Source organism: Mesoplodon densirostris, chromosome 1, assembly GCF_025265405.1.
Source record: "Mesoplodon densirostris isolate mMesDen1 chromosome 1, mMesDen1 primary haplotype, whole genome shotgun sequence".
Classification (NCBI taxonomy): domain Eukaryota; kingdom Metazoa; phylum Chordata; class Mammalia; order Artiodactyla; family Ziphiidae; genus Mesoplodon; species Mesoplodon densirostris.
The window spans coordinates 32,442,887-33,010,745 of NC_082661.1; the positions used below are offsets into that span (position 1 = coordinate 32,442,887).

The 567,859-nt window shown below is 43.2% G+C and overlaps 7 protein-coding genes across 7 annotated transcripts; 5 read left to right on the forward strand and 2 right to left on the reverse strand.

Moving 5' to 3' along the window:
* Positions 1-11,776: 11,776 nt before the first annotated feature.
* On the reverse strand, positions 11,777-14,385 carry LOC132487878 (cbp/p300-interacting transactivator 4-like). Its single transcript, XM_060095763.1, has 2 exons — positions 14,057-14,385; positions 11,777-11,846 (listed from the first exon to the last, which is right to left on the reverse strand). Exons 1-2 carry the CDS (start codon positions 14,383-14,385, stop codon positions 11,777-11,779), a joined length of 399 nt encoding a protein of 132 aa, XP_059951746.1.
* A 5,745-nt stretch (positions 14,386-20,130) lies between these two features.
* Positions 20,131-134,566, forward strand: PIK3AP1 (phosphoinositide-3-kinase adaptor protein 1). The gene is made up of 18 exons (XM_060095776.1): positions 20,131-20,271; positions 20,691-20,751; positions 21,625-22,041; positions 67,292-67,428; positions 69,861-70,005; positions 72,343-72,485; positions 72,614-72,746; positions 74,965-75,161; positions 77,817-78,006; positions 93,779-93,874; positions 105,523-105,720; positions 109,573-109,638; positions 111,475-111,680; positions 114,728-114,800; positions 121,323-121,478; positions 126,104-126,174; positions 127,494-127,612; positions 134,509-134,566. Exons 1-18 carry the CDS (start codon positions 20,131-20,133, stop codon positions 134,564-134,566), a joined length of 2,607 nt encoding a protein of 868 aa, XP_059951759.1.
* A 9,956-nt stretch (positions 134,567-144,522) lies between these two features.
* TM9SF3 (transmembrane 9 superfamily member 3) lies at positions 144,523-220,106 on the forward strand. Its single transcript, XM_060101583.1, has 15 exons — positions 144,523-144,822; positions 154,267-154,462; positions 162,997-163,119; positions 165,501-165,661; positions 166,659-166,736; positions 172,812-172,943; positions 174,535-174,701; positions 181,852-181,946; positions 184,978-185,108; positions 198,209-198,348; positions 201,172-201,240; positions 204,024-204,170; positions 204,647-204,730; positions 204,857-204,933; positions 216,365-220,106. Exons 1-15 carry the CDS (start codon positions 144,724-144,726, stop codon positions 216,430-216,432), a joined length of 1,767 nt encoding a protein of 588 aa, XP_059957566.1. The 5' UTR covers positions 144,523-144,723; the 3' UTR covers positions 216,433-220,106.
* A 5,058-nt stretch (positions 220,107-225,164) lies between these two features.
* On the forward strand, positions 225,165-363,529 carry TLL2 (tolloid like 2). Its single transcript, XM_060111148.1, has 21 exons — positions 225,165-225,575; positions 256,478-256,588; positions 288,647-288,724; positions 307,303-307,458; positions 309,781-309,898; positions 315,287-315,465; positions 316,623-316,728; positions 323,920-324,044; positions 326,792-326,907; positions 332,637-332,739; positions 339,319-339,435; positions 340,457-340,602; positions 341,052-341,247; positions 349,971-350,096; positions 350,871-351,031; positions 351,688-351,868; positions 353,494-353,619; positions 355,630-355,757; positions 358,983-359,196; positions 361,555-361,805; positions 363,395-363,529. Exons 1-21 carry the CDS (start codon positions 225,386-225,388, stop codon positions 363,527-363,529), a joined length of 3,063 nt encoding a protein of 1,020 aa, XP_059967131.1. The 5' UTR covers positions 225,165-225,385.
* Positions 363,530-371,917: 8,388 nt separating this feature from the next.
* Positions 371,918-387,995, forward strand: OPALIN (oligodendrocytic myelin paranodal and inner loop protein). Its single transcript, XM_060111270.1, has 6 exons — positions 371,918-371,984; positions 377,086-377,121; positions 381,293-381,328; positions 382,418-382,537; positions 384,754-384,810; positions 386,393-387,995. Exons 1-6 carry the CDS (start codon positions 371,982-371,984, stop codon positions 386,570-386,572), a joined length of 432 nt encoding a protein of 143 aa, XP_059967253.1. The 5' UTR covers positions 371,918-371,981; the 3' UTR covers positions 386,573-387,995.
* Positions 387,996-397,294: 9,299 nt separating this feature from the next.
* Positions 397,295-434,010, reverse strand: DNTT (DNA nucleotidylexotransferase). The gene is made up of 11 exons (XM_060111390.1): positions 433,790-434,010; positions 421,651-421,825; positions 420,815-420,943; positions 419,374-419,544; positions 418,270-418,341; positions 416,913-417,036; positions 411,488-411,620; positions 410,306-410,414; positions 406,552-406,797; positions 399,494-399,577; positions 397,295-397,381 (listed from the first exon to the last, which is right to left on the reverse strand). Exons 1-11 carry the CDS (start codon positions 433,990-433,992, stop codon positions 397,295-397,297), a joined length of 1,533 nt encoding a protein of 510 aa, XP_059967373.1. The 5' UTR covers positions 433,993-434,010.
* A 39,684-nt stretch (positions 434,011-473,694) lies between these two features.
* Positions 473,695-556,132, forward strand: BLNK (B cell linker). The gene is made up of 19 exons (XM_060095789.1): positions 473,695-473,700; positions 474,670-474,728; positions 497,802-497,867; positions 502,119-502,168; positions 517,602-517,642; positions 520,370-520,444; positions 522,196-522,352; positions 524,933-525,096; positions 530,547-530,628; positions 531,907-531,978; positions 538,916-538,988; positions 540,725-540,752; positions 541,537-541,579; positions 543,811-543,898; positions 544,462-544,493; positions 547,910-547,986; positions 548,813-548,896; positions 551,524-551,679; positions 556,013-556,132. The coding sequence occupies exons 1-19, from the start codon at positions 473,695-473,697 to the stop codon at positions 556,130-556,132; spliced, it is 1,473 nt and encodes a 490-aa protein (XP_059951772.1).
* The last annotated feature ends 11,727 nt before the right edge of the window (positions 556,133-567,859 follow it).

A 567,859-nucleotide genomic window follows, 5' to 3' on the forward strand; every position in this document is an offset into this window, starting at 1 on the left:
TTCCAACAAACAAAAGCCCAGGACCAGATGGCTTCACAGGCAAATTCTATCAAACATTTAGAGAAGAGCTAACACCTATCCTTCTCAAACTCTTCCAAAATATAGCAGAGGGAGGAACACTCCCAAACTCATTCTACAAGGCAATCATCACCTTGATACCAAAACCATACAAAGATGTCACAAAAAAAGAAAACTACAGGCCAATATCGCTGATGAACACAGATGCAAAAATCCTCAACAAAATACTAGCAAACAGAATCCAACAGCACATTAAAAGGATCATACACCATGATCAAGTGGAGTTTATCCCAGGAATGCAAGGATTCTTCAATATACCCAAATCAATCAGTGTGATACACCATATTAACAAACTGAAGCAGAAAAACCATATGATAATCTCAATAGATGCAGAAAAAGCTTTCAACAAAATTCAATGCCCATTTATGATAAAAACTCTGCAGAAAGTGGTCATAGAGGGAACTTACCTCAACATAATAAAGGCCATATATGACAAACCCATAGCCAACATTGTCCTCAATGGTGAAAAACTGAAACCATTTCCACTAAGATCAGGAACAAGACAAGGGTGCCCACTCTCACCACTATTATTCAATATAGATTTGGAAGTTTTAGCCATGGCAATCAGAGAAGAAAAGGAAATAAAAGGAATCCAAATCAGAAAAAAAGAAGTAAAATTATCAGTGTTTGCAGATGACATGGTACTATATGTAGAGAATCCTTAAGATGTTACCAGAAAGCTACTAGAGCTAATCAATGAATTTGGTAAAGTAGCAGGATACAAAATTAATGCACAGAAATCCCTTGCATTCCCATACACTAAAAATGAAAAATCTGAGAGAGAAATTAAGGAAACACTCCCATTTACCATTCCAGGCAAAAGAATAAAATATCTAGGAATAAACCTACCTAAGGAGACAAAAGACCTGAATGCAGAAAACTATGAGACCCTAATGAAAGACATCAAAGACGATATAAACCGATGGAGAGATATACAATGTTCTTGGATTGGAAGACTCAACATTGTGAAAATGACTATACTACCCAAAACAATGTACATATTCGATGCAATCCCTATCAAACTACCAATGGCATTTCCGCCAGAACTAGAACAAAAAATTTTACAATTTGTATGGAAACACAAAAAACCCTGAATAGCCAAACCTATCTTGAGAAAGAAAAACGGAGCTGGAGGAGTCAGGCTCCTTGACTTCAGACTGTACTACAAAGCTACAGCAATCAAGACAGTATGGTACTGGCACAAAAACAGGCATATAGATCAATGGAACAGGATAGAAAGTCCAGAGATAAACCCATGCACATATGGTCACCTTATCTTTGACAAAGGAGGCAAGAATATACAATGGAGAAAAGACAGCCTCTTCAATAAGTGGTGCTGGGAAAACTGGACAACTACATGTAAAAGAATGAAATTAGAACACTTCCTAACACCATACACAAAAATAAACTCAAAATGGATTAAAGACCTAAATGTAAGGCCAGACAGTATAAAACTCTTAGAGGAAAACATAGGCAGAACACTCTATGACATAAATCACAGCAAGATCCTTTTTGATCCACCTTCTAAAGTAATGGAAATAAAAACAAAAATAAACAAATGGGACCTAATGAAACTTCAAAGCTTTTGCAAAGCAAAGGAAACCATAAACAAGACAAAAAGACAGCCCTCAGAATGGGAGAAAATATTTGCAAATGAAGCAACTGAGAAGGGATTAATCTCCAAAATATACAAGCAGCTCATGCAGCCCAATATCAAAAAAACAAACAACCCAATTCAAAAATGGGTGGAAGACCTAAATAGATATTTCTCCAAAGAACATATACAGATTGCCAACAAACACATGAAGGAATGCTCAACATCGTTAATCATTAGAGAAATGCAAATCAAAACTACAATGAGATATCATCTCACCCCAGTCAGAATAGCCATAATGAAAAAAATCTACAAACAGTAAATGCTGGCGAGGGTGTGGAGAAAAGGGAATGCTTTTGCACTGTTGGTGGGAATGTAAATTGATACAGCCACTATGGAGAACAGTATGGAGGTTCCTTAAAAAACTAAAAATAGAACTACCATATGACCCAACAATCCCACTACTGGGCATATACCCTGAGAAAACCATAATTCAAAAAGAGGCATGTACCACAATAGTCAGTTTATGGAAGCAACCTAAATGTCCATCAACAGATGAATGGATAAAGAAGATGTGGCACATATATATAATGGAGTGTTACTCAGGTATAAAAAGAAACGAAATTGAGTTATTTGTAGTGAGGTGGATGGACCTAGAGTCTGTCACACAAGAGTGAAGTAAGTCAGAAAGAGAGAAACAAATACCATGTGCCAACACATATATATGGAATCTAAAAAAAAGAAAATGGTTCTGAAGAACCTAGGGGCAGGACAGGAATAAAGATGCAGATGTAGAGAATGGACTTGAGGACACGGGGAGGGGGGAAGGGTAAGCTGGGACGAAGTAAGAGAGTGGCATGGACATATATACACTACCAAATGTAAAATATATAGCTAGTGGGAAGCAGCCACATAGCACAGGGAGATCAGCTCAGTGCTTTGTGACCACCTAGAGGAGTGGGATACGGAGGGTGGGAGGGAGACTCAAGAGGGAGGGCATATGGGGATATACATACAAGTAGCTGATTCACTTTGTTGTATGGCAGAAACTAACACAACATTGTAAAGCAGTTATACTCCAATAAAGATGTAAAAAAAAAATAGTGACTCCAAAAAAAAAAAAAGAGGGAGACTTCCGGGGAAGATGGCGGAAGAGTAAGACACGGAGATCACCTTCCTCTCAACAGATACACCAGAAATACAGCTACACGTGGAACAACTCCTACAGAACACCTACCGTATGCTGGCAGAAGACCTAAGACCTCCCAAAAGGCAAGAAACTCCCCACGTACCTGGGTAGGGCAAAGCGCAGAGATTCCCGCACAGAGGATCGGTGCCAACCGGCACTCACCAGCCCGAGAGGCTTGTCTGCTTGCCTGCTGGGGCGGGCGGCGCTGGGAGCTGAGGCTCGGGCTTCAGTCGGAGCGCAGGGAGACGACTGGGGTTGGCGGCGTGAACACAGCCTGAAGGGGCTAATGCACCACAGCTAGCCGGGAGGGAGTCCGGGAAAAAGTTTGGACCTGCCGAAGAGGCAAGAGACTTTTTCTTCCCTCTTTGTTTCCTGGTGCGTGAGGAGAGGGGATTAAGAGCGCTGCTTGGAGGAGCTCCAGAGACAGGCGCGAGCCATGGCTGAAAGCACGGAGCCCAGTGACGGGCGTGGGACGCTGGGGCTGCTGCCGCCACCGCGAGGCCTGTGTGCGAGCACAGGTCACTGTCCACACCCCCCTTCCGGGGAGCCTGTGCAGCCCGTCACTGCCGGGGTCCCGGGATCCAGGGACGGCTTCCCTGGGAGAACGCACGGCGCGCCTCGGGCTGGTGCAACATCACGCAGGCCTCTGCCGCTGCAGGCTCCACCCGCACTCCGTGCCCCTCCCTGCCCCCCGGCCTGAGTGAGCCAGAGTCCCCGAAGCGGCTGCTCCTTTAACCCTGTCCTGTCTGAGTGAAGAACAGACGCCCTCCGGTGACCTACATGGAGAGGTGGGGCCAAATCCAAAGCTGAGACCCGGGAGCTGTGAGAACAAAGAAGAGAAAGGGAAATCTCTCCCAGCAGCCTCAGAAGCAGTGGATTAAAGCTCCACAATCAACTTGATGTACCCTGAATCTGTGGAATACATGAATAGACAACAAATCATCCCAAATTGAGGAGCCAGGAGTCAGTGCTGTGCCTCTGAGGTGGGAGAGCCAACTTCAGGACACTGGTCCACAAGAGACCTCCCAGCTCCACATAATATCAAACTGCGAAAATCTTCCAGAGATCTCCATCTCAACACCAGCACCCAACTTCACTCAACGACCAGCAAGCTACAGTGCTGGACACCCTATGCCAAACAACTAGCAAGACAGGAACACAACACCACCCATTAGCAGAGAGGCTGCCTAAAATCATAAAAAGTCCACAGACACCCCAAAATACACCACCAGACGTGGACAGTGTCCACCAGAAAGACAAGATCCAGCCTCATCCACCAGAACACAGGCACTAGTCCCCTCCACCAGGAAGCCTTAGCTAAACCAACCTTAGCCACTGGGGACAGACACCAAAAACAACGGGAACTACGAACCTGCAGCCTGCAAAAAGGAGACCCCAAACACAGTAACATAAGCAAAATGAGAAGACAGAAAAACACACAGCAGGAGAAGGAGCAAGATAAAAACCCACCAGACCTAACAAATGAAGAGGAAATAGGCAGTCTACCTGAAAAAGAATTCAGAATAATGATAGTAAAGATGATCCAAGATTCTATTTCCCAGATCCAAAATCTTGGAAATAGAATAGACAAAATGCAAGAAACAGTTAACAAGGACCTAGAAGAACTAAAGATGAATCAAGCATCCATTAAAAACACAATAAATGAAATGAAAAATACTCTAGATGGGATCAATAGCAGAATAACTGAGGCAGAAGAACGGATAAGTGAGGTGGAAGATAAAATAGTGGAAATAACGGATGCAGAGCAAAATAAAGAAAAAAGAATGAAAAGAACAGAGGACAGTCTCAGAGACCTCTGGGACAACATTAAACGCACCAACATTCGAATTATAGGGGTTCCAGAAGAAGAAGAGAAAAAGAAAGGGACTGAGAAAATATTTGAAGAGATTATAGTTAAAAACTTCCCATATAGGAAAGGAAATAGTTAATCAAGTCCAGGAGGCACAGAGAGTCCCATACAGAATAAATCCAAGGAGAAATACACCAAGACACATATTAATCAAACTGTCAAAAATTAAACACAAAGAAATTATATTAAAAGCAGCAAGGGAAAAACAAAAAATAACACACAAGGGAATCCCCATCAGGTTAACAGCTGATCTTTCAGCAGAAACTCTACAAGCCAGAAGAGAGTGGCAGGACATAATTAAAGTGATGAAGGAGAAAAACCTGCAACCAAGACTACTCTACCCAGCAAGGATCTCATTCAGATTTGATGGAGAAATTAAAATCTTTACAGACAAGCAAAAGCTGAGAGAGTTCAGCACCACCAAACCAGCTTTACAACAAATGCTAAAAGAACTTCTCTAGGCAAGAAACACAACAGAAGGAAAATACCTACAATAACAAACCCAAAACAATTAAGGAAATGGGAATAGGAACATACATATCAATAATTACCTTAAATGTAAATGGACTAAATGCTCCCACCAAAAGACACAGATTGGCTGAATGGATACAAAAACAAGACCCATATATATGCTGTCTACAAGAGACCCACTTCAGACCTAGAGACACATACAGATTGAAAGGGGATGGAAAAAGATATTCCATGCAAATGGAAATCAAAAGAAAGCTGGAGTAGCAATTCTCATATCAGACAAAATAGACTTTAAAATAAAGACTATTAGAAGAGACAAAGAAGGACACTACATAATGATAAAGGGATCGATCCAAGAAGAAGATATAACAATTGTAAATATTCATGCACCCAACATAGGAGCACCTCAATACATAAGGCAAATACTAACAGCCATAAAAGGGGAAATCAACAGTAACACAGTCATAGTAGGGGACTTTAACACCCCACTTTCACCATTGGACAGATCATCCAAAATGAAAATAAATAAAGAAACACAAGCTTTAAATGATACATTAAACAAGATGGACTTAATTGATATTTATAGGACATTCCATCCAAAAACAACAGAATACACATTTTTCTCAAGTGCTCATGGAACATTCTCCAGGATAGATCATATCTTGGGTCACAAATCAAGCCTTGGTAAATTTAAGAAAATTGAAATTGTATCAAGTATCTTTTCCGACCACAATGCTATGAGACTAGATATCAATTACAGGAAAAGATCTGTAAAAAATACAAACACATGGAGGCTAAACAATACACTACTCAATAACGAAGTGATCACTGAAGAAATCAAAGAGGAAATAAAAAAATACCTAGAAACAAATGACAATGGAGACACGACGACCCAAAACCTATGGGACGCAGCAAAAGCAGTTCTAAGGGGGAAGTTTATAGCAATACAATCCCACCTTAAGAAACAGGAAACATCTCGAGTAAACAACCTGACCCTGCACCTTAAGCAATTAGAGAAAGAAGAACAAAAAACCCCCAAAGTTAGCAGAAGGAAAGAAATCATAAAGATCAGATCAGAAATAAATGAAAAAGAAATGAAGGAAACGATAGCAAAGATCAATAAAACTAAAAGCTGGTTCTTTGAGAAGATAAACAAAATTGATAAACCATTAGCCAGACTCATCAAGAAAAAAAGGGAGAAGACTCAAATCAATAGAATTAGAAATGAAAAAGGAGAAGTAACAACTGACACTGCAGAAATACAAAAGATCATGAGAGATTACTACAAGCAACTCTATGCCAATAAAATGGACAACCTGGAAGAAATGGACACATTCTTAGAAATGCACAACCTGCCAAGACTGAATCAGGAAGAAATAGAAAATATGAATAGACCAATCACAAGCACTGAAATTGAAACTGTTATTAAAAATCTTCCAACAAACAAAAGCCCAGGACCAGATGACTTCACAGGTGAATTCTATCAAACATTTAGAGAAGAGCTAACACCTATCCTTCTCAAACTCTTCCAAAATATAGCAGAGGGAGGAGCACTCCCAAACTCATTCTACGAGGCCACCATCACCTTGATACCAAAACCAGGCAAGGATGTCACAAAGAAAGAAAACTACAGGCCAATATCACTGATGAACATAGATGCGAAAATCCTCAACAAAATACTAGCAAACAGAATCCAACAGCACATTAAAAGGATCATACACCATGATCAAGTGGGGTTTATTCCAGGAATGCAAGGATTCTTCAATATATGCAAATCAATCAATGTGATACACCATATTAACAAATTGAAGAAGAAAAACCATATGATCATCTCAATAGATGCAGAGAAAGCTTTCGACAAAATTCAACACCCATTTATGATAAAAACCCTGCAGAAAGTAGGCATAGAGGGAACTTTCCTCAACATAATAAAGGCCATATATGACAAACCCACAGCCAACATCGTCCTCAATGGTGAAAAACTGAAACCATTTCCACTAAGATCAGGAACAAGACAAGGCTGCCCACTCTCACCACTCTTATTCAACTTAGTTTTGGAAGTTTTAGCCACAGCAATCAGAGAAGAAAAGGAAATAAAAGGAATCCAAATTGGAAAAGAAGAAGTAAAGCTGTCACTGTTTGCAGATGACATGATACTATACATGGAGAATCCTAAAGATGCTACCAGAAAACTACTAGAGCTAATCAATGAATTTGGTAAAGTAGCAGGATACAAAATTAATGCACAGAAATCTGTGGCATTCCTGTACACTAATGATGAAAAATCTGAAAGTGAAATCAAGAAAACACTCCCATTTACAACTGCAACAAAAAGAATAAAATATCTAGGAATAAACCTAACTAAGGAGACAAAAGACCTGTATGCAGAAAATTATAAGACACTGATGAAAGAAATTAAAGATGATACAAATAGATGGAGAGATATACCATGCTCCTGGATTGGAAGAATCAATATTGTGAAAATGACTCTACTACCCAAAGCAATCTACAGATTCAATGCAATCCCTATCAAACTACCACTGGCATTTTTCACAGAACTAGAACAAAAAATTTCAAAATTTGTTTGGAAAAACAAAAGACCCCAAATAGCCAAAGCAATCTTGAGAACGAAAAACGGAGCTGGAGGAATCAGGCTCCCTGACTTCAGGCTATACTACAAAGCTACAGTAATCGAGACAGTGTGGTACTGGCACAAAAACAGAAAGATCAATGGAACAGGATAGAAAGCCCAGAGATAAACCCACGCACATATGGTCAACTTATCTTTGATAAAGGAAGCAGGAATGTACAGTGGAGAAAGGACAGCCTCTTCAATAAGTGGTGATGGGAAAACTGGACAGGGACATGTAAAAGTATGAGATTAGATCATTCCCTAACACCATACACAAAAGTAAGCTCAAAATGGATTAAAGACCTAAATGTAAGGCCAGAAACTATCAAACTCTTAGAGGAAAACATAGGCAGAACACTCTGTGACATAAATCACAGCAAGATCCTTTTGGACCCACCTCCTAGAGAAATGGAAATAAAAACAAAAATAAACAAATGGGACCTAATGAAACTTCAAAGCTTTTGCACAGCAAAAGAAACCATAAACAAGACCAAAAGACAGCCCTCAGAATGGGAGAAAATATTTGCAAATGAAGCAACTGACAAAGGATTAATCTCCAAAATTTATAAGCAGCTCATGCAGCTCAATAGCAAAAAAACAAACAACCCAATCCAAAAATGGGCAGAAGACTTAAATAGGCATTTCTCCAAAGAAGATATACAGACTGCCAACAAACACATGAAAGAATGCTCAACATCATTAATCATTAGAGAAATGCAAATCAAAACTACAATGAGATATCATCTCACACCAGTCAGAATGGCCATCATCAAGAAATCTAGAAACAATAAATGTTGGAGAGGGTGTGGAGAAAAGGGAACACTCTTGCACTGCTGGTGGGAATGTGAATTGGTACAGCCACTATGGAGAACAGTATGGAGGTTCCTTAAAAAACTAAAAATAGAACTACCATATGACCCAGCAATCCCACTACTGGGCATATACCCTGAGAAAACCATAATTCAAAAAGAGACATATACCACAATGTTCATTGCAGCTCTATTCACAATAGCCCAGAGATGGAAACAACCTAAGTGTCCATCATCGGATGAATGGATAAAGAAGATGTGGCACATATATACAATGGAGTATTACTCAGCCATAAAAAGAAACGAAACTGAGCTATTTGTAATGAGGTGGATAGACCTAGAGTCTGTCATACAGAGTGAAGTAACTCAGAAAGAGAAAGACAAATACTGTATGCTAACACATATATTTGGAATTTAAGAAAAAAATGTCATGAAGAACCTAGGGGTAAAACAGGAATAAAGACACAGACCTACTTGAGAATGGACTTGAGGATATGGGGAGGGGGAAGGGTAAGCTGTGACAAAGCGAAAGAGAGGCATGGACATATATACAGTACCAAACGTAAGGTAGATAGATAGTGGGAAGCAGCCGCATAGCACAGGGAGATCAGCTCGGTGCTTTGTGACCGCCTGGAGGGGTGGGATAGGGAGGGTGGGAGGGAGGGAGACGCAAGAGGGAAGGGATGGGGGAACAGATGTATATGTATGACTGATTCACTTTGTTATAAAGCAGAAACTAATAAAAAAAATAAAATAAAATAAAAAGATTGAGTAATAATTAACATTTTATAGATTACGAAGCACTTCCACCTGTACTATCTCATCTGATCCTGGCAACAACTCCCAGAGCAAGGTATTATCTTCAACACTATCATTGACAGAGTCAACCAGTAGAGAGACCTGGGCTGACACATAGGTCTTCTCATACATTCATCCCATCTCCCAAATGTAATGACAACTTACCAATGGTGGGCTTTAACTGTGACAGGAAACACATTACAAAGAATAAGACTCAAGTAGACACTGCTCTCCTGGAGCTTATGAATCATGAAGCAGGCAGAAAATAAATCAATGGTCACAATACATAGTGATAAAATCTGTGATGGTGGCAGTGTGACGTTATATGAGAAATGAAGGGGACCTAAATCAGATCTGGAAGACAGATGATCAGGGAAGTCTATTCTATAGAAAGAAGCCTCTAAGAAAGATGAAATAAAACCCAGACCTGGGAAAGTACAGCCTGTCTGACGGGCTGAAAGGAGACCATCGTGGCTGGAATATAGATGTAGGGCCCCCCGGCCATGATGAGGCTAGGCATTTCGAAGTCTGTATTGTTACTTTATACTATAGAGTTAATAAAAGAATACTACCAAAAAAAAAAAGATGAATGGAATAAAAAACAATGGCCAAATGTTCAACCTTAGGAAACTAGATAAGAGCAAAGGGAACCCAAGGTAGATAGGAGGAAGGAAATAATAAAGAGCCCAAACCATGAAGTAGAAAACAAATGACAGAAAAATTAAAAGCAAAAGCTGGTTCTTTGGAAAGACCAATAAAATTGATAAACATCTATTTAGACTGCTAGAGATCGAGAGAGCAAGACTGAGAGATTGAGAGAGAGAGAAAGAGAAGAGACTCCAATGACCAATATCAGAAATAAAAGAGGGGCTATCATTACGAATCCTACAGACATTAAAAGGATAATAAGGAAATATGAGTGACTTCATATCTATAAATTTTTAAAACTTACATTAAATGGACAAATTCCTTGAAAAATACAATTTACCAATACTGGACAAGATGAAATGTGAAACATGGATAGCCCTATGTCTTTTGAGGAAATTGAACTGGCTAGCTAAACCTGACAAAAGAAAATTTAGGCTTGGATAGTTTTAGTGGTTAATTCTATAAACATTTAAGAAAGAAATGATACCAGTTGTTCTCTATTAGAAAATAGAGGGGAAAGGAATACTTCCAAACTTGTTTTATGAGGCCAGATTAACCCTGATACTAAAAACTAATAAAGACATTACAAAAAAGAAAATTACAGACCAGTATCCCCCATGAACACAGATGCAAAAATCCTTAACAAAGTATTAGTAAATTGGCAACATATAAAATGGATGATACATCATGACCAAGTGGGGCTTATCCGAGGCATTCGAGTTTGATTTAACTGTCTAGGAGCTTATGGTAGATTTATGGGAAAGAACTACAAAGTTGAAACATCAGATTAAGGAAAGAATTTTCTACAGTTGCTTTCTTTTACTAATAGAGGAAAAAAATAAGTGGCCAGATATAGCTAAAAACCACCAGACTAGGAATCAAGACTAGAATTCTAATCCTGGTTCTGCCTTCAACTCAGTGTATGATATTAGAAAGGTCACTTTACCTCTCTTGGCCTTAGTTTCCACATGGGTCGAATAATGACCTCTTAGGGTCTTTTCCAGCTTTAACATTCTAAGAGTGTATGAGGCCAAGTCCTAAACTTTTTATCACAGCTGCCTAAACTTTCTGCTTCAGCACCTCAGAAGGAAGAAGTAGAAAACGTGCAAGATATGCTTTCATGCACAAGTGAAGGCACCATCTGTGTGAGATTTGAAGTGCCGAGGACTCAAGGGGGACCCCTCACTTGAGAGCACCCAAGTATCCTCAGTAAGTAGTTTTAATTTACTCTCTGAAGTCATCCATTATGTCATTGTGCCATGGAAAGACCATGGACATTGGGTTTAGACTGAGTTGGGTTTGAATCATAGTTATACTAACTATTGAATGACCCTGAAAAAACTAACATCTTTGAATCTTAGTTTCTTTATCTCTGAAGTGGAGATAGCACCTATGACTCAGAATTACTGTGAGGATTAAACTGAGATAGTATAAGAAAGTTCATGAATTATAGTTGGTGCTCAATAAATGTTAGCTTCCATTCCCAGGTCAGTAAAGAATTAGGTTTGCTTACATATAGCAGAATACACAAATAATCATGGCTCTAGCAAGACAGAGATGTGTTTCTCTTTCAAGTAAACTAATTCGAATATGGGTACCCTGGATTTCATATGGAAGCTCCATCGTCAGTAGGGAACTAGATTCTGCCCATCTTTGTTCTCTACTGTCCTTAGTGTGTGGCTTCCATTCACGAGGTCACCTCAAAATCTAAGAAGGCTGTTGGATCTCCAGCCATCCATTCACATTCCAAGAAGGCACTAAAAGAGAGAGAGAAAGGCAAAAGGGATATCTGGCAGCAGAATTAAGCACACCGTAGAGAACTTTTTTTTGTATGCCCACCTAATGACTTCCAGTTACATCTTGTCAGCCTCCTCCTCATCTTTCAGCATCTTGTCGCAACAGAGGCTGGGGAGTGGACTCTTTTAGTGGGGCACATTGCTGCCTACAGATAAAACTGTGATTTTGTTACTAAGGACAATAGATATTGGGTGTGCAACCAGCAATCTCTACAACACTCCTTTTTCCTGTTACTAAGGTCACTTTTGGTTTGAAGATCGTGGAATTGGCATGGAATGGCTGGTGTGGCTTCTGAATCGCAACGCACGACAAGAGAGTCAGCTCTTGTGTAGCACGTGGATTTGAATTCAAAATCTAGCTTTGACACTTACTAAATAAGTGACCATGGATCACGCAAATTACCTTTTTGGAGACTTAGTTTCTTCCCCTGTAAAATGGGATCATAATAATATGACTACCTCACAGGTTTCAGGTAAAGATTCATGAAAGCTGAATAAGTGACAGCACTCTGAGCAGATTTGGCCACATAGCAGATGCCCAACATTTCATTTCTCTGAACCTGAGGTCCAGCCTGGAAATGGGCACTGCTACTGCTCAAAATGGCCCAAGGAGACAAGTGGCAGAAACTTTATGGGGAGTGGCCCTTTTGGTAGGTAGGGAAGGAAGCTTGCAAGAGGGCTAGGCTTCTAGGTTTTGTCTGTGAAGCTACTTGTAATTGCAGAAAACTATCAATATAAGTTCTATTAAAGAACAGTATAGGGCTGTGACAGTGCATTGATAGGGGGCTGGGGGTGGGTAGCAGGTATGGCTAACCTGGTGTGGAGGCCAGAGAAATCCTGAACATGGAGAACAGGTATAAGGTAGAGCAGGTAGCAGGCTCATCTCCTCTTTCAGAATTCCAGGTCTGTGGTAGGCAGAGTAATGCCCCCTCCAAAGATGTCCACATCCTAACCCTCTAGATCCTGTGAATACGTTGTTACACAGCAAAGAAGAACTACGGTTGTAGGTGATATTAAGATTGCTAGTCAGCTGAACTTAAAGAGGCTTTCCTGGATCATCTGTGTGGGACCAATGTAATCGCTAGAGCCTTTAAAAGTGGAAGGCAGAGGAGACAGACAGAGAGAGATCTGATGAGGGAAGCAGGGTCAGAATGATGTTATGTTGCAGGCTTTGAAGATGGGGGTGGGGCATGAATCAAGAAATGTGTGTAATTTTCTCCAGAAGCTGAAAAAGGCGAGGAAATGGATTCTCTTCTAGAGCCTCCAGAAAGGAACCAAACCATGACGACACCTTGATTTTAGCCCAGTGTAACTCATGTTGGACTTCTGAAATACAGAACAGTGAGAGAAATTTGTGTTATTTTAGGCCACTAAGTTTTGTAGTAATTTTTGTTATGGCAACAGTAGAAAACTAGTTGTCGGCCTGAACCCTGATATTTCCGTTTTAAAATACATTTCATTCCTTTCCACCTGCGCTGGAACCCTATCTTTCCGTCATCTCTGCTCTCTGGACCCATCCCCTGGACCTGCATCGTGGAGGATTCCAAGGTCACAGAGCTATTCAGATCCATTAGAGGAGCAGCAAAGGGAGAAGGACAAGAAGCCGGCAGGTGAGTGCAAGGGTTAAGGCAGACCTCTAGCTCTGGACTCAGACAGGCCTGGTATGGAACCTCGGGGAGCATTTACTCTCTGTGGGAGTCTGAGCAAGGGATTTGGTTTGTTTCTTCAGCGCTAACTTGAAGACAGTGATAGGTGCTACCTCAAAGGCATAAAAAGCAATGATAACTATGCCATGCATTTATCATAAGAGATTATCATTAACGTTCATGTGCCATCAGGAGACCAGGTCCAGGGAATTCAGGCAGGTCACTGGAGGGTAATCAAGGGCAACGCCAAGCACCCAGGGCCAGGTGCCAGGGAAGGTGCCTCTTCCCCTTCCTGACCCCTCCCTTTCCTGCCGGGGCAGCGGCTCAGGGAGAAAGCCCCAGGGGATGGGGAGATGGCTTGGCCAGCTGTGCTCAGCCCCCGCCCCAGGTCACAGAGGCCGGGCAGCTAACCCTTCTCCCTGCTTCCTCTCTCAACGCTCCCTCTACCTCAGGCTGCCCTTTGGTGGCCCATCCGGCTGTTTTCACGGGGAGTGGGACGCACGAAGCCCCCTGCCTCCTACCTACCCTGAGTGAGCGATGGGCGGAGCGGGGGCCGCGCGGGGAGCTGGCCGACTGCCGGCCGGTGGCTGGCGGGGGGCGCTGTTCTCACTTCCCCTCCCCAACGGCCTGGGGTGCAGGTGCCCCGGGCCGAGCCCCGCCGGCGGGGCGGGCCCTGTGGACACGCCCTCGCGGCAAGTCCTCGCTGCCCGGCGGGAGGAAGCGCCAGAGCGGCGGCTGGTGCTGCGCGGAGCTGGGCGCCCCTCCCGTTCCGCGCCAGGGACGCCGCCGGGCCCGCTCCGGCCCCGGGCCCCGCGCGCAGCGAGCCGGGCACGGAGGACTGCGGCCGGCGGCATGGCAGCCTCAGGTGCGTAGGCCGGACTCTCCTCCGCCTCCCCTCCGCGCGCCCTCTCGCCCGCCGCCTCTTGCTGTACGCTGTACCCTTTCGAATCCGGCTGCTTCCTCGGCGTAGCATCTGTGTTCTTTCTGTTCTTTTCTCTGTTCCTTGTCGCAAACTTCCCACCCCAACTTTCTCACGTTTCCCTTCCCAGCCTGTTGCGCGATTTTCTTCAGCCCCTGCCCGACCTTCCCCTGTCCCCCGTCTTCTAAGTTTCCTTTTCTCCCTCCAGCACTGGCCCGAGCTTCTGAGGGTCGATCTCCCTGTTGCACTAACTCTGTGAGCCGAGAGTCAAGTTTAAAGTAGGTGGAGAGCCGACTTGTCTCTCGGCCGGTGAAATGCTTCTCTTCGGGTCCCATCGGGCCAATAGGGGGAGCTCAGACAGTCCGAGGTTGGGAGATGGGCCCTTGGGCCACCTTCCTATGCCCGCTTCCTCTACCCTCCTGGGCTTTGTTTTTGTCTAGAATTTCCATAGGACTCTAGGAACACCATTCCTTTAGCTTTACTTTTCTTATGTCCTTTGCAGAACTTTGGGGACTGGGGAGAGGTGGAGGTGACTGGGTAATCGACCCATCGAAAGGTGCCAAGAGTCTCTTCCCATTAGCCCTGGGTTCCCTTCTGGTTCATGGGCGTGTACACTTGGCAAGTCACTCACTCACTGAGATACAGGACAAACACGGCAATGATGATGAGAATAGAGACAATTAATGAGCACTAACTATACAATTTAATAGACAATGTGCACCTAAATATATCCTCAGTGGTGACCAGGACACCCTAATCTGTGCTCTCAAGGAGTTTATAGTCTGTGAAGGCAAGCAATAAGTAAACAGGGAATTACTAGATGAGAAGATTAGAGTTACCATGTTTGCAAATGGGTTTACTTGTATTTCCCCATCCCATCTTATGATGTTATAGTAGAGATAAAATGTGGAAACGGGATGTAAAAGCTTCTTGAAAAATAAAATATAGTTGGCTGGGAGAAGGTGCTGTTCTTGGAGAAATTGTGGGCAGATGCTAGAATGAAGAGCCAGCTCTCCCTAGATCCCCTGAGCCTTCTAATGGTGCTTTGGAAGAAGAGGCCAATGGAGACAGTTGTTAGATTTGGTGATGCAGGCTCATTATTTACGGGAAGTGGGAAGGTAGCTAACCTTAGCCTCCTGGCCCTCTAGCTGGGCTCTGGAGGTTAGAAGAACCTGTACTGTGAATAAGGTAATAGTAGGTTCATAGTCCACACATTCCATTCGGAAGCCAATGCGGAGTTATCTAGAGGGAATCAATTCATTCAACAAATACAAGGCTTCCCTGGTGGCGCAGTGGTTAAGAATCTGCCTGCCAGTGCAGGAGACACGGGTTTGAGCCCTGGTTCGGAAAGATCTCACATGCCATGGAGCAACTAAGTCCGAGCGCCACAACTACTGAGCCTGCGCGCCACAACTACTGAGCCTGCGTGCCACAACTACTGAAGCCCGCGTGCCTAGAGCCCGTGCTCCGCAACAAGAGAAGCCACCGCAATGAGAAGCCCGCGCGCCGCAATGGAGAGTAGCCCCCGCTCACCGCAACTAGAGAAAGCCCGCACACGGCAACGGAGCCAAAAATAAATAAATTAAAAAACAGAAACAAGCCAAGTACAGTCACAGTTCTAGGTGTCAGGTGTATATTTAGTAAGTAAAACGGACATAAGCCATGACCCCATGGAGCTTATGCAGCAGTGGGGGAAGGCAGGCAATACAGTTAGTAAGGAAAGTACATGATATGATAAGTGCAGTGGAAAAACAGTAGAGGGGTAAAGTGGGTTGGGGTTATACTTTTAAAGGAGGCAGCCAGATTAGGCCTCACAGAGAAAGGGGCATTGAGCAAAGACCTGAAGGAGGGCGGGGGAGGAGTCGTGTCGGGGAAGAGTGCTCTAGTCAGGGGAACAATAAATGGGTGCACGTGATGTATTTATGGAACGGGGAGCAGACCACAGTGGCCACAGTAGGTGGGTGATTGGGGAGAAGTAGGAGATAAGGTCAGTGAAGCTCCCACCTCCTCGCATTGCTAGGAACAGGCCCTGGGCTGTTAAGTCCAGGAAAGAGCATACTTTGGGCAGCGGAGGCAGAGAAAACCACCCTGGTCCAGTGTCCTATGTGCATCGCCCCCCCAGTGGGCGTGGCCAAAGGGGCTAGAAGGGTGTGCTCCTATTCAGAAGGGAACTCACGCCTGGTGGCCAAACCTGGGGCTCTTTATGGGCTCTGTAGTGGCTTTGCAGATGTCTGTAACGGGTTGGAGCTGTCAAACCTTCTTGCCGTAAACGTCCTCTGTGGTGAGTCACCACTCCAGGGGCTGCAAGTGGGAGTTGGGCCTCTGGAGTCCCCGGGACTCCCTGAGGTCTGGAAGTACCAGGACCCACGGTGGCAGGTCACAGTGGTGACAGTGGTGAGAGCGTCTCTTGCCAAAATGCTGTAGGCTCTGGAGTCATCCAGGCCACTCTTCTTTGTGGTTTTCCTCTTCTTCTCCTCTTCTTTGCCTCGTTTTTCCTCCCCCCTCCCCCTCCCCCTCCCCCCTCCCCCCTCCCCCTCCCCCCTCCCCCCTTCCCCTCCTTCATTTTCTTTTTTTTTTTTTGCGGTACGCGGGCCTCTCACTGCTGTGGTCTCTCCCATTGCGGAGCACAGGCTCTGGACGCACAGGCTCAGTGGCCATGGCCCACGGGCCCAGCCGCTCTGCGGCATGTGGGATCTTCCCGGACCGGAGCGCGAACCCGTGTCCCCTGCATCGGCAGGCAGACTCTCAACCACTGCGCCACCAGGGAAGCCCTCATCTTCTTTTAAATAGTTTTACTGAGATGTATTTTGCATACCATACAATTCATCCATTAAAGTATACAATTCAATGGTTTTTAGCATCCTCACAGATATGTGCAACCATCATCACAGTCAATTTTAGAACATATTCATCACCTCAAAAAGAAACTCTGTATGCTTTAGCCATCACCCCCTTGTTGCCTCCTTTTCCCTAGCCCTAAGTTCTACTTTCTGTCTCTGTAGACTTCCCTACTCTGGACTTTCATGTAAATGGGATCATATAGTATGTGACTAACTTCTTTTGTAGCATGACGTTTTCAGGGTTCATCCAAGTTGTAGCATGTGTCTGTACTTCATTCCTTCTTATGGCTCAATCATGTGGTCTTCTTCAGTTCCCTTCCACTGAGGAGTAAGCATTAGTCTTTTGTTTTTTGAGAGGCGTATTTGCTTGTGGAAATCAAGGAGAATCTTGGCTCCCAGTCTTTGAAAGAACTTGGGAAGCAAGGTAAAATGAAATGGAATCAGCCTATCCTGGAATAGTCTCTAGGCTCCTGATAACGTCTCTTGTATTTACTCTTGAGAGAGAAGAGAGAGAAGCCATAAGTGATTTTCCCAAGTGGCCAAGCCTGGTTGAGTGAAAACCAGAATCCTTTCCTCCATGTGTCAGCCTCCAGGTATTTGAAGAAAGCTCTCATACCTTTTTCTGCCTGCTTTCTCCAAGGCTTCTCTTACCTCCAGATCCTTCTACCATTCCTGGATTTATTAGGACAAAAGGGCTTGAAGGGACCTTTAATTTTTTGTCGTCTTAACTTCCACGTGATCCTTGAGGTTCCTCAATACTCCTGCCAAGTCTCTATACTTGAAACCTTCGGAGTCTGGAAGCTCCTCACATTAATTGTTTCCAGATCTCTCCCTATCCAATTCACCTTCCCTATCTCACACCCCTCTTCAGTATAGTGCCCAGATTCAAACATGGGTTCCAGGACGGATGAACGGAGTGCCAGACTAAAAAGCGGTCTGGGCTGGGTAGATTGAGAAGCTTCCAAGCTCTTCTTCTCGGTTCTCTTCTCAGGTGGATTTTGAATCTTTTAAAGGAACTTCTCTTTTGGTCACTGTGTTTCTTACCACCATCATCACTCCCTGTTGCCACCAGCCAGCTCCTGCTTCTACTGTTATCCATTCCTTTCTCCTTCTATAGCCAAACCTGGTCTCTAAGCTCGACAAGGACAAAGACCCTTCCTTATTTCTGTCTAGGATTTATGGACTCCTTGTTGATTCATGTACTTCATTTCTCTAAATAAACAAACAAACAACAGTGGGAGGAATGATTTGGCACATGTGAAGAAGTGACTTATGGTTAAAGGAAGGGAATTCTCCTTGAAGAAAGGGGTGTCCCCACATATGAGAGAGAGTCCCCGACAAAGCATTTAGTCCTGTGTTGTTACCCAGAAGGTTGTGGAGGGACTTTAACTTACACTTTTCTATAACTTCCCTAGCTTTCAGTTTCAGCAGCAGAGCAAAGCTCAGGGAGGTGATAGATTTTGTTGTCCTCATTTACATTGAGGAAAAATTTGTTTAGATATAGTATATTGGTGTGAAGTCACACCATGAGTTGGTGACCAAGTAGGTTGTGATATTAACTAGTCTGAGGTACTAACCACTTCCTTCTCAAGTACTGGCATACCTCGTTTTATTGCACTTGGCTTTATTGTGCTTCACAGATACCACATTTTTGACAAATTGAAGGTTTGTGGCAACCCTGCATCGAGCAAGTCTATGGGCCCCATTTTTCCAACAGCATTTCCTCACTTCCTGTCTCTGTGTCACATTTTGGTAATTCTTGCAATATTTCAGACTTTTTCATTATTATTATATTTGTTATGGTGATTTGTGATCTGTGACTTTTGACTATTGCAGAAGGGTTACGACTTGCTGAAGGCTCAGATGGTGGTTAGCATTTTTTAGCAATAAAGTGTTTTTTAATTAACAATTGTTTTTTAAGACATAATGCTCTCACACAGTTAGTAGACTACAGTATAGTGTAAACATAACTTTTATATGCACCGGGAAACCCGAAAATTTGGACGACTTGCTTTTTTGTGATATTCACTTTGCTGGGGTTGTCTGGAACCGAACCTGCAATATCTCTGAGGTATGCCTGTACTTTTGCTCAAAGGGAGGTTGAATTTAACACTGGAACCTCAGGAATGAGACATTTTAAATAGGTTTTCCATTTAGAAGAGGTTAAACCCTTAAGCGCATTTTATTTAAATTGTATTTTTAAATTTTTATTTTAGAAGTTTTAGATTTAAAGAAAAATTGGGAAGGTAATACAGAGAATTCTCATATATTGCACACCCAGTTTCCCCTATTATTAACCTTTAAACTTTCCTTGATGACTAGAGGTCTTTAATGAGCAGCAGGTATTGCAATGTGCTGTTAACAGAAGCCTACTGGAAGCCTGTTGCGTCTTATATTAGTACTGAATTAGGGACTCCAAATAGAGAGAAACTCCATATTTTTGTTTTATTTACTGTTTTAAAAGATTTGGCACTGTCATCCTGGGGGATATCAGAACTGTGTTGAGTTTACATTTTATATGTCATTGTTTTAACTTTGAATATGGTGATGGATGGGGGCAGGAAAGGGGGTTCCTCTCATGATGTTTTCAGAACTGAGAAGCTCAGGTCTTGCCCCACTCCTGCCTCTGACCTTTTGGCCAGGAACCATTCAGCTAAATGTGGCCCAAGGATGGCATGTAATTGTGATAATCCACAACTTAGATGACTCCCGTTTGACAAAATTCCAAGCTTCCTTCTCTAAGTGGGAGGAAGGATCCCTATTGCATTGTAGATGTATGGCTACTTCTCTGCGCTCACCCCTTCCAAATCCCTTAGAATAATTCATTGAATTAGTGGGAGATGAAGACCCACAACAGTGGTAACCGTTATAAGAGCCAAGCATCTTTGAACTTTGATAATGGGAAGATAAGAGTTATTGCTCATAAGATTCTTGACAGAATTCCTGATGGGAGGCAGCAGGTAGATTGGCAAGAGGACTGGGTAAGGAACCAGGGGACAACCTGAGTTTCAGTCCTGGCTCTGAACTTATTTGCTGAGTGTGAATTTAAGCAAATTCCTTTATCTCCCAGATGAAGTATTTCTTTTATCTGTAAATGAGGAGTTTGGACCAAGTGATCCCCAAAAGACCTCTTTTTTTTTTTGTGGTATGCGGGCCTCTCACTGTTGTGGCCTCTCCCATTGCGGAGCACAGGCTCCAGAGGCGCAGGCTCAGCGGTCATGGCTCACGGGCCCAGCTGCTCCGTGGCATGTGGGATCTTCCCGGACCGGGGCACAAACCCGTGTCCTTTGCATCGGCAGGTGGACTCTCAACCACTGCACCACCAGGGAAGCCCAGACCTTTTTAATTCAACACTTCTCTAAGGCTTTGGACTCTGTTTCTGGCATTTGTGCTTTATTAGAGGAAGAAGAAAGCCTATGTGACAGACCATATATGGCGAGAAGCACCTTATAAATGGTATTGTGTGGGTCAACATGTTAATTCAACCATGGTTACTTTTACATTAATGCATTGTTTATATTAATGTGAGGATAATGACACCAGCTACCAATCATTGAGGGTTTACTACGCGTCAAGTACCATGCTTAGCACTTTACATGAAATACCTAATTTAATTTTCACAAAACACTGATAAATATTGCCTTTATATTTCCATTTACAGATGAATAAATGAGGTTTAGAAAATTTAAGCAACTTGCCCAAGGTTGCACAGCTAATACTTCAGAGAGCCAAGATGCTAAGTCTGGCTGCCTGATTCCAGACCTGTGCTTGTAACCACTGTATTTGGGAAAGAGCTAGGCTCGGGGATCAAACTGCCTGAGTTCAAATTCTGACTCTGCCACTGGGGCTCTTGGGTAAATCACTTAACTTGCCATACCTCAATTTTCTCATCTTCAAAATCAGGCTAATATTAGTACCTACCTTAGAAAGTTGCTGTGATGATAAAATGAGTTTGGGAGGCAATAAGGTTGGACGAGTGTCTGGAACACAGTAAGCTCTATATAAGTGCTTGCAGTTGCTATCATCATCTTCATCATCATCATCATCATCATCATCCTATACTGCATCAGCTGTGGGGAGAAGAGCATGCCAGCAGAAGCAATAGCTTATGCAAAGATCTGAAATGGCATGGTATGTTTGGGCAAAAGCAGGGAGTCTGTAATGGTTGGAACACAGACTGCAAGTGAGAAAGAAGTTAGACAGGTAGGCTGGAGGCAGACGGTGAAAGATTGTGGGTGCCAGGCTCCTCATCTGGATGGTATATCTTGCAGGTCATGGGAAGCCCTAGTAGGAGCAGGTGTGTTAATGTGCTTCTGTGCCTCCTTCTTGCTCAGGGATGCTTGTAGGATGCGACATCCTCATCATTTACAGCTCGGATGCCGAGGAATGGTGCCAGTACCTCCAGGACCTTTTCCTGTCCAGTTGGCAGGTCCATAGCCAGAAGATGCTGACTTACAGGCTGGGCCCCAAGACCTCCTTCTCAGCCGAGGACCTGAGCTTCTTTCTCCGCACACGCTGCATCGTGGTGCTGCTGTCTGCGGAGCTGGTGCAGTGCTTCTGCCAGCCGGCCCTGCTGCCCCTGCTGCAGAGAGCCTTCCATCCTCCACACCGCGTGGTGCGCCTGCTCTGCGGGGTGCAGGACAGCGAGGAGTTTCTGGACTTCTTTCCAGACTGGGCACACTGGCAGGAGCTCACCTGTGACGATGAGCCTGAGACTTACGTGGCAGCTGTGAGGAAGGCCATTTCTGAAGGTAAGGGTCTCTCCTGCAGTACAGATATGCAAGCCCTGGAAAGAAAGACCCATCCAAGTCCTAGACATCTCAGCTGAGACATTGTCGTGTTAACACTAGTCATTCCTATTACAAGCTGAACCTGGACCTCACTATGCTAAGAGCCCCAGTCATACTTACTGGTTTAGAGCAGCCTATTTCTGGGGTGGGATAAGGATAGAGTAGGTCTCCTTGACCGCAGGCAAGAAAGATGACACTTTCCCATGGGTTTTGTGCTAGGATAAGCTAGCCCTCTTTCTAGAATTTTCTACACCTTGGGAGACATTGGACACAGGTTCCAGCCTAGAGGGCAGTGGGGGTGGGAGGCTGAGACTTAGTTTGGTGGGGTGTGAGGAATACAACTGCCAACCTTCCTGCTTGCAAGCCATTTCGATTTTATCATCAGGTCACCTGAAGATTTTGGTTGAAAAGGTGTCGCTTTTGGATAACATGTTTATAGAGAAATACCTCCCTTCTCTATTTCCTGCTAGCCTAGTTTCTGTCTTTTGCCCTGTTTCTCCTTTTAAAGTGGGAAAATTCCGATCCTCTCTGGTGGGGCTAATGATTTCAGTGGCCCCAGGAAGTGTGACATATGCTCTGATTAGCAGTAACGGAAGATGTGCTCTGGGATGGATGCATGTCACGGCTTTTCTTCCTCTTCTTGTTTTCTATTTTTGCCTCACTGTGGGCTATGAGCAGGCTATGTGTTTATCTTCTATTCTCTTGCCTTTGAGCTCTTATATACCTGATACCAGCAAAGAAGCCTGGAAAATTATGGGGCGATGTAACTGTGCTCAGTTATCCCTGGTTTGACTTGGGTATTAATTTGGCTCATCTGCCCCGTCTCATTTAATGAACTGAATCAAGAATTTACAAATTCTTAGCTCCCTAGATGCTTTTATCCCAGGAATGGCCTGCTCTAAACCAATAAATATGACCAGGTCACCTAACATAGTAGCATCCCAGGTCATTTTGTAATATAAATGACTAGTGTGAGCATAGAAGATGTCTCACCTGAAATACGTGGGACCTGGATTAGTCATTTTTCCAGGGTTTGCTTATCTTTACTTCGGAAGGACACGAGGATAGAAAAAGCACAGAATTCATATTTGCATGATTGCCCTTCATTGCTTTGAGGGGTCTGCTGAAACTTACAGAGAAGCGAGATGCAACTAGTTGTTTCTGCACATGAGCTTCTGTCACTGCTTAGGATGAGCTTATGATCTGGTGGGCAGGCTGCTGTGACCCACCTGCCAATCATTCAGAGTACCATGGATGTATTGTCACTGTACTGGCATCTCATGCCATGTGCACTACCAGATTGTTCTTTAAAATACTACAGTGGTATTATTTTTAAAAATAGATGGTAAAAGGAATTCTCTGAATATTGTTTGGATGAGTCCAATGTTCAGATGCCTGGGGAAGTTGATCGCTTATAAGATTTTACTCTGCACTAATGACTCTGGCTCAGTGTGCTATGAGACTAGCTTCAAGTGTTTCAGAAGGAATGAAATGTTTCACAGTGGTGTTTCTGCTTTGAGAGCAAATAACCTCTCATCAGAAAGAGATTATTTTCATGGGAGATTAAAATAAGCTGCTTAGTGGAAAATCTCTGTAGTTCAGAATCAATGGATATGTAGGGACAAGTGGAATTATAGGAAAAAGAGTAGGAGGAAGGATGGCTTATGCCTCCAATATCATTTTCTTATCTGGTATTAGACTTGCGAATTTGGGGATTAGAGGTCTCTGTGTGTGCCAGAATGGCTGGGTTTGCTTTGGGAGTGTCCTGTTGGCCCAGTAATGTGGTGCTATTATCTCTGATTTTTGTGCTGAACAAGCTTTCTTCTTTTTTTTTTTTTTTTTTTTTTTCTGTGGTACGTGGGCCTCTCACTGTTGTGGCCTCTCCATTGCGGAGCACAGGCTCCGGACGCACAGGCTCAGCGGCCATGGCTCACAGGCCCAGCTGCTCCACAGCATGTGGGATCCTCCTGGACCCGGGCACAAACCCGTGTCCCCTGCATCGGCAGGCAGACTCTCAACCACTGCGCCACCAGGGAAGCCCTGAGCAAGCTTTCTTAACAAACCCAAGACTCAAGGTCTGGCGTTGTAGCAAAAATGAGTAACGACACTCTATTGCCTGGCTCAGCTGCTTACTAGGTGCCCAATATTAGGCAATTTATGTAGCCTCTTTGAATTTCAGTTTCCTTCTGTGTAAGAGGTGGGATTAGACTTGATCTAAGACACTTTCCACGGCTGATAACCTAGAGTCCCCTAGGCCAGAGAGTCTCAAACATTTTTGAAGCACCACCTTCTTGCCCTATTTCATACCTGCTTTGACTCCCAGGAAGTTTAGGACTAAAACAGTGTTTAAGGACAGTATTATCCCTACACTAGGCTTCTGGTATGATTATGTCCTTGGTTACAGTCTCTACAACTTGCGATTTATTCATTTTAATATCCCTCTTGTACACATGAGGTTTGAGACACTTCAAAATAAAAGCAAAAAATAAAATTTTCATACAGCCCACTATACAAGCTGCTCCAGTCCTATGAGAAATAAATACATGAAACTTGTTTCTTTGACTTTCTCTGTTAAAAAAAATTCCACTGGTAAATGTAATGGAAAATTGATAATGGGAATGAGCTAATGGTAGGGACAGTAATTGTGGGGTTACTGATTGTGGGGCTATCGAAGGCTACAGGGAGACAAATTTCAGGCATATTTCTAACAATTAGAGCATGCAAAGATGGGATGGGTAGCCTTTAGAGGTGATGAGTTCCACATCACTGGGAGTGTGCAAGCAGAGACTGCATGTGTGGTGTAAAAGGAATTCAGCTTTGGAACCATGATTGGACCATGTGACCTTCACAACCTTTTGATCATAAAATTCCCTTACCTGTAGCTTCTCTTTTTTCTGCTAGGAAAACATTCCTATTCTAAATTCAGTCTTCCTCCTTCACCAGATCTCCCTGGGGTTTCTAACTCCCAACTGAAGAAATACTGGTCATGTTTCTACTATGACCCCAGCAGACAATAGCAGGAAAAAAGACTTCAATTCATAATCTATGTAACCCTTGAAAATAGTTATGTGCCCAGAATATTTATATTTTTTTCTCAATTTTAAGACAGTTGGTGAGAAAACATGATGAAATAAAATTTATATTTTAGGGCAGGTTAAGAAAAAATTAAACATAAAATTCTCTCTTTGTGTTTGTTTGGACCTCATCCCTCCCTCCCTAATGTGCAGTGTGCATCCACATTACACATTAACCAGAGCTCCTCAAAGATGGGAGTGCTTGCTCAACCATAAAGATCAATTTTTTTCTTTCTTCTGACACTAGCAGTGTAACTTCTTAAAAGAATAGTGTTCTTTCCCAGCCCTGTACGGGGTCACGGTGACTTGCTGCTCGCTTTGTATGTGCCTACCTGGACCATTTATCCTTGGTGAACTTTATGTAAAGTATCAGTATGTCATTTTGATGTATGATCCTTTGTTTCAGAAATGTATATGACTGTGCCTTCAACTTCTAACAGGCAGAACAGTTCTCAGAGTTTTCTGAGAATCTGCTTCCTGGGATATAATCCTCAGAATGACTCAGATAAAATTCCCTTTTTGTCTTCTTAACTTGATAATTAATTGAATTTTTGTCAACAAATATTACTATTTAATAAGATATTCATTGAGACCATTTAAAATTTAGGATAAATTTTATTTATTTTATTTTATTTTTTTATTTTTTTGCGGTACACAGGCCTCTCACTGTTGTGGCCTTCTCCCGCTGCGGAGCACAGGCTCCAGATGCGCAGGCTCAGCAGCCATGGCTCACGGGCCTAGCCGCTCCGCGGCATGTGGGATCTTCCTGGACCAGGGCACGAACCCGTGTCCCCTGCATCGGCAGGCGGACTCTCAACCACTGCACCACCAGGGAAGCCCTAGGCTAAATTTTAGACCATTTAAAATTTAAAATAAGGCTTAAAGATCAAAAGCTTTAGAAAGTAGAGCTGGTGATGGAGGTAATTATTCCAGAAACTTGGATTGAATGTGGTTACAGGCAGTTAATTACACTTTCTCTTGCTGCTGTGTTATCTAAATAAGTATCAATACTTATCAAACTTTAATGTGGGCAGGAGGACCTGGGATTCTTGTCAGTATGCAGATTCTGCCTCCATAGGTCTGGTTAGGACCCAAGATTCTGCATGTCTAACAAGCAACCAGGTGATGCTGATGCTGCTGGTCAGGGGTCCACTGAAAACTGAGCTAAGGTCTAAGCCACCCTTCCTTTGTCACGTCAATTGTCATGTATCTCTGTTATGCCTGGACCATTTTCTCAAATCTCTACTTTTTCTGGAAATGAAGGCACCATCACATAAGGGTGACTCCTGGACCAGTGTTTAGGTATAAAATTAGACCAGCGTTTGATGCTTAGGCCAGTAGACTTCAGGGCAGGGCTCCTGAGTTTTCTTCCTGGTCCTCAACCCATAGATTCAATGTGTTAGCTCTGACAGCTTTAAACCTCTCAGTTTTCCAGATGTAAGTGGTCCTGACATTGGAGTGGGGGTATACTTCCGTCACGATCCTCACTGCTTCTTCATTTAATAGGACCATTGATTATAATTACTATGCCACTAAAAAATGTTTTGGAGGTTTTATTTTATTTCCCATCCCCTCTCTCCAAGTTTGTCAGCCACCTTAAAATTGAGCAGATGTTTTAATTAAGAGTCTTCAGTGTTTTGGAGCAGCCAGTTTATTTCCCAAGATCTTCATCTATAAAATGATGGGGTTGGACCAGATGATTTGGAAGGTTTCTTCCAGCCCCCCAGCACTGTAATATATCATTATAAGTTTTCTAAATAGATGGCAAATTACCCAGAACCTTTTAAGTGGTTCAGTTTAGTTCCAAAATGTCTGCAGGGATATATACCCAGTGCATAGAAGATTGTACTATTGTTCTGAATTTTTTGGACTTGTTAGGTGATTATTTTAAAATAAGGAAGTGAGAAAAACCCAGGTACAGCACAGAAATTATTTCCTCTTTTTACTGGTACTCTATTCTTTGCTGCAAATCTCACTGGAATATAAAAATAGATTCTGTTGGTCTGTGCGGGAGAGGACTTGGTGGGTAACATTGAGTTTTATTTCAAAAGTTCTCATAATTTTGTGTGTCCACACATGTGTGTGTGTATGTTTGTTGTGTTGAGGGAGAAGGGAAGCAGTGAACCCAATTCTTCCAATACTTTTCGGGATTACATTGGAGATCTTGTCTGCTTCTTTATATGTGTTTTCTCTTTAGGCACCCCCAATCCTTCCTCATGCCCTTTGTGCTTCAGAAGTGTTGACGGTACCCACAATTATAATGTATTTTGCCTTTTGTTTACATGGGGAAAATTTAGAGGCCTTCCTTTCTTGATATTAATGTTCTAATCTGAATGTTAAACTGGAGTTTAAAAGGAAAACAGTTGAGATACAGGTGCTTTTAGCTAGTCTAATAGATTCCAAAATCTTCACCCAGATTTAAAAAGGAACATTTTTTTCTGAAATAAAGTACTGTTGACCCTTGAACCACGTGTGGGTTAGGGGCGCCGACTCCCCTGCCCCAACCTGTGCAGGCAAAAATCTTCGAGTCATCCCTCGGTATTGGCAGGGGATTGGTGCCAGGACCCAAGTAGGACACCAAAATCTACGATGCTCAAGTCCCACACAGGCCCTCGGTATCCGTGGTTCTGCATTCGCAGATTCAGCCAACTGCGGATCATGTAGTTGATCATTTTTACTGAAAAAAAATCTGTGTATGACTTGTCAGCGCAGTTAAACCCATGTTGTTCAAAGGTCAACTGTAATACATGTTTATCATAATGTTAAAAAAAAAAGAAAATGAAAAAATGCCTGTAGGCTATTTCTAATAAAAAAAAATAACGTTGCAGTAAATCTTCACACAACTTTGTGCCTAAATCTTTGTGAATCTCTGTTGATTTCCTCCCAGCCAATCTCTGTAGAGCTCCCAGAGATGGTGTTGCATACTTGCTCTGTGCATCTCCCCACCCTCCCCATGTAACCTGAATTCATGGCCCCTTACTGTGTTTTTTTTGTTGTTGCAGTTTATTTACTTATTTTTCTTTCTCTTTATGCCTAAGTCAGTTATTTACATTTACATTTTCTCTTGCCAAGATACTCATATGGAGAACTGCCTGCACCCCTCCTTTCCCTAATGCAAAGAGCTAATACTAAGGTGAATGCTCTGACAGTTACCCTGTGTCATGCACTGGGCACTTCATGGGTGTTTATTCCCCCCACAACCCTGAGTGGGTAGATGGTTTTACCCCCACTCCACAGATGAGAAAACTGAGGTTCAGAAAGGTTAAATGACTTGCATGAGGACTGGGAATAGCTCACATCGAAACGTAGGGCCTTCAGACTCCTTCTCTGCTTTGCCTTGCTTAAATCTAAGCCTCTTCCCCACACCCTCCTCTTCCACGTGGGGACAAGAAGCATGAAGAAAGCCTGTGAAAGAGAAAGGATTAAGGACAATGAAGCTTCCCTGAGTTCTCTGGACCACAGGTTCCCAAGTCAGACTGGGCATTGGCACTGCCCCTGCACTTTGTTGAAAATGCAGGTGCCTCAGCCCCACCCTAGACGTACTGAACCAGAATCTCAGCAGCTGGTTTGGGGAATATGAATTTCAAAAAGCCTCCATTGTGGTTTATGCTCTGCAGCCATGTTCTGGAAGCTCTGCTCCATGCCTGCTGCCCTCTCCCTTGGTTTTCCAGTTAGAGGAGCTATAGCAGCAACTCAGGCGTTGTGGGCCGTCACAGGGCAGGTCACGGGGCAGTGTTCCCAGGGGCTCAGGGCTTGGCCATGTCACAGCTCACTTCCACGTCACAGGCAGCAGCTCTTAGAGAGGGGAAGAGTGACAGACCTTCCCAGCAAAGGGGAAGTCACCATGCCCTCCTCGCTCTCCTTGGTGTGGCGGCCTCGCCGGTGGTAAGTCATTGATGGCTTCTGAGCTTCTGTGGTGTCTTGCAGAGACTGAGGGGAGAATCTGACCTTGGGCCTCTTGAAATTGACTATTTTTGTTCTGCTGTCCTCCTGCCTTGTGGCCTTGGGTTGTTGGGTCTGCTCTCTCTCCGCTGTGGGTTAGTCCACACGTAAGGCTCCTCCTTAAATACCCCTTGCAGAAGAATACTTTCTTCGTACAATCTTCCTTTTGAAATAATCTTTGATTTGGAGAAGAAGATGCCCAGGTGGGATGGTAAAATCTGTCCCAGTGTCACTAAAAGCTACAGCATGTCCAAGGGTCCTTTGGATATCCCTTGCCAGGTACCCTGACCACCTTGTAGAACAAGATACTTTCTCCTAGCTGCACCTGAAGCACTTAACGAGGACTAATGCCCGTGATAGATTTTTGTGCCCACAGAACGTTTCCCCTGAGGTGTCCGAGTCCCCTAGGATTATGAATCTCCCGCAAAGCTGTGAACCTCGTCAGCCACCCAGAGGCAGCCTTCTGCTCCCAGTTGTTAGACTTTCTGTGGTCCCTCAAGGAAAATATCTGCAAGTCACCTTGTCAGCTGTGGTTGGTGAGATGCAGTGAAAAGGGAGTGATGAATGCTGAAGTTTCCACCAGTGTGAGAATCTCAAGTTTGCACCTGTTTTTGTCTAAACTTTCTAACACAGCTGGAATGGAAATATCAGATATAGGAATTTTATCGGTTAGTTTCTTACCCTGCTGTTTCTGTAGTTTCTGCATCTCACTTCTGGGACTATGCTAGAGGAGGATACTAGAACTTAGGAGCAACCTGACATCTGTTTTACCCCTTCAAAGCCCTTTTGTAAACACTGTCTCATTTGGTCCATGCTATTTTCCTATAAGGCAGACATTATTATTATCATCACCATTTTAAAGATGAGGAAAACAAGGCCTGGCAGGTTCACACAGCTGCTTTTCCATTAGATCTGGGATTGGGGGAAGGGCCTCTTGCCTTGTTGTTCAAGACCTGCTATTGCCTTATCTAGATATCACAGTGAGCCTTCCATTCTCAAGGCCCTGTGCTGGGTGCTGGAATAGAGCAGGGAAGACAGATCTAGTCACGGCTATAATAGTATCTATGTTCTAGACCAGCACTATCCAAAAAATGTATAATGTGAGCCACACGTGAAATTTAAAGTTTTCTCGTAGCTGCAGTAAAAAAATAAAGTAAAATAAAAAGAAACAGGTGAATTAATAATCTGGTTTACTTAACCCAATATATCTAAAATTTTAACATATAATCAATGTAAAATTATTAATGAAATATTTTATATCCTTTTCCTCATAATAAGTCTTTGAAATCTAGTGTGTATTTTACACATAGAGCACACATTTTAAATGTTCAATAGCCACGTGTGGCCAGTGGCTACAGCATTGGACAGTATAGATCAAGAAGGATGCTTACTTCTCAGAGAATTGGGGCCACATCTGTTAAAAGTTTAATACATTAAATGTCATATGTGCTTTAAAAAATGCCTGTCCTGGTTTTTTATTCATTTATTTACTCAGTCATTCAGAAAGTATTGAATGAGTATCTGCCAGGTGCTGGTCTGTAGGGAATACCTCTTCATCTTTTCTTTCCTTTCCTCTCTGATCTCCTCTTTCTTCTTTTATTCCTCATTCCTCCCCTTTCTTTGTCTCTATCTATATTTTGTCAGCTGTTTAGCTATGTTCCCAGGCTCCAGAAATACAGAGTCAGGTAAGACAAAATTAGCTTTGATTAACAACAGGGTTTCTGTCCTTGGAATAACCAGTTTATCATCTGAACTAGTGAGACTGAGCTCCTGGCAACCTATGTGAAGGCAGAATCAAACCAGGGTGTTTCTATCTATCTACCTACCTATCTATCTAAATTTTAAAAGTATGTATATAGCAGCATTTATATATATTTATTTATATTTATGCTGGTGTATATGTGTATATATATTTTTTATACTGGTTTATGAATTCTTTTCCTGGAAGGATACACAAGACATTGTTGATAGTGGTTGCCTTTGGGTGGATGGTGGACATTTTGAACTTTTTGTTTTAGACATTTCTCTAGTGTTTTAATTTTTCTACGATGTTAATTTTTGTTCTCAGGGATTTTAGAAGGGAAAACTGATGGGGTCATGGGGATTTTATGGATCTAGAGGAAGGAGTTGGGCTTACACCAGCTAACCCAAGTAGTTTGAGCTTCGGGTTAAGTTCCACAAGGAACAAGGAGTTGTACAAGCTCCTTGGCCTTTTTCTCAGCTTCATTAGATTGATTTTCCAGGTAAGGGGAAGTGACGTTGGTTTGTGTTATTGCTGTAATGTCTGTACCATCACTCACTCCGTGTGGGCTATGCCTGAAAAGAGGGAACAGCTACTTATCATTGAGTCATATTCTTGCTCTTGTCAAATGGAATTTGACTCTTGTGGAATTTAGATTGATGTCTTCTTAGGTTACTACAGTCTTTATTACAAGAAGTAAGAGAATGTGGGTGTATTTCACAGACTCGGACACTAACAGGCTGTGCCACCTTGGGAAAGTCACCTGGCCACCCTGGACCTATTCTTATCTTCATTAAAATGCTGGGAGGAGCACAAGTTGACATCTCAGACCTTTGCAGCCATGAAATTCCATGATTCCAACCATATGTGATTTTAAATATCTTATGTTTCATTGCTGGTTCTCAATCTGATACTTTTCAAAATCCCATCAAGGTATAGTGTATTATTTCAGCTAAAAAGTTATCCTTTGCAACAGAATTTTAAACATGAAATGACATAATAATAGCTTTCTATTTATGGACATTAGCCCAAGTTCAGTCTTAGAACATAATAATATGCCATTATCTGTGTGGGAATGAAAGAATGCATATTTTTAACATTTTATATATATATATATATATATATAGTTTATTATGGTGTACATGTAGATATATGAATGTGGGCTCATAGGAAGATAATGGGGACAAGGGAAATGGGAGCAAATATGCATGACAGAATGGGTCTGTTAATTTCCCTATTTTTGCAGGATGTTTTGACAGCTTTTCAATTTAGTTTCCACCGCCATTCACATGACTGAGAGTGTGTCTGAGATGGCTGAGGAAATAGGATGATTTATGCTGTAAATGACTCTTTATCTGCTCATTGGAGAAGTTATTGAAACCATGGTAGCCCTGTCATATAGACTGCTGGGCAGAAAACTTCCTAATTTAGCCAGTTTGGTAAAATGTAGATGTAAACAGTGGTAAGTTGGTTTTCCATGACACAGAAAAACGAACAAAATCAATAATTGATAAACTTGCCTTTTCTGTAGGAGAAAAAGCATTTGGAGACTACTTTATTTTCACTGTGTTTATGTTTTTAAAGAAAATGCTGGTTTCCACTGACAAGTGTTTTGTGCCCAGTAAATGGTGGATGGATGGATGACTGGATGGGTGGGTGCAACCATGGATTGTTGTCCATTTTCCTTACTCTTGAGCCCATTTTGAATGTCCTAGTTGGAGAAAAAGACATCCTTCCCATGAGTATCCTTAGGGAGCCTGTGCTGCTGGTGCCTTTTGGATCATCAACTGTTACCATGGAGCAGGTTTGTCTTGTGGTCACATAGTCAGGATGTGTCTAAACAGAAACTGACTGATTCAGAGCAAGACAGGGTCTATCGAGTGCACCTTTTTTGCTCTGTTCATACTTAAAAATGTACCAGATACGACAACCCATCCCAGAAAAGAACCAGGTATGCCATTACAGAGGCTAGTTAATAATTTGAATGGTTAACTCCATGGGGTGCACGTGGATCGTTAGTGGCAGAAATTAAATTGGGTGTGTCCTTTTGAAGGAGAGCATTAAAATGAAGAAATCTGAAATGATCAGAGGAGACCTCTAGAATTGGCTTAGTGGTTTTGGGAATTCCTTGGTAGGTTTTTTTTTTCTTGGTTTGTATCTTCTGCATATGTGTATCTTCCGTATCACTCTTACAAGGTTAGACCCATACTAGCCTTTAATTTAAAAGAGTACTGATTGAATGTGCATATTTTATCTGCCAAGTCCCCAGTTTCACAACAGATTGTTGGCTCACTCTCTAACATCTGATAACACAGGAAATAGAGGGGAGACTGATGATGAAATGAAAATGCTCTACTTTTAAATTGGACGAAAATAAGTTTTCTTTTACATATACAGCTAATGTTTGAGGCTGTAGCTATTGTTAAGGCTTGCAGTGGGATAGACATTCATCAAAACTAGCAGATAGGAGAATATTAGCGTTAGCTGTTGACTCTTTTTTTTTTTTTTTTTTTTGAGCGTGTAAAATGTGGGAAAATATTTCTGTTGCAGGATATGGCATTTAGCATCCCAAGTGGAGTTGTAACCTGAAAAGAAAACTGGGTTCATCCCTTGGTGGGTGTTGAGCCAGAAGACACAACCTAGCCAAAGATCGAGAGAAGGACTGATTATTACTTGCAGCAAGTAAGGAGAACTCTGGGCGCTTTCCGGAAGCAGTGTCTTTCTGAACAGCAAAATTGGGGAAGTTTTAAGCTAAGGGTATATGCGTATTCATGAAGGGGCTGGAGCAGAGGAGAATTCAGCATAGAATTGGGGCAGAGGTGGACGAGTCGAAGCTTCAGTTGATTGACGTCGGGAGGGTCAACTTCATCATTCCATCCTCCACCTGGGTGGGGGCATTAGTTCCTGTAGAACTCAAAGATATATTATTATGTATATCCCTTGAGGAGGAACTAGGACTCTGCTTTATCACTGCACTATTGTTTGACTGCCTTCTCTCTGTTTCTGCATTCGTTTGTTCCCTTAAGATGTAGATTACTGGGAATTCCCTGGCGGTCCAGTGGTCCCACTTTCACTGCTGCGGCCTGGCCTTGGGTTCAATCCCTGGTTGGGGAACTAAGATGCTGTAAGCCACGCAGCCGGCCAAAAAAAAATCATCACTTACTGAGACCTGTTCAAGGGCAAGCACTGTGGCCAGGCTTAGATCACAAAATGGCTTAGGCCAAAATGGCTTCTCTTAAATCAAGAAAGTCATTTTTGTTTCTCTTTCCAGGGACCCTCTAACCTATCTGCTTACAGAGTCAACCTGTTATTGTTCTGAAACAGATCCCCCTTTTCATTTTCCAAAACTTTCTGAATATCATCTCCCAAACCTTGGTTTCTTGCTAGAGAAGGTCTCCAGCTGTGATTATAAAGCATTTTCATGTTAGAAGTTTTTCAGGAAAAATGTAATGCTGAAATAATCATACAGTAATTGGACAGCCTAAATGTTATTTTTAATAACAATCCCTTCCATGGTCCAGGGTGTTCATTCGATTAAAACTTGCCTATACTCTGGAAACAATCTAGCTTTAGAGTCTCTAGTGGGAAAAGAGATACAGGGAGCCACTGAGTCAACAAGATGGAAATATAGAATATTAACATTAGAAAAGGAAACTCTGGGCTCATCTGGCACAGTCTCTCTAGTTTAAAATGAACAAAGTAGGACTCAGAGGGGTAGAGGAATTGCCCAGTGTTACACAGTTCGTGGCAGAGATGAGACTGTTAATTTATGTTTATATTCAACAAATATTTATTGAGCTTATGGAGTGCCTGCCATGGGGGTGGCACTCTGCAAGGCCCTGGGAAGACCTGATGACAAAGTCATACTCAAGTCCTGCTCTTGCAGAGTTTATGTGTCCTGGAGGTAGATGGCCACTAAACAGCCAGTTGTCCTGTTAATTACGTAATGCCAGGAGTGTCCAGCATTATGAAGCAGAAGTCAGGGAGCTCTCTATGAATAACAAAGGGGACCTGTGATTTCCTGAGGGCCCCTTTGATAGTTCCTTATTATCAGCCATTAAGGAAAGAATGAGTTTCCTGAGCATCCATCTTGGAAAAAAGAAGAAAAGGCATGGCTTGTAGTTATGGCAATTATTATGCACCTGTTTATCTAATGGTAACATATTGCCCAAGTTAACCATGGCTTTCAGGCAGGACTGTCATTTTCTTAGAGTAGTGATTAGGACTGTCTAAAATTTTATGTAGTTTTACTTAATTTTATTTAATTTTTATTATTATTATTATTTTTTTTTACTTAATTTTAAAATAAACATTTTGATTGTTCCCTTAAGTTTCTATATGGCAGTGATATTGAGGTATATATATTACTATGTTCCCACAATTTGAAAATTTTACATTCTAGTTCACCTAAATGTGAGTTGGTTGGAAGGACAGGCTAAAGAAAAGTGGAAAATTCATAAGAATCAATATAAAATTCTGCTCATGGTTCAAGAAAATAATTGAGCAGTTGTACAAGAGCAGGATGAAGGGATATATATTTAAGACTTGCTTGTAAGATCTGGTGGTTTTAGTTGAAGGCAAGCTAAGCATGGTCAACAGAGCACCTCCAAAAAAAGTAAATGCCACATGCAGATTTATGAACAGAAGTATTGGTGTCCTAGAAGAGGCTCCTCCTCTACCCTTATAGGTCAGTTTACCTAAGAGGTGTTCTCTGTGTCAATGGGAAGCACATACAGATATCCATCCATCCATCCATCCATCCATCCATCCATCCATCCATCCATCCGTCCGTCCATCCATTCATCCATCTATCCACTTATCCATCCATTCAATTATTTTGTTTATTGTCCCCTGAATAGAATGTAAGCCTCAGGAAAGTGGGGATTTTGTTCACTACTGTATTCCCAGTGCCTAGAACAATGCTTTACACATAGTAGGCCCTCAATAAGTTGTCAAATGACTGATTGTAGTGAATGGGGTAATTTCAAAATCTGTCAGATAAACAGTTGAAGGAAACAAATCTGTTATAAGGAAGTGTCACTGGAACCATGGAGACTGTCTACGGAGTTTTGAAGGCCTTTCACGTGGAAAAGCAGAGGAGCAGGACTTTTCTGTGTTTCTGTGGTGGACGGGGCAAGGAGCAATGGATGAAAGGTGGAACAATGGCAACAATGCAGGTGTAGGAGGCCCTTGCAATCCAAAGACAACTGATCCTAGGAAAAGGTCAGGTTAAAGTGGATACACTTAAGCAGGGACCAAAATTTCACCATAAATATGACAAAAATTTTTTTATTGGGACTTTATTTTGAAAAGTAACTCTAAAAGTTAAGAAAATAAATTTATTTGAACATATTAACACAGGTTTTATTATAATTTCAGCTCTATACTAAGTCTTAAGCCACACAGAGACTGAATCAACTCTTGTTGGCTTTTATGGAAGAAGAATTGAGTACAGTTTTCTGACACAGTTTTATGCCAGCACAAAATAACATTCCTTAGTTTGCATTTGACTTTTCAAAAAAAACAGTTGTATTGAAATAAGATTCACAACCAGTTTGACTTTTACAATTTTCAAGGCCGCCTCTTGATCATTATGTAGTCCTATCATTTGCTTTTGATTATTGGGCAGCATCTCTGTGGACTTTATCCTGTCCAGTTGGTCACCTTTCCAATGGACAGTGACTTTACTTGTGATTCAAACAGTTTTCCAACGTCACTTTCATCAACTTTATAAAATGATGACTCTTTTGCAAAATCTAGAATTACCCTATATAACCAAATCACATTGCATTTATAGTTTATTGTGGATAAATTCTAAATCTAGGAGAGAATAAGCAATAAATATGTGACATTAAGCAAGCAGAGATGTTTAAGTGAAGACCAATTTTGTAAATGCGCATCTTGTTAGTAAATGCTTTTATGTTATGAAAAATATAGCTTTCCTATGATACCATAACTATGGAGAGTAGAAATAGGAGTACTCAGAAAATGACAAGGCTGCCAGAGTTGGAAGCCACTAACATGGGTTCAGCTCCCAACCTTTGTTTCACCAAGCAGAGAACTGAGGGAATGAGTATCTTGGAACATCTGTAACCCATCCCATTTGGTAGACCAGTTGGGAAGCTTTGCCGTTAACGATGGGATTTTTTTTTTTTTTTTTGTGGTACACGGGCCTCTCACTGTTGTGGCCTCTACCGTTGCGGAGCACAGGCTCCGGACGTGCAGGCTCAGCGGCCATGGCTCACGGGCCCAGCCGCTCCGCGGCATGTGGGAACTTCCCGGACCAGGGCACGAACCCGTGCGCATCGGCAGGCGGACTCTCAACCACTGCGCCACCAGGGAAGCCCAACGACGGGATCTTGAGTCAAAACAATCTTTACAGGCAAGAACACTGGCTCCAATCCAACATATAACATTTAACAAGCCTAGGTGTTTATTTGTAATTAGGTCTCAAACTTCATCCCCCACTCCCCCCCACCCAAACAAAACAAACTGAGCTATAGAATTATAACATAGCAGAGGGAAAGTCCTGGCTTCCATGGTTTACATGAAAAAGAGCTGGGGGTTTGAGGTGACCACATGCTCAATATGACTTAGCAAGGTGGCACAACTGCTCTAAGTTGCAGTCTTGAGCTGCCCTTCTGAACAATAGCCATATTGGCAGAAATGATGGCCCTTATTGTTTTACACACAGGCTGTAGCTACCCATCTGGAGTAGCTATTGGCAGAAGGTGGAGGAGTGGAAAGTTAGGTTGGAGGGGTGGGGAGGCACATAAGCCAGAGCTCTCTCTTTTTGGGGCCTGCTTAGAAAGGTGAGTGTATTACTCTGGACTTTTTTGTTTGTAGGGAGAGAACCCCAGCCTGGGCCAAAGAGAAATTAATTAAACTATAGGAAAGGTAGGAATGTAGTTGGTCCTCAGAGATAACGTGGAATCAAGGACTTGAACTCCAGGGTTACCTCTCCACCTCTCCTTCTATGTCTGTCCACAAATTGGCATCATTCTCTGATGAGTCATCTCCAAGAAGGAGTATTACAGCCCGTAGGAGCTGCCACTCCTTACTCCTTCCAGCTCTATAACTCCAGAGAGGAATTGATACTTGCTCTCTCTGGTCCAAAATTTTAAAATCCCAGGGTAAGATCTAACTAATTGAACTTGGGTCAGGTGCCTAACTGTAGGCCAAGGGGATTGGAGGACTATGACTGGCCCATGTTGACAGCCTGGGGAGTGGGATTTCGAAAAACTTGGCAGCTTCCACTCAAGCCACTTGGTGAGAGTGGAGGGATGCAGAATTTTCCCAAAGAGGGTCTGATATTCTGTTTTTGTCAAGCAATGCAAAAGACAGTTGCCACAATGAGGGATCTGGAAACATGCTTGTGCCTGAGGAATAGAGGAACGAACCAAGGGGTGTTTAATCATAGAAGTATAGAATTGGGGCTAGAGTGAAACTGAGGCTCAGTATTGTCAAATGACTTGCCCAAGGATACGCAGCTGGGTAGAGACAGAAGCCCAGGCCTTGAATTCTGAACTCAGAGTTTCATCCACTACACTTGATTGTCTTCCTAAAGAAGAAAATATCAAGGAGAGGCAAGAAAATTACCTTCAAACATTTGAAGGACTGGTATGTGGAAATAAGAACGGTGTTATTTGATGATGCTTCAAAGGTCAGGTTAGGATTCATGGGCAGTGGTAACCGAAAAGCAGAATTCTACTAGATTTAAGGAAGAATGTCAACACCTGGAATGGCCAAGCAATGGAGCAGGCTGCCTCAGGAGGCGGTGGCCAGAAGCCCCGTCATCAGAAGCCTTCAGACTAAAGACTGCATCCTAGAGCAGTTGTGCTACCTTGCTGATCCCTGTTGAGCATGTGGTCACCTCAAACCCCCAGATAAAGATGTTTATGCAAACATCTGCCAACGATGCTGAAGAAGGAATCCCTCAAATTCCTTCCAACCCAGAGACACTGTAGATTAAAAAGCTGGACGATGTTGCTTTTCACTCTTTTCCTACAGCTTGCACCAGTTGTACAGCGTTTACAGTGCTAACTGCTGTGCTGATCATTTGACAATGATTATCTCATTGAAACTTAACCTATAATATAGATACTATTATTAGCTCCATTTCACAGATGAGACACAGAAACACTAAGTTACTTTCCCAATGGCATGTGGAAACTTCATTTTTGCTCCCAAGCCCCTAGACTTAACCACTACATTCAATGGCTTCTCAAAAAATGTTTGTTTCCAGTTCCATTTTTACAGTGTCTTTCTCAGGTGTTCTCAAAATGTGATCTTCAGAACACCTGTGTGAGAACCGTATATGTTTGGTTTTGATGCAGAACCAAATATTTTGAAACTCATATTTTTATAAATATTCATGTTCCCCATATGTTTGAACCCCACATTTTTGGTAAATATTTATGTTCCTGGGCCCTACCTCTTACCTAAGGAACCAGAATGTCTGTGTGGAATGGACTGGGAATATGCATTTTTTTTTTTACAAGTACCCAGTATGATTCTGATGGGCATTAAAGTTTGAGAACCACTGGTCTAGAGCTTTCTAGGGAAAGCTGGAGGGGAGACCAGATCCTGAAAAGCCTCATAATTCTCTGAACAGCTTAAACTTTGCTCTGAAGGCCGTGGGGAGACCTTGAAGGGCTGAAAGTTGAGTCTGACATGATCAGGATTACTTTTCAGTAAGTTCAGTCTGGTGGCTGTGTGGGCAGCGCTGGAGGCTGGAGACTGAGCAGGAGGCTCTTGTATCCTTTAGGGGAGAGGTGATAATGGGCCCGAGCTGAAAAGCAGCAGTAGGGACAGGGCCCTGTTTTTAAGGCAGCCTTTTCTCCAGTGTCAGTTGGGTATAGCGCTAAACGTATATAGACCCTACTTAAATGAGAAATGGAACCCATGTTACATACAGATTTTCTGATGAAATATTCCAGTCAGTTTACATAGGCTCATGTATTCTATTGAGATAACATCAAGTGCTAAGTTCCTCTGACATCTTATTCTTGTCCTTTGATTCTTATCACCAACCCCCCTTTACTATCAGTGGTATGTGCTCTGGAGAGCTCAGGTGGTGTGTTCGTGCAAGGTCTCATCTCCCGTGTGGGTGGGGAATGATGGTTGCCTGGAAGGAGCAGAGACCCAGTGTTGCCTATTGAATAAACAGGGGAAATGCCATGGCATGTCGTGGGGGTGGGGTGGGGTTATCTGTTCCTAAATCTGCACATAAACATAACCGAGGGTGGTCAAGGCATTAAAGAGTTCTGGCAAAGCAGCCGCTCCGTACGGAGGGTGAATAACCTGAGAGCTATGGGTGCTTTTATGGATATTATGAAATGCCATTATGCTCCTAAGAGTCTGGGGAAAGCCCTAGTTTTTGTCTGATACTATCCTTTACTTCACTGCCCACGTCCGTCTTCTTTAGATTGTGGTATGCATGGTCTCTCCTCTCTCTGGACTCCTTTGGAACTCATTTGCAGGACATCCACAGGTAACACTCATTTATCTAATCGTTCCTTGAATTTCAGTTGGGTTCCCCAGCTAGAGTTTAAATTCCTTAGGAATAGGGCCCATGTATTATTCCATGGGATTCTCCACTGTGCCTAGCACGGTGTGGTCACCCAGAGATCTTAGTAAATGCTGTAAGGTTGGTTGGCTGCTTGGCTGAAGTCTTGGAGCACAGATATTATAGTTACTTTGCAGCTAAAGCAGCTTTGACAGAATGATTAAATTACTCTCTCAGTAGGGTCACAGTCATTATCTGTCACAAATGTGCATTGACTGCCTACATCCTGAATTGTTCAGAAAAAAAAAATGCTTTCAGAACACTCATGATCTAAATAAGGAATTAAATGCAGTTTCATATTTGCTTCAGGTGATCCTGCTGCCCTCCCATTAATATGTATTTATCAAACACCCACTCAGTGAATTTAGTGAGGACTTGGTACTGTAATAGATGCTGTAGAGGCATTACAGATTCTGTAGAGAACATAGGCTCTGCCCTCAAGAATCCTCATGAGCTAAGCTGGCATGTGGGCATTCCTCTATTAAAGGCCAGTTTCAGCGTATGGGACTTGCCACCCAACAGGGAGGATGGGAACACATCTCCGCCTTGCCAGTCTCCCCCTGTCCCAGCCTGCGTTGTCAGAACTAGCTCCCTTATTCCCTACTGCCTCATGGGATCAGAACTTGAGCACACAAAAGTCAGTTAAGAGGGCCCTGGATAGGAAGGGAATCAGTTGGCCAAGGCAGTTAAGTCTAAGACTTGGAGTCAGGAGGGCCAGGGTTCTAGTCCAGGCTTTGGTATCCAATTCTGGGTTAAGGGGCAAAATACTCCGAGACTCCATTTCGTTATCTGTAAAATGAGGTGAAAATGCCCACCTCACAGGGCTATCAGCAAATGTAACTGAGAAGATAAATGGCAACACATCGCCCCTCACTTCCCCACAGCCACCTCCTTCCCCTGGGCTCATATCTGCTCTTTGATCAGCATCTGTCTGCTGGGTTTTCTCCCCACTTTCTATCCTCATGACTACTGGTTTGCTTTTAACCCCTGATCATTTCTTGTCACCGAAACGATATCTTTTTACTTTATGGTAAACCTTTTTTTTAAGTTTTAGAAGTCTCAAAAATTATAAGGGGTAATGCATGTTTGTTATGTAAAAAAATTTTAACCGTCAGAAATCTGTAGAGGAAAAAATGAAAATATTTGTCTGCTTCCCCAGATCCTCATTCTCTTAGAGGTGACTACCATAAACAGTTTGGTGTGTCTTTCCAGACCATCTTTATGAATTTATAAAATACACACAGACATTTTTCTCTCTAAATAGAATCATTGTATACATATTATTCTGTAACTTGATTTTTTTCAATTTATTGATTTTTTGTGTGAATTTATACACATGTGGACTTTTTTTATAAAGTAGATTATTGTATACATTTTATTGTGCAGTTTGCTTTTCATCTGGGCTCATAGACAGCTGTCTTTTAATTGGTCTTCTTGTTTCCATCTCATACCTCTCCAGCCCATCCTCCACCAACCTGTCAGAATGATTTTTCTAAAACCCAAATGGGGAACCATTGATCATAGGATAAAGTCCAGACTTCTTGATATGACAGTTCAAAGCTCTCTACCATCTGTCCCCTGCTGACTTCTGCAACTTTATTGGACTATTTCTTAGATTTTATTGTTGTTGTTGTTAGCAGCAGAAACCTTTTGTCCTCTGAACAAAACCTATGTGTACCCCCAGTGTATTAAACAGGTAAACATGGAGCTCTTGGGGTTAATGTGTACATAGGTGGGGCCTCTAGACCCCAGCTGCTCAGGCACCCTTCCCTGTACCCTAAGCCCCATTCTCAATCCTGCTTTATATTCTCTCTTAGGGCGTGTTGGTCCTTCTTGAGATCAGCCTCAAAAGATCAGAGGTGTAGACAAACCTTCCCAACTTCTCTTTTTTCATTATAGGCCTGCAACTCAATTCTTAAAAAACAAACCTGGGCTTCCCTGGTGGCGCAGTGGTTGGGAGTCAGCCTGCCGGTGCAGGGGATGTGGGTTCGTGCCCCGGTCTGGGGGGATCCCGCGTGCCGCGGAGCGGCTGGGCCCGTGGGCCGTGGCCGCTGGGCCTGCGCGTCCGGAGCCTGTGCTCCGCGGCGGGAGAGGCCACGGCAGTGAGAGGCCCGCATACCCGCCCCCCAAAAAAAAAAAAAAACTGGAAGCTTCTCGTTAACCTTCTTACCTGGAGGAAATCAATTTCATGTTTATTAACTTTTTGGTGACGTATCCTGAATGATTCCTCTTGGATTCTAAGATGTCCTCCCTTAGACATGGAGATTTAGAGAGCCAGTTTTGGAGACTCATTCTTGTCGCTTTTCTGTCCTTTTTCATGGTGAACATGTTAGGCCTTCTCCTATTGTTGACCTTTTCTCTTTGCTCTGGAGTTACTATTATGTTTAGATCTTTATGATCCAAAGACTGTGAGGTCCTTTATGATTGAAGCAAGAAGACCAATTAGAGCACAGCTGTCCATGAGCTAAGATAGAAAGAAAGCTGCAAAACAAAATGAATCCAGCTGGATGGTCCCAGTATCTAGCTCAGAGCCTGGCACGTAGTAAATGCTCAATAAACTTTTCACCCCCAGAAAGCATGTCAGGTATGACAGACAGTTCCCTCTGCAACAAGGGTGAGGAAGAGATACAGTTATTCCCATTGCTGGGTGTGTGAGGCCCATAGTTTGCTGTCAGTATAGCTTTGGAAGTGGTCCCTGGGGCTGCAGGCAGGTACGGTTGGTCAGCATCCCTTCTTGCCAAACCACAACCTGGCTGCCTCTGCTCCTCCCATATGCATAGACCTAAACAGAAAGGGGAGACTTGGGGGTGCTCTCTCTTTGCTTAATTCACACCAGTGATAGCTTTGTGCCTCTTGAGTTTGATAACCACTGAATGACCACCCAAAAACCATGCTGGGACTGTTTTAGATTCGACACCAGTCATAAGAAACTCTGAAGAAAAATCAAGACATAAATAACTCACAAGCTGAATTTTTTGGCTTTTGTGGTTCTATTTATTTATATTTTTCAAAAGCAGTAAGTCTACAGCCTTAAGATACTCAAAATGACATTCTTTGCTTCCTTTGACCACAAAAGCCACACATCTGCTTCATTACCAGTAGGCTGTGTTGCGGGAGACTGCAATCTTCCTACTTATCTTTAAAAAAAGCAAAAACAAACAAAAGCCAGGAACTCCTGTGTTGGTTGCAATGCATATGTTGGTTAGGCTCTTCAACTGTTAGAAAAGGATTTGAACTTTATCCTCAGCCTGTCTGGTTAATTGGCAACATGGCATATCTGTCAGAGGGTGTCATCTCAGATGTTCTGGTCTCTGATTCCTGTGCTCATATTTAGGTTTTCCATTTTTTAACCCTTCTTCGTACATTTTTTTCTAATATGGAATGTGTTCAGTTAGCTCTTACCTTTTCCAGCTATTTGGAAGGTACCCATTCTGTCTTAAATTCTGCCAATTGTGCCTCAACTTTTTTCTTAAGATTGCTGACACAGGTTCATTGGTCTTTGAGTGCATTGGGATCTTCTTTTTGATTATTTCCCTACACTTTCCTAGGTAACTCAGTGGCATGTATCTCCTCATTCCTCCTCCAGCACGGCCCAGGCTCCTCCTCCCATGGTCTTATACAGTGGGACATATTGTACAGTGCCGCCTGCCTGCTCATAGATCAGACTTAATAAATCAAGCCATCTTTTCTCACTGATCTGGTATTGGCCTCAGCGTTGGTCTCACTCAGTGGTCTAGACATCCATCCCCATCCACTGGAGCTGGCAGTTGATGTGAATGAAGCCAGCGTCCCATTCCTGGTCTTGCACTTTTCCCACATATCTCACTTAATATGTAATATTTCTTACTTTTAGGCATATAAGGTATTTTGACCACTATTTGGAAATACCCCCACCTCCTGCTCATGTTGCCTAACCAGCTATGCCAATGCTCTTGAATGGAAAAGAATGACTGAGAACCTTCATGAGCTGCCTTGCTTTCTGCAATGCCCGGCTGTTAGAAGTGTTTGGGGGAGGCTTCTTTATCATTTAGGGTGGGATTCAGCCACATCTCCTGCGTGGCAGAGCTGCACTGGGAGCAAGTCACAATATTTTCAGAAACCTCAAAATGAATGTCCTCTGCTGAGGTCTACTAGGTCTTAGTAGTAAAAGTGAGCCATTGGTCTACTTTCTGCTGTCCAGACTGAGGTCATGGGCACAGCCATGGGATGGGCATCACCTCCTGTATACAGATACAACATGTAGTATTCATTCAGAGAAAATACATTAAGATTTCTGTGACATTTTGGTATAAAACATCTGCCATATGATGGAATTAGAAGAGTAAAGCTCTTGAAGTCTTGGATGAAGTCTCACTCATCTTTGTGAGATGTAGCTCTCAGCATATGTTAGCATCTAGTGCTCAATAAATATTTGATGAACGATTGGAGTATCACATTATAGTTTGGCTTTAAATAAACAAGATCAAATTATTTGGCTTATGAAAAAATGACTTAATTTTGTTGTCTCAATTTTCAGTACAACTGAATTGCCAATTTCTGGGACTGTAAGTAGCAAGGGCATGAGATGGAGTAATGAGATAGGTGCACATTAATTTGTTACTGGGGTTAGTGTCATAAGTAGATTTTTTTTTGGTCTTAGTAAAATTTAGAAAGGTATCTTTTCTTACCTTTTTCTAAATCTGAAATATATTTCCAACAGCTGCAAATACTCAGGGCTCTTGTGGCATTTTACTCTAGAATAAGAAAAAAGTAGACCTCTTGGGTGGGGATATTTTATCCTTTTATCTCTAGTTTACTCTCCATTGCCTTTGCATATTTCCATATGGCCTTGAGCCACATTCACAATTGAATATCTCCTATTCAGTCAACAGGTGAATCCTGAAAATTTCAGGAGATTTGCCAATTTCACATTGAATAGTCAAACGGAAATGTTGTTTTATTAAAAAAAATTTTTTTAAACATGATGCAAATCCATTTTGCAATTAGCAGAATTTTCTGCCCTAGCTCAGGGTCATTATCTTGGGGCATCTTTCAAGGGATGGTTGTCACAATTATGAGCGAAGCCCTTGTTTTGATTTTAACAATTTCCAGTGCAGAGGCGAATCCTTGAGACTTCAGCAATGTACAGCCACCAACTGAGGGAGAAAGTGTATGGTGCTAAGTGTCTAGAAACCACTTCAAATGCCTGTTATGAGAACCTCGTTACAATCTGTTTAAATGCAGTTTTTCAAAATAGATTTTTAATGGTTATCTTCTGAATAGCTCAGATTAGCAACTGAAAAGAAAAACAGCTCTTAAAAAAAAGTAGATGATATCAGAGGGGGGAAAAGTTGTATTTAATTCTGTGTGATGGTTGCTATGGTGACGGTTGAATGTAAATTTCAGTTTATGTAAAACTCTGCTAAGGTTTTGATTAGAGACCGGAGGCAAGGCTTGGTGTCAGTTGGTAAAGTGGCTAAAAATCATCTATTAATGGGGCAAAAGAAAAAAAAAGAATGGGGTCACACAGCTCTCTCCCCACCCAGGTATCATGTCAGCACATACTAACCACATAATGTTGACCAAGGCAGTACAAATTAGAGCAGGGAACGAAAAATGGTGCTTCTCTTCTCCCTTGACAATTTCTTCCTTGAGGAAGTTGAAGACAAGAGAGTTTCCTTGGGGAGAAGGCAGCTCTTGCAAAGATGAACTCCCGTGTGCCAGTTTTATTGGTCTGAAATAGGCATTTGGTTGTGGGAAAGGAGATTCAAGCATCACATGTCCTTTGCAGACCCTCTAGACACTTTTCCCCATCTTTTGAGTACTTGCTCAAACCAGCAAGAAGGAAAAACAAACACCTGGCTAGAGGGGTTAATAACATCATGTTACCCTAAAGCTTCAGGCATTAGAATTGTAAATCCACCTGGAGAGTAGGCTTTTGCCTCTTAAATTAAGGGATTTAATCTAAGAAGGAACAGTTAAGGATCAGTTAGTAACTGAGCTAATTACAAACAGGTGTTTGTTTAACTATTGCTACCTACTTAATTCTTTAGTATTTATGTGTAGTTGCTCTAATAGCACACCCCCATATACTTACTTATTATTTATATTTGTGTTTATGTTTTTTAAAGAGGGTATGAGTGAGAAAGCATAGCAATTGCTTTCCATTCATCATGTCTATAAAACATGGGTCTTCAAGTCCCTGGGCAAAATGCCAAGTGGTCACTGCCCACCTGGCTAATTGCAGACCAAAGAAGTGAAGACAGGCATGGCCAATCTATGCTATGGGCACTCAGGGTAATTGTCGGTGTTTCAATTTCAGTTGCCGCTACTCATGTCCTAAGTAAAATTGGGAAGTAACTGAATTTGCCTTTTGATAACCTTCTAGCTCTTTTTCCTCCAATCTCCAGACAGCTCACTGCTCAGCAGCCCCCTGATTCAGCACCTTTGTGTCCAAAGTCATGCACTCTGACTGTGGAAACACCCTAGTAGAGTCCTCCTCTTTTTACTCAACTTAGAAATGCCCCAGTTTCCAGAATGATCTTTCTCTTCAACACTCTCCCACATTTACTTAAAATCTCCTCTCCAAAGTGACTGATCTCAGCATAATGCGAGAAGGTATTTGGATTATTTATGGTCCTCCTTAAAGAATTATCTAGCGGAGTGCCAGACTCTGGTCTTAGATTTCCTTTCCAGAAACCAGACCTGCTGATATCTTGATCTTGGAGTTAGCCTCTAGAGCTGTGAGAAAATAGATTTCTGTTCTTTAAGCCACCCAGTCTGTGTTATTTTGTTATGGCAGCCCTAGAAAACTAATACAGATTTATAGATGCATAACATTTGTAGGTGGCTGGGTAGTTATTACACTGAGTGGCAGGAGCATTATTCAAAATTATCTTGATCTAGTTCAATGGGGTTGATCCTAAGTTCTGCTCTGAGGTCCATAAAAGCAACTCAACTAGTGCAGCAAGTTAGATGTCCAGCATGGCAATTAACTTGTAAAGATGAACTACAGGTTAAGGTTGACTACTTGATTGATAAGAAGCCAACAGTATGATGTTGCTGCTGAAAGCTGCTACAAAATTCAGCTACATTAATAAAAAGATAGCTCCCCAGTCGTGGACTATTATAATTTCACTCTATCTACCTAGAATGGTGTTTCATTCTGGGTGACACCTTTTTAGGAGGAAACTGACCAACTAGATTATATCCAGAGAAGGGCAACCAGAGAGTTTGGAAACATGTTGTATGAGCTGTCATGTTGTGGAAAGGGTTGTGGCTGTGTTCTGAGTTGTGGGGGAAGGAAGAACTCTATTTGAGGTGGATGTTCCTGGGAGGCAGGAGTGGTGGACATTACAGTGGAAGTTCCAACATTCCTTCCACCCTGGATGATTAGTGGAGTCAGTGAGTGCCTGGCATCCCCCTGGTGATAGTTATTGTCCATGTGACATAAGTTGAAACAGAGTGAAGGGAAGAGAGAAATGGAAAGAACCAGGGCCGTGAAGATGTTTCTGAATCCTTATGTCAGCCACCCCCAAACCTCCCAGCTGCTGGACTTGCTATTCTGAGACATAAATGTCCTTATTGTTTAAGGCATCCTAAGTTGGAATTTCCTTTACTTGTAGCAGAACCATCTTAACAGATTCTACAGGGTTGGGCTGAAGATAAGGATGAGCTTTCACAGATAATTCCAAATACCCATCAGTGGAGTTAGACCCTTCCAAGAAGGGAGCTTTTGTTACTGTAAGTATTCAAATAGAGTTTGACTTGATTTTTAAAAAATCCTTTATTGAGTGGAATTTTGCTCTAAATGATTTTCAAGTGTCATTCAAACCCTGATGATGTAAGATTCAAAAATAATTTTTACTAAGGTGTGAGTGACCATGAAGCTGAACTCTTCCCCGGGACATTTGCATTATCTCCAGCATAACTCAGATGAAGCTTATATTAGTAGAATGTGGAGGTGGGGGGAGGTTTTGTGCATGAGAGCCTTCCAGGTGCTCCTTGCCTACTTCATATGAGTGAGTCACTGTCCTCTTTGCCTATAAGGGTCTGTGTCTGGGGTCCCCAGTTTTGGAAGGTTGCTGAACCCTAACCAAAAAGGAAATAAACCACATTGTGACTGCTGGATTTGCAAAAGACAACATACAAAGGGCCGACAATATCACGAAGAGGAAAAGTGAGCAAGAGGAAGGTTTTGTGGATTGTGGGCTCTTAGTGGGAGGGGCACAGAGGCTGAGGGGAGGGGTGAGAGGTAGACTAAACCTTGCAAGGATTACAGGGAAGCAGTTTTCCACCTGCTTTTTTAAAAAATAAATTTATTTATTTTATTTATTTATATTTGGCTATATTGGGTCTTTGTTGCTGCATGTGGGCTTTCTCTAATTGCGGCGAGCGGGGGCTACTCTTCGTTGTGGTGCGCAGGCTTCTCATTGTGGTGACTTCTCTTGCTGTGGAACACGGGCTCTAGGCGTGCGGGCTTCAGAGGTGGTGTGCGCGGGCTCACTAGTTGTGGCGCACGGGCTTAGTTGCTCCACGGCATGTGGGATCTTCCTGGAACAGGGCTCGAACCCATGTCCCCTGCATTGGCAGGAGGATTCTTAACCACTGCGCTACCAGGGAAGTCCCTTTCCACCTGTTTCAACCCATGCTCCCTTTTGACAAATGTCCCCCTTCCATAGTTCATATTATAAAAATTATAGTTAAAAAAATGTTAAACATCATAGAATATTGACTCTACTTTAAAAGCTACACAGTTTCTCCATTCTAATTGATCACTGACAGGACATTTGCAAACACTCCTGCCTCCCCTCTGAGAAATTTTGGATCACTGGGATAGATTTTTCATGATACTGGTCCCAATGTTGATTAGGTTTCTAGTGGTTTCTATAATTAAATATAAAATAGTAGTGAAAACTGTATTTTGCCCTCATGCTCATGACTCTGAACCAGAAAGTATGATCTCACACTGTGTATCTTGTATGATACATAACCAGACTGGGATGGTTGGGGCGAAATGTTCACAGAAGCTGAGAATGTAGTTGGCGAGGCTGGTGTGGTGTCACTCACAGAGTGTCAGGGCTGGACAGGGGCTCCAAAATACAGTTGTATTGTCCACTCTATCGTAACGCCAGGGAGGCCATCTGTGAGCAGGGATGTGACTCACTGGGGGCCCAATGGTTAATGAATCACTGACCTGAGGGTAGGAGTGTGAGCATGTCCAGATTTTACTTCAGGGGATCATTTTGTAAGAATTTGGATTTGCAAGGAAATCAAATCTGATTGATTTTTCAGTTAGTGAGAGGGATCAATGCAAACAGGAGGCCAAGGTGGTGTGAAGAGGCTAATTACTAAGCTTGTAAATATTTTCATGTGTAATGGGGGCAGAAGACTGTCCAACCAGTGTTTCTCCCTGGTGGTGGGAATTCTCAGTCTCAGGCACTGGGCATTTCTGGTGTCAGGGTGGCCAGCATTTTCCTAGCTCTGGCTGGGGAACCAGAGGAGAAAAAGAAGCCAAGTTCGGAGATGGGCTCAGTGCTCATGTTGGCCATATGTGTAAGTGGCCAGCCTGTTTACTGTTCTGAGGCTTTACCTCCACTTCCCAGAGACCTCATCCTCTCTCAGGCGGGAAAGCCTAGTCGGCTTCATTGGGGGGCACTCAACCAGTTTCTTTACTTCCTGCTCTTGGCTTTCCAACGTCAGGCTAAAACAAGGCAGCTCAAGTGTTGGATTCCAGCTCCAACACAGACACTTAAAATTCCCTAGAAAAGTCCCTCTAAAATGGAGAATATCATTCTGGAAGAAACAGTTTGATCAGCTTTGTTAAGATGTTAATTATTAAATAAAATCAATAATTTTTAGTTTGATTTTGACTCTTTTCAGTTAAAAAAAACCTGAAGGTCATTCCTTCAAAGATTTTTTTAAAAAACCAAAAAAACAACCAAAACCCAGAAATCCCAGTGTGTTTTTGGTGACCCTCTGGGAAATGGGGGTTAGAGAAAAAGCCTCTGAGGTAGTAGTAGAAGGGGTAAGAGTGTGGTTCCCAGTTTGGGGGCTTCCTTTTTGTGGGTTCTTAGCTGTTACTGCCACCAAGGCACAAGTGTCAGCAAGGCTGGGAGAGGCCCAAGCCCGCTGAACTGGGGCCATGAAAGCTGTGATTGCCCTAGGTCATAGCCAGCCCAACAAGGGGACACTGTGGATTCCAGTCAGATGGAGTGGCCAGAAGCCAGCAGTGGCCAGCAGTGACCACTACCAGAAAGTTGGCCAAGGCTTTAAAGAAAGAATTAAGGTCACAGAGACTAAAGCAAGCAAGGAGTCCCAAACGGGTGCTCAGAACACATACAGCATAGCAGGGTCGTGTCTCTCTGAGCCTGTTCTTGGGGGGAAGGTGTGCTGACTACGCTTTCATTCAAAGGTGGACAGCTGGCAGGGGACAGGCCAAGGACATTGCAGACGAAGTGCAGCAAGTGGAAGAGAACAGAGGGAGTTGTGGCTGTAGATGGATTCTGGCACAATACAACCCACCTTTCCCTTTCAGGAAATAGCCGAACTAGGAAAGTCCCTAAGACCTTTCATTTGTAGACAAACTGGTTTGGTTGTTTGAATTGTGATACTGCCAAGCCATGGTTTTAGACTCATAAAACTCAAATCCAAGTATGTAACAATGGGGGCTGTTCTCATGTCCTAATTGTTAATAGAAGTACTTCATTATTAATAATAATAATGGCCAGGGGAATGGCAGCTGCCTTTTTAATGAGCGCTTAATATGTGTCAGGCACAGTGCTCAACAAAAACAATCCTAAGAGGTTGAAATTATAATTTGCATTTAACAAATAAGGAAAATGAGGCATGGAGGGGTTGAGTAACTTGCCTAAGGTAACCAGCTATAAGAGCTGGGATTCACCTTAGATTGGTAAGAGCACCAAATCCCATGCTCTTAAGGACCACCATATATGTGGCAGCCATGAGAATGCATCTTGCAGACCTCCAGCTGCCAGGAGTGCAACTGACTAAGGGCCGCAGGCCTGTGCTCTGAATCCATCATGGCATTTTCCCACGGGCTGTGCCCAGCCAGTGACAGCATAGCAGGGATGCTATAGCAGGTCAGCTCCCAGAAGACACAGGACTCCTCCAATAGCCAACTTCATCTTGCAGAGCTTTCTTTAGACTGCTCAGTGGTCTAGGTTGCTTCCACCCATCCTTCCTTCCTGCTGTTCTTCATTCAGGCTCAGTCCATCTGATGGTTTTCCCAGCTTCCCTCCCCATTTTCTGCTGCAGGCACTTTCCCTAATAAAATCCTTGCATGTTTAATCCCATTTTAGTGTTTGCTTCTCAGAAGAGCTGGACTAACACAGTACACCACACCACATTTCAGGACAGCTTGGTTCAGCCTGCCAACATAAATTGGGGATTAGTCAGTTTCCTGCTTCTCTTCAGATTCCACACTAAGAGGCTCAAGGCCCAAGGCCTTTCAGTGATCCTCCCTGTGTTGTATTTTTCCCCGCAGCTGGCAACTTAGGTGGTTGGTCTTATTCATCGATTCATCCATTCATGCAAGAAGCATTTATTGATTTCTCACGGTGATTTCTAGACCCCGGGGATCCAAAGATGAATGTCAGGGAATCTGCCCTCAAAGAAATCACAGACTAGTGGAAGAACAATTTGGTCGACAGATAAATGACTCTAATTGCTAATGACTCTTCTGTGCTTACTCTTTGTCAGGTACTCTTTTAAGTGTTTTATATGAATCAGCTCATTCTATACTTACAACTATTGAATGAGGTAGGTGGTATTATCATCTCCATTTGCACACGGGGAAACCGAGGCACAGAGCGGTAAGTCGCAGAGTTGTGATTTGAACACATGCAGAGCCCTCTCACTCACTGCTGTGCTACACTGCCCCTTGCCATGCCACCTCTTCTAAGAGTGTGACTGTGCCTGGGGAATGCAGGCTTCCACTGCGATGGAAACCCTGAGCTCAGAGCAGTTCAGTTCCCACTTTAAAAATCCCTGTCAGCTGCCATAGTGATCTGCTGGGCAGTCTGGTGGGTGCAGATGCCTGCTTGTTGTGGATGACCAAGACTTGCTGCTCCTGCCTGCCTGGAGGTAGCAGGATCTCTGCTGGTGTCTGTCTCCATGGCTACCCAGAGCATCCCTGGGTTGCCTGACACTCACTTCCTGGGTCACGTTTGACTGGCTAGCCCTGGACTACTGTATGCAGAGGTATGCTCCTGCCCATTTCCACATGGAGAATCATTTCATAGGAACTCTCATTCGTTAAATGAATAGTAACAAAAATAACAAATAACTTTGTCTAGTACTTTTCAGTTTTCAAAGGGCTTCTAAGTGTTTATCACTTAATCCCAATAAGCCTGTGCAGCAGGCCAGGCAGGTGTGAATATTCTCATTTTAAAGGAAAGGATACTGAAGCTCTGAAAAGTCACGATACCCTGTGACTTGGGAGATGGGACTTAAATCCAGGCCTTCTGTGGCTTCCTTGACTGTACTCTTCCAGATCCCCTTGGTAGCTGCATTTATGTTGCTAGGAAACACTACACCATATCTTTAGAGCCTTGCCCTTAGTAGCCAGGTTTTAATTATTGGGGGCAGTCAGCAGCTCCTGGGTTTTTTTAATTTTGGGATAAAAAATAAAGGGGTTTTTATTTTGACCCACAAGTATTTAAGCAGATTTGGATGCCATCTTGTTTTGTATTTTTTTTAAGCAGATCACTGAGGAGAGCATGCTCCCACCCCAACTTGATCGTACATGAAAACCAGATACAGCATTTCAGGGTGAGGAGTGAGAGAAAGTTACCCATTCCAAAGATGGAAAGTGAAACTGACCAGTCCAGTTTCATAGCTTCAGCTGGTTAGAATGCTAAAGGTCAGCAAAAGTGGGGGCAGGTAAACACCCTCTTGGCCTTTCCTGGAAGTGTGATGACTGAGTGGTAGAGAGACAAAAGGAGAGGAGTTTTCTTTACAATTTCTTAACCTTGGTTCTACTATCAAGAGTTGCCTTCATCCTGTCAGTTCTTGGCTGGGTGAAAATAAGCTGCATTTTCGTGGTCTGCTCCCAACAAAGCCCATTTGTCTGTCCTCACACCAGTAAATCCAGATATCAGTGTCTTCTTAGATGAGAATTGATTCCTGAACCAGGAAACCAAGAAGAAGCAGTTTAAAGACTAGTTATTAATGGCCTCATTACAAGTCTGTGTCATGCCATTTGAGCGAAATTTACATACAGAGAGGAAGCACATTTATAAGTGTCGGAAAGAGATGAAGAAAGAGGAAGCTTTCATGGGGGGCTGTAGTAGCCCCTGCTTTGTTAGCAACAGTGGGGTTTCCTGGACAATGAAACAGGGACCTGCTGGCCTCCAGCCCTGAGAGCCCTGGTGGAGAACTTTCTCCCTAGTGGTGGCCTTTGGAATGTAGGTATGGACAGTGTGTCTTAAAGCTCTTGATAAACTTGGGCGGTGAAGCTGTGCTTGGTTGGAGCAGCCCCAGAGATGATGGGTCCAGGATAGAAATGGGTTTCTGTGGAACCTGGATCCCATGATGCGGCAGCAGATTTTTCCCCAACACTTCCCAGATTTATCGCAGAGACTGGTTGAGGGAACTTCAGCCTGTGGCCAGGAAGCAGCTCACACAGGGAAATTATTTCCCCACTGGGGTCCTGTTTCCCAAGAACAGCTGCTCCTTTGGTCTGGGAACTGGGTAGGAGGTGGGAATCTTGAGTTCTTAATGTGGTTCAGCCATTAAACCAGCAGCTAATGACCTAGGGCCAGTCAGTTCATGTCCCCATGCCTCCAGTTCTCCCATCTGCAAAAGGGAGGTGGTCACATCTGTCACATGTGCCTGGGAACACTGAAAAGAACAAATGAAAACACATTAAAAAGTTCTGAGGCACTGGGTGGTGCAAGAGCTCCAAATACCCCTCAGCTTCTCAGGTGAGGATAGAGTGACTTGGCTGCGGTACTCAGGAAAGTTTCCTGAAGGTTGAACTTGGGAGGGGGTTGGAGGGCCCCAGCCCCAGCTGGGCGGGTAGGAGAGCTGGAGGCAGATTTGATCACTGGTGGACAAGGGTGAGCCCACACTTTCATCGGTTGTCATGGCAGCCTCAGCTGTGGGGCTATTTTTATTCAAGCTGAAGAGCAAGTAGGGTGAGTTGGGGAGGGGACGGGAAGAACCATCATCCTTTGCTTTAAAACAAAACTAAACTAAACTGACACTTTAAATAGCTCATTTAGAGCAACTAGGTGGGGCCTGGATAAAGGGCTTAGGGGCCTGAGCTCTCCTCTCCTCTTGTCCTACCGCCTTATCCCGAACTTTGAGTACCTTGAGGAGGGCCAGGGGAATTACCTGGTGAATGAAGGAAAAAGGATTCCATGTCTATGTGAGCTGGAAAAGACTGGGGTTGAGGTACAGTAGATTCCTGATCCAGAGCCCTCTACCAAGTGCTGCAGATCCATCGACGTGTCGTGAAACTGGGCAGCCTCAGGAATCTGCAGCTGACACAGACCATCTGGATGGCAAAGTAGGTTGGATGTGACAGGTGAGTCAGCCTGTGTGGGGAAAGTCAGCCGCGTCGACTGCCTCAGGAAGTCAGTGTGGGCTTATGGGAGGAGCGGATCCATTCTTCCTTCTCCTTTCTACTACTTTCTCCTTATTTCCAGGGGGGCAGAGTGGCCACCATGAGTTTATTTAAAGTCTGACTTGGGGATGTGTCCACAGGGCTCTGCCTTACCTTTCTGGCATCATGAGGATGATGATGATGAAGGTGACAAGGACAATGATTGACGTCACTCTAATGAACTCACACTAACACCACTAAGTAATCATCACCTCCTCCCTCCCCTGACTTTAGTGCCAGTAAGACATGTGGTGGGTAAGAGTCTGGCATTCCACTGACCCTCTTAGCATCGTTCTGATTGATGACTGTACATGACTTCAGGGGGTAGCTGGTGACTTGCGGGTTGGGTATACTTGTCACTGTGTTGGGAGTTTTTTTAAGTGAAGGGGGTTAGGTGGACGGGAAATTCAATACCCATTAACCAAGGTGGGTGAAAAGGGAGAAAGAAAGACCCATGGGTGATGACTAAAATGAAAAAGCAATCTTGATGTTTGCCAGGAAGCTGCAGGAAGGTGGGGTTGTCGAAACTCAAGATCTGAGTCCCACCACTGCCAGCCTCTCACCTCCCCCCGCGAACCCACATGCTTTTGCAGTGGAGCAGAAGCTCCTTCATTGGGATCCACACGTTTGGAATCTGGGGACAAGGCCAGGACTGAGGTCTCCCTTTGTGCTTTCTAAGGACATAACAATAGCTATGACGCTGATTTTCTAAGCTTATAGCTAGTGTAAACAAGATACACGGTAGGAGAAATGTTTCGTCTACTTAAGAACCATTTTTCTAAGCATTTTGTGAACCATGCTTGTGGTATGCTTTCAGACATTGGGTTAATTATAGCATCTTATTTGCTCATGAAAGCAGATAGAGCAGGATGTTGGCTTGGTAACACTTTGTTAGCCCCTAGTTCATGTTATTTTACAGACTTAAAGACACTGCTGCTCAAGGTGTGCTGGGTGGTCAGCCCCTCTGCTTCTCGATTCTGACCAAGGTTTAGAAAAGAGCTGACATAGTCTACTTGTGTGTCTGGAATTATTTCAAAAACAAGCAAATTCAAGAAAATTCTTCAACTTTCAGAAAAATAAAACTACGGTTTTGGGAATTCCCTAGTGGTCCAGTTAGCACTCTGCACTTCCACTGCAGAGGGCACGAGTTTGATCTGGTCGGGGAACTAAAATCCTGCAAGCCGTGTGGCGTGGCCAAAAGCAAACAAACAAAGCAAACAAACTAGGGTTTTAATCTATATTTTACAGAATTTCCTTTTCTCATGAATACTGTTTGGTGACAGGTCTTCTGTGTGTAAACCAAACTCCTAGCATGGCATTTGGGGTTCCCTCCCTGTCCCTCTCCCCTCACCCTCCCTCCCTGCTTCATATAGAAGGTGCCTCCCTTGCTTCCTGTGGCCCACACACATCATTTGCTCTCTTGCCTTTGTGTCCTTAATCATGCCTTTACCTCTGACAGGAAACTCCTTCCTAACCCGTGCCCGCATTCTCTGTGCCTTTCAAGGCCCTACTTGTCACGTCTTTGGGGATATCCTTCCTTCTTTGATCCTCTAGTGGCCATAAACTGTGTTTTTTTTTGTTGTTGTTGTTGTTTTTGCGGTATGCGGGCCTCTCACTGTTGCGGCCCCTCCCGTTGCGGAGCACAGGCTCCGGACGCGCAGGCTCAGCGGCCATGGCTCACGGGCCCAGCCGCTCTGTGGCATGTGGGATCTTCCCGGACCGGGGCACGAACCCGTGTCCCCTGCATCGGCAGGCGGACTCTCAACCACTGCACCACCAGGGAAGCCCCATAAACTGTGTTTTATAAATCCCTGCTTATCCATTGTAATGTTTTGTTTTGAAGTTATTCGTGTTATCATTTGTCTGTGGAGGTTGGAGAGAAGCTGTTTCTCTCCTGTGCGGTCCCTCCACTATCAGCGAGGACAGAAATATTCTCACCCTGACATTTCTTAGGGGGCCTAGGATAGGCTTTGAATATTTGTTATTCATTGATAGGCATTGGATGTTTGTTGAAGGAATAAAGGAATGAATTACTAATTATTTTATTAATTTAAATGGAAAATATGCTTTTTTCACAAGAATGGTAATCTCAGCACCTAAATGCTATTTGCCTTAGTTAAAGTAAATTAACCTGTCTTCTTCATCCTTCAGGAAGTTTTTCTCAACTTTCTAAACTTCTGTTACATTTTTCATGTGCCGGCACTTTTATAAACACTTAGAAACATAACTCACTTTATTTAGCTATATTTATGGTCTCAAAATGCTTGCTGGTATCACATAGTTCTCTCAGTTGTTTCACGTGGAACCTCACCTTCCCAGCTCAGTTGTAAGCTCCTTGAGGCCGACACTCTCGAGGCACACTCTTGGGAACCCCCGTGGGATCCTTGTCACGCATATTCAGTAGATACTTGCTCAGTGATTAGGAAGCTCAGGCTTCAGAACATTTTATGTCGGGCTTTGAGAAATAGTTTTATGATTTCATCATCATGGCTTAGATAGGCTGGATGAGCTTCATAATAGCTGAGAAATTTCATCCTGAGTGGAAAAGCCTCTGGAAGTTTCTCCAGACCTCAGGCAACTCTCTATACTCCTGCCCCATCTGTGTGGTGGTCAAATTTGGGTCTCAATCCGGGATGCAAATGCAGACGGAACATGGCCCCTTTCCTTCATGGACCACGCTGCCTAGGTTGTTTCGCTATTCATTTCTGCTTTCTTCCAAGAAACCTTTGAATCTTCTTCACTCTTTCTTTCATCAGCCACACTGGAAATCCCGGATGCAAATTGATGATGTCCTCCTACTTCATATCAGCCCAGAGACACATGTGGGCCCCTGTCTGGCTCCAGTGACCACTTCTATTTCATTCCATTTTTGGCTAGATTGGTGGAAGGCTCTTAATTCTCAGTCGATATTTATCTCCTTAATTTCCTTCTCTGTTCACTTTTTTTTTCCTTGTTATCTAAAAGTCAGATAAAATAATTTGACATGTTTATGCTACAGGCCTTCTTCCTGCCTTCCCACCTTTGCTTTACCTTATTTTAAAAAAATCACTAATAAATTTAGCTTGACAAAATGAAAGCAGTATAGGGACTTCCCTGGTGGTGCAGTGGTTGAGAATCCGCCTGCCAGTGCAGGGGACACGGGTTCGATCCCTGGTCCAGGAAGATCCCACATGCCACGGAGCAACTAAGCCCGTGTGCCACAATTACTGAGCCTGCGCTCTAGAGCCCACGAGCCACAACTACTGAGCCCATGCGCCACAACTACTGAAGCCTGCCCGCCTAGAGCCTGTGCTCTGCAGCAAGAGAAGCCTGCACACCACAATGAAGACCCAATGCAGCCAAAGATTTTTTAAATTAATTTAAAAAATAAATAAATAAAATGAGTGAATAAAAAAAAACAACAATGAAAGCAGTATAGCATAATTCAGCTTTTCCCAAACTTCAGTCACTTGAGGATCATCAACATGGGTTTTGCTTTATCTTTTTTAACAGCTTTTTTGAGATATAATTTATATGCCATGCAATTTACCCATATAGGGTGTATAATTCAATGGTTTTGGGGGGTATATTAGATTATCAATTTTTAAAAATTGTGAATATATATATACATATACACATATATGTATATACATATGTAACATAATATTTGCCATTTTAACCAATTTTAAGTATACAATTTGGCATTAAATACATTCACAATGTTGTGCAACTATTACCACTATCTGTTTCCAAACTTTTCCTTATACTCTTAACAATATTTTCTTTAAGTCAATTCCCGTTTTTTTTATTTAAATAAATTTATTTTAAAAGGAAACTTTGCTGCTATAAGTGAAAAAACAGTATCTCTTGATAGAAACAAGGTAACTATAAAAATAAAGACAATAAAAACAAAACAGTGGTAGTAAATTCTACTAGACACTCATGCCTGCAGAAGCTTAAGGCCTTGTTCCTTCCCTGGTTCAGAGAGAGAGGTAAGCATGTTAAGGAGAAGTTAAAGGCATCCTCTTACCAAACTGAGCCTTTCTTCTTGATATGAGTGGGATTGAAAGAATTGAAAGGGGACTGCTTTCTTACTATGTGGCTCAGTGTCACTGCATGTTTGCTGTACACTTTGGAATTATTTCCTGTGTACCAGTCACCTGCTTCCCAGTGTGGGAAACTATCAGAGTGCACGAGAGCATGGATTTGGGGGTTAACTTTCTATACAGCGTACACTGTGTGACTTGGACAATTTATTTAAATTTCAGTGCCCTATTTTTTTCATCTGTGAAATGGGCAGAATTATTCCAATCTCTTAGCTGTGATAAAATAGAATCACATATGTCAAGGGTTTTGCATGGCTCCTGTCCTATAGTAAATGCTCAACAATGGCAGTTGTGGTCCTTTTAAAGAATAAAGATACCTGTTTATAGTACTTTCCCCAAAGCTTAGCATTACCTCCCAAGAGAAGTTAGCTTTTATATTCTGGAAAACAAAACACACAAACAAAAAAAAAATGCTTCAAGATCAGAAAACATCATTCTCTGGCCATCCTTACCCTACCCCTCCCTCAGACTACCAAAAAACAGTCCTGACTGAACACCAACGTACAGGAAAGAAGCAGTAAGCACTGTGGTCTGAAAACTTATTTGGAAAGTGAGACAGTTGTAGCTTTGGGGCAGAGGCCCCTGGAGCACGTGGGACCCTGGCTGGTTCAGTTGGAGTTCAGTGTCTTTTGACTTAAACCCCATCCTTGGAATGTGCCTGTTGGCCGTGGTGGCAGGTCATGGCATACCTAACCAAGGCAGTATTGCTCAGAGCAAGGCAGGACCACCAGGTGTTGGTGAGCAAAAGCTTATGTCATGTCTCATGAGCTACAGTTACAACCCCAGACCAGGAATAGCAAGTGATGCTGCTTCCTGCCCTGGTCCACATCCTCGAAGGAGGCACAGACCCCTGGGGGCGAACTCCCATTTTGCCTCTTGCTTGCTTGCTGCACGACCTGGGCTGGGTTACTTCAATCCTTCAGGCACTGCATTTCCATCTATCGAATAGGAATAGGATATTGATTTCTATCTCACAGGGTTGATGTGAGAACTAAATGAGATTGACTATTAAAGCAGTCACCACGATGTTCAATAAATGGTAACTTTTATTGTTGTCAATATTAGTAGTAATCAGGAATCTGTCACCAGCCCTCTTACCTAGTATGAGCTTGTCCACGTGGCTTGGTGTGTGTCCAAGTGCATACACATGCTCAATTCATTTAAAATTCATAGTTTCTTTAGACCCAAATAATGTTAAATAACTTTTTAGACTCCCTTGTAAAGGAAAAAGAATTATGAGCCTTGGGCTTCCCTGGTGGCGCAGTGGTTGAGAGTCCGCCTGCCGATGCAGGGGACACGGGTTCGTGCCCCGATCCCGGAAGATCCCACATGCCGCGGAGCGGCTGGGCCCGCGAGCCATGGCCGCGGAGCCTGTGTGTCCGGAGCCTGTGCTCTGCAACGGGAGAGGCCACAGCAGTGAGAGGCCCGCGTACAGCAAAAAAAAAAAAAAAAAAAAAAAAAAAAAACAGAATTATGAGCCTTTAGTGTCGGTAGATTATTTTGATGTTGTTGAAATACGTATAAACATATTCAACTCCTGATGCTTATTGTTCTTTCCCAACTCCAAAAGCAAAACAAATGAACCAGATACAAATACATGCATAAAATAAATACAGGGTAAACTGACTACATTTTTTTTTTTTTTTTTTTTTTTGCGGTACGCGGGCCTCTCACTGTTGTGGCCTCTCCCGTTGCGGAGCACAGGCTCGGGACGTGCAGGCTCAGCGGCCATGGCTCACGGGCCCAGCCTCTCCGCGGCATGTGGGATCTTCCCGGACCGGGGCATGAACCCGTATCCCCTGCATCGGCAGGCGGACTCTCAACCACTGCACCACCAGGGAAGCCTTACATTTGTTTTGTCATAGATGATGGTCATTTACTGAAGCAGCATCATGAACGTGGCACAAAGCTCTGGTGCTCGCTGATTCTGTCACACTTGCTACAGCTCCCCAGTGTTACTGTGGGACTTCGATCTCCCACTGCATTTCTCTGTGTGAAGTAGTGTATGGGGAAACCTTCTTGTGTTCACTTGGCACAAATGCCTCATTTACATGTCATCCTGCCCCCTGTCTTCTTTCCTCATTAGCCCCTGACAGCTTAGCGAGACCTAGTTGCAAAATGATACACACACACGGGCACCACAGTCCTGTGGCTGGACCCAGTTATAATGTGGTCATCCAGATAATCTGGAATGTCTTTTCATCCCATTTTAAAGGCATTGTCCTCTAAATGAAAAGCCCAAGCACTGACTCTCGTAAGACTACATCTGTGGACTTTTGGCAGATACCAGTTTTGAGAAAGATTGATTCACATCCTGCCTAGATCCCCAAAGTTTTGAAGCAGCCTCCAAAATAACACAATATAAAAAAGAGAAATAGGAAAGACCAAGACCTGGATGAAAGTGTTAACAGTGGTTAAGAACCAAAATTGAAACTGAGCTACCTGGCAGCAAGGGCAGAAGGTGAAACACACCATGTTAGCTTGTTCTTATTGTCTAATGAGAGAAAGCAGCCAAGTTCTCTGGGGACACAAACTTCCTACCACTGAATTCAAGGAGTGTTTGCCACGAGGGCCCTTTATAGATGAGCTGGATGCACAAAGAAAGTCTTCTATAATTTCTCCAGAGTTTCTCCAGGCCTTATGAAAGCTGAGAGGATATTGTTAAATTTTAAAGCAGTAAGGATACTATTGGTGTCTTAATAAGACTTTAACTGGCGAGGATCCTTGGGGTTTTCAGTGTGCCTTCACTCAAATTTTTATTTATTTGAGTCGCAGGACAGTAAAGCTGGTGTTTATCTTCAAGGTGGGGAGGGGGCGAGAGGAATCTACACGTTTAAGTGGGAAACTTTGGGGTCATCTCACTCTTTCAGGTGGGTTTCAGTGGTTCTTTTGTCTGGGTTGGTATATCCTTCAAAGGAAACTCTGCATCTGCTCAAGTGGTTGGACCCTGGCTTGGTCTGTAGTGTGCTGTGGAAGAGGCCGAAGTGGCTGAAGAAACTTAAGTGAAGGTGCTGTCAATCAGCGCCACCAGAATCTCCCTACAGAGTGAATGGCATCCTGCCTGACTTCTTGAAATGAATTAGCTGCCAGTAGCTAATTCATTTCAGGTAACGAAATGAATAGACCTACTGGAAGGGATTGTTTATAGGACCCATCTGAACACTGGGGAAACCTGCTAAGTGCTGTACTATGAGGACCAATCTCATCGTAAATGATACCAAGCTGATGAAGTGATTAGCCAAAAGATTCAGGTGTTAACTTCTCTCTTCACCCATCCCCATCATCAAAGTGCTTTCTCATTGTGGAGAATATGAAAATACATGAACGGTTGGAAGGTAGGAAAGAAGGAAGAAAAGAAGGAGGGAGGGAAGGATCATGCAGTTTATCCATACATTTTCTTCTGACCTCTTAAAATGCATTTTCCTTCATATAATTGATATGCTACATTATAAGATATATGATTTTATATTCTGCTTTTTTGCTTAACATATCATAAGCTTTTACTTAAAACTCTTTGAAAATAATATTTTTAACATTCTTTTATCAGACAGGTTGTTTTTAGTTTCTCAGCAATGCAAAGAATGATTTAGCAGACATCTTGGTTCACTATCTTTGTCTACATTTTGAACAGTTATTTTCCTCCTTAAGAGAGATTTCTAGAAGTAGAATTATGTGGCCAGATGTGAACATTTTAAAGACTTGCTCTTTCTCTGTATATGGTCACATGGCTTTCCAGAAAGGGTGTACCAGTTTATACTTTCTTCAGCAACAAATGAGAGTACCTGTCCTACCTCACCTTCAAATAGTTACTAATTAGAAAAGGTGAAATAGTAATATATTATTTTTATTTGCATTTCCATGATGATTAGAGATAATGAATGATTTTTAATTTTTTTGAATGGGGAGGTAAGTTTTATTTCTTCCTTTGTGAATTATCTACTTATTGGGCTTTGGGTATTTTTAAAGAGATTTCTATGACCTCTTCATATATTAAGGAGATCAGCCCCTTGGCATATTTATGTCAAATTTTTTAACCAATTTGTGGTTTGCCATTGAACTTTTTGGTAACAGTTTTATTGAGATATAATTCACATAACAAACAATTTACCCATTTAAAGTATACAATTCAATGATGTTTTTGTATATTCACAGACTTGTGCAACTATCACTACAATCAATTCTAGAATATTTTCATCACCTCAAAAAGAAACCTCACACCCTTTAGCTATAATCTCCCAACCTCCCCCAGCTTCCCAAGAACCCCAGCCCTAGGCAATAACTAATCTACTTTCTGTTTCTATAGATGTGCCTATTCCAGACATATCGCATATTTGGAATCATATAATATGTGGTCTTTTGTGGCTGGTTTCTTTCACTCAGCATAATGTTTTCAACGTTCATCTATGTTGTAGCATATATTGGTATTTTATTCCTTTTATGGCTGAATAATTTGTCAATCCATTCATCAAAGAATGGACTGTTGGGTTGTTTCCACCTGTGTCTATTATGACTAATGCTGCCAAAGCATTACAATTTAGTTTTTAGGCTTTTATAAATTTGTTTACTAAAATTTTAAATTCATGCCATCAACTCTATTGCTTTTTGGATTCTATTTCTTCAGTTGTTTTTAAGGTAAACAAATCTTTTCCCAAAACAACGATAAAATTTTCAACCATATTTTTATCTTTTTAATTTTTAAAAATTTGTTTTCATTGTTCATTTCAATCTGTAATCCATCTAAATTTTATTTTGGAGTGTATAAGAATTAGGAAGATTCTAAACAGTCTCTCTGTCCCTCCATGCCCACCCCAAATAGCTAAATTTCTTCAGTACCATCTGCTGTCATCCTCACCAACCATTTTCTTTATTCTGTACTGATTTTTAGTGCTTTCTTTACCACATATTAAGTTTTTATGAGAATGAAACTTGATTTTGCAGTTGTCTATTGTATTTAATTGCTTGGTTTAATTTTTTGATACATTTAATATAAAATAAGACTATCCTTTATTGTTTTTTAAACTTTAGTAGGAGACACAAAACCTATATAAATGGAATTTTCCTAGATAGGAAAATTAAATGTTGTAAAGAAAAACATCATGGCAACTACAATTTAAAATTCAATGCAGCAATGGGTGTGTGACCTGTACTTTACATTTTATTTGAAAAGTGAGAAAAATTTTCTGTGTGATTATTGTTTTAGTCAGATTTTCTACTTATTTTGAGACAATTTTGGTAATTTATATTTTTCTATAAAAGTTGTATTGAAATAAAAAAAAACTCTTAGCAATGAGTTTTCACATCAGTATGTTTCTAAAATTCTTCTCCATATCTGCTGTTATCATCTCTTCCTTATTTGGCTTATTTCTATTTCTCTGTTCTTTTCTTGATTATATTTACTATAGCTTTGACTCTTTGGCCAGCCAACTAATTGGGTCAGTAATTTGGGAGAAATGAAGAGATTTTCTTTTTTAAAATTAATTAATTAATTAATTTATGACTGCATTGCGTTGCTGCACATGGGCTTTCTCTAGTTGCGGCGAGTGGGGGCTACTCTTCGTTGCGGTGCGTGGGCTTCTCATTGTGGTGGCTTCTCTTGTTGCGAAGCACGGGCTCTAGGCGCACAGGCTTCAGTAGTTGTGGCACGCGGGCTCAGTAGTTGTGGCTTGTGGGCTCTAGAGCGCAGGCTCAGTAGTTGTGGCACACGGGCTTAGTTGTTCTGTGGCATGTGGGATCTTCCTGGACCAGGGCTTGAACCTGTGTCCCTGCATTGGTAGGCAGATTCTTTTTTTTTTTTTTTTTTTCGTTATGCGGGCCTCTCACTGCTGTGGCCTCTCCCCTTGCGGAGCGCAGGCTCCGGACGCACAGGCTCAGTGGCCATGGCTCACGGGCCCAGCCGCTCCGCGGCATGTGGGATCCTCCCGGACCGGGGCACAAACCCGTGTCCCCTGCATCGGCGGGCGGACTCCCAACCACTGCGCCACCAGGGAAGCCCCGGTAGGCAGATTCTTAACCACTGCACCATGAGGGAAGTCCCTGAAGAGATTTCTTTTTTTGAAGCAATAGACTGTACTGTGAGATTCCCAATGAGATTATACCTGTACAGTAAATTATAATAGGTTGATACCCACCACGCTAGCCACACAGAATAGTGTCTAAACAATTCTAGAACGATAAGTAGTTCCAGGGAGCTTCTTGCAGCTTTAAGAAACTGACTGAATGTTTTAAGTCAATGGGGTTATTTTCTCATCCAGGAAGAACTTCAGAAATGCAAAACTGGCATGTTCAGGCATCAAATAATACAAAATTAAAGCTTGATGTGGTGTTATATAATTATTAAGAAGAAGAATATTATCCCTAATTTTTTGGCTCTTTCTTTCACAGATTCCCATGGTGGGTGGGAGTTGCTTGGATGGCGTGTACAGCTCTGTCCATGGAGATGGTCCCTGGTCATTTTAGTAGTAACCGGTCAAGGAGAAAAGGATGTGGGGAAGGGCAGATCCAATGGAGAAGATGGCAGCCTTTGGTTAATTTCGCTTGGACCGCAGAGAGGTGGGAAGACTACTGCACTTAGCCTTTGCAGGGGGATAATTAGCACTGAGTAAGTGAGGTAGGACTGAAAGGAAAGGAAAGATAGAAGAGATTGATGGTTCTGATGCCTAGTGATAAACAGTTCCTCCTTGAAACTCCCAGGGTTCTTTGCCCCCTCTCTTAGCACTAAGATCTGCCTGGATTCCTGCTGTGTGAACAAGGTCAGAGACCAAGCTGCCCTCAGCCCGGCCTTCTGGAATAGTGCGTCTTGGGAGAAATCACAGAGAGGGGATGAGCAGCAGGAGTACGTGCCTCACTGCCCATCACACTGTGGGGCCTTGTGTAGACATCTGTTAGCACACATGTCAGGCTGTAGGACAAGACCCCTGTCCAAGGCTGTGGGGCTTTTCAATTGCGTATCTGGGAAGCCTCGGCCCCTCTCCCAGCCTGAGAAGGTCCCTGGAGGCCCTTGCCTCACAGTTACAGCCCCAGGACACGGTGGTGCTTGGTTCCCCATCCCTGCTCTGCCACCTCAGCCCATTCCTGACATGACCTGGGATCTAGAGTGCAAGCTTGTGTTACAGCTTTCTGTGGGGACATATCGCATACCTGGTCTGCCACCCCAGCTTTCTCCCAGGAAGGACTGCACTCCTTCCATGGGAGGCCAGCCTGCAGGAATCAGCCAAGTTAACCCCTACCTCTCACCAGCCCTTTTAGGTGAGGGTTCTCTGAAGGTAGGATGGACGTCCGGTTCACCTTCATGTCCTCGCAGTACCTAGTATGTTTGTCTGGCTCTGTCAGTGGTTTAGGAATGGAGAAGAGCAAGCCCAACGAAGGGACTAGATGAACCTTCCATTCTTAACCATTTTGTTCCTCTTTGAGGAACACACACACACACATGCACACACACACAGAATCCTGCACACAGGTACCCTATCAATCAATGAGCCCTGGTTAAGAGCCCCCGCCCTAGAATGCTGGTAGGTTCCACTTACCCCATCTCAGCATTATCTCATTCTGTGCCACACCCTATCTGCACACCCCTGCTTGCCTTCACTGAATCTGTGCACGCTCTAATCTTTCCACAGCAGAGGTGTTGGCTGTGGTACTGATTTGGAACCCAGTTATACTCTAAGATTTGTTGAAAGTGATTGCTTTTTACCCTTGCTCCAGAGAGAATATGTTAGCTAGCCATGACCCTGAGGAATAATCGCTTCCTGGAAAGTGCAGGTTTTACTTGATGTTCAAAAGATGACCTTTAAGTGGACAGTCCGTTCTTGACACACACCCCCCCCTGAGGAGAAGGGGCCTCTTTCCTCACAATCACTGAAGCCAGCCCTGCAAGAAGTCCAGAGGTAAAGCTTCCAGAAGTCTATTGTTTGCGACTAGACCTGTCAGCCTCAGACAGCAGCCCGCCTCAAATTTTTTGGCTTTTCTCCACACCATCGTCCTCTTGTCTTCACCCTCCCCTCATGGCCTCCATGGTGGTTGACTTTTCCCCATGAGGTCCTCTTTCATGATTTCCTGAGTCACTACCTTCAGCCTGTATTTGTTTGACGGTCAGAGCCATTTCCTATTTGGTAACTTTTGGGGTTTTAATGGGGGTGGAACATGCCCAGCACTGCTTCCTTCTCTGTCCATTCAGCCGTGTTCTCTGTGCCACAGATTCTGGCTGCGACTCAGTCACTGACACTGAGACCGAGGACGAGAAGGTCCTTCCCTACTCGGAGCAGCAGAGCCTGCCCCTGAAGACTTCACCCGGGAACCTGATGGTGGTGCAGCCGGACCGCATCCGCTGTGGGGTAGGCACTGCTGGGGCTGGTGGATGGATGTTGGAGCATGGGCTTTGGGGCTTTTCAGTGGAAGTTTGTTGTAGTAAAGGGAGCGGGGTTCTCCTGTTGCACCTTACTGTAATCCCAGCCTTCCCGTGGGGTTTCCCTGTGCACTAGCTACCCTGGGACCCCCGGTGCCTGGGCCCTGGGCACACCTCACTCCTTTAAGTCAAAGGGCGATGAGCCCAGGAATGTATGTGTCATCAATCTAAGACATTAAGTTCATGATCAAAAACTTAGAACGTGTTGAAGACCAGCAGACGTGAACATTACAAAACACTTGTATGCCAACCCTGGAGTTAGAGGCCGGGGTCTGTTCCTTCCAGCCTAGCGCTGGGCATTTTGAGAGCTTGCTTCTCCATCAACTGGCCCCCTTTACGGCCCAAATGAATGCCTTGAATCTCGGTGGCTGAAACTTGCTGCCCAGCATTGCTTGCAAAAGGGAGAAAATTAATGCCTGAGCATGTGACTAATGTTTCCAGGGGTAGGACCTATGTTAAGAGGTGACCTGAATGTGATGGCCAACTGATGGGCCACTGTCATTTGAATCCTACCATAGTATTGATAGTTTTTCATTATCTTTCTTTTCCTGATGAGAAATGTGTGATACTGGTTCAGAGCACTGAAACACTTTTTTGTGGGTAGGAGCCCTGTGCTAAGTTTGCCACTGTGGGCTCCTGTAGGCAAGAGGGCATGATGGCCATGGAAATGGGAAGTCCTAGCTTCCCTGCACTTGTGAGTGGTTTTCTGCGCAGCCTGAGGCCACAAGGCATTGGGCAAGGACTCCCTCCATGAGGGCTGCAAACTGCTGCTTCGGGTTGGATTGAACTCATAGACATGTTTGGTTCCAGCTGCACAGTGTTCTAAAGAGTTAGGCATGAAAACCTGTTTCCAGCCTCCTTTGAATCAGAATCTGGTAATACCAGGCCTGAGATGAGCAGCTGGGTCAAGTGACCTTTTAGATGGGGCTGTGCATCCCCAGGTCGCTGGTTCTCATCACTCCCCTTTCTTTGTACCCACTTCACTCCTTTTCCTTACTGTCCAGGCCTTTGTAGTGGGCATTTCAGTTTCCAGTGTCCTCGTGCTCCTTCCTGCCTGCCCCATGCCCCTTTCATCCTGAGACCACGCTGGTGGGTGCCTGTGGGGAGAGGGTTTAGACTAAAGGATGATGCCCCTCCCATGCCCCCTGGTTTTCCAGGCTTTGGCTCCTTCTCCTGTGCTGGTTGCCACTGACCCAGGATTCTCATTGTTGCCTGCTTCTGGTCCCTGGCTCCTGGGGCGGCTGGGCTGGGGTTGGGTCCTGACCGTCAATAGGAGAGACACACTCGTCTTCTCTGGCTCCCCATGCTCCCTGGGAGAAGGGGCAGGTGGGAGAGGGCTGGACCTGCAGTGGGAGTCAGGTCAACCACAAACACATTCACATTCACCCTAAAGCAGTCTCCGTGAGCCAGGACCACATCCCCCTCCCACCTGTTCTGGAATCGTGGCCCTTGTCATGAAGGCCTACTATAAGGGCTGGAGAGCAGAATCTTACAATGAACATTTGGGGATTAGCTATGGCCAGAAATTCCTCCTTCTCCCCTGCTTTTTGGAGGGCCTGTTCTTTCTAGTTCAGTGTCTTAAGAGCTTAATCGCGTAACCAGCCCAGTAAAACAGATAATTCCATTTAGCAGGTTTGGCAGGTGGTCTCAAAGCAATGTAAAATAGCTACTTAGGTTGCTCAGTGCCTTGGGAAAATTAATCCTCCAGTAAGTTATTTTTGTCCATCTAAGAACAGCATAAATTGCAGAACCCAAGAGGGCTTCTCTAAACCAGTACCTCTCACTCTGTAAGGTGCATGAGTCACCCAGGGGTCTTGGTAAAATGCAGACTCTGGTGTGGTCGGTCCAGGCAGGCTTGAGATTCTGCATTTCTAACAAGCTTTCAGGGATGCCAATGCTGCTGGTCCCTTGGCCTCGCTTTGAATAGCAAGGCTGATCTAGACTAGTGCTTCTCAAACTATCTGTGGTGAAGAACTTTAAAAAATTTTTGTTGTTTTAAATTTCCAATTCTGCCATGGACCAATACTTTTATAATATACAACAAAAAGAAATGCTATAAAAATTAAATAAAAAGACATATGAAATACAAGCCCCAGGTTTTAAAATTATTATTAGGTTTGACAGACCTAAAATTACTCTATCAAATTGCTATTAAGGTTTATAAATGTTCACTCTTGGTTTTTGTAACTTGTCTTGTTGGGACTCATGGCAAGCAGTCACTGCCCGCCACTGGACTGCAGACCCCACCCTGCTCTGGAACAGCCTCACTAGGTAGAGCTGGGGCTGCAGAAGCTGGGGAGGCCCTCTGGCTCAGCACCCTAACAGGAGGGAGAAGGGACAATGACTGGTTTCCCGTTCCAGGCAGAAACCACTGTCTACGTCATTGTGAGATGTAAGCTGGATGAGAGGGTGAAAACAGAAGCCGAATTTTCTCCTGAGGATTCTCCCTCAATAACGGTGGATGCCAAGCTGGAGAATGAGTACACCGTTTCCATGAAAGCTCCCAGTAAGTTGCCCCATTTACCTCCAGAAATTAGGCATCATGTGAAGAGTCCCCCTCTTACTTTCTTTTACTTGCCGACAACTGTCTTCATCAGCCACTGAGAAAAGTGACAGCCAAGATTTGGATTTGGTTGCCATGTTCTATTTAAAGGAAAAGGAAGTTATATAAACATACATGTGTGATTGGGGCGGGGGGAGATGGATATACTAGAATGTTTATAAAGTTCATATATTAACATTTTTTGAAATTAGAGAAAAATAGGAAAAGTGGGGGAAAATGTCATCTGACACCCTACCACTCAGTCTTTTTTGCCTTTTTTCATAATTTTTATAAACATAGTTGTTCCAATAGAATCTATTACCTTATATTCCGTTTTTCTTTATGTAATCTTCATTTATTCTCTCTTCATCCCTTTACCCCTGTACTATTACAGGGAGTTTGTAACTTTCCATTTTATAACATATTTTTTCTATTACAAAAGTAATGTGTGCTCGTACAGCAAACTTGGAGAATACAGTAACCATAAAAGAAAGTAGATAGAAAATTACCCATATGCCCACCCTGCCAAGGAAATCACTGGTTTCTGTATTTTTCCACATCTGTGTACATAGCTTTATGTCTTGTAACCAACTTTCATTACCTGGAAATACACTATGAATATATTCCCATGTTAATAAATACTCTTTTACAAAATGATGCTAATGGTTGCAAGGTAATCCATTGTACAGATGTACCATAATTTATAAAACCAGTCCCTTGTGTTGGATCTATATCTTAAAACCATAATGTTTAAAGCTGTAGGGGCCTCCCTGGTGGCGCAAGTGGTTGGGAGTCCGCCTGCCGATGCAGGGGATACGGGTTCGTGCCCCGGTCTGGGAGGATCCCATATGCCGCGGAGCGGCTGGGCCCGTGAGCCATGGCCGCTGAGCCTGCGCGTCCGGAGCCTGCGCGTCCGGAGCCTGTGCTCCGCAACGGGGGAGGCCACAACAGTGAGAGGCCCGCATACCGCAAAAAAAAAAAAAAAAAAAAAAAGCTGTATAATACTCAGTTGAATAGAAGTATCATCTTTTAATTTTTCATTTCCTCATTGTTGCATATTTATGTAATTTCTGATTTCTTACTGTCTTATTTTATTTATTTATTTATTTATTTATTTATTTTTAACATCTTTATTGGAGTATAATTGCTTTACAATGGTGTGTGAGTTTCTGCTGTATAGCAAAGTGAGTCAGCTATATGTATACATATATCCCCATATCCCCTCCCTCTTACGTCTCCCTCCCACCCTCCCTATCCCACCCCTCTAGGTGGTCACAAAGCACTGAGCTGATCTCCCTGTGCCATGCGGCTGCTTCCCACTAGCTATCTGTTTTACGTTTGGTAGTGTATATATGTCTATGCCACTCTCTCACTTTGTCCCAGCTTACCCTTCCCCCTCCCTGTGTCCTCAAGTCCATTCTCTATGTCTGGTTTTATTGTCTTATTATTTTAAATGATGATATATTGAGCATCTTTATGCAGGCAGGGTTTTTTTCTTTTGTGTTTAGGATTATGTCCTTGAGATGGAATCCCTGAAACAATGGGCATTTTTAAGGGTCCTGGAAGATAGTGCTTAATTGCTGTATGAAATATTACTATTCTCATTTATTTGCTATACTGTCACCAATGCTAGGCATTATCACTTTGAATATTTTTGCTAGTTTGATATGTTTCTAAAAAGTAGTCCATTGTTTTAATTTGTATTCCTTTGATTTGTAGCGAGGTTAAATATTTTTCCATGTTCTCTACTTGTCACATTTCCTCTTTTGTGAATCGAATCTTTATGGCTGGTGTATTTTTAGTTTTTTCTTTTCCCCTCAAAACCCCTTCCTGTGGTGTAGAAGAGAGAGAGCACCCAAGGAGAGCACATAGTAATGACGGCAGCAGAGCAAGTGAATCAATTCTACTGGCCCAATGGGGCGGAAGCTCGGAGTCCCACCGCCAGGTCCCACCTCTGGCGACCACTGCCCTTTGTATAAAGTGCTTTAAATTCAACTCTTCTTCCTGTCTGTTGTGACACTGGGCCTACAGTAATGAGCAAAACAGATGAAAATCTTCCGAAAGTTAAATTGCAGACCCAGTGAGGATAATTCCTCTGACTCAGAGCCCTCCCGTGTGTTAGTGTGCCCACTGCTACTTCTACTGTTTCCCTCACTTCCCAATCTTGCAGCTCACCTCCAAGATCTTTCTTCCAGTCCCCAATTAATTTCTTCACCATTTAAGTAATCCATGAACGCTTTTCCCTGTACTCTTGTACTACAAAAAAAAGAGCAGTTTTATAGTATCTTTTCTTCTGTTCAGACCTATCATCTGGGAATGTTTCTCTGAAGATATATTCTGGGGATTTAGTGGTGTGCGAAACCATTATCAGCTATTATACTGACATGGAGGAAATTGGGAATTTATTGTCCAATGCTGCAAATCCTGTGGAGTTCATGTGTCAGGTAAGGATGATGAAAGGACACTGGAGTTTTCTGGACCTGTAGTTTCTGCTCATGGTTCACCAGTCTCAAATCTGCTGGATGGGAGATAGCTGGATTTAAAATCTGACCATCTTCACTTTTGTATTTAGGCCTTTAAAATTGTGCCCTACAACACAGAGACCCTTGATAAACTGCTAACAGAGTCCCTAAAGAACAACATCCCTGCAAGTGGGCTGCACCTCTTTGGAATCAGCCAGCTGGAAGAAGAAGATATGATGACAAGTAAGTCAACAGTCAAACCTCAGGAAACCAGCAGTGGGGTTGATTCCAGTTTGTCGGTTTCAATGTGCAGTCAGCCCGTGCTCATGTTTTCTGCTGGGTCCTGCTCTACAGCTCATCCTCTGAGAAGCAGTCATTCTTCTCTGGCTAGCCCGAGATTCTTCCAAATTGTAAATCTGAATATGTCATCCCCTTACTAAAAACCCTTTGTGTTTCCCACTTGTCTTCTAGATAAAGTCCAAACTCCTCAACCTTTATACAAGGCCTTCCCAAGGGGCTCCTGCTGCATTTCTGCTCTCACCTCTCTCTACTCTCTCCCTTGGCTTCTGTGCTCTGCTCTGTGGAAGGTATGAACTTCTTTTACCTAATGAAAATTCCGCCCTGCCTCTTGCCACCTCGACCCATGGGAACGCCGTTTCTTCCTCCCCTCATCCTGCAGCACTTCCTTGGGTAGGTTCCATCTACCTACTGCAGCTCCCCTAGCATGCTGGGTTCTTGTACTCTTCAGCTGTGTCTGTCTTTTTTGCTAGTCTGTCAGCTGGATGACGACAGGGACAGTGCCTGGTGGCTCACTGTAGGCTCAAAACAAATATTTGTTTGATGAGGGAGGAGCAGTCTCGTGGGCATATGTGACATGCCGGGAGCTGGGAGAAACACTTGCATGGGGATGATGCCTGGCGCGCCTGGTATGGTTCTTTTGTAGACACCACTCTTCCTTCACATCTCAGCTGCACTACACAAATGAGACCCAAGCCCCTGGTTACCCAGTGCCTGCGTTCCATCTTTCCACAGCCTCCGAGAACCATAAGGATGAGGTTATATTACCTTCATGTCCTTCTCCTGGGCGCATTCTCTTGTTGCCTCTCTCCATTTTCCTACTGTGGAATGTTCTTGCGTCACTTCCAACAGGTGTTAATATGCTCTATTCTTGAACTTGAGGCTCAGGAGGGAGTATTTCAAGTTTGATAATCATGGGGGATCCTGGGGACATTTTCAGACCTTCGTTCCATGGATCATATCCTGGTGAATAGGAAGCTGAGTTTGTCTTATTTAAAAAAATACATGTGTGTGTGTGTGTGTGTGTGTGTGTGTGTGTGTACACACACACATAAAATATATGTATATATACATTTATCTATCACTCGGGTTTAGAAATCAACTTTTATGAAAATTTTAAAAAAAGGTTTGTCCCCAACTCCACAACACAAACACGTCTATTTCCTTGGTTGAGTTTAACTTGCTGTATCCAGATATTAGTAGATGGAAGGTGTCATGGGGATCCAATGACTCTCAGAAGTACTTTGTTTCCCACAAATCAGAGGGTTAATGGGCATCCTGGGGTTCCCACGCATTAATACCATCATTCAAAACCTGTCCTAAACAAAGAGCTCATTGAAAACCATCTTGTTAATCCTTCCAGGTCCCTTTGAGATAGTCTGGAAATATTTTCTAGTTCAAAACTAAGGACCACAGAAAGGCTAAGTAACAGCCCCGGGATTACTTGGCATACTTTATGAAATCGGGTGTAAGAGCTAAGAAGATGGATATATATATTTTTTTGGCTGCGCCACGTGGCTTGCGGGATCTTAGTTCCCCGACCAGGGATCAAACCTGTGCCCTCGGCAGTGAAAACGCTGAGTTCTAACCACTGGACCGCCAGGGAAGTCCCAGGATTTCTTTCTTTTAATCAGCGTAAAGCAATTGTTTTAAAGTGCTCTGAAATTTTAAGAGAACGTCAAAACATGATCCCTGTTGTACTTTGTGGCTGCTGCTTAAGACCTTAGAACATCAGCACATTTTGGACTAGTATTATTTCTCAGGATTCTCCGATCCTTTTAAAGAAAGAAGGTAGAATATTAATGATTAGATTTGCTAATTAATTGATATATCATTTCTTCTGTCATCTTCAGTGGTGCCACAGAGGAAGCTGTTAGATGTTAGGTCAAACAACCAAGAAGTAATGATTGAGCACCTGCTAGGCTTCTAGCTTCATCTCCATGAGCAAGGTGCCCCGTGCCTTCCTTTCTTTTTTTTTTTTTTTTTTAATCTTTTGGCCATGCCGTGCAGCAAGTGGGATCTTAGTTCCCTGACCAGGGATCAAACCCACGACCCCTGCAGTGGAAGTGCAGAGTCTTAACCACTGGACCTCCAGGGAAGTCGCCCCACCACCCCATGCCTTCCTTTTTATCTGACCATTAAGTTTTCCTTGACAATTTTTCAGATCAGAGGGATGAAGAGCTGCCCACTTTGTTGCACTTTGCTGCCAAGTATGGACTGAAGAACCTCACTGCCTTGTTGCTCACCTGCCCAGGAGCCCTACAGGCCTATAGTGTGGCCAACAAGCATGGCCACTACCCCAACACCATTGCTGAGAAGCACGGCTTCCGGGACCTGCGGCAGTTCATCGACGAGTATGTGGTAAGGTCAAGGCAGGAGAGGCTCTAGGATTAGAAATGTACCATGTGGTTCCAGGGCTGCCTTTTCACTAAAGACCTGGGTGGATTTCATCTCTAGCATGTTCTCACGTGCCTCTTCTGGCAGGGCCAGTATGCGTGGGCTTAAGAGATGAGTTCTGGAGTCACATGGATCTGGATCCAAATTCCTCACCAATACTTGTCAGCATGTGCCTTTGGGCAAATCATGTATCTGTCCTCTGTCTCTCTCAGTTTCGTGATATGCGGAGAAAGTTTATAATAATTCTACCCTTAGGGTTATTTTGAGAATAAGAAGAAATAATATGTGTAAAGCACTGAGATCCACCCTTGAAGAATTTACAGAGCATTGATAGAGTGAATCTGCTGAAGGTAGATGCTGATCCCTCTTTCTCAATCACCTCCCCCCCCACCTCCAGGGTACTTGGCAGGATGCCCCCCGCTCCCTTGCCCACCGTCAGGCCCAGGTGAACTGTTAGGCTTGGTTCCTTCCTTAGCAGAGACCACAGTAAAGCTCTGCACCTGAGGCTTCAGGGAGGCCAACCGTGAGGCCCCACCTGCTGACAACCTCTCTCTCTTTCTGAGCCCCTGCCCGTCTTAAGGTTTATCTGCTTCCCTGGTTTTGGACCCACAGATCCTCCTTGATCACTGACTTCTGGGTCTGTCTTTAAGTGTAATCTCATCCCATGCCTAGGCCTTGTTCCATGCCCCAGTATTGCTTCCATTGTTTTGGAGGCAGCTGCCCTTCCTGTCTCGACCCTTTTCTGGTTTTCCTCCATTTTCACAATTCACAGCAGTGACGTGGGAATAGCTCATCCTCTCACATGGGGCTGTGACCTGAAAAGGAACAATTAACACGACCTCCAGACAGGAGTGAGCCTGACACCTCCCCAGAAACTTAGCTTTCTGCTCTGTGCTTGACAATCTACAAGGCAACGACTCACTGAGACATACAGAGGAGGCCTCCCAAAATTTAGGGGGTGATTAAATGTATTGAATAAACAGAATAGCATGAGTGCCTGTTTGGGGCATCATTGACTTAAATGAGTCTAAAAGGTACTTACAGTCCAGGAGTGTTTACTTCAGTTTACTTTGGAGTCAAAAATGTGTAAACTGCAGTGTTTCATTTCCCTGCCAATAGTTTTTATTAAGAACATACTGTATTCATATTAATCACTACGATCTGTTGAATTTAGTTGATTGGCAAATACATTATCTCCTTTAATCCTCACCACAGTCCTTTGAGGTTGACAGTATTGCCCTCTGTCTTCAACAAAGGAGGAAAAGGGCCTAGAAGGGCCGAGTCATTGTGCCAAGGGTCCCACACTAGTGAGGGTGGAGGTAGGATTTGAACCCAGCTGATGGTAAAGCTGGGGAGCATTATCCTACTTTCTGTCACAGGGACGTGGAAAGATGCACTTCTAGTTTGCACTGAAGTTAATCTGGTTCACATTTGTCCTATCATCTTTGTTTTCTAACTACAATCACTTCAACTGATGCATCTCCAGCACAGCCCCCAAAAGGCTGCTGCTCTGTGTTGTTCATGACCTCTAAGAACCGTCCCATTTCCTCTTTCCACCATATCAGAACCAAATGCCAGACCTTGAGTCTCCAACACTCCACAGCTGTCACCTGGTCCACTCCTTGGGGCTCATCAGGAAACCAACACGGAGTGTCAGATAGCAGATGGGCTCTCTTGGGGTAGTGATGATGAAAATGAGGATTTCTGTGGGTTGATGCTGAAATAAGGATTGTGAAACACCACAGTTTCTTACGAGGAAAAGTTGTGCAGGGGTTTCAGAGAAGCCACCTCTCTGACTTCACAACCACCTGGAGGCAGAATGACAAAGGGGGCCTCTCTGACTTCAGGGCATTTCACCCAAGACCGTCTCTCCTCTTGGGCACAGGATGTAAAACTGAGGCGGGCACTTTGGAGCAGTGTGCTGTCAGGCACTTTGAAGCAGCCTAATGGAAGGAACAGGAAGGAACTAGTGGACCAAGTCCCCAAGGGACTTCTGACTACACACAAGCGCAAGAGCACCTTGGCTGCAGCCCTGTTTAGCCCATTTGAATTTCCATTTGGCTAATCAGCAAGGGTTATACCTTTGTGTGCCATTTGTTGCCATTTGAGGAACCACTAGGGTATAGTAGAAAGGTCAGAAGCCAGGATTGCAGACCCATGAATAAGGCACTAGATTTTTCTGAGCTTTGGTTTTCACATCTTTTGACCAGGGAACAGGAGACACTCTCAAGCAGTGGTGGAAAGGATGCCATGAGATAATGTATAGGCACATCCATAGCACTGTCCCTGACACGTAATAGGTACCCACGAGAAAGTTTTAAATTTGTATCCTCTGGGCACTGGACATTTAACGGGTGTCTCCTCTGAGTGCATAACTCTGTTCTTAGTGTTGGAGGAAGATACAAAGGTTAAAACAAAGAACATAAAACAAAGAAAGAGACTTGGAGCCTGGCCTCAAGGGGCTTTCAGTGTGGTGGGAAATACAGACATGTGCACATACTTGCAACCCTGATGGGTGTGAGGCTTTACTTTGCTGTCACAAGCCCACTCGAGGGCCTGACTCTACCCAGAGAGCCCGACTGTGTCAGTGTGCCTGTGGGGTCCCACCTTCTCTTTCAGGAAACTGTGGACATGCTGAAGAGTCACATTAAAGAGGAACTGATGCAAGGGGAGGAGGCTGACTCTGTGTATGAGTCCATGGCCCACCTTTCCACAGACCTGCTCATGAAGTGCTCCCTCAACCCCGGCTGTGACGAGGAGCTGTATGAGTCCATGGCGGCCTTTGTCCCAGCTGCCACCGAGGACCTCTGTAAGTAGCACAGCACAGTTCTGCTTCCATCTTTCTGCTGAGAAATGCGTTTTTTCTTTCTGCTGTGTCTGGGGAAATTCCCTTGCTTACCCCCTGCCCTACTCTGCAGTGATGAAGATCCCATTTCACACAAAGTTAGACAGGTCATCATGTGCTGTGACAAGCAGAATCGTTCTCCAAACTTCCTCTGCTATGACTGCTGTGTGACTGGAAAGTTTAAGCAAGGGCCTGGAAGTCAGAGTCGATGAAGGCTTTGTGCCCTGTGATCCAGAAGCGAAATCAGTGGCTTTTGACTCCGTCAGTTCCAATGGGCCCTTTTTTTTTTTTTTTTTTTTTTTTTTTGCGGTACGCGGCCTCTCACTGCTGTGGCCTCTCCCGCTGCGGAGCGCAGGCTCAGCGGCCATGGCTCACGGGCCCAGCCACTCCGCAGCATGTGGGATCTTCCCGGACCGGGGCACGAACCCGTGTCCCCTGCATTGGCAGGTGGACTCTCAACCACTGCACCACCAGGGAAGCCCCAACGGGCCCTTTTTATAGCAAACATTTTGTAATGCCCCCACTACTACCCTGACATGAGATACATATAATATAACCTACCTATATATGAAATTTTTAGAAATCAAATATAAGTCCCAATTGAAATATAGAAGAGAACTCATAGGAGAGGAAATTCTCAGATGTGCCTCCATACAAGGACATAGTGCATTAGTCAGTTGCAGTCACCTACGCTCAGAATCACTGCCAAAGTCACAGCCTCAAGTGCTGACTGACATGTTTATTGTATCAGTGACTTGGATACCGCCAGCAGCGCTGGCATCAATGCCTGGATTTTCCTAAATGGTGAATGATTCCTCACATTCTCTTCTCCATTTTCATAGTAATTGAATTCCTGGAAAATTTGGTGTATATCAAAACCATGCAAAAATACAAGTTGTATTTCATAAATGAAGCAGTTTAGCTTCTAGGCTCAGAAAATTATAAGCAGGGTTTTTTTTGATAACCTGATTTTACTGGATTAATATATAATAAACTTATTTCCAAAATATCATATCTCCAGGATATGATTTTTTTGTAAATTGCTTAACAAATTTTGCCCATTTTTGTTTATCTTAATTCTTTTTAATAGCAAAAATAATACATTCTTCCAAGAATTGGAAACAAAAAAAAATGTATAACCGAGCTATTAAAAGTTCATGACTCCACTCAACCAACCTATATAGCACTTGTAATAGTTTGGTGGGGATTTTTGCCCATATTTTTCCTTATACCTGCTGATATTAAATTTAAAAATATACACATATACATATAAACAGATATGTACAAATATACACATATGTATAAATATGTATCATAAGCAGTTATTTTTTTAACCCATATGTCTATCTAGTGAAATATTTAAAAGTCATGAGGGACACAAAACAAGGCTGTTCCCACAATGAAGGTTGTCTAGCATCTTTCTCCCTTCTGCTAAATTCCAGTAGTGTCCCTGCATCATGGTGACAACCCAAAATACCCTCATAGATTTTCCAAGCACCCTCTAGAGGGCAGTGCCACTCCCCTTGAGAACCACTGGTCTAAATAAACATTGGCTTTCGATGCACATATCAGGGTTGAAGCAGGAGGACCACACAACCAGCCCTCTAAGGGTCTTCTTTATATGTTACCACCATTTGCTACGAGATGCTAGGAGCTCTGAAACACTGCCTACAACTTCTCCCTCCTTCCCTCTGGTCTAATTAATAGATTCAAGAAAGACAAGACACATACCTATCAACACATCCATCGGCTTTATTGACAGAGGAATTTCTGGAATGGGCTAGATTGAGTATTGCCAATTTTCAGCCTGAGGAGAAGACCGCGGGGACCTGGGCCCACAAGGAGTTGGGCCTGATTTTCCCATCCATGAACGGAAAAGCAGGCATTAAGAGGGCGCTTTGGAGCAGGAAATGTGGGCGAGTCAGGGGGCCAGAGGTGAACCCTGACACCAGCAGAGCCTTTGACACTGCAACCCTAACACCTGGAAGATGTGGCCCAGTGGTTGTTAGGTGCTTGCTAGTCAGATTGGCTGCTCCTCTGGGGGAACAGAAGAAAGAGGGACAGAGCGGTGGAAGCTCTCTCTCAGCACCTGACTGGAAGGACTTGAGGTACTTATGGAAGCTCTTCCTGAATCAGCCGTGACCCAGCAGGAAGGTGAGGAGAGAAGGCGTCATCCTCACCATCCACATCCTCTACCTCACTGAATCCTCAAAGCAGCCATACAGGGGTGCTTTTATTAACCTGCACTTTACAAATGAGTAAACTGAGGCACAGAGAGGTTAAGCAACTCCGCCAAAGTCTCACAGCTAATAAGTGATAGAGTCCAGGTTTGAACCCAGGTCTCTCTGTCTTGAGGACCATATTCCTTATTCTGTGCCAGAAGTTTCCATCTAACACCACAAATTTTAGTCGTGGTTTCTTTTAGAAAAACCATCTAGCAGCTCCAGCCATGCCTCCTCTTTTTGCGGCCCAGATGTTAGCTCACAAAACGGCCTCTGGCGCCCCCTACCCTTGCACATCCGTCCATCTCTCCATGGACCCAACAAACATTCTGGAGCATCTGTGTTTCTGCCACTTGCCGCTCCCACTCCTGGTTTTTGGTGAGACAATGGGGTGGAGGGAAGACACAGTCCTTTTCAGTCTGGAACAGAGACTCATTCACAAAAGAACATTTGGAGAAAAACTAGTACCCCTCTGGGAAGCCAGAGACCATGCATCATCATTTCTGCCCTGTGTCCCTGCGGTGGGGCAGTTGAACAATTGAAGGATCCCGCATTTACTGGCAGTTGGTTTAGTGTTGACAGACAGCCTTAACACCTCTTATCCCTCTGGATGCTCCAACACAGGAAATCCCCCCACCACAGCAGTGCAAAGCTGTAGGGAATGCTAACAGCAGCCATCCCATTACTCCTGTCTGCTGGGCCTCTCACAGCGGGAGTGCTGAGCCTCTTCAGCACTTCCCAAGGCGGTGGAGTGCTATGGAGCTTGCCTGGTTTGCAGCCAGTTGGCATCTTGTAAAGTTCCAGGGGGTGGGGGTGTGGGGAATTCTGGTTGCCGTGGAGCTAGGAGGAGGCCAGCAACAGGCAGGCTGTCGGATTCCGCTGTCTGGGGAATGGGCAGGGGAAACCCACTGCAGTTTTCACTTGCCAGATCATGTAAAATCTGAATTTTCTGAATCTAGATATGATTTGTGTTTCTGTCTCTGTGGTTTAATCTTGAGAATGACCACTTACCTACTGGCCCAGAAGCAGCAGCAACTTGTACCTGGGGAGGAACCATTCACCTTACTACCAGTGACTCTGGGGGAGAAGGCAGTTTAGGTCATAAATAAGACTGACAAATCTAAGATGCATATTTGTAACGCCAGCCAGCACAGTAATCTTCTGGCCCTTTCAAGTCAATACACTGCTTTCATCTCTGTGATCTCATCTGAGCGTCCTGGGGCTTGGTGGATAAAGTTATCTTCATTTTATAGAGGAGTCCGCTAAGGCTCCAAGATTTAGTAACTTACTTCAGTCTAATCGTGGGAGAACCAGGTCAGGAATCTGGGTCTGCGTAGTCCCAGGGGTCAAGTCTGTCAGCTGCCCACGGAGCTAGAGGACCCTCCTGGCCTGCCCTTCTTCTAGGGTCAGGACTTGCCAGCCCTGGGACAGATACTTACAGGGGAGCTATTTCCTAAATCTGAATGGCGGAGGTTATCAGTGCCCCACCTTTGTTACCATTCAACCCTAGAGGCTGAAAATAGGAAGGAAACTAGGCCGTGTTTATTCACTAGCTGACTCGCTCACTCATTCATTCATTCACTCACAGGACAAACATTATGGAGTGCAGGCTCTATGCCATCTCCTTACCACAGCTTTGGAGGTCATCTGATTGTGTTGGGACAAAGCTGCCTCCTTCTGACTTGAGTTTTGGAAAGGGGATAGTAATGAGGTCCCCAAAGGGAATCCAAACAACCACTAAGTAGGAAGGTTGTTTGGGAAACTCCCGGTGTTGAATGAATTGGCTGGGCAGCAATGTTGGGTTCTGATCCTGAGATTTTATGATCCTTCCCCTGAACTTGCGTGCGTGGGTGCGGGTGCACACGCGTGCGCACACACACACACAGGCACATACACACTCCTCATACTGTCTTTAGTTTAGATATGCTGCCACCAGGTGGTAACTACGTCTTTGTTATCAGACTTTCAACTTTGCTCTCAATTCTCTTGAGAATTTTGTGTTCAAACGCCTACGGATTTAAACCATCATTTTCCGCACCGTACTATGTAAGAAATAAATGTTCTTAGGGTAAGCTTCTGCAAACACTAACTAAACATCACAGCACACCTCTCTTTGGGTATCTTCACTATCTCCTGATATTTTTCTCATTTACTTCGTTGCTTCTATCCCTATAGAATGATACGATGGTCCTGGTGGTCCTTTGACTTAGGTAGTACGTTTTGTGTGGAAAGCCTCACCCTGTGACTGGGCACTTTGATGAGGCTCTGGGTACTAAGGCCTCAGGAGCCATTTCTGGGAGGCCCTTGTCCAGCTGTTTCAAAGGTAATCCGCTTGTGGATTTAGTGCTGCTTGACTATCTCAGAGGTTTGTCTTTCTGCATCAGGAGAGAGGAGTAAAAGGAGAAGGATGCAATGTCTCGCTACTAGAGACTAAACTCACACGTGTCACTCTAATCCATCCCAGAGGGCTGTTCTGCTTCTTGTGACTCTTGCGTTGAACGTTTCTTTTGCGCCCCTGCTCCCTCCACCTGGGTCTGTGGCTCAAGTTTGCGTGCAGTGGAGAGCCAACTTAGCCCCAGCTAACTTGCTTACTTCCCTTAGCAACCTCCTTGGTAACTGCCGTCTTTGTAACAGATCATCTCCAGCAGTGTTTTCTTTACTGGGGCTCTCTGGTTACCGTCTCTGTGAGCAGGGTCCCCTCTGAGCTGGGGGCATAACTGGGCCCAGTGAGCAGCCTCATAGCCCAGCCATGTAAGGTCTGAGCCCACCTGAAGGACCATTTGTAAGTAAAATTAAGTTACTGGAACACGCTGCCTTCCCCACCTGCACACTTTTCTCTCAAGAGTCTTCCTTCCTGCAGCCGCGAAGTCTCTGCCATCCTCCTGCTATTCATCTTGGGAAGACCCTGGCTAGCAGAGCCAAGAAGTGCCTTAGAGGCAGTGGGGCTGGGTGCAAGGCATGAGGTCTTACCAGCAAGGAACTCCCTCTGAGGCAGGGCTGGCTGTTCCTGTCTTGTCTGGGGCTGAAACTGACCTGGTGAAGCAGAGGGATCCTCAGGGCACTTCCTGACTTCTGTAGCTTTTCCCTCCTCTAGATGTACAAGAACTGTGTTGTGGAGATAGGCACTTAGTGAAAGCATGCTGGATTGAATGTTTTTAAATTAATAAGATAAAATCCTCACCATCAGCAGCGACCTCGCTCCCCTCTGCACCTGTACAGCTGTGGGTCACACCCTCCTCGGGGCATGGCATGCCGATCAGTTTGCACTCTGGTTATGTACACGCTTCTCTGCTTACCTGCTCCTACTTGAGTTAGGAAGCATGTATCATCCACAGGCTGTACACAACAGGCGCTCAATTATTTCTTGAATTTGAGAGTTACCAGAAAATAAGAAGTCATCCTAGATGTTGTGGTGTGGAATTGTTTGTTGATGTTCCAGTGCAGGGACTTCACTTCCCCGATAGGTGGTAGTGAGATATCTGTTAGATGTCCCCGAAGGTGGGACATCTTTGGCCGCTCCCAGCTGCCTTTTCTTTCTTGTCTCCATTCATTTGCTTGCGCTCTTCCTGCTGCCTGAATTGCCCTTCTCTTTTCTCAGCTTGGGAAATGCCCACATTCCTTAACAAAGCCCAAAGATCTCCATATCCATGTATTCATTTGCTTATTACCCATTAGTTTGTCCATTCTCACATTCATTCATTCAACAACATTTATCGACCCCCTTGAGTGCTTAAGTCACTGTGCCAGGTGATGAGGAGTCAGTAAATAAGCTGGCATGATCCCTGCCTTCCAGAGCTTCCCTTCTAGTGGGAGAGTTGGATATTAAACAAAGGTACTGCATAACTGAATATATAACTACAAACTGTGACAGTACGATTGAGGAAAAAGACACGCTGCCCTCAAGAGGGCAGCTAGTAGAGAATGGATTGGGGGAGGGGTGCCTGTGACTTAGCAAGTCATAGTACCCACTACACCCGATCAGGAGCTCGTCCCGTGGACTCATTCCTGCAAGACAGAGGGCCTGTGTGCTTACCAGGAGCACCGCACTAAGGTACTTGTTGTCTGCTAAGAAATCCACAAAACTTAGCATGCTGCTTCTCCTAACCCTTTCATGCTTAGCTTCTTTTTCAATGTCAGTCACTCCTTAGCACCTCTAATTTCAGACTGTCATTTCTCCTCTCTCTGTCTCTGTTTCTCTGTCTCTGTTTCTGTCTCTGTCTCTCCCCTCCCCCAACTCCCTCTTTCTTTGTGTCTCACTGTCTCATTGTCTCTCTCCCTTTCTCTCCCTCTCCCCCCGCCACCTCTGCATGTGTGTGACTATCTCTTTCTCTCTGTCCCTGTCTCTGCCTCTCTGTCTCTGCCTATCTCTCTCCTTCCCCTCACTTCTCCATGAGGGTATGGGAAGGTTGGACTTTCTTACTGACATGGTCAATCCAGCAGTCCATTCCACCTGTGTGCAAATGGAACCAATCGGGTTTCAGGTTTTCTTCACATGTTTTACCATGCTGATCCTTGTTCTAAGCCTCTTTTCTGGCCACAAAAGCACTTGCTGAAAAAAAATTCTTTTGGCCTGCTTTCAGGGTTTGAGAGCCTTTCCAGAAGAATAGTCTCTCAGTATCTGACATTTTACTGTATTACATACTCAGATTAGGTTTTCTGTTAAATTAACAACACATAATCTGGATGGAGTTTCCACTGCAGCCGAGTGATCTAGATTTATGTCCCATGAGGAGTATCATATGAGCTTCTTTGAAAATTAGTTATTGCTCTTGACTCATTCCTTAATTACTTGCCTACCTGCCTTCTCTTCATCTGTTCAAGCTTCTTTCTTCCCAGGAATGGTTTCTTTGGGGTTGACTCCTTTGAAAAAGTATAGTGTAATGCTGCAGCTGCTTTTCCCAGAAGGAGACTGTGGCCCCAGAGTTTCCTTGTTATTGTTTTGGGGTTTTTTCCCAATGAAATGAAAGAACTTTGCACTTTTTCCTTAGACCAGCAGGTTTCAGCACATTTCAGTTTATCTAAGTGGTGAAGGTTAAATGCTTAGAATCTGAAGTACAAACCCTGAGCATCCAGGGACACAGGGATCTGTTGCTGTGCTTTTCTTTTCAAAATGTCCTTTGTCTGGAAACGGACTCCCTTCACCTCCAGAATTTTCTATTTCAGTCGCTCATGTGTTACTGTGTGCCTGGGTTGTATGTACACATGGGTTGTCAAATTTACAGTTTGAGGGTTTTATCTCTCATTAACTCCAAACCACCAGGTACTTTTTCTTTTCTCTTCTTTATTATTACAAAAGTAGTATCTGCTACTACTAGGACTTACTGCCTAATATAGCTATGGAAAATAGTGTTTTAAAAGTAATTTCATGTGTCAGTGTCAGTTAGCTGGTGTTGAGTGCCTGGGGAGCTGTGTTGAGAAGGATTCTGAGGCCGCAAAGAGTGCTATGATTGAATAGGGATGTTTGCCTTGAGTACACAATAGGGACATGGAGGCCAATGTGTGTATCCACTGTTCCTGGTCTAATTCAAAGATACTTACGTTGAACTCAGTATAAAAATAATCATTTTATTTAAAATATAAATGGAAAGAAAAGTATTATTCTTCATTTAAGGCAGTGCACCTACAGAGACTCAGTAGAGGCCTGTGCCCACATCAGGCCAGGGCTACTGAGTCCATATGTGGACATGACATGATGGACTTGCTTGAGTGCACCCTGGTCCCTGTGCCCACTCCCCTCGCCAGTCCCACATGGGAAGGAAATTCACTGTGCTCACATTTGGTCTTACCTGTGGTAGGCAGAATAATGCCCCTGAACCTATGAATATGCTAGATTACATGGCAAAGGGGAATGAAAGTTGCAGATGGAATTAAGGTTGCTAATCAGCTGGCCTTAAAATAATGGAAATATCCTGGATTATCAGGGTGGGCACAGTATAATCACAAGGGTCCTTAAAAGTAGAAGAAAGATGGGAATTTCCTGGTGATCCACTGGTTAGGACTCAGCACTTTCACTGCGGTGGCCTGGGTTCAATCCCTGGCCCTGGTCGTGGCCAAAAAAAAACGTAAAGGAAGGAATCAGGTTAGACCAGAGATGGCACCATGAGAAGGACTCAGTTCAGCTGAGCTTTCTGTCCAACATTACTGGCTTTGAAGATGGAAGAAGAGGGCCTCATGCCGAGGAGTGCGGGGCCTCTAGAAGCTGGAAAGGGCAAGAAGACTGAACCTCCCCTAGATCTCCCAGAAAGGAATGCAGTCCAGCCAAAACCTTGATTTAGCCCAGTGAGACCCATTTCAGACCTCTGAACTACAGAACTGGATGTTGTTTTAAGTCACTAAGTTTGTGGTAATTTGCTACAGCAACAATAGAAAGCTAATAAACTGTCTAGGTTGCCTCAATATAATGATAACCATTAATATTTAGTGCCTAGTACTGTTGCTAAACATTTTATAAGCATCATCTCAATTGGTTCATACAGTCTTCCTATGAGGTAGGTACTGTTATCCATACCCACTTTACAGATGGAGATATGAAAGCTTAGTGATATCAAGTAACTTGTCCAAGGACACAGAGCTACTAAGAATCAGAGCCAGGGCTTGAACCCAGGTCTCCAGGATATCAAAGTCCACGCTGGTAATCACCACCTCTGATTGTGATCTTGACCTGCTTTAATAATAAATATAATGGTAATAATAGTAATAATAGCAGCTAACGTTCATTTAGCACTTCCTGTGTGCTAGGCGCTGTGCTTTGCATTTAATACTCATGACAAATCTATGAGATACGTACTATTATTACCACCATTTTACAGACATTATTGGCCAGTGTCCTGGACCTCTATTGCTTGCCTGGCCTTGACTGCTGCCTTTCTCTGACTTATGTTTGTAGCCCGAATGCAGACCATTCACTTGGCTCCAGCCCTTTTCAGGGCCTTTACGGCTGACTTCCAGGCCTTCTCATGTGTCTGCAGACCATCCTCCTCCTCCCTGTGCCCCTGCCTCCATCATGCTCTTCCAGCCAAGCCTCAGATCCTCTGGCTTTAGGCTCTGACCTTAAGATCAGCCTCTACCTGTGATCCCGGCAGTATGGGGTGGGGCCAGAAGGGATTGAAGAGCTGCTAGAATTTCCCCTTGGTGCTCATTGCTGAGCCTTCTAATAAAAAATGTGGTAAGCCTCAGGAAAGCACAAGGTAATGGGCATGGGGCCTCCAAGTCAGGTCTGGACTGCAGCGGCAGAGCCTTGGCCAAGGAGGAAAGAAGCATCCAGCTCTGTCCAGCCTGGACTTGGTGTTCAGGAGCCATGATCAAGACAATGCCTGGCAAGCCTTGTGTGTGAGTCAGGTTTCCACACATAATTCCATGGTGAAGAATTGTCGTTTGTTATCATACAATGCCCCCGTGCTTTAAGTCTATTCAATATAAAAATATTGATTGGGTGTAATTCTTTACTAGGAAAGGTAATTTGAAAATATGTGTGGATATTCAGACGTTAGAATTAACCCATAAGCATTTATTACTCTGAAGGAGGAGACTTGACTTTAAACAAATAAAGTTACTATTAAAAAGTATAAATTGAGTCCTCTTTTTAAAATTGTTCTCTACTTAGGACATTAGCGTGGGTGTAGAATTTAATAATAAAGATAACAGTAATAATAGCAGCTAACGTGCATTTAGCACTTCCTATGTGCTAAGCACTGTGCTTCTCATTTAATACTCATGACAAACCTATGATGTATGTACTATTATTATCACCATTTTACAGACAGGAAAACATCCTGAGAGGATGTAAACAACTTGGCCCAAGATAACTGTGGGCAAAGAGTTAATGTAACAGCTCTCATTTCCCTTCCTGCAGGAGAATTTGACCTTTGTTGACTTCCACTCTGTTACCCTGGTAACCTGATAAAAGCCATATGTCAATTATGTCTCTAGGCAACATTGCCTATGATAAAAATGACCCCTAATTGGTGGTAAATTGCATCTGGAACTGAGAGGAGTTGTATGTAAACTATAAATACCTGAAAGGGACACCATACTTTGGGCTTCCCTGAGGGCAATGTCTCTGGAGGCCTCTTATGGGGGACCCTGGAAGCTAATGCCTCAGGAGTTGCTAATAAACTCCGGAGTTGAGAAATGCTGCTCCCTTGAGACACCATGGCAGCTTCTCCACCTGCCTGATATGGATCTTGTGTCCTTGCGTGAGAGTTGCTGGACTGGTGTAAAGACTGCCCTCGATGAGGAAGGCCGCTTGGTACTGTCCTGCTGGTCTGTATCCTCCATCCTTCTGAGTAGACTGGCACCAGCATGGCCCACGGTCATCTTGCGAGCCCAGATGATCAGCTGGATCCAAAAAGTTGGATCTAAAAGTCAGTTGGACGGGTGGGTGTTGCAGTCCTACAGTCAGAAGTGGAAGAGTCAAAATTGGAAACTATGCATTCTGACCATAGTGCCCAAACCTCTCACCATCCTTCTAGGGTGCCTCAGGGAGGAGAAATAATTCTACTTATGTCTCAGGACTGATCTTTAGCAGATCCTAGTTTGTCTCCTTCCAAAATCATGCTCTTAACCACCAGTGAAAGCGTGACCGCAGAGTAAAAAGATTTGTTTGTTACAGGTGGCTCATTTAGCCCTGCCTTGTTCATCGTACCCAGAGGTGCGTGGCTCCCAGGAGTCCCTGGAAGGTGACTTGATAGTGTAGGTGGACAGGAAAGGGTCAGTGTAGGTCATTCCCAGGGCTTACGCTTCTTTAGTTTTGCTGTTGCATTTCTTCCTCTCCTTTTCTCATCTCTTTCCCTCCGACCTGTTCTTCTTCTTTAAAAAAAAAAAAAACTTTTTATTTTGAAATACTTTTAGATTTAGAGAAAAGTTGCAAAAATGCTACCCTTCCTGTATACCTTTCACCCAGATTTCCCTAATATTAACATCTTACCTAACCAGAGTACAGTTACTAAAGCCAAGAAATTAACATTGGTGCAATTCCACTAACTAACCTCCAGACCTTGTTCAAAATTTCACTGGTTTTCCCCCTAATGTTCTTTTTCTGTTCGTAGATGGGACTAGATGCTGAACCTAGATAGGATCCTGCAGTGCATGCTGTTATTCTCCTTAGTCTCCTCCAATGTGTAACAGTTCCTCAGTCTTTCCTCATCTTGACATTCTGGAAGAACACCAGTCAGTTTTTTTGTACCATGCCCTTTAGTTTGGATTTGTCAGATGCTTTCTGTGATTGGACTGAGGTTATAAATTCTGGACAAGAATGCCATAACAATGATGTTGCCTCCTCCTCAGTGCGTTGTAGCAAAGGATCGTGATATTGACATGTCATTTACTGGTGCTCATCCTTTTTTTTCTCTTTTCTTTTTAAAATTCTTTCTTTAACCCACATAAAATTCAGCACATTACGATGGGGTCATAGTACCAGGCACAGAAGCCCGCATCCTTATTACGGAAGTGTGCCAGGTCCAGCCAGGGCTGCTCTTGCTGTTTCCATTTTTCGTCTACATTTTGTTTTTCCAACACTCTTTGTAGCTCCTTCACTTTTGCAGCTACATCTCAGATGTGGAAATCAGTTGTCTCAAACTGAACTTTGTGAGTGAAGTAGCTAGGCCGTGCGTGTCTCTTTTACCACTGTCAGTGGGGGTGGCCGATTGTGTGTGTGAGGTTTGCGCTCTGGTGTTGCCAGCGTGGGAGATCTGGTTATTGGTGATTGAAACTGTCCTGACGCTGCTCTGCCCTCACCAGGTTCTTAGAGATGCTGGAGCCTAGGGGGCTGTGGTTTCCTGGAGGATGCAGCACTGGGCATGACAGAGCCCAACGATAGGCCCACAAAACTTCTCCCTCCCCTCATCTCTAGGGGTGTCTGATGCAAGCAAGTCTTTCCTTCGGGGTCTTTTCCTCTGTGTTTTATTGTTGTGTGAATGAAGAGTTTCAAAAGTTGGCTGGGTCAGGGTCAGGCAGCTAAGGGGTGAGGGACTGTAGGGGTAGGAGTCAGGAGGGTAGAGGAGGGTCCTGCTCCCAGTAAGGCACACCTGTAGGATATGTCTTTCTTCCCAATTTTCTAACTCCATGAGAAACATGTCCCATAAAACCACAATTAAGCAATTTAAATAGAAATCTCAAATAAGTGTCGTTTTTCTGGTCTTGAATTTTTAAGGAATGAATTGTGAGTTCTTAGAATTTTTTTTTAATATTTATTTTGGCTGTGCTGGGTCTTAGTTACGGCATGTGGGATCTTTAGTTGCAGCATGTGGACTTCTTAGTTGTGGCATGCATGTGGGATCTAGTTCCCTGACCAGGGATCAAACCCAGGCCCTCTGCATTGGGAGCTCAGAGTCTTACCCACTGGACCACCAGGGAAGTCCCAGAAATTTATTTTTAAAATTAAAACACATATAAGTGTGTTTCAGGATCAGTACAGTCACCCTAATCTCTCTACAGTTTACTTTATAGAATTCAGTGTTGACAAGAGAAGTTCACTGAATTAACAGTTGTACTCATTTGGAATCACAGGGCTCTGGACCAGAGGGTATCAAGGTACATTATATTCAATGTAATGTCTCCACTACACACATTTCAAGAAACATTAAACTGAAAAGGTAAAAAGGGGAATTGCTTTATCTTCCCTTTTTTTGGATAATATTTAAAGTAACGAAAACACGATCAGAGCTCTGCATTTCTTTCCTTTATTTTTTCAATAGGATAGAAAAACTAGAATATAAAAAGATGAACAGTGAAAAAAACCTTTTTCCAGTCCTGTCTGTCATCTTTCTAGTTCCCAGGAAACCATTGATCTTAATTTCTTATATCTCCTTCCAGAGTTTCTTTTTTGCATATACAAGAAAATACAAAAATAGAATCTTATTTTCCCCTTTTGGGGGCAAAAGGTAGCATATTAATTTTCAAAAATGTTGTATTTCTTGAAGATTCTGATTCATCAAGAATATGTATTTTTTTCTCGTCTCAGATCTTTTTTTTTTTTTTAATTACATATTATACCCCCCTATGAACCCCCTCTGGAACCTGATTGTCCTCCCTCCCTCCCAGAGGTAACCACTACCATGAACTCAACATTTATCCTTTCCAGCATTTCAGCATGTTTTCATATGTTTACTAGATATTTATGAATTCATAAACTACATGTAGTATCATTTTATAGACCTTAAAACTTTATATAAACTACTTTATATACTGAAAACTACTTTATATAAAATACTTTATATACTGCAAAAACCAGTCTGCAACTGTTTCACTCAACATTGTGTTTTGTTTTGTTTTATGGTCACAAAATTTATATTTAGATTATTAAAAGATTGTCAAAGTTTGAAACAAGGTCGGGTAAGAGCTATGCTATGTAATAATGTAATATCTGGTCATTGGAAAGTTTAAAAATCAGTATGGACTTCCCTGGTGGCGCAGTGGTTAAGAATCTGCCTGCCAATGCAGGGGACACAGGTTCGACCCCTGGTCCAGGAAGATCCCACATGCTGCGGAACAGCTAAGCCCGTGTGCCACAACTACTGACCCTGCACTCTAGAGCCTGCGAGCCACAACTACTGAAGCCCGCGCACCTAGAGCCCGTGCTCCGCAACAAGAGAAGCCACCGCGATGAGAAGCCTGCGCACTGCAACGAAGAATAGCCCCCACTTGCCGCAACTTAGAGAAAGCCTGCGCGCAGCAAGGAAGACCCAATGCAGCCAAAAATAAATAAATTAATTAATTAATTAATTAAAAAAATAAAAGCAGTATGTTTATAATTTAAAAATCAGTAATCTGGTAATTGACAGGTGAGCTATAATTTTTTTTAATAACCTGAAATTATTTTTGCTTTGGGAATCTAATTGTACATACTTACAGACCTACTTGAGAATGGACTTGAGGATATGGGGAGGGGGAAGGGTAAGCTGTGACAAAGCGAAAGAGAGGCATGGACATATATACACTACCAAACGTAAGGTAGATAGATAGTGGGAAGCAGCCGCAGAGCACAGGGAGATCAGCTCGGTGCTTTGTGACGGCCTGGAGGGGTGGGATGGGTAGGGTGGGAGGGAGGGAGATGCACGAGGGAAGGGATGTGGGAACAGATGTATATGTATGACTGATTCACTTTGTTATAAAGCAGAAACTAATAAAAAAAATTTTTTTAAATGTGATAGTAAAAATTAATAAAGACTATTTTTCTCCTTAAAAAAATAATTGTACATACTTGATCATAATTACCTAGGCCTTTTAAAAAAGTGCTGATAGGGTTTTTCTCATATATGAATGCAACAGAAGCCACTATGGATAATTTGGAAGACAAAGAAAAGTGTAAAATAGAAAATAAAATGTCTATGGTCTGAAATGTCCATGACCTATCCATACTACTTCAGAAATAGCCACTATATACATTTTGATGTATTTCCTTCCAGGCTTTTTTTCTATGTACATACAGATATTTTGTTTCAAAACTAGGATTATGTCATATGAAGTTCATTATCCTTAACATAACTTTATGACCATGACCTCTTTTCAAGTAATATTCTTGGAAAATGTGATATAAATATAAATATTTCATACAAATTCACCAGACTGTATTTAACTGGTCCCCAAATATCAAAGTAGTAGGAACAGTATATCTGTGTATACTGATTAAATTCACATGATTTTTTTTTCTCAACGTATACTATTCAACTTCAAACTACATATTTTGCCTAAGCAAACAAGTCCCCAGTAACTGTGTGATATGCCTTACTGAACGCAACCTCTTGATATTATCAAAGTTCTACTTTTAACACAAGGCTGAAATTTTGCTCCCAAAATGCATACTTCAGAGTCATAAAGTAACATAAAGTAATGTTGGTTACTAAGGTTTTTAGTAGAATCTGCTGTGACAATTGAATAGTTTTCACACACAGTTTTGGTCCCCATGGGTTTATGCTTAATAGTGAAAAACCAAAGGTCTATGTGCTGCTTCTTATAAATGACCAATTACATGAATGACCTAAAAATAGAGTTCTGGTTGTTATGTTTTTGAGATGGTACTATGTTGATAGAGTGGCTCCCATACATTCTTTTTAACTGTTGAAAATGGTTCATTGTTTAAATAAATTACAATTTATCTATTCTTTGTTGTTTCTGCCTCCAATTATTTGTTGTTGTCCTTTTATTTTTTATTTTTTTGCTGTTATAAAGACTACAGTTATATATTTAAAAATTAGGCAAATTCTTTCAAACACAAATGAGCATATCTATACCTTTTGAGTCCTGTGGTCTAGGAAAGGGCCTGAAGGTTGTAAATGTTGCTCTCCTTTATACCCCATATTTACTGAGTGTCCTTATTGAGTAGGTAGATAATTGGATGTATGGATGCATGCATGGACCTATGGATGTATGGGTGATTAGACGGATGGATGGGTAGATGGATGGTTTAATGAATTCTTGAATCTCTTGATTTGTCAAACCTTGTATATCCACTTATAAAATGTCCTTGTCTATGTGGAAGAACAACATATAAAGTCTTAGTCTCCTTTTCCTTCTAGATGTTGAAATGCTTCAGGCCAGTACATCTAATCCAATCCCCGGAGATGGTTTCTCTCGGACCACTAAGGATTCTATGATCCGCAAGTTTTTAGAAGGTAAGTTGCAGCAGTGAGCAGGGAAACAAAAAGAGGGAAAGAGAAATAAATGTTAGATATTGCCTGGCTCCCTATGAGGGTTGCTCCACTCAAGGAATGGGCTGCCATGTACAAGCCACATGGTGTGCTTGAAGGCACTCTATTCCCACGAGCTCCCCCATCAGCCTATTACAAGTAAGCCAGAAGTTCCCACCACTGGAGCCACTGCTTTGGGTAAACAAGTTGCCTTTAGCAAAATCTCTTTTTAAATACACTTGTTTATTTTAATTTGACCAAAATTTAATGAGTACCTACTATGAGCAAAGCACTATTTTAGTTGTTGGGCTAGGGGACACAAAGGAAAATAAGATATAACCAATACCCTCAAGAGGCTTTACTTTCTGGTGAAGGAGGAGAACATAGGGGAACATACACAGGTATTATTAAGTCAAGGCTGTATTGAAGAGTGATTATATGTATGTTGTCCAGTTTTCCCACTATTTATGAAGAGATTGTCTTTGCGCCCCATGTATTCTTGGCTCCTTTGTCATAAATTAATTGATCATATAAGCATGAGTTTATTTCTGGGCTTTCTATTTGTTCTCATTGATCTACAGAAGTCCATTTTTCTGCCAGTACTATACTGTTTTGATTACTATAGCTTTATAGTATAGTTTGAAATCAGAAAGTATGATACTTTCAGCTTTGTTCTTCTTTCTCAAGATTGCTTTGGCTATTTGGGGTATTTTGTGTTTCCCTACACATTTTAGAATTATTTGTCCTAGTTCTGTGAAAAATGCTATTGGTATTTGATAGAGATTGCATTGAATCCATAATTTGCCTTGGGCAGTATGGTCATTTTAACAATATTAATTCTTCCAGTCCACGAATGTGGTATATCTTTCCAGTTGTTTGTGTTGTCTTCAGTTTCTTTCATAAATGTCTTATAATGTTCAGAGTACAGGTCTTTTACCTCTTTGGTTAGATTTATTCCTAGGTATTTTATTCTTTTTGATGCAATTGTAATTGGGATTTTTTTCTTAATTTCTGTTTCTTATAGTTTATTATTAGTGAACACAACAGATTTCTGTATATTAATTTTGTATTCTGCAACTTAACTGAATTCATTTACTAGTTCTAATAGTTGTTTGTGGGTTTTTTTTGGCTGTGTTGGGTCTTCATTGCTGTGCACGGGCTTTCTCTAGTAGTGGCGAGTGGGGGCTTCTCTTCGTTGCAGTGCATGGGCTTCTCATTGTGGTGGCTTCTCTCGTTGTGGAACACGGGCTCTAGGCACGTGGGCTTCAGTAGTTGCAACACGCAGGCTCAGTGGTTGTGGCTCACGGGCTCTAGAGCACAGGCTCTGTAGTTGTGGTGCATGGGCTTAGTTGCTCTGTGGCATGTGGGATCTTCCCGGACAAGGGATCAAACCCGTGTCCCCTGCATTGGCAGGCGGATTCTCAACCACTGCGCCACCAGGGAAGCGCCACTTGTTCTAGTAGTTTTTTGATGGCATCTTTAGGATTTCCTATATGCAGTATCATGTTATCTGCAAACAGTGACCTTTTTTCTCTTTCCTTTCTGATTTGGATTCCTTTTATTTCTTTTTTAAAAAAATTTATTTTTTTAAATTTTATTTATTTTTGGCTGTGTTGGGTTTTCGTTGGCATGTGCGGGCTTTCTCTAGTTGTGGCAAGTGGGGGCTACTCTTCATTGCGGTGAACAGGCTTCTCATTGTGGTGGTTTGTCTTGCTGCGGAACACGGGCTGTAGGCACAGGGGCTTTAGTAGTTGTGGCACATGGGCTCAGTAGTTGTGGCTCATGGGCTCTAGAGTGCAAGCTCAGTAGTCATGGCACATGAACTTAGTTGCTCCGTGGCACGTGGGACCTTCCCAGACCCAGAATTGAACCGTGTCCCCTGCATTGGCAGGCGGACTCTTAACCACTGCACCACCAGGGAAGTCCCTGTTATTTCTTTTTCTTGTATGATTACTATGGCTAGGACTTCCAATATTATGTTGTTCCTGATCTTAACAGAAATGTTTTCAGCTTTTCACCATTGAGTATGATGTTAACTGTGGGCTTGTTATATATGGCTTTTATTATGTTGAGGTGTGTTCCCTCTATACCCACTATGTTGAGAGTTTTTATCATAAATGGATGTTGAATTTTGTCAAAAGCTTTCTCTGTATCCATTGAAATGAGCATATGATATTTATTCTTTAATTTGTTAATATGATGTATCACGTTAATTGATTTGCAGATATTGAGTCATTTTTGCATCCTTGGGATTAAATCCCACTTCACCATGGTGCATGATCCTTTTAACGCATTGTTGAATTCCTTTTGCTAATATTTTGTTGAGGACAGTTTTGCATCTATGTTCATCAAGGATATTGGCCTGTAATTTTCTTTTTTTTTTGATGTCTTTGTCTGCTTTGGGTATCAGGGTGATGCTGGCATCATAGATGAATTCAGCCACTCTATGTCTTTTTTTTTTTTTTTTTTTTTAATTTTTTTTTATTTTACAAATTTAATCAGTTATACATATACATATGTTCCCATATCCCCTCCCTTTTGCGTCTCCCTCCCACCCTCCCTATCCCACCCCTCCAGGCGGTCACAAAGAACCGAGCTGATCTCCCTGTGCTATGCGGCTGCTTCCCACTAGCTCTCTACCTTACATTTGGTAGTGTATATATGTCCATGCCGCTCTTTCACTTTGTCACAGCTTACCCTTCCCCCTCCCCATATCCTCAAGTCCATGCTCTAGTAGGTCTGTGTCTTTATTCCTGTCTTACCCCTATGTTCTTGATGACATTTTTTTCTTAAATTCCATATATATGTGTCAGCATACAGTATTTGTCTTTCTCTTTCTGACTTACTTCACTCTGTATGACAGACTCTAGGTCCATCCACCTCATTACAAATAGCTCAATTTCATTTCTTTTTATGGCTGAGTAATATTCCATTGTATATATGTGCCACATCTTCTTTATCCATTCATCCGATGATGGACACTTAGGTTGTTTCCATCTCCGGGCTATTGTAAATAGGGCTGCTATGAACATTTTGGTACATGTCTCTTTTTGAATTATGGTTTTCTCAGGGTATATGCCCAGTAGTGGGATTGCTGGGTCATATGGTAGATCTATTTGTAGTTTTTTAAGGAACCTCCATACTGTTCTCCATAGTGGCTGTACCAATTCACATTCCCACCAGCAGTGCAAGAGTGTTCCCTTTTTTCCACACCCTCTCCAGCATTTATTGTTTCTAGATTTTTTGATGATGGCCATTCTGACTGGTGTGAGATGATATCTCATTGTAGTTTTGATTTGCATTTCTCTAATGAGTAAAGATGTTGAGCATCCTTTCATGTGTTTGTTGGCTGTCTGTATATCTTCTGTGGAGAAATGTCTATTTAGGTCTTCTGCCCATTTTTGGATTGGGTTGTTTGTTTTTTTGCTATTGAGCTGCATGAGCTGCTTATAAATTTTGGAGATTAATCCTTTGTCAGTTGCTTCATTTGCAAATATTTTCTCCCATTCTGAGGGTTGTCTTTTGGTCTTGTTTATGGTTTCCTTTGCTGTGCAAAAGCTTTTAAGTTTCATTAGGTCCCATGTGTTTATTTTTGTCTTTATTTCCATTTCTCTAGGAGATGGGTCAGAAAGGATCTTGCTGTGATTTATGTCATAGAGTGTTCTGCCTATGTTTTCCTCTAGGAGTTTGATAGTGTCTGGCCTTACATTTAGGTCTTTAATCCATTTTGAGCTAATTTTTGTGTATGGTGTTAGGGAGTGATCTAATCTCATACTTTTACATGTCCCTGTCCAGTTTTCCCAGCACCACTTATTGAAGAGACTGTCCTTTCTCCACTGTACATTCCTGCCTCCTTTATCAAAGATAAGGTGACCATATGTCCGTGGGTTTATCTCTGGGCTTTCTATCCTGTTCCATTGATCTATCTTTCTGTTTTTGTGCCAGTACCATACTGTCTTGATTACTGTAGCTTTGTAGTATAGTCTGAAGTCAGGGAGCCTGATTCCTCCAGCTCCATTTTTTGTTCTCAAGATTGCTTTGGCTATTCGGGGTCTTTTGTGTTTCCATACAAATTGTGAAATTTTTTGTTCTAGTTCTGTGAAAAATGCCATTGGTAGTTTGATAGGTATTGCATTGAATCTGTAGATTGCTTTGGGTAGTAGAGTCATTTTCACAATGTTGATTCTTCCAATCCAAGAACATGGTACATCTCTCCATCTATTTGTATCATCTTTAATTTCTTTCATCAGTGTCTTATAATTTTCTGCATACAGGTCTTTTGTCTCCTTAGGTAGGTTTATTCCTAGATATTTTATTCTTTTTGTTGCAATGGTAAATGGGAGTGTTTCCTTGATTTCACTTTCAGATTTTTCATCATTAGTATATAGGAATGCCAGAGATTTCTGTGCAATAATTTTGTATCCTGCAACTTTACCAAATTCATTGATTAGCTCTAGTAGTTTTCTGGTAGCATCTTTAGGATTCTCTATGTATAGTATCATGTCATCTGCAAACAGTGAGAGCTTTACTTCTTCTTTTCCCATTTGGATTCCTTTTATTTCCTTTTCTTCTCTGATTGCTGTGGCTAAAACTTCCAAAACTATGTTGAATAAGAGTGGTGAGAGTGGGCAACCTTGTCTTGTTCCTGATCTTAGTGGAAATGGTTTCAGTTTTTCACCATTGAGGACGATGCTGGCTGTGGGTTTGTCATATATGGCCTTTATTATGTTGAGGAAAGTTCCCTCTATGCCTACTTTCTGCAGGGTTTTTATCATAAATGGGTGTTGAATTTTGTCAAAAGCTTTCTCTGCATCTATTGAGATGATCATATGGTTTTTCTCCTTCAACTTGTTAATATGGTGTATCACATTGATTGATTTGCGTATATTGAAGAATCCTTGCATTCCTGGAATAAACCCCACTTGATCATGGTGTATGATCCTTTTAATGTGCTGTTGGATTCTGTTTGCTAGTATTTTGTTGAGGATTTTTGCATCTATGTTCATCAGTGATATTGGCCTGTAGTTTTCTTTCTTTGTGACATCCTTGTCTGGTTTTGGTATCAAGGTGATGGTGGCCTCGTAGAATGAGTTTGGGAGTGTTCCTCCCTCTGCTATATTTTGGAAGAGTTTGAGAAGGATAGGTGTTAGCTCTTCTCTAAATGCTTGATAGAATTCGCCTGTGAAGCCATCTGGTCCTGGGCTTTTGTTTGTTGGAAGATTTTTAATCACAGTTTCAATTTCAGTGCTTGTGATTGGTCTATTCATATTTTCTATTTCTTCCTGAGTCAGTCTTGGCAGGTTGTGCATTTCTAAGAATTTGTCCATTTCTTCCAGGTTGTCCATTTTATTGGCATAGAGTTGCTTATAGTAATCTCTCATGATCTTTTGTATTTCTGCAGTGTCAGTTGTTACTTCTCCTTTTTCATTTCTAATTCTATTGATTTGAGTCTTCTCCCTTTTTTTCTTGATGAGTCTGGCTAATGGTTTATCAATTTTGTTTATCTTCTCAAAGAACCAGCTTTTAGTTTTATTGATCTTTGCTATCGTTTCCTTCATTTCTTTTTCATTTATTTCTGATCTGATTTTTATGATTTCTTTCCTTCTGCTAACTTTGGGATGTTTTTGTTCTTCTTTCTCTAATTGCTTTAGGTGCAAGGTTAGGTTGTTTATTCGAGGTATTTCCTGTTTCTTAAGGTGTGATTGTATTGCCATAAACTTCCCTCTTAGAACTGCTTTTGCTGCATCCCATAGGTTTTGGGTCGTCGTGTCTCCATTGTCATTTGTTTCTAGGTATTTTTTAATTTCCTCTTTGATTTCTTCAGTGATCACTTCGTTATTAAGTAGTGTATTGTTTAGCTTCCATGTGTTTGTATGTTTTACAGCTTTTTTCCTGTAATTGATATCTAGTCTCATAGCATTGTGGTCGGAAAAGATACTTGATACAATTTCAATTTTCTTAAATTTACCAAGGCTTGATTTGTGACCCAAGATATGATCTATCCTGGAGAATGTTCCATGAGCACTTGAGAAAAATGTGTATTCTGTTGTTTTTGGATGGAATGTCCTATAAATATCAATTAAGTCCATCTTGTTTAATGTATCATTTAAAGCTTGTGTTTCCTTATTTATTTTCATTTTGGATGACCTGTCCATTGGTGAAAGTGGGGTGTTAAAGTCCCCTACTATGATTGTGTTACTGTCGATTTCTCCTTTTATGGCTGTTAATATTTCCCTTATGTATTGAGGTGCTCCTATGTTTGGTGCATAAATATTTACAATTGTTATATCTTCTTCTTGGATTGATCCCTTGATCATTATGTAGTGTCCTTCTTTGTCTCTTCTAGTAGTCTTTATTTTAAAGTCTATTTTGTCTGATATGAGAATTGCTACTCCAGCTTTCTTTTGGTTTCCATTTGCATGGAATATCTTTTTCCATCCCCTTACTTTCAGTCTGTATGTATCTCTAGGTCTGAAGTGGGTCTCTTGTAGACAGCATATATATGGGTCTTGTTTTTGTATCCATTCAGCCAGTCTGTGTCTTTTGGTGGGAGCATTTAGTCCATTTACATTTAAGGTAATTATTGATATGTATGTTCCTATTCCCATTTTCTTAATTGTTTTGGGTTCGTTATTGTAGTTCTTTTCCTTCTGTTGTGTTTCTTGCCTAGAGAAGTTCCTTTAGCATTTGTTGTAAAGCTGGTTTGGTGGTGCTGAACTCTCTCAGCTTTTGCTTGTCTGTAAACGTTTTAATTTCTCCATCAAATCTGAATTAGATCCTTGCTGGGTAGAGTAATCTTGGTTGCAGGTTTTTCTCCTTCATCACTTTAAGTATGTCCTGCCACTCCCTTCTGGCTTGTAGAGTTTCTGCTGAGAGATCAGCTGTTATCCTGATGGGGATTCCCTTGTGTGTTATTTGTTGTTTTTGCCTTGCTGCTTTTAATATGATTTCTTTGTGTTTAATTTTTGACAGTTTGATTAATATGTGTCTTGGTGTATTTCTCCTTGGATTTATTCTGTATGGGACTCTCTGTGCCTCCTGGACTTGATTAACTATTTCCTTTCCCATATTAGGGAAGTTTTCAACTATAATCTCTTCAAATATTTTCTCAGTCCCTTTCTTTTTCTCTTCTTCTTCTGGAACCCCTATAATTCGAATGTTGGTGCGTTTAATGTTGTCCCAGAGGTCTCTGAGACTGTCCTCTGTTCTTTTCATTCTTTTTTCTTTATTTTGCTGTGCAGCAGTTATTTCCACTATTTTATCTTCCACCTCACTTATCCGTTCTTCTGCCTCAGTTATTCTGCTATTGATCCCATCTAGAGTATTTTTTATTTCATTTATTGTGTTTTTAATCGATGCTTGATTCGTCTTTAGTTCTTCTAGGTCCTTGTTAACTGTTTCTTGCATTTTGTCTATTCTATTTCCAAGATTTTGGATCATCTTTACCATCATTATTCTGAATTCTTTTTCAGATAGACTGCCTATTACCTCTTCATTTGTTAGGTCTGGTGGGTTTTTATCTTGCTCCTTCTCCTGCTGTGTGTTTTTCTGTCTTCTCATTTTGCTTATGTTACTGTGTTTGGGGTCTCCTCTTTGCAGGCTGCAGGTTCGTAGTTCCCGTTGTTTTTGGTGTCTGTCCCCAGTGGCTAAGGTTGGTTTAGTGGGTTGTGTAGGCTTCTTGGTGGAGGGGACTACTGCCTGTGTTCTGGTGGATGAGGCTGGATCTTGTCTTTCTGGTGGGCAGGTCCACGTCTGGTGGTGTGTTTTGGGGTGTTTGCGGACTTTTTATGATTTGAGGCAGCCTCTCTGCTAATGGGTGGTGTTGTGTTCCTGTCTTGCTAGTTGTTTGGCATAGGGTGTCCAGCACTGTAGCTTGCTGGTCGTTGAGTGAAGCTGGGTGCTGGTGTTGAGATGGAGATCTCTGGAAGATTTTCGCCGTTTGATATTATGTGGAGCTGGGAGGTCTCTTGTGGACCAGTGTCCTGAAGTTCGCTCTCCCACCTCAGAGGCACAGCACTGACTCCTGGCTCCTCAATTTGGGATGATTTGTTGTCTATTCATGTATTCCACAGATGCAGGGTACATGAAGTTGATTGTGGAGCTTTAATCCGCTGCTTCTGAGGCTGCTGGGAGAGGTTTCCCTTTCTCTTCTTTGTTCTCACAGCTCCTGGGTCTCAGCTTTGGATTTGGCCCCGCCTCTGCGTGTAGGTCGCCGGAGGGCGTCTGTTCTTCGCTCAGACAGGACAGGGTTAAAGGAGCAGCCTCTTCGGGGACTCTGGCTCACTCAGGCCGGGCGGGAGGGAGGGGCACGGGAGGGGCACGGAGTGCGGGGCGTGCCTGCGGCGGCAGAGGTCGGCGTGATGTTGCACCAGCCCGGGGCGCGCCGTGCGTTCTCCCAGGGAAGCCGCCCCTGGATCCCGGGACCCCGGCAGTGGCAGGCTGCACAGGCTCCCGGAAGGGCGGTGTGGACAGTGTCCTGCGCTCGCACACAGGCTTCTTGGCGGCGGCAGCAGCAGCCCCAGCGTCCCACGCCCGTCTCTGGGCTCCGCGCTTTCAGCCGCGACTCGCGCCCGTCTCTGGAGCTCCTTTACGCGGCGCTCTTAATCCCCTCTCCTCGCGCACCAGGAAACCAAGAGGGAAGAAAAAGTCTCCTGCCTCTTCGGCAGCTCCAGAGTTTTCCCGCACTCCCTCCCGGCTAGCTGTGGCACATTAGCCCCCTTCAGGCTGAGTTCTCGCCGCCAGTCCCAGTCCTCTCCCTGCGCTCTGACCGAAGCCCGAGCCTCAGCTCCAGCGCCGCCCGCCCTGGCGGGGGAGCAGACAAGCCTCTCGGGCTGGTGAGTGCCGCTCGGCACCGCTCCTCTCTGCGGGAATCTCTCTGCTTTGCCCTACCCAGGTATGTGGGGAGTTTCTTGCCTTTTGGGAGGTCTGGGGTCTTCTGCCAGCGTTCAGTAGTTGTTCTGTAGGAGTTGTTGCACGTGTAGCTGTATTTCTGGTGTATCTGTGGGGAGGAAGGTGATCTCCGCGTCTTGACTCTATGTCTTTTGATTGGAACATTTAGTCCATTTACAGTTAAAGCAATTTATTGGTAGGTATGTGCTTATTGCCATTTTGTTAATGTTTTCTGGTTGGTTTTTAATATCTCTTTTTGGTTCCTTTCTTCTTTTCCTATTTTCTTGTGATTTGATGACTATCTTTAGTGTTATGTTTGGATTCCTTTCTCTTTTTGTATATGTATCTATAATAGATTTTTGGTTTGTGATTACCATGAGGTTTTTTGTGTTTTTTTAAAATTTTTATTTATTTATTTATTTATTTATTTATTTATTTATTTATTTATGGCTGAATTGGGTCTTCGTTGCTGCATACGGGCTTTCTTTAGTTGCAGCGAGTGGGGGCTACCCTTCATTGCAGTGCATGGTCTTCTCATTGCGGTGGCTTCTCTTGTTGCGGAGCACGGGCTCTAGGCGTGAGAGCTTCAGTAGTTGTGGCATGTGGGCTCAGTAGTTGTGGCTCGTGGGCTTAGTTGCTCTGTGGTATGTGGGATCTTCCCAGACCAGGGCTCGAACCGGTGTCCCCTACATTAGCAGCCGGATTCTTTTTTTTTTAAATTTATTTTATTTATTTATCTTTGGCTGTGTTGGGTCTTCATTGCTGTGCGCGGGCTTTCTCTGGTTGTGGCAAGCAGGAGCTACTCTTCATTGTGGTACACGGGCTTCTCATTGCGGTGGCCTCTCTTGTTGCAAAGCATGGGCTCTAGGTGTGCAGGCTTCAGTAGCTGTGGCTCACAGTCTCAGTAGTTGTGGCACATGGGCTTAGTTGCTCCGCGGCATGTGGGATCCACCTGGACCAGGGCTTGAACCCTTGTCCCTTGCACTGGCAGGCAGATTCTTAACCACTGTGCCACCAGGGAAGTCTCACAACCCTGAATTTTTACCTGCCTCCAATGTTTAATGTCTTTGATTTCATATTTCACACCTTTCTGTTTTGTGTATCCCTCAGCTACTTATTGTGAATATAGATGATTTTAATACTTTTGTCTTTTAACCTTCCTACTAGCTTTATAAGTGGTTGATCTGCATATTTACTGTATATTTGCCTTTATCAATGAGATTTTTCTTTTTTTAATTTTCATATTTCTAGTTGTGGTATTTTCTTTTCTGCTTAGAGAAGTCCCTTTAACACTTTCTGTAAAGCCAGCTTAATGGTGCTGAATGTTTTTAGCTTTTGCTTGTCTGTAAAACTCTTTATCTCTCCTTCAAATATGAATGATATCCTTTCTGGGTAGAGTATTCTTGGTTGTAAGCTTATTTTTATCACGTTAAATATGATATCACTCCCTTCTGGCCTGCAAAATTTCTGCTAAAAAGCAGCTGGTGTTCTTATGGGAGTTCCCTTATATGTAACTAGTTGCCTTTCCCTTGCTGCTTTTAATATTCTCCCTTTATCTTTTTTTTTTTTTTTTTTTTTTTTTTGCGGTATGCGGGCCTCTCACTGTTGTGGCCTCTCCCGTTGCGGAGCACAGGCTCCGGACGCGCAGGCTCAGTGGCCATGGCTCATGGGCCCAGCCGCTCCGCGGCACGTAGGATCTTCTCGGACCGGGGCACGAACCCATGTCTTCTGCATCGGCAGGCGTCCGCTGCACCACCACTGCACCACCAGGGAAGCCCCTCCCGTTATCTTTAATTTTTGCCATTTTAATTACAATGTGTCTTGGTGTGGACCTTTTTGGGTTGATCCTGTTTGGGACTCTCTGTGTTTCCTGGACCTGAATGTCTGTTTCCTTTCCCAGGTTAGGGAAGTTTTCATCTATTATTTCTTCATGTACGTTCTCTGCCCCTTTTGCTCTCTTTTCTCCTTCAGAGATCCAATAATGGGAAAGTTAGCATGCTTGATGTTGTCTCAGAGATCTCCTAAACTATCCTTATTTTTTTAAATTCTTTTTTCTTCTTTTCTGTTCAGCTTGAGTGATTTCCACTATTCTGTCTTCCAGTTCAATGATCTATTCCTCTGTATTATCTCATCTACTATTAACTCCTTCTGGTGTATTTTTAAATTTCAGTTATTGTATCTTTCAGATCTGCTTGGTTCCTTAAATTTTTGAACTCTTTCTTAAACTTCTCACTGTGTTCATCCATTCCTCTCCCAAGTTCATTGAACATCTTTATGATCATTATCTTCACTCTTTATCAAGTAGATTGCTTATCTCCACTATGCTTAGTTCTTCTGGGGTTTTTCTTGTTCCTTCATTTAGAATATATTTCTCTGTCCCTCATTTTGCCTAATTCTCTCTTTTAATTTTTGTGTATTAGGTAGCTTGGTGATGTTTGCCAATCTTAGAGTGGTGGCCTTATGTAGCAGATGTCTGTGGGGCCCAGTAGCATGCTCCCCTCTGGTCACCAGAGCTATACGTTCTAGTGGTGCCCCATGGGTCTTTCTGTTGTGGCAGGGCCAACTACTGTGGGTGTGCAGGTAGGTGGGGCTGGCCCCCGGCCTGGTTGGCTGCCAGGCCCTACCTAATGTGGAGGTGGCCAGCTTGCTGATGTGCAGAGCTGGGTCCCAGGGCAGCTGGCTGCATGACTTGGGGGTCCCAGGGTTTGACAATTGCTTTCAGTCACCTTTCTCTCTGTTTCTAGGCAACAGCATGGGAATGTCCAGTTTGGAGAGGGAGGTACACCATCTCGGTCAGGAAAAAGATGTTTATCACACAGTGGATGATGATGAGGCCTCTTCCGTGAACTTGGCCAACAGGCCCCCTGTCCCAGTGCCCAGGCCAGAGGCCAGTGCTTCTGGCACTCACCAGCTGTCTGACAAGGAACCATACATTTCTAAAGGCAAGTGTGGCAGGGAATGATGCACAGTAGGGTCTTCAGAACCTCTCAGCAGGAATTCCCTGGATCTTCTACTTCCTGAACCATTGCTCAAGACCATTCCCTTCTGAATGGTCTCCAACCGGCCCCAGGAGACAGAGTCAGAGCTTGGGGCAGATTCTGGAACTAGACTGGGGCAGTGGTCAGATTCAGTTCTGGCCTTCCTGGAGGAATTTATGCATAGTGTGAAGACAGAGAGAAACAAGATGTCCCTCTACTCCAAATGGCAAGATCCCTGGTAAATTTGTATCTCCTGAAACTCTCATTATTATTAATTTTTAATAGTTAACATTTATTGAAATCTACCAAGAGTGCTCTATTTGGAATATGTCATAATAATCTATTAGGTAAGGGCCATTATCATCCCCATTTTACAGATGAGGAAAATGTAAGCCCTCATTTTTGAGGCTTACAGAGGTCACTTGATTATCAAGTAGCAGAGCCAGGATTTGAACTCAAAGAATCTGACTCCACAACCTTGGCTTTCAGCCACAATGCTATGCTGTCTACCTTCGTATTGATAAAAGTTGGTGATAATTGGGTTTTGACCCATAATGATCCCTGGGACATTAGTTAGATGCTGATAGCATTGTCAGTTTCACTATCTTTCAGGACTTGATTTTATTAATATGATTACAAGTACCGTAAGAGTATAGGAATTGCCGGATCTGTGCACTTGACCTCCGTTCCATTTTTTTAAAATAAATTTATTTACTTATTTATTTATTTATATTTGGCTGCATTGGGTCTTTGTTGCTGTGCACGGGCTTTCTCTAGTTGTGGCGAGTGGGGGCTACTCATTGCAGTACGTGGGCTTCTTATTGCGGTGACTTCTCTCATTGCGGAGCACGGGCTCTAGGCACGCGAGCTTCAGTAGATGTGGCATGCAGTCTCAGTAGTTGTGGCTCGTGGACTCTAGAGTGCAGGCTCAATAGTTGTGGCGCATGGGCTTAGTTGCTCTGCGGCATGTGGGATCTTCCCAGACCAGGGCTCGAACCTGTGTCCCCTGCATTGGCAGGTGGATTCTTAACCACTGCGCCACCAGGGAAGTCCCTCCACTCCATTTTTAATAGTATAAGCAAGTTGTGGAAGGTATGGCAAAGATTATAAACTGGGGAAGATAGCCCTCAACCAGAGCCCCAGGTAGTTGGGCTGGGCTTGTCAAATAAGGTACAGCATGCCTCGTTAAGTATGAATTTAAGACAAACAGCAAATAATTTTTTAGTGTAAGTGTGTCCCAAATATTGCACTCTTTTTTTCAGTTTTGGTTTTGGTTTGTTAAATCTGGCAACCTTAAATTGGGTAGAAACACAGTGTGGGGGATATTATATATTGCCTAGTGCCATCAGTGCTCATGGTTTGCCCTCCCTTGGATGGCATCTCCTTTGGTGTGTGTAGCAGACACAGTGAGTGTCCTGCTCAAATCTCCCCAGCTCTTTAAGTTTTTGTGCCCACTGGATGGACCCTGCCTGTTAGAACCTGTGTCTTTTAGCCTGATGGCTTTCTTGGGCAGGACAGGCTGGAAGAGTTGGGGGATTATCACCCCTGGATGCAGCCCTCAACCACTGACTGAGTAGAGTTGTTGCCTGAGTACCCTAGCTTACTTGCCCCTTTACTGGGAGAACTCTGGGGTGCATGCTCTACATTGCTTTCCAGAGCTCCCCAGCTTGCCCATCATGGTGACTTACTGGATAACCCACCATTTATTGCTTTATCCACTTCCCCATCTTACCTACCTTACATAGTCTACATGTACTTGGATCACTGTCCCCAGGTCTGCTGCTTCTTTTTTTTTTTTAAGAGACATATTTTCCAGTGTTCTTTTTTTAAAATTAATTAATTTACTTATTTATTTTTGGCTGTGTTGGGTCTTCATTGCAGTGTGCGGGCTTCTCATTGCGGAGCATGAGCTCTAGGTGCACAGGCTTCAGTAATTGTGGCACACAGGCTCAGTAGTTGTGGCTTGCGGGTTCTAGTGCACAGGCTCAGTAGCTGTGGCACACAGGCTTAGTTGCTCAGCGGCATGTGGGATCTTCCTGGATCAGGGATCAAACCCATGTCCCCTGCACTGGCAAGTGGATTCTTAACCACTGCACCACCAGGGAAGTCCCCCAGGTCTGCTTCTAAGGGAACCCAAATGAAGAAGCTTGCAAATATATATATATTGATAATGCCTAAATGGCAGGGGGTGCGGAGAGGGTGTTGATGATCTGGCTCACTGTGGGAAGTTCAGTTGGGAGGGGCATAGGTGGTTCCTAAAGAGCCTTGATGGACCTGCTAGGAAACTGTGAGGAGGAAAGGAGAGGGGCAGGAGATGACAAACAGGGCAATGGTTTGGAGCCCAGGACACCTGGGTTCAAGTCTCAGCTCTTACATTTTTCAGCTGTACAGTATGGAACATTGGGTAAGTCATTTCACCCTCTTTAGCCTTAGTTTCCTCATCTATAAAATGGGTATCATAATAATATATGTATACAATGATGCATAATAATACTCTGCCAGAGCCTTATTGTGAGGGTCAGATGAAATAATACATGAGGAACTATTTTATAAACTGTAAAGCACTGAGTAGACATCCCTTGTGTTAACTAGTAAGCCAAGGTATTGCTGTCTTATTGGCATCAATCTCAAGGTTTAGATGTGAATAATAAAAGTTAACATGGAGTGCTTACATGTGCCAGGCACTATACTCAGCACTTTCCATGTATTAACTCCTGTAATCCCCACAAAGAGGAGGGTACAATTATTATCCTCAATCTACATATCAGAAAACTGAGGCAAGAAGAGGTCAAGCCTCTTGTCTTAGGTTGTATGGCTGGTAAATGGCAGAGCCAGGATTTGAACCCAGGGAGTCGTGTGCAGAGCCCAGGGAGACTTAATCACTGTGAAGTCCTACCACTGAGTGAATGCTTGTCATTTCTCAGTTTTCCCTACAAGTCTTTTTTTAAAAATAAATTTATTTATTTGTATATTTTTTATTTTTGCCTTCATTGGGTCCTCGCCGCTGCGCACGAGCCCCCTCTAGCTGTGGCGAGCAGGGGCCCCTCCTCGTCGTGGTGTGCGGGCCTCTCATTGTGGTGGGCTCTCCTGCCGCAGAGCACGAGCCCTAGGCACGCGCGGGCCTCAGCAGTTGTGGCATGTGGGCTCAGCAGTTGTGGCTTGCAGGCTCCAGAACGCATAGCCGTGGTGCACGGGCCCAGCTGCTCCACTGTATGTGGGCTCCCCCCGAACCAGGGCTCAAACCCATGTCCCCTGCATTGGCAGGTGGACTCCCAACCACTGAGCCACCAGGGAAGTCCCCCCTACAAGTCTTTATGTGTCTCTTGTGCATGGCTGACTTCATCTAACTCCCCTTGGAGGCTTGCACATATTTTACCTGTTCCACTGCTCTGAGTTCTGTCTTATGGCACTTGTTGACATGTGAAGTGGCACTTCCTTTTATTCTTAAACTTCAAGGTGTTCCACGGCTCGCTTCAGTATTCAAGGATCCGGAAAAGGGTAATCTTGTTCACCTTATCCTTTTCTTTAATGATCTCGTAAATGCTGATCATGTCTTCTGACTGGCTCTGTCTTTCTGGTTTGAGACCTTGTTGGTTTGATCTGTCTTCATTTCATAATCCCTATATCTTCTGCTCATTGGTTGCCTCCTAAAGTTTTGGTTTATAGAACTGCATACAGTGGTCCAAGTTGTGCTCCATTATTATTATTTTTTTGTACAAGATTTTGGTAATTTTTTTGGTAAATGTATAAAATATTATAAAGCCTTTTAGAAAGCGATCTTATTTGGCTTTACTTAGAATACTCTTTATCTCATAGTTTTTGCAGGAAAAAGTCAAGAGCGGCCTGAGAATTTCTACGTTACCTCAGAGAGCATCAGGAAAGGTAAGCAGATGTCCTCCGCTTCCTTTTGTATGACCTGAACTTCTGGGTGGTGGAAGTGTTCATGTTTCAGTGATTTCCAGGTGTAACAGCTCCTTATCCTTGAAAAACAGAGAGGTCCAAGAGATACCTGAAGTGGAGCTGTACTGATGGTAAAGGGAGAGGAGAAGAGATTGGGGTGCCTTAGAACACTGTACAAATTGATCATACCAACAACATTAATACCCTAGAAAGTGTCTGTAACAGCACACTAAAGTGCAATTTAAACATTGAGACAGATACCAACAGGATGAAAGTGGGCAGCCCAGCACCCAATCTTTACCTGGTGATGCAGCCCTACCGTGCTATTTACCTACCCTATCTGTATTAGCTAAACTATACTTTAATTCAACTTTTATTTGAGGCATTTTGCTTGCCACTGGGTGACATTTTTCTTTTTTTTCCAAAGACCTTTTAAGGAAGCTTGAAGAGATAAGTATTCTTTTGTTCTTGATGAATTTCCTTGTGCTAAACAGAGACATTCAGTATTATCCCATTGATGATTCTTCTGAAAAGGAACTATGACACCATCTAAGCGTTTGAAAGCTTCCCTAAGGGCTTTGGTGGTAGGAGATTGGAACTGATTGGCTTTTGCATTTTTTTTTTGTCCCCACACTCCATCTCCCAACACAATTAAAGACAGCCTGGAAGAGGGCAAACCTGGGAGAAAGTTATGTGTGTGTGTGTAGACAGATGAGTAAATGGTTGGTAAGAATGATACATTAGCTTCTTTGAAGCTTTTTCAATACCCACTGGTGAAGTCATCTCTTTTTCCTTCATACCGTCTCCCTGAACTCACATGGGGTCCTGCTGGAGAAATTTAGAATCAAAGATAGCCCTACAGGAAATGAGCAGTGAAATGTCAAGTCGTTTTCATATGCTCCAGTGGCCCCATCACCTCTTCAAGTAGCTCTTTCTTCCCACAGAACTTAGAGGAGTCACAGAGCCTGGAGAGAGAGGAGTTGGCTTCATACTTCCCTAGAGTATCCAAAGCAGAGAACTATAAATTTTTAATACGGAGGAGAGGTTGGCACACGAACAACCCAAGGAGAGTCAGCTGGGACCCAGAACCTAATTTTTACCTGGTGATATTGGACTGGGTCATGATTCTATTAGCACTCCAGTCTCCTCAGGCAGTTCATACCCGTAGGTCCCCAATCTCTGTGCCCCATGCTGCTTGGAGGCAGGGCGGTTGGGGAGGGCTGGAAGTGGTGCTGGGAGAAGCAGCCTGGTTAGACTTTCCTGTATATTCTCTTCTGGAGTGGATTTTAGTCTAAATCAGTGGTTCTCAATTGGGGGTGACTTCTCCTCCATTCCCCACCCCCCAACCGGCCAGAGGACATTTGGCAATGTCTGGGACATTTTTTATTGTCACAACTGAGGAAGGGGATGCTATTGCCATCGAGTAGGCAGAAGCCAGGGATGAGGCTAAACATCCTACAGTGTACAAGACAGCTACACAACACCAACAAAGAATTATGTAGTTTAAAATGTCGATAGTGCCAAGGTTGAGAAATGCTGGTCTAAAGGCTTCTCAGTAATTCACGTTGACTCACTCCGTGGATGCCTTACTTCCTAAAATGGTGTGGCCTTGTCTACTTTAGTGTAACAGGACTTGAAATTATTAGCTGCTTCCCTCTCTCTGATTCCATGTCATATCTCCCTTTTCTTGGTTCCACATGTAACTGTTCTTTTGAGACACATTCTCTTGAGCCCACGACCAGCCTCATTAACCCCACTCATCCGGTCAGCTCTCCCCAGCGGCGCCGCTGTCAAGCTGAGTTTCTCCATCTTTTCCAGAGCCACCTGTCAGACCCTGGAGGGACGGGCCTCAGTCAAGCATGTATGACCCATTTGCTGGGATGAAAACTCCAGGTCAGCGGCAGCTTATTACCCTCCAGGAGCAGGTGAAGCTGGGCATCGTCAACGTGGATGAAGCTGTGCTCCACTTCAAAGAGTGGCAGCTCAACCAGAAGAAGCGGTCTGAGTCCTTTCGTTTCCAGCAGGTAACTGGCTCCAGATGGACTTCGTTTTTTTTGTTTTTTGTTTGTTTGTTTGTTTGTTTGTTTGTTTGCGGTATGTGGGCCTCTCACTGTTGTGGCCTCTCCCGTTGCGGAGCACAGGCTCCGGACGCGCAGGCTCAGCGGCCAAGGCTCACGGGCCCAGCCGCTCCGCGGCATGTGGGATCTTCCCGGACCGGGGCATGAACCCGTTTCCCCTGCATCGGCAGGCGGACTCTCAAGCACTGCGCCACCAGGGAAGCCCTGGACTTCGTTTTATGTCTGTTTCTCTGCTAGACAGTGGAGGACGGCTGGGTCCGTGGCTGTCTTGTGTATTGCTGTAACTGCACACCTGTGACTGGGCCTGAGAACATTTGTTTGGGTGTCACGGTGAGTCAGTGCATATGTGTATTTGTCACCTGTTGTCAGTAACCACATGGCTCCCTGGCTGAGAGCTGGATGGCTTTTCTTGTTGTCGTGAGGCTAGAGATCAGGAACCAAGAGTCAACTGCAGATCCCAGTTCTGTGCCTGCCTCTTCCCTCTGTGTGTGGCCCTATACTTTTGCTTTCCACCTTTTTTCTCAGAGGCCTTCTCTCTACCTCTACTGCCAACACCCCCACAGAACTATCATACTTTAGAACTCAAAGAGAACTGGTACAACTCCCAAGAATTATGATTAGGTGAACAAAACAAGTCTCAGACATAAAACCACTCAAGTTAAAACGCATTCACATGCATACACATCCCCCCCACACACACAGACGTACACACACACACAGACATACACACACAAACTGTAGGCATGTATGCAAATGCAAAGACAAAAATCTGGGAACAGCTAGCCCACACCCATCCGAATGGCTACCACTCAAGAGGAGACTGGGATTGGAGGGCTGGGCTGTCAGGAGACTCTTGCTATTAGTGTGAGGATATGTCACTCCACACAGTGAGAAGTGGGGACGTGAGTCCTAAAGCTGCATTTGTCCATCTCTGACAACAACCTGAGGCACTGTGCTAAGCGCTGAGTGGACCTAATCCCTTCTACCCCTCACAGCCTGTGTTGAAATACGTGTCATTGCTCCCATTTTACAGAAAAGTGAGGCTCAGAGAGGTGAGGAGGCAGAGTCAGGATTCCGACGAGCCCCTTCTCGCTCCAGAGCCTGTGCTCCCTGCACCACACCTTCTGCCTTCTGAGCGCCCCCTTAAACAGGGTCACCTGCTCTCCCAGCCTGCCCCCCTTCCCTTTGGGGGTCTGGATGCAGGAACCCAGGGCCCTCGTCACCCCGGAGACCCAGGGAGGCTGCGGGGCTGCGGGGAACAGGCTGGTCCTGGCCAAACACCGCTTTTCTTTCTTGCCAAGTTGGTGCCGCGTGGCACGGTAGTTAGGAGAAGCCCGGGCTCCAAAGCCAGGCAGCCTGAGTTCAGCCTTATTCTGCCTCTTCGGGCTGGATGACCTTGGCCTCTCTGTACCTCCACTCTCCCATCTCTGAAATGAGAAGGGAGAGGACTAGACGATGTAAACCTTGTAAAGCCCTCAGCATGCCTGACACATAGTAAATGCTGAGAGTACTCCATGCTCTGACAGCCTCCTGGTGCTTCCAGAGCACCCTCCATCCAAGGACTGGGCAGTGTGAAGACTATTCCTGGGGCTGCCCCACCGTGCTTTTCCTCCACGCCTCTGTCTCCTTCACTTCCCCTCCGTGAGCAGGTACCGTCCAGGTTCCCTTCAGCTCCTTCTCCGTGCAGGTGACTCTTGAGTCTGTGTCTCTGTAACACCTTTCCAGCCACCAGCTGAGTGTGTCCCCTGAAGCACCCTAGACCTGCAGCACATCCAACAGCAAGCCGTCGCTCGAGGCTGCTGCCCTTTCCCGACGCCCTGTGTCTGTTCACTGCACTGTTATCTTCCAGACGCTGAAGTTCAGGCGTCAGCCCCTCTTGGGCTCTTCCTCCACACTCCCCCGCATCCAGCCGGCTGTGGGTCTCGCTTGGTCTTGCTCCGTCACGTTCTCCCTCTTGCCTCTGCTCCTTTCTTTGCATTCCGTCTGCCACATCCCCATGCTGGCCTGTATCGCCTACCTCTGCCCTATCACATTGTCTCCTGGTGGGTCTCCTTGCCTCCTTCCCCCTCCTCTCTGCCAGACCTTAAAGCTATGGCCAGCCCACAACCTCCCATGTTGCCCTGCTGCTTCCTGGACCAAGCTCAGTCTCTCAGCTGCAGTCACACCCCAACCAGCCTTTCAGTCCTGCCTCCGTGGCTCCCTCCCTGGAACCTTCTGCTCCAACCAGATGGTCTGGATGTGGGTCCCTGGGGCATTTCCCTAGAATGCTCAGACACTTAACTTCAAGCTGATTGTTATTTATTGACTAAAATAGCAACAAATCTTGACCCTCACACGTCTGTTCAACATTTATTGAATGACTGCTATAGACCAGACTGCAGGATTACAGAAAGGTCCGAGACCTGGTCTCTTGCCCTTTGAGAGCTCACAGTACCTCTGAAGAGACCACACACGCGCACGCGTGCGCACACTCACACACACACACAGGGTAAGGCAGTGTAGCCCAGTGGCAGATGGCGTGGGCAGCAGTAAGGACTGGAGCAGTATGGGAGGGGGCGCTTAGAAGGTGGGCCTTGACCCAGACTTGGAACGAAGTCATGGAATCCGTGTCCCTCAGGGTCAGGGGAATGTGTGAGAACACAGTCTCAGAGGTAGGAATGTAGGTGGAGAGCTTGTAAGCAAGTAGGAGACAGGCTTTTCTAAGGGGCGTGCAAAGTGGGTGGTGGGTTATAGGGCTGGGAAGGAGCTGAGAACCAGAGAGGAGGGGAAATACTTCGCTGTGGACAAGATGTCTTCTCTTCAGGCACAGCTTCTAAGAGGGCTTGGATTTCTCTGGGAGCCGATTGCAAGTGCACTCCAGCCTCATCTGCACGTTGGAAATGTTATTGCAATGTGATATAGCTTGCAAATGTCATAAAATCAGGAAGAAACTCTAATGCCCAGAGGGTATAATTCTGGTGTATATTTTTAAAATAAACTAACTTTTTTTCCAGGAAAATCTTAAACGGCTAAGAGATAGCATCACCCGAAGACAGAGAGAAAAGCAAAAATCCGGGAAGCAGACAGGTACATGGCTTCCTGGGGGTGCTGCATGCTGGGGGGCTTTGCTGTGGTCTGTTGTCCTTGACTCTCCTTTCTGCTGGGGCCTGAGTGGGCAGAATGCTTGCCCAGCACCTGTCACCTGTCTATAGATCTGGGTCCCCCACTAGGCTGTGAGGTCTTTGGGGGCAACGGCTTTGTCTTGTTAATTCTATCAATCTAGTACCTGGCACATAAGGCATGTCAGCAAATGAATGGAAGGAAGGCTTGAACTCGGCATCCCTCCTCCCAGGAAAGAGGATGATAATGCTCTCTCCCCAGGCACCCGACTCTCCCCTTGGCATTTAGGAAGACGCTGTTTTTGAGCAGAGAAGAGAGAAGACCCCGTTCACGTAGTGTCTGTTTCTGATTCGAGCAGGGCACTGTGCCATCAGTGTCCACACCAAACGCTGCTTTGGAAGCCCCGGTCTCAGGTGCCACAGGGCTCCTGCCGTGTGTGGTGGGGGCCCGATAGCAGCGCCATGGATTCCAGTTGTTCTCACCGAGGACCAGGCCCCTCTGTTCCCCTGGACCCTCCCTCCCCCAGGTGCTACCCATGTGGCACCACCACCCCTGAGCAAGGAATGGGCACTTGCCCGCACTGCATGTCCTCGCTGAGAGCCTCTGGCATGGTGGGTCTCTGTGATGTACACTGGCCAGCCTTATACCAAGAAGAGCTGGCAAGAAGAGACTTTCAGAAGCATTCAGATCTTGAATGGCGCTCCACTGCATAAAGAACTATGCTGGTGCATAACTTCTGTAGTTTGTCTCCAGCTGCCATCCACGGCCCGACTTTCCATGAACCTGGTCAGTCTGGTAATACCCTGGTCTTCGAACAGGACCTCTTCCTGCCACAGGCCCCTTGCTCATGCCTCTCCCTCCTCACCTGTATGAAACTACCGGTGCTGAGAGACCCAGCCCTGACAGCCCCTTCTCAGTGAAGCCTTCCTGGATCACTCCTGGCCATTGTACTCCTTCTTCATTTGAGCATCTATAGAACTTAGTATCCCTTCCATCCACCTGGCACTTCTTTTCTGTTGCCTCTGGTTGTTATTACTTCATTCCTTCAAACCATCAGCAATTCCCAGAAGTTCTGCCTCCAAAGTACATGTTATCATTTCTGACGACCCTCCATGCCACAGCTGCATCCAAGCCACCATCATCTCTTCCTGGATTAATGCAGAAGCCTCTTCAATTGTCTCCCTGTGTCCATTCTTATTCCTCTACAGTTAATCCTACAAACTGTAGTCAACAACCTTTCAGAAATAAAAATCAGATGATGTCACTCTCTTGCTCAAAACCCTTGGGGGCTCTTGTCCCAAGAGTAAAATCACACTCTTCATTGTGACCTACAAGACCCTGCATGATGTGATGCCTGAGCTCATCCTCCACTTTCTCTCACACCCTGTGTTCCAGTTGCAATGGACTGCTTTTTGTTGCTCTGTTATGCCAAGGGCATTCTGCCCAGGGCCTTTGCACTTGCTGTCCCCCCTCCACTTCTTTTCCCACATCCTTACCCATTGGCTCTTTTTCATCCCTCAGAGTTAGGCCATTCTCTCCAGAGTAGCCCTCCACAACTCACCTCCTGTGCCATTGCTCACCCTCTTCTCACAAATCACAGACTGGAATTATGTTTCTGTTCTCATGGTTATTTTCCACACCCCTTCTCCCCCGAACCCTGCCACCACCACCTGCATAAGCTCTGTGAGGACAAGAACTTGTCTGTTTTGTGCTCTGCTGAATCCCCAGCATGTAGCACAGTACGTTGGTGGAACTCAAGAAATCTCTGTTGGAATGGTTGGTTTGAGTGAAACGTTTGGTGACACCATTCATTCATTCCACAGATACTTCCTGAGCACCAGGCACCCAGCCAAATACAGAGACCTGTAAGATGCAATCTTCACCATCTGGTAGCTCATGAGTTAGTCTTTTATTTGTGTAGGTCTGGTTTTCCCAGCTACAGCCTGTCCCACAATGCCTAGCACAGTGTTTTACAAGCAATGTAGCCTAGTGAATATTATTGATTTTGACTTTTTGGAAGAAGAGGGGTAAAGAGGATACAACCGTGGCAGAAGGTCAGAGGGGTCATCCTCAGGCTCCTGCCTGGGTGACTAAGTTTTAAATGTATGCTGCCACTAGCCTCCCTCATACTTGTCTGCCTCCTATTTGAGAGGAGGAAAAAGGAGAGAAGGGAGAAAATCTGTTTCAAGAGCTGCAGTCATCCTAGGGTCAGACAATAGGGTTCTCGGTGGTAGAGGGCTGAGGTGCTTTTTAAAACTAGAGCACATGAACCCAGAGGTCAATAGAAGCCTTAATTGAATGACACATTTCAAGCTTTTAAATATAGGTAGTATCAAGAGAATTGCGATTTGGTGGGGCATGTGGTGTTTGAAGGCCGGTGAGTCGTAGCGTTGGAGTCATGTGTGCTCAGCAGCCTGGGCTCCAGAGCTGAGCTGCTGGTGTCATCACACATGCACCACCCACCCAGGCTCCACCTGGGCCCACTGGGGAGTTGGAAGCAAGACAGACATGCATGCCGAGGAGTAGAGGGTTGCAGGCATGGGCCCTGGGGCCAGCAGGGTTGAGGTCAAGTTCCTGCTCACTGTTCACCCCTAACTAGCTGGGAACCATGGGCAAGATACTTCACCTGCCTGAGCCTCCGTGCTCATCTGCAAAATGGCACAAATAAAAGTGCCCATCCAGGAGAGTCTCTCTGAAGATTCAATGAGTTAGGGCATAACTGGGGTCAGGCACAGTGCCCGGCACATGGAGGCACTCTAAAAACCACCCGCACATCAGCTGGCATCCTCTTAGCCAGGGCTTCCCAGGGAGAGTGTGCTGAGCTGGGGCTCACCATCGGGGGGCCAGGCCTGGAATCGTGGCTTTTGACACATTTTACAAAGTTCACTCAAGGCTAATCAGGCTCCGAATAAGTGATACCCACCAGTGGCTCTAGTCTAGATTGGAATGGTCAATGTCTAAATTTTTCCAGAGGAACATGGTTTAGATGCCCTACCTTCCCTGCTACCCTACTCTTCAAGAAGCAGACCCCTGACCAGGATTTGGGGGTGGGGGTGGTGAAGGGTTACGTTTTTTTTTTCTTTTTACATCGAGGGTTTTAATTAATGTCATAACTATTAAAAGATTAAACTATGTATAATTTGACACTGAGCAAGAACGGCTGGGGACCACAAGTAGCCCACATGGGGAGAATGTTCTATCCATCAGCACCAAGAGTCTCCCTATATTTTTGCTTTTTATTTTGGTAAAATATACATAAGATAAAATTTCCTATTTGCATGTAAATGTAAAATTTGGTGGCATTGAGTACACTCAAAATAACGTACAGCCATGAACACTATCCATTTCTAGAACTTTTTCTTCCCTGACAAGGATTTGAGCTGATATGGGAGGTGATCCTAGAGAACACAGGAGCGGGTGGGAAGTGGGAGAGGAAGGAAAGGCGGCCAGCAGCGTGCAGTTAGCACCATGGAGACTGCAGTTTCATCTCCCCAGAGACTCTGGGAGTCAATGGAGAACACTGGAAGAGTTATCCCTCCCGTGGGGCATTTAGACACCAGCTCCCGTGTCTTTGGGTGAGGGCTGCTGGGAGACGGGCGCTTGTAATCTGGCTCCCAGAGAAAGCTCACGCAGTTGGAAGTTGGACCCTGTACTGCCTGGTGAGGCCCAAGGTCATCAGAGCATCTGCCAAAGAGAAGGCATCATTTATGGTTGAGTAAATATGATATACTAGATCTTTGCATAAAACTCGATTGTGTACTTAGTACATTCTAACTTGAAATTGCCTCTTCTGGGGATTTTCACACTCAGGTGCTCCAGTGCTGCTGCATCCATGCTTGTAGGGGTAGCAGGTAGGAACTGGGGGGCAGTTGGGGATGGGGTAGGGGAGTAGATTAGGATTGGAACAGGGTGTGGGGCCACTTACTCTGCTTCAACCATTGCAGCTCCTTTTTAAAAAATCCATTTTCTATACTGAGCTTCTGTTTTCACTAGAGGAAAGAATCCTGCTTCACAAAAAACAAAAGAACATTTGAAAACCATCGACACAGGATAACATTGACCTATAGGAAAATTAGGGCCAATGAATGGCATTTCTGCTTGAAGGACCTTTTCCAGGAATGGAGGCCACTCCACTCAAGGACTGACTCTATTCATTTGGAAACCTCATTTGCCTTAGAAAAGAAGAACAATGGTGGTTTTTCTTTAATTTGGGTTAAAAGACCAAGGACGATTAAAAAGTAACAGATTGTTCATAATAACCTGCCAGTCTTTCTTCAGCCCTGGGGAGTTGTTTTCCTCTCGCTGAGAAGTGCAGAGCGCTGATGGTGTAGGGAATCAGAGGAGGTCTGGCTGACTCCCGACTTGCTGAACGGCCTGGCCCCGTGGAGGAGAATATCAATATTCGTGTTCTGGGCGTGTCTGTGGCCAGTGCACAGCGGGACCTGGAGAAGCAGGCTGGGTCCCAGGAGGCCTGGGTTCTGATCCCTGCTTTGTCACTGAATCACTTCATGATCCAGGCCTTTTCCTCTAACCACTCTGTGCCTCAGTTTCCTCATCTGTGGTTACACCCAGCTTATCTGCTTCACGGAGTAGCAGAGGTCAAAGGAGGAATAGTAACACATGTCAATTCACTTTGGCAAAAGTACTACGCAGTATAGTGATGATAATTATTTTTCCTGGCAGTGTCCCTTTATTCAAAGAATATCAGCATTTTGTAGACACTTAGACCGGCTCTACTTGATTTTTTGAACTGTTGACTCCCAACATTTTTCCTGTGTATTTTATTTTCCTTCCTCCTCGAACTGTTCAGAGTCGAAAATTGCTTCATTGAAGTGAATTAAGCAGACAGGAACCTCCCTTTAAGAGACTGCTGTTAAACAGCTCGGTCAAAGCTGGGGGGGAAAAAAGTGTCACCTGTTTGGGCTCTGAGCCACCATGGGCTCACACCCACGTGTGGGTACACCGGCTAGTCTCCACCCAAGTGCTTCCAAGCTTGGGTGGGTGCCTCCACTGCTCAGTTGTAAGCAAGAGAGCCCAAGGACATGAAAAAGATCTGTGTTCCACCGAGACCTGGAAAGCTGGGTTACTACTAGGACCAGACACTACGCTTGGAACCAGAGTCTCTAGGATGAGGAAAGCTTGAGCTCACGCAAACCAGCAGTCCACTGTTTTAATATTCTCCATGCAGCATGTTGAGCACACTTGGTCCACCCTGTCCTCGCACCTGTGCTGGTTTACCCGTTTAACTCGTTTACCCTTCTTGGCAGGCCTCTGGCTTTGGCAAGCGGAGCCACCCCTGCCGCTGCCCTCCCTGAACTTCCTGCCACACCCATCCCCTAGCAGAGGAGAGGCCAGGAGGAAGTTCCTCGAGAATGAGACCACGTGTCCCCAAAAGTGCCCCCTGCGCTTACACCTCTTCGCAGGGGCCCCGTCCCAGGTCTTGGGAAGGTCCAGGGCCTCAAGGGGAGCCCTGTGACAGGAGATCACCTGGCTCTCACACTTCCCTGGAGAGGAAGCTGGTTTGGGCCCGCACAGATGTTTTGTTCCACTTGTCAGCTGGAGTTGTTCCCTGCTCATAGCACCCAGGGGTGGAAATCTAGGGAGGAAGAAAGACCAACCACTGGGCAGGGCTAAGCCAGTAAAGAGGTTAGGTTAACGCTTTGCAGGGCAAAGGGATAATCTATCCTTCTGAATCTGGGGGGTCTCAAACCACTGATGAGCTTTCCAAGTCACCAAATCTTTCATGGGCCTGATGGACCCCCTTTCGTGAACTCTCTGGATCATTGCTGTCATTGTGGACCACCCACCCTTCATCCATCACTTATTAAGGGATTGAGAGGCAGTCTGAGTAGTGATTAAGGGCCTGGACTTTGGAGCCTGGGTTCAAATCCCAGCTGTCCCCCTTACCGACTGTGTGACAGGGACATGGGACACGCTACTTCACTTTTCTGTACCTTAGTTTCTATTGAGAATGTTGACAATAGTATTTATTTCATGGGTGTCGGGAGGATTCAAGGAGCTAAAAATACGGAAGCTCTTAGAACTCTGCGTGATGCACAGGATAACCTATTATTACAATCAATGGCATTCGCAACCCCTCCTCAGAAAGGGAAGTAATTCAGAGGGGTCGACTGACTTAACTCAAGCTCCACAGCTGGTGAGTGGTGGAGCCGGGGCCCCAGATCTTTCCCTAATCACATGTTCTTTCTTCTACCTGATGCAAAAGCATTTCTCTGCCCTTTCTAACATTCCTGCACCCCAACTTTCTGTCAACCGTTGCCACACAGTAGTCTGTGGAGTTTCAGTGCTGAATTGGACAGGACCCCACCCTCTTCCCCCTCCCTTTCTCCTCCTCCTTCCCCCTCTCCTCTCCTCCAGGCACCCTCCAGATTCAGGTGGAGGAGGTGGGTGGAGAGAGAGAGCAGCCCAGCAGTTTTGTAAATAGCATCCTGGTGCCTTAAAGCTTATCCCTTTTCCCTCTAATTCCAGACTTGGAGATCACAGTCCCAATTCGGCACTCACAGCACCTGCCAGGGAAAGTGGAGTTTGGAGTCTATGAGAGTGGCCCCAGGAAAAGCGTCTTTCCCGCAAGGACAGAGCTAAGACGAGGAGACTGGAAAACAGACAGTACCTCCAGCACAGCAAGTAAGCAGGTGACCCGCAGGTGCCTTTGGGCCTTGGAAGTGTGCTCTGTTATGAGCCCAGAAGATCTTACTTGGAGCCTGATCTGGGCTTGGGAGGTGTAAGAAATGGGGGACATTTAGCCTGTGAGGTTCGCCTTTTTCAGGGCGCCAAAGATCCTTTATACAAATATCCCGTGAAGCCAGCTTGCATGATAATGATTACTCTATTGCTTTTATAAATGAAAAATCCTAATCATAATACTTGTTAATATTTATTGAGCATTTACTATATGCTAAGCCTCTTCCACAGATTCTCTGATTTAATTCTCATAATCACTCTACAGGATAGGTATTATCGCCTCTATTTACCGAGGAGGAAACTGGAAACTTAGTGCCTTCCTCTAGGTTAAATAGCTAACAAGTGGTAGCGCTGGGATTTGAACTCAGGTGGACTGAATCCAGGGCCAAGACTCTTGCCTACTGTTCTTTTTGCTTCATCTGTGGGAAGGGGAAGGAAAGGGCACAAAGTCAGAAACATTAGAAAACAGTGAACTCGGATTTGAGAATTCCAACTTTATAGGCAAGTTGAGGATCTAATTTGGAAATGTCTTCCTTTTGGCTTGACAGCTTGAGTAGGAGTCTGATTGCAACAAGGCAACACACGCTGATGTGCAGGCAGGAGCTGGTGCTTTGTTTCCAGATCCAGGGCGGTATTAGCTGACTTCAGACACACTAGCTTCACAAGCCAAATAGATCGAGTTTCCCTGCTTTCAAACATTTCAGTGTTATCAAAACAGCTAGGAGAGAAGGGAAAGAGCAAGAGACAAGCTGAATTTCAGGACTCACGTCTCCTTAAATATCAGGTGGAGGACCCCCACATGGATGTAGGAACTGGAAGTTCACCTAACCCAGGGGTTCTTAATCTTTTCTGTATCACATACCCCTTTGAGAGTCTGGTATATGCTCTGGATGTGCTTCCTATAAAAATGCACATGCATGTGTTTACACACACACACACACACACACAATTTTGCCCATCCATGGACTTAGGTCAAGATCCTCTGAACTATTCCCCCTCCTTACTTTATTAATAGAGTATTTGTAACCCAGAAAGGGAAAGGGTTTTGCCCAAGGTCCCACAGCCAGTCAATGGCAAAATGAGAGTAGAACCCAGCTCTTCTCTCTGCCACTGTTAGCTGTTGAGACAGACCCAAAGCATATCATACAACCACATGAGAAGCCTAGACTTAACAGAGAAGAAAACCTCCCCTTACATTATGGGGGTGATAATGTGTATCACCCCCCCCCCTTTAGACAATTTAGAGAATTCTGATAAGTTCAGAAATGGGAGTCATCACAGGTGGCAGAGGAAGCAAGGGACAGGCAGGCAGCCGACTCAGACGTGTCACAGAGGAGAGGAGAAGTGGTATAGACACTTTTGGGGTGAGGGCAGGGCTTTCTGGGGTGGGGGAAGGGGAAATTTAACAAGATAAATGCAGAGTACTCACTTCAGGTTCAGATTCATTTAAACCATTTTATGCGTATGTTTCACTTTGAGTTAGCTTGGAGTGAGAATAGACTGGGAAGCATAAACTGCTTCTTACCTTGTCTGGTGGTTTACTGCCCAGAGACAGCTATCTTATTGGGGTAGAAAATGTTATTAAATGACAGACCAGAGGATTTTATTTTACTCTGTTGCTGTAGACCGCATCCAGGCCCTGTTGTACAGTTATCTATTGCTATGTAACAAATTATCCCAAAATGCAGTGGCTTGAAACATAATCATTTATTTATGTCTGATTCTAAACTTGGCCAGGAGTCAAGTGGGAATTGTTCACCTCCACCCGCTGTGGTCAGTTGGGGTCACTCATGTGACTGTATTCAGCTGTAAGCTTGGCACGGGCTGGAGCATCCACGATGGCCTCTCACTCTTCAGGGACTCTCTACATATGGCCTCTAATTCAATAGCCTGAACTTCTTGTATGATAACAAGATCCATAAAGGGAGCATTCCAGAAGGACAAGCCCCAGTGTGCAAGTACTTATCGAGCTTTGGCTTGCATCACACTTGCTAAGGTCATATTGGCCAAAGTAAGTCACATGGCTAAGCCGAGAGGGAGGTGAGGAGGAGGCTATACAAAGGTGTGGACACTGGAGGTGAGGGCCCTTGGGTCACTAGTGGATAATCTGCCATTTTGAGACTGGTGATGATGATGATGATGATAGCTGCTATAATTAATCAAATGCTTGCTCTTACAGGCTCTGTGCCAAGCCTGTTACCGTGCGGTCTTACTCTATACAGCAGTGCTGTGAGACCAGGGAACAGAGGCTTAGGTTAGGCATCTTACCCTGAGGCACTTGGAAATTAAGCAGGGCATCTGGGATTCACATCCGGATCTCTCTGTGTGCTCAACCATGGGGACATACTGCCTTCCAAAGAGAAACAGTTCCCAGGGCAAAGAGGGAGAGGGAGGATGGCCCAGCTCTGATCCACCAACGGCCCCTCAACCCCTGGAGTCATACCCTAAAAACAGCACTATTTTATTATGGTGCAGCTGTCATCTCTTGGGAACTACAGGAAAACAGTTGCAGGTGAAATCTGGTTGTGACTATAATTTTAAGCACAAAATATTAGTGTTATGTTTAAGAGACCAAAAGTTTCATTACAGAAAGACCATTGACCTTCTTCTAAGTTGTCTGGTTCAAGTTTCTTAAGGGTCATGTATATAGGGTCTTTTTTTTTTCTCTCATTCATTCCTCCACCAAATATTGAGGACAGCTCTGTGCATATGGAGCTAGACTGCATACTGGAGACATAAAGCTGAAAAAGAAATAGGGTCTGTCCTCAGGGGACTTATAATGGAGGAGAGAAGGTATAAAAATAATACCAGTTAGATACTTGTCTGATCCTTCTTCCCTGGTGACAGAAGCCTGGCAAGGGGGTGGGCACTGGCCCCTTCCCCCAGCAAGAGTGAAGATGATGGGGGCTGGGACCAGAGCCTCCTACCAGTGGTGCAGTCCAGACAGGTTGTGGCAAGCAGGTCATCAGCCTTGGAGAGAGGAGAGGGACAGCCAGGGCTGATAAACCAGGAGGGAAGCCTCAAAGCCAAAGGGTGGGAGTTAAAAATTCAAGAACACCAAGGGAAGGGACAAGGGGAGCTGGCTGGTGCGAATTTCCAGGATCCTGGAGCCAGTGCCTGGACAACTTTTTGCTCCCTCCTAGCGGATAAACTTTGGAAGGAGTCTGGTTCGTTGTAAGGGAAGGGGATGAACAATGATGAATGACCTGGGAGGCTTGGCTCCACAGGGGTGGGAGCCTGTGGATGGGAGGGTTTACTTCCATTTGGGGGGAGCTGGCAAGGTTTTGATAGCATTTGTCCTGAGCGTTGGGGACAGGAGCTTTTCGATTTGTGGATAGGGGTGGGTTGGGAGGAGCAGGGAGAAAAGGACATTCTGGCTGAGCAAGCAGTGTTATGTGTGGGTAGCTGGAGAGAAAGAGACAGGGTCACGTGCTCCTTAATAGACTAACTCTGAATCCCCTGGTTTCTAGAAATATTTTCGACACATTATTTTAAATTTAAAAATCTGCCTCCGAGAAACAATCCAAAATTATAATCTTAACCTACTCTCGTCAAGCTAACATCTAAATTAATTAGGTCAAAGTTGGTACCATAATGAAGTCAAAACTAAGGCAATTTACCTATAAACTAATATGATGAGGAGCTATTTTGAGTGGAAATTCATCAGACCTAAGATCTGGCAATACCGTTAAAGGCAATATTGGTAAATTAAAGTCAAAGTTTTAGTTGATTAACTGTTTCTCTTCCTTCTTCACTGCTAGACCAATCACGTTCTTGAGCTTGTTCTAATGCTGTGCTGTCCGATACCGTAACCCCTAGCTACATGTGGCTATTTAAATTTAAGTTCATTAAAAGTAAATAAAATTTAGTTCCTCAGTTGCATTAGCCATGTGTCTTACTAGCTACCAAATTGGATAGCACACAACAGAACATTTCCCGAAAGTTCTATTGGATAATGCTGTTTCAACGAGGTAGGTGATGAATCCCCAACTTACATCCTTGAGCACCTAAACTCACATAGTCACAATTCCTACCCTGCGTGTAAATTATACTTTTGAATCTGTGCTTTGTGTTTTGTGTCACACTGGCCCCTTTTTAGAAGGTATGTATACATGTGTGATACTCACACATGCTGTAATTTCTAAATAGGTAAAAAAAAAAAAAAAACTTTAGCAACGAAAGTTGTTTGCAGATTTTAGAAATACCACTCAACAGTGAGAACTAGAGCGTCTCTGTTTTCTTGTCTGTCAGATCGGAGCTCTAATATCAGGTAGGGTTTTCATAGGGATTAAATGCAGTCGTGCTTTTAAAGCACATAATGTGGGGTAAGCCCTCAGTAAATGGTAGCTATAAAGCAAAAAGTGGAAATACAAAGATGACATTTCATTTTATGCTGAAAGAAAAACTGAACTCTAATAACATGGTAGAGTTATTAGATGGCAGCATTTTGAAGAAGCCCGTATGCACAGCTTGTGTATTGTTTCTATCCGTAAGTGAGAGCTAGAGTTCTGCATTTACTTTACCTTGAGACAATCCACAGTCCAGCTGATTTTGTTTGCGCCCTTTAGGCAGCGCGAGTAACCGATCCAGCACCCGGAGCCTCCTCAGTGTGAGCAGCGGGATGGAGGGGGACAACGAGGTGAGAGCCGGGGCCCGCACCCCCATAGGTCTTGTCCCGGGGGTCGTTTCACTGCAGGAAATGGAAACCCAGGTGAAAGAAGCCCAACACAAAAGGTCACCTATTGTAGGATTCCGTGTATATGAAATGTCCAGAAAAGGTAGATCCATAGAGACAGAATGCAGATTGGTGGTTACCAGGCCTGGGGGTAGGGGAAATGAGGGTAAACTGCTTAAGGGGTACAGTGTTTCCTTTGGGGGAGTCATGAAAATGTTTGGGGACTAGATAGAGATGGTGGTTGCACAATATTGTGAATGTACTAAATGCCACTGATTGTTCACTTTAAAATGGTTCATTTTATGTTATGTGGATTTCACCTCAATAAAAAGAGGGGAAGAAAGGAAGAGAGGGAAGGAGGAAGGGTTAAGCCAAAAGGGGTGAGAGGGAACTGGATGAGTATCAGGGATTCCAGGGGCAGTGGTCGCCTTTCGGGGCTTGGGTCAAGAGCGGGGCATGCCACAGCCGGAGCCACTGTTCACTGTACCCCCCGAGGCCACACGCTCTTTCGTCTCCTCTTCCCTGCGGGTATCTCCTTTTTCTCTCACTGCGCACTGGCCTTTTCTGCGTCTGCACATGGATAGTGGCAGACAGTCCCCCGAGAGCCGCAAGGTCTCTGAGCAGAGTGTAAGTTGCTGCCTTAGGCTGAGGCCCAATTTGTGTTAGGGTGTGTATCCTGATCCAGTGACCAGCGGCTGGGATGTGCGGGTGAGGTCACATGGGTCACTGCCAACCCAGGAGACTCCCTGAGGTAGGGTCCTAGGGGTGGGCTGCCCACCAGGGCACAGCTTGTATGACCCTGTGACTGAGGACCAGTCACCGTTCTGTTGTCCCAAAAAGGGACTTTTGTTTAAAAATAAAATTTCTCCAGCCCTATCTGGTTACATAGAGCAATGCTCCTCAAACTTTAACATGCATAAGAAATACCTAGGATCTTGTGAAAATGTGGGCTCTGATGGAGCAGGTGTGGGGAGGAGCCTGGGACCCTGTGGCTCTCACAAGCCCCCAGGCGATGGTTATGTTGGTGGCCCACATGTCACACTGAGTAGTGAGGGACAAGAGCTCGAATTGCTAATGATAATTTGGGTCTGATGGTCTCCTCAGTGACTCTGGGAGTCAGTGTCAGTGGAAAACTGCCCTGGTATTGCTGGGTTGATTATCAGTCAGTAAGTAACCTTCAGCCAAAGCCTGGGGAGGGCTGAGGAGCTTGTGGGATGGCAGTGTCCAACTATGCTGTTGCTTAGTGTGATTTTCACCCTTCTTTCTCATCTTTTTTGCTGTAGGATAATGAAGCCCCCGAGGTTGCCAGAAGTCGTAGTCCAGGCCCCCTACCAGTGGACAGCACACCCATCGTGCCCCTTGAGAGGCCCCCCAGGGTGCCACCCCGAGCCGCCTCACAGAGGTAACATCGAAGCTGACGGGGCATTTTTTCCTCACTCTCTGAGTTTCAGCGGAGTGTAGGATCTGGGGATATCTAAAATGACCTAAGAATAAGCGCAGAGCTAGACTCACTGAAAGGCATACTTCGGACACATTTCAATGTGGACTCTTCATTAACTTAAGGGATGCTTTATTCAGTTGCACATACTCTAAATAACAAATGCAATATTTTGTCAGTGAAATACATCAGTAAAGGTCAATGTTTTGCATAATTTTTATCTGGTTAGAATTCAGCTCCCGAATAACGAATTCCCTTGGCCGCGTAGTGGGGTCAGTGCCTTTTGGGGACCAGGAGATAAGAAGGAATTGGGAGTGGAAGTAAAGGTGAGAGGCAGCAAGGTGTGGTGGGGGGGAAGCACTGCCTGGGGAAGTCTCCGGCAGCCACCTGTGAACTTGGATGAATTATTTAACTGTCACGTGCCTTAATTTCCTTGTCCATAAAATGGAGATAGTAGGAACTTCCCTGGCGGTCCAGTGGTTAAGACGCTGAGCTTCCACTGCCGGGGGCTCGGGTTTGATCCCTGGTCCGGGAGCTAAGATCCCTCATGCTGCGCGTGGTGTGGCCAAAAAAAAAAAAAAAAACCCAGAGATTGTCAATGAACTTCCTCACAGAGTCGGAAGGATTGTGTTTCTGGCCCTTAGTAAGAGCACAACAGTCTGAGTGTTTTTTATGCAGAAGGATGAGCCTGTGGAGATTTGGAGCTGGGCATTAGACAAAAGAGTGTGACTGACTTATGGGGCTCTGATGTATGTCTTTGTTTGTGTTCGGGCTTCTGGCAGGAACCTTTTAAAGGTCTTCTGGAGTCACAGAAGAGGTGGTCAAAGCTAGCTTGTCTGCCAAGGCAGAAAGGAGCCTTTGGGAATAAAAGCCTGGGCTTGCCTTGGGAGTTTAATTCTTTGATGTCTGAAATACAATGTGGGGCGGGGGTGGGGGTGGGCGGGGGGAGATTAAAAGGATGAAGTTTTTTTTAAACTAGGGTTTTTTTTTTTTTTTTTTTTTTTTTTTTTTTGCAATTAGAAACTTTGTAACTCAAATGAACCTCACCAGTGAAATTTGTTGAGAAAGTACCACAAGGAGGCTTTTCTTCTGCTTTTCTGGAAAGAGCAGCTGACCCTGCGCTGAGGATCTTTCCATTTCTCCCCTTGCTCTTACCACTTTTCCGTGTGCTCCCCGCAACATTCACATACTGACACTTGCTACACAAGCCTCCCTCGGTCCCAAGCTGCTTCACACTCACGGAGCATGTTTCCCTGGTGTAGAATAGAGTTCACATATTAGAACATTAGCCCTAGAAGGAACCTTAGCGATCACCTAGTCCAGTCACCTGAATTTGCATAATGTTCTGTTGCTTGAAAATTATATATAGTTGGGGATTGGGGAGGGGTGTTTGTGCAGAGCAATTGTGGTAATAAACGCTAATATTTATTGAGCGCTTACTATGTGCCAGGTGTTCTGTTAAACACACTAAATGCATTAGCTCATTTAATTCTCTTCACAACTCTAGGTGGTAGATGTTTAGTGTTATCCCATTTTGCAGATGTAAAAACCGGGGCTTAAGACTGGATGGAGACTTTATGTCTGTGGCAAACCTATGTGTGCCTGACTCCAGGGTCCAGTCTTTTAGTCATTTTGATACACCTGTCCAAGGAGGTCCAGGTGTCATGGGAGAAGATACAAGATCTAAGACCTTTTATTCCTGAAGGTAAAGACTTTGGAGGCAGTTATCTAATTGTACCAAGATTAAAAAGAATGTCAATCTCGAATATATAGCTACAAAGACTCTGTGGGATTTTGTCTACAGGAGAGAGAACAACCAGGGAAATGGGTTCCAGAAATTAAAGGCTGGAAACTGGGATGCATTTAATGTGTAAAGAGAGATGGCAGATGAATTGTTTTGGGGGAGTCTGGAAGCATGTTGTGATCAAGATGGGGAGAGAAAAGGAGGAAAACATATGTTACTAAAGAAATGGTGTTTGCAAAGAAATCTTGATAGAAACGGGGTTTGGGTGCATTTTTGGTGTGAAGATTGGAAAAGATGCAATTGTTCTGAAAGTGTGTATGTAATTTTCATAATAAAATGAGGAGATGTTTGAGCAAAGAATAAAATGGGCCTCTCTCCTGAATGCTTGACCCACTGATGGACAGGAGGGGAGGCTGACCTTGGTGGTCTCCACTCCACTTCCAGATCTGGGAATTGGCAGCTCTTCCCCTCTCATGTTCTCCTGAACCCCCCTTTCTCTCAAACAGCACATCCTGCTCATCACTCTCTCCAGTCCTGGTCCCTCCCTCTTCTCACTCTGCATGCTGCCCCCAGAGCTTGAATTGTCAGCAATGACTCCAAGTCTCCATCGCCATCTGTACCTTGGTCTTCTGTTTCCTACTGTTCATTGGGAACTCCACCAGGTGTCCAACCAAGATCTCAGACACAGCCCATGCAAAACTGAACTCATCATCCAACCTGCCATCCTCTGCCCCAAACTGCCTTCTTCTCACCATTTCCCAGCCTGAGACGTGGCACTATTCTCTCTCTTCCCCAAGTGCCTGCCCCGGAGTCGGCCTCCATCCCTGCCTCCCTCGCAGCTCCCCAGGCTCTGTTCATTTTGCTGCCCTTGCAGCTTTCAGGTCTACCCCTCCTCTCCATGTGCCAGTGCCTAAGTTCACCCCTGTAGGCCCACACTCACCTCCCTGCCTCCGGTCAGTCCCTCCTCCACCGCACCAGAGAGTGCCCTTTCTAGAACAGAAATAGCTGGTGATGTCACTTCCTGGCATGAAAGCCTTAAATTTAATTCTGTATTTTTTAGCATGCCGTGGCCCTGAGTCCCACCCCTCTCTTGTAGTCACTGATGTTTCCCCCTTAAGAATTCCTAGGGAGCTGTGTCATTTTGTGCTGTCTTTGCTCAATCTGTTCCTTTTGCCTGGAATGCTGTCTTCCTACTCCCTTCCGATCTCTGCTTAGAAAATTCCTACACATCCTTTAGGACTCTGTCCAAACATTACCTCTTCTGTGAAGCCTTCCCTGATGTTCCTATGCAGAGTGAACCTTCTTGTGGTTCCCCAAATACCTCCATTATAATTCATCCCACGTTGTTGCTCTTGTTTACATATGTCTCCTCAAGTAGATGGTAAACCTCAAAAGAATAGAGATTGTTTTCGTTTGTTTGTTTGTTTTTAAAATTTTATATATTTATTTATTTTTGGCTGCTTTGGGTCTTTGCTGCTGCGCGCGGGCTTTCTCCTGTTGCGGCGAGCGGGGTCTTCTCTTTCGCTGCGGTGCGCAGGCTTCTCGCTGCGGTGCGAAGCCTTCTCATTGCGGTGGCTTCTCTTGTTGGGGAGCATTGGCTCTAGGCGCGGGGACTTCAGTAGCTGTGGCACACTGGCTTTGTTGCTCTGCAGCATGTGGGATCTTCCCGGACCAGGGATCGAACCGTTGTCACCTGTATTGGCTGGTGGATTCTTAACCACTGCAGGGAAGTCCCTAGAGATTTTTGATAAGAAAAAAATTTTTTTCTACTCTCCCCAGCACAGAATGGAGTTAAATCAGTAATTGGCGCCTGCTAGGAATTTAACAAATATTTATCATGTAAGTGAGTGAATGGATGGATGGATAGACTGCTACTGCTTGGGTTGACAGCTAGCCGTCAAGTCGTGTACCACAATGCAGGTGGGTTACAGATTAGTGGAAAGAAGCTTCACATTCCCACCCGCTGTAAGTTCCTAATATATTTATACTTCAAAGTTAGGAAAGGCAGATGGTGACAAGAACAGGAGCAGATGCATTATATCTTTGCATGGCATTTTCCTTGCAGGGCATTAGTCCCTATAGAGTGGGCAGCTGACAATATCACACTCTTCATAGGTAAAGTCCTGCCAGTAGAGAAAAAAAAAAAAAAAGCCAACATCTTGCTGAGCCATTGCCCCCTTGTTTTTTCATATGTTTTACCATTTACTAGTGATTTGACAATCACTAACAATCTATGCATTCCCCTTGAAGGCGTAGCCTAGGTACTGCCAAATCAGAACATACTTCTGAAGGCCTCCTGGAGTACCAAGAGTTAATCCTTTAGCTGCTGACTTGTAAAGAGATCTGTGAAGTCCCGGGGGATGGGGGGTAGTGGTCAGAGAGTAAGGGGACTTGGGCCGGAGGCTATTTACTAATAGGGAAGCTTAAAGATATTTTAAACAATGTTGTGATCATACAAAAGCATACCATCTGAATAATAGGCCTGCTTTAAAAGAATGTAACCAACATTAGGGTTGCTGGGTTCTTGAAGCAAACTTATCATCAGCACAGACCTCACCCTCAACACGGAGGAGAAAGCAGCCAGTGCCCAGGTCTCTGGACTGGACAATCCTGTCTCCAGCTCCAGCTTCCCAGTGTCCTGGAGAGGCTGTCTCCCCCACAGACCACCACTTGATTCTGATTTAATAACCTTTACTTCCATGGTTCTGATATGTCTGTAATCACAAACCCATTTCCCTGAGATGGGGCTTCCAATCCTTAGCTGGGTTGTTCATCAGAATGAAATGTGGAGATGGTTTGCTTGTAGACTCGCCTCAACTGCAGAGTCGGGCAGCAGAGGAAGAGAGACCAGTAGGGAATCGTGACTCTCTTTGTGATGGAAGGTAAAATGTAAGGCTTATGGGGCATACATGGGGAAAAGGTCTAAGAATACATCTTCCATTGCGGAGCACAGGCTCCGGACGCACAGGCTCAGCGGCCATGGCTCACGGGCCCAGCCGTTCTGCGGCATGTGGGATCTTCCCGGACCAGGGCACGAACCTGTGTCCCCCGCATCGGCAGGCGGACTCTCAACCACTGCGCCACCAGGGAAGCCCTAAGAATACATCTTTAATCATAATAATAAAATTATTAGCTTTACCTCTTGAGTGCCTACTCTAAACCAGAAAGTGCTATCCACTTTCCAACTGTCATCTCACACAGTATAGGTATCTGTAATTCCAATATAGATACCTATATCTCCATAGGTATCTTTACCTCTGTCTGGCAGATGAGAAAGAGGTTCAGAGGAGTTGAACTTACTCTCCAGATGTGTGCATAAATGCCTCTGCCATATGTTCTCATAGGTTCTGAATGTGCCCTATCAAAACTTTCAGTGCAGTGTACTGATTTTCCCTATTGTCTGTCTCATCCATTATATTCTCAGCACCTTGAGGGAAAGGTCCATGCCCATTTTACTTGCTGTTATATCCCACACCCAGGAGTAGATGCACAGTAGATAAATGTTTGTTGAGAGGAAGGAAGGAAGCAAGGAAGCCAGTCTAAGCGTACTCAAGTGATAAGTGGTATCACCTGACTGTCCTTCAGCTTCCTCCTTTAAGCCCATGGTTCACAGGACAGGTCGGGCAATGGAAGGAGACTGTCCATTTGTTTTCTCTGGATAAAGAGACAACCACACAAAACCATCTACTCCCAGGTGCCACTGCAGACCCTCCTGAGGATGTCTGCTGTTGTTCTTTTCTACTTCTGCCTCCCTCTCTGGCTCCTGAAATGGCCTCTCTTTTCCCAACTCTTTTGTCGTTTCCTTGACCTACGCAAACTTGCATTCAAGAGACATTTAGTAAATATTTACTCATTGATTCATTCAATCCTCAAGTAGGCAGTTCCAGGGTAGCACAGTTCAATTACAGCACCTGACAAAGCTCTCTTTCTTGACTTATTGACTTGCTTCCAAGAGAATTAAATATTGGTTTTACAGCACACATGTGAAAATACCATCTGCAGTTGTTGAACCCTCTGTAAATACATTCACCCAGGTCTGTCTGGAGTATCATTTAGTACTGTTCAAAAACCATCTAGACGAATGTGGAGGGAGGCTTCTAGGAAAGCAGACATGGAGTTGGGACAACACACTTAGTGATCCCGGGTGGACGGAGTTGTGAGAAGCCGACTTTAGAAATTCTTAAGTCCTCTCTCAAGGGATCTCCCCACTGCAGTGTGTCTCCTGCCTGGCTGCATATTTGAATCACTGGAGTTTTAAAATATAGGTTTTATTATTATTTAGGTATGGCAAGGTCAGCAGATCAGGAGACGACTGCCTTTGAATAGGGAGTTTGTAATACTCCTAGATCCCAAGAGGAGGGGGGCACATTATGCTGGGGTAGGGCACACAGGAAAGCCCCAGGTTTAGGCAGGAGAAATGTCAGGGAGGGGAGAAACATGGGCAAGAGGCTTTATTTTGGGTTCTGCAGGAAGGAACAAGTGAGGCAGGCTAGGCAGATTAAGGATTGGCTAGTTTGAATAATTTCAGCAGGCTCTGGGGCAAAGGGGCTGTCTCCAGTTGTCTGGCACCTGGCCCTGGGGTGATTAGGGCAGTGGATAGTGGTCCCGAATGTGAGAGTCCCATTAAAGGATGTGGTTGGGGTATGGGCTCTGGACTGGTTAGTTTGCATGTGAAAGGTGTGCTCACTGCAGGTTGTTTGCTATCTCTAGGAATTAGCTTTCCCTAGGAGGGGCAGGCCCTCCAGGATCATCCAGGGCCCAGATGTCAAAGCCTCAGAAAATAAACGACATGGTTAATATAACTGGTTGAAGGTGGGACAGTACTTAAAAGTTGTGATGCTTGAACCCTATCCTCCAGAGATTATGATGGTATAGGTCTGGGATTGAGCCTGGCAACTGTTATTTTTCAAAGCTCCACTGGTGATTCTAATGTGCAGCTAGGATTGCAAGCCACAGCTTAGCATGTGTGCCACTGAAAGGTCCGTATGTTTCTCCACTTTTATTCATTGAAGAACATGTCCTTTGCATAGTATACCAAGTTTGCAACCAATCATGGATGCCTAAGAACTAGTTAATTAAATTCGTTTGATAATAATTGCGTTATCTTTTATTTCAGGCCTCTGACCAGGGAGACCTTCCATCCTCCTCCACCTATTCCACCCAGAGGTCGCTGATTCCACCTCCTAAAGCCTGCCTACTTCGGGACCTTGAGACTTTTGGTTTTCAGCCTGTTAATGATGTCTTCATGTTAAGTTTTATAGCCTGACTGCTGACCTTAAGACCCAGTCTCATTGCTGATATTGTTGCAGCCCTGCTGGTCTGGGCTTTCCTTGAAGAAGATATTATTAAGGCACAAAGAGGTGAAACTAAGGACTTCATTCACCATCATCAAGTATATTGATCCCTATTCTTGTTTGCCAAAAGGATGACAACTTAATTGGAATACTTACCTCTAATTTGGCATGTCAGGAGCCTGAAAAGGTTGTTCAGAAATGTACAAGTGATTTTACTGAAATGTACTTATATTAGGTCTTACTTATTTGCTAGTCCAATCTAATTTCTAGAAGTGATTATGATTTGACTTACAGTATTCAAGTAAGAAGATATGTCCTAATTTTTAAATGATTCTTCAGCTTTTCTTTAGCTTCAGGAGGGTGTTTAAATGCCAGGGCTGGTCACATACAATAAACTCAAAAGGACTTTAGAGAGGGATTAGTCCTAACTCCTTTTATATAGAAGACAAATCTGAGGTTTCGCAGAAGCCTAGAACCAAGAACACTCAGTTGGTTAGACGAAGAGGTGGGTCTAGAATCAGGACCTGCTGATATCAGGTCACCATATTTTCCATCTCCAAATAGCCAAGCTCTCTCCCTCAAGAAATGCCCAGATGTAGAAATTTGGTCAGTGACTGACTGTTGGCCTTCCAGAAGTTTCCTTCTTCCATATCTCCCAGGTATGGGACTATCCAGTATTTGGAGCATTTATAAGTCAGTATGCTTGCAAAACAGGGATGCTACCAAAGAACATCTAAAAAATGGTTGGCAACCAGAAGCTTGGGATGCCAGGGACCCCACTTATTGCTCTGCACACTTAGATGCAGAGCAGTAGATCTTAGTTCTGGCTATAGGAGAGAGGAGGACCCTCGACTTTTACTCTGCTGAGTGGTCAGAAGAAGAAGGAGGAACTTAAAATAGAAATAGTTATCTGTTTCGTTATATACACGTTATTACCACCAGGCTTGGGAAATTTGTGCAGAGAATGTAGAGCCTTAAACATATCATTAATTTTGAGTCCCTAACACATAAATCTACCTTCAAAGCACAGGCCCTTAACTGATGCTTAAACATACAGTAAAATTAGCATCAGACCTATTTCTTTAAAAATTATCAGAAATCTGGTGCTTCTCCATGAAATTATTCTCCATCCCACACAAAGATATAAAAGCCATACTATTAAAGATCCATTTAAGTACAGTTTTATGGGGTCCTTTCAATCAAATTCCTCAGTCCAGCAAACAAGGACTTATTGAAGTTAATAGCTTCTGAGATCTTGGGTTTTTGTTTTTCTGTTTTTTTGTTTTGTTTTGTTTTTTCTGACATAAAATACACTATTGGCTCTGGCCATTAAGAGAGTATTTGTGGAAATTTTACCTACCACAGTGCCTGGCACATAGTAGCCATTTTGCAATGGTCCCTTTACTCTCCTTGTCACTTATCTGGGAGAAATAGGGTAATATGAGATAAAGGAGAACGAGAAATACAAGGTTGATATTGTTATCCTTCCTCTTATTGATAGTCTCTATTTTAAGCACATTTGATCTTGATAAGAGCTATACTTTTAAAGATATTTAGTACCTCTAAGCTCCCTTTTGGATGCGAAATTTAGATTTTTTTTTTTTTTACATTCTTTGATTAACAAGCATTTAGATCAGTAACATGGCAAAATCTGCTGCCAGCCAATGGTGTTACCATCTTTGTATGCACATCACTGTGCAATATTGGAATCTTTTATTGCATTTTTATTCTTATATGAAAATAAGTGGAAAACATAAAATTGAAAGTGCTTATGAGATACCTGGGTTTCATAAATGTGACACACACCTGGGACACAGAAGGAAATGATCAGGAGTGCCAAGTCAAAAATGACAAGTCTTAAATCCTCACTGAATGTTCATTGAACGTCCAAAATGATTGGTTGTGTGTAAAAGTAAAAGAGGAAAATGAAAACTTTGGATGAAACACTGGGACCATGTTATCAAAGAATGTCTCTAATGCTGGCGTGAAATTTTTCATTCTCTAGAAACAGAACCACCCATTATAATGTAAATTTATTCAACTTCCACACACTCAACTTTTGTATCATTTTTAGGAATACATTATGTAACAAAACCATGAATTTAAATACAGTGAGAATCAGAAACTAAATTGTAGCTAGGTGTCCAAAGAGACAGTTAAAAAGTTCTCTATATGATGCCTTGGGAGACAGCTGTGTGGCCACCATCCTTCCCCAAGATTTTACAAACTGGCTCAATAGACAGGGAAGCTATTGGTCATATTCACTGCCATTGCCTTTGCCTCTAACTGTGCAAGGTACATTGTCCTCCAGTTCCCAGGACAGCACTGTTCCTTCATCTTATGTTAAAACCTGTGAACAGACAACCCAACTATATGAGCAACAGAGTATGAATACTGAGAGACTCTGAACAGGGGGTTTGTGTTGCAATCAAATAATTTAACTTGACGTATTTAATGATGTTAATAATCTCTAATGCTTTGCCATAATTGGGCAAAGTAATAGTATGTAAATGACTTCAATGAATATTTTTACAAGTCAAGCTAAGTTACCTACCCTTTCCCCCTCTTTTGTCTTACTTTGTTATTAAAAAAGAGAGATCCTACTCTGTCCTACATCACGTCAATAGCTGGGATTTTAGATCCCTCTCCCATTTGCCCCTGGAAGTAAGTTGGTTTTCTGTGCTGTCTTTCAAAGCATAGTGTGTGGTTTTGCAGCTGGTTGGCTGAGGAAGCATTAGTAACAGATTTATTTCTAAGAAAGACAAGTAGCTAATTTGGATAACTCTAGAAGATTCATCCTAAAAAATCAATCCTCAATTTTGAAGAATCTTCCTGTATAAATATTTGCTTTGGTTTGATAAATAGTGTTCTATTCATTTCCAGGTGAGTTATTAAGAATATAAAATGGTCTTCCTCATTCATTCCTGATGGCCAGATACCATGTTCATCAGAGTGGTAAGAAGATGAGTAGGAGGTAGAAAGATGTGTTCTGAATTCTGAGGCAAAACTCAGAATTAGTTTTCTCATAGAAACCGTAATAAATAGGTTCCTTGGCTAGCTCGCCAGAACCCATTTAACCCACAATATAGGAGAAAATGTCTTAGCTAGCCATGCAGTAAGAGTTAGCATGATGTAGAGAAAGAACATGGCTTGAAAGTCAGGAAACCTGGATTTTATTTTGGACTGCTGCTGACTTGCTGAATTCACTTAACTTGACTCCCCATCATCTGTGAAGTAAAATGTTTTGTGTTTAGTAATAACCCAGGTCCCTTCACCTCTTTAAGTTTAGGACTAAGGCAAGGGGTGGGGAATACCTCATTCTGATGAAGGAGGGAGACAACCTTACTAGATTCACCACCTAATTAAAAAGGGATCTTATTATGTGGCAACTCCCATTCCATGCTCTGTATCAGTGTTATGACAGATCAGTTAAAAGAAATGTGTCAGAAACAGTGAAATGGGAACTATACAAAGAAATTAACAGGTTTAGTTGCTCTTTGGTCTAAGAGCCAATGTTTTAAGTGATTGCTTCCTAAAGAAAGAATTCAGACCAATTATAAAATTCTTCAGTATCTAGAACACTTCATCTAGAACAGAAAAGGTAGAGGTAGAAGGTGGTAAATAGCAATAGAAAAGTTACTAGCAAGACAAACATAACAAAGTAGAAAGAAGAAATAAAGTTTCAGAGAAAAGGTAGCTGAGGATGGAAATCAGAAGATATGTTGTCATCTATAGACCAAGACTTTTGATGATCATGTTTATCAAGAATAAGAATAAAAGTTTGCAATTCTGGTTTTCTGGATCATTTGCTGGTCATAAACTCTTTAACCAATTGAGTCTTATTAGAACTATCATGAAAAAGAAGTTGTACAGCCATTTGGGAGGGGTTTCCTTTCACTGGCATTTTCCCCTTCAACCTTTTTGGTGTCAGGGAATGAGATGATTAATCTAGTTCAATAAACTGAAGAAATAAGATTTATCAATGTTTTACACTCTCCAGTTTGGCAGAACAACCCTGATTTTGATGGTGCCCTTGAGTCCTAACAATTTTTGAGCCCTGTGGGTCATCAGCCTCCAAGAATCTTTGAAGCCATATTCCTTTTCCTCTAATCAGTTATTTTATCCCTATTCCTTCTTCCCAAGCCTACTGTTATCAGACTTTTATCCCCTAAAGCCATTTATCATCATCATTTCCTAGTACCTACCAGAGTTCCTGGCACATAATAGATGCTCAATAAATATTCAATGAATTAATGGGCCTACATGCTCTTCCCTCCATTAAACTTTCCCAAATACTCCACCAAAATAGGGTCTGCTTTTCTCTCCTCGCCCACTGCTCTTTTTTTTTTTGAGAACAGTGGGAAATTTGTTTCATGTTTTAGTAAGTTCATATTAGTCTTGAAGAGAAATGCCACTCAGTGTAAATAATCAATGCAAACTTCAGAACTTTCCAGACATAACTTTTTTCTGCTTTATAACAAAGTGAGTCAGCTATACATATACATATATCCCTATATCTCCTCCCTCTTGCGTCTCCCTCCCACCCTCCCTATCCCACTCCTCTAGGTGGTCACAAAGCACCTAGCTGATCTCCCTGTGCTATGCAGCTGCTTCCCACTAGCTATCTATTTTACATTTGGTGCTGTGTATATGTCCATGCCACTCTCTCACTTCGTCCCAGTTTACCCTTCCCCCTCCCCATGTCCTCAAGTCCATTCTCTACGTCTGTGTCTTTATTCCTGTCCTGTCCCTAGTTTCTTGAGAACCATTTTTTTAAGATGCTTACATACGTGTTAGCATACGGTATTGGTTTTTCTCTTTTTGACTTACTGCACTCTGTATGACAGACTCTAGGTCCATCCACCTCACTACAAATAACTCAATTTTGTTTCTTTTTATGGCTGAGTAATATTCCATTGTATATATGTACCATATCTTCTTTATCCATTCATCTGTCGATGGACACTTAGGTTGCTTCCATCTCCTGGCTATTGTAACTAGTGCTGCAGTGAACATGGTGGTACATGACTCTTTTTGAATTATGGTTTTCTCAGGGTATATGCCCAGTAGTGGGATTGCTGGGTCATATGGTAGTTCTATTTTTAGTTTTTTAAGGAACCTTCATACTGTTCTCCATAGTGGCTGTATCAATTTACATTCCCACCAACAGTACAGGAGGGTTCCCTTTTCTCCACACCCTCTACAGCATTTATTGCTTGTAGATTTTTTCATGATGGCCATTCTGACTGCTGTGAGGTGATACCTCATTGTAGTTTTGATTTGCATTTCTCTAATGATTACTGATGTTGAGCATCCTTTCATGTGTTTGTTGGCAATCTGTATACTTTCTCTGGAGAAATGTCTGTTTAGATCTTCTGCCCATTTTTGGATTGGGTCGTTTGTTTTTTTGATACTGAGCTGCATGAGCTGCTTGTAAATTTTGGAGATTAATCCTTTGTCAGTTGCTTCATTTGCAAATATTTTCTCCCATTCTGAGGGTTGTCTTTTTGTCTTGTTCATGGTTTCCTTTGCTGTGCAAAAGCTTTTAAGTTCATTAGGTCCCATTTGTTTATTTTTGTTTCTATTGCCATTACTCTAGGAGGTGGATCAAAAAAGATCTTGCTGTGATTTATGTCAAAGGGTGTTCTTCCTGTGTTTTTTCTCTAAGAGTTTTATACTGTCCTGTCTTACATTTAGGTCTCGAATCCATTTTGAGTTTATTTTTGTATATGGTGTTAGGGAGTGTTCTAATTTCATTCTTTTACATGTAGCTGTCCAGTTTTCCCAGCACCACTTATTGAAGAGACTGTCTTTTCTCCATTGTATATCTTTGCCTCCTTTGTCATAGATTAGTTGACCATAGGTGCGTGGGTTTATCTCTGGGCTTTCTATTCTGTTCCATTGATCTATATTTCTGTTTTTGTGCCAGTACCATATTATCTTGATGACTGTAGCTTTGTAGTATAGTCTGAAGTCAGGGAGTCTGATTCCTCCAGCTCCGTTTTTTTCCCTCAAGACTACTTTGGCTATTCAGGGTCTTTTGTGTCTCCATACAAATTTTAAGATGATTTGTTCTAGTTCCGTAAAAAATGCCATTGGTAATTTGATTGGGATTGCATTGAATCAGTAGATTGCTTTGGGTAGTGTAGTCATTTTCACAGTATTGATTCTTCCAATCCAAGAACATGGCATATCTCTCCATCTGTTTGTATCATCTGTAATTTCTTTCATCAATGTCTTATAGTTTTCTGCATAAAGGTCTTTTGTCTCCTTAGGTAGGTTTATTCCTAAGTATTTTATTCTTTTTGTTGCAATGGTAAATGGGAGTGTTTCCTTAATTTCTCTTTCAGATTTTTCATCATTAGTGTATAGGGATGCAAGAGATTTCTGTGCATTAATTTTGTATCCTGCAACTTTACCAAATTCATTGATTAGCTCTAGCAGTTTTCTGGTAACATCTTTAGGATTCTCTATGTATAGTATCATGTCATCTGCAAACAGTGACAGCTTTACCTATTCTTTTCCAATATGTATTCCTTTTATTTCGTTTTCTTCTCTGATTGCTGTGGCTAAAACTTCCAAAACTATGTTGAGTAAGAGTTGTGAGAGTGTCACCCTTTGCTCTTATTGCCTATCGAACATTTGCAGAGTTGGTCACATTTTGTGCAGTTCTTTTTTTGTACAATGTAATCCCTGTTCTCTTCTATGTGTGTAATGCTTCCTGGTTTTAGGTCTACACTCCCCAAATGAATACTTCATACTTTTTCTTGTGTCCTCCCACCCCAAGTAATTGCTAACCTAGAGCTCCTGACAACACCTAGCAAATGCTTACTGCCTCAAATCTGTGGAGGCTGGTGATGGATGTTTAAGCAAGAAACTACTCATGCATCTCAATTCAGCACTTACACCGCTTGTTCTTCAATTGCCCATCATCACTTGATTCAAAACTGTGATTATTCATTCACGGAGCATTTACTGAGCTTCCACTATGAACAAGTCACTGTGCTAGGTGCTCTGGGGGATATACAAAGATGTATAAGACGCCGCCTCTGATTTCTGTTGCAATTACTGGCATATGATTCATTCAGCAATTAATCATGTACTGCCTTGTGATGCATCTTAGACTATCTAGAAAGTGTTCTTGAAATCCTTCTCTGCTCTCTGACTTTTTACTTATGAATGTCTTCAGTAAATACTTATTGAATGTCTATGATATGACAAGCACTGTCCCAACAGCTGGGACAGATATAAACAAATAGTAGTATAGTGCTTTGTTGGCTGCCATCAACAAAGGTCAGAATGTAGTACAGAAGAGGAAATGGGACTATGATAGTTATGACATAAATGCAACTGGAATCCTGAAGAAGGGATGCTCAACTTCTTGAGGGCATCATGCAAGTTTTCACTAAAGAGGTCATTCATTTAGGCCTGGAAAACGAGTAACAAAGTTTGTCCATTCATTTCCATTCTGGGCAAAGGGAAATCAAAGAATCTAAAAAAGAGTGGGTATATGTATATGTATAACTGATTCACTTTGCTGCAAGCAGAAACTAACACAACATTGTAAATCAACTATACTCCAATAAGAAAAAGAGAGAGCAAAGGCACAGAGGTATAAAAGAACCTGGTGTATTTGGGAAATATAGGGCTATAGCCTGAGGTAGAAGAGATCAGTGGGAGGTGAACCTGAGGAGATAAATTGGGATCCGATTCTGCAGCTGCATGTTAACAGGAGTATACTTTAGGAAAGATTTGTTTTTCCTGATTACACATGTAGCACATACTCACGTGCAAATATTTGTAGGCATGTGCATTGTTAATAGTTTGAGTCATAATATTTCAGATTGTTTTCTATGGGTAGACTAATACCATTCAAAATGGAATCATACTCTATATTTTCAAGTGTTTTCACTTAAAATTATCTCTTGGCTATCATTCCATGCCAGTACATACAAGTCTATTTCATTTCTTTTTTTTTTTTAATTTATTTTATTTTTTGGCTGCGTTGGGTCTTCATTGCTGCGTACGGGCTTTCTGTAGTTGCGGTGAGCAGGGGCTACTCTTCATTGCGGTGCGCGGGTTTCTCATTGCGGTGGCTTCTCTTGTTGAGAAGTACAGGCTCTAGGCGTGCGGGCTTCAGTAGTTGTGGCACAAGGGCTCAGTAGTTGTGGCTCACAGGCACTAGAGCACAGGCTCAGTAGTTGTGGCACACGGGCTTAGTAACTCCGCGGCATGTGGGATCTTCCCGAACCAGGGCTCGAACCCGTGTGCCCTGAATTGGCAGGTGGATTCTTTTTTTTTTTTTTTTTTTTTTTTTTGCGGTACGCGGGCCTCTCACTGTTGTGGCCTCTCCCGTTGCGGAGCACAGGCTCCGGATGCGCAGGCCGAGCGGCCATGGCTCACGGGCCCAGCCGCTCCGCGGCACGTGGGATCCTCCCAGACCGGGGCACGAACCCGTATCCCCTGCATCAGCAGGCGGACTCTCAACCACTGCGCCACCAGGGAGGCCCCGGCAGGTGGATTCTTAACCACTGCACCACCAGGGGCTTCCAGGGAAGCCCCTCTATTTCATTTCTTAAAATGACTGTATGGATGGTAGTCCATGAGTAGTAAGAAAGACTGATTCTGGAACCAGATGCTTGGATACAATCCTTCGGCAACCACTTAAACCCCGCCCCCTCCCTCCCCCCCACCACCCCGCCCCGGGCTTCAGAGATCATTGCTGTAAAATGAATATAACTCACAGTGCCTATTGCATAAGGATTGAGTCAATACATGTGAAGTACTCAGAATAGTGCCTGGCAGATGAAAATCTTAGCTGTGATCCCTTGATTTATGTAAACAATATTCAAGGAGTGTTTTAAGCAAGAGAGTGATATAATCAGGTTTCTTTTTAGAAGACTCACTGGCACCTGTTGGGGAGGATAAACAGGGAGGGAAGATTGGTGATAGGGATCCTGGTAGGAGGCTGCTGTAATACATAGTGAGTGAGGTGTAGAAGACTGGCTATTACTGGCAGAGGAGAGGAAAAATAAATTCTTGATACATTTCTAAGATAACAAATGCTAGAACTTGTTGCCTGCTGATGGCTGAGAGACGGAGACAATCCGACTCCAGTTTCCAGAGTTTTGGCTTAGAGGACTGTGTAGATGGTGGTGCCATATTCATGTATATATTTAACAAATATCTTCTGAGTTTCCACTATGGGTCTTACACAGTTCTAGTATATATCAGTGAACAGGATCCCTGCTTAGGAGAAAAGCTTAGATTCTAAGAGGTGTTTATATCTGTGCACTGGAGACCCAACAAACAATAAATAAATAAACGAACAAGAACTTCAACAAGATTGAAATAAATATTCAGTAAATATTCACTGACTTTAAGACACTCATCCAACCCGATACCAGTTTAACAATCTCCCTTAATGACGATTATAGAGCTGGTGATTCATTCCCGGCGGGAGCTGAGCTCCTTGTGAGGGCTACTTGATCCGACCCCACCGAAAGGCGGCAGGTCAGACCATTACCCGACTTCACAGCCGAGGAAAATGAGGCCAGGAAGAGTAAAGCGTTTTGAACCTAGGTCGCACAAGTTGAATGGAGGCGGCTTAGGCCCTGCGACGCGGGCCAGGCACCCACGAGGGAAGCGAGGCCGGGGCCACTGTGCGCGCCGCCTCTCTCGCAACCCAAGAGCGGCCGGCGGGAGGGCCGGGTCCTCGCGCGGTCCTCCGGGGCTGCGGGGGTCGCGCCTCTCGGGCGGGGCGGCCGGCGGCGGCTGCGGCCCCGCAACGCGAGGCACTTCCGGCGTGTGCCGGGGTGGCCGGATGACGTGGCTGAGTCAGAGGAAGAGGCAAGGAGGCGCCGGGGGGCGGGGGAGGCTCCGAAGCGGGCGGTGACGGCGGCGGCGCGGAGGAGCCAAAGGCTGGGCCCGGGCCCCCGTGCGTCTGTCCGCGCCCCGTGAATGCGAATCGGCCGCGGCGGAAGCGGCGGCGGCGGAGGAGTCGGTGGGCCGGCGCCGGGCCGGTGGGAGCGCGGAGGATGAGGCCGCTGCCGGGCGCTCCCGGCGTGGCGGCGGCCGCCGCGCTGTTGCTGCTGCTGCTGCTGCCCCGGGCCCGGGCGGACGAGCACGAACACACGGTGAGAATTGCTCCCGGCCGGCGCGGCCGCTTCCGCCCTCTCCCCCGGCCCCCCGCCGAGGCGGGCCCGGCGCGGCCTGGAGGGCCCAGCGGCCTGGCCGAGCCCCGCGGCCGCCCGAGGGCGCCTTCCGGTTGGGCCTGGCGGAGCAGGAACTCCGGGAGCGGGGAGGAGGCCTTTCCGTGCGCTCCCGGGACAGCACTCCTCTCCCTAAGTGCCTGGGCTTCCTTCCCCAACCCGGACCTAAATGGCGCCGCACCCCTGGGTCCAGGGGCCCCGGGAGACGGGAAAGAAGCGGGGTCCGAGGGTCGGGGCTCACTTGGCCGCGGGAGTGGGGGCGGCAAGCAGCCAGGCTCGGAGCTGGTGCCCCCCAGGAAAGGGAGCAGCGCCCGGGCTGCTGGGGACTACGACACGGCGGAAGATGTATGCACCACGTATTACCCGTCTTACAGTAACCAGGAAATACCCACCACTTTATGGTGCTCACCGGCCTTTTTCTTCCTCCTCCTGCCCAAACCGGATCATAATCCTGGCGTGGGGACAGCCTTGATAAACTTGCGGTGAGGAGCACTTTACACGTGTACAGGCACTCAGCCACACGCACCCGCCTGCGAGGCCTTTCTTGTAACTTTCTCTTCACCCTCTTCTGGCTCCTAGATGAGGCTCCCATCCCGGTGGTCTCTAACCAGGCGGCTTCTGACTGTGAGGGGTCTTGAGTTTCCCAGTCCTCTTGTCTGGCTGGGAACAGTCCCTTTTGCATTTGGCCTAAAATTGGTTGGCTGTTTATTTAATTGGCATTTTCTACATCAAAGCTTGGATGTTAACGACTCCTCTAGTGACTTTCACTTAGGGATGCAAGTCGGTGGCTTTCTGAAAGGTAGATCTGAGCAGGGCAGTAAAGTCATGTAAATTAGAGGGTGCTTGTGAGTAGTTGTGTTTTTAGACCTTAACTAATTAATGATACGATTTTGCATGAGAGGTTGTGTGGTACTAAATCTGCAAGTCTCCTGTCATTCCTGACAAGTGAGGAAATGAAGCAACCAGACTTCTTTTCTCTAGTCGGTAGGTTAGCTGGGCTCTTATTTTAGCTAACAGTTCTAAACTTTTGGCGTTTGTACCTTCAGTCAACAGCCAGAAACTTCTTACCTGTATATTTTTTAAGGGACACAATCCTGAGTTGGTGTCATGTTTCTGTGCTGTATTTGTGACTTTTCACCTTAAGATAATTTTGTTCACAGGTTAAACAGTTAAAAACGCTTTCTTGTTGTTTTTTCTGTCAAGTAACTTGTCTCAAAGTGTAAGAAGTGTTCATTTCCAATGGGCATTCTTTTAGCCAGTGGTTACTAATATTTTTCCAGTTTTTTGAACACTTAAGGAAAGTTGCTGTGTAAAACTCAGAATTGTCTCAAGTATAGTTCCACCATACAGGCGTATAAGCTTAAGAGTAGTATTTTACTTTTTTATCTCGTGTTTTATATAAACTGCTGTAATAGGGAAAAGTACGTATTAATGAAAATTTCACAAATTGGAGGTGAATAAAAAGGTCTTAGATTAATTTACAGATTTAAAATGTAAACGCCAATTTCATTGAAATTTTATTGCCAGGAACATTAAAATTTTTTTAAACATCTTTATGGAGTGTAATTGCTTTACAATGGTGTGTTAGTTTCTGCTTTAACATTTAAATTTTTGAAGCCAGAAATTGAATATAAAATATTGGATAAAAGGTTTTTGAGGGAATATGACACGTATGAGAGAATTCTTGGACAAAAACGTTTAGAATCCATTTGATTTCAGTCATGTTTACATAGAACTGCTCTCACTTGGTTACGTATTATTTTAAAAATTATAGGAAGAGTAGCATTAAGATATAACTAAAAAATTTGTCATTCATATATTTTTTGGCTGTTAGCCAAAATATTTTATTTCTTACAAGTTTCTTGAAAATATTTCTTGAAAATTAGGCATTCACCTTAAGCAGACAATAATACTGAAAAGCCTATGGTCAAGTGAATTTTTTTTCCACCAAGAAGGCAGAAGTAGCTAATGAAGACAGAATGATACTGAAGGAGGAGAAAAATTGTCAAGGGAAGGTTGCTGAGTAAGTGTTTAATAAATACTTGTGGAATTGGATTATAAATTAAAGAACAATCTCTAGAAGTTAAAGTTTGCCCTTTAGATTAACTTTTTATGAAGACAGTTTCCAGATAGAAATAATAACGAATAGGGCTTTTGTAGCAATATGTGGTAGGCACCGTTCTAAGTACTTTATATGTATTAACTCATATTTTAAACATACATTGATAATCTTGTGAGTGATCTTATGTCCTTTGAATGGATGAGGAAACGAATGCCAGAGAAGTTAAGTAACTTGCCTGAGACCACACAACCAGTACAGGTAGAGGTAGGATTTGAACTCAGGCAAACTGAATTAATAGTCTTCTACGCTCTCATAGGATATGCTCTATGGCCTTTTATCCTAAAAATAGGATAGTAATACACTTGGCATTAAATTGAATAATTCTCTGTATTGATAGTATCTTTAAGTGCTTAAATGTTTGCGTAAGTTTAGCTCCATAGTGGGTTGTTACTGAGGATGCGTTTGGGTTAGCATTGAAGAGGGACAGGGCTGCAGTGGGCATGTGACCCTTGCAGTCGCTTAATGTGTATAAGACATAAAGACTGCTTGGTTTAATGCTCCGCTGTCACCATTTGAAATTCTTAATACTTTATGCATTTTCATTGTGTGCTGGGCCCCACAAGTTCTGTAGCTGGTCCTAAGAAGGAGCAACTGACTACTTCATGCAGTTCCAGAAAACCCTTGATTTCTCTTACTTTACCTATTGAATTAGGATTCAGCTGACCATTTGACTCATATGGCATTTTTTATGTGCTTATTTATCCAACACTCTTAATATTCTCAGAAGAATAATGAGAAGGGAATGTGCTGCTAACTTCTAGAGTATATACACATGTAGAATATATAAAAGCGGGTTCCTTTCGGTTTTTAAAAGTTGAATCATATATGAATTACAGAACATACTAGTTTTTGGGTTTTTTTAAATTAATTAATTAATTTTATTTTTGGCTGCATTGGGTCTTCGTTGCTGCGCACGGGCTTTCTCTGGTTGCGGCGTGCGGGGGCTACTGTTCGTTGCGGTGCGTGGGCTTCTCACTGCGGTGGCTTCTCTTGTTGCAGAACATGGGCTCTAGGCGCACGGGCTTCAGTAGTTGTGGCACACAGGCTCAGTAGTTGTGGTTCTCAGGCTCAGTAGTTGTGGCACACGGGCTTAGTTTCTCCGCAGTAGTGGGATCTTCCCGGACCAGGGCTCGAACCCGTGCCCTGAATTGGCAGGTGGATTCTTAACCACTGTGCCACCAGGGAAGTCCCAAATATACTGTTTTAAATAAAAATTAAAGAACACTTTCATGAAAGACAGGCTCTTAATAGGTGATCAAAGGATCATAAAAAGAACACTTTAGAGTGAGTGAAAGATGTATAGGGTATGGCTTATGCTTATTTGGTTTTCTGACAGTTGAGCACTTGGAAACATCTAGAGTTAGATTATCATGTCTCCTAAGATTCCAAAGGACTCCATTAAAAGGATTGCAAATTGAGAATCATAGAATTTTAGAACTGGAAAGACTCGAGACCATTGAATTCAACACACTCATTTTCCTAATGGCCTGAAGAGGCCCAGTGGCTGGCCCAGGGCCACAGAAAGAGTCTGAGCTACCTGATTTCTAGTCGTTTTTTCTACCTGTCTTGAACATATAATTTCCATAGTAATACTATGTAAAAATATCAGCGCCAAAAACCCAGTAATCAGTGGCACAGGAATCTTAAAAGCATTTTATGGTTTACACTGGAGCCTTGAATTTTTTTTTTGCTCTGTTTCCTCAAGGTCACAAAATCAAAAATTTTTTTTCTGGGTCTGTTACATACCAGGCTCTGTGCTTGGCACAGCAAGTGGTATTTAATCAGTGCTTGTTGAGTGACTTGAGTAATTAGGGATCTACCAGGGATAAGAATATGCAGTGTTGGAAGCATGATAACCCTACCGCTTAAAGCAGTGAACAAACGCAGACGATTGTTCATTTAAGAGGCATAGTCTTGGGAATGCCTGTTGTGATTTACCTGGGTTAAAACCCCATTTCTTTGTGGCCCATTGTATCTCTGGTAGGTGATGTTGAAAGGACCCAATCTGTGCCTAGGATAGCCTACTCTCAACCTTTGCCATAAGCACTATAACACTACTGGCTGAAAAAAAAGATGTTTTGTTTGCTTTACTTAGGCAAATGGAAGCCTTTAGTCTTTGTCTCTGTCGGGAGTATGGGAACTAGTAAAACATATGTGAAGATTTATAAAGAGGATAAGCTGTTTACTACAAGTGAATTTGTGAGTGCTTTAATACGGATCTAGTTTTAGGAAGTGTCATAATTCATTGTCCTATTTTCAGCTGTACTCTATGGTAGACTAAAAGTTTATTTAGGTACAAAGCTATTTTGAGAGGGAGAGAGCAGTTATCTCAAGAGACTTTCCAAAAATACACTAATAATTTATGTGTATTAGAATTCTGATGTATGTGTTTTAAATAATTAAAAGACATTGAAATTATGATTTCTGAAATATTTTTCTGAACTGGAGTTTGCTTTCTCAGATATGTATTTTAAAGTAAGCATATATCTTTCCTCTCATCCCATAAAAATGATGGCATTTGGGTGCTTAGTCTGAGCCCTCAGTCCTTTGCCTGTCTACATAAATTCTGATTTCTTTTTTTTTTTTTTTTTTTTTTTTTTTTTTTTTTTGCGGTATGCGGGCCTCTCACTGTTGTGGCCTCCCCCGTTGCGGAGCACAGGCTCCGGACGCGCAGGCTCCGGACGCGCAGGCTCAGCGGCCATGGCTCACGGGCCCAGCCGCTCCGCGGCATATGGGATCCTCCCAGACCGGGGCACGAACCCGTATCCCCTGCATCGGCAGGCGGACTCTCAACCACTTGCGCCACCAGGGAGGCCCATAAATTCTGATTTCTTTATTCGGATTTTACACGAGAAATTCAGTAACATTATCTCCTGAAGTGTTCCTTCCGAGAAAAAGTAATTCACGATCTCTATCAAGGAGGGAAACTTCTGTACCTACACTTACCCAGCACATAAACAGTATTTTAAATGAGAGATCCAACATTGGTGACTTCTTGAGAATGAAGGTCATTCCTTTTGAGATCAGAGGACAAGGAGCTTCTTAGGAAGGTTTTTTTCCTTAGGGCAGATTAAAGGCTCAAATAGAAAAGTTGTTCAGCATTCAGCACTTCCTTAGGTGCTTTGTACAGCTATATTTTTCCCATATTTCTTCATTTAGTTTTTGCTCTTCGGTTAATGAAGCTGACTAGGGATTAGCAAAAATGTAGTCCTGAGCTTGTAAATGTGATACTAATTAGTTAGAATGATTTTGGACAAATTCTTTAACATCTCTATTTAGTTTGTTTGAATCTGTAAAATGGGGGAAATAATAGGACTTGTTTTACAGAGCTTTGAGAGATTAAATGTTTATATAAAGACCTTAGAACTATGCCCAACGCATGGTATGTGCTTATTAAGTTTTGGCTAATAATGATACTATCCCAAAAGACGGTAAGCACGTGCATGTTAGTGATTGGTCAGTTCAAGTTTGACCTGAAGATTGGAGAAAGGAGGATTTGGGCAGTTCTGAAGGATAAGTAGAAATCTGCCAGGTGGGTAGGAGGAGGGCATTATAGACTTGGGGGAATGACGTAAGAAACAAGGTGGAGCAGGAAAGGAAAGGAAGACAATGTTATAAGCCATTTTGGCTGGAGTGGCCAGTGCAGAAGTTGAGTGTAACAGTGAAACTTCTGAGAACTGGAAACGAATGGAACGAAGTGAGGAATGCAGGTAGTCTGAATTGGCCTCCTGTCCTTTGGCTGCTTCCCAGGGAGGCCTCATGGAAGGAGCCACCCCCATGCTCAGGGATCTCCTGATCCACTGCTGTGCCTGCTTGAGTTTTTCTCTCCCCTTCTTCTGGTTACACTCTGCAGGTAAGTTATAAAATTCCATCTTTCTCCGTGTCATTGGCAACTCAGAGTTTTTCTGAGGAAAGTATTTAAAAAGAGCTTGCTAGGACGTTGTGGAATGTTTTGAAAGCAAATTAGACTAGCCTTTCAGCCAAGAGTGGAGGGAAGAGCCTTACCTGTTGCTGTCTTCCCACTGAGTTGGGGGAGCCCAGGGACTTTCCTGGCAGCTTAGGGAAAGGAAAGGCTTTTCTCCTTAAAAAGTTTCTTCCATTTGGTATTTTCTAATTTCAGGATATTTTAAGACACGTTTTCTCTCTTGAAAAAGAACTCTTCCCTTGACCTTGTCTTGGGAACACTTATTCTCAGAGATAAATAAGAACTATAATGAAAAGTAAACATTTTAAGTTCATGAAATCTGACTGTGGTCTGCATAAGGAGCAATTGAAAAGAAAAGAAACAGTTTTAGCCTTAATATTCACCCTAATCTTTGTGTGTTTGTGTATGTGTATATATATGAGTGTTTGTGTCTATGTTACATACATATATATATATATATATATATATATATATATATATATTTCTTTCTCATCCCTATTTCAGTCCTCTTCCCAGAAGGAATCCTAGGCTAAAGAATGGTACACATTTTGTTATAGTACAGTTTGCATCATGTTGTCAGAGCTTTACTACCCCATCAAGGTTTCATGAATGTTTAAAATGAGTGACTTCAGAACGTGTAGTTTAACACATACCATGACCCTTAAATTATTTTAGTCCTGTGTTTCAGTTTGTGTGAAATAAATGAATGCTCTGTTTTAACAAGTATTTATGTTCAAGTTTTTGTCTATTTTTAAAGGAATATGAATATTAGAATTTATAGAGAAAGTGTTTTTGTGTTTATTTTCACAAGTTACATTTATAAAATTTCTGCAGACTCAGCAGGATTAATGGCAAGAATAGGTCCTCTCTTTCAGTGTGGTAATCCTAAATGGATGCATTTGGTTACCTCGCCTTCCTCATTTCTCTCAAAGGATACTATCTCAGTCAGTGCACATACTTCAAACTTCTTTCACTAAGTTGCTAACAAACTTTCTTTTCAGTATTTCTTCAGTGTTTTTTCATCATATTCAATACTTTTTGTGTACATGATACTATGCCAAGAGCTTTTTACTCAGTGAACAGGTTTCAATTCTAATACCAGCCCTGTTCAGTGGATAGTGATTGGTTTAGAGAACCGTTTTGAGAATTCTTATGCTATATCCCTATCTATATCTATATATCTATACTTATACCTATGTCTGTGCAGAAAGGAGTACCTTGATTGATTAGTGCAGTGTAACCCTTAACATTGGATCGAAGAGTGGTGGCATACGTATATTTGTCAACCCCCTAAAGTGACAAGAGTAGTTATGAATGAGTATCTATGTATACATTCAGACCTTTGATTGGTTCCTTCATACATGAAGGTTATCTACGGTTGTTTTTCTGAATTCACTTGAAACAGCTTATGATTTTCTATATTGTGATTCATCCTGACCCTTCTCTGCCAAAGCAGAATTAATCATTTTTATTGTTGCTACAATAGCCCTTTTTTTTTTTTTTTTTTTTTTTGCGGTACGTGGACCTCTCACTGCTGTGGCCTCTCCCATTGCGGAGCACAGGCTCTGGACGCGCAGACTCAGCGGCCATGGCTCACGGGCCCAGCCCCTCCGCGGCATGTGGGATCCTCCTGGACTGGGGCACGAACCCGTGTCCCCTGCATCAGCAGGTGGACTCTCAACCACTGCGCCGCCAGGGAAGCCCTACAATAGCCCTTTTACCTTAATTGTAACACTTATTTCTTCATTGTTAATCATTTACTTGTCTGGCTCCACTATGGATTGTGAACTACTTAAAGGAAAGGACAGTATGTTATTTATCTTTATAACCTTAACACCTAATGCTGTGCTTGGTACATGTCTCATGTATTCAAAAAGTCAGGTAGTTTTTTATTTCCTTGATGGGGTACCTGGATGATGTCTTATGAACAATGAGACATTTATTAGGTTTGAAGGTGAGGTGATTAGATCTAAGTCCTACTGTGGTGGTGGTATGAATCCAAAGAGGCAGATGCTTTGGATAAGAGTAGACAAGTCAGTGTTTTTTGGAATGCAGGGGGACTTGGGGTTTGAGTCGCCATGACTGAGAGGATTGTACCATTAGAAAAACAAAGTTTGGGGGGCTGGGATGAGTTTGGTTTTGGAGATGCTGGATTTTGATGGAAAATGTTTATTCATTTTATATGGAGGACTGGAGGTAATGTTTGGTAGTTGGGCTAGTTGGATAGGCTCCTCTGTTATGTGCTCCACAGCACCCTATGTTACTATAATTGCTTGTTCAGTGTCCATCTTTCCCTTTAGGCTCTAAGCTCCAGTGGGTCAGGGAACGTGTCTTATTCAAAGCTGTATCCTCAACAAACACAATTATTGGCACATGGTAGGCACTCAGTAGATAATTGTTCAATGATTTAACTTCTGCCCTGTTAGTTGACTTAAGCTGCAACTGTTAGTTGTCTTTAATTTGTATTGCTAATTAGGAATACTAGTTTTAAAATTACTCAGGTAACTGCTTTTCATAGAATCACTGGAATTTTAGACTTGAGGAGATGTTAGAAATCTTTGGCACTTCCCCCCCACCACCACCGTTGGACCCTGGAAAGGTGAGGTCACCTACCCAAAGTCATCAGACCACACTCCAGGTTTAGCTACATATAGTATTCACTGATGGGTAAAACCATAATATTTATTCAAGAAAATTTGCATGCAGTACCTATCTTTCAGGCTGATAAAGGGGAAGATAGAATGATGACTTGAATGGGCTGTGGAGATTTCATAGTATGGCTTTTTCTTCCTCTTGTTTAGTCATTTCTCTCCTCTCTACTACTTTGATCAATGGCTGTGGGGAAAAAAAGGAGATGAAATTTTATTTGTGCTTGCTGACAGCATTAAGTTTTTGGAGTTTCTAGTGATTAACATGAGGTTCTGGATAAGCTTTTGATTTTGTTTCCTCCTTCCTTGTCCACGTTAGCATGGTGAATCATGTTGGTTCTAGGTTTATTGTTATTTGATACTGTAAATATTAATTATAAACATATTCTTATAGGTTATTGGGTTTTGTTTAAACAGTATCTTCTGTAAAATGAAGTTTGGAAGACATGAATCTGCTTGGGACCACAATCAGAGGATATAATTTTAAAATTCACCGAATTTCATTTTTAATGTGTAGACATTGACCATCCTTTTGAAACAAGCTTCCAGCATTTTATTTTAGAGCTTCCCAAACAGAGATAGTACATTTCTGTTTAGAACAAATAATATATATTCCCTTAATTTGAATTAGATTTTTAAAAAACATATTCTTACTTGCTTTTTTTTGGTTTCAGTATCAAGATAAAGAGGAAGTTGTCTTATGGATGAATACTGTTGGGCCCTACCATAATCGCCAAGAGACATATAAGTACTTTTCACTTCCATTCTGTGTGGGGTCAAAAAAAAGCATCAGTCACTACCATGAAACTCTGGGAGAAGCACTTCAAGGAGTTGAATTGGAATTTAGTGGTCTGGATATTAAATTCAAAGGTACGTAAACCTTAATAGTCCTTATGATAAAAGTTAGATCGTAGACCGGGGTTTCTCAACTTTGGCACTGTTGACATTGGGGCCAGATAATTCTTTTTTTTTGTGGGGGCTGTCCTGTACAGGGTGGGACATTTAGCGGAGTCCCTGGCCCGCACCCACTAGATGCCAGTAGCACTCTCCAGTTGTGACAACCGAAAAGTCTGTAAACATTGCTACTTGCCCTTGGTTGAGAACCACTGCTCTAGACCCTAAAATGTGTTTTAATCTCTAAGTTAAGTGTATTACATGTAGAAAAGTATATTAGTAACTAACAAAGATTTATTTTGAATCTTTATAAAACAATAAAATAAATGATTGTTCATAAAATTACATTTCCTTAACATATTTATTTCTGAAAAGTGTTTTCTAGTAAATCCTTTAAGGATTGGACATAATGTGGTCAGGGAAAGCCTTCATAGATCCCTAATGGGGTAATTTCAAGAGGAGTGGGGATGTAATGGGCTATATGGATACTTAAAAATTATGTGTAAAGCCTCAAATTCAAACTTGTACCATTGGCTCAATGTATTTATCAGTGTTGTATTAATTTATCTTCAATACCTTTTAGATTGTGTGGTTTAAAATTTTAGGTCAAGGACTTGTTAAAATTGGAAAAAAATCCTCCGTATCTATTTATTATGCAGGTATCTTCTTTGTTATGAGTTCCTATGAGTGTGTTTATATTTTTTATTTTTCTCTGTGAAGTTTGTCAGAGTGTGTATTTCCTGCATGGACATTTTTAACCTGGTAAGCAGAAGCTTGAGTAATTGAATTTTTGGAGGATCTTTGATTAGGTGTCTTGATTTTTGAATAGAGCATGGATCTTATAATCAGAAGCTTTGAATTTTAATCCTATTTCTTTTACTCTATTGATTTTAGTAAAGTTGTTTACTCCAGTTTTGACTTCATTGTCCACATGTATAAAATGAATAGTAACTGACCTCTGATATTTTTAGCCTTTTGGGAGGAGAATGTGAAATGAGATATTTTAAAGATAATATTTTGAAGATAATGTTTAATTTTGATTTGTTAAATTCTATTCTTGTTTTTAGGATTTTTTTTTCTTACTGTTGTTGAAAATAGGTATACATATTTACATTTTTTCCCGTGTATTATTTCTTGGGGCTTAATTATAAAATTAAGTTGTAAATTTAAACCACAGTGGCATGGCTTATAACTTTATGAATTATTGTAAACATGCCCTGAGGCTTGTTTTAATTTAATGAGTTAATTTAAATATTTAATTACAGGTAAGGAGAAAAGTTAGACTAGAGTATGTGATCTTTGGGAACCTCAATACTGCATTTATTCACATACTCTCTCCTTTTCCATATTTGGTACACATTTCTAGTTTATTTAAAAGGAACCAGAGAGAAAACAGGCAAAAACCCCAAGTCTTACTTTGCTGCTATGGACAGATTTCATCACTTGTTGCAATCCTCACTCTTATTTACTAAAGAAGAGTACTCATTCAGCTGTCTTAACCATTCTTTTATTAGTTTCTTGAGACTGAGATGGAAAGATTATTTAGACAGAGGGGTATGGTTTTCATGGGCTATAAAAGTGGGATTTATTTTCCTTTCAGACTAAACACCTTTAGATGAAAAGAATCAGGACTGGCCAGATGTTACTCCCTAAGAGTCGGCGGTTCCTTGGAGTCTTGTCAACTCTACACTCCATCATGGATATGCTGCTAAAGAAGCTGCCACGTTAAGTGGTCCAGATGCAATAGTAAATGCTGATTAGATTTCTCTTTCTCTTGCAGACCCTTGATTACCCCGTTCAAAGATAAAGTTGATCGTGCTTTGAAAAGTGTTTTGTGAGGTTTCCTGGTTGTTCTTTATAGTATCATAGAATTTTAAAGGTGGGATGCACCTTAGAGATTGTGTCATCTGATTTCCTGTTAGGGAGGCCCAAAGATGAATTACCCAAGGCGTATCACAGCATACTAATGCTGTGTGGAAACTTGAACCCTCTGGCTCTGTGTAAACTGTAGAAATATTTATATTGTTAATCTTTCATCCCTTAAGTATTTGATTTTTAAAGGTTCTTCTGAAGGCATATTCAAGTAAGAAAATAAAATTTTAGAAATATTGTGAAACTAGGAAAAACTATACATATACATACCCACTTATATGTGCATACACACAAACACACCTAGTAGATTCTGTCAGGCTAAATGGATTAGTATGGTTTTGTAAAATGAAAGTCACTAAATAGACTATTTTAGGGAACTAGCAGTAGTTTTGAGTCTAATGTGGGATGCCTCAAAAGCTCCCTTTTGAGGTTTTATGCACAACTTTGTTTTTTTCTCCCTAAAAGTTTTTATACTATTGCTAGACAAAATGCTACATTGAGAACATTTAGACAAAATTAAATGAAAAGGGCAGACTTAAACTGGATATCTTTGAACCAGACCTGAAATCATTACCCTATAATTTTCAAGGGTACCTCCTAGAATATTGCCACTGTGGAGTGGAAAGAACATGTGCTTTAGAGTCAGAGAGACTTGATGCGTCTCAGCTCTGCCTCTGCCTACCTATGTAGTCCTGGACAGAGTATTCAGTCTCTTTGATCTCATTGTCCTCAACTATGAAATGAGGGAAATAATATCCACTTGGTAGAATTGTCATGTTTAAATGAGATAGTGCATGTACATCATTTATCAAAGTTCCTGATAGTTTACATTCAAGAAATGGTTATTGTTATGAATACTAATAGCACATAGTCTGTGTCTGTGCTTCCAACTTGATTTTGTATTAGCAATTATGAAATGTTAAATTAGTTTATTGAGTGTAGGATTTGATTTATCCTCAAGCTGCTGCACTAGCCTGCTGCGTAATTTAGCTGCTTCCACTGGGGCAGGGACAGTTGCATTCTTGTTCACTGTTGCATCCTTAGCTATCAAGACATGGTGAGCTCTTAATAAATTGTCCAGCACCTAGTTTGTGCCTACTTGTTCTTTATTATAATTGGTTCATTATGATCATTAGGTGATCTGGAATAGTAATTCCTAAGCAGGGGAGGTCACCACCCAGTCCCTTCCCTCTCATTTGAGAATTCTTGCAGTATAATGAAGGATATTAATTGTTGAAAAGTTGACTTCTAGAGGATTCCTTCCTTCTATTTATTTTATTGATCTTCCCTTGAATTTTCTCTTCCGTGAGTATTCCAACTTAACAGAGGGGTGAAATTATTTTGTTAGTATTTCTTCTACTTCTCTAGAGTGAAATGGTAAGTTGAGAGTACTGCAGTTATGTAGATATGCCAAGGGCTGCTTAGAGCCTTATGTATTTCTAGTTCAGTGATTCTCAGTCTAGTCTGTTTTCATCCTCGAAATGAGCTTATGGAGGTGTATTATACCTATTTTTCAGTTGAGGAAGTTGGGGTCCAGAGGCTAAGTAACCTTGTCTAAGGATTCACAGATGGAAAGTGGCGGAGTGAGGATTTGAGCCCAGGCAGCCTAGCGTTAAGAGTTTGAGCTTTTAACTACTATGCGGTATTTCCCTCCAGATATCTGGCTGGGTAGTTAAGCCTGATTGCCAAAGGATGGGGAAGGGGCTTGGGAGGTGGCAGTTCTTTTCATTCAGCCTGAATGAAGATTTTTGCTTAAGGTGAACCCCACCCTGTTTCCAGTCCCTGGATTCTACTATTCCTGCTCTTCCTGATTCTGGAGCCTCTCTGCTGAAGTTCTTTAGGGGAAAGTGCCTCTGGTCTGCAGAGGGGAAGTTGAGGAGATTATTCATCTAGTTGTGTGATGGGTGCAGGAGGGGACCTAGGCATCCAACCTCTCCATAACCATATTTTTATACAGTTCCCCTATATGTTCAGCCCTACATCTGTCTCTCCTCTACCTTTCGACCTCTGTGGTGCCTCCAAGTTCTGAGTGTCTCCTGTGTTCTGTGACAACAATCCTGTTGTCCCTTCTGTTATGGTTTCCTCTGCCTTATTAGTCATTCACCGTCTTCCATTTCCCCAGCATTGATTGAAATCTTTTCTCACTGTCTTCTCCTCTTTTTGTCCTTGTGCGCCTACATCCTTTTTATTCCTTTATTGACATTTTAATGGAGTTTCAGGAGGTAAAAGACACTTGGTTAATCTGCCTTGTTTAATCGGAAGTCTGGGAACTTGATGCAATATTTTGTCCTATTGGTTTCAACTGAAGTGTTTTAGCTGGACCAAATAATTTGAATCTTGTATTGAATCTTGACTCTAGATATTTTGAATTCTTGGTATTAGCAATTTTTAAAACTTTGTGCTAACTGCAAATTTGATAAGCATGCTCTTTTTATAAGTTCTTATTTAAACCATTGCTAACATTGTTCTTTTCAGATTGACATCTGTCTTTTTTTTGTATGTGTATATATTTTTTCTGATTTTAACAGTGATACAGGATCAATGTACAGAATTTAGAAACTACAGAGAAGTGTAAAGAATATAAAAATCACCTGGATATAAATACCAGTAACAGTTTCTTCTTTCTTTCTGACCATCTTTACTTTCATCCACGTTATTTAAAATTTTTAAATATTGGGTTCATGTTCCATATATGATTTTTTAAAATGTATTTAATGAACACGTGTATAGTGTTTATTATGTGCTAGATACCGTTCTAAGCACTTGCTGGCTCGTTTAATAAGTTATGTATAAATTAGTTTTTACTCTTCTTTTTTTTCCACAACATCTTATCAGCTTATCCTCCTATTGTTAATTACTCTGTTTACAATATATTTATATAGTATTCTGTAACTTGATATTGTAATTTCTCCCCATTTCCCAATGACAAGATATTCATTGTTTTCTTCTTTCTTCCTTTTCTTCCTTGCTTTTGCTTTTTTTTTTTTCTGTTAGAAATAAGAATGCATTTGGCTATACTAGCACATAAGTATTTTAATGCATCTATGAATCTTTCATTAGGTTAAATTCTTAGAAGTAGAATTACTGAATCAAAGGGTATAATCATTTTTAAGGCAGTTCTTGATACGTGTTGCCAAATAGCCATCTAGAAAAAAAATTGTACAGTTTATACTGCCAGCCAGTTTGGTCAGTTAATCAGTATTGGTTTATGTAGATGGTTGATTAATTAATGGTGAATATGCCAGTTTTTCCAGTCCTGTAAAAAGTTCATTCAGCAGTTTTGAGAGCTTACTGTATTCCAGAGCCCTGTGGTAGACTCTGGGTATACAAAGTTGAACCAGAAGCTCTGGTGTCAGGGGTCTGTGGACCTCTGGAATTGTACACTTAATTTTGAGTGATGTGCGTTTTGGGGGGGCAAGGGAGATATCACTTCCATTGGATTCTCAAAGGGGTGTGTGGCTCAAGAAAACTTAACACTGTGAATATATTGGCACTTTTCGTCCTTAAAACAACTCTGGGAAGGAGATAGCATAGATGTTATCTGTTTTACAGTTGAGGGACCTGAGGTTCACAGAGGTTAAGTGACTTGCTTATATTCACAGAGCTAGTAAGTAGTGGAACCCAGACTAAAACCCAAGTTTCTGCCCATTTCTCTATAGTTTGACTATAGCGACTTCATGAGAAACTTTGCAAAGTGCTGCTGAATTTGAGGTAGAGTATTTCTGATTTTCCAGTTCAGTAATGCTGTTAAAAGAGAAACTAAACAAAATAAGGCATGATATGTTCTTAGAGAACTCATGAATAATTGTCACATTCTTTTTTCAATGCTTTCACTGTCTATTTAGTTGTTAGTCTGGAGTGTTGTTGAGAATTGATGACAGACTTATTGGCATGTTGTTTCCAGAATCTACCCTTGCTTTCTGTTTGAAAAATCAGTATTGACATTTGCCACTTTATAACTTTGGTTCTCTTCTTTTTTCCCTCATAAAAAGTATCTGCATTGGTAAGATATTAATTGCATCCCCTTCAGGATTCATAGGTGTGTATTTCCTGTGAGAAGGGTATGCCCTATTGTAATTTTAAAGTAGTGATTTGTGGTAATAGATTTTCAGAGTGTTTTCCAGTCATATAGAATGCTGAGTGGTGGTTTGGTGTACTTAGGCACATTACATTCCTATCTTCAAAGCGGCTCCCTCCTGAGAGAAGTGCTTTTTCAATTGAGCAACCAGGCTCTTTAATTATTTGTGATGTTTGTATTTGCTTACATGCCTGCAAGAGGAATTTCATTAAAATATGACCAACCCAGGCCCTTATTATAGCCTTCCATAATGATGTTTTCTCTTTTACCACAACATTTCTTTTCTAGGTTTTGTATCAGTGTAAGATACTCTTCAAGACTTCTTTGTCAATCCTTCTGAGATACTCAGCTCAAAAATTTCATTTGTTTATATTGGCATTTTTGTCCTTACACACAGACACACACACCATTCACACACAGATGCATGTATATGTGCATACTCTGGTGTACTTAGTGACTTCCTTTGCCAAATAAATGGAAAATTATGCTCTTAAAATTTGTTAAAATATTTTATTTGTTTAATGCCTGCTCTGTGCAGCATACTGAAACAGGCATAGCTGGGGCCAAAAAGGTTATGATCAGTTATAGACGTAGCTCTCAAGACCTAATGGTCTTTTTGAGGAGCTAAGACACTGGTGTGAGGTTGTGTGCGGTGTAGGCCTAGGTGCCATAGGAGATATGGAGAGAAAGCCACGGGACTTCAGTGAAGGGGGCAGGCTGTGTGGTGAGAGGAGTGAGGGTTGGGGAATCAGGGGTTACTCTGGGGGACAGGGTAGAGGCATGGGAAAGATTTTAGGATGGACATGTGAGGTGGGGTTTACTGCACAAACAACAAATCCGGAGGCCAAGGGAGCACAAGGTGTGTGGGAACTGCAGGTGGCTGAGTCTGGTTAGAGTATAGGGAGAGAGGATGGTGGAGAGTGGGGAAAGAGAGAGTTGAACTAAAGTTCAGACTGTAAGGAATCTTTTAAAAGCTTTATATATGGGTAAATGTCATATTGCATATCTCAGAACTTCATACTGCTGTATCGTTAATGACAGTTATCAGTGAATGTCTGATTGTGACAGCAAGGAATTTGGTGGCTTCGCAGAGGTAGCTGTGAGTCCTCCCACGCCACTGTGGCCGTTCGCTGCTGCTCAACCTGGACCTTCCTTTGGTTCTTGCTCTCTCCTCTGTGGCTATAACTTCCTGCTGCCAGTTCTCCTAGCTCCTGCTGTAGTCATCCTTTGTAGTAATCTCTGTCTTAACTCTCCCTGCCTTCTCCTCTGCTCAGCCTCAGTTTTTGCCATTATGAAAACCCTAAATTTCTTGCTGCCTAAAAATGGCCTGGGTAGAAAGAAAATATGTGTGGGAGTCATTGTTGTTCGATACAAAGCAGGTTTCTTCTCCCACTGGGATAGAGAATTTCCCTATCCCTCTTTCATGGGACTTCAGTGTTTCCTGCCATCTTTGGTTTTGTAGTTTTGGGGTGTCCACTCTGGGCTGAGCCATAATAAGCTATTCTCTCTGTTGAGAACTGGGGAAACATGTTGGTGGTGTCTGGAGTTATATGTCAGATTGTTATTCTCGTAGAAACAACATTATAGATGGCTATTAATTATAGTTTGGCTGCAATTTATATTTAAGTTGTTTTAATGAACATTTGGGAAATTTAACATTGTTTCTTGGAGGAAGTTGTATTTCATGTTCTAAATAACCAATATTATAGTACAGGAGAACTTAAAAACAAACATCTGTGCTTTTTGTTGTTGTTAAGATTGATTTCTCTTTTTTTTTTCCCTAGTTGCTTAAGTAGCATACAAAAACAGTTCAGTCCTTTTGATGGACATCTAGAGTGCTTTTCAGATTTTGCTTTGTTTTATTTAGAAACTAATGATCCTAAGCATATTTTTGAAAGGTTTATAAGTTAGAGACCATCTGAATATTATTTTCAGATAGGAGTATTTTTAAAAGCAGTCAAGAGTGGAAATGACTCATCTCCAGGGAACTTTTGGGTAATTTATAAACAGTGATGCCTGCTAGATAGAGGTTTGCCTTTTAATCTTCCGAATTATGAAGAGTCACTGGGATTCCTCATAGAATCTGTGGCCTCCAGTGACTTGCACTTCCAAGAATGTTCAAATGAATATTTATCTCAGAGATCTCATAGCTAGAAATTGTTAGCTCTACTTAGGATCATATTCTTGAGTTTTTGTATAAAGTGAAAACTTTCCTATGTGTTTTAAGCTTTTTCATTTCTGTTTTTAAATCAGTTTATTCATTTTAAAGTTACTTTGTAAATGTTCTGTATGATTTTCTTTATATAAGAGATGCTTTCTTCACTTAGTAAGATAATCTTTGAAAGTAAAGATGATTAAAATTCTTTTATTGTGAAAAATCTTAAACATACACAAAAAAGGAAAGAATTGTATACTGAATCCCTATATATATATATCACCGAGATTCAGCTATTATGAGTAGAAATTTTAACTTCAGGAAATGTTGGCTTTTCTGTGTGTTACTCTTCCTGTAACTATTTTGCCAATGAGTGTACTGATTTGCAATTTTTATTTTATGCAGATGATGTGATGCCAGCCACTTACTGTGAAATTGACTTAGATAAAGAAAAGAGAGATGCATTTGTGTATGCTATCAAAAATCACTACTGGTACCAGATGTACATAGATGACTTACCAATATGGGGTAAGTATTGTATGTGATTTTTAAAGTTTGGGGAATATTTGCATAATAAGCAAGATTTATGTAATGCCTATTCAGGTGATTGTACACTGAATCACTAAATGTGTTTTCACTGTTTTCCACAGAATGATTTTAACATCAATTTTATGGTTTCCTGTTACTTGAAGGGTTTTTGACATTGTCAAACTTTACATGAAAATCCCTGAAAATATAACTTTTATACAGTGTAACTTTTCATATTCAAGAGGTCAAAAGGTGCTTTGAACAATCCGAAATATTCCCCCTCCCTCCATTTTTCTCACATCTTATTTTGACTTATTTTATCAAATAACAATCAAAGGGACTGAATAGGATTTTAAAGTTATATTCTGGCTTTCTCTCATGTGGCACTGTGGTAGTATGGTTTTTAGATATAATAGTCTCCTGAATGACTTGTTTTGCTAGTTCCTATGTTATTTTCCAAAAGTCTATTATGCTTAAAATTTAAAAAACTTTTTAATGTTTTATTTTTTATGTTTTATGTCCTTGTTCATCTGTGTTAATGGAGAGGAACAATGCAGTAGTTAATACCAACTTATTCATAATCCAAACATTGTTTGTGCTGGGCTTGATTAAATTACTTAACATGCAAAGCAAAGCCAGCTATCACAGCCAGCATGTTTGATCACATTTTTCTCTTAATGGCTTGTTGTTGTTGTTTTTGTTTTTTGGTCTTTGGACACTTGTTCTTATATATAAATAATATATAATTAATATTCTAATTCTTAAAGTTATTAGCAGACTACTGTATTCATGAGCAGCAAACTGAAAGACTGAACATATCAGCCCAGAGTTTAATATGGTACTAAGATGGAATTTATAAGAAAGCTAATCTCAAGATATAATTGTATGCATCGTCGTTACTGTGTTACATGTTAATTAGGTATAAATAGTAAGCGTTTCATGTAAATGACTGTAATTAGTATAATAGACATTTCTGTGATTGGCTCTGAAGGTAGTAGGAAGATATGCTGAATATTCACTGAAGACTTCTGAGCCTGTAGTTTTAGGAGAACGCATTAATCTGGGTTTTCTCTTTTTTTGGTGAGAGAGCAAGTCTTTTGCATTGCTTACGGGTTTCATGTCTAGAACCTTAGGTTTTTTCTGTCATTTCTGTGGGCCTCCATGAGCAACATGGCAGCTGTGCTTCCCTGTCTTAACATAAATCTTTTTTAGCTCTGGGTTTCTGCCATGTTTAGGGCAGATACTTTTGGATGTCCTACAATGTCTGAACCATGGGAAACCCTGTCAAAAAAAAATCTTTATCTGGCTTTTCTTGGGATAAAGGTTTCAGAGTCTTTTAAAAGTCATTTAGAGAATACTTTCCTATTTGGTATAATTATGTCTCCACCCTCAGAGTTTTCAGAGTAGATAGGTAAATAAACTTTGGTGAAATTAATTATTAGAAGGATTTTATTATCCCTCTACCACCTCAAACAAAGTGAAATTGTATTCCTTGAACTTGTACCAATTAGAGCAACTTTGGTTAATTAGCAAATAATTCTTAATAAGAAATGATCATTTTCTTCCCACTAATGCTTTTCATGAGTTGCACTGACTGTAGAGGGAAGGCCCAAGGAGTAACTTTTAGAGCCTAAGGCGCTAATGAATATATAGGCTTGGGTAGGGAACATTGGGTAAATAGCTGACAGTATGAGGGCACAAGAGATAGATCCTCAGGTACTACCTACTCCCTTGTCCGGGTCTTCTCCTTCAGTATCCCAAATTGTGATCAAAATGATCATTTTAACTTTTGCCTCATTACCATTTATTTTCAACTCTCCTTTCATTTTGTTGACTTCCCAGAGATAAGTCCAATGCTTGAGGTATAAAGGGGAGGCATTTTAATTTTTGGTACCCACTATACACATATGTGCAGCTTATTAGGAATGCGTTGATCATAGGTTATTAGAGAAAGTACTGGACTAGACCTCTGGAGACCTTGGTTTTAATTTTAGTTTGACCACGAACCTTGAGAACCTTGCCAGATAGTGATATAGTGCTCCCTGAAATTTTGAGATATTAAGGGATATAAACTACACAGTCATGATTATTACAATGAAGGTGATACTAATGACGGAGCATGAACTTTGAGGATCAAATTAGTGATAGGTTATGCTGAGCTGTGCATCACTTTTTTTACCATGATGTGAAAATAGTTTTGTGTTTGCCAAGTAATTAACAAAGAGAAGTCCAGCCTGTACCTTTTCATTGTTCTAACCATGAGGAATAATGGTAGTATTGCTTTTTTATAAAAATGTTTTTTAATGAGCTTTTAGCTTCTAATGTATTTTAAATACTAAGTGATATTACATACCTTGTATGAAGTGTTATTTCTTTTGAAGGTATTGTTGGTGAAGCAGATGAAAATGGGGAAGATTACTATCTTTGGACCTATAAAAAACTTGAAATAGGTTTTAATGGAAATCGAATTGTTGATGTTAATCTAACTAGTGAAGGAAAAGTGAAACTGGTTCCCAATACTAAAATCCAGATGTCATATTCGGTAAGTATTAAAATAATTGTATACAGGAAGCAGTGTTTGTCACTTAATATCAACAATTAAGTATGTTTTACAACTTTAGTAATTGAAATTGTAGCTTGAAATGGGATGCAACAGAATATTATTAATGTATGTAAGTAAGCCTCCTAAAAGCAGGGAGGTTTACTTCAGGTCTGTAGTATTAGATACCTGTTATGCATTGACAGGACCTACCATTTGCTTCAGCAAACTTTACCATTATAACTGGGCAGTTAGCTAACCCAGCCATGTGTTTTCATGGTTACTTTTTAGATTACATTACTCCTTGTTTCTCTTTCCTTTTTACTGTTGCAGATTAAGAGATGATGCCATGTTGAAAATTTCTGGATGAGTATAGTTTACCATATTTTGCTTTATCAGTTGGAATAAGATACTCCTGCAGAGTAAGAGCTTGTCAGAGCCCCTTGCAACTGTCAAGTTAATTCTGTTCTGTTAGGATTAAAAGTAGTGGAAAGAAGAGAAATCCGACGTAGGTAGCCTCTCTCTTTGGTGGTTTTTTTCCAGGTAACTGGAATGAATCCATTGCTAGTAGACAGTTTTGAAAGTTTTTCAAGCTTTGTGCCTAGTGCAAATATTATTTGCATAACCGTAGTTATAAAGAAACATCATTGTAATAAAACTAATGCAATCTAAAGTCAAAGATGTACAGATTCTTATTTTATTTGGTCTGTTTAATTGAGTTATCACGTTTATGAGGTCAGAGAATGTAAGTCAGCAACAGTTAATAGTCCTTGAAAACTGAAATGATCCCTCTAAGTGATAAGTTTTGTTAATGCACAGAGAGGAAAGTTGGCTAGTTTTTTTTATCATGTATTTCAACTTCTCAAATTGGTAGTAACTTTCTGCTATTTCTCTAGTATCTTATTCTAAGTGTGTAAATCTTTTCAAATTTTGCTCAGAGTTTTGTTATCAGATTATTGTTTACTGGCCTTGATTTTCAAATGAAGAAAATTTTTTTCAGGTAAAATGGAAAAAGTCAGATGTAAAATTTGAAGATCGATTTGACAAATACCTTGATCCATCCTTTTTTCAACACAGGGTAGGTAAATTGTGTATTTTAAGACGTTCAGTGTGTGCTTCAATCAGTTAAACAATGAGCATCTGCCACGTATAGGGCACTGTGCTAGGGCTGTGGATCTCAAAGATTTAACTAATGCTGATTTCAGATGTGAGCTGAGAGTCATAAGAGTGTTAGAGAGTTTTAGAGGAGCAGTCAAAAGCTCCCTTCATCATGCCTGGTTTAAACCAGTGAAGAGATACACAAGGAAGAATACAGCATATGGGAAGCCAAGATACCACTTTTATTGCTAATGAGGCTAATACTGGAGAATGTGGCTGTAACTGTGGTCAAGTGGCCTTCTTAATATTGAAACTCAGAATTGGAGAAACTTAACACACTCAGACAGTGCTGGACTGTTTCAAGTTTTTCTACCTAGGCGCCTGTGTGTGTAAAAATTACAGTGTGGAGAAACAGAGCAGAATGTATGCATCCTCTAGGAAGGAATGAATACAGGAGTGGAGTGATACCAGGAGTTTTTGCCAGGGGAAATCCTTCCACATACAAAGAAACACCAAGAATGGAAAGATGCCTCCCACCCCCCCACCTGCAGGTATACACTGGATCTCAGATCCTTAGTCTAGTGGTATTGCTGCTGGTTTTGTACAGATAGCTTTGGTTATTTTTAGCAAAAAACAGATTTTATTTTGGTGGTTCACTCCTTCAAGGATGGACCTGAAAAAACTACAAGGTATAAGGGGATATATCCATTCTTCTGACTTTCTTCCTGACTTGCCTCTTCTCTCTTTTGGACTGAAATCCTGACGTTTATTAGTCACCAATTTTTGAGATGGCTTATAAGTTTTTTTTTGTCTCAGAGTTATATCATTGCAGCCAGTTTCCACCTTTAGACTCCACCAGAACCTGTTACTACTTCTAATCTTCCACGGGGTCCTAGGAGAAGAAAATGAAGCTGTTTGGGGTTTAGCCCCTACTGAAAGATTTAGTGTGCTACTCCTGGAGCTATGGTTCCCTCCCCAACCCTCCCAGGGCTTTTCCTCAGATTCAGCGCTCAGGCAGTCCTGAGCATGGTAGTCCATTTAAAGGTACAGGCACAAATAACTTCAAGTAGCATTTGAGAATATGAGGGCTTCCAACTGACATTCCCTACAGAACACCTAGGTCTACTTGCTTCTAGTCTCATGGGGTAGTGACAGCTTGGTGGAAAGGCTGCCTTTCGGCATTTTCACTAGTAGAACTGTATACCATATATATATTTTTAAACAAATATTAATCGAGCACTTGCTGTGTGTCAAGCACTGTACTCAGTGGAATACATTAGAGAATGAATGTCAAAGATCCATGCCCTCTTGGAGCTTACATACTAGTGGGGGAGACATGCAGTAAACATAATAACTAAAATGTATAGTATGTTGAAAAATGTGTACGTGGAAAAATAAAAAAGAGCAGTTGGGTAAGAGTGCTGTGGGTAGAGCAAGTTGTAGTTTTGAGTACGGAGGACAGGGTAAGCCTCTGAGATGGACTTTTGAGCAAAAGCGTGAAGGAGTTGAAGGAAGTAAGGAATGTGGCCATCTGGAGAAAGAGTATTCCAGGCAGAAGCAACACCATGGCAAGGCCTGTTAGGTGGGAACGTGCTTGGTGTGCTTGAGGAACAGCAAGGAGGCCCGTATGGCTGGGGCAGAGCAAGGGGACGAGAAGCAGGAGATGAAGTCCGAGAGGCAGCAGGAGCCAGATCATCCATGGCTGCTTTAAGGACTTGAAATGCAAAGGGGGCAGGATAGTGTTTTCAGCAGGGTAATGGCAGATCTGACTTCTTTTTAAAAAGGGTCTTTCAGGTTGTGATGTTGAAAATGGGTTGTGTGGGAAACGGGGAGTAGCAGGGTTACCACTGGAGAGGCTGTCGCATTAATGCAGATAAGAAGTAAATGTGGGGCTTCCCTGGTGGCGCAGTGGTTGAGAGTCCGCCTGCCGATGCAGGGGACGCGGGTGCGTGGCCCGGTCCGGGAAGATCCCACATGCCACGGGGCGGCTGGGCCCGTGAGCCTTGGCCGCTGAGCCTGCGCGTCCGGAGCCTGTGCTCCGCAACGGGAGAGGCCACAACAGTGAGAGGCCCGCGTACCGCAAAAAAAAAAAAAAAGAAGTAAATGTGGCTCAGACCAAGGCATAGCAGTGGAGGTGGCGAGAAGATGCCAGATTGTGAACGTATTTTGAAGGTAGAGCCAGCAAGATTTCCTGATGGATAGAAAGATAAAGAAGGTTTGAGAAAGACTCCACAGTTTTTGGCCTGAGCATCTATCAGAGTGGAGCTGCTGTCAGTGGGGTGGAAAAGCTGTATTTGGAGAGATGGAGGGGAAGATCAGAGTACTGTTTGGGACATGGTGGTTTTGAAGTGTCTGTAAGATATCCAGACAGAGATAATGACCAGCTAGTTGGATATATCAATCTGGAGTTCAAAAGAGAGGCCTACAAATTTTGTAGCCATTGGCATCTAAATAGTATTTAAAGCTGTGAGACTGAATGCAATACCAAGGAAGAGTATGTACAAATAGAAGAGGACTAAGGACTGAGCCCTGGGAGCAGTCGTGTAAGTTCAGGGAGAAAAGGAGAAACCAGCTAAGGGCCCTGAGGAGATATTGGTAAGGCATGGGGCGAAAAAAAGATTGTATGGTACCTTGGAAGCCAAGAGAGGAAAGTCTGTCACAGAGGATAGAAAGATTAGTTCTGAATTGTTGCTGATGGGTCAGGTAAGATGAGTACTGAAAGTACCTGTTGATTCATCTGGGGTCGTCAGTGAACTTGACAAAGAGCAGGTTTGGTGTAGTGGTGGGGCAAAATCTCAACAGAGCTGGTCTAAGAGGGAGTGGGAGGAGAGGAATTGGAGGCAGCAAGTTTGCTACTAAAGGGAGTGCAGAAATGGTGTAGTAGCCGGTAGGAAAGATGGAATCAGGAGGGGGGTGGGGTTTGTTTTGGGTTTTTTTTTTTTTTTTGAAATGTAAGAAAAATATGTTTGTTATGTTGATGGGGTTCAGTAGAGAGTACAAAACTGATGATTCAGGAGATGGGGGAGAATTACTGAAGCATTTTCCTTGAGTAGGCAGGAGTGGATGGGATCTACTGTGTAAGAGTTGGGATTGTTTCTAATACAGTGACTACAAACCCAGACTTAGGAGCCCCAGCTGGATACAGACTGTCTCTGCCATTTACTGTAACTGTGGTCAGATGACTCAGTTGTTCAGCTTCTTTTCAGTAGTGAAGCAGGGGTTATACACCTTGCAGAGTTGTTGTGAACTTCCATTTGACAGTGTATGTAAAGCACCTGGTTCAGGTGCTCAGGAAGAGGCAGCCCTGGTGGTATAGTTAGTTAATCTCCAGTGTTGTAACATTTATGACCAACCTGGGGTGCTGCTTTCGGAGTAGCAACACTAGGGGTGCGGAAGTCAGCAGTTCGTAGGGTTAGTAACCCCTCTGTGACAGCTCATTATTTTATTGTTTTAAAGAAATATTTCCCTTGGTAAACAATTTCAGAATCATACAACATTTTATAATTTGGGGGATAAAGGAATATTATAAAATGTCAGGTTATTAGTAGTACATTATAATCTGTATTAGTTTAATGTTTGTATCTTAGATTAGAAGATAGAGAGCTTTGCTAGAAATTTTTGCATTTTGGGGTGTATCTTTCTTATTACTAAGTAGTAACTATATAAACCTTCAAAAATTTGATAAATTGACTGAAAAGAGATATGAGTTATATATATATGTATATATATATATGTGTATGTATGTAAATTTTTTTCTCTCTTGTCCTTTTCTGGGTCATTAATTTCCCAGAGTAGAAACAAAATCAAACCTTTGGAAAAGCCTATTATTATAGCCTGCATTTATAAATCTTAAGTGATACTTTTGTGATAAATTTATACAACCCTTTTTGGTAAATATTTCAAAATATAATGCATTCATTATATCCTTTATAATTTCAATAGGTATTTAATAAATAAATTGTTGAATGAAGGAAGAAATGACCTTATGAAGAGGCAGAGGCAGTTGACTGCCCCTTGTTTTTCAGGGGAAGCCATAGTTTATCAGTTGCCTGAAGCCTCGGGGTGGATAACAGCCAGTACTGCTTTTCACTTTAGTGCACATGCTCAGCATGTTAGCCCAAGTTAAAATCTAATTAAAATCCTAATTGTACAGAACAGTACCTCCTTTATGTTAAATATTCTATGTATCTGTAGATGTTTAGAGCAGGAGAATATCTGTGAATAATTAAAATATGTGTATGAGAGGTTTTATGGAGGACAGGGGTTTTGAGTTGGGTTTTAAATTGCAGATAGAATTTACAAAGGTAGATAGAAGTGGATCCAATGTGAGAAGAAATTCTGAGAAGGATACAGAGGTGGAAGTGAATAAGCTGTACTTTTGGGTCATTGAGGAACGGTAGGCCTGATTGGAATATAAGATACAGAGGATGGGCCTCCCTGGTGGCGCAGTGGTTAAGAGTCCGCCTGCCGATGCAGGGGATACGGGTTCGTGCCCCGGTCTGGGAGGATCCCATATGCCGCGGAGCGGCTGGGCCCGTGAGCCATGGCCGCTGGGCCTGCGCATCCGGAGCCTGTGCTCCGCAACGGGAGAGGCCACAACAGTGAGAGGCCCGCATACCGCAAAAAGAAAAAAAAAAAAAAAAAAAAAAAAAAAAAAAGATACAGAGGAAAGAAAGGTTGGCTAGTTAAGCTGAGGTGGCCGTCTTACAAGGGGTACAGAATATTAGGGAAAATAGTTTAGGTTTGTTATGTGAGAAGACAGGGAATGTCACTGTAAGTTTTAGAATAGAGAAGTGATATATGAACATGATGTTTCAGAAAGATTGCTGGATAAGCTTTTGTCGGATAGATTGAAAGGAAGGAGAAAGAACAAACATAAAGGTCGTCAACTAGGAGGCCGTTAGAGCTATCAGGTATGAGGTGATGGCATGGAAATAGAGAGGAAGGGAAAAATAAATGAAATTGAGAGAGAAGAGAAATTTTGGAACTATCCATAAGGAAATTTTGGGAATTAAAATATAAAGGAATTGCTGGACAGTGCCACAGACAGTTAAAGTCAGATGTACTGAATCTGGACATAATTTTGTGACAAATGCGTGGGTAAAATCTAAGTCAAGAGCCTTGTGGGGGGCTTCCCTGGTGGCACAGTGGTTGAGAGTCCACCTGCCGATGCAGGGGACACGGGTTCGTGCCCTGGTCCGGGAGGATCCCACATGCCGTGGAGCGGCTGGGCCCGTGAGCCATGGCCACTGAGCCTGCGTGTCTGGAGCCTGTGCTCCACAGCGGGAGAGGCCACAACAGTGAGAGGCCCGCGTACCGCAAAAAAAAAAAAAAAAAAGAGCCTTGGGGGCATTGAGAAACTATAGGGTACCTCAGAGTTCTCTGTACCATGGATAGCTGCTTTGGAGAGGAGTGCATGATGGTGGCGGCAGGGTGAAGAGGATGAACTGGAAGCAAGTGAAGCAGGTCATTCAAGAAGGTGGCCTAAGTTCATGGCGGGCAGCTATGATGGTTTAGTCTTATAATTTTAAAGAGGTTTTCAGGTTGTTGCTTAGTTAGAGGGAAGGGAACTAAAATTTATTGAGTATTTACTGCTCTGCGCCAGTCACGGTGCCGTACAGTTTATATATGTATTAAACCATACAAATCACTTACGATATAGTATTATTTCCTTCATTTTTGATGTAAGAAAACTGGGGTCAGGGCCTGTGTTAAAACTCAGACCTGTTTGACTCCAAAACCCATGTTCTTTCTCTCTAATGCTGAATAGCATATTCCGTGTGGCCAAATTGTATTTTATTTGTACAATAAATTTGATTGTGATAATCCGTGTAAACAGTATCATACTTTTAATGCATCTAAAGCTTACTGGAAAGAAAGCCAATCCCTTTGATTACTCTTTCCCAGTATATCTTAGTTTTGGCTTTTCATGTAAAAGTTTTTAGAAGACTTTTGTGGGGTTTTTTTTGCATTAACATCCCATTGTCCTCATGAAACCTATGAATTTTGTAACTGGTATTTCAAGTAAGTAATATTTTATTTTCTGTTATTTTAGATTCACTGGTTTTCAATTTTCAACTCCTTCATGATGGTTATCTTCTTGGTGGGCTTAGTTTCAATGATTTTAATGAGAACTTTAAGAAAAGATTATGCCCGGTACAGTAAAGAAGAAGAAATGGATGACATGGTAAGCAAACATTTTACATTGTATTTTTAAAATAATTTAACTCAGTGTTATTGAATGTTGGAAACAAGTCCATAATCCTGAGGTCAGATAAGCTTTAGAATTCAGAATTTTCAGGTTTTAGAAAGGTCGAAAGCTCCCTGAGGGGTCTCTAACCAAATATTTTAATGTTTTTACATGCCCTGATTACATGTCCTATAATCAAATATATTAATGTGTTTTCAGCAAAACATGAATGTTCACCCTAAGTGGGATAAATAAACAGTATAAATAACCTCTTGTTAGTTCGCTCCAAGATTTGCCACCAAATAAGGATATGTCAAACTTGTGAGGCAGACTTTTCACTTTTCAGAGCTTTTGATTTCAGAATTGCAGCTAGGAGGTCGTAGACTTGTATTGGTATCTTTCTAATGCTGTTAAGTATTGCATAAAATTAAGGGAGTAGGTGGAAGGATTGATTTACATTTAGTTTAGTAGGTTCAAAGGGGAGGGTTGTTTCTAAATTATTTTTACTAAATTGTAGAACAGTGTCGTAAATGAGCAAAAGTGGTGTTTTTTTGTTTTTAATTTTTTTGGCTGCACTGTGTGGCTTGCAGGATCTTAGTTCTTGACCAGGGATTGAACCCGTGCCCTAAGCAGTGGAAGCTTGGAGTCCTAACCACTGGACTGCCAGGGAATGTTAATGGCTATTCTTTTTTTTTTTTTTTTCTAATTGAAGTGTGGTTAATTTACAATGTTGTGTTGGTTTCAAGTGTACAGCAGTGATTCAGTTGTTAATGGCTACTCTGTGTAGATATGCTCCATCATTAAATAAGTTTGGAAAACAGTTAAACAAACTAAAATTTTAATATGCTCATGTGTATTGTGAAGTATCAGAGGGTAGATGAAATATTTGGTGCCTCTCAAACATAGCTGACCAGGACCCCCCTACCCAGCCCCCGCCAAGGCCAAAAAAGCCACGAAGATTATCTTGAGGGACTGATATTTCTTAAGAAACACTGTTTTGGATACTTGCTTACTTGGGTTGAAAAGGCAAAATTGAATCCTTTTTAAAAATGCTATAGACAGTTAAATGATATTTAACTATTTGATATATTCCCTGTGTATTTTCTTAGGCTCCAGGCTATAAGGGAGATTTCTGCATTGCTAGGCCATCTAGTACTGGTTTTAATCTTCTTCAGTTTTGCTCTCCACCTGGCCCCCACTCATATGTGAGCCTTAGTCATGATGTAAAGGTCAAGAGTAGTGTCTGAATGTAACATTCAGAGAGCCATTGGGCTTTTCTCCCAGTTTGACCATTTCTTTTTGCGCCTAGACCTTTTCTTTTTCCATTCTTTGAGATTCTCTGAGTACAACCAGGATCCACCTTCCTGAGCCTCAGTAATATTACAACACTTTAACATTGTAAGTTATTAAGGCAGAAATTATTTTAAATTTGAACAAATGTCTTTTCTTGGTATTTTGAAACCCTTTTAATACCTTTAAATTTGTAGTGAGGGAACTTACGACAGTAATTGTAAATTTTTACCTATTTTATGTATTTTAATTTCATTCTGAATTATTTTCTTTTCTCTCAACATATATATGTATATAGGATAGAGACCTAGGAGATGAGTATGGATGGAAGCAGGTGCATGGAGATGTATTTAGACCATCAAGTCACCCGCTGATATTTTCCTCTCTCATTGGTTCTGGATGTCAGATATTTGCTGTGTCTCTCATTGTTATTATTGTTGCAATGATAGAAGATTTGTATACAGAGTAAGTTCATGTGCTTAACTTTATTACTTTTTTGTTGTTCTTGAATAGTTTTAATAATTGGAACCTTTAAGTCAATCATAATTAAATATTTGCTGATTTCAATTATCTTAGAATTTAAATAGCCTAAATATCATTATTGCAAACAAATTAAATAATGAGCAGTATTCTTTAGCTGTAAGTATATTTTTCTGTTATATCCTAAAATTATTAGCCTTACTGAACATGTTGGTTGGTTATAAAGGTTATATTCCATTAGAGGTATGAGCAGAATTAGTTATAAATCAGAGTTGTTTGACAAAGTGAATAGGCACTTTCTTGAAATCTGAAGATCCAATTAGGTCTTCATAAGAAACGCACAAGGATTACACATTTACTGAGTTAGTACTTCACATCTGCCTCCAAAACTTGTAGACTCTACAGACAGAAGAAAGCATTGTAAATAACAGTAAAAAGAGTGGTGGAAAAGGCACATGAGGTTAGAAAAACAATTGGATGACTTCTTATCCTATCTTTACATGGTTTTCTGGTACATTTTTTCTTTGAAAACTGAACCAGTTGCAAGAAATTCTTTTTTTTTGATAAATTTATTTATTTTTGGATGCGTTGGGTCTTTGTTGCTGCGCGCGTCTCTCTCTAGGTGTGGCGAGAGGGGGCTACCCTTCGTTGCGGTGCACGGGCTTCTCACTGCGGTGGCTTCTCTTATTGCAGAGCATGGACTCTAGGCGCATGGGCTTCAGTAGTTGTGGCAGACGGGCTCCGTAGTTGTGGCTCGCGGGCTCTAGAGTACAGGCTCAGTAGTTGTGGCGTATGGGCTTAATTGCTCTGCAGCATGTGGAATCTTCCCAGACCAGGGCTCGAACCCGTGTCCCCTGCATGGGCAGGCGGATTCTTAACCACTGCGCCACCAGAGAAGTCCTGCAAGAAATTCTTGATGTGAGGCCTTTGGATCATAAGGAAAAGTTGTACATTCACCAAGATCTCAAGTCCCTATTTAGTAGCCCTATAACCTGTGCTCAGAGAACCATGACCTCAGCAAAGCAAACATGCTCTGAGCCTGGGGTATAGATGCCACCCCATTAAGTCCTCAGTCAGAATGACACTTGTCCCCAGTTACATCTCGTACCTCTGTTTCAGTTCATGATGCCTTCTTGCTTAAATGTGCTTGGCATTTGGTGGACAAGCAGTAAATTGTTTTGCTGAAAGCATGGCTCTTTAGTTGTATATTAAATATTTAACTATACAAAATTGCTGTTTCTTCCACTGGACAGTAAGCTCCTTGAGAGCAAGGACTGGGTCTTATCTTTGCATTCTGAGAGTACCTCAAGAACTTTGTATATGCAAGGTACTCAATCAGTGCTTGTTGAACTGCAGTGAATGTGTATTAATCAACAAAGTTATTTCTCTGTAGTTTCTGTCATATTTCTTTAATATAACCTTTGTAATTTATTTACCACATAAACCTTAAAATAATTAGCCAAAACCTAAACTTCAGTGTTCTGGTAGGTAGTTCTTATTTTAGGATATAATATATTTCAAATGAAATCCCAAATTCAAGAAAAGCATTTCAAATCTTTCAAGAAGTCATGCTTTACATTAAATACTGGATTAAATGCATCACTACGGAATTGACACTGACTGTATAGTCACAGTCTTTTTTTCTTGAAGTTTTGAATTTTATTTATTTTTTATACAGCACGTTCTTATTAGTTACCCATTTTATACATATTAGTGTATATATGTTAGTCCCAGTCTCCCAATTCATCCCACCACCATCACCACCCCCCACCACTTTCCCCCCTTGGTGTCCAGATGTTTGTTCTCTACATCTGTGTCTCTATTTCTGCCCTGCAAACTGGTTCATCTGTGCCATTTTTCTAGGTTCCACATATATGTGTTAATATACGATATTTGTTGTTCTCTTTCTGACTTACTTCACTCTGTATGACAGTCTTTAGATCCATCCATGTCTCTACAAATGACCCCATTTCGTTCCTTTTTATGGCTGAGTAATATTCCATTGTATATATGTACCACATCTTCTTTATCCATTCGTCTGTCAGTGGGCATTTAGGTTGCTTCCATGACCTGGCTATTGTAAATAGTGCTGCAGTGAACATTGGGGTAGTAATTCTTTTTGAATTATGGTTTTCTCTGGGTATATGCCCAGTAGTGGGATTGCTGGGTCATATGGTAGTTCTATTTTTAGTTTTTTAAGGAGCCACCATACTGTTCTCCATAGTGGCTGTATCAATTTACATTCCCACCAACAGTGCAAGAGGGTTCCCTTTTCTCCACACCCCCTCCAGCATTTGTTGTTTGTAGATTTTCTGATGATGCCCATTCTAACTGGTGTGAGGTGATACCTCATTGTAGTTTTGATTTGCATTTCTCTAATAATTAGTGATGTTGAGCAGCTTTTCATGTGCTTCTTGGCCATCTGTATGTCTTCTTTGGAGTAGTCACAGTCTTATAAGTTAGTAGTGGGTAACCTCTTCTAGAATCCAAGTTTTTGCTTTGTTCCTTCTCAAATGTTAGGGTTACAGTGTTGGCAGTTCATTTTTTAATTCCAAAGCTGTTCTGCTTATAGACCTTCAGCAGCTTTTAGAAATAAGAAACCGCATCTAATAGATGGTATTAGTAGGCAAGTCATGCATTGTTATTTTAGCCTGTCATTATTATCGATAGTTGTTCTACGTTGTGCTTATTTGAAGTGAACATACTTAATCATTTACATGGTAAGTACTACAGCTGTGAGTATTATTATATCAGTATTATTATGATATCAAAATGACTAACATTATTGAGGTTCCGTGTTAGGAGCTTTATGCTCATTAGCTCATTTAATCCTCACGTCAGCCCCATAAAGGGACTATTCTTATCTCCATCCCACAGATGAGAAGAGTAAAGCTCAGGGAGGTTAAGTAATTTGAGTAAGATCACACAGCTGTTAGTAAAGGGTGTTAGTAAGCTGGGATTTGAACCTAGGCACTCTTACTCCAGAACGTGTCTCTTAATTTTCTGGGCTGTAGAAATGAAGATAGAGATAGTAAAAATGCAAAGAGGTGAGAAAATGAAAAACTTGCACATAAAGTTTGTAAGACTCACTCCAGAGTAGGAATCTAAAGGATTCTAGAGGATAAAAAGCAGATAATGTAACGTGAAAATTACTTTGCTCAATGATGGTCATAGCAGTCAGGGAAGAAAAAAATATTTAGATAGGTAGAGGATCAGCATCAATGTAGGGATGCCAGTTAGTGTGATAGTAACCCTTGGGAAGGCGTGGTGCTTGAGAAGGTATGGCTGAGTCTGGTAAAATGCAGCTGCTGTGTTGAAACTTGCTTTATAGTGGTGAGATGGCAAGTGTAGGTGAAGCAGCTACTTAGATATCACCCTCTCCCTCCCACCCCCAGTCTTGGAGAGATGAACGAGGAGGACAGTTCCCCACTTCAGCAGATTTTTTCAGTGTAGATGAAAATGGTCTATTTTGGGTAGAAAATACCCATAAAATATTTATGAACAAAGAGGTACAAGGGTATGTCTGATTTTTAAAACTGTAACTTACACTCACACTTCCATTTAGTGGAAATGTCTCTGGGGACTACAAACTTAACCCGCTGGTAGTCATTTTGGACTCTCAGTCACATGAGCAGCCTTTTTGAACTCTCTGTCAGTGGCCACACACCCAGTTATAAACAGAATGGATCAATTTGTTAATGATAGTCTGGAAGAAATACGTTAGTACCTGTAGTGTTTAATTGGATACTTGAAAAAACAAATCTGGTTTTTATTTTTTATTTTTATTTATTTATTTATTTGATTTTTTAACATCTTTATTGGAGTATAATTGCTTTACAATGGTGTGTTAGTTTCTGCTTTATAACATAGTGATTCAGCTATACATATACATATATCCCCATATCTCCTCCCTCTTGCGTCTCCCTCCCACCCTCCCTATCCCACCCTTCTAGGTGGTCACAAAGCACTGAGCTGATCCCCCTGTGTTATGTGGCTGCTTCCCACTAGCTATCTGTTTTACATTTGGTAGTATATATAAGTCCATGCCACTCTCTCACTTCATCCCAGCTTACCCTTCCCCCTCCCTGTGTCCTCAAGTCCACTCTCTACATCTACATCTTTATTTCTGTCCTGCCCCTAGTTTCTTCAGAACCATTTTTTTTAAGAGTCCATATATATGTGTTAGCATACGGTATTTATTTTTCTTTTTCTGATTTACTTCACTCTGTATGACAGTCTCTGGGTCCATCCACCTCACTACAAATAGTTCCATTTCATTTCTTTTTATGGCTGAGTAATATTCCATTGTATATATGTGTCACCACGTCTTCTTTATCCATTCATCTGTTGGTGGACACTTAAGTTGCTTCCATGTCCTGGCTATTGTAAATAGAGCTGCAATGAACATTGTGGTACATGACTCTTTCTGAATTATGATTTTCTCAGGGTATATGCCCAGTAGTGGGATTGCTGGGTCGTATGGTAGTTCTGTTTTTAGTCTTTTAAGAAACCTCCATACTGTTCTCCATAGTGGCTGTATCAATTTACATTCCCACCAACAGTACAGGAGGGTTCCCTTTTCTCCACACCCTCTACAGTATTTATTGTTTGTAGATTTTTTGATGATGGCCATTGTGACTGGTGTAAGGTGATACCTCATTGTAATTTTGATTTATATTTCTCTAATGGTTAGTGATGTTGAGCATCCTTTCATGTGTTTTTTGTCAATCTGTGTATATTCTTTGGAGAAATGTCTGTTTAGGTCTTCTGCCCATTTTTGGATTGGGTCGTTTGTTTTTTTGATACTGAGCTGCATGAACTGCTTGTAAATTTTGAAGATTAATCCTTTGTCAGTTGCTTCATTTGCAAATATTTTCTCCCATTCTGAGGGTTGTCTTTTTGTCTTGTTCATGGTTTCCTTTGCTGTACAAAAGCTTTTAAGTTTGACTAGGTCCCATTTGTTTATTTTTGTTTTTATTTCCATTTCTCTAGGAGGTGGGTCAAAAAGGATCTTGCTGTGATTTATGTCATAGAGTGTTCTGCCTATGTTTTCCCCTAAGAGTTTGATAGTGTCTGGCCTTACATTTAGGTCTTTATTCCATTTTGAGTTTGTTTTTGTGTATGGTGTTAGGGAGTGTTCCAATTTCATTCTTTTACACGTAGCTGTCTAGTTTTCCCAGCATCGCTTATTGAAGAGGCTGTCTTTTCTCCATTGTATATTCTTGCCTCTTTTATCAAAAATAAGGTGACCATATGTGTGTGGGGTTATCTCTGGGCTTTCTATTCTGTTCCATTGATCTATATTTCTCTTTCTGTGCTAGTACCATACTGTCTTTATTATTGTAGCTTTGTAGTATACTCTGAAGTCAGGGAGGCTGATTCTTCCAGCTCCATTTTTCTTTCTCATGATTGCTTTGGCTGTTTGGGTTATTTTGTGTCATCTTCACAATGTTGATTCTTCACATCCAAGAACATGGTATACCTCTCCATCTATTTGTATCATCTTTAATTTCTTTCATCAGTGTCTTACAGTTTTCTGCATACAGGTCTTTTTTCTCCTTAGGTAGGTTTATTCCTAGATATTTTATTCCTTTTGTTGCAATGGCAAATGGGAGTGTTTCCTTAATTTCTCTTTCAGAGTTTTCATCCTTAGTGTATAGGAATGCAGGAGATTTCTGTGTGTTAATTTTGTATCCTGCTTCTTTACCAAATTCATTGATCAGCTCTAGTAGTTTTCTGGTAGCATCTTTAGGATTCTCTATGAATAGTATCATGTCATCTGCAACTGGTGACAGTCTTACTTCTTCTTTTCTGATTTGGATTCCTTTTATTCCTTTTTCTTCTCTGATTGCTGTGGCTAAAACTTCCAAAACTATGTTGAATAACAGTGGTGAGAGTGGACAGCCTTGTCTTGTTCCTGATCTTAGAGGAAATGGTTTCAGTTTTTCACCATTGAGAATGATGTTGGCTGTGGGCAAATCTGGTTTTTAAACTGATTGGTACTGAGAGATCCACAGTCTTCTAAACATGGGAATGACAGACTTTTATATTATGCCACACTTGTATTTAGCTATATATTGATGCAATTAAATATTGCAGTGTTTTAACTTATGTATCTTCTTTAAGAAATGGAACATAATTGTTTGTACGGAAGAGTGGTACATGTTTCAAGACTGTATGATGCCTTTGTAGGTGGACAATGGAATGTAATAATAATTATTATCCAGAAGGTGGTTAATGTTTGAAAGTTGTATATCCTTCCAGTGCACACATTAGTGTGATACTCTTGTAAATTCTATTTAAAAAAGTATTCTTTATCTCAAACTGACAAGGTTATATTTTCTATCTATAGTCTTTTACCTTTCTAGTTGTGGTGAGTTTCAGAAATGATCTTTATTTTTAGTGAGTTAAGTACATTTCTATATTATGGTAAATGATACTGTCATTTTATCATTTTAGTATTTCTGATTGCAATTAGGCATTTAAAATATTTTGTCCAGTTTTATTCAATAGGAGAGTTGGTCTGAATTGCTTAGGTATCATTATTGGAAGAGGAGGTTAGAAATTGTTGATCTGAGTTAATGTTGATTTGTGGACCTATGGATTTTTAAAAACGTTTTTAACAGTATAAAGGAAACTAAATAGGAAAAGTCTCAGTATTATACCATTTAAAGTAATAGCAATAATATAGGTTTTAGTACTTCCATTTTATTTCTATCAGCAGGCAAGAATCTCCAGCAGTTAAATTATAAAGAGGAATAGTCTAATTATTTTTCTTAACAGATGAATATCCTTTTCCATATGATATGATTGGTCCACAGGGTTGCAAAACAGTTTTAGTGCCAGCTTCTAATATGTTTGCCAAAGAAATGTGAAATATTTATTTAGAATATTATGAAATTTAACTTGAAATTTAAAAAGAATGAGGATTAGTCTGTTATTATTTAAGTGCAATTTTAACTAGAAATTCATTCACTAGGCAACCTTTTGAGGTCCTTTGCAGTCCAGTAGGATATTTTTGTGTTCCTGTTAAATTTATTTTTGAAATTAAACTAATGTTAATGTGATAGACTATATGATATTTTCTTTAAATCGTTGGTTTTAGTTTATCATATGTGTTGTTTTGCCTTTTTAGGAGGGGGTCAATGCTCAGTACAGCCATATTTGTCTATGCTGCTACATCTCCAGTGAATGGTTATTTTGGAGGAAGTCTGTATGCTAGACAAGGAGGTAATTTATGAGTTACTGCTTTGTATTTTTAATTATAGATGCTAATATTACACTGTGAGGTATATGGAATTTAAAATGGGCAGTACAGCCATTGTAAAGTCCTTTGTTATCCCATTTCACATAATCTCCACCAAACCTATTATATTTTCTAATTTGCTTTTATGGAATGAATCCTTGCATTTTATTTCCTAAAATTATGAATAATGAATAGATTTCTCCATTGTCCACTGTGAATTAGTCCTGAGGAACATGTAGGAGAGAGTGTATTTAAGTTATTGATATTATTTTGCTTTCAGGTGCCTAGTTCCCTAGTAGTGTTCCATGGGAGGTTTCCACATAGAATATATAGCTTCATAGCCGAGTGTAAAGTCTTGTTTCATGGTTTATGGATAAATGTCTAGGCAGTGAAGGAGCATAGGAAGGAAATCTGTTTACTTCTGCTGACTCTTAAATACTTATCAAAGGACATGCACAAAGATTTTCTGTCACAATCTTTTGCTAAGAGAGCTTCATCTTGAATACTCCCTTGCTTCTTTACTATTGTGACCTGGAAATGACGGGGTATACATGGATGATACGAGGATACTGCTCCTTGGTGTTTCTTTCTGTGATGGCATTCAGGGTTTTTAAGTTCCTTTTTTCCCCCTGTAATTGTTTGGAGTCAGAAACGTGCTAAAAGTAGTAGATTCGCATATTTTAGTTTATGAATAACGGGTTGTTGAAAGACATTAAAATTATATTCCTAAGGATAGAGACTTCTTAATGTGATTTTCCCAGCCCATCCTAAGTAGTGACATCATTAGGGAATCCTGCCTTCTTTTAGTAGACTGGACGTATCGTCTGTAGGAGCTCAGAGCATTTAAAATTCCCTCAGGATATCCTGGTTTACCATGGCTTTTTAAAAAAATTGGTCCTACCAGACTTAATGTGATGTATACCTTCAGCAGAGATAGTTCTCTGGATTGCCTGAGGGAGTATCGTTGCAGATTCCTGACTATTTTAGTTAGCTGTTCAGTTTCTCTGTTCTACGTCTAGATATGGGAAATGAGTCTTAGCACACAGGTCTACCATCCTGAGGAAATAAGGATGCCTAAGGTAACTCCTACTTTGAATTTAACCTGAAAACTAGTTAGGCTAAGAATTGTACAGTTTATGACCTCCAGAAAAGTCTCCACAGCAGAAACAGATTACTCAAAACAGGAAATTTATTCATCCTTGGACATAAATTTGCTTTTAGTCCAATTGCAAGTTAAGAACACCCAACCAAACTTTACTATACTTATTCTTGAAAGTTGACAGAGTTCAGACCTAAGCCTAGGAGTATCAGATCTTACCAGGAATAATCTAAAGGTTATTTTCTGATTGACAGTGCCCTGAGGAGGTCTCATCATGTCCTGATATTTTGTCTGAGCGATCCCTAAAACCAGGTGAATATAGAGGTCAGCCCAGAGAATCAAGAATTCTTCAGGTTATCTCAGGATCTGAACTACAGTGGAGCTCAAAGACTTCATACTCTCCTCAGTGCACTGGATAGTGCTCCAGACCCAGTTTAAAGACCAGAGTCTCCAAGGGTGTTGGGGAGCAGTAGGAAGCACAATGCAGATGCCTGGGCTACTGATTGTACCCAGTGGAATGTACGTGGGATTCTTTTTGACTGTTGGAGGGAAAGGGAGAAAGAGAGAGAGTTGAATATAGCTGAATATAGAGTTTATTAACCCGTGTCTGAATCTGAGAAGATAATGGAAAGTGCAGGAAAAGAGAATGCTAGGAAAGGGTTGGAATTTAATAAGAGAAATAATCATTTTAATTCGTTCTTACCCTTTTTGCGTTGTTGTTCAAATGCTGAGTATTAGTTTAGAAAGGAGGGGTTCTTGAAACGTACCTGAGAAAGAAATTAAATAGAGGCAAAAGTTCAGAATCAAGGAGTTTTTCTGCAAGAATGTCAAGATCTGGGGTAGTAATTCTATGAGACAGATGTTTGAAAAGAACTTTATATAGAAGAAAATAAAAGTTAGGATATTGCTTGTTTTTCCTGTAGCACTTTCTGTTTGGGTCCTGTTGCTTATGGTTGTGGGGCTGAACTTTAATAGTGATCCCATGTTCAATCTTTACGTTTCTGAACAGTATGAAGATGCGTCCCGGAGGTGTGCTTGCTCCTGCGCTCTGCTGTGTTAGAAAGATAGCTCCTGTTGTGCTCCTGGTCATTATGAACTTGATTAAAAAATTTTTGATTACATAGTTTAAAAATTCTTTCCTTGGGTATTTAAATAATAGATTCTCAGTGAATACAATTTTGGCAATACAAAGAGGTTCAAAGAAATAGTAAAACTTATAAATATTTAGTTCTAATTGCTGAGAGGAGGCTCATGAAACACATTCTATTGCTTTCTCCTTTTGAAATATAGAAATGAATTTAAATATATGTTTATAATCATAATTATAGAGCTAAGAGTAAATTTAGGGAACGTTAACCCAGGGGGTTTTAAATTTTTGTTTGTTTGTTTGTTTAAAGCAGTGTAACCCTCTTTTCAAATGAGAGCATATATGAAACTACAGTGTGTGAAACTGTTGAAAATGAACTTGTTCTGTTGAAGCAGGGCTGGAGGATCTGGGCCCTTCCTTTACCGGTGACTTCATGGGCACCTCTTAGAAGCTCCAGAACTCCAAGTAACACCTAGGTGTTTGAAAACACCTTTCTAGGCCAACTTGTAGCCCAGAAAGATTGAGTGGTTTACCAACGTTCACAGTGGTTCAGTGGCAGAATCAGGACAAAACACCAGAATATTTTACCATAGTTCATTGCTCTTTTCCAGTACACCCACATCAAAAGCGTGTTTCCACTAGACATACTTGAATAGCTGGACTGGTCTTTATTAGCTGTTGTTTTGAAACAGCTATTAGGATGTCAAATTTAAGTTCTTTACATTAAAATATGAGATAATTTGGTACTAAATAACCACCTTTTAAACATTAATATATGTCTGTCTGTCTACCTAGCTCTCTGATTGTTATAGTTTCCCTTTTCTTTCAGGAAGGAGATGGATAAAGCAGATGTTCGTTGGTGCATTCCTCATCCCAGCTATGGTGTGTGGCACTGCCTTCTTCATCAATTTTATAGCCATTTATTACCATGCTTCGAGAGCCATTCCTTTTGGAACAATGGTGAGTTGCTTGCATCTTCCTTTTCAACTGGAAGAGGATAAGCATTCTCTAATGTGAGGCCTGCTGTTTCTCCAGAGTACCTCTTAACTAGGAGTTCTGCTATTTGCAGCCAGTCCCTACCCAGTCCTGGAAAGTTAGGTAAAGAACATTTTTTCTTGATTCTGTCAACCAATAAAGTGAAAGAACAGCTAGGGAGAAACTGGTGAGTATATTTTAGAAGAAGAATGATGACACACAAGCAACATGGGTGTTTTAATGTGGTAGGTGAGTGCAGTGGTAGGAAGTGAAGACTTTCCATAACATTTTTTTTTTTTGGTAATAGTGTACTATTTTTAGAACCTTATGAAAGCATCTGTATTAATATTGATAATATATGTGCTATAGATATTAAAATCCTATCTCATATCTTACCTGTTATCACAGAATTTGAAATGTTTTAGATTATTTAAATATGTTAAAGCTAAAGCACAGAAATACTGGCGCTTTACACAGTTAACTCACAGTCTTCAGATTCTTCCTGTTGTCTTTTTACTAGAAACAGAATTTTAGGCCTGGAGTAGACTTTAGTCTTAATGTACACTTTGTAAACGTGCACACACATGTACATATACGTATGTGAGTTGGAAGGTGGTTACTGCTTTTCAGAGAGGCAATTAACTTGGTTAAGGTCATACAGATAGTTAATGGCAGAACTGTAACTGGAACCCATATCTCCATCTGAATTTTAATCGTTTTGGCTTTCTTTCTGTTGTATGGGAGTTATTGAATGGTTTCACAGAAATTCCAGATGATTGGTTGTTTTACAGTCCAGGTTTTTCAAAGACACCTTGCATATATATTTTTACTAAGTCTTTAACAGTTTTTATTTAGGAATATTTTGCAGATTGCTTCAAAATTGAAAACTTTTGTTTGGTTTTGTTTTTGCAAGGCAAAGTAACTGATAAAGGTTAGGAAAGGGTAAAGTCATTAATTACATTCATTAATTAACTGGAAAAGAATTTGCTTTATAGTAGTTCCAGGCCATCAGGAAGTATATAGATTCAAGTTACTTCTTAAAGATGATCTACTGAATTAATTACTTTCACAATATTTTAAAAATTAAAATTCTGGTTCTGTTATAATTTTCATCATAAAGTTTTGAATTTGATATGGTGAAAATTATATGCTTTGTTTCACTAAAATTATAAATTTTACCACTGTGTAAATGGGGTTTTAAATGTTAATATTCACTGTAACTTGCCTTTAGATAATTTAATAATTACTAATTATTCTAATACAATATCAGACTCTCTGCTGAGCCAGAGATGGTTTTTATAATTGATCTTTGGCGTATAAAAGACTGGCTGTTGGTGCTTAGCAGCCTCCTACAATGTCATGGTCTTAATTTGCATTCTAATTCGTAATGAAGGAATGCTGAGTGAAGGGCATCCCACTGCCTTCAAGTTTTAATCAGGTGTGTGGTCTAACATTTTTTGCCTCTTTTTAAGAGTATCAGAACTTGTTTAGAACATGAAATTTAAGAATTGATGTGAATGTTTGACCTAGTTGTCCATTAAGTGTTTTAACTACTTAAACTTATATTTTAAATTATTTGACTTGTTGACATTATGAAGGAAATGGTTATATATTCTCATAAACTCCATGGTTCTCAACCGTGGGTACACATTAGAGTCACTGGGGAGTTTAAAAAATTTCAATGCCCAGGGCTTCATCCTATGCCAATTTATCTGTCCTGCTTTAAACCCAGTCTCTACTATTTACCTGATCCTGGTTCCCAGCATCTGAGGATGGATCTGTCAGCTGAAAAGCTCCCAGACCACATGTGTCTGAGAAGCTGGTTCTCCTACTAAAATAGCCTAGTTTGAAAATCAGAGTCTTCAGATACTCTTATATGCTCTTCCCGAGGCCTTAGCTCATTCTGTCCCCCATTCCTTTGTTCTCTTGGACATTGAGCCTTTTCTCTGGTGATCTTAGCTCTGGTTCTATTTTCTCAGAGATTCCACAATTTAAGGCTTAATCCAGCTGTAGTCATAGTGACTTCAGCCTCTGTCTTGCCTTACAGAGGCACCAGAACAATGGGGATTTTGCCCACTTGGGATCTGGAGTCTTGTCAGAATGCTGCTTTTGTCCCCAGGACTAGCCCAAGATAAGATTGAAAATGGGTGAAATTTGTCTCTGGACCCCAAATTCTCTGCTCATGTGTACCTGATTATACATAAAAAGCCATTAAATCCATGTCAGATTAAACTTGTTGAATAATAGTCAATCTTAGCAGGTTAATGAAGGTAAAAGAAACATAAGTAGAGGGTGGTGGTGGTAATCTCAGCTAATGTCTAGTGTCCCAGGCTTAAGGCATGGTTCCTAGAGAGTATTACAAAACAATGTAAGAGAGCATTTAAATGAAATTTGGGGTCAAAGACTGTTCAGAGATGAACATACCTGTTTCTGAAGTTGGTATGTTCTGGCAGAGGTACTATACAGAGTCAAAGAGAGTGTACTTCAAATTAAATTGAATCTGGTAAGGTAAAACCTTTTTCCTTTGGAATTTGTTCAGAAGTGATTTAGGTGTCATACCCAGAGTTTTTGGTCCTATGAGAGTTTCTTGGGAATGAGGAAGGGTTTGCCAGGATATTCTGAAAAAAACATTTTAGACATCAAGTCTTTTGTGGGTTGTAAATCTCAGATTCTTAATTTAATGTTATTGGAGGCTTTCAAAGGACAAAGAACCAAGTTGCAGAGTTTTAAACTCAGAGGCAAGGTAGCATAGAAACTAATAAACTTTCTAATCTAAATATTATTCAGTTCAGAATGCACTGATAAATCCTTGACTTACCATACTTTATGGTTTTGTCTCTTAATGGGTAGAATAGTTGATGGAGAAGTAACAGGGGTCATGAGCCATGTCATATTTGTCATCTTGAGGTTTGTTTTAGCTTGGGAGGGGAATCATCAGAAATAGGCCTGAGGTTTTAGGAAATCAGATTTCACAAATATTTAGGGAAATGCTCTCTCATGACCCAAGTCTTGGGCCATAACTGGGAAAATGGCTTGAGAATTTGAGGTTTTCAAAAATGAAATTCATGGTGACTTCCCTGGTGGTCCAGTGGTTAAGACTGCGCTTCCACTCCACGGGGTGCAGGTTCGACCCCTGATCAGGGACCCCCCCCCCCGCCAAAAAAAGAAATTCATGATATATAATCAGAAATTAACACAGTGAGGAAAAAATGGAGACAGAGTAATGGATGCATGCTATTTTGTGATCTCTCAAAGCTTGTGAGAAGAGTACAGTATACCTAATGATAAAAGAATACTAAAGTCTATAAAAATGGTGTTAGAAAACCTCCATTTCCTAACCTGAACTCTTGACAAGTGCTAAGGCTAACAAAAGGATTTTGTAAAAATATGTTGATAGCAAGACCAAAGGCTCATTACATGGGATCAGTGATGTAACAGAGTAAAAGAAGAATGGTTCTATCTCATTCTTTCTCTTTTTATTTTTCATCAAATAAAATAACCTTCAAACAAGAAAAGACAAGAGGAAATAATCCCTGATAAGAGGGAAGTGAAGCCTTAGATAAGGGGATTGATTGTACAGGAGTACCCAGCTGCCTTAGCAGTAAGTTTAGTTGCTCATATAAATGATCTGTTAGAGATACTGAGAGATCATGATGATAAGTAATGCTTGAATAACTGTGTAAGGCAGAGGCAAATTGTTTTTCTAGAAGGAAAATGAAGAAAGTGGTTTCTCCCTTATAAAACATAGTGAACTTGATGTTGATGAGGTACAAGATTTTAGAATGTGTTATTAAAATTTACTTTTTAAATCACAGGAAGTAATGAACATTAGGAGCTATTATGGATTCATTAAAACAAAAATGCCAGAACAACTTCAGTTCCTCTCTTTGGTAGGTCTTAGCAAGACTAGAAGAATGAAAGAGTATAAATAAAGTATTATATCTTGTTGGTCAAGATGGAGAAATGTGGGTAGAATAGTATAGTCAGGTAAACATGTAAATAATTATAGAATTAAAGTATTGGTATGATATTATATGCCCATAATATGTCACATACTATAGTATGTCACATACTATCTTTTAGTAGAACATGACAGATATTCTTGACTTTGACCTATTCAAATCATTGTTGATAACATATAAAGGCACAGTGATCTGATGATTAAATTGAACAAGGACATGAGACGGTTGTGGGGCAGGGACTAGTAATATGGAATGATGAAGACAGCATCTAAAATGATCTCAACTGACTGAAGTGATGTGCCATATCTAACAAGATGAGTTATAGTAAGGACAGGTACATTTGCATAGCATTTTGTACTTTACAAAACACTTTCACACCCCTTGTCTTACCTGGTTTTCAGAAGAACTCAAAGAGATCGAGATAGTGGTATGCATTATCCCGGTTTTACCAAGCAAAAAACTAGGATTCAGTTTTTCACTTAAAGTCACATTTTCTTTGTTGTGGTGCTGGTGGTGGTGATGATCTGTTTTAGTTTTTTTTTCTTTTTTTCCTTTCTGCCCGGAAATCAGATTTATGCCGAGAGCAGTGAATGAAGAATGTTTTATGCCTTTTTTTGGTCTGTATGTTTTTACAGCTGTACTGAGGTATAATTAACATATGATAAATTGTATCTATTTAAAGTGTGGCAAGCTTTGATATATGTATATATTTGGGAAACAATCACCACAATTTAAAAAAAGTTATTTATCAAGTCCAGAAGTTTTGTTATATACCTTTGTAATTTATCCCCTTTTCCTCCTCCTTCCTTCCCTTTTTATTTTTTCTTTTTTTAATCTATTTATCTATCTGTTTATTTATTTTTGGCTGCATTGGGTCTTCGTTGCTGCGTGTGGGCTTTCTCTAATTGCTGCAAGCAGAGGCTACTCTTCGTTGCGGTGCGCAGGCTTCTCATTGCGGTGGCTTCTCTTTGTTGCGGAGCACAGGCTCTAGGCACGTGGATTTTGGTAGTTGTGGCACGTGGGCTCAGTAGTTGTGGCGTGCAGGCTCAGTAGTTGTGGTGCACGGGCTTAGTTGCTCTGCAACATGTGGGATCTTCCTGGACCAGGGCTCGAAACCGTGTCCCTTGCATTAGCAGGCGGATTCTTAGCCACTGTGCCACCAGGGAAGTCCCTCTCTTTCTTTCTTTCTTTTTTTTTTTTTTTTTTTTACTTTAAAAATTTTCTTTTTCCCTTCCCTTTTTCATTCTCAGGTAATCACTGGTCTGCTCTCTGTCATCTTAGATTAGTTTGCATTACCTAGAATTTCATATAAGTAGACTCACACAGTATGATCTTTTTTTTGTCTTTTTTCACTCAGAAAATTATTTTAAAAATCACTTGATGTTGTTGCATATATTAATAGTTTTGTTCCTTTGTATTGCTTAATAGTATTTTATTGTAAGGGAAGTACCACAGTTTGTTTATCCACTTACCCAGTAATGAACTTTTGAATTGTTTTCAGTTTTTGGCTATTACATACAAATCAAGCTGCTGTGAGTATTCATATGTAAATCTTTGTGTGGACATATTTTTTGATTCTCTTGGATAAATAACTACAGTGGAATGACTGAGTCATTTTATAGCTTAACTTTTCAAGAAACTATTAAACTTTCCCAAAGTGGTTTTGCCATTTTACATTCCCACTAGCATTGTATTTATAAGAGTTCCAGTTGCTCCACATTATCTCCAGTACTTGATATGGTCAGTCTTTTTAATTTTAGCCATTATAGTGGAAGTGTAATGTTGTCTCATTGTGGTTTAAATTTGCATTTCCCTAATGACTAATGTTAAAGATATTTTTGTGTAGTTATTTGCCATCCATATATATTCTTTAATGAATGTTTAAATCTTTTGCTTATTTTTTATAGCTTGTCTTGTTGAATGGTAAGAGTTCTTTATATATTGTAGATACTAATCCTTTGTCTTATATGTAGCTTGCAAGTATATTCTCCCATTATGTGGCTTGTCTTTTCATTCTCTTAAGAGTATCTTTAAAAAAATTTTTTTTGATGGTTTTGCCCCACATCTGCTTGATATTCATTGGGCAAGACAGGGACATGCTTTTTTTTTTTTAAATTTATTTATTTATTTTTGGCTGCGTTGGGTCTTCATTTGTGCACACAGGCTTTCTCTAGTTGCGGTGAGCAGGGGCTACTCTTCATTGTGGTGTGCGGGCTTCTCATTGCGGTGGCTTCTCTTTGTTGTGGAGCACGGGCTCTAGGTGCGTGGGCTTTAGTAGTTGTGGCACGCAGGCTTAGTAGCTGTGGCTCTTGGGCTGTAGAGCTCAGGCTCAGTAGTTGTGGCGCACAGGCTTAGTTGCTCCATGGCATGTGGGATCTTCCCAGGCCAGGGCTCAAACCCGTGTCCCCTCATTGGTAGGTGGATTCTCAACCACTGCGCCACCGGGGAAGTCCAAGAGTATCTTTTGAAGAGCAAAAGTTATTAATTTTGAAGTCCAGTTTATTGATTTTTTCCTTTTATGATTTGTGCTTTTCTGTCCTTTTTAAGAAATCTTTTGCCAAATCAAAGATCAGTAAGTTTTCCTCATATGTTTTCTGCTAGAAATTTTATAGTTTTAGCTCTGAAATATAGGTCTATGATCCATTTGTAGTTAATTTTATATATTGTATGAGTTAAGGGTCAAGGGGTTTTGTTTTGTTTTGCTTATGGCTATTCATTTGTTCTAGCACCATTTGTTGAAAAGATTACCCTTTCTCCACTGAATTCCCTTAGCACTTTTATTGATAGTCAATTGACCACGTATCTATGTGGATCTGTTTCTGAACTTTTTTTTCTGTTGCATTGATTAATTTGTTTTTTTGGGTTTTTTGATGGCAATATCACACTGTCTTGATTATTGTAGCTTTACAATAAGTCTTGAAATCAATTCTTTTTCAGAGTTGTTTTGGATTTTTTAGGTTCTTTGCATTTGCATGTTAAGTTTAGAATCGGCTTGTCAATTTCTACAAAAAACCCTGAGGTTTTGATTAGGATTGCATTAAACCTATGGTTCAATTTGGGAAGAATTCACATCTTAACATTATATTAAGTCTTTTGATTAATGAACACAGTATATCTCTTGACTTATTTAGGTGTCTTTACTTTTTCTTTGTAATGTTTTATAGATTTTAATATTTAGGTTTTATACAGCTTTTATTGAAATTACTCCTAAGTATTTCATATTTTTTATGCTATTTGTAAATGGTATTTTTTAAATTAAAAATTCTGATTGCTTGTTGCTAGTGTATAGAAAAACAGTTGATTTTTGCATGCTGGCTTTGCATCCTGCACCTTTGCTAAACTCACTTATTAGTTCTAATTTCTTTTTTGTAGATTCCTGAAGATTTTTTTACATAGATTGTCATGTTGTCTGAGAATAAAGACAATTTTATTTCTACCTTTCTAATCTGTATGCCTTTTATTTCTTTTTCTTGCCTTATTGCACTGGCTAGAACCTCCAGTACAATGTTGAATAGAAGAGGTGAGAGCAGACTTCTTCTCTTGTTCCCAATCTTAGGGGGAAAGTATTCAGTCTTGTGCCATCAAGAAATATTACGTGTAGTTTTTTCATAGATGTCCTTAATCAAGTTGATGAAGTTCCCCTCTATTCCTAGTTTGCTGAGTTTGTTTTATTGTGAAGGGAGGTTGGCTCTTGCAATGATTTTTTCTGCATCTTTTGAGATGATCTATGATTTTTCTTTTTTTAGTCTGATAATATAGTGAACTGCATTGATGGATTATTGAATCTTAAACCAATCTTGCGTTCCTTTGATAAACCTCAATTTGTTATGATGTATTATCCATTTTATATATAACTGGATTCCATTTGCTAAAATTTGTTGCTTTTTGTTTTGAACCTATATTTATGAGAGATATTGATCTGCAATTTTCTTATAATGTCTTTTTTTATGGTTTTGGTATCAGGATAACGCTAGCATTATAGAATAAGTTTATAACTTCAAACCCAGTGTTTCTTCTGTTACAGTATTGAAGTTGCCCAAGAAACAGAATGGGGAGTTATTAATTAGCATGTTGAAAATATCTATTAAATAGATAGGCTTCTTATAAGCATTTGTGTTTAAGTTGGCAATGTCCTGATTGTTAGGTTGATTATTGTCGACATGCTTAAATTGAAGCTAAATAATTTTTATATAGACATAAAGGCATAAAATGTATAAGGTAGAAAAGGAGTCATAAAAATTGCCTACTCTGAGCAAGTGTCAAGGAAATGCCTAAACATAATGACTGACAAGATGATATATTTTCTGAGAATCACCTTACCTATAAGCAGTTACTGTCTGTCATCCTCAGTAAAATTTATATCCTTTAGTATTCCATAATAGCCTATCTTAGGCTGCCTTTTCTCTTTCCATTCCACTCACACCACAGATTTCCTTAGAAGGCCAGTCTGGAAATAAAGATAGAATAATAGTCACATTCTTAGTCTGTGACTGAGGTTGAGAATAGTTGAACAGTTGGTACATCTCTGGGGTATTAAGCAGTGATAGGCAGTACTTGTTTCTATCTTGTTCTCATTGTAGCTAGGGGAGGCCCTCAACCTGGAGTTAGTCCTTCCTTCCCCCGTCCCTGTTTTCACTTTTCATTGGTCCATGAACAGAAGCTAGGAAGCTCTAGGGGTGGGCCCTGTATTAGTTTGAATTCCAGGGTTTTCACCAGTGTATTAGACTAATGGTTTTTTAACTCTTAGTTGTTAAATTTCATTTTAAATGAAAGCTTAATGCAGAAGCCCAATAAAGAAAACAGATACAAGCTTGATTCTGTTAGTATAAATAAATTTTGCAAATTCAGTTTTTTTAGCATTCTAAATTTAATGAGAGCAATAAAGTTGTGATGAATGCAGATTTAATACCAAGGGGTACAGGTAACATTCTTCTTCAGTAACCAATTTGTTTGGTTGAATATCAGTATTGAGAAAAATCCTGACTTCTCGGATAATTTAGTTCCATGTGACTTTTTTTTTTTTTTAATAGCTTGCCTTGCAGTCTCAGAGTATTTTTCAAGTAAACTCGTCTAGAACTTGGACATAAAGGAGTAGGAAATTGGTTTCACAGTTCAGTCACTAACAGTTTCTAACAAACTGCTCACATTTTTTTATCATGCATTAAAAAGTCAGGAAAAGGGGAAAAAATTAAATGCCAAACAGTTGATATTGTCTTGATGAGACCGTTTATAGTTTCCTTTGTTTACTGCTGTTATGCTTTGATTAAGCACACAAGGCGAGATATGCCCTCATTTCACCTGCCACTTAATTGCTTGTGACATGCATGTGCTGTAGTGCATTTGCTTATAAAGCTTTTAGTGAGCAAATATGTGCAGGCCTGAATTGGGTCGGGGTGGAGGATGGGGAGGGAGAACAAAAGACCAGTGTAGCATTACAAGCCTTCCTAATCAATGACATGTTTACTAGGAGTCCAAATATATACACAGAGATAGCAGGAGAAACTTTATTCTGAGGTTTGCATGAAAATGAGTTAACATGATTGTGGTATCTCCAGTTATTAATATTTGGTATAGAACTAATTTGAGTGTATATATTTTTATTACACTTAAAAATGTTATTTTCAAAAGGATATTCAGGGCTTCCCTGGTGGCGCAGTGGTTGGGAGTCCGCCTGCCGATGCAGGAGACGCGGGTTCGTGCCCCGGTCCGGGAGGATCCCGTGTGCCGCGGAGCGGCTGGGCCCGTGGGCCGTGGGCGCTGGGCCTGCGCATCCGGAGCCTGTGCTCCACAGTGGGAGAGGCCACAGCGGTGAGAGGCCCGCATACGGAAAAAAAAAAAAAAGGATATTCAAATCAAATGCTTGTGGAATTCCTGAAACTCTTCAGCAGGACCTGAGGTTCTGTGGAACAGTTTGAAGACCACTCTGCTAGACCATTGTCATTCCACATAGGAATGTTTTCTCCAGCTTCTCTTCAATCCTTATTTGAAATTAGAATTCTGGTAAATTAAGGGGAAAATACATAGGTCTCTATCACAGTGTGTTAATATTTATGAGTTTTATATGCTTAATGATAGCAAAATAATAATTTAAAAAGCAATCAACAATGAATAACAAAAATTGAGACAGAATTCACCCCCCAAATATGAGGTATGTATGATTCACAATGTATCGTAGTATTTAAAATATCTTTAAAATGTCTGCTTATTTTTTTTTTTTTTTTTTTTTTTTGCGGTATGCGGGCCTCTCACTGTTGTGGCCTCTCCCGTTGCGGAGCACAGGCTCCGGATGTGCAGGCCCAGCGGCCATGGCTCACGGGCCCAGCCGCTCCGCGGCATATGGGATCCTCCCAGACCGGGGCACGAACCCGTATCCCCTGCATCGGCAGGCGGACTCTTAACCACTGCGCCACCAGGGAGGCCCTCTGCTTATTTTTTATGTTTCACATATTCTTGTTATTTATATGGGCAAAAATTCATATTATTATTATTATTATTTATTTATTTATTTTTGCGGTACGCGGGGCTCTCACTGTTATGGCCTCTCCCGTTGCGGAGCACAGGCTCCGGACGCGCAGGCTCAGCAGCCGTGGCTCACGGGCCCAGCCGCTCCGCGGCACGTGGAATCCTCCCAGACCGGGGCACGAACCTCGTCCCCTGCATCAGCAGGTGGACTCTCAACCACTGCGCCACCAGGGAAGCCCCAAAATTCATATTATTAACAGGTCTAAACTGAGACACCAATAATTTGCATTCCTAAGTCTGAGCTTTAAAATGGAATTTCAGAACTCTCTTAACTCTCATACATTTATACAAGTTTTACCTGAAAGGAAGATGATAATACTCTTTGGCTTGTTTAACACACACAAGCACACATAAGGATATAATGAAGATGTAGAGTCAGTTTCTTCACAGTTTTCATTCAGCTTTTCTCTCACTTTTACTTTTTTTCCCCATCAAGGTCCATTTTATTGAGTTTTTTTTTTAATTTAATTTAATTTTTTTATATACAGCAGGTTCTTATTAGTTACCAATTTTATACACATCAGTTGTATACATGTCAATCCCAATCGCCCAGTTCAGCACACCACCATCCCCACCCGCCCCGTGGCTTTCCCCCCTTGGTGTCCACACATTTGTTTTCTACATCTGTGTCTCAACTTCTGCCCTGGAAACCGGTTCATCTGTACCATTTTTCTAGGTTCCACATACATGCGTTAATATACGATACTTGTTTTTCTCTTTCTGACTTACTTCACTCTGTATGACAGTCTCTAGATCCATCTACGTCTCCACAAATGACTCAATTTCGTTCCTTTTTATGGCTGAGTAATATTCCATTGTATATATGTACCACAACTTCTTTTTTTAAATTAATTAATTTATTTTATATTTATTTTTGGCTGCATTGGGTCTTTGTTGCTGCACACGGGCTTTCTCTAGTTGTGGCGAGAGGAGGCTACTCTTTGTTGCAGTGCGTGGGCTTCTCATTGTGGTGGCTTCTCTTGTTGCAGAGCACTGGCTCTAGGCACGCGGGCTTCAGTAGTTGCAGCACATGGGCTCAGTAGTTGTGGCTCGCAGGCTCTAGAGCGCAGGCTCAGTAGTTGTGGCGCACGGGCTTAGTTGCTCCGCGGCATGTGGGATCTTCCCAGACCAGGGCTCGAACCCGTGTCCCCTGCATTGGCAGGCGGATTCTTAACCACTACGCCAGCAGGGAAGTCCCTGTACCACAACTTCTTTATTCGTCTGTCGATGAGCGTTTAGGTTGCTTCCATGACCTGGCTATTGTAAATAGTGCTGCAATGAACATTGGGGTGCATGTGTCTTTTTTGAATTATGGTTTTCTCTGGGTGTATGCCCAGTAGTGGGATTGCTGGATCATATGGTAATTCTATTTTTAGTTTTTTAAGGAACCTCCATACTGTTCTCCATAGTGGCTGTGTCAATTTACATTCCCACCAACAGTGCAAGAGGGTTCCCTTTTCTCCACACCCTCTCCAGCATTTGTTGTTTGTAGATTTTCTGATGTTGCCCATTCTAACTGGTGTGAGGTGATACCTCACTGTAGTTTTGATTTGCATTTCTCTAATAATTAGTGATGTTGAGCAGCTTTTCATGTGCTTCTTGGCCATCTGTATGTCTTCTTTGGAGAAATGTCTATTAAGGTCTTCTGCCCATGTTTGGATTAGGTTGTTTGTTTCTTTAATATTGAGCTGCATCTCACTTTTACTTTTGATTTATTAGAACCCCAAAATGTATAATTGAAAGAGATTTTAGAGGTGATTCAGTCCTATTCCAGTTTTAGAAGTTCAGAGTGAAATAATCCTAACCAGATGCTGGCTGGAAAAGAGCTTGAGTGTGTCTCCTTGAGTGTACAGATTTATATAAAGAAAAAAAATCACAAAAATAAATGTATTTATTTATTAACTAACCAGTTTGGTTCTAGAATCTCTGTGTGGTCTTCCCTGTAACTTTAGACTTTGAATTACTAATTGGCAGAAAAATACTCATATTATTTTAGTAATACACATATGTACATAAATAGTGATATTCTTCTATTTTTAAGATCCTAAGGCTCTGTAGAATAGAAATGAGCAGACAGATTGAGACAGGCAGATCTGAATTGAAATCTTAGTTCAGCCACCTACTAACTGTGTGATCATGGGAAGTTACTTAGCCTCTCTAAGTCTCATTTTCTTCATCTGTAAAGTAGAAAAATAACATTTATAAAAGTCCTTGTGCATATTAGGAGCTCAGTGAAGTGTAGGCAAGTAAATAAGTTGGTTATAATGATAAAAGATGAAGGATATGTTAAAAGCATGACAGCTGAAAGTGAAAGGAGAGGGAAAAGGGCTGTAGTAGGGACAGTATGGAAGAATAGGAAAAATTGGGAACTACAGTAGATAGGAAACAGTTCAACTTGTATTTAGTTTAATTCTAATATTTTAAATCACATTCTTTTCCTATTGCCATTAGTATATATTCTGCACAATTTTAACCCATATTGAACTTAAACATTTTCTCTTGTGATCAAATTGTATTTAAATTTTTAAGTGTCGTTTTTACTTGTTTTTATTAGTGCTGTTGTTCTCTGAGAAATCACACATATTTTAATTTAATTTACAGGTGGCCGTTTGTTGCATCTGTTTTTTTGTTATCCTTCCTCTAAATCTTGTTGGTACAATACTTGGCCGAAATCTGTCAGGTCAACCGAACTTTCCGTGTCGTGTCAATGCCGTGCCTCGTCCCATACCGGAGAAAAAATGGTAAAGAGAATGCTAAATTTTATGTGATTGCTTCTCACAATATATAAATTCCTAAGGCTATTATGTATACATAATTTTTAGAATTGGCATGTATTTATAAGTTTAAACTTAAGAATTTGTCGTTTTACTTTTTCCTTCAATTTATATTGCTGGGAATAGTAATAAATGATATGCTTATTTCACTTTTTTGAATATTGGTGCCACTTACAGAGAAATCAAATGCTTTGGTAAGTACACTAGTGCATAGAGGTGGGTGGGACCTAAAGCGGCAGCCATTGTATAACTGCAGTCTATAAACCAGATTTGACCTGCTGCCTGTTTTTATAAATAAAATTTTGTTGGAATATATATAGCCATGCCTGTTTGTTGACATATTGTCTGTGACTGCTTTTATAGGGTGGCATCAAAGTTGAGTAGGTATGACAGAGACCATATCGCCTGCGAAACCTGAAACATTTACTATCTGAACCTTTACAGAAAAAGATTGCCAACCCCTGGCTTCTAATTTCACTTGCCTTTCCAGATATTTTATTATTCGAAACAACATTGACTTATAGCCATAGATTTTGTATCAATTGAGAGAGGAATTAGTATTGAGACCAATTATAATTTACTGACCTATGTTCTTTACCTTCACTTCTGGGATAGTATAGAGTCTTTCAAATACATTTTTCACATTTTATGCACAAAATGTATTTTTGAGGATCTCCCATACTTCAAGATTTAATCCTGACAAAGGATGACAGGTATTTCTGTTTAACAGCTAAAGCGATTCTTCTATTGCAATAGTGTAAGCATAGTTTATAGTTCATTTGACCATTCAGCTTTGAAATAGTGATTCTTGATGGATTTTTAACTTGAGATGGTTTGTATTTTTTCAACTTTTGGACATAAAATGAGATGTTACTAATATGTTTATATTTCTAATTTTCATAATTAAAATTTGAACAAAATGTGGACTCATTATGTTTTGCCTTTTAAGATTAGTAAATTGAGGACTTCCACAGCAGTCCAGTGGTTAAGACTCCACCCTTCCACTGCAAGGGGTGCGGGTTCGATCCCTAGTGAGGGAACTAAGATCCCACGTGCTGCATGGCACAGCCAAAAAAATAAAAATAAAAAAACAAAAAAAATGAAATTAGTAAATTGAACGTTTTGGTGCTGATTTATGCTGTTCTGCATTCTTTATGTTCCTAATTCTTACTTGCAGACATAAATAGAACAGTCTTACTGTACATTGTTTTTATTCCCCATCTCATAAGACTAGCTATACGGTAGACTCTACATACTCATAATAAGGGATATATATTGAAAAGCCTCCACTCCTAGATATTTTGCTATATTGTAAGTATAACTTATGTTTAAGTACTTATATAGTCTTTTGTAGACTTGGAGGTATGTAGACCTTTTCAGAAGTAGGGGCTGAATAAACTAGCCCCGTAGTGTAAAGGAGAGTGATCTGTTCTAGTCTTTGGAATTGTCCGTGTTCTTTTTCTCTTAGATTGGTGCTTATGAGAACTTTTGTAGTCTGTTTCTTAAAGTTAGTTTTATCTTCAAATCAAGATTAGACTGTTAAGGCCCATTGATATCCTAATGTTTGTTCCTTTACCCATTACTGGGGAGGATAAGGTTAAAGGAAAAGCATAGATACCACAAAAGTTCCTCTGGGTCACTAGGGCTGGTGAAGGAGAGGAAGGAGCAACACACCACCTTGCTAATAACCATGGGTCATATTTAGGTGTAGGAAGGCTCACGTGTCTCTTCATTTTCTTTATATGGTTGTATGGGAACCAAAACCTGAATACTAGATCTGGCGGGCATGTCATTTTTAACCTCTGTGGATCTTGGCTTTCTATAAAAGGAGGAAAGAAGACTAGACTTTAAAATTAAAGAAAAAATTTTTTTCGGCTCTCAAACTCATTTTCTTCTCAGTTTTGTAGTTTGTTCATTTCAGAAATAGTAGTTTACTAGCTTTTATGTGCCACATACTGTGCTGGACACTGGGAATACCTAGATGAATAGCTTCTGCCTTCCAGGGTTTATAATCTAGTAAGGTATTTAATTAGACAGTACAGTATAGTGTGGTAAGTGCTGCCATGGAGTTACATTTAAGAGACAGTGGAAGAACCCACCTCTTATTGGGAGACCCGAGAAAGGCTTTACAGGGGGAACACTTGAGTATCAGTACTCGCAGGAGAGAACCATGAGACAAGGGAAGGCATTGCAGGTGGAGAATTACCGATTGCAATCAATAAATGTTTGTTGAGTGAATGAATAAGGTTTGAATTTTATTTTTTATTCATTCTTTGACTCCTTTTATAACTCAGAACCCATAATACCTTAATTGTATGATTCATAGGAGAACAAGTTACTGAACCAAGGAAAGCATGAGCAAAGAGATTGGCAAGGCCACAATTTGGGAAACATTATTTCAGATGCAGGGGGGTCTCGAGACTTTTATTTTCTTTCCCTATGGCTTTCTGTAAGGTAAATGACGAAAATTTTTAGAAGTTACTGAAAAGTATAGAACAGGAGCAAATACTCATAGTTTTTCTTGAGTTCTGCCAGTAGCAAGTATTTGTGTTCCACACGTTCTTATCTCGGCCTTTAATGCCAAAAAGAATTTTGACTATAACCTATGGCTAATTTGAAGTCCCCTCTCAGTATTGTGCCTCTTTGAATTTTTGTTTTTCTGTTTACTGGTTTGTTTCTATCCTTTAGATTATTTTTAAGTACCAAGCATCTGATTTCTATTATCAGGGTTTATATAATATAATGTGGAAATCATACTAGAAGTTTACTGTTAATTTTAATATTTTCCAGGTTCATGGAGCCTGCAGTTATTGTTTGCCTGGGAGGAATTTTACCTTTTGGCTCAATCTTTATTGAAATGTAAGTTTTGGCAATGTATTTATGTTTTGGGGGATTTCATTGTAATAAGAAAATTTAGGAGTTAGGACAGGTAAAGAATCATCAGATGGGCAGGCATCTAACAGAGTTAGTTTGTTAAGTCCATGCTTCTAGAAAGGGGTCTGTGTAGTCTATCAAAAGGTGGTTTTCTGCTTTGTTCTCAAATATTCAGGTGAAGCTTATACTGTTTTTGTATTGTGTTCTAGACCTTTCTCACCAAACAGGAGATCTTAGAAATCAAAGCATGCATGCTAGAGAATGCATGCATGTCAGACCAGCCTTTGATCACCTACATGATACAAGAAATTACTGATTTTTATTTTTAAAATATTTCTAAGGGTCCAGGGAACTAGGTAAACCATTACCTACCAGTTAGTCAAGATCCTGACATCTTTGGATACACATTCATTCCTAGTCTTCTTCCATCAAGGCCCACAGGAGTGCTGGGAATTATGTATGTGTTTGGGGGTGGGAGATATGCCATCTTGTGCCCAGTTACCATGCTTCATATCTGCATCCTTGGTCCCCACTGCAAAATATAAGCATTTCTTTTCTCAGCCTGTGTTCCTATGTTCCTTGATGGGAATGCTCTGGCATTTTAGAAGAGATAGTTCTTTGTATGGGACTTTTTCAAGAACTGCAGTCATACACCTCTGGATAGTGCCCATGAAATGCCAGTCATTGTGACTACTCAAAATTTCCTTACATGTTTCCAGATGCCCCAGTGCTGATTCTCTCCTGTACAGTGGATGCCTCCTTAAGAGGTGTGATTGAATCTGACAGTTGGTTAATTGAAAAAGTTGGCTCATGTAAGGGAATTATTAAAAAAAGATACATACATAACATTTTATTTTAACTTTAAACAACTAAAGGTACATCTTTCACTGATATTTTTAAAAATATAGAGCCAAGGTCTTGCCTTTGTACCTAGTTGACGTTTCCATCATTTTTACCTTTGAAATTCATAATGCATCTTCTGTATTTTCCAACCTTTTTAAAGTGGAGCAGGAATGTAAAAACCTGTCTGAAGTATCCTAAGTTCAGAATCCTTCTAGATTTGTACATTTGTCCCCCAGTCTTTTATAGTTGTCTCACCCACGCCCAGTTTTATCACTTTTTTTTTAGTGGCTCACCTTATTGAATTTTTCCAAAGTATTCAACATAATTTTCATAGAAATCATAATTCTTTTAGCTATCATGTTTATTTCTTTATGTGACATTTAAATTGTCTAATTACATGAATAAGGACAACTGACATAGATTTGGGCCACTCCTGGTGATCACCTGCCAGCTGTGGGTATTAGTCGGCACCTTAGAGGGATTGGAGAGCACGTCACTCTAGCTCTTGGTTTAATAAAACCAGTTCGAGAAATTCTTTTGTACTTTCTGACTTGTGTCCTCACCCTGATGTGACTTGCCACTATTTTTTCCTTCCTACCCTGTCCATACTACCTTGTGGATCACATCTCTTCTTGTTTTCTTGGGTACTCTGTTCCATTTGGTAGCCGCTCTGCTGTATCTTTAACTTCTCCGCTTCGACTGCCCTCACACCTATTCTCCTCTTGGTAGCCACAGTGGTCTTTTTAAGGTATCAGTCTGATCATGTCACTTATTTGCTAAAGACTTCTCATTTTCATTGAGGTAAGGTCCAAACCCCATCACATAGTCAATAAAGACCTTCATAATATAGAATCTGGCCCTGTTCTCTTCTCCAGCCTCATCTCTTATCTCTCACAGTTCATTTGAAGTTCTAGCCATACTGAATTACTTTGAGTCTTTCTAAATACAGTGAATTCCTTTTATTTGTGAGCCTTTGCCTTTGCTGTTGCAATGCATGGAACATTCTTCTAGCTCCCCACCCACCATGCCTTACCTGATTCTTCTCACCACCCTTCCCTACCCCCAGAGCCCCACCCAGCCAAACCAGTAAGTTGCCCCTGTTAGGTGCCTTGGAGAAGCACTTGTGTGTCATGATTGCCCCTTTGCTAGTTGCCACCGAACTAATCTCCTTCAGAGTAGGGACTTTGTCTTCAGTTCTGTTCTCACTGCTTCTCTGATATGTATAGGGCCTCTGTAGATATCTCTTGAAAGAATGGGTAATGAATAAGGTAACTAACAAGCAGAAGGGAACAAGAAAAAGAAAAGAGGCTAAAAAACCTTTTTTGTTTAACTATGGCTTGTGTAATGGAATTAGAGTAAAGGGTCTTTTTTTGGTATAAAAATCTTAATGCCCTTTCTCTTGTGGTACTGTGAAAATGGCATGAAGCTTCCATAGGCTTTCTTTTCCTAATTATTTTTATTTTCCTAATTTTACACATTATTACTATATCAAACCTTTTTTTAATTTAATAGGGTGTTTTATAAAATATAAAATACATTGTTTATAAAGTGTTGTATCTAGAAAAAAATGAAAGAATGAGGAAATTGACTTTATTTTAAAAATAAGAATTTTTAGCTATTTTCATTTTTCTTTTCCACAATATACTCCTTAAGCTTCTAATTTATTTAGTTTGCTTAGAGATGAATACCCTACCCTACTAATGAGTCTGTTCTTGAAAGATTATCTAAGAAAATATTTTTGAGAGAATTTTAAATAACTTAATGAAAAGGGGGTAAGGGAAACTGTTGGAAGTTACTTGAAAGAAAAATATTGAGATTTAAGTGAGAAAAAAGTGAGAACTAAGATGCAAGTGAGATTTAGCAAGAGCAGTGTGAGCTACATGAATAAAGACTAGAAAACTATGTCTTCGTTGTGTTGTATTTAGGTATTTCATCTTCACATCTTTCTGGGCATATAAGATCTATTATGTCTATGGCTTCATGATGCTGGTGCTGGTCATCCTGTGCATTGTGACCGTCTGTGTGACCATCGTGTGCACATACTTTCTACTAAATGCAGAGGATTATAGGTGGTGAGTACTTATTTCTGAGAAGAACCTCTGGGGACCATAATATTTTAAAATAAGATTCCATTTGAAGTGTATCAAGTGGAGTAAAAGATCTGTATAGAAATTTTCCTCCTTAAGATAGTATAGGGATTTTTTTTTTCAATTATAAAAATGTTGACGATTTTAGAGGAAAAATAATACCAGTCAAAAAAATTTTTTTTGGTATTAATGAGGGTCACTAGTTTAAACACTAGGAGACAGGTCTGAAAAAGGAAATGGTTTATTTAGTGTCATTTATAATAGGAAATTTGACAAAATTTAGGATCTCTCCTTCCAATTCTTAGGCTTTCTCCTCGTTGATATATTTAAATGCCATTGTACATTTATACATGCATTTGTTTTTAAATACACAGAATCTTAAAGGATATTTTTATAAAAGTCTTTGCTTTAAAATCTTTCAGTGCCATCCATTCAAAAGGGTTACTTTTTTTTTTCTTCAGGCAATGGACAAGTTTCCTCTCTGCTGCATCAACTGCAATTTATGTTTACATGTATTCCTTTTACTACTATTTTTTCAAAACAAAGTAAGTGGAGACGTTTTTTCATTTTGTATTTTAGAAGCTAAGTTTGTCATTTAAATACTAGAATTTAGGCCTTATGTCTAAAGTAAAAATGGATATACTATATATAATTTTTTGGTTTTATTTCAGGATGTATGGCTTATTTCAGACATCATTTTACTTTGGATATATGGCGGTATTTAGCACAGCCTTAGGGATAATGTGTGGTAAGTTCTGAACTTCCTGGAACATCATGAGTAAATCTTCGAGTGTTTCTGAATCAGAAAAGTACAGTAATTGGAAATGAAGAAACTACTTTCTGTTGTTTGATCAGGAATACCAAAATAAACTCAAGCATCTGATTTCAGTCCTTTTGACTATTCCTCAAAATCTAATTTATTACCTCATTGATTTCTTTTTTACTTTCCTGTTTTTAGTAATTGTGTATAGCACTATTTTTATTTTCCATACCACAGTTAGTTTCTTATTCATGTTGAGAATTGTTGTTTTTGTTTGTTTGTTTTTTTAGTTTAGATTCTTTGGAAAAGATTATTATGTAAACAGGTTAAGGCTTGACTGAATGGTTTTTGTTCGGAAGTTTCTGTTCCACTGTTCATGGAGGTAGCAGTGTCCAGGAGGGAGCACAGTTGACTGGTTATCAGTACCTGCTTGGGTGTCTGTAGACTGGGCTTAAGTTCTGGCTGTGCCATCTGTGGTTCTATACCTTGATCCAGTTCCCCAAGCTCTCCAAGCCTCTGTAAAATGAGGATAATACCACTGTTTCATGGGTCTATCACAATCTTCCCTTAAATGGAAGACGTGATAGTTATCGCCATATAATAGAGTCTCTAGTATGTGTGAAATAACTAGAAAATAAAGAAAGAACTTTTGGAAGCAGCATGAAAAATGGAAAAGACATGGACTGAAGAGCCTGAGAGACCTGGATTAAATCTCCATGCTGCCACTCACTGTTTTTTGTGGCCCTGGGAAGGCGTATTAACCTTTCTAAGTCTCATTTTCCAATCTATAAAATGGGCATAGCTTTCAGAGTAGTTATTTGTGATAGTGTCATGTGTGTAAAGCACCAAGTGTAATGCAGGTCTGTTATTAGGTGTTAAGAGATAGCCAGTTACATGGGAGACATGGTGGAGAATTTCTGGGAAGAGCTAGACTTTGGGGGATCAATTAGTCCTGGTTGTGAATCGTATTGCCCCTACTTAATAGCCCTGTTACTGTGGCCAAGTTATTTAACCTTTCTTCCTCAACATTCTCATTTGCAAAACAGTAGTAATACCTACCTTGCAGGGTTGTGATGAGGAGTCAGTGATTGACTGTGGGTAAACATCAGGTGGATGGCAGATGCTCAGTGAGTGCCGGCTGCTGCTGTTACTGGATTGAGGAGGGCCAAGCATCTTGGGCTGTCCTCTTCTGGGGTTGTGTCTTTGTTTCTGTATATTCTTTGGGTTTCTACACCTTGTGTTTTCACCTCAGAGCAATTTCATGACACTGAGTCCTGGCAGAGGTATCTTAAGGGAAAATGTACAAGCAGCTCACTTTTTTTCTGGTTCAGGTTTTTACCCAATAAATGAGGCTTAATTCCCTAGTTACCTCATAGGAATGATGTAAGACTTAAGGACTAATCACTCTGGAGACATTTCCAGATAGTGTATAATTCAGAACTACCCCCGACACACACCTTTTTTTTTTTTTTTTTTTGGTAATTCTACCTTTAGCTATAGGATGGGCAATAGAATAAGGAAAACAGAATGATCTTGTTAAAACCTGGGTCCTGGTATGACATTTGTGGACCTCTTTAGGGTACCAAGATTGCTTTCTTCCTTCATCAGAGGAATCTGTTCTGCAGATTGGTAGGTGCCAGAGATGAAGGTGGTCAAAAGGTCCAAACTTCCAATTACAAGATGAATAACTTCTGGGGATGTAATGTACAGTAAGGTGATGAGATTTAATAATATTGTGTTGTACATTTGTAAGCTGTTAAGAGATTAGTCTTAAAAGTTCTTATCACAAGAAAAAAACCTTTGTAACTGTGAGGTAATGGATGTTAACTAAATTTATTGAAGTGATCATTTTGCAATATATACATATATCAAATCATTATGATGTCCACCTTAAACTAATGTAATGTTACATGATAATTAAATTAAAAAAATCTATACTCAGCCATAAAAAAGAATGAAACAATGCCTTTTGCAGCAACATGGATGGACCTAGAGATTATCATACAATGTGAAATAAGTCAGACAGAGAAAGAAAAATATCATATAATATCACTTACATGTGGAATCTAAAAAATGATACAAATGAACTTATTTACAAAACAGAAACAGACTCACAGATTTAGAAAACAAACTTACGGTTACCAAAGGGGAAAGAGATGGAGGGGAGGGATAAATTAGGAGGTTGGGATTAACATATACACACTACTAGATATAAAATAATCAACAAGGACCTACTGTATATAGCACAGGGAATTCTACTCAATACTCTGTAATAACCTTTATGGGAAAAGAATCTGCAAAAGAATAGATATATGTATATGTATAACTAAATCACTTTGCTGTACTACTGAAACTAGCACAACATTGTAAATCAACTATACTGCAATATAAAATAAAAATTAAAAAAAAATTTGTTCGTATATACCATTTATGTGACCACTGTGTACCCACATATACAAATGACACTGACTGCAAAGTAGTAAAACTAATTTCACCAGCTATAAGGGAAGACAGTTCTCTATATTATAGTTACACATTTTATTTATAGCTGCTGTGATAATCTTTCCTTGTGATAATTAGTTAACCAACTTTGAGAGAAAGATGAATAGGACTGAAAGCTAAATCTGGATTTGTGTTATATGGGAACATCCTATGTATCCCTTGGCAATCAAAAATTTCGTTTAGTATTATTGGCCATCCTTCCTTCAGAATATTGTTCCCCGAACTCCTCTTTATTTAATCTGAGATCTTTCTTTTTTTTTAATTTTCTAATTTAATTTAATTTTTTTTATACAGCAGGTTCTTATTAGTCATCAGTTTTATACACATCAGTATACATGTCAATCCCAATCACCCAATTCAGCACACCACCATCCCCACCCCGCCGCAGCTTTCCCCCCTTGGTGTCCATACGTTTGTTCTCTACATCTGTGTCTCAACTTTTGCCCTACAAACTGGTTCATCTGTACCATTTTTCTAGATTCCACATAACGTGCATTAATAGACGATATAAGTTTTTCTCATTCTGACTTACTTCACACTGTATGACAGTCTCTAGATCCATCCACGTCTCCACAAATGACTCAATTTCATTCCTTTTTATGGCAGAGTAATACTCCATTGTATATATGTACCACAACCTCTTTATCCATTCATCTGTCGATGGGCATTTAGGTTGCTTCCATGACCTGGCTATTGTACATAGTGCTGCAGTGAACATTGGGGTGCATGTGTCTTTTTGAATTATGGTATTCTCTAGGTGTATGCCCAGTAGTTGGATTGCTAGATCATATGGTAATTCTACTGTTAGTTTTTTAAGGAACCTCCACACTGTTCTCCATAGTGGCTCTATCAATTTACCTTCCCACCAACAGTGCAAGAGGGTTCTCTTTTCTCCACACCCTCTCCAGCATTTGTTGTTTGTAGATTTTCTGATGATGCCCATTCTAACTGGTGTGAGGTGATACCTCATTGTAGTTTTGATTTGCATTTCTCTAATAATTAGTGATGTTGAGCAGCTTTTCATGTGCTTCTTAGCCATCTATATGTCTTTTTTGGAGAAATGTCTATTTCGGTCTTCTGCCCATTTTTGGATTGGGTGGTTTGTTTCTTTAATATTGAACTAATTGAGCTGTTTATATATTTTGGAGATTAATCCTTTGTCCGTTGATTCGTTTGCAAATATTTTCTCCCATTCTGAGGGTTGTCTTTTCGTCTTGCTTATGGTTTCCTTTGCTGTGCAAAAGCTTTTAAGTTTCTTTAGGTCCCATTTGTTTATTTTTGTTTTTATTTCCATTACTCTAGGAGGTGAATCAAAAAAGATCTTGCTCTGATTTATGTCAAAGAGTGTTCTTCCTATGTTTTCCTCTAAGAGTTTTATAGTGTCCGGTCCTACATTTAGGTCTCGAATACATTTTGAGTTTATTTTTGTGTATGGTGTTAGGGAGTGTTCTAATTTCATTCTTTTACATGTAGCTATCCAGTTTTCCCAGCACCATTTATTGAAGAGACTGTCTTTTCTCCATTTATATCCTTGCCTCCTTTGTCATAGATTAGTTGACCATAGGTGCGTGGGTTTATCTCTGGGCTTTCTACCTTGTTCCATTGATCTATGTTTCTGTTTTTGTGCCAGTACCATATTGTTTTGATGACTGTAGCTTTGTAGTATAGTCTGAAGTCAGGGAGTCTGATTCTTCCAGCTCCGTTTTTTTCCCTCAAGACTGCTTTGGCTATTTGGGGTCTTTTGTGTCTCCATACAGATTTCAAGATTTTTTATTCTAGTTCTGTAAAAAATGCATGGGTAATTTGATAGGGATTGCATTGAATCTGTAGATTGCTTTGGGTAGTATAGTCATTTTCACAGTATTGATTCTTCCAATCCAAGAACATGGTAGGTATATCTCTCCATCTGTTGGTATCATCCTTAATTTCTTTCATCAGTGTCTTCTAGTTTTTTGCATACAGGTCTTTTGTCTCCCTACGTAGGTTTATTCCTAGGTGTTTTATTCTTTTTGTTGCAGTGGTAAATGTGAGTGTTTCCTTAATTTCTCTTTCAGATTTTTCATCATTAGTTTATAGGAATGCAAGAGATTTCTGTGCATTAATTTTGTATCCTGCAACTTTACCAAATTCATTGATTAGCTCTAGTAGTTTTCTGGTAGCATCTTTAGGATTCTCTATGTATAGTATCATGTCATCTGCAAACAGTGACAGTTTTACTTCTTCTTTTCCAATTTGTATCCTTTTATTTCTTTTTCTTCTCTGATTGCCGTGGCTAGGACTTCCAAAACTGTGTTGGATAATAGTGGTGAGAGTGGACATCCTTGTCTTGTTCCTGATCTTAGAGGAAATGCTTTCAGTTTCTCACCATTGAGAATGATGTTTGCTGTGGGTTTGTCGTATATGGCCTTTATTATGTTGAGGTAGGTTCCCTCTCTGCCCACTTTCTGGAGAATTTTTATCATAAATGGGTGTTGAATTTTGTCAAAAGCTTTTTCTGAATCTATTGAGATGATCATATGGTGTTTATTTTTCAATTTGTTATTATGGTGTATCACATTGATTGATTTGCATATATTGAAGAATCCTTGCATCCCTGGGATAAATCCCACTTGATCATGGTGTATGATCCTTTTAATGTGTTGTTGGATTCTCTTGGCTAGTATCTTGTTGAGGATTTTTGCATCTATATTCATCAGTGATATTGGTCTGTAATTTTCTTTTTTTGTAGTATCTTTGTCTGGTTTTGGTATCAGGGTGATGGTGGCCTCATTAGAATGAGTTTGGGAGTGTTCCTTCCTCTCCAATTTTTTGGAAGAGTTTGAGAAGGCTGGGTGTTAGCTCTTCTCTAAATGTTTGATAGAATTCACCTGTGAAGCTATCTGGTCCTGGACTTTTGTTTGTTGGAAGATTTTTAACCAGAGTTTCAATTTCATTACTTGTTATTGGTCTGTTCATATTTTCTATTTCTTCCTGTTTCAGTCTTGGAAAGTTATACCTTTCTAAGAATTTGTCCATTTCTTCCAGGTTGTCCAATTTATTGGCATAGAGTTGCTTGTAGTAGTCTCTTAGGATGCTTTGTGTTTCTGCAGTATCTGTTGTAACTTCTCCTTTTTCATTTCTAATTTTACTGATTTGAGTCCTCTCCCTCTTTTTCTTGATGAGTCTGGTTAATGGTTTATCAATTTTGTTTATCTTCTCAAAGAACCACCTTTTAGTTTTATTGATCATTGCTATTGTTTTCTTTGTTTCTATTTCATTTATTTCTGCTCTGATCTTTATGATTTCTTTCCTTCTCCTAACTTTGGGTTTTGTTTGTTCTTCTTTCTCTAGTTCCTTTAGGTGTAAGGTTAGATTGTTTATTTGAGATTTTTCTTGTTTCTTGAGGTAGGCTTTTATAGCTATAAACTTCCCTCTTAGAACTGCTTTTGCTGCATCCCATAGGTTTTGGATCGTCGTGTTTTCTTGTCATTTGTCTCTAGGTATTTTTTGATTTCCTCTTTGATTTCTTCAGTGATCTCTTCGTTATTTAGTAACATATTGTTTAGCCTCCATGTGTTTGTGTTTTTTACATTTTTTTCCCTGTATTTCATTTCTAATCGCATAGCGTTGTGGTCAGAAAAGATGCTTGATATTATTTCAATTTTGTTAAATTTACTGAGGCTTGATTTGTGACCCAAGATGTGATCTATCCTGGAGAGTGTTCCGTGTGCACTTGAGAAGAAAGTGTATTCTGATGTTTTTGGATGGAATGTCCTATAAATATCAATTAAATATATCTGGTCTATTGTGTCATTTAAAGCTTCTGTTTCCTTATTTATTTTCATTTTGGATGATCTGTCCATTGGTGTAAGTGAGGTGTTAAAGTCCCCCAGTATTATTGTGTTAATGTCGATTTCCTCTTTTAGAGCTGTTGGCAGTTGCCGTATGTATTGAGGTGCTCCTATGTTGGGTGCATATATATTTATAATTCTTATATCGTCTTCTTGGATTGATCCCTTGATCATTATGTAGTGTCCTTCCTTGTCTCTTGTAACACCCTTTATTTTAAAGTCTATTTTATCTCATATGAGTATTGCTACTCCAGCTTTCTTTTGATTTCCATTTGCATGGAATATCTTTTTCCATCCCCTTACTTTCAATCTGTATGTGTCTCTAGGTCTGAAATGGGTCTCTTGTAGACAGCATATATATGGGTCTTGTTTTTGTATCCATTCAGCAAGCCTGTGTCTTTTGGTTGGAGCATTTAACCCATTCACATTTAAGGTAATTATCAATATGTATGTTCCTGTGACCATTTTCTTAATTGTTTTGGGTTTGTTTTTGTAGGTCCTTTTCTTCTCTTGTGTTTCCCACTTAGAGAAGTTCCTTTAGCATTTGTTGTAGAGCTGGTTTGGTGGTGCTGAATTCTCTTAGCTTTTGCTTGTTTGTAAAGCTTTTGATTTCTCCATCGAATCTTAATGAGATCCTGCTGGGTAGGGTAATCTTGGTTGTAGTTTCTTCCCTTTCATCACTTTAAATATATCATGCCACTCCCTTCTGTCTTGTAAAGTTTCTGCTGGGAAATCAGCTGTTAACCTTATGGGAGTTCCCTTGTATGTTATTTGTCATTTTTCCCTTGTTGCTTTCAATAATTTTCCTTTGTCTTTAATTTTTGTCAGTTTGATTACTACCTGTCTTGGCATGTTTCTCCTTGGGTTTATCCTGCCTGGGACTCTCTGCGCTTCCTGGACTTGGGTGGCTATTTCCTTTCCCATGTTAGGGAAGTTTTCGACTATAATCTCTTCAAATATTTTCTTGGGTCCTTTCTCTCTCTCTTCTCCTTCTGGGACCCCTATAATGCAAATGTTGTTGCATTTAATGTTGTCCCAGAGGTCTCTTAGACTGTCTTCATTTGTTTTCATTCTTTTTTCTTTATTCTGTTCCACAGCAGTGAATCCCACCATTCTGTCTTCCAGGGCACTTATCCGTTCTTCTGCCTCAGTTATTCTGCTATTGATTCCTTCTAGTGTAGTTTTCATTTCAGTTATTTTATTGTTCATCTCTGTTTGTTTGTTCTTTAATTCTTCTAGGTCTTTGTTAAACATTTCTTGCATCTTCTCGATCTTTGCTTCCATTCTTTTTCCAAGGTCCTGGATCATCTTCACTATCATTATTCTGAATTCTTTTTCTGGAAGGTTGCCTGTCTCCACTTCATTTAGTTGTTTTTCTGGCATTTTATCTTGTTTCTTCATCTGGTACATAGCCCTCTGCCTTTTCATCTTGTCTGTCTTTCTGTGAATGTGGTTTTTGTTCCACAGGCTGCAGGATTGTAGTTCTTCTTGCTTCTGCTGTCTGCCCTTTGGTGGATGAGGCTATCTAAGAGGTTTGTGTAAGTTTCCTGTTGGGAAGGACTGGTGGTGGGTAGAGCTGACTGTTGCTCTGGTGGGCAGAGCTCAGTAAAACTTTAGTCCACTTGACTCTTGATGGGTGGGGCTGGGTTCCCTCCCTGTTGGTTCTTTGGCCTGAGGCAACCCAACACTGGAGCCTACCTGGGCTCTTTGGTGGGGCTAATGACAGACTCTGGGAGGGCTCACACCAAGGAGCATTTCCCAGAACTTCTGCTGCCAGTTTCCTTGTCCCCATGGTGAGCCACAGCCACCCCCTGCCTCTGCAGGAGACCCTCCAACACTAGCAGGTAGGTCTGGTTCAGTCTCCCCTGGGGTCACTGCTCCTTCCCCTGGGTCCCGATGCACACAGTACTTTGTGTGTGCCCTCCAAGAGTGGAGTCTCTGTTTCCCCCAGTCCTGTCGAAGTCCTGCAGTCAAATCCCACTAGGCTTCAAAGTCTGATTCTCTAGGAATTCCTCCTCCTGTTACCGGACCCCCACGTTGGGAAGCCTGATGTGGGGCTCAGAACCTTCACTCCGGTGGGTGGACTTCTGTGGTGTAAGTGTTCTCCAGTCTGTGAGTCACCCACCCAGCAGTTATGGGATTTGATTTTACTGTGATTGCGCCCCTCCTACCATCTCATTGTGGCTTTTCCTTTGTCTTTGGATGTGGGGTATCTTTTTTGGTGAGTTCCAGTGTCTTCCTGTCGATGACTGTCCAGCAGCTAGTTGTGATTCTGGTGTTCTCACAAGAGGGAGTGAGTGCACGTCCTTCTACTCCACCATCTTGGTTCCTCCTCTGAGATCTTTCTTGATTATCCCAGCAGTCAATGAGGTATGGAGTCATGGGATTATGCAGAAGGTTACTTTTTTCTTGAATCTTTCTATAATATGATTTAAGGAAGCCCTGGAGAGGTAATACCTTGACATTTACAAAGAAAATGGAATTAATTTAGCTGAAGTTTTTGAATGCATTTCCTGTTGAAATTTCATCTTACTGCCTAACAGTCTTGGCACATTTCCAGTTCCCTGCTGTTCTGGCAATGTCCCAACATTTATTCTTTAAAGGGTTTATATGCCTTCGGTGTTAATTTGTGTTTTGGGGGGAAGGGAAACATTTCACAGTGGAAATGATTAAAATGTCATCATAATACAAAAATTATACATACGCATCAGGTTATGTTGCTAAAATGCTTTTTCAGTCAGTAATTGAAAGGAAAATATTTGTTGATTTTTTTAATGTAGGAAAAATAATTATGTTAAGGTGGGAAATAATTAGATATTGTTGTAGACTTTATATTTTGAGCATAGCATTTTAGTTTTAAGGAAATTAAGTTTAAAAGTGTATTATTCCCAAGACATTTACTTTTCTAGAGTGCATATTCAGTATCTTCCTTTTATAAAGCCATATTTTTATAAGCTTATTCTTGAGATACTCATAAGATTAGGAAAAATGATACTCTAGGTTGACACTGTTTTGCTTTTAAGCATATCTCTGCTCAAAAGGGAACAATGTTTTGTAAGTCTGGAAAACTGGATTTGGTTATTGGACTAGTGTTGTATTATGCCAGTTAAATTTTTGATTCTCCTTAAAATTTTATAGATATTTTTATAAGAATTCAGGTTTATTTTTATAAAATTGAATGGTGTTTTCTCTTACCTTGTAAGGACTTGTATATAATTATTTCAAAGTGAATTATCACTATTTTCAAGTATAGTATAATTATTTCATATTAAGAAATAAATGTCTATTCATTGCAAAAATAGGTTTGCTTTGTTTGGGTGGGTTTATAGTCCCACCTTACCCCACTTTTTTTCTGACATGAATCTTGGACCTCATGTTATTTCAACTGTAAATATTTCAGTGTGTGTGTGTGTATGTATGTATATATATGTGTATATATATAAAATGTGCAATGTTTATATACTATATTATAATTATTATATAACTATAATATGGAAGAATGCAGTTATATAACATAATATATAATATTATTTCAGTATATATTCAATATATAAGTATAATTTATTAATATGCTCAAATATTCACTTAGTATTCAGATTTATCCCACACATCCTCATTTCTCTTTTAATACAGTTTGTTTGCATCAAGATCCAGTTTGCTCTCTTTTCCCTTGCAATTATTTAAGAAACTTGTGTTTTGGTTGGTTGGTTTTAATTCCTGTAGAGTTTTTCACACTCTGGATTTTGCTGATTATATCCCTAAGGTGTTATTTAATGCTTCTCTATGTACTTCTTCCCCCCCATATTTTCTGTAAAGTGGTAGTTAGATCTACAGACTTGGTCATACTCAAGAATATTAATACTTGTCCAAGAATACTTAGCAGGTGGTTTGTGAACTTTCATAAGGAGGCACTTAATGTCTGGTTGTTTCTGTGAGGTTAGCAGCCACTGATAATTATTGCCTAGCTCAAATAAATCATTAGTGGTTATAATATTCTCGTTCTGTTGTCCCTTTTATATTTATTAGCTGGGATACTTCTCTAAGGAGAAACTTCCTTTTATCAGCCGTTTGGTTCCTTTGAGGTACAGTTTACATACGTAAAGGCAGAAGAGACATTTTTTCCTTGCATACACCAGTTGGGCAAATAAAAGTTAGTTCATAGGTGGACAGTTAGGTGTATATGTGTGTATCATTAACTCATGGAAGATTTACTTTTAGACTTTGAATAATGGGCTTAGATGGTAAATTCCTAAATCCAGTGGAGAATCTTCTCTATGATATGAATGACCAACTGTCTTGTTTTAAAGATCCCTTACTACTTGCTGTAAAGAACTATACAGTTAATTCATTCATTCAACAAATACTTATTGAGTATCTTATCATGTGCCAAGTACTTTTTTAGGCCCAGGAGGCAGAAACTTAATTTAACAAAACAGACAAAAACACCCGTGCTCTCTGGTGTTTTGGGTCCCATTTGAAGCTAATTATTCAGAAACTCTTGATCTGCTTACCTGTCTCTCTTATGCATGCCCTCAAATGCCTGCCTTTCTACCAATCACATAGCCTCTACAATTTAAACATAAAAAAAGAAGCCTCCTCTCTAGAGCTTCAAATGGCACTGGGTCGTGGTTCTCAGTCCTTCCCTGAGAGAATCCCCATTCACTTCTTACTGAATTATCCATAAGGTATCATATGGTTTGGGGAACATGTTAATATTGTTTAAATGACCTAGAATAATCTATGCTTAAATTTTAAAAAAACATGTTTTTTTCATTTAACAAATTTTTGTCATTCTGAAATTATTCTTTATAAGAGATTATTTTAATTCATATAGTTCATAATTTCATGCATTAATTGATATTTAATTATAAAAATATTACATCAGGTCAAACTTGGTGTATTACAGTAACAGTTGATTTGCAGAACAAATGACACTATTTTAATAAGTTCAGAGAGAATACTAACAAAAGATGTTATCTTGGAAAAAGAATAACTTTCCAGAGCAGAGAGCATTTAGTGTTTGTTTGTAAATGATGGATACTGCTCTGTATGTATTTGTTTCAAAACATCTTATTTTATCTTTACAGGAGCAATTGGTTACATGGGAACAAGTGCCTTTGTCCGAAAAATCTATACTAATGTGAAAATTGACTAAAGACCCAAGAAAACCTGGAACTTTGGATCAATTTCTCTTTCACAGGGGTGGAACTTGCACAGCAAAAAAAAGCGCAAGAAGAGATTTGGGCTTTAACACTGGGTACTTTGTGGGTCTCTCTTTCGTGGATGGCTTAAAGTAACATCTATTTTCATTGATCCTAGGTTCTTAACTGACTGCTTTCTCCAACTGTTCACAGCAAATGCTTGGATTTTATTCAGTAGGCATTACTACAGTACATGGGTAATCTTCCCCAAAACTAGCTCATTAAAGATGAAATAGACCAGCTCTCTTCAGTGAAGAGGACAAATAGTTTATTTAAAGCATTTGTTCCAATAAAATAAATAGAGGGAAACTTGGATGCTAAAATTACATGAATAGAAATCTTCCTGGCACTAGTGTTTCTATGTTATTGAAAAATGATGTTCCAGAAAGATTAATTTTTTTCTCTTATTTTTACTGCCATCGTCAACTTATTGTGGGACATTTTTATATATTGAACCTGGGTTCTTTTTTGACCTGCCTTTTTTTTTTTCCCAATTCAACTGCATCCTTTTTTTTTTTTTTTTTACAGAGAGAATTTAAAAATATTAAATCCTGCGTGTAATATATCTGCTGTCATCTTAGTTGGACCAACTTCCCATTTATTTATCTTAAAACTATCCAATTACATCTTAATTCCATCCAAAGAAGATACAGTCTGAAGATAGAGGTGTACTCTCTACAATGCAATTTACTGTACAGTTAGAAAGCAAAGTATTAAATGGAGGAGATATTTGTTTTTATTAAACATTTTGTGATTTAGATAAACTACATTTTAACTGAATGTCTAAAGTGATTATCTGCCCCCTCCCCCCAAGTTAGTCTTACATCTATCTTTTTTGGGTTTGAATGAAGGTTTTACATAAGAAATTATTAAAAACAAGGGGGGTGGGTAATAAATGTATATAACATTAAATAATGTAACGTAGGTGTAGATTCCCACATGCATTTGGATGTACAGATTGACTATGGAGTACTTTTTTCTGATATGATTGGTGTAGAAATGTGTGAATTTGGGTGGCTTTTTACATCTTGCCTACCACTGCATGAAACATTGGGGTTTCTTCAAAATGTGTGTGTTAATACTTCTTTTGGGAAGGGGGGTTGTTTTCTTTGTTTTTTTCCTGAGACTCCTACAGGAGCTAAATTTGTAATTTAGAAACATTTAATTTTGTTAATCCTGTCTGGGGCACTTAAGTAATATCTAAAGCATTACTGCTTTAGAATGTTAAAATAAAACTTCCTGACCAAATTGTTTTGTGAAAATACATGTGTTTGCAATTTGAAGATATCTTTTCAAAAGGCAGTTACTGAATGCAAATTTTTTACTATACTATAAACCATGCTTTTCTAATACAGAGGACAATTACTTTAAAATCCCCAAACTTGCTTACATCTAGATTATCCAGTACAGTCACAAAGTGAATGAGAAGCCCTTTGAATGAAATTGTGGCACAAAATCTGTTCAGGTTGGTGTACCATGTAAAGTGGGGATGGGTAAAACTGGTTAGCTTACTAGGGGATGAGCAAATAAAGGTTATAGTTTTCTAAGAGAAGTAATTTTAATTTTGAATACATCTTTCTGGAACGATCCATAATGTGAAGTTTTCCTAGAACCATTGAGTTTCTAGTTTAATAGTTTGCTATGCAAATGACCACCTAAAACAATACTGTATATTGGTATTTTTAGAAAGACTCGAAACAGCTGTAATTTAAACCTTAATGTGAAACTCATACCATTCAGAGTTACGTAAGGTGTTTTCATTACAAAATATGTTTCTATAAATTAAGAGACTGCATCCTAAAATGTAGCATGTAAGGACTATAAAGGGTGAAAAATTTGATTTCTTACTACTTAAGTATGGCTGACATGAACAAACAGAAATTTTATCAAAAGCTGTAGGTAAATCCTCTTCTTCAAACCAAAATATTAAGTGTAATCTACTGGTTCCTCCATTTTCTCTTTCTTCTCACACCTGCCTTTAAGATCTTATAAGAAAAGGAACTAAAAGTCAGTACTTGATGGTTTATATTATGTAACTTTTAAACTACTTGTAAAGTACTTATAAGAACATAGAGTCTGATAGATTGTAAATTGGGTGGCAAGCTTCTGTCTTAATAAAATGAAATGTGTTTCTCATGAATCTTGCAAGTAAGGTGTAGGGTTTTAAAAGAATGAGTGGCTTAGCTGCTTTCAGGTACACCAATTCTTTTACTAAATTGATCTGTATTTAAAGTCCTTTGGAATCTTCACTGAAAAATAATTTTCTAATTTCCAAATACATTAAGAGCTCCATTAAAATGAGTATAAGTCACCTTGAAAAGTCCTTTAAAAAATTGGTTTTGGTTTATGGCTTCCTAGAGGGGCTGGGTGTGTGTGTGTGTCTCTTGAAGAAGATGTAATCCACAAATAGTTTAGCTCCCTAGCTCTCAGTTGTAGAATGGTAAAATATGTTATTTAAGTTAATTAAAGGGTAGGGTTTTTCCACTCCATAAATGCTAGTTGTCTTTCATTTGTTAACATTTGCTCAACTTATCAGCTGATGCTTTGAACACTCTCAAAAACTGGGGATTTGTATCCGTAAGCACGCTTCTCCTGAAATTTAGGTACATTAATAAGTGACATTGTTAATACATATATCCTAGTACAAGAGTAGGATAAGGTGGAAGTGTAATGGCTGGAAGGGTGGTAAAGCATTCTTTAGTATATCATGTTGGGCTCCTAGATTGTGCTGAGTTCGCCCATAAATTGAGCCCCACGCCCTTAGAATTCATTATATTGTGGTGATTTCTGAACCTAGTGAACGGTATGCTTGAGTGTTTTCCATTGCGAGTGGATGGCCCTCTTTCTAAAGGCGGCTGCTGCAAATTCCAGTTCTTCCAAAAGCCACTTTATTCAGGGTTTATCCACAAATTGTATTCATTTCGATAAAGCTTTTGTTTCCTAAATGTTTATTGATCACCTTATGCCAAATGTCTTGCAAATAAATATTATTTTAAGATTTCCTGAATTTTTACAAATGTAAAAAAGAAAAAAAGTATTAATATCATTTGTTCAGGAAAAGCTATATACCGAAGGGCTTCTGTATATGAATTCTGGGAAAGAAAAGCCTATTTGTAACCTAATTTGGAACCTGCAGTTCCATCTGGGTTTTAAGTTTAGATTTCAGCGTGTCTTAGTGCTTCATTCTGTTGATTTATTGGAACACGTAATAAATAGGAGTAGTGACATATGAGAACACAAGTATTAATGTTTTATATCTTCATAAAAATTGCATACTTATGAAGCTATATTTTAGCAATCGAGATGTTAAGGAGATCAGAGAAGTGAAAATTTATAAAGATTGTTTGGAAGTGTGTATAGAAATAGACTAGATTTAGAGGTAGGGTAGTTCAGAAAGTTGACGTATAGCTGCAGAAATTTTATAAAATCTAAATTCATTATGAGGAATAACTCTCGTTCTCTCCTATGAGCATTTTCTAAAAGCCATCTAATTTGACATTCTCTTTGGAACAGTAGGCAGAATTGTGCAAAGACAAAAGTAAAGTTTTAAGTTTCACTTAAAGTTATAAGTTCTTGTTTCACTGTATTAGGAGATGGAAATAAACTTGTGAAGAATGTTTACCTTGAAGTACTGGTGAACGAGTCTTGCTAATAATTGACTGATAAAGCAGCATTCTGTGTGTTAACTGTAATTCATCAGTTTAGGTCATTTGAAAGTTATAAACATTACAAGTAAGAGCTTAGGCAAGGAAGAAATAACATGGCGTTCTATTTGAAGGACAACAAAGTATCTTTGGAAAAGCAGTCCCACTTGGGATTTTCAACTGTGTCAAACATGAATCTATAAATCCCCACAGAGTACAGACAATCGGTGACAGAGTTGAAAGGAAACAGTTAATGCTCAATGATTACTTCCATTTTTGTACCCACCCGTGATTTGTGTAGGCCATATTCCAACTGGCTTTTTAGTAATAGAAATCCAGTGCAGTATAATGTATCACATTTGAAGTTCTAATCTCATCTGTTAATCTAACTGAAGTTGGATTTTTAAAAAGTAATAAAAAGTCAAATGTTCTTCCCTTGGATGCTTTATTTCTTTCCTTTTTGAAACAGGTGAACCAAGCATAAGGGATAACCCATTATTATTGGCACGCATATGAAGAGATTACTAATAGCTTTCCACAATTAAATAAAGCAGGGGTCAGCAAACTTTCTGTAAAGAGCCCAATAGGAAATATTTGAGGCTTTGAGAGTCGTACAGTCTCCGTAACAACTGCTCTACCATTGTAGCACAACAGCCATGGGAGAAAGTACATCAACTAATGAGCATGGCTGTGTTCCAATAAAACAAAAACAGCCAGTGGGCCATAGTGGGCTGACCCCTGAAACAAAGGATTTAAAATTTGGGATTTGGTTTTTCCCCCCAGCTTTATATTTTGAAAAAAAAAAAAAAGTACAGAAAATGGAAAGAATGGTACAATGAACAAGGTTTGTCCTTTTAAGAAATGATTTTTCTCTTTTATTATCATTCCTTTGACTTTCTTTATATACAAACTCTGACTCCTGCATTCAAACCCCACTACCCCTATGCCTGTCATTCTCCTGATTGGTAATGCATTGCATCTGTCTAGTACTCTACTGTTTCACAGCAGTTTCACATATGTTTTCTCACAAGTATCCTGTGAAGCTGATAGGGTAGACAGCTACATTTTATAGGTAAGAAACTAGAGCAGCTAAAGAATTTCTTATTTTTAGCCCAGAAGTAATCAAAATTAGGGTCCTAGTGTCTTGACTGGTGTAACTGTAAAATGGGGGTATCACCTCTCCAGCCTATGGAATAGATAATATTGGAAATATTGTCATAGAGATCATATCAGAAATGAGTGTTCTATACCAACGGAAGGGATTATTTTTATTGTACTACATCAAAATTAGTGGTTAGTTTCTCCAGGTCTATTTGTAATTTTTTTTCATCTTCGGTTTTAACTAGTTATTTAAATTACTGTCAACCTCCTTGGTTCTTTTCTCCCCTTGATTTTATTACCAAACTCAGTTGACACATATTATACTTGGCAATTCCTGTTAGCCAAATAGTTATATTGGTGCAAATTTGAGTTACTTTTGATCTCTTTAGTGAACACTTTTTTTGTCTGATTGGAAAACTAGGAGTATAAAGGAATCTGCTATACAACCACCTTCTGGATTTCAAAGTGAGAACTTTTATTAAATACCTAATTTACAGTTTAACATTAGAAAAGGGGGAGGGAATAATCTTGCATTGGGACACATGGAGTCAAGGTGGTAATGTAGTCTACAAACGTTTTTAAAGTTATTTGCAAAGTTGCATGCTTAAAGTGATAGGGGTTTCAAATTTAAAAAATGGAGGACATGGTTGTAGGGAGAACTTGATGTCAGTCATTTAAACTGGCCAATGTTGCAGTTCTTAGTGGCTCAATCTAAGCCACTAAGATTATGGGACTTAACCTTGGAGGTCACTGAAGGGAAGAGAGGGTCTAGAGAGTAAGACGTGGAAGGCGCATTCCAAGTTGGAGTTGGTCAGACAGGTCCGCTGCAGGCTAGAGACCCAGAAGGGTAGGATAGACATAAATAGGTAAGTGTCATAGGTGTGGTAGCTGCAGTAATGGTGGCATGAAGATGCAGGCTGTGTGGTTATGAAGTTGTCCCCGGCAAAGACATGGAGGTGTGAAGCAGCAAGGCCCTGTTAGGATGACTGCAAGGTGTTTAATGCAACAGGAGTGGAGAGACGGAGGTGGCAAGAGCCAAGGCTGGAATCCATGTGGAAGGACGACCTGGTGGTGGATGGAGGACCTGATGTGCCACCCTCACGGGCTTGGGTAGAGGTTTCAGAGAGCCACAGAAGGTTTTCAACAGCTGCTAAAAATTGTAACAGTATTAAATATTTTTAAAACTCAAAGTACCGGGCTTCCCTGGTGGGGCAGTGGTTGAGAGTCCGCCTGTCGATGCAGGGGACGCGGGTTCGTGCCCCGGTCCGGGAAGATCCCACATGCCACGGAGCGGCTGGGCCCGTGAGCCATGGCCGCTGAGCCTGCGCGTCCAGAGCCTGTGCTCCGCAACAGGAAAGGCCACAACAGTGAGAGGCCCGCGTACCGCAAAACAAAAGAAAACAAAACTCAAAGTACCTTCTCAGTGGTCAGTTAATGTAAACTAAGAAATGAACCAGCAAATGAGAGTGCCCGCTTTACCCTGGAGGTTCTGCTCCCTGCCTTGGAGAAGATGGTGTATAGTAACCTGGAAAGGCACAAGGAAGGGAAAGTGGCCTCTGTGGAGTAGGTAAGGAGGATACAACTTGGTAGGCGTGGAGGCATTTGAGAGCTGCTGCAAGAGAGCCGTGTCACTCGGGGCACAGGGGTAGAGCTGGAACGAGTTGAGTGGAGGACATCTGACTAAAGGGGGGGAAGCTTGTAATGACTTTCAGGTTTCCACAGGACCATGAGCTATGGGGGAGGAAACCCACAAACAATTATGAATGTGATAATGGAACTGAGTTGAGTGGCTTTAGATCACAAAGCCTTTTATTCTAAATCTATTTCTAGTCTTTTCGTGGGATTTAAAAGAATACATTTTAAAAGTTATTTGAATCCTGATTAAAGTTTAAAATACAAAAGTGAGTGAAATCAGAAACCATAGAACTGAGAAAAAAATATTAACCATCCCTTTCAGTTGTTCCTAACTTTTCTGTACTATGACTCAGATAGTTTGTTGATTTGTTTGATAGCCTTTAAAATAGCATTTAAACAGGGCTTCTGACATAAAACTGCCATTTGCTCATCCCAGAGCATGACTGTCTTCAAAATATTTGGGCAAAGAGTGTTGGTGAGAAGCCTGGCAGCTACTCATGAGGTGGGGATTAGAGGCAATAAAAGTTCACAACCTCAGTGTTTGCCCAAGAGGTTGCCTGTAATGTCTATTTTCCGGAGGAATTCCCTGCTAATGAGGAGGCCAGTTGGCTGTTTGCCTAGTGCCATCTGGAGACCTGGAAGTGTCACCGAAGTTTGTTAGGCTTTTGAGCTGTTGACTTTGTGGACTTCTCTACTGACAGGTGGTGACCTTCACTGGGTTGAATGCAGAGACCTATGGCGTTGGGTTTGACTCCTAGTGTTCAGGCAGAAATGACGTTCAACCCCTTCCCACACCTATTTAATGGCCACCTGGCCTTCCCTGCCATTTGGTGACATCCATTCCACCCACACACCCACCCCAGATTACTTCTTCCTGTCTGTCAGTTCTTGCCCAATCTGGCTCCATCCTGTATGTGCCCATTTGATGAAGACTTAGCATGAAGCAGGGTCAACTTGCATTTCTGAGGGCCCAGACAAAATATCCAGTAGCCCCCTTCCAGTGGTTAACTTTTAAGTCTTTACTGGTTTGAAGGACTTGTTACCCTACTTACTAGATGAGAAGACAGATGATCATAATGCAAGAAATTCGGAATCCTGTGTAAAGCCCAGCTCGGGGCTGCCTGTCAGCTCTTTTGTCATTAGTGGCTGTGAAACCATATAGAAATCTAAAAGGAAAGCTCAGTCCACTTTTTCTGCTTGCAGTTTAAGTGAAAAAAGATTCTACTGGGAGTGATGCTGAAAATCTCTACACATTGGTGTGTTTTACTTCATGACTGGGGCAATTTTGCTTGCATAGAAAGGTCTTTGAAAACTCTCTGTAATAGTACTTTTTATGTCTCTAAATCGAAATGGCTCAGTTCTGACAATTTTTACATTTAAGGTACAACGTAGGAGGGGGTTTCAAATAGCTCTTGATTATTCTCTTAAATTATTTGGGCATATGTTTTTAATTGGCACAAAATTAACCAGACTAAAGAAACTGGTCGTTTTTATTCCATCAAGTTAATGGTGAGTGGCTTATTTAATAAAACATGTCTGTAGTTTAACACAAATAGCACGTACAGCTGTTTGTCAATCTTTTTGCCTATTTGAAGCTTCTTACACTGTTTTACTAAAGGATGGGGTCACAAAGAGGGGAAGTCCGTCATTTTAAATCATCCTTCCCTAAGCTACTCAAGTCACCAGCCACGCGTTAGGCTAGGTGGGCGCTGCAAGCAAGCGCCCTTCACGGCTGGACGAAGGAAGTTTGAGAACGCTGAGAGGAGCGTAATCCTCGATTTATTTATCTATTTATTTTCTGCTCCGAAAGCAACCAGAGAGAAGATTCGCTTCATCCCTACAGAGAAACGATTGTCCGAAAAGCACATAGTGATTTGGTATCGGGGATCGCTCGCATCGGGTTCCTGGCCCTGAGCTCAGAGCTCTAACCACTGCCGCCTGCCTTCACCCACGTGTGCATCGAGGAGTTGCAAAGTGAGTTTTCAGAATACAACAAGGCGGGAAGTCCAGCCCTGATCTTCCGGAGCAGCGTTTTGGGGGGCCGGAGGCGCGGTGGCGCCCGGAGAAGGGCTCCCTCGGCTCTAGGGCAGCGCGGCTGGCCCAGGGTCCTTGCCTTCAGCCTGTTCACCTCGCTCCCCTTCCTCCGAAGTTGCGGAGGTGCCGGGAAGAGGAGGGGCCTCGCCTCGGGCGCCCGAGTGATTGGCTGCCCGGGGCCCCTGGCGAGGTCTGTGCGGTCCAGCCCGGGTGGAGAGGGGCGGAGCGGCCACTGCTCCAACCACCGCCGCCACCGCCACGGTCGCAGCCGCCTCAGCCTCAGCCGCCGGGCAAGTAGCTCCGAGCGGCTGCTGCTGCCTGGGCGCGCCGACGCGGACCGCGCTCTGCTGGTTCCACGCCCGAACCATGCCGGGCAGCCGCGCGTAATCGCCTCTCCCGGGTCGCCGCCGAGCCGACCCTGTACACCGTCCCCCGCTAGGGCCCAGATTTCGGTGCTCCCAACTCCCTCGGTCTTCGCCGGCCCCTCGCAGTCATGCCCCGGGTGACTGCGCTTGGGGCCCTTGTGCCATTGCTGCTGCCTCTCCTGCTACTGCTGCTGCCGCTGCCCCGCGACGCCTGGGGGCTCGGGGAGCGCTCGGACGCCACCTGGGACTACTCGGTGCTGGAAGACGAGGAGAGCGCGGAGCAGCAGCTGGAGCATTACCATGACCCGTGCAAAGCTGGTAGGTGCCGCCGCCGCCGCCGGGGATGTCCGGCAGAAGTTTGTCTTTGAAATGCAAATGAGGTGGTGGGCAAGCCAGCTCAGCCGTGTGTGGGGCGGGTCTCCCCTCCCCTCCCCCCCCCCCCCGAGATCCCTCGAGCTCCCCGGGGAAACAATGTCCCAGAGGGGCTGCTTAAATAACACTCCGACTGGGACGTCCCGGCCCCTGGTTTGCGGCGCGCACAGGGTGGCGGCCGCGGGAGCGTTCTCCAAGCGAATGAGGGCGGGTGCCCGAGGCCGAGAGGGCTCCCAAGGACTGGGGCGGGCGCCGGAGTCTCCTGCCAGCCAGGTGGTCAACACGGGCCACCGTCGGTCGCGCTGGGCTGGAGCAGAGGAGCGGGAGCCGGGCTGGGAGCGGCGTTCTCAGGCTCACACGGTGTTGCTGGCTCCGATTTCATGGCATTTGTAAGTTTCACGCAAAGTTTCCCAAGATCTTGTGGTTACTCTTGGGAAGAGAGTATAAAAAGCGAAAAGCTTCACAGCAGGCAAAAAGAAAGAGGTAGACGAGGGGGAATGTGTATGACTCAAGTTGCCGCAAACTTCCCTGTAGCCCCCTCAGTGTGGTTGCGCCTGGGGGTCTCCCTGGGCCGGCGGAGATGGAAGCCGTCAGGTGCTCTAATCCCGCCAGGAAGCCGCGCCCCGGGACGCGGGGGTCTTTCTGGCGCACCTCGCGGCCTGGGCACTGCAGCTCCCGCTTCCCACTAACCACCAACCGGCTTGTGTGTCCCAAGGGGAGCAGCTTCCGAGCCGGAATAGTTGAGGCGTCAGCCCCAGAAGGGCCCAAGCGCATGTTCCAAAGAAAGCCGATGGATCTGGGACAGTTCCCAGCTGGCACAGAGGGATACTCACGCCCCCGAGAGCGGACGGTCTCAGAAGCCCGCCGAGCGGCTCCTGGCCGGTGGCCAGGGGCCGCGGGTCCTGGTGTTTATCTCTAGGCAGGGTCTGGCCGCTTCACTTGGCGGCCCGCAGAGATGAGCGGACCAAGGGAAGCTCGCAGCCTCCATCTGCAGAAGGGCAGGGTGCTTTTCTTCCGGTTGATGAGGGAAGTGCCGTGCATGAGCCAGTGTGGCCCCGTTCCCTCACTCCCTGGAAAACTCTAGTAGCCTCAGTTTCCTCATCTGAATTGGGGACAGTAATTGTAGGAGGACTCAGATAATCTATGGGGAAGTTCTCTGCAAATGGAATAATTGTGATGACACTGTAATTATTTGTGTTGTTACTGCAGCGAGTGTGGTCCAGGCTGCGGGTTGGGCAGGTCAGAACTGGGTGAAGTCTGGGGGAAACCAGGTTCCTGGGAGGCTGGAGGACCTAGGAGAGTGTGAGACTTGAGAATCTTGTGAAGGTTGAGGATCATACCAGGTTTGAGGGTCCTGGGCTTATGCTGCAGGAAGATTCCTCCAGTATAGCCATCTATTGCTGTACCTTGTGGGGCTTCTGAGTTAGGAAGGAGGGCAGAGTTGATTGCTGGCTAATTTGAGAGAATATCAGCAGGTAGTATGCCCTGACTAAGGTATCTCAGTTCCTCATGGGACCTCCGTCCTGACCAGGTTGAAGAGTCTCTGGAGCACTGAATATGCCCTTGCCTGAAATGAGGGGCACTGGGGCTGCAAAACTGGGATGGGGGCGAAGTGATCAGCCATCACCTGCACCTGTCAGGTCCTGGACTTTACTGGATGTGAACTGGGGCCTCTGGGAGGCAGTGTGGGCAGCTGGGGCCTGGGCTGCGGCAGCAATCAGTGTGTTCGGGAATGTATCGAGCACCTCTGGGATGCTGGGTGCTGATCTAGGGCCTGAGAATCCCGGTGAAAGAGGCATAGTTCCGTCTGTGAGGGCTCTCCAGCTCCTGGTCTCAGCCTTGTGGAATAACACTAAAGCAGGTTTGCCTGTTGGGGCCTCATTCTTCTCCAATAATTTTGGAGAAAATGCTAGATAACCAGGGCATGCGTGTTCTGTGACTCTTCACAGACTGGACAGGATGGGCAGCAGGGCTGGAAAGTAGCTGTATGGTTTCAGCCAGCTCCATTCATCCTCCGCAGCCATCCTCCATATTCCCAACCCCTTGACCTCTTCTTCATCCATGCTGATGCTAAGAGTGACCAGAAGAGGGCGATGGCAAGGGAGACCTAGGGGAAACGTCCCATCAGTCTACTCATGCTTCTGGAAATTCCCTGAGCAAGGGAACCGCCTTCTGGAAGGACAATAAGCAGTTCACCAAGGACTGGAGACTCAGTGTAAGAAAGTGCCTCTCGGCTTGTGGGGAACGCTGTCTTTCCTGGTTCCATATTCAAACCAAACCTTAAGGGGCAGCCTTTCCTCCTATCAGTCACATGCTAACTCCCTGACTCCTCCAGCCAGAAGTCCTCTGCCTAGGACCTGCCTCAGGGCTTCGAACCTAAAACACCTCCCACCTGCCCCTTCTTGTGCCGGGGCGGGGGTGGGGTGTGTCTCCATTCTGCTGTGGATGCAGAGTACAGACAGAGAATCTGGGGTCTGTTCCTGGCCTCTCAGGAGCTGTGCTCCCTGGCAAGCCCCTCCTCTCTGGCCCTTAATTCCTCATCCATAGAGTGAAACTGTTGGACTAGTTAGGGTGGCAAACTGACAGGTCCAGGGAGCTGGCTCCCTTAGTCCACATCCGCCATCTTGCCCTGCGCCCTCTTCGCTCTTTGCGGGCGCTTGAGTTTGTGCCCCTGGCCCCTTCCTTCTCAGTGTTCTATGGTTCTATGACCTTTGCTTCCAGCTCAGGATCTCAGAGGCTGAGCAAACGGGTCTGTGTTCTGTCATTTACAGTTTTACCATTTACACATTTTACTATTTACTCTGTCATTTACAAACTGTGTGTGACCTTGGGCAAGTCACTGAATTTCTCCATGCCTTGGTTTCCTCATTTGTAAATGAGGATGATTCCCAACAGACTAATGTGCTTAGGGCAGTACCTGACGTGTAGTTAAGTACTTTATAAACAGATTTCCTAGAAACTTGTGAAAGAACATCTTCATGCTGACCTTTGAAGTAAGTTTTAAGGTGTAAAATTTAAATTTACTAGCAAACAATCTATTTGATGCTGTAAAAAGGGACGCTTTTAAAATCAGATGCTTGTGGAGTGGGAGTGGGCCTGGGAAGCCCTCCTGGCCTGGGGCTGGTAAAATGCGTGGGACTTCCTGGGTGTGGTCTCTGTCTGGTGGTCCAGGGCTCTGCTGTTTGTTTTTCATCTGATACTGTAAGTGAGGTCAAGAGTTCAACTGACAGTAAATTACAAGATATCCTTCCAACCACCAGGGCCCTGAGAACAACTTTTGCAAAGCTTCTGAGGGCTTCTCTTGGTTGCTTGCCCTCACCCATAATTCTTTAGCTGCGTTCAGAGCCAGAGGCCTGGATTCTTGTCCTGACCCTGCCTCTTACTCTTCGTATGGCCTTGAGCAGGTCCTCCACGTCTCCATGCCTCAGTCTCCTCATCTGCAAAATGGGGGTGGGAACAAAACTGCTTGCCTTTTAGGATAGACATAAGGCTAGTTGTAGCTGTACTCCTGCGAGAGCAGAGTCTTAGACAGGACTTGTGTGTAGATAAATCATTTAGGAGGTGACCCCAAGGAACAGGGTGAGGGAGCAGGGCGAGTATGACAGGGAAAGAGGAAATCCAATGAAGGGAGTGGAATTGAGGTAGCTGCTTTAGGTGATGGGGCCATGTCCCCACCCGGCCCTTCCATAAGGCCTCCCATAATTATCTGCCCAGGGAATAGGAGGCTGGAGCATTTATCCAAAGGCTGCTGTCCTTCATCGTTTGCTCCCTTTTCCAGTTCCTATTCCTGTGTAAAAAACTACCCAAACTCTGTGGTATAGAACAACCGCCACTGTACTACGTTCGTGGGTCTGTAGATCAGGAGTTTGGAAAAGGCACAGCAGAAGTGGTCCACCTCTGCTACCCAGTGTCTGAGCCTCTGCTGTGAAGACTTGCAGGCTGGGGGTGACTTGACAGTTGGGAGCTGGAATCATCTGGAGGCTCTCTTGTTCGCTCACATCTGGCAGTTGAGGCTGGCTGTTGCCTGGGGCCTCAGTTGGACTCTTAGCCAGAACCTACAGGTAGCCTCTCTGTGTGCTCTCCATGCGGGCTGATTAGGCTTCCTCACAGCATGGCAGCTAGAGTCTAAGTGTACACGTCCCAAGGGAGCCAGATGGCAGCTGCATTGCCTTTTATGACCTTTTTGCCTCAGAAGCTACATATCATCGCTTCCACCACAGTTCCAAGCTCTCCCAGATTCAGGGGAGGGAACGTAGCCCATCTCTCCACGAGAGGCATGTCAAAGGCACATTGTTAAAAGGGCATGTGGGATGGGGGCTATTGTTGCATCCAGTTTGGGAGAATATGACCATTCCTTGAGGCATGAACTTCCCTGCACCTGCGTGGGCAGGCGCCTTGAGCTCTATGGATTCCGAAAAAATTCTCAAGCAGAAAAGTGGGGAGCCATGCAGTGGATGCATGGAACTGCCCAGAGTTGAGCTGAGGATATGGGACTCAGGTCACCAACATTGTCTACCTGAGGCTCAAACGATATGCAAATAACCTTGTAAACGGTAAAGTGCTCCGTAGCCTTTTGGGTTTATTAAACCCATGGGAACTGGCTGACAGCAGCTTTACTTTTCAGCTGGTGGCTTGATAAATGCCAGGGCCTTCACATATGATAAACATACATATTCCTTCATCAATAAATACAGTCAGCAGTTCCTGACGGCTAATGGCTCAGGAGCCAGGGTGAGGGTGCTGGCCTGGGAACTAGCTCTTTCCTCACAAGCAAGTCTGTAGTCCTTCCTCTCACTTTTAGACCTGACTTCTGCCTGGAATTTGGGGCCCCACTCCATCTTGTCATTCTCTCCCAGAGACAGTGACCTTACCAATCAGCTCCTTATTTGGGGGGTCACCAGAGCCCTCTAGGACAGCACTCTCTGGGCATCTCCTGCCAGCAGCCCCCACGTTACTGATACGAGGCTGGAATGTCAAACCGTGTGAGGTCAGGGATTGTTGTCTGCTTTGGTCACTGCTGTAAGCCCAGTGCCCAGCGACACGTCATAGGTACTCGTCAATATTTGCTGAATGAGGGAATGATGATTCTGGCCCTGTGTGGGTTGGGTCCATGGCTGAAGGAACCTCCAAGCTCACTGTCAGCCTGCAAGGGAAGCAGAGCCATCCCAGTGGGCAGCAGCCCTCCTGAGAGCGCTCCGGGTGGAGCTGGGGGATGTGGTCCTGGGCAGCGCTCCCCCAGAGTTTCCATCCTTCATGGCAGGGGCAGGTGCCCTGGATTCTTCTGTACGGATGTGAGGCTTCCACGGTACCCCCTGGAAGGCTGTCTCCCTGGCACAGCCTGTCTCCAGAGTGGGAGCAGCTGCCATCTCCCTGGCACCTTGTCTCTCCCCAGGGGCCACACCCAGGTGAGGGTGGCTGGCAGTTTTACACCTTTATTTTTATCCCTACTTGTCATGGTGTCTTTGCTGATTCGGGCAGGTGCTGATTTGATGGAGTCAAAATATTTCAGGGCTGTATGGAAGTGAAATGTTCATCTTTCCCACTTCTCCACGCAGGAGGTGCATCTAGTCCACCTCTGTCTCCAATTTTTCACCCCTGAAGTGCCCAGGGGGCAGGGCATGAGGTGGTGAAGAGCTCGGGCTTTGACACTTGACAGACCTGGATCCAAAATCTGCTGCTCATGCAAGGCTTTGTGACCTTGAGAAAGTTACTTAACTTCTCTGAGCCTCAGTTCCCTCCCTTGAGAAGTACTAATAGTCACTTCTCAGGGTCATGGCAAGGGTCAAATGATAGAATGTTTGTCACGTGCTCAGCACATTTTCTGGACGAGGCAAGAGTTCAGTGATGGATATGTACATTACTAGAGCACAGAGCAGCTGCTCAGCAATACTTCTTGAACTCTTGTTGAAATGCTCTAGAGGAATTTCAATTTTTGTGATAAGTGAACAAGTGATCTCATGTAGTGTATTTAGTTAGGGATTCTTAAATTCAGACCTGATAATTATTGGTAAACAGGGTCTCAAAAGTAAGTGAAGGGTGAATTTTTTTTGGTATGTGAGTTATAGCCCAATAAAGATTAAGAAGGAGAAAGCCAGTGATGATGAGGAGGGGCCAGGGCAGAGGCTGGGGGAGGAAACGCACCGTCTTGGTTCCTGAGGAACTGTCGGCTGAGAGACACAGGCTGCCCACACTGAGGATTCGTCTAATCGAGTAGGCAGAGAACGTGTGGCCATCAGGTGCCCAACAGAGCCCAGAGGTCCCAGCCAGGACCATGACTTATGCTGGGGGGTGCAGGTGGTGCAGCACCTGGGGAGGGGAGGTCAGAAGGGGAACGCGTCAGCCCCTTTTGGGCAAGGATATTCCAAGAGCTGAATGATCGTAAGAACACCAGCCCGTTGACCTTCACGCCAGCCCCCGGAGTAGGCAAGCAGCTGGGATGGTTCCCATTTTGCATCTGGAGACACACCCTCGGGCCTAGACCCTCTGCCCGACATTGGTCCTCTTTTGACTTCTGACGCTGTCTCTGTAGGCAGAGCTCTACACTGGAGACAGAAAAGTCTCCATGTGGGTCCGCAACTCTGATGTCAGTGGAACCCGCTTTTCATCTTTCTCCTGCCCAGCCGTGCAGCGGTCAGTGTCTTGCACCGTCTCCTGGGGGTGGTGTGTGGGGGGGGAAGTGCCCTTTACTCCTCCGTGCAGCCCAGTGAGAGGAGAGGAGGAGCCGTTACGACAGCTCCTGGCCTGCAGGGCGCCTGCCAGGCCGTGGGTGCTGAAGAGCTAAGTGCCAATCAGACCTCAGCCCTGTTCCCGGGAGCTCCTGGGCGTGGCCTCCTCAGCGGGAAGATGCTCCTGAGAGTGCAGACAGGCCAGCAGCGCCTCCCGTCAGCTCTGGACCTTCCCCGTCCGCTGCTTCTCTCAGGACTCTCCGCGGCCCCGGGGCCATGGTTGTTTGAACGCCTAGCTCCTCGCTAGCCTGTTGGTTCGGTACCCAAACTTTGGAGTCAGACTGACTTGGATTTTCTTTCTCAGCTCTGTCACTTACTGGCCGTGAGACCTTGAGCGAGTCCCGCAGCCTTTTAAAGTCTCAGTTTCCTCATGTACATCATGCAGTTAAGAGATACTCCTAGGGCTTCCCTGGTGGCGCAGTGGTTGAGAGTCCGCCTGCCGATGCAGGGGACGCGGGTTCGTGGCCCGGTCCGGGAGGATCCCACGAGCTGCGGAGCGGCTGGGCCCGTGAGCCATGGCCACTGAGCCTGCGCGTCCGGAGCCTGTGCTCCGCAACGGGAGAGGCCACAACAGTGAGAGGCTCACATACCGCAAAAAAAAAAAAGATACTCCTAGTTCACAGGCTGTTGTTGAGTGAAAGGCACTTGTTACTGTGCTGAGCAAGAAGAAGCACTCAATAAATATGAAATACTGCTGTCGTTTTGTGGCCTCCGAAGAACCTGTCGCGTGCATTAAATTGAATTACACGAACAGCATCACTTTCTGTTCCTGTGAGAGCGCTGAGGAGTGAGCTGACTCTGGAGGCGAATTGCCGGGCTGCAGATCCTAGCTCTCCCACTGAATGGCTCTGAGGCCCTGAGCCAGCCTCTTAAGCTTTCTGGATCTCAGTTTTCTCACCCATAATATGTGGATACTAGTGTCTACCACAGAGGGTGATTATAAAGGTTGGATGAGTTAACATAGACCAAGCACTTAGTGCCTGGAACACGGTAAACATCCAGTAAATATTGCTGTTTTTATTATTATCATCCCACAGAAATCCAACAAGGTTTCCAAGAGCAGGAAACCAAGTATCTGAACAACTGGAGCAGATGATGATTTCAGAGTTTTATGTTTCCTAGCAATGCTGATGGCAATAGTTCCTCTATATCCAGACACCTTGCTGTAAAAACAAATCTGCCGTGGCACTCACTGGCTTCTTTGGTGTTACGCTGGGGGTTCCACGCACTGCAAGCCAACCAGATGTCCAGGCCCCACCCGAGAAGCCAGCCCCTGACTGGAGATGTGTGAATGGTGTTGAGTCTGAGCCTCCATTCAGCCAGTGGCTCCTCCCAGCCACTCCTCTTTCCAGCAGCATTCCTCCAGGGTCCATATAGCCGAGGTACAAGCGGGATTTGGGCCCACGTCGCACTGATGGCAATGCACATCCTTCTACCATAGATAGGCAGGCAATCCGAATAGAGGCTGTAACTTCATTGGTCTCCAAACCTTTGCCTTCTCACCCTTCACCATGTTTTTCAAGAGGAAGGACAATGATATTAACCTCTCACAGTGGTTACAGCATTGCCTTAGCATTGTTTATAAAGCTCCTTTCCTTCTGTTCTCCCCATTGGTCTCTCAGATAGCCAGGAGATGATCCGGGCACTCACGCGAGATGCTCTGAGATCTTATGATCTTGTGGGCATTGCAGGATGAGGTCTGGGTGCTTGTCCAGGGGAGAGGCTGGGCTAGGGCCCGCACAGGACACTGAACTTGTAAGCAGTGGGACAAACATCTCAAACCCCTGTTCTCCCCTTGAAGCACACCGCCTCTCCAGCCCCGGAACGGCCTCTCCTCTCCTGGATCCCTGACCCCCCAGTCAACAAGCATCTCCCTGCTGCTCAGTCTGAAGGTCCTATTTGTACACTTGTTCCACACAGCACCATAGCCCACCACCTTCTCCCCACTTTTCCCCCTGTCCTTGGCTAGGAACCCAACAAGGATGAGACGCTTCTGGCCTTCAGAGTACTCTTAGTCCCAAAGCATAGGGAAGAATAAATGGGTCATACAAGGTGTCGAAATGCAACTTTCTCCCTCTCTGTTCTCCCATCCCTTTCCCACATGGCCCGGGGCAGTGCCTGGGTATCAGGTCAGTTGAGGACGATGGGTCCAGCCACCCTCCCCAGCCCCGAGGGAGAGGACCTCGATGGCCCATGTTTCCTAAGGAAGCCTTGGGTGAGTGGCAGCCTGGGTAACAGAGCAGAGCAGTGAAACATCCTGTTTAAGAGACTACTTTTGGCATCAGGCAGCTGGTGGCTTGAAGCCTGCCTCTGTCCTCACTGCCTGTGTGGTTTTGACCAAGTTTCTTCACCTCTCTGAGCCTCAGTTTCTTCATTTAGAAAATGGGAATGGTATGAACACCCATGAACTAGGTTTGTTTGCAGATTGAATGAGGCAGTGAACAAGAAGTGTTTAGCAAGCGGTCACTAATTTTTAGCTATTCTCCTAGCTGTTATGATTACGCCCGTTATTGTTCCCCATTTAAGAGTTTCCCTATAAGTGATGATTTCTCAGTGGCCTGTGTCGGCTTATCTCTCCCTCTGCAGAGAGTTCTCTTGGGATCCAGAGCGTGCAGCAAGTGATAATTTATTGCTCCCCAGCTCGCTTGCTCTCATCCATGAAGCAGGCAGCGGATAACAGATAAACCAAATGCATAGAAGCAGCTTTCTCAGGGTATCCTCTTAGCCCGCTCATAATACGGTTCTGCCCGGATGCAAACACAGCAACAGGAACCGAACTTTCCTGCTGATTGGTTACAGACCTATCTGTGCTCACACCACCCTCTAACCACTTCTGTCAATTACCAATAAATATCCTCAAGCTCGCCTGCACGAGCACTTGAGTGTTGATGTTCAGCCCGGAGTCTTCACCTGCTCCACCAGCTGGGCCACTTATCTCCCGGCTCATCCTGCAATTTGCACCGAGCCTCCTCCCCTTCCTCCCACCGGGGTTACTGGCCTCGAGTTGATGTGAGTCCTGTGTGAGCCAGTTTCCCACAGGAGCAGGTCACCTTCCGCCCTAACTCTTTTTCCCATCCCTGGGTCTGTTCTCCTTCCCGCTGAGCCGGCACTCGTTCGCCATCCTGTCCCCCTGGGCTCAGAGTCGGCTGTGGTCCGCTAAGGTCTGAGCCTCATGGTGGCATGTGCCAGGTGGCACCTTGTGATGCCAGGTGCTTCAGCCAGAAGCCATCCTGGATACGGGTCTCTCCCTCCCCTTCTCATGCAGTTCCAACCCAAGTCCTGCCAATTCTGTTTCCAAATTTAAGCCCATCCACTTCTCTCCATCTTTACTGCCACTGTTTGGTCTAAATCCCACCGGCTCCCACGTACGCTACTGCGATGGTAGCTGAACCCGTCTCCCTGCTGCCCCCTTGCCTCCCAAAATCTGTTTTCCATGTTGCAGACAGTATGATCTTTTTGAAATGCACGTTTGATCATGTTTGCAAAATTAGACCCACTTAGGACCCTTAGTTTACATATCCTTTCCCCCCCAGGCCTTCTCAGTCCTGATCTCAATCAGGTCCCTTCTTTTAAATCTCTCATCACCTTTGTTTCCCTGCACATTTTACAGTCCGTAACTGGGTATTGGAGTGACTATTTATTTGCTCAATGTCTGTCTCCATATCAGACAATGAACTTCAAGGGGTAGAAATTAGACTCATTTGGTTTCCCAGTCACCAGCACAGTGCCTGGCACATGGTGGGTGCTCAACCAATATTTGCCAAGTGTAAAACTGAGCAAATGAGATACTATAGGGATTTGGAAAAGGGATCAATCACTGTAAGACAGTCAAGGAAGGCTTCCTGGTAAGAGGGGTGGTGAGCCCTGAGTTTGGCCTGGAAGGATGGAAAGGATTTGGAGAAACTGGGATGCAGGGGAAGGCATTTCAGGTAAAATAAACATCATGAGTCAACGCAAGGCAGCAGGAATGCTTTGGATGTGTCTGGAGCGGTGGGAGTACCTGATTTACTTCGCAGAATAGTAGTGGCAAGATTGAAAGAAGCTTGGAACAGTGAATGTCAAGCTGAGACATTTAAATCATGCCCCTTAAGAAAGGGGGAGCTATTGATGGTTTTTGAGCAGATGGAGAGCTATTGATGGTTTTTGAGCAGACGACCATTATGATGAGGACAAATGATGTTTAGGATCTGTAGAAGCGGGAAATAGGAGGACCACCAGGGGTTCTAGGCCTGGGAGCATGAAGTTCAGACTTGGGCCTCAGGAGTGGAAAGGAAGGGAAAATGGGGGCGAGATGATGGCTTTGCGTGTGGGAGAGGCCCAAGCTGAGCTCTGCCTCAGAGTCTAATGAAACATAAAGGAGTTCATCCAGAGATGCTCAGCAAGCACTGGGGTGCCCTGGAGATGGCCCGGAAAGGGAGAGTATTTTTTTTAACATAAAACAGTTTTCTTAATTATACAGCTAATATACATCCACTGGAGAACATTTAGAAAATATAGAGAGCAAGCAAGAGTAAACATTTCTGGCAATTCCATGGCCGAGGAGTAACCATTGTTAACACGTTGTTGTATATTCTTCCAAAATTTTTTCATGCATGGTTGTAATTTTTTAAAAATGCTACACATATAGTTTTGAACCTGCTTGTATTTCACTTTCACTTAGTACCATGAACCTCCTTCCATGATAATAAAGATGCTTATGTAATACATGTACTTGTATGGCATCAATTTAAGTTGTTTGGTATAGATGCACCATAATTTAATTTAATCAGTCCTCTATTGTTGGACATAAAGATTTTTTTCCCTAATCATTTCTTTTGCTGTTATAAACAGTCATGCTGGAGTCATCCTTATTGATAGGTTTTTGTGTATGTTTTAAATTATTTTTTTAGAAAAAATTCTACCCATAGAATTGCTGGGTCAGAAGTATACATGCTTTTAGGGCTTCTGATTCTTTTTTTCAAATTGCCCTTCAAATTTTTTTTTACTCCTTTGCACTCTCATTAAGATTAACACTTTTGTATTCTAGTTTTTAAAATCTTTGTTGGTTTGATAAGAAAAATAATTTACAGTTTCTTCAATTTGCATTTATATTATAATTGTATTTCTTTTTCAAATAATTTTGAACCTTAAAAAATATATTTTGGGGACTTCTCTGGCGGTCCAGTGGTTAAGACTTCACCTTCCAATGTAGGGGGTGTGGGTTCGATCCCTGGTCGGGGAGCTAAGATCCCACATGCCTCAAGGCCAAAAAACAAAACATAAAACAGAAGCAATATTGTAACAAATTCAATAAAGACTTTAAAAATGGCCACATGAAACAAAAATCTTTAAATATATTTTGACCATTTGTATTTATTTTGCTGTGTGAATTTCCTATTCATGGGCTTTTTTTTTCTTCTTATTTATGGACTCTTTTTCTTTCTGCTTATGTTCATTTTTTAATTAGGTGGTCATTTTTTAAACATTTTGTAGGAACTGTTAGAGATTAGGACTTCAACCTTTTATCTGACATGTTTGTCACAAATAATTTTTGGAGAGAAGAGTTTTAAAAAGCAGAAAGCTTATCCTGTACCATATCACTCACTCGTTCCATGGAGCTGATTGTATGGCTCTATCAGTTAAGATCAGGTTAAATTGCTAGTAATGAACCCATGTTAATTGGCTGTGGCCATCAGGGTCCAATTGGGAGACTGAAACCACCTCAGTAAGTTCAGAAATAATTCAAAAATTTAATATAAAGGATTATTAACTAGCAAAAGGAGGTAGAGAGAACTTTAAAGAAAACAGGAATAGTAGACATAGGGAGCAGCTACTAGGGAAGGAATCCATTTGGAAGAGGTCCCCCCCCACACACGCCTCCCGGGCTGTAACTTCATAGGAGAGGATGTAGCTGTGGCCCACTGACAGTTGGAGAAGTTTGTTGAGATGCTACAGGAAGCGGCTGACAAGTGGGGAATTGCCCACTGGAGTTTGGGCAAAACTCTGAAAGTTGGGTGTCAGTGGGTTTCCCAAACACTGCTGGTGGCTGCACTCTATAGGAGCAAGAAAGATGAGGCCCGGAAGCAGGAAGAGAATTCCCTTCCTCTTGCGGTCCCTCTAGTGCCCTCTACTGACAAAATCTAATGTGCCAGCTGACAAAGGAGAAATGTTTCCGGGGTCCAGCTTGTGTCACAAAGCATGACAAAGAAGGGTGGATTTAGAGCTGGTAGGCAATATATTGATAGCTGGAACACTGGCCTAAACAAGCCAGAAGTTTCTTTCTTTCTCACATCAAAGTCTGGAGGTCCGCGGTCTATGGCCAGTATGGCAGTGCTGCTCCAGGAAGTCCTCTAGGGTCCAGTCTCCTTCCAGCCTGCCCCTCCACTCTCCCTGGGCTGAGGCCCTTGTCCTCATGGTCCACGATGGTGGCCAGAGCTCAAACCATCACAAACACGGTCTGGACACGGAAGGCATGGAAAAGAAAGAGAACAAAGAATGTGAGAGGTTCCCAGGAGATGCCATCTGCCATCTGCTTTCATCTCATTGGCTGGAAGTTAATCACATGACCACAGATAGCTACATGGGATTCTGGGAAATATTTCTTCTGGAAGGTCTGGAACTGAACGTCATAGTTTCTGTTGTTAGGGAAGAAGGGAGAAAAGGTATTAGTGGACAATAAGTCTGCCACAATAGACTACTTGCTGGAACTTTATGAAGAAAATTTAGTCAAAGTGATGATAGGCTCACGACCATTATTGAATGTTAACTAGATGCACAAGATAAGATTTTAGAGTAAAATCTTTTAGAATGTTAGAGCTGGAAGTTACCCTTGGAATTATTTATACTGTTTTTCATGTTTCCTATGAGAACCCTGAGGGCCTGAAAGGGCAGTGATGTGTCCAATTTCACATGGATAGCTCCCGGTATGCCTGGAGGTGGACCCCGGGTCTCCTTTACTCTCCACCTAGTGTATGTTTCCGCTCTCTGCACTACTTAGGGTCTCCATGGGCCTTTGTCTTCAGAATGAGTCCTGCTTAATTGCACTGGTAACTTAATGCTCCACAAGAGATCATTCCACAGTGGAAGTATTAGAGCTTATGAGATATACCTGGCCTTGAAATCAGGCACGTAAGATGCAAAATTAGAGCCTGGGAAGCTTCTGGCTTTTAGAACCTGAACTGCTCCCTTTTCTCCATTACTGAGTGGAAGTCATGTGAGCTTAGGCTATGGGAACATAGGAGGTGTGAGTCAGCAGTAAGTCATGTGCTGCTGGAATGAAGCAGTGAAAAGTGTTAGCTTAGGCCAAAGGAGCCATTCAGTTTACCAGTCAAAATGCCATCTTCCCATTTAGCTCTGGAAATAATGGGAGGATTTTCTTAGAACAGCCAGGTGCCAGCAGGAACCAGACTTTACCCCAGATGTTTCGAATGAAGAGACCTTCACGAAGGGACTACTTACAGAGACAGGGTTAGGATGCAAAGAAGGGTGTGAGGCACCCAGAGACTAACAAGTCTCCCCTGTGGCTGAAGAAATGGGAAGGGAGCCGTGTTACAGGAGCTGGAGCTGTGCAGGAGGGGAGGTGGCTGAGTCACTTGAAGTATAGTTGATTTTCAATATTGTGTTAGTTTCAGGTGTACAACATAATGATTTAGGTTTTTTTTTGCAGGTGATATTCCAGTATAGGTAAGACAGTACATAAGACAGTATGTAAGACAATGGGTATAATTCCCTATGCTATATAGTATATCCTTGTTGCCTATCTAATATATTTTATATATAGTAGTTTGGATACAGCACCAAAGCAGGGAGAAAGCAGGGAAGAAATGCCTGCAGCTCTCTGCCCTCTTCCCTCTGATCTGCCAGGATCTCCTCCTGGTTGAATGCAAGCAGAAGCCAGAGAGCAGTGAGACGTGGAGGAAGCAGTCCACAGGATCCGCCTTCCTGGGCACAGAGCAGGGCAGAGAGGGGGGAAAGTAAGTATAAAAAGAATAACTTGAATCATAGCTCAGGCCTTGCTGCAGATATTCTTTCCCATGGATGGAACTATTTTTAGTATTTTTACAACATACATTTGTAAATGGCCCATGTGTGGCACCTCCAATACCACTCCCTCCCCAGGACAGTGTCAGACAGGGCTAATTGATCACAGCTCCTTTTCCTGAGGGTCCAAGAAGTCACCTCACAGCACTTAGAGAAAACATCACCAAGTGAGTGGGATGGGCATGTGAGATGAAATATATTTGGAGGTGTAAAACTTACCTGGCCTTGCAAATATGGCCTACCTGCTCATGCTAGTCTGGTAGAGAATCTTTTTTTCTGGGGAATTAGCTGAGCAGGTATTTCTTAAGCCAAGTGGGTCCTGCTTGGAAAGCCAAGCTGTAGCATGGCTCTGAAATGCATTGGTGCAACCTTATTGTACTGCAGATGAAGAGGCGAGACAGGAGGTGATGTCTGCCTTGAGCAAGGTGGCCTCTTGGCTCCTCTGTAAAGTAGGGTGATGCCCGCCAAGGTAGAAGGCAGGACTAGGTGTTCTCTTGAGATGGAATCAGCTTTCAGAGACCAGTTGCTCTATGGTACCCATCTGTGTGTGGTGCTCTCCTAGGTACTGATTGACCTTAAAAAATTTTTTTCTTAATTGAAAATTTTTTCAATTTTTCAATTTAATTTTTTAATACTTCAATTAAAAAAAATTTAATTGAAGTATAGTTGATTTACAATATTGTGTTATTTTCAGCACAGTGATTCAGTTTTTTTTGCAGATTATATTCATTATAGGTTATTACAACATAATGGGTATAATTCCCTATGCTATACAGTATATCCTTGTTGCCTATCTATTTATATATAGTAGTTTGTATCTTTTAATCCCATACCCCTAATTTGTCCCTCCCCCTTCCTCTCCCCTTTGGTCACCACAAGTTTGTTTTCTATATCTGTAAGTCTGTTTGTGTTTTGTACATACATTCATTTGTACTATTTTTTAGATTTCACATATTAAGTGATATCATATAGTATTTGTCTTTCTCTGTCTGACTTATTTCACTAAGCATAATATTCTCTAGGTCTATCCACATTGGTGCTAATACAGTGTTTCATTCTATTTTATGGCTGAGTAATATTATATATATACATATATATATATATGTATATATATATATGAATATCTTCTTAATCCAGTCATCTGTTGATAGGGACTTGGGTTGCTTCCATATCTTAGCTATTGTAAATAGTGCTGCTACAAACATTGTGCTGCATGTATCTTTTTGAATTAGTGTTTTCGTTTCCACCAGAAATGGAATTGCTGGGTCATATGGTAGCTCTATTTTTGGTTTTTTGAGGAACCTCCATACTGTTTTCCATAGCGGCTGTACCAATTTACATTCCCACCAACAGTATACAAGGGTTCCCTTTTCTCCATATCTTCTCAAACATTTGTTATTTGTAGACTTTTTGACGATAGCCATTCTGACCTGTGTGAGGTAATACCTCATTGTGATTTTGATGTGCATTTCTCTAATAATTAGTCATACTGAGCATCTTTTCAGGATTGCCTTTTAACATGGAAAGTCCTATGGACTTTCAGGTCCTGCTACTTTTGTGGTGTGCAGGCTCAGACCCCTGAGTTCAGACTTTAAGTGGATTTGAATAGAAAACTCCTAGCTGGAACAAATGGCCAGTGGGTTATGGACATTGCCAGCATGGTTTAGGGCATAGATGGCAAGTAGGTCTCAATTCATCTGCCATTTCTATCCATTTGTGCTGGCCCTCTGTAGACTGTGTTGAGATGGATTTGGAGGCTGTGTCCAGGTTCGATGGACAGGAAGGCTGTGATCAATGAAGGATATTTGCTCTGGGACAGAGGGGCTAAGAGGGGTACATGTTTGTCTCATATTTGCCATCACTGGTTTCGAGTCAGCAGATGTGGCTTCTAGATGTGATACTTTGAGCAAGTCAATTAACCTTCCTGGACCTTAGTTTCCTTATGTGGAAAGCAAGGACATGGCTTAGGTGACATTTAAACTCTCTCCATCTTAGAAATGCCATGATTCAAACTAGTTTGGGTTTTTTTTTAAGTCTTCAATGTAGAACTTGCAAAAAGTCTGTTTGATCCAATTAAACTATTTCCAGCTCCCCACCCCTCTCTGCCATATGCTTGAGTAACTAAGCCCTCCATGCCTGTGAAGGCCATTTCCCCAGGCTGGAGCAGCAGAAGACCCTGGAGACGGAGGTGTCCCATACTAAACAGATTCTCCTCTTTAATCTCAACCAAAAGATCCAGGAGGCATGATTCATATCTCACCCTGTTTCCTCTCCCCTGTCCTCCTCAAGCCTGCACCTCTCGCCTCCTGCTCTGCAAACACGCCTGAATGCAGAGTCCTGAAATTTAGGTTCATGGTTTCAAAGTTCATGGTCCTGAGAATAAACAAAAAAACTATTGTGGTTGCATAGAGCTGTGGACCCCATTAACACCGCCCCATGAATATTTATAGCATGGAACTACAAAAGAACATAGAGGCCATATTGTATTTCCTAGAACTTTCTTTCCATGGGGTCCTTTCTCTGTGGGTCACTTTAATGTAAGCTTTGCTTATTTAGTTGCACACTTTAAGCCGATTAACTTTTCACTAAAAAAAAACCCTCCCTGTTTGTTTGTACATACACTCCCTTGACAAAGATTCACAGAAAACTGCTTTAAACCTGTTAAATCCCTCTGCTGGAAACTTGAAGTGAACTAAATGTGTCTCTGGGTAGGATTTCCCTGTAACTCTCCCTGCCTCCGGCCCCTCCCTGTTTCCTGAGAGGAATTCCAATGGTTCGAAGGCTCCAGATTTAGTTCCTCCGGTAATCTCAGCTTCTCTCTAGGTGACTATCTTCTGGAACATTAGCAAGGTCCTTCTTGAGCAGCTTGTTATTGGGATGGACAAATGGCAATCCCTGGATGGATGCCTTGCGCTTCTCTAATAGACATTGTAGAAACCAAACATTAGAGCTAGAGGGACCTCGAGACATCACCTCCATTGGTCTCCAAACTTCAGTGACCGTGAGTCACCTGTGGGGGTGGGCAGGATATGAACTTAACATGCATATTCCTGGGCCCTGTCCCCGAAAGTCTGATTCTGTAGATGTGGATGGGGCCTGGGATCTGTGTATCAACACTCCTTAGACACTTCTAACAAAGTGGTCTGTGGCTCCGCCTTGAGAATCCCTGAGCTGGTTCAGCTTTCTCAATGTATGGGTGAAAAAAATGACACCAAAGGGAAAAGTGGTCCACCCAGTGTCACATGCAGCATCCAAGTGCCCTCTTCCCAGTGTAGACCATGCCTATGATTCCATACTGCTTTAACTCTGGCCTTTCGTGTCCCAAGATGCAGCTCTACTGTGGAACATTTGTGATTAGGCCCATAAGTGGGAAACTAATTGAAAAATAAATCTGCAAGGCCAGGCTGTACTGTAGAAATGAAAATCAGGGACCGGCCTGGTTGGTGGAGGTGAGGTGAGATGAGGCCAGGTTAGTACCTGCTGGAGGTCACCCCTGCAGGATAAATCCAGGACTCTGTTGGTTTTGGAGTGAGCCCTGGGGTAGGGCAGGGCCTGTGGCTGGCATGGACTGGAAGACTGCAGGGGTTGAGGTGGGGGGAGTTACCCTCCAGCCGTGGCAGCCCTTCCTGGGCCTCCCGCTCTCTGGGTGCCAGGAAACAGTCTTGGGGAAGGTGTGGCTGGTAACAGAAGGTGACAGTAGAGTTGAAGGGGTCTCCCTCTGACTGGCTGGGCTTCTGCCTGGCTCACAGACTTCCCAGCTCTGCAGGCCCCAAGCCAGGGGCCACTTAAAATCCCCAGAATCACCCCTCGAGACTCTCTGGATCTCAGGGGCTGTTGGGGGGAGGGTTGTGAAGGACCCTCTGGCCAACCCCTCCTGTCCTCTGTCCCCTCCAGTCACCCCCACTGGACTGTCTGGTGTTGGACAGGCCAGGAGCTCATCTGGGAACAGAGCTCTTACCGCTGACCATGAGATCAGGCCCCACCTTGAATCCCAGTTCTAGAAATGGGGTCCTCTGTGAGGCAGTGAACTGGGCTCCAAGTTTAGAGCCAAGAGGTCTGCCCTCAAGCCCCGCCCCCTTCTCACAGTTGTAAGTGAACAGGCTGGTGGTGAACTTCCCTGAGCCTGGCTTTCCCCCATGAAATGGGGCTGATGTCTTTGCCTTGCCTTCCCCTAGGACTTTGGTGAGAAGCACTCATTCGCTCACTGGCTCATTTACGAAAACGGAAGGTCCCAGAACTGAAGGTCCTTGCCAGTCCCTGAGCAGGGTGCTGGGGTGGGATGGGGTGGGGAAGACTGTGTGTGTGGAGGGGATACAAACTGTGAAGTGCTGCACCCGAGTGAGGGACTCCTTGTGCCCAGCTCCACCTTGGGTGCTCTAATAACCCTGGAATTTTGTTCCCTGGGTCTGAGACTTCCTTTTGCCCCTGTCCAGCCTCTCGGTTCCTGAAGCCTCACGGTCCACATAACTGGGTCCCCACTTCAGCCAGGGCCCCTCACCGGGTCCCTTCTGCTCCTGCCTGACCGTGCCTCACCGTTTCTCCCCTCAGGGCCTTTGCACATGCTGTCTCTTTGACCAGCATGCCCTTTTTCTTGTTATCCACTTGCCAGACTTCTGCTCACATGTCACCTTCCTACTCAAGTGTCACCCCCTCTGCAAGGCCTTCCCTGATCCCACCCCCAAGGCTGAGTTAGTCCCTCTTCCTATCCATGCTTCCATCCCTGCCTGAACAGCAGGGGTTACTTCAAGGCAAAGACGCATGGCAATTGGGAGTTAGAATTCAGAGGTGGCCTAGAGCAAGTTGCCTAATCTCTCTGAGCCTACTTTCCTCATTGGAAAAAAGAGCATAATGATGCTTATTGCACAGAGTTGCTGTCTTGAGGGTTAGAAAAGTGTGGAGAGCCTAGCATGTGGCTGGTGCTCAAGAAGTATCAGTCCCTTCCTTCTCAGTGCCTTGGTCCTGAGAGAAGAATTAAAACACCAGATTTGGAAGAAACGGAGAGAGCTGTTTCAAGATAAAGGGGGATGTGTTGGAGGGCGTGAGCTCCCTGTCAATGGAGGGGTGTGAGAAGAGGCCACTCAGGCATCACATGGTGGGTTGGACCCAATGACCAGTAGGGCCCCTTCTAGTCCTAGGAAGATTGCTGAGCATTGCAGCAGTCTCTAAAAGGTGTTCCTTAGGATGGAAGATTCAGTGAAAAGAAATTCCAGGGCAACCACATTGGCAAATGCTGCATTCTGTTTCTCTTGGAGAGTTGTGATGTTTGTTAGGGTTGTAAAGGCTCTGAGAAGTACTGCAGTAAAGAAAAGCAGTTCACGCTGGGGGCCCGGGTTTGATCCCTGGTCAGGGAACTAAGATCCCACAAGCTGTGCCAAGTGGCCCCCCAAAATGAATCTATCTATGAAACAGAAACAGAATCAGGGACATAGAGAATAGACGGGTGGTTGCCAAGGGGCAGGGGAGTGAGAGAGGGTTGGATTGGGAGTTTGGGATGAGCAGATGCAAACTGGTATATATAGAATGGATAAACAACAAGGTCCTACTGTATAGCACAGGGAACTATAATCAGTATCCTGTCATAAACCATAATGGAAAAGAATATGAAAACGAATGTATATATAGCATACTGAGTCACTTTGCTATACAGCAGTAATTAACACAACATTGTAATTCAACTATACTTCAATAAAAATAAATTTTTTAAGAAAGCTTTATTGCTTTGCCAGGCAAAGGGGGCCACAGGGGGCTAATGCGCTCAAGATTGTGTCCCCCACCCTGGAGGGGGTAGTGAGGAATCTTATAATGTTCAAGGAGCAGGGCGTGGTCAGCTTGTGGGCATTCTTCTGATGGGTTGGTGGTGAGGTAATTGGGAGTCAGCATCATCAACCTGCTGTTTCCAACGGGTCTGGGGTCTGCGTGCTTGTGGACAGCCTACAGCTAACTTCTTCCACCTGGTGGGGGGTTTCGGTATCTGCAAAACAGCTCAAAGGACACGGCTCAGAATAGTATCTGTAGTCCTTGAGGAAGAACTAAAGGTCCTTGACTTTGTTTAACGGCTAAAGTATTATTATTTTGTCTTACTTGACTGTTTTCCTTTCTTTCTGCATTTTCTCACTTCTCTGATTAAATTTATTCTTTGACTAAAGTTTTTCTACAGAGAAAAGGCAGGCAGAGGACATGGGCGGGGTTTGTTCTGGGAAGGCCTCATAGTGTCCTGCTCAGTTACAATAGCATTTCTTTTTTTGTTTTTGCGGTTCGCGGGCCTCTCACTGTTGCGGCCTCTCCCGTTGCGGAGCACAGGCTCCGGACGCGCAGGCCCAGCGGCCATGGCTCACGGGCCCAGCTGCTCTGTGGCATGTGGGATCCTCCAGGACCGGGGCACGAACCCGTGTTCCCTGCATTGGCAGGCAGACTCTCAACCACTGCGCCACCAGGGAAGCCCTACAATAGCATTTCTTATTAACTTCTTAGAATGTGAAACTTTGGGAAAAGTTGGCTTGGTGGAGGAGGGCTGTGATTTGGGAATCAGGGAGGCCTTTTTTGACTTAGAACACCCATGAAACCTCATCTTGCCTACACGACCTTGGCCAATTCCTACCTCCTCTCTGGGCCTTCCTTTGAGGTTAATGTATAGAAGGCATTTATTCTGATCCCTGGGACAGGGTGCTGTTTGCTTCGGCTGTTTGCTTTGGGCAAGATGCTGTGCTGTGAAGACCCCGAGATGGGAGCTGCAGTGATGGGCCTTTCCCTGCAAGGATTATGTCATCTTTTGCAGCCTCGAGAATCAGGCTTATGGAATCAGATGGGGAACATGACATAACTTTAGAAACTGAGAGACTTTACAGATATTTATTGTTATTACAGTAGTGTGCTAGAGCTGGCTGTTACCTGCTTGTGAGAGCTGAGTGTACACATATTCTCCATCTCCATGTTTTGTGATCTTGAAGTCAGCCTTGGTGGGAGTATTTACACCAGGGAAATGAGAAAACGCTACAAATTAAGGCTCTCTCCTCACCCTGGCAATTGTTAAATATCAGCACATCTTTGATTATATATCATTCGAAAGTATTTCTTTAAAATGTCTCCTTTTATATTTTTAAATTTATTATATAATAGCTTTAAAATTTTATTTGAGTACTTTAAAGGTTTCTGTTTTTGATTTCCGAAAAGCAGTTTTCCTATTGTATCTCATAATCTATTCCTGAAACAGTCACTATCCAGAGCTTCATAACAAAACACTACCACCAGGTGACAGCTCCTTGAATTGCAGGTTGGAGGTCCAGTGGGGTCAGCCAAGACTGGAGCAGATGGCATTTCCATTGGTGTGCCTTTGAGATCTTTCCTATGGCTTATCCATTCAAGGTCTACATTTCTGTGAAGAATTACCCTGCTTGACCTCTTTGTGGCAGCCATGACAGGCATAGAGAGGTGCAGGGGAGCCTGGGACCACGGGGGCGTGGTTGCTGGAGGCAAAGCCCTGGTGCCTTGAGTCAGTGCTTCTCAGACTTCTCTGTGCACACGTCCTGTTAACATGCAGCTTCCCATTCAGCAGCTCTGGAGTGGGCCCTGGGAGGGGGTGTTTCTATCAAGCTTCAAGATGAGGTCAATGCTGCCCGTCTAGAGATTACACTTTGAGTAGCCAAGGGTCGGTGGTGGTAGAAGAAGAAAGTTACTCTGGTGATAGGAATCCTTCCTTCGAGAGTCTTCTCTTAGGAGGCTGACATGTTTTGCCTTTTGGTAACAATTCAGTAGCTCTGTGTGTTGAATGTATAGACTTGGCTCATTAGATCCTAAGTACTGTTCAACCAATACGTTGATTTAATTTTTATTTTTATTTATTTATTTTTTTAGTTAGACTATGGTTTTTTTTATTAATTAATTTTTATTGGAGTATAGCTGATTTACAATGTTATGTTAGTTTCTACTATACAGCAAAATGAATCAATTATACATATACATATATCCACTCTTTTTTAGATTCTTTTCCCAAATAGGCCATTACAGAGTACTGAGTAGAGTTTCCTGTGCTATACAGTAGGTCCTTATTAGTTATCTATTTATATATAGTAGTGTGTATATGTCAATCCCAATCTCCCAGTTTATCCCTCCCCTCCTTACCCCCTGATAGCCATAATGATTTAATTTAAAATTTTTTCATTTATTTTTGATTTATTTTGGTGTATGGTGTGAGGTTCAAAGCCAACTTGATTTTTCCTCAAAGAGCTAACCCATTGTCTCAACGTAATTCATTGATTAGTTCCCCTCTTTCCAAAAATTTGTTAGACCTCTTTTGTCATAAATGAATTTTCTTATATAGACTAGGGATTGCTTCCAGACTATCCCATGTTGCAGGGTTGTTGAAGCTTTATAACATATTTTGATGTCAGACGAGACCAGCCTCCCTTTGGTACTCTTTTTCTTGACTGTTATCACCTAATTATGCAGATGAAGTTTAATATCATTTTGTCAATAATAAAAAAATTATTGAGGTTTTGATTAAAATGTATTAAACCTATACATTAATTTGGAAAGAACATTTCAGAGAAAGACAGAGTATGTCTTTCCTCTCCTGTCACTTTTTATAGCTTTTAGTAGAATTTTACAATGTCAACATAATACTACTTTTTGTGTCAAGGTTTTTCCCAGATATTTGATGCTTTTTGCTGCTATTTTAAACAGAATATATTATTTTATATTATTTATATTATATTGCTGTACATTATATAAATTTTTATTTTATATTATTTACATTGTATACTTACAGCACTTAGCCACGTGTGGCAGTTTAAATTTAAATTAATTAAAATAAAATAAAATACTGAGGAGTATCTGCTGTTTCAGCCTGACATGCTGGTCTCTGCTGGTGAAGCCTGTACTCTTGACCCTTTGGCTCTGGCTATAAATCCTCCTCTGTGGCTTTTCACCCTGACCTCAGGGCTCTGCTGGTCCACTGGCCCTCTCGGCACCTCTGCATCCTCCCTAGGCATGTGGGAGCACCCAGAGCCCAAGACACCAGGTGCTGGGGGTCAGATTTGGGAGCACCCTGGGCCCGCGTCTCTGGATACTCCCCTCTACTCATGCTGTCCCATTGCCCCTGTGTGTGGTGGATGGGCAGCTTCTCCCAGACTTAAGCCTCACTGGGATATGCCTTGGGGAGTTGGCTAAGAGCCTTATGTGCCCAGGCTCCCTCCCACCACATGTCCCGCTCCTGTCCTCTGACATGGAGGGCTTCCTCCTACTCCCTCTTCTGTCTGATGGGGACTCCCCTGTGTCATGTCCAGCTCCTTCCCTGAAGTAGCTTTCACCCTTCTTCCCTCACTGGGGCCGCAATGGCAGGATGGATGCAGGAAACAAGACTAACTCTGTATTGAAAATTCACCAGTTTAATGTTTTCAGACATTCCCATCATCTCAAAAGGAAGGAGACATGGTTACTTCCCAGGCAGGTGGCTGGGAAGTAATCTGACCTTACTTTGGGGATTGAACTCACATAAATAGAATTAATTTTTATTAATTTTCATTTCCTTTCATTAATTTGTCAATAAATATTTCCTGAGCATATTCTCAATGCCAGACATTGTTCTGGGCATTACAGGGATACTGTAGCCAAAAAAGTTGGCAAAAATCTTTGCCTACATTAACAGACCTTCTAGTGGTACCTTGGGTCCTGGTTTTATGGTGGCTTCCCAGCCAGGGCAGTTATTCAACCTGATTTTTGTGCATGATACTTTTTTCTAGTCTTGAGAGTGGCCTGGTGACCGTCTCCCATGGGGTTAAGAGCTAATGGCCTGTCCTCATTTCCTGACATGGCCTCGGCCTGTTGGACTGAGACACAGTGACCATCCCTACATGAGAATGTGCACTTCTTTCTATTTCGGGTGTAAATAACCTTTAAAGAAGGGTCTAGAAGCTCTGCTGGGTCTCAGATTCCATCTTAGGGTGGAGAGACTCAGGGCAGAAGACAGTTCTCTGAAGCTTCCTCAAGGCATTCATTCAACAGATATTTCCTGCACCCCGACTGTGCTGAGAATGGACCTATGGGGCAGGCAGACACAGTCCTTGCCTTCATGAAACTGCACAGATAGAAGTTAATTAACTTCGGTTGTGATGAGATCACATAGGAGAAGTTGGAGTAGAATGGCTGTGTTCGAGAGTGTGGCCTCATGACTCATGATGGCTCAGGAGGGGTAGAATATCCTGTGACCCTTCTGGAACAGCCCTCCAGGACATTCAGGAGAGGCTGGCAAGAACTATCTTGGAAAAAAACAGGAGACAAAGGCTTTCTCTAGCTGAGAGGGGAGGCTGTTTCAGAAATGCACTCTCTCTGTAACTCCATGGATGTAGCCCTCAAAATCCCTGCAGTGCAGATGGAGTCCATCTCTTGGGATGCGAGCCTGGCCGGAGGCTCTGGTGGCATCCATGCCATCTCTTAGGTTGCAAACAGAGCCCTTCCTGTGTGCTTGGCTCAATAAATGCTTCCTTCCTGCCTTCCTTCCTCAGTCTGCTCTTTATTGTGCCTTTTTCCTGGAAGAGGAGCCATAGAGCCATAGTAGATATTGCGTTGATATGGAGTTGTGACCTCCGGGCAATCCTGGAGTGACACCACCTGCCTCCAAGCTGACTCCTGATCATTCTTGAGTTCTCCTATGAGGCATTGGTTGAGATCCTTGAAGCAACTATGTTAGGAAGAGCACATTGTGGTAGGAGTCTGGGGTGGTGACTCCCCACTGTTGCCTCAGGCTTATTTAGAATATCCAAAGCCCCTTTGGTGTTGGGGTTTTCACCCCTGGCTCCCAGTTGTATGTGGACAGATTCTACTCTACTAGGTTAGACCAGAGCATAATGAGAATTGTCTTGGACTTGAGTCTCGCCTTTGCCAAATTACTTGGTAAGTGATTGTGAACAAATCACTCAGCCTCTCTGTACAACATGCTCGTCTATGGAACGGGATCAGGGTAGGACTGGAGATGGCATCCTGATTCTGGATCTCTGTTCTGGGGTGCCAGTCACTCTGGTTTGAAGGCTGATGTTGGGGAGAAGACTCAGAGAAGTCAAGTGATTTGCCAAAGGTCATGCAGCTATTAAATGGCAATAATGGAATTTGAACCCAGGATCCCCCTGGCTCTAAAGCACATGCTTTTAATCAACCTGCCTCCACAGGTGAACAATACAAAAGTTGCAGGCAGGGAGTGCCTTCAGGAAGAATTCCTTGCATGGGAATCAGCCTGGGGCTACTGCCTTTTGAGGTCAAGAGGACGCCTGAGTGCTGGGCATTGAAGTGCTTGAAAGCAGATGGAGACCAAGGTGGGCTGAGCGAGCCCTGGGGACAGTGCAAGAAGAGTAGAATTCTCAGCAGCCCTCTGACTTAGGAAGCAGTTGCTGAAGAGCAGCCCTATGCTCCCTTGCCCTGACCTCTGTCACACTCTGGTTTGCAAACTGATGTGTGCAGGCACACCAGAGACTTAGCAAGGGGTGCTTCCATATAAGATTCTATATGATTCTATTATAAAATTCTATTCTATAAGATTCTATTAAAACTACTGGAGGATGCCCTGGTCATGGTGATCCTTACCCCACTTTACAGAAGAGAGCCTCACTTGTCACTCATCCTGAATCCCACTGCGTGCATCGGCTGGGGTACAAAAACCTCTGAGCGCTAAAGGGAAAACGAGAACGATTGGTCACAGAGCAGCCTTCTTTGATGATGAGTCAAAGCATCTAGACCTGGCTTTCTCCTGTGTTTTCCTATCTGTATGAATTTCTGTTAAGGGGGATGCTTTGTGCTTAGTGGAATATTTTGAATTCAGAACAACTGAAATAGAGTAAGTTAATGACAGTGATTCTTTTAAGTATAACTGAAATGTTTTCTGGACTTCTAATATTTCAAGATATGTGGATAAAAACCAAGATGAATAATTCCTTGTTTTCCTTCTGATGCAGCATGTGTTATTCAATAAGGTGGTTAAATCTATTTTACCAAATCACATCATGAAACATTTATTACTGTTACAGTCAATCCTCATCTTATAAAATGTTTACTATTTTTTTTTACTTCTTGTGAACAAAATAAAAAATACATTTAAACTCATGGTGAAAAATCATAAATGTCAGGCTCACAATATACATAAGGATATGTGGTTTTGAAAAATTATTTGGGAATACATGAGCACAAAAGTTTGAGCACTTCCTTGGCTTGTTGCAGTCTTCCCAGGTCCTGTTAATCTACTCCCTTCTCCATCTGCCCTCTTGCTTCTCTTTCTGCTCTCAGAATGTGAGAAGTGTTCCTGATTATCTACCACTGTGAATACCATCATTGACACAGACATTTTTTCTTTGAGGAAGAGATGGCACTGTATTGTGAACTTGTGCTAAGTCTTCAGGAAGGTGGGAGGGGCTCAGGACCGGCAGCTGGAAACCACCTTTGGCTGAGCCAGCTTTGTTACACATTTCAACAAGGTGAAAATAAGTGAACATTTCAAAGATTTAAGCAAATTTGAAGTTGTGCAACCATCACCACAATCCAGTTTTAGAACACTTCTACCACCTGGAAAAGTTCCTTCATGGCCACTTATAGTCAAGTCTCATTCCCACCCCCAGCCATAGGAAGTCACTAGCATTTCTAGCTCTATAAACTTGGCCTTTCTAGACGTTTCATATAAATGGAATCATATAATATGTAGTCTTCTGCATCTTGCTTCTTTCACTTAGCATGATGTTTTTGAGATTCATACATGTTGTAGCGTGTGTCAATAGTTTGCTCTTTTTAATTGCTAGGTGGTTTTCCATCGTATAGAGAGATCACATTTTGTTTATCCATTCAACAGTTGATAGACGTTTAGGTTGTGTTCAAGTTTGGGGCAATCATTAATAAGCCTGCTATTAACATTTGAGTATATGTCTTTGTGTGGGCCTATGTTTTCATTTCTTTTGGGAAGATCTCTAGGAGTGGAATTGCTGGGTCTTGTGATAAGTTTAACTTTTTAGGAAAATGCCAAGTAGCTTTCCCTAGGGAGTATACCATTTTACATCCCTACTAGCAGTGTATGAGGTTTCCCAATTCTCTACACCATAAGCCTGAGTTTTAATCAGTCTTTGTTACTTAAAGGCCTTCTCAGTTTTTGTTTTACTGTTTAGCGATGAGAATAGGTTGGCTCTTCCAACTCCTCAAGTCCCTGAATTTCTGGACTCTCTCCATTCCTTTTCATTTCCACTATAAATTGCTCAATTCTTTTTTTAAAAAAATTCAATTTATTTAAACAACAACAGCAGTAAAACAAAAAGAGTTCACCTATTTCTTCCACCTATTTCTCTTCACCTATTTCATATATATATGAAATATCTATATAGATATAGATACACATATTTCACTTAGTATAATGCCCTCAACATTCATCCATGTTGTTGCAAATGGTAAGGTTTGGGGTTTTTTATGGCTGAATAATATGGACACTTTACATTGTTTCCATATCTTGGCTACTGTAAATAATGCTGCAATGAACATGGGGGTACAGATTTTGCTTCAAATTAGTGTTTTCATTTTCTTTAGATAAGTACTCAGAACTGGAACTGCTGGATCACATGATAGTTCTATTTTTCATTTTTTGAGAAACCGCCATTCTGTTTTCCATAGTGGCCACACCAATTTACATTCCCACCAACAGTGCATAAGGATTTCTTTTTCCTCACAACTTTGCTAACACTTGCTTTTCTAGTCGTTTTGATAACAGCCATTCTAACAGGTATGAGACGATATTTCACTGTGGTTTTGCATTTCCCTGATGATTAATGATGTAGAGCCTCTTTTCATGTACCTATTGGTCATCTGTATATCTTTGGAAAAACGTGTCTTCAGGTCTTCTGCTCATTTTTTAATTGGATTGTTTGTATTTTGCTATTGAGTTGTATGAGTTCTGTATATATTTTGGATATTAACCCCTTATCAGAATATGGTTTGCAAATAATTTCTGCCATTCAGTAGGTCGCCTTTTCACTTTTTTTTTTTTTTTTTTCCGGTATGCGGGCCTCTCACTGTTGTGGCCTCTCCCGTTGCGGAGCACAGGCTCCGGATGCGCAGGCCCAGCGGCCATGGCTCACGGGCCCAGCCGCTCCGCGGCATATGACCGCTCCCAGACCGGGGCACGAACCCGTATCCCCTGCATCGGCAGGCGGACTCTTAACCACTGCGCCACCAGGGAGGCCCGCCTTTTCACTTTTGTTGATGGTTTCCTCTCAATGCAGAAGACTTTTAGTTTGATATAGTCTCATTTATTTATTTAAAATTTTATTTTATTTTTATTTAATTTATCTATTTTTGGTTGCATTGAGTCTTAGTTGCTGCCTGCGGGCTTTCTCTAGTTACGGCAAGCAGGAGCTACTCTTAGTTGTGGTGTGCGGGCTTCTCATCATGGTGGCTTCTCTTGTTGCAGAGCATGGGCTCTAGGCGCACGGGCTTCAGTAGTTGTGGCACGTGGGCTCAATAGCTGTGGCTCGCAGTCTCTAGAGGGCAGGCTCAGTAGTTGTGGCGCACGGGCTTAGTTGCTCCGTGGCATGTGGGATCTTCCTGGACCAGGGCTCGAACCCATGTCCCCTGCATTGGCAGGTGGACTCTCAACCACTGCACCACCAGGGAAGTCCTCACCTATTTATTTTTGATTTTGCTGCTTTTGCTTTTCTATGTCATGTTCAAAAAAATCATTGTCAAGACTTATGTCAAGGAGCTTACTGCCTATGTTTTCTTCTAGCAGTTTTATGATTTCAGGTCTTATGTCCAAGTCTTTAATCCATTTTGTGTTAATTTTTGTGTATGGTATAAGATAGTGGTCCAGTTTCTTTCTTTTGTATGTGGCTCCAATTTGCTCAACATCATTTATTGAAGAGACTGTCCTTTCCCCATTGTATATTTTTGGCTTCTCTGTAGTAAATTAATTGATCACATAAGCATGGGTTTATTTCTGGGCTCTCTATTTGGTTCCATTGATCAATGTATCTGTTTTTATGCCAATACCATACTGTTTTAATTATTACCACTTTGTAATATAGTTTGAAATCAGGGAGCATGATGCCTCCATGCCCAGTTCTTTTTAAAGCCCTTATCTTTCTTGTAGTATCTTGTCAAACACAGCTAATGGTAACCAAGACGTGCTATTGACATTCTGGCTCCCCATCTTTTCACTTAAAGCCATAAGCTCATTTAGTTCATCATCTGCCTTCCAAGTTAATGCAGGCAGTAGTTTTACCAAATACTTCATCACTGTGTAATATTGATTGCCTTCTTCCAGCCTTCAGTAATAGTTTCCTTGATACCCACTACCTGGCCCAAAGACAATGGGTTTTTGTTACCAAGAAACATACCACTTCTGATAGCAATTTCTGTGTTAGTCAGGATAAAGAGGTTGTGCTGCAGTAACAAATAGCCCCAAAATCTCAGGTACTTATAAAAATAATGGTTTTTATTTTCCTCATTCATGTTACATATCCGTCCTAATCAGCCATCCCTCTGCTCCATATCATATTTACTCCAGAACTTAGGGTTTTAGAGTCACCCCTATCTAATCCACTGCTTGTCCTCGGGGAGAGGGAATGAGGACATGGTGAATCATACACTAGCTCTTAAAGCTCCTTCTCACATTTGATTAGCCAGAACAGGTGAAGTGGCCAATCCTGACATCAATGGGGAAGGGAAATAGAATCTTTTCCCAGGGAAGGGAAGCAAATATTGTGAACATTAGTATCATTTATTATATTATGCTTTTTAAAAAAATATCCTGAAAACTCTGAAGAAGGGAGAAGCAGCTGTCTTTGTGTGGTGGTTTTGCCACAGCTGCCTACAGTGACAGTAAGACAGGGTGACCTTTCAAAATACCTTACAGACCTAGGCCTTTGATCTTTATTGTGGTTGTCCCCAGCGCTGTGGCTTTGATGCACAGATTTATTATCTTTTGTTCTTTTTCTACCAGTCCTATCCCTTAGGCTCAGGAAGAAATTTGATTGGATGGACTATCTTTTCTAGAGTTTACTACTCAGTTTCCAATACCCTCTGGGCCACTAGTAAATTCATTCCTTGATCTCCAGCTTAAATTGATCCATTTCTGTTTTTTCTTCCCAGCTGTCTTTTGGGGAGACATTGCCTTAGATGAAGAGGACCTGAAGTTATTTCACATCAACCAAACCCGTGACTGGATCAAGCAGTCAGTGGAGGAAACAGGACACAGCACGGGTAAGTACTGCTACTGCGTGCCCTCCACCCCTGCCCTGGAGAGAAGGGTCAGGGACTCCAGCACGGGGTGATGTGGACCACAGGTCAGAGGTATTTGACCTGTCAGTCCAGTGCCCACCTGTCAGTGGAAAACCAGAGGGGTCACCCCTTGTCTGTTGCAGGCTGTGAAGCTGGAGCCTCTAAGTTTGCTTATCCTTCTAAGAAAATCTTCATTAGCCTCTTTATCCAAAGATTCAACCCTGAGCTCAGAGTTCAGAGTTGAACTCAACATTTGTTCTCAGGACTCTGGCCTCAGGGTCCAGAACTTCCCAAATGGAGAGCATTCCTGGATGGGCTCCATTTAGGGCATATCTGATGGTGATGCTGATACTGATTAGCAGTGGGAAGATGCTTGCCTGGGGCCGGGGCGGGGTGGTATTGTGCACTTTTTTGGCCTACAAACCAGGTGACAATCCCCTGGGGGCAGGAAACACAGACTGGGTGTCAGACTTTGATTACTCTTCTCCTTTGATTACTTTTCCTCCTTGCCTTCACCTGGGGGTGAATAGTAATGAGACTGGTCTCCTGATTTCTCCTCACCTCCCTGCCCACTGGGCTCAGATGCCTCCCTTCTGTGGAAACTCCATTCTCAGAAGCAGCCCCAGGCACTGAGCTGTGGGAGCTGATAGGCTATGTGGCTGACTGTGGCTTATTATTCGGTGACCAAGTCTCGTGTGTGCCTGATACTATACTGTCTCTGCTACCTGCCACCCGTCCACCCACCCTCCCTTCCTTTCTCTCGAGGATTTTAAAAAATTGTGGTAAGAACACTTAACATGAAATCTACTGTATTAACAAAATTTTAAGTGTACAATACAGTACCATAAACTACAAGCATGATTTGATACAGCAGATCTCCAGAACATTCATCTTGTATAACTGAAGTTTATACACCGCCCCCCTTTTTTAGTACCTATCATGGATCTAATGCGGTGCTGGTGAGACAAAGAGGAATAAGGTGTGACCTCTGACTTCAAGGAGACCTTTCACGCCAGGCAGACAGGGTGGACAAGCTTGCTAACATCTCCAAAGTTCAGTTTTCCTATCTGTAAAATGGGGATGAAACCAGCACTCACTTCAGCAGGGGTTGGGAGGATCGACTCCAGAAGTAACAGGCTAACCTGGTGCCTAGCACATGGCATGTTCTCAGGCAATAGCAGATGTTATCACTAAGCACCTCAGTCCGGAGGAATGAGACTGAAGTGTTTATAGATAAACTGTAATTCCTCATGACAAGAGCTACAGTGAATCAAGAGCAGTGGGAAGAAGATGGGCCAAGAAAGGCATCATGGGAGTGGGCACTCTTGCCTTGTGTCTTGAAGGATGAGTAGGAGTTCCTTAGGTGAAGAATCAAGAAAAGATATTTCAGCAGAGGAGAAACTGTGTGCAGAGGCAGGGAGTATGAGAGGGGCTGTCTTAAGTTGAGGAACAGAGGAAAGGTGTGGGTCACTGGAGGGTGGCTCTTGGCGGGGCTATCGTAGAGAGAAGCACCAGGAGAAGTTGCTGGGGTAGACGATGAAGGTGCCTGTTGGCGGGGTGGGTGGGAATGTGCCCATAGTAGGAGGCAGCTCCCCCGATGCCCGATGCCTGTTGTGCTGATGAGCTGGAGCTTTCCCCTGTGGGTGGCAGGGGTTCTGCCCAAGGTTTCTGAATAGGAGTGTGATGTGCTCATCTTTGGCTTGGGGGAGTCTTGGTGGAGTCCCCTCTCCCGCTGCTCTCCACAGCCCACCAGCTGCCCTGAGGTTGCTGGGTTCCGGGCTGTATGCTTGGGCAGCCTCACCATGCTGCTTGCTGGTGGTGATGATGGGAGAGGGGTTGTCAAGGCAACCCCTTTCCCTCTGCTGATGAACCTGGTGGATTCCAAGTACATCCCCAAAGCCCCCCCATCCCTGAGTGTCTTGCAAGGCTCCAAGATTCCACCAGAACTAATTCACCAGTTCTTCATTTCAGTATTTCCTGGCACAAAAGGCCCTGCGATCTGTATCCACTTGGGAGGGAAGGAGAAGAATATATTGTATTCATGTTTCTGGATGTGGTCCCAATTCATTCACTCACTCACTCACTCACTTATTCATTGAAACCTCTATTGAGTGTTCACTTTGTGCCAGGTCTTGTGCCAGACCCTGAGATGGTACAGACTGAGGTTTCTCTTTTTAAGGACTTACCAGCTAGTGGAGGGAATAGATGCAGAAACCAAAAAGGGTAAAGAGTGAGAGGTGGAGGTGGGGTGTCCCAGGAAGCACAGTGGGAGTGGAGGGCACTAAGAAGACCTGGGACCATTGCTGTGGGGAGAGCCAGAAAGGCCTCCCAGAGGAGGGGACCTGGGGAGGTGGAGGGGTTTCCCAGGTTGGAGAAGAAGGAGTCAGAGGGTAGAGAAGGACATTCCAGACCGAGGGAGTCGTCCTTCTTGGGGCGGGAACTGGGATGGCAGCCTCCACTAAGGAGGTTACATGCTTCCTTCTTGTCCAGTGGTTGGTTCCCTCTTTCTGGGGGGGGGGGTGGTAGGGCTGTGCCCAGAGTGGGGGGCACCTCCCACCATTCATGGGGACATGAGCAGCTACAGGAGCTAGGCCAGGCTCCACACAGGATGTAGGAATGAGGCAAGGCAAGAGGGCAAAGGCTGTCAGAAGGCCAGGGGTCCTCATCACCAGTGGTCAGGAGGAGGGAGGAACGATAAGGCACGTTAGAGCTTCTTTTTGGTGTCTGGCTCTATGATTATCACTTCTTCGGATTTGGGGGACCTCTCGTGGATGTTTTGAAAAGTCCATTTGAATTTTAAATGGGGTTTTGGAATCCAGATTATTTTTCACACCATTATATACACAACCTTAATTGAGCTCTAACAAAAGGCAGCATCTCTTCATAATTCTGTCACTCCAAGTCATCATACGCTCCCCCCACCACCCCCGCGCCAGATTCTTACCTGGAGGCCTAGAGAAGTCGACCTGATTGTAACTTCTTGTGATTTAATTTTTTAACTTTCCTTTTTGCACTATTACTTTAGTACTTAAAACTAGTGAACCTCACATAGCTCAAACATAGAGTGTGATGTACTTTTACATGTGTTCATGTCCACGTAACCACCACCCAGACCAAGGGATGGAACATTTCCAGAACCCTGGAGACTCCCTCATGCCTCCTTCCAGCCAGCACCCACCCCCCAGCAGCCACTAGTATGACGTCTCTCCACACAGATGCATTTTTAAAAAATTTTTTTATTTATTTTTTGGTCGTGTTGGGTCTTCGTTGCTGTGCACAGGCTTTCTCTAGTTGCGAGAGCGAGGGCTTCTCTTGTTGTAGAGCATGGAGTCTAGGCAAACGGGCTTCAGTAATTGCAGCACGCGGGCTCCGTAGCTGTGGCTCGCGGGCTTAGTTGCTCCACGGCATGTGGGATCTTCCCAGACCAGGGATCGAACCCATGTCCCCTGCAGTGGCAGGCAGATTCTTAACCACTGTGCCACCAGGGAAGTCCCCACAGATGCATTTTACCTGCATGAATGGAACCATATGCAGTGTGTGTTGTTTGTGTCTGTCTCCTTTCCCTCAGCTTTGTGACTGTGAAATTCCCCCATGTTGTTGGGTGAAGCGCTGGTTTGTCCTTTCATCTTTTGCAGTGTTCTTCTGAATGAATGTACCCTAGTTTATTCATTCTTCTGTTGACAGCCATTTGGACAGTTGACAGTTTGGGGTTATGATAACTAAAGCTGCTATTGTCTTTCTTGTAGGTATCCTTCGGTGCACACAGGCACTCATTTCCAGGAATGGAATTGCTGGGCCACAGGGTATATGTAAGTTATTAGTAGAATCAGTCAGTTTTCCCAAGTGGTAGTACCAGTTTACATTCTGTGTAGGTACATATTGATTTGGAAAGCAGGGCAGGGGTCGGGGGTGACCATGCAGGATCCAAGGAGGCCTTTGGGTCTTGGTCTCTCTGGCTTGGGGACCCCACTCACACCTCCAGACCTGCACAGCAGTCAGTTGATGCCCGGACACCATCACGAATGCTCAGGGTTGGTCCTGTCAACAGTCCTTTTGCTGTCCTTGGGAGACCTGCCATGGCACAGCATGGGGACCCAAGCTTGGCAAATGTGAGTGAGAGACCCCAGAGAGAGTCTGGGCCTTGGCCAGCCACCGTGGCAGTTGTGTGCCCAGCTGCTGGAGAGTGGCCTGCCTGGAAGTTGCTTTGAGGATGCTGCAGTGAAGGGAAGCCTAGCAGCCCTGCCTTCACCTCCTTCATGGTGCTCTCCCAAGGCCGCCATGGTCAGCCTCATGGTCTAAGAACCTGAGTACCTGTCTTCTTTTTCTTTCTCCCCTGTGAGTTGAGAGAGGGCAGGGTCCACATATATTTGACTTTGGATCCCACAGAGGTGGCCCGGCGCTTTGTATCTAGAAGGCACTGGCCAGCATTGTTGGAGAGGGGAGAGGGAAGAGATAGACAGAGACTGGCAGGCCCTGGAGCATCTCCCAGGGGCCTTGGGGTGAAGAGCTCCCACAGAGCTTTGCTCCAAGGAGGACAGTGAAAGCGCTGGCCACCGTCACACCTTTGGTCTCAGACTGTCTGGGCTTGAATCCTCGAGCTGGGCCTCAGTTTCTTCATCTGTCAAATGGGAATAGTAATAATCCTTACCTCAGAGTGATGTTGTGAGGAGAAAAGGAAAGAATACGTGTAAAGTGCTGAGCGCAGTGCCTGGCATATAAGAAATGTGCAATAAATATCAACTCTGCCTTCTCTTCCTAATTATTATTATTAGTAGTATTTGCAGAAAGAACACTGACCTGGGAGGGTTTAAGGTTAAAGTGGAGAATGGGAGAAATTTGCTACGTGCTGGAGGGAACTTTGGGGACTTGGGCAAGAGGCCTTTGAAACATGTACCTTTCTGGTGTTTCCTCCTTCCCAAGCTTGAGATATGTATTTTTTTTCCACTATGTTTTTATGGCAAGGTGATTTTTACCCTGATCAATTTTCTCTGAGGGCCAGTAGTACTTTGCATCTATCTAAAATAGTTATTTTATTTTCAGAATGGGAATATTTTAAATTATTTTTGCTGATTAAACTAACACTGCTAGTTGTTAAAAAAAAAAGAAAAAAGTCCAATAGCTCAAAATTGTAGGAAGTAGAAAGTGAAAATCCCCTTTTATCCCAGCCCTGGGGGTCCCCATCATGATCTGTTTGCTGGATTCCTTCCAGCCTTACTGTGCTCAGGCCATGTGCAGATTTTTTTTAAACATAAAAGGAACTTTTCTTAACACCCTGTTGTGTAACCTGCGTCTTTAACACCACACCATGGACATCTTTTCACATGGTACTTTGAGGTCTATCACATTTAATGTGCAACTCTGCCACCATTAATCGAATGAATCCGTACAGATGGACATTACGGTTGTTTCCCTTCTTTTCTGTAGTGTTTTTTTCTATTAGAAATGTTGATGCTGTGACCAACACTGTGCTGTTGTTCTTTAAACATTTGCTTTGATTAAAAAAAATTTATCTGCTCTTTGTACTTCCACATGTGTGAAAGGATGTGTTCTTAGATATCAGTTATTTCATTTCCAAGCTTTGGTAATTGCCCCTGGTTTTTTGGGCGGTGGCGTGGGAAAAGGGCTAAATCCCTGGAGGTGGATGGGATGCAATGCAGCCCAGATGCCTCCTTTCCCTGGTTTATCCTGTGAACTTGAAGCTGCTTTCCTGGTTGCAGAATGAAACGACGTCATTGCCCTAGAAGTGATCTAGTCTCCCTCATTTCCTAGATGTGTCCAATGTCCCACATTCGGTCAGTGGAAGAACCAGAACGAGAACCCAGGTTTCCCATCTCCTAGGCTGTGTCCTCCATTGTACCAACCCGTCTGCCATGTTGCCAGGTGGAAGGAATGGAAAACAACAGAGGTGCATGTAGTCATTCCTTTGCCAGCCCTGGGAAAGTAGCTGGAGTCTTTCTGGACCAGGAAGCGAGCAAAGACCTTGTGCCCGGGTTGGTATGAGAGCCCACTCAGGGTGCTGTGCTGGCCACACAAAAAAAAAAGCCTCTGAGAGCTCTCGGGCCCCCAGTAGGGAGCATCCTCGCTGTTCACTTAGGACCCTGGGCTCGTGGTTTTAACTTCCGATCAGTCTCCCTGCCTCCAGTCTCTGCTTCCCCATCCTGCTTCCAGGTGATCTTCCTGGACCTGACCTTGCAACCACCGTACTGGGTTGAATAGTGTCCCCCCAACATTTATGTCTACTTGAACCCCAGAATGTGACCTTATTTGGAAATAGAGTCTTTGCAGATCTAATTAGTTAAGGATCTTGAGATCAGCCTGGATTTAAGGGTGCCCTAAATCCAATGACCGGAGTCGTTATAAGAAGAGGAGAGGACTCAGAGAGACACACAGAGGAAGGCCACGTGAAAGAGAGAGGCAGAGACTGGAATGATGCAGCTATAAGCCAGGGGGCACCAAGGATTGCCGGAAGCTGCCACAGACTAGGAAGAGGCAAGGAAGGATTCTTGCAGAGCCTGCAGAGGGAGCACGGCCCTGCCAACACCTTGATTTCAGACTTGTAGCCTTCAGAACTGTGAGAGAATAGATTTCTGTTTTTAAGCCTCCACCTCTGTGGTAACTTGTTACGGCAGCCCTAGATAACTGATACCACTATGTTTTCTAAAACCCTTCCATGGCTGCCTATCACTTATCAGAAACATTCCTTATCTGGCCCCCAAGGTCCTCCACGCTTTATCCACAACTTACATATCCGGCTCCCTTCCCACCCCTCAGCCTCCTTCCAAACGCAATGATGTTGTGTCTACAGGCCCCGAGTGTCCTTCCTTCCAGCCTTCTGTTCCAGCTCTGCCCTCTGCTCCAAGTCCCCATTCTACAGAAAAAGAACTGCAGGTCCACGGACAGCCTAAGACTCACCCAGGGCCCTACATCTGGTGGGATTCATGATACCTCTTTAGTCAGCACAGCTGCCAGCTTGGGAGTCCACCTGGGTTGACAGCGCTGTTAAAATTAACCTTACTTTGTGCTTCAGATGGAGAGAGCGCTATTCCCCCCCCCCCCCCCCCCCGTTTTCAGACAGCCCTGTTCCCCTGCGTGAGAGCCTCCGGAGGAAGTGGCAGAGCCTTTTGGATGTGCCTGGGGGCAAGAGCGCATTCTTCAGGGAGAGAAAGTCCTTCTGTGTGCATTTTATTTGCATTGAGAAGAATGGGAGTTCTGGGCAGGCATGGGCCAAGCTGTTCTATGAATGGGGCCCTTGAATTAACATTGCCGAGTTTCCTAAAGCTGCTAATCGGATTAGCTGTGTAGTGAAGGAAGTACTTAGCTGGACACACACACAGACACATGAGCAGGCACACACAGACACTCTCCCATCCTCTTGCATCCTCTTCGATGTGGTGGTGCAGAACCTGACACCCCCATTTCTGAGTTCTGGGACACCTCACCCCCTAACCACACAAGATGTGGAGGACAGCCCCGTGTGGTTGATGTTTGGGGACTTTTTGGTTGTTTATTTCTTCCCTAAAGAGTCCTGGAAGCAAAGTTGAACCTTCTCATCTTTGCAAATGTCTGGAAACTTGGAGAGGAAACCTCATCTTGCAGTTATCTCCCTCCGGGTAATGGATCTGATTTCTTGCTCTTTGTAATGAAGACTCTGGAAGGGGAAATGGCTTTCATTACTTATTGGTTCTGATGGAAGCTGATGTTTCCTGTCTTGTCTATTCTGAGCCACTGGGCCATGTCCATCTCTATTTAAGAAACCAACCTTAGTCTAAATTCCTGCCATCTGTGTAGGGCATCCACATAAGCCTAACAGTTTGTGCATTTGGGTTCAAAATAATAAATTAGCAGGAGAGAGTCGAAGACGTTAGTTTGGCTAACTTGCCTCCTCTCCCTGGGCCTCATCACTCAGAGATGGACCCCACAGAGCCTTCAACTCCTTGAGTTCCTTTTCCTATGCTGTCTGTGACTCGGAGGGGCACATGCTACCGTCACCTGGTCTCAGTGTCCCCTCTGAAGAGAGGGTCTCCTGAAACCATATCCTTACTTCTTTCCAGCCAGTTTGAACTCTGGATTTGAACGCTGGTGTTTCAGGCTGGAGAAAAGAGGGGAAGCAAAGGCCATTGGGCATCGAGGGACTAAATTTAGGCACAAAAGGCTAAAGCGCACCCGTGAGAGACCCTCATGTACTACATGGGTTTCTGGGCCGTGCCTTCCAAGGTTTGAGGGTCTAAAAGGGACCCAACATATTTTTAGCTCTGAGGCCCTTGAGAGAACTCATGAGTGGGGCTGCTTTGAGGAGCCCTATCGACAGGCTGTGGTTTTTCTGGCCCTGCTCCCATGGAGACATTCCCCAGGCTTTGTAGACGTGGCTTCGTCTTTTCATTAATTTTCTTTATTGGTGGTGGGAGCACTGCTGACTGACCAGTGTCCAGGAAAGAAGTGGGGGCAGTGGGGGCTCCCTGTGACATCTGTAGAAAGGACAGTGTCCTGAGCTTACGGATGAATGCCAGGTTAGACTTGCTGAGACAGTTAGTTGGGTTCAAGGCTGTCTTCTCTCACATCATGGAACACCGTCTCAGTGAGATCTGGTGGCCTCTGCTGCTGGGGCCACTGGATTAGAGGGACAGGAAGCTGTCAGGGGGCACTCTTACTCATCCTTTCCACTGTCTTCCTCAAGAGCTTTGGAATAAGGTTTTGGGGACTTCTTTTCTCTACGTATATTGTACTTGACATTTTGTGTTTCCCACACCCTCTGAGGGTCTGATGAGTATTTTCAGCACTTCTCCGAGAAAAAGGTACACACACAATTTTGTTTGCAATTTCAAGAATTTTACTCCGTGGATCCCAAATTATGCACCTCCAGTCCACAGCCCCCTTTTTCTGTCTGTTTCCACTCTGTTGGAGGTGTTCTCCCGTGGACATCCTGGATCCTAGAGTTGCAGTGTGGAAAGGCATGGATACTGGAGTCAGGCAGGCCTCCCTGGCTCTGTACTGATTAACTGCAGGAGTAAGGGAGCCTCCTTCCTTATTTGGAAAATGGGATTGGAGAGAGGGGATTGGGAAAGTGTAGGAGGTAAAGCACTCATCCCAGAGTCTGACACCTCGTAGGTGCTCAAGAAATAGTAGCCACATGGCTGCTTGTGTGCTGGATCCTGCCTTCTCTCCTCCCTGGCCCACCTCTGTGTCTCAGACTCCACACTTCCTAGATGCTTGGAAGTCTTCTCCTTTGCAGTACCCTGCCTGCACCCCACTGGGGTCTCTGGAGCTGGACCTGCATCAGTGTGACCTGACCAGATCCTTGGATTTAGATTCCACCAGCACATGGGAATCTCTATCAATCCCCAACATAAAGCCTTTCCTAGTCCTCCTGAGTCAAACTCTAGGTCATGAAGTTGGCCAAACAGAGATCTGAGAATTGATTAGATGCTGGTTCTTCTTTGATAGCAGCAACAAAAAGAATAATAATAACTACAATTTGTTGTGTGCTAATCTTGTCTTAAATGATCTCATTAATCTTTTTTTTTAGATTTATTTATTTATTTATTTATTTTTGGCTGTGTTGGGTCTTCGTTGCTGCATGCGGGCTTTCTCTAGTTGCGGTGAGCAGGGGCTACTCTTCGTTGTGGTGTGTGGGCTTCTCATTGCGGTGGCTTCTCTTGTTGCAGATCACAGGCTGTAAGTGCGCGGGCTTCAGTAGTTGTGGCACACAGGCTCAGTAGTTGTGGCTCGCGGGCTCTAGAGCGCAGGCTCAGTAGTTGTGGTGCATGGGCTTAGTTGCTCCGGCATGTGGGATCTTCCAGGACCGGGGATTGAACCTGTGTACCCTGCATTGGCAGGTGGATTCTTAACCACTGCGCCACCAGGGAAGTCTGATCTCATTTATCTTCATGCAGCAGCTCTATGTGGCAGGTACTGTTGATACCTACAGGTGTGTTCAGAGAGGTGTATAACCTTTCTCTGATCACACAACTAATTATTGGCAGAGCCAAGATTAGGACTTAACTCTGTCTAATGTCAAAGGCTGCTTTTAGCCTCTACACTCCACTGCTTCTGGAAATAGATGCTGGCATCACCACTAACCCTGTCGCCTTGCACTGTGAAGACTTAGTCTCCCCATGACTACCTTTGAGAGGTGTTGATAAAAGACATGGGCAAGTTCTGCTCACTTCTGGGGCTGCACTTCATCCTGCCCTCTGTCATCTCAGGTTGCCATTCAGTATGTGCCTTGCTGCATCCACCAGACTGTCAACAGCTGTGACTTGTCTTTGTTTGGTCTTGGCCCTCCCTCTTTAGTTGCAGCATCAGCCTGGACACAGCGACAGCACCAGACAAACCCCTGTGAGTTGAGGATGGCGTCTCAGGAGTGCATGATGGCGTCCTTGCCCCAGCTCCCCCAGACCAGTTGGGGTTAGGACTGTTTGTTTGAATGTGTGATGCTTAGAGTGGGAGCCTGCAATGGAAGAAAGGCTTATGCTCAGGGGTGATGCGCTTGGGCTGGGCAAGCCCAGATCACCTTGCAGGGAATGTCTGAAAAGGGCATTCTTTGGCCACATGGTCAATAGCTTGTCTTTATTGAGCCCTTCGGACAGAGCCCCAGGTGTGGTCGTTAGGTCTTTTCCAAGCCAGAGAGGGGGTGCTGGCCTTCCTGCTCACTCCTCCAGGGCTCTGCTCAGCCCTTTTCTTCACAGACCTGCGCCCACTGCCCCCCCCCACCCCAGTTGACAGCTCCATTTCACCCCTGCCCCTCCCGTGGCAGTTCACCTTGGCTCCCATGGTCTAGAACTTCATCTTTACGGCTACACTGCTCCTCTGGCATGACCTACACTCCCCTTGTGTCAGTTCTGCTGACCCTCTCACACCATCTTCTTGATTATAGTCCTTTTCCCTCTCTCTCCTGCCCCTCCCTCTTTCCTTCCTTCAAGGAACAGATGCTAATTGGGGACCTCTTCTGTGCTCAGCACCAAGGATACAGCCATACCCACTTTTTTCTTCTGCCATTAAGGAGATGGAGTTTTTTTTTTTTTTTTTTTTTTTTTTTTGAGGTACACAGGCCTCTCACTGTTGTGGCCTCTCCCGTTGCCGAGCACAGGCTCCAGACGCGCAGGCTCAGCGGCCATGGCTCACGGGCCCAGCCGCTCCGCGGCCTGTGGGATCCCCCCAGACTGGGGCACAAACCCGCGTCCCCTGCATCGGCAGGCAGACCCTCAACCACTGCGCCACCAGGGAAGCCCGGAGATGGAGTTTTTTTTTTTTCTTTTTTTTTTTTTTGCGGTTGTGGGCCTCTCACTGTTGTGGCCTCTCCCGTTGCGGAGCACAGGCTCCGGATGCGCAGGCTCAGCGGCCATGGCTCACGGGCCCAGCCGCTCCGCGGCATGTGGGATCTTCCTGGACCGGGGCACGAACCCGTGTCCCCTGCATCGGCAGGCGGACTCTCAACCACTGCGCCACCTGGGAAGCCCCGGAGATGGAGTTTTAATGATGGAAGTGATTATGGTCATGCTTTGGTGGTACTGGAGGAATGGGGCAGGCTGTGGTGGGGGAAGACCTGTGACCCCGCTGGTGTGGAGCCCCACCGACCTCCCAGACGAGACATGGTCCAGTGGGCAGAACTCACACCTGGAGAGAAGGTCCCAGGTAACAGTTGGCATCCAGGCAGAAGTGGGTGTTGGGTGTCCAGTTTGGGACACAGGACCTGAAGGGAGGCAGGAATGTTTGTGTGAGGCCAGAGACCCAGGCAAATAACATCAGAGAGGCCTTTAATAGAACTCACAGAGAGTTCCAGTGCTATGCTGGGAGCTCAGAAGAACAAGGCAAGGACCCCTGATTCTTCCGTGCAGTGGGTATTAAGGAGGACAAGAAGTCAGAGGCTTGGCCTGAGAGAACAAGATGGGGACAAAGGTCTGAAATTAAGCAGAATCCCTCAGATCAAAATCGGAGCCAAAGATGATGTGCTGCTGTGACCCTCAAGTGTTGAGCCCCAAATCCTTAAATCCCCCCACCCGAGGACAGGGCTGGCTGTGTGTGCAGACAGCAGTCAGCAGCTGGAGAGGAGGAGGGCTGGGGTACAGGAACCGGGTGAGGCCTGACAGTTATTCCGCTCATAAAGTTTTCAGTTTAGTAAGATGATTTGAGATGATAAAGAGGCATCTGATAAAGTGCACATCTGCTCTTTGGGAAGGAAAAAAGAATGCAACATAAGGATTCTATCATCTGGTTCCCTGGGACCTCATTCAGAGGCTGATTACACCTTGGATTGAAGCCAGAATTCACTGTGAACTTGAAGTGTTGGGAAAAGTAAATTCACCTTTAGGTTGATTTTTATTATGACTGCATTTGTCAGAATTTGGAGAAACTGGGCTGGGAGTCCACTTGGAGTCACAACAGGGTGCAGAGCCAGGTGGGGGAGGGGCAGTGACCACCCTTGGCCATCCATCCAGGGAGCCGTTATTCCAGCCACCCCCTGCCCGCTGCCCCTGCCAATGGGCCTGAGTCAAAACTGGGAGATTAGCTTGAGAAACCAGGAAAAATAAGGGTTTAGCGCCTGACATTCTAGGCAAGGTTCTTTCGGTTTTGAGATACAGAATCGTACTCAAGATAGGTCAATAAAAGAGTTTATTTAAGAATATTTTCTCGGGCTTCCCTGGTGACGCAGTGGTTGAGAGTCCGTTTGCCAATGCAGGAGACATGGGTTCGTGCCCCGGACCGGGAGGATCCCACATGCCGCGGAGCGGCTGGGCTCGTGAGCCATGGCCGCTGAGCCTGTGCATCCGGAGCCTGTGCTCTGCAGTGGGAGAGGCCACAACAGCGAGAGGCCCGCGTACCGCAAAAATATATATATATATATTCTCATGGCCATCCAAGGACAGAAGCAGAAGAACTGGCCTGTTGGGGACTTGACTAGAGACTGAAGAGAAAAGAACAAGGCTGGCTTCTTCTCTCAGGGGCCACAGAGAATCTCTTTTTTGCTTTTTCTCTTCTTCTAGCACCTGACCCATCATGGCCACCATGTGCGAGTCATATCATGATCCCTCTTCTCGAGTGTCCCCCACTGAAAGCTTGTGGTACCCGCCTACATAAGGGTACCAAAGAGACCCTAAGAGTGGAAGAAATTGCCAAGGGAAGGAGTATAAAGTGAGCTGATCAGTGCCCCAGGGAGGCAGGAGGAAGAAAGGAACTGATAATGGTCTGTGTCTGTGGCTTGAGAGAGGCATGAAGGATGGGGCAGCCTCTGGTTAGTGGAGAGGATGGGTGAGTGAACTGACCTCCCGCATGTGGAGATGTGGAAGTAGCTCCCTCTGGAGTTAACCTAGTCTTGAGGTCAAGCCTGGTAACCTCACACCCACTTTGCCATTTATATTATTTTCATGGGAAAATACTTTATGAGTTCCCATTAGCCATCTTAATCCCTGGAATTTGGGAACACAGCCTCGTGAGAGCTGGGGATGGCTTGTTTCAGGTGAGGATCTAACCTTCGCCTCAGTTTTGGCCAACAGAAAGTTTGTACCTCACTCCCTGAGCCTCACTCTTTGCTTCTTCTTAATCTGATTCTATTTTCATGCTCTGTTAACTGTGTATGTTTTTGTTTGTGTTTACTAAATGGAATTCTATGTTTTCTGTTCTTAATTTAAATAGTAGGTGATCTCTAAAGCAGAATGAAATGAAATAAACCATACTTTGTCTTTTTATTTGTGCAACCCTCCAATTGATTGTTCTAACATCAGTGGCCTCAATATAAACATAATTCCCCACCCTGACCTAAGAGCACCCTGTGGTGAATCCTTTTTGACAAAATAAAGGATTTGTCTATCCAAAAAGTAATCACCCCCTAAAATTTTTTAATATAGCGTGTTTAGTTTTCATGCAAATTTGCTCTTGTTTTTCTTGGCCTCTTTTGGATGTGTGCATTTTGTTACAGCTGGAAATTGACCTTTGTTTCAAATGCATTTACGGCTCAAGTATTTTCTTATTGGGCATGATAATGAACTAAACTGTTTTCGAACAAAACCAGGGCTACAACTTTTCAGTTACCCACTCTACGGCATGTCAGTTCTCCTCATGAGAACTCCTTTTCTGTAGAATGGAGGGTTGGACTTTAAGCTTCCTGAGGGCCAAGAATGAGTCTCTCAGTTCTTTTGCCAAAGATAATCCAGGAATGTATGGGGATTCAATGCATGGTGTCTGCTGTGTGCATGGCTGATTTAGATACCTGCAAGTGTCTTCAGCTCCCCTTTCATGTGATGCCTTGTGGAACTTTAGAACAGTCTGCTCAAATTGCATCTAATACAAGACCTTCTAGAGACCTTCCAGTGGGCTTCCACAGGTGTTGGCAGCAATGTGGCTGTGACCTCCCTTTGTCCCATCTTCGAAAACAACAGCAAACAATGAGCTGGAGAGAGAAGGTTGAGAAAGGTCAGACTGCCCCCTGCCCCAGAGCTGCGTGAAGGATGTAGACACTGGACACCGGTGACAAGGGGGCTGGACCGGGAGAGCTGGAGACGCAGTTCAAGGGGTGGCTCTTCAGTGTGAGTTTGGGATGAGACTCCCCGCATCATGCTAACCTGTGGCTGAAGTGCTGGATGGCCCGGACAAAGTCACATTTCTTCTGGGGCCATTTACACTGAGGTCTGTGGGTCATTATTTCTGTGGTTTCCAAAGGGATCCAGAGAGAGAAGGTGGTGAAGGTGGTGGGGATGCCAGTGGAATCTCATTCTGCGTTCTGGTCATCTTATTTCTCTTAGTGTCCTTTAATGAGACTGCCCATAAACAGTGAGAGAAAAGCCCCAGCTGACCTTGGTGCTGAGCCTTTGAACTTTATCCAGCCCCCATCCTGCTCCTGCTGCTACTGGCTTCTGCTTCCCAGGTTCTCCATGACCCTCCTGCATCCCTGGACCTTACTGCCATCGCCAGAGGAATTCCTGTCTTCCCTGACATGGGCACCCCCTAGAGGCACTACCTTCCCATTCACTCTGCAGCCCAGAGGTCCTAAGTGGTCAGTCCACCACACAAATATAGTCTGCAGATATGTTTTGTAGTGCTTAATTTTTAAAAAAATTTACTGCCAAAATTTAAGAATCAAATTTCTCATAAAAATCCAGAACTCTGGCTTCTCTTGAAAAATTGGAATATCTGGCCACACTTGTCCAGCAATCCCACATGGCAACAATCAGTGGAGTTGCGTAACGATGGGTTGGACTCTAGAGGAGCAGGTGCTCTGTGGTTTGCCAGAGACCCCATTACTCCCTATTCATCTTTCACACTGACCTCTTTCACGCTGATGTACTCCTTGCCTGGGCCCCCAACTCTAGGCATTTGAGTTGGCACATTGGGCCAGTGGGGAAGGGACAACATCCTTGGGCCCTAATACAGGTCCCATGACACCAGCCAGGGCTGCTTCTCCTTTCTGCATCTAGAGAGGAGTCCCTAAGCTTTAACTGTTGCCTGGTAGTCTGGAAGACGATCCTTCTTCTGGAGCCTCTTTTCTGCCTTTCTTTGAACTTTCAATCTCTGGCCCTCCCCACCCCCACCCTCCAACCCCTCCCAACCCCCACCCTCCAACCCCTCCCCACCCCCACCCTCTAACCTCTCCCCACCCCCCACCCTCTAACCCCTCCCCACGCCTGACCCTCCAACCCCTCCCCACCCCTGCAACACAGCATGCCACGTCCCAGGTTCTGGCTGGCACTGGGGTGAAATACAAAACAGGCCAACAGGACAGTGTCTTGCAGCAGGTGGTTTATGGCCCAGCACATGTATTGGCATCAAAACAGGTTCTTTCTGCCCCAGTGAATCAGAGGGATGGGACCATTAATAGGTGTTAGCCTTTCTGAAACAAAAGGATCATTCCACCTCACTGACATATGCCACCAGTTACCTGAACCTCTATTCACTTAGATTATCTCTTACAGGTGAAGCCATTTATCTGTACTTCTCCTTGAACTGAGCTGACTTCTGTCCCAAAAGGTCAAAGACAGGCCACGGAGCTCCATGGTCCTCTTTCTGCTTCTCTCCTCCAGTTCCCTGCAGACGGCTTGGGCTGGTCTTCCTTTCTTTGATTCCTGAGTTCCTTGCTACTCTTTCTGTGACCCAGTTCATGGGTCCTTTGAGACATCTGTAAATCTTTATCGGCCATTTGGTCATCTGTGCAAAGGCCACGTGATAAAATCCTTTTAAGATGTTCTATGAGGACAAACTTGTGTCTCTTCTGAAGGACTTTTTACCAGGTAGTGAGAAAGTCTTAACCCTTAGTTGTAGGTTAACTTCCTTTCCTGGGGTTTTCCATTCCTTCTCTGCTCCTGTCAGACACCAAGGGACAGGGTGATGAGGCATAGAGCAAGGGCTGGGGGTTAGAGCCTCCCAGCTCTGCTACATACCAGCTGGTGACCACAGATCAAGTGCTTTAACCTCCTTGAGCCTCAGTCTCCTCATCTGTAAAATGGGAGTAACAATAATACCTCACCCCACACAGGTGCAGCGAGATTACACACAACTGAGATAATATATGCAAGCATCAGTCCATCCTATTCAGTCCAATTCAAATGGACATATTTGTTAAGCCTCTGCTATGTCACCACACAATGGAAATAGGATGTTATCTCCGTCCTCAAGGGGTTAAGTGTCTTGTAGGGACAATAGACTTGGTCTGCAAATAATTATACTCCAGGCATGGTATGATCAGGGCCGGGAGCTCCTTGAGAGGAGAGGCTGTGTCTGATCTGTTTTTCTATCCCTGGAACCTGGTACAGTGCCTGGCACAGAGAGGTGCCCCGAGGAAGCATGTTGAATGAGGGAATGAATGAACGGGTGAATGAGTAAAGGGCCACGAGGGGGATGTAGGTGAAACAGAGGCAAGGGATGGCTTCATGGACGAGGCTGTGAAGGATTTTGATTAGGATCGAAGTGAGGAGGGCATTGCAGGTGGAAAGCAGAGCCTGAACACAGTCATGGAAGTGGGAGCTTGGCAGGGTGGTTGACAGGTGGGTGAGAAGGTGGGACTTGGGGGAGAAGAGACGCTGGAAAGGAGTGTTGGGATCAGACTCCTGTGGGACTTGGCTGAGGACTTGGACTCTCCTCCATGGGCCCTCCCCTACCCCCGCCTCAGTGCCTGGAAAGTCTTCATCCACCCACTTCTGCCCTTCCCTCAAACTCAGCCGGCTCCTCTCGGGGAAGCCTCTGAACGCCCGATGTCTTCGTGTTTCTCCCAGACTGGACTGTGAGCTCTGTGAGTTATCATTTATCTGTGCCCTCCCAGTGCCTGGTCCTGTGAGAGGCGCATTGTAGATGCTCACCAAATTTGCTGAATAAATGATTCTTCACAAAATGAAAATTCCACTTCCAGCTGACTCAGCATCATTGTTACCGTCAGTCTCTTTATTTTGCTACTTTAATAGTTGGAAATGGTACCTTAGTTTTGCTTCGGTTTTCATTTCTCAAGGGTAAACAACTTCTATATATTTACCTACTAATTACATTTTTCTTCTATGACATGTTCACCAATTTCCTTTATCCAATGCATATTAGACATAAAGTTTTTCTCATTGATTTGCATGAGCTATTTATATAATATGGATAGTAACCCTTTGTTAACTTCAGTGCAGATATTTTCACTTGTATGGGTGTTTTATTTTCATTTTAGGGGATTAGTCTTTCTGAGATACAAAAGTTTTAAAGTTTAGAAGTTAAATATATCAAGTCAGATTTTCTTTTTCTTATACTTCTAAACGTATAAAATTATTCCTACTATAGCTCTAGGAAATAACATATTTTTCCAAAGTTTTTCTATGGTTTGTTTGTTTATACTTAATTCTTTCAATCCATTTGGGTTTTATTTGGAGGTACCCCTCCCCCCAAGTTCTGAATAATAATCTCAACACCATCTAATTCATATTTTTCCCCATATCTCCTTTACCACATAGTGTGTGTTTTTATATGTAGTGTTAGCATTTATGTCCCATTCATCTGTGTGTCTTTTCATGTTAATTTCTTTATATGTTTTAATATTTGGTGGCCATCCTTCCTCAAGTTCCTTGCTTTTCATTTTTAGAATTTTTTTAAAAATTTTATTGGAGTATAGTTGACTTACAATGTTGTGTTAGTTTCAGGTGTACAGTGAAGTGATTCAGTTATAGATATACATATATTCATTCTTTCTTAGATTCTTTTCCCATATAGTCCATTACAGAGTACTGAGTAGAGTTCCCTGTGCTATACAGTAGGTCCCCGTTGGTTATCTATCTTATATATAGTAGTGTGCATGTGTTCATCCCAAACTCCTGATTTATCTCCCCCCACCCTACAATGTTTCCCCTTTGGTAACCATAAGTTTGCTTTCAATATCTATAAGTCTGCTTCTGTTTTGTTAAGTTCATTTGTATCTTTCTTTTTAAATTAGATTCCACATATGAGTGATATGATATTTGTCTTTCTCTGTCTGACTTACCTCACTTAGTATGATAATCTCTAAGTCCATCCATGTTGCTGCAAATGGCATTGTTTCATTCTTTTTATGGCCGAGTAATATTCCATTGTATATATATATACCACATCTTCTTCATCCATTCATCTGTTGATGGACATTTAGGTTACTTCCGTGTCTTGGCTATTGTAAACAGTGCTGCTATGAACATGCTTCCATGTCTTGGCTATTGTAAACAGTGCTGCTATGAACATTGGGGTGCATGTATCTTTTTGAAATAGGTTTTCTTTCAGTATATGCCCAGGAGTGGGATTGAAGGATCATATGGTAGCTCTGTTTTTAGTTTAAGGAACCTCCATACTGTTCTCCATAGTGGCTGTACCAATTTACATTCTCACCAACAGTGCAGGAGAGTTCTCTTTTCTCCACACCCTCTCCAGCATTTATTGTTTGTAGACTTTTTATGATGGCCATTCTGACTGGTGCAAGGTGATACCCCATTGTAGTTTTAATGTGTATTTCTCTGATAATTAGTGATCTTGAGCATCATGTGCTTTTTGGCCATCTGTATGTCTTCTTTGGAGAGCTATCTATTTAGATCTTCTGCCCATTTTTTGATTGGGTTTTTATCACATAGTGTGTGTTTTTACATGTAGTGTTAGCATTTGTGTCCCATTCATCTGTGTGTCTTTTCATGTTAATTTCTTTATATGTTTTAATATTTGGTGGCCATCCTTCCTCATGGTCCTTGCTTTTCATTTTTAGAAATTTATTTAATAGTCTCACTTGTTTATTCTTCTACATGAATTTGAGGATCACTTCTCCACAAAAATCTAGGAAGATCCCAACAAAATCCTCTTGAATTTGGATCATGATTGCATTAAACTTATAACTTCATTTGGAGAAACGGACACATTTGTAGCATTTACCCAGTTCATCCAGGAACATGGAATGTCTTTTCTTCACTTACTACTACTTTTATAAACTGCAGTACAAATGTATAATTCTCCTCTTGCAGTTATCCACACTTCCTGTTAAAGTTATCCCAAGTCTCTTATGTTGACTATTCTGAACAGGCCCTCTGAAAATTTCTCTCCTTTTGGCATATTTCAGTGTGAAGGATGGGCAAGGGGATGCCTTTATCACATCTAAGAGCTGAGAAGGGAGTTCCCTCCATCTCTCTTCTCATATCCAGCTGGGTACCGAGTTGTGTTCATCCCATCACCTAAATATCCCTCCCAAGCAAACTCTCTCCATCCCTACAGTCCTGTCACTCTCCAGGACGCCATCACTTCTTGACTGGAGTCAGGCATTAATGTCTGCTGTAGCCTCACATCCTTCAGCCTCCCTTTCCCTAGTCCCCCCTCCCACTGGCAGCCACCTCCTGTGTGTTGGGTACTGTCCCAGGCCAGGGGATACATCAAGGGAGAAGATGGAGCTAGCTTTTTAGAGGGTGTCAGGGAGGCAGGCAATAAACGTGTAAGCAAGTAAATGAGATCGTTGCTGGTAATGCTCAGTGATCCCCAAAGGAAATAAATGGGGACCGAGAAGATTCTTCTAGAATCTTCCTCTTATGCATTCAGCTTGGTGGTCCAAATTTTGGCCTTCAGCGTCTCAGGGGAGAATTTAATTGGTGTCCCACCGTGCTCCTGGGTCCCTGTGCTCCCTTCCTGCCTCACCGTCAGCCGTGAGCACTGTGTCTGAATTTCTCCCCCACTGCCTCTCTACTGCCCCGCCACTTCTTCACCCAGCCACTCCCTGCTTTAGAAGCACCCCCCGCCCCAGAAGCTTCTGGAAATCCATGTGAAGGAGAGGCCCCAACTAATCCCTCCAGGGCCTCTGAGGACCAGCATTTCCCCTCTACAGCTTTGCGAACCAAAAAGGACCAAACCCCATGGGAAGTTCAGGTGACAGTTGTTGTCTGAGGGAAAGAGCAGCTACTCCTTTCTCATCTGTCTCCTCCTCCCTCTCTCCCCTTCCTTCTTCTAAGTGACACAGGGATGTGCTCTTAGACACTACTAAAATTCCGGGCAAGGGCTAGGGCAGAGAAAAGCTGTCATTCTGTCAGGACACTTCATTATGTCCTGAAGGAGGGAGGTTGGGTTTCGCAGGCTGGGGTCTGAAGACAGATACCAGGTTGGTACAGCTGTGCTCCTGGCCAGAGCTTAAACTTTAGTATGGTCATCAAGATACCAGAGGCTGGGCTTCCCTGGTGGCGCAGTGGTTGAGAGTCCGCCTGTCGGTGCAGGGGACACGGGTTCGTGCTCCGGTCCAGGAAGATCCCACGTGCCGTGGAGCGGCTGGGCCCATGAGCCATGGCCTCTGAGCCTGCACGTCTGGAGCCTGTGCTCTGCAACGGGAGAGGCCACAACAGTGAGAGGCCCGCATACCACACACACACAAAAAAAATCAGAGGCTGAAGTCTCCGAAGGTGACCTAAAGAATAATCTCCAGTAAGGCTGTGGGGTCCCTACAAGGTGCCAGACATTGTATTATGTGTTGTTCACAACCTAAAATGTTAGATCCCATTGTGTCCTTTTTTATGGATGAGGAAACTGAGGCTCTGAGAATTTAAGTATCATGCCAAAGATCACTCAGGTCAAAAAAGCTGTGCTACCAAGCTGGGCTAGTCTTTTCTCTTCTATGGTCTATCCTGCCTGACTCCCTCCCGTCTCTACTTATTGAAACCCTTCTTGTCCTTCAATGCCACCTCCAGGAAGCCCTCCTAAACTTCCAGGTTGAGAGTGGGATTTCCTTCACCGGGTTGCTCTCATTGTTCTCTGCCTCGTGGCTCCTGTGGATGGGGCGGTGTCTGATTCATAGCCCATTATGGAACTGGCTTGACTCAAGGCAGGTGGTGAGCCCTGGCTAGAGGTGGATACCTTAGATGGCTCTGAGGGAATCCAGTGGTCCTGAGCTCAGCCGAAAGTGAAGGGGCCCTCTTTTGTGCCTGGAGGGGACCACTTCCTATTCCTGAGGAACAACCTGCTCAGTCTTCAAGGACATCTGGTATGATTCCTGATTTGGGGCTGGAGAGCTCTGACTGTCAGTGTGTCTGGGGCAGCCGCCAGGGAGTGGAGAGTGGTTTGCAGGACAACTTCCCTGGGAGCTCAGGTTCCCATTCATCATCTGTCTTCTCCTCCTCTTCCTCAGGGGTCTTGCTCCAGTCTCCTGTGCACTTCCCACCTTGGAATACAAACACGGGTGACTGAGCCTTCAGAACCATGCCTGAGATGTAGAGAGATCTCCCTGGGAACATGACCCTTTATCATCTAGCTCAGGGGTCCCCAATCCCTGGGGCCGTGGACTGCTACCGGTCCGCAGCCTGTTTGGAACCGGGCAGCACAGCAGGAGGTGCGCGGCGGGCCAGCGAGCGAATCCGCCCCCACCATCACTCGCGTTGCTGCCTGAGCCATCTGCACCCCCCATTCCATGGAAAAATTGTCTTCCATGAAACCGGTCCCTGGTGCCAAAAAGATTGGGGACCACTGACCTAACTTACTCTAGAGAATGAGGAGCTGGGATTTTTCCCAGGCTTATATATTGGGACATTTACTGTCAATTATTAAGGTTGGAATCCCTAGCCCTGTATTATAAAGACCATCAGTAGAATCAGATGGGCCTGGGATTATATCTGCGTTTTGCTTCTTACTAGCTGTGTGACTGTGGGTGAGTTATTTAAAGTTTTCTAAGCCTCAGTTCTTTCTTTTGTAAGTAAAGCCAGTAATAGTCCCTACCTCACAGGACTGTGCTGAGAATTAAATGAGAAAATACACGTAAGGCAGCAAGCACAGTCCTTGGCACACAAGACCCAGTAAACATTATTGGGTCTCTCAGCAAAGCTCTATCCTGTAATTTGGGACCCACCACTCAGTGAATGACTCTTAACTATCTTGGCCAAGCCACTCCACTCTCCCAGGGATAACAGGATGACTGCACACAGCCTAGTCACCTGAGTCTTTTCTTAACATATATCTTTGGTTATTTTTTTAGTTATTTGATGTCTCAAATTGTGATGGAGCAAGTTTTTAAAAAATAACGTGCTTGGGTACAGTGGATGTCTTATTGTCACTGCCTGCCAATGAGTATTAATGGATCCTCAGCCTAAACTTGGTTTTGTTAAGTGCACTTTAAGGAGAACTTAACTTTTTACTTCACTTGTGGTGTTTCTGGTATAAAATGTCTTGTCTCTGTGACTTATTGTTTCCCCATTCTGCTCTTTCAGCTTTCAGAACAGAGTTAGAGCCAATAGTAATAATAGCTAACTAACTCAATGAGTGCTGACTGTGAGCCAGGCATTTTTCTATGTCTTGAATGTATCATCTCTCTTAATCTTCATAACAACCCTAAGAGGTGAATACTCTCATCCTTATTTTATGGATGAGGAGACTGAAACATAGAGAGGTTAAGTGACTTAAGATCACACAGCTAGTAAGTGACATAGTAAAGGTTTAACCTTGGACAGTCTGACTCCAGAACTGGCACTCTAGGTCCATCTTGCAAACCACCTGACTTGCTAGAACTTTAAGTCTCTAGAGATCAAGCAGGGGGTAGGCTGTTCCATTCATGGTCCCTGACAAACCTCACCTGGCATAGTCATTCCTCGTGACCCTGGGCTTTGTTGTGTGACTTGCCTTGGCCAGTAAGACATTAGAAAGCATGATGGAAGCAGAAGCTGACAAACACTTGCACAGTGGGGCTCATCCTTTTGGAATGCTGCCCTCCACCTGAGCCATCTCAGCCATCCCTTGGCCATTTCAAGTCAACCCAGCTCAGGTCCCAGAGCAGAGAAAAGTCAGCCCCATTTATTCCTTGCCTCAACTCCTGGCCCTCAGAATCAGAAGCAAGCATAAAATGGTGGTTATTTTAAGCCACTCTGTTTAGAGAGATAGTTTGTTATACAGCAATAAATGACGGAAATGGCCAAGAAGCCAAGGCCAGGCTGGGTGTGAAAGATGTGGACCAAGTGTGCAAGAATACCTAGAGTCCAGGGCTCAGGAGAGCACTGAAGGTTTGAAGCCAGGTGAGCAATAAGTCCTTCAAGAGCATCCCTAAGCAGAAGGTCTAGTGTAGCTTAACCAACAGTCAGGGACTAGGAAAGATGCAGACACAGGCATTCAGGATGGGTGGAGGGTCCAACACCAAGCAAGATGGACATCTGGCTGGAGGCTCTGGAAAGAGAGAGCTCAAATTTGCATGATTAAGAAGCCTCCCATGAGCTTCTGCCTGGGGTTGGAGCAAATTCCAAGGCCTCATCAGCCAGTGCTAGGACACAGGTGGGAGCCAGTTAACTGACTGGGGAAGAGCAGACTGGATCTCCCAAGAGCCCATCCAACACTGTCTTAAAGAAGTTTCCAACAAGCCCTTTCCCGTTCTCACCAATGAGCTTAGCTTTCCTTTCTTCCATCTTGCCAAGGTGTGGACTCATTATTTTTTCTTTCCATGGTGAGAGCAGAAAAGTAGAAAAAAAGATTGGATCACAACCTTTCCATCTGCATAAACACGAGTATGTTTCTTTCCCATCGGAAAAGGGTTTCCCGGCAACAGTGTGTGTGTGTATGTGTACGTGTGTACAGACATACACTACAAAGTGCAGAGCACATGTTCTTAGGCAAAGTGTATGATGTAATATAGTTCTTCTTTATTTTTAATTCCTGATTATAAAAGTAATATGTTGAATAAAATGTAGAAATTACAAAAAGTATATAAAAAAGTAACATTCACCCAAAAATCACCCATCAGGGATCATCACAATGGACATTGTGGGTATTTCCTTCCAGTATTTTTTCCATAATTTTTTGTATATGCTTTTTAAAAAGTAAAAGATGGGATCATACTGGGTACTACTTCCTAACCTGTTTTTTTACTTATAATATGAACATTTTTCCCGTTCAGCAAACTTTCTTCTAAAACAGTTTAAAATGTTGCATTAAGTTCCTTTATATCATAATTCCTTTATTGGGGGTGTGTGGTTGTTACAGTCTGTCTTTAAAATGTTAAGAATGAACATCCTTTGTTTTCATTGTCAATCGATTCCTTAGTACTGATATTTAGAAGTCATATTATTGGGTCAAAGTCATATTATTGGGTCAAAATCATATTATTGCTTGTTTTAAAAGACTTTGATACATCTTGCTAAATTATCTCATAACATGTTACCAATGTGTATTCCTCCTTCAATAGCAGTGTATAAGAATTCCTGTTTTATTATACACTTGCCAATATTAAATCATTTCATTAACAAAAACTGGCAGTGATCTTTTAACCCATTTTCTCTTTCCCTTCTGTAACATTTGAAATTTGGCATAGATATAAACTTTACTTGGCACTGAATTGCTTAGGATTACACACTGATTACCGCAGTGGTTGCCTAGTTCATTCCTAAATCAACCTGTTTAAGGGGCTTTCCCTTGGTTTTTTTTTTCCTAATGAATAATGAAAAGCTCTGCTGTGTGTGTCTTGCCAGTAGTTTTCTGACAGAGGTGTGCAGATGTTTTGTCCATTGGCCTTGCTTGGGGTGCTTTTTCAGACCACACCTGTACAGGTGTGAGGTAGAGGGCAGGGGTTAGGAGCATGGATTCTGGAGTCAGAAGGGGCTGCCTTGAAAGGCAAATTCAGTCTCTTACCAGCTGGGTGACCTTGGGCAACTTATTCATGAACCTCAGTTTTCTCTTCTGTAGAAGAGGAATGATATTACTTATTCACAGGATTGCTGTGCATATTACATATGACCAAAGGGCATGGCAAGTTGACTGTGAGGGTAAGACTCAAAGGCCTGCACAAACTGGCCCTGCATCCCTCAGGTATTAGCCTTAGTTCTAGTTCCATCGGACTCTTATTTTCCTCCCTCTGGACTTTTTTTTACTTGCTGGTGTTTTGTTTTGTTTTGTTTTCTGCTAGAACACTCTCCCCAGATGGGTGTCCTCCTCTCATCATTTAGATCTCAGCTCAAATGCCACCAATTCAGACTTTCCCTGGGCTCCCATCCCCCATTGCTCTTTCATAAAACTCTGTTTTAGTTCCTTGAAAGTGCTTAATCCCTCCATGGAATGATCTCTTTTTATTTGTTTGTTTGTTTTGTCCTGTTTTGTTTTTGGCCGCACCGTGCAGCTTGCAGGATCTTATTTCCCCAACCAGGGATCGAACCCGGGCCATGGCAGTGAAAGCGTGGAGTCCTAACCACTGGACCACCAGGGAAGTCCCAGGATCTCATTGTTTATTGTTGATTTTCTTCCCTCCACTAGCACCATGAAGGCACCATGAAGATAGACACTGCCTGTCTCTGCCTTCAGGAACCCAGCACAGTGCTGCCCAAAGCAGACACTCAATCAGTATTTATTGAATGAATGGACTGGCAGTAAAGTGATTTTTAATCTCTTGTGCTAGAGATTATTTTTTAATTTTTCTTAGAGTAAAGCAAAACAGTTTTGGGCTAGATTTACCTCTGATGAGACGGAGCTGTAAGTACAGGTATTAAAAAGTCAGTAAATGTGAGAGCTGAGGGTGTCCTGGCAGGGTTACTTGTGTTGTATCTTAAAGGCTTTGACACTAGACTGATCTGGAGAGAATCTCAACCTCTCCACCCAATGGCTATGTGTCCACAGTGATATCTTAAGTGCTCTAAGCCTCAGTTACACTGTGTGTAAAATGGCACTAATACCCACCTCAGAGGATTAGTTTGAGGATTAAATACAGGATAACATATGCGAGTACCTGCAAATAATCAGCATTTAAAAATGGTAGTTATTTTTGCGTTTAAGAAAACCAAGAGCCAGGCTTCCCTGGTGGCGCAGTGGTTAAGAATCCACCAGCCAATGCAGGGGACACGGGTTCAAGCCTTGGTCTGGGAAGATTCCACATGCCATGGAGCAACTAAGCCCGTGCGCCACAACTAGTGAGCCTGCGCTCTAGAGCCCGCGAGCCACAACTACTGAGCCCATGTGCCACAACTACTGAAGCCCACGTGCCTAGAGCCCGTGCTCCGCAACAAGAGAAGCCACCACAATGAGAAGCCTGTTCACCGCAATGAAGAGTAGCCCCCGCTCGCCACAACTAGAGAGCCCCCGTGTACAGCAACAAAGACCCAGTGCAGCTAAAAATAAATATATACATACATACATAAATAAATAAAAGAAAACTGAGGGCCAAGTAACGTTAGGCTCTAAGAATGAGACAGAAGGAATAATTACTATAAGGTTTTGTTTATTAATTATCATATTCATGAATATTAATTCATAGTCACTATGAATTATCATATATTCAAATAAACAATATTGATCCATGGCTGTCTTTTCAGGCTTTGGAAAAGCCCATCCCTTTCTACCCAGAAGTCTTTGGATGTATATAGTTAATATTTCATTAATTATGTAGAGGGGCGTTGTGTGTACATCAATGTCTCATATGATGCATATAATTAAGCCAATTCTTGTTGGGAGCGGAAGAAAATTGGGCTTTCCCAAAGAAAAGCAGCTTGCTCCCAAAGTTGCTAACAGATTGCTTCTTAATTGAACTTGGGAGGTGAATTATATGGTGAATTAGAAAAAAGAACAACTCTGAATTTAGTGAATTGTTCCATAAAGGAAACTGTGGGATTGAATTGCAAATGCTGGATAGAAACATTTCAGCCTGGCCCCATGCATCAGGGGCTGCTGACCTCTGCATGAACAGGCCTGGAGCTCTCTTTTCAAGGCCTGGAGGGCATTCTTTCCCAGAGACCAGCTGTAAGCCTGGGTTTCTTATGCAAAGGAGACGTTTGAATAAGCCCCTGTGACTAATGAAATCTACAGGGTCTTTGCATAGCCTCTCACTGAAGAGGTAATTAACCAAAGATCAAATATGGGCATATATATGTATTTTTTCAAATATTTTTTGTCTTGCAGTTACACCCAAGGAAAAAGATATCCCTACACCCTGAATACTCCCTGCCCCCATTGCCCCCAATCTTTGTCTGCATCAGACTATATTTCTCTCTTCCTTGTTCTGTGTGCTTATGGCCGCAGTTACAGCCACAGTCACACCTGTCTTATTTGCTTGCTTTTACTGAAATGGAGCAACACAGTCCATTGATTTAGATGTGAGAGATGACTTTTCTTAGTACTTGATGTCTGTCTTCAGCTCCACATCTTCCATTCCTGGTGAGCTTGGGAGGAAGGAGGTTAGTTTTAAGAAAACACCATGAGTTGAGGCTACCTCTTACAGGATTCTCTAAGTAGAGAATCTCAAGTTTGGCTGCACCTTAGAATCACCTGGGGAGCTTTTTAAAATCCCAATCCCCAGGCCAATCAAATAAGAACCTCCGGGGGGTGGGATGCAGGCCTCAGTATTTTTCTAAAAAGCTCCCCAAGATGATCCCAAAGTGCAGCTAAGGTTGAAAGCCATTGTTCCAAGAATATCTCCTTCCCTCCCTCCATAAGCTGAAAAAGACAAACTTTTCCATCAGTGATGATGAGTTAGAAATGATTGGGTTTTCTTTGTAAGCACTGTCTACCTGACTCATCCATCTACCTATCCATCCGTTCATCCATCAATCACATATTTTATTGTCTGCTATGTGCCAGGCACAGTGCTGGGTGTTTACTGTTGGACAAGACAAGGTCCCTTTCTTCAGGATGCTAAAAACTAAACTAGGGGATCAGCTGAGTAGACAGGAGATCCCAATTACTTGTGGCAAGGGATGTGAAAAAGCCCAGGGTGCTGGTAACACAGAGGAGGGGGCTTCTAACCCAAGAGGAGCAATGGGGCATCCCACAGGAAGTGGTGTTCAAGCTGAGCCTTGAAGGTCCAGTAGGATTTGGCCAGATGAAGAGGTGGGTGTGGCAGAGGAAGGCGCATCAGCAAGAGGAGAATGGAAATCCAAGGCACTGTGAGTAGCTTAGGTGGCTGAGCACAGAGTGGGAGTGGGGGAGTAGCAGGAAGCCCTGAGGTACCAGGTGGAGGAGGCCAGCAGGGCCATATCACAGGGGTGGGCCTCATGGGTCATGTTAGGGCTTAGAATTCATCCTAAGGGCAGTGGGAAACCTTGGGAGGGTTTTCATCAGGGGAGCGGCCAAATCACATTCACTCCAGGGAGATCCCAGGCTCAGCTGTACTAGAAGCATGCGATTTGCTGCCCTTTGGAGAAATGACAAGAGTTGCCAGTCTCTTGCTGGTAAGGATGACAGAGAAGGGATGTGTGTTCTTTTTTTTTTTTTTTTTTTTTTTTTTGCTGTACGCGGGCCTCTCACTGCTGTGGCCTCTCCCGTTGTGGAGCACAGGCTCCGGACGCGCAGGCTCAGCAGCCACGGCTCACAGGCCCAGCCGCTCCACGGCATGTGGGATCTTCCCGGACCGGGGCACGAACCCGTGTCCCCTGCATCGGCAGGCAGACTCTCAACCACTGCGCCACCAGGGAAGGCCCGGGATGTGTGTTCTTAATTGCTGTGACCCCAGTCTCATCAGTGACCTTCCCTTGGGAATAGGCAGCCACACCCCCAGACATCCCACTTGTTCTCCTGTTCTTTCTGGGTCTGAGGCTGAGGGAAGGAGCACAGATCTGGGGAGGTCTGCCAGGACCCACCTTCAGCTTCTCCATTACTAACCATCTCTGTACCTTCAGGCCAGGCAAGTCACTTCACCTCTTGGAATCTTGTTTCCACATCTGTGAGATGAGGATGTTTGTGGCTCTTTTGTCACTGAGTCTTCATGAGGCTAGAATTACAAAACTCTGCATTTAGCACTGTTCCTAGCACATGGTCAGCACCGTAATTGGCACATAGTAAACACTGATTCTTTCCCCACCTCCATCTGCTAGAGGGCCCCTGGTCTCCCCCCAGCTCCAGAGCTTTGCTCCCATTGTAACCCCAAGGGCCAGGGGGCCAAGGGAATCAGAAGTCCTCATCCCCAGACCTCCTCTGCCTGCTGCAAAGCTGGATATCAATCTCTCCCAGCCATCGCTCCCTCAGCCACAGCCTCCAGCTAACCTTGAAACAGGCTGTGCTCAGGTATCCTTACAGGTCTATTTTTGATGGGCTAGTGCTTTGCAGAATCTCCTTTCAAATCCCAGCTCCTGTGTTCCCCTCCTGTTCGCTACTAATAACCCTGATCATATTCAGAGCCAGTGCAGTTACAAAATCCTTTCATGTCCTCTGGCTTCCATCTAGATCTCTCAGAATAAAAGCCAAAATCCTGAAAATGGCCTGCAAGGTCCCCCAGGAGTTGACCCCCCAGACCCTCCACTGCTCACTCACCTCATCACCTATTATTCTTTCCCTGGCTCATTCCATTCCAGTCATACCCACCTCCCTACTGTCAAGCACACTCCCACCCCAGGGCCTTTGCACCTGCTGTCCCTTCAGTTGGAATGCTCTTCCCCACATATCTGCAGACCCTCTCCCTCATTTTCTTCAGGATTCTGCTTTTCTGCCTTGTGTGAAATGGCAATCCTTCACCCCTAGGATGTTCCCCTCACCCTTATTTATTTTCTTCATAGTGCTTGTCAACAACCGACTTATATATTTAGTCACCTGTTTGTTTATCATTTTCTCCTCTACCCTCCACCAGAATGTAATTTCCATGAGGTCAGGGTAGAGTTTGTTCAGTGTCATATCCTGAGCAGCAGAAACAGCATCTGGCATGCAGCAGGTGTCGATGAATGAGCAAATGCCTAAACAAACCATTACCTCATTCGGAACTGGAACAGCCCATTTGACAGATGAAAAGTACTAACACCCAAGGTCTCATCCTCAGTTACACAGGGAGTGAAGACTAAGCTAGTCCGGGAGCCTTGGCCTCAGGCTCTCCTTCAGTCTGCACAGGGCACATTCCTCTGCTGGCCAGTGATTTTCATACCATCAGGATTTCCCCTGACCTTTAGCCCGAGAGGAAATGATATCGCAACTGGAAGAATACCCAGAGCGCTGGGAGCTGGCAGTGAATACCCCGGCAGCTGCAGGGAGTGTGTTAGTGGATTCTGACTTGGCCAGAAAGGCAGCGGACAAGCAGGATGAAGGCATGTAAAAATATCCGCGCGCGCCTGGTCCACCGCCAGCGTCAGTCACCAGAGGGAGAGAGGTGGTCTGCATGTCAGGAGTTGGGATGCAGGACCACAGGGCTGTCTTCCGTGGTTGTCAGGGGCCAGGGCATTGGGTTCCATGTTTGGGACCCTTCCTTGAGCAGCTCTGGAAGCCTGTGACCTATGGAGCACAGGAAATATCATCGGGCTTCTGACCAGGAGACTGTCCTGAGCCCTCAGCTTCCCTTATGCGCTGGCAACCTTGGGCTGATCATTTTGTATCTCAGTTTTCTCCTCTGTAAAATGGGGTTACACTTCTGCTACAGAGTGTTTTCATCAAGGTCAAAGGGGAGATGGGGAAACTGCTTTGTAAGCTGCAAATTTCTAAACAAATGCAAGAAATATTTTACACAAGTAGATTGTCCTGTAGATGCTTTGGTGTGGTTTCACGTGTATGATAGTCTCTCCTGGTCACAGGCTTTGTCCTCAAATCTGCTCCCTGGTGTCTCGACCCACCCAGCTGCTCAACTGCCAAATCTAGGCATCATTGGGGGCCCCTCTCAGTCCCTCGTATCTAAGCCATCAGCCTCTCCTGTTGCTGTGCCTCCAACTATATTCTTAATACCCCTGGGGATCCAGCCTCCCTCTCTCTACCATGGTCAGCCCCTCCCCATGGCAAGCTCATTCCCGGTCCAGATTCTTTCCTGATCCTCCTTCAGCTGGGACGCGCTGGCCCGGATCTCTGTGTGACTGGCTCCTTCTTGTCTCAACCCAAATGTCACCTCCCTAAAGGGCCTTCTCTGACCGCTTTCTAAGCAGCTGCTCCAGGCCATGTTACCACATACTGCATTTGATCTTCAGAGCATTTTCTGAACCTGCAATCATCTTATTCCTTTATTTTCTTACCTACCATTTACTGTCCAACCGCCCATTTGGAACTTAGGCACTGTCTGTCTTGTTCACTGCTGAATCCCTGCTGCCCGGGACGGTACCTGGTTCACAGTAGGTCTAATAATAGATGGTGATAGACCATCTTCCTGGTGGGGACAGATGTGAACCTGGTTTCTAGATGATGATACTAGCAAACGAGTGCGTGCATCACTGCCCTTGACTGAGGCAGTGTGGGCAGAGTCTGATTTATAAAGTAAGCAGAGCAATGTCTAAAAGGAGACTCACACCCCAAAGAGGAAACCAGGATGCCTGTATAAGCCAAGGCAGCAGCAACTGCCACATCGCATATTTAGGAGTGGCACTGGTGACGTGTCCCTGCATCCTGGGCGGGGGACTCCAGAACCAGAGAGTGTCCTGTTTGCGATGGGCTTTCTCAGGGAGTTGGGGGTTAGGAAGCTGACTTTGGGATTCGCCTGTTAACTTTGTATGTTTCACCCCAAGTGCCCTTGAACTGATCGAGGAGAGGCTACATTTATAATTTCTGAACTATGTTCATGGTTATAAGAAAGCAAGTTCTTTTTGGCCTGAGCATCGAGTAGGGGCCCAGTCATCCTTTGTTAAACAGATCTTTACTCACCCACTGGTGATTCTGAGCATCCCCCAGGTGACCAGGTTTGTTCCCTCATCTCATGGTGCTGGTGCAAAGAAGGCTGGTGCGTTCTCACGTTTCTTTTCTTCTTTGTTCCTTTAGGTGGGCTTGGAGAGCAGCCATCTGAGAGCTGGTCGAATGCCACAGCCACGAATACCAGCAGCGAGGGAGCTAGAGAGGGTAATGTGAGGCCCCACCAGGCCTTGGGGTACTCTTTGTTTTTCAGTTGTTGTAAATTTCACATAACCTAAAAGTTACCATTTTGACCATTTTAATGTGTACCATTTCGGGGCATTAAGTACATATACAATGTTGTGCCACCATCACCACTATCTAGTTCCAGTCGCACCCATTTCCCTCCCCCATCGCTGATCCTGGCTTTGGGAACCTCTTATTGTACCTTTTACTTTCAGTCTTAGTGAACTAGAAGCAGTGAATGAGGCGGGAGTGAGGCCTTTTGTTGAGTGGGGTGGGCCGTCTGCCAGAGAAAGGTATAAGGGTGGTATTTGGTTGCTCGGGGACTGGATGGCCTCCAGTTAGACTCTGCAGCCTGGGCGTGACTTTTCTCTAGCTCTTGGCTGGTGAGCTGAAGGCCCCGAGGACCGAGAGGAGGGATGACGAGGCTTTGGGAACTAGGGGTCTGACAGAATGAGTGGGCCTGGGAAGCAAGAAAGGGAACTAAAGCTGGGGTGGGGACTGGGAGGCAGGTGTAGACTAGAGACCCTGTGGACAGTTGCGGGGGGGCTGTCTGTGGCAGGGACTTGCCTGGAGGTACCACCTCTGCCTGTCTGCACACCAGTGCCCAGACGCGCGTGCGCTCTCAGAGATTCTAACCTGGAGATTATGGGAGGCGCCTCACTGGAAGCATCTCGGTTTTGGAGAAGGTTTTCCTGTTCAGAAGCTGTGCTGGAGGAGAAGGGCTGCTGGGCTTCTGTCTGGCCTGCATCCTGCAGGAATCAGGGCTTGTTGCCGACAGGGGCATTTCTTCTATTGATACATAAAATAAACGCAGAGCAAAATGAATCATTTTTAAATGCCAGAATCCTGTGTTTCAGGGATGCTTCTGTAGAGGTGAAGTACAAATCATTATTCACTTTATTTTATGTTTTTTCTTTAATGTTATTTTATATTTTACACACACAACATATTATATAACTTCACAGTAATGTACAACTGTGATGATATCATCATATACTTTTCTTAGTGTTGTGTTTTTTTCTTTTCCCTTTAATTTTGCTACCTCCTTCACTTCTTTTTTCCACATATTACCCCTCTACTTTTCCCCAGGTAATGCATGCTAATAACTTTGTTTTCACCCTTTCATATTTTTCTCCATGCACATATATTCACATATACACTGATGCAGAGATGTATACATATGCATACATAAACATACATATAAACATATATACAGATATGTTTTGTCATTTTTTTTAAAAAGGGATCATATTTGATACGTGTTTTTTATGCATTATGCTTTTCTCACTCATCAATACCTCATGGAAAACCCCTCCAAGACACTTGTATAACTTCAATTTATTCTTTTGAATAGTTGCAAAATATTCCTGGCATGAATGGGCCATAATTTATTCAACCCTTCCTTTATCAGTTAATACGTAGCTTCAAGTTTTTGCCATCATAAACAATGTTGCAGTAAAATACCTGAATATACATCCTTACACACTTAGTATGTTTTAAATAGATGTTGCTAAAATGCATTTCAAAAGGTGTAAGTGTGCTCCTTTCACCATATCCTCCCTGGCACTAGGTATTATCAGTGTTTTTAATAATGGAAATGATAGCTTATTATTAGTTAATTTGTATTTCTCTGACGCCTGGTGACTTTTCAGCGTCTTTTCCTACCTTTGCCAGTAATTTGGGGATGCACTTCTGTGACTCGCCTCTTCCTGTCCTTGGCCCATTTTCCTGTTGGCTTGCTGATCCCCTCTTAGCAGTCTGATCTCCTTTAGAGAGAGGCAGACTTTTCCACTCACACTCCCCACCACGACCATTTGACAAACATGTGTCTGATTCTAAGTCACACCAAGTATTGCTGGGACCGTGCGCAGGGCCCCTTTAAAATCTGTATTTTTCTGCTTTGCTTTCTCAAAGGTATTTTGACTTAGGTGTTTTCAGGCTCCCAGACACCTGGTAAAATCCGTGTCACTTCATTTTGGCTGCAGATGACCAGCACTTAGTGGTGAAAAAAGACACAGGGTGTGAGGATGAAACCAGAAGGATTTGCCATTACCCTTCAGTGATGTAGACGCCACACCTAATTTTTCCTTCATGATTTAAGTGATTTATTATGGCATGAAAACCACCCCCAAACTTAGTGACTTCAAACTGTGATTTGTTATCTCTCATGATTCTGTGCATTGACTGGGCTTGCCGGGGTGGTTCTTTGGCTGACGTCAGCTGGGGTCACTCACTTGATTACATTCATCTAGCAGCTGGGCTGGGCCGAGAGGGCCAAAAGAAAGCTTTAGTCACATGTTTGGTGTCTCACTGTGCCTCCACATGCTGTCTTTCCATATGGACCTTCACCATTCAGTTGTCTAAGGTTTTTGTATAGCATGGTAGCTGGCTTGCCAGAGAAAGGAGACGGAAGCTACCAGTCCACTTAAGGCATGGACTCTGAACTCTCAGCATGCTACTTCTGCCACATTCTATTGGTCAAAATAAGCCAAAGGGCCAGCTCAGCTTCAAGGAAAAGAAAATAGATTCCACCCCTTAACGTGAGAAGTGGCATGAACTTACAGGGATGAGAGCTGTGGCCATATTTGGAGACCATCTACTGCCTTCCCTCCCTGCATCTTTCCTGCTCACCAGCAATAGCTATTGTCAGAATTTTTAATATTAATATTTACTGGTTTTTTGGGTGTCATATGACCCAACCAAATAAACGAACAGTCAGACACACTTGGCTTTGCATCCCAGCAAGCCACTTAGTAGTTACAGCCTTGGTTAAGTTATCCAGCTCCTCATTTAAGGTTTGGAGAGAATTAGAAACAATAGTTATGCAAAGCGCATAGCCATGTGTCTGGAACTTAAAAGGTACTCAATGAGTGTAGCTCTTCCCCTTCTTTCTCTCCACCTTCATCTCCAAGAATTAGATTCTCCAGCACTGAAAGTGCATCGTCCACCTCTGGACTGGGATTTCACAGCTGTTTAACAGCTGCACAGAAACACCATTAAGGAAGGCAGGAAGGAATAAGGCTCCCGCAGCCCATTAAAATTCTGCCTCTGGTTGGGTTGTACACAGTATTCACACTGCGACGAGAGATCTTCTTGGGTGTCTTAAGGAGGATGATGACAGCATTGCCCCACCCATGCCCCACACCCCTGCAGCTGGCTACATCCATAGTCTGCAGCCCCTCAAATGATCCTGGTGTGTTTCAAGAGGATAATGTCAAGGTTAGGCCAGTCCCTCCACTCTGTATTACAGCAGCAGACGAGCAGGTCTTTAAGCATCCAGGGTGAACCTGAGGAGGAAGGAGACCCCCAAGGTGAGGTGAAGGCCATCCCTTCTAGCTTGTTCCCCCAGCCTTCCCATCTGTCCCTCCAGGACACTGTCAGGTGCCAGCCTGGGTGCCTCTTGTTTTTGTTTGAATTAAAGATAAGGCAAGTTGTGTCAATCTCAGATTCCCCTTTAATCACAGCCCACCCCACTTCCGCCACCTCCAGAAAAAGGGGCCGCCCAAGCAGGAGAAAGGATCTGAGGGAAGCCCCTGGTTGGCTGGCTGCAGCACCAGGTGTATTTCCTGGCATTATGTTGCTCCCCTCAGCCCTGATGGCGGGGATTTGTGCTTCCAGCTTTGGGGAGGTCTTGGGGGCTTGGAGAATTGCTCACTCAACACCCCTTGGCAGACTGGTCTGAGGAGACTTCCTACCCTGGAGATGAGAGCTCAGCATGCATTTCGGGGCCGATAATGGGATTAATGAAATGGAGTGTGTAACTGTTCCTCAGATGAAGCTGTGACTGTTTTGGTAGAGCCTGATTTCCAGAACCATATTCATAAAAGAGAATGGACCTTTCACTTTCTGTAGCAGTCCCTAAGGGCTCTGTGCTGCAGCAAATAATAATGGAATCAGGTTGCATCAGAGAGCAGGGATCCCTCAAACTTGGGCACAGAGCATCACCTGAACCCCTGAATGTCACTTATGTCAGCATATCTAGGTGTAACCACTGAACCTGACTTCAGGCATTCTTTCTAGCCTGTCCCCAAATGCAGATGTGATGGTGATAACTGCAGCTCTTGTCGAGCCCTTACACAGCAGGTGTTTGATGTTCATTGCCTGGTTCCATGCCCATGACACCACCATGCAGCAGGAAGGAGATCTCAGGGGACAGTGGCTCGTCTAGAGCCACACAGGTAGTGAATGGCAGCATTTACCTTGAGCCTAAGTCCCCCTGACACTGAATCTCTTGCTCTTAATCTTTGGGCTACATCAGTGGTTCTCAAACTTCCTTATACATCCGAATCACCTGGGGAGCCTGAAAAAGCACAGATGCCTTGACAGTCCTCTAGGCCAACTGAGTTCCAGTCTCAGGGCAGGGGGGCAGACATCAGAATTTTTTAAAAGCTCCCTGATTGAATCCAATGTGCAGCCAAGTTTGGGAACCATCGTGCAGATTAATCCACAGTCTCCTCCTTTACTGAGCCTTTCAAGATCGCCACAGGCAAGGTGCCAACTTGCCCATCACCCATGGGGTGAGGGTTATGCAGATGGCTGGACTGACAGGGTGTTTACTTCCAGTGTAGGAAGGACTGGTTGACTAATCGAAAATCCGCAGTTCCTTGCTTGAGGAGGCTGGGTCAGGCCTGGTTCCATTTATAATACGGCTGTGCCTTCAGCTGGAAACGGAACATTGAATAGCTATGGCAGATTTTCAGAGAGGAGAGGGTACACTCCCAGAGCCAGAGAATTTAAATGGACTTTATCCCCCAGCCCACCCCACCCCCAGCATGTTAAATCCCTTCAGACACCCCTGAAGGGAGTCCTCCTCTGCATTTGCTCCTCTTCAGATGCAGGCCTCTTGGAGCATAATAAATAATTACATCCTTCTATTTGGACTCCAATTCCAGATAGTAGTAATCCAAGAAAATCCAATAATGACAGTTGCATTAAGATCCTTCTTCCAGGCTAAACCGAACATCTGTTTAGACATGTTTTTAATCGGCAAATGCTTCCTGTGTTGAGTCCTCAGCAAATTAAATTTCTCACTGGACCGAGGGGGAAGCTGTCATTCAATAACCCATCTCTGGAAATTACACCCCAGTCTCTTTCCAGGTGCACTTAAGATTTTCCCATGCTGACTCGGCTGCACCAGGCCCTAACATTACTGGGTCACATGTATATATAGCACAGCTTCTCTGAGAAACATTGGATTTCTTAGTGTTAGTCTCTCAGATAGAGAAGTACTGATATTTTTTCCCATTCTCCAAAGGAGAGTTGGCGGCGGAGGAAAATTAAGAGACTTGTTGAAAACCGTATGGGAAATAACAAACTTCCACTTGCTACATCACTGCCTGTGATTACTTAAGACAGGATTCTAAGGATTTAAACATTAAGGACTTCAGGGCTGCCAACATTTTGGAGAGGTTTCTGCTGCAGAATTGTTTAGACTGTTGGGTTGTTTATTTTTAGAATAACTCATCCATTCTTTAACAAATTAATTCAAAATCCAAGAGCACCGAATACTTACCACCAGCCAGACGCTGTGCTGGGTGTGAATAGAGTGGTGAATGAGCCAACCACAGTCCCTGCCCCCATGGGGCTTCCAGTCTACTGGGGCAACTCACATTTGAAATCTGTATGCAATTTGTAGTCCTGGGCTGGGAGAGCAAGTTAGAATATCTGTAGAGGCCAAGCAGGTAATGTCAATGGGTGAAATGCCTGGATGGGACCCTGTGAAGTGGGAGATAGATTCTAGCAACCAGGAAAACGTGTGCCCTGACTGTAGAGAACAGGTGCTACTTAACTGCTATGGGTTGTAAATGATGGAAGATGGGCCCACTGTTGCCAGATCTTTCCATTTTTAAAGAAAAACTAGAAAATCTGGATTTTTATGTGAAATTCCTTGATTTTTAAAAGTTGGCTTCTCAAATGAGAAGCCAACTTTGTTTTTAAACAAAACAAAACAAAAACCCAAAGTGTAGGCCAAAAGCATCCAGGCCAAACAAAACACATCTGTGGGTTGGGTTTATCCCAAGAGCTGCAAGTGTGTGACTTCTGATCTAGAAATTCTAGCAGTAAAACAATTATGTTCAGGCTTAAAATTGTGTTATATACCAACTTTCTTGTTCTGGCAACTGAACTGGCAGGGACCCCTTTTACAAACGTAGAACTACTGGAAAAAAATATAACCTTCCTCTTACTCCAAATTAAAAATACAGATTTAAGCTCAAAGAAAAGATAGGGAAATTGTCATTATCAGAAAAGAACAGGGAACATAAACCCATGGAACTAAGCTTCAGATGTGGCAAAACTGTGCAGAGGGCACTGAGACTGGGCCAGGATTTGGGGTACTGAGAGCTGGTGTTTTCTTGATGCCCAGGTAACAGCTATATAGGTTCAGGATTTGTGGCCTTGGTCCCATGTGAGACAGGAAGTGGAGACTGAGATCTTGCATAAAATGAACTCCTTCAAAGGGCTTCCTCATCATTAAAAAAGAAAGAAAGAAAAAGAGAGAGAGAGAGAGGGAAAGAAAAAGAAAGAAAGAAAAAGAAAGAAAGAAAGAAAGAAAAAGAAAGAAAGAAAGAAAAGAAAAGACTAGAAAAACTGTCCAGTGGCTGAAAGAAGTGGCAAGAAATCTTGCTATCTTTCCTAGGTTCTAAGTGGGGGTAAAAAAATATCTTCTATGAGAAACTGAATCCCAAAGCCTGTTTCTCAGACAGGTATAAGTTCTCAAATTTCATTTCCTATGTATGGAAACTATAAACTTAGAAATTAACATAAAAATTGATCTAGGACCCATAGAATCCCAAGAGCCCTGAAAAAATGAAAATCAGGGTCACACTCATTGCTGAGGGCATATGAGACTCTTGCAGAAAGGAATAACCCTCCCCCACAAAATGAACTTTAACTAAAAACATTAGAAACACAAAAAGTTAATCCATGAAGGATAATCAACAGAGACAATAACTTGGAGAATTAGTACCCCAAGATGCAGAAATAATAGAACAATCTGTGGGAGATTAAATAGGTATGCATAAAATGACTAAAGAGCCAATGGGAGAATTTGAAACTATTGTGGGGGAAAAAAAGAACAGATCAATTTAGAAGCCACTAAATAGGGCTTTTGGTAATGATAACTGTATTTATTGAAACTGGAATGGGATAAATAGTATATTGAACACAACAGAAGAGAGAATTATTGAAATAGAAAATAGATCTGAGGGGGAGGAGCTTCAAGATGGCAGAAGAGTAAGACGTGGAGATCACCTTCCTCCCCACAGATACATCAGAAACACATCTACATGTGGAACAACTCCTACAGAACACCTACTGAACACTGGCATAAGACCTCAGACCTCCCAAAAGGCAATAAACTCCCCACGTAACTGGGTAGGGCAAAAGAAAAAAGAATAAACAGAGACAAAAGAATAGGGATGGGACCTGCACCAGTGGGAGGGAGCTGTGAAGGAGGAAATGTCTCCACACACAAGGAAGCCCCTTTGTGGGTGGAGACTGCGGGTGGTGGAGAGGGGAAGCTCCGGAGCCACGGAGGAGAGTGCAGCAACAGGGGTGTGGAGGGCAAAGCGGAGAGATTCCCACACAGAGGATTGGTGCGGACCAGCACTCACCAGCCCGAGAGGCTTGTCTGCTCACCTGCCGGGGCGGGCAGGGGCTGGGAGCTGAGGCTCGGGCTTCGGAGGTCCCATCCCTGTTCTTTTGTCTCTGTTTTTTCTTTTCTCTTTTGCCCTACCCAGGTACGTGGGGAGTTTATCGCCTTTTGGGAGGTCTGAGGTCTTCTGCCAGCATTCAGTAGGTGTTCTGTAGGAGTTGTTCCACATGTAGATGTATTTCTGATCCCAGGGAGAGGACTGGGGTTGGCTGCGTGAACACAGTCTGAATGGGGCTAGTGCACCACAGCTAGCCAAGAGGGAGTCCAGGAAAAAGTCTGGACCTGCCAAAGAGGCAAGAGACTACTTCTTGCCTCTTTGTTTCCTGGTGCACTAGGAGAGGGGATTAAGAGTGCAGCTTAAAGGAGCTCCAGAGACGGCATGAGCCACGGCTATCAGAGCAGACCCCAGAGACGGGCATGAGACTCTAAGGCTGCTGCTGGAGCCAACAAGAAGCCTTTGAGCGAGCACAGGTCACTATCCACACCTCCCCTCCTGGGAGCCTATGCAGCCCGCCACTGCCAGGGTCCCGTGATCCAGGGACAACTTCCCCGGGAGAACGCATGGCGTGCCTCAGGCTGGTGCAATGTCATGCTGGCCTCTGCCGCTGCAGGCTTGCCCCGAGCTCTGTACCCCTCCCTTCCCCCGGCCTGAGTGAGCCAGAGCCCCCGAATCAGCTGCTCCTTTAACCCCGTCCTGTCTGAGCAAAGAACAGATGCCCTCAGGCTACCTACACGCAGAGGCAGGGCCAAATCCAAAGCTGAACCCCAGGAGCTGTGCGAACAAAGAAGAGAAAGGGAAATCTCATCCAGCAGCCTCAGGAGCAGCGGATTAAACCTCCACAAGCAACTTGATGTACCCTGCATCTGTGGAATACCAGAATAGACAACGAATCATCCCAAACTGAGGAGGTGGACTTTGGGAGCAACGATATATATATATTTCCCCTTTTTCTCTTTTTGTGACTGTGTATCTGTATGCTTCTGTGTGTGATTTTGTCTGTATAGCTTTGCTATTACCATTTGTCCTAGGGTTCTGTCTGTCCGTTTTGTTTCTTTTTTCTTTTTTTTAGTATATTTTTTAGCTCTTGTTATCATTGGTTGATTTACTTTTTGGTTTCCTTGCTCTCTTCTTTCTTTCTTTTTTTAAATTACTTTTTAAATTTTTTTAATAATTATTTTTTATTTTAATAACTTTATTTTATCTTTTTCTTTCTTTCTTTCTCCCTTTTATTCTGAGCCATATGGATGACAGGCTCTTGGTGCTCGAGCCAGGATCAGAGCTGTGCATTTTAGGTGGGAGAGCCAAGTTCAGGACATTGGTCCACCAGAAACCTCCCAGCTCCATGTAATATCAAATGGCGAAAATCTCCCAGAGATCTCCTTCTCAATACCAAGACCCAGCTCCACTCAACAACCGGCAAGCTACATTGCTGGACACCCTATGCCAAACAACTAACAAGACAGGAACATGACCCCACCCATTAGCAGAGAGGCTGCCTAAAATCATAATAAGGTCACAGACACCCAAAAACACACCACCAGACGTGGACCAGCCCACCAGAAACAGAAGATCCAGCCTCATCCACCAGAACACAGGTACTAGTCCCCTCCACTACAAAGCCTATACAACCCACTGAACCAACCTTAGCCACTGGGGGCAGACACTAAAAACAATGGGAACTACGAACCGGCAGCCTGCGAAAAGGAGACCTCAAACACAGTAAGTTAAGCAAAATGAGAAGACAGAGAAACACACAGCAGATGAAGGAGCAAGGTAAAAACCCACCAGACCTAACAAATGCAGAGGAAAATAGTCAGTCTACCTGAAAAAGAATTCAGAATAATGATAGTAAAGATGATCCAAAATCATGGAAATAGAATGGAGAAAATACAAGAAACGTTTAACAAGGACCTAGAAGAACTAAAGAGCAAACAAACAATAATGAACAACACAATAAATGAAATTAAAAATTCTCTAGAAGGAATAAATAGCAGAATAACTGAGACAGAAGAACGGATAAGTGACCTGGAAGATAATATAGTGGAAATAACTACCGCAGAGCAGAATAAAGAAAAAAGAATGAAAAGGTTGAGGACAGTCTCAGAGACATCTGGGACAACGTTAAACGTACCAACATTCGAATTATAGGGGTCCCAGAAGAAGAAGAGAAAAAGAAAGGGATTGTGAAAATATTTGAAGAGATTATAGTTGAAAACTTCCCTAATATGGGAAAGGAAATACTCAATCAAGTCCAGGAAGCCCAGAGAGTCTCATACAGGATAAATCCAAGGAAAAACAGGCCAAGACACATATTAATCAAACTATCAAAAATTAAATACAAAGAAAAAATATTAAAAGCAGCAAGGTAAAAACAACAAGTAACATAGAAGGGAATCCCCATAAGGTTAACAGCTGATCTTTCAGCAGAAACTCTGCAAGCCAGAAGGGAGGGGCAGGACATGTTTAAAGTGATGAAAGGGAAAAACCTACAACCAAGATTACTCTACCCAGCAAGGATCTAATTCAGATCCGACGGAGAATTTAAAACCTTTACAGACAAGCAAAAGCTAAGAGAATTCAGCACCACCAAACAAGCTTTACAACAAATGCTAAAGGAACTTCTCTAGGCAGAAAACACAAGAGAAAGAAAAGACCTACAATAACAAACCCAAAACAATTAAGAAAATGGCAATAGGAACATACGTATCGATAAGTACCTTAAATGTAAATGGATTAAATGCTCCAACCAAAAGACATAGACTGGCTGAATGGATACAAAAACAAGACCCGTATATATGCTGTCTACAAGAGACCCACTTCAGACCTAGGGACACATACTGACTGAAAGTGAGGGGATGGAAAAAGATATCCCATGCAAATGGAAATCAAAAGAAAGCTGGAGTAGCAATTCTCATATCAGACAAAATAGACTTTAAAACAAAGACTATTACAAGAGATAAAGAAGGACACTACATAATGATCAAGGAATCAATCCAAGAAGAAGATAGAACAATTGTAAATATTTATGCACCCAACATAGGAGCACCTCAATACATAAGACAAATACTAACAGCCATAAAAGGGGAAATCAACAGTAACACAATCATGGTAGAGGACTTTAACACCCTACATTCACCAATGGACAGATCATCCAAAATGAAAATAAATAAGGAAGCACAAGCTTTAAATACTACATTATACAAGATAGACTTAACTGATATTTATAGGACATTCCATCCAAAAACAACAGAATACAATTTCTTCTCAAGTGTTCATGGAACATTCTCCAGGATAGATTGTATCTTGGGTCACAAATCAAGCCTTGGTAAATTTAAGAAAATTGAAATCGTATCAAGTATCTTTTCCGACCACAGTGCTATGAGACTAGATATCAATTACAGGAAAAAAATGTGTAAAAAATACAAACACATGGAGGCTAAACAATACACTACTTAATAACCAAGAGATCACTGAAGAAATGAAAGAGGCAATCAAAAAATACCTAGAAACAAATGACAATGAAAACACGATGACCCAAAACCTATGGGATATAGAAAAATCAGTTCTAAGAGGGAAGTTTATAACAATACAATCCTACCTTAAGAAACAAGAAACATCTCAAATAAACAACCTAACCTTACACCTAAAGGAATTAGAGAAAAAAGAACCAAAAAACCCCCAAAGGTAGCAGAAGAAAAGAAATCATAAAGATCAGATCAGAAATAAATGAAAAAGAAATGAAGGAAACAATAGCAAAGATCAATAAAACTAAAAGCTGGTTCTTTGAGAAGATAAACAAAATTGATAAACCACTAGCCAGACTCATCAAGAAAAAAAGGGAGAAGACTCAAATCAATAGAATTAGAAATGAAAAAGGAGAAGTAACAACTGACACTGCAGAAATACAAAGGATGATGAGAGATTACTACAAGCAACTCCATGCAAATAAAGTGGACAACCTGGAAGAAATGGACAAATTCTTAGAAATGCACAACCTTCCGAGACTGAACCAGGAAGAAATAGGAAATATGAACAGACCAATCACAAGCACTGAAATTGAAACTGTGATTAAACATCTTCTAACAAACAAAAGCCCAGGACCAGATGGCTTCACAGGCGAATTCTATCAAACATTTAGAGAAGAGCTAACACCTATCCTTCCCAAACTCTTCCAAAATATAGCAGAGGGAGGAACACTCCCAAACTCATTCTACCAGGCCACCCTCACCCTGATACCAAAACCAGAAAAAGATGTCACAAAGAAAGAAAACTACAGGCCAGTATCACTGATGAACATAGATGCAAAAATCCTCAACAAAATACTAGCAAAGAGAATCAGACAGCACATTAAAAGGATCATACATCATGATCAAGTGGGGTTTATCCCAGGAATGCAAGAATTCTTCACTATATGCAAATAAATCAATGTGATACACCATATTAACAAATTGAAGGAGAAAAACCATATGATCATCTCAACAGATGCAGAGAAAGCTTTTGACAAAGTTCAATACCATTTATGATAAAAACTCTCCAGAAAGTAGGCATAGAGGGAACTTACCTCAACATAATAAAGGCCATGTTTGACAAACCCACAGCCAACATCGTCCTCAATGGTGAAAAACTGAAACCATTTCCACTAAGATCAGTAACAAGACAAGGTTGCCCATTCTCACCACTATTTTTCAATATAGTTTTGGAAGTTTTAGCCACAGCAATCAGAGAAGAAAAAGAAATCCAAATCAGAAAAGAAGAAGTAAAGTTGTCACTGTTTGCAGGTGACATGCTACTATACATAGAGAACCCTAAAGATGCTACCAGAAAACTACTAGAGCTAATCAATGAATTTGGTAAAGTAGCAGGATACAAAATTAATGCACAGAACTCTCTGGCATTCCTGTACACTAATGATGAAAAATCTGAAAGTGAAATTAATAGAACACTTGATTTACCATTGCAACAAAAAGAACAAAATATCTAGGAATAAACCTACCTAAGGAGACAAAAGACCTGTATGCAGAAAATTATAAGACAGTGATGAAAGAAATTAAAGATGTTACAAATAGATGGAGAGATATACCATGTTCTTGGATTGGAAGACTCAACATTGTGAAAATGACTATATTACCGAAAGCGATGTATAGATTCAGTGCAATCCGTATCAAACTACCACTGTCATTTTTCACAGAAGTAGAACAAAAAATTTCACAATTTGTATGGAAAAACAAAGACTCCGAATAGCCAAAGCAATCTTGAGAAAGAAGAATGGAGCTGGAGGAATCAGGCTCCCTGACTTCAGACTATACTACAAAGCTACAGTAATCAAGAGAGTATGGTAGTGGCACAAAAACAGCAATATAGATCAATGGAACAGGATAGAAAGCCCAGAGATAAACCCACGCACATATGGTCACCTTACTTTTGATAAAGGAGGCAAGAATATACAATGGAGAAAAGACAGACTCTTCAATAAATGGTGCTGGGAAAACTGGACAGCTACATCTAAAAGAATGAAATTGGAACACTCCCTAACACCAAGCACAAAAATAAACTCAAAATTGATTAAAGACCTAAATGTAAGGCCTAAACGTAAGGCCAGACACTATAAAACTCTTAAGGGAAAACATAGGAAGAACACTGTTTGACATAAATCACAGCAAGATCCTTTTTGACCCACCTCCTAGAGAAATGGAAATAAAAACAAAAATAAACAAATGGGACCTAATCAAACTTAAAAGCTTTTGCACAGCAAAGGAAACCATGAACAAGACGAAAAGACAACCCTCAGAATGGGAGAAAATATTTGCAAATGAAGCAACTGACAAAGGATTAATCTCCAAAATTTAAAAGCAGCTCATGCAGCTCAATATCAAAAAAACAACAACACAATCCAAAAATGGGCAGAAGACCTAAATAGACATTTCTTCTAAAGAAGATATACAGATTGCCAACAAACACATGAAAGGATGCTCAACATCACTAGTCATTAGAGAAATGCAAATCAAAACTACAATGAGGTATCACCTCACAGCAGTCAGAATGGCCATCATGAAAAAATCTACAAACAATAAATGCTGTAGAGGGTGTGGAGAAAAGGGAATGCTCTTGCACTGTTGGTGGGAATGTAAATTGATACAGCCACTATGGAGAACAGTATGGAGGTTCCTTAAAAAGCTAAAAATAGAACTGCCATATGACCCAGCAATCCCACTACTGGGCACATACCCTGAGAAAACCATAATTCAAAAAGACATGTACCACAATGTTCATTGCAGCACTATTAATCATAGCCAGGACATGGAAGCAACCTAAGTTGACTATCGACTGGTGAATGGATAAAGAAGATGTGGCACATATATACAATGGAATATTACTCCACCATAAAAAAATGAAATTGACTTATTTGTAGTGAGGTGGATGGACCTAGAGTCTTTCATACAGAGTGAAATAAGTCAGAAAGAGAAACAAATACCATGTGCTAACACATATATGTGGAATCTAAAAGAAAAAAAAAGGTTCTGAAGAACCTAGGGACAGGACAGGAATAAAGATGCAGACATAGAGAGTGGAGTTGAGGTCACAGGGAAGGGGAAGGGTAAGCTGGGACGAAGTGAGAGAGTGGCATGGACATATATACACTACCAAATGTAAAATCGATAGCTAATGGGAAGCAGCCACATAGCACAGGGAGATCAGCTCAGTGCTTTGTGACCACCTAGAGGGATGGGTTAGGGAGGGTGGGGGGAAACACAAGAGGGAGGAGATATGGGGATATATGTATATGTATGGCTGGTTCACTTTGTTATAAAGCAGAAACTAACACACCATTTTAGAGCAATTGTACTCCAATAAAGATGTTAAAAAAACAAACAAACAGAAAACCAAAATAGTTCTAGAAGTCGTAGACACTGTATTAAGGCAAGAAAAAAAATTAAAGGCATACAAATTGGAAAGGAATAAATAAAACTGTTCTGATTTCCAAATGACATGTTTGTCTATGTAGAAGATCTCAAGGAATCTACCACAAACAAACAACTCGTAGAACTAATAAGTGAGTTTAAGAAGATGGCAGAATACAAGACCAAAACACAAAAAAATGCTTATATTTCTAATAATAAACTACAGAAACCAAAATTAAAAACACAATACCATTTATAATCACTCAACAAAAGTGAAATACACTTTAAAAAACATGTATAATATTTGTGTATTGAAAATTACACAATGCAGGTGAAAGAAATAAAGATCTACATAAATTCAGAGAAATACCATGTCCATGGATTGGAAGGAAGACTCAATATAGTAAAGATGCCAGTTCTCTCCAAATTGATCTATAGTTTTAATGTAATTCCCATTAAAATCTCAGCATTTTTTTTGCAGACATAGATAAGCTTACTTTAAAATTTGCATGGAAAGACACAAAATGCATGTGGAAACATAGCTAAAACAATGGAAAAGAAATCTAAAATGAGAGTAATCACCCTGCCTGATATTAAGGCTTACTACAGGCCTTCCTCATTATCCCTGGGGGATTGGTTCCAGGACCCTTCACGGATACCAAAATCTGTGGATGCTTCAGCACCTTATATAAAATGGCATAGTATTTACATATAAACTATGCACATCCTCCTATATACTTCAAATCATCTCCAGATTACTTTTAATACCTAATGCATTGTAAATGCTACATATTTGCTGGTGCACGGCAAATTCAAGTTTTGCCTTTTGGAACTCTCTGGAATTAAAAAAGTACTTTTGAGCCACAGTTGTTTGAATTTCCAATGCTAAACCCAGGGATATGGAGGAATGACTGTATATAATTACAGTAATAAGACAGTGTTATATTACCAGAGGGATAAACACATTGATCAATGGAACATAATAGAGAACCCAGAAATAAACCCTATTACTATATGACCCAGCAGTTCCACTCTTGGGTATTTATCTCAGGGAAATAAAAATCTTCACAAAGACACCTGTTCATGAATATTCATAACAGGTTTGTTTGTAAGAGCTGAAAACAACCCAGATGTCCTTCAACAGGTGAATGGTTAAACAAACTGTGTACTACTCAACAATAAAAAGAAACTATTGATACATGCAGCAACTTGGATGAATCTCCAGGGAATTGCACTGAGTGAGAAAAGCCAATTCCCAAAGGTTATATATTGTAGGATTCCTTTTAAATAATATTCTTCAAATGAAAACATTTTTGCAATGGAGAACAGATTAGTGGTTGAGAGTTTAGGGATGGGTTGGGAGGGAGGGGAAGGGAGGTGGATGTGATTTTAAAATGACAATATGAGGGATCCTTATGGTGATGGAACTATTCAGTATCTTGAATGTGGTGGTAGATACACAAACCTATACATGTGATAAAATTGTGTAGAACTAGATACACACACACAAGTATACATAATGGTGGGGAAATCTTAATGAGATCAGTAGATGTCCATATCCCAGTTGTGATACTGTACTATAGCTTCATAAAATATTTCTATTGGGGAAAACAGAGTAAAGGGTATACAAAATCTCTCAGTATTATTTCTTGCAACTTCATGTGGATCTACAATTATTTCAAAAAATTTTCAATTTACAAAAACTATTTCATACACAGTAAAAAAGTAATATTGAACCTCAACATTATGACCATTGCAAAACTTGTTTTATTGTTTGTTGTGGGAAATGTATTGCTCGCAGAATAACACCTATTGAATGACTCATTTAAAACAAAAAACATAATTACACAAAAAGATTGAAAATATGTAGATGCAGAAAAGTTATATGAGGCAAACCCTAATCAAAATAAAACTGGCATAGCAATATTAATATCAGTCAAAATAATCTTTATTATGGATGAACATTATTACAGATAAAGAGGGTATTTAATGATGAAAGAAGCAATTTATCTGGAACATTTAACAACCCTTAACTTGTCTTATTTAACTAACATAGCCTTGAACAATGTGAAGGAAAAATTAAAAATAAAGGAGAAGATGACAGTTCACAAACTTAGTTCTCAAGGTTGTTTAAAACACTTCTCTTGGTAGCAGATACACTAGGAGCCAAAAACATTTGTAAATAGAATATTTGAGCAACATATGTAGCACCCTTCAACCATTAATTTTGGAAACTGATGCACATTATTTCAAGGTTATAAGGAATATTTATAAAAACTATCACGTAGTGGGCTACAAAGCAAGGCTCAAAACACCAAAGAATGGATACCTTGGAGCATGGGCCACCATCCATGGCCAGAAGGCCAAATCCAGCCTGCCATCTGTTTTTGCAAATAAAATGTTATTGGAACACAGCCATACCCATTCATTTACACAGTGTCTACGGCTGCTTTCACACTATAATAGCAGAGTTGGGTAGTTGCAACAGAGAATATATTAACCACAAAACTTAAAATATTTACTATCTGGCTTTCTACAGAAAAAGTTTGCTGACCTGTGCCTTGGAGAATAGGTCCTTGGAACACAAAGCAATGTTAGACATCAATAACACACAGAGAGACAAATGTTTAGAAATTAAAAATCACACCTCTAAATAATCCAAGGATCAAAGAAGAAAGTCCAAATGGAACTTACAGAATATATCAAAGTCTAACATTGGAATGTACATGTCAAAAGATGGGATGCAGGAAAAGAGGAACTCAGAGAAATTTTAGTGTTAAAATGGTAATATTAGAATGTAAGAAAGATTGAAAATTAATGTGCCAAACATTCAACTCAAGAAGCTAGAAAAGGATGGCCGATTGATTTGTTACAAAGGTGCCAAGACAATTCCATGGGGGAAAAACTAGTCTTTTCATCAAATGGTGCTAGTAGAACTGGATATTGCATACAAAAGAATGAAATTAGACCCCAACCTCACACCGTATACAAAAATTAACTCAAAATGATTGAAGAGCTAAATACAAGAGCTAAAACTATAGAACTAAACATAGATATAAATCATTATGAGTTTGGATTAAGTTGTATAGGTACACCTCAGAAATATTGTAGGTTCGGTTTCAGACTACTGCAATAAAATGAATATGGCAATAAAGTGAGTTGCACAAATTTTTTGGTTTCTCACTGCATATAAAAGTTATGTTTACAATATACTGTAGTTTATTAAGTGTGCAAAAGCATTATGTCTGAAAAAACAATGTACATACCTTAATTTAAAAATACTGCTAAAAAATGTTAACCATCACCTGACAATTCAGGGTTGCCACAAACCTTCAATTTGTAAAAAACACACAATAAAGTGAAGAACAATTAAACAAGGTATGCCTGTAATTTATTATATATGATACAAAAAGCAACAAAAGAAAAAAATGCATAGATTGGACTTCATTGTAATTTAAAACTTCTGTGCTTCAAAGGACAGTATCATAAAAATGAAAAGACAATCTATAGAATAGAAGAAAATATTTGCAGATCATATATCTGATAAGGGTCTGGTATCCAGAATATATAAAGAATAATTATAACACAACAATAAAAAGACAACACAATTAAGAAATGGACAAAAGATTTGAATAGACATTTCTCCAGAGAAGATATATGAATGACTAATAAGCACACGAAGAGACATTTAACATCATTAGTCATTAGGGAAATGTAAATCACAACCACAATGAGATGCCACCCACTTCACACCCATTAGGATGGCTATAACCAAAAAGATTGATGATAACAAGTGTTGACGAGGATGTGGAGACACTGGAACCCTGATGCTTTGCTGGTGGGAATGTAAAACGATGCAGCTCCTTTGGAAAACAGTCTGATAGTCCTCTAAAAGGTTAAACATAGAAGTACTATAGGCCCCAACAATTCCACTCTTTGACAAATACCCAAGAGAACTGTAAATATATGTCCACACAAAGTAAACGGCATCATGACTCTCTTGCAGATGGCAAGAAGAATGCTATGCTTCCACAGAGCCCTGGGACCTTGCATGCTGGAGCTGAGACCTTCTCTCCCCGGGTCCGAAGAGCTACAACCTCAAGGACAGAGAGGATATGGCCAGGAGGGGTCATCCCCTATGTCATTGGAGGGAACTTCACCGGTCAGTAGCTCCAAATGAGGTCTGGTTTGGGGCTGGATGCTTTGTCTTCCTAGGTGGGCAAAGTCCTCCCAGGAAGGACTTAGGTGGGATGGAACAGACCCCAGAGCCATAGCAGTCCCCCTGCTGAAGCTCCCTCTTGCCCACAGGGTCTAGTGCAATCGGCCTGAGGAAACTGCAGTCTCTGTTGGTGCTATGTCCTCAAAAGTCTCACCTGGTCCCTGAGGCTTCATGCAGGGGGTGACCCTATGACCCTGGTGGAGTCCCTGCCCTCCTTCCTGACAGTACCCATGCCCTTGGTTCTGTTGCACTCCCATGGCATTAATCCAGGGCCACCATGCCAGATCCTTAATTAGGTGCTGGTGATAAAAATATGACTAAGATGTCATCCTGCTCTCAAGGGGCCCTCAGTCCTAATAAGAGAGAGAGAGAGATGTGTTCCTAAAGAATTAAAATGTGGGAATTGTCATCAGCTACTAACTTTTGTTCCTTGGTGTCTTAACCATGTTCTTTCAGATCTGGTGTGCTTTTCTGGCCAAAGATTTATATAATCTTCTTCCAAATTAACTAATTTTATATAGAGAACTTTGTTTACACGGAGATATTTGTTATTAGTAGGATTGCCATTTTGGTGAGTAATTGCTTTATAAACAATTTTAACTAAAAGTGTCAAGATGTCACTTGACACTTGGATGGCTAAGTTACTCTTCTGTATGTATGTTTTGGGGGGACATGATGACACCACAGCCACATCTTCTACACTATGATGGGAGCCTCCCAATGGTTCATTGGTTTGTTTTTTGCAACAAAGACTTTCTAGGATTCAGACCCAATCCCCAACCACCCTGTGTACTTCCCAAACAACTATTTTTCTAGATCCTTCTCACTGCTTCTAGCAAAATCAAAATACAGTAGTATTGTTTATTTCAGATTGATAGATTTTGAAAAGAATACTTGTTGACTAGATGGAACTATCAGCCTAGAGTTTACAACTACTTTATTCTTGCTCCCAATTTACTTATTGCTTTTCCAATTTCTAACCAGGGAAATATGAAGAAAGGTTCAGAGGAAGTATGAAATTCATCTGTTTTCAAAGGACTTGCAGAAAATTAGGCTCAAGGATCCCCCAGCAAGACTAAGTGAGAGAGTGCCATGGACATATATACACTACCAAATGTAAAGTAGATAGCTAGTGGGAAGCAGCCTCATAGCACAGGGAGATCAGTTCAGTGCTTTGTGTCCACCTAGAGGGGTGGGATAGGGAGGGTGGGAGGGAGACACAAGAGGGAGGAGATATGGGGACATATGCATATGTGTAGCTGATTCACTTTGTTATAAAGCAGAAACTAACACACCATTGTAAAGCAATATACTCCAATAAAGATGTTAAAAAAAAGAATGATACAACAGGATTATTATATTTGAAAAAAAAGGATCCCCCAGCAAACACTGAACCCCAATGCAAAAGTAGCATGAATGTACATGTAAATAGAATTTATAGAGCATATGGGAATACCCTCCTATAGGTATAAAATATAATGAAGGGGTGGAATGCAGTGCTGGTGATTTACTTCAAGAGCCTAAAATTGCCAAATTGAATAACCTGAGTAACATTTTTTTTTTTTTTTTTTTTTTTTTTTTGCCGTATGCGGGCCTCTCACTGTTGTGGCCTCTCCTGTTGCGGAGCACAGGCTCCGCGGCCATGGCTCATGGGCCCAGCCACTCCGCGGTATGTGGGATCCTCCCGGACCGGGGCACGAACCCGCGTCCCCTGCATCAGCAGGCGGACTCTCAACCACTGCGCCACCAGGGAAGCCCCTGAGTAACATTTTTTAAATTTTAGAAAAGTACTTTCAATGCAAAGGAAAAGTTGGGAAGCTGGGGACATTTTGAAAAATCTATTTTTACCCTCTCTCCCAATTCACAAACTCCTACTCTCTAGATTTTGGTAATTCAGGAAAGTTATATTGTATTCTTAGCTAGGGAAATCCTTAGTCCTAGTTCATTTTTATTCTGGGGCACCCAAATGAGCTTTTTTTTTTTTTTTTTTTTTTGCCGAATGCGGGCCTCTCACTGTTGTGGCCTCTCCCGTTGCGGAGCACAGGCTCCGGACGTGCAGGCTCAGCGGCCATGGCTCACGGGCCCAGCCGCTCCGCGGCATGTGGGATCTTCCCGGACCGGGGCACAAACCCGTGTCTCCTGCATTGGCAGGCAGACTCTCAACCACTGCGCCACCAGGGAAGCCCCAAATGAGCTTTTTCTGATCATTAGAACATGGTTTGTTGTCAGCCAACATTTAAGGAAGGTATGGACCTGTCATTTCAGGAAGCCAGAGAGCCATTTTTAAGCAGGCCATGAGACACTGGGAAAAGCACACCTGTGTGACCTTCATAGAGAGGACGGATGAAGAAAGCTTTATTGTGTTCAGTTACAGAACCTGTGGGTAAGTGAAAGCAAGTTCACCTCAGTGGAATCTGAGGCAGACAAGTCAGATGGCTCATGAGTCTTGAATTTTCTCTCTAAAACAAAGTGTTTCCAATATGCTGTAATATATAGAAGCCCAGCATTTGTCAGAAACTCTTCTTGCCCTCAGTGAACTCACAATCCAGGGACAAAGTAGGTAGGTCAAGAGGAAGACTCCAGAACGACAAGATGTCTGTATGTCCTGTCATGGGAGCAGTTGAAGGAATTGGGAGTGTTTCATACAAAATGGTTCTGAACCACCATGGGGCCAGTGATTCCACTGAGAATCTGATGAAGCTATGGGCTCCCTCATTATGGATGTACATATATGCAAAATTCTGCATGTAATTTTATGGGCTCCATGGGCTTACAGACTTCCTCCAGAAAACATAACAAATAATAAGATGACTGGGTTATGACTATCTGTTATGCCAATAAATGTAAGTGTGATATACTCTCCTATTGAAAAGTTTCCCATATTAGTTCAAAAACTTAAACCCAACTACATGCTGTATACATGAGATGACTACTGAAGAAAATGATCCAGAAAGGTTTAAAAGTAAAAGGTAAGATGGCATACAGGCAAATACCAACAAAAATAAAGCTGGGATCACAATTCTAGTTGTAGACAGGCTTTTTTGTTGTGTTTTTTTTTAAGTCAGAAAGTACTAAAAAAGGAAAGGTGAGACACTTTATAATAGAAAGAATTCAAACTACGGTGAGAATATAACTGTCATAAATCTTTATGCACCAAATAGCATAGCATTAAAAGTCATATAACAAGCCCCAGGGGTTTCAAGGGTAAATTGAGAGAAACACTAGCAGCAGAAGACTTTATTTCATGTCTGTCAACCCAAGTAGATCAATGTCAAGTTGACCAAAAAATAAGTAGAGATTTGTAGAGGACTGGAAAAATATAATTAGTAGAGTTGATCCTATGGGTCTATCAGATTCTATAACCTGATAACACATTTTTTAAATGCCTACTGAATGTTTGTAGACATTGTCCATCTGTTAAGTATTAATAACACCTCAATGAATTCTAAAAGAGATAACGTTAAAATATTCTCTGATTGCAAAGCAGTGAAACTGGACATAATAACATAATAACAACAAAAGATAGAATAAATACTCCTGCATTACCTGGTAAGTTAAAAGTTCCCTTTTTTACAACTCTTAGGTCATAAAGAAATCAGGATTAAAATGATAAGAAGTCTAGGTAATGAAAGCCCTACAATTCAAAATTGAAGAGATCTGGGTAAAGCTATGTCCATAAGAAAACCCACAGCCTCAGATATCCACATCACTAAGAATGACAATGAAATATTCAGTTCAAAGACATAAGCAAAATAAATAAATACATAAAACCCACCACCACAACAAAACAAACCTAATGAGAGCAGAAGAAAATGGACAAGGTAACACATTATAGGACTGATAAATTAAAGAGTAAATTCTTTGAATAAACAAAAAACTGTAGACAAACTACTTACTGGTTAGTCTAAGACAAAAAAGTGACAAAGCAGAAATATACAAAATCAGACATGCAAAAGGGGGAAATAACCACAGATTCAGCAGAATCATAAAGAGTACTTTATAAAACTCTAAGGCAAGAAATGTGGAAATCTGGATAATGTGAATGACTTCAAGGTAAATATAAAGGGCTGGCACAGGCCAGTAACTTTGAAAGAAATTGGAAAATTGGTGGAAAAACTTTCTCCCCCACACCTCCAATCTAGAGTTTCACAGATGAATTCTTTCAAAACTTCAAGAAACAGATTATTCTGGTACAATTTAAGTTTTTTAGAGCATAAAAGAACACTTTCTTCCAATTTACTTTTAATGAAGTATCATGGCATTGCTACCCCCTAATGAAAAAGGTGGCACCAAGAAAGAAAATTATTGACTCGCCTAACTTATGAACAGCCATGAAAAATCCTAACTAAAATGTTGGCACATAGAACACAGCAGTAAAAGAATAGAAGAGTAGGCTGCCAAGAAGGTTTATCTAAGGAATACAAGACTAGTTCAACATTAGGAAATCTGTTTGCATGATTCAACATATTGATAGATCAAAGGAGATAAACCATATTCATGTCTCAATAGATGCTAAAAAGGCATCTGCACATTTCGACATGCCTTTGTTGTTTTAAAAAAGTAGTCAAGGTAGTACAAGAAGAGATGTCAAGGGTAGATCCTTGACTTACACACACACACACACACATGCACACACACACACACACACACACACACATATATATATTCCTAAAGCACATTTCATGTTTATCAGAGATAATTCTAGAAGCATTTCTGTTAGAGTCAGGAACAAGTCAAAGATGTTCATGATCACCACCATTATTTAACATTTTTTTTCTGGAAATAATAGCTAATGTAATTTGAGAAGAGAAAGAGATAAACACAATGAATATTGGCAGGAACAAGCCAGTGTTTGTATTGTTTGAAGCTAATGTAATGTGTGCCTAAAAAACTCAGAAAATCAATTGAAGAACTATCAGAAACAAAAGGAGACCCTATTAAAGTGACTGATTACAAAATTAATAAACAGAAAATTAATTACTTTTCCTTTAATGAAATAATTTGATATACTTTCATAATGGAGAAAATCACAACTTTAATAGAAACATAGTAGATAATACATCTAAGAATAAACTTAACAAAAATGCAAACATATGCCAGACCTATAGAAAGAAAATGCCAAAACTCTAAAGAAACTTAAAAAAGAAGAAAAAATGAAAATGCATACCATTTCCTGATATGGAAATGCCCAACATAGTAAAGATGTCAGGACTTCCTAAAATAACCTATAAATTCATGCCATTCTGATTTATATGTATATGTGGGTATGTGTATACATGTATTTTAAGAACTTGAACAAATGGTATTAGAGTTTTTCATGTAGAAATAACAGAGAGAGAGAGAGAGAGAGAGAGAGAAAGAGAAACCAAACAATAGTGACAGGGACAGAGGTAGGGGAGTTTTTGGTATTCTATCCCAACATATAGGATATTAAAATGCAAATGAAGATAATAACAGTGAAAACCATTTGGAACTCAATAAAAAATAGATAATATGGAACAAAGGAGTTTAAAATGAATTTTTTTTTTTTTTTTTTTTTTTTGTGGTACGCGGGCCTCTCACTGTTGTGGCCTCTCCCGTTGCGGAGCACAGGCTCCAGACGCGCAGGCTCAGCGGCCATGGCTCAGGGGCCCAGCCGCTCTGCGGCATGTGGGATCCTCCCAGACCGGGGCATGAACCCGTGTCCCCTGCATCGGCAGGTGGACTCCCAACCACTGCAGCCACCAGGGGAGCCCTAAAATGAATATGTTTATACACAAATTTAGGTAGCATTTTAAATGAGTGAGAGAAAGATGGATTAGTCAATTGGGATAATTAAATAGCTCATTGTGAAAAAAATAAAGCTGGAATCCTACCTCACTTCTTTTTTTAAAAAATTTATTTATTTTTAAATTTATTTATTTTTGACTGCGTTGGGTCTTCGTTGCTGCACGCGGGCTTTCTCTAGTTGCGGCAAGCGGGGGCTATTCTTCATTGTGGTGCGTGGGCTTCTCATTGCAGTGGCTTCTCTTGTTGTGGAGCATGGACTCTAGGTGTGCAGGCTTCAGTAGTTGTGGCATGCAGGCTCAGTAGTTGTGGCTCGAGGTCTCTAGAGCGCAGGCTCAGTAGTTGTGGCGCACAGGCTTTGTTGCTCCACAGCATGTGGGATCTTCCTGGACCAAGGCTTGAACCTGTGTCCCCTGCATTGGCAGGCAGACTCTTAACCACCGTGCCACCAGGGAAGCCCTACCTCACTTCTTATACCAAAATTTATTCTAGCTGGATCAAAGATATAAACATTTTGAAAAGAAAAAGAAAGAAAAGAAAAAGAAACAAAAATTTGAAAAGTATTAGAAGGAAGCAAGAGTGGATTTTACTTGTAATCTTGGAATGCAGATGGCCTTTCTAAACAGAACATAAGAAAATAAAGACATGACATTAAACTTTTAAATTTTTATATGACAAAAACCACATAAAAAACAAAGTCAAATAAGAAATAACAAAGCAAGAAAAATATTTGTAACACGTCTGATAGTCAAAGACTTGATCCCATAATGTACAAAGCGTTCTTACAAATCAGTAGTAAAAAGATGAACAACCCCCCCAAAATTGGGGGAAGATGTGATCTCACAGTTCACAAGAAAAAAATATACATGTCACGTAAAACATGAAAAACTATCCAACCTCAGTACAGTGAAATACCACTTTTCACCTATCAAATTGACAAAGATAGTTTGGCAAAACCAGTGCTGGCCCAGTTGTGGGGAAACAGGGTTTTTTAATATACTATTAGTGGGCATATAAAGAGACACAACATTCTGGGATTGCAATTTGATAGTATCTATCAAAATATCAAACGCACATACTCTTTTTTCCATTAATTCCACTGCTAGGAATTTACCCTACCACAAACAAGAAAGACCCTAATGGTTTCTTTGTTTTGCATTTTGTTGTTTGTTTTGTCTCCCTCTCCCCTGAGGCTTTGTTTAAATAGCAAAAACTGGAGTCAGTCTAAATGTACATTAATAGGAGACTGATTAAATAAATTTCAATACTATGTTGCTTTGAAAAAAATTAGATAGGTCTACATGTGCTGTTATAAGAAGATCTATAAATTAAGGAGGAAAAAAGGCAAGATGAAGGACAATGTACATGGTGTATTTTGTAATTAAAAGAATATATGTACATAGATGTACTACATATTTTGGAATAGCATTCAAGAAACTGTTAACAGTGGTTATCTTTGGAGCCTTAATACTTAAATCTTTTGTAACATGGGCATGTACTTTTTAAACGTTTTATAGAAGTTATTTGAGTGGTGGGATTATGGGCCATTTTAATTTATGTTTTATACTTTTCTATATTAGGAATAATGAATATATATTTAAAAAAATAACTGTGCCCAGAAGGGGAGCCATCTCTAAGGCTCCTCTGGTAATAGTATCAAGACTCATGCTTTACAGAAACCATTGTCTCCTCCTTGTCATCAGAGATGGTCCAGGGGAGATTCGGGGGTGGGGGAAGTTAGGTGCTTTTTTCCTGGAAGAGAGGCCATATCTTTCTTCAGATTCTCAAGGGGATCCATGACCACCATAAAGGTCAAGAACCATTTTTGGAGGGAATTTCTGCGTTGAGAGGGAAGTTAGACAATGAGATCATTTTCAGCTCTCAAGTCTGCGTTTCTTTTAGACACACACACACACACACACACACACACACACACCCAAGGGAGGGGTGTTAGACTCTTGCTGTTCCCTGATCTGCTGACCTGGGTATTTCTGCAACTGTCCAGCTGTTGTTCCTATGTTGGGCGCCGAGGTGGAGGCCCGCAGGCCATATCCATTGGGAAAAACTGTGACAAGTTTGGGATTGTGGCGCACGAGCTGGGCCACGTGGTCGGGTTCTGGCATGAACACACCCGGCCAGACAGAGACCAGCACGTCACCATCATCAGAGAGAACATCCAGCCAGGTAAGGAGTCTGTATGGAGCCTGGAAGACACCAGTCAGGCAGGTGGCATCTATGGGGTCAGGAAGGAGTAAAGAGAGGGGGGCGGGGAGCAGACAACACTCGTTTATAAGTATGGAGGCCTTTGTCACCAGCACTGTCCATCGGTGGCCCTTCCTGGGAGGTCATCTGCCAGAGCTTTTAGGAGAGAGCGGAAGTGATATAACTTTCCACGTTGTAAAGGACAATGAAATCCAATTCCATTTCCTAACAGGAACAGAATCTACCAGAACACTGTTGCAGCATCAAAGCTGATAAGCCAGAAAAAGAGTTCTCCCAGTTGCTTTTCTAAGACTCATTTTTGCTGATGTAGGCAACATATTTTTGAAACTGAAATATAATTAAGATACAGTACTTGTAAAAACAGTATTCCTGCCTATCCCAAGGCAGATAGTGTCTAGATTTCTTTAAAATACCTCCTCCTGTGAAACAGTTTTATATATAAATTCATATTGAACATGAAAGTAGCTGGTTGAATGATATAGTTGCCTTAAAAATGCTTTCGAGAGCCTGAATTGTGAATGTGGGGTTGAAGTTAACTCTTGGATTTGTTTTCTTTTGTTCCATCAATAGCAAGATTAGAGATTTAAAAACAATTTTTTTTTGAGCAATCAGACTGATAATTAACCTGTCTGCTAACTGAGTTTAGGAGGTTTTTTTTGTTTGTTTGTTTGGTTTTTTTTGCGGTACGCGGGCCTCTCACTGTTGTGGCCTTTCCCATTGCGGAGCACAGGCTCCGGATGCGCAGGCTCAGCGGCCATGGCTCACGGGCCCAGCCACTCCACGGCATGTGGGATTTTCCCGGACCGGGGCACGAACCTGTGTCCCCTGCATCGGCAGGCAGACTCTCAACCACTGTGCCACCAGGGAAGCCCGAGTTTAGGAGTTTTGAGTGTCATTTTGGGAGGGGTGTTGTGTGGTGGGGTGCGACCACATAGTGCTGTTCTGTTTCAAATTTCCAATCTGTTAAAAACAACAAGAACCACCGCCAAACCTGTCATTTGTCTGATTGGGCTAACAGAGCTCTTGGAAGTTGCTATGGGCCCTCCTTCTCCCTCCTGTGCCTCCTTTCAGGTGCCTGCCTTGGTTTTCAAAGGCCTTAACAGAGTGTTGTGTCACAGGTCAGGAGTATAATTTCTTAAAAATGGAAGCTGGGGAAGTGAGCTCTCTGGGAGAGATGTACGACTTTGACAGCATCATGCACTACGCCCGGAACACCTTCTCAAGGTCGGAATCTATGGTTATGCCTCGTCTGTGTTGTACTGTGCCTGCCGCAGGCTTGGGTCGGATTCCTGGAGGTCTGCGGAGAGCGGGTCTCTGCATGTCCCTAACACAGTTGGCGTGTCTGTCCTTGAAATACAGTGGCCTCTGGGCTGCAGTGAAATATAATCTAATCAGGTTCCCGCTAATAAGATTGAATCCCATTGTGAAGCTGGTGTTTCATCATGCCCTCATGTCACAAGCAGCAAACTGGAAAAGGGAAATTATCAGGAGGTTAGCTGGGATAATAACTTAGAGGCTCTGTGTAAAATTTCCAGTGGGGGTGGGTATCTTCTAAAGTACGTCCTTGATGTAAGCATGGTGACGCTAACCAGTTCTCCTAGAAGCAGTGTGGTTTATTGGAACCTAGACTGTGTCAGAGCTGGGAGGGTGGTAAATCATGGGTTCATTTTAGAAGAAAATGAGCCTCCGGCCAGCTGGTGGGCACGCAGGTAGCTGGGACTGGAGTGAGAACACAACTCCAGGTCTCCTGCCTGCTGGCCGTGCATGATGGTAGCTGTTTTCCTCAAGCGTGGTCACATCAGTTATTTACAGCTGGCATCAGCAGGATCTGTTTTGATGAGTTCGTGCTGTGCTGGACCCAGTGTTAAGTATTTTCTGTATTGCCCTTGCTTCTAGATCATATAAGTGTTTTGTATATAGAAGTTTTCCCGTGCTAGTCCCAGTTTTGTAGGTCTTTCCACTCTTGACTTAAAGGAGAAACAGTGCGAGTATTCTCTCTTGGCATTTTTCCCTCAGTCTCTTCTTAAAACCAGCTTCTTTGCTCTTTATTTATTTAATCATTAAAAAAGATTTGAGGTGATTCCCAATATATACAAGAAAAAAAACTAGGTGAGAAAACTTGGGGATAGAAGGAGGGAAATATAAGGGTAGATGGCTAAGTTGAAGCTTGGCATCAATTTGGTATTCAGAATATATGCCATAAAGTCATGTACCCTTTGTTGGGGTTGGCAGAAAACCCTGCCCTGTGCTTCCTAGCAAGTCATAGCAAAGAGGGAAACAATTCATTTCATGAGTCTCTGTGTTCATAAAGATCAAAGGAAACCATTAGGTCAGGAGACATAGTGCTCTTGGGAGTGGAAGGAAAACTATTTACCCAGGCTGCTTGGCTGTTGGGTACGGCTGCTGAAAGTATCCTGTTGATGAGGTCGTAGAACCGTGGGAGACATCCTCCAACCCTCAGCATCCCCCGTTCCATGGGGGCTCTGTGCTCTGGCCACACAGCTGAGTTAGTTAGGATGGCCATCCTGCACCCAGGCAGGGGCTCTCCAGAATGCTAATGGGAGGAGTTTGGCCAAAGTCAGCATCTTTGAACAACTGGCATGGGAGTGACCTACCCTGTTTTCTTTACTCTTCTCCTGGCTCTTTATCAGAAGACACAGAAGGCAATGTGATGTGGTGACTAGACCACTGAACTGAGAGTCAAAGGCTGGACTCTAGCCCTCGTTCTCCCATGTACCTTGCTGTTGAAGGAGCTCCAGACAGTAATTAGGGGCAGCTGTGTGTAGGGTCAAATCGCCACCTCCCTGGGCCTCAGTTCCCTCATGAGAGAGTTGGACCAGATGTTCCCTGAGCCCCTTCCAGCTCGAACATTTCAGGTTGTAATTTCTTACCCAGAATGGGTGAGGGATTGACAGATATGATCGCACTCATTGCCATATTGGAAATCCGAGGCTTCCTCTTCCACGCTGGGAAACTGAGACTTTGAGGGACCTACCCTGGGAGTGTGAGAGTCAGGATAAGTGGCCCCTCTGCAGATGTCAGAGGTGGGATGCTTGGGTGTGGAGGTGGGACTGATTCAGGTTTGGAAAATGGTTTAGGGAATAGCCAGCTCACATCGCATCGGCCCCAGGGGTTGCAGGCGGCTAAGTAGAGCCAAAGTATTGATTTTTTTCAGGGAATCAAAGTCAAGTTGGTCCAGGTGAGAAGCTTGTACCTTGGGTCTTATTTTTATAGCTGTCCAAACTCTTCATATTGCTTTATACCTTATCTATCAATTATTCTTATAAATTTATTTATTAATATTTATCTGTTGCATTCTCCTCTCCCTCACTGGACTGAGATCTTTGAGGACAGAGACTATCGCATTCTCTTCTAATCCCCAGCACCCAATACAGTGCCTGGCACAGAGTAGCTGTTCAATAAATATTTGTTAAATGAATAAATTAATGAATGAGTCGAAGGAGACAGGAGATCCGCAGTGCTGGGGACTAGGTGAGGGAAGAAATGTCCATCGTCTCATTGTAGTTCTTTCCACATGCAGTTACAGTGGTCACTTCATTAAGAAGAATCTACAAGTTTCTATTATGTAGGAAATTTTGGATAAATTACTACTAATGGGATGTAGAAACTGCATTGCCTTCTCCATGCCTGCGATGTGCCAGAGGCCGAGGCAAGAGTGCAGACAGACTATCTTCTGGCACCAACATTTCTTTTCTTCTCTTTCAAGAAAAAAAAATTCTTTTTTTTTCTTAGTTCTAACCCGTAATGCCATCCCTTTTGCCCCTCAGGAGACAACCGTTTTAACACCATTGTCAGCGTGAAGCATTTTATCAGCACAGACCAATGGAAACCCATGGACCAAACACATGAAATAACAGTTCCCCATCAAAAGTCCACCTAGAAGGGAGATTGGCAAGGGAGCAGCACATGGGTGTGATGGGTGGCTAGTTAGGAGAGGAGCAGCTTCCCTGAAGGTGTCAAAGGGCGACAGAAGTCCCCTTCTGCTAACATGATGTTATCTATTGTTGTACAACAATCTACCCCCAAACTTAACAGTTCATAAAAACTTATTTTTTTATGACATTGTGGGTCATTCTGATTCATTCTTCTCTGGTCTTGCCTGGGATTGCTCCCACAGCAATACTCATTAAGACTCTTAAGACCCAGGCTTTAGGATGTGCATGACATCACCTCTGTCACGTTCTGTTGGCCAGAGCAAGGCACAGGACCAGCCCAGATTCAAGTGATGAAGAAAGAGATTCTACCTCTGAATGGGAGGAGTTGCAATTTTGTGTTGCAGAGGGATACGGATGTTAGGAGTCATGACTTGTTATTTTAACAATCCACCGCAGCTACCTTCAAACCCCTGCCCCAGAGCTGAGAATGGTTTTGGCAAATCTATTTTGTAGCATTGTCCCCTATGCCAATTTTCTGCATGGATTTTCAGAAAACTACTTTGTTCATTGGGGGCATTTATCAATGGAGTCTTTAACTGGGTACTTTTTGTAAGATTTTCCCGCTCCCTAGTTCCATGTCATTACTCTTGGTCACGTATCCCCTGGAGCTAGCCTGCACATTGTCTTTGATTCTGTAAAAGAGAAGAAAATGGCCTATAGAACATTAGCTCATCTCAGAGGCGAATGCTATTCCTGCTGATGGGAAACCCCGTCTTCGTGTGTCTTTACGATTATTCTTTCAACTTTATTCCCTCTAGTTTATTGCAGTCCCTCCCTCCTCCCCATGGTTGGACCCAGGCTGTGGGGAGTGATGTCTTTGGAGGTTTTGTTGGGCAAGGGTCCAGGAGATGAGGAGACAGTTCTCTGGTACAGGGGCTTCTTTGTTTGGAGAACTCAGAGCTGACAGTTTTATTCCCTAAGGGCATCTGCCCAACCCTTTCTTAGCTTAGCAGAATGTCAATGCTAAGAGTGTCCTACATAAAAGGGGGGATGTAACTGCAGTGGTTTATATAGGGATGTCTCTTGTAGTAAACATCTTCCACAGCCCACCACCGTGCTGGCAGCTCAGGGACGTGCAGGGGAGGCAGTCTCAGCTCGCAGAGCTGTCTGAGTGTGAGCCCAGGCTGTTCCTCCTGCTTTGGTTTTAGAGGTTTCCAAGCTTCCTAACTCTATCATGTACCTAACAGACATTAAGACCTGTTTCTTGGGTGGTGGGAAACACTGGCTGGAGGGAGGTAGATGCTAGGAGGCAGGTTCCAGGCCTGCCTGCGTTCAGTTCAGGGCTGGCTCCCCATCACTAGCTTTGTACTCGGGTGAGTCCCTTAGGCTCCGCAGGCTTGGTTTTCTCACGGGTAGAGAGGACCCCTAATAGCAACGGCACCTGCTTCCTAGGGTGTTTATGAGGATTAAATGAAATGGTGCATTTAAAGGGTCCAGGCAGGGCCTGGCACATAGGAAGGTCCTGTGAACGCACAGCGGGTGTGAGCACACACTCTCCACACAGCAGGCTGCTGCCTGAGTTGCCTACACTGTGTGGACTTCCACATGGTCATTTAGCCTGAGTTGCCAAGAGATTGTGCTGAGCCTTGCATTTCATGCAGCAAAATGTCTTTCTCCAGGAAAATCAAGAAAACAATTACAAGTGAACACATTTTATGTTAGGGCAGAAGTACCCATTTTTAAGATTCATATGTGATTGAATTTAGAATTTTATGTAGAGTTAGCACTTGTGGTTTCAAACTTGGTGAGGTCACTGAGGGAGACCAAAGATTCCACAGAAGTTTCTCTAAAGGACCCAGAGGTGAGGCGATATGAATTAGAGAGAGACAGGCCAGGTGGTTAAATGTTGGGGAGAGCGGTGCTGAAAAGGACATCGGCAGGCGATCTAGGCTCTGGTGTGCTAATATAGGAAAGAAAACGAGCTTGAAATCTGATTTAGGGAAAAAGTATATACACAAACAAAAAGGAGGCACTAGGGATAATATATATTTTCCAAGGTAGTGCAGAATTTAGGGAAAAAGAAATGTTTGAGAGAGAAAAGAAAAAGGAAAGAGCAGCTTATAACTAGGTAACAAGCATTTTTGCATTTCCTTTTGAGTATAAATAATTATTTTGCAAAATCTTTTGATGCCAGTGTCCTATCTTGGCTGCGTAAATTAATTCAAGAAGCATTTTTTGAGTTGGCTATGCTTTGGTCCCTGAGGGCATAGAGACAAAGGACCCAGTCTCTCTGCTGAAGAAACTTATTGTTTAGCAGAACAGACAATTATCATCACCCCAAAAAAGACAGTACAGTATGATAAGAAGAATCATATCATATTAGGCGAATAAGGCCCAGAGGAAGGAGTGGTTCACTCAGGATGGGAGGGATAGAAAGGGCTTGGGAAGACTTTTAAGAGGGAAAGCCATCTGATGGGGTTTTGGAGGATGAACAGGAGTTTGGTAGTGGTCAAGAAGATGGGGGATGGGCAGCCTTGGCAGAGGACAGCTTGTTTAAGGGCATTTTGGGGGCTAGCAGGAGTACTAGCTTGCTTATGATAATGGGTGAGGTGGAGGTGTCAGGAGAGAAAGGCAGAAGCCAGCGAGCCACAGGCCTGGAGATCCAGGTGGTGATCGGAAGTCGGCGAAGGCCTGTAAGCAGAGCGGGCACATGCCTGTCCTTACATTTCAGGATGATCACGTTGCAACCTTGTGGAGGGTAGAGCAGAGGTGGCAGAGTCTACAGGGGGGAGGCCAGTTGAGAAGCTACTGGAAAGAGAGTTCAGGAAGGAGATGCTGATTGCTAAACCAGTGGTCTGGAACGAGGAGGAAGGCATAGATTCAAGGAATGTATGGAGGGTGCCATGGACAGGCCCTGGTTCCCAGTTTTGACAAGGGAGTGGGAGGAAGAAGACAGAGCCAAGGGCACCTTCAGATTCAGTCTCAGGAGACAGGTTCATGGAGGGAGCAGGAGAACGGAATGCATTAGGTTTTGAATGAGTTGGATATAAGAGCTCCATTGAACAGTGCAGTTGAGGGGTCACCAGACTGCTGTCTTAGCAGATGGTTCTAGAGCTGGAATCAGAGAATTAGCTGTCAGCCTGTAAGTGTCAGTTAAAACCCAGGGAAGCAAGTGGAGCAAGAGAGAGGAGAGAGGAGAAAAGAGGAAGAGGGCAGGACCCTAGGGATAGCACTCCTGGGAAGCAGAAGAAGGAGAGATCCTAACTTACGGCTCAGAGAGAGCAGTGCCTGGGAACCAGGGAGAAGAGAGTCCAAGAGAGGAGGGGCCAGCAAAGGGCCCTCTGCAGAGAGGGCAGGTGAGCATTGGCAAGGGTCCATCTGACTTGCCAGTTGGTCGGGGACTGGGGACCATTGCTGACGTGGTGAGATCACAGCTGGATTGAGGAGTGAAGGACAGGTAGGCAGCCAGACAGAGAATGGAGACAGTTCTTTCCAGAAACTTGGTTAAGAAGGGACAGAAAGGAATAGGGTGGTAACTGGAGAAGGTGTCGTTTCAAGGGAAGGCCCTACCCTCCAGGAGAGGTCCCAGGTTGGGGGTCTGGAAGCAGAGTGGGAGGATCAGGCAGGGGGTAAACCACACCCACAAAATGGAGGTGTGAATAGGAGCCAGTACCCAGCCAGGCATCCTGGTGGACATTTGTCTGCTTTGCTCCTTTTAGGTTTCACTCCCATTGGAGCAGAATGAGATGTAAAAGTTAGAAGGGGCTGCCATGACCATCTAGGCCAATCTCTTACTGTTCAGAGGGGTGAACTGAGGCTCAGGGAGGGAAGGGACGTGTCCGAGGCAAGTGAGGCCTTACAGGTGGCAGTGAGACCTTACACAGAAATCTCTAGGCCAGAGCTCTCTTGACTACCTCCTGTTCTTTGCATTCATCCCGTTTTCCATCTGATTATCCCTCTTGCCAGCAAGGCCCCCAAACTCTGAACTGCTTTATTCACCACCTCATCAACGCGCGCTTGCTGACCAGCCCCTGAGAACCTCACACTGTACTGGTTCCCAAGCTTTCTCTGGAGCCTCTCCAAGACTTACCCATGTTGGGAGCTGCCCGTCGCACAACTCCAGAGGGCGCCACTCACACAGTTGTCTCTCTGAATGGTGCTCCCTGCAGCTGTGCAGTGGGGGGCCCTGGGGCCTGGACCTGTCGGGGCCTTTGTGGAGATGCTCGGTATACTTCAGTAAGGAAGCCCTCAGGGCCACTGGGCTAGGGCATAGTTTTAAACTTGGCAGAGTCATTTTCCCATTGGAAAGGGAGCCGGCAGCTGAAGAAATGGAATGCTAACATGCCAACACAAGGGGAGGCAACGTCATGAGTCACGTCAGCCTGGGGCGAGCAGGCCAGGGGGTAGGAATGTTCCTGGGGTTGTGGGCAAGGAAATGAAGACTCTAAATCCCCACACGGACAGCCTGACAGCCTTGACTTTTCATTCTCCTTTCTCGCTCTCTCCTTTCTTCCTGTAGAGGAGTTTTCTTAGACACCATCCTCCCCCGTCGAGACGACAATGGCATCAGGCCAACCATCGGCCAGCGTGTGCGGCTCAGTCAGGGAGACATAGCTCAAGCCAGGAAGCTGTACAAATGCCCAGGTAACTGTGAATCGCAGGGGTTCCAGGGCCTCCATAGCACCACGGAGACAACTCCACTCAACCACCACGGGCAAACATCCCTGGTGCCGGGAAGACACCTTGGGGGACATGAAGAGTCTCCCCCTTAGCAGTTGTCATTCCTGGTGTGCTGAGGTGCTGGACAGTGCAGAAAGCCCAGCGGTGGAGTGACTGCAGGTGATGAAGCGAACAATAGGTCTTAGAGCCCACAGCTTAACTTGTGGGAAGCTTTGGAATTCTCCGGCAAAGCCCTGACGTTCAGAAGAGGAAGAGGCGTAGTGGTGCAGTAGTGAACGGGAGTCCAATGCGGTGTGCCTCCCATAAGGGTCAAAGCACTCTCCTTTCTATGGGAGTAGGGGATGTGGGTTTGGTAAAACAAGGACCCCAGGTTTTGCAGAAAGGCAAAGAGTGAAGGAGAGTGTTTTTGAAAGGGTAGAAGCCAGCTTCCCAAACACTGGAAGGCAGAGGGCATCTCAGTGCTGTAAATGAGATCATTTCTATGGTCTTGGGCTCTCCTAGCCATCCAGGGTGCTTAGTCAGTGGCCAGTATTCTGCCATTGGAGACAGGACGGTACACTGGATCCGAGCAGATGTCTGCTTCTCTGCCAGTTCAAAACCCCCCGCCCCTTGACTTTGCCCTCTTTGCTTCCATCTCGTTGGCTTCAGCATTGTCACCCCCGCCCCCCTTGCCTCCCGGGGGGGAGCTCACGTTGGCCCGTTTAAGCTGCTGAGCTTCAGTGTAAAGCGCTCCTTTACAGCAGCCAAGTTTTTACCAGTGATGGGAGAGAAGGCGATTTGGTGGTTTGGGGGGGAAGAAGGGAATTCCATTACCAAAAGGTCCAGCAATCTTTTCCAAACTCCCAGACCAAACACGTGGTTTGATCATGGGACAGAATATTTGGAATAGGGGCCACCTTAGAAACTTGGACTCTCAGCTTGTTTTCAAACGACACTGCCGGCAGGACACACTCACTCACAAAGCGACAACCATACTTGACCCCTAAAGGACCGCAGTGCTGGCACTGCTTCCCTCCAGGCCACCGTTCTGGGAGACCCCCCGACCATCTGTGTCCTGCACCTGCACAGAAAAGGGCTCTGGCTGCCCCAGCTCGTGTGCAAAGGACGGGGTGCTCAAAGGACCGTGTGGGACTGCTCCATCATGGCACTCTGGGAAATAAGCCCATCCAGCTATTAGTCATCTGGGGGCATGTTAGGGCTGAAATACAGGATACACGTATCATATAACCTTGCTGAATTGAAAGAGGAACCTTACAGCGTTCCCTGGGAAATGCCATAGTATTTATTTAGTTATAATGTATATGCTTCTTACTTCCCAAAAGGATTGGAAGCAGCTGGTAAATACCATGGAGCCATACAGTAATGTATATGTTCTTGCAGAACGTTGATGATTATTCTAAAATAATTTCCATGGAACCCTCGGGGGTGTTCACTGCTGGGCATAATCCTCATGATGCCTGGCAGTTGTTCGGTAACACGATATTGAAGCCCCAATATCCAGGATTTCCTGAGGCCGATGTGGGCCGTTCTCCAGCTCTTCCTTCCTGCAGCTCCAAAAACTGCATCTTCAAATAGTTTCAAGTAGTAACTGAAAGCAAAGGTGGTTGCCGCGCAGAGGCTGAATTGCACGTAGGAAAAGAAGTGTAAGGCAGTGTGTTTCCATGTTGCTGTTTATTGCTATATACACAGTACCTATAACAGTTCCTAGGACACAGTAGGCACCCCAAAATATATTTTGTTTGTTTCTTTGATGAATAAATGAAGCTTTTCATTTGTTAAAAAAAAAAAAAAAGGCAGTGTGTTTCCCACACTTTGGAGGTGGCCCCATGAAAGGAGGGGCACTCAGCAAACCAATGTACCTGTCTTTGGGGTCTGAATCCCTAGAGATGAGGAGATACAAAAGCTACAGCTTCCAAGCTTACGCATAGAGATACCTTTTCTTTTGAGGACAAATTAGGGGAAATATTTTTCACATACATAGGACTAGGCTCTAGACTCCAGGCAACCCTCAAACATTCAAGGGCAGAATAGCCTACTCTAGAACATTCCAGCTTCCTGTGCTTCTGGTCATTTTCCTCTGTTTTCTTGACTATTCCGTAGCTCTTTCAGAGGTGGGTAGCAGAAAAAGAAGAGACAAGATTCCAACTAACAGCTGAAATAAATTTCAAAGCATTTTCTTTTTGCTCCATGTGCTTGCACTTTTGTATTCTCTCTGCCACAGATATTATTAGCAGTAATTATAACGGCCGCTATGTAGGGGGGAACTGACAGTGTGCTGAGCACTGCACTGAGCCATTTCATGTAATGCAGATGGTTTCATTAACCCTCTAGGTAGGTCCCACCCATTTCACAGAAAAGAAAACTGAGGCCCAGCAAGGCTGGGACATTTGCCCACCACCAAACAGCTGGCTAGAGAGCTGAGATTGAAACCTCTAGGTTGTACTCAATCCTGAGAGGCTCAGAAGAAACCCCTGGGGTGTTACTTTTTGGCCCCCAAGCCCGATTTTTGCTTTTATTGACATTTATTTGCTTTTATTTTATTGACATTTTGCCAGAAAAATGTCAATCTGCCTGACATGCTTTTTGCCAAGGTGTTCTGAGAGCTTTGGCTGGTAAAGGGGTGAATTTGCTCAGCAGCCCTGTCCAGGGGGCTGCATGGGCGGGGAGTGCGTGCACATGCCTGGATCACACGTGTTGTTTTGCTTGTGCAGCATGTGGGGAGACCCTGCAGGACACGACGGGAAACTTTTCCGCACCCGGTTTCCCGAATGGCTACCCTTCTTATTCCCACTGTGTCTGGAGGATATCGGTCACTCCAGGGGAAAAGGTAGGTATGAAACCACCTCAGGAAATTACAGCGCATTCTTTGAGTTGGGTGAGGCATGAGGAACTAGTATTATTATTAATAGTAATAATAATAGCTGTTATGTTATGAGCACCTACTATGTGCCAGTCACTGGGCAAGCTTGCCTAACCTTCATGATTTCTGGACTTTCCCACCAGCCTCCCCCATACAAATGGAGGCCTATGGACTAAATGTCTACAGGGGTTATAAATCAAGCTCACAGTATGTAAAACAAAGTAGGTGCCACCCTCCTACCTTGATAAATACACCATCAGGATGCCCTGGAAGGCGAGGATCCAATTTAGAATTTCTTGACACTTTGGAGTGCTGTTCTGGAAGGTGGCACTCCAGGGAGAGCTGGCCCCCAACCACGGCTGGCCCCTCTTCCTCTTCCCAGCCCCAGCTCCATCTAGGAGCACCCAGGGCAACCCCCAGCCCGCAATCCCAAGCACCCCCCACTCCTACCTTGCAAACAGCTGTTCCTTGGCTCCCTCTCCAGTGGAGGTGGACTGGCCAGGTGTGCTGTCCACCCTCTGGAGGATGGATCCAGGGCAGAGGTCCTTGTACACCTGGAAGTGGCCTCAGGGCTATTTGGGCAGGGAATTCCAAGGCCCTGGGGTCCTGAGGTGCAGTCTAGGAGCTGGGAAAACTCTGTATAGGCACATTCCTTTGGTTCTGAAGATTCCATGACCCTCTAAACTTGAGCCCAGCTCAGGGGCCTTTTTTGCCCTGGTCCAAGGGTGGTATATTCTTAATCCTTCTGCAGGGTTCATCTCCTTATATCCATTATTTGAACAAGGAATCCGAGGCCCAGACATTTTAAAAATTGCCCACATTCAGAGGAAGATATAGAACTGGGAACTGGGGCTTCTGCACCTCGAAGCTTGTATTTTTCCCTACCCTTCACTACAAACCCAAGGGTTCTTCATGTTGTCTCAACCTAGATGCAGCTACTTTTGCATCTCTGCCCCTTGGGTCTGTCTCCCTGCAGTCATACCTATCGTGGCTTGTCTCACAGTATCATGACTGCTGGCTATTTGGCTGTCCCCTTTCTAGACCCTAAGCTCACTGAGTACAGACATGGTTCACCTCAGCACCCAACACAGCCCATGGCACAGAGTCATACAATAAGTATTATTTGTTGAATGGATGTGTAGATGGATGAGCGGCTGAATGGAAAACTTACAGGTGGGCGTACAGTGGGAGGTGTTGGATTTTCAGGAGCCTGTAGCCAATCTTCAGATATTCCTAATTCATCACTATAAGAAAAATGTCCACATAAATGTTGAGTTAAATATACTGTGATAACTAGAGAGAAGCAATGGCTTAGACCATTGTGAGCATTTTATACAGGCTGGGCGCTATTCTCAGCATATCGTGTGGAGTCTCTCCTTTAATCCTCACAACAGCTTCATGTGACTGGCGCTATTACCACATCACTTTGCAGTTAAGGAAATGGACTCGCCTAAGGCTACTCAGTTTGTTGTAGTGGGATTTGACCCCAGGCAATTGGACTCTGAGAGCCTGAATGCTTAACTATCATCCTAAATTATTCCACAAAGGGGACAGGCTGATAGACATTTGAACATGCATTCATACACACAGACTCACATGCACACATACACATACACACACACACACACAACAGCCACACGCACACATCCTTCCTCTGACTCTAAGCATTTATGACCCTGTGGTTGTCATCATGAGCCTGAGAAACTTCAGACCTGTCTGCCTTGGGCAGATGAGGTCCTTGTGCCTGCAGGAGGCATCCATGGGAGGGAAGGAGGAGGGGGAGGAAGGGATCTGGCAATCCCTATATGGTTGAATTGCCCTGAATAGCAGAGGCTCTGTGATATGTTTGAACTGCATGAGATTCACCAAGCCTTAATTATTATTGCTGACTGGGTGCAGGGAGAATATATCATTGAAATTCCAGCACCAATTATTTCAACTTCTGCTTCACCCACCCAGCCTTCCCCAGAGCTGCTGGTCATCAGCAAACTTGATTGATTTGAGTTTCACCTCTTTTTTAAAAAAAAAATTATTTATTTATTTATTTATTTTGGGCTGTGTTGGGTCTTCGTTTCTGTGCGAGGGCTTTCCCTAGTTGTGGCAAGCGGGGGCCACTCTTCATCGCGGTGTGCAGGCCTCTCACTATCACGGCCTCTCTTGTTGCGGAGCACAGGGTCCAGACGCGCAGGCTCAGTAGTTGTGGCTCACGGGCCTAGTTGCTCCGCGGCATGTGGGATCTTCCCAGACCAGGGCTTGAACCCATGTCGCCTGCATTACCAGGCAGATTCTCAACCACTGCACCACCAGGGAAGCCCGAGTTTCACCTCTTGTTCATCACCTCTTCCCCTATGGTCTTTATGGTTCACTAACATACTTAAATAATTAGCCTGAATACTTATCCGTTCATTCAGATCATGAACATGTAACCAAGGAAGTTGTAATAACATTTCCTTTCTGAAATTTTAAAAAGCAAAGGCTAAAGAATTATATTGCAACCAGTTAGCAAGGATTACTGAGCCCTTCCACCTAGCACGGTGGGAGAGAAAGAAATCTAAGTACAACCTCTGTCTTCAAGAGACTTACAGTTTAGTTGGGGTCCTCCCTTCACCCCTAGGGAGTCTCATTTAATTGAAGGAGGGGCATTTGCTTGGCACTGATATCTTTTTAACTTCTGAGATGATTCTAATCCACAAGCAGGTTGAAAGAAAAGTGACATCACACACACACACACACACACACACACACACACTACAACACAGGAGGTAAGCTGGCCAGTTATTTTCTGGTACTGACTTCATTTCCTAGGAGATCACAGGGCTTTGTGGAAGACAGTGCTCCTTGTCCTGAGACCTGAACAAGGGAGCTGGTGGACACACTCAAGATGGGCAGCCTGTGTGAAGATCACTTCATGTGTCCAGTTCATGGTGCATTAAGTGTACATTCAGTGTGGCTTGATTTTTTAAATCGCCATTCATCAAGTGTCTAATATGTGTCAGGCATAGCACTACACACGCCATATACAGTTTCTCGTGCAGTCCCCTCAACAACCCAATGGTGTGCATGTTTCTTTTTTTTTTTTAATTTTATTTATTTATTTATGGCTGTGTTGGGTCTTCGTTTCTGTGCGAGGGCTTTCCCTAGTTGCGGCAAGTGGGGGCCACTCCTCATCGCGGTGCGCGGGCCTCTCACTATCGCGGCCTCTCTTGTTGCGGAGCACAGGCTCCAGACGCACAGGCTCAGTAGTTGTGGCTCACGGGCCCAGCTGCTCCGTGGCATGTGCGATCTTCCCAGACCAGGGCTCGAACCCGTGTCCCCTGCATTGGCAGGCAGATTCTCAACCACTGCACCACGAGGGAAGCCCTGTGCATGTTTCTTTACAGATGAGGAAGCTAAAGGCCCAAGAGGACAATTCCCAAGATTCTAGAGCCAGGAAGGATAGAGCTGGGAGGAAACCCAGATCTGCCTGCCTCTAAAATACCTGCTCTAGAATCACTCTAAGATAGGGAGGGAGGAGTTCCAAAGAGGGAAAGATCATGTCCATCTGGGAAATCAGGGAAGGACTCAAGGGAGAGGGAGGGGCCCCCTATCCAGGCATGGGAGGGTCTCATTAGCATGGATATATCAGGGTGCACCCGGAAATAAGGTCACATAGGATGGGTGCTGGAGGCTCTGGAAAGTAATCAGAATTTAATTTATGAGACTGGGGCATAGGGAGCTGCTGAAGTTTTCTGAGCACAGGAGGGATCTGGTAAACATGAGCTGTAAGTGCAAGATTGATCCAGAAGACCTAGTGTGCAGAATGGACGGGGGCACGGCAGGGAGGGGTTCCGGAATCATCTCAGCAGGAACAATGCAGGCAGGGCTGTTGAAGGGGCAGCGAGACTGACCTGGAGCGGGAACTCAGACATCTCAAAGGAAGAAAGTCCGTCAGCACTGGGATAAACAAGAGAGGCCAAGGAGAGCTAACCCCAAGGTACAGCACCTCAGTGATCGGGGCGAGGGTGTCACCTACAGACAGGGAAGCTGGGAGGACAATGCTTTCTTTTGAGGTGCCCTTACAGTTAATGGGGAGCGGGGAGGACGGGCGCCAGCCGAGGAGAGAGAACAGTGGACAGTGTGGTGGAAACCAGAGAGGAGAGGTTCAAAGCAGAGGGGCCAGAGAACAAGGATGAAGAACTAAGTCCTCTCGATGTGGCCGGGAGGGCACTGCAAACTTTGACCCACAGCCCTCCAGCCTAAGGGGTTTACTTAGAGACAGTGGGACCCAGGGCTGTAAGAATAGAAAAGAAAGTGGCCAGTGGAGGGAGGAGAGTGAAGACGCTAGAAAAAAATGAACTGCTCGATAGCAAGGTCCCCCTGAGTGGGAAAAGCCATAGATAGGGTCAGAGGTGCAGGAGCTGGGGCAGGGCGCTTCAGGGGACTCTGGAGAGAGAAAGAGCTGAGAGGCGGCGGGCAAGGTACACGCCGAGGATGGGCAGGGAGCCTGCTTGGGAGCTGTAGCCAGACAATCCCGGGCACATTGCATGGCGGGGCTTGAAGGGGGGTGAAGGGAGAGGGCAAACCTGACCTCGGTCTGGGCCGTCTGATTTGGAAGGGGTGCAGCACCTGTGTGCCAAGTCTGTAGGGCCCCCCCTCCCCCTCCACTGCTTGTGGGCCGGGGCACCACTGAATGGCCTCAAGTGTGTCCAGAGGGACTGGAAACCTTCCTTCCCAGTCCCTCGGCACCCACCTCCCCAGCCTTCACTCCTCCTCACCTCTTCTGCCCCCTCATTCCAGACACGTGCACAATGACCCTGCTGGATGCACAGTGCGGCTCCCCAGACATCTTGCTCTGCTTGTGTCAGTCCCTTGCATCAAAATCCTGTCTGGCCCTCCTTCTCTGGCCCCTGGACCTCTATTCTCCTTAGGTTAAATGCCACCTCCTCTGAGAAGCCTTCTCCAGATCCTCCCGGGCAGAATCTAGTTCTCCTTCCTTGGGGTTCCAGAATGCCTTTTTGTCCATCCCTTTCTTCTCAGCATTTATTCCATAATGTTCCAATTGGCTTGGCACATCTGCCCTTCCCTCATTTTCTGAGCTCCTTAAAGGCAAGTACTCTGTCTTACTGATCTTTCTATCTTGATTGGCCAACACAGACTGGCACACAGTAGGTGGTCAACTAACAATGGTGGAATGAATGAATAAATGAATGAACGGACTAACTGTAGGAAGGCTATTAGACACACCAAACCTCAGAAGAGTGAGGTCATGGCCAGGGGAACATCGATCACGGAGGTGCTCGGATGCACTCGGGTTCACCCCAAACCCTTTGGAATGATTGATGATGTTTTAAGATCTTTCCGTATCTCTAAACTCCATTGACCTCTTACCTCCTTCCAAATCCCCAGTCTCAGCGCATCCCGAGCAGTCTTTTTAATGCATCTTGCTTTCTATAAACCACCAAGTGACTTCAAAAGCCCAAGTTATTCCCCAGACAGAACCAAAGAACCCATCTCCTCTGTTTATTCCCCATCCTGTTTAAGGTTTATTATTGAATGTCATGAGGTTTCCTGTGAATGTGCTTTTGAGAGGACACTCCTACTGTGGTCTGAGAGCTCTGTATGCTAAAGGGTAACGTGAGAACACCGCTATGCCAGACGTATCTTCAAAACTCCTCAGGCTTGGCTGCCAAAACTCACTTTACGGTAACTCTTTGCAGATCGTCTTAAACTTCACATCCATGGATTTGTTTAAAAGCCGCCTGTGCTGGTACGACTACGTGGAGGTCCGGGATGGTTATTGGAGAAAAGCCCCCCTGTTGGGTGAGTTGACTTCAGAAAGCCTTAAGAGAGGAGTGCTCAGATGCTGTCTGCGATGCTGTTAATATTTGGAAGGGTCCATCCCGCCAGTCACAGGAAGCTCTCACGGGTCGGTGTCATTGTAAAACTCTGAACACTCCATTTGGCCGCACATGTTAAAAGCTTTTAAAACTGCGAATACTCTTTGACCCAGCCGTTCCACTTCTTAGAAATTATCCTAGGGAACTAATTAAGGAAGTGTGCAAAGCTCTCGCTACAGGGATGTTCAGTGAAGCAGGAAACATTGAAAACAATTTAAATATTCAACAGTAGGGGTTAGATGAATAAATTATAATACATCTTTTCAATGGAAAACTATCCAGCCATTAAAAATAAAGTTGGAGGGGGCTATTTATTGATACAGAAAGATGTTCATTGTACATTGCTACACAAAAGGTTTTGCAAAATAGGATATGCAACATGTAGGATTCCATTTTAACAAAAATACACTTGTATATCGATGCAGGCGTTGCAAAACCAGATACCTTCGGGTATAAGGTGTAAATGAGTGAGGTGGGGCTGGTGTAATAAAGTAAGAAGTGGCAGGGAGTGTGGCAAACTGAACAGTAAATATCCTGACTTAACTTACCCAAAACAAAATTACTGAAAACATTGTGCAGCCTGGATTTGACTGGAAGAAACCATTTTGTGATCTACAATATAAATATTAAGTAAAACAAGAAATATAAATAAATAACACACAGTGGTTATTTCAGGATGATGGAGTATTTTTAAAAATTTATTCTGTATTTGTTGTTCTTGGTTTAGCTATATTTTCTAATTTCTCTATGATGAGCATGTATTTATTTGGGGAGATGAACAGTGCTTGAACTCATCCATGAAAAGGCAGGTGGACCTTTGAGTGAGAGAAGGTAGGCAGGTGGCATAAAGAGAAAAGTCAGTTCACTCAGGATTGGTCACCAGAGGCAGATCTCTCAGGGTGACCAGGGAAGATTAACATCATATAGAGGACCAATGGCATCAGTGTTAGGACAATGGACATGGGGACTCGTTTGGCCAAGAAATGTCCACCATGGTGGAGCCAGAATGAGAAGCAGAGTCATAAGGGGCCAGCTTGGGAGGGTGTCTGCTGAGAGTGGGTTGTCCTCATTTTTAGAATGCTATTCAGGGTGGGCTTCTGAGTTGGACCAGCATAAGTTCGCAGTGCAGGCTTTGTCCCTGGCATGTCTTCACGTAGGCAGAAAAGCCATACTTGTTATGCTTCGAATGACTGGCCTGAGTGTGAGCTGCTATTAGGACAACTGACCAAAGATGGAGGCCGGAAAGAAGGGAGAGAGCTAAGTGGGGGGGAGTTCACTGCCAGACTGAGCCCAACTTCGTTTCAGATTCTGGGGTAGATCAGAAGACACAGGGACAGAGGGTCTGGCTGGACCCAGGGGAGCCTGGCAGATACTAAGCTTCTGTATGGCCAAAGGGTCTCAGCCAGATCAGCTACCACTGGGAAAGGCACACAAGCCCACTCAGTTCAGAGAGCCATGAGTTTAAATTCCTAAAGGTACAAATAGATAGGAATTTGTAAAGAAGTTTTGATGAGCGCCCTTGCACTCTGAGAAAGGAAGCACAGGGTGGGGGGCCAACCTCATGGTTTGGTTTGTATACTTCTGGATTATTTGGCTCTTTTACAAGAATGCATTCAGATATTATTTTATAATTAATAAAAGAAACTGTTTGGGAGGAGTTTCATGATAACATGGAATCTCGGGGACCTTAGAGTCACTTAATCACACACCTTCATGAGAAAACCACACTCCCCAAGTGCAAACCGACTCGCTAAGGCCACACAGCCTGCTGGTGGCTGAGATCAGGTCAGAACTTAGATGTCCAGCTGATGGGGCAAGGGGACTGCTGAATCTAGAAGGGGCTCCCCATAGGACTGCCGTGATTCGTTGTTTATCTGAAATTCAAATTTAACTGGGCTTCCTGTATTTTTGTTTGCTAAATCTGGCAACCCTATACCCCCCAGGGAATGTGATAGACTTAAAAAGCTCAGGAGGGGGAAGCTCTCTGTTCCTAAAGTTCCATGGAGAGGGCCAAGGCACGCTCCTGAAAATGGGCACAGGCAGAGGGATTTCCAGCTGTTCCTTGAACTTGAAACAAGAATTTTCTCACTACAGATCCTGGGAACTCTGATTCCACGTTCATTGATTAGGTGGAGCTTTTGCTGTTCGTCATTATCAATGATGGTTTTTTGTTTGGGTTTTCTTTGTTTTGCTTATATTTTACACACTTTTACAGTGAGTGTGTGTATGTGTTTGTGAGAGTGTGTGGATGTGAGAGAGAGAGAGAGAAAGAGAGTGTCTGTGTGCGCACGCGCGCGCCGAGTGTGCTGTAGCCAAGGCATGGCCCCGCGCCTGTAACCGTCATTCTTCATTTGCAGGAGTTCTCCTTTGCCAACTATTTGGCCTGCTCTGATGTTTCCAAATGCAGTTGTTAGTGAACTTTTGTGTTTGGAACAAGTGCATTGTGTGGGCCGAGCTGGTCCCTGGGAGGGGTCAGTGCCATGAAATCTGCCGGGAGGAGGCAGGTCAATGCCCCTTTGGCAGGAGAGAGAGCGGATTAGGGCGGATTGTGAAAGTATGCATCTTGCTCTGAAAAACTGTGCATCGCATATTTTCCCAGGGCAGTGTGTGAAAATCCAGGCATAATGGATGCATAACTTTTTATGAATGAACCCTTTATGACTCCCCGTGGAGTCCACTTGTAGTGTCCTCATCTGCATTTCCTCTTCTTGATATCCTTATTAAACTCCTCCTCCAAAGGCAGGAACCAGATTTCAGTTTAGGAATCTGACACCTTTTCTCTAGTCCATTTTCTCTCCAGCCTGCTAGTCTCCTTGGGAGAAGGCTGTTTGGGGCCCAGCTTTTCACATAGTGATTAAAGGGAAATGTAAGTAGATTGAGAACATTTCACGGCTGCTTAAAGATAGCAGATTGTTTCTTTCAGTTTCAGGGGTCACTGAGGAGATTGCACCTAAAGAGGGGAGGAAGGTGGCTGCATACAGAACTCATCCAGTAATCTGAAACACTGGCCTGTTAATTGGATTCCCCTCCCTTATTTCTGCTAGAGGAATTACTCTAACAACGCACTTTTGTAGGCAAGAACGGTCCTCGGGCATTCTGTCCCGCCGCAACGCACACAAAAGCTTTTCTTCCGCCTTCCCTGAAGTGGGGAGGGAAGTTCAGAAAGGCCAGGCTGGCCAATCAGTGTCGCGTGGCTCCACTACTAAGGGCTCTCTGGGCAGGGGAGGCCCCCCAAATGAGCAGAACCAATGGCATGAATCAAACTGGCCAGCCTGGTATTGCCACAAGTTTGCTTTATGGTTTGAGTCTTTGATCTTCATTCCTATGTGTCTGTTTCCAAATTGGGAAATGGGAATAGTGATTATATTCCAGACAGCAGATTTGATGTCTACTGATCCAAAAAAGGTGCAGTGTTCAGAACTGCACCTCAAACAGAGGAGTTCCTTTGGATGGTGGTGGTGGTGATGGTGATGATGATGAAGAGCATGAGACTGATGATGAAGGTCAAGATCTCAGGCTGCCAGGATTCAAATCCTGCTGCCACTTACAATCCTGAGTGTAACTCACACTGAGTGTAGCTCAGCTCAAATTCTCCAAAGCTCAGTTTTTTCAGAAATGAGATTAATAATAGCACCTATTTCAGAAGGTAGTAGGGAGGCAAATAGAAAATCCATGGAAAGTGTGTAGGACAGTGTCTGGCATAGTCTGGTTCAATTCAAAAGGGAGCTTTTATCAGAACCATTACAGTGAAGGTGAGAGTCTGGAGACATCAGTCCAGGGACAATGTAGAGGGTTCTAGTTAAGAATTACAAGGTGATCTGGGGAGACATTGCTTAGACATAATTTGTAATTTATTCTACCAAGTCTAGCTCTGCCAAGGCAGTAAAACACACCTGAGCCGGTATTTCCTGTCTCTTCCGGGGTACAGAGCAGAGGTGGCTGGTCCTGTGGCACTGGTTTCTTAGGCAGCAAGGTGGTGGAAGTCCCTCTCTCTTTTGAAAACTTCCCCAGCGGCTGTGACAGCTGTTTTTTTTTTTTGTTGTTGTTGTTGTTGTTTTGTGGTACGCGGGCCTCTCACTGTTGTGGCCTCTCCCGTTGCGGAGCACAGGCTCCGGACGCACAGGCTCAGCGGCCATGGCTCACGGGCCCAGCCGCTCCGCAGCATGTGGGATCTTCCCAGACCGGGACACGAACCCCCGTCCCCTGCATGGGCAGGCGGACTCTCAACCACTGCGCCACCAGGGAAGCCCGACAGCTGGGGTTTTAAAAGGAGAAATTTGGACTTGAAACTCAGTTTGGCTAAGAAAGAGTTCCTTTTGTGAACCGGCATTGCTTCACTGCTGTTCAGTGGCTCCGTCTTCTCACTTGTGAGCAATACTTCCCCAGGCTTACATGCAGTTTTCCAAGAACTAATTGGTACTAATTGGCCATGCCCGAGGAACCATTATTGGAAGTGTATAGACTGCTGATGGATTTTTCCTTACCCAATTCTCAACAGCAGTTTTAGCTCATCTCCCTTAATTTTAAGCTCCCCAAATCCAAAAGGCTACAGGCAGCCAGAATCAGAAGGAAATGGAAGGACATTAGCAACCTCTACCCCTGTGTCTCCCCAAAGAATGTCGACCACAATTGGCCACTAGGAAATGTCTGTAGTGGCATTTATTATTCCCCCAGTCTCATCCCCTCGCCCCATTTCTCAGAAGGGCAGAGCAGCGTTACAGCTTCAAGGGGTTGATCCAGTGGCTAACACAGTGCTGGCCATAAGAGGATACCCAGTAAACATCTGTCAGATAGACTTTAAACATTTTTTGGAGATAAAATTCATGCACCATAATACATCTCATCATTAGCGCATGTAAGTCAGTGGTTTCAGTGTGCTCACAGAGTTGTACAGCCACCACAGGCTGAGAGCATCTTCATCATCCCCCAGAGAAAGCCCATACCCATTAACCGTCATTCCCCCTCCCCCCACGTTAAATGGATTCTTGAATGACTCACACAGTCAGCGTTTGGTGGAGCCACGGACGCTTTCCATTCCGAGAGACCTTGGCTGGTCTGTGTTGTGAGCTGATGATGAGTATGACTCAGTCCATCTCCCACCCCACCCCTGTTCTTGCCCTGGCTGCCATCCTTCTGTGGCATTGGAAATTATATGGCCAAGGATGACCATGCCCTGGGAAGGCCTGGCCTTCCCCCTTTTCCTCCGTAAAGGGTCCAAATTTCACACAATGTACCCATGTGTCTAAGAAATACACATTTATTTGTATGTTCAATACCACAAGTTCAGTAGCAATTATGAGCCCCTTTCCATCAGGTAGTGGGAACTTAATTACAGTCAATTTGTGGTTTTTCCCGCAGGGTGCCAGTGGGGGGCACACTTTGTGCCAGGGCATGGTGTCTGGCACATTTCCATCCCGACTGGCATTGCTGGGATGTCCTCATCCCTCTCTTGTCTCCAGTCCTCTGTCCACCTAAGTGGCTGCGGTGCCTCCTCCTTGTCTCAGCCCTAGGCCAGTTCAGATTGGTGCCAAGTCCACATCTCCCTAGAAGACATTCTATGGGAGACGTGCTATGTATGGCTCCCCAGGCCCTCGGGACTATGGGAAAGTCGCTTCCATCCCCTCCCAGGAGTCCTGTTGCTGCCATCGTGTCCTGCTTTCCCTGAAGAACTCTGCATGCCTGTCTCCTGGCCTAATGTCTTAAGAAAACATACAGACACTCCTGTTCTGACCCCAGGTCGGACATGGGGAATCCAGGGTCTTGTTGCCCCTCCAGGCTGTGCCAGGGACTGCCCTGGGGGCACAGCTCTCTGCTTCTCCCAGCTCCTTAAACTTCCTCGGGGTCTCTATCAACCTTCTCCACCCAGGGCACAGGGTCCTTTCAGAGGTTCCATGGTGCCTTCTCCAATCCTCTCTCTCCCTCTAGGAGAGGATTGCTCCACCATCCTAGGAATCTTTCTAAGACTACAAGGCAGGGGAAATGTGCTCTTATTCACTGTGTATTTTCCCAAATCTTTGGTATTGTGGCTAGACTTGTGGAATCCAAAAGCCAAGAACTGATTTTGTCATCATGTGTCTTCTGGCAACCCTTCCCCGAGACAAGGAAGGCACAAGGCATGCCCCCCAAATAGAAGGGTGTATATGTAATAGAAATACCAGGGGGGACACTCATCACTTGCTCAGACCACCATCCCACCACTGGCCTTGCTGGGACGTCCTCATCCCCCTCAGCACCTCAACAAGACCCACTGGTAGGGGAGGGGGTGCCTGGGCCACACTCAGGGTATTTGATTGATTGGAGTCTGAGACTCTCCTGAAGGAGGCATACAGGCGTGTGACTGTTTCCATCCCAGCTTTTAATCCTGTATGTGCTACAGGATGAGTTGCCTAGCGAGGACTGCTCACCTTGAACCGCATTTGAAGCAGCACTGCTCTCTCTCTACCTGCACTGAGTCCCTCCGTGCTGTCCGCCAGCAGCCTGACCGTTCTTTTCCGCTTCCCAGGTAGGTTTTGTGGCGACCAAGTCCCGGAGCAGCTCATATCCACAGACAGCCGGCTCTGGGTGGAATTCCGAAGCAGCAGCAACATCATGGGCAAGGGCTTCTTCGCGGTGTATGAAGGTTTGTTCATGACGAGAGAAGCCGCTGGCGTGGCTCCTGATGTGCCTCAGTCCTTCACGTGCAGCTGGTGTCCCTTCCCACCCTTGCACGTGTGGCAGCTGCCCAAGCCCTGAGGGTGGGGCAGCACCATCCCCTTCTCCCACCGTATGGAAGCTGAGAGGCTAGCTGGGCTCCCTTCGGGACAGGCGCCATCTACCTGTCACCACCCTGCTGAACCCTTATCCAGTCCAGCGGGGATGGTGTTGGGGGTTATAGAACACTGTGGAAATGAAAGCAGGCTCTGAATAACTGTGTGAGCCTGAGCAAAGAATCCAAACCTCTCTGAGTTTCATTTGTGAAAAGAGGACTTTGGACAAGGTCAAGGAATTTCCAGCTACATTTCTTGGAAGGGCCTCTGAGGCCACTATGGTGGTTGAGTTGAGGGAACCAGTAGGTCTGGGCTCTAGGCAGCTGCCACCAGGGCAATTCTGCTTCTGTTTGTTCCACATATTGGGTTTCTCTGGCTAGTTAGCCCTGTGCCCGCCCTCCACCCAAAGGAAAACACTAAATAGTTATTAAGGCCCCTTAGGGACTTAAATTGTAATTTTGGAGAGACCAAAGCTTTGTTTTTATAAAGGAAATAGCGTGCGTGTGCGTGTGTACACATCACTCTGTACCAGAGGCCTCCACCCTCTGCATCAGAATCACTGGGGGATCTCAAACCCCTGGTGATCGCCCAGACACGCTTGATCAGGAATTCTTGGGATGTGGCCCTGGCTCCCATAGTTTGAAAAATCTCCCAGGTGATTTTGATGCACAGCAAAGTTAGAGAACCACTGCTCTACATGGTTATTTTCTTTATATGAGCAAAATTCAGAGTTGCAAACACATGAGATTATGCCTTTCTGGAGGCACAGTCTCGGTTGAATGGAAATGAAAATGTTGGCAAGTGGAGCCACCTAGTGGTGTACTTCCTTAGTAAGCTCTGACCAGGGACCCCCCCGCCCCCGCCGCCCCTTTCCTCCTGGCTCTTTTTCTAAAGCTACCTGTGGGGGAGACCTTAACAAAGATGCCGGTCAGATTCAATCTCCAAACTACCCGGATGACTACAGACCTTCCAAGGAATGTGTTTGGAGGATTACCGTTTCCGAGGGATTTCACGTGGGGCTTACCTTCCAAGCTTTTGAGGTGAGTACGCTGATCTTAGACACTGTGCTCTATAAAGATACGTTTCCATTTTTTGGTTGAAAACAGGAACCTAAGAGGCCATTTCAAGTCCATGATGCATTTTGCCAGGACATCTGGTATCAGAGCCTCTGCAGGCTTTGAAATCACATCTGCCTCCTTGCTGAAGGCTGCTGGAGAGGGTGGGGGAATAATTGAAGCAGAAGTCTAGAATGGGATCTCAGGGCGTTCTGTTGAATCTTTCTTCCCTGTTTATCATGACTTAATCTCTTTGCAGCTTGATTCGTCCTTGACTTGCGCAAGTAGGAGACAGCTTGGAAAAGCCCAGGACACGTTTGGGTCCTTTTGTCTCTTAGTTAGATTTTCAAGAGTGATATTTAGGTTCCTTTCTTAAATTGAAAACCTTAAGGCCAAGCTGCTGTCTTTCACGTTGTCTCCGTTTCTCCGTTTAGATCGAAAGACATGACAGTTGTGCATATGACTACCTGGAAATCCGCGACGGCCCTGCGGAAGAGAGCGCCCTGATTGGCCACTTTTGTGGCTATGAGAAGCCAGAGGATGTAAAGTCCAGCTCCAACAGAATGTGGATGAAGTTTGTGTCTGATGGCTCTATCAATAAAGCAGGCTTTGCAGCCAATTTTTTCAAGGGTATGAATTAGCAGTTGTTTCCATTTTAGTCACAGGTTGAAGTATTGCCCCCCTGGCCTAAGAGTCACAAAACCCATAGGGAACCTTAGCACCAAACAAGGCTTCCTGCAGTGAGGAGGCAGCAAGCCGTTTCAGAGCTGTGCGTAGATTCCCCAGCGGGGTTCACGACTGACTCGGGAACATGCTCAGCCTTGGCTTCTTTCTTTGTGGGAGAACGTTGTGCTGCCGCACTTGGAAATTAGGTTTATAAGTTTCCAAGGTCAACTTCATGAACCTTAGTGAAACTGAGCATTGATAACAATACATATTTGTGTAGTCACTATCATTAATTGAGCACCTACTGTGTGCCAGGAACGGTGCAAGGTACTTGACTTACACTATGTCATTTAATTCCCAAAATAAACCTCTGAGTTGGGTTTAGATCATGCTTGATCAGGGTTGAGAAGGGCTGCTCAGGGTCACTCAGTTAAGTGGCAGATCAAGAATCTAAACACAGTCTGACTCCTAAACTCAAACTCTTTCTAGAACATTGCCTTGCATGCCCTGATGTGGGCCAGAGAGGCAACCCAGGTCTTCAGCTCCTGAAGCATCAGCTCCCAGTCTACAAGCCTACCCTCAAGTGGGCAGAGCTGGGCAGGGGGCTGGGGGAGACTGAGAAGGTGTGGCACACACAGGAAACCAACCTCGGTGCCGCCTTAGGGACTGACTGCTCTGTAAGATCTTGATAAAATCAGACGCAGAATGGCATGGGAAGACCAGCATTCCTGGCCCCAGCAGAGCGAGCTTCCTAAGACTCTTTTTTTTTTTTTAACATGTTTATTGGAGTATAATTGCTTTACAGTGGTGTGTTAGCTTCTGCTTTATAACAAAGTGAATCAGTTATACATATACATATGTTCCCATATCTCTTCCCTCTTGTGTCTCCCTCCCTCCCACCCACCCTATCCCACCCCTCTAGGTGGTCACAAAGCACCAAGCTGATCTCCCCGTGCTATATGGCTGCTTCCCACTAGCTATCTATTTTATGTTTGGTAGTGTATATATGTCCATGCCACTCTCTCACCGTCACAGCTTACCCTTCCCCCTCCCCATATCCTCAAGTCCATTCTCTAGTAGGTCTGTGTCTTTATTCCTGTCTTACCCCTAGGTTCTTCGTGACCTTTTTTTTTTTCCCTTAGATTCCATATGTATGTGTTAGCATATGGTATTTGTTTTTCTCTTTCTGACTTACTTCACTCTGTATGACAGACTCTAGGTCCATCCTTAGACTCTTTTGAATAGATAGGTTTTCCTTCTCTGCTCTCAGAGCCCTGGAATTCCTCAGACCACATGCTAAGACGAAATATTGGCTATTCCCCAATGCATTGTGACTGGGTGCCCACCAGCACACCAGCAGCCACTGAATGGAGATCTCCAGTCTGCAACTGGTGGTCCCCAATCAGTGGCCCCTTCCTCCCTCCTCTCCCAGGGCTCCCGGCTGTGCTAACCCAGAATTCCTGGCCCCTTCCTTACTCTGTCTCCCCATCTGCCCCCTCTTTATCCCCTTCTCCCAGGTTTTAGGTGAGCAGATGGTGTCAGAAGAACCCACTTCAAGCTGTGTGACCCTGAGCAAGCATCCCTTTGTCCTTACTGAAGCCCCTGTTTTCCTCTCTGTAAAACAGGGAGAAGGAAATCTGCCCATTTTACCCAGCCAGCTGTGAAGCCCCAATGAAATGATGGCTGTGGAGACACTTCATAAGCTGAAAAGTACCACACAAGTGTGTGGGATTTTTTTTTTTTTTCTGCTTTGAGCCATCTGGGGACAGCAAACCCAAACAGAAACAGAGCAGAATCCTAATGCTCTGAGTAATTGGAGACAAAGTTTAATTCTTTCCCAAGCAAAAACAAACAAAAACCCAAAAAACCAAGCCACATCAAGTGTATTTCAAATGCAGTTCGCCTGGTGGTTGTGGTGGGAAGAAGGACATGGGAATCCTAGTAGAGGTGCCTTAGTAGAGGTGCCTTAGTAGAGATGCCTTAGTAGAGATGCCTTAGTAGAGGTGCCTTAGTAGAGATGCCTTAGGAGAGGTGCCTTAGGAGAGATGCCTTAGTAGAGATGCCTTAGTAGAGGTGCCTTAGTAGAGGTGCCTTAGTAGAGATGCTTTAGGAGAGATGCCTTAGGAGAGATGCCTTAGGAGAGATGCCTTAGTAGAGGTGCCTTAGTAGAGGTGCCTTAGTAGAGATGCCTTAGTAGAGATGCCTTAGTAGAGGTGCCTTAGTAGAGGTGCCTTAGTAGAGATGCCTTAGTAGAGATGCCTTAGTAGAGGTGCCTTAGTAGAGATGCCTTAGTAGAGGTGCCTTAGTAGAGATGCCTTAGTAGAGGTGCCTTAGTAGAGGTGCCTCAGTAGAAGTAGAGGTGCACAGCCCTCGCCTCACCCTAGCCCAGACTGCACCTGCTGGGTGTCTCTCAGCCTGGGGAGACCCCCATCTGACTGAGCGGCTGCGCTGGTTGGGTCGCCTACAGCAAGTGATAAAACCTCTCTGAGCCCCAATCTCTCTACCTGTAGAAACAATACTACCAGGTTATCGCAGAGTTATTGTCAGGAGAAAATGAAATAGCATTAAGTGAACACACATGGTGTCATGTTTAGTCCCATTAATTTTTTTTGCTAAGGAAGGAATCTCTGAAGTGGTTATTTTTCTCTCTGGAAAAAATAATGTGACAACTTCTTCTTGCAGTTGCCGTGTGTCACTTCCTTATCGCTGCTGTCACAGAGGACCACAAATGTGGTGGCTTGAAACAACACAAACTTATCATCTTACAGTTCTTGAGGTCAGAATCCCTTGCCTTTTCCAGCTTGTAGGGGAGGCGCCTGCACTCCTTGGCTGGTGGTGCCCTTCGGTCTTCAAGCAGCAAGGGCAGCTGAGACCTTCTCGGGCTGCATCCCAGACCTCTGCCTCCATCATCACGTTTCCTTTTCTGACCCTGACTCTCCTCCTCCCACTTTCAGTTGTAAGGACCCTTGTGGTAACAGTGGGCCCACCCAGACGATCCAGGATAATCTTCCATTTCAAGAACCTGAAATCACATCTAATCACATCTGCAAAGTCCTTTTTGCCACGTAAGGGTAAGGTAACATTCCCAGGTTCCAGGACTATGATGTGGACGGCTTTGGGAGACCTCATTTTACTTACCACGTCACAGATAATCGTGAGGTTTTATTCTAATTCTGTTTATCCTAATTCTCCCGTCCTTCTCCTTCCCTGACTTCCACCCCCAGGTCTGTAAATTAGGTGTTGGGGCTTCTTTCCAGTAAGAGAACTGGTAACCAGTTGGCACTAGCCCACCCACATCTCATCCCTGGCTCTGCTGACGATCAGCATTGCAATTTTTGAGAGAACCAGCTAAAACTGGAGGTTAGGGTTTCCAGATTGAACAAATTTTTAAAAACCGTTTGCCCAGTTAAATTCAAAGTTCAGATAAAGAATGATCTTTTAGTATATGTACGTCCCAAATATTGCATACTGTACTAAGAAATAATTAATTGTTCATCTGAAATTCAACTTTAATGGAGCCTTCTGCTTTTTTTGTGGCAACACTACTGGAGATGCCAGTCAGTGCAGTGGAGAGGGGTGTTTCTCTCTGTGATGCTAAACCGGTTTGTAAGGGACTGAGTCTAGAGCCTTGGCCTGCTCTGAGCAACCATGATAACTAGCTCCATTTTAGTGGTTAGAAAATGCCATCTTCTCCCTCTTCTACCTTGAACATTTATTCAGCAGTCATCAAACTGTGTCTCGGGGCTGTGGGACAGAGGAGAACAAGGTCCTTGTCTTTAAGAGCTCAAGGTGACAAAGGAGACCTGTGAGCCAGTGGGCAGTGATAGGGAAGTGTTGACATCGGAGGAGGGTCTCACTCAGCATGGGGGTGGGGTCAGCACCCAGCCTAGATATTCAAGGACATGTCAGTTGGCAAACAGCTTTTTAGATGCCTGTAAAGGTGTTAATTGAAGCCCATCTAGGCTAACTTAGTGCACAGGCCCAGCTTGACACCTTTTTTATGTCAAGAAGGATTGTAGAGAGCCACATTTAGAAGAGAAAGAACTATACGGCATTGACCTTGACCCTGAATCTTCAAAGAGGAGTCATGTCTGGTGGAAGCCTCTTTGGGACCTATTAAAGGAGAAAGAAAAGACATCTATCGAGTATGCCAGAAGCTGTACCAGCTACCTCACTTTGTCTCCAGAGCAACCCCTTGCTTGGCATTATTACCCCCATTTTAAAATTGAGGAAACTGAAGTTCTAAGGTGGCCGGCCGAGCTAGAAGTAGGCCCTGCATGTGCAGGACTTCACAGCTCACTCTCTTTCCTCTGCAGAGAAAAGAGAAAGTAAAGTGAAGGGATTTGAATTTTTGATTTGATTCTGACATTCGTCACCCTTCTGCCATGGGAGTATAGGGAGAAGGGCCCTGGATTTAGCCTCTGCCGTTCGGGGTCTAGCCCTGCCCTCCCACTTCTTACCAGCTCACTGCTCTCAGGCAGGTCAGTTTTCCTTTCTGAGACTTGATCCTGCCTGCTTTGTCCTCTGCCGTAGTCACAGTGCCAGACCCACGGTGGGCTCAATAAATACTTACAGGGCAGCGGATGAATGAATAAGGCTCAGATTCTCGTTTATGGATTGGGCTTCTTGCTCCCTGCTCTGCCTACCTTTCAGGGTTCCCACGCAGATGAATGAGGCCAGAGACCACAGTGCAGAGCAGTGCTGTCCAACAGAAAGAGGAGGCAAGTCACAAATGCAAGCCATGAATGTAACTTTCAACTTTCCAGCAGCCACCTTACAAAAAAAGAAGAAGAAGAGAAAGAAAGAGGCAAAATTATTTTTAATACTATATATATATATATATATATATATATATATATATATATATATATATATATATATATATATATTTAGTGGTACGCGGGCCTCTCACTGTTGTGGCCTCTCCCGTTGTGGAGCACAGGCTCCGGACGTGCAGGCTCAGCGGCCATGGCTCACGGGCCCAGCCGCTCCACGGCATGTGGGATCTTCCCAGACCGGGGCACGAACCCGTGTCCCCTGCATCGGCAGGTGGACTCTCAACCACTGCGCCACCAGGGAAGCCCTAATACTGTATTTTATTTAATCCAGTATATCAAAAATACTATCATTTAAATATGTAACCAATATACACAATGAGAGATTTTATGGCTTGTTTTTTCCACACTAAGTCTTGGAAATCCAGTGTGTTTTACACTCACAGCACATCTGAATTTAGAATAGCTGCATTTCAAGTGTTCAGTAGTCACATGGGATCTAGCACAGGTTAGCCCAGGTCTAGAGCCCTGACACAGCCAGCTCTTTGTCAGCCTTTTTCCAGCAAGGCTGTCAGTAGGATGTCCTGTGAGCACACAGGGGCCAGTGCGTGTGTCAGGACTTCTCCAGTGAAAGAAAGTGGAAGAGTAACTACAAAGGCCACGCAGAAGAGTTGGACCAGCCAAAGAAGCTCTTGCCTTGGTGCCAGTTGGCAGGAGTCTCTGCCCAGGGCCCAGCTGGCACGTGGCTCTGTCCAGGGTGCCAGTTGGCCCCTGCATCCCTCTCCTGGCGCCAGATGGAAGTCCCTCTCAGAGCCTGCTGGCCGGGCAGCAGGCAAAGCACCTCGCATCTCCACTTACTTGGGGAGATGGCAAGTGCATTTTCGGGTTGGCAAGGCCATTTTGGTGCCACACTCCCCACAGAAAGAATGGGAGGGTTTCCCACCTTGATCCCCATGCTCCACAGTCCCAGTGCTGATGGCCCACCATGGAATCTGTGATGTGGGGGACTGGCTCCCTTCAAGGTACTTCAAAAGCTTAGGGATGTGCCTTGCCTTCCCTTTCCTTAACTCTCTCTGAAACAGTGTTTGGGATCCTACCTCAGTCATCTCATTATCTAACCTCAGAATGGTTCCTTCTTTCACTGGTACTACTTGGAGAAGGCAAAAAAAAAGGCCAGAGTCAGCAAAGCTGATCCCTGATTCAGTTTCTTCTCCCACCCCCACACTCTCCCAGATTTTTCTGGGTTGCTTGGCCTTGGCCACTGTAGCCCAGAGCAAGCATGAGCCTGTGGGCTTGAAGCAGATGATACTTCATTCCAGTGTGGAGGTGATGCAGAGGACACCCAGGCTCCCCCTGAGAGCAGGGCCCCTGATTCACTTCCACACCATATACCCGAGCTGGAGCAGGGGTGGAAATGGCCAAACATCCCACTGCTCTTTCTGGAGAGAGCTCAGGTGTAAAGGTTTACCTTTTACCCATCTTCCTGGGCCGAACATCCTACCCTTCTAGTCTTTGGAAGAAATATACTCCCTTTGCTTTAGGTGCAAATCCAATCCACCAGCCTCTCTCCCTCCACATGGCTAAGATGGTGCCAGGAGATTTATCAGTGTTCCTCCTTTTCTTGCCTATGACAATCGTGTGTCCTGCCCATCGCATCTTCTGGCATCAGTCTCCTCTCCCCCAACCACCCAGCTTGGCCCTTTGTTTAACTTGCTCTATGTTGATGGGCTCTTTCCATGGTTCCTTTCCGCCCTCCCTCCAGTTTCTTGACTCTGCTGTGCTGCCTTCCTGCCCGTCTAGTCTTCCTTCATTGGCCCATCCTTGACACTTTTTCCTTCTTTTTGTTCCTGCCTTGTCTCTCTCTCCCCTCCCCAGGCCTACTCTACTCTTCCCTGATTCAGGGATGCCAGGTAACCTTATCCTTTTCACTACTCCCATCACTGTGTCTCTCCATCCACTGGAATTTCAAAAGGAACCCTGCTCTTTTCTAGAGCAATAGCTAATGTGTACTGAGTGTCTATATGCTGGGTACTTCACAGGCATCATTTTCAATCACCACAACCCTAAAAGCAGATATTATTCTCATCTTAAAAGTGGAGGAAGGCTCAGAAAGGTCAAACCATCCAGTTTATTGAAGGAAGATCCCCTGGTGAATCCAACCAGGTCTGTCTGGCTCACTCTAAAGACTGGACTTTTTCTATTCCTCATTGTTATTGATTCTCCTCCTTTTATACTTTTCAGCAAATGTCAGAGAAAGTACTTTGCCTACTGTAAAGTAGTAAACAATTGCAGGATTGTTACTACTTTAGCGAACTTAATACCTATACTTATTTGAAGCTATGGACAACTTCAACCCCTTGTCTAGAGCGTGTCTCCTAAGCCCAGTCTCCCCTACTGACTGACTTATTTAAGCTTTTGTTGAGCCCAAGAACACATCACTCTTAGAGTCACCTAAGTTTACTCCTCACTCTATGAAATGATGGGATATTTACAAACTATCCTGCGCCCAGTGATGAGCCACCGGGTAACGAGTATTTTGTGCATCATGGATCAGGGAGATTGGAAGGAAATGTGTTTGAGTTGGAGTTTATTTGAGTTGGAAAAAGGAGATATGGTGGTTGGAAGGTTTGCATTTTCTGCTGGACCATTGGGTTGGAAGTTGCAAGGAGTCAGAGTTTTTAACAATTCAAATTTCAAAGGACAAGAAATACCTTTAAAAACAGTAAGATTCCTATCTAGGTGTTTTCCAGCAGGGTCTGGAAAGCCACTTACCAGAAATGTTACTAAATGGATCCTTGCTGAGGTGGCAGGACTGGGGATCTTCTCAAGTCTTTACCAACTTGAAAATGTCCTCATTTATTTTATGTGTAATGCGAGGTCTCTTGAGATTTCGTGAATTCTGTCCTTGCTCTGTTCTTGCCTTCCCTGGCGTTAGGAACCAACACTTCCACCCACTCTCCAACCCTTTCTTCTTCCTAGGCTGGGCTTTTGTTATTGTTGTTTGAAGATGTCTCTGTGTCTACTTGTCCTTTCATTAGACTCTGCAGCTGTGTTAGGCTACAACCTGCATGCTCTTTAGGGATAAATGTACCACAACTTGGCAACAGAAAACAATGATCTTTTCCTTTTACTTCTGATACTCTTCTTGGAGATGCCCAATGAACTGGGTTTTTCTTTTCTTTAGTGGTGCATGGGCTGACATGTCCGGGGAGATTCTCCAATGAGTCCCACGTTCTCCCTCTGGACAGCGTCCTGCTTGCTGCCATTTAATTGCCCCAGACACATCATCGGACACTTGTCGGTGCTGAATCCCATGTAACTCCCCTGCTAACTCTGTCTCTCTGTGGCCTCTTCCTGTGGTTTCTCCTGGAGGCATTGGCTCACCTAAGCGCCAGCGTCTTCTGTAACCTTGAAGATCACCTCTTCAGATTAGTGATAAAATGCTAAATCACAGCTTCTGGTTCTATCCCTGGAGAATACTTATACATCTTCATCTAGGAACGTGTCCCTTTGTCCTTACCCTTCGCTTAATGTCCTGAGACGTTCTGCATTTATGGGGGACCCCCAATTTTACGGCATTGAAATTGATCGTCTTTGGTATGAAAACTTTGAGATTTTCTAAGATCACAAATACTGCTGACTGAACCCTGAAAAGAATGAAGTTATACCAGGCCCGGTCTCCTCTCAAAGGAGCCCTGCTTCTGGCTAACAAGTTAGTCTTGTGTGTTGTCAAGATCCCACTTGCTGCTGTGGCTGCTGCTGGTTTCTGAGACGTGGACAGGGGACTCCTTGGAAGGTGGTCACCAGGAGTTGCTCTTTTTCTTAGAGGGAATCCCGGGATGTGGAAAGCGACAGGGAACAGACCCAGCAGCTTTGTGATGACTTAACCATGGTCACCTTCCTCCCCAACAGAGGTGGATGAGTGTTCCTGGCCAGATCACGGCGGGTGTGAGCAGCGCTGTGTGAACACTCTGGGCAGCTACAAGTGTGTGTGTGATCCTGGCTATGAGCTGGCCTCTGACAAGAAGGCGTGTGAAGGTTGGTGTTGGACCTGCCAAGCTGGAGTGAGAGGGGATGGGGGACAAGTCTTAGGAGAGGGGGGGCAGATGAAGATGGGGCAGCTGGTTGGCTGTGAAGTAACAATGGACAGCTGTGGGGATGATCCTCCTCCTTCCTGGGGGGAAAAACAACTCGATGAAGCCACAAACGTGAGATGAGTTTATCGGACTCCACCCCAGCAACTGTGCAGGTGGAACCATGGTTCATTTTCTTCTGTGACTGTGTGAAATTCATATGATTACTAAGGTAGCAAATAAAAGCAAAGAATAAGTATGAGCACTTTGGTGTGACTCAACGAATAGTGCATTTCATTCATTCCATTCCTACCTGGCTGGTGGTGTTTTCCTTGCCCACCTGAATGAGTCTGCTTGTTCATGGAACCCAGGGACATGGCCTAGCTTGGTGCAAACATTTCTAAATCTTGCAACTTTGGGCAGCTACAAGTGTGTGTGTGATCCTTGGTCCAAGTCATGTGAAGTCCCCAGCTATGCCACTGAGTGAGAGGTAAAGCACAAACGCATCGTCTTTTTCTAAAAAGCTGTAAAGACTTGTCCTCCACTCCTTCCCTCCAAATCCTCAGTTGAAACAGACTAGAAGAAAGAAGGCTGAATTAATCAGTTCAGATGGTCTATTTGTTGTTGTTGTTATTACTGCTGTTATTAAAGAACAGCAGGGCTTATTGCTGCTTGGGGGAAATTGCAGCCACTTGGAAATAAAACCAGATGAATCTTGCTTTTTTTCCCCCCCGTGCAGTGGCCTGTGGCGGTTTCATTACCAAGCTGAATGGAACCATCACCAGTCCTGGGTGGCCAAAGGAGTATCCTACCAACAAAAACTGTGTCTGGCAAGTGGTGGCCCCCGCTCAGTACCGGATCTCCCTTCAGTTTGAAGTGTTTGAACTGGAAGGCAATGATGTATGTTTCTGCACTCCAATTGACTGGGGAGCATGTTGGGATGTGGCTCAGGGCTGAAAACTGCCGAGGGGCTCAGCAGGCGGGGAGGTGGCCTCCTAGGGTCGTGGGGTTGTAGCTGGGCGGAATCTGGGGGGATGTTTGGTGAGGCAGTTCCAGCGGCACACCCTCTGCAGATGGAGGGCTTTGGTCCTCTTGTCACTGATAAATCCGAGGAGAATCAGGACAAGAGAGGAGGAGGTGGGTCTTGGGGGCGGGGTGGGGGGCGAGGTGGTCAGGACAGGTCCATCCCCTGGGGTAGGAATCTGGGGCTTGGCGTCCAGCTGGGAGGAATGGAGGCGGTGAGATGCAGCTGGGGACCAGGGTGGCATAAAAACCCCATTCCCTCCCTTGGGCGGTGGTCATGGGATGATCAAGTCAGCCAGCCGAGGCTCAGGCAGAGCCCTACAGCTGGACAGCTAGTCAGGCGTGCCCCCTGTCTGCACCTTGGGCTGGAGGGATCCCAGTGAGAGTCGAGAGGACCCTCCCGCTGGGCCTGACAGAGCTCAACTGCCCACCTGGCAGGGTGCAGCTCTCAGGAAGGCAGCCCTGCCATGCGCCAGGGTCTGCGGCGGGGACTGGAGGGCACCGGGCGGCTCCCCATGACTCCCCCCCTGCAGGTGTGTAAGTACGACTTCGTGGAGGTGCGCAGCGGCCTGTCCCCTGACGCCGGGCTGCACGGCAAGTTCTGTGGCTCCGAGACGCCCGAGGTCATCACCTCGCAGAGCAACAACATGCGCGTGGAGTTCAAGTCCGACAACACGGTCTCCAAACGCGGCTTCAGGGCCCACTTCTTCTCAGGTGTGCGGGTTTGGGGGCAAGACCACAGGCTGAGGGCAACACGGCTTTGTGGGCTCCCAGCCTCGGGGCACCCGCCCGCCCCTCTCTGCCCGCTGCCCCTGCCCTCACAGTGTCTCTGCCTCGGTCCGGGTTTTATAGCGTGGTGGCTATGTTATTGCAGGGCTACCAAAACAAGCGACCACAAACCAGGTGGCTCAAAACAACAAAAAATGTTGTCTCTCACAGCTCTGGAGGCCAGAGGTCTGGAACCGAGGTGTGGGCAGGGCTGTACTCCCCCAGAGGGCTTGGGGAGGAGCCTTCCTTGCCTCTTTCTAGCCCGTGGTTCCAGCACTGAAGTGTTGGGTGGTCTTCATCTCTTTATTTTTTACGGGCTCTTTAAGGATTCTTAGTTGTCCTCATAGAATCAGAGGGCAAAACGAAAGCACCAAGTGTTCAGTGACACATTACCCGCAGTGGGCAGAGGGTACAGAGAGCAGGGAGATGTCCCTGACCCTTGAAGTTATCCCGGTGGGAGGGCTGGGGATGGAGGTTGGTCCTTGGTTAACAGGGAAGGAAGCTGGCTTAGGAGAGGGCTGCATGCTGTGCCGGCTTGAGCTACAAGATCCATAATGACAGCAACAGCTGACATCTGAGTCCATCCATAATAATAAATAAAAACTAACACTGACTCGGGGCTGGATGCTGTTCTAAGTGCTTTCCCTGTACTAATTTGTTTCCTCCTCTCAACAATCCTGTGAGGTAAGGACACCATAACTGACTCCACTTTACAGGTAAGGCAACTGAGGTACAGAAGTCAAGGGCTCCCCAAGGTCACAACAGCTGGAAGTGGAGGAGCAGGGCTGGCACTGGGCCGCCTGGCCCAAGGCTCGCATGCTTACCTGCTCCACAGGCAGGAGGAGGTGTGGGGCCGTGGAGTAACAGCCCAGGCATCTGGTCACACAGACTGCTTGCTCACTGAGTAACCTTGGGCATGTTAACGTTCTCAGCCTCAGTTTTCCTACCTGTAAAATGGGGGCATAGGCACCTCCCTCCTAAGGTTGTGTGAGAATTAACTTAGATAATACAGAGGGTTTGGGGGCAAAGGCACCCCCCTCCTAAGGTTGTGTGAGAATTAACTTAGATAATACAGAGGGTTTGGGGGCAAAGGCACCTCCCTCCTAAGGTTGTGTGAGAATTAACTTAGATAATACAGAGGGTCTGGGGGCAAAGGCACCTCCCTCCTAAGGTTGTGTGAGAATTAACTTAGATAATACAGAGGGTATAATAGAGTGATTAGTGTCCATCACAGGGTAAATACTCAGTGCACGGTGGTTATTTTTATTATTGTTAATATTATTATTAATACTAGCCTATCCTTTAAGGAGCTCCTTGGTTTGGGTGGGGAGCAGGAGGGGAGAACCTATATATACATTAAAGTGCTTTAGGAGCATGGGGAATTCAGTATGTACCAGGGCCAGATAATATCCAAGGAATGCTGCCCCACCCTCGGCCCCGTGGAAGGATAATCAGAGTTGGGACAATCAGGGAGACTCCCTGGTGGAGACTCCTTTTGAGCTGGGTTCTGGGCTGTGAGGGACGTTCCCAAGTTGGTGGTTCCTCTTAGGAGAGTCCGTTGATCTCCACAGACAAGGACGAGTGCGCCCAGGACAACGGCGGGTGCCAGCACGAATGTGTCAACACCTTCGGGAGCTACCTGTGCAGGTGCAGGAACGGCTACCGGCTCCATGAGAACCGGCAGGACTGCAAAGAGGGTGAGTCTTGACCGTGGCTGGGGTGGAGGGCGCTGGGAGGCTCGCCTTGGCTGCCCGAGTGTGCGCATGCGTAAGAGTGAGAGCGAGGGGCGCTTCTTCCAGGTCTAGCAAGCCCCGAACTGAGGCTCATCTTCTGCCTTCCCTCCTCCCACCTTCCTGCTCAAGAGTGATTTCCGCCAGGGCAGTCCCTCCTTCAGGAAGCTTGCAGGGGCCCTTGAGTGCTCTCCTGCAGTTATTATTGCAAAGTGGTTAAACGCCAGGCTCCAGAGTCAGACCACCTAGGTTTAAATCTTGGCTCTGCTACTTACCAGCTGTGCGACCTTGGGCGACTTAGTTAACCTCTCTGAGCTTCAGTGTCCTCTTCTGTTTCAAACGGACTAAACATACCTCCTTCTTAAAGTTTTTGTGAGGGTTAAATGAGAGCATGCTTAGAAAGTATTTCAGACAGGCTGACACATATTAAGCACTTGACATGTTGACAGAGATCAGCCATCTATGTCATAATCATATTTACCATTTGCAGGTCTAATAGTAAAATAGAATTTGGGGAAGACTTTGCTCCCTGCTCCATTCACTAGTGGGAGGCCAGACGGCTTTTCGTGTCCAGTCACTCTGGGAAAGGCCTTCCCACGTTCTTACCCCATCCTGCAAAGGGACTTTGAGCATCTCGATGAACACACAGGCCTCCAGGCCTTGTCCCCACCACAGAGCCCTGCATGCACATCAGGGTGAGGGAAGATGTGAAGACCTCACACCCCTGTTCTGGGATAAACATTTCAGAATTAAGAGATACCGGCTGGGACGCCACACAGACTCGTCAGGGCCTCCCCGGAAGGTTAAAGAATGAGCTTAGACATCTTCAGAAGCCCACCCTCGAGCCCAGCGCTGTGACCTGGACACAGGAGGTCACAGGTTGGGTTGAGAGGTGGGTTGGAAGAACTGTCATTCTGGAACTTAAAAAAAAACTTTGTTTAGCCCCTCTGGCGTTGGGGTGGGGGCAGGAGAGATAAAACTCCGCTAAGGTCCCATCAGGTGAACTGTATGCGTTCCCCCAGGGTGGCAGGGAGTGCGGCAGCGAACATCCCACGTCTGAGCTGCTGCCCTTGTCGGCGCCCATTCTCTGTGGGGCTGCGGAGCAGAGGCAGCAATGAGGGGGAACCTCCGTGCAGCCGCCCCTGCCTCTCACCCACCCTCAACCTCCAGCCGCCTCAGCCTGAAGCCACAGGGCAGAGTCAACAGTGGTACCCCCTCAGCGCCCTCTATTTCCTAATCAGCAAGAGCAAAGGCAGGCCTGGCTCTCCCCCCGACCAACAGGTCACTTGCCATCTCTCAGCTTATTTTCTCAATTAGAAGGTGGGAAGGATTAAATGAAAGGATGCAATCAAAGTGCTTAGTGCAGCGCTCAACACAGATAGAGACAAGTTCTAGCTATTGGCCAAAACGCTACTTACTAAGCAAGTCGCAGGACCGCTCTTTGCAAATAGCATGGTAACCAGGCCAACATCTGTAGCCTCCAATTGAAATTGCTTTGGAAACTAAAAGACAGAAGGCATAGTGATGGAGATCTTTGTTAGCACTTACTGAGCATTTCACATGCATTATCTCATTTAATCCATGCATCCCCGCTACAATGTTGGCACCCCTTTTACCAATAAGGACACCAAGGCTCAGAGTCCCCCAGCTTGTAGGTGGTGGCACCAGGACTTGAACGGAGGCCCATCTGACCCCAGGGCCTGTGGTCTCAACCACTAACTCTACCATATTTCCAGCGACAATCACAATGAGAATAGCAGTAGTAAGAAAGGTGACCTGACTCCAGGAAGGCAGCAAAGCCAAATAAATCAGCAGATCTCTGAGCTGGGGGACTCTTTACTGAGGCCAAACCCTGCCCTCACATATTATGACCATGTGACAAGAGGTCAGGGAAGAGACTCTTTCGGAATGCCTCTTCTGCTGCCCACAAATGAATTACCTCTCTCTCTCTTCTGTGTCCCTTCCTGTCACCCCCAGCTGGCTGTGTGCACAAGATCAGCAGTGCAGAGGGGACCCTGGTGAGCCCCAACTGGCCTGACAAATACCCGAGCCGGAGGGAGTGTACCTGGAACATCTCTTCAACTGCAGGCCACAGGGTGAAACTTGTGAGTTATTTTCAAAGTTTATGGACAACACGGACTTCGGTATCAGGCTGACACGGGTCTGAGTCTCTGCTCGGCCTCTTCCCAGCTCTGAAACTTGGGGAGGTTACTCAACATTTCCAGGACTCAGTTTTGTCATCTGGAATATGGGGCTGCTAATGAAACCTACCTCTCCAGGCTGTTGTGCAGATTAAAAGAGAGGAGGCACCTGAAGCCCTTCGCCCAGGGTGGTGGGTGAGAAAAGCTCTGTAAATAGCACCTGTTCACAGTGGTGTCAGTATGACCTGGCACCCATCACACAGATCTGAAGCGCTGTTTGAGATTCAATAGTTTCCAGTTACAATATTTTACAAAAAAAAAAAAAAAAAAAAACATTCTCAAGGTTAAAAAAAAAATGTAGTCAGTCAGAGTGTTGGAAAGTGGAAATCAAGTTTCCAGATCCCCATGCTCACTCTAGGAATGACTTCTCTGAACATTTTCTTGAGAATTCTTCCAGAAATTTCTGTGTGGGTATGCACAGGAAAAAATATATATCCTTTTTCTTGCTCACATTTCTCAAATGGATTCTATTATTCATATTCTTCTACAACTTACATTTTTTCCAGTTAACAATAGGAGGTTAAGTTATGTATGCTAATTCTCTCTTGAATTAAAAAATATATATCTTCCAAGCCTTTCTTTAAAGTCCCATCTATGCATATGATTGTGGTGGTCTGCGCACCATGCTCAGTTATTTCAAAAGAGAAATGAGTTTTTCCTGCAAGTCTTATTTCTCAGCCACCAGGGACTCCCAGATCGTGGAGTGTAAAACAAACCCTCTTGCCTTCTGGAGAAGTTGTTGTATTCCAGCAGACAAATAGTTTTTAAATGGGTCATTCTAACTCTGGAGATAGCCAAGCTCTTCAGAATGTATATGGATGTCCCCCTGAATTATGGACCAATAATGCAGGGAGAAGGGGAGAGAACAAAGGAGAAGGTGATGATAAATAGACAATCGCCCAGGGACTTGCGTGGGTCTTTACTGGCGAAAGCGGTGAGGAGGACAGGTGGATGAATGGGCGCCCAGGCTGGGCACGGGTGCAGGCCTGGGGCATCGAGGGGTGAAGGCAGGGCCCCTGACCACAGGTGCCCATGTGGGCACCTCATATGCATGGCTGTCCGTGTAGGAAATGCTTTCGGCTGCTCTCCTGGGTCAGTCAGAGCAGCCTTGAATCTGGGCGAGGGTGAATTCAAGCGAGTGCATTAGAGAAAGGCTGCCATCTGCGGGAAGACGATCGCCATGGCAACACAAATCTCTGAAGACGGCGGGGGAATGGCGCGCCCTGGGGTTGAGAACACGCAATTTGCACAACTGGTAGTGGCGCTTCCCTGATAGGGCCACAGGATTTTAGTAGCAGCCCCAAACGTCTTTTCCTGTTCTCTACAGTACTGAGGAAATAAAGCAACCGATCACAGTGGCCAGAGTGAACCCAGACCTCCAATTTATCTGAGGCACATACATATGCGCTAGTTCTTAGATACTTCCTTGGGAAGTGGATGGTGGGTATGCTGATCATGCTCTGCCTTTTTGCTACCAGAGTGTGGGCTGAATACTTACCAGGAAGCTAGTGTTTGACTGCACAGGGATAGCCACAGGGTGTCCTATGGACTTTTGGGGAGCGCCCCGTCTCCCTGGCCCACCATCACCCTCCCATTGCATTGCCCACCCTGGTCCCACCAGCACCCCCTTCCTACTCCTGGCCACCATCCCTACCCCAACTCTCCGGCCCCACCTCCCTTCCTATCAGTGTGAAGAGCTTTGCCCATTGCAAAGCTCACACACAAGATGTGTGTGTCATTCGTACGAAAGCCAGTGCCCCTCTATCTCTCCCTCTCTACCTCCATCTCTACTCTGTCACCCTGGGCCCCTTCTTGTGAATTGCGATCCCTTCCAACCGCCAGCTAATGTTCTCTCTCCCTCTCTGTCATTTGGTCCAAGTCTTCAGTTAAACTGTCCCCTCTCACCTTGTCCCATCCCCCTCGTAGCCATGGGCAGGCCATTGGCCAGTCTTGTGCCCAGCGCCTGAGAGGCCCTACATTTGGGGCTGCAGAGCCTGGTTTACAGCCTGGAATTATGGGGTTGCCCTGGCCTGCTTCATGGGACGGTCTTGGGGGGACAGAGAGGAGGGAGGCAGTATAGCCTGGTGATGGTTAGGAGTGTGACCTGGAGTCAGGCTGGCTGGGGGTCCAGTTCAGCTCCATCCTTCTCTAGCTGTTTGAATGTGGGCAAGCCACTTAACTTTCCTAAGGCTCGGTTTCCCCTTCTGCACACTGGAGATAATAGTAGCTCTTCCCTTACAGTATTATCAGAATTGAGTGAGAAAATGCAGGGCTCTGCATGGAAAAAAGTGTTCAACTCTGGCCAGCCACTCTCAGGACAATGACGTGGAGTAGCACGCACTTCATGAAGCTCATTCACATAGTGCAGTGCGGAGGTTAAGGGCAAAAGGGCTCCTTGACCTCCTGGTCATGGCCCAACTCTGCCAGTGGGTGACCTTGGGCAAGTTATCCGACAGCCCTGTGCCTCAGTTTCCTCATCTGTAAGGTGGAGGTTATCATGGTAGACACCTCACAGGGTCATGAGGATTATTACTTACAAAGCATTTAAAACAGCCCCTAGGGCTTCCCTGGTGGCGCAGTGGTTGGGAGTCCGCCTGCCGATGCAGGGGACACGGGTTCATGCCCCGGTCCGGGAAGATCCCACATGCCGCGAAGCGGCTGGGCCCGTGAGCCATGGCTGCTGAGCCTGCGCATCCGGAGCCTGTGCTCCAGAACGGGAGAGGCCACAGCGGTGAGAGGCCCGCATACCGCAAAAACAAACAAACAAAAAACAGCCCTGGGTCAGAGTGAACACCTCGGTCACTGCTGCTCCCATCGTTGAGGGAGAAGCTGCAGGACATGCCAGAAGGAGCACAGACACCAACAAGCACTGAAACCCTCTGACCCCGGCCATCTTATCTGCAAAGTGGTCATGGTAGCAATAGCTCATAGGGTTGTTCTGGGGACTAGAGAGGCACCAGCTGGAGACCTGCTCAACAGATGTGGCCACCATCACCACGGGCTCCATGCCACCTGCACAGCTGGCTGGGCAGATGCGTGTCCTCGTGCCCCTTCCTCTCCCACTGCTGGAGAGGGGGGCCCGCCCCGGCTGAAGTGACCTTGCCTCACTTTCTGCTCTTCCATCCCTAGACGTTTAACGAGTTTGAGATCGAGCAGCACCAGGAATGCGCCTATGACCACCTGGAGCTGTACGATGGGCCCGACAGCCTGGCCCCGGTCCTCGGCCGTTTCTGCGGCAGCAAGAAGCCAGACCCAGTGGTGGCTTCGGGCAGCAGCCTGTTTCTCCGGTTTTATTCGGACGCCTCGGTGCAGAGGAGAGGATTCCAAGCCATGCACAGCACAGGTGCGTGGGCTGGGAGCCCGGCCTTCAGCTGATCCCCACGTGGACTGGAGATAGATGGGTGATGAAGGCAGGGAAAGGACCACCTTTCATTCTGACTATGGGGGATGAGCAGTGTATGATAACATGTCCCTTTTAAAATGAAACAAAGGCAACCATAGGGGGAAGGGTTGTTTTCTTTTAATGTCTTTCACTGACAACCTTTTAAAGGGGCAACCCTTTGTCGGCGCCACGTTTCTTTCCTCCCTTTCTTTCTTCCTCCCACCGCCCCCCACCGCACCTTTAAAATTTTACTTGTAATTTTGCTGGTCTGTGAAACCCTGAGTCTGAGTGCTGAGTGGTGGAGAGTAGCCCCTTGTACCCTCCAAGGACCAGTTCCAGAAGATGAAAAGTGTTTTTGTTCCCCATTATTTTTCCTCACTTGAAATAAATAATTTTATTCAGCCCTTTGGAGGAAAATGTTTATGCATATAACTTACATTATTTACTGTGTTAAACGGAAGAAAGTCAGTAAGCACATTGGCTCTGCTGTTTAGCCATTTAAAGGATACTACCTGGGACTAGAGCCCTTGAAGCAACTTTGCCTCTCTGATCCTGGCCCTCTGGCAAAGCGGTGACCGTGCAGCCCACGCAGAGTCTGAGATCATGGTGATGACCACTGTGAGGCTTTCTGATCCCTTTAACAGCCCCTCCTCCCAGTTTTTTCCCAGAACCAGAAAACATGAATCAGGCGAGACAAAATGACAGCCAGCACCTTCTCCGTCTGGCTGGCCCTTGCCTGGGAGAAAACTCTCCACTGTTCACGGCTGCGTTGTCACTTCCCCGGTAAAGTTGAAAAGCCACTAACTAGTGACATCACCCTCTTGTCCCTGCAGACTGAGTGTGGGCGCTCAGGGTAGGTCAGGGTCCTGCAGGCAATGGGGGCACACTCAGGTAGAATCGTTATTTGAGGGGAATTTAATAGGGACTGTTTATAGAAGGGTGGGCAGGGTGTGAGGACACCATGGGGACAGTGCTGCAACCAGGGCTAGGCTGCAAGGCTGTTACTACCCCCGGCGTGGATACCAGAGGAGGGAACGGTTCCTGGAGCCTAGAGATAGAGGGGGGCAAACAGAGGACCCCCAAGCAGGAGCGAGGACCAGGCAAGGAGGGGGCCTGGGACTAATGCCCTGACCTCTCTCCTCCCTCCTCTGATCTGCTGGTGCTCCCTGTGGCTGGATCATGAAGACAAAGGGCTCATCCGTGTAGACCCAGAGGTTTGCCTCCAGGGGCCCAGAGCAGGTGGGAAAGAATGGAGAGGGGATCTGGCAGGATGGATGGAAGGCATCCTGCCCTGCTAAGTGCCCATTTCCTTGCCAGCCATGTCTCAAGAGTTTGAAATTTCCCAAAGACAGCTCAGACCTGGAAGAAATTCTAAGCTAGAGCACAATTAAGAGTTGGCAGTCAGACAGGACTGGGGCCAGGCTGGACATGGAGCTCCAGCTGGGCTGGGGAATGTTACCAGACAGTGTGGAAGACAGGCCAGCCAGTGGGAGGAGGCGTGGAGCACATTGAGGACCTGCTGTGGAGGAATTTGCCTTCAGAATTTCTGTTGCTTTCTAATTTCCCATCCCTCTCATTTACACATTTTTATTATGTGGTCTCTAGCAGCCTAGACACATGGTAGGATGGGACTCAGGCCAACCAGAGTTACCGTCCCAGTGAAAAAAATGTAGAAGCCAAGGCTACAGAATACAAGTCCAAAGTACAAGGCGCAGCTCGCCTGTAACACTCACAGGGGTTTCAAAGCAGGCCTATAGTTAGACTCTCAAATGCAGGCTCCAGCCAGGTCTATTCTGAGGTTTCAGGTTTGAGCGCTCACCAGCAGTTTTGATGTGCTTTTGGTGCCCTCTGCTGGCAAAATAACAAATTACAGTAAGTCGGCCGGGCAAGTGTGATGCTTCTAGCGCTTCCAGGCAGTAAAGTGGTAAAGATCCATCACATCCCAGCGACCAGGCGGGCAAATCATCCATTGGCCCCAGGTCTCCATAACTGGAGAGGGGAAAAGGCTTTTGTCAGTAGCATGCCCCGGTATTCCCCGAGGCCTCCCTATGGCCCAATCTGGGAACACAGGACCTTGGTTTGTACGTAAGGGTCAATTTGGACTCCCCAGTGAGCCCTGAAACTCCTGGATCTCTTTTACTCCTCAGTAAAATGGGCTGATGAAACTTTCCCAACCCTTCGCACAGGGCACGCACCAGGCTTTGTGGAGAAAACTGGCTTGTACGGAGGGTGTGAAGAGAGACTGGGGGCCGGGAAGAGGGGGCGCGGAGCGTGCGCTCTCTGTGCGGAGGGGGCATCGCGCTTCTCTCTCCGCTCTAGAGTGCGGGGGCAGGCTGAAGGCCGAAGTGCAGACCAAAGAGCTCTATTCCCATGCCCAGTTTGGGGACAACAATTACCCGAGCCAGGCCCGCTGCGACTGGGTGATCGTGGCGGAGGACGGCTACGGCGTGGAGTTGATATTCCGGACATTTGAGGTCGAGGAGGAGGCCGACTGTGGCTACGACTACATGGAGGCGTACGACGGCTACGACAGCACGGCGCCCAGGCTCGGCCGCTTCTGCGGCTCCGGGGTGAGTCCCGGGGAGGGTGGGGAGGCGGGCCGCGGGGCTGTTGGGTCAGACACACGTGCGTCAGAGTCCCTGCCGCTTATAGCACCAGCCAGGAGGCCCGCTCTGCTGGAGCACAGAGGGAAACTGGAGGGTAGTCGCAGAGGAGGTTGGGAGGTACCGGGGACCTAATACCGAGGTCAGCTAGGTAAGAGCAAGTCCTTTTTAGGACTGCCTAGTTTTGCAAAGGGTTCGTCTCTCCCCGCCCCCTACCCCCACCCCCCCATTTTTCTTTAGCCTTCAGGCTTTAAAATTTTTTTTAATTATACTTTTGCATATTCCACATATTCACAATTCTCTCTCCCAATAAAACCAAGTGCCTGTGAAAATTATGAATCACTCTTTTACTCCAAACATATTAGTTATGCTCAAGGTTATGATCATTTTTCTCATTATCACCTCTTTCCTGGGCCACCTCCTCAGGACAGGGCAGGCCTGTTTTGATCACTATTTCCCCAGCGCCTGAAATAGGGCCTGGCATGTAGTTGGTGCTCAGTGAAAGTGTGTGGACCGGCCAGTTCAGTGTCCTGGGCCCTCTCTGGCTGTACCGCGCTGGGCACTGCCCACACTGGGCCCCTAGCTCTCTCCTTTCATCCCCCTCCAGGGCTGATCACTCAAGCTTCTTTGCAACTGGCTGGACTTACATTAAATCATTTTGGAGTCATTAGTGCTTGTGCTAAACAGAACCTCAGACTGGCATTTGCATGAGTCTTTGAATAATTTCCCTTCATCTTCTCTCACCCTCCAAAGAAGAAAGGATGCCGAAGTGTGACTTAGCTGATGCAGTGCCTTTGAGAGCTAAAGTCTTTCAAACTGTGGGGTCCACATGCAGAGGAAAACCTTGGAGGGTCCTGAGCAGTGAAATGTATGGGAAGCCCAGTTTGGTTCTGTTAGAATCTGGCAGACAGCAGCCTCAGAACCTGGCTCCCCTTCATCCACCACCTGGCAAAACCTTTCTGACAAATGTAGTGACTCCATCCCATGTTTTGTCCTTGGACAGGACATAGACCTCAACAATGGTCTTTGTCTTAGGTCTCCTGGAAGACACATCACAGTGGTGACCCTAGAGCTGGATGATTCATGGTATACACTTTACAGTGAGAAAAACCTGAGCTTGCAGCCTATCTAGTTTTGTGAACTTGAGTCTCATCTCAGTTTCCTCAAGTATAGAATAGAGATAGAACCTGCCTTATAAAGTTGTTGTAAAGTTTACATGAGATGAGATCTGAAAGTGCTTAGAGAACTGCACTTAATTAATCTATGCACTTAATAAATAACAGATTCTATATGAGCTATGCATTTCAGATTGTCTTTGGAAAAGCAGGGCTGGGGCAGGGGGCGGGGGTGCTCTCTGGAGCAGAATTTGAAAAGCTTTCCTTTGAAAAAGAGCTTGTTTTGTAGCCCTTCAGAGCCTCTGGTGCCAGGGATGCCTTGTGGCATCATCAGCCATCCTATGTCTTTGTGTAAAGTTCTGTCTCATTCTCCTTATTTTAAACTCCAACCACAGCCAACTGGCTTAAAGTCCCTCTGGTTTTCCTTTCTCCTCCCCTCAGCCATTGGAAGAAATCTACTCTGCAGGGGATTCTCTGATGATTCGATTCCACACGGACGACACCGTCAACAAGAAGGGCTTTCAGGCCCAGTACACGAGCACCAAGTTCCAGGATGCCCTGCACATGAAGAAATAATGTTGTTCTTGAAAAACAGGAAATGAGAATGTTTTTGTTATAGCAATGGCACCTTGTGGATTTGCTCTAAAGCAGTCTGCAGTATTATTCTCAAACAAAAACCCAAAATCTAGCCTTGGAGGTGTGTGTATCTGATGAAGTTCAGCCAAAACAAGGAGAGAAGATGTTCCTTTGATTCCAGCTGCAATGTTATCAATCATGGAGTTTTAAAGATTAAGATTTGACGTCCCTAACTGTTCAGGCTATGCCTGTTCATTCTCCTTGTCCCTTGCTCCTACGAGGCAAAAGCCCACTCTTGGGTGGGTCCTTCCTCTATTTCTGGACGTGCTTCCATAGGTGTCAGGCAGTGTGACCGTGTCCTGGAGACTCGGGTCATCTTCTGTCTACACTGCACAATGAGGATAAAAGCCTGGCCATAGCACATGTGCTCCTCACAGCTTTGGCTGCAGACTTTTGCTATCTCTCTGCCAGGGACACGTCACCCATGAAACCTGAGAATATGGGTGTCAGGACTAAAAAAGCATCACAGTAAGCAGTGCACAGAGGGAGCTGGTGTGTGAGAATCCCTGTCACGTAGCAAGGAGACCTCCAGCCTTTCCTCTGCATCATCGGCTCTCCCTGCCCACGTTGGGCTCCCCCATCCCTAACTGAATTAGAGAACTAAGGCATCTGCTGTGACTTCAGCAGAACATTGGCTGGTGAGAGTCCCTAATCTGCCAAGAAGAAGACATCCTGACTTGTCCTCCTGCCCTTGCTGACTTGGAGAAGACTCCACCTGGCCTTGGGATTCCATGGGCTGAGGACATCTATTCCTCCAGCTTTGGAGGCACTTGCTGTGGTTGACCTTGACTCTTGACAACCAACTCAAACTGCATTTGCAAGACGTGCAAAGACATCTTATGAGGGACCATTCAGGTCCCTTGTGGGGTTAACATCATTGAAAACTGGTTAATTATAAGTTATGTAAGAATCAACACCTTGTAGAACAAGTCTACTGTGACCAACTTCCTGAAACCGGTCGGGTTCAAGAGTGCATGGGTGACATTGCTCAGACTAACTAGCACTCAGTCACCAACCTGCAATCAGAATTCACCACACTTGGCACTTGTCCTAGAGAAGTGTAGAGGATGTTGTTTACATAATTTTGAAACCTCCAGGGGTACTTTAAACAGTGAGGTAGTTTTGAATGGCATTTCATTAAGGCATCTATGGGCATTATGAGCTAAAAGCTGTGGTATGTTAGCTTTAAAAGAGTATTTATGTTGGAATAATTTTAAAATAATGTTTACATAACCGTAAGTCCCGTGTGATTGGTATCGAACACAGGACAGCGCACGAGAGGGTTTTTGGTGAGAGCCGAGATCACTCCCAAGCACCAGAATTCCTTTGGGATAAATCAACCTCATTTGAAACAAAGTATTTGCAAAAGATTAAAGGTGGTATTTTTTAAAGATCAGAATATACCCCCAGAGGACTATGTCTAATTAAAATGATTGCTGGGAGTTAAAAAAAAAAAGATGAAAAAAAAAGAATACAAAGAAAGGTAGAAGAAATGCATGGGACTATTTTTTCCTTAAAACAGCAAAAAAACAAAGTATTATTAATAATATATGTCTGTATATATGTATGAATGTAAACGATCAACTGTCAGAGCCTTAATCAATGCAGTGTGATAAATACTGACCCACTGATTTGACTGAGTAGGTCCTTCTGGACCTGCGCTGGTTTTTTTTTTTTTTTTTTTTTTTTTTTCGGTACGCGGGCCTCTCACTGTTGTGGCCTCTCCCGCTGCGGAGCACAGGCTCCGGATGCGCAGGCTCAGCGGCCATGGCTCACGGGCCCAGCCGCTCCGCGGCACGTGGGATCTTCCCGGACCGGGGCATGAACCCGTGTCCCCTGCATCGGCAGGCGGACTCTCAACCACTGCGCCACCAAGGAAGCCCTGTGCTGTGTTTTATGGGTCTTCTTTCACCAAGCTCTCTCTTGGCCTTTCTTGGCCCTGAATGGAGGTTCAGCCTACATTCTTATATTGTGATCTATCACAGCCCCTGTTCCCAGGGGAACTTTGATTCAGCACATAGAGCAGCTTGTCACTGGTTCAGGCCTTACCCGCCTCATAGGGTGGATTCCATTTCTCTGATTTTTGTGTTTTGGTGGCTTTTATTTTGCCCCATCTGATCTTCAGAGTTGAAACTGAAATCAGGATGCATATGGTGACTGGTAAGGGTCTCTCTCCAAGAACATGAAAATTCTGTAGTTTCAGCCTTTAGAAGTCTGAATAAGGTTAGTGAATTCCCTGGAAAAGTGAGAGGGAGTCAGAAACAGTCAGCTCTGCCTCAGTATTTGCCACCCTCATGAAACAATGGTACTTAGTTTTCTCTCTCTAGTATGAATATTTTCAAAAACACAACTTCAACCGTTATCAACCTGTGGCCAATTTGAAACAATGGGTCTCTTATGAAAACCTTTATTTAGGCCTTCTGTGAGTGACGTATTCCCAGAAAAGACAAGCTCTGATTCAGCTGGGGCTGGCCAGACCACTCCCCTGGAGACTCAGACTCACAGGACGTACGCATGGTGCAGGTTCTAAAACAAACGCACAGCTGGCTTCATGAGAGAAAGTCCACTCAGCAGAAAGACCCAGGCCCCTGCCTTGGCTCTTCCAAATGCCCAGTGACCTTCCTGCACATGTCCCAGGGGACATTACCCCTGCCTGCTTTGTCCTTGGGGCTGTCACAGAGCTCCAAGAAGACTGGCTTCAGTTCAGAGAATTATCTTGATGACCCAATGAAATATTTGGGGTCTGGGTCTTCAGCCTGGCCCAATTCTAGTGTAATCTGGTCTAGTAGATGCTGGAACCTGCATCCCAGGGCAGGGTAAGGATCTGGAATTAACTTCAGCTTATGGAATTTCTCCAAACAGAAAATGAGGCTGTGTATCGATTCACTGTAAGACTGTTTTCCTCTAAAGTTAAGTTTCATATTACTCATGAAATGCTCAGCCTGGTTAAATCATTTGTAAAGTCTTGTTAACTAGCAAATCACACTGGGGTTTGCCATTGATCTGGTCTATTTGATACATCTCAGATAATTCGTGGTATTGTTATTGTCCAGTGTGTCAACAAGTGTTCCTTCAGCAGATGTTTTTCAAGTTTCCTTTGTAGACTGAACTTCTGAAAAATAATCCCAAATGCCTAGAAGGATTCTTTAAAAAGAAAAAAGAAAAAGAAAAACCGTTTAGAGCATTATCTATAAATATATTGTATTTTTTATTTTCTGTAATTGTACATTTCATGAAATGTTGTCAGTTTCAGAGAGAAAGGGGAGAGGAGTTAACATATGTCTAGAAAGAAATGTTTCATTAAAGAATGAGGATTTATTGATGTGTCCTGGGTTTGTATCATAAGTTCAGACAAGATCTTCGTGATCATTTTCTCCAATACCACGAGAACTTGGGGAGGAGATAAAAAAAGGGGACCCTCTCTCTGGCTTTCTACTCTCTGGTGAGTACCCAGTGCCTGGCTCCAGAACAGAGCTCCCTGTTGGACCCAGAAAGTCATGAGCAAAGCTAAAGAGGGCTTCAAAGTTGCCCCCTTTCTTGGACCCAGATAGTCTGGAAATCTGACAACACGAACGTTGTGGCGATCGTTGCAGCTGTAACCGTGCTAGATGTGGTAGACATCTTCCGTTTGTCCCTCAGCAATTCTCTCCACCTGGTTTTGAGCCTGAGGACCACATGTGATGTCTAAAACTGACGGTTTTAGACGGCTCCTATAAGGGGGCTGTCTCTCTGGACTCTGGCAGCCACTCCTTTCACTTGTCCCTTCAGACCTGGGGGGGAAATGACACTCTGCCCGTCTAACCCTCGTACTGCATTATTCCCCAAGGGGAACCTTTATAAATAGTCCTTTTAATAAGTCCCCTTACATATAGCGAGTTGAGTATATCATTTCCTGTGGGGGCCCTGGCTGATACAGGGTCCATTTCTAACACAAGGATAGAGACGCCATCTGATCAAGGACAGTCTTTTGAGGTTGACCAGGTGAAGAGACTTTAGGGTGTGTTTGGAGTTTTGTGGGTCAAATCAGGGAAGGGTAATATGGCACCATGTTTTAAAAAACACTCAGTCTTAATGCAAAACTATTTAACACATGCAGCTGTTTTGTGCTATATGTAGAGTGTCAAGGTTTTATGACTTTTCTGCCCTTTTGCAGTCACCAGTACCTAAAGGATGAGCCCCAGTGGTATGAATGCTTTATGTGTCAGTCAGGATAAGGTTGCTTATGCCACAACAACAACAAAAAACCCTCACATGTCAGGGTCTTTACAGAAGAAAGGCTTATCTCTTGTTCATACTATGTGTTCATCTCTGGTGTCTGGAAGCCCTTCCACACCATCCTCAGTCAGGACTAGGCTGATGGAGCAGCTGCTACCTGGAGCCTTGCTGATTTCTGTGGCAGAGGGAAAGAGAGTGTGACAAATCATACACTGCCTCTCACGACTGCCTAGGAGTGACACATCACTTCTACTCACATGTCATTGGCCAAAACAACTCATAACTCACGTTAAGAATGAAATGAACTAGAACTATCTGGTGGACCCCACTAATGATTCTCACGTGTGACATTCATAGATCAGGAAATGACCAGAATCCTTCCGTTTGTTTTCACATTTTTACCTCATCACTACTTCCCTACTGATATTTTAGATAAAGATATTTTAAAACCAGAATAAGACCACCTATTATTTGGAATGGACCAGCTTTTTTTTTTTTTTTTTTTTTTTTTTGCAGTACGTGGGCCTCTCACTGCTGTGGCCTCTCCTGTTGCTGAGCACAGGCTCCGGACGCGCAAGCTCAGCGGCCATGGCTCATGGGCCTGGCCGCTCTGTGGCATGTGGGATCTTCCCGGACCGGGGCACGAACCCATGTCCCCTGCATTGGCAGGCAGACTCCCAACCACTGCGCCACCAGGGAAGCCCGGACCAGCTTTTTAAACTGACCAGTTGTCGCCTGGCAAACTATCAGTGTGATCAGGCCTGTACAGGTTTAAATACGAATGATTAGAGAATCGCAGGATTGGCAGCTCTAACCTCTCACCCACTAAGGGCATCTCTTCTACAGTTTCTAAGGTGTTAATTCTCAGATCCGATACCTTCCAGAGGAAGTGAGCCGATAACCTCACTTCGCCCATAACCTCTTCTTTGGGTGATGATGTCAAGTTCCCTTTGCAGAACCATCTCGTCTCACATTGGAAGGACCCACGTTGGGCAGACTGTCAGCCAGGCCTAGGTCCTCCTTGGGCACATGACCCAAACCAGACTGTTACCAACCAGGGACCTTGGACTCTTTGATCAATAGAAATTGATAAGAGGCCAGACGAGAAATTCAGGCAAGGCTTTACTGGGACTCCTGCTGCAGCGCCAGGGAGCGAAAACATGTAACAGGTTCTCTTGCTCACTCCCTGAGGGAGGCGAGCTCGTCCCTTATATGAGGTGAGGGTAGGGGTCAGGCCAGAAGGGTGACTTAGGTGGTCTGCCCACCCCGTTGGTGGTGCCATGTGCAGGGTGTATGCACAGTACCCTGCTTCTGCTCTGGATATCTCAGAAGTGGCAGCTGGGTTTTTTGGTCTTTTTGTGTCTTGTTGTTCATGATTTGCCCCAACTACACATGCACACAGTTATTTTTAGTCCCTTATAGTTTCTTTGTATTTTGTTGCTTGAGGAGAGTTTTGTCCAGGTGCAAACACTGCAGCAAAGGGCCCCAGGTCCCAGATCCCAGTCTGTCTCAAGACCAATCAGATCCTTTTCCTGGAATGGGAGTCCCGATCAAGGGGCAAAAGGGCCAAGCTACTTCGGAGCTGGTTTTCCCTGGGAGGATATCCTGAGAGGACTGTCTAGGAGTCCTTGCTGCTGAAGCCTCAGGAACAACCCAGAACTGGGGTCCCTGCCCTCTCTTCTTTCTGTGAGCTCCCCTACACTCAACCAACCAATTCACTTTCTTCTTAAATTAAAAAGAGTCTGTTTTGATGCTTATGACCAGAGAACCATGACTGACCCAGACTCTTAGGCCAGAGCACCCTCTGACTGGAGGTCTTAGCAATTCTTCTAAAGAAGTAACGTGTCCATCAGAGGGAGAGTTGGTGATCAGTGGATGCAGAGCAAACAAAAAGAGTCCAAAAGGACCTTGCTGGCCTTGTCCACAGACAGCCTAGTCAGAGGGAACGGGGGCCATCAACTCAAGTTCCTTGGTCCAGCTCTCTGGCCCAGGTGTGATTCTATGCCCACCAAGCAAAGTTAGAAGCATAATTTGTACCAGTTGTGCTGATTTAAATAGTCCAGTCATTGTAAACTGTATTTTCTCCACTTTATAGATTCAGGCGGAGGCTGGAAGAAGTTACTTCACTTGCCTAAGACCTCACACGGTCCAGAAGGGCAGCCGAGGCTTTCCACACAGGCCTCTCTGAACTGTGCTTTCTCCCCAACGTCCAGGCACCTGTGGATTCAGTTTAGCCGTCACTGTGGAGTCTTGGGGACTGGGAGCCCCATGAGGCAGAGGCCACATAGGTCTTATTCAGCACAGCATCCCAGTGCCTGGATTCCCACACCCCGTTTTCCAGTATCACCTGCCTAAGCAGATGGTGCCTCCACGCCTGTTAGTCAAGCCCCAAACCCAGGAGTCGGCTTCATTCTGATCTTCCCATCCCCTTCTCTCCCCTCCCCTGCCCCACATTTCTTCCATCGTCAAGTCTCACTGCCTTTATCCCCACAATAAGCCACAAACCTATTCACTCCTCTCCACCTCCACTGTCCTCATCCCAGGGCAACCAGCATCACCACTCACTTGGACTCTGCTAACCAGTCTCCAGGTTAACACTTGTGTCCCCTATAATCCAGGCTCCACAGAGAAGACCAGGTAATATTGTCAACATCAGTTAGATCATCCCCTCTCCCTCTCAAAAGCCCTGAAAGTCTTCCCATTGCTCTACGATGGAAATCTTACCATGCCCTGCCTGCTCACATCAGGGGCCCCTAGCTCACTCTGTCTTTAACCTCTTCCAGGTCCCTCCCTGCAGGTACACTGGCCTCCCTCTGGTCCCAGCACAGGAAGCCTGCTTCATCCCAGGGACTTTGCATTTCCTGTTCCCTCCACCTGGGACCCTCTTCTCATCTTTCCCGTGCATGTTAAATGTCAGCTCTCAGAGACGTCTAAAGCAACTGCCTCCTGGTCACTCCAGTCACTCTTCCCTGACACCCCGCTTGCTCCTCCACAGTGGTTTTTGCTGTTTTGTTCAGATTGTTATCCATCTGCCTCGCTGGAACATACATTCCCTAAGAGTTCGGGCCTCATTTGTCTTTATCACCAAGCCCAGGACAGTGCCCAGAATAACATGTGACATAGAGAAGTTGTCAAAAAGATTTGTTTAGCAAATGAATGAATGCACTCATTGAAATGACCAAATGATTGGTTTTAATTGTTTTGTGGACATGAGACTCCAACTCCTTCATTGTTTTTTTTTTTTTTTTTTTTTTTTTTTTTTCTGTACGCGGGCCTCTCACTGCTGTGGCCTCTCCCGTTGCGGAGCACAGGCTCCGGACACACAGGCTCCGCGGCCATGGCTCGCGGGCCCAGCCGCTCCGCGGCATGTGGGATCCTCCGGGATCGGGGCACGAACCCGTGTCCCCTGCATCGGCAGGCGGACTCTCAACCACTGCGCCACCAGGGAGGCCCTCCTTCATTGTTTTAAAGAAGCAAACTCCTAACAAAGAACTCCTAAGAATTATAAGACAGCACACATTCATGGCTTCCTCCAGCTCTGTGAGGCTCCCCATCAAAACGTGAGAACAGAAAGGGGGTGAAGGTAACGCACCGCCACGCGGCTCATTGCCTGAGGTGTGTGCTCACTGAAGCAGCTACAGCCTCCAACACAGAGCGGGCTCCAGCCCCCATCTCCCAGGCCCCTACATCGATGCTGGTGATGTGTTGACTCCATCATTGCTGGGACGGGGATCACGCCACTCCCTGGCAGCTGGAGGTGGAGTGGCCAGCCTCCCTCAGCCTGTGTAACCCATTGTTTCTAAAGAGATGTTGGTTCAGGAGTCGCCAAGCTCTCAGGCCAGCTCTGGGTTCTTTGCTGAGACGGAGGTGTAACCAAGGAAGGGGATTGAAAAGTAAAAAAGACAGAAAATGAAGACAACGAAGGTAGATGACCTGGCCCTTACACAGTGGCCCTGAAGCAGGAGACCATCTTCCCCAAGGGGTGGGCCAAAGACTGGGCTACTCCCCTGACCATAAATGGCTTGGCCAGAGCTCCGTGGGAGCCACCTCTTCTCCTGTCATCCTTGCTCTCCCAGCTGGATGTTCCTACAAATGCAAGACACAAGCCAATAACACCAGCAAGAAAGGAGCTTGCTGACGGCAGTGTTTGGAGAAAGCTCTCGGGAGGCTGTCGGAAATGGTGAGTGCGAGTTAGCGTCTTTGCTCTGCCTAACCTTCATTTCTCTCTATAAACAACAATCCCCAGACTTTTAAATTTCACATCTCCTAATTCAAATATAACTGTACCCTTGGGGCAAGAAGTTAAGGAGCTTGGCTTTTCATTCTTTTCCAATGTACAATCATTTAAAAACAGTCTATCTAGTATTTGCTGATTCCATCTTATATTTTACTAATAAGGTGTTGTTTTTAAAACCCCACATACAAGGGTGCAACGTAAATGTTTCAGCTAAATTCAGCTCCCAGTTGAAGCAATGGGTCCGACCCATGCCTTTATCCTTATTTGTTCAGTCTGCCTTCTGCTGCGTGATCAGCAACAGGGAGAGTCATAAGTTACATCAGAAACCTTCCACATTTCTTATTGACTTGATACACGTTTGCTTATGACTCAATCGAATGAAACTTGGTAAGTTAGAAGAGGCTTCTGTGATTCCTTTTTAAAGAGATTATTAAAAGGAGTTGACATCTAGGAGTAAAGTCTGTTAGAAGCATGAACATGTGAACAAATGTAGGATGGGAGGGGTGAGCGACAGGAGGACTGAAGGGCTGCAGGCCCAGGTTAGAGGGGTGACCTCTCCCACCTCTGGGCCTCCGGGGGTGGGGAGGGGCCCTGCCTGCTGGCACCACATTGGAAGAGTTCTCCTGATCCAGAACCCGCATTTCTGTCTACTAGGAGCTGGGTGAGTAGCCAGAGACTTGGGGGTCAGCATTCAACAGTCAGGACCCAGTTCCTGAGGAAAGGGCAGTTCAGGAGGGGTTCAGAAGGCTAGGAAGAAGGCTGTCCTCTAAAGAAGACGCCCTCTGCATTCTTGTTTCTTGAAAATCTTTTTTTTCCCCAATACATTTATTTTATTTTATTTATTTATTTTTGGTTGCATTGGGTCTTTGTTGTTGCACGTGGGCTTTCTCTAGTTGTGGTGAGCGGGGGCTACTCTTCATTGCGGTGCACGGGCTTCTCATTGTGGTGGCTTCTCTTGTTGCAGAGCATGGGCTCTAGGTGCGCAGGCTTCAGTAGTTGTGGCTCACGGGCTCTAGAGCGCGGGCTCAGTAGTTGTGGCGCATGGGCTTAGTTGCTCCACGGCATGTGGGATCTTCCCGGACCAGGGCTCAAGCCCATGTCCCCTGCATTGGCAGGCAGATTCTTAACCACTGCACCACCAGAGAAGCCCTCTTGAAAGTCTTTTAACAAGATGTTAAAACTTAAAAAAAGAAAAAAAAAAAGGAGTTGAATTCAGGCTTTGGAGTTGGGAAGATCTGTGGTCTAGCCTCTCCCACTTACCAGTTGGGGACCTTGAGAAAACTGTCCTGGTCTCGGTCACCTCACCCATGATGTAGAGCTGAGAGTGTTCCCCTTGTGGGAAGGTTATGAGTTCAGTGTGTGACCACTCGCTCATAACAGTGAGTGGTGGTTATCCCATCTCCCCTCCTTCCCATCACAAAGAGTAGACTCATAATGAGTGACACTCAGCCACTGAGATCCTGATGTACCTTCAGAACCATTATGTAGATATCCCCTAGTGCTTAGACTAGCAATGAGTGCCTTGTACCAAATCCCAGTACTTGGAATATTGCTAATCCATGTAGACAATTCCATCCAACAAGATCTTCCCAGGGGCTTCCCTGTGCCTCACTCTGTGCTGACTAGGCCATGAAGAATATGACACCACGTTATCTTCCACCTGGAGTATTTTATAGTTTCGAAAGAGCTGCCACAGACATTATTTCCTTTGGGCTTAGTGAATAGTATCCCTCTTTTGAGGATGGAAAAACAGTGCCTGGTAGAATAGATTTGTTGCGAGGAAATGGAGACCAGAGAGTTTGATTCACTTTCCCCAGGCCACACAGCTACTCAGTGGCTGAGTCTGGACTCAAATCCAGATCAGGGGGCTCCAAGCCCAGGGTTGCCTTGCCCACCCAGCTGCCTCTCTAAAGGACACTGCATGAGATTCTTCTCCACCCACATTTATGTGATGTTTTTCTTTCCATGAGAGCGCTGTAGTGTGCTTCTACAAAATAGAAATGTCTTTCTGAAATTAGCCAAAACCTTCGTCATCTGAATGCTGATAAACAGCACGTGCAATGGCCCACTTGTTGCTGCTCCTCCCTTCTGCTGTCCCCCCGCAAAGGAAGCTTTGTCCTGGGCCTGCTGACATCAGTACCCAGTGCTCACTGATGAGGTAAGGCTCTGGGCAGCTGCGTTTAATGCAGAGACCATCCAGTGTCCTCTGCAGGCTCAGTTGGCATAACCATGAAAGGTAGTGGTTAGGTCCCTTGAGCAGGAAGACCCTGACCTAAGGTGGCCCAGATGTCCCTCTTGTCCTAATACTGTCCTGGAAGAGAAGGTGCAGAATAATTGGGGGCTCCAATTATTCTGCAGAAACTCTAGAAGTCCTGAGGAAGCCTGTAATGTAATAGAAAGAGGTTGTCACCAAAAAACCCAGTCATGTGAATTTGGGCAACTTGTTCAAATTCTTCATCGACTTTCTTCTCTATAAAGTGAGGGCCCCCTGTTGCTAAGAGACAGAGAAGTGAAGAGTCGCCACTGAAGCGTGCTGGCTGGCTGGGGACATCCTAATTGAAAGACATAATCTCTGGGGCAGGGGGTAGGGGAAACTATACATTGTAGGTGCCTGAAATATTTTTAGTTCACAAAGGAATTTCTCATTCATTAACCTCTCTGAATTCCAACCTTCCAGAAAGCTAGCTAAAACAGGTGTCTCATCAGTTTTGCATATATTGGGACTATTGCCTCTAGAACCATCTTCCAGGTTGGATTTGAGTCACATGGACCAATCCCACTTGGCCTGTTTTAAGAGATAAGCTCCAGCTGTTCTCATATATCCATGAGGTAATTTCTGAGGAGTCCCTGGGCCTCAGCTTCCTCTTCTGTAAAATGAGAGTTCTGCCCTCTTGCACTGTTGGTGGGAATGTAAATTGATACAACCACTATGGAAAGCAGTATGGAGATGCCTTAAAAAACTAAAAATAGAACTGCCATATGACCTAGCAATCCCACTACTTGGCATATACCTTGAGAAAACCATAATTCTAAAAGAGACATGTACCACAATGTTCAGGACATGGAACCAACCTAAATGTCCATCGACAGATGAATGGATACAGAAGATGTGACACATGTATACAATGGAATATTACTCAGCCAGAAAAAGAAACGAAATTGAGTTATTTGTAGTGAGGTGGATGGACCTAGAGACTGTCATACAGGGTGAAGTAAGTCAAAAAGAGAAAAATACCATATGCTAATGCATGTATATGGAATCTAGAAAAATGGTACTGATGAACCTAGTGGCAGGGCAGGAATAAAGACACAGATGTAGAGAACGGACTTGAGGACACGAGGGGGGAGGGGAGGCTGGGATGTAGTGAGTGAGTAGCATTGACATATTACACTACCAAATGTAAAATGGATGGCTAGTGGGAAGCTGCTGCATAGCACAGAGAGATCAGCTCGGGGCTTTGTGACGACCTAGAGGGGTGGGACAGGGAGGGTGGGAGGGAGACGCAAGAGGCAGGGGATATGGGGATATATGTATACGTATAGCTGATTCACTTTGTTGTACAGCAGAAACTAACACAACGTTGTAAAGCAATTATACTCTAATAAACATGCATTTTAAAAAATGAGAGTTCTGAGGTAGATGATCCTGAAGGCACCTCAGGTCTGAAATGTTAGGATTCTCTTGGATTCTCTAATCCTTCCCAATCTTCCCATTGTTGGCTAACATTTAATTTTAAAACTTAGCAAACACATTGCTTCTAGAATGACAGAACCAGGTCTTGGGAGGCTTCAGGAAGATCAGGAGCTGGAGTTTAAGCCAAGCTATGGGGAACCAGGGAGGCTGGGGCTGAATGAGAGCCCAGGCAGGAGGCATGAATCAGGGGTGGTGGACACGAACGGGGGGCGGGGCAGGGGTCCGGAAAGTAGAAACATGACTTCAGCTCCCTGAACAAGGGACAGAAAGCGTCGCCAGCTGAGTTGGAGCAAAGTCCACCCATTTTTCACATCCAGGCAGAGAAGGGACTGGCTAAAGAGCAGCCTGGAAAAACTGGCATCAAAGAGCCCAAACTGGGAGAAGGGAGAAGGAAGGAGCCACTGGAGGCCCTGGGCAGGGTCTGACCCGGGTAGGTGGGCACGTGGGCAGGCTAACATGTTGGTGTCCCATTGAGCCGACAATCTTTAAATATTGATGCCATATTTGGGGGAGAGGTAAGGCTGGGTGCTGAGTGAGGGGAGGGCACAGAGGGTTAGCATCTCCTCTGTCGTTCTGACCAGCTAGCTCCAGCCTGGAACCCCTGCCTTGGACTCTGCAAAAACAGAAGCTTGTCTTCCTCAGCTTCTCTTCCTGGGAGGAGGTTGAAGGAGCAGGTGTTCTTTTTTTTTTTTTTTTTTTGCGGTACGCAGGCCTCTCACTGTTGTGGCCTCTCCCGTTGTGGAGCACAGGCTCCGGACGCTCAGGCTCAGCGGCCATGGCTTACGGGCCTAGCCGCTCCGCAGCATGTGGGATCTTCCCGGACCGGGGCATGAACCCGTGTCCCCTGCATCGGCAGGCGGACTCTCAACCACTGTGCCACCAGGAAGCCCGGAGCAGGTGTTCTTGTTGGAGCCTCTGGGGGGTCTTACTTCCCACCCCAAGAAGAAAGCACCATCACTTTACACAGTTTCCTCCCTGAAAGGAGTTCCGGGGGAAAAAAACAATTTTTAGCACTCTGCTGAATATCTAGTAATGTTTCTGCTGCCCTTTTGGGTCAGGACTGCTCAGGCAATAGCTTCACTGGCTGGTCCCTTAATCTGGCCCTGGTTGAGGACCTGGAAAAGGAGAGAGGCCAAGACTGCCATGATGCTGAGGGAGGAGCTCATGACCTCAGGCTCCACTGCTCCCCTGCCATCTTTTGGGGCCAAGACTGGGAGGGGAGGCTGGGACTGACTGAGCCTGTGGGTCAGTAAATTCTCCTGGAATCCGCCAGGGCCAGTGACACTTGGTGGAGGGGAGGAGCCTGGCTGACCATGCCTGAGAGCTTTAATGTTTCCTTCTCTCTTCCAGAGTTTTTCACTGAACTTCACACTGCCGGCCAACACAGTGAGTACAGCGGTCCCCGTTCACCAGGCAGGTCAGCAGAGATCAGTGCAGAGTTGACACTGGGCCTCCAGGATGCCATCACACAAAGCTCATGTGGAGCAACAAGTTACACAGGTTTCAAAGGCATTGAGAAGAGCTGGGGGTGCTGAGAGAAATGTTTTCAATTATAAAAATTATAAATACACATTTTGAAAAGGAAAATAGCAAAAAACCAAAACAGCTAAATTGCCATCAGCAGAAAACACTGGGGACACTAATTCCAGTCCTGTCTGACTCTACATAAATTTTGACTTTTGTTGCTTTTGTACCATGGTCTTCTTATTCTACCCATAATTTTATATGATAAATGTTTTCCATCCACCTTTATAACCGTACTAAGGGTGGTCCCATGATATTTCTTCAAGTGAATTATTTCTTTAAGTGATTAATCACTATTAGGAATGATTTTGTGATAAACGTAGGTATAGATAAATCCTTGTCAGCACTTAAGCTGATTTCCTTAGAATGTAGCCTAGAAGGGGAATTATTGGGTCAAGAAGCATGAATGTTTTATGGCTCTGGATTGTGACATTTAGTTGTAAGTCCACATGGAGATTTGCAGTTGATGATGGTGGACCGTTTCAATCCAGAATTGATCCTCCATCTTCTGTTCTCGTGTTGTGTAGAGATAACATGCCAGGATTGTTTTCTGACCAGAAGTGCTGCTGTGATGGAGCCAGGTGTTTTCCTGGCCCAGTTTTTCAGTGGTTTTGGCTGTGCCAAAATTTTCTGAAAAGTCATATGGTTATTCAAAGAGAATAAACTGAACCGCCAGGAAAGAGGATGCTTAGGCCCGTGCTCATGTTTACTGTACCATGGGGGCATCATTCTGGAGAGCAGCAGAAAGGTAGAACCTCGAGACTCACTGCCGGCCTTCTGCTGGCACTGGTGGCCCTGACATCTGTCCGTGACTCCCTGGCACCTGCTCTACCCTCCCGGGGCGGACCTGCCTTCGGAACCTCTCTGCTCCCTGCTTCTGCCTCTGCCTGTTGTCTGCAGACAAATTCCCCTATCCCTCTCTTTACCTGTCAAAACCTTTTAATATGGCCACTGCCGGCACTTTCCCCCTGGCTGCTCGAAGCCAGCAAGTCCATAGAGACCCTGGTTTCTGTCTTATCCTGGCTTGGCCCAACCTACGAAGGTAACTCAGAGAAGCAAGAAGCCATTGCTTGGGGCGGTGAGGGTGAATGGGTTGAGAGGAGGGAGGCCCTTACGCTGTGAGTCATCACTTTGGGAGCATCTCCTTGGTTCACAGCACATTTCTCTGAGGACTGTCCCTCCTCCCTTTGAACCTATGTAGGACAACAGCCACCCCAGCCTGCCTGGGACTGTCTGGTTTTAGCACTGAATGTGCTACCACCTAGGCAATTTCTGTGGAAAACCAGGATGGCTGGCCACCCTACCTGGCAGTTATATTTCTACCATAGAACCCTTCCTTTTTGGTGCAGCTGTATGACTGGGAACACCAGAGCCCTGGGAAGTAGGGAAAAGTGGATACTCAGCTCATGAGAGCTTCTCTGCAGGGAGTTGGGGACAGGGCCACGTATGCAAGTCAGCCCCTACTGGGCCATACTGAACTGTCAAGTATAAAAACTGGGTTGGGATGCTGCATTTGGTCATGAAAGGCAGAGTAGTCCAACGGTTAAGTGCTTGGACCCTGGAGCCAGACCACTCGGCATCTGCCACTTAGGGCTGTGTGACCTTGCACAAGTTACTTGACTTCTCTGTGCCTCACTCCTCTCTTCTGTAAAATGGGGATCATTATAGTTCTGCTTCACTGGCTATGGTGAAGAATAAATGAGTTGATACAGGAAAAGTACTTGAACAGCCTGGCACATAGTAACTTCTCCATAAGCATTAGCTGGTACAGTTAGCAGGTGTTCATGAGGGCAGAAAAATCCATCTGGAGAGAGAAAGAAGGAAGCCAACAGGCAGAGAAAAGTACAGGTGAAAGGCCATTCTATCCAGGAGTGATGGAGAGATCCCAGGAGGCATGGCTTTGGTTCTGACAAGTTCCCGGTCCCCAGCTTCAGTCCCTAGAGAAGCCAGATTCCCACTGCCCATGGGCTCCATGAGGTACCCCTGAATCCTTAGAGGTAACTCATTTTGGGGGGCCAAAGCCAGCCTAAGTGAATTTCTGTAACCTGAACGTCTTACCCAAAACAATATGCAACTCTTGGCATCACCCTGAGAAGTAGAACCCTTAAGGTAGATGCAGCTTTAAGGTAGGGGTGGGGTGAGATTGCGCTTCGGTAAAACTGTAGCTATTTATTTTTTAAATTTTATTTATTTATTTATTTATTTATTTTTAAACATCTTTATTGGAGTATAATTGCTTTACAATGGTGTGTTAGTTTCTGCTGTATCACAAAGTGAATCAGTTATACATATACATATATCCCCATATCTCCTCCCTCTTGCGTCTCCCTCCCTCCCACTGTCCTTATCCCACCCCTCTAGGTGGTCACAAAGCACGTAGCTGATCTCCCTGTGCTATTCAACTGCTTCCCACTAGCTATCTCTTTACATTTGGTAGTGTATATATGTCAATGCCACTCTCTCACTTCATCCCAGCTTACCCTTTCCCCTCCCTGTGTCCTCAAGTCCATTCTCTACGTCTGTGTCTTTATTCCTGTCCTGCCCCTAGGTTCTTCAGAACCATTTTTTTTTTAGATTCTATATATATGCATTAGCATACAATATTTGTTTTTATCTTTCTGACTTATTTCACTCTGTATGACAGACTCTAGGTTCATCCACCTCACTACAAATAACTCAATTTTTTTTCTTTTTATGGCTGAGTAATATTCCATTGTATATATGTGCCACATCTTTATCCATTCATCTGTCGATGGACATTTAGGTTGTTTCCATGTCCTGGCTATTGTAAATAGAGCTGCAATGAACATTGTGGTACATGACTCTTTTTGAATTATGGTTTTCTCAGGGTATATGCCCAGTAGTGGGATTGCTGGGTCATATGGTAGTTCTATTTTTAAAAACTGTAGCCATTTAAGTACCAAGTGTCAATACCTGGTTAGCAAATCTCTCCTTTGATGGCAGCTCTCTGGGAAAGAGGCTTAGGCTTGGAATGCAAACATCCACATTCAGATTAGATTTATGGTTATCTATGAAACCTGGGAGAAGACCTATAACTTCTCTGAGATCTGGATCTTTTTTTTTTTTTTTTGTAAAATAGAGACAATAACTGTCAAAAGTCCTAGCCCCTGGAATTCCAGTGTACTCACTGAGGTTGATGAGAATATTCAATATATAACAGGTCTGGCCAGAGCTTTGCCAAGTTTAAAGGAATGACAAAAGCTTATACTCCTGGCGCTCATTTGATCCTCTTACCAATCCTAGAGGCAGGTACTCACAGTCCTATTGTATAGATGAAGAAATGAGGCTCGTTAGCTTGTGAGTGGAGAAATCGCCATTTCATCCCGGCTAGTGTGAGCCTAGGACTCGTGCTCTTAACCGCACACGGCACCACCTAGCAGAGCTTACGCGGGTCAGTTGCTAAAGTGGAACTCTGTGCCCTGAGATTTATTGATCCAGATAAGACTCTCATCTGATATATCTCATAAATGGGTAAAATCCAGTGCCCCTCCTTGAGTGGTGATGTGAAATGGGAACATGTACTGTACTCATTCAATGTAGAATTATCCCAGGAGCATGGATAATTCACAACTTCAGATACCTGCCCAAGCCATTTGCTTCACTGCAGTTTGGAAATAGGTAAGGTCTCCTTAAAGAGCCTGGCTTCCACTGGTATTTAACTTTTTTCCCTTCTAGCAATGGGGACAAGTAGGCCCAAAGTGTGCTGGGAAGGGTGTGGGGACTTGGGACAGGAGAAAAACTTTTGAGTTCTGAAACCTGTTATGGCAAATCCACAGGGTGAATAATGAAGACCTCACCTGAATTTCTGATTTCTCTCTCCTTGTAACCCAATTTTATTCCTTCTTACCTGAGAAGCAATCAAAGAGGGTTCTGTTCGGCAGTTGTTTTTAATAAAAAGTTTAACAAAGGTATATACTTTAGGCATTACAGCTTAACCTTGGACAGACTGTGTTGTGTGATGTGCATTCTATAGATTTTGTTTTCTTAAGATGTATGTTCTTTTTCCACCCAGACTTCCTCCCCAGCTGTTACCAGCGGGAAAGGAGCAGTAAGTATATCACTTAAATTATGGAGCCTTAGTTTGGTCATTTAGAAAATAGGGATAATGCTGTACCCATCTCATGCATTCATTTTGAGGATTAAAATTTGATATGTGAACTGTCACCAAGCACAGAATCTTCCTCAACTATTATTCTTATGACCAACTCAGTTCAAAAGGGAAGGAGAACACGCAAAATCACAGATGATTCCCAAAGTGTTGAACAAAAGAAGCTAGACACAAGAGACTACATACTTTCTACGTGCATCTAGATGACGTTGAAAAACAGACAAGACTAACCTACGGTGATGGATTTCAGGATAGAGGTTACACATGCAGTGACTGGAACGGAGCCCGAGGGGCTTCTGGGGGGCTGGTAATGTTCTGTTTCTTCATCTGGGTGCTGGTTACATGGGTGGGTTCATCACATGAAAAGTCATCAAGCTGTATATTTATAATGTATATACTTTTACGTATTATGTCATTCTTTAATAAAATCACCCCCCCAAAAATGAAGAAGAATCCAGTATTATACAACAGTTGCATATGTGTAGGGATTCTGAGCACCATCTTTGGTATTTTCAAATAATCTGCAAATCTGAAAACTTATGGGGCTACAAGCATGGCTATTTCCACTCAGATCAAAGCAAAATGGGAGTCTGAAAGTTAATTGGCTCATGCATTTAATGTAAATAAATAAAAAAATTCATATCAAAATGGTGTGGGATACACTAAAACCTTTTACTTTTTGCCAGACTAATAGATAAGAATGGTATCTAATTGTTGCTTTGAACTGTATTTCAGCTCTTCCTGTGTTGATGCAACATTTGTATTTCTGTTCCTAGGAATGGCCTGTTCATATATTTGTCCAATTTTCTACTGAATTATCACCCTTTTCCAATTGATTTAAACTATGTACATTAACTCCTATGAAAATGAGCCGTTTGTCATGTACGTTGCAAACAATTTTTCACTGTTATTTCATTACCCTTTTGACTTTGTGTATGATACTTAGGGTCCATGTAGGGTTTTGTTTTACTTTTAATCAATCAAACTCTTCCTTTTTTCCGGGAGAACCTGACTACTTTCTCTGTGCAGGACTGTGGACCCTCTCTTGGGTTAGCAGCTGGCATCCCGTCCCTGGTGGCCACGGCCCTGCTGGTGGCCTTACTATTTACTCTGATTCACCAAAGAAGAAGCAGCAGTGAGTCCACCGAGGTGATTAGCAGCTTCTTTGGGTCTGGACGTGTTGACAAGAATCGGTATTTGATGAACTGGCTTTGGGCTGAGGGTGTCAGGACCCATGTCTGTTTTCTGAGGACAAGGTGGTGGATGTTTCTGTGCCTCAATTTCTGTCTCAGACTCATGACATTATCCTCCAGGCAGAGCTGATTTGTCACACAACCCTTGTGTCACTTGAGGATGGTATCTGGAATGGCAAAAAGTAGCAGCGGAGAGGGACGTTTGTTGCTACGGCAAACACGTCAGTACAGTGGGTGTGTTCTCTAACCTTGAGAAACAAGGCCACAAGCTTCACAAAGAGGATGGAGGTGATCATAGGAAAGATGGGAGACAAACAGACCCTGAGCTGTCTATCGTAGGGATACATCCAGGAGTATGTGCCTCTGTTTATCTTTGTCCTTTCCCCACTTCTGAACACACATCAGTCACAAGGGAATCTCCCGACTCCACCCCATCCAAATACCAGATTGCTCTGGAGACCAGGCTCAGAATTCAAGGGCCACCCTGACCCATGTCCAGCCAGGGTCCTTGGTTGTGATACAAGTGTGTTGTGTGGACTCTGGACTCTAATTCCATCCTTAGTTATGAACATTCCTGATTGTTCTCACAGTGGTAGGTGTTAACGGGGAGTAAAAAACGTAGGTTCTAACCCTGGCTCTGCCACTGTACGATTTATATGATCCTGGACAAGTGACAACATTTTCTGTTTCTTGGTTAGTTCAACTCCAAAATAAGAGTCATAAAAACTACCTACCTCAGGAATTCCCTGGTGGTCCAGTGGTAAGGACTCCGTGATCTCAGAGGCCAAGGGTCAGGGTTCAATCCCTCCTTGCCCTTGTGGGGAACTAAGATCCCACAAGCTGTGCAGTGCGGCCAAGAAGAAAAAAACATACCCACCTTATTTTTTTAATTAAAAAATTAAAAAAAAAAATTTTGGCTGCGTTGGGTCTTCATTGTGGCACGCGGGCTTTCTCTAGTTGCAGCGAGTGGGGGCTACTCTTCACTGTGGTGCGCAGGCTTCTCACTGCGGTGGCTTCTCTTGTGGAGCACGGGCTCTAGGCACGCAAGCTTCAGTAGTTGTGGCACGCAGGCTCAGTAGTTGTGGCTCACAAGCTCTAGAGTGCAGGCTCAGTAGTTGTGGTGCACGGGCTTGGTTGCTTCGCGGGCATGTGGGGATCTTCCTGGACCAGGGCTTGAACCCATGTCCCCTGCATTGGCAGGCGGATTCTTAACCACTGCGCCACCAGAGAAGTCCCTACCCAACTTATTTTAAGAGGTAAGCAAAGGTGTAAGGATGGAATGAGATCATGGGTATAAAGATGTGTTGACAAGCTGTAAACTTTAAATATATTAAGAAATATTGTGGTTGTTGGTGGTATTATTTAAGTAATGGTTCCTCAGTCTTTCAGGGCACTTTATTATTTTTTTTATTTTTATTTTTTTTTTCTTTTTTCCATTTTTTTTATTAGTTTCTGCTTTATAACAAAGTGAATCAGTCATACATATACATCTGTTCCCACATCCCCTCCCTCATGCATCTCCCTCCCTCCCACCCTCCCCATCCCTCCCCTCCAGGCAGTCACAAAGCACCGAGCTGATCTCCCTATGCTCTGCGGCTGCTTCCCACTATCTATCTAGCCCACGTTTGGTAGTGTATATATGTCCATGCCTCTCCCTCGCTTTGTCACAGCTTACCTTTCCCCCTCCCCATATCCTCAAGTCCATTCTCAAGTAGGGCACTTTAAAATCATCTTGGAGGCTATGAAAATACCAACCACCAAAACCAATTAAATCAGAATATCTGAGCAAAAGAGCTGTGGCATTGGTACCAAAAATATCCCAACATTTTATGATGGATCACGTTAAACAGATACTAAAGTAGAGAGATAGTATAATGAATCTAGTTATTAACAGCGGCCAATCTTGTTTCATCTCCACTTCCACCCACTTTTCCACACTGTCAACCTGGATTATTTTTGAAGTAATTCACAGTGGTATCTCTTGTTTGTTTTTTCTGGGAAGGGGGAGTTATTATCTGTTTGTTTATTTTGTTTTATTTTTAAAGCTCTCTGGTGATTCTAATGTGCAGCCAGGTTTAAGAACCGCTGGTTTTAATCATGGTCATGGGCAAATGCTGTAACTTTTCATTTCTTCTTCTTCTTTATTTTGTTTTATTTTTTAAAACAACTTAGGAAAGTGAGAGGCCTTGTGAAATTTCAGAAATCTATGACAGTCCCAGGATAGCTGAGGTAAGAACTCTTGGTTATAATCACTATACATCATTCACATGGCAAACAAGCTAAGGGTCTTAAAGCCTCTGGTGTACAGGAGAAGTACAGGGTAAGCACAAAGGAGGTTCTCATTATATTTTTACTGGCTAGACAGGAATTCAAGATTTATTTAATATTAGAAAATTAATTTAATATCACTTATTTCACTGGTAAAAGAGAAAAATCATGTGATCATTTCCATAGAAGAGAATTCAAAAATTTTATACAGCCATTTGTGATGTGAACTCCTAGCAAACCAAAAATTTTAAAGGCACTTCCTTAACTTGAAACAAGACATCTTTTTAAAAAAAAATTACAGCAAATATCATACCTAAAGGTAAAATGTTAATGATTCTTTTTCAGATCAGAAACAAAACAAGGATGCTCATTGTTACCAGTTCTATTTGATATTATACTTTAGGTCCTAGTCAACGCAGCAGGATGAGAAAAAGAAGTAGAAATTAACTCAGTGCAGGAGAATTCTTTCACAATGTATATGTATGTCAAATAATCACACTATTCTCTTTTCTTCTTTGCGGTATGTGGGCCTCTCACTGTTGTGGCCTCTCCCATTGTGGAGCACAGGCTCCGGACACGCAGGCTCAGCAGCCATGGCTCACGGGCCCAGCCGCTCTGCGGCATGTGGGATCTTCCCGGACTGGGGCACGAACCCGCGTCTCCTGAATCGGCAGGTGGACTCTCAACCACTGCGCCACCAGGGAAGCCCACACTATTCTCTTTAAATATCTTACAATTTTATTTGTCAATTATACCTCAATAAAGATTAAAGAAAAAAAAAAGAAAAAGAAGCAGAAAGCATAAGACTGGAAAAGAAGAAACAAAAATGTCATTATTTATAGATGATATGATTATCTACATAGAAAAGCCAAATTATCTACAGATAAATTAATAGAACTAACAAGATATTTTAACAAGTTTACTGGATATAAAATCAATATTAAAAAGTAATTCACATTTCTAAAAATCAATAACAATTAATTAGAAAAAGTAATTTTTAAAAAATACCATTTTGTAGTGGTAATAAAAATACACAGAATGATAAGGAATAAATCTAACAAAAACATGTAATCCCTTTATGGAGAATAATAAAACTTCAGTAAAAGATATTAAGTAAGACCTAAATAATGGGAGTTGGTATTCAATGCTCCTGGTAAGAAGACTCAATAGTATACAGATATCAAACAACTTCAAATTGATCTGTATAATAAATGTAATTCCAGTATAAACCTCAACAAATATTTTTCATAGAACTCAATAAGGTGCTTCTAAAATCTATACAGAAGAAGACAGAAAAAAACTTTAAGTACCAGCAGACAGATAGAACAAATAGAAAACAAATAGGAAGATGGTAGATTAAAACCCAACCTTATCAATGATCACACTGATGATGTCCAATGTCTTGAAAACTATTTGCTCCAAACATTTTGTCTGATGGTTGGTTGTTTCAGGTGGGAGGGTAAATCTGGCTGCTGTTACTCCAACTTGGCCAGAAGCAAAAGTCTTTGATGTATTTTTTTAAAAACGTGTTTGTTTCCTCAAGAATCCTAGGAGGTTACCTACACAGGAGAAGAATATCATGGGAGCAGAAGAAGCCCACATATACGTGCAGACTGTTTCAGGAAGTGAGGAGCCCACTCGTGACACTTACCACCGTCCTGCTGTCGAAGTGCAGAGAAGGAGGGCGTTGTGGTGGCTTATTCCCAGACTGAGCCTGGAGTGATGCAACACAGCCAAGGAGCAGATCTGGAGCTGGAACAGAGCTAAGCACACAGGGGTTTGTGCTCGGAGTGAGGAGAGACGCCACGCTGCTTCTTAACCAATCCAAATTTCATTTGCAGATCCGGAAAACTTTGGGGTTGACTTTACTCTTTAAGGGACAGATCTGGTAAGGTTCATTCCAATGCTCAGACCTTGTGGTTTCATAAGCAGTGAAGTCATTGTGCATCCAAAAGGAGCCCTTGGATCCTGCTCTTGACCCCAGTGGGGATTGGCTTTTCTTTGTGATTTGGGGAAAGGGGTTTGATTTCTCGGTGACTTGCCCCCTCATCTTTTTTCATATCCATTTTCTCAAAAAAGCCATCAGACCTGGCTTCCACGGGCAGGTTGGCCAAGGCTAGCATGGTGGAAGTTGGGATATAAATGAAACGTACAGGGGATGTGTGAGGAGAAGCAGTTCCTTATTTCTGAACAACTCAGGGTAGAAACCATGATGAACCACATGTTCCCTGACCACAGGGGCAGCCCACTGCTGCATCATTCATCACTCCCACTTGTGATCAGAGGGTATTTAAGGAAGGCAGTTCTGTAACGGGCTCTGTGTCTGTGTGTGGGTGTGTGCGCACGGAGGGTAAATAGGGAGAAGGGAAAGCAGAGGTTGTTTCAAAAGATTATTAGAAATGAGGGCTATAACCATTTTGCGGGAGTGGAGAGAAAGGCCCAAGTCCTTGGACCATCATGGGGAAAAAGTCATTAGCAGGAAGAAAGATCAAGAGGACTCTGGGTGGATGAACACAAGACCAAAGGGATGGGCCAAGTAGCAATGTGACTGTCATCTGAGGGGAGCCCATGGACAGTGTCACCATCACTTCTGTGAGGAGGCTTACAGGAGTCCTGGTTCCCCTATGCAGGTCCATTGCTTGTGAGCACGCCAGGTCTCCTGGTGGGAGAACCTGGGTCCAGGGCATCTTGGGGTCCACCCACCAGCTCCTTGTACCTCCTTGAAATGCTGTGGAAATATTCCTTTCTCACACGGGGAGCCTGATTGCTCAGAAACACACCTCCTCTTCTTTAAATAACCAAGGACAGGTTATACGCATCCAATCACTGCCACACGCTGACACATGCTCTTCAAAGCTCTTTGTGAAATTCAGTTTTGTACCAAGTCCACTGAGTCTAGTCCCGTTAACAAGCAGATTTGTCCGTTTTTAAGCGGACATGCCCAGGGATCCAGGTGCTTATACTTCTCTTACACGTTGGGAAGGACCTTGGATTTGCTGAGAACATGACTGTGGCCTTAGCCTTGACACTCAAAGGTCTGAGCTCTGGAGCATATCATGGGCCTTAGCTCTCTATGTACAAAATGGAGATAGCTGTTTTCTTCCTCCTACCCTTAGGGGTGTTGTGAGGCTGAAAAAGACAAGTGAATGAGCCTTGTAGTCTGTAAAGTGAGACTTGTATTTTGGATCATTTATTTTAATTCTACTTGCAATCCATTACTTAGTATATTTATTTTAAATGGTTTCTACTAAATTAGCTAGGTTCAGTATTTATGTCATTTTTTTCTGCTATGATGCACAAGAACTCATTTTAGAATAAAGTGAAAAGCAAAATGGTCATTCTTGTGGACCTTCAACATGTCTATGGTGTTTCTTCGCCTATATTAAAGTATATGACATTGACCCTGGAGTTGGAATCAAGGGTATCCCAGGGATATTCCTGGTGCTGGCACTTTCTTGGCTGGGCTCGTGATGGAGATGTCCAGTCCTTCACAGAGGGCAGCCCACATTGTGAGGAAAATGCTGAGACCAGAAGTCAGAAGCTCCAGCCCCCCAACCTAGGGTCGGTGCTAGTGTTGGGATGACCTTGGGCCAGTCACATTCTAGAAAATGCAAACTAATCAATTGTGACAGAAAGCATATCAGCAGTTGCCTGGGGATGGTGGGGTGAGGAAGGGTGGGAGGGAGAGATTACAAAGGGCCACAAAGAAATTTTGGGGGGTAAGGATATGTTCTCTATTGTGATTGTTGGGATAGCTTCGTGGGTGTATTACACATCAACACTTATCAAATTGTACACTTTAAACATATAATCTATTGAAAGTCAATTCTACCTCAATTAAGCTTTTTTTTTGTTTGTTTAAAGCATTCAAGCCACACAGAGTCAAAATCTCTCCTTCTTTATTCAGCATTTTGCCGGGAGAACAAGAGGACATGGGAATGTGATTGGTGTCCTAGGAGGGCAAATGCAGTCTTTCTCTGAAGAAGTTAGAAATAGACAAAAATAGATTCATGCACTCAGTGCCTAAAATGTAGAATGAAATCCGCTCTCAAGGGCTTTCAGTGTCAGCCTGACCTGAAGACCTGAAAAGCTCCCAACACCACATGTACTGCAGAAGAATTTTACCCCGAAGAATGATGGGTGAGTTACCCAAACTAGAGGCAAAATTAGGACTCCTTTAAACCTAGTTTAGGAAGATGTGAAGTTCGTGAAGTTGTATGCAAATTTTATATGCATAATTATTATTCAGGGGCCAGATTCCATGATTCCCTTCAGATTCTCAAAGGGATCTGCAACATCCTCCCAACAGTTAAATGTAAACAGTGGTAATTACAGTTGAAGGTTAGGGACAAAGATGTCAAATTCAACCTTTCTTAAGCGACTTGTTGCCACACCTTTAATACAAACTGATTTGAAATTAGTAATGGTTGTGCCTTGTTAGTTTAATAATTATATTTCTATAGAGAAAGGAAAATGGAGGGAAAAAAATAAACCTTTCCTATATAGATGCCTGTTTTCATGAAGGTCATGGAGATTATTTGCTAAGAATACTTGGTGAGAATTATAGGTAAGAAGGCTGAGTGTGAGTTTTGCTGTATTTCGCACTCGATGCATCATGTTGGAAAATCATTCAGCCTCCAAAGGAGATCCTGTCCCCCATCATCATCATCATCATCATCATCATCATCATCATTAATTTTGCAGCAAGAAGGTAGAGATGGTAAAGGTGAATAACCTCACTCTTTCTGCCTCCTGCCCCAGGGTTAAGGAAGGCTAAAACACTGGACACACTTTCGGACTTGTTTCTTGTGAAAATATTATCCCCTACATACCAGGGACATGTAGGATGCAAAATGGATTGCAGGCCACAGTGCCATTCAAATCCAAGTACACCACAGTGAGGGTCATGAAGAGTCTCCCTTGTTTCCAACTTCAGCAAAGGAGCTGGATTTCTTTAAAACAGTATATTGTTGTTGGATTGTTGTTGGATTTGTTGGATTTACAGTGCCAGCCTGTATGAGAGGACTGATTTGTCTTCCTAAGTCGTATGCCTGCCTTTCTGGAAAGCAGTCCCCAGGTGCCTGAATGATGCCCAGATTATATGAAAAAGACTAATCCCTGTTACATTTATAGCACTTTTTAGTTTTCAAAGCACTTTTCATTCGTTATTTTGTTTGATTTTTACACTGAACCCAGGAGGTAATGCCGTGTGGGTGTTACTTATGTCCATTTTACAGATGAGAAAACTGGGGCTCTACAAAGGTAATTTTATTGGTCCTGGAAATTGTAAAGCAAATTGCTTTTGAGGGATGATTTAAGTTTGCAGAGAGAGTAAAGGATAATGAGTTTAAATGATAATAGAGGTGGGTTTCTGTACTGTTCTGGGTCCTTTGATATACATGTTGGAGGGAAGGGTTTGAAATACTTACAGTGGTGTGAATTAATTGATAAAAAGTGCATTCAAAACAGATAAAGTTGACTCCCACTATAGCTCCCATCTGTCCGTAAGAGATAAAGGTCAGTGAGTACCCGAAAGTCCCCGTAAAGTAGCCCTTGATTTCCAAGAAACTCCAGAGTCATGGGACAGGAACTTTGCCTCCTGTTACCCTCAGCCTGGTGCCTAGAGAGTTTCAGGCGGCGTAGCTGGTGCTGGTCAGGTCAAGACAGGCTCTAGTCTGGGGGTCCAAGAGACAGGACAGTAGTCCTAATCTTCACTACCTCCTGTTCTGGCTTCAGGGGGTTGGTACTTACTGGTATAAAGTACTGCAAGTGAAGCACTGGCAGTGTAGTTAAATGTTACTTCCCCCAAGGAAAGTAACTTGTTCTTTGGTCCTTCACAATACAAAGGATCCCAGATCAAGCACTTTACAGTGTTAGCTCATCTAATCCTCCAGCAGATGCAAAGGGAGAAACCATTGTCATCTTGATTTCACAAAAGAGGAAATCGAGGCTCCGAGAGGTTAGGTAACTTGTCCAAGGTCACACAGCTAGTAATGAGGGGAGCCCGGCCTGTGTGCATATTTTCTGCCGAATCAACAGAGACTCTGGCATTAACTGTGTGACTCTGGCAAGGCCAAGGCCTCTCTCCAGACCTTTGTTCGTCACCTGCGCAACAAGAGGGGTGGACTAGGATGTCTCCAAGTTCCTGTTCAATATTCTTGGGCTTCTTTGATCTGCTATTATGTTGTACTTGCCGCCGAAGGTTCTTTTGTTTGCCACGAGAGGGCGCTCTGCTCCCAAAGCAGGAGGCACTGGGGAACGCTGAGTTCCAATTAATAGTCGCCACCTTAATTGATAAAATTCTGGCCAAGAACAAAACTTCGTGTGCAGCTTTAGCAGAGGGAATTTGTGGAATTCCTAACAAGGCTTTCCAAATAAGAAAATTACCTCAAGAACCCCTGTTAGAATCTTTGCTGTTCTCATGGGGAAACTCCTCCACCACGTACCTCCTAGGGCTTTTGTGTGGTGGGGACCTTGAGAGAAGCAGCGCTGGGCAGTTGGTGAGTGAAGGTAAGCAGGCCACCTGCACGTTTCCCAAACATCAGCCCTCTGTGCTCCTCTATCTTCCCTCCCAACTCTTGCCATGTCCCCATCCCACTGGTAATATTTACTAAATGTTTCCCTTTACGTTGATTCATTTTTCTCACTTAAATAAGTGTACTCAAAAGAGAAGCTTTATATCACTATTATAAATGGAAAAGCATTATTTTTGTAACATGTATGAAAATAAACACCTTTCTAGAATATAACCTCCATACTTAGAATCAGAGAGTTTTGTTCTGTTCCATGCCCAATGCCTAGAAAAATGAGTTACTTAGTAGGCACCCAATGAATATTTTTTATTATATCAGTACAAAGGTATTCATCTACATACTACCTAAATAATCTTGAATATCATACTTGGGAAACACTGGGGCAGTGGAAGTTACTAGGAGAAAACTTGGTGGATTTGGGGATTTGAGGCTTGTGAACATGACCTGCCATGTGATGTCAGACCATGAGGCATTTCTCAGTGGGAGTAGCTGCTGTCCACTCTCCACCCCCCCATTTCCCCAGCTCACCTTAGCCAGCAACTCCAGATGTGACACGTGTACATATACCTGAATCCCTGTCCAGCGTATAACTGTTTTCAGCCTGAACTGTCTTTTGGTTCCAGGATAGGCAAAAAGTCTTCATCTGCCACTTCACATCCACTAGAATGGCTCTCATTAAAAACAAGCAAAACAAAATAATAACAAAAAACCAAAAAAAAAAAAGAAAGAAAGGAAAAAGAAAACAACAAATCTTGACAAGGACGTAGAGAAACTAGAACCCTTGTGTACTGTTGGCAGGAATGCAAAATGGTACAGCCTCTATGGAGAACAGTACAGTGGTTCCTCAAAATAATTATAGAATTACCACGTGATCCAGGAATTCTTCTCCTAGGATTATATTCAAAAGAACTGAAAGGAAGGACTTAAACTGATATTGTATAGCAATGCTCATAGTGGCTCTATTCACAATAGCCAAAAGGTGGAAGCAACCCAAATGTCCATCAACTGATGAATGGAGAAATAAAATGTGGTATATTAGATGTACAATGGAATATTATTCAGCCTTCTAAAGGGACAAATGCCACAACATAGATGAACCTTGAAAACATTATGCTAAGCAAAACAAGCCAAAAACAAAAGCATAAGTATTGTATGATTCCACTTACATGAGGTACCTGGAATAGGCAAATTCACAGAGACAGAAAGTAGCCGGGCTTCCCTGGTGGCACAGTGGTTGAGAGTCCACCTGCCGATGCAGGGGACACGGGTTCGTGCCCTAGTCTGGGAGGATCCCACATGCCGCGGAGCGGCTGAGCCCTTGAGCCATGGCCACTGAGCTTGCGCGTCCAGAGCCTGTGCTCCGCAAAGGGAGAGGCCACAGCAGTGAGAGGCCCTCGTACCGCAAAAAAAAAAAAAAAAAAGAAGTAGAACTGAGGTTACCAGGGACAGTGGGGAGGGGAGTGTGGAGTTATTGTTTAATGAGCACAGAGTTTCTGTTTGGGATGATGAGACAGTTCAGGAAATGGATAGTGACGGTGGTTGCACAACTTTGTGAAAGTAATTAATGCCACTGAATTGTACACTTAAAAGTGGTTAAAATGGTGAAATTTATGATACATATATTTTGCCACCAAAAAAGAAAAAAAGCTTTCACCTGATAAATTGGAAAAGCCTTTCTTGGAAAAGTCACTTGTGTTGAGAAGGTTCTGGGTCCAGCGGATTGATTATCAATGTCTACAGCATAGGGGGAGTGGTGGCATTCCTGTCGCGCACCTGTGTTCCCTGCGTGCTAACTTCCACAAATTGACTCTCAAATGGGGAAAGTAGCTCTTGTGTCATTGTTGTAACTTGGAAGTGTTCTTTTGACCATTTGGACTCCTGAACTCCACAGGTGAGAGGATGAGCCCAAACACTGACACCAAAGGGAGCTGCTCAGCCCCTGAACGGAGTGGCAGTGACTGATGCCTGGGGGCTGGTGCTGACCTGGAGACCTCGGCCCAGCCACGGAGGGCAGCTCCCCTCAGCAATAGCCCCTGATGCCAGGTAGGAATGTGGCCCATTGTTGCCATGGATTGTTTCCCGAGAGAAGCTATAAATTCTTTTTTTTTTTAATGTACTCTATCAGGTTTTAAGCATTGACCAGTAATTTTAAAATTTCCTAAAACACAGTGAAGGCCAAACAAGATACACCTATGAGTTGTATTTGGCCCATGGGCTGCCAGTTTTTACCTCTGTCATACATAACAAAAACTTCTTATTCCCCCTTTGACATTTTCAGCGTGCACAAGAAGGCTTGGGAAGTCCATTTCCAGAAGTTCATTCCAAAAACAGGCTCTGGGAATTCCCTGGTGGTCCAGTGGTTAGGGCTCCGTGCTTCCAATGCAGAGGGGGCGGGTTCCATCCCTGGTCGGGGCACTAGGATCTTACATGCTGCACCGTGCGGCCCCCAAAAAATAAAAACAAAAGCTCTGGCTCCTGGATCAGCTACCCTTGTTGCTGCTTATAAAACATGATGTACCTTCCCTGGTCTCTGTGCTGGAACCACGAATGTGGATCCAAATCCTCCCATTCTTTAAAACAATAGAATAGAAAAGAATGAAATTTTGCCATTTTCAAAACATAGATGGACCTGGAGAGTATAATGCTTAGTGAAATATGTCAGACAGAGAAGGACAAATACTGTGTGTTAACACTTATGTGTGGAATCTAAAAAATAAAACAAATGAATGAATATAACAAAACAGAAATAGACTCACAGATACTGAGAACAAACTAGTGGTTAACAGAGGAGGGGGTGTGGGCAAAATAGAGGAAAGGAACTAAGAGGTACAAACCACTAGGTATAAAATAAATACATTACAAAGATGTAACATACAGGACAGGGAATATAGCCAATATTTGATAATAACTTTAACTGAAGTATAATCTATAAAAATAAAGCATTATGTTGTACACCTGAGACTAATACAATATTGTAAATCAACTATATTTCAATTTAAAAAAAAAAAAGAAAAAAACCTGCTGTGTTCCCTCCTCCTCTGGGAAGGCCTCTGGCCCACAGGGCTCTCCTACTTCTAAGCCCGCACAGCCCATCCTGCCCTCTAGGTGGCAGCACTCCTACAGTTGTGCTGACCAGCCATTGCTCTCTGGCATTGTTGTCGTCTTGTTCATTTTCCTCTCTTGTTTTCCAGGTCTCTCCTGGAGAGAGACTGTTATGATGAAGGGGAGATCTGGATTTTGGACATCGAGGCCTGACTTCCCTTGTTCCATGCTTCCTCCCTCCACCTCCCTGGGAGGCCTGGGTCCCTTGCTGACTCCCTGGCCTCAAGGATGACGTTTCTTTGGTGACAGACGTGCTGAGGGGTGCTGGGGGGTAGACCTCGAGGCCCCTTGAACTTGGAGAGTGGACCAAGCATGGGGGAGGGCCTGGGGCCTTGGGTTCTATGGGAGCAGCTCTGCCCTAAGAAGCTACAGCTCCCAGCCTCCAATGGCCATAGCCCTTCCAAGAGGAACAGCCTCTACCCACACCCACCTCACCTTACACACACACACACACACACACACACACACACACACACACACACCGTCACATGGCTGACTGGACCCATAATGCACACCTGGCCCAAAGGCAGCACACCTATTAGCTGGAGAGCAGCCAGTGGCCAGTTGGCCTACATCAAACTGGCAAGCTGGCCTTATCAGAGTCTGTCTTGAGAAATAGAAGATTTCAATAGGAGATTGAAGTACTGTTGGGCTGTAGAAAGAGAGAAGCGAGGTGGGCATGGGACCCCTGGGAGTCAGCTCTGGCTGTCCCTTCCAAGGAGCGGTTCAGGGGATGCCCAGCTGTGCTCTGTTGTCAACCCTTGGGCTTCTCGAGATCTTTGTTCTTCATGCTCTTTATGCCCTAATGTGGTGTCTAGAGGAGCTTTGATTCAAACATCCTTCTCCACCGATTTGCTCACCTGGTCCCAGGTGCTGCTTGGCCATTGGGTTTGGGGCCCAGCACCCATGAGACGGATGTGCTCATCCTTAATCCTTAGGGCGCAGCCGCACTTGCCTGCCATGTGTTGCTATGAGTCCATCTCCCTGATGCTGTCTGAGCCTAGCCATAGAGCATTCTGCTGAATAATCCAGAAGAGGAAGGTGGGTGATGATAATCAACCTCACTGTCATGGACTAGCACGCTGAGCCGTGAAGCCCTGATGGGCAGTGGAACAGCTGACCAGGAGAGCAGGAATTCTCCATGTCCCCGCCATCCCTCAGAAGCCAGCTTTGGCAGGGGACCTTGCCTCCATTCTCCTGGCACTGCTGCTCCCATTTCCTTCTCTCCCACGGCTTCCTCAGTGCTCCCTTCTGGCCCTGCTCCCCCGTGTATGGGCTCATGGTCACCAGCTGAGCAGAAGAATCCCCTTTCCAGCTTTTAATGGCACCTCCAGATTTATCAGGATTAAAAGAGATGCTTTATAGGAAGAGAAAAGAATGTAAAAGAAACTAAACATGTAACTCTGAAGTAGCTTGTATTCATGGCCCCCCCCTGCATTCATGCCCTTTGCAATACATCCCATTGTGACAAACCATAACGCCCCATCTCTGGAGGCTTAGCCATGTGACCGGCTTCGGCCACTGGATATTAACAGACATGGAAAGAGTCTTGAAAAGCACATATGCACACTGGGGTTTGCTTGCTCTCTTGTCTCTGCTGTCATCGTGAGAAGGAGAGGGCCAGGTTAGCCCGCAGGTCCCAGGAGGAGGAGGATGGACCCGAAGAGCAGAGCCCCGCCTAGCTCAGCCAAACCCCCAGGCTGTGTGTAGATCTGTGCTGCTTTAAGCCACTGAGTTTTGGGATAGTTTGAATTTGGGGCAATACTAGCTGATACACACCCCACCCCCAGGTTCCAGCACCAAGAAGGGAAGGAGGCTCCTTCTCTGTGCCCAGGGCGGGGCATCAAGCTTCTCTATGGGGTCCTGGATCTCGCCATCTCCTCTCCTCTGAGGGTTCTGTAAGGAAAGGGCAAGGATCATTGTGAGGCCTCCCAGCTCTCCAGCAGGCTGAGGACACAGAAGCAGCTGGAACAGATGGCCTTTCGGGTCTCTTCAAAGCATGGAGTCGATGCCTTCCTAGAGAAGGCATGACGTCCAAATGGGTCTGCAGCCTGGAAGTTCCAAAGGCTGCCTCCGTTCCCTTGGGTGCCCTAAGATAAAGAGGGCAAGAGAGATCATCTCCCTGAGAGAGACTCAGAGATGGTGGTTTAGGAAATTGTGCTTCCTTCTGAGTGAAAGCAGTGAGAATACATCCCATATGTGGCCTTGTGCCAGGACACCAAGGGACACAGCTCCAGGTGACGGGAGGAGCAGGCTTTGACCTGAGCTGAGAGTCAAGACTCAGTCCCCCTCCTCCAAAAGCTCCAGGAGGGACCCACAACCCCCTCTAGAATCTCTGATCTTCTGATTAAACCTGCTTTGCCCCTCAAGGTAAACCTGAAACTCTTTATTCTTTCATTTTCTTACATTTTTGTTTAAGAATAGTTTAAAATATTTGAGTGAAAAACAAAAGACTACACCATCTTGTGTTCTCCTATTTTTATTGGAAATATACAGTATTTCAGCTACATTGTGGGCAAAGTGGGCTTTGATGAGCTTTCCTGAGAACAAGCCACCAATTACAACACTGTTTTTGTGGAAAATGCATTGTGAATTCTAAGTAACAGTCCCACAAATGGCCTATTAGAGCATAACCCATTACCAGGTGGGGCGTGATCATGTTTCCCAAACTATTTATTTCTAGAAGCAATCTGCATTTCAGTAAGACTTAAAGAATCCCAAACTTTCCTAAGGCATCTTTCATTATAATATGAAGCATAATTTATCTAACCTGAAAAAAAAAAAACAGAAAAGAAGTCGACAACTTTTTCCTAAGCATTTCTTTCCCATGGTTCGATGTAATCCAATCCCAGATGTGCAAAGATTTCTTCTTCACTTTCTGCTTTGAGAAATATCCTCTGAAAGCATAACAAGACATATGTGCATTTAGATATTTTTGTTAAGCATCTCAGTGCTGACACAGTGAAAATATTACTTGTAAAACTGTTTTGTCAAAATAAATTACTGCCCAAACACATTACCCTGCTTCTGAGGCTAAAAATTCATCTTACCTGACTTCTGTAATTTTTGTATTTTCCCACCCCCAAAAACTTAATAAATTAAGGTTAAATTATGACAGCCTTACATATTCAACTAGAGGCATTTGGTATTCTTCCTACTGATCTGTAGTTTTTTTTTTTTTTTTTTTTTTGTGGTACACGGGCCTCTCACTGTTGTGGCCTCTCCCGTTGCGGAGCACAGGCTCTGGACGCGCAGGCTCAGCGGCCATGGCTCACGGGCCCAGCCGCTCCGCGGCATGTGGGATCTTCCCAGACCGGGGCACGAACCCGTGTCCCCTGCATCGGCAGGCAGACTCTCAACCACTGCACCACCATGGGAGCCCCGGATCTGTAGTTCTTAAACACAGTTGTTCATTAGAACTACCTGAAGGAGTTTTTTTTAAAAATGTTGAAAACTGAGCTATACCCCAGTCTAATGAAATCAGAAGCTCAGGAGAGGTCTTGTCATCCATCTGTTTAAGGGGTCTGGGAAATTCTCCTGTGAGGTCAAAATTACGTACTGCTGCCATTGGTAAGGAGGAAGGGTGAGTATAGGATACGTGTGTGTGCTGGGTCCTCCTCCTGGCCTTCCATCCCTGCCCCGCTCCCACCCCATGATCTCTGTTAGAGCAAGCACCACTTCTCCTCCAGCCCTTCTTGTTATAGCACAGCGTTGGGCCTGTAGGAGGCACTCGCTTATGTTGAACTATTTGTTACGTGTCAATTTGTAAGTCTTCCTACATCGTGTTATGTGAAGCTGTCTCCACTCACATGCTAGACAACTGAGGCTTTCCTGCCAGCATCCACAGCCCTCTCTTATGACCGTAGCACCTTGATTTTTCTTTGGGAAACCACCCTCCCTTCTCTCAGTCTCTGAGGGTCAGGTGGGGCTGATCCCACCTCCAAGGAGGGGCACATGACCCAAGCCTGGCCAATAAGAGCCATGGAAAAGGGTTCAGGGATTGGCACATGGCCCAGGCCTGGCCAGTGAACATCAGCTAGGGCTCTTGCCAGAACTATTAGGAAAGAAGCTCTTTTCTGAAGGGATAGCTAAGCCAGAAGGATGGAATTCATAGGAATACGCTGCCTGAGAGTGAAACCATCACTGAGGGAAATTTGCATGATCACCTTGATACAGCCACACCTGAAGTCCATGTTATTCTAGATGCTACAGTATATAAGCCAAATTCTTTTTTTTTTGCCATTTCCATTTTGTATTGGGTTTCTGACACTTGTGAGACAGCTCTAACTAAATACACCTCATTTAGACTATAAGCTCCTAAAGGGTAAAAGCCATTACTTCTGGTTATTTTGTGTCTTCTTCCTCCTCAGAGCTTAGTTTAATGCATTTGATCACCGTAGGAAGAGTAGATCTTGGCACTTGTGGACTTAGTTGAATATTTAGTTCTTCCTAATTCATACAATAATCTATCATTTTGCTGAGGCAGCATTTGGACTACTGCAAGGCTAGCACACCAAGTGAGTCTCAGCTGGTGTGTGCGTCTAGCTGACTGCTCATCTACAGCTCAGGTCAGCTCTGTTGCTCTCCTTCTTGCAGTGGACTCTCATTAATGACCTATATGATCACTCAAAATGCTAATTCTCACTGCATCTGAGGGGTACTTGAGTGATATTTGTGATTTGGGGGGATCCTTGGTTTTCTTTGCAGTTACTCATTACAAATACCAAGGATATAGCAAACTCAATTAATATTCACTGTTGGACTGGTTCTAGGGGCCCAACTAGCCCATCATCTTTGAGCCCAAAGCCTCTGAGGTGCATTCTGGGCCAGGTGGGGGCTATGCTCCCATCAGGATCTTTCCAGCTGCCCTCAACTGTGATCTGTGGGGACTGGGCACTCGGGGCAAAGGAAACTGAACCTGGACACTAAAATTAGTTCTGGAAAAGCACTCAGGGAGCCAGCCTTGGTGATGAGGATCAAAGAGGCCCATCTCAGGGAGACAGCTCCACCTTGGTCTTGTCATATAGAGCGTGGTTATCCAGCATCATCTTCCGGTCGTGTGTAGCGTAGCGCCGGAGGTCTCTCTCAAACTGCTGGATAAGAAATAGTTAAAATAAATTACTATCAGGACTTCCCTGGTAGCGCAGTGGTTAAGACTCTGCGCTCCCAATACAGGGGGCCCGGCTTCAATCCCTGGTCAGGGAACTAGATCCCACATGCAGGCCACATCTAAGGAGCCCACGTGCTGCAACTAGGGAGCCCGCCTGCTGCAGCTAAGAACCAGTGCAACCAAATACATAAATAAATTTTTTAAAATAAATAAATTACTATCAAGTCTAGAATGTCTTCAGTATTATGTGTTTAGAGATATTTAAATCCCTATACAAGAAGTCCCCTATATACAAATGAGTTCCGTTCCGAGAGCACATTCGTAAGTCCAATTTGTTCGGTAAGTCCAGCAAAGTTAGCCTAGGTACGCAAGTAACACCATCGGCTATATAGTACTGTACTGTAATAGGTTTCTAATACATTTCACATAAATAATACATTAAAAACAAACACAAAAAATAAAACATTTAAAATCTTACAGTACAGTACCTTGAAAAGTACAGTAGTACAGTACAACAGCTGGTATACAGGGGCTGGCATCGAGTGAACAGGAAAGAAGAGTTACTGACTGGAGGAGGGAGAGGAGGTGGGAGATGGTAGAGCTGAAGGATCGTCAGCAATAGGAGACGGAGGGCAAGCTGCAATTTCACTCATGCCTGACATTGATGGCACAGGTTCTGGTTCCTTGCTGGAACCAGATGCATGTTTGCATCTTTGAAAGTTCGCAGTTTGAAGGTTAGTATGTAGAGAACTTACTGTAATGAAATGTCTATCTCCACTAAACATTCTCCAAGCAATTTTCTCCCCCAGGACAATAATCTACGATGACAAAGCTCCATGCTCACGTGCACACACTAGACTGTAAGCTCTGTGAAAAAAGGAACCTGATTTGTTCTGTTCATAAACATATTTCCTCTTCAAATGGCGCCTGGCACATAGAAGATGTACAGCAAATAGTTGTTGAATGAATAAATGAAGATTGTGAGGATTGTGTCCAAAATAATACCTGGTCCATAGTAAATGCTGGATAAATAATACTTGGTTTTGTTTTTTATTTGGAATATCACTCATATAAAAGAGGATGAGGAGTTAGGAGACCCAGATTCCAGCCTGGATTTTGTTCCTGTCTGGCTGTGCATCTCTCTGCAAGTCACCCAGCCTCTCTGAATCTCGGTTGGTCAAACAGGAGGGTGGAGGAAGTGCATGAGTAAGGTTCCCTCTGGCTGTAACATCCTCTCATACAAGATTCTGTAAAACTGATGGTCTGAGCCACCTGCCCCAGAGTAGCATCTCCTATGATCAGGGCGGGCTCGGAGGCTCCAGGGAGCAAAACCTGAAGCCTTAGATAGAGGACAGGGAAACCCTGGGAAAGGAGGACAATGAATGAAGTTGTCGTTGAGGTTAATTTTCCGAAGAAGCACAGATCTAGAAATGTTGTCCTTTCCACGTGGGATTAGGGAGCAAGGATGGAATCATTGCGCCATCTAGTGGCGAGTATGGGAAAGCTGGCGGAGACTGGGAACTGGCCTTCCTCACCTGGGTGTGTGAAGACAGACTTTCCAGCCAGAAGTTCTTTATAAGGGAGTGGAGGAGAAACTATGGCTGATGAAGAATCAGGGTGAAGCAGATTCTGGGTGCAGTAGCTGCTGGTCTGTGAAAGTACAGGAGTGTTACTTAGCACACGGCCTCCTACAGCCCTGGGCCACTTGCCTCCAGTCCCCCCAGCACTTAGAGCAACGGCTCCTCACACTGGGCGTGGGGGGAGGCTGGAGAGGATGGGGTAACAGGTGCAGTGAGAAGCCCCCCTTGGCTCCCCAGTTCTGTGTGGTGAGAGATCTATGCCTGGACTCCTCTGCTAAATCCTCAGGAGCATTTTTCCATATTCTGTTAGGAATTATAATGATGTCTTCCATTTGGAGGGTAATAATATTTATTCAACCAATATTTATTGAGCACCTACTATGTGACAGGTGTGTTCTGGATGCTGGGAATATAACAGAGAACAAACAATGATGTCTGCCTTGGTGAGGCTTGGATTCAACAGGGGACACAAATAAGACACAGTAACAGCATAAGTAAATTACATGATATGTTAAAAGGTCATGCTGCGTACAGCGCAGGCCTCATGAAGGAGGTAGGATCTGAGCAAGGACTTGCCCGAGGTGAAGGAGCTAGCCAAGTGGACTCTGGGAAGAGCACACCGTGCAGAGGGAACAGCTAGAACAGAGGTCTTAGGGAGGGGCAAGCCTGGCTGGTTAGGGAGAGAGCAGTGGGGAGGAGTTCAGAGACATGAGGGAGTGGGGAGACCACGCAGGGCCTCGTGCCCACTGTAAGGCCTTTACTCTGCGTTGAATGCGGAGCCCCTGCCAGGTTTTGAGCAGGAAAGTGACCCGACCTGACTTATGTTAGGACAGGATCACTCGGCTGTAGGGGGCAAGAGACCAGTCAGAACAGCTGTGGTCATAAGCCGGGCAATGATATCCTAGATAATGTTTATGGAGAGCTTACCCTGTGCTGGGCTGATTTCTTGCTTTATGTTAATTTCTGATCTGCTCTATTATCACTAGTATTTAACAGCTTCTAAAAGAGTCTAACAATGCTTCTAAAAGAACAGTATTAAGTATACAATTAGCCTCAGAATTGTGTTAAGATGAAGGTTCTGTCTAATTTAATCCTCATTACAACCCCGTGAGGTTGGTACTGTTATTAGTCCCATTTTTCAGATGAAGAAAGGAGGCCCAAAGAGCCTAAGCAATTTACCCGAGGCCACACAGCCAATGATAGAGCTAGGACTCAGACTCCTGAATCCCGAAGCTCAGGTTCTTTACCCTGGACAGTTCTGCCTTCTGCTTTACAAGCTCTTTAGTTTCTCTCAACAACCCTGTGAGATAGGCTGGGCAAGGATGGTGTCTTTTGTTTCAGATAAAGAAAGCTGAACATTGAGCAGGGGCAGTGATACTACAGTCTGGCTGTATCACTGGTCACAGCACACTTCAGAGGTTGGCCCGTGCATGCTGCATACAGTTGTGCAAGTTGTGCACTGCAAAACTCTAGAGGGTGCCATTCACTGTGTAGTCTTTGTAAATATGCATGTTTCTTATGACAATTTTCTGGGAAATAGCAGTAAGGTATTTTAAGGAAGAGATGCTTTTTAAAGTTGGCGAAAGGGAGCCATTTGGGCTAGTAAAGAGGCTGGGGTAGCCTAGGAATCTAGCCAACATTGTCCATGTGTTTCCGGAGGAGAGAGTGTACATCCTCTAGCATCTGACACAAATGTGGACAATATTCTTGAAGGAATCTCAGCCAGTAAAGTCATGCTGACAAACGGCAGATCTAGTTTGAAGAAATATGATTCAGAGGAAAACAAAAGCTTCTTTTGCTTGTTTTTTTAAACTAATGAAGTCCATACCCAGTCCAGAAATTGCACTGTACTTGGATGGTTCTAGAAAAACCTCAGCTTAATGTGTCCCAGTGGATGCATCCTACTCAGGAAATCTTTAGGGCACAAGATCCAAAGGAAGCTTTGTCAGCTTAGTAGACGAGACAACCTGGTAAGTTAATGACCCCAAACTGGGGTGAGATTAATAGGTGAAGGGGCTTAAGCACATTTCCCAGGTGCTGAAATCTTTGGGTTAAAAGGTGAAATTAAATTTCTCACCTACAAAATTTAGGGTGACCAGACCTAAACCTGGTCACCTACCAACATGTATCCACCTGGGGACAAAACACATCGCGTTCAGTGGTCACATAAGCGGGGGCGTAAAGATGATAACACAAGTAGCTACCAGTTGCTGAGCCCTTACCACATTTAAACACATGCATCTCATTTAACCAGATGGCAAACTCGGGAGGTGGGCGCCACTATTATCCACAATATAGGTGGGGCAACCAGGACTTGAAGAGGTTATAATTTGTTTAAAGTCACCCAGCTCAAAAGTGGGAGAGCTTAGTGCTCTGTTAGTGCCCGGCAGAGCCAATAACAGTAATTTCTGAGAAAAGAGAATAAAATGTGCTGAAGAGATGCCCATGTTAAAAACAAAGTGGACAAAGAACAACCATTTCTGCCAGCGAATCCTGACTGACATGACCTTGTATAACTTTGGACTTCTTTTTGGAACTCTCCCCTTTCCCAACAGACTCTGTTCCCAAAGATGTATGTCTATTAAACAAAGTGCATTTATGATGTATTGCTTCATCAGCTTTCCTAATTTTTATGAATGAAAGATGCCAGCCAACGTTTTTGATTAGGGTAAGAAGCTCTAGTGCTGAGATCCTGTGCTGAAATGATTCCGGCCGAAAGCAAACACACCTGACATTTAACTCAAGGTTGAGGACAATTAATTTCTACGTCATTTAACATATAAAATCCTTTAACGACTCATGTCACTCAAAGCAACAGCCAACTACGTGGGAAAACAGTGTGGGGTGTTAGCTGGGAGGGTGGAGCACAAGCTAACGGGACAAATCTCGGGTGCCATGTCTATAAATACCACATGATGGGAGCTGGGAGCTACCACTCGACCAGCACTGGCCCCGTGCCTGGTGTGGTGCTGGGGGCTTTGCCAGCTTCATCTCACTGGATCTCTGCAACCCAGGGAGGTAGAGGCATTTTTGCCCTGACTTTCCTGATGGGAAAACTAAGTTTTAGAGGACATGGGGAACTTGACGGAGATCACCTAGTTGGTAAGAGTCACAGCAGGGGCTTGGTCTGGGATGAGCCAAATTGTGCCCTTAGCCACCAGACTGCTTTCTCTGCTTCCATGGTTCTCATACTTTAGCTGCGTCACCTGCAGGGTTCTTTCAAACACAAATTGCTGGGCTCTTCCCCCAGAGTTTCTGATTCGGAAGGTCTGAGGTGGGGTGGAGAATTTACATGTCTAACCTGTTTCCAGGTAAGACTGATGCTTCTGGTCAGGGGATCTCATTTTGTGTGTGTGTGTGTGTTTTTTTTTTTTTTTTTTTTTTTTTTTTTCTGTACGCAGGCCTCTCACTGCTGTGGCCTCTCCCGTTGCGGAGCACAGGCTCCGGACACACAGGCTCCGCGGCCATGGCTCGCGGGCCCAGCCGCTCCGCGGCATGTGGGATCTTCCGGGATCGGGGCACGAACCCGTGTCCCCTGCATCGGCAGGCGGACTCCCAACCACTGCGCCACCAGGGAAGCCCTGTGTGTGTGTTTTCAAAGCCTATGCAAGCCTCAACTTCTAGGTGGTATTGCTTCCCCTATATGCAGTCACCCAAGTCCTACTGATTTTACCACCTAAATAAGACTTGAGAGTCTTTCTTCATCTGCCCTTCCCCACCATTACTTTAATTTAGATCTTTCTCATCCTTATCTAGACTATTGTGTTAATCTCCTAGTCTAACTCAGTAGATGGTTCAGATCACTTAATAGTTTCCCTGTTACCTATAGGTTAAACTGTAAGATCTTCAACATTTATAATCCAACCCCACATTCTATTACCTGCCCACTTCCATCTTGTATTACATTATAAATCCCTTGAGCATGGGGACCAGTATCTTTGTATTCCTTATAATATTGTGAACATGATAACTGCTCAGCCAATAGTTGTTGACTCAATGAATGAAGTAGGCAGGCTCTTGGCTTGACAGTTAAGTATACTTCTCTAGAATTAAAATGAATTACTCTGTGTAGTAGGAATAAGAAGATTATTTTATTTTCATATATTAATAATTCACACATTATTATTTTATGGTAGTAATGTCATACATTCCTCCAGTAATATTAATTTGAATTAATACGATTTTAAGCTATTACATGCAGTTGTTCTGAGTTTCTGTAGAATTGTCTTTTTTTTTCCCCCCCCAGAAGGGAATTAATAGAATTGAGACATAGCAAGAGCAGAAATACTAGGTTTTGGACATCCGTTGTGGTACAAAATAAAAAATTAGCAGTCATTGACTCCTTGTTAGAAATTTGACTCCTAGTCAAAGATTTATAAACTTTACCTTGTGTAAATAAGTCTGTAATCATAATCATTTATGATGCTCAGAATATACCAATGATTCATGAGCCACTCTAAGGGAATTGTGTAACTGGTATAAATCCGTACTTGGTTTTGTTTTAATTTGCAACTTTTCTTCTTAAAGTCTTTTTTAATCTAAAGTTTTGATGGGTACATTGAAACACGGTAAAAATTATTGACATTTTTTAACAAAAATGTTTATATCATAAAAACAAGTTTCTTGGACTTATTAGAAGGGTAAGATTTCATGACAGATGAAATATGTAAGATATGCTTCATTTAATATATCAGTAAGTTTCACTAACTACATATTTTATACTAATTCATTTATTCTTTTTTTAAATTGAGGTATAGTTCACATACAGTAAAATTTACTGTTTTGTAGTGTACAATTCAGTGGCTTTTAGTATATTTATGAAGTTGTCCAACTATCACCAATCTGTAATTACAGAACATTTTTATCACCCCAAAAGAAATCCATGCTTGTTAGCAGTCACTTCCTTTTCTTCTCCACCTAACCCCTGGCAACCACTAACCTACTTTCTGTCTCTATGGATTTACCAATTCTGGAGATTTCATATGGATTTATACAATATGTGGCCTTTTGTGTCTTGGCTTCTTTCTTTTTTGTGTGTGTCATATATTTTTTTAATGTTTATTTGTTTTCTTATTAGTCATCCATTTTGTATGCATCAGTGTATACATGTCAATCCCAATCTCCCAATTCAGAGGGGATCTCATTTTGAGAATAACTGTTCTAAATGCATCTGTCTCACTTGACCATGTGCAGGTGGAATGCCCTGATTTAGAGATTTCTGGCCACTTCCCTCTCTCCTATCCACCCCCTCCCCCTTCCTTGTCCATCTCCCCCAATCCCCACCCCCACTGCCATTGTCTCTCCCCTGGGCCCAGGTAGACCCAGTCTACCTCTTCTGGAAAGCTAAGACCGTCCCACGGATACAGGTAGCGCTTACCCGGGAGCCAGTCCAGCCCAGCAGGGCAAAGGCATATTGCTCGTAGGGGCACATGACCAGGTCCACACGGATGGCCTTCCAGGTCTTTCCTTCTTGTTGGATGGACTTGTCACTGTCCACTCTCTGATGGTGCAATTTTAAAATCAGAAAGCATTTTTGAAAATGATCTAAAGCATCCACTTGCCTGCTTGGCACCTTGAGCTTTTCAAATGTCGACTCCACAAGGTCATAGTATAAAAGTAATCCCTGAAAATAAACAGAAAGACGTCAGGAAGAGTCCCTGATGCAGAGGGTCAGAGATTTTATATTGGGCTCTTAATGAATGCTCTTAAAAAAAGCTTTGCAGATTTAAGCAAAACATGGGTGCGTTTTGTCCTTGCGTTGTGAGCCCACCTGGTGACACTAGCAGAGGGAGCCAAGGAGTGGGTGTGTTACACTCCCTCTGCAGCAGAGGAATTTAGCGATTAGAGGGGCCAAGCCAAGGCCACTTCATGGCAAAGCTGCCAGAGAATCTACTCCCGCAAGGTCTGACGGCAGACCAGTGTTCACAAACTTGCCGTGCTCCCTTATGTACAAGCCAACTTTGAACAAAAAGCCGTGCCGTTTCTATGCGGTTGTTCGGACTTAGTGTTCCTCCATATTATACTGATGACTAGGTCGACTTGACCCAAAAAGTTGTGGCTGAGGCTCAGCCGCGTTGGGGCCTGATGACTCACTCTTTCTAGGGAGCATTTTGAGATTGTTGCTCTGCCTGCCTTGGAGACTCAGACAAAATTGGTGGCACGTCACCGAACGTTGCCTAGTCAGAAAGTTACGCCCAGCAAGCTGCCATCCTCCAATTTATCTGCTCCGTGGGACTTCCTCACGGCACAGGGCAGATGTGGGGTAGGGAAAGGCAGAACTATGCAACTAATGCTGAATCTGAGTAGCAAATAAAAGAGCAAATAACCTGAAAATAATATAGTTATAGCTATTAGGGTGTATGATTTGTTCTCGGATTCTTTAGGTCAGACATTCTCAAATATTATCATCAGACGCCTTTGGAAGGTTTGTTAAAGCACGGTTTGGGAGGTCCTGTCCGCGGAGTGATTCGTGCGGGGGCTGGGGGAGATGAATTTGCATTTCTAATAAGGTGGTGCTGATGCTTCTGATCTAGGGACCACACTTGGAGCATCACTAGTTCCATTTGCTATTGTTATTAGAAGCGCTTGGCACTTCGTGTGCAATCCACCCCCACCCCCAAAGAGTCATTGTTTCAATTCAACTCAACACTTTGAGGAGGGGATGCGTTTCCTTTTGCTGATCTCAGAAGAGGGAACAGTTGGCCTTTCAGTGCCTCTCCCAGAAGGTATGAGGAAGACCTGGCACCATCTGAAGCAGGGGTGGGGAGTGGGGGGATTGGGGGGAGTGCTGAGGTCAGGAAGAGCCTCTGGTGCAGGAGGCAGATGTTGCCCTAGACAAATCTAACAACCAACTCCGGGAAGACACAATTCTGCTTTTTAATGAAACTTACTAAGATTAGTCAATATAGCAGCCTTTCATGTCAATTTGAATTATGTAAATCTGAAAAGCGAGCTATTAAAATATCAAAACAGTCTTACTTTGAAGCCAAATTTGTAACTTCCCTCCCCCTTTTAAAAAAATTCACAAAGCTGGCTTCCTAAAAGTTGTAAACTGTGTTTGCACTATTGCCACGTGGTGGTGACACTTTGGCTGGTCATAGACAGATGGGCCACCCATCAGGCACAAACCCAAACTACACCCAGCCAGCCCTCCCCTCTTTGGGGTGAATTGCTGGTGGCCAGTGGAGTCTTCTGGATGGCACCCTCCCCCCAAGATCAGTATTTCCAAGCTCTTTTCCTCCCTTTCTCCCACGGAGAGGTCTTCTACAAGGACCACATGTAGATTCATCTGATAGGCAACTGAAAACCATACCCATTGGCTGTTCATTCGTTCTGCAGGTGTCTTAAAACATCGTGTGTGTATATGCGTATGTCGTGTAAGCCTGTGCTCGAGTGTGCCTGCATGAGCTATAATCATTTTAATCTGGAAAGTGCAGATTTTGGTAAGAAAGGCAGGGGTGGGGAGTGAGGTAGAGGTGGAAGTTAACCATGATTCACAACCGAGGTGTTGGAGGGGAACAGCTGCTCGCGTTCTCCCCTGGGTCCCCTCACCCGGCACAGTGCCTGGCTCTCCGGCAGAGTTCAATATAGAGTCGTGCAGGAGAGATCATGACTACAGTCACTGTTTAATCGGCATTTATCAAGCCCTGCACCAAATGCCTCATCTAATTCTCTCAGTCAATCCTCCCATTAACAAATGAGAGAGGCTTGCTATCCCTGTTTCACAGATGAGGAAAGAGAAGCCAGGAAAGAGTCCCAGGTCCTACAGCCAGTACATGGCAGGGTTGCGCTTTTAAAATCCCGAATCTAAACCCTGCGTGCTTAACCTCTGCCTTCACCAGTGTCTGCCCATCTCTTTGCTTGGGGACCAGCAGTATGGCTGCCTGGCAGCCGAAGAAAGACCAACGAAAATGAGGCTCCTTGTCCCCATCTCCTAACCCCATCCCATGTCGGGCTGGGACAGTCTCAGAGCATGGGGTGGGTGGTGACTGTATACCAAGGTCAAATAGGTCCCTCCTTGCCAGAGCCTCTGATGGGGGTCCAGGCAGCCCTCTCTCCACCCAGGCTGTGGCTGGCAGAGCCCCTCAGGGTGCTGTCTGTCCATGAGAATCTTTCAGCTTTCCTGCTCGAGCGGAGAAGTAGGTCCAGCCTAGGTTCGGCTGACTCTTTCTCGTCCAGCATTCCCCTGGCTCAGCCTATGGTGTTCACGCTCAGAGCTCCTGGCCATCTGGATCCCTGCTCCTGAGAGAGAGAGGGGCCTCGTGGGTGAATTTGGATCTGGTTCCAAAGTTGGGTCTTCAATTCTGGTACTCCTGGCACCAGGGTTGTGTGTTTCTTAGACTAACTGTATCTGAGGTCTTCTTTCTCCTGTGTGTCAGGGAGATTTGTCCACACCCAGAAGATGCTAAGTCACTCAGGAAAAATGAAGCTGTGCTGGAAAAACACCAGCCCCAGCCTCCTCAAGCCACCAGGCCTACGGGGTCCTAGGGAAGGGCACTCTAGTCTCCTCAGCGCTCTCACTGGGGTTGGGCAGGAGTCAGGGCCCTGCAGGTGGCTCTGGCCGCAGGGTCTTCCTTAGTTCCCTCCACTGGGCAATATGCAGCCCGGGGCAAATCTGATCTCAGTGGGTGGGGGCTCCTGAGCCATGACCTCTGCTGGGCCCAGCTTGCCCTCGTTAGCTCACTTCTCCCCATCTCAGCACAAAGTCAAGGTGGTTATTGACCAACATAGAGTTCAAGGCAGCCCCCACACCTCTTGGGCTGATTTTATCCTAGTCTTAGCCCCTCCGCTAAGCTTGCTCTACCCTGGTTCACACCTCCCAGGTCTTCTCAGCACACGCTGTTCGTTTTGTTTAGGGCTCTGTTGCCTCCGCACGTCCAACACAGAGACAAGCTGCCCTCGGCCCCTTTGGTAATGGGACGAGTGTGTATACACAAGCTCACAACCCGGACTCTAGGACCCAAAGCAGGTAAGTCTCACTGCATGTCACTGGCACTGTGTAAGCTGTTGCAAACAACTGAGAATCAGTTAGATGATCATTACACATTTACAAGGTCAATAGTGTGCCAAATTCAACGGTATTAACATAATTCTTGAGTGTCCAAACATCTACTTACGATCTTTCTTCTTACCTTTCTTTCCCATAAGTTTATCACTTTAGGCAAAAGTCGTTGCTCTTCATTCTCTGTTGATCCTGGGCTGGTAATTAAAAAATCTACATCATGCCCAGTCTTCTTATGCCTGATTTTAAAAATTGTATAAAATTGAAATAAATTAGATTTTTAGCTCTCAATTTTAAAAAGTCACCTGTGTTTCTATGCCCCATGCTTAAGGTTTGCAACACAAAATGCTCATGATGTATTTTTTAAACAAAAGATCCTTGGTTACACAACTCTCCTCCTTGCAAAATAAATTTATGACACAGAAAAATTTAAAAATCATATACGGTACATATATGATTATGTACATGTGGGTAAAAATGGCAAAGATTATTTCTTCTCCACACCCACACATGCACACACTCCCACACAGCAGAGACAAGCTGGACAACAAGCAAACCAAGAATTATATTCATGTAATATGAGATAGGGTTCTTGGAATTATGACATAGACTAAGGGCATTTTCTTGGATTTGATCTTTCTTCCCACTTTCTCCGTCACCTCCACAGCCAACAGCCGCCATGTAAGAGGACCACGGGGAGAGATGGAGAAGGGTGTGGGAGGGAAGGAGTCTCTTTCTGAAATGGGGCTTCAATATCCAAAAATTGCACACATCTCTGTGAAGAGTTTATTTATTTACTCATTGACACCACCAATATTTCTCGAGTGCCTACTGTGTGCCAGGCACCACACACTGGCTCTCACTGAGCACTAAGCTCCCAAACCTTAGTGGGGAAACACGCATACAAACAATACAAACAAATTACTTGACAGCTGTCCAGGGAGAACTGAGGAGGGGTGCCTCGCCCAGCATGGGGAGGAGGGAGTCAAGGAAGGCTTTCTGGGGGAGGTGGCATCTGAATTGAAGCTTAAAGGATGAGGAGAAGTGAGCCAGCTGATAAGTTGAGGAAAACAAGCCCAAGCAGAAAGGTGGGATGGAGCAAAGTCACAGAGGCAAGAAAGAGCTCTGTGTGTGCTGAGAATGACAAGCCACTTGGGGTTGCTGGAGTGAAACATGAGGTGCAGGAGATGAGGCTGCAGAGAGAAGCTGGAGCCAGACCCCTGAAGGCCTTTTGTGCCAAAACTCCTGAGCACGGGGAGCCACTGAAGGTGTTAGAGCAGGGGAGGTAAAAGCAGCTGTCATCATTATTTACCTCCGGAATCCTCCCGTCATGGTGATGAAGGCGTCAGGCATAAATGCCCAGACGGCCTCTTTAACCAGCACATCGACTGCCTCTGCTTCGGCCCTGGTCACACGGCTGACAAGGTCTTCATAATAGAGGAATCCTGAGAGGCCATTGGACAGGTCAATGGAGAAAGGGACATGTCTCGTGTGAAATGACCAGCCCTCAGTGAGAGGGGATTCGTCCCCACATAGAGCTAACGTGGTCACAGACATCAACGCCAAACTGTTCCACAGAGATCAAGTGATCTGCATTCTCTTGGTTGTGAATTTTTCACGTTAACAATGGCTCTTTGCTTTCTGACTGAGAGACTTAAAATTTCCTGACTAAGGAAGAGGCAATATTTCATATCCTAGAATCAAGCTGTTCAAATCAGACTTCCTATCGAAGAACCAGCCCTCCTGATCAATAAGCTGTGCCCTATTATTTTAAAAAGATAATGCATAAAGATTTGGGGTGGGAAGATTTGGGGTTGCACGGTTATAGATGAATTAAAGAATTGAAGTCAAGAATAGGAAGGTGGGGGGCTTCCCTGGTGGCGCAGTAGTTGAGAATCTGCCTGCCAATGCAGGGGACACGGGTTCGAGCCCTGGTCTGGGAAGATCCCACATGCTGCGGAGCAACTAAGCCTGAGCGCCACAACTACTGAGCCTGCGCTCTAGAGCCCGCAAGCCTAGAGCCCGTGCTCCGCAACAAGAGAAGACACCGCAATGAGAAGCCCGCGCACCGCAATGAAGAGTAGCCCCCGCTCGCCACAACTAGAGAAAAGCCTGTGCGCAGCAACGAAGACCCAACACAGCCAAAAATAAATAAATAAGTAAATTTATTTAAAAAAAAAAAAAGAGGGCTTCCCTGGTGGCGCAGTGGTTGAGAGTCCGCCTGCCGATGCAGGGGACGCAGGTTCGTGCCCCGGTCCGGGAGGATCCCACATACCGCGGAGCAGCTGGGCCCGTGAGCCATGGCTGCTGAGCCTGCGCGTCCAGAGCCTGTGCTTCGCAGTGGGAGAGCCCACAACAGTGAGAGGCCCGCGTACAGCAAAAAAAAAAAAAAAAAAAAAAGAATAGGAAGAGGGTAGATTTGCATCTGAGGAGAGTCGGAAAATGTCTCTGGTGGTCTGGCTTATTGCTTCTTTGTCTGACCATCACGAATAAACAAAAGCTCGGACAGAGTGGTCATGACGAAGAGTTGTTCTAAGGACTCGGTTAACCCCACAGCCCCACAGAGGGAGGTGTGGTGCAGAGGAGTAAAGGAGGTGGGAGCTTCATCTCCAAGAAGTGGGGTAAAGCGGAGGAGGGGAGGGGAGCAGCGTGCAGGAGAGATCCATAGAGCCTGAGGGCCTTCTAGTTATCCTTCCATACAAGGCACTGCTCTCTTCCCTACGACCCACAAGAGGGAGGCGTTCCAACTCTTCCTGAATCTTTCTAATAATGGGAGGCTTTGGCTCCTCCAGAAGCTGCCCATTTCCTAATTGTAAGGTCTTTTGAGGGCAGTTCTTTCTCTTTTTTTCCCAGCTTTATTGAGGTATAATTGACAAAAATTGTATAAATTTAAGGTGTACAACACGAGGTTTTGATATATGTACACATTCTGAAATGGTTACCACAATTGAGCTAATTAGCATACAATGGAATATTATTCAGCCTTAAAAAAAGAAGGCAGTCTTGTCATTCACAACAATGTGGATGAACTGGGAGCATTACGCTAAGTGAAATAAATCAGACACAGAAAGACAGGTATTGCATGATGTCACTTATATGTGGAATCTAAAAAACGTCTCTTAGAAGCAGAGAGTAGAATAGCAGTTACTAGGGGCTGGAGGGTTGGGGCAGTGGAGAGATGGTTGTCAAGGGGCACAAAGTTTCAGATACGCGGGATGAATAAGTTCTGGAAGTCTAACGTACAGCATGGTGACTATAGTTAACAATACTCTGTGGTATACTTGAAATTTGCTAAGAAAGTAGATCCTACTTGTTCTCACCAAAAACAAAATGGGGAGAGCATCAAACGTTCTTTTTTTTCATAAGCTTAAGTCCACCTCCTAGCAGTTTCACCCATCACTGCTCTCTGGAAAGATGTGGAGCCACCATGTTGGTCCTTCTCACCTCCAGGATCATGGGAGGGAGGAGGCAGGAAGGCCATTTGGCTAGAGCATCACGGTCACAAAATTCTCAAATTCAAACTTCCCGTGTTATCTCTAAATAAGGACAGTTGCAGAATCATATCGGCAGGACCAAGAGAAGGTAATGTTCACACTAATACAACTATAAACTGTGCCCAATACCAAACCACACAGCTTGTGGAACACTATTGTTTTTTATATCAATCCTAAAACTCTCTCTCTCTCTTTTTTTAAAATAAAGTCACAAGCACAGGGAGATCAGCTAGGTGCTTTGTGACCACCTAGAGGGGTGGGATAGGGAGGGTGGGAGGGAGACGCAAGAGGGAGGGGATATGAGGATATTTGTATATGTAAAGCTGATTCACTTTGTTATAAAGCAGAAGCTAACACACCACTGTAAAGCAATTATACTCCAATAAAGATGCTAAAAAATAATAAAATAAATAAAGCCACATTCTTATTGCAATATGGCCATTTTTGTGTGTGGAGCATTTGATTTAAAAAGCAATGCTTTCAGGGGGTTGCTGTGCAACGGGTACAAAGTCTCAGCAGAGATCTGCTGTGCGTCATTGTGCCTTCCACACAACACTGCATTAACAGTACTCTATTGCACATGCAAAAATTCATTAGTAAATGTGATGTGGATCATAGACTTCAATGCAAAAGTTAAAAAGGATCAGGGTTCTGAAGGAAAACAGGAAAATATCTTTATGGTGTTGAGGGTAAGCAAATATCTGAAACAGAGCAGGGGCGCGGGGGCACTAACTATAATGAAAAGATTGATAATTTGGATTTCATTGAATATAAGAACGTATATTCATCGTAGGACATTATCAAGCAATGAAGAAACATGCTACCAACTGGGAGAAGATATTTGCATTTTATGTATCTGACACAGGGCTGGTGGTGTCTGCTAGAGCTAAATCAATAGACTATTCAGCCTCTGACCCAGCAATTTCACTCCTAGGTGTATGCACAAGAGAAATGAGGACATATATCCACAGGTACAAGAATGTTCATAGCCAAAAACTGGAAATAATTCTAATGTCCATCAACAGGAAATGGGTAAATAAATTATGATACCAATGGAAGAAAAATTGCTAAGAGGGTAGATCTCATGTTGTGTTCTTACCATATTAAAAAAAATCAATTTAATAAAATTAAACAAATAATGTATAAATGTGAAGAAAAAATGAATAACAATGCTCCACTCGGCTCTTTTTTGATACAAAAATTTCATCATGGCTGATATTCACAGTACAACTCATTTGGTAACCATAAAACTCCTGTGCTTATTCAGGATGTACCTAAACCAAAAGTCATGATTAGCAACAATTTCTTTAAGGACATATGCAGGTATCAGGAACAAACATGGAGATAGTTTAATAATTTGTTGACACCCATGAAAGCAACTTAATTGGCTTTCCTTTTGGGTATGGTAGGGAGGTGAACTTATTACAAGAAACTTATTACCCTGTACAGTGTTACATGTGTGCTGTTATATTTCAGAAACCAATGTGGCATGTGAATCCTCAAGCCTCAGGGAATTAAAACCAAGTATGATTATAAGTAAAACTGAATCAGGGTTTCACCCCTGGATCGTACTTTCAACATGTTCAGTTAGCTTACCCTTGGCAAAATGCTAAACTATTCCCATTGACAAGTCCATTCATTGTAGCACTGCTACAAGGGATACATAAAGCCTGGGTTTTTCAGCTATAAGTATGATAGGAAGGCATTCCTCGAGTTCTATGTAAAACAAAAGCATTAAATAGTTGGATGGCCATCACTGATGGATTGAGAGAATAATAGCTGCTTCATTTATCTGTCTGGAAGAGCCCAAATAGGAAGAGAAAAATCCAGTTTACAAAGCTGGGGAATTAGGAGCTACTTGGATCCCAAAAGCATTTGGTGTCAGTTGATAAAGGTTTTCATCTAAGGGAAACATGGCATTGCCTCCCACTTTCTCTCTATGTGTTGACAGCCCTTACTATCATTCTGAGCCATGTTTAATACTTATGTATATTTTAATACTTTTGTATATATTTCTACGGCATCTCTAGAGCTGGTGTACAACACGCTTATTAAGTGTGCACTTTCAGAAGCCCAGAATATGAATATGGGTCTTTTTTTTCCTTAGGCTCTTTTAGTTCCTATGTGGCATCTTATAAAGTTTATTAGCAATTTTTCGGAGGCTAGCAACTTTATGAAGTTGGGGAATTCTATGGTAGCGTTGATGTGAACCACCAAGAATTGATTTCTTCCTCTCCTCTTGCTTGTTTCTTTTCATCACTTAAACAAAAGATAGCTGTTTTCTTTCTTTCTGGTCTCCTCTTGTAGAAGATTCCCTTACTTTCATATGATTAAAAATGTTGATGATGTCCTCATTCTTTGTAACTCAGAAGCCATAGTGCTCAGAACTGTGGCTGTGACTTCCTTTCAAATCCCAGTTATATTGTATTTCTATTGCATATTAAAAATAAACATTTAAATCATACAATTTTTGACTCTGTTTTTTGACATTTCTTGATTGAAAAAAATATACCAGGACCCTCCATAAATAGAAGTGACCAAGCCACCTTCAACCTCCGTGAGGCCCTGCCAGGCTTTCAGATGCCTGTCTCTACACTCTTCTGGGTTAAGGAGTCCTGGTTGGGTAGATAAATCCCTGTCTAGATTTCCACCATTTCCCTTCTATGTCCTGGTGTCTTACAGTTTCTAAAGCAGATCCGTATTTGTACCAAGCAACAGCTCTAGTTCGTTGAAATATTCTTTACTCCCCAACCCTCCAGGTCAACTTTCTGTCTTGGATCCCTCACCCATACCTCTTACCCAGCCAGGACCCAAATATCTGGAAGGTTCAGTTCAGTAAGAACTAGATCAATGGTGCAACCAGCGGGATAAAGGAATGACAACAGCCCTCATGCAGGGTATATTTGCTCTGTACCAGGCTAAGCGCTTTGCCTGCAAGATCTGATCTGTTCCCCACTTACGTACCGATGTTACCTCCCTTTTACAGATGAGGTAACGAAGGCTCAAAGATTTTAACTAACTTTCTCAAGATCACACGACTGGACAGTGCCAGAGCCAGGATTTGGATCCAGGTCTGTCTGATTCCAAAAGCTTGGGCTTTTAGCCATAGCATGAAAAGAGGCCAAACAAGAGACCAGCTCACCAAGACTGGAGTTGACGTATGAAGTACAACAGACAGATCCCTACCACAACCTGACCAGCCCATAGCAACAACATGAGATTTTTTTAGGAGAGACAATTCACCTGCTTTCTGCATTTTTGTGAATTTCAAGGTTTTGTCCGACCTTATTTTACTCAGAGATCTGAACCCCATCCTGAACCATTTCTCAGATGTCTTCAATCCCACTCCAAATACAGAAGTAAAGAGCTGAAACAAAGGGAAAGTCATGCCTTTAGTTTCTAAAACAATCATTACGTCAATGAAATGATACTTTTCAAGGTCAAGCGATTAAGAAAAGATGTAAACAAATCTCTGACCTAGTTCCTCCTGAATATGACAAGCAGGTGGGCAGTGGTAATTTTTCAGAGGCATTTCTATTTCAGGAGGGTCCCTTCCTGACATATGTTATTACTAAATGAAGCAGAAGTGAGGAACCAGATTCTGGCACTGCCGAGGGCTTCCAGATATCCAGTAAGGATTGCCTGCACTGTCAATGCGTGACAACAGGGATCTGTACCCAACCCTTTGCCAAGAGTGTCTTACACACACTCATGCATATTCACCCTCACAATTTAAAGAGGGATGCACGTGTAGATTTCATAAATTCTCCACCATCACGCAACTGGTAAGTGTCAGAGCCCAGACTCCACCCAGTCTGTCTGCCCTCTGAGCCTGGCCTTCTGCCCTCGACCACAGTTTAGCCTGAGCATCACTTCTGAACCCAAGGGATTGGTAGGTGGAAGTCTCTGGCCCCTGCAACTCCAAGGTAGGGAACATTGGGAGGTAAAAAACCCTGCTTCAAAGTAGACAAGGATTCAGTGAGGAGCAGGTTTCTTAAAGAACAGGTTTGTTCTTTAAGAGTAGGTTTGTTTTGTCCCACAGTCTTAGTGTACCCGGGAGTGACAGAGTCTTGAGAGGTAAGGTCATTTGTATCTCACCATAGCATGGCAATAAGCTCGAGCACCCATATTTATTTAAGCATCTCCTTCCTAGACCACTGCTATGGACTGAATTGTGCCTCCTCCTCCCAAATTCATACGTTGAAATCTTAACCTCCAGTGTGATAGTATCTGGAGATGGGGCTTTTAGGAGGTAATTAGGTTTAGATGAGGTCATGAGGTGGGTCCTCACGATGGGATTAGTGCCTTTATAAGAAGAGACACCAGAGAGTTTGCTCTCTCTCTGTGTCATGCGAGGACACATTGAGAAGGAGGGCGTCTGCAAACCAGGAAGAGAGTCCTAACCAGAGCCCAACCATGCTGGCACCCCAATCTCAGATTTCCAGGCTCTAACTGTGAGAAAATAAATATTTGTGGTTTAAGTCACTCAGTCTGCGACATTTTGTTATGGTATCCCAAGCTGACTAATACAACCACTTAGAACAAGTAATAGGATTAACTGAAAACCCATTTTTGATAAATACATATAAAAATCACGTACTTTGAAGGACTGATATCGTTCATCGTTTAACACAGATTTAACTTCAGAACTTTCTCCATCTTCAATAATTTCCTGCACGAACAGTTGAAAAATATATTACATTAGTGATGTTAACTGCAGTCTAAGAGTTTCCAATCCCCAGATCTAGTAGCTTAATTTTTCATGAAATACACCTGTTGTATACAGGATAGTTCCTTAGCTGATCTGGAGAAAACAAGACATTTCCTGCTTGAAAAATCTCAGGTTATTATATTTCCAAGGACCCCTTTACCATCCTCAAGGAGGAAGGTACAGAATGATTAGGGTCCACATCTACAGAACACCAAACCAAAAGATTCACTGACAAAGGTGTGTCTAAATATTTGAGATAGTCTTCTTTTCAATTAATATAAACTAGCTGAAACAAGAGGACTTTTCATCTGAGCTGGTTAGTTTTGGACCCACTGAAAAGCTAATCCGGGTTCAAGCCCTTATGATGTCTAGCTCAGAGCCACCCAACATCTTCTAAATAGAGCTGGGATTATTTCCCTTGAATAATTTACCTCGAGCTTGACTATATTGAAACTTACTCTTGGATGATCAACTTGCCTTGCCAGGGAACCCTTAAACATCATTAAATAAATAACTAACCATCCCTGGCTCTCTTCTTAGAATATACAGGTAGAGATGCAGAATCAGCTTCACTGCCCATCACACCCACCACCATTCTGGAGAGCAATGTCCCCTGAGTGGAAGTGAGGTTCTTCTCACAGCCTGTGTTTGAAGTCATAGCATCCTCTACCGTTGAGCTTTTAAGTCACTAGAGTCTTTCACTGTGATTAAGATACGAGAGAGTTATTTTCCCACTAGCTGACCCCACATAGCTCCAGGAGAGAAAATATTGGAGTATGAGTTACACATATATATATGTGTATCTATCTATCTATGTAATATATATGTTATATAATATATATATCTATATAATCTATATTAGAGAAAAAGGAAAATAAGTCATGAATACCACATCTATATAGTTAACAGGAAAATCCATTAACTGCATCTCTCTCTCTCCCTCCCTCCCTCCCTACCTATCAGGAGTTGGGACGAATCACCTTTCACCCTTACCTCTATGACACACTTCACTTTGTTCCCCAGGCAGGGAATTCCTTCTGTGTCCTTCATACTGATGATTGTGAATGGCAGAGATTTAAGTACAGAAGCTGCTCTCATAAATTCCAGAGCAGAGATTTCATTTTCTTTAAACTCATAATTTTCTGCCAATACCTCAAAGGCATCCTGAAGAATAAAACCAGATGAGCAAAACACAGTCTGTTTCCTAGCCCCTAGCCCCCGAGCCAGCAGTCACTTGCAAACACCTCTTGCTCTCTGTTAAGTATTAGAATACCTCGTGACTATTTCCTCAAAGATCAGGATTGGGTGTCTTGTACTTTTGCACCCCTCCCTTGGTGGCTGAGAAGAATTGAGTTGAAAAGACAGGCCACAGAGTGCTTGGTAAGGAAACTTTGAGTTCTCTGCCATTAGATATTCAGGAGTGATATAACTATAAAATGATATTGTGCTCACTGCACCTTCCTAGTTGTTACTTGGCATGATCCTTCCCTCTTTGCTGACATTCCCACCAGCCTGTGGCCAGGATTCTGTCTTGATCACTGGGAAGCCCTATCTCTTATCTCATACGTGGAATATAGTCAGCACTTAGCATAGGCTTGTTGAATGAATGGGTATAATCATAAGTGGCACAAACCCACAAGCAGGGTTATTTAAGGTAGGGGGTTATTTAAGGTAGGGCACGTTTGCATTTCTGGCAGAGGAGGAAGCAGCTGCAGCCGTGCGGCATGATGCTCAGTGTGCTCAGTAGCTGCAATTTCCTGGTGCTCCTTGCACACGTGGGGCTAGAAGACTAGAAAGGAGAAGTTTTGTATTTGATACACTAATGCATTTTTTTTCTATCTGACTATGGACTCTAGGCTGGAGGACAAGCAGTTATAGGCTTGTTCGGGTCATTTGAAACATAATTATTGAACTTCAGGGCTGAATTTAGAGATGATCTAGCTAATTCCTTTTTGAGCAGATGAGGAAACTGAGGCTCAGAGAGAGGAATTGACTTGCCCCAGCTAGTTAATATAAGAGAGGCTGAATCCAGGTCTGCTGACTCTCAGTCCTCTGGCTTCCCAGCAAAGCTGTTTATGCACAATTGCTATTTCTATGTAATTTGCTCTTACTATATAATGAACTAATTACAGTACATATTTGTTTTTTCAGAATATTTGCCTTTGATAACTGTTGCGTCCATTAATGACAAGTCCCGATAAATAGTAACCTACTGTCTCTAAAGGATGTGCTCTGAATATATTTGTCTATTTCCATGACAAAAGGAGACCCATTCTTGACAGAAATAGGAACCAGAGATCAGGTTAGGGGAGTGGGTAAGAGTGTGAAAAACATTCCTAGATTTTCAGGAATATTCATAACTTAATTTGGAGATTCATGGAAAGAAGCAGAAAGCCCTGCGTTTGCTCTAGGTGTTGTTGTAAATCTCCATTACCGTGAATATGTGGTTCCAGTTGTTTAAAGTGGTTCTTCTCTGACACGCGTACTGAGAGATCTTTTTTACAGCAAGTGGTGGAGTCTTCTGGAAGCCTGGGTTGGGAGTAGCTGAATAGTCTGTTCTCACCTAAACAAATGCATAAGCATCCATTTTAAATAACAATTAATAGTGGTAATAATAATAATAGATGTGTATGAAGAAAAAGGCAGTTTGATGGTAATTGTCTCTGAAAAGAGAATAAAATTATAGGAGGCTCAAATTTTATGTTATATGCATCTCTAATATTTGAATTTGCTACAATTAACATGTATTATTTTTGCAATCTGAAAAAATAACATGAAAAAAACTACCAATTAAATATCATTTTTCTTTTCTGTGAACTTATGTAGTTATGGTCCGTTGGTGATGGGTGTGGAATTAAGAGCTTAACTTTATTTTTTTCTTTATGAATGATCACAGTAAGAAAAAAAATAAGAACCTTCTACTTTTCTGGCTGCTAGACATCGAGACTTCAATATTTTGAAATATTTGTGTATAGACTTGTTTGTAAAAATAGCTACCATTTATTAAGTGCATATATAAATCAGGCTCTCTCTTAAGCACTTTACATGTGTGTTATTCTAATCCTCATAACCATCTTACAAGATAGGCAGGCACTATTGTTCTCATAATGTAGAGGAAGAAACTGAAGCTCAGAAAAGCTATGTGACTTGCCCAAGGTCACACAGGGAGTAAGCAGAGAACCTGGGGTTTAACTCAGGTCTGTTGGTTCTACAGCCCATGTTCTTAATCATCAAGCAAAAGGCAATGAAAATCACATTCGTGACACTTACAACAAGCTGGTGTTTTCCTGTAATCTCCACCGGTTTTCCTGCTCCCATACTTTCTATCAGCCAGGAGACGTCGAGGAGCTCTAGCTGTGAGCTGGCACTTACGTTCTGGACCTGAAGCCAGTCAAGAACCTCTGAACCAGAGTTGTTTTCTGCCACAATGTGGGTGACGGAATCACTGCAGAATGCAAGACAAAGTTACCAGCTGAAGGGACTTTTGAAATGAGAAGCTCTCCTCTTTCCCTGAGGCGTTTCAGAGCATTCCATCTGATGGAGAAAGACGCACAGTAGACCTGACCATAGGCACGGAGAACCTAGACCTCCATGCAAGGGAATTCTACTTAAATTAGTGTAACAACAGCGGTCTACGTTCCATATCAGATGCAAGAAAAATTAAGAAAACGTTAGTAAGATTGTGGTGTCAATGGAAAACCAAGGGTCAGAGAGGATGGAGGATAAAAATCGTTCTTAAATTAGCACCTTGCACTCTGCTTGCGGCTTTGATGTGCCACTTCCTTTTTATTTGTAGAGGGTTTTAACCCAGTGCCTTTCAAACTTATTTGTGACCCACAGTTAGAAACACGTTTTATATCATCTCCCAAAATAGAGATAGATATAGATGTCGATTTGCTTATAACATCTCATTAAATTGATCTCACAACCCATTAATAGGAGGTGACCAGCCTTTGAGAAATATTGTTTTACATGTTTTTCAAAGCACAACTCTGTGACGTAAGACCCTGTATCTTTTCCCTAGTAAGTACTGAGCACTTACAGTGTTTCAGCACTGTCCAAGTACTTTCCATACATTATCTCATTTAATACTCACATAGCTCCTCAAGTAAATGTCATACTAGTCACACTTCAAAAATGAGGAAACTGAAGAACAGAGAGGTTAAGGACATCCTGAAGGTCACACAGCTGGTAAATGATATTTATCCTTTTTGACTGTCTTTTCTGGGTCAAGTATGTTATTTCTAGTTTTTAAGAAGTCTTGGGCTTCCCTGGTGGCGCAGTGGTTGAGAGTCCGCCTGCCGATGCAGGGTTCGTGCCCCGGTCCGGGAAGATCCCACATGCCGCGGAGCGGCTGGGCCCGTGAGCCGTGGCTGCTGAGCCTGCGCGTCCGGAGCCTGTGCTCCGCAACGGGAGAGGCCACAGCAATGAGAGGCCCGCGTACTGCAAAAAAAAAAAAAAAAAAAAAAAAAAAAAAGAAGTCTTCACAGTCAGCCTTATATCATTGGAACTAATAATTTTTAAGGCTCCTTCAGTTCAAATAGTCTATGAATCTGGGAAATAATAAGAGCAAATAGCGTACTTAGGTATCTAAGAGAAAAAAATAGATTTTCTCTTCTTTTTCCCACTTCTCTTGCTTGACTTCTTCTTTCTCTTTCTCCTTTCTCCTTCTCCTTTTCTTGACTGACTCTTGGATTCATTGGGTATTTTCTGGTTCACTGTTATATGCACAACCCTAGGTTTCTTGTGGTGGTGATGGGTACCGAAGAAGAAAAGAGAAGCCTCTGGGCATCAGTATCTTATGTTAATAGTATGTTATGATAAGACACAAGACATGGACAGGATCTGCAGATGGTACACAGAGAGGGAAAAGAATTTGGTGTGGGCTGGGAGAGGTGGATGGCTTTGTGGAAAAGCAGGATTTGTGCCCTGTCCGGGTGGATGGGAGGGGTAAGGTACCTGGTAGGCAGAACTTTTGGTCGTCCTGGAAGAAAACGTTCAGAGGAAAGGAAGGAGAATGGCCTGTACTGGAGTGAAGCATTCATGTTGGGAAGTAGTTGTAGATGTGGCTGAGTACCACATTACAGAGGGTCTTGGAAGCCTGGTTGAAGAAGTTGGATCTTGTTTTCTGGGATTATGGAGACACTGAAGGCTTTTATGAGCAGGACATGGATAGCATTGTCATGTTATTTTAAAAGACGAATCTGTAACACACAATGATTTTGAAGGGGAGTCATGGGTTAGGGAAAGGTGGGGAGCTACGTAGGAAGATGAATCACTGGACCAGATATAAGATGACTTTAACCCCACTCTGGTTCCTATAGCTCTAGAAAGGAAGGCAAAGAAGACATATGATGGACATCTGGCATCGCCTATAAAAGATGGTGTGGAGAATAAACTCAAATATGACTCCAGCATATCTATCACACTCAAGTATTATCACTTTTGGTAGAAATAGGGATTTAGGAAGTTGCATCTCTTTGGGGGAAGGGGTGGGGGAGTGGAATTGAAGTTTATTTCAGGCATGCTGCATTGGAAGGATGGCTGGAGATCCAAATGAAAAAAGCTGGCTGACAGTTGGGATCTGAGGCTGGCGCTGGGAGAGAGGTGAGGGCTGGAGATCAGAGCTGAGACCATCTGGATGGCAGGATGTGCAGCAGGCCCAGGCAGAAATAAGTCAGGGTAAAACAACCTTTTACAGGGGATGAGGGAAGACGGCTAGCTGCTTCCCTATTCCAGATCCATATAATTCCAAAGATTATTTATGGTAAACTTCTTGCAAGATTGTTTATGTCAAGACTTGAACAACAAAAGAATTAACAGGACTACATAGTAATTATTATTCCTTCTATATTTCTGCCCTTTGAAGGGAAATTTTACTATTACATTATTTATTATAATATTTATTCTTATTATTATAAATAGGGTTTTGTCTGAACCTCAGAGGGAGCAGGGTGTGCGGAGGAGGAGCTCTGGGGCTCAGCATCCAAATTTAGACCCCTCACTATCCACTCTTGTACCACCATCCCCCATGGGGATATCTGAGCTCACCCTATTGGATGAGGATCACATTCATCTCTTACTGAATTCATATAAGCATATTTGTGAATATAGGCTGTACATCATATGAAGGAACACTCTGATTTAGACTTCCAACCCCTGCTCATTAAGCAACCAGCAAACAAAACAAAACAACAACAATAAAGCACATACAAAAACAAAAAATCAAGCAAACATTCACATTGTGCTATTCAGAGTTCAGTACTGTTTGTCACTCGTTCCCACAAAGTAAGAGCTTGAAAGTCAGCATTAGGAACTTTGACATCATCACAGTACAGTCATATCTCAGAGATATTGCAGGTTCGGTTCCAGACCACCACAATAAAGCATTTGTTCACCTTCTGTTCTGAGCCCTTAGCAGATAGTATTACCAAGAAGGGTCACCCCCTCTAGCATGTTCTGTTGCCAGTGTCTTACTGCTGTGTTGTGGCAGCGCTTTGCTGATACAGTGGTTTTCTCTCTGCCCTGAAGACTCCAGTATTGAAAAGATTAATAATATTTGAATATTACCATGTGCCAGAACCGTGGTAGGCACATTTCATACACTACCTCATTTAATTGTCAATAACACTATGAGATAGGTATGATTATCCCCATCTAAAAATAAGAAAAGAGAGCTTTTGAGAGACATTAAAAATTCACCCAGCTAATAATTGGTGGAGCTGACATTTGATCTGAGGTCTGTTTTCATCTAAAATCTGTGTACTGGGGGACTTCCTTGGTGGTCCAATGGTTAAGACTCTATGCTTCCACTGCATGGGGTGCTGGTTTGATCCTTGGTAGGGGAACCAAGATTCTGTGTGGCGCGACCAAAACAATAACATAGAATAAAACCTGTGTGCTAGACCACACTGAGCTGTCCCTCTGTGACTTTGTGCTTAATCCCATGGCTCTGGCGAGAGCTATTCCTTTTCTCAAAAGGAATACCATCAGGATGAGTGTCGTCATCACCACCATCATCATCATGATCACGATGAAGACGCCCTCCGAAGCGCAGAAATAGAGGTGGACTAACACTTCCTACATAACACTGTTAGACACTCTCTCCCTGCTGCTGCCACATAGGATTCATGTTTTGATATTTTAGGTCCACTATAATATGGGCTACAATAAGGACTGTCCCAGAAAGTCTGAAAGAACAGCTGCTATGGCTACACACCAGGATGGAGAAGTCACAGAGGGGCTGTCAGGCTCCCTGAGCTCTGGATTTTGCCTAAACTTCGGAGACAGATAGATGTGCTCAGGAGGAACCCCCAGGGCTCCTCTTCCAAATTCAGGTCCCTCACCATCCACACTTACCACCCCCTGCTCCTCCGCACCATCTCTCACCTAGGGTATCTCTGGACTCAGCCCTGCCTCTAACAGAGACATTCAGAATGCCTGGGGATGTGGGGGAAGGGTGCTGTAAAACAATCAACAAACAATTAAATACTGGTATATCCGAAAGAAAAAGACTAGAGAGAAACATTCCAGACAATCAGCAAGAATAACAATAACTACGCGCAGGCGCGCACACACACGCACACACACTCACACACACACACACACACGGATATATTCTTACTCAATCCGCCCAAGAGTCTTATGAGGTGGGCAATAAAATTTCAAATGAGAAAACCAAACCTGCAGAGGTTACATGAAGCCAAGATTCAAACCCAGGTGTTCATGACTCGAGCAATCTCTTAACGTTCTGCTAGACTGTGGTTAGACCCCTGTGCGAGGTTTTGTTTGTTTTAAGCATTTTTCTATATTTTCCCATTTTCTGTCATGAACCATCTTTCATCACTTTTCCACTTAACGGAATAAATACACATGAATGTCATTTTCAAGGGCAAATCAACTTGGGATTGGGGCTGAGGTAGTCTCTGCCTTGGCCCCAAAGACCTGTGCTTTCTTCTTACGATAAAAGGTGGCAGCGAGCCTCAGGCAGGCATCTTCAATCTCTTCTAAAGACCCCAAGGCAGTGCTGAGATGGCTGTTCCTGAAATATCAGTGGATTCCATTCTTTAAGTGCATCTAGTTTCTTAGCGATGACCAATTAATAGTGCCTTGGACTAGGTTTGGGAGGCTGTGAACCAATTACAGGGATCCTGAACTAGGATTTGTCCTTCAGCTTCCCACAGGGAAAACCATGCAGGGTCCTCTTCTTCAACTGGTGCTGAACTGAAATGTGCTTGACTTGATCCTTGGCATCCCTAAGGGCAGGGACAGTGTTATAATCTGCCTGGTTATAATCTGCATGGTTATAATCATGCCTGGCGCCCAGCTCATGGCCAGATTTAGAGTAATGGTCAATAGAGAGCCCACTAGTAGAATGAATTGTTTAATCTATAGCTCTAAAGGAAAGTTTCTAAAATTCTAGTGTCTACTAGAGACACACAGGAAGGTGGATTAAAATTCAGATGCCTGAGCCTTATTACCAGAGATTCAGATTCAGTAAATCTCACCTAGGGCCCAGAAATATGGATTTTGACAAGCTCCCTTGGTGATTCTGACATAATCAGTCAGTTCTAGTTATCTAGTTGGTGCACAACCAACAATCCCAAAATGTAATGGCTTTGAAAAGGAACATTTTTGTTACGTCTCGCAATTTTGTGGATCAGGAATTTAGGCAGCTCAGCTGGGCAATCCTTCTGTTCCATATACAGCTGATGGATGTACTGATGTTCCACACAGCCTGCGTGTCTGGCACCTTAGTGAGGGTGGCTGGGAGGTTGGGCTCAGCAGCATCGATCAACCTGAGCACCTTTAAGTGGCCTCTCTCAGGGGGAACTCAAACTTCTTACCTGAGGCTCTGGGGTCCAATGAACAGCAGAAGCCTCAGGGTTTTTTATGACCTAGCCCCCAAAGCCACGTAGTGTCACTTCTGCTGTACCCTATCGGGTACACCAGCCCACCCCACCCCCAATGCAAGGAAAGGGAAAATAGTCCCTCTCACTCCGTGGGGGCCACCATATTTCAAAACCACCTCACAGCCCAAGAACTCCACCTTGTGAAACAGAGCTATAGAGAAAGATCGCTCTTTACCTGCCCCAGCTTAGATCTGATCCCCATGCTGCACTTGCGGCTTAATTACAGCAATGTTTCCCCACATGGTACTCATTTCTCTGCAGGCACGTGAGATAATTTTAGGGAGTACATAACTGAACATTTTAAAAGTTTATATGTTTATTAAATCTGTATGTTTACATTATGTATATCAGACCCATGGTTTTTATGATTATTATTCCTTAAGATAGGGCTAAATTACAATGATTCCAATTAAAAGAAACACATTAGGTATATAATAATCCATATGGTAAAAGATATTATAAGAATCATGAATGTGACCCTCAGATGTCCAGAAAGCTCTAAACTGAAAGATTAACTCACAAATCTCAGTTCCGATTTTTTTTCTCAGATACCAGGATCCCTGATCTTTCTGTCTTTCTTTCCCCAGTTGGTCCTGCCTCTTGAAACAATTAGAAAAGCTCTCCATGAGGAAAGAGGCAGCCATCCTTCTTTGCCAGGAACCAGACTGACACCCCAAGCTGATTCTTCCAGTCCTCATGGATGGTCACCTGCTTTTTTCTTTGTCTTTAAAACTCTTTTCTTCCCCTGGAGAGGGCATTCTTTTTTTTTTTTTTTAATTAAAGTATAGCTGATTTACAGTATTGTGTTAGTTTCAGGTGTACAGCAGTGATTCAGTTATTTTTTTCAGATTATATTCTATTATAGATTATTACAAGATATTGAATATAATTCCCTGTGCTATACAGTAAATCCTTGCTGCTTACCTATTTTATGTATAGTAGTTTGTATCTGTTAATTTATTAATTCTTGCCATCTGACATAGGACTTATTTTGTAAACAATAACTTTAAATAGTTATTTATAGTTGAGCAGAGACATTCACAGTTTAAAAAAATCCTCTTGCCAATTTCCCTAGCAACTGATCTGTTTCAGAATCCCTGACACCGAAAAATCAAGATAGTTTTATTTGGTTTTATCGCACACTCTTACTAGAACCAGTAAAGCCAAGTTTCTATTTCCAGTCCTTGATATACTTAAGACCGAGAGGGTCTTGCCTTGATTTTTTTTTTTTTTTTTTTTTTTTTTTTGCTGTACGCGGGCCTCTCACTGCTGTGGCCTCTCCCGTTGCGGAGCACAGGCTCCGGACACACAGGCTCCGCGGCCATGGCCCGCGGGCCCAGCTGCTCCGCGGCATGTGGGATCCTCCGGGACCGGGGCACGAACCCGTGTCCCCCGCATCGGCAGGCGGACTCTCAACCACTGCGCCACCAGGGAAGCCCCTTGCCTTGATTTTTTGACCCACAGTAAATGAGACTATGAACATTTTCATTAATTTAAAGTCAACAGATTTTGAAATATAAAGTACTTTGGACCAGAGCAGGACTAATTTTTACATTGCGTGCTCTTGAACTCAGAAAAATAAAGTCTTCATTACTTTGCTGATTACAAAGGTAATACAGGTGCATTGTAGAAAAAAAATTTAGTGACAAAACTTACTCTTGGTAATCATAAGTTCCTTTGGTTGGCTTTATATTCACCAGATAAATCATTCTTTGAGCAAATATTTCCTGAAGCCTACTCTGTGTAAGAAAATTGTCAAGGGTATGAAGATGAGGTCTACACAATGGCCCAGATGACGCCCTTGCCCTTGTGGAGTCAGGGACGGGTAACTGGGTGAGATGAGGAGCAAACCCAAGTGGAAGAGCCGGGGCCCAACCCTAGGCCATGGATCACACCTGTGTCCATGGAGGAAGTTTCTTCCTCTAGGAAGGCTTCCAGGGGTCTTAGGTCTTAGATGCAGAGAGGTGCAGGGAGGAGCCATTCAAGGTTGGAGGAGAAAGGGTGAGAAAAAACCATAAAGAGAAACCAATGAAGATGTTTTACTTAGCTAATTGGACCCAGAAGAGGCCTAGAGATGGACCAGTTCCACATTGTATTTTCTAGAGCAGGTAACAGCTCTTTCATCTGGTGTTCAGTTTATTTTGCAAACAGTGACATTTAATATTTTTATTTGAGATACCACAAATTTGAAGTGATCAGACATTGTCAAAGATAAACAGAGCTGGATACTACTGAAAGCAGTAAGAATAGATTTTATTCAGTAATAACTATTGCAATAGGGAAGAGAGTCCAGCATGAATGGAACTCAACTTCGAGGGAACAGAAGACAGGAGACCTTGTAAAGGCTGGAGTGTGGGAAAGGCATAGAGAAGCATTAAGGGGGTTGGTCCTTGTGACCTGGCCACCTGGATTTGCTAATTGCTGCTTGTTTAGAAGAGAAAACGTCTGGAATCTTTGTGACAGGAGGCAGTGGTGCAAGTTAGAGCAAGGGGCCCACTGAAGTTAGGTCTTTACCTTCCTGCAGAGACCGGGGGTGAGAATTATCTCCTTGGATGTTTGCTGTCAGGTCCTTGAGAAGACAGTTCTGGGTGGTTGGAAGATTTACATCTCAAAGGGGCAGAGAAAGGGTTTATAATGGCAAGGTTTCTAAAGTAACTGCTCTAAGAGGGGGTTCAGGGGTCTTTCTGCCTATTGCCAGGTTTTGACTGGAACAAATAGTAAATTCTCCTGGTAATCTTGAGCTTTCTCAGGCAGGCATTTTAAGGCGGGGCCAGGGATACAATCCTAGGGACATGGCCTTAAGCTGCTAGAAGCCACGCTGGAGTTTAGTCAAAGAAAGAGTGTTTATCAACATTCAGGTGAAAAACCATGGATTTGACTACCAGGAAATTCTTTGAAGACAATAGTTTTGGGATAATGAGTGAGGCAGAAGCCACATTTCAAAAGTTACATAGTGAATGGATGGAAACCAAAATGACACAAGAAGGCTAGAAGTGTTGGGTAGGAAAATGCTAATTTTTTAAAAAAGAGGAAGACGAGTACATACTTGGAAAATACATTATGCTATCTTTTCATGCTAGGTGACAACAAAGGTATAGTTCCTGACTCCTCTGTCTGATTTTAAACTCTTTGCTTGCAGGGTTCAAGTCTGCTACTATTTTTTGTCTCCAGAACCTGGCACATATTGTGCGGGGTGGGTACTAACAGAACCCTTTATATGTGATGCCACGATGGTATATTTTGCTTTCAGTAAAAACAATGCCTTCCAAAGGTACCCTTGTAGACAAATTATGCAGGTCCAGGAAGGGCAAAAGTATCCTCTGATGGGTTTCTACAGCTTGAACAGTGGAACTCAGCAAATGTTAATCTGCTGGGTGATGTAACCATGGAGATCCACCCTTCCTACCCAGCTCTTTCTTCTTCAGCATCAATGATTTAGGTCAAGACATAGATGGTAGGCTTAGCTAACATGTTCATAGAGGATGGTTGATGCCGATAAAGTTTTAAAATAGCTCAAAGTACTGGAATCAAGGATAAAAGAAGAACATGACAAACACTAGATTCTGATCCTTCTCTATCTTGTCCCAGCTAGAGTAGCTCGAATATTATGAAGCTGCTCTAAAATTTAGGATGTTGGCCATGGAATAAATTCAGAAAGCTTTTTAATGAATGTGCACAAATGCCTCAAAGAACTTGACACCTCTCCTGATTTATATTTTAAGAACCAGCTTCCTATGGTACATGGAATAGCATGTCTTTTGCAATATAACAAATATTAATGAAGTCCAATCCAAATATAAAGATACAGTGCACATATGCTAGAAATTTAAATAGTTCCAGATAGTTCTATGCATTCAGGTACACCATTTCTAAGCTGTGTGTTCAGGTCCAGGTAAGGTAGGAATCAGATTTTTCCTCAAATTTAATCCTCCTGGCAGCCAAAGAATGTTAGAAACTATGGAGATTACTGTCTATTTTCAGAACATTTTTTTTTTTGGCTCCTCTTTCTCTGAATCCTATATATCAAAAGGAGAGATCTAGCTGTTCTTATTGAGAAGTATCCTTTCTTTTAAAAAACAACTTCCTTTATTTTCATTTTAAAAATATACGTTTATTGTAAAAACATTTGGAAAACACAGAGCATAAATGCAGCCATAATGTCTCCCTACGACCTCCTCCGCCTACTACTTAGTCTTTCCCTACTACTCCTTTCCCTACAAAATAGACGATTTGATGGGTTTCCTTCCTTTCTTTGTTCTATTTATTTATGTCATTTGATCTAGTTCAGAGTGTGGAGAGAGAGCCCTCTCCTTAGGGTTTTACTGTAAAGGTCAATGGATTCAGCTAAGTAACAAGAAAACAACCACACTTTACATTTGTATAACTGTTTAAATTTATCCAAGTATACTGACATCCATCATCACATGTGGTATCACATCAGATAGACTATTTATCAAGAAACTAAGGTCAGAGAGAAGAGGGGGGTCTTGCCCCACATCACATGGCTGGGAAGAGTCAGAGCCAGAATTTGAGGTCTCTAGATTTCTTATCTAGAGATTTTCCCCTACAATAATTTCCATTGTCTTTTCCAGTTAAAGTCTATATAACTATGTATGGAAATTCCGTTTGAGAGCTAGGACTTTTACTTCTTGTGGTTTATTTTTGTGCCATAAAACACATTTGTATTTAATGTATCTTCTGAGCAGCCAGCCTGGGAACTTTGCCACCGTCATCTCACAGCAGCAGTTGGCTCACCGTGCGCCAGTTTCCTCTGTCGCCTGAGCAGCTGGGCTCGGTCCCTCACAGCAAAGCTGCCTGTTGGGCTCTTGTCAAAAGAAGAAGCTTGCCTCCCAGCGTCTCCCCTAGTACCTGCCTCAGCTACCGTGTGCATATTCGTAGCTGTGCCTGTAACTAAACTAGTCAGCTCTTGCTGGAAGTGTGGACATTTCAACAGAGAGCTTTCTTTCTATGTAAGTGATGCCTTGACCATCTGGCTCTCACCTTCCTGTGTGGTCCTTGCCAAATTTCTTTACCACAAAAAGCAGTTCCATATTTGCTAAGGCTTTTTTCTAGTTTCTACTTTTTCAGTTTCCTTTTTTTCAATTTCGGTTTTTAGCCATTTACCTATGTCATCTTCTCCCCTCCTGATTCCAATATTTTATGTAAGTCTGTTAAATAAGGCAGACTCAACAATTGGATGACATCTATGATTTTGTGGAAGGGATGTTTCAATGAGATTTTGAGCTTAATATCCCAAATGAGATAGGGGTTAAAAAGGAAAAAAGAGGCAGGAGTTGGGGGAAGGAGACCATGTAAAGAGAAATCGGGTGAGGGAGACCATGGGAAACTCAGGAATTTCTGAATGGGGCACTTCAGTAAAAAATAAATAAATAAGATGTTTCTATGAGATTGACTCTTCATATGAATTATGGGTGTTGTGAAAATTATCATATCTGATTATTGACTTTTGACATATGTTTCTCTAGCAATTTGAAACTGACACTTCCTCAGGAAATGCTTGTCAGTTTTATTTTTTAACGTCAAAGACTATCTTCAATGTAAAAATGTATTTTCACACAGAATTCTTATAGATTTTCCTGAAAAAAAAAATGCGGTCAACCTATTCCTTGGACAATCAATTGCATTAATTATCATTCTTTATTCATTACAAGCCCTCTGGCAATTCTGTTTGGAACTGTTTATGCCAAGGTTCTAATACCATTTGTGTCTGGATTTTGTTTTGTTTGAAACCGGTGAAGTGTTTACGTAACTGTTAGAAAAAGAGCAGGGCCAATGCTGGGATGTGAGTGGGTTTGCTAGTGAACCAGTTGAGGTGCCCCACACGCTTACTTCAACTGCCTTCTTGTCTGGGCTCTGAGCTCATCACTCTCAGTGTGGTGTCCATCACCCCTGGACAGAGCTGCCCCTGAATCTTTAACCAGCATCCCTCTCTCTACAAATCCCACTCAGACTGCTGCTTAGAAAAGCATGATCAAAGCCACATTTGGGTGCCTATGGTGAGCCAGCCAGTCACTCATCCTAGCCCAGCACAGACACTACCCACCTCAGCACAGTCAGATGCACAGCTCAAGGGACAAGCAATCAAACCACTCTTTTTGCTTCCAAGCAGCTGACAGTTTTTGATTGAACTCAGTGGTGCTTTAGTTTAATTTGGTCAAGAACAAACTCGAATGGTTTCATCATTGAACTTCCCAGCTAGGTTTCTGTTGATCATCCCTAGATACCTCATCTCATAATAGTGAAAGGCCAAAAAAAAAAAATTACCTTATCTTTTGGTGCCAACTGGTTTCAATATAATTGCACCAAATCCCCACTCATCTTATTTCCCTTAACTAATTGCCTCAAATTTGTTCTTTAATCTCCTACCCGTTCTCCCAGTGGGAGAGTCACCTCTTCTGTAGGTGGAGGAAAACACGGGTTCCTTGGGTTCCAAAGAAGCCCTGCTTATTCACAAACTGAAATCCGTGATGTCTTACCTGAGCTCATTTTCAACCCTGAATCCTTTCCTTCGAGCCAGTTCCATGAGGAAGGTTCTGCGGGTCGTTCCCATTTTCTTCTCCAAAATGAAGAGGACCAAATCTTGAAACTTGATGTCATACGAAGGGGAGGCCATCGAGGCACCCACCTGCCTGGGTCTCTTCTTCCGAGGGCCTGAGGGGGCCACGTGCAGTGGATCCATGGGAAGAGGCTGCTGCTGCCTCTGGCTGTGCCAACAAGTGGTGTCTCCAGAAGTGAGGGGGAGCCTGCCCCTCCTTCACAAGGAGCCCTGATGTCATCTTACCATCTCACTGGGCTCTGCCCTGTTCATGACTTCCTGCTGAAGATCCATGGGGAATTGCTACCTCTGTTCATTTGTCCAGTACAGAGATGATAATGGAAATGGTAAATTAACTTTTGCGTTCCTACGCATAGTCTCATCAGATCCTCAGAATAACCTTTTGAGGAAGGTAGGGAAGCATCATTTTCCCCATGTTATTAATTAATTAATTAATCTATTTACTTATAAATTTCTTGGGACCCCTCTTGTCTTTATTTATTTTTTTTTAACATCGTTATTGGAGTATAATTGCTTTACAATGGTGTGTTAGTTTCTGCTTTACAACAAAGTGAATCAGCTATACATATACATATGTCCCCATATCTCTTCCCTCTTGCGTCTCCCTCCCTCCCTCCCTCCCTATCCCACCCCTCTAGGTGGTCACAAAGCACCAAGCTGATCTCCCTGTGCTATGCGGCTGCTTCCCACTAGATACCTATTTTACATTTGGTAGTGTATATATGTCCATGCCACCCTCTCACTTTGTCCCAGCTTACCCTTCCCCCTCCCCATATCCTCAAGTCCCATTCTCTAGTAGGTCTGTGTCTTTATTCCCATCTTGCCCCTAGGTCCTTCATGACCTTTTTTTTTTTTTTTTTTTTTTTAGATTCCAAATATATGTGTTAGCATACAGTATTTGTTCTTCTCTTTCTGACTTACTTCACTCTGTATGACAGTCTCTAGGTCCATCCACCTCACTACAAATAACCCAATTTCATTTCTTTTTATGGCTGAGTAATATTCCATTGTATATATGTGCCACATCTTCTTTATCCATTCATCTCTTGATGGACACTTATGTTGCTTCCATGTGCTGGCTATTGTAAATAGAGCTGCAATGAACATTGTGGTACATGACTCTTTTTGAATTATGGTCTTCTCAGGGTATATGCCCAGTAGTGGGATTGCTGGGTCGTATGGTAGTTCTATTTTTAGTTTTTTAAGGAACCTCCATACTGTTCTCCATAGTGGCTGTATCAATTTACATTCCCACCAACAGTGCAAGAAGGTTCCCTTTTCTCCTTGTCTTTATTTTGATGATTTTTTAACTTCCCAAGTAGCTTGCATTCTCTTCCCCTCATAGATTAGCACTGCAATACATTGGATTTCTGTAGTTAGCATGGGTGTTATTCACCGTGTATGGTTGTTTAGATTTTGGCATTGTTATACTTCTCATCCTGCTGGTCACCTTTTTCTTTTTCACTCAGAACTATGTTTTCAGATCCTTTCACATTGCTCTGTGTTCTAATCTGTTGCCTCTAATTGCTCCATTGGAATTTCATGGTGGGCATTTTAGCTATGCTGGTGCATTTTATAAGTTAGGAAACAAAGGCTCAATGTACTCAAGATCACAGAATAAGGGGCAGAATCAGATCTTGATTTAGGTCTTTGGGTTTCAAATGCTAAATATCTCAGCTTTTCAGTAGACTAATGTTGTCTGTTCAGGAGACTAAGTAGTCTGTTATGTAAGCCTAAAATTAATCTTTTGGGATGGGATGATCTTTAGGTGAGAATTACTGCCATAAAGAGACATTTTCATAACTTTATGTGTAAAATAAAATCCATGCCTTTCTTCAATACACTTTACTAATCTCATTTCTGGAGCATCTACAAGCACCTACAAGCCTTAGCTGATTGAATCCTCACAACACCACTGTCTGGTAGGTACTAGCATCCCCACTGGGTTTAACAACTTTCTCAAGGTCACAGAACTAGTCAATGGTCATAAGTAGGAAATGACTGAATTTAATCTGAGTATAAAACCTGTGCTCTTAACTGCAAAGAAGCCTTCCTCTACATGTGTCTTCCCCAATAACAAATCTGAGCTCTGCTCATCCATTTTGCCGTATTTGAGACTGTTGTTACCTTCAAAAGTACATGAACTCTTCACCACAATACCAGGGAAAAGTGATATGACAGCTGCCTTCAAGCATTTGCAAAGTTGTCTGTGTTGATTAAGAAAGATCAAAAATCTTCAGATGGAACTTATAGAGTAATACATTTTTTTTTTTTGGCCCCAGCCGGCAGCTTGCAGGATCTTAGTTCCCAGACCAGGGATCGAACCCACGCCCACTTCAGTGGAAGCACGGAGTCCTAGCCACTGCCTCCAGGGAATTTCCAGAGTAATAGATTTTAACTCTCTGCGAGTAACAACTTTTTATTAACTAGGGCTCTCTAAAAATAGAGAGGCCACATTGCACAGTGGGATATTACAGGTCATGAAAATTGTTCAAATAGAATCTAAACAACTGTTTGTTGAATTGTTACAGAAGGGATTTAAACATCTGGTAAGGCATTTACTGCAGTTCTACCGTTCCACTGTGCTGTGATTTCTTGCCAAAGATCAAAATCTGGGATGAGAGACCACTGTGGTCTTCACTGGTAGGCTTTTGGTTACTGAAGTGCTGAATGTTTCACATGGGAATGCAGTCTTAACTACCAAGTGGCCCTGTGGCCTGGAGTAGGGGAAAGATTCTGGCAAGAATCTGGGATTGTCATGTTCACCTCCAGGGTATGGCCAGAGGAAGAACCAGTATGTCACCTAAGTGGTAAAGGAGATGAAGAAGTACAGAGACATGGCCGAGAGCGCAGGCTCTGACATTGGGCTCCCTGTACAAATCTCATCATCTCCATTGCTTTGGAATGGTGACCTTGATCATGGTGCTTCACTTCTCTAAGCCTCAGATTTCCCCATCTGTAAAATGAGGATTGACTGAGGTAACCCACAGAAACTCCTGAGTGGAGTGTTTGGCACAGAGGAAGCACTTTAAATAAATGTCTGTTGGTGGTGATTTCGTGTTTTGTTTTTAGAGAAGTCCCACTTTGATCTGAAATCAATTCTATATGATTTATAAAGCTATTAAATCATTGAAATATTATGCTAACCAATGTCTTATTTAATTTGCTTTGAATCATTAGTATTGGAAAGATTACTATCAAAAATTAAAAATGTGGGCTTCCCTGGTGGCGCAGTGGTTGAGAGTCCGCCTGCCGATGCAGGGGACACGGGTTCGTGCCCTGGTCTGGGAAGATCCCACATGCCGCGGAGCAGCTGGGCACGTGAGCTATGGCCGCTGAGCCTGCGCGTCCGGAGCCTGTGCTCCGCAACGGGAGAGGCCACAACAGTGAGAGGCCCGCGTACCACAAAAAAAAAAAAAAAAAATTAAAAATGTGATGATGCCTGTCTGGTTATTAGGTTATTGTCTCTCAATCAAGAAATCTCTCTTTCTATGATCTGCTCTATGAGTTTGAGGCTAGGACCGTGCAAACTCCATCTCTCATGTCATCTGGCTCCTTGTTGGGCCCTGCCAATAGGGGGGCACTAGAGAGAGAGAGACTGCAAGCCTGGAGAGGGGAGGACTTGACCCCTTTGATTTGCTTGCTGATATTGTCAGGGTCTTCTCAGTAATGGTTCTTCATTCTGGCATCTCCAGCTTTTTTTTTTTAACCTTTCTCCCCCTTTTTTGGCACAGTCCCAGCTCTGCAGGGATCTTCCTATGAACTCCTACAGCACCACCAGCAGCAGGCAGCACCCTTTCCTCAGAGATCTGGTTTCTAGCTCCATGGGGACTGCCTGCTCAAACTTTCAGATTTCAACAAGGCCCACTCTGTCCCTTTGTTCCTGCAGCCCTTGGGGTGGGACATGCTTCCTACAGTTACTCTCTCTGAGATATCCCAGTGTTCTCATTTTGCTTTGTAGCCCTCTGATGCCTGCTAAACCAATCTCCTATATTAAATTCTCTTTGTTGAAAGATCTAGTGTGCTTTCCTATTTCCCAACTGGACCCTGACTGACAAATACATTGTCCAGTGAAAGTGAGGGTGTAGGAAATGGAGAATCACCTACACTGCTGAAGGCATACTCATTCTAAGGGGAAATTTGTCTCAGAAATGATACACATGTGACTGCTGGTCATAGCCCATTGGGTTATTAGCCACATAGTCCACCTAACTACAGCAGGGCTTGGAAATGCAGGGGAGCACATGGGATTTAGGGGGAGTGTTCCTGTTTCTGCCATGCCTAAGATTAAGCTAAGTGCTGACAGATGGTTGTGAAGACTCCCAGTCAAGGGGCTATTACTGCACCTGCACCAAGCTTGGGGAAGGGATTAGGGAGGGCCAGAGACCTACTCTTCCTAGAGGAGAGGCTTCAAGAGGGGGACCACACTGTACAGTGGTCAGGCCATTTTGGGCACTTGCCAGAATTCCAAGCTGTGGGTATGGTCCTGGGGACAAGAAGATGTGATCCCCCTGAAATAACTTCATACTAATTGTTCCTTCTTTCAAGCATCATATAGAGGTGAAAGTACTTTATAAAGTACTTAGGGCTATCCTAAGTTTGGGTCAGGTGCCCTCCGTGCTCCCACAGTCTTCTGTGTCTCCTTGCCCATAAGAGCACATGCTATTCTGTACTGTAATACACTAATCCCTTGTGTGTACCTTCTATTGGACTGTAAATCCTGTTGGGGCAGGAATCATGTAGTTCATATTAACATCTGAATCCCCAGCACCTAACACAGCTCCTTGTACAGTAGGCACCAGTAAATGTAGAATAAACTAGAAATCAAATCTAACTTGGTGTTTTTGTTAAGCTTTTATGCTGTTGGATAACTATGATATGAATCTTCTGCCATGTCTGCCTTTCTCCACGCTACAAGTTCCCACCTAAATGTCTCTTCAATGTGAGCAAGTATAACACGGTAATAAAGGAGCCAGACTACCTGAATTCAACGTCCAGACATTTATGAGCTGTGTGACCTTGGATAAGTTATCAAACCTCTCTGTGCCTCAATTCTCTCATCTGTGCAATGGAGGTTATAATGATTTCTATGTTATAGGTGGTTATAAGGACTAAATAATTACCTCAAAGAGTCCCGGCAGGCAGCAAGTGCTAAAAAGTGTTCATTGTCATTATAATAGCTCAGCTTTCTTGCCCCCTTCCCTCCCCTGTCCCCCTGTGGTGTTCCCACACAACTGAGAGGTATTTCTGTCAGAGTACTTCTCACTGGACTTTTGATTTCCCTAGACTCTTCCAAAAGTGGTGTCAGGCCTACTCAAGAACAGACCGAGGATCTCAACGAGACTGGAAGGGTGTCCTGCCATGATTCCCAAAATGGGTGCTGGGCGACACTATTCTCATGAAGTGTTCCATGCAAAACAGAAAGTTCTGTGGTGTATTAAGTGAAGCCAGAAAAACTTTATGTGTGTTAGACTATTCAAGACTTTGGGGAGCCTTGCAGTAAAGAAACCTGTTTATTTTAGGTTAGCCCAATGTATTCCCAACTTGCTTGTATTTTTGGTTTGTTTGTTTGTTTCCTAGAACACTTAGATCACGTTGTTGAACACCACAGGTGTTGACAGCTGCACACACACTCAGCCTGGGGTCTTGGAGTTAGGCCTGGTAACCACCTGCCACTCACCAGGTGTGTGGTCTTGGGCAAGTCACTTAACCTGTGGGCTTTTCAGCTTCCGATTTGTAAAACGGCAATCATAGTGCTGACTTCATTGCATTGTAAGTGATGAACAAGATAACATGAACATAGCCACCTGGCCCACTGTGGGTTCTTGGTCCCTATTCTACCCTCCCCTTTGTACTGCCACTCCCATGTGCTGGAGACACAACCAGTGGTCCTGGCTTGGTAGGTGATGGCAGCTATGAGGAAACAGAGAGCACACCTGGTCATTGGCTGCCACTCTCCGGCTCCTATTCAGTTGCTGCTCTTCTTCATTTAACCTTGATTTGTTTTTCCATCTGGGGTAATACTTGGTATCCATATGATTGATCTTACAGACCTTTATTGAGTATGAGTATCTGGGGCAGGAGAGAAGGGAGAGGGTTGCAGGTTCTCGCTGGGCTGGGTGGAGAAGTGGGCTTCTTCCCGTCAAAAGAAGAAAAAAAATCAAAACGTTATTTTTGTCCTGAGAAGTCTTGTTGTTCTTCCGTTTCTGTGCATTAGGAGAAGTCAGTTTGAGAGAGAAAACTTCTGCTTCCGGTAGTTTTATTTTCTTTTATATCAAAAATCTTGTATCATCTACTCACTTCAAGCTGTCGACCTGGGAACTCTGCCATCCTCAAATGTGCGGGCAGGGCTTTGTTTTGGTTTGGTTTCTCACCAAGCACCAGCTTCCTCCGCTGCCTGGACAGCTGTGTTTGGTTCTCAGCAGCAAGTGTTTTTTGGAGCTTTGAACTGCCTCCTCAGGAAAATTCCTGGAGTTTCCTGAATGACAAAAATCTTGGAAAATTTGCTTCTTGCCGTTGAAAATCAATCTGTAGCTCTGTATACTTGATGCCAAAATAAATACAAGAAAATTCTATATTTACTTATAACTTGAGGTTTCCCCTTCATCCACAAGGTGAGGAATGATGGCAAGAACAAGGGAATTGATGGAAACAACAGCTTATTTGTGACTTCTAGTCTTCATTCAAAAATATTTATTAAACTCTATGACGCAAATGAACCTATCTATGAAACAGAAACAGAATCACTGATGTAGAGAACAGACTGGTGGTTTCCAAAGGGGTGTAGGGTTAGAGGAGGGATGGAGTGGGAGATTGGGGTTAGCAGGTGTAAGCTATTATATATAGAATAGATACACAACAAGGTCCTACTGTATAGCACAGGGAACCACATTCAATATCCTGTGACAAACCATAATGAAAAATAATATTTTAAAAAAACGTATATATGTGTATAACTGAATCACTTTGCTGTACAGCAGAAATTAACACAACATTGGAACTCAACTATACTTCAATAAAAAAAATATTAAACTCCAGCTGCGGACAAAATGGTGGGTGAAAACATGGGTGTCAAGCATGGAGATAAGAAAGTACAGGTATTTGCCTTGAAAAAGAGTTTGAATAGGAGAGTTGGGATTTTATTTGCAGAGAATTGGGAGCTGTTGAAGGTGTTGGAGCAAAGGCACAATGTGATGAAATGGAGCCTCAGGAAAACCAACCAGGCAGTAATGAATGGGATGAATTGGAGAGGTAGAGAGAAGGGAAGAAATTAGGAGACTGTTGGATTAATCTAGGCATGAGGTAATCAAAGACTGATCTGGGACAGCAGGAGAGAACCTGAACCGAGTCTAAAGTGACAGAGGCAGGCCCTGGTGACTGTGCTGTTGGCCGTAGATTGGGTGGACTGGGGTTAGCAGTGGCTGCTGGGTCCCTGGGGTAAGTCCTCCGGTGCTGCCAAAACCAGGGGATTTCCTAATCTTTATCTCCGGTTCATTCCTCTCCCTTGAATGCCTAACCCATTTAGGCTCCTCTTACGGGTCTTACTAAAAATGTCTGAAATAGAACTACTATCCTCACTCCCCAAACTTCTCCCTCACCTCTCTCCCCAGAATTAAAAGGTTTAATTCTCTCCTTCTCACTTGATAGTGTTTCTGAAGTAACCAGTAACACCTCTGTCCCCTCTGGATTGCAAACCAGAAATAAACACAGGAATCAGATAGGCGGCCAGGAGTGTGTGAATGTTTAACAATCAGCTCTCAAAGTTCTAGAACATTTAACCTTTGGATCTTGTTAGCTGGCACTAGCCAGCTCTGATACAACACTGTGATCTGAGTCACTAGATCAGCTTTGTTTCTAGTAAACTGGAGAATCCGACTTGATTTTTTAGCTCCTAACATCAGGACACCTATGATTTAAATGAGCAGTTGATGGCAGAATCGTATGATGATGATGGCATAGCAGTCGTGGTCATCTGTAAAGATGTTAGGCTCTGTGACATGCATTAACCTTCAACCTCACACTCACTCTTCAGAGCACCCTAGAGGATGTTTAACTTGCCCCTCTTACAATCTCTTGCTGGGGGAATTCAGAGGAGAGAGAGGAGGGGAGAGGCAGAGAATTTGCTCACAGAGGAGGGGGTCTGTCCAGGGCCGGGAGGGCTACACCAGCTCTAGGAGAGTGCTGAAAGCCTGAGTAGGCATTGAGAAACCATGGAGAGCTTCTGAGCAGAAGAGTGGCAGGAGGAAGTCAGCCAAGCAGTGATGCCACAGCACTGTAGAAAGGGGACACCTCAGAGACATGGAGACCGAGAGGAGAGAGCTGATGGAGGCCTAAACTGGGGTTATTCGTTCATTCATTCATTCACAAATATTTATTGTGCGATTACTATACTACAGGCACTATCCTACACAATAAGAATACAGAGTGAATAAAATAGACTATCCTGGCCCTCATGGAATTTACGTTCTATCATGGGGTGGGGTGGGGAACCAATAAATACAGCTAATAAATGAATTAGGGTTGGCCAGATGGTGATAAGTGCTATGGAAAGAATAAAGATGTTAAGGTGGAGGTGAGGGTGGCAATTTAAGTTAAGATGATCAGGGCTTCCCTGGTGGCGCAGTGGTTGAGAGTCCGCCTGCCAATGCAGGGGACACGGGTTTGTGCCCCGGTCCGGGAAGATCCCACATGCCGTGGAGCGGCTGGGCCCGTGAGCCATGGCTGCTGAGCCTGCACGTCCGGAGCCTGTGCTCTGCAATGGGAGAGGCCACAACAGTGAGAGGCCCGCGTACCAAAAAAAAAAAAAAAAAAAAAAAAGATGATCAGAAGGCCTCACTGAGGAGGTGACATTTGGGCAAAGACTTGAAAGAAGCTAATGGCAGTAGGAATGGAGACTGGGGATAAATGTGACAGACCAAGGAGGCAAATCCGGAAGACACAATTTTAAAAAGACAGAATCTCACAGTCATTTAGACAGTGTTTTGAAAAACAATAGGATCATAGCCAAAATTGTAAAATAGATAGAATTAAACCAAATTTGGAATGTGTTTGACCTTTATGGTTTGAAAAGAGTCAGCTGTGTTTTCAATTATTCTTTACTAGATTTTATGGGGCAAATGTTACATTGCAGTAGTATTTGTAACTCTAGGGGTCTGAGATGGTCTTAGGTCAGAGTGAAATGAATAGCAAACCGAGGCTGATGAAAATAACATGCTTGAAATTCCCTGACTGCTCCTAGTTCCTTAGGAATGGGCCTTTCCACCTCCTCCTGCTATAAACATTTTTCACCAAGGTCACCGATCCCCCCTGCAGTGGATGCTGTGGTGTACTGCCTAGAGCCCCCCTTCAGGACCCAGGCACCCATTTCCTCTGCTGCTGGGAGTGTTGCCAGCTGATGGCTCACAGCCAAAGGGAGCCACCTGGCCTGAGGTCAGGACTGTCTCTGGGGACAGCTGCATCTAATTCCTGGTGGGGGAGGTTTATGAAGGTGAGGCCATCTTGTTTCAATGGGTGACAATTCTGAAGGATTCCCCAGCTCAGGGCATCCTGTGGGATTGACTGAAGCCTGTGTTGTGACTGTGTTGTGGGTCAACTGTTGCCTCTGCCTAGTCCACTCCCTTCACTCCCCCACAGATGTTGATCTCAAGAGCATCCTCAGTAGACTTCCTGCATACAAATCCCCATTTCAGGGCCAGCTTCCTGGGAACTCACACTAAGAACACCCCTTTGTTACTTATCCTTTTTTTTTTTTGCGGTACGCAGGCCTCTCACTGTTGTGACCTCTCCCGTTGCGGAGCACAGGCTCCAGACGCGCAGGCTCAGCGGCCATGGCTCACGGGCCCAGCCACTCCACGGCATGTGGGACCCTCCCGGACCGGGCATGAACCCGCTTCCCCTGCATTGGCAGGCAGACTCTCAACCACTGCGCCACCAGGGAAGCCCACTTATCCTATTTTGATTGCCTACTGATCCTAAACTACCTTTCTTTATGTAAAGAACCATGACTTGTCATACGCAGGTCAAAACCTCCTTTTTTATTTTTTAAACATCTTTATTGGAGTATAATTGTTTTGCAATGGTGTGTTAGTTTCTGCTTTATAACAAAGTGAGTCAGACATATGTATACCTATATCCCCATATCTCCTCCCTCTTGCGTCTCCCTCCCAACCTCCCTATCCCACCCATCTAGGTGGTCACAAAGCACTGAGCTGATCTCCCTGTGCTATGCGGCTGCTTCCCACTAGCTATTTTACATTTGGTAGTGTATATATGTCCATGCCACTCTCTCACTTCGTCCCAGCTTACCCTTCCCCATCCCCATGTCCTCAAGTCCATTCTTTATGTCTGCATCTTTATTCCTGTCCTGCCCCTAGGTTCTTCATAACCTTTTTTTTTTTTTTAGATTCCACATATATGTGTTAGCATACGGTATTTATTTTTCTCTTTCTGACTTATTTCACTCTATATGACAGACTCTAGGTCTATCCACCTCACTACAAATAACTCAATTTTGTTTATTTTTATGACTGAGTAATAGTCCATTGTATATATATGCCACATCTTCTTTATCCATTCATCTCTCGATGGACACTTATTTTGCTTCCATGTGCTGGCTATTGTAAATAGAACTGCAGTGAACATTGTGGTACATGACTCTTTTTGAATTATGGTTTTCTCAGGGTATATGTCCAGTAGTGGGATTGCTGGGTCGTATGGTAGTTCTATTTTTAGTTTTTTAAGGAACCTCCATACTGTTCTCCATAGTGGCTGTATCAATTTACATTCCCACCAACAGTGCAAGAAGGTTCCCTTTTCTCCATACCCTCTCCAGCATTTATTGTTTGTAGATTTTTTCATGATTGCCATTCTGACCGGTGTGAGGTGATACCTCACTGTAGTTTTGATTTGCATTTCTGTAATGATTAGTGATGTTGAGCATCCTTTCATGTGTTTGTTGGCAATCTGTCTTCTTTGGAGAAATATCTATTTAGGTCTTCTGCCCATTTTTGGATTGGATTGCTTGTTCTTTTGATACTGAGCTGCATGAACTGCTTGTAAATTTTAAAGATTAATCCTTTGTCAGTTGCTTCATTAGCAAATATTTTCTCCCACTCTGACGGTTGTCTTTTTGTCTTGTTTATGGTTTCCTTTGCTGTGCAAAAGCTTTGAAGTTTCATTAGTCCCATTTGTTTATTTTTCCTAGGAGGTGGGTCAAAAATGACCTTGCTGTGATTTATGTCATAGACTGTTCTGCCTATGTTTTCCTCTAAGAGTTTGATAGTGGCTGGCCTTACATTTAGGTCTTTAATCCATTTTGAGTTTATTTTTGTGTGTGGTGTTAGGGAATGTTCTAATCTCATTCTTTTACATGTAGCTGTCCAGTTTTCCCAACACCACTTATTGAAGAGGCTGTCTTTTCTCCATGGTATATTCTTGCCTCCTTTATCAAAGATAAGGTGACCATATGTGCATGGGTTTATCTCTGGGCTTTCTATCCTGTTCCATTGATCTATATTTCTGTTTTTGTGCCAGTATCATACTCTCTTGATTACTGTAGCTTTGTAGTATAGTCTGAAGTCCAGGAGCCTGATTCCTCCAGCTCCATTTTTCTTTCTCAAGAGTGCTTTGGCTATTTGGGGTCTTTTGTGTTTCCATACAAATTGTGAAATTTTTTGTTCTAGTTCTGTGAATAATACCATTGGTAGTTTGATAGAGATTGCATTGAATCTGTAGATTGCTTTGGGTAGTAGAGTCATTTTCACAATGTTGATTCTTCTAATCCAAGAACATGGTATATCTCTCCATCTATTTGTATCGTCTTTAATTTCTTTCATCAGTGTCTTATAGTTTTCTGCATACAGGTCTTTTGTCTCCTTAGGTAGGTTTATTCCTAGGTATTTTATTCTTTTTGTTGCAATGGTAAGTGGGAGTGTTTCCTTAATTTCTCTTTCAGATTTTTCATCATTAGTGTATAGGAATGCAAGAGATTTCTGTGCTTTAATTTTGTATACTGCTACTTACCAGAGTCATTGATTTGCTCTAATAGTTTTCTGCTAGCATCTTTAGGATTCTCTATGTATAGTATAATGTCATCTGCAAAGAGTGACAGCTTTACTTCTTCTTTTCTGATTTGGATTCCTTTTATTTCTTTTTCTTCTCCGATTGCTGTGGCTAAAATTTCCAAAACTACGTTGAATAATAGTGGTGAGAGTGGACTACCTTGTCTTGTTCCTGATCTTAGAAGAAATGGTTTCAGTTTTTCACCATTGAGAACGATGTTGGCTATGAGTTTGTCATATATGGCCTTTAATATGTTGAGGTAGGTTCCCTCTCTGCCCACTTTCTGGAGAGTTTTTATCATAAATGGGTGTTGAATTTTGTCAAAAGCTTTTTCTGCATCTATTGAGATGATCATGTGGATTTTCTCCTTCAATTTGTTAATATGGTTTATCACATTGACTGATTTGCAGATGTTGAAAAATCCTTGCATTCCTGGGATAAATCCCACTTGATCATGGTGTATGACCCTTTTAATGTGCTCTTGTATTCTGTTTGCTAGTATTTTGTTGAGGATTTTTGCATCTATGTTCATCAGTGATATTGGCCTGTAGTTTTCTTTTTCTGTGACATTTTTGGCTGTTTTTGGTATCAGGGTGATGGTGGCCTCATAGAATGAGTTTGGGAGTGTTCCTCCCTCTGCAATATTTTGGAAGAGTTTGAGAAGGATAAGTGTTAGCTTTTCCCTAAATGTTTGATAGAATTCACCTGTGAAGCCATCTGGTCCTGGGCTTTTGTTTGTTGGAAGATTTTTAATCACAGTTTCAATTTCAGTGCTTGTGATTGGTCTATTCATATTTTCTATTTCTTCCTGATTCAGTCTTGGCAGGTTGTGCATTTCTAAGAATTTGTCCATTTCTTCCAGGTTGTCCATTTTATTGGCATAGAGTTGCTTGTAGTAATCTCTCAAGATCTTTTGTATTTCTGCAGTGTCAGTTGTTACTTCTCCTTTTTCATTTCTAATTCTATTGATTTGAGTCTTCTCCCTTTTTTCTTGATGAGACTGGCTAATGGTTTATCAATTTTGTTTATCTTCCCAAAGAACCAGCTTTTAATTTTATTGATCTTTTCTATTGTTTCCTTCATTTCCTTTTCATTTATTTCTGATCTGATCTTTATGATTTCTTTCCTTCTGCTAACTTCGGGGTTTTTTGTTCTTCTTTCTCTAATTGCTTTTGGTGTAAGGTTAGGTTGTTTATTTGAGATGTTTCTTGTTTCTTGAGGTAGGATTGTATTGCTATAACCTTCCCTCTTAGAACTGCTTTTGCCACATCCCATAGGTTTTGGGTTATCGTGTTTTCATTGTCATTTGTTTCTAGGTATTTTGTGATTTCCTCTTTGATTTCTTCAGTGATCTCTTGGTTATTTAGGTGAACACTTTTTTTTTTTTTTTTTTTTTTTTTTTTTTGCGGTACGCGGGCCTCTCACTGTTGTGGCCTCTCCCGTTGCAGAGCACAGGCTCCGGACGCGCAGGCCCAGCGGCCACGGCTCACGGGCTCAGTCGCTCCACAGCATGTGGGATCTTCCCGGACCGGGGCACGAACCCGTGTCCCCTGCATCGGCAGGCGGACTCTCAACCACTGCGCCACCAGGGAAGCCCATCTCTTGGTTATTTAGTAATGTATTGTTTAACCTCCATGTGTTTGTATTTTTTACAGATTTTTTCCTGTAATTGATATCTAGTCTCATAGCGTTGTGGTCGGAAAAGATACTTGATACGATTTCAATTTTCTTAAATATACCAAGGCTCAATTTGTGACCCAAGATATGATCTAACGTGAAGAATGTTCCATGAGCACTTGCGAAGAAAGTGTATTCTGTTGTTTTGGATGGAATGTCCTATAACTATCAGTTAAGTCCATCTTGTTTAATGTGTCATTTAAAGCTTGTGTTTCCTTATTTATTTTCATTTCAGATGATTTATGCATTGGTGAAAGTGGGGTGTTAAAGTCCCCTATTATGATTGTGTTACTGTCAATTTCCCCTCTTATGGCTGTTAGCATTTGCCTTATGTATTGAGGTGCTCCTATGTTGGGTGCATAAATATTTAGAATTGTTATATCTTCTCTTGCATTTATCCCTTGATCATTATGTAGTGTCCTTCTTTGTCTCTTGTAATAGTCTTTATTTTAAAGTCTATTTTGTCTGTTATGAGAATTGCTACTCCAGCTTTCTTTTGATTTCCATTTGCATGGAATCTTTTTCATCCCCTCAGTTTCACTCTGTATGTGTCCCTAGGTCTGAAGTGGGTCTCTTGTAGACAGCATATATACGGGTCTTGTTTTTGTATCCATTCAGCCAGTCTATGTCTTTTGGCTGGAGCATGTAATCCATTTACATTTAAGGTAGTTATCGATATGTATGTTCCTATTACCATTTTCTTAATTGTTTTGGGTTTGTTATTGTAGGTCTTTTCCTTCTCTTGTGTTTCCTGCCTAGAGAAGTTCCTTTAGGATTTGTTGTGAAGCTGGTTTGGTGGTGCTGAATTCTCTTATCTTTTGCTTGTCTGTAAAGGTTTTAATTTCTCTGTCGAATCTGAATGAGATCCTTGCTGGGTAGAGTAATCTTGGTTGTAGGTTTTTCCCTTTCATCACTTTAAATATGTCCTGCCACTCCCTTCTGGCTTGCAGAGTTTCTGCTGAAAGATCAGCTGTTAACCTTATGGGGATTCCATTATATGTTATTTGTTGTTTTCCCTTGCTACTTTTAATGTTTTTTCTTTGTATTTAATTTTTGATAGTTTGATTAATATGTGTCTTGGCCTGTTTCTCCTTGAATTTATCCTGTATGGGACTCTCTGCACTTCCTGGACTTGATTGACTATTTCCCTTCCCATATTAAGGAAGTTTACCACTATAATCTCTTCAAATATTTTCTCAGTCCCTTTCTTTTTCTCTTCTTCTTCTGGGACCCCTATAATTTGAATGTTGGTGTGTTTAATTTTGTCCCAGAGTTCTCTAAGAGTGTCCTCAATTCCTTTCATTGTTTTTTCTTTATTCTGCTCTGTGGTAGTTATTTCCACTATTTTATCTTCCAGGTCACTTATCCATTCTTCTGCCTCAGTTATTCTGCTATCAATTCCTTCTAGAGAATTTTTAATTTCATTTATTGTGTTCTTCATCATTGTTTGTTTGCTCTTTAGTTCTTCTAGGTCCTTGTTAAACATTTCTTGTATTTTCTCCATTCTATTTCCAAGATTTTGGATTATATTTATTATCATTACTCTGAATTCTTTTTCAGGTAGACTGCCTATTTCCTCTTCATCTGTTTGGTCTGGTAGGTTTTTGCCTTGCCCCTTCATCTGCTGTGTGTTTCTCTGCCTTCTCATTTTGCTTAACTTACTGTGTTTGGGGTCTCCATTTTGCAGGCTGCAAGTTTGTAGTTCCTGTTGTTTTTGGTGTCTGCCGCCAGTGGCTAAGGTTGGTTCTGTGGGTTGTGTAAGCTTCCTGGTGGAGGGGACTGGTGCCTGTGTTCTGGTGGATGAGGCTGGATCTTGTCTTTCTGGTGGGCAGGATCATGTCTGATGGTGTGTTTTGGGGTGTCTGTGACCTTATTATGATGTTAGACAGCCTCTCTGCTAATGGGTGGGGTTGTGTTCCTGTCTTGCTAGTTGTTTGGCATGGGGTGTCCAGCACTGTAGCTTGCTGGTCATTGAGTGGAGCTGGGTCTTAGCGATGAGATGGAGATATCTGGGAAAGCTTTTTCCATTTGATATTACATGGAGCTGGGAGGTCTCTGGTGGACGAATGTCCTGAACTCGACTCTCCCACCTTAGAGGCACTGGCCTGACACCTGGATGGAGCACCAAGACCCTGTCAGCGACACAGCTCAGAAGAAAAGGTAGAAAAAAAGAAACAAAGAAAGAAAGGAAGGAAGGAAGGAAGGAAGAAAGAAATAAGGAAAATAAAGTTATTAAATTAAAAATTTTTAATTATTAAAAATTAAAAAGTACTAAAACAAAAGAAAAAGAAAGAAGAGAACCAAACCAAAAAACAAATCCACCAATGATAACAAGTGCTAAAAACTATACTAAAAAAAAAAAAAAAAAGGACAGACAGAACCCTAGTAGGAATGGTAAAAGCAAAGCTACACAGAGAAAATCACACAAAGAAGCATACACATACACACTCACAAAAAGAGAAAAAGGAAAAAAATACATTTATCTATATATTAAAAAAAGGAAGAGAGCAACCAAATCAATAAATCTACCATTGATAATAAACTCTAAATACTAAACTAAGAGAAACATAAAACCAGAAACAAATTAGATGCAGAAAGCAAACCCCAAGTCTACAGTTGCTCCCAAAGTCCAACGCCTCAATTTGGGATGATTCATTGTCTATTCAGCTATTCCAGAGATGCAGCGTACATCAAGTTGATTGTGGAGATTTAATCCACTGCTCCTGAGGCGGCTGGGAGAAATTTCCCTTTCTCTTCTTTGTTCACACAGCTCCTGGGGTTCAGCTTTGGATTTGAACCTGCCTCTGGTTGTAGGTCGCCTGAGGGCGTCTGTTCCTGCCCAGACAGGACGGGGTTAAAGGAGCAGCTGATTCGGAGGCTCTGGCTCACTCAGGCTTGGGGGAGGGAGGGGTACGGATGCGGGGCGACCCTGCAGCGGCAGAGGCCGGCGGGATGTTGCAGCAGCCTGAGGTGCGCCGTGCGTTCTCCCAGGGAAGTTGTCCTTGGATCACGGGACCCTGGCAGTGGCGGGCTGCACAGGCTCCCGGAGGGGAGGTGTGGATTGTGACCTGTGCTTGCACACCAGCTTCTTGGTGGCTGCAGCAGCAGCCTTAGCGTCTCATGCCCGTCTCTGGGGTCCGCGCTGGTAGCCACGGCTCTCGCCCGCCTCTGGAGCTTGTTTAGGCGGTGCTCTGAATCCCCTCTCCTCGCGCACCAGGAAACAAAGAGGCAAGAAAAAGTCTCTTGTCTCTTCGGCAGCTCCAGACTTCTCCCGGACTCCCTCCCGGCTAGCCGTGGCACACTAACCCCTTCAGGCTGTGTTCACGCCGCCAGTCCTCTCCCTGGGGTCTGACCTCCGAAGCCCGAGCCTCAGCTCCCAGCCCCCACCCTCCCCGGCGGGTGAGCAGACAAGCCTCTCGGGCTGGTGAGTGCTGGTCGGCACCGATCCTCTGTGCGGGAATCTCTCTGCTTGCTCTCTGCACCCCCATCTCCACCAGTGAAGGGGCTTCCTAGTGTGTGGAAACTTTTCCTCCTTCACAGCTCCTCCGCAGAGGTGCAGGTCACGTCCCTATTCTTTTGTCTCTGTTATTTCTTTTTCTTTTGCCCTACCCAGGTACTTGGGGAGTTTCCTGCCCTTTGGGAGGTCTGAGGTCTTCTGCCAGCGTTCAGTAAGTGTTCTGTAGGAGTTGTTCCACATGTAGATGTATTTCTGGTATATCTGTGGGGAGGAAGGTGATCTCCACGTCTTCTTCGCCATCTTGAAATTCTCTTCAAAACCTCCTTGAGGGCAAGGAGACTGTCCTTGACCTCTTTGTGTACCCTCCAGGGTCCTTATCCATAAATGACTGTCCCTAATTACAGTCTTAAGAGCCCATTTCTGCTTTCATCCAGGAGACCAATGAGAATTGTGTGGATGACACACCCTGGTGCATAGAAGAGAGCTCAGGCCCACAGATGTTTGTGCCAAACCATTTCTCTAAAGCTGGTTTTGCAGCCAAAAGCCTCTCTGATTCCCTGCCAGGAAGTGAAAGTCTTTTATCACCACCTGGGAGGAAAAAGGGGTTCAACCGCTCAGGCCCAGTAAAAACAACCTCACATTGGTGAATATGGTATGAAACTCAGTTCTTGATATAACAACTTTGAGAAATTTCTGTTGAATGTGTGCTTCTCAAAGAGAATAATTTAGGGGGTGAGGGGCGGAGGCTCACTTTCAGCATCATAACTTCTTTCATAAAGGTTTGTGAGCAATTGTTTACTTTCTAAAAAAACTGAAAAAAATTCATATGCAATGTTTTAAAACAGTGGAGACAATAGTTTAGCTTGTAAGTTATAGGCTAAATGGTGTGAATAAATTTAATCAGATGTTTTAGCTTGTAGAAACTCTCTGCTACTTTGGTGTAAAAAAGCCTGGCTCCTTTCAAAAGTTTTCTGAGGCAGCAGGTTACTTAGTCTCAGAGAAATTAAACCGTTGCTCTACTCGTAAGTCTGAGCTTTATTAGAAAAGGCAGAAGAGGGTCCAGAAGAAAGAACTTTGGCTGAAGGAAGAGGTTTGCTTCAGAAAGCTTTAAGGAAGGACAGAGAGAGAGAAGGGGGAGGGTTCCAGGAAAATCCAAGATGAGGCTGTCAGCTCTGAGAGGAAAACTCAGTAACTTCTAGATGTTAGAGTCTCCTGGGGCATGGCGGGTGTTTTAGTCAGCTCAGGCTGCTATAACAAAAATACCATACACTGAGTGGCTTAAACAACAGAAATGTATTTCTCAGAGTTCTGGAGGCTGGGAAGCCCAAGATCAAGGTGCTGACCGATATGGTCCCTGGTGAAGGCCTTCTTCCTGGTTTGCAGACTGCCACCTTATTGCAGTATCCTCACATGGCAGAGAGAGAGAGACATCATGTCTTTTGTGTCTCTCCTCTTTTTTTATAAATTTTAATTTTTTTTTTTTTTTTTTTTTTTTTTTTGCGGTACGCAAGCCTCTCACTGTTGTGGCCTCTCCTGTTGCGGAGCACAGGCTCTGGACGTGCAGGCTCAGCGGCCATGGCTCACGGGCCCAGCCGCACCGCAGCATGTGGGATCTTCCCGGACCGGGGCATGAACCCGTGTCCCCTGCATCGGCAGGTGGACTCTCAACCACGGCACCACCAGGGAAGCCCCAAATTTTAATTTTTTTAAATTAATTTTTATTGGAATATAGTTGATTTGCAATGTTGTGTTAGTTTCTGCTGTACAGCAAAGTGAATCAGTTATACATATATCCACTCTTTTTAGATTCTATTCCCATATAGGTCATTACAGAGTACTGAGTAGAGTTCCCTGTGTTATACAGTAAGTTCTTATTAGTTATCTATTTTATATATAATAGTGTGCATATGTCAGTTCCAATCTCCCAATTTATCCCTCCTCCCTTTTCCCCCTTGGTAACCATAAGTTTGTTTTCTACATCTGTGACTCTATTTCTGTTTTGTAAATAGGTTCATTTGTACCATTTTTTTAGATTCCACATATAAGCGATATCATATGATATTTGTCTATCTCTGTCTGACTTACTTCACTCAGTATGATTTTTTTGTTTTTGGCCACGCTGTGTGGCTTGCGGGATCTCATTTCCCTGACCAGGGATTGAACCTGCACCTCCTAACCACTAGGCCACCAGGGAACTCCCTGTGTCTCGTCTTATAACGGCACTAATTCCATTAATGAGGGCTCCACCTTCATGACCTAATGGGCTCCCAAAGGCCTCACCTCCAAATACCATCACACTGGGGATTAGGGCTTCAACATGTGAATGTTGGGGAGATATAAACATTCAGTCCATCACAATGGGTAAAAACAAAAACAAAACTGTAAAACACTGCTTCCCTGTGACATGCATACATTGTTACATACATACTTTTTTCTCTACTTAGAACTTTGGCTATGACCCTGGCTACACTAGCTGAGCTTTTAAAATATCAGGGATCAGGCTCTATACCAGACTAATGGAATCTGAATCTCAGAGGGTGGGGGTGGGAGTTTGGGCATTTGTGTTTTTTACAAACTCCACAATTATCTTCCTGTACTGCCAAGTTTGAGAAATTGCTGGTTTAGAATTTTGTGTGTATGGCTTCCATTGCTAACTCTATTTTGTCCTCCTTTATATATAGAAAAAAAGATATAGAGACATAGACTCCTGCCCTACTCCCTTTTGATATTTGGATTTACTAAATGAAATCACTACTTTTTTTTAAACAGCTTTATTGGAGTATAATTGTTTTACAATGGTGTGTTAGTTTCTGCTTTATAACAAAGTGAATCAGCTACACATATGCATATGTCCCCATATCTCCTCTCTCTTAGGTCTCCCTCGCACCCTCCCTATCCCACCCCTCTAGGTGGTCACAAAGCAGGGAGCTGATCTCCCTGTGCTATGCAGCTGCTTCCCACTAGCTATCTGTTTTACATTTGGTAGTGTATATATGTCCATGCCACTCTCTCACTTCGTCCCAGCTTACCCTTCCCCATCCCCATGTCCTCAAGTCCATTCTCTACGTCTGTGTCTTTATTCCTGTCCTGCCCCTAGGTTCTTCATAACCTGTTTTTTTTCTTAGATTCCACATATATGTGTTAGTATACGGTATTTATTTTTCTCTTTCTGACTTACTTCACTCTGTATGACAGTCTCTAGATCCATCCACCTCACTACAAATAACTCAATTTCGTTTTTTTTATGGCTGAGTAATATTCCATTGTATACATGTGCCACATCTTCTTTATCCACTCATCTGTTGATGGACACCTACGTTGCTTCCATGTCCTAGCTACTGTAAATAGAGCTGCAATGAACATTGTGGTACATGACTCTTTTTGAATTATGGTTTTCTCAGGGTATATGTCCAGTAGTGGGATTGCTGGGTCATATGGTAGTTCTATTTTTAGTTTTTTAGGAACCTCCATACTGTTCTCCATAGTGGCTGTATCAATTTACATTCCCACCAACAGTGCAGGAGGGTTCCCTTTTCTCCACACCCTCTCCAGCATTTATTGTTTGTAGATTTTTTGGTGATGGCCATTCTGAGTGGTGGAAATCACTACTTTTAACTGATGGAACATTTTCCTCAATATTCTGGAGAACTCAGACTTACACCAACCAACACTTGCCAAATGGCATCAAGCAGGGCATCAGGAGAAGGCATTGCCCCCCTTTGAGTACTAGCTCCACTTTATCACTACCCGCTGAGACAGTGTGCAAGATGCCACAGGGACACATGGTCACATGCTTCTCCCATATACCCAGGTGCCATCTTGGGGGTGTGACATTTCCTAGAGTTTTCCAAGCAGAAACTGAGATACCTAATGGGAGAGTTTAAATTCTTGGATTGAACGAAAATGGCCAGATGGGACTAAACTTTAGTTCTTTACCCACATTCCAGCAAGAAGAAAGAAAATCAGCTTTTCTCTGGACAAAATAACAAAGCTCACATTTTCTCTTTACACATAAGGTAGGGTAAGTGATCTTATACCCTGACACATGAGCTTATAAAACAATCTGCATATACCTTTGTATATGTATATGCCTTCATAGATGGAGAGCTCAGAAGTACAGGCCAGCTGTGGGCAGCACCTGGCATGGTCTGGGATTCTGGTGGCAGAGAAGAAATACTAGCTTCTTGGAGGCAAATCCTGACATACACATATGGGAAATGCTGCAGAATGAAACCCATCAGTGGTGTCATTGACAAGCCAGTTTGCCGGGGAACTACTGACATCATTCAGTGAGCTGGCCAGACGCAGCGGGGCTTCATTCCCAGATTCTGCTGCCCCATGCATGGAAGTTCTAGTTGTCACCATTTGGTGTCACTATTTTCTATCTTAAAATGTCTCTAGGTTGTAAAGCAAAGCTCCTGTTGGAGAAAGTCTGGAGCATTTGACTGTGAATAAATTACTTTATTTAAAAATTTAAAAATATTCTTCCAGCAGTTTCTCAATCTTGGCAGCCCAGGAGGGTAACTGCGGAGCTTGTGAAAAAGCACACAGATGCTCCACCTTCTCAGACTGGGGTTCCATTGGTTTGGGATGGAGCCTGGTCCCTGATTTTTTTTTTTTTTTTTTTTTTTTTTTGCGGTATGCGGGCCTCTCACTGTTGTGGCCACTCCCGTTGCAGAGCACAGGCTCCGGACGCACAGGCTCAGTGGCCATGGCTCACGGGCCCAGCCGCTCCGCAGCATGTGGGATCTTCCCAGACCGGGGCACGAACCCGTGTCCCCTGCATCAGCAGGCGGACTCTCAACCATTGCGCCACCAGTGAAGCCCAGTCCCTGATATTTTTAAAGCTCAGGTAGTTCTTTTGTGTAGCCAGGGTTGTGAACCAAAGTCCTAAGTAGAGAACCAATATTATGTAACAATGTATGCATGTAACACTCAAACAGTGGTTTTTGGTTTTGCTTTTGGCTTTTACCAATTGTTATGGGCTCAATGTTTGTCTCCCTGAAATTCGCTCCTTCATTTTCTGCTATGTAATTTTCTTCCCTTTGTGCAGAAAAAGGGCAGCATCCTCTTTATCTACAAAGGCCAACGTAGGATTACACCATTCATTTATATGACCAACGGATGTTGAAAATCAGCATGGTGTAATACAGGTCCCTCCTCTTACAGAGCTTTTGGGGTTCCAGCTGTCAGCATAAACTGGGCAGAGGAAGCCACTGGAGGCAGCAGTACTGTGGAAAGAGGCTGGCCCTGGCTTTGAGTCTGGCTTTGCCATTTAGCAGCTGTGTGGCTTTGGGCAAGAAACTTAACCTCTCTGAGCCAGTCTTCTCATACATAAGAATGCATAATAAACATCCAGTTTATCATGAAAATTAAAGGTGTTACTTGCATTCACGGGTACTTACTGAATGTCTGTTTAACATGACAGGTAGGGGCTGCTCTGGCCTCATGGTCCTCCAGCTCTGGGGCTGTGCAATAGTGTGGGGTTTGGAACCCAGTCTAGGTTCCATCATTTACACCTGATGACAGGTTAATGGCTGAAATCCTCCATGTGTACATTTAAATTATAGCTATTGCCCATCTGCAAATTGCTTTCCATGAGGATGTACTAATTTACACTCAGATTATATACCATTTTCTCAAACTCTTAACACAGTGCATTATCAAATATTATTATTTGGGATCTTTGACAATCTCACATGTGGAAAAAGGTATCTCAGTGGAGTTTGCATTTGCATTTTCTTTAATATAAGTGAGTTTATGCCTCTTTTCACCTATTTCTATAAACCACCCATCTATATCTTTGTCTTTTTCTGTTGGGTGTGTTGGCTTTTTCTTACTGATTTGTGGGATTTGTTTACATATTACAAAATTAGCCCTTTTCCTGCATATAGGTTGCAAATACTTGCCCCAGATTGTCTACTGACTTTTGATTGGGTTAATGGTGATGTTTTTCAAACATACAGGTTTTTTTAATATAGTCAATATCTCAATCTTATCTTTTATGACTTCTATGTTTTGTGTCATATTTAGAAAGCCCTCTCCCACACTGAGATTCTAAAATGGGGGGGGGGGAATCCCATCTTCTCTTCTAGTTTTCTTATAGTTTTATTTTCATGTTTACATCTTTAATCTGCTTGGAGTTTATTTTTGTGTACAAACTGAGGTATTGGATCCAAGCTTCTTCTCCTCCAAGAAGCTTTTGAGTTGTCCTAGATCCTTTTATTAAATAATCCGTATTTTCTCCACTGATTCGAAACCTACTTAGGTTTTGAAAGAAGGTCAGTAACTTCTACATTGGGCAGCAGGATGATGTCCAAGCTGTAGAACTTTAGACTAGGCTTTTAGCTCTTTCTGAATTGTGTCTCTTGTCATTTGGAAAAAGAAGAAATAAACATGCATGAATCTGAAAATTTAGTTCAACAAATAGGTGTGTGGGAGGGTGGAAAGAACATGGGCTCAGAAAACCTGACTTCACTTCTCCTGTTGAGTAATTGTGGGCAAGTCACTTAACTGCTCTGTGCCTCAGTTTTCTCCTCTGTAAAACAGAACTAATAATAGCATCTATGTCATACTATATTGTGAAGTTCAAGAGCATTAATAAATGTGAAAGAGCTTTATAAATTATAAATGGCAATAGGCATATTAGTTGTTCTTTGAATTTTTACAAGTTGGTACAGCATTACCCGTTGACTTAGGCAACAAAATTCTAGATTTTTAAATTTATCAATTTTCTTGAAATCCTTCCAACTTCTTTGGAGATGGTTAACTTCTTTCTCCTTGCTGGTGAGCATTCTGGGTTTGCTAATTTTTGTTTATTTGTGTGTTTTCTGACAGCATCTGAGTTGAGGAGGTAGTGAGAGGAGGAGAAGGGAAGATTAGAAAGTTAGAATCATCCATTCGGTTCTGAGGGAGAGGGAAGTGAATCTGCATGGGGGAAGGAGAGAGATTTGCTGGAAGGATGGAAAACGGAGAATCATAGGGAGAGTGAATGAGCTTATCTGCAATCTTATAATTATTTCCTAGAAAATTTTAAAATTTGCTGTTTCATAATTTAATTTACAGGAGGGAAGTACAGCATAGAGGCTAAGAGTCAGATAGTACAGTGGTTGAATCAAAGTCCCTCCTCTTTTTGCAGGCCCAGTTTTCTCATCTTCAAAGCAATGATATTCATATATGCATTCTTCATACTTGTGTGAGACTAGATCAGGGATTGGAGTGGGCAGTTGAAGAAAAAGTGTAAATCTCATAATGGTGGTCCTTGTAAAATGCAGCAGAATCTGTCTGCAACCGATCTTGCTGGAGGCAGGTGCAACTGGAGTCCAGGCAATCAGCCTTCCTCATCCCGCAGACGAATGCCTCTCCCCACTTTGAAGCTAGCAGAAGTCTGGGCAGAGGAAGGTGCCACTGATATCCCACCAAGTTTGCAAGAAAGGACATGGGATGATGACTCCATCACCACAGGGGGAAGGTAGAGCGTTCAGGAGGAAAATGGGTGGGGCCACTGGATGGGGATTTAAAAGAGGGGCATCCATGAGACCAGCAGAAGAAGGACCAGGAGAGAATGAAACCACCATTCAGGTTGCAGCTATGGGACACTTAATGAAGAAAAAATGTGACTGTGATTTAATTTGTTGGAACCAGAGAAATTGTTCAGAATTCCTTCAGCTGTAAACTCGGCTTTATCGGCCATTCTATTAATCTGTTATATGATGGCTAAGGTTGATCATGGCTGTCAGTACTCAGAGCCCTTCCACATACATTACTACAAATGCTTCTAGCCCCAGGGGAAAGATGGCTTCAAAATTCCTTTTCCATGTTTAGCACATTTTGAGCATATTTTATCAAGTTCTAAAAATTTGAAAACAGGTCATCCAAAACACCCTGTTCATCAGTTGGCCCAGATGTCATAACAAATTACAATATTTTCTCTGTGTCAGTTACTATGAATAAGTGAATTCTCAGGAAGTATATTGGAAACCACCAAAAGATGTTTGCACTTTTGTGTAAGGTCACATTATTACATTTTCAATGTAAATTTTCTGGTTAATTTTATACCAGCCTAGAGAAATGTGCATGTGTCTATGTGTTTGTACTCTCATTAATAAAATCCCACCAGCAGGCCCAGCTTCATGGGCATGTGGCCTGTGCAGTCACGTAGGGTCCCAACTTTCAGAAAAACCCCACAGTGGTTCAGTGCTCTGCTATCACCATGTTGAAATTCTCAATTCTTTAACAAGAGGCCTCACATTTCCATGTTGTGTTGGATCCCAGAAAATATATAGCAAGTTCTGCTCACTATGAAATATTGGACTTTGTTCAAAAGGGCAAACAGGTGTTTTTAAAAAATGTTTAATTTGCTAGTTATCATATTTATTTTTTTAATGCCTACAGTTCAGGTACATATAAAATTACATGCTAATGCTCACAGGGAAAAATGCTTCATTATGACAATGTATATACATATGGTATGAATCTGGAATAAACAGAAATAAATAAAAGGTTTTGAAAGGAAAAAAACTGTAGCTGGATTAATTTCTTTGGTTCAGGAGGATTAATTCTAACCATGTCATCTCCTATCATTAGAGGAAGCGAGAGAGAAATAAAGAGACTGAACAGAGAAGATCAGTCAAGGGTGTAGAAAAGAAATAGGGAGGAATTGAGGGTGGGAGAGTGAAATGAATCAAGTACTGAGCCCAAGAGTCTTCTTTCCATGGAAAAAAGCATTTTGCATGTTCACCCCTTCTGACTGATATGCGCATTATCTGATGATATTTTTGACAACAGGGAGACAGATTGTGTGCTCTCTTCACTGTGTGGTTTTTAAATTTTTCTGTGTCTGGCTTGCTTCAAAGCAGACTAGAAAACTCATCTTGGCAATCTCCTTGGGTGACTGGACTCAAAGTAAAACCAAGCTGTACAGGTGGCTTTGCTCTCTTAACTCTCCCTGTGCTTGGAGGTACTTTATTGTTTTTCCTGAACCTGAAATAATAAAGTTTACAAGTAAGGTAACCGTTTTTCTCATACTGCACAAATACATATCTTTACCCCTGAATTTTCAGCATTGCTATTTTAGTTTTGCAGCCCCAGTCATTTCTTTCATCAGTTTTTTTTAAAGCGGATATGTGTTCACCAAAGAAATGATTCTGTTGCTTTAAGAGGGAAAAAAAGATACACTCGGTCAGTCTGAAAATGTAACACCTGGCACCCATATTTAGAAAATTTTAAACACACACACACACCAGCCTTTAGCACTGAAGTGTGCAGAACATTACAGGAAGCTCATTGCTTAAAAGCAGTTTGAGTTCAATAATTTATTTGTAAGTCCGTTGTTTGGAACTTGAAAGCACTTTTCCGCATAGAAGCAAAGCTATAAATGGTGCTTTGGTCCCCAGGCTCAAAAGACTGTTGGAGAAATGTCTGCTCTGGTGATGAAAATAGAAAACGACTCCCTGGCAATATAGTAACTGAGCCAAAGAGAAAAGCTAACAAAGTAAGAACTTGTTTGCTTTGAATGCTCATGCTTTAAGAGGAGTGGGTTTCACCTGAGGAGGTAGTAGAGGCAGCTGGAGATTCCAGGGTGCATGTGGGTCATTTCCATGGCCTGAGCTCTTTGCATGTTCAGTTTAAAGCCCCGGTGTTCTTTGTCCCCCATGCAAGGGTGCACCCCACTGTGTTTTGGTGTGACTCCCATGGTTGGGCTCTATTTTTGGCTCAGAATAGAAAGGAGAGCAAGAGAGGAAGGGAAATTTTCCCGAGGTGTCTAGATTATTGGGAAAAAGAGAGAAGGGATAAATGAAGCTGCTTGACCTTGTGGTACCACAACTCACATTGTTCCTTTGGAATAGATAGTCCCCTTTGTGCATCTCCTGCCACATAGGGTACTTCCTACTTGTATGTAAATCTCCAGGTCACAAGTCCTCTTCTCTGGGGAGCTGCCCCCATTTTCCTAACTAACTTCCCCACTAGCTCTCAGCACAGCTTATAAATATCTCTTTGAAAACACACTTCACATTGCTTTGTAATAATTTATTTGTATATCTCCTCCACTTGACTAGGACCCATCACAGGAAAAATAATTTAAATTGATTTTTAAAATATCTCAGAAACCCACACAACACAAGAATGCATGTTTCATTTGTCTAAGTTGGAAGCAAGCTGTGAGCAGGAATAAACAGGACTGGGGGTGGGGGATGATAGTGGGGACATCATTCCACCGAAGGGGAAGATTGGAGATTGTGCAGAAGAGATCTCAGATCAGAGCCTCTCCATCTCTCCCCACTTACCAGGAGCTTCACTGGTCCAGAACCACTTGCTTCTTGCCCAAGACACTTTGAGGTGAGTTAGGGGAGATGGAGACTACATGGAAGCCACTGCTTTACAAGCTATGGTGGTTATATTTTGAAGTTTTTCTAGTAGCCAATGTCCCTTCTTCCAGTGAAAGCCCCTGATTTTCATGTGGGGATCACCCCACATACATGGGCATGGGACAGCCTCTGACTGAGGTCCAGGATGGAGGACAAGGCATAAATTTGCCCCTGGCCTTGGTGTTTGCTTCAGGGATGGAGATATGACCAAAATATCCAAACAGGGTAGATCTCAGTACACTTGAGGGTGCTGTCACCATTCTGTTGTTCTTGAACCTGAGGGGCTGTGAGGCTAGAGCAGAGTAGTGGTATATTGGTCAATGTTTAATAATTGGCTCTCAAAAAAAAACCCCAGCCCTGATTTGTAGTACAGTATTTGCCAATTCCAGGGCTATAAACATTTCCACCATGGCTGATTCCAAGATCCAACCTAATGTTGCTGAATATCGAGTTGGGAAGCACCACCATCACCTAATCCTTCCTCCACAGATATGGATACAACGGATGTATATAACCTTAAGAGCACAGATAAGAGCAAAATGTAACAAAATAACTATGAAAGATGAGCTTAGAGTATATTTTACCTTTTTTTTTTAAGGTTTCTTTTTTTTTTAAATTAATTTATTTGTGGGCTTCCCTGGTGGCGCAGTGGTTGGGAGTCCGCCTGCCGATGCAGGGGACACGGGTTCGTGCCCCGGTCCGGGAAGATCCCACATGCCGCGGAGCAGCTGGGCCCATGAGCCATGGCCGCTGAGCCTGCACATCCGGAGCCTGTGCTCCGCATCGGGAGAGGCCACAACAGTGTGAGGCCCGCGTACCGCAAAAAAGAAATAAATAATTTATTTATTTATTTATTTTTGGCTGCATTGGGTCTTTGTTGATGAGTGGAGGCTTTTTCTAGTTGCGGAGAGCGGGGGCTACTCTTCGTTGCGGTGCGCTGGCTTCTCATTGCAGTGGCTTCTCTTGTTGCAGAGCACGGGCTCTAGGCACGCAGGCTTCAGTAGTTGAGGCACATGGGCTCAGTAGTTGTGGCTCGAGAGCTCTAGAGCGCAGGCTCAGTAGTTGTGGCACACAGGCTTAGTTGCTCTGCAGCATGTGGGATCTTCCCGGACCAGGGCTCGAACCCGTGTGCCCTGCATTGACAGGCAGATTCAACCACTGTGCTACCAGGGAAGTCACCGTATTACCTTTGTTTTAATTATAACATTTAATTGTAGGCTTAAATAATTTATCTCTTTCAAGTAATGACTATGTTAACAACACGCTCACAAAATTCCTAAAATTTTAACAGTTGTCTCCCAAGAGCTGGTATGAACTACATCCAGCAACCCACTGAGCCAGAGCCAGCCCGCCAGTAAGGAATTAACCAAGAGGCCCAGAGTATGTGAAAAACAGTCCTAACCATAGTGTTTACTATGTAACTCTGTAGCCCGTTCAGCCCAGGAAGGTTCTGCCTTTCGTGGTTTTTTTGTGTGTGTGTGGTACGTGGGCCTCTCACTGCCGTGGCCTCTTCTGTTGCGGAGCACAGGCTCTGGACACACAGGCCCAGCTCACGGGCCCAGCCGCTCCACGGCATGCGGGATCCTCCCGGACCGGGGCACGAACCCGTGTCCCCTGCATCGGCAGGCGGACTCTCAACCACTGCGCCACCAGGGAAGCTCCCTTTCGTGGTTTTAATCCAGTGATTAATGTGATTCCATCTTCTCTCCTTTCTTAGCATAGTGTTTATACTTCCTTCTTTACTTTTCTGTGGTTGAGCTAGAGTTTGCAAGATACATTTATAGCTAATCCAAGCCCACTTTCAAATAACCTGTGAATATACCACTTCACAGGTAGTGTCAGTACCTTATATTGATAATAAAATAACTCTTAATTTCTTCCCTCTCATCCCTTGTATCATCACTGTCATTTGTTTCACTTATATATAAGCATACATAAGCATATATATATACATAAAATATATACATAAACATACATACATTGTTGATATTATTATTTTGAGCAAACTGTTATCTATTAGACTAATTAAGAATAAGAAAAATAAAAGTTATTTTACCTTTATCTATTCCTTCTTCAATTCTCTTTCTTACTTTATGTAGATCCAGTTTTTTGACCTATATTATTTTCCTTCTCTCTAAAGAACTTATTTCAACATTTCTTGAAAGGCAATTCTAATGGCAACAAATTTCCTCAATTTTTGTTTGTCTGATAAAGTCCTTATTTCTCCTTTGCTTTTGAAGGATAATTTCACAGGGTACCAAATTCTGTGTTGGTGGTATTTTTCTGTCAATATTCAAAATATTTCATTTCACTCTCTTCTAGCTTGCATGGTTTCTGAGAAGTCGGATGTGATTCTTATCTTTTTCTGTGTAGGAAATGTGTTTTTTCCTCTGGATTTTTTTCAGAATTTTTTCTTTAGCTTTGATTTTCTGCGGTTTGAAAATGATACTCCTTGGTGTAGTTTTTGGTATTTATCCTGCTTGGGGTTCTCTGAGATTCCTAGATGTATGGTTTGGTGTCTGACATTAATTTGGGAAAATTCTCCATCATTATTGTTTCAAACATTGCTTCTGTTTCTTTCTCTCTTCCTTCTCCTTCTGGTATTCCCACTCTGTGTATGTTATAACTTTTTAGTTATCCCACAGTCCTTGGGTACTCTGTTCTGGTTTGGGTTTTTTTTTTTCAGTCTTTGTCCTGTTTTTCAGTTTTTGAGGATTCTCTTGAAATCTACTCTAGCTTTGAGATTCTTTCCTCAGCCATGTTCAGTCTACTAATATGTCCATCAAAAGCATTCTTTATTTCTGTTACAGTGTTTTTTTTATCTCTTGCATTTCTTTTTGATTCTTTCTTAGGATTTCCATCTCTCTGTTTACATTGCCTACCTGATCTTCATGCTGGGTTCCTTTATCCATTTGAGCCCTTAACATATTAATCATAGATGTTTTAAATTCCTGGTCTGATAGTTCCAACATCCCTGCCATGTCTGGTTCTAATGCTCATTATGTCTCTGCAAATTGTGGGGTTTTCCCTTTTGGTATGCCTTGGTTTGCTTTTTTTTTTTTTTTTTTTTTTTGATGGCTAGACATGATGTATGAGGTAAAAGGAACTGCTGTAAACAGACCTTTAGTAATGTGGCAAGGGAGCATTCTGTAGTCCTGTGATTAGGTCTCAGTCTTAGTGAGCTTATGCCTCTGGACCGTGAACTTCACAAATGCTTCTCTTTTTTATTCTCTCACTTAGGTGGGACAGCATGACTAGAGTGGGCTGGAATTGGGTACTTCCCTTTCCCGGGTCAGTTAGGCTCTGATAATACACCAGCAGGTTAGGCCACGGTTAACTAGTTTCCACTGGGGGCAGGGCTTGTTAATAATGGAGTGCTCTGATTTATTTCAAAATGTTTTCTTTTCTCCACCCCTACCGGAAGCTCAAGGGGATTTTTCTCTGATATTTACTGTGGGAACCTGGTCAAGCTCCTAGAGGTAAATCTCAAAATATTGTTGCCTTATGACTGGGTCCTCCTGGAGTTTTTAATCCTCGGAGTTGTCCCCACTGAGCCTCCAGCAATTCATCAATTGCAGTTCAGGATTTTCTACACCCTCACTCGTTCCTACAGTGGTTTTGCTAGCAAGTTCTGCTCCAGTAAGCCATAATGACCTGTATGCACCTGTCTGTCTCTTCGATCTTGGGGGCAGCAGTTTGCACTGTATACTTCCTCTCTTACAGAGCAAAGAAGAATTGTTGATTTTTCAGTCTGTTCAGTTTTTCACTTGTTGTTAGGATGGAGTGACAACTACCAAGCTCCTTACATATGAAACCAGCAACTTCAATGATTTTTAACATTGATTCGGTTCCTGAGTTTGAATAGTAATTGCATCTCACAACTAATTTTTACTTTATTTACTTGCACATATCTTTTAATAACTGTCAGGTTTAATTCAGAAAGTATTTATTATATACAAACAATATTCTAGTTTTGTGCTTGCTACAGAGAAAGACCAAAGAAATAGAATATAGTCCTTTCACTGGAATGTTTATTATCTCATCAAGGTAATAGGATATACACTTGGGGAAAATATTAGAGAGTTGGCATATGGCTAAAAGCAAAAACTGTGGTCCAAGTTCGAAGAGCTGGAGGAGGTCTGAGTAGTAGCCCAGGTGGACCAGAAGACAGGACAAGTTTCTAGGAGGAACTGTGCCTTGAAGGTGAATGGGATTTGGACAGGCCACAAGAAATTAGAAAGTGGTCAAGATTGGGGCCAGAAATGGGAGACAGAAATACTGTGCTTGGGAACTCCTGAGCAGGATTCTACATTGATGGAGAGGGCACTGATGAGGAGGCCTGGGGAACCAGGCAGTTCCTATACCCCTGATGGCTCTGTAGAGGGCTTGAGGGTGAGAAACATTTGGAGACCTGCCATTTTTTAAACTCTTACATGAAAATTTCAAATGTATAGAAAAGTTGAAAGAAAGGTACAACAAACACCTGTATGCCTACCACCCAGCTTCAATCATTGCTAACATTTTTTTCTGAATCATTTGAAGGTAAGTTGTAGACATGCCTACTTAAACCTTTAAATCCAAAAGCATTCACCTCCCAAAAATGTCCTAATACGGATCTTTCTATATTACCACAATACCATGATTGTTCTTAAGAATGTTAACAATTCCCTAATACCATCTAATCTCCAGACCATATGAAAAATTTCCCAATGGTCCGCAAATGTCTTCTAGAGTTGGTTTCTTTCCACCAGTATCCTATTTGGGTTCATGCATTGCATTTGGTTGTTATGACTCTTCAGTCTGATTTAATTTTGAACATCTCCTCCACTTTTTTTTCTTTTTCTTTTCTTTTTGTAAGACCAGGTGGTTGTTCTGTAGAATTCCCCACATCTGGATTTTTAAAAATTGTATTCTTTCCTCTTAGTGCTGTCCAACTTGTTTCTCTACCACCTTTACTTCCTGTAAACTTAGCGAGATCTCACATTCCAGTTTATCGGGGAATGTCCTGCCTGTTTACACCTGTAGTCCTGGCATAATTGTTAAATGCATCCTCTTTCACTCTCGTAAGTGCCCTAGTTTGGATGATTTATTATATGTTCACTCTCTGTGAACTGGAAGTTACGTCTATAAATGGATTAGATTGCGATCAAACATTTGTGGCAACAGTGCTTCTTAGTGAGATGTACTTAGTTTTACATCACACCAGGAAGAAGTATGGATCATGCTGAGTTTGAACACTTAAGACAATGACAGCCAGATTTCATCTCTGCAAACGTTGGCTTTTCCCTTGGCAATTAGCCAGCAGCCCATGGGATGAGCCTTTCACACCTTGAGACTATCCTGTTCCCCAACATTCACCTACTAGTTTTAGCAATAATTGATGATCCTCACCTTAATCAATTATTTATTTTGCAGTTGCAAAATGGTGATTTTCTTATTCTGTAATTCTTTCTACATTTACTAGCTAGCATTCTTAGAAAATCAAGGAGGATTTTCAATTCTTCTTAAAAATGGTAAATGCTTCCTTCATTTCTAATTTATTAATTACCAGAAGTAAAGGGTTGATGGAATAGTTATCTCCAATTTTGGCAAATGACTTTGGTTTTGGGTTTTATTATTGTACACCAGTGGATTTTAATTTGTTCAAAATTTTAAAATAAATTACAGTCATTATTCTTTTTTTGTTGCTCAAATCACCCCCTTCAAAGATCTGCTCCTGGATCTTTGATGTTTTCTGGCACAAGATGTTCCAGGTTCAGCTTCCATTGTCTATGCCCCAGACCTGAAATCAACCCTGCCTTCTAGCCTCTAGCTCCTGCTAGTGGGGAATTTGTCTGTTTCTTGATATAATTGTAATTGAGCATCTCTTCATGTGTTTAAAATCTGGAATGTCATTGCTTCTAGGTCCTTTCAGTATTTAGTGCTAGGAACTAAATAGTGAGTTCAGATTGATATTTCCAATTAAATTTAACATTACCAACTTTTTCTTTGATTTTATATTTGTATTTTTTCTCTCACACTAAAAATCTTAGTTTCTGCTAATATTAACATATTTATTAGCTTTATCTACATTATACCAAAAAACACTAAAAATTATAATACACATTTTATTACTATAAATAAAAGTACTGAGTAGAGTTTGAGATTTCTTTGTAACATTTTCATTCTTAGAATATGTTTCACTGAGGATGCACAGAGGACTGTGTTCAAAAGTCAAAATAATTCTCCTTTCCAGGGTATGTTACTATTTACATTCACTTGTTTCTGTTTACTTTTATTCTAAAGTTTGCCTTTTTAAATTTTTTGCATTAATTTTGTTTTTTTATTATATGTCAAGCCATTATCTAGTTTAAAAGTCAAAACTATAAAAAGATAGATCCAGAGAATCAATCTACATCCCTATCACTTCTGCTCTATTTCCAGCTCCCTCCTGCCTCCTATAGGTGACTATTTGTATTAGTTTATGATTTATCCTTCTAGTGTTTATGTTTGTTTTTGCAATAATAAGTATGTGTATTTTCCTCTATCTTCTTGTTTTTTTTTAAAGAAGTAGCTTACACTGTCCTGACCTTGTCTCTTCCACTTACCATATCCCAGAGGTTACACCATTTTTATGGTGGCACAGAACTCTGCTACAAGGATGAACTAAAATGTATTCAACCAGTCCTCCACTGAAAAGCATTTAGGTTTTTCCAATTTTTGTTGTTGCAAATAAAACTGCAACAAATAATTCTGTGCAGATGTTGCATGCCTGTGTCTGTGAAAGTGTATCTTCAGGAAAGGGTTCTAGAAGTGACATTGCTGGGTTACAAGGTCAATTCATTTATTTTGTTAAATATTGCCAGTTCTCCTCCATGGGATTGTAACATGTTGTTAGCAAAGAGTACCTGTTTCCTAAGAGCGTCCTATCATCAGACTTGCAGATTTTTGCTAATCTGGTACGTAAACATGCATATGTTCTTCGGCCTGGTTATAACCTTTCTCTTAATAGGAGATTGATTGAGCATATTTCCATCCATTTAAAGACCATTTAGGACATATATACACTACCAAACGTAAGGTAGATAGATAGTGGGAAGCAGCCGCAGAGCACAGGGAGATCAGCTCGGTGCTTTGTGACCGCCTGGAGGGGTGGGATGGGGAGGGTGGGAGGGAGGGAGATGCATGAGGGAAGGGATGTGGGAACAGATGTATATGTATGACTGATTCACTTTGTTATAAAGCAGAAACTAATAAAAATAAATAAATAAATAAAATAAAGACCATTTAAAGGCTTTTCATGGTCATTTTTTTTCCATCTCAATTTTTAGGAGCTCTTTATCTATTAGGGAGATTAGCCTTTTATCTGTGATACATGGTGCAACTCTTTACTCCCAATTTGTCCTTTGTCTTTTGATGATGTTTATAATATTTTTTTGCCACAAAAAAGTTCTTTATGTTTTTCTAGTTAAATTTATCAGTCTTTTCTTTGATTGCTTCTGGATTTTAAGTCATAGATAGGGTTATAAAGAAATTTAACTGTGTCTACTTCTGGTACAGCTATGGCTTCATTTTTATAGTTAGAGCTCTGATCCACTGGGAGTTTTTTCTGTTGAATGGTTTGAGGTATGAATCTAAATCTTATCTCTTCCCCAGTGGCTTTGCAATTGCCCTGCTTATTAAAAAGTCCATCTTTCTCCCGTTAGATATGGCACATTCATAGCATTTAACCTCCTTAAATTCTTCTGTTTATTTCTGCACTTTCTCTTTAGTTCTGTTGGTCATGCAGAAATACTGTGCCATTTTTATTAGAGAGGCTTCATAGCGTGCTTTAAATCTGAGAGGTCTATCTCCTTCCACTCCCTTGATCTTCTTTGTCCGAGGTTTCTTGGCAATTCTTGCTTGTTTTTATAGAGAGAGGAACTTTAGAATCTACTTCCCTCAGGTGTCGTTGGAAGAGAGGATCTTATTGCTATTTTTATTGGCATCACATTAAACTTATATATTAAATTGGAGATAATGGCATTCGTGACACTGAGTCATTCTACCCAAGAACATGGACCATCTCCCGATTTGCTCAAGTCTGCTTTAGTTGGGGGCCCTCTGAATCTAGATGGACTGTCTGGGTAAGAGGACTAGGAGACTAGTGGCACTCCACCAGGTAAAAGGTAGCAGAAATTTGTCTTCAACAGCCACAGCATCTGCTATCAAGGGCTTCTCCTGGCCTCCAGGACCTCAACCCCTGGAGACCATGAGCCTTATCTTGGCTTTCTACTTCTCTGGTGCTCCCATTCCTTGGACAGAGCACTCTGCCTCTCCACCCTTGCCTGCTCTCTGGCTTCATCGTGGCCCTGACTAACAGGGAAGACCTGGCCTCCTGACCATCTAGGACCCCATGTATTTGCCTCCCACCCCATCTTTGGAGAGCTATTTCTGGCTGGTGGCTGGGCCGTGTGACTGATGAAGAGAATAGGTGTTTGAGAACCAGTCTGACCAAAGGGATGGTCACATGCTGGGAATTAGTGAGGAATAAGATGGAGCCCCAGGTGAGACTCAGTGACAGGGGCATGAATGACATTCATACTTGGTTCTAGAAGAAAGGTAAAACCTCTGAAATCCTTCTTGAGAGTCAGCAGTTGGGAACATGGCCTGGGAATGAGAGTGGGGGTGGATCTAGCTGCAGAGAAGAAGCAGGAGGCTGAGCAGTGATCCAGGTGAGGATCTAGGCTGGAGTGAGAACAGGGCGAGGGTGGAAATATTACAAAGGAGAGTCTTGCTCGCAGACCGGCTCTGAGGTCTGAAGGCAAGGGAGGAGGTGAAGATGAGACAAAGGCCAGGAGTTGTTTGTCCTGACAACAGGATATGGTAATGTTCTTACCAACCAAGGACTTGGACTGATACTTGGACGGTTTTCTTCTAAGCGATTCTCCTCGTAATACGGATACTGCACTCCAGGCCAATTTCATATACAGAATATTGAGTTTACTGAGCAGATGAAATAGGGAACTGATTCATCTCACAGAAAGTGAAGCCTCGAGCTTAAAAGAGCCTTTGCCGCTTTGTTCAAGTCACAGCTGTGTCGTCTCCTTCCTTCTTCCTCCCTTCCTGCCCCCTCCCCACAAAGGAGAACAGATAGACCACTAGCAGCATCTGCCTCAGTTCCTGTTCTCTCTTGGCCTTTCTCTGGCCTCATCTGCTATTTTTCTCCAGTGGTTTACCCAGGCTCCCTAACTTCCTCCCAAACTTTCCTCCATCTGGGACCTTAACTGGCACTGGCCAATTAACCAGGCCTGGGCCTGACCAACAGCAATTCCTGCTACTTTGGCCTTCATGTGTCAGAAAGCTGCCAGGGCCACTGTTCCTGCAGGACAGCTTCCCCACCCCCATCCCAAGAATGGGGGCCAGCACAGGGAAAAGAGAGTGAATGGTTTGAGGATTAAAGGGCCCTGGCTCAAGGATCAGGAAGAATGGGTGGCCTTAGGTAAGTGCTGTCACCTTTCTGAGGCTCAGACTTCACATCGTGAATGATAAGAGTACCCCCCTCATAGAGTTGTTGTGAGGCTGACCTTCCTGGGAGTAGGTTATGATTAGAACAATAGAAGCATACTGCTTAGTATCCATGCCACACTTCGCCTACTTCCTTTGGCAATTTGCCTAAACCAGCCCTGGCAGGGGAAGAGCCATGAGCAAGTGGGTGGCCAAGCAGAGAGGGTGAACCATGGCTCACCTTCCAGTTTCAGTGAGGACTTGGACTACTTCCAAAGGTCTGTAAACTGACACAACCACCTAGCCTCACTTTGGGAAACAATCTAGCACAGACCACCAAAGGCATCTCTTCTGGAAGCTGTGAGAGTGTTTCTGCTCACGGAATCCAATTTCTGTGCACATGGGCCAATGTCCAGATGCCAAGTCAGAAGGATTCTGAGTCCTTCTTGAATACCCTTTCTCCTCCTCTAAAGATGAGAAGTTGAGGCCAGGGAGATTAAGTGATTCACCCAAGGTCTTGGTTAAGTTGGTGCCTTGATGTCAGGACAGGGCCCTCTGCTGAAGCACAAGTATCTCTTGTGATGGCAAAACCCTGTGATTGTCAACTTAGACTATGGAAACAAGCTTAGGTTTGAATCCCAGCATTGACGAGTGGTATAACTTTGGGCCAGTTACTTAACCTCCATATGAATCTGTTTTTTTCACATGTATAATGAATGGTGTCGGGACTACCCTGGTGGTCCAGTGGTTAAGACTCCACGCTCCCAACGCAGGGGGCCCGGGTTCCATCCCTGGTCAGGGAACTAGATCCCACATCCCACAACTAAGAGCCTGCATGCCACAACAATGATCCCGCGTGTCACAACTAAGACCCGGCACAGCCAAATAAATTAATTAATTAAAAGGAAAAAAATGAATGGTGTCATGGTACACGAACATAAAAGCATTGAAAAAGCATGCTTTTGTTGGTTGTCATTAACGGATGCAAGGAAAAGAACCTAACAGAAACCAGGGCTGGTCGGTCTCATCCCCAAACTCCAATATAATGTCTTCTTGTTCTCAAGCCTCATCATTTCACAGAGCTAACTGGGACTTGGGCAGACTGTCCTGGCTTTGCCCCATAGCTTTAGACCAGATCTTATTTTATATATTTTTGTTAAATATTTAATATCTACAATAAGTACCTATATATCCACCACTCAACTTAAGAAATAGGACACTACCATTGCCTTTGAAGTCCTATGTGCCCCTTCACTCCAATCCCACTCCCTAGTTCCATTCACCTGAATTTTATATTTATCATTCCCTCCCTTGGTTTGACCATATATGTAAATGTCTTAAATAATAAATTAGTTTTACATGTCTTTAACCTAAATATAACTGGAATCATGGTGTATGATCTTCTTTAACTTGCCTCTATTACTCAGATTATTTTTGTTATTTATCCATACTGATCATTTGTATTCACTCATTTTCGCTATTGAATAGTATTCCACTGCATGAACATGCCACAATTAATTTATCTGTTTTCCTGTTGAGGGGCGATTGGGTTGTTCCAAGTGTTGTTTTCTATTAGAAATGGTGCTTCAATGACAATTCTTGCACATGACTTGGTGTACATGGTATATTTTTAGTGTTCTGACACAGTGCTATGTTATGTATGACCTCATTCTGGGTCATAGGTATGTATGTCATCACGTGTATTAGGTAATACCAAGCTGTTTCCAAAGTGGTTGTACCTAGTTATATTTTTATCAGCAGTGTACAGGAGTTCCACATTTTCTTTAAGGTTGGTATTATCCATTTTTCATTTGTTAATCTAGTAATTAATTAATTGTCATGTTCACTGTGCCGTGTAGTTCTTGACTGAGTGTTTATCATGGTATGTTGATTTCCATGTGCTGTGGAAACCATGTTGTGTGGTCTTATTCTTTTCACAAGTCATAGGCTAAAATTTGGTGTCCTCAGTTTCCATGTTTGCATTGACCAAGTAGTGGCAGCCTGGAACATCATGGCCATCACACTACGTACCACATGGGGTTAAATGTCCAGTCTGGAAAAGCAGACTGTCATTTTTATCATGTCAGACTAGACACAGTAAAAAGAAGAAAGACAAGTGGCTGTAAAAAGAAAAAGCAGAAGTGTAACCCTTGCCCTTGGTCTTTTTCTCTGGGGAAATAATAAGTTCGCAGCCCAGGTGCTGAACAGAGTTGTTGGTTGAGAGAAAAGTCAAGTAGCCGACGGGGTGCACTTTACAGTAATTTAGAAGGAACAAGCTGATTATTGCCCCGTTCAGTGGAGCTTGATTTTCCTGACCCTGATGACATTCTCCGTGCCTTCACTCTCCTGGTCTACTAGTTCCCTTCCGTTAAGACCTGTGAGGACCTGAGGGGCGAAGGTCTAGAACTCTTTCAAGATAAATTGCAAGAAAGTTGAGCTTCCTGTTTGGGGAAAATAAACAATTGGAAGAGCCAAGCACTTACATTTTTCTCATGAAAGATGATCTTTCTTGCTGGCCTGGCCAGTTCAGGGGTTTGGCCAAGCAGAAGGGCCCCACCCTTCAATAGCCCTGTGGATTCTGCTCCTGACCATCTTGTTAAACTAGAAATTCAGAGAAGTACATGAATGTGAATAATCAAGATTTACCTGGAGAAATACAGAACCTCTGTACAAAGAAGAGGCACAGGAGGAAAGGAATCCATCTACTACGTCCATCTCTGCCATTGCCGCTGCTCCCTCTCACCTTCCTCCCCCTCCTCCTCCCCTCCTCACTGGCCCATCACTAGGTCTGGTGAGGGGATGAAGGTGAGCAGTGGACGAGGCCAGGAGGGGACAAAGGCAGTGAGGAGAGTGGCACCCTGCTTTTAAGGGGACTTCTGGATGGCCTGATGTCACAACTGTATTGTTGGGAGGTTGTTAAATTTGTTCTTAGCTGACCTTTGAGTACATCTTGATTTCGTTTGAAAGCATCTGGCTATCAGCACAACTCCTGACACCATCAACCTCATAAAGAGGCCATGCTGTACAATGGAGATCCTCTCACCTTTTCCAGATCTCCTATCTGTCTCTATCCCTAATGACCTTGCCTAGAGAATTGTCTTCCCATTTTACACAGATCTTCAGGAAAACTGAATTCTAACTCTCAAAGTAAACTGTTACCACTGTGTCACTGTCAGCTTGATATTTATTTAAAAACATTTGGGGGAGAGGAGTGAGGAGAAACTATACAAAAATGCCATTTTCATATAACGATCCTTTAAGTGGAAAAGTTTATCCATGACTTTATGCAAATGAGCAGAAAGTCCCAAAGAGACTTTCGGATGGAATTGATCATTCTGCTTTTCCTTGAGCTCAGGAAGGGGACAGCATGACACCTGCTGAAAACAAGGACTATATGTGTTCAGGACAACAGGAAGTAGTGACCAGCCAGAAGCTTGCCCTGACCTGGTTATAAATCTGGTTACAGAAGAAAGCAGCTGGAAAGCAATTTGCATGTCCAATAAGTTTCACTATTAAAGTTTACACAACGTGGAGTAACCAGTCAAGTTGGCTGGCTACCCAGATCACATGACTATGTAGAAACATGAAACTTGACTACGTGCTCAAGCAAGTTTTACTTCTCCCTCGTGCAGGGGTGTCTGCCAGCAGCCTGCACTCTCAGAAATCAGACTCAAGTGACTAGGACCCTTGAGATCAAAGGCTTACCATGCTACTCCCCAGGACAGCCAGGGACTGCTGACGTGACCACTGGACAGTGATCTGTGGTTCGTATAGTTACCAAAAAGAATGGATAAGCTTAATAAAATAACTGTCCCCGCCAGTCAGAAGTTGAGGTAAGATTTTCTCCATCCAATACTTTTCCTCCTTCTTCTCCTTTTTTTTTTTTTCCAATGATCTTACTGCATCTCAGAAATACTGAAATCCTGGAATACTTTGCTAGCTGTAAGACAGTGGGGCGTCAGTTGCTATAGGGAAGGGGACTTGCATTTTTAAAGAAATTTATAGGAACAAGTGAGCTTATTCTAGCTGGCTTTGCCAGTGATGGATTGAAGTGTAAAGCTTTGAAGAGAAAATAAAAAAGAAAAGCCAAGGGCTTAGATTCTAACAATGGTCAGCTTGGAGAGTCTGAACACAGCAAGCTTTTCTAAAAAAAAGTTTGGTCTAATCTGAGTACTAAAATATTTCATTGTGGATTACTATTTAATGTTAAAGATTGTTGTAATAATTTGTATTCATTGTAATTTTACTATTTCATTTATTTTGTGGCTGTATGTCACAAGTGTTTTGGGGAGATTAGATCTGTTTTTCCAGTGTCTTCATGTCAGTGTAACAATTATCTATAAAAAGCCACTTAGAAAGAATAAAGAAACCAGAAGTGGCCCAAGGGGAAAGAATCAAGAAACTCCTCTGACCTATAGAAGAAAAGACTTCCCAAATTTTTATTTTGAAGATTTTCTTTTTGTCTCATTGTGACAACATCATGGCTTTTTGAGACTGGAACTTTTAAGTGTTCAATGAGTGTTTTATATTTCAGCTACCACTTGAACTTCAGTTTTTCACAGGGTGATGTGACACGTGTAGCAAGGAAGTTATCACAAATGATAAGGAGCTAGAGAATCAGAGCTTTTGAGATAGAATTTAAGAGAAATTAGTCTGGGAATGGCAGAGGGACAGCACTTCACATTTAGAATAGGGATCATATACCTGGTAGGCACTTGGTAAATGATAGTTTGAAACGAACTGCTGGTCTGGAATCAAGAGGCAGCATGGTCGCGGTCAGCCCTTTCAAGGGTGTGTTGATAAGGAGACAAAAAGCTTCCTCAGTCTTGCCCTTGGTCTCATGTTGCTACACCGTCATGGGAGGGGGGTAGGTAAAACAGTGCAAGTAGTAAGCGACCCAATGAGTATAAGAAGTGAATTGGAGTAGCTGGAGAGGTTTTAACAGAGAAGACACTTCAAGTGCTAAGCTTTGTCAAAGTAAATGAACAAACAAAATCAAATAAAAACGAACATGTAGATGTTGAGAATGGAGTCGTGGTTACCAGAAGTGAAGAGGCAGGGGGCGGAGGGTGAAATGGGTAAAGGAGGTCAAGTGTATGGTGATGGATGGAAACTAGATTTTTGGTGGTGAGCACACTATGGTACATACGGAAGTAGAAATATAATGTTGTAAAAAGTGAAATGTACATAATGTTATAAACCAATGTTACCTCAATAAAAAAATAAATAAAGAGCTAGGCTTTGAGAGGCAGGTAAGATAAAAGAAGTTAGAGAATTGGAGGGAAAGTCTGATGTGTTGGGAGGGAGGAAAGACAGAAGCTGGCGCTGGGAGCTGGACTTGACTAGGTCCATTTGTAGGATGATGAGGAGAGTCTTCTGCCCAACAGAGGCTGTAGAATAGGCCTGTGGGACCAGAAGGTCCTCAAAAGGTTGGATGCATAGGGTGGGGCCAGATCACAAAGGACAGTGAGGGCTCTAACCACGGAGGGCTGGAGAATGGTTTATACAGTTACAGATGTCATGCCAATGGGCTTAAGGGAGGTTGGCAGGATGGACCGGAGTGGGCAGAACCTGGAGGCAGGGATGCTCAGTAGGAGGGGCGGTTAAGTAACCCAGGCCTCTAGTGCTGCAGGCCTGGACTTGGGGCAGAGCAGTGAAAAGGGAGAGGGAAGGAAAGACATGCCAAAGAAACTAACAAGGCATGGATATTACGGTTTCTCTCAAATGAGCAAGAGGGTTTAGAAGGTCCTTTTCAGAGATATTCCATAACCTAGGCCTATACTAAGTCTTAGAACCTCTTTCAGGATATCCAGATGGGAATTTAAATAAAGAGAGGCAATAGAACCTAAATCACTTCATGATCCTTCCCTTGGGGACAAAGTCCAGCTTTGTCAGAGATATTCCATAACCTAGGCCTATACTAAGTCTTAGAACCTCTTTCAGGATATCCAGATGGGAATTTAAATAAAGAGAGGCAGTAGAACCTAAATCACTTCATGATCCTTCCCTTGGGGACAAAGTCCAGCTTTGTCACAGAGCAGTCGATAGACAACATACAACACTAGATTAGAGGGTAGAAAACCAAAACCGTATTGTGGATAATCATATACTACATTCATCTGCTCAGGCAAAAGTAACTTTTTTTTTCTACTTGGTTACTGAGTTGTTTTTACAGAATTGGCTTGTTTTGATAAAATGTGCACTGTCGATGTGGAACTTTTCAAAAAAATGAAATTGTAAACCTAATGAACTTGAAGCACCATTTTAAATCTTTTCTGTAATTAGATGGGATGGCGAGGAATAGGTCAATGAATACTTGATTCCTGTGGTTTGTATCCTCTGTCCTGACAGGTTATCACCAATTCAGAATGTTGCCGACTGTGCAATTATTTGGCATCAGATGACAGTATAAGTGAAGAGCCGTGTTCATACTCTTAGGTTTATCAAAGTTTATATGATAATTTGCTTAAATTCTTAGCCAGAAAAAATAGAGAGATAGTGAGTGTCCATCAAGGGGGAGTAAAAGGGAAGACCCTGATCTAGGGGGTATATTCCCAGGGCTGGAAAGAGACTAGAGGCAGAAGGAGTGACCAGGAGGGAGGGAAAGTAGAGTCAGCTAAGGAAAAGAGGGCAGGCATGATTAGGAAAAAAAAAAAAGATTCTCAAAATGAAGGAGAAAGAGAAGGTTCCAGATGGACCTTCCTAGAGGGACAGCTGGGGATGAGTAGTCAGCCTGAGAGTTTCTACTGCAGAGGAATTGAGAAAGGCGAAGTGGCTAAGTTGTATGTGACCACAGAAATGTGTGAGCACAGATTCTTGCTTTTTTTCTCCCCTTGGGGCACTACATGAAGTCGGTTTCTCTGTTAATGGGAATTCAAAACCTCTCAGGATCTTTTAGTTGATTCTTTGCCATGATTTCCCCTGGATTTTATACCGTAATGATATCATCAGAAACGCAGCTCAGACCTGGGGTCTCAATCCTTCCACAGTAAGTATTCCTATTCATAAAAATATTACACTTCTAGGTAAACGTTTCAACATTTACAGTCCTGAATCACAATGACTATATTCCTTTCAAGTTAGTGAAACTAGTTTGTAAAGGAAATTTTACGTTTTTATATTTTTAATAACCTCCCAGATGACTCATCGTCTGTGAGTGTGTATTTTTCTTTGTAGCTCCCACAAACACATACTCACTTATTTTTACAAATGGAAAAAGTCTTTGACACAGGTGTGGTCAAGCCAAGTCTCCCTAATCCTTATATTATTGGTTGTAGAGTATGGCATTTTTCAGTCAAACTAACATATGTGTGAGTTTGGGAAAGTTTACTTAAATTCCCTGGTCCTAGTTACTTCAGCTGAAAAGATAGAGATAATAACAGCACTGATCCCACAGGGCTGTTGTAAGTATTAGATTGGCACATAGTAATTATTGGATTGAAAAATGGTGGTTATTTAATATCTTATTGTTATTCTTCTTAATTCTATAGGTGTGCAATTGATTTTCCGAACAGAAACATAGTACTTTACGTTGATCCTTGATACATTTCATGTCAGTTTCAGTTCTTCTTTTTAGCTATTTTGTCTATTTTACCTTTTGTTTCTGACATCTGTGGCATTTAGCTTTGCATGGACTGTGAGGTAACAAACATCCCTTCTCTGCCCTAATCTAAGTGACTAATAAGCTACTGAGCGTGACAGAGCCCTGCCATGGGTGTCTGGGTCTCACGGCCAGGGTTCTCACTTGGAGATCCTATTTGACAGATCCTGGGACATGATTTTCCTTCTCAGGTCTTGGAATCCTCCACTGGCATTTCCAGTTACTTGACTTTTCAAGTTCAATTCTTCAGAAACAAATTTACCTTCTTTTCACCTTTCTGCCACTAGATCCCTCTCTGGTCCTCCCTGTTTCTGTCAATGGTCAACTCTAAGTCTGATGCATCCTTTCCTCTGTACCTCCACTCACCTAACACAACCTCTAGTCTTTCTTTCATGATGCTTCCATATATGCCTGTTTCTTTCTTCTTCTACCACACCATCCTGGTTAGGTTCTCATCACCCTGTATCCCCCAGCTACAAAATGAGGAGTTTGGATCTGACAATTCTCAAAGTCCCTCTCAGCTCTGATGCTGTGTGATCCTTTAGCCATGAAGACCATGCTTGAAATGGTACATCCTCTAAGGCTACCATTTCATCCCACGACCCTCAGGAAATATTTCCTGATGGAATTATCAACTTGTTTGAGATAGTTTTCCAAATATTTTCAAACTCTTTTCTTACTAAGTTTTTGAAAACTGCCCAACTCAGAACACTGGGAGCAGAGAATTCATCTAGACAGCATCCCGATGCATCATCTGGAAGGTAGCTATGATGTATTTAGAAAGACAAAGCAATTGGTACCCAAAAGGGCAGGATTCCAATTGCCAATTACTAGCTATGGGTCCTGATGAAGTCACTTAACTTCTCTAAGCCTCAGTTTCCTCAACTGTCAGATAACACTAGAGATGCCTTCCTCACAGGCTTGTTGTGAAGACATGGGCTAAAGTGCCAGACTATTTGTCACATGGTCAGTATAACAAGTAAATAAAAAGTAAACACATCAATCAGTACTTTAACCTACCCTTCATGAGTGACCATTTGTTATCTCTCTTCCTACTCATGGTAGAAGATCCAACCCCCTTTAACTGGAGGGCAAGCAGAGCAGGAAGCTGCCCAGAGGCTCACGGTGGGTGGATAGAGCACATCCTGAATACAAGTGTGTCTCGGGCATCTCTCTTCTCATTCTTTTATAAGTTTAGATCAGAGGCCAGTGCTGAGGTGGGGGGGGCAAGAGGAGGCACAGCATCTAATGGTAGAGATGAGATAGACTTCCCAGGAAGTATGGTTTCCTATTCTCCTCACACTGCCTACCTGCCTTATGTCAGCTGAGAAGCTGCTCAACTAGGCTATATTGTGTTGTACCAGTGGATGCAATTCTCAGACAAGTTCTCTGTCTTCTCATGGGCAAGCTACATGGGAGCCACTTTAGAAATTTGCTTAGTGTTTGTGGATTTCAGGATCATCACCTAGGAAAACTCAAGGCACTCTTTCTCATCCACTCTGGGCATGGGTCTGCCAGGAAAATGCTAAACCCGAGTCCACATATTCAAGGCACCCTCTCTTCTGGATCCAATAATCACCTGAACAATATGTGCTGTGGCTGAACAATTCCTCCCTCTTCGTGCAACCTGTCCCCAAAGTGGCTATGATACAGTTAATTCGGTTTCCAAGAACTGAACCACAATTACATTCTAGCCCTGCCTCTTACAGCACTGGATGGGAGGAGATTGGGCTGGTACCAAATGCTTTAGGCACACATTTACAATCTCTTGGTTTTCCCCCACAGATGATTAACCGCATCTGTTCTGTGGAGAATTTACTTGTTTGGTGCATTTTCAAAGAGGATCTTACTATTGCCCTCATGCAATGGCATGAAGGAATCTAGGCTTGTTAAAGAAAACATGAATAAGAAAAAAAAAGAAATTAAATAATAGCTTGTTATAGAGATATTGAAACACTGGATGGCTTTCTTTGGCTTTTTAATAAACCCCATAGAAATTATCTTCTTCGGCCTTCCCCCAAGACATAGCTGCATCATTTAGATCAGTGGTTCTACACCAGGGACAATTTTGCCCTCCAGGGGACATTTGACTATCCCACTTTGGGAGGGGGTGCTGCTCGCACCTCGTAGGTAGATGCCTGGGTGCTGCTAAACATCCTGAACTGTGCAGAGCAATCCTTACAGCAAAGTATTATCTGGCCCAAAATGTCAATAGTGCTGCAGTTGGGAAACTCTGATCCAGACCAAGTGGAATGAATTCTGTGTAGAACAAGAAGCACAGATTCACTTGTATGTGCTTATAGTGACAGTATGTATTTATAATACATATATTTGCAATTGATGTGGCCTCTGCTTGCTGGACTGATTTTCCTCTGTCTGGGATGATTTGGGTCAGGGGTTGCCAAGGGGAAAGTTCAGAAGTGCTTGAGCCTATATTTCAATGAGCTATTTTTGAAAAAAGAATTTTTAGTGTCAAACAAAACTAGATTCCAGGAACTCCATGCACCACTGAAGCATAAGTTGTTCTCTCCTGGGTAGAGAAATGAGAGCAGGAAAAGAGTTCCAGACATCAGGTCCCCTTAGGACAGTATGTTTCTACCTCTCTAAGTAGACTGGGCAACTTGAGTGGACACCACTAGAGTTAGGATAAAGTCAGTCCGACTCTGATTCTGTAGTTAGTGGTCACAGGGGCTGCCGCTGCCTCCCGATCAGACACGTTGTGTTTCTTGCTTTGTGATTTGGATCTGTCAGGTCCCCTTAAATCTCACTGACCTGGGACCATTCTGCTTCTTTAAGGTGACCCTGCATCTCTCTATTTGCTCCCTTAGGTGTTGGTGTCTAAGCTCTCAGAAACAGCTTTAGTTTTCTCATTCTACATACCTGCTCAGCTTCCTAAGCCTCCAGAGACCAAGCACACAATTAGAGGTTAAGAGGATGGGGCTCCCCTGGTGGCGCAGTGGTTGGGAGTCCGCCTGCCGATGCAGGGGACGCGGGTTCGTGCCCCAGTCCGGGAGGATCCCGCATGCCACGGAGCAGCTGGACCCGTGAGCCATGGCTGCTGGGCCTGCGCGTCCGGAGCCTGTGCTCCGCAGTGGGGGTGGCCACAGCAGTGAGAGGCCCGCGTGCTGCCAAAAAAAAAAAAAAAAAAGAGGATGGCACACCTGTTGCTCCAGAAATGGGCCCCCCCCCTGCAGATTGGGTGGAATGCCAGCCCCCATCCAAGTCCTGCCTCCACATCAAGGGAGCCGTGAACCCTGAGCCGTGAACTCCAGCTAACTGTCCGCTAGGTCCCACTGACCTCAAGGCTCCCCAGCACGCTGTAGCAAAGCAGCTTTTGTGCCAGGCTCTGATGTTGGAGCACAGGTCCCCTGGTCTGTGGTGGAAACCCTCCCTCAGAGAAGCACACCTCCTGCTGTGGGCTGAGCCTCTTGCTGGCTCATGTGCTCCCATCCCCAGTTCTGCGTCCCTCAGTGGGCAAGCTTGTCTTCCTTCCCACGCCTGTAGCTCGCTCCACAGCTGAGGACTGTCTGCTCCCAATAGCTCCTCCCTCCAGCTCCTCCTTGTTTGACCCACCTTCTCCTACCCGTCCTGTCTCACCTCCCTTCTGAAAGGTCATCCATCAGCAGCTATATCTGCAGGCTGATTTTCCACTCAGGTGTTTTCACAACCCTTTTATGGCATCATGGTCTAGGCCCCCAAACAGGCCGTAGTCCCTCAGTCCAGCATGGCTTGTTTCAATGCTCATTTCCACAGCAAGGCACGGAAGCCAGATTAAGGGATGTATTGCATGTCCTAGATGAGCGGTGCTTCCCTGTTGGCCACTTTCCTGAGAAAGGAGCTCGTTATCCCAGGGGCGTCTCTGCCTCCCAGCAGGCTAGCTGGGGGCCCCAGATCTCCTCCAGATTTCAACCCTCCCTACGGTGTAGGGAATACACAGCAGAGGCCACTGAGTTTCCTGGGCCTGTGCTGTGCAGTCTCACAGGACCCCATGCTTGGTTTAATGTCTGCTGTTGCAGTCTTAAGACTCTCAATAATTTTGAACTAGAAGCCCTGCATTTTCATTTTACACTGGGCCCCAGAAATTAGGTAGCCAGTGTTGGCCACAAGTTCCGTGAGCCCCCTCGGCTGAACCTGCTCCCCCTGCAATGTGTCAGGACACAAACATCAGTGGAGAAGCCTCCTCCTTTCCCCTCCCCAGCCCCCCAAATCAGAAAGGTTTACTGGGCAATAAGATGGAGCGGCCATCTCTCTAGTCCCTCAGGTAAGAGGCCCAGAGAGGTGAAGTCACTTATCCAAGCTCACACCAGAAAGGCCTAGTCTAGAGCTACACCTCCATGTTTGCCTAGGAGGAGGGAGGAACAGCAGGCCACGCCTTCTTTTTTTTTTTCCTGTGTTATTTACTGGCCAGTAAAACATTCTAGCTTAGTCTCTGTTCTATATTTTTCCTAGACTTTTTTTTTAAACTAAAAAGCAGCTAATTTACTAGTCAGAAGCCCCAGTGAGGCCCTACAGAATATTATTGTCAGTATTTCATGCTATTACATGTTTCCAGGTCCAAACTTGAATTTCACACTGACTCAGTCATGTTTGGTACCCTACTGAGACTATATATTTTTCAAAGAATGCTCCCACAATTGTTCATGTAATCTGAGAGTGAGTTATAATTAAAAAGAGCAGAGTTGGTCTTATGTGTAGACTAAGCATACAGGACCATGTTGTATAATTTAAGAGGTGCCCCAGAAAGGTGTTTTTTGCTGAACTTTGGAATCAGGCAGACCTAGGTTTGGATACTTGCTCTGTACTCCCTTGCTCTTGGTCTTTGAGAAAGTTACTTAATCCTTTTTAGCCTCAGCTTTTCACCTGGAAAATGGGAATAATAATATATAATATAATAGGGGTGTTGTAACAGTAAACATATTAAATAGAGAGTAAAAGTTCAGTCAGTGTCCCCTCCCCACAAATCCCTCCTGGCCTGGGCTCTCCTGTTGCCCCAGTTGTGTGATTAGAGAGACTTCCTCCTGGGATAAGGTGTGTCTCAGAGTCCAGGTTCAAACTTAAACATCACTATGTGTAATAGGTTAAGGCATTAAGCCCTTAGCCGTCACTAACACCCAAGTGGGAATCTAACAGCTCAGACTGTGGGGACAGAGAGCTGTGCTCTTCTGCCTCCCGCACAGAGGTGACTCAATCTATGGTTGTTAGTTGAAAGAAGGGGACATTGTTCAGGAAAGTGGTGATAAGGAGGAAAAGGTCAGAGGAGGGAGACCACACCTAAGTAAATGGAGTTCCCAGTGGGGAGGCTGTGACTGAGGTTGCTTGGACCAGAGGATTAGAGTTGAGCTCAAAGGTAGAAAGAAATGCCCTCCCCCATTGACTATGTTGTTGCTGTTTACTTTACAACTTTACTTGGTTCAAAGTGCAAAAAACTGCAGGGTGAAGAGTACCTTTTAAGCATGTTTGACATATTAATGACCATACCTAATCCTGGACAGGAAGGAAACAGTCATTTTAGTGCAAATAACTACAGTAGAATCAAATACAAACATGAGAAATATACTTTCAAAAAGGAAAATGGCAAATGTAACACCACATCACTGGAAAACTGGACCCTCTACATATATGTAACTATTTTGCCTTTTGAATTGTCTTTACAGCCTGTTCAGGGACAAAGTCTGCTTTTTTTTTTTTGCGGCATGTGGGCCTCTCACTGTTGTGGCCTCTCCCGTTGCGGAGCACAGGCTCCGGACGCGCAGGCTCAACGGCCATGGCTCACGGGCCCAGCCGCTCTGCGGCATGTGGGATCTTCCCAGACCGGGGCACGAACCCGTGTCCCCTGCATCGGCAGGCGGACTGTCAACCACTGCGCCACCAGGGAAGCCCCAAAGTCTGCTTTTTACAACTGAAAACCTTTTGATTTCATGTCATCACCACATTTACAGATTATCACAGTTGCCCAACCAATCCCAGATGACTGGTCAAATTCACCTGATGAATGCTGAAAACAACTCTTAACATGACTAAAACAAAAGTTATTCATGTGCCTCAAAAGTAAATTGGAAAAAAAAATCTGCTTTAAAATTGCTAATGACTACTTGGGGTGATGAACTGTTCTGCAACTAGTTAGTGGTGGTGATTGCACAGCACTGTGAATTTACTAAATGCCACTGAGTTGAACACTTTGAAATGGTGGAATGATGAATTTTTGATAATGCAATTATTTCCCATATTTACCATAAAATATTATGAGGATCCATGATCATATTTTTGTTTGACCAATTAGATACTGTATCAAAGCTGTTTTTTTTTTTTTTAATGTATTAACTGGGGAATTCCCTGGCGGTCCAGTGTTTAGGACTCAGGGATTTCTCTGCCGTGCGCCCGGGTTAGATCCCTGGTCGGAGAACTAAGATCTCGCGAGCCGCGCGGTGCACCCAAAAAAATAAAAAATGTATTATCGATAAATGTTTCTGGATAGTAAACAGTTTAGTTAAGAATGTCAATGCTTCCTTCCACTTCAATCCCTACATGTGATATTCCCCAATATCTTTTTTTCACTAAGATCCCAAAGAAATGAGCTTGAGTCAAATTTTTTCAATGTATCGGCAATACCATTCTACAAAATATCTCTTTACTCCGTGAAAATATCTTTGCTTTTAGCTATAGAAATGAATGACCAGACAAGTGGGTGTACCATGTAGACACAGCCAAGGCTCATTTTTTTCCACATTAAGTCTAATTTTTTAAAGAACACGCTCAAATTCTTAAAACATATTCCTTTTCTAGAATTACATAGGATTATATTTTCAGAATTTTATGAAAATGATTAGAGTTACTTATTTATCCTTGAGTCTTACAAATTTGAGAATCATCAGTTTCACACAATAATTTTCATGCTGTTAGAGGAAAGACTGTAAACATCACAAAATTCCTGCTACCAGCACCTAGTTAGAACAAGAAGCAAATCAGAGTCCAGGGACTTCCCTGGTGGCGCAGTGGATAAAAATCCACCTGCCAATGCAGGGGACATGGGTTCAAGCCCTGGTCCGGGAAGATTCCCACATGCCGCGGAGCAACTGAGCCCGTGCACCACAACTACTGAGCCTGCGTGCCACAACTACTGAAGCCCGCGCGCCTAGAGCCTGTGCTCCGCAACAAAAGAAGCCACCGCAGTGAGAAACCCACACACCGCAGCGAAGAGTAGGCCCCACTCTCAGCAACTAGAGAAAGCCCGTGCACAGCAACGAAGACCCAAAGCAGCCAAAAATAAATAAATTTATATTAAAAAAAAGGTTTAAAAAAAAAATCAGAGCCCAGTACAGGATTAAATAACAGGACCTCTGGGGGCTCTTCCAAACCCATGAGCCTCCCTTAATGTTTTTGCTTTTCACAACCTGCTTTCACATGTTTTAGGAAGAAGCTTCCCTCCATCCCAGCCCCTCCCTGCTGTGTGGGTGAGTGAGAGCAAGCACCAGCAAGAGGAAGGAAAGTGCTGCATCCCTACAGACCCCTAAACTCAGGGACGGGGAGAGCCTGACAATTTCTGCTGTCACATCAAGGGGCAGATCTTCTAAGAACTTTTTACAGCTAGTATAACCTAGTTTCCTGTCATCTCATCAGTGTCAGAGCAGTGTGGCCCAAGCCTAACTGCCTCTGATAGGGTAGAGTGTGCCACGAGTTTTTTGGAAAGGAATCAGGGTATTAGTAGGATCATCCTTGGTCTTGGTTATGCCAAGTCAGCCCAATTTTGGTCTGCTTATAACCGAGATCAGCAGTCTAGATATGCCAAAGACTACCACAAAATATTTGCAGATCTCAGTGGGAAAAAAAGAAGGAAATGATGGCGCGTCTGCAGAAACTTGAAAATTACTTTCTCTGGTTAATAGGTGGTTAGTAAGACAACCCAGGCCACGAGATGCTCACGTGTAAGGTGCACACATGCCCCTACTCCAGGACTCTTAGGTGGCCTTTCTGACTAGGGTGATAAGAAGGGCACACGGGGATAGCTACCCAGGTCTCCTTGCAGCTGAGCTCAGCCACTCTGCTTGTGAGCCTGCTCTGGACCCAGAGGGCCCCTGCCACATTCCTTCCTGCCGCCTGCGTGCACTGCCCTCTCTTTCCGCCTTTTCCTGCCATCTCTCCCTTCCTCTTTCTTCTCCGCCCCTCCCTAAAGACTTAGGGCCCCTAAGAGACCATGCAACCATCTAGCAACAGGTCTGACCTTGGGGACTAGTGGCAGGGCAGTGGGGGCACATGTGTCCCCGGTAAAAACCACTTGGCTGGTAGAGGGATTGGATGCCTTCTCCAGGGACGGAGAGGAAGGTGCCCAAAGAGGCAAGTGGTGAAGCTGGTCATCCACCCTGGCAAGGGGCCCAAGCTGAGACAAGTCAGCACGTGTCATCCAGGGGTGGTCGAGAGCACGGGTTCTGGAGTCAGACGGCCCGATTTTGAATCCCAGCTCTGTTGTTTATTACATGTAGGACCTGGGGCAGATTACTTCTCTGGGCAAATCTTTTCTCACTATAAAAATTAGGCTAATCACAACAATGTGAATATACAATGTGTATGTGAATACACTACTGACTGGACACTTAAAATTGGTTACGATCATAAATTTAATGTTATGTGGTTATTTTTGATCACACTTTTAAAAATAATAATAAGACCTACCTCACACGGTTGTGAGGGTTAAATGAGACAAGCACGCGAAGTACCTGGCACATAACACATGCTCGGTGAGTGCTGGCGTTCACTGTTGTCACCATTGATTATCCAACTGACCACTAGCCTGGCTCACTGGGCTTGGACTGTAACCATGGCTCTGGGCTATGGTATGAGAAGTTGGAAGGCACATCCCTGCCATGGAAAAGCTGGTCCTCTAGATGGAGACTCGGACCATGTGTGGAAAGGGAAGGGGCAGGGTGTGGGGTAAAGAGCTGGGGGAATCCTCAGTAATTGATCTTGGCGCAATGGGAAAATGTGTCTGGAATTTAGTGTCTTCCCTTCCAGGAGGAGGCTGACCCAGGATATTCCTAAAGTCTCTCTCACCACCAAACTTCTGGGACTACCTTGATGACAGGCAAAACTAGGAGCTGGAATTTCAGAGCTGCGTGGTCTGACACCAGCCCGGTGACCTCCTGGGCCTTGTATCTGCATCTGTGAATGGGGCTGGGGGAGCTACGTCACTCTTGGGAGGCTTCTCAGGTTACCACAGGATGGAAAGGACTTGCTAAAACTTCTGTCCCAGCTTCACCGTGGACTCGCTCTCCAGAAGGAAGCAGCTTTGGTTGCTGAATTTGCAAATCTAAATATAACACCAATAATGCCACAGAAAGGCTGGCCTGGAGGAAATGGGGCATGAGGAAGCCAGGCCAGGGCTGAGAAGAGGCTGTGGAAAGGACGGAGGAGGAAAGCTGGTGACAGGACAAGGTCTGCTGCGTGCAAAAAACAGAATACTCGCTAAAAAGTGGCATTCTGTTTCAAAATGACGGTCGGTAGCCAGACTTCAGTTTTGAGACGGAAGTTATCCAAAAGGAAGATATTTTGTGTGAATCAGAGAATTCCCACCCCCCACCCATCTGTCTCTCTCTGTCCTCTGGTCTGATATAAGTCAGAGGCTTCTGCCATGTGATATGGTGGCAGAAGGGACCTTCCTCCTGCATTACCAGACACAGGGGTTGTGTCCAGGGTAGCTCTGGATCCACACGTGCCCTACTCAGTCTGCACTCACTGAATATTTGTGGAGTAAATAAGACAAATACATGTCTTACATAAAACAAATAATAATATTAAACTTTAAGGGGGAGGCCCCCCAAGTCAGTAAATCAAGAAATAATATTTTCATGTAATATTTTAAAAATCAAAATTAATGCAAAAAATTCCATGATGAACAAAATATTGACCTTTTAAATGAAGAGAGGACCAGGGCTACTGACACGGCGCTGTGTTCCAGCACAGTCCTCTGTGAGAACTGTTGGCCTTGTGGCCATCAATTCTCTCTTCTGCCCAGCTGAGGCCCTGAAGGCCACTCCTAGTGTTACCCCACTATTTTGGGGATCCCACTGCTGTGGGCTTGGGCCAGGGCCCAGCAGAGTTGCCTTCCTACTGGCCTCTGAGCCACCAGTGTCACCTTGCCCAGGCCCTCCTCCATCCTTCCACCCTAATCATGACAAGCCTCTGAGTAAAGATTTCCAAAGGCTTCCTATTGCCCATAAACCCCATCTCCTTGGCCTGACTAACAAGGTCCTTGATTCCCCGTATCCCGCCAACCCACCCTCAGCTTTGACCTTCCCCCCATACCCCCAATTCCTGGCACTCTCAGCTACTCACTAGACCCCAAGACAATTTCCTCTGAGCCTTTGTAGTTGCTGTTCCCACTACCTAGCTGCTATTCCTCACTCTTCTGCCTGTTGAAGTTTTATTTTCCCATCAAGATCCAGCTCTCAGGTCACTTCATCTTAAGACCTCAAAGCAGTCACTCCCTTTTTAGGATTCTTACAGCTCTATGATCTTCCCTGTTCCCAGCAAAGAATTATGAGTAGTTTTCACTTGTTATCTATCTGTATCACATGAATTTTTAAAAATTAGCTGTATGACTTTCATAAACTGAACAAAAAATCTATTTTCAGTTTAGGACAAAAAAACAGTTTAAGATATAAAATACAAAAGATGTTATGTGAACCAAATCATAATTCAAAAATTGCTATAGCACTGGAGATTAAATGACTAAGTACTACCTGAGTGCTATGAATTCAGGATATATAGAAATATAACTTAGAGCTGTGAAAGACTTGAATGTCCATGTAATCCAGCCTTCTCATTTTACAGGAGAAAATGAAGCATTAAGTGTGACAAGAATTGCTCAGATTTGCACAGACAGGAAGCTTCAGAGATTAGAGTAGAATCTGCATCTCTAGACTCTCAATCCAGTGCTCTTTCCTTAAGTGGCCTTCCTTCCTGTGCCCAAGAAATGATCTGTAAGGGGAAAGGGATGACTTGATCTGGGCCGTGGGCTGGTGGGATGGAATGGGAACAATTGTGGGTTCATAACAGTGGGTTAATTATGTCTAAAATGTTTGGTGTCCAAATTTTGAAGGCCTTTGAATGCCAAGCTAATGAGTTTTTACCTTATCCTGCAAGAAACAGGGAGACATCGAAGACTATTCATGAGTGGAATGACATGATAAAAGCAATTTAAGAAAATGAACATGGGGAAGGGGAGAGACTGAAGGTAGGGAGACAAGATGGGGGACCACAGAGGAATGAATAAAGAAGATGTGGTACATATATACAATGGAATATTACTCAGCCATAAAAAGAAGGAAATAGGGCTTCCCTGGGGCGCAGTGGTTAAGAATCCGCCTGCCAATGCAGGGGACACGTTCAATCTCTGGCCTGGGAAGATCCCACATGCTGCAGGGCAACTAAGCCCATGTGCCACAACTACTGCCTGCACTCTAGAGCCTGTGCTCTGCAACAAGAGAAGCCACTGCAATGAGAAGCCCACGCACCGCAAGGAAGAGTAGCCCCTGCTTACCTCAACTAGAGAAAGCCCATGCGCAGCAATGAAGACCCAACACAGCCAAAAAAAAAAAAAAAAAAAAAACTAAATAAATTTATTTTTAAAAAAGAATGAAATAATGCCATTTGCAGCAACATGGATGGACCTAAAGATTGTCATACTGAGTGAAGTAAGTCAGACAGAGAGAGAGAGAAATATCGTATGATATCGCTTATATGAGGAATCTAAAGAAAAATGATACAAATGAACTTATTTACAAAACAGAAACAGACTCATAGACTTGGAGAGTGAACTTGTGGTTGCCGAGGGGGAAGCGGGAGGGGGGAGTAGTTAGGGGGTTTGGGATTGACATGTACACACTGCTGTATTTAAAGTGGATGACCAGCGGGGACCTACTATATGGCACAGGGAACTCTGCTCAATATTATGTGGCGACCTGAATGGGAGGAGAATTTGAAAAGGAGTGGATACATGTGTATGTATAACTGAGTCGCTTTGCTGTACACCTGAAACTAGCACAACTTGTTAATCAACTATACTCCAATATAAAATAAAAAGTTAAAAACAAAAGATGAGGGACTACTGGCATAGTCCATCATCCATGAGATCACAATGGCTGTAGCTGAAGGAGTGGACAGGAGGGTACAGAGATGGGTAAGATGCATCTAAGGATGAATTGATGTAACTGGTGAGAGGAGATGAATAGTCAGTGAGAGAGAGAAAAAGTTTAAAAAAAAAAAAGCTTGGAAATTTCAAGCCTGAAGATCCAAGAACACCAGATTATTTAATTACTTGTTAAATTTAATAACAAAAATAAAATATACCATAAAATGATTAGTAGCATCTTAAAAAAGAAATCCAGAGTCAATAATGAGATCATTTAAACTCCTGTAAAAGGAGGAAGTCAGCTAAAGAATCAGCAGACCTAGTGGTGATAGTTACATTTAAAAAAATCCATTTATAGCATGAAGTAGTTAAGAGACTGGATGTTTTCTTTGCCTCTCTATATACCAAAGACAATATTAGAGATATTTCTACTCCGATTTGATCTAAGAAACATATAAGTTGGAGATACCAGGCCAGTTGTGAGGAGAGCACGGGTAGATGTCCTAAGGGTACCCAACCAAGTAGGTGTAGATAATTCACAGGCAGTCACCCTCGCAGTTCCGGGAACTCAGGGTGAGACTGAGTAACTCTCAGCCAAGAGTAACAAAAAGCCAGGCTTGATTCAATAGACATTGGGGTGCTGCAGGCCCTTGAGGAGGGAGTGGCCTGGTGAAAGCTGGGTTTTAGAAACATTAGCTGAATAGGCCCTGACAAAGCTTCAGAGCATGGATTGGAGAGGTACACTGGCAGAGGCAGCTTTTTCCTGGTGCAAAGGGGCAGCTGTAGGCGTGGATCTTGGCTGCAGGAGAAGGACCAACCCCGTGCATACTGAAAGGATGAAACTCCAGAACTGGGCTTGAGGTTAAGATGTGGGGGGTGAAGAAGGAGGAAGGAGTTGCCTGCTCTTTTTGTTTGTGAAGAGCTGCTTGAATATGAAACCCTCTTTAATCCATTCCTAAATCCAGATTAAATAGGGATTTCTCAGATTAACATTGCTTTACATTCCACTTTTTCTAGAAAAACAGTGAAAAAAAATACACTAAAACCTGCCTTTTCATGGTCCTCTGTGAGTGCACTAAGAAGCTAAAAGGAAAACAAGATGTTTTCTGATTTTTTTTTCTACTAAACTTTAAAAATAAGCACTTCTTGCAGATGATAGCATCTTTTAAATCATGTCCTGTATATAATAAAAATTATTAGAAAGGTTTTTAGTGAAATATGTCTGTTTTTGGACTACTCTTTGCCGATCTGGCCACGTGCAGCTGCCTTCCCAGTGCCCCCCACCCCAATCCCAGCCCTAGTAGAGCTCTGCATCCCACCAATCCATCCTTCCATGCCAATCAGCCATGTCAGGTTGGGGAGTGTTCTCAGTCAACCCTCCCTGCCACTACCAAAAAAAAAAAAAAAATGCCACAGCAACAACAATAATAATAAAACCCAATTCTGGAGTACCTTCCGGCCTGGAGGAAATCTACCCAAGTTCATCTACAATGCACATCTATGGCATACAGCTGCCATTAACAGTCTCATACAAAATAGTTTCACTGCCCTAAAAATCCCATGTTCCCTAAAAATCCTTTCCTCTTCCTGAGCTCCTAACAAACCTCTGATCTTTGTACTGTCTCCGTGGTTTTGCCTTTTCCAGATTCCAGGTGGAATCATACAGTATGTAGTCATTTCAGATTGGGTTCTTTTACTTAGCACACATTACATTTTAAATCAGAAATCATCAGAAATTAAAAACTGTACAGCCAGTGTAACCAGCCACTACTTACCTGTGAGTCCAAAAAAGAAAAGAAAAGAAAAGTGGTTGTCTTTTGCCATTCAAATCATAGTAGCCCTAGCCCACTTTTACAGACTTCCTTCCCCTGGGATTCTGAGTGTCCTGGGGCTGCTTGCATGTCCCACATCTCTACTCTGGCTCTTGCTTGCGTCCAGATCCATTCACCAGTCTCTAGGAGCCGTTCTCTGGTGCAGAGGGTATCTTCGAGGTTCCATCTGGATTTCTTGGGCTCCTTCCACCTCTTTCCACCAACCCATCCCTTATTTCCCCACAGTCCTAACAGAGTTAATAAGACTTCACTGAAGTTTGAGGAATAACAGAAGGGAAGTATAACACAAAGAATGACACATATTTGCTACTAGTCAAGGCTTTGCTTAGTGTCCTGGACTCTTCCTCAGGCCCTCCCTGCTTTGCTCCCAGCCAGAGACCACTCTGAGTGCCAGCTCACCTCTGCATCACGAGAATGAATGCTACTAGAGGTCAAATCAACCTGTAGTCCAGGGACCAGCAACCAGGAGGCCACAGGAAGACAGGAAACACCTCGGTACCAGAGCCCAAGACCTGCCGACCACATCCTCATTTTCTTCACTGCCGGTTTCTGGACTGGAGTCTTCACAGGATGAGTGACATCAAGGACAGCTTATCCCCCACAGATAGGGCTATGGTTGTGTCTTCATCCCAATGCCACCACATTCCGTGCTATTCCGTGTTAGAGCACCATATGAGGAATGGCAAAATCCCAGCCATAGCACTCCGCTCAGAGCAGGTCCAGTTACTTCTGGATTACTGCACAGTAATTACTGCACATCCTTCCTGTAGCCCCTTCATCTTCACTCTGCAGCTTTTACAAACTGTGGCTCAAGAAGAAAGTGTGTGACTATAAGAAAAATAAAAATATACAGGCACAAGGTAGTCTAAATTCCCACAGAGAAAAATCAAGTCCCATAAAGAAGTGACAGTCTGGTAAAGAATACGTCCAAATTAGGTTACCAAACTGACCCCTCAGCTTCTCTGTCTGAAACTTTACACGGGGTTAACAAGGATGTTAATTTTCCTCAAGCGGGTATTTGCTTTACTTGACACAACTAAAAGGCCCGCAGTGGGAAAAGGTATGATCCATCACAGTTGAGCCCAAAGGGTGGGCTTCTGAGCAGTAGAGTCAGCATCACCTGGGAACTTGTTAGAAATGCAAATTCTCCAGCCCCACCTAGATGTACCCAATCAGAAACTCCGGGGGTGGAGTGAAACTCTGGGTTTCAAAGGGCCTCCAGGTGATTCCGGTGCAGTTTGGTGTGAGGACCACCGGTCTATCAGATTCTAAAGTAAGCTGCTTCTTTGAAGGCAAAAAACTGCTGGTAACTTTCAAATGATGATTTTTTCTCTCTCAGGACCTCGTGGGATCTAAATTTGTTGAGATCCAGGCTCAGCCAGGGCCACACTACTACAGTGTGTTGTTAAATAACTAAGTTTGTTGATATTAACTCAAAACCTTGAAAAAAAATTAAAACAATGACAAAGGAGAGAATATAAAATTCAATTTGGTTTATACAAGGAATAATAAATATAATTATTTATATTACCTTCTCACCACTTTTAAATGCCTAAATGCCATACTGCTTAAAAATTACATATTAATATTGTTTTAAAATGTGTATTAGATAAGCTATGTCCTTTGTTTTATTTTGTTACGGACACATGGCTGTCTCTTCACAACTTTAAAAAATTAGAACATTGTGATCCTACTATTCATTCTCCCAAACATGGAAGGATATCTCAGAAACGAATAATCAAAGTGCAGCTTGTTTATGCCTTACCTATTTTCACCCACACACAACTTATCACAGTGAAACAACTGATGTTCAGCTCGAGAGCATCCTCTCCTGAAACAGTCCAGTTGCACATTTCTTTGCTATTGCATATCCTGCAAGTTGTGGTAGAGGAAAACATGTGCTCCAAAATGGAGCAGGAGATACTAGAGGGCAGCAAAAGCTGTGCATCACACAGTGTATGAAGAGTTGATAAAATGAGCTGAGACCATTACCGCATTTTCTTGGTTTGGGGGACACTGACTTGTAAGGTAACCTAAGTTTGGCAGCTGTAACTGAGCAGTCTGTGGACGTCAGGATTTGTGTGAATGAGATGCAGAGGGAGGAGAAAAACTCAACAATTTACTATAGTTATAGATTATAATTATTTTGATAATCTATAATTAAAAGTAATTAGGAAATGCCAAGAAGCATCAACTACCAAGTTGAACAAATGACAAAATTACATCACACTTTTTTGCAACTATTTGTAACATCTGTTTGTCTACACCGACAGCAAAGTCTCTTATGCAAATCAGACTCTGGCTCCCTATTACTCTGCCTGTGTCCCACTCTTGACAGACCTCTGATAGGATCCTTCACTCTGGCTCATTTTGGCCTTTTACCCCATTAGGCATTAACTTAGGCTAAAGACATTCCACTCGGTTACAGTCAGCTTATAACCAGAGGTATCCTCTGCTCTCCACTTGAAATTATTCAATTTCTTTCCAATCAATCCATTTCAACCTCTCTCTCAATCTCACTTCCTCTCTACTCCCAGACATCCTAGTTTTCATTTTCACTCATTCCTCTATCTCACAGATTCTCTATAGTTCCTCCGGTAAAGGAGAAAGGGGTTTGCACAGGTTGCACGTGAACAAATGCTAGAATACTGTATGGTTCTGAGGTAACTCAAGAGTCCAGCTTGAAGGACCCTCTGTGTGTCTCTGATGGGCCGGTTCGTCCTCTTCTCTCTCATCCATCCTTCTCTCTCTGCCAATGAGCCTGGTGCTTTGCTGAGCTCTCACACATATGGAGTCAACATGCCCAGCCTCCCTAACTAGCGATATAAGATGTGGCTTCATTTCCTTTGTTACCCAAATTATACTTACACTGACCTTCCCATATCTGAACTTGGGCTCCTCAGTGGGTCCCCCAGTTATGTAAATGATTCCCCAAGATGCAGCCTTAAGGATGTCCTGAAAGAAGTCTCTCTTCTCTTTCTACTCCACTCTCTAGCCTGTCCTCCCTCTGCACTCCACCGCTCCATGCAATGGGATACACTCTTCCCCACAGCCCAACCAAGGCTGGGCTGCAGATCCTGACAGGATACTACTGAAGATTCAGGGACAATAAAGAGAATTATCTCGTTGAAAATGGCTACTGATGGCGTTGTGGATGGCTCTTCTCAACGCAGAGGTCCAGACCCAGTCTCAGGTTCAGGGCTACCTCCCCACCCCTCCAGCTCCCCACCATTGAAAACCCCTCAGGTTTGTCTCTGCTCTTCAGGTCTCCAGGTCCTCACAGTGATTAGACCTAGAAGGGAAAGGAGCTCCCCCAAATCCCCAGTCTAAGTTCCCACTTCTTGTATGACAATCTCCCTTTTCCCAAGGTTGTTGAGAGTAGAAATGTCTATCACTTACGCAATAAATCTCCCACCATTTTCTTGATGCCCAATGGCCCTCAGGAAACAACTACAGCAGAACATCAGCACACGAGAGTTAGCCTGAAATTAACACTTAGTGGAGGACGCAAACGGGCCAGGCCAGGTGGAGTTCCTCTGACAAGCTGTCCTCTCATCCTCTCAACTGCTCCATCCCTACACCAAAAAACTTTGCAGCATATGAGTCATAAATCCATACATAGTCCAAGAGACTAGTTCTCCCAGATTCCAATTCCAATCAATGGGGTTTCCTAGACCTATGCTAAGCCTAATTATGCACCACTCTTCATATTAGCTAACAGAGGGCTTAGCTCCCAAAGTGAGAAAAATCTGCATTTTTTAATGGAAAAAGTCCATTTTCTTCTAGAACAATGGTTATATACAAGTTTACATTTCATTAACTAAAGGGCCCAATGAAATATTTTTCTCAGAACAAAGGAAAGGCTTGCCTGGAAGGTAAATTCAAATATGTTACTCTTTCAAGGCAGAACCATGTGAAATTTTATTTAGATATATTTTAAGTTAGAAAATCATTATGAAGAAAACAAAACATGGTCTTATACTCTGACCCTTTTTCTAATCTGTAAACTTTTCTAACTACAATTAGCTTTGAAAACCATTTAACAACTTCTTGCATATCCTTCTAAAAAGTTATGCCCATATCAGCACACATGTATGTATGTCTTTTTTTCCCCACAAAAAATATATGCATATTCTGAATTTTCCTTCTTTCTTTTCTTTCTCCTTATCCTCCATTTTCATTTAACTTAATAATATCTCTAGTATTTTTATGTATCAGCAACATAGATGTATTTTTTTAAGGTCTGTGGTATTCCATTTATGGCTTTATCAACGTGTATTTAACTAGTTCCCTTTTAATGATAAATGGACATTTAGGTTGTTTCCAGGTGCTTTTAGTGAGAAAGGCAGGAAGGATTAGGGTTATTACACATAATTCTGGAATAAACATGCTGATATGTATAATGTTTGTATAGTTTGTAACTATGTTCATAAGGTAAATTCCTAGCAGTGGAATTTCCAGGTCAGAAGGCATAGTGGTTTTACATTTTGACAGATATTGATTGTAATAATTTATATTCCCAAGAATATCTGTATTCTCATATACTTGTCAACCCTGAGGATTATTACGTTTATTAAGTTTTGCCTGTCTGATAGGCAGAACACGATATCTCATTGTTTCCATTTAGATTTCTTTAAATATAAGTGATGTTAAATAATTTTTCATTGGTCTGTTGGCCACTGGTATTTTTTTTGTTAGCTCTGCGTTCACATCTTTTGCTCATTTTCTTATCACATTTTTAAACTTTTTTTACTGAGTTGTAAGATTTCTTTGTTAATCAAAACATGTAGTTCTTCTTACTATTATGTGTTGCAAATATTTCTTCCAGCATGGCATTTATCTTTCAATTTTGTGCATATTACTTTTTGCTCTGCAGAAGTTTCAGATATCTGTGCAATTTTCCAGATTCTACCTAGTAAAGTTAACCAAGAAAAAAAAAATATTGAGGCTGATTTCTGTCTATACTGTGTCCTTCAAGGTAGCTGCATCCTTGCAATGTTGATGCTCCGAGGACAATAAGTGATAAACAATGAGGTTTATGATAGCTCACAGGTCTCCTCAGAACAGACATCTGAGAATCAGAATTCCTCTTGCAGCCTGAGACTGACCCAGACTTCAACGGGTGGGGGCAGGGTCCAGTGACGACACTCCTTATAGAATCAGTCACACCTTCCCTCTGCTCAAGTAGAAAATGGTCAACTTAATGAAATACAATATAATTCATGCTGTTTGGGGGTTTATGGTAAGGTTTTTTTCTCTCTCTTTTTTTTTTATACTCAAGAAGGAGAGAAGACTTTTAAAAAGATCAACCTAGTTGTTAATATTTTATGTTTAATTTCATTTCTTACAGGCAACTTCAAAAAATGGTCCATGATATCAAGAACAATGAAGGTGGAATAATGAACAAGATCAAAAAGTAAGTTAGATGCCATAGCACTATGTGAGCACTTATTTATGTAAATAACATCTTATGTCAGCCTGCACTAAGTGGAAGAACACAAAACTTCCCTGTTACCCGAGTGATGAGTTGCAACCTCTTTAGCATGTGACACTTTCTTACGCATGGCTAGATTCATGGTGGTCAGACCCACATTCAGGAAACACAGTGAATGAGTGGGCGGTACTCAGGCATCTTGCTTTTCTCTCTCACTGCTCAAAAGCCGAGCTATGCCATTCAAGGTGCCTGGCAAACATCAAAAGAGACCTTTATAGAAGCAGGACAATCAGTTTCTTTGACCACTTAGCTAAGGGTCACTAGGACACACTTGGAGAAACCCAAAAGAGAAGTTGCAAGAACACAGCCTGACTTATTTAGGATGCCATAACTGTTTCCATATTTTGATTTCTGCTTTTTCAATTATGGCCTTAAAATGGTGTTTTCAATTGGCACTTGGAGAGGGCAAGTTAGAATTCCAAACCTTCCTGCACACACAGACACACACACAAGCACCTAAATTTCTTTTTTTATTGTTGTTTTTTAGAGAATAGAAATTGTACATTGTACATACCAGCATTTGCCACTCAAAATCTAAGTCAAGAGGAAAGGGGAAATGGTATTCTGTTAAGATTTTGTTTAAGGCTTTTTTGTTTTTGTTTTTATGAAAGTAACACAGATTCACCAGGAAAAAAAAATCAAAGAGTTCAGAATTGTACAAAGTCAAAATCTCTCACTTTCTCCTATCCCCATCCTAACCCACTCCCAAGAAATGGACACAGCATGAGTGAATTTGGTTTATATATCTATATGTGCATGTTTACACACACACATACACACATTGACATAGATATAGTCCATACCTGTACGTACATACATTTTCATCATGAGTGGCATCATACCACATACACATTCTACCAACTTGCTTTGCTGGTTTTAATTAATGCTAAATCATGGACATCTTTCTTTGTTAGTATGTAAAAGTAATGATATACCTTTTTTTAAAGTTTATTTATTTATTTTTGGCTGCGTTAGGTCTTCCTGCTGCGTGTGGGCTTTCTCCAGTTATGGCGAGTGGGGCTACTCTTCGTTGCGGTGCGTGGGCTTCTCATTGCGGTGGCTTCTTTTGTTGTGGAGCATGGGCTCTAGGTGCCCGGGCTTCAGTAGTTGTGGCATGCGGGCTCAGGAGCTGTGGCTTATGGGCTCTAGAGCGCAGGCTCAGTAGTTGTGGTGCATGGGCTTAGTTGCTCCGCAGCACGTGGGATCTTCCCAGACCAGAGCTTGAACCCATGTCCCCTGCATTGGCAGGAAGATTCTCAACCACTGTGTTACCAGGGAAGCCCACCATATACCTTTTGAACAGACAATTAATAGCCTACTATAAATGTATTATCATTCATTTAACCAGCTACATATTGATGGACTTTTTTTTAAGTGGGAGTAGGAGTTTAAACATACATTTTGGAGGCCAATTTGATAATATCTATCAAAATTTTGTGGCCATTTCTTTTAGTTTACCTGTCACAAATAATACTTCAATAAATATCCTTTGCAGAGTTTGAATGTACCAGAAAGCTAAGGTCCTGAACTGAAATTTTTAGTTTCTGGGTAGAAGGATTTGTGCCCTTGAAATTTTGCTTGATATTGCCAAATTGCTGTCCAAAAATTTTGTACCACAAATTGTGGATAAAAGTTTATTTCCTTGTGCCTTCAGAACAGAGTTGTTTTTTTGTTTTTTGGGTTTTTTTTGGTCTTTGCTAAACTTAAGAGTAAGAAATCAGGGACTTCCGTAGTGGAGCAGTGGTTAAGAATCTGCCTGCCAATGCAAGAGACACGGATTCAAGCCCTGGTCTGGGCAGATCCCACATGCTGCGGAGCAACTAAGCCCGTGAGCCACAACTACTGAGCTTGTGCCCTAGAGCCTACGTGCTGCAGCTACTGAGCCCACGCACTGCAACTACTGAAGCCCGTGTGTTGCAATTACTGAAGCCTGCGTACCTAGAGTCTGTGTTGCGCAACAAGAGAAGCCACCAAAATGAGAAGCCTGCACACCACAATTAAGAGTAGCCCCTGCTCGCCACAACTAGAGAAAGCCCTCACGCAGCAACGAAGACCCAATGCAGCCAAAAAATAAATAAAATTTAAAAAAGAGTAAGAAATCACTTTTTGTGGTGTTTTTAGGCTATAAAATGTAAACGAGTTTCAATATGTATAACTAATCATCATAAAATAGTTAAAATGGTCTTCTGCTTGTGGGGCAGTGGTCACCTCATACAGGAGCAGAATTTGTCTTCGTGTTCTGCCCTATGATGGAGGGAGGTGTGTGATTATTTTCATTTCTTATTTCTGATATATATAGAATCTCATTGAAATGAGAGAACCCTGCTAGTCATTGTTTTAATTACTAGCAATTCTAGATTAATTATCCCACAGTTACCAATTTTACAATACACCAATTCTCTCAATAATATGAAGTCTTTGTATAAAATGTCTCCTTATTCCATGGCTACTCACACTTAACAGAAGCCATGGAGCTCAAATTTTTCCATATAATTTCTACTTCATTTTGCCCATTATCCCTAAATGCACTTTTACTTGACAAAACATGTTTTCTTCTCAGCTTGGAAAATATGGCTGCCACAGTCATTACCCTGGGTGAAGTCAATGGCCCTTTGGGTCTAAGTGCCCTGAAGTTAAGCTCTCACTCGTAACCAAGCAACAGGTGCCACCTTGAAAGGAGGAAGCACAGTTGAGCACACTGGTTTCCTAACAGAAGAGCATAACAGAGTTGTCACTGGTTCATGGCCAAATGAGAAAATAAGGACCTTGAAGTGTTGGGGGTTGGCATGCAGCTGCTGGCTGCTCAGTGAGGCCCAAACCACACCTCTTATTCCTGGTCAGTGTTCAGTGAACAACGGTAATCTCTTGAATCTGTCCTTTATTCTGAGATGATGACCTTCACACATTTGGGGGTATTAAAATACCCTTTCTTTTCTTTTTTGAAAGGAAGGCAATAACAAGTAATAGTTGGTTTGTGTTTTTTGAAATCTTACTGTTCCGTGAACAGAACTGGCACCAGATACACTTTTGTTTTTGTTTTTCTTCCCTTCATCACCTTGGACAATCTCTCTCTGGACCTCATCATAGGTCTAATGAAAATGTCTTCCCAGCTCGCCCTGCTGGCTTGCTGAGAATTAAATGAAATAACAAAGAGGAGAGCCTTTGGGGAAACAAAAAGTGGAATTTCTAAGCAAATATAAATATTGTTATTTTTGCAACATTACAGTTCTGGTTTATAAGGCTTGTTTTTTGTAATCAAACATGATTTTCTGTACCGCTTTTTTTCCCCAAAAATGAAATATGTTTTGTATGTAATGGTTACCTTATACACTGCTTATATAAAGAGATGTGATATTTTAGTATATGAAGGCTACTGAGTTTTATATAGGTTTATTTATATATATTTTAAATTTCACTAAGCAAATCATTCTTAAATAAAATGGGTAACTATTTTTAAAAATAATAATTTACTATAAACCTTACACATTTCAAATAATGAAAGAGAAAGTGTTGTCAGAACTTGTAGAAAGCCTAAAAACTGGGATACGTTTTTGAAATGTAATTTTAGTTTTCTCCTTTTAATGAGTGTGGAAGCATTGTGAATATTCAGAACATTTTATATGTGCATAAAGATAGCAGTTTTGAGAGTGCTTGAAACATTCAACTTCTAACCTAAATATCACAATCCCCAACAGGGAGACACTCACTGCTCACTTATTTGGCATTTTTTCAATAGTACAAAAATAATTTCAGTCCAAGCTACAGCTAAACTGTTGATTATAGCTAATTTTTTACTATTATTTAAAGTGTTTATTAAATTATTTGTTAAAATAGAGTTCATCTTCTCTTCCCTTCCTATCAACCAATCAACATTTACCTTCCTTGAACCTCTGAGCTCAGCGCTTACATGTATTCTGGCCTCTCGGAGCCCTTTCACCTCCCAACTTCACTTTTGACGAGTCACAGCCACACTGGGGAGATGGGGAGAGGTGGGAAATCGTTGACTAATGGCTTCGCTATGTTTACAGTACATTTAGTCTTTCAATGTGATGAGTCTAAAAGAAGCTATTATTCTATTAGTTATCTATCCATTATCTCTAAACATGCTTATATCATGGACCTTGACAACAGTTGTCCTACTCACTGACCAGTCGTCTAATTTGTTATTTACAGGCTGAAAGTCAAAGCACCTCCAAGTGTTCCGCGAAGGGACTATGCCTCAGGTAAGAGTATTTCTAAGATACTTGGACTCTAGACGAATCTAACATTCACAGTTACTTCTTGAAAGGTGAACACTGTTCTACTCATTTGAAAACAAAAGGAGCCCATCCTAATTTTAAGAATGACCAAATCTATTAGGCATTTGACTGTAGTGGGGAGGTAGTAATCCTTCAGTCCATCCATCCACCCATCCATCCATCCATCCATCCATACATCCACTCACCTATGTATCAAATATGTACTAAGCAACTTCCATGCGCCAGGCACATACAAGGTTTCAGTAGAAACACTGTGAAAATAAAATAGATATAATCTCCATATTCACAGAATTTATAGTCTAGAAGGGAAGATAAATGATATTAAAAGCAATTACAATTCAGCGTGATGGGGAAGCGCAAAGTTCTATGGAAGTACATAGCAACAGTACCTAATCTAATCTGAGGTGGAGAATGTGCAGAAAGTGGGGAATGGAAGGCTTCCTAGACAAAGAATTGTTAAAGTAGATACTTGAGAGTCAGTGAGGTGGGGGGGGGTGTGGAATAAATTACTGGTAGCACATATTTACTCAGTGCTCTCCAAGTGTTCACCCTGCAACCCCATTCCACCTAAGATCAACTTCGTCAGGGAAGAGGAGTTAGTCTTGAGATTGGTAGTGTTTATGGCAGCAGTAAGCTAAGTAAACTATCCACCACACTTTCCTTTTCTAGAACAGATGCATTGGGAGGATAAGTCTAAAATCTCTTTCTACCGGCTTAAATATAAAGATGTCCTGGATATGGACAGATCTATACAGCCCTCAGTGAAAAACACAAGGCTACAGACATTGATGAAGACTCTTCCTCTATAGGGCAACAGCTAAAACCAAATCACAACCTTAAAGGATGATTACTGTTTTATTTTATTTTATTTATTTTTTTGCGGTACGTGGGCCTCTCACTGTTGTGGCCTCTCCCATTGCGGAGCACAGGCTCCGGATGCGCAGGCTTAGCGGCCATGGCTCACGGGCCCTGCTGCTCTGCGGCATGTGGGATCTTCCCAGACCGGGGCACGAACCCGTGTCCCCTGCATCGGCAGGGGGACTCTCAACCACTGCACCACCAGGGAAGCCCTATTTTATTTTTTTTCTGCCACTGATCAAGATAGCATTAAATCAGGTAGTTGAGTTCCTCCTGGGCACTGATGAAATCTTATCACATTCAGAAATGCTGACCAGCATACCAAGTCTGTTGACTGACCCATTGGTCACTTTCCAGGACTCACTAGGTCACACAGTATTTATTGACTTCACATTGCCAATCAGTCAGCAAGCCTAGACAGTTGATTAGGGGATTCCTTTGCAATTTGGAGCTAAAGAATAAACACCCTGTCCTGACTTTTAAAATCTACCTAATTTGTCTATGGCCATACCACCCTGAACACAACCAATCTTGTCTAAAATCTACTTAATCAAAAGCAAATGAGGGAATTCCCTGGCGGAGGGCCCGGGTTCAATCCCTGGTTGGGGAACTAATATCCCACAAGCCGAGCGGTGCAGCCAAAAAAAAAAAGAAAAGTTAAAGAGGACAAATACATTTTCCCCTCCAAGTTCTAAAAAAGAAAAGAAATCAAAGCAGACTGAACCTGTTAGGTACCCAAAGGTTTGATCGGAAAATATGGAATCATGGAGTCTCAGGTTTTAAAGGGTCCCCAGAGGTCATATAATCTAACATCCAATCCAATGCTTAAAGATACCTCCCCCACCATGCACCACACACAAGGCCCACTTTCCACATGGACACCTCCTGTGATGACCTCCCAAGCCTGTCTGGTCCAGTCATGGAGAGACAACCCTGGAGGGATGAAGATGCAATCCATTTCCTGTGGCTTCCTAAGTCTCTCCGGGTGGCCACACAGTGCAAGTTTTTAAATATTAAAAAAAGGGGAAACAGAGTTGTTCTGTGCAATTTCAAGGATAGAATTAAGAAGTGAGGTCCTTCGAATGGTTTCTTCTCTAGAATAAACATCTCCAGGTGCTTCAGCCATACCACACAGTTTTTGATTCACTCAACAAATATTACACGAGTGTCCTGTTTGACACTCACTGTAGATATATAATAAGGAACAAAATATAGTCTTCAACCTTAAAGTGCCTAATGACTAGTGGGGAGTCATGTAATAAATCAGAACATAAACAGGTAAATACAAATTACCAAACATGGTAACTGCTGTGAAGGAACATGGCAGATGCAGTGATAGGGAATCAGTATGGGGTAAGGGAACAACTTAAGCAGTCAGGGAAGGTCTCTCTGAGATGGTGACATTCAATTTGAACCCTGGGGAATTAGGAGGAACATTTGTCACTTTGTAGATGACCCAGCAGCACTGGAGATGCTGGACACAAACATTAGGAGGTCAGAGGCAATTCGATCTAGCTGACTTCAGGATGGATGTCTCCTGATGGCCTCCTCATACTCAACTATCTCCTTGCTCATCTTCTCACCCAGGCCCCTTCTTTTCCTCTACTTTTTACTTGGGCAGAAGACAGGGAGCATTCATGATTTATTCTCCCTTTTGCCTAACCCACACACACTGGAGATCACCCTTGATTCCTCCTCTTCCTTCAACCTCTACAAAAAAATTAATCTCTAAAACTTATTAATTCTCTCTTTTAAGTGTCCCTCAAATATTTTTGCCCCTCTCTCTTTACATGGCTACAGCTCAGACCCTGGTCATCTCTTGCTTGTCCTAGAACAAAAACCTCTAAGTAGTCTCCTGAATTCCTAATTCCACGGGGTCCTCTCAACCTCCACCAGGGAATTGTTCTGAAATACCCTTGCTTAAATATTTTCACGGCTCTACATCATCAACAAGAAGAAGTGCAAACTACTGAGCCTGCGTACAAGGTCCTTCAATGCCTAGCCACTAAATGGCTGTGTAACTTTGGACAACTCACTCCTTTCTCCTTTTCTAGATCATGCAGGGCTGAACCAGAAGATCTGTTAGGTTGCCGCCAAAGCAAATACTCAACACTCTGGCAGAAACACAAGTCCTGGGAGCCAGGGCCCAGTGATGAAGCAAGTCTCTCCTAACCTTCCCTGGCTTGAGAACTTTGCCTCTTCCAATCTCCTTGATGCTCAGAAGTTCCCTTTCTTGACCTCAGACACCTGCTCTCTTCCCTGAAACCCCCCAAATAGTCTTGATATCAGTGCATTTGTACTTAATCTCTCTTGGAACACAGAAACCTGGCCCAGTCAGGTCTTCTAAGTCTTTGCTACTCAGAGTGTAATTCCTAGCCTGGCAGCAATAGCATCACCTGGGAACCTGTTAGAAATGCAAAATCTCTGCTCCACCCTAGAACTACTGGATCAGAATTTGCATGTTAAGAAGAACTCCAGAGGATTTGAATGTATCTTAAGTTTGAGAAACTCTGCTATAAACCACCTACTCTGTCCTTATTGATTCTCCTGAACTGAAAGACAAATTTGTTGAAGTTCCAGAATCTCTAAAATTCATCCTATTGTTTCACCAGACCAATACGGCCTTGCTTAATCTCCCTGCTCTTACACTCAATCCCTGGGAAAGGTCCTTTTGGCAAAACCACCATCATCACCTGCAGTTAGTACCCCCTTTGCCACTCCCCGCTCCCCCACCAACTCATGTCCCAGGAGCATTTCCAGCTACTTTACCTGAGCCTTAGGGTCCCTGCGCAGCTGCAAGCCTGGGGCCTCAGAAACCAACCCTGACAGTTCCTCCTGAACCTATAGCATCTTCAAGGATCTTGGAGGCCCCAGTGCTTGGAGACCTTAGCCCACCAGACCTCCTGAGCCCAGGAAGCCTATCAAGTGCTCCCTGGAGGTCTGTGCAGATTTGATCCACCCAAGGCTTCTGAAACAGTCCCACCTGTTTCAGCTGGATGCTGGAATTAGGTCCTCTTTCCAGTTCCGGAAGCAAATGTCTTCCCAAACCCTTTAAGCCAAGCTGGAGAGTGTGTTGACCTTGGTGATGCTGACCTTCAGAGAGCAGAGGATAGAAAGGGCCAGCGCCCCCCAGAGGTCAGCAAAAGAGTAACCACAGTCCCTCTAGTGGAGTGTGTAAGGACAAAGCTTGAATTATACAAAGAATGGAGGCCTGGACCTCCTACAGATGCAGGTCAGGCCAGGGTGCAGCCTGTTGCTTTCACTTCAGACCTCACAACCCTACTTGGTCTCTGAGGAGGGAACATTGCTCTCAGGGAGCTCACGGTCCACTGAGCAAACTGTATTACTCCTGCGCAGCTGGCTTTGTTGTGGGAAGGGAAGATATCCAAAACATATTGGGTGTTTACTCTGTCCTGGGCATTATGCTAAGCTCTTTGCAGACATTAGCTCATTTAATCTCCCATTAGCACATTATGTAGAAATGACTATCTCAGTTTCACAAATGAGGAAAATGTGTTTCAGGAACATTAAGTAACCTGTCCAAGGTTACTGCAGCCACTAAAAAGAAGACCCACCCCAGGCTTCCATTTTTCCTCCCTTTGACCCAAGCTGGGATGGTTACACTTTTCTGGGGCATTTCTTCATTACTATTCTGAAAGCCCCAGAGCCTCTGACATTAACACCTGCTTGTTGAACTTTCAGAGTTGAACAGCCTCCTCTATCTTTGAGTCTAAGGTCTGGCTGGAGAGGGAGGGTGGGGAGGGGAGATCAGTCGTGGTGCCCCCAGAGTCTTCTGGGGTCACTGCAGAAGCCCCACTGGTCACTCTGCAAGCCCCTGAGAGGTCAGAACTGAACAAGGCCTCTCTCCTTGTACCCTAGGGCCCTGACAGCCAGGGGCTGTCATGTCCCCAGGATGTCCACCTTCTCCTCCCACCACTGATAACGTTTGGGGAAGAGATCGGATCAATGATAAAGCGGGGAGACCTCAGGGCAAAGAAATATACTTAGACAGGGATTGCTGGGTAAATGCCCACCACAGAAGCACAGACTATGCATAAGAACCCTCTGTCTACAAAAGAGTGAAATATAACCTGCTTTTGCCCCTGTCCTGGTGTCCTTAGTGAAGCCAGCCTTCATTTGATTTTTTTGTCTCCCTGGTTACCCTCTAACTGGTGGTACCAGCAAAGCTGAGCACAGGGAGAGCGGTATTTAACATCAGTGCGGCCTCACGGAACTAAGACTAGAAGAGTGAAACTTGGACTCAAAGGTATTTTAAAACCTAGAAAGTCCTGAAGGATCACCCAATTCAAGCTTCTCACGTTAGGGATAACTGGAGACCAGAGAGGTACGGTGACTGCCCCAGGTCACACAGCCAGCTGATGACTAAACCAGTACTGTGTCCCCCATTTCTGCACACCCACACTCATCAGCAGGGCCCTGTGAAGGATGAATGAACATACAGACAGACGGAATTTCTAAGACGTTAAATATTTAGATGCAAATCACCTCTCTAGCCAGCCTGGATCTGGCTTTGGCCTCAGCTCCCCATGCTAAGTCACATCTCTTTCTCCTCTCGGGTGTATCCAGTGGGACTGTCAGCTCACGGACTCCCCTGCAGCCTCTGTGGTTCTGCTTTCTGTTCCTTCCCTGTGTCTGTCCCACCAGCACAGCTAGACTACCCTCCTTCCTTCTTTGCTTCCTGCATCCTGCCGCAAGTCTTCCCACTGGTTTCCTGCATTCCACCACCAGCTCACAAAGAGGGGAAATGCCCAGGGCCCAGTGGCCGAGAGCACTGCTTCTGGAGTGGAATCAGGGCCATAGCGTGGCTGTGTGTTTGCATGCAGCTGTGGAGTACACCTCTCAATGCCCAGGCTGGGAGGCCACCAGGTCCGCCCAGGGTCTCTGGTGCTCCTGATGACCCCCAACCAGGACTGAATTCACACCCTCTCCTTCACCCTTTCCCTCAAGCTCTCAACACAGAGTCCTTTATTGTCCTTCCAGCCATCCCTACCCATTCCCAAGACCCCCAGTCTGGTTCCGCCTCTGTCTCTTCACACCTGGGTTACTCAGACACCAGGCTCGTCAGCGCCCCCGTCTCCAGCTTGTCACCAGAACATGCAGTGCCCACTGAGGCTGGAGCATCCCCTTGGGTGGCAACAAATTGAGCTTTGTTTACCTGTCGGCGTAGTTCCCTGTGACTCTCCAGTGCAGCTCGGCCATTCTGTGCGCACCTGTGCCTTACGGATGCCCCTTTCCTCCACTGGCTAAGCCGTGCTTCTGGGACTGATACAAAAACCCCTGTGTTGGGAGTGGAAGGGGGACACCCTCCTTCATCGTCATTCTCCTGCCCAAGCCCCACTCGTCCTTTAAGGCCCAGTTCAGTCCCTCCTTCGGCACACAGCCTTGTGTAACCTCTCAGCCCTCACTCAGTGCACCCTTCTCTAAACTCTCCCAGCACCTGGCATTATGATCAGGTCCTGGGACATTCACCAGGAAATTTTATACCACCCTGGATCATCCTCACTCTGATACATGATTGTTTCTCTAGACTCTAGGTCTTTTATTTCCATTGTAGAGGCTGGCTTGGTGAGAAGGTCTTGGCCTTTGAGGTCCTTTAGGCCTGGGTCGGAATCCTGGCTTTGCCCCCTAAGCACTGAACCTAGAAAAGTTTTGTAACTTCCCCGAGCCTCAGATTCCTTACCTGGAGATAAGAATGTCTATCCTACAGGTTACTGTGAGAATTACAGAGAAAGTAAATTAATAGTAATAACCATCATTCACTGGGCCCTTACTCTATGTAAGGTACTCTTCTAAGTACTTTCCATGTGCTATTTCATTTTCATTCTCTCAGAATCCTATGATACAGGTGCTAAAAATAATGTCCATTTTAGTGATGAGAAAACTGGGGCCCAGAGGTTAACAGGTTGCCTAAGGTCACACTGCTAGAAAATAACAGAATCAGGATTTTGAGCAAGACAGTCCAACCCCAGGGCCCAAGCTCAAAATCCTGCATTTCTTGGCCTGGAGCAGATGCTGAGATGGAGTCATCCTGGCCATTCTCACATGTCTCATAGTGCCAGGTCTATGCCCTCAGGTGTGGGAGGGCCACAGGAATCGCAAAACCTGGGCCTGGCAAGGGGAGGATGTGTAGCATGGGATCATGACACAGTAAATAGAGGATAACCCCCAAACCAGGTACACAGAACAACAGAAGACACTTTCCCTGACAAGGAGGCCCAACCAGCAACTCAGCTCCTTCACAGGGGCCTGCAATCCCATACCACTGGGCCTATATTCAACTTGAACTTACCCTCCTGAAAATTTTATTCACTACATTAGAGGCTTTCTTGGATCCACTTTTTGTGGTAGCCATACTGCGTGGTTACCATTACAGTGAAGTAGAATTGGTATCGTTTTGAGGGTTTATTAAGATAACAGTGAATAACATTAACACAGCACTTAATGGGTGTCAGGCTTTGCAAAGCATTTCACATGTATTACATTATTTGACTCTCATAAAAACATGAGGCAGGCACTATTCTTATCCTTGTTTTACAGGCGAGGAAACTGAGCTTTAAACAATTAAAGCACTGGTCCATTGCCAAGCAGGTGGTAAAGAGCAGAGCCAGGATTTGAACCCAGGGAGCTTGGTTCTAAAACCACTACCCACACACTTTGGAAGGCTCCCCGAGATGCTGGAAAACCACCCACTACTTGGATCTAATACTTTGGATTGTTACGCTTTTCGGTCTGGGCAGTGGCTTGCTAGGTTGTGACTTTATGACTGTGACGCAGTGAGCTGCCTGTGGGACCAGAAGATGGATGTGGCTGGGAGAGGGTGGGTGGCCAATCAAATAACCTCGACCACATGATGCTTTTCTCTGTTTTCTGCCTCGATGAGCCACAATGCCTGGATTGGGCCATGCTTGTTTCTCCTTGGTTTTATCTGAATGCTTAGTGGAAGGCCAGGTGGTTCACATGAGATTTCAGCTGCAGGAGCCAACACAGCCTGGCCTCCAATCCAACCCTCATACTCACCAGCCATGTGCCTCAGACACATGTGTCTTAGCCCCAGTTTCCTCGATTATAAAACAGAGATAATAATGGCACCTACCACATAGTACTGTTTTGAGGATAAATGAAGAAACACACTTATAACACTTCCCTTAGCACCCAGCACATAGGAGGTATTCAATGATGGAATCTATTATTATTATCCTCATTGTCACCCATTCAACACATTTATCAGTTTATGCTTTTATTAATGCAGAACTACACATGCAAAATGCCATCCAGACCCAAAGATCAATTAAGTAGGTCTTGCTTTTCGGTACAGAGAGACACAAACAACTTAGTCATAGCACAGGGAAGAATGAAGTACATGCCACAAGGGGACAGCAGCATCTACGAGGGCTCAGAGGAAGAAGGTGATGGGTTATGACCAGAGGGGCTGGGAAAGACCTTACGGAGGAGGGATGACAGGGATTTCCATGGAAGAAGGAAGATGGGCTGGGGGAGCAGCACTAGCAGAGCAGAGAACTATCAAAAGTGCAGGATGGAGGAACCAGCTGTCTGGTATTACTAGACGTGAACAAGGAAGATCCGGCTGCAAGAGGAGACAATGGAGGGACAGCAGGTTCAGGCGTTTGAATGTGTTGATACAGAAGCTTGACTTTATTCCATAGGGAGCCACTGATGATTCTTGAGGAAAGGAACAGCATGATCCAACCTTTATTTTAAGAAAATAATCAGAAACGGTCGGAAGGATGAATTGAAGAGGAAAGATAATGGAGACAGGAAAACTAGTTAGACGATGGCTGCAACTGCTTTCACCAGCAGCGAATCAGAAAGTAGACCCTGCCTGACTGAGAAAAGGAGTGAACCAAGGCAGGGAAGTGTGTCTTATAAAAGCATTTTATAAAGGTTTCTATTGTAAATGATTGAAACAAAAACATCTTGCTGCCTTATGTTTTGACCTTCAGTTATCCCCAAACTTAAGGTATTAGAAATTTATTCCCCCACTGTTCCAGTAGTGGCATATTGGGAAGAGGACTTTTTCACCTATTCTTCTAGAGTTTCTTGGCAAACCTAATGATCAGAATACACTATAATTTGGTATAAGTCAACCCAGAGAATAATTTCATAAGAATTATTTTCTGTTACTGTCAAAGTTTGACTCACGTTTGACTTGTAGAATGAAGCTCCTTCTTAGAGCCTATCATCATGTTTTTCCCTAGAGAGGGTGCTGTTGATGCCATTGCTTAAAATCTGGCCACCCTGATCCAAAGACTTCCTTCTGGCCCCCACTTCAGCTCCATAATTCTTCTCCTTGTGCCTCTGTGGACTCCCCCTGGATCTGGAGTCAGTGATCTGCTGTGGCAGGGGATAGAAATGGCAAGAAAAGTTTCCACTGAGGTTCTGGGGGGTTCAGGGACCATCCACCAGGCCTTCTAGCCGTGGCTGCTCAGTGGGGTGGGAGGGTAGAGGGAATGCTCTATGGTGCAGTCATCAGAGCCACTCTGCTGTCTGAACCTGTGTCTCGCTGAGTGAATTGTATTTAGCTTCTAAGGTCAGTTTATGTGATGGGATTGATGCTAAGCTTCTCATACTCTACACATGTTTTGGAGGGAAAGGGGTCTAATAGTCTCCTTGACCGTCATAATCCAGACCTATTTTATTCTTCAAGATCATAAGCTACTTAAGACCTGTCACATCCATTTTTATACACCCTGTGGAGCCTAAGACGTTGCCTGCACCCTGGAGCCCAAGGACAATGAGGCAGCATGGCGCTGGGGTTCAGAGCATGCACTTGGAAGTCAATCGACCTCCAGGGCTCAACCCTTGGTTTTACCATTTACTATATGACCTTTGGCAAATGATTTATTTTTTCTAGTCCTCAGTTTCCTCGTAAGATTTTTGAGAGAGCTAAGTGAGCACAAAGCTCTGATAATATTGCCTGGCATGTAGCAAAGTACCAGAAAAAAATTTTTTTATAAGAAAGTCAACATTTGAGCCAGAGAGATTCATAAAAGTTACTCCCTTTTAGAGATCTGGAATTTTATTTTATAGATCTGGAAAATTGAGGCCCAGAGATGTTAGATATTCTTGCCTACTCTCCAACTAGTTAGAAACAGATCCTGGGTGAGAATTTAGGTCTATCTGACTTCGTGTTCAGTGCTCTTCCTATTACACCATCCACATATTGACTCAAAGAAATCCTTGGAAGCAGCACAGTATGGATTGCTACTCTCAGGTCCCAAAAATGTCCCTTGACAAAGACATATAAGGGTCAGATGCACCATTTCTCTGCCCCAGTGAGACTTTTCTTAACACGTTGAGAACTGACATTATTTTCTTTTTTTCAAATTTTTTTTCTTATTAGTCAACCATTTTACACACATCAGTGTATACATGTCAATCCTAATCACCCAATTCATCACACCCCCCACCCCCACCCACGCCGCTTTCCCCCCTTGGTGTCCATACGTTTGTTCTCTACATCTGTGTCTCAATTTCTGCTCTGCAAACTGGTTCATCTGTACCATTTTCTAGGTTCCACATATATGCGTTAATAAACGATACTTGTTTTTCTCTTTCTGACTTACTTCACTCTGTATGACAGTCTCTAGACCCATCCATGTCTCAACAAATGACCCAACGTCGTTCATGGCTGAGTAATATTCCATTGTATATAAGTACCACATCTTCTTTATCCATTTGTCTGTCAATGGGCATTTAGGTTGCTTCCATGACCTGGCTATTGTTAACAGTGCTGCAATGAACATTGGGGTGCATGTGTCTTTTTGAATTATGGTTGTCTCTGGGTATATGCCCAGCAGTGGGATTTCTGGGTCATATGGTAATTCTATTCTTAGTTCTTTAAGGAAACTCCATACTGTTCTCCATAGTGGCTGTATCAATTTACATTCCCACCAACAGTGAAAGAGGGTTTCCTTTTCTCCACACCCTCTCCAACATTTGTTGTTTGTAGATTTTCTGATGATGCCCATTCTAACTGGTGTGAAGTGATACCTCATTGTAGTTTTGATTTGCATTTCTCTAATAATTAGTGATGTTGAGCAGCTTTTCACATGCTTCTTGGTCATCTGTATGTCTTCTTTGGAGAACTGTCTATTTAGGTCTCTTCCCATTTTTGGATTGGGTTGTTTGTTTTTTTAATATTGAGCTGCATGAGCTGTTTATATATTTTGGAGACTAATCGTTTATCTGTTGATTCATTCCCAAATATTTTCTCCCATTCTGATGGTTGTCTTTTCATCTTGTTTATGGTTTCCTTTGCTGTGCAAAAGCTTTTAAGTTTCATTAGGTCCCATTTTTTTATTTTTGTTTTTATTTCCATTTTTCTAGGAGGTGGATCAAAAATAATCTTGCTGTGATTTATGTCAAAGAGTGTTCTTCCTATGTTTTCCTCTAAGAGTTTTCTAGTGCCCAGTCTTACATTTAGGACTCTAATCCATTTTTAGTTTATTATTGTGTATGGTGTTAGGGAGTGTTCTAATTTAATTCTTTTACATGTAGCTGTCCAGTTTTCCCAGCACCATTTATTGAAGAGGTTGTCTTTTCTCCATGGTATATTCTTGCCTCCTTTATCAAAAATAAGGCAACCATATGTACGTGGGTTTATCTCTGGGAGTTCTATCCTGTTCCATTGATCTGTATTTCTGTTTTTGTGCCACTGCCATATTGTCTTGATTACTGTAGCTTTGTAGTATAGTCGGAAGTCAGGGAGTCTGATTCCTCCAGCTCCGTTGTTTTCCCTCAAGACTGCTTTGGCTATTTGGGGTCTTTTGTGTCTCCATACAAATTTTAAGATTTTTTGTTCTAGTTCTGTAAAAAATGCCATTGGTAATTTGATAGGGATTGCATTGAATCTGTAGATTGCTTTGGGTAGTATAGTCATTTTCACAGTATTGATTCTTCCAATCCAAGAACATGGTATATCTCTCCATCTGTCAGTATCATCTTTAATTTCTTTCATCAGTGTCTTACAGTTTTCTGCATACAGGTGTTTTGTCTCCCAGGGTAGGTTTATTCCTAGGTATTTTATTTTTTTTTGTTGCAATAGTAAATGGGAATGTTTCCTTAATTTCTCTTTGAGATTTTTCATCATTAGTGTATAGGAATGCAAGAGATTTCTGTGCATTAATTTTGTATCCTGCAACTTTACCAAATTCATTGATTAGCTCTAGCAGTTTTCTGGTGGCATCTTTAGGATTCTCTATGTAGAGTATCATGTCATCTGCAAACAGTGACAGTTTTACTTCTTTTCCAATTTGTATTCTATTTATTTATTTTTCTTCTCTGATTGTCATGGCTAGGACTTCCAAAACTATGTTGAATAATAGTGGTGAGAGTGGACATCCTTGTCTTGTTCCTGATCTTAGAGGAAATGCTTTCAGTTTTTCACCATTGAGAGTGATGTTTGCTGTGGATTTGTCATATATGGCCTTTATTATGTTGAAGTAGGTTCCCTCTCTGCCCACTTTCTGGAGAGTTTTTATCATAAATGGGTGTTGAATTTTGTCAAAAGCTTTTTCTGCATCTATTGAGATGATCATATGATTTTTATTCTTCAATTTGTTAATATGATGTATCACTTTGATTGATTTGTATATATTGAAGAACCCTTGCATCCCTGGGGTAAATCCCACTTGATTATGGTGTATGATCTTTTAATGTGTTGTTGGATTCTGTTGGCTAGTATTTTGTTGAGGATTTTTGCATCTATATTCATCAGTGATATTGGTCTGTAATTTTCTTTTTTTGTAGTATCTTTGTCTGGTTTTGGTATCAGGGTGATGGTGGCCTCATAGAATGAGTTTGGGAGTTTTCCTTCCTCTGCAAGTTTTTGGAAGAGTTTGAGAAGGATGGGTGTTAGCTCTTCTCCAAATGTTTGATAGAATTCACCTGTGAAGCCATCTGGTCCTGGGCTTTTGTTTGTTGGAAGATTTTTAATCACAGCTTCAATTTCATTACTTGTGATTGGTCTGTTCATATTTTCTACTTCTTCCTGGTTCAGTCTTGGAAGGTTATACCTTTCTATGAATTTGTCCATTTCTTCCAGGTTGTCCATTTTATTGGCATAGAGTTGCTTGTAGTAGTCTCTTAGGATGCTTTTATTTCTGCAGTGTCTGTTGTAACTTCTCCTTTTTCACTAATTTTATTGATTTGAGTCCTCTCTCTCTTTTTTGTGATGAGTCTGGCTAATGGTTTATCAATTTTGTTTATCTCCTCAAAGAACCAGCTTTTAGTTCTATTGATCTTTGCTATTGTTTTCTTTGTTTCTATTTCATTTATTTCTGCTCTGATCTTTATGATTTCTTTCCTTCTGCTAACTTTGGGTTTTTGTTTGTTCTTCTTTCTCTAGTTCCTTTAGCTGTAAGGTTAGATTGTTTATTTGAGATTTTTCTTGTTTCTTGAGGTAAGTTTGTATAGCTATAAACTTCCCTCTTAGAATTGCTTTTGCTGTATCCCATAGGTTTTGGATCATTGTGTTTTCATTGTCATTTGTCTGTAGGTATTTTTTGACTTCCTCCTTGAATTCTTCAGTGATCTCTTTGTTATTTAGTAACGTATTGTTTAGCCTCCATGTGTTTGTGTTTTTTATGTTTTTTCCCTGTAATTGATTTCTAATCTCATAACGTTGTGGTCAGAAAAGATGCTTGATATGATTTCGATTTTTAAAAATTTACTGAGGCTTGATTTGTGACTCAAAATGTGATCCTGGAGAATGTTCCATGCACACTTGAGTAGAAAGTGTAATCTGCTGCTTTTTGATGGAATGTCCTATAAATATCAATTAAATCTATGTGGTCTATTGTGTCATTTAAATCTTCTGTTTCCTTATTTATTTTCATTTTGGATGATCTGTCCATTGGTGTAAGTGAGGTGTTAAAGTCCCCCATTATTATTGTGTTACTGTCGCTTTCCTCTTTTAGAGCTGTTGGTAGTTGCCTTATATATTGAGGTGCTCGTATGTTGGGTGCATATATATTTATAATTGTTATATCTTCTTCTTGGATTGATCCCTTGATCATTGCATAGTGTCCTTCCTTTTCTCTTATAACATTCTTCATTTTAAAGTCTATTTTATCTGATATGAGTATTGCTACTCCAGCTTTCTTTTGTTTTCCGTTTTCATGGAGTATCTTTTTCCATCCCCTCTCTTTCAGTCTGTATGCATCCCTAGGTCTGAAGTGGGTCTCTTGTAGACAGCATATATATGGGTCTTGTTTTTGTATCCATTCAGCAAGCCTGAGTCTTTTGGTTGGAGCATTTAATCCATTCACGTTCAAGGTAATTATCAATATGTATGTTCCTATTACCATTTTCTTAATTTTGGGGGGTTTGTTTTTGTAGGTCCTTTTCTTCTCTTGTGTTTCCCACTTAGAGAAGTTCCTTTAGCATTTGTTGTAGAGCTGGTTTGGTGGTGCTTAAATCTCTTAACTTTTGCTTGTCTTTAAAGCTTTTGATTTCTCCATCAAATCTGAATGAGATCCTTGCTGGGTAGAGTAATCTTGGTTGTAGGTTCTTCCCTTTCATCACTTTAAGTATATCATGCCACTCCCTTCTGGCTCGTAGAGTTTCTGCTGAGAAATCAGCTGTTAAGCTTATGGGAGTTTATGTTATTTGTCATTTTTCCCTTGTTGCTTTCAATAATTTTTCTTTGTCTTTAATTTTTGCCAATTTGATTACTATGTGTCTTAGAGTGTTTCTCCTTGGGTTTATTCTGTATGGTACTCTCTGCACTTCCTGGACTTGGGTGGCTATTTCCTTTCCCATGTTAGGAAAGTTTTCAACTATAAGCTCTTCAAACGTTTTCTCGGGTCCTTTCTCTCTTTTCTCCTTCTGTGACCCCTATAATGCGAATGTTGTTGCGTTTAATGTTGTCCCAGAGGTCTCTTAGGCTGTCTTCATTTCTTTCCATTCTTTTTTCTTTATTCTGTTCCGCAGCAGTGAATTCCACCATTCTGTCTTCCAGGTCACTTATCCGTCCTTCTGCTTCAGTTATTCTGCTATTGATTCCTTCTAGTGTATTTTTCATTTCAGTTATTGTATTGTTCATCTCTGTTTGTTTGTTCTTTAATTTTCTAGATCTTTGTTAAACATTTTTTGCATCTTCTCGATCTTTGCCTCCGTTCTTTTTCCGAGGTCCTGGATCATCTTCACTATCATTATTCTGAATTCTTTTTCTGGAAAATTTCCTATCTCCATTTCATTTAGCTGTTTTTCTGGGGTTTTATCTTTTTCCTTCATCTGATACATAGCTCTCTGCCTTTTCATCTTGTCTATCTTTCTTTGAATGTGGTTTTTGTTGAGAACTGACTTAAAAAAAACAAACTAGAAAAGGATTTGAAAGGAATGAACATGAGGTGACTGTAATAACCATTCAAGGCCTCGTAGATAGCAGCAGGTGGCTCAAGGGCAGAGAAGGCAGGTTCGGGGTGCTTGTGGACAGGGTGGAGCTGGCCAGCTGAGATTTATGTTTGTGCATTCTGCTTCCCACATGCCATTTCAGAGAGGCCAGCTGACGAAGAGGAGCAGTGGTCAGATGACTTTGTAAGTATTTGTTCCTGGGACTAGAAGGGTATCATTTCAACCAGGGCCCCTGGGAGGCCTTTTTAAAGACTTGTTTCTGAATGACACGCTGGTGGTCAGCTGCCCATCATGGAGGGGAGATGGCTGGGCTAGAAGGGCCACCCATAGGCAGGGCAGCAATAACCTCACAGCGGCTGACTTGAGCTAGCACCACCATGTGCCAGGCTAGGAGCTTCATACTTATTCCCTCATGTAATCCTCATGACAGCCCTATGAGTAGGCATTCTTATCCCCATTTTCTGCTGGTATTCAGAGTACTCACCAGCACAGCCAAAACAGATGTTAAAATGTTTGAATATTTCCAAATCAGTTGGGAAATGCCTCTGCCCTGAATTCCACAGTGCCCCATCACTGCTTGGTCCCTGCCAGGAGCCCTAAACAAACTAAAGAGTGAATGCTTGGCCCATCGGGGAGTCTCCAGGACACTCCTTAAGGTCATGGTCAGTACCTGGGCTGGATTACCTGTTAAACAGTTTGGACATCAGCCCTGCCCATTTTACAGGTGAAGAAACCAAGACATGGAGAGTTTAAGTAATTGCAATTCCAAAATTCAAACCCAGGTTCTCAGATCTCAGAAGCAGACTTTTAAAACTCAAGGGGCTTGCCGTGACCAAGAGGATATGAACAGACTCTGGGGGCCACAGATGGAGAGGGCTCTCCCTGACCATGATGCCATTGGAGTGGTGTGTCAGAATTAATTGTGAACCCCTTCAAGATGGCTCTGCAACCCACAGGGCCCCAGGGGCCACTTTTCTTTGGGGCTGAATCTTATAGAGACAAGACATCCTAAAAACTTTTCTGTACAATGATTATTCCTCACATATCAGATTCATGCAGAATGTTAGGCTGCTCCAGTCTGTGAGCTTTATATCTGGAAGGGATCCAAGAGGGCCTCCACACAACCACATACCCCATAAGGAAACTGAGGCCAAGAGCCTGAAAATGACTTGCCGACCGTCTCTCAATTACTCAGTGTCCCAGTAGAATGAGAACCCAGGACTCCTGTCCAGTGCCCAGAATTGAGCCTGAGCCCAGCTCCGCACTGTGTACATCACCTGGAGTTTATTCAGAGTATCAGGAGATGGAAGTTCCTCCCGTTCCAACTGCAGAGAAAAGACTTTTGTAAAGAAGGAGTGAGGTGGCCTCACTGTGGGTCACTTAGGCATGGAGAGCCTCCCAGGGCCCAGCAGCACTGATCCCTCAGAAGCACTGCAGCTGCGCCCCCTGCTGGAGGCACACACACACACACACACACACACACACACACACACACACGGCCACAGTGGAAGCAAAGTTAAGACACTGGACCAACGTCCCCCAGGCAACCGAGAAAACTGAGCTCGCTGGCTGGAAGAAGACAAGGTGGGGACCTAGCAAACACAAAATAAAATCAGCCTGAAGAGGAGGGAATGACTTGTGTCCCCAGAGTTAAACAACCAAAATGAAGGGACCAGCTATAGTAAGGATTGATTGAACATTCACTCACAATTTTTACCTTATTGGATTCCCTTGGTGCATAGAATGAAATCCAGGCTTGTTGCTAAAGCCTCCAGACCTAATGAAATCCGACCCCTGCAGCCCTGTCTAGCCTTCCCTGCACCCCCTCAGCAGGGGTTGCTCATCCCAGCCCAGGCACACAGGCCTGCCCTCAGTCCCTACAGCAGGTCGAGGTCCTGCCTAACTCAGCGATTTCAGACTCATGGTCCTTGAGTAGGTGAAGGAAGAGGGGAAGAAAGGAGAAACCAGAGTATCCCCATCCTTCTTCACTTGGTCGGCTCCTTCTTGTACTTCAGGCTTGGCTTAAGTGTCTGCTTCTCACCAGGAAGGCCTTTCCAGCACCCCTCTCCCAGACAGAATCCCTCTTCCCTTTGCTCTCTGTCTCAGGAACCCGATCATTCCCTCAGTGCATCTATGACCAAGCATATCTATTTTATCTGTTGGATGATTTACTTATTTATTATTCACTATTTGTTTGCTGTTGGTCTCCCATGCTAGCATACAAGCACTCTGAGGCCAGGGACTGTGCTCTGAGTCAAGCATGATGGGTGGCACATAGTAGGTGCTCAATAAATATTGATTACACAAATGAAGGAATGGACAATTTGAGAAGATTTTTGTCTGATTACACATTCCCTTCTTCAAAGTTCCCATTAGACTGTCCAAAGTATTGTACTTCCTCAAGTATTGAATGAATGAATGAATGAATTAATTAATTAATTAATTAACAAAAGAATTTTGTTTGTCATAATTTAGAATAATTTGGGGGGAGGGGATTTTTAAAAACTCTCAGAAGTTTGAATAGATTCCCTTTTAATTCTCTTGATGAAAAGACATTCAACACATTCTACTGTGCTTGAAGTAGGAGGGGCTTGTGGTGCATCTCCCACAGAAAAGACTTTCCAAATGAAGGGCCAGTTCAGCCCTTCCTGAGCATCCATCCCCTCCTCCTCAGTCCCTTCAGAGCCCAGGCAGCAGCTCAGTGCATTCATTCATTCCAGGTATGCTGGGTGTGCACCTACCCTGCAGCAGGTCCCATGCTGGGCCCTGGATATATAGTCTCAGTCCGGTCCTCATGGGGGCACAGTCTGGTAGGCAGCCCAGTGTCAGAGGACGGCTTCCAGGAACAGCTGACATGGGATCTCTCTTTTTCTACCTTCTCTGCCACCTCTGCCAACCTGGTCCTCTCAGTCAGACTGCTGTGCCGGAGGGGCTGCAAGGACTCCAGACTCCTCCCCGGGATGCACACTGATCCTCAGCCTCCAGGTAATTAAGTCTAGGAAGCCAGTCCCTGCTCCACGAAAACTGAAACAAAGTGGGATGCCCAAACTGTCCCCCACTCAGGCACATGTGTCTGGCTGCCCACTGGTTCTTTCACTTTCTGAATGTCTATTAAAGCAACTGCTTCTCAGTGCTCTTACTGACGTCTCCCTGGGATGCTGCAACAGCACTAATTGGGTCCTTGGCCTGGATGAAGAGAGTCCCTGGCTTGGGAAGCCAGGGTCTTGCCCTGTTAAAGCCTCCCCCCGGCCCACACTTTCACTTCCACTCCACCTCCAGGCCTCCAGCCTGGGAATAGTCTTTGGCTTCTCCAGAGCACAGACTGCAGGCTCAAATTACTCAACTCCTCTGGGCCTCAGTTTCCTCAAATGCAAAATGGGATTTTTTAAAAAACTATCTCATATGATTGTGATGAGGGGTCAATGAGGTATACAGTGCATAGAAATGTTAGTTATAATAATAATCATTACTATTATCATTACTTTATTCAGCCTAATTTCATATTCCCATCTGCTATTTCTGACCTAAGGGTTTGGGAAAATCACCCCTACAGGAATTTTCTTACCTCCCCCCTCTCCCTGTCCCTTCCTGGCTCCCCCATGCCAGGGTAAGGACAAGCACCCTCCTTTGGGCTCCTTCCTCCTTTTATTCTCTCTCCCCCCACTCCTCCAGCCACCTCGGGAAAAGCTATATTTTCAGCCTCCTTTCTCTTTCCTTATCCCACTCTTAACCCTCTTCCTCTCCTCTCCCGCCTCTCCCTTCGGACTGAGGAGGAAAGCACAGTGCTCACTCACTGATTCCTTCATTTGTCCCAAACATCCTGGGTGCCTATCATGTGCTGGCCTTGTCATGGGCCCTGAGGATACAGCAATGAAGGAAACACTATACCTGCCTCAATGTTACACAATTGCCATGGAAAGGAGACAGGCCAAAAGGCAGGTACATCATAGATTCATCAGAAAATCATGTATGGATCGAGCATCATGTCAGGCAGTGTGAGGGGGCAGTGGGCACAGAGGTCAGAGGACCTCTTAAGTCCTGAATCAAGTATTTCCTCCATATGAATATACGTATATGTGCTACACATATAAACTATCTCTGAACAAAACACACAAGAAGCTAGTCACTCTGTTTGCCTCTAGGGAGAGGAACTGAGCGGTTGGGAAGACTTCCCTCCTTGTGAACTGTTGGAACTTTAGACTGACTCAACGTATTTTCAATATGGACTTAAATAAAATTTATATAAAAAAAAACAAACAAAAAGAAAGAGAATGGACTCTGAGTTAATTTGAAGCCCTTGTCCCTGCAACTGTCCAGCTCTGTTTAAAACAAACAAACCTTATCTCCTCAAAGGTGTCTGTATTCCTGAGCTTCTCCTTACCCTCTCTTATTACACTTACATTTTCCTCAACCATCAACCTTCATGATTAATAAAACCTATTTGGTTATTCTATTTTATTGGGTCCTTTTTCTGTCTTCTTATAATATATTTTATCTCTGGCTGTTCTTTGCAGACATACAGAATTCAGCTACCCTTGGGGTTAGAGGTCCATGCGTTCCCCCAGGATAGTAGTCCAGGTGATATGTTTTGGAGACAAAAGGCCCGGCTTCAACCCCAGGGCTGCCGCTAACAGCTGCCTAACCCTGTTTAGCCGACCCCTCCCAGCCTTGCTTTCTCGTCCCTCCATCCCTCCTAAGCACGCGTGGGGCGCTGAGCATGGTATCTGTACTTGCAGGACAGCGATTATGAAAACCCAGATGAGCACTCCGACTCGGATATGTATGTGCTGCCGGCCGAGGAGACTGGGGACGACAGCTACGAGCCACCACCCGCCGAGCAGGAGACTCGGACAGTTCACCGGGCCCTGCCCTTTACCAGGGATGAGTACGTAGGTGAGTCCCCACCCAGACCTTGGGCGCTCGGCCTTCAGGGCAGCAGGGAGTGGGGCAGGCCAAGGTAGCAGGATGGTGGGCACCTCCCACTCTCACCACCTCCATGTGGGTCATCTGGTCACTCACAGGCACTGGAGCCCCCGCTGGTAAGCTTGCCCTTTGGGGAAGGGAGGGGGTATCCTTCTTAAACTGGGAATGTTGAAAACAGGCAAAAGATAAAACAAGCACAACCTGTGGCTCCCCACCCCACCTCAATTCCTGATAGTCCCCAGAGAAATCAACCCAAGATTAGTCCCTTCTTCTCTTCTGGCTTCCTGCGTACAAGGTTCTGGAATTTCTCTTGAGATGGCTGTATGGAACCAGGATGACCTTCAGGGATCCCAGTGTCTGCTAAGGCCCCTCCTTCCTCCATCCCTCCCACCGCCGCCCCATTCAGTGTACAGATACACTGAGTCTGGACTGTGGAGTTTTAATTGGGGGGAGGGGCAAGGGGAGGGGATAAGGGTGAAGCCCTCTAAGCCTGGAATTAGCCTTATTGGTTAAAAGGACGAGTCTTAGGTGTGGCCTTCAGGCCTGAGTGTAACTTTTAATGCCCCCCCGCCCCCCCCAAGAAGAAGTCTGTGTTCCATTCTAACAGTGACTAAGTTTAGCAAGGTGAGGAGGGGAGAGTGTCCACGTGATCCCCGTGAGGCTAGGAGTCGTCCAGAGCATCCCTATGTGTAAAGGGTTTAGTGATCCTTTTCCCTGAGGATAGCTTCCTCCTTACAGGGTACCAGGTCCTGCCCCTGCTTTGTGCCACATCTATTGAGGACCTACTATGTGCTGGAGCTATGCTAAGCAGCAAGCAAGACAGGCAGACTCCCAGCCTTTTTACAGTTTACAACTTAGTGCTTTACAGTCATGGCCTACTTCACCTTCTTGATAATCACAAAGGAAGAAAGTGAGGCTCAGAGGAGTGAACTCACTGGGCCAAGGTTTATAAGTGGCAGAGCTGGGATGCAAGTCGGGCCTTGCGGCCTCCAAAGCCCGTGCCCGTCACCGCTCTCTGCTCCACACACCACAACCGAATTTGTGACCTCGTTCAATCATCGCAACAACCCTGGGAAGGAAGGGGCTGCGTCAGGCCCGTTTTACAGACCAAGAAACCGCTATTCAGGACGGTTAAGCGGCTCATTCCAGGTCATACTCTCCGAAGTCTGTCTTCTATGCTTTGCTCCTTCTGAGGGGCTTAAATCTTATATTAAGAAATCTCAGTAAACTCCAAGAGCTGCCAATAAAACTACAAAAACTGACAGTCATAGGCATAGTAAAGTAGATAAATGCCTTGTGCCTGAACACAGCTACGCCACCAGAAGGAGGCACCCAGTGTAAAGTTAACCACATACCCTCAACGAGGCAGAAGCACGGGCTGAGGGCTGGAGCAGGCGCCGGGAGGAGAGCAGAGTGGGCCAGGCAGAGGCAGGGGCAGCTGTACCAAGCTAGGGGCCAGCCATAGCAGAAGGAAGGAGCAGGAAGCCAGGGTAAGCGCCTGGGCTGGTTCCAGGAAGGGGAACCCACCAGCTTATTCCTATGCGAAGATTTTCCTACAGTGTATCAGTCAGAATGTGTGCTCCCAGATCAACCGGGTAGGCTCCCTGTTGCCTAAGCCCTCCACCACATTATGCAGGTAAGGTTAGTTCTGTATATTAGGCATCGGCTCTGCCAGACACAGTGTTCCTCCTGCCTTGCTGCTTTCTCCCTAATCCCTACAATAACTCTCTGAGGTGGATAGTTATGATCCTCATTTTAAAAATGAGGAATGTGAGTGCCAGAGAGGTTACATAATGAAGAAGCAGCCCAAAGGAGTGCCGCTGGTGGGTGGAGAGCAGGGGACTGAATGCAGGGCCCTTGACTTCAGAGCCTGGACTCCTTCCCTGACACCTGGTGAGGACGGTCCTGGGCCAGGGGGTACTCACGACTTCCCCATGATTCGAGGACATCATTAAGAGGAGGAACGTATAGGTTCACCCGGATAAGTAGTTGCAACCCTGAATACACCTTAGAATAACCTGGGGAATTTTAAAACCTATAATACCAGGTCCCTCCCCAGAAGTTCAAACTGCATGTCTGGAGTGGGGCCTTGGCATTTTTTAAAGCTCCCAGGTGGTTCCTATGTGTAGGCAGGATTGAGAATCACTGCCCTTAAGGCTTCATGGAGTAAAGGAGTACCGAGGAGTACTGGTACTGAGGAGCACTGAGGAGTACCGCCCCCCCTGAGACCGCCCCCCTCAAGGTCACCATCTGTTTAGCAGAGTGTTTGGGCTGTCTGCTCACCTGGGTCTGTGGGTCTCCATCAATCCCTAGGAGGATGTTTTTGATGAGGACATTCTTCTGGTTTTTATAATGTAAGTCAATGGGCAGTTGAAATTTTTGCCTAACGTGTCATTCTACTCTTTAAGGGAATGCCCCAGTTAATAATGTGTTGGCTACATAGATGCTGGGGGTTTTATACTTTCTAGATCTTGGTGGCTTCTGCCCAGGGAATGATCCAGAACCCGTTCATCTTATGCTTTGTTGTTCTTATTGTTTTTCCTCTCAAAGACAATCGGTCAAGCCAGAGGCAGTCTCCGCCCTTCAGCAAGACCCTTCCCAGTAAACCCAACTGGCCTTCGGCAAAGGCAAGGCAGGCCGCTACTCTGCCAGCCCCGACTTCTCTGCATAAACCTCAAGTCCCACCCAGACCCAAAGAGCTCCTTGAGGATGAGGTAAAGTAAATCTGTCCAGAAGACTGCCCAGACCAAGTGGAAGGCAGGATGTGGGCCGGATAGGGGGAGGGGCAGGAGAGTGTGGCCTCAGGCGTGTCTTCCTTCCTCCAGGCCCTGCTCTCTGGCCAGCACTAGCCACCCTGCCCCCTCTAACTCTCCACTGTTATGTTGAAAGGATGTTTTCTTTAAAAATGGCATATATGGTCTTATTTTAAGCACTTTCATTTACTACAGGCATATATATCCATACTGGAGCTGTGCCCTCTAATTATTGCTTCAAGAAAGAATCCCTCAGTTTCCTGCAAACCTCTCTTTCCTCCATAATATATTTCCCTCTTTATTCTCCACTGCTTCTCTCCCTGTCCTGCCTCATTTTCTTTCCCCCACATTCTTTTCTCTCTGATCCTCCACCCTCCTCCTCTAAAATGCAGAGGGGTGCAGTGGGACATACACTGGAGACCCCTAGTCTGTAGGAAGACCCTGCACAACCCGTGGAGGAGCTGACCCCTCACTTCCCTCCGCAGCTCTTGCTTCTCACTCCCTCTCCCCAGCCCTGGGTATCCAGGGACCATCTTTGCCGATTGTCCAGGACCCAACTCTAGGTTTATGTCATCAATCTCCCTTCTGCCAGCACCTAGATTTTCACGTCTTATTCCATATGGAATTGTTCCAATTTAAAAATGAACAGGTAAACACATTCAGGCTATTGCAGGAATGACTGATAAAGCCTAATATGTTATGGCTCCCAGATGTACTTGTATTTTAAATAGAGTCAAAGAAGCCCTCAAACTTAGCCATTAGAACAACCCTACAAGTGTAACAGTCTGAGAAAGAAAATAACATTAAAGGCAACTCTTAACCATCACCAGACATAATCTTACTGCAGCTTCTCAAAGAAGTAACTTGTTTTTATAAATTTATTTATTTATTTATTTATTTATTTATTTATTTATTTATGGTTGCGTTGGGTCTTTGTTACTGCGCGTGGGCTTTCTCTAGTTGTGGAGAGCGGGGGCTACTCTTCGTTGCAGTGCACGGCTACTTATTGAGGTGGCTTCTCCTGATGCAGAGCACAGGCTCTAGGCACGTGGGCTGCAGTAGTTGTGGCACACGGGCTCAGTAGTTGTGGCTCGCGGGCTCTAGAGCACAGGCTCAGTAGTTGTGGTGCACGGGTTTAGCTGCGCCGCGGCATGTGGGATCTTCTGGACCAGGGCTCGAACCCACGTCCCCTGCATTGGCAGGCGGATTCTTAACCACTGCACCACCAGGGAAGCCCCAGAAGTAACTTGTTTTTAAATGCCTGTAGATGATAAAACCTACAGCTTATGAGCATGTTGTGAAATGACCTTCATTTCCACCTTAGAATAATTTGTAGCCCAAGAAGAGATGGAAAAGAGAGACTTTTAAATAAAATAGAGGCAGCATCCAAGCTCAAATCCCTGCTTTGACCCTTACCAGTTGTGTGACTTAGGCAAGTCAGATAAACTCTCTGAGTCTCAGCTTTTCCTCTCTTCAGGTTATTTTAAAGATTTAATAAAGGAATATATATATATATCACTAAATACAGTGCCTCACACAAAGAAGGATTCCATGTATCATATATATATTGGATTCCTTTCTACCATATTCTAGATTCTTTATAAAATCCAGTTTCCTAGTTTCTCCTGAAGACTGAGGGCCTGTCAACACTTGGCGAGCCATGGCCTCAAAGCAGCTGAGCCTCATGGCAATACTCCAGCTCAGCTGTGAGTCCCTGGCTCCTGTTTCCATTTGTCATCATCCCCATCACTCATATAAGACTTGCACACACCCTGGCTCTGTACATGTCCCATTATTGTTCCACGCCTGCTCCTGTAAGTATTTGAGTTTATGACCCCCTCTCTAGGGACAGTTAAAGTCAGGAAGTCAGCAGACTGAGAATGAGTGTGGTTTGTCAATCCTCAGTCTGTCTGTCAGTATGAGAGGGGATGCTGCCCTTTCAGGGTAAGAACAGGGTGGCCGGGAGAATCTGAGCATGGGACATGGTAGGGAGACCATCTGTTAGGTTCTCACCACGAATTCTTTCGGCATTCGGCAAATCCATATGAAGATATCAATTCAGACACAGAATACAAATGAAGACTGTGGGTTATGTGAAGCTCTCCTTTTCTGTGACTAACTGGAGGTGGACCCCAGTGGGGAGAGGCCGAGCTTTGCTAATAGCAGCCTTGAGGAGGTGGCTCAGGCAAGTCTGAACCAGTGGGAAAAGGAGAAGTCTGGAGGAGGCACATTCTGGAATGGGCAGATGGACAGTCAAGATGAGAAAGAGGTTTAAAAAAGAAAAAAGCCAACATTAAGATCTGGCTGAGCCATTAGACAGGAAAAGAAGTCAAACAGAAGCATAAATGAAAATGTTTGGCTCTGCCATACAGGTTACAGGCAAAATATGGGGGTACAGGCTGATCAGAGAGTTGGCGGTGGGAGGAAGGAGCATCTGTGCTATAACAACGAGAGCGGCTAACACTTGACAAGTGCTGTGTGTCGGTGGTGTTCCGAGCACTCTGTATGTATTATCTCATTACATCCTCACAGCAACCCTAGGAAGTGTGTGCTATTATCATCCCCATTACAGATGAGGAAATGGTACAGATGAGGTGCAAAGGGGTTGAAGAACTTGTCCAAGGTCACAGAGGTAAATGACAGAGCCAGCATTTGAAATCAGATGATTAGATACTAGATCCCAGGTGCTAAAGAGCTATCCTGTGCCACCTCTCCAGTACCCACTGAGAAGAGACCAGCTCTTCATTCAACACAAATGTGGCAGGGCTTCATTGGTGCCCAAAGCAGACCCAGTACCTGTCCTTGCAGGGCATCAGTTTTGTGATTTTATGTGACCTTGGATAGATTACTCAACTGCTCTCAAATTCCTTATCTGTAAAATGAGGATAAGTATACCTAACTTAATAGTAGGTATCATTGAAATAATACAGTAAAATAATGTATGTAAAGCTATTAAATGTTCACATGAGTTGTATTAAGCAAGAAACTCATGTAGGCATTTAATAGCTCATCTTAGCGACTCCTGATATGGAATGGGGTGAAGGGCAATGGGAAAGTGAAAATAAGATGAATCCGTGGTGCTCCTATTTTTCACATTTAAAGTTTGGTGGAAGGCAAACATATACCTATATACCTATAGCAGGTGTCTTAGTACTGAACATCTAAACACTGGAGTTGATCTAAGATTATTTTTAAAATAATCATCTATATTTTAATCATGCTATTGTAAAAAACTGAGGAAGAATTCTAATAGCATGTAGGTTGTGGCAGTAGAATAATCTGCCTGGCTTCAAAAGACCAATTATTCATGTAACTACAGCCAGTTTTTTGTGATGTGAACATGGGATAATGGGGTTTATATTAAAACACTAGCAACGTGAAGATGAACTTGTTAGGACACAGATTATGATGATTCTTGATCATTTGCTTATTTTGGCAGGTAACAACTTTAGTATAGTATTATAGTATAGTACTAGTGGTACCTACCTTTTTGGGTTATTACAAGGAGTAAGTGAGATTACACATGTAAAGTACTTAGAAGAGCACCTGGCAATAAGCGCTCAATAAATGTTTGTTTTTTGTTTCTCCCAGTCCCCATGTTGGCAACCAACCAAGGCAGGTTGTAAAAACCACTTCTGAGATCTGGTTACTTTATTTACCTCTTATAAAATCACTCCCTCCCTATATTTATGGTCATTTGATTATTGACAAAGGTGCCAAGACAATTCAACGGGAAAAATTAGTTTTTTAAACAAACAGTGCTAAGATAACTGTATATACACATGCAAAAGAATGAAATTGTACTCCAATCTCACACCATATATAAAAAGTTAAATAAAACTGGATCATAGGTCTAAGTGTAAGATAAAACTATAAAACTCTTGGAAGAAAACATAGGTATAAATCTTTTTTTTTAATTTTAAAAATTTATTTTATTTATTTATTTTTGGCTACATTGTGTCTTCGTTGTTGTGCGCGGCCTTTCTCTAGTTGTGGAGAGCCAGGGCTACTCTTCGTTGCAGTGCGCGGGCTTCTCATTGTGGTGGCTTCTCTTGTTGTGGAGCGTGGGCTCTAGGCACGCAGGCTTCAGTAGTTGTGGCACACAGGCTCAGCAGCTGCGGCTCACAGGCTCAGTAGTTGTGGCGCACGGGCTTAGTTGCTCTGCGGCATGTGGGATCTTCCCAGACCAGGGGCTCAAACCCGTGTCCTCTGCATTGGCAGGCAGATTCTTAACCACTACGCCACCAGGGAAGCCCAGGTATAAACTTTTATGACCTTGGGATAGGCAATAGTTTCTTAGATACAATACCAAAAGCAGAAACAACAAAAGAAAAAAGTAGATAAAATTGACTTTAAAATGTAAAACATTTGTGCTGCAAATGATACCATAAAGAAAGTAAAAAGACAACATGTAGAATGTGAGAATTTTTTTGCAAATTATATATCTGATAAGAGATTTAAATCTAGAACATTTAAAGAACTCTTATAATCCAAGAATAAAAAAGACAAACAACCCAATTAGAAGTTGGCAAAGGGGTTGAACAGACTTTTCTCTGAAGAAGATATACAAATGGCCAATAAGCAGACGAAAAGATGCTTAACGTCATTAAGGGAAATGCAAATCAAAATCACAATTAGATACCACTTCACACCTACAAGGATGCTTACAATCAACAAGACAGACAATAACAAGTATTCGTGAATTTGTGGAGAAATTGGAACCCTCATACATTGCCAGTGGGAATGGAAAAATTGTGCAGCCACTTTGGAAAACAATTTAACAGTTCCTCAAACAATTAAATATAGAGCTACAACATGACCCAGCAATTCCACCACTAGGTATATTCTCAAGAAAAATGTCCATCTACACAAAACTTGTACATGAATGTTCACAACAACGTTATTCATAATAGCCAAAAAAGTAGAAACAACCCAAATGTCCATCAACTGATGAATGGATAAGTAAAATGTGGTATAGTCATACAATGGAATATAATTTGTCCATAAAAGGGAATGAAGTACTAAAACGTGGTTAAACCTTGAAATTACTATGCTAAATGAAAGAAGTCATGACAGACTGTGTATTGAAATATTGTATGATTCCATTTATATAAAATGTCCAGAATGGGCAAATCTTAAAGATAGAAAGAAGGTTGGTGGTTGACTAGGTCAGGGGAGGGGATGCATGGGAGTGACTAATGGGTGCAGGGTTCCTCTTGGGGGTGATGGAAATGTTCTAAAGCTAGATTGCAGTGATGGTTGCACACTCTGTTAATATACTACAAATCACCAAACCACTTTACATAGGGGAATTTAATGGTATGTGGATTATATCTCAGAAGATTTTTTTAAATATCACTGCTTCTTATGCAGTAAACTCTGAATATACAGCATTTCTGTATTTCTTTTAGGCTGATTATGTGGTCCCTGTGGAAGATGAAGATGAAAACTATATTCATCCCACAGAAGACAGTTCACTCCCATCTGACAAAGGCAAGCGTTTGTAGTTTTAAGCACCTGAAAACTTCTGCAGTTGATAGAGGCATACAAGACCATTTGGTAGCAAGCTCTAAGGGGCTCAGAAATGATAGTGCCCAGGCCTCTCTCCTCTGTGGCCATAGCATTTGCCTTCTTTGGCTAGTGGAACAGAGAGCATAGTGAGCAACCCATCTCTGTGTTTGATAGCCTTTACCCTTCTTTCTCCATCCTCTTCCATGATTTAATACTCTCTTCTCAAGGTATAAAAGCACCTAAGTTCTTCTCTTTAGCTCCTCACTTAGAATGGATTTCTTATAAAACCTAATACTCACAAAGTCATGAGCCACCATGTTGACCTTACAAATATTGCACCAGGAACAGTTTCTGCAGAGGACTGAAAAAATGAAAGAGTAAAATATGCTCTATGTTCTAATCCTTTAAAAGTGAGTGCTATCTCAGGCCCATGAGAAACATTTCATTTGTAAATCCTTCATGAAATAACAAACGCAGTTACAAACAAATTATCTTCAAAAGCCTGTGCCACACAGCCTCAGATGAGGCGTGGAACAGTGTATGATCACTCTGGATATAGTCGCTATGGAAAACATAATCCTGTATAAACGCTGCCTCTTCAAGTAACATTACTCATCTAATAAACTTGACTCCAAGGTAGCAATACTCAGTTTTTACACTGCCATCACGTCGCAGCCCTCTCCCACGCCCTAAGTATCACCAACAACTTCTAGACCCACCAGAATTCCTGACTTCACCCATCACCATGAAACAATGAATACAAATTAAATGCCCCCACCTCCACGCCCCCATAAACCTACAAAATCCAAGAGGAATGATATGTGTTACGTGTGTTACGTGTGGCAGGGAAGGTGGGGCTATTAATCTGGCCCCTCCACTGATAGTTCAGTGCACATCTCCTGGTAAAAAAACCAAACTCTTTCATCTCCTAGACACCCAGTTTGGCAAATGAAATTCCAAGCCAGTATTCACTTTAATCATTAATATATTCATTCTAAACATGTGTTTTTCTTCTGAGAAGGTTTCTTTTAATGGCTTGTGGGCTTACTGATTGTGTCTCCCATTCTTTGCAGATTCTCTGGTCTGACCCATCATTTCCACAATGCATTTTTCCATAAGTGTGAATCTCCCTCAGTAGACTATCTACTATATATGTATGTGTGTGTGTGTGTGTGTGTGTGTGTGTGTGTGTGTGTGTGTGTATATATATATATATATATATATATATAATTATAATATAGGTGTGATTTTGTGTTTCAGCTCCCATGGTGAATAGATCAACCAAGCCAAATAACTCCTCAAAGCCAGCCTCACCTCCAGGGACAGCTTCAGGTAGAGTGTACACATGATCTGGTGGTTTTGTTTCTGTTGTTTTAATTGTGAAATTACTACATTTGGGGGTTTCATTTTTAATATGTTCTAAATAAGACAAACAACTCAGAGCGAGTATTAATAATCCCTTGTATTTCCAAATGTCCTAATAAATGGTAACAGAGGCCTTCTCCTCATGCTCATCCACTGTCTGGGGGCACCTATGTGAGGGGACCCTCGCCCCCGTGCCCCTGCGCCTCTATCAGACAAGTCCTTTTTTTCGTCCTACCTCTCTGGACACTTGGCTGGCTTGCCCTCCTTCTCCCCTCCCCTGATGAGGACGCCTGCACCGTGCAGCCTCAGCCCTCTGCTCTTCCTTCAGAACGTCGTGCGGTTAAGAGCTTGGGTTATGGGCCAGGCATCCCGGTGCTCCCCATTATCAACTGTGTCACTTTGGGTCTGTACTTCACCTCTCCAAGCATCACATTTTCTCATCGGTAAATGGAGATAACAGCCCATGCCCTGAGACAGGAGAATTCTGAAATTGTGAATGGGAAATTCTTAATGCAGTGCCTGGCACACAGTAGGTGCTCGGTAGAGTAGTGTTTTTCACTTCTTTCCGGTGTATCCATTCTTCTGGCTTCACTTCTCTGGTCTAAGCTGATAACTCTCTGGTGTCCAACCTTGACCTTTCTTCCCTTCTGAACACGTTGACCTTCCCACTACCTCAAGCTCAGTGTATCCATCACCCCTACCCTTCGGGCATCCATATTCCTCTTTACACATCAGCCTCCAGGCTCCATGTCTCAGAGGGCCCATGTTCTTTCCCACTTCTGCTTTGCTTTTTCCTGAATTTGCTGTCCTATTTTAGTTGCCGCCACCTGAACCAGGCTTTCTTTATCACTTCATACCTTCTGTCTTACAGAGTCCACTAGCCATACTCTTGCCTCTAGGCTCTCTCCTCAGTCACTGAGATGAGCTTCTGACCCCCTCCAAATGTTGCTAGCTTCATTCCATTATAAAGTTAGTTTTTACCATGTCATCCCTACCCAAACCATGAACACTCAGTGGTTCCTAGGTGTCTCCTGTAGGGTTTGGCAACCCCCAGACTGAGGCCCACAGTACTGAGTGGCGCCCATACCCCAACCCTTTTACAGCACAGAGAGGTGCAGGAGCTTCCTCAACAGCATTCCCTCCTTCTCCTCTCCCCCACCCTGTACCAAACACACACACACACACACACACACACGCGCACACACACAAACACACACTCCCTTCTCTCCCAGACCTGAAGGCTGAACACAGAGAGTGGGAGACTGAGAGACTGACCTCTGCTTTCAGGGACGTGCTCCTTGAGAGAAAACGAAAGAAGAGTATTTTAAAAAATCTTCTCCTAGACTCATTTCCTGTGCAATTGCTCACCCTCTTCACAAGTTCTTATTTATCCTCCCCCTCGGAATCCACAGGCTCTTTATACTTGGGGACTGGAGGTCAGAGGCATCTTATCCAGCTCATCTTAATTTCTGGGAACAAATGTCAACACACCAACCTAAAACGGCACGGCGAGGTTGCTTTGGTCCCAACTGAAACAGAGACTCCTGACACGTGATAACTCAGAAGGGCTGTTATTACTGGAATAGAAAACCTTTCACTGAAACAGATAAATGAAGGCTTAAACCCTCCTTTAGAGTAATAGTTTAATACTCTCTGGTGCTTACATCTTAAAATGCTCTTCTTGCCTTACACAGACCTCTTCTTCCTAAAACACACCCAATACTCCAATCAGCCTGTCTTTCCCATAAGACTCTCAGCTCCATGTCTTGCTCATAGCTGTGTTTCCATGGCCTAGACAGGACCTGGCTCAGAGTAGGTGCTGAAATGGTAGATGGGTCAGTTGGTTGAGAGAGCGATTGAGTCCCCCAACTCTGGCTGTCTTTAAGGAATCACATGGCCCCATCATGAAGGCATTAGCCCACTGGATTTATTATTCATTAGTTTTATATTAACCTAGTATAGCTATATTTTGTCACTAGAGGCATCAGATGAACAAAACCTGAACAAGAAAATAATTTCCTGGTTAAATGATTATTGGGTATAGACAGGAGGAAGTTCAGGAGGAGGAAGGAAGTGAGATAACTTGAGGGAGGGGGGGCGCGGGTAGGGAACAAACCTGAACAGTTAGAGGGAGTTTCTGAGTGTGCAAACAGTACAGTTTTCAGAGATGATTTTTATAAAAGGAATAATCAGACTACTTGCCTGTGTCTTTAAATAACTGATCATTGTCTTTAAAGCCTTCAGAAAGTTCCCTGATAGGCATCATGAAAGTGCTAAGGTGTCAGGGGTTTCTGTTAAAGTCCCACACCACGACACTTGCCTCTGGTTAATGTTGCTTTTGGCTCTTTGATGGCTAATAAGGTGCTGGCCGCAGAATACATAGCGAATTAGGTGCAGAGGTAGGCTCTCCCTCTCCTTCATGTTCCATACTGGGAAGTACAGTAGCAGGAGTTAGCACAGACTCCAAAGCCAGAGGGTCCAAGTCTTCACTCACTAGGTGCCGGACTTTGAGCAAGCTAAGTAATCCCTCCGTTTCTTAGTTTCCTCTCCTGAAAAAAATGAAGGGGAAAATGGCACCTATGCCTAGGGGTATTGTGAGAATTACATGAGTAAAAAGATATGAATCACACTCATAAAATGATAGCTCTTTGTGATTTATTATTGTTATTGTTCAGAATCCCTTGTTTAACCTGCCTTGATTCATGACCAGTCTGGCACATCACCCGGTACACATCTCAGAGGAGTGTTTCTTCCTTTCCATATAAAGTTTTACTCTAAATTTCGGGGTTTTTCAACCCCAACACAGTTGGCATTTGGGGCTAGGTGATTTTTGTTGGAGCCGTCCTGTGTATCGCAGGCTGCTTAGCAGCATCCCTGACCTCTGCCCACTAGATACCACTAGCATCCCCTTCCCCAGTAGTGATAGGCAAAGATGTCTCCAGTCATTGCAGAAAGTCCCTGGAGGAGGGGGACGAAATCACTCCCAGTTAAGAAGCACTGGTCTAAACAAACTGAAAGACTGAAGTCCATTGTGATTTATCTCTAAATGAGCATTTAGAAGAAGGCAGCGCAACCTCTGGCTAATTTGTAGCTTTTGTCAGAAAAGGGTAGACAGAGCATGTATTTCTGAGCTTGCTCTAAGTAAACAGCATTTTTAAAGTATTCTATCTCTTTATTTCTTAAAATAGGGGAGGAGTTTTAGAATTTACAGTTCCCTGCTAATATGCAAGCAGAATTTTACCCATAGCCCAAATTATTCTTAAGTTGTTAAATTAAATCTCTTTTATGTATTTTGTAAGAGTTCATATAGTACCTGAGAGTAAGGGATGCTTCGGCTCGTATGCAAGCCCCACTAATGGTAATAGGGTGTCTATAACAGCTAAAAGAGAGTTAAATCCCAAGGGCTTACAATGCCAACACTGAGATCATTAAGAATAAGGAAACCTACCACCACTGTATGCAAAACTGAAAAGAGGATGATGCATAAAATATACATGATAGAAGGAAAAAGTAAGGGTAAATTGTTTTCCAAGTTAAGAAACTTCGGTAAGCACCGGCTTGTGCAAGGCCTGTGCTGTTAAATCAAACCTTAACATAACTTTTTGCTCCCTATGATTTAAACAAAGATGATTTTTCTCTTTTATTAGTATGCTTTTGGACACATCTCCCTCTATTGCATCCCCAGTTTCTCCCTTGGAGCTTTCCAACCAAGAATTCGGCTTGGCCAGGAAGCAGGGATCCTGGCAATGAGAAGGGTACAGTGTTGTCCTACCCCAGCCATGACCCGGGGTCTGACTTCAGCCAGGGTGGCAGAGAGGACCACTGGCCTACGAGGAGTAACTCTCCATCCTCCAGTGGGCATTCACAAAAGCAGCCCTCTGTTTCACTAATATTTCCCCACATAAGGGAGAAGCAGCAAGTGAATCTGACATGCCAAATCATGCCCCAGAGTAACATTATGAGATATTGGCTAGAGAGGACACTGCCTGCCTAGGCTTTCAACTTGAATGGCCTTGGTTTCCAACCCTGGCCCTGCCCGTTAACCTCTCTGAGCCTCTGTTTGCTCCCCTTTATGTTATGTGAGGCTTAGAAGTGGCACATGTGAAGTAACTGGCACAGTGCCCGGCACCTAGAGATACTGCCGTGGTTGATAACAAGATGAGAAAATGAAAATAACAATAATCATATTTACTGAGATCCTTTATGAGCTATAACTTATGTATCATAAAACTCACTCATTTTACATGTATAATTCAATGTTTTTTGTAAATCATTACATTTATAGAGTTTTGTAACCAGCACTACAATCCAGTTTTAGAAACTTTCTGGGCCTACCCCAACTCCAAAAGAGCCATTATGCTCATTTGTGGTCAGTGCTGTTCCCATCCTCAGCCCTGGGTAACCCTGATCTGCTTTCTGTTGCTATAGAGTTGCCTTTTCCAAACATTCATATAGATGGAGTCATATAATATGCAGTCTTTTCCATCTCACTCCTTTCACTTAGCATAACATTTTTGACCCTCTAAACTTTCAGTCCCTTTCCAGCAATATTACTTTATATTTGGCTAATTCTTTACATGTTCAAAGTTACCTTATTACGTAACCACAGTAACTCTGTGTTAGATAAAGTAGCTAGTGGCATCCCCATCTCACAGAGGGGGAAACTGAGGCATAGTGGCTCGTAAGAGGTCACACAGCCAGTTTGGTGGCAGAGAAATAACTAGAACCCTGTCTTCCTGCTGCAAAACCAGAGCTTGTACTGGACTCCACCACCACAGAGGACAGCCAGCATGCCCCTCCCTCTCCTCTGATTGCAGAAGTTATTTACGAGGAGGGAAGGGGAAAGGAAGACGTTGGCCGACTGTGTGCAGATATGAAGGAAAGGGAAGCTTAGTAAAGAAGCCAGGCAGTAGATATGACAACAATAACATGCCCAGGCCAAGCGAGCCCTTGGTGAAAAGAGAGGGGACCCCTGGGAGGAAATTCTGACTTAGACCTTCTTTCTGCTTCCTTATTTTTCAGACGAGGGTTTTTTTTCTCTTCCCTGAAACTTTCTATCAACAACTATGAGTAGCCAAGTGTATTTTCACAATGTGAATCTTAAGTATTGAGAATGTGAAGAACAATATCAACTTGATACCCTTGCTAATAAAACACAGTTAGACTCATACTACTACATATTCAGATGACATTGCCATTTATTGTCGGAGGAAATGTTAAAAATTCCATATGTAGTTTCTTTCTCAAAATGTTTTTAAAAATCCCATCCGGTTGAGAGTCCGCCTGCCGATGCAGGAGACACGGGTTCGTGCCCCGGTCCAGGAAGATCCCACATGCCACAGAGCAGCTGGGCCCGGGAGCCATGGCCGCTGAGCCTGCACGTCCGGAGCCTGTGCTCTGCAACGGAAGAGGCCACAAGAGTGAGAGGTCCGTGTACAGCAAAAAAAAAAAAAAAAAAAAATCCCATCCGGGTCAGCTTACATCTAAGTAAGGGTTACATGGGAGGGGCCGTTCCTTCACCAGATGCCACTGGTGAATGCTTATGGAAATTAGCCCTATGTAAGGACTATGTGTAGAAAGAGTAAATGGGCTCTGAGTGAGAGCCTGAAGGCCTCTCTCTAGTCAAGTACATGAGAATGAACTTTATGATCTCTGCATTTAATACTTTTCGAGGACTTTTTCCCTTTTTTTGTGTTTGGAATAGGTGGTCCTGTCAGATGAGGTGGCATGGGGGTGCATGTGTCTTCTCTTGTTATAAATTTTGAGAGGGCAGAAGCCTATGTCTACTTCTTCAGTTCTTCCACAGTCCCTAACACAATGCCTCCAAGGGCTTTACATATAGCAGGTTCTCAATAATTCTTGGTAATAGGTTATTACCTCAGTGTTTACTTATGTGTGCTTTATCTTGCAAACTCAAACAATACATACTGTGGGCAAGTCCAACCTATATGTACAGAGTATCCCCTTTAAGTCCATTAGGAATTGTGGACTTACAAATGTAGTAAGTTCTTAATTAAAACATTTATTCAGTTCAATTTAATTCAGTAGAGAGCCTTTATCTCACTGAGCAGTAATGTCCAGGCAGGCGGTATCAGCCTGAGAGGAGGCAGCTGGGACCGCTGAGGGGAGCTGGCTTAGCTCTGGCCTCTCCCCATCCAGGCCTGCTCCCTATCTCAGCAGTGAATCTCTGCCTGTCTCTCACCTTCTTCCCTCATAACGATGCTCTGGCTTCTATCTTCAGGTAGAGGGAGGGGAAATGGGCGCGGTGGACAAGGCCCTCTGGGTCCCTTCTGTGACTTCAGAAGATGAGATTTGGGTAATAGCTTGCTGCTTCTCTCCATTTGTCTATTTCTGCAATGAGCAAAGGCCCTAAGAACTCAGAGGTGAATGAATGAATGAGTGTTCTCCAAATGTGAGGTTAGGTTTGTGTACTGTGTAAATGTGGTTAGGAACGAGCAGTGTCTATAGGTGTGATCAGGAGTGGTGGGTCTGTGCCCCTCTGTCTCTAGGCACTGCTGTTGTGCACATTTGTGCAGTGCATATGGATACAAGTATGGGCTCTTAGGTCCCTTCCATAGGAACCCTTGTGAGCTCTTATTGAGCCCACAGAATCAGGGGCTCTGAACTTGTCCCATGGGGGAAATGAGAAGGTCATTTAGCAACGTTTAGATGGAGTTCCTAAATAACATCCTAGTTCTGAGCTTATAAATTGGCATTTATAAAATGTTTCATCACCTTTGCCTATAGGTTTTCCCCCAAAACGTCAATGTAACTACTCATATATGCTTAGCTGAAAGTAAGAAAAAACGTGCATGTATTTCTGAGCCTGCCAGCAAGGCCAACTCACTGTGACCATCAGCCTCAGCTCAGGGCTACAGACTAACCTGTGTATATGTCTGCGCAGGTCGAAAGAGCGGGGCCTGGGACTCTAAGTCAACCTCTTCACCTGCTGCGCCATCCCCACTGCCCAGGGCTGGGTAAGTTCCTGTTGCAGAGAAGCGACTCTGTGAATTCAGTGTATGGTCTCCATCACTGCTGTGAGCAGAGCTGCCTGGAATCCACAAAGGAGTCCTGCCTGAGAATCTGGGGGCCAGAGTGGGGTGTTTTCCTGCTGTTTCCATTCAGAAGAGCATACCTGCCCAAGCTCATATGCAGGTGCACCTAACATGACAATAGGTGTGTTACTGAAGAGTGTGGAAATGAAACCCTATTGCCCTGGTCTTCTCCACATCCATGCATGCTTCAAGTTGGACTAGGGGTGTTCCTGCTGACATCAAAAACTAGTAGTCTTTCCTCCCATAAACTTCTAGCTAAATCTTGAGCTCACTGACTTGTGTTCCACAAGACACAAGCTCCAGCACCTGAATAATTTTAAGACCCACCAGCAGGTTTCATCCCTACTTCCTACTCCTCAGTTTCTCTTCCAAGTAGTTAGTGATCTGCAAACAAATGTGTACACAGAGCAGCATGCACTGGGTGTTCAATCAAAGCAACACTGCCAAGGTTCCTTTCAAAAGGGAGATGAGAGAGTCATTCTTTCTCATTGAACTTAGAAGAGCTTTGTAAGATATTGGGTGAATGTAACGTGTTAATATCACAGTGACCCCATAATTTCATATTGGCTCAATAGGTTATTTTAAAAGCACATTTAAATCTGTCCAAAGCAAGCCTGCATGGTTATAGCCTTAATTCTGCCTCTGAGTAAAGCAAAGAAATTCTCCATTTCAGGGGTTTATTAAACAAAACGCTGCACACTTCTCTCTTGCCTTAGGTTTATCACTTCAGGCAAGTTACTTAGTCTCCAAATCTCTAAAATGTAATAAAAACACCCATTTAAAAAGGACAGTGTGAGGTTTAAAAAATATGTGAAGAGCCTAACCCAGTGCCAGGCGTCTTAGAGGCACTTGGGAATTGTTAGTATTCTTCCCCCAATCTTCCAGCTCTCAGCCAAAACAAAGTGAGAGATAGAGAGAAAGCCAGTGTTCAAAATAAACATGGAAGAGAATTAGAGAGCGTTAGCAATATTAGAGTCCAATCTCTACTGAACTAAGACAGACCAGTACGTTAGGCCAGGCAAGCACCTTCAGGACCAGAGATCAGAGTGGGTTTCCAACTTGTGTTGTGTCGGTCTTGGGTTTATCTGTTTGGAATGAAATTCTAGGCAGATGTCTAGCAGAGAAGAGTCACCTGAAGCAGGGGGAACATTGGCGTGGGGAGGTGCTGGCTACAAATGTACCTGCTTGGCCACCCTCATGTCTCCACCCTCCTTCCCCAGACAGTAGCCCTGGGGTGCTGTTGGGGGAAGGGACGGCTCTACATACACACTTTGAAAACGCTGATTCTGGTCCTCATTTTACAGATGAAGAAACTAAAGTTCAGACTGGCCCTCACAGCTGAGAGAAACAGGCCTGAGGTCACAGGGTAATCAGTAGCAGAACTGGAACAAGAGCTCAGTTATCCTGATTCCCTGGCAACTGGTGCTCCTGTTTATCCCCATTAACCCCTTTGCCATCTGTCAGCAGACCCTATCTGAGGCTAGAAGGATCATGGCTAAATCCTGCTTTCATCCCTCTCTTCCCTTCAAGGATAGTCTTCCTACACACTTGTATCACTTTCATTATTCTAGTTTAAATTTGAGAGTAAAATGATAAGTCCTCAGCTTCTCTTTATCTTTGTTGTGTTTTAACAAAGCCAATCTCTTTTCATCCCCCAGGAAAAAAACAGCTACGCCACTGAAGACGGTGAGTTAATTCTGCATTTAAATGTGCTTCAGGTTTCCCGCAATGTTTATTCTTGTCCACTTATTTAAAGTTGATGATGCTTTTTCCGCTAAGGTGAACACAGCAATCATGTTGCTGCCCAGATGGTCCAAGAGAAACTTGGGAGGGAAGGTGCTGCATGGGAGGCTCACATCCTCCCTGAACCCGGCGGCTTCACTGAATGTGAACGGCCGATCAGCGGTCAGGCTCCCTGCGTCCCAAGACCTTTGTCTTCCCCTGTGTCTGCTTCCCACCCGCTGGCCTGGGAACTAATGACTGACAACCGCATATCAGGCACAAAGGCCTGAGTACACTCAACTTCTGGGCAGAACGTGGGGAACCTGGGCCAGCCCACTATTCGAGGAAGCCCACTTTGACCTGTTATCTGTACTGTAGCCTGCCATCTACAGTCCCTTACAAACACCAAGATGGTGGGGCCCTGAGACCAAAGCCAGATGCCAGATTTCCACTGCATAAGCACTACTGCCCAGCAGCTGCTGGGGGTCATGGTATCCACCAACCCTGTTGACAGAGTGGGGAGGCCAGGATGACACCGCTCCTTTCCACACTTCCAGTCCATTGTCACTTAATGCAAAAGTGGGCTGGGGGACTGTGTGTTTTTAATTGTTGGTCTTGTGACTGAAAGAAAAGCTATGCATCAAAGAAATGTTCTCCCCCAGTATTTATTTTAATAATATTGCTTTGACTTTTATTTCCACATACCCCTGTATTGAAGATCCTTGCCTTTCTTTTTTTTTTTAAATAGACTCCAGTTGTCTCTCAACAGAATACCTCAAGTGTTTGTGAAGGTAAGCCTATTTTACTTTGACAGATGAGCATGTCCTCTGAAAGTTATTTTGATTAAGGATTTGTATACAAATGTATTTCTAAATTTCTTTAATTATTCATAAGGCAACTGTGAACATAAAACTCAATTTTCTAAACAGAACAGTCTTTACTTTGCCATGAGTAGTGAGTAGCAAAGCTGATCAGGACCTGAACTTGCCAGGCTGCACCTTTGGGGCAGGCCACAGTCTACATGCCCAAAACCTGCCTGTTTGTAGACAGATATGACTTGCCAGAAACAGTGTCACAGTGTTACATAGGTGTGAAGACTTATTTAGAGCCAGTCACGTATCTTAGAATTAATGGCTAAGTTAAGGTAATGAATTTTTAAAAACCTGTTTGTTCGAACAAGTTCTTGTGCTAAGTTTTCAAAATAATGTTTCCTGAGTTCAAACATCTATCTTAGTACATCTTCAAATGCTTCCCTTACGTCGTTTTATCATAACCTAAAACCCTTATGTATACTTTTTATTAGAACTTTACCATTTAAAAAAATATTTGTATTTGAAAAATACTGGGGAGGAAAAAAAACAGAAAGAAGAATCATCCATAAGCTCAACACTTAAAACACTATATAGAAATTAAAATCCTGCACCCGTCTAATTCCAATCTTGAAGGTACCCAATGTTAAAAGCTCACCATTTCCTGAGTTAATGTGGGCACACCTGGTCTCACAATGGACGGTAGACATTTTCTGAATGTGCATTACAACTCACCTGTCTGCTTTGACTGCTCTGTTGAGTTTTTTTACATCATTTCCCACATCTTTCTCCCAGGCTGTTCCTGAGGTACCGCTCCCTTCCTGTGTCTTGCTTTCTTCTGCCTTTCCTGATGCTTTTGCCTTGCTGTCCTTCCATTCCTTACAGTCTTCCATGCCTGTTGAGCAGGGAGCTTGGAGTGATAATGGAGCATTAGGGTGAGCCTCTGTAGGAAGTAAGTACAACCCTGTGCAAATTTCATGGCTTCAGAAGCTTCTGAAAACCATCAGAGAACAGGCTCTTGGCATGTCCCATGTGGCTCGGGTGTCCTCATTCCCAAAGGGCTCCCAATGCAGGAGCGTGGTCTCTCATTTCAAGAGTAGAGGCAATGGCCATCCAAACCCAAAGCGGGTGAGCGGCCTCTTCTGACCTAGGAAGGAAGCCTCCTGGAGGACGAGGGCAAAAGCAGGGGTGGTCAAAGCTCATCAGGCCGTGGGGAACCAAAGTGTTCATTGTTTCTCCTGAAATTACCATGTTGTAAAGTCATGAACAAAACATCTCACGTGGCAGCTCGAAGTAACTTGACACAAACTTGAAACAATCTTCAGAGATTCAAAGCTTCTGAATTTCTCTGCACCTCAAGAAACCCTGAAGTCCATCATCATTTATGTGAATCTTTGAGTTCTTACTGCTTTTATTTATTTTGGGTTCCTCTAATGGGAGATCAGTAGTTCTCAAACTTTCTTCCATGCAGGAGACAGACCTTTGGACATACCCAGATTTTAACACACCCTAGATGAAATTCGAGGGAGAATAAAGCATTACAATAATTTATAATCACTTTTATTAGTGGTTCAGCAATAAATGTTCTTCAACATAAACTTCTTAGATTTCAGGTTATGCACATTTCCCTGCAAACTAATTATAACGCCACCCTTTCCTCTCTCACTCAGGAAAAGAGTGAAATGCAAGTGAGATTTAACGTTATTATAGGGATAACCTTGAATTTGCTCAATTAATTTTTCAAAAAAGTAGATCATTCGCAAACGCTGATATTTTACTTCTTATCAGTAAGAAATTACTTATACCATGTCTTATGACTAATGAAGACACACCAGGGTGTTGTAACACCTATGTGGAGGCCACATAGAAATCAGGGGTGGCCAAAGCTTGTACATCTTCTGGCTTTTACTTGTAATCACACACCTAAAGGTCCAGATTCCACAGGTTCAGTCCCCATGTATTTGTACATTGCCAAGAGGTGAATGCAGAGGTGGTAGGGTGTGCTTGTAACACTGCTGAGTAGGAGTCCTGGTCTTAATAGCTCAGACACATGACCACACTGACAGGTGCAAAAAGGGATGACATCCTGGTGAAAGACATGCTCATGAGAAGACATGTGACCAAATCTGGTTCCTCTTGGTTGATGTTTCTGGGTTTGGGCATGGGGACAGACATTTCACCTTAATCCTACTATGATAATTTTCTTAATGCAGAAAAACCTATACCTGCTGAACGCCACCGAGGGTCTAGTCACAGACAAGAAAATATGCAGTCACAAGTTTTTCCTCCTCCTGCCCAGAAGTAAGAATTCTTTCCTTTAAAAATAAGTTTCCTTGGGACTTCCCTGGCAGTCCAGTGGTTAGGACTCCACGCTTCCATTACAGGGACCATGGGTTCAATCCCTGGTCGGGGAACTAAGATCCCACATGCCGTGTGGTGCAGCCAAAAAAAATAAAGTTTCCTTAACAGCTGCATTGTTATACTGCACAGAAGCACTGGCTTGTTGTGATTGGTAAAGATTTAATATTTCATTGCTTTGCAATGAAATTTAAAAAGGTGATAAGTAGGTAACAACCTTAAAAAAACTGCTTAGAATTACAGAGACTGAACTAATATTTGGGTTAATTATTGGACTTAACTAAAAAATAACACTAGTCAAGTCTCCTCTTTTTATAAAATTAAAGGGAACAATTTTACTTATCTTGAAGGTTTTGGTGCCTCTCCTATCTTTAGATATGTGTTATTGGCCATTCCTGTTGATCCTTTGTGATGCACCTGTTCTGAGTATCTTCAGTGCAAGCAAAAAGTCAAACTTATTCATCTTGTGCTTTGCCCTTTAATTAATCTGAAATTCTTCCTTTCAGACCAATTCATCAAAAACCCATACCTCTGCCAAGTAAGTACAATGAAGGCACAAAGAGCAATATCAGGTATTGGCTAAGGCTGGCTCTTCACGTCTGAGCCACCTGGGGGTCCAGTGCAACACTGCCTCTTCCAGCTGGAGTATCTTAGTATCCTCTCTAGCTTGTTTCCTCATCTATAAAATGGGGCCAAGAATATTTATTTCATGGAGCTGTTCTGAAAAGTAAATAGATTTGAGATCATTTTTACTTTTTTCTTTTTTAGTTTTGATTGAATATTTTACTGGTCATACTGGTCATCTTTTATTTATTTAATTTTTTTTCACAACAACAATACAACTATTTTCAAAATAAGATGATTAAGTAAAACAACATATTGTGCTTGGTACATAAAAGGTCTTCAATAAATGATAGCTATTTAAATTGAATCTAAAATACATTTTAATGATCGTAAAATATATCTACAGAGGGTGCCCTGAAAAGAAGATCTGGCAAATATCTGGATAATTTTCCCTAGGCTAATAATACAATACCCTAAAAATATATGAAGTCAGACTTACAGAACACAACTGCCCAAACCTTGATTTACTTTCTACTCAATGTAGGAAAAAAATGAAAACACAAAATAAAACCCTACTGTACATGGATAATTTGGAAAATATTCCAAAATAATCGATTCAATAAATTTAAATAAAGAGAATAATTATTATATACAAAAAGTATGTGTGTTTATATAAACATAAATCTGTTTCTTAGGCTTTAATTGGATTTTTGATTCATCTTAAATAAAAGAAACAAACTTTCCTAAAATTCTGAACACAAAGTGAAATGGTATAGCTATAGAAATTTTATTGTTTTTTTATTATGTAAAGCTTTATTATACCCTTTATTGTTTTTCAACCCAAGTCATTCTTTCAATTGACAAATTCTTATTGACTCTCTGCCATGTGCCAGGCAATATTTTAGACACAGAGGATACAGCAGTGAATAAAACAGAGTCCCTTCCTTTATGGAGCTTCTTTTCTACTAGAGGAGAAATAAACAACTAGATAAGCCATACAATATCAGGCAAATGTTAAAGTGATATAAAGAAAAATAAAGCAAGGTGGCAGCAGGTGGGTACAGAGAGGAATGGAGACAGTGAGAGCTGCTGTGGTCAGGGAAGACCTCACCTGTAAAATGGGGTCTGATAGCTCCTCCCATAAAGAGCGCAAGTGAAGGCAAAGTGAGCTAAGATGTGAGAAACAGGATAGGGCTGGCACATATTCAGGGCTCAGAAAATGTCAGCCTTGAACTCCCCCAACTGCCCAAACTGCGGAAACCACCAACCTCCTTGTACTATGTACTTTAGGAGAGCGTGACCTCCCACCCTCTTTTGCTGCTCCCACCCAGGAATACTGTCCCCACCTGTCAGAACACAGCCTTCCTTCATACTCAGCCCTCCTGGGCCTGCCAAGCCCTCATTGCTCCCTCCTGTTAACAATGGTGGCTGTCACCTTTGAACGTCCAGGGCACTTTTATCTGAAGCAGTTGGTTCATTTAAGCCTGTTTCTCTTGCAGACTTCCCCTCCTAAGAAAGGACAACTCTAGTTGCTCTGATCAAAAACCTTAGAGTCACCCATGACTCCTCACTTGCTTTCTTTCTTTTTTTTTTTATAAATGTATTTATTTATTTTTGGGTGCATTGGGTCTTCGTTGCTGCACATGGGCTTTCTCTAGTTGCGGCGAGCGGGGGCTACTCTTCGTTGCGGTGCGCGGGCTTCTCATTGCAGTGGCTTCTCTTGTTGCGGAACATGGGCTCTAGGCGTGCAGGCTTCAGTAGTTGTGGCACGTGGGCTCAGTAATTGTGGCTCACAGGCTGATTTGCTCTGCAGCATGTGGGATCTTCCTGGACCAGGGCTTGAACCTGTGTCCCCTGCATTGGCAGGCAGATTCTTAACCACTGTGCCACCGGGGAAGTCCCCTCACTTGCTTTCTTCACACACCTTCCAGCTGTTCCTTCAAAATACATTTGGAATCCAGTCACTCTCACTAATTCTGCTGACGCCATCTGTTCCAAGCCACCATCACCTCCTGCCTGGGCTTGCAAAACTCAACTGGCCTCCTCTCTCTGCTCTCGCCCCCTTCTATCTATTTCCAGCCCTGGAGTCAGAGTGACCTTGTTAAAAGACAGGCAAATCACACTATTCTGTTCAAAACCCTCCAAAAGCTTCCCAGACCATGCTTGTTAAAGCTCAAGTCATGCTAAGTGTCCACTGGATCCCACAAACCTGGTCCCTTCACCACCTCCTGTATGACTTCATCCCTTATTCTTCACCCCTTTTCTCACTGCAGTCCAGGCACAGTGGCCCCTTCTCTATTCCTCAAATATGCCAGGCCCTTGCATTCACTGTTCCCTACACCTGCAACATTGTTTCCTCAGATATCCACAGGCCTCCTCCCTCTCCACCTACAGATCTTACCCAGGTGTCGCCTCAGTGAGGCTCTCCCTGACCAGCCTATTTAAACATACTACTTATCCGAAGCTATCCCCCACCCACTTCCCTGCTTATTTTTCTTCATAGCACTTATGACTTTGTAATATTGTATATATATTTACTTATGTCTTTTTTGCCTATCTCACTCCATTAAAATTTAAGCTCCAAGAGGGAGGGGCATTTTGCTGTTTTGTTGACTGCTGTATATTCCCAAAGCCTTGATCCATGGCAGGTACACAATAAAGAATAAATGACTGAGTGGATGAATGAATGAATGAATACAGCTAAGTATTTTCTCCATTTCATGTGTCTCCATGTCTCCACATTTAGACGGTAAACTCCTTGAGGGAGTTTATGCCTTAGGGCAGAAATTCTCAATCATTTTGACCTCAGGACCATTCTAACACTCTTAAAATCATTGCAGACCCAAAGAACTATGGTTTATGTATTTCTTTCTGATGATATTTAATGTATTAGTTAGAAGACATTTAAAACATTTATGAATCCATTTTAAAAATATTAAACTCATTACATGTTAACAACATATTTTTATGAAAAATATATATTTTCCAAGCAAAAAAAATTTAGGGGGAAGAGTGGCATTGTTTTACATTTTTAAAATCTCTTTAATGCCTGGGATAACAGAGGCAGCTGAATTCTCATATCTGCGTCTACATTCAATCTCTTACAATATGTTTTACTGGTCAAACTATACGAGGAAAATTGGGCATCACAGAGATATGTATTTGGAAAAAACCTCACAAATGCCCTGAAAGAATCTTGGGGATTCCCAGGGTCCTCAGACCTCACTTCGAGAAGCACAACTCTTAAGGATTTTTTGGTGTGTGTGATTTTTTTATGTGTGTGATTTTTCCGTGTGTGTGTTCCTTGTAGCTCCCAGCACAGTGTTGAGGTATAGGCAGAGTAACTGCTAGAACATAATGGGATCCACTGATTTTTCAAATCCCTTTCAGGATTTCCAGAAGGGGGAAGCCCAACTGTGGATGGCCCATTACCCAGCTTTTCATCTAATTCCAATTTGTCAGAACAGGTATGAAATGAACTCGTTATCAGTAAACTGCAGGAAAGGGCATGACTTCTTATAAGAGAGACTTTGGAGTGAAGCTTGGGAACAGATTCTATTTTAAGTGAGCCTGTGAGTTGTCATTTGCTGATGGGTACAGAATACATTTTTTTCCCAACTGTTAAGACTTTGCTCCATTTATTCTAATTTGTATTCTGGATGCCATAAATAACAATTGGTGTTTCTTCAAAACTAGCAAAGAAGTGTGTTGTTTTTATTGTTCTTCCTCTCACATAGATTCTATTTAAACTATGCAATTTTTTCAGAATAGATCTGTGGAGGCATATGATATTAAAACACATAAAATAGCAGTTTAAAAAAAGACAGAGAAAGGACTCGGTGTGCCCTTGGGCAAGTCTCTAAGCTTCCTCAAATGTAAAATAGGGATGACAGCATGTATTCGTCTTGCCTTCAAAGTTGTTACAAGAATCAAATAAGATATTTGTAAAAACACTTCGGAAATTATAAAACGCTCCACAAAGCAATGGTAAGATCATAATAGAAAGGGAGATGATAACTTACTTAGGAGAAAGGAATAAATGGTTCAGGAATCTAGCAGGATTAGGTCTCAAGTTCAAATACTAAGTCTACCCCCTACAGCCAAACTGGGGAAAAGTCAATTATATAATCCTTGTGGTTGATCAAAAGAAGCATAAAACTCATTTTCAGATTACTGGCCCAAATGTACTTAGGCCTTTCTGGTAATGCAAAATGGGACTTTGTTTCTAGTGCACAGAAGGTTCAGTGTCATTGAAGGGCCATCTCATGCTTAATAATGCTCTCTCACTCACAGGAAGCTGACGTTCACTGTAAACCATGGTACGCTGGTGCCTGCGATCGAAAGTCGGCCGAAGAGGCATTATACAGATCAAACAAGGTCTGACCATTTTAAAATCTCATGTTGTGTCCTCAGCCTATATTGGCACAGTTGTCATCCCGATAATATGCTAATTAAGTAATTGCAACAATTATGGATGCAGGGATCTTTTCTCTTTACTTACTCAAGAGGAACTGCCATCCCCTCCTCTCTTTGAAGCACCTCCCTCTTTCTTTGTTCCTCCATCTTATTGCTGCTTGTCCTTTCATCTATACATGGATCCATAGGCTCCACTGCTCTCCAAATAGTGGAAGAGAAGAAAGCTCTGGAGGGGATCTCTGTAAGGCTTGGTGCTACATGAGATCCATCCAGGAGTGAGATGTAACAGACTATTTTGGATCAATGCTTGGGATAAAAGATTGGGATCAAGATGGCAAAAAGTACTGGGAAGTAAATTTTTGGAGAGTCCAAGCCCAGTCATATAGGAACACTAGAACAGTCTGGACAATCCAAGATTAAAGTGCCACTTTTCTTTTTCTTTCTCTTTTCTCCGCCCACTTGCACCTTGCCTTGTCAGAATATACTGTTTTTTTGTGGGGTTTTTTGGGCTGCATTGGGTCTTCGTTTGCTTTGTGCGGGCTTTCTCTAGTTGTGGCTAGCAGGGGCTACTCTTCGTTGTGGTGCACGGGTTTCTCATTGCGGTGGCTTCTCTTGTTGCAGAGCACGGGCCCTAGAGTGCAAGGGCTTCCATAATTGTGGCACATGGGTTCAGTAGTTGTGGCTCATGGACTCTAGAGCACAGGTTCAGTAGCTATGGTGCACAGGCTTAGTTGCTCTGCAGCATGTGGGATCTTCTCAGACCAGGGATAGAGTCCCTTGTCCCCTGCATTGGCAGGCAGATTCTTAACCACTGTGCCACTAGGGAAGTCCAGAATATACTGTTTTCTGCCACCGTTGTTTAGTCCTAGCTCTACAATGAAATATAGTAAATGCTTTCCATCAGTCCTGTTGCTTCCTTAGTTATCTCTTTTTGTTTGGTGAAGCTCACCTGTAGTAGATTCTCAGGAAGGACTGTGCTTACGTTATTCCCTGAGTTCTTGCACGTTCGAAACTGTTTTTCATAGCCTGATACCCGGAGGAAATCTTGGCTGGATGTAAAATCCTTGGCTTGAGTTTTTAAAAGTGTTGCTCCACTGGATTGCCTTGATGCTTCTGAGAACTCTGATGCTAATGTTACTTTCTTGCCCTTATATGTAATTTGATATTTTAATCTGATGGCTCTGCAGATTTTTTTCTTTCTAAAGTCTAATAGTTTCACCAGATTATGTCTCTGAGTGGATTTCCAGGTCGATGTTTTCAGGTAGATGGAAACCCTTTCAATATGTAGATTTAAGTTTTCTCTTATTTCCAAAACATTTTCTTAAATTATAGTATTAAAGAGTAGTTCTGTTTCATTATTTTGTTTTTTTTTCAAGGACTCACATTACATGTATTTTAGACCTTTCTTTGGGGGGGGTCTTTCTTTCAATCCAACCACTCTGATGTTATTGTACTTTTTTTTTTTTTTTAATCTCTCTCTTTTTTTTTTCTTGGTTGCTTCCATGCCCTCCTTCAGTCATTTATTAAATCTTCATTTAAGGCTATTGTCCCTTGGGCATCTTGCAATTTCTTCTTCATTTCTGATACAGGTTTGTCTTTCTTTTCAACTTCTTTCCCAGGTTTTTGTTTTGTTTTGTTTTTTTAATTAATTAATTTATTTATTTATTTATTTATTTTTGGCTGCGTTGGGTCTTCGTTGCTGCATGTGGGCTTTCTCTAGTTGCAGTGAGTGGGGGCTACTCTTCGTTGTGGTGTGCAGGCTTCTCATTGCAGTGGCTTCTCTTGTTGCAGAGCACAGGCCCTAGGTACATGGGCTTCAGTAGTTGTGGGCTCAGTAGTTGTGGCTTGCGGGCTTGAGAGCACAGGCTCAGTAGTTGTGGTGCATGTGCTTAGTTGCTCCGTGGCATGTGGGATCTTCCTGGACCAGGGCTCGAACCCATGTCCCCTGCATTGGCAGGCAGATTCTTAACCACTGAACCACCAGGTAAGCACTTTTTCCCAGGTTTGATCAACTCTTATTGCATTCCTTCTTCCTGTTTTTGTCTATTTTTCATTCATAATTTTTGAATTTATGACTGTAGAATATTTTACAAGATATTTAATTAAATTTGGAATGTTGTGTTACAATTTTTTTTCTGCTTCAACATAAATTTTTGGAGAGAGAATTTTTATCAGCTGAAATGTTTTGATTCCCAATATTTGCTTTCTTCTTATAGCACTTTTGAATGGAATTTGTTTGATATATTTTTTTATTCATAGGCAATTTGTGAACATGGTTCCTAGTTCAAGAGTGCCCTTTAGGTTTGATCTTAATGTGTCCCTTCACACATTTCCAAAGCCTATAAACATAAGATCTTATTTGGTGCCTCAGAAAGCTAGCATTTACCTCTTTCAGAATTTTCTATAAGTATATATTTTACTGAAGTATTTTCTTGCAAAATAATAAAACAAGCTCTAATTGGTAATAAAAATCATATACCTAAATAATTACCTTTTGAATATAATATAGGTATTTTTCATAAACTGATTTTTAACCTATGGAAATACAAGTAACACTAATCATAATTATTCTTTCTTTTAATAAACAGGATGGATCATTTCTTATTCGGAAAAGCTCTGGCCATGATTCCAAACAGCCATATACACTAGTTGTATTTTTTAATAAGCGAGTATATAATATCCCTGTGCGATTTATTGAAGCAACAAAACAGTATGCTTTGGGCAGAAAGAAAACTGGTGAAGAGGTCAGTAATTTCTCTTCTAATCCAACTCTATAACTGTGTTTTGAGCACAATGCCATCATACTGTATTAGGTGCCAGAGATGAGGAGAAAGGATACAAGAGTACTTGGTCTAAGGCTTGCACATTGTCATAGAGTACGAGATAAAATACTATGTTTGGGCAGTATATCCTATGAGACAACAGAAAGGAGGAAAGACTGGTATGATGTAAAAGCTATATCTTTTATCCTGTTGCTTAATGAGGTCAGTCTGACTCAGCATTTTGTTTGTTTTGTTTTTTAGATTCCACATATAAGTGAAATCATATGGTATTTGTCTTTCTCTGTCTGACTTACTTCACTTAGTGTAACACCCTCTAGGTCCACCCATGTTGTCACAAATGGCACAATTTTTATGGCTGAGTAATATTCCATTGTATATATATAACATCATCTTTACCTATTCATCTTTTGACGGACACTTAGTTTGCTTCCATATCTTGGCTACTGTAAATAATGCTTGTATGAACATCAGAGTGTATATATCTTTTTGAATTAGTGTTTTCATTTTCTTTGGATATATACCCAGGAGAGGAATTGGTGGATCATATGGCAGTTCTATTTTTAATTTTTTGAGGAATCTCCATACTGTTTTCCATAGTTGTCCTACCAATGTACATTCCCACCAACAGTGCACGCGGGTTCCCTTTTCTTCACATCCTCACAAGCATGTTGTTTCTTGTCTTTTTGATAATAGCCATTCTCACAGGTGTGATGTGATATCTCATTGTGGTTCTGATTTTCATTTTCCTGATGATTAGTGATGTTGAGCATCATTTCATATGCCTGTTGGCCATCTGCATGTCTTCTTCAGAAAAATGTCTACTCAGGTCCTCTGCCCATTTTTTAATTAGATTGCTTATTTGTTTGTTTGATACTGAGTTACATGAGTTCTTTATATATTTTGGATATTATCCCCTTATCAGACATATTATTTGCAAATATCTTCTCTCATTCAGTAGGTTGCCTTTTTCTTTTGTTAATGGTTTCCTTTGTTATGCAAAATATTTTTAGTTTGGTGTAGTCCCATTTGTTTATTTGTGCTTTTGTCACCCTTGCTTGAGGAGACATGTCCAAAAAATATTGCTAAGACCAATGTCAAAGAGCATACTGCTTATGTTTTCTTCTGGGATTTTTATGGTTTCAGGTCTTACATTTAAATCTTTAATTCATTTTGAGTCTTATTTTTGTATATGGTATAATAAAATGGTCTAAAATTTTCTGTTCATCAAAGGTCACAATCAACAGAGTAAAAAGGCAACCTATGAAATGGGAGAAAATGTTTGCAAATTATGTGTCTGATAAGAGGTTAATATCCAGAATATGTAAAGAACTCTTATAACTTTGTAGTATAGTTTAATGTAGTCCTATTTGTCTATTTTTTGTTTTGTTGCCTGTGCTTTTGGTGTAACATCCAAGAAATCATTGCCAAATGCAGTCTCATGAAGCTTTCTCTCTATGTTTTCTTCGAGGAGTTTTATAGTTTGGAGTTTTATTTTGCTTTTAATAAAGTCTCAGAGAGTTAGAAAATGCAAAACTCTGAAAACACGAAACACTGATCAAGACCAAATGGGTTTTAAAATATAGATTGCATTATCATTTCACACCAGTTAAATTTTAACAGAACTGTCTGCTTCTCCCTACTCACAAAAACCTTCATTCTCATTGAAACCTTTATATGACAAATTTTTTAAACTATATGCTCCTCAACAGTAATCAGTGGTAGGATATGGTGGTGATCCTAGTAGGACAGAGTGACTTTGGATGGATGGTTACATTCTAAAGCCTCCCCAGGGACTTCCCTGGTGGCGCAGTGGTTAAGAATCTGCCTGCCAATGCAGGAGAAATGGGTTTGAGCCCTGGTCTGGGAAGATCCCACATGCCGCGGAGCAGCTAAGCCTGTGCACCACAACTACTGAGCCTGTGCTCTAGAGCCCACAAGCCACAACTACTGAAGCCCGTGCACCTAGAGCCCGTGCTCCGCAACAAGAGAAGCCAGCGCACCAAAACGAAGAATAGCCCCCGCTCCCTGCAACTAGAGAAAGCCCACGCGCAGCAACGAAAGACCCAATGCAGCCAAATAAATAAATAAATAATAAAAAAATTTTTTAAAAGCCTCCCCAGGGGTCCAGTACTTCTATAAGAGGCTTAAGGGTGGGTGGAGGCGCTGTCCTTTTTAGTGGTACTGAAATTCACTCAGATAAATTTTGAGCTCTCAGAGGGGCTCTGGACTTCCTTGTCCTGCTAGAAAACTCTGATAAACAGTGGTTCTTCTTGGCTTAAAGAATCTTCATTCCTACCCCAGAATGAATAGATCAGAGCTTCACCCCACTCCCCAATTATCCAGCCTATGGATACCAAAATAAATACATATTATTATAATAGCATCTGGAAGTACTGACAGAGTACTTTAAAACACTTACTTAAATTAACTATAATGAAAAGATAATTTCTCCCATATAGTGAACATCTGAATTGAAAAATGAAAACTTTGGTTACATGATGTCAACCATGTGGAGATCTTGAAAATTCTGTTTGTCCGTATTTGTGTTTGGGTATTCATGGGTAGAAAAAGTAACTAGTTGATTAACTGTTTAACTTTTTTTGCAAATGTTTTGACATTATGTGGATACATATTGAGTATTTTATCGCTCTGAGATCTGTTTGCTTTATTTTATTGACCATGGGATTTTGAGTTATCAAACAATTGTTTTTCTGTCCATGTATGAATATCTCAAATACACTGAATTAGTGTAGACCAAAAACAAAGTGTTAAGGGGAAACTGCAACTAAGTTATGCTCAATCCTTCTTTCAGTCAAATCACAAATATGCCACAAGTCCAGTCCCTACTTCAAACATTTCAACTCAGCTCAACCCCCTACTTCAAACATTTTAATCCCCAAACTCTGCAACAAAGCAATCCTCAGAAATATTCAGAAGAGTATAAGGACAGAATGAGATGCTTATTTGTATAAGCAAAGCAACTCTCTCTTATATTTACTGGGTTCAGAACACACTTTTTCACTTGGAATTCACTTCAAAGAGGTTGTACCATTTCATTTCCTGGTGCGTTAGTCCATAAATTTAACTTCCAACTGCATTCAGTTTAACAATATGCTGTGCCAAATGAACAGAATGAATGTCTTTATGAATATCATAAAAACAATTCATTGGCAAGTACAGGAGGTCTGAATGATTGAAGAGAAAGTAAGAAATAAGGACTAAAGGTACTTGAAAGTCTCTGTCTCTCCTCCCTGACCTAATATTCAGAAGCCAATTATCTAAAAGATGTTTTATTATCTAAAAGGTGTTTCATTTGAAAAATCACTAGTATTCTGAATACTTTATTTATTTAATATATATTTGGAAGCTATCCAAATAATTAATAAAGGCTTTTAAACATTTTTTATTCCAGATGTTTATCTTTATATGAAAAACTAAGAGAAAATGAAGTCAATTGGTGGTAACTGCTAAATTATATGGCAGTGTTGCAAAACAGTTACCACTTTAAAAAAATGACTCTAAATGCATTTATCTGATGATCGTGAGCTTGTAGCACTTTTGTATAATCAATGCATTTCATTTATTTGTCTGTGTTATACTTATTTTATCTTTCATTTAAAACATTGATCATTTTTAAGAAAAAAATTGTGATAGCCTTAAACTAAAACCAGTAGACAATAGGAATTAATATATGGAAAAATATGTATGTATAGTAAGAGCTTAGCATGAAATTTCATTATTAACTAGGCACTAATTTAGCTCTAAACTTACTGGGAGCTAAAGCAAAAATGGGTATATGAGGGTTTATAAAGGTTTCCTTATTTATTCAAGAAAAAGAAAACAAAAACAAACATGAATTAACCTGGGAAATAACTCTCTTCACATTAAATTCTAACGTTAATTTACTACATCAGTCCTTGTATCTAATACATGCAACATAACAGATAATCTATGTTTTATAAAAATGTAGAGAAATTCAATGTATGACAGTTTTACACTTGGCACTAAATAAAAAACAAAATATTAAAATATTACATCATAACTCAAGAAAGTAATTTTCTCTAAGAAGTTATACTAATTGAGGATGTCTGTTGTGTTTTCAGTCTTATTGAATGGCCAGGGTTCTGCCACCTCAAAGGTTACAGACATTGTTAAATTAGACTTGTTTGGATAGAATGTCATCTGGGACCTAGTAACTCTGACTAACTTGAAAGAGTTGGAGAAGATGGGAGGAGTGGAGCTCATTGTTAATATAAATGCCAATTTATAATTCATCTATGTTTTCTTGTTCTAGTACTTTGGAAGTGTTGCTGAAATCATCAAGAATCATCAACACAGTCCTCTGGTTCTTATTGACAGTCAGAATAACACAAAAGATTCCACAAGACTGAAATATGCAGTTAAAGTTTCATAAATTAAAAACAAATTTTTAAAGGAAGTCAACATCATTGCTTCAGACATTTTACCTACTTCTACTTTTGAGGAAAAAGTCCAAAAACTTCATATTTTGGATTATGAATCATCCAGTAATAAAATAGAAGATGAGGAAGCTGTTGAGGTGGTCATCGATTTCCTTATAAGAAGCTCACATGGACATGTTCTGTTGCCTGACTTGATGAACTGTTAATATCTGGTGAGGCTGAGAATATGCTACTAATATTCTCCAAATAAATGTCTTTATTTAAAAAAACAGGTGTAAAGTATTTTCAGTCATGTAAGAAAATAATATGATACTTCCAGAATAAGAAAATGATACTCTTGGATAAAACAAAGCTGCTGAAAATTTAGACCACCACAATGGTCCTAGTGCCCCAGTGTAACTAGGACGCCTACTGTCAGTGCTTGACAATTGCCTTGGTTAAAATTTTAATGTGTAGAAAATAAAATATAGATAATATATGATATTTATAAATACAGATAAGGGGGATGTAATGGTTCCTTTTTGTGAGCTCCCAACCATGGGAGATGTATACAGATATGAACTTTCTTAACCATGATTATGTTGTTAGCTTTGATTATTAAATATAATTATACCCTCTTTGATCTGCATGTCTATTAAATGGACCCTAAACTTGATATGGCGTTCAGAGTGGGATGAGAGCAAAACTAGATTAAAAGCCTAGGGAAACAGCCCACAGAACAGGGACAGAAAAGCAGACATTGATGAACACTCAGGAATAAAAGAGATACCATTGTGAGCAGCCATATCCAAGGTCTTAGGTTGTCCCAGCAATGTATTATACTTTGTCATATCAAAGCTTTTTATTCTACTGTGTACTTTAGACAGCACTGAAATGATAAAGCAGCTAATTAAGATAAATCTAATAATTAAATGAGGAATGCACTTGATCACTAAGACAGCAATCTGAAAGGATTTTGAAATTCTAGAGGGTTATGAACACAAACTCACTTATAAAAATAACTGTATTCTTAAATGTCATAATACCCCCCTTTCACTTTCATATTTATTTGTTTACTCACCATTTCCAGTGCTCTTAATTCCTTTGTATAGATCTAATACCCACCTGGTATCATTTTCCTTCCACATGAAGAATTTCTCTTAACATTTAAGATAGAGCAATTTTACTGGTGATGACATATCTTAGACTTCTCTTTTGTGAAATTTTCTTTGTTTTATCTTCATTTTTGAAGGGTAATTTTGCTAGAGAAAGAATTCTGGGATGACTTCAGTACCTTAAAGATATCATTCCACTCTTCTGGCTTGCAGCGTTTCTGATGACAAGTCTGCAGTAATTCTTATCTTTGATTCTCAGTACATAATGTGTGCTTTTTTTCTCCAGCTGCAATAAAATTTTTCTCTTCATCACCTGTGATGATGAAAATGTGATTATAATATATGTCTTGGTTTGGTTTTCTTTGTGCTTTTCCTGCTTGAGCTTCATGTTGCTTCTTGGATCTTTGTATTTATAGTTTTCATCAAATTTAGGGGAAAAGTTTCAATTATTATTTTTTCTTCAAACATTTTTTCTGTCATCCTTCTTCTCCTCCCCTTCAGGGACTCCAGTTACATGAATGTCACACTACTTGATATTGCCCCATCGTGTGGTAGCCATGGAGGTGCACTGTTTGGATCTCCCATCAGGAAAAAATTTGGCATTCAGCTGTAGGAGTGCAATTAGCTGACAGCCTTTAGCTGTTAATGCCTTCAGAATCTGCATTGGATTTTAAGCCAAGCCTATGCTCTTCCTAAGCAGCCCTCAGTCTGGCCAATTCCGCCCAACATGGAATTCCTCTAACTAATGGATAGTCTTTAACCTAAAGTATCCATTGAGTTGGCTGACTTTGTCAGTGGTGCATGGAAGTCTGAGGCTTTCTATACCCAATCCTGCTTCCACTCACCAACCTTTTCTTTCACCAGTATGAGATCTGCATTATGGTGTGAAAGCTTTTCTTACTCAATCTTGCTCCATCCCCCAGGCATTACTGTCCAATAAACCTCTTGTACTCCAAATTCCATCTCAGCATCTTCTCCCCAGAAAACTCAAATGACAGATTTAGTACCAGAAGTAGTTTCAAGAAAGTAGGCATTAAGATGGCATCTTTGAACCAGATTACTCACCACCCAGTTGACAATAAGGACTGCATCCTTGGGGTATTTGAGGCATGAACCATCCCTGGTACAAAGTGGTGACCCAATTGCTAATCTCCTGCAGTGGGAGAGAAGAAAAAGCTGAAGACCAAACTCAGGATTTAATACAGTTGCTGAACCGCAAAACTAATTTTTTTTTTTTTTTTTTGGCCGCGCTGCGTGGCTTGTGGGATCTTAGTTCCCTGACCAGGGATCAAACCCAGGCCCACAGCAATGAAAGCACTGAGTCCTAACCACTGGACCTCCAGGGAATTCCCTGCAAAGATAATTTAATGCTAAACCAAGACAGGTCTGTCATACCAAGGTCAGAGTCCTAGTTCAAAAAACCTGAGACCCTGACAGATGGGATGAGAACATCTGGGGATGAATGGTGGTAAAACCATCATTAATGGTGAATGACACCAAATATTTGGCTTCCCAGACTCCTCTGAACCCTCAGAGTCTGCAGAGTTAACCCCTGTCATTAAGAAATAGCATTCTGCCTGCGTGGGAAGACACTGCAGAGGCCTCTCCCCTGCAAGGCAACAGAAATACCCCTCAGGATATGCCCCTACCTTCTGTCCTGGTTGCTAGGCCAATAACTAAAGTTAACTTGCAGCTTAAATCAGCTATAAATGTGCTAGGCCTGCTGAGGGAGGTAAGAATACATCCTGAAAGAGTCTGAAGAATTAGGCACCATGTACTTGCAGGAGCTGAGGAAATACCATGGAACTAGATTTTGAGAATACTTGAGCAAAGAAGCCAGAATATAAGATTGGATAAGGAATAATTTATTAACTTAAGGGCGCTTCTCAGGATACATAATTTAATACTCTGGCAATGACCCTAGGAGATGATGCAAACTCATTGAGTGGCTCCTGGAAGACTAGAAAAAGTGATGACCTTCACTGATTGAGGGTGAAATGCCTAAATTGCTATGGCAGATAGCAGAGGAGAGAATTAAAAGGCTCAGGGAAGTGAGCATACTGGAGTGGATATATTATGTGAGGGCAGAAGACCCACCAGAGAATTATGTCCCAAAGGACAAGTGTGATCACCAAGGCCATTAGAAATGCACTGGTAAGAAGGGAGCAAATATCACTAAGAAGTTCACTGGTAGCCCAGTTCTGCTGGCCAGGGCTAATGGTAGCTAGGGCTAATAGTCTAAACCCTGGGACGTTGATAGCAGCACTTACATATCAGAAGCCAGGGGCGTAATTACCATAACAAGATTAGGATACCAATCAGGGGGGCTCACAGAGTTGTAGATAAGGCTAAGAGAATATGGCAACAATTGAGGCAGAGTATGGGCCAATAATGGTGCTGCTTTATATATATATACATATATATCCCTTCCTGCTTCCAGTGTGCTTTTTCCCTATTAGTGGATTAGGGAAACCCAGTGACAATCACTCTCCTCTGAGTTTCTCAGCCACCTAGCAGGTCACTTTTTGCAGACCAGTTCTGGGCTGTGGCATCTTCCACTGAGCTTTTCTGCAGCACCCCCAGGCCAGGTTCTGCTAACTGACTTTATCCCACCAGTTCTCACCAATGAATTTCTCTCAGCCACCCAGTAGGCTCTAGCTTGGCCACACCCTCTATGAGTTTGTCTGCCACTCGGTGAGGAAACTTCCTGTGGACCAGCTCAAGGCTGCCAGCACCTTCCAGTGAGTTTCTTTAACTCTTAGCAGGAGTAGACCAGCTCTAGCTGACCAGCACCCTCTAATGAGTTTCACAGCCACTGAATTGACTATTCCCACAAACCGGCTCAGTCAGGTCTGCACCTTCTAGAAAATTTCTTCACTATCAGCAGCCTGAATGTCCCTGTGGCAGCTACAACCTCTTCAACAAGGCCTGAATCTCAGACTAAGGTTTGGTGAGCCCTATTCTAAGTGCTTAGTTTCTTCCGTGCTTATTCTCACTTGTCATTTCTGCATTCCTTAATATCCAACTTTCCCCTTCTAATAGTTAACCAACTTTTACTAGTTGATAATTTTAACGGTGTTATTGAGATATAATTAACATACTATAAAATTCACCCACTTAAAACTATACAGTTCAGTGGATTTGACTATATTCAGAGTTGGGCAACCATTACCACAATCTGCTTAGAATCTACTCACATCAAAAAGAAACTCCATACCTATAAGCAGACACTCTCCACTCTCCCCCAGCTCCCATCCTAGTCAACCACTGATCTAGTTTGTCTCTATAGACTTGCATATTTGACATTTCATATGAATGGGATCATACAATATGTGGTCCTTTGTGACTGCCTTCTTTCACTTAGCCTACTGTTTTCAATGTTCATCTATGTTATACTATCAGTACTCCATTTCTTTTCATTGCTGAATAATATATTATATAGATATACCATATTTTGTTTATTCATTCATCAATTGATGGACATTTGAGTTGTTTCCACTTTTTGGCTATTATGGATACTACTACCATAAACAATTTTGTACAAGTTTTCGAGTGGATGTACGTTCTTCATTTCTTTTGGGTATATATCTAAAAGTGGAATTTCTGCATCATATGGCAAATATACTTAACAGTTTGAGAAACACCCAAAGTGTTTCCCAAAGTGACTACACCATTTTACATCCTAACAATGTATGAGTTTCTGTTTCTCTATATACTCATCAACCGTTGTTATTGTCTTTTCAACTGTAACTACCCTAAAGGGTGTGAAGTAATATCTCATTATGCTTTGGATTTGTATTTCCCTAATGACTAGAAATGTTAACCATCTTTTCATGTTGTTATTAGCTATTTGTATAACTTCTTTGCAGAAATGTCTATTCAAATCCTTTGACAATTTTTCTTTTTTTGGGGGGGAGGGGCCCGCACGGCTTGTGGGATCTTAGTTCTCCAACCAGAGATCGAACCCGGGGCCTTGGCAGTGAAAGCACAGAGTCCTAACCACTGGACTGCCAGGGAATTCCCTCCTTTGACCACTTTTTAATTGAGTTGTCTTTTTATTATTGTTGTAATCATTTATGTGTATACTGAGTACAATTCCCACATTAGATATATGATTTGAAAGTGTTTTCTCCCATTTTGTGGATTGCCTTGAGTTCTTTGAAACACAAATGTTTTCAATTTAATGAATTTCAACTTATCTGTTTCTAATATTTTAATCATTTTATCTCTAACATGTAGGTCATTGATCCATTTTGAGTTATCTTTTATACATGGTATGAGGGAGTATCTACTAAATACATTCTCTTGCATGTGGATATCCAGCTGTCCTAGCAGTATATGTTAAAAGACTATTCTTTCCATGTTGAATTGTCTTGACATTCTGGTCAAAAATCAATTGATCATTAATGTTTGGGTTTATTTCTGGACTCTCAATTCTATTCCATCAATCTATATGTCTATTCTTACATCAGTACTACACTGTCTTGATTACAGTAGCTTTGTGGTAAGTTTTGAAATGGGGAAGTGTGAGTTTTCCAATGTTATTCTTCTTTTCAAAATTGTTTTGGCTGGTACTTCCCTGGTGGTGCAGTGGTTAAGAATCTGTCTGCCAATGCAGGGGACAAGGGTTTGAGCCCTGGTCCGGGAAGATCCCATATACCACATAGCAACTAAGCCCAGGTGCCACAACTACTGAAACCCACGTGCCTAGAGCCCGTGCTCCACAACAAAGAGACGCCACTGCAATGAGAAGACCTCACACTGCGATGAAGAGTAGCTCCTAGGGGCCTCCCTGGTGGCGCAAGTGGTTGAGAGTCCGCCTGCCGATGCAGGGGATACGGGTTCGTGCCCCGGTCTGGGAGGATCCCATATGCCGCGGAGCGGCTGGGCCCGTGAGCCATGGCCGCTGAGCCTGCGCGTCCGGAGCCTGCGCGTCCGGAGCCTGTGCTCCGCAACGGGGGAGGCCACAACAAGTGAGAGGCCCGCATACCGCAAAAAAAAAAAAAAAAAAAAAAAAAAAGAGTAGCTCCTGCTTGCCGCAACTAGAGAAAGCCTGTGCACAGCAACAAAGACCCACACAGCCAAAAACAAGTAAATTAATTAATTTAAAAAACTGTTTTGGCTATTCTGTATCTTGTTTCTATATGAATTTTAGAATCAGCTTGTCAATTTCTGGCAAAAAGGCAGCTGGAATTTTGACAGGGCTTGTATCAAATCTATGAATCAACTTGGGTAGTACTGCCATCTTAACAATAAATGCACAAACATGTCATGTTTCTACACTTATTTAGGTCTTCTTTAATTTCTTTCAACAATGATTTGTAGTTTCAGTGTAAAAGTCTTGCATTTCTTCTGTCAAATTTATTCCTAAGCATTTTATTCCCTTAGATGCCAAGTGGAATTTTTTTCTTAATTTCACTTTGATTGCTCACTGCTAAAGTATAGAAATAGAATTGATTTTTCTATTGATCTTGTATTCTGCACCTTTGCTGATCTCTTTTATTAGTTATGAGGGTTTTTTTTAATGGATTCCTTAGGATTTTCCACACATAAGATCATGTCATCTAAATAGAGATATTTTAATTCTTCCTTTCCCATTTGGATGCCTAACTGCCACCAGTACAATGTTTAACAGACGCAGTGAGAGTGGACGTCCTTTCTTGTTCTTGATCTTAAAGAGAAAGTTGTCAGCCTTTCACTCTTAAGTTTGATGTCAGCAGAGTCCTATAAGTAAAAAACCTCATTCCTGGTATCAGAGGGAAACAGAACAGACTTCATTCATAGAGAATTGTAATTATTTGTTTTGACTACTCTGGTGACTTACTGGAAGATTGGCTTTTGCCTGACATGAAGCTGGCAGAGAGCTACAGCTGCTATCTAGGGGCCATGTTGAAAACATTGACAGGTAGATGTTTTAATCGCTGCTGTCTGATCCGATAGATAAAATTTGAGGCGATTTGGTTAGGGTTCTCCCTAACCAAAAAGCTAGGGAGGAAAGTAATAGGGCTTTGTAAAGCTTTAACATACTCCTGGGAATCTAGAAGGTCACACGCATGCTCACGACTGTGTGTGTACACTAAGGAAAGACCTGAGAATGCCATAAGCTCTCTTATCTGGCTGACCTGGAGGCTCTGCTGAAGTAAGAAGTGAAGGCTAAGGCAGAGCTGTAACCTGCCTGGCTAAGTGCGGCAGGGTCACCACAAAAACACACACAGTATCCCTTGGCAAACATTGACTTTTTCATTCCAAGTATATAAGGAATTCTCATCCAATCATTAGCTGACCATTAAGCTAACATTACAGAGACTTTATTGGTGACACATAACAAAGAATAAAGACTTTACAAACTTAGTTCAAAAAAGTTACTAGACGAATACAACAAGCAAAAATGACAACAAACGCTGGAGGGGGTGTGTGGGGAGGTGGAGAACCTGATTTTCAGAGTTGCCACATTATAATATTTTAAATGTCCTGTTTACAACAAAAAAGCTGCAAGGCATGTAAAGAAAGAGGAAAGTATTGCCCAGACACACAGAAAAGCAATCAATAAAAATCCTGAAAAAGCCCAGGCATTGGATTTTCTAAACAAAGATTTTAATTTAGCTATTTTAAATATGTTCAAAGAGCTGAAAGAAACTGTTTAAAGAACGAAAAAAAGTAAGACAATGATGTCTCAACCAAATAAAGAATATAAATAAATAGACAGAATTTATGAAAAGAATTTTTAATTCTAGAACTTTCAATTATAGAGTTGAAAAGTAAAAAAACTGAAATGAAAAATTCACTAGAGGAGCTCAGCAACAGATTTGAACAGGCAGAAGAAGGAATCCATGAACTTAAAGATAAGTCAATTGATATTGCCCATGTTGAGAAACAGAAAGACAAAAAATGAAGAGAAATGGACAGAGCCTGAGAGATCTGTGGGACACTATCAAGCATAACAGCGTATTAAAAAGTGAGTCTCAGAAGGAGAGAAGAAAAAGCATCAGAAAGAATATCTGAAGAAATACAAACTTCCCAAATTTGGTGAAAAACATTATTCTATCAACCCACAAAGCTTCAAGAACTTCAAGTAGGATAAACTTAAAATGTGCACACAAGGCATATCATAATCAAGCTATTGAAAGACAGAGAATCTTGAAAGCAGCAAGAGAGAAGTGACTCATCACATACAAAAGGTTCTCAGTAAGATTAACAGCTGATTTCTCATCAGAAACCATGGAAGCCAGATGGCAGTGAGATGACATAGTCAAAGTTCTGCATAGAAAAAACTGCCAATCAAGAATTCTATATTCAGCAAAACCAACCTTCAAAAAGGAAAGAAAAATTAACACATTTTCAGATGAACATTGCTAGCAGAACTGTTCTACAAAAAAAGTCCTTAAAGTTTAAAGGACACTACATAGTAATGCAATTCCACACAAAGAAATACACAACTGATAAATGTAAATACAAACACCAGCATAGGTAAATATAAAAGACAAAAAATACATACATTTTACTTGTAACTTTTCCTCCCTCTTATTTAGAAGAAAAATGCATAAAGCAATAATTATAAATCTACACTGATGGGCACACAATTTATAAAGCTATATAATCTGTGACAATAACAGCACGGGGGGGTGGAGAGATGAAGTTATACAGAGCAAAGTTTTTATTATTGAAATTAAATTGGTATTAATCCAAACTAGGTGAAATAGATCAGCTTTACAATATCTTCTTCTAATAAAAACTCGATATAGCTTTTGGTGATGACACCAAAGAAGAAGTCTAAGAAGGCTTTGACTAAACAAGGGTCATAAATATTTACTTCTATATTTTCTACTACAAGATTTATAGTTTTTTCTTATATTTAGGTTTATACTCCATTTTGAGTTAATTTTTGTGTATGTGGTGTGAGGAAGACGGTTTTTCTTCATTTTTTTGGTCTGTACTTCATATTTCACAATTTCTATCTATCTTCAGGTTTGCTGATTCTTCTGCCAGTTCAAATCTACTGTTGAGCCTCTCTAGTAAATTTTTCACCTTGGTTATTGTACTTTTCAACTCAAGAATTTTCATTTCGTTCTTTCTTTGTAATTTCTATCTTAATATTTTCCATTTGATGAGACATTGTCAGTATACTTTAATTCTTTAAATCTGGTTTCCTTTAGGTCTTTGGACCTATTTATAATAGCTGATTAACATTTGTCCTACATCTGGTACCCCTCAAAGGAAGTTCCTATTGCCTTTTTCCCTCATATGTCGCACTTTGCTGTTTCTTTGAATGTCTAATTTTATGTTGAAAGCTGGACATTTTAGGTAACATATTGTAGGATCTCTGCATACTCCTCGCCCACTCTGGACTTGTTTTTAGTAATTTGGCTAAACTAATTCACCAAGTCTTTTTCCCCTCACGGTATGCAGCCTCTGTTGTCACTGCTCAACTTATTTCCCCCTCATTTTTATCTTTAAGCCTGACTTCCTAGGGCTTGCTTTTAAGTCAGCACCACCTAGCAACCAGCCAGACTGATCAGAGGTTGTGCTTAAGCTCCCTGAATCAGTAAGAGATTTACACCCTTTACCATTGGATCTGTGACTTGGAGGCTGCTTTCACTGCTTAGGGAGTTTACAAGACTTGCCCTACTTTCAGCAAGGGTTGCTCCTATGTGGTTGCAGCCTTGAGCATGCACACATTCTTTCTGATTACAAGGGACGTCTGCAGTTTTATCCAGACTTTCTCTCTCTCTCCCTCTCTCATCTTTAAGCTTCTCAGTGATATCCAGTGGTATCACCAGCAACTGTTAGCCTTCAGTAACTGCTAAATGATTGCTCTATTGTTCTCAACAATACTATAGGGTATAAATTGCTCCAGTCTGATCCAGATAAAGTCAGGCCCCTTGTAACAGCATGTTTACCAAATCTTTGAAGCTCACTCCAACCCTCCCCTGAACAGGACCCCTGTGCCTCTGTGCTATGGAGCAGGTTGTGGGGTGGGGGAATGTTGGGAAACTGGGTCTACATTAAATGCTCCCTGAATACTCCCTGTGGAACAGCTGTGTTGGTGGCTGCAGACGGCATAGGAGGAGACTAGAATGTGCCAAGGTTCACCAGCTGCTGAATGTACATACAATAGCTCTTCTGCCCCAAGAAAGCTGGGAGAGATGTATGCTGCCACATGACTGCCAATCCAACCAGAGCAGGTTAACTCTCTTAGAGCTGTGAGGGAAAGGGGGACTGCACAGTTCTGTAGCTGCCCTGTCCTGATTTTTATATTGCATGAATTAGGAATGGGGCAATGGGCACCACTACCCAGCTGCCACCACCTAATTCAATACAAGTCTTCTGTGGGGCAAAGGCATGGAAAATGAGATCTTCCGAACAGCAGTATATTTAATCTTACACCCAGAAACACTGTATTTCTCCCTGTTAGGTTGTGGTTTTTCTTTTGGAAGCTTCACACAATTTTTACTTTGTGGCTCTTATTATAAATGGGTCTTCTTTTATTGCCTCCCAAATGATTACTCTTAAGTGTTCAGAAAACTATTTCTCAATGTACTCTCTTGGATTTTCAAAATATTGAAATAAAGTCATTTGCAAATAGTATTTTGGTCTCTCTCCAAGTTTTCATTTTGCTTCCCTACAATAACTTATGAAATAATTGATGACAGTAGGCAACTATGTTTCACTAGTTAATCGAAAGAGGCAATTTGAGTTGCAACCTGAATACAACCTTCACTTTTGGTTGAAGGACTCTAAAGTATTAAGGAAGAATTCTTCTTTTAACAAATTAAAAATGTCTCTACTAGGCATTAGTATTTTTTATAAGTACATTCTTGGCATTGACTAAAATCATGATTTTCAAAATTGATGATTAACAGAAGCCATTTTAGACAGAGAAATAGTCAAAAAATAATTCAAATAAGATTATCAAACACCTCTTCCAAGATATTGGCTACTTCTTGTCTAGTTATTAAAGGAAGCATACTTAAAGCAATAAACACCCAAATCAACCAAGCTGATCCTATTTCAGCTTTCCATTATAGGGAAATTCTTTTGCAAATACTGCACTCTTAACTAACATCCCCCAGCAAGTTTTACCAGGTGAGATCCCCAAGGCACTTTGCTGAAAACAAAGATCATAACAAATTGCTGTGACAAGGAACAGAGCCAACACCTCAACGCAAATGGGACATATCCTAAGTAAGTAGATGTCAATGGTGAAAAGGAATCTTACTAAAAAGAAAAAATCTGAAGTGAGTTGCATGGAATCAATACAACATTCTGTTTTCAGCTAACCTCCATTTCCCCCCATCCTGAAGAATTCCTATTACTTTTTCTCACCAGTGATTTCAAGTCACTAAAAGAACTAGTATCTATTTCTCATCTAACCTGGACATAAATTCTCACAGCAACTGATCTCATTTTTAATCCCTCCATAAATTGCATTACCCTTAGCAAAGACCTATCTACTTCACCCACTAATTATTTTCATTACCTTTACATTCACTTCACTTTTAAACAAATACATCTACCTTGGTTAACTGTATATACATACATTTTAGTTTTTATACTTTGTAACTTTTATATAGCTGGTGTATATCACAAAAAAAACTATATCAAACTTCTGTTTTGAATAAAAATCTC

What these genes read in the sequence shown, in the direction of transcription:
- LOC132487878 (XM_060095763.1), bottom strand. Translation starts at nt 14,385, where the DNA reads ATGCCGCCGGCCGCAGTCCTCCGTGCCCGGCTCGCTGCGCGCGGGGCC. An exon ending in CCGCCCATCGCTCACTCAGG is followed by an intron (nt 11,847 to 14,056) that starts GTAGGTAGGAGG and finishes TCTCTCTTTTAG; the next exon opens with TGCCTTCTTGGAATGTGAAT.
- PIK3AP1 (XM_060095776.1), top strand. Translation starts at nt 20,131, where the DNA reads ATGAAGACCCACAACAGTGGTAACCGTTATAAGAGCCAAGCATCTTTG. An exon ending in AGCTGCCACCGAGGACCTCT is followed by an intron (nt 78,007 to 93,778) that starts GTAAGTAGCACA and finishes TTTTCCTTCTAG; the next exon opens with ATGTTGAAATGCTTCAGGCC. An exon ending in AAAATCCGGGAAGCAGACAG is followed by an intron (nt 114,801 to 121,322) that starts GTACATGGCTTC and finishes CTCTAATTCCAG; the next exon opens with ACTTGGAGATCACAGTCCCA.
- TM9SF3 (XM_060101583.1), top strand. Translation starts at nt 144,724, where the DNA reads ATGAGGCCGCTGCCGGGCGCTCCCGGCGTGGCGGCGGCCGCCGCGCTG. An exon ending in CCCATACCGGAGAAAAAATG is followed by an intron (nt 198,349 to 201,171) that starts GTAAAGAGAATG and finishes AATATTTTCCAG; the next exon opens with GTTCATGGAGCCTGCAGTTA. An exon ending in GGCTCAATCTTTATTGAAAT is followed by an intron (nt 201,241 to 204,023) that starts GTAAGTTTTGGC and finishes TGTTGTATTTAG; the next exon opens with GTATTTCATCTTCACATCTT.
- TLL2 (XM_060111148.1), top strand. Translation starts at nt 225,386, where the DNA reads ATGCCCCGGGTGACTGCGCTTGGGGCCCTTGTGCCATTGCTGCTGCCT. An exon ending in TTCAGTTACAGAACCTGTGG is followed by an intron (nt 309,899 to 315,286) that starts GTAAGTGAAAGC and finishes GCAACTGTCCAG; the next exon opens with CTGTTGTTCCTATGTTGGGC. An exon ending in CAGGCCACAGGGTGAAACTT is followed by an intron (nt 355,758 to 358,982) that starts GTGAGTTATTTT and finishes TTCCATCCCTAG; the next exon opens with ACGTTTAACGAGTTTGAGAT.
- OPALIN (XM_060111270.1), top strand. An exon ending in TTACCAGCGGGAAAGGAGCA is followed by an intron (nt 381,329 to 382,417) that starts GTAAGTATATCA and finishes TTCTCTGTGCAG; the next exon opens with GACTGTGGACCCTCTCTTGG. An exon ending in GCAGCAGTGAGTCCACCGAG is followed by an intron (nt 382,538 to 384,753) that starts GTGATTAGCAGC and finishes AAAACAACTTAG; the next exon opens with GAAAGTGAGAGGCCTTGTGA.
- DNTT (XM_060111390.1), bottom strand. Translation starts at nt 433,992, where the DNA reads ATGGATCCACTGCACGTGGCCCCCTCAGGCCCTCGGAAGAAGAGACCC. An exon ending in TAAACTTATGGGAAAGAAAG is followed by an intron (nt 406,798 to 410,305) that starts GTAAGAAGAAAG and finishes GTTTATTTTCAG; the next exon opens with GGATTACTTTTATACTATGA. An exon ending in TGGGCTGGACTGGCTCCCGG is followed by an intron (nt 399,578 to 406,551) that starts GTAAGCGCTACC and finishes TTTCTTATCCAG; the next exon opens with CAGTTTGAGAGAGACCTCCG.
- BLNK (XM_060095789.1), top strand. An exon ending in ATAATGAACAAGATCAAAAA is followed by an intron (nt 497,868 to 502,118) that starts GTAAGTTAGATG and finishes TGTTATTTACAG; the next exon opens with GCTGAAAGTCAAAGCACCTC. An exon ending in AAAACCCATACCTCTGCCAA is followed by an intron (nt 544,494 to 547,909) that starts GTAAGTACAATG and finishes AATCCCTTTCAG; the next exon opens with GATTTCCAGAAGGGGGAAGC.